Source organism: Danio rerio, chromosome 18 (assembly GCF_052040795.2).
Source record: "Danio rerio strain M-AB ecotype USA chromosome 18, GRCz13ab, whole genome shotgun sequence".
NCBI lineage: Eukaryota > Metazoa > Chordata > Actinopteri > Cypriniformes > Danionidae > Danio > Danio rerio.
The window spans coordinates 21,973,507-22,388,888 of record NC_141038.1 but is presented as its reverse complement, the minus strand read 5'-3'; the positions used below and the strand labels follow the sequence as shown (position 1 = coordinate 22,388,888).

Genomic DNA, 415,382 nt, shown 5'->3' with positions numbered 1-415,382 from the left:
GATGCTAAAATGATGTCTGTTCTGTGCCTATTAACATGGTGATGGTGTTTGTAGAATGAGGAAGCATGTTGAATTATTATGAAAAGTCATTATATCATTTAACGTTTCATGTTCATATTATTATCTATTTTAGAAACCAAAAAAAGAGAACTATTGACCTTATTCTGCAATGCGGAAGTAAGCTCATCTCTGAGATTGTTTTAGAACCTCCGATTCATTTTCCTATGAGGAAATCACTAGGAATTTTAAACGGCAATAAATAGTCAAACTACCTGCTCTATAAACAATTGTGTTTATGAATATACAATATACAATACATAAAAATAAAATAAGAAGAAAACACAATTTTGCAACATCAGCTTGCAGCCTGACAAGCTGTTTTTACGACTGAAAGTGAATGAGACCGGAAGTCTTGAACTAATGAAGTTCAAATGGCTTCTTCCGCACTTACATAAAAAGAAAAAGGTCAATTAGAAATGTTAAAAAGAGAGAGATCTTCAATGTTAACACAGTAATCCCAGGGTTTCTTAAACAAGTTGGGATACATTTGATTGTACTTTATTAAAGTTTAAAACCAAATAATAATCAGTGGTGCCTAATTTCATTTACTGTGTTTTTTTACATTGGTTTTCATTGAAACTCACTTACATTTTTCACATTTGAAATGGTCATGATCTGCATTTAAAAGTTTTACAGTGTGTTGTTTTCTGGGGTCTGCTTATAATGTTTGCTAGATTTTTATATATATTTAAAAAACAAAACAATGTAGAGGTAATAAGCTATTTTCTATCCTGTATTTAAAACTCTTTCTGAAATTAATTTTTGACAAGTGTGTTTCATTCAAGACTTTCAAACAAACAGCCACTGCTGAGAAAACCAACCCAGGCTCATTCTGATTACTTACAGTACCCCCATATACATTTCTGGGGAGAGCAAAATACATCCCAGGAGGTACGTTTTTTGCAGTTTTGGTTTAAGCGAATCCACCAGAGGGCGCTTTTTCAGATCTCAAATTTCTCCCGAGAGTGCCTTTCCCGCCTGCTGTTCTCACGTAAATCCACCAGAGGCTGCTGTCGACTGCCTGTCTACTGACTGAATGACTGACTGACTGAAAGATCAACTGACCCACCCTCCCTCTTTTCTAAACCCAACTCATAGTGTTTCAAAAAGACCCGACTGACCCGCCCACCCACTTCCCCAAACCCAACCGACAGTTTTAAAAAGCAATCCAGAAAAAGAAAACCACGTTTTCAGATTTTACTTCATTTCACCCTGTTATTTATTTTATATTTATTTTTATTTATGTATTACCTGCTTCTGAAACTGTTCTTCATCGGACTCGAACCCCGTTGTCATGGTCAACTAGCTCTGCGTCTCAAGTCCGCTGACATACATTTCGAGCTATCAGACAAACTGGTAAAAGCAAAAAAGCCATCCATATGGAGGTACAGTAAGCGGTCAGCTGGTAAGCGAGAAAAGGAACAGCATCATACCCCCTCGTAGCATTCGTTTTAAAGACTGGTTACATAGTTCGCCATCTCCAGAAATGTGCATAGGGCTATGCTTTCAGAATGAGCCTATGTTGGAGAGAACTGTTTTTATATTAAAATAAGGTATGGGCAGGGCCAGATGGAATCTGCAGACGTTTTTTGCTATTTCTGCGGAGAGTTTTGGTAAAAATCTGCAGATTTCTGCGGAATTATTTTGGGAGTGTCCAGCAGAGTATCATAACTAAAACCTTAATATATTAAATAAAAAGTAATAAATTACTGAATAAAAACTGAATAAATTCAGATTTACACATTTACTCAAGTAAATAAACAGAATTAATAATGGGCTAAAAATCTGCAGAAATCTGCAGAAAATCTGCGGAATTCTGCGTGCGCAGATTCCGTGTGGGCCTAGGTATAGGTCACTTTGTCAATAAGCAATAAATATGTTCTGCATAACAAACAATCTAAAACAGGCAAGCAAATACTGACACATGGTAAAAAACATTGTTTCTTACATAGTGATGAGTTTGCTCTTTTATTTTCAGTCACTCTGAAAAACCGACTTCATGGGCCTTGTTTAAAAAAAAATATTGGAAATAAAATAGACAAACACAAATGCATTTTGACAATGCATAGCATCTTATATTCATCTCTCTTATTAATACTCACCTATGCTACCTGTGGGAACTGTTGGGCAAGCCTTAAGAGGAAGTGATGTTGAAGTAGACTTTTGCTACTCCTTTGAGAAAATCTGAAACAAGTCTTTTTGGAAGCTTGGATCCACTGACAGCTGTTTTTGGATGAACAAGTAAGTTTTGAGTTTTGAAACAGGATGTTTTTATAGTATTATGACCTCTTGTACGTCAAAAGATATTTTTAATTTTCAATTCATGATCCCTTTAAGTGACTTTAGTGGTATCATTAAAGCACTTACATTAGTATATTACCAGATAAAAGAAACATTTTTGGTTTGTGTTGATGAAGGGATATTTGACATAACACAAAACGGTTGGGAAATACTGTGTTAACAGATAAGTTATATTATTAATTGATTCAATATTGATATCATTAACCATTTCCAGACATCAAGTATACATATTTTTTTTTGTTTATTAAATCATCTAGTAGCCGAATAATAAGCTTTTCAGTGATGTATAGTTTGTTATGTTAGACTAATATTTGGCCTAGATAAAACTATTTCAAAATCTGTTATCTGAAGGTTCATATATTGAGAAAATCCCCTTTAAAGTTTCCATATTAAGTTCTTAGCAATATACAGTGCATCTGGAAAGTATTCATAGCGCTTTACTTTTTCCACATTTTTTAATGTTACAGCCTTATTCCAAAATAGATTACATTCATTTATTTCCTCCAAATTCTGCACACAATACCTCATAATGACAATGTGAAAAAGATTTTTTGAATTTGTTGCAAATTTATTGAAAATAAAAAAGCTGAAAAATCACACGTACAGAAGTATTCACAGCCTTTGCTCAATGCTTTGTTGGCAGCGATTACAGTCTCAAGTCTTTTTGAATATGATGCCACAAGCTTGGCACACCTGTCTTTAGGAATTTTTGTCCAGTCCTCTTTGCAGTACCTCTCAAGCTCTATCAGGTTGGATGGGAAGCAACGGTGTACAGCCATTTTCAGATCTCTCCAGAGATGTTCAAAAGGATTTAGATATGGGCTCTGGCTGGGCCACTGAAGTACATTCACAGAGTTGTTGTGAAGCCACTCCACTGATACTTTGCTGATGTGCTTTGGGTTATTGTCCTGCTGAAAGATGAACCGTCGCCCCAGTCTGAGGTCAAGAGCACTCTGAAGCAGGTTTTCATTCAGGATGTCTCTGTACATTGCTGCATTCATCTTTCCCTCTATCCTGACTAGTCTTCCAGTATCTGCTGCTGAAAAACATCCCCACCGCATGCTGCTGCCACTATTATGCCTCACTGCAGGGATCGCTTTAGGAAATAAATGAACTTAATCTATTTTGGAATAAGGTTGTAAGGGCTATGAATACTTCTTGGATGCACGATATATTTCCAATCAAAAATGTGAAGTTAGATATATTTACAGTGAGACATTTACAAAACATTTTCATGGAACATGATCTTTAATTATATCCTTATGTTTTGTACAGTATGTTTTGGGCTATTTCCAAAAAATTAATCCAGGGTCACGTTTACCTGCATCCCTTAACTCTCGAGGTGGAGTTTTAGCACTTATAAACTATGTATAGGCTTTTATGACTCAACCAACACTGTGTGAAACCTCTTTTACAGATATACGGTTTGGGCTGTCAGGTAACAGATGTAGTTGTTTTTAAATAAAAATTCACAAAGAAAAAGGGTGCTTTGTGTGCTGTTTTACTTTTTAAAAAAGACTAGTCTGTTCACTGTTTGAACACTGGTTTATATGCAAACAATAAATAAACCCTGAAAGCTCACATTTCACACACATTTCAGCAATTCTCAGAAATAAGAAAACTCTCTAGTCAAGGAGTGTTTGCAGAAAACCACTGTGACGGTGTATTAGATCACTGTTGGACGTTCTCATTTTCTGAACTGGAGATATAGTCACCTTGCCAACCACTTTGAGACTCAGCAACTCACATTAAAGACACAGCAGAGCTTGTGTGCTGTTCGAGCAATATTGCCTTATTCTTTTCCAGCCCACAGATTTCCCTGGGTGAAACAGGATGAGGTCAAACATCCTTGACAGCCTATGCCGCATTCATTAGATCAGCCTGCTGGTCACTGTTGTTACGAGTTAGACAGACTAGATGTCACCTCAGATGCAGATGCAACCACTGCACAGAACGGAGGCCTTGTTTCAACACGGCTTGCTTTACGTCTCTCACTCACCTCTGGCGACCTAGAAAAAGACCATAAAGCATTGAATGCCTCATTTATAAATAATATTCGTTTCCACTAGCACACTATGTTCAGGTGAAATGTCAGTGTGTATTGCACTGGAAGCACATTTTTAGACTTCCCGCTAGTGTAGATGTCTAGCAAAGGAAACTCACTGAGACAGCATGTCCACGCTTCTTTGAGTGGCTTTGGTTTTCTTGTGCTGAGGACCATACAGCAGACTCTGAATTTCAAAACACTGAAAAACAAAAAGGATACGAGTGGTTGACAAAACATCTGGGAAGCCATGATGTCACATAGTGTGCACCATCTGAAAGTATGTTAAATATACACTGCCGGATTTATAAAGACACTTTGGATTTAAGCAAATACTTAAATACCCCAAAATGACTGTTTACTCAGCCTCCAACTTTTAGAAGTTTCTGTGTCCTTTTTAACACCAAAGAAGATGTATTTTGCAGAATGTTGGAAACTAGAAGCATTGACTTTAATACAGTAGGGAAAATAATCCTATAGAAGTCGATGGCTTCTGGTTTCCAAAATTTAAAAGATACATAAACAGGTTTGCAAATAGTGGAGGATTAGTAAATGATGACACTGGGGGGGGGGGGCATGTTTATTTTTCTGGCTTAAGTTCAACAATGGGCTGCACAGTGGCGCAGTGGGTAGCAGTTTCACCTCACAGCAAGAAGGTTGCTGATTCAAGCCTCGGCTGAGTCAATTAATGTTTTTTTGTGGAGTTTGCATGTTCTCCCCATGTTCATGTGGGTTTCCTCCGGGTGCTCCAGTTTCCCCACAGGTCAAAAAATTAATAAATAAAAAACTCATAGGGCATGTGTTATATGGGTAAGTTAAATTGTCCGTAGTGTATGTGTGTGAATGAGTGTGTATGGATGTTTCCGCTGCATAAAACGTATGCTGGATAAGTTGGCGGTTCATTCCGCTGTGGTGACCCCAGATTAATAGAGACTAAGCCGAAAAGAAAATGAATAAATGAAAGTTTTACAGTTCTTTTAATGCTTTTTTCAATTGTTTTAATGTTTAACTGACGCAGAGTGTAGCATTTTATTTCTTGAACAACCATCCTGGAAGTAGTATCCCATGACTATATTCTATGACTATAAAACTTAAAGTAAACACAATTAAACACAGACTCCCTGACTAGTTTTAATAAAGATTTTTTTAAAAAGGATAATCACCATTTTAATGATGACATGAAAGGATTTTACACAACAAAGGGCTTCATGCAGTCAAAACTGCCTGCATTTGCGAAACTATAAAACATTTGGTTTAAATGCACGGTATGTATGGTAAACAGTATGTAAATGTCATTTTTGCCACTAAAGGGTTAATATTTATCAAAGAGTTTTTGGTGGAGAATGTGGAAAATGATTAGTCAATCTACAGAAATAAGGGTAGGAAGATTTAATAAATTATAGAATAGGGATTGTCTGTGCAGTAGTGGTTAGTAACACAAAACGGGATACTCATTCAGATATATATGAAAGACACCAGTGATTAGTGTGATATCCAGTAAAGTTATAGTAGCTGGTGAGTTTTAACAGTACACCAAAAACGATAACAAATGCGGATAAATGTAAATGAAAGATACCTATTCCACCCAGAGTTAAGCTACTCAGTTGAAGGGTGTGTAAGAGGCTTGAAAAACATGTTCATGATTAAAACTCGGACTGGTTTTTGTATTTAGTATTGACAAAATGAACTCTGAGAGTTTTATTGTTTCATTACTGCTTACTACTTCAACAGACGAGCAGGCAGACCCTCCTTTAGAATAGAGTAGATCTGTTTAATAGGGAAGGAATTAAATAAAAACAACATTTGAATAGATATCCATTAAATAGTAGTGGCTACTAAAGTCATATAAATATATCAGGGTGATGTTGATTGATCAATGATGCACCAGGAACAACCCAAAGAAAAACCTGACCCTAACTGGATTGGTCTTGAGGATGGTTTGCAGATTCATTAAATCAAGCAGAAGCCAAGCCCTGTTGGTAAGATAGCTGCTTAAATCTTTTTTACCTGACACACATTTTTTGGGCTGAATCCCCAACAGTATTTACAACAAATAAAGGCGTAGTTTAATGACGCCATGAGTGTGGAATCGTGGGAGTTGTAGTCTTCATTACATCCTATGGGGACTCCTGCAGAAATCATATTCATGAATGAGCTAAAGTATTTAACACATGGTACTATGAAGCAGAGTAAGGCTGAAAGCCGTGGAAATGAAACGAGAACGCTGAAGCAATAAGTACACAAGTCACAATATTTTTTATTTAATTTTTTGCTGTCTACAATTTTTTGTTGAATCAAATGAACTTTTCTAGGACTCTAGGTCTTAACTTACAATCAAAATGGCTAAAAATATTAAATTAAACTGTGTAAAACTAAACAAATGAAACCTGATTAGCTTATAAAAATAAGTTGAAGAATTTTAAAAACGTTTGTTGTCATGACTTTTTGTTGTATAGTTTCCTATAGTGCAGCAAAATAACACTGTTCTAGTAGTTTTTGGATATTTTAATGCAACAAATTACATGTATTGTGCCTTTAATTTTGTGAATGTTAAAATAGAAAAGTTTAGTGTTCTGAGTGTGGGGCTGAGGAGGAAGTGCAGGCTTGACTCTGATTTCACAGATGTAGTAAAGAAGAGGAGTGTCTCTGGCACACAGATATTCCAGCATACCTGGCCAAGCCACTTCATTTCCTCAAATAAACCCCCGCTCATTCACTCGATGACTCTTCAAAACAACAACAGCAACGCTTTGAAAGAAAAACACTCAAAATGACGACATGACAGCAGTCCTTCCAAAAGTAAAAGACAAAGGAACAAAGGAAAGTAGTGTTCAGTGTTTCCTTCATGACTGAAAAAACTCCATGTTTTCATCACTTTCCACAGGCAGAAATGATGTAATGGGGCCCGCTTCAACAGGAAAAAGTCACAGTCACTCAAAAGTGTGTGCGTTTTTATAAAAAGCAGCTAATGCATCTTAAGACTGCATGATACTAATTTAAAACAAGTATAAGATATGTCACAGTTTTTAATCCCTGTTGCAGTTTTAACCACAAAACCCCTGGCTTTGGGCCCAGGTCTAAACTTGGAGTGTGTTGCTCTGGAGCAGCTGCTTTCATGATTGCAGGAGGAGGAAAAACATGATATGATATGAGCTGCTGGTATCTGTCAGAGGTGACGGGGAAAGGTTAGCAGAGCGGGAGACCACTGACTCACAAGCCCAGAAACCGAGCCCTTCGATACCACAACAAACAAAACATAGCAACAGCGCTCATTTACCGACAAGCGGAGACAGGTTTCCAGAAATCAACATCATGGTGTTATCTCATGCTAGGGGGGTGGGTTCTGTGTGACCATATTAAAATAAACTGAAAGTCACTTGCATATTTAGAACACACTGGAGACGTTTGGAGGGGAAGTGAAATGGATAATGTTTTACATCTTACTGCATCGGATGACATGGATGAGAATAAATAAGCGGGGTGTGCGGAGACTCCTGCAGCAGAACATCGAGGGACTGAGAATAACACCATCCAGTGCAAAAATAGTGACGCCCTTTATATTCAAGTTACCAAAACAAACAATGCGAAAATAACAGAGCGATGCCATTAACGTATGATGTTATGCAAGTTAAAGGGATAGTTTACACAAAAATTACAAATCTGTCTTTGTACAAATCGTTTCTTTTTTCCTGCTGACATAAGATATTTTAATCTACCTATGTGTAAAGGATCGAAGTGCTATGCAGGTAAACCTCACTCTTCTGACCTCAATAGGTGCTCTAGCAACAGACACTTGTTAGTGCAACTGACTGCCAGTTCAATCCTAGCTCAGACCGGGTTGGATGCAGTAGAGCCGGTAAGTTACACAAGGGGGCTCGTCCGAGATGGGAGTAGGATTTAGGAGGGTGATTGTAATGGAGACCTGCTATCAAAGTGCTATGCAGGTACACTTCACTCTTTTGACCTCAAAAGGTGCTCTAGCGACAGACGCTAATGTCCTAGTCTTTAGCCTCCTTGTTAGAGCAATCGACTCCCATGCAAAGAATCACCAGTTCGACCCCAGCTCAGACCGGGTTGGATGCAATAGGACCAGTAAGTTACACATGGGAGCTCGTCCGGGATGGGAGTGAGGTTTAGGTGGGTGAGTGTAACAGAGACCAGCTAGCGAAGTGCTATGCAGGTAAACCTCTTTCCTCTGACCTCAAAAGGTGCTCTAGCAACAGACGCTAGAGGCCACAATCTTTAGCCTCCTTGATAGAGGAACCGACTCTCATACAAAGAATCATTGGTTTGATCCCAGCTCAGTACGGGTTGGGTGCAGCAGGACTGGTGGGTTACATATGTATGCATGTATGTATGTGCATATTATGTACTTCTTTCATTCATTCATTCATTTTCATTGGTTTAGTCCCTTATTTCAGAGGTCGCCACAGCGGAATGAACCGCCAACTACTCCAGTATGTTTTATGCAGAAGTTGCCCTTTCAGCCACAAATCAGTACTGGAAAATACCAATGCAGAAATGCCAACTGAACCAGCCGGGACTCGAACCCTCAATCTTCTTGCTGTGAGGTGACAGTACTAACCACTGAGGCACCATGCTGCATGTACTTATGTTTATGTGACCATAGAGTGTTCAAATGAACTCTGGACACACTGTTACCCTGATGAAGGCAAGTTTTGCTGAAATTTGAGGTGCTGTTTTTAAAAAATGGCTATAATAATAAAGGCCTTAAAAAAATGTACTTACTTTTTCGAGTGCCTTGGACTTATGATTTCATTATATATCTTTATGAATCCCTTATCCTAAGAGGACCAACACATTGACTACCCCGGAAACACTTTTTGTTTGATTTTGAATTTATACTTTTCAAAGAATGTTACAAACTTGTAGCCATTGACTTCCATGATTTTTTTTCTCTATGGAAGTCAATGGCTATTATATACTGCTCAAAAAATAAAGGGAACACTTGGAGTTATATTGTGTTTTTTAAGTGTTCCCTTTATTTTTTAAGCAGTGTATATCTACAGCATTTTCTTCTTAAACTTCAAAATGTCTTCTTTTGTGTTTAACAGAAAAACAAAACTCTGAAGTTTGGAACCGCTTGAGTGCGAGTAAATGTTTTCATTTTTAGATGAACTGTCCCTTTAAGAGACTTCTCAAAGGTCTAGTAGAAGGTCGTGCAGTGCCCTTTTAATAGCATTCTGCAATACTCCAAAGGCCATGAAAATAGCCGCCTTTATTCAGAAGGACTCAGAACACAATGTTATTCTTTGGATGGGTTTATATTAGGAAGAGCCATGGAAATATCACTCATGCTACACCCCAGGATTAGAGCACAGCACTGTGGACATGAAGTCCTCTGAGACTTTGGTCAAAACTTGTGTTGAAGGATCTTGCTGAAACAAACTAAATTAACCATAGTAGATCAATTTAATTTTATAAGGCCAGAATACCTTGTAGATCAAATTCAGCAAATCTGTTATACATGTTTATTGTCACAATGAAAGGGAAGTAGCGACAGATGTTTTGGTCTATTTAGTGGCAAACTGAAAAAGAAATGAAAAGGGAAACAATATATCCTTAACCACACATGATGCAGTAAGATTTCAGAGATAAGCAATTTGTCTGTCCACACTAGATGTGAGGAAGAAACAAATTACTAAATAAACAAATCACAGCCAATCAGAACAGCATGTGGGAGGGATCTGTCACAATATAAGCACTGCAATGGCAATTTAATATTTAGTTTCTTTTTTAATTCAGGGTCTTTCAAGCTGGGCTCTCGGAGAAAAAACATAAATAAATGTCCTGTAAGAAGACATAAGGTATATAATTAAACGAACAGGCAACGCGATGGCGCAGTAGGTAGTGCTGTCGCCTCACAGCAAGAAGGTCGCTGGTTCAAGCCTCGGCTGGGTCAGTTGGCATTTCTGTGTGGAGTTTGCATGTTCCTCCCGTGTTCACGTGGGTTTCTTCCAGGTGCTCCAGTTTCCCCCACAAGTCCAAAGACATGCGGTACAGGTGAATTGGGTAGGCTAAATTGTTCGTAGTGTATGTGTGTAAATGAGTGTTTATGGATGTTTCCCAGAGATGGTTTGCAGCAGGAAGGGCATCTGCTGCGTAAAACATATGCTGGATAAATTGGCGGTTAATTCCCAGATTAATAAAGGGACTAAGCCGAAAAGAAAATGAATGAATAAATTAAACAAAAGAGATAAACAAATATATAAAAACTGGATTAACATAATCAAACAATACAAAAATATAACAATAAATAAGAATTAAATAAAAAATCCAATATTTGATTAAAATAAATGAATAATCTGACTAAAATAAACATTCATACTAATTCAATTTGACTAAAATAATTAAACTAAATATTCTGCAAATAATTTTCAGACCAATTCATTAAATGACACTTTCATAGCAATAATAAGTATAAACCACAATGTGCATTAAACCATACAGAAGCCTTTTGCACAAAGATGATCATATTTGGGGGACTGTAAACATTGCAGATTATCTCATTAAAGTGTATTAAACCATTTTAACATGATTAAAAGTAAATACTGAGTGACTGATACCAAAATTCAACATATAATTGTTTGTTCATATTAGATTGACAGTATTTACATTCATGTTTTCTTTCCCTTATATATTTCTAGCATCTGTTGTTTGTATCATGCATTATTGGTATTAGTACGACAATAAAGTTCACAAAAAGTATATTCAAACTTATGCCATATCTCCCTGCAGCCCAAGACCGGTTACTCACTAAAGCCAAGGAGGGCTGAGCCTGGTCAGTACCTGCATGGGAGAACACATGGGAAAACTAGGTTGCTGTTAGAAGTGGTGTTAGTGAGGCCAGCAGGGGGTGTCTGTGTGAGTCCTAATGCCCCAGTATAGTGAAGGGGGCACTATACCATCAGTGAACACCATATTTTGGATGAGATATTTAACCGAGGTCCTGACTCTCTGTGGTCATTAAAAATCCCATGGCACTTGTAAAGAGTAGGGGTGTAACCCCGGTGTCCTGGCTAAATTCCCTCCATTGGCCCTTACCCATCATGGCCTCCCAATCATCCCCATCCACCGAATTGGCTCTATCACTGTCTCTCCATTCCACCAATAGCTGGTGTGTAGTGAGCGCACTGGCGCTGTTGTCCTGTGGCTGCCATAGCATTATCCAAGTGGATGCTGCGCACTGGCTGATGGTGTTGAGAAACCCCCTCATGATTGTGAAGCACATTGGGTGTATGGCCATACACAATAAATGCGTTATATAAATACATTACATGTCTCACTAACATTAAGTAATTAGGCACTCTCAAAAAAAAGTATCGTTAAAAAAACTTGTAAGGACAAAAATGGCCATTTTCTGCATCTGTTTGGGACAGTGTAAGAAGGAAGTATGAAATAAATACATCACCAGTGAGAGGTCTGCTTTAACGAAAGATCAAGTTACGACTTTTCAAACTAAGAAAAATAATTTAAACGTAAATGCATGAATGATTCATTGAGATTCATTCACAACAGTATCAATAGAGCAATTTATATTTCATCCCAAATTTATTAGACTGCAAAAAGAAATGTTTTACTATGAATGCAACAGAATGATGATTTGAGTCACCTTCTTGAGTGTCCGGTGGGCGTGTCTCATGTGACCCTGTGTCATCTCCACTCCACCAATCAGCTGCAGCGTTTCTGCTACCTCAGTGCTGAGCTCACCAAACGTGCTCTTCTTCAGGGACAGAGACTCTCTCTGGATCTCAGCACATCTCTGAAAACACACAGTAAATACACCAACAGTGCTTGTAGACTACATTTATCCATCCTAAATTATATTCAAAAATAGCATGTCCATATTATAGGATGTTTAGAAATCTGAAGTGCAGATCCAGTTAATTTTACCCACCCCCAATCCCATTTGGATTCAATTAGAACTGCAAACACATACCAAAATGTGTACAAATGATACATCCTACAAGATTCTAAATAGAAGTCAATATTGTTTTTACTATTATCAATGTACAGAACAGTTATGTTTCAGTTTCAGCATTTGATGAAAAGAAAATATATTAGGAATAGTCATGCTTTTACCCATATTTGAAAACTGGTCTGCTGTATTTGTACCATCCATGTGCACACACACACACATTATGAGTGAGAGTACGCACGCCATTCATTTACTTCCCTCATTGATTCCTGATGTTATTGGGAATCGAACCTTCAATCTTTGGATTACAAGCCTGACTCCTAATCATTACGCCACAATTGCCCTCATTATTATTATTTTCATATTTACTGTTACATTTGATTAACTGAATTAAAAATATAAAAAATGATAAATAAATAATTAAAACTATTGTTTACCTTTTGTTTGTTTTTTTAGGTTTTTATATATTATACTGATTGCTAGTCCACTGTCATTTATACTTGCAAATCTCAACTGTGTAGCATTATCACAACATGTAACAATATTGTCACTTAAATCTTTATACTGATATATTTTTGTATGTCCAATTTAATCTGCAAACATTTAGTATACTTACAATGTTGGGTAACGCATTACAGTTAAAGCAAGAAATATTACAACAATAATATTACTTTTTAAATTAATGAGTAAGTAACGCATTACTTCAAAAAAAGGTATAATAAAATTAACGTAAAATGAGTTTCAGTTCAGTTCAGTTTTTTTTTTAAATAGCAATGTTCTCCCTTAAATTATAATTGTTTTGTTTTTACTTTTTAAACTAGTAATGGCTCAGTATCTTTAGAATTTTTCATTTCAATTTCAGTCACCTTGCATATGATTGTGAAATTAATTGCATCCAATTAACAGCATTAACAGCGTCAAAACAGTCTGTCTATAGATTCGGCTGCATATACACAGTAAAAAAAAGTTGACTCAACTCAAAATTGTAAAGCAACTACTGTAGCTCCAGAGCGTTTTTGAGTTGACTCAACTTTCAACTCAAGCATTGCACTTGATTCGATTTTAATTGAGTAAACTCAAAAATGTCCTAAAGCTGGCTGCCTTAATACTTTAATTAGAATCAACGTTTTTTGTTTTTTTTTACAGTGTAGAAATGCGCTTTATAATGTAAAAAAAAACTTAAAGTAGTACATACTTTATATATTTCAAATACAAAACACATCTGTTCCATATTACACAGATTACAAAGATGAGTTGAAGCTGACCTCGTGTTGTCCTGTGAGTAGGAGAAAATGGCTGAAGTCGTCTTGAGCAGACAGTGTGAGTTTGTCCTGTGGGCCGAGTGCACTTCTATATGCACTTATACTCTCTTCAAAATACCGTGCTGCTAAATCTACTGAAAGAGAAAAGGAGATGCACATAATGACAGTAATGTAGTATTCATACAAGGCGTCCACTTTCCATTGAAGAGCCACTCCAATACTGTCAAGTTTTCTATTTGATTAGCCGAAGGTCACCTTTAGCTCTACTGGTGTACTTGTTATGCAGGACAGGTAACACAAAGGGTGTGCTTGTGTATTGCCTGCTAAACACTTGTATACTGTACAACCCCGCCATTAGCTAAGGACATTGCATAAAAAAAACACAGAGATTCACATAAATTGTAAAAATGTGCATAATAAACATCTGCAGACAACTGAGCAGTATTGGGGAAAAAAGTAACTTAAGTGACTGTAAATAAAACTAAAATTCTTACTTTATTCTTCAAGTAAATGTAAAAGTATGTTATTTTATGCTATTTTTGTTTTGTTTTTTTAGTGTTGAGTAAGGCTTCAAATAGCAAATTATTACTTTTTTTTTACCCAACACAGAAATTGAGTTGGATACATTTTAATCTGATAAATAGATGAATGGATAAACATGTTTACAGAATAAATATTTTGATGAGGATCAAGAAAGTAAAGTTAGATTCTGCCTCAACAGCAATCAACAGTGATTGGATAACTAGAATTAACAGGAAACCATCTCATTTCACACTATCTCAAACATTGTTTTAATAATTCTGCAAAACATGAGTGAAATTCTAACATCATCAAATGATTTTCTGTAGTATAATGACCTTATTCTGCATGTACGAGCGGGCATAGTCATTGGAATGTTTTTGGCTTAAGATTTCCGGTCTCATTCACTTCAATTGATTTTTAGATGTTTAAAACAGCTCATTATGCTGCAAACTGATGTTTTCTTATTATATTATTCATCTTTTTAGGCTTAGTCATGAACACGCTTGTTTGTAGAGCAAGTAGTCAAACCATTTCCGTTTATTATTCCTAGCCATTTCTCCCATAGGCGACTGAATCGGAAATTCTGAAACGATCACAAACATGAGCGAACTTCCACATTGCAGAATAAGGCCAATAGCCTACACCTCAAAGAACCAGCCTCAATGTTGTCTGGTGCAATCTTATATACAACTATTTTTTTATACATTTTTTTATTTAATCATTTATTTTTAATATTCATATACAGTGGGGAAATAAGTATTGAAGACGAATAATTTTTCTGGGAATAATATTTCTAAAGGAGCTGTTGACATGGACTTGAACAAGATTTTGGTAAAAACCCAAACAATACAAAAATAAAAATAATTAAAAACAAAAAAAAATCAGAAAAATGAGTTCTGTGTAATAATGAAATGACACAAGTAAAACAAGTACTGAAGTACTGAAAGGAATTGAATACTTTATATAAAAGGCTCATTTGTTGATGGCAGCTTAAAGACAACTTTCATATGGAAAATGAAATCACGTTAATTGCTCAGGTGTCAGTCACAGATTTAACAAAGTGTAAAAATCTTGATGGGTTTATAAGTCTCTTATATCAAGTCTGATTTTTAATTTATATTTTCTATTGGATTGAAGTCAGGTGATTGGCTGGGCCATTCTACAGCTTGATTTTCTTTCTCTGAAAGCATTTGAGAGTTTCCTTGGCTGAGTTTTACATCGTTGTCTTGCTGAAATGTCCACCCTAATTGCATATCCATCATCCTAATGAAGATGTTGGACTGAATCAGCTAATATTAATTTACAATCACAAAGGGCAAAGAATTGCTACATTACTACCAGGAGATATCAGCTGCTGTCTGGGTTTTCACTGCTGTTCTACTCCTCCCTTTCTTTATGTGTTCAATACTTTTTCCCTGCATCATTTCGTTTTATTATGCATAACTCAATTAGTAACTAATTAGATTTGTCTTCTTTGCATACATGGATATCTTTGATTGTTACAAACACCAGGGGAAAATTTCAAGTCAACAACACAGCAACCCAACAATCAGTTTTCAGAGAAAAACGGTGACATGTTCAATACTTATTTTCCCTGCTGTATCACACTAGTTTTCCAAAAAGTAATGATTTTTTTGTTCTTTTAAACACATAAAATGAAAACTGTGTTTTGTTTGCAAAAGGTTTTTGCAAAATATGAATTTTGCACATAAGGTAAATTCACAACTTTGAATGAAAACATCTAAACATCTAAGTTATCTAAAGGACAGCTCACATTTTATATTTCCTAATATAATAATATTGCTCAGAGTGTCATAAACTCCCAGTATTGTGAGATTATTGTGAAAGCATTAGGTCACCGTTGTGTTGAGGCTCTGAAGTGGAGGAATAGGCCAAAGCCAAACTGTGAGTGATCTGAGCCCCTTCCAGACCTCCAGCACTCTGACTAACAGCAATGGAATGAGCCTGAGAGAGAGACGTGAATGCAGATAAATCACACACAGCCTGAACACAGCAAACATTATCAATAGTTACAATCTTAAATCATTCTGCGGGGTAGATTTAAAGACTATCTATTTTACTATCTGACACTGGATGTCTAAAATACAATTCAATATGGATGCATACATTCTGACCCATGTGTTTTTTTAGGTACATTTGGAAAATATAAATGATAGCAAACAATAACATTCTATTTCTTTTTCATTCATTCATTCATTTTCTTGTCGGCTTAGTCCCTTTATTAATCCGGGGTCGCCACAGCGGAATAAACCGCCAACTTATCCAGCAAGTTTTTACGCAGTGGATGCCCCCTCCAGCCGCAACCCATCTCTGGGTAACATCCACACAAACATTCATACACTGCGGACAATTTAGGCTACCCAATTCACCTGTACCGCATGTCTTTGGACTGTGGGGTAAACCGGAGCACCCGGAGGAAACCCACACGAAGGAAGGGAGAACATACAAACTCCACACAGAAACACCAACTGAGCCGAGGTTCGAACCAGCGACTCACCGACCTTCTTGCTGTGAGGCGACAGCACTACACTACCTACTGCGCCACTGCCTCGCCCACTCTATTTCTTTTTTATATGATATATTTATCATTTCCCAGAAATGGGTTGCAGCTGGAGGGGGCATTCGCTGCGTAAAAAACTTTCTGGATAAGTTGGCGGTTCATTCCGCTGTGGCGACCCCGGATTAATAAAGGGACTAAGCAGACAAAAAAATTAATGAATGAATATTATCATTTTATAGGTTTTAACTAAATTAAAACAGATTTTTTGCATCTGCAAACTGGTCACAGCCTTTTGTTTAACTTCACTGAATTTCTTCTTTTAATTACTGTTACTTTGAGATGGTTTATTAGAGCTATGATAATCAATATTAGAGAGTTCTTCTCTCTTTATAATTTGCCAGTATTGTAACTAGATTAATATTTGCTCATTTCATTTCAGTTTGAGGTCAGCAAGACTTTTAGAGTTTATAAAAGTCTCTAGCAAAATGCACTTATTTGAAATACTACATTAAAGTAATAGTAAAGCAACATTTGATTTCAGATGGCTTATTAAAGTCAATATTAGTGAGTCCCTCTCTTTTTATTTGCTACTAGTATTGTCATTTAATTAATATTTTATAATCTAATGTTCAAAAAAAGGATTGAGGTTGACAAGACTTTTTAAAGTTGAAAGAAGTTTTTTTTGCTCACTAAGGCTCGCTTATTTGATTAAATGCATTATTTTAAGATATTAACCCTTTGAGATGCACTCTTTGAAAATATTTTTTGGCCCACATCTTGTATTGAATAATAGGCAGACACAACTCTGATAAATAGTAATAAGCTATTAAAATAATAATAATAACCTGTAGATAAAAGGTCAACCAGGTGGTTATGATGCCTGCTAAAGAGTTTAAATATAAAATAACTGTTCTCTATTACAGCACAATTTAAATATGTATATTTTTATGTGATTGCAATGCATTTATTACTGGATGTTGTGCTTTGAATAATTTTTTAAACTTTCTTTTTAACTAATGTTTAAAATAATTATGACAGAGTTTTCAGGACTTTATTAATGACTTACTTATAAGTACAGAAGCACTTATTAAAATCCATAACAAAATAAGTGAGTATACTAAATAATATTACAAATAATTGAATAAATAGGTAAGCCTATCAGTTTGAAGGATTCTGGCATGGTATGAAGATTTATATGACAATTAGTTATTATATTGGAGCTACATTGTGAGCCATAAACAGTATATGGTACCAAACAATTCTTGATCTAAATACGTCTGACAAGTATGTCTGACAAGATCTTTTGGTATCAACCTAAGATGCCCAAAGTAGGGCCCGTGGGCCAAAGTTGGCCCATGGTAACCTTTGATTTGGCCCGCCATCCTATCTGAGAAGCAAGGAAGAATTATGAGGATGGTTTTGAGATTGTCAATTTAAATGAACATAACCATTTTATTTACCCTTCAGTCCACGGCTCTAAGTGATATTTGGTTTTTGGCTCTTCATTCAGACTATATTGAAAAAGTTTGGTCTCCACTGGTATAAACTATTGTTACATTAAATCATATTTTTGTGGGCATCTTCAGTAAATCAATGTAGGATAGTGATTTCCTATTATTTTTAAATACTTGTCTTTATACTTTATGTGTAATCTAAAGGCACTGGTTGGAGGAAATTAATAAATGACATGTATTCAGGATTAATGTTTACCTTCAGGAGATGTTCAATGGCACTATCCAGATGCCCCTGAGTCTGTTCAATGGCTGCCATGTTTCTATAAACAAAGCAGATTCGACTGAGCTGATCTTCCTGATGAAGCAGCTCCAGGGTTCTTTCAAACTGGCTGAGGGCCTTCTCTGGCCTTCCCTGCCGCTGGTACACCCTACACAACATCCCATCAAAACAAAGACGTCATTTATCATGAAATCAATCCACAATGTCACATACAGAGCACTGCTGACCTCGCTTATGCATGAATTCATCATAAGAATGTAATGCCAGAACAATGAAAGGAAAAAAAGAAGAAGAAAAGGAGGCCTGTTCATGCAAACTGGTTAAAAACAGGAAGATCTGGAGTGTATTGCATAGGATGGCGGTAACCGCTCTGAAGCTTCAAGGAGGTCCGTTTTTTTTTTTTTATTGAGATGTGATGTGGAGTGCAGCAAATCCAAACATGCCCTGCGGCTCTGAACTCAATAAACTAGAGCTCATGTCTTTATTAGGTCTGATTCTCCACTCTCTATATCAACCAGCAGGCATCCAGACTCAGTTCTCAACCAAGCACACAAGACTGACTCACTGTCTGTAGAAGTGTCTATGGCATTGTAAAAAGTCAGTGCACTTCTTCAAAAAAGTACAATTCTGTTTGAGTTGTTAAACAGATACTGACTTTTTAAACTTAAAAAATATAATAAACATACTAATATGTTAAATATAATACAATATTTAAAACTTTCAGCAACATTTTGCATGCAGAAAGGCTCACTGTTCATTGTTTAAAAAGTTGAGATGTCTGTTATTGAATATATAGTATACTATCAAATCCGATTTCAAGGCAAGCAGGTTGAAATCATCATGATAACTTTTTTGTCCATATGTGAAACACTTAAAGGTCCTGTGAAGTGCTTTGAAATGTGCACTTTTTATTCAATGTTTGACGTAATTTCAACTGAAAAATTAAGAGAGGGTGGGACAGAGTAGCCCCTCCCCTTTTAAAAAATTAGCCAATAGCGTTTTGTTTTTATTACTGCTTTGCAGGTTAGAGTGGTTGAGATCAAGCACATCAAATGAAAAGCAAAAAAGAAGCGTCTTGACGTGGGCGGGGGATGTCAGATACTAGAGAGCATCTGAATGGTAAGATTGAAAGAAACCGAAGGATGAGATGATGTGGAAAAAAACGTGTTTATATAGTTTTTTTATCTACTAAATCTGAATTTTGTCAATGTTTTGGAGCACACAAACACAGAAGTCCTTAAATCAGACTAAAACGAACATCTTATTTTAAAAAATATTTTCATTAGACCTTTAATTGTGCAAATTCTGACTGGCATTATTGAGTTTTGCTTGCAAAATTTTGCAGAGCAATAATGAATGTGGCCAGACCTCTGTGCTTAAAAAGCTGCATCAAAATTGATCAAAATTGCATAAAAAATTTAATATTGTAAGGTACTATTTTATTGCATAAAAACTTTTGGTAACATTTTAATTTTATGTACAATTCACCCTATTACCAATTGATTAATGAAAACTACTCTAGCTGACAAAAGTCTTGTCAACAATCCTAATTGTAAGAGCAACAAATAACAACTTGACTTCAAGTTGATCATTTGGAACAGTGTCAGGAGGTACATTTTTCTGATGAGTCATCTGTTGAACTGCATCCCAGTCATTACAAATACTGCAGAAGATCTACTGGAACCTGCATGGACCAAAGATTCTCAGAGAAATCAGTCAAGTTTGGTGAAGGAGAAATTATGGTTTGGGGTTACGTTCAGTATGTGGGTGTGAGAGAGATCTGCAGAGTGTTGCCCATTACATTACAAACCTTAGCCCTCCTTCTCATACTTCAGCCTCCACATCAAAGTTCCAGAAAGCAAAGAAGGTCAAGGTGCTCCAGGATTGGCCAGCACAGTCACCAGACATAAACATTATCATATCTGGGGTAAGATGGAGAAGGAGTCACTGAGGATGAATCCAAAAAATCTTGATGAACTCTAGGAGTCCTGCAAGTATGCTTTCTTCGTCATTCCAGATGACTTTATTAATAAGTTATTTGAGTCATTGCGGAGATGTGTAGATGCATTCCTCCAAGCTCATGGGAGTCATACACAATATTCATTCTTTTTCCACTGCACCATGACTTTATATTCTATACTGAACATTATTTATTTTAAGAGACAAGACTTTTGCCAAAGCAAAGTCAGACCTTAATCTTCTAATTAAATAATTAAAAATCTAGGCATGATCATCCTTTATTTAGTTAAAATAAGTGTAATCTAGAGGCCTTTGCCTTTCATGTAAGCCACTTCTGATACCAAATGATCAACTAGAAGTCAAGCTATTATTTGTTGTTCCTAAAACTTGGAAAGGCAACAAGATTTTTGTACAGTCTTGTATGTTTTAGCATTTACACTCATGTACAGCCCTGTGTGTTTTGAAATAGTCTCCATGTAAACTTCAAACAGGAAAGTGGTGATGCCATATGTGTTATGTCAGTCTACAGGCATGTACAAGTAATGACAGTACTAATGTATAGTCCTGCATTAGTACAGTCATGTACTTTTGCATACCTATAGACTGACATAACACACATGCATATTATATGACATCACTGTTTTCCTTTTTAAAGTTTACACAGAGACTCCATCAAAACATACACTTTGAGAAGGCTTTGAAATGAGCATTTACAAAGCCACAAACCATTGATGTCATTTAAATAAATGTACTAAACACAAAAAAGCGTTTTTTTTTTTCTTCTGTTTTTCAGTGCAAAATGTGATTAGGGTTGTATAATATATATCAAAATTATCGTCATTGCGATAACATTATCTAAATAACATGTGTGATAAATTACATTTATTTTATGCATTGGTTGTTCAATCGGATGAGGCATTACTATCTTTATCCCCACCTCTTCAGTAGTTGCTGCTCTCCTATTCTCTGGAACGGCCCAAAGGTGAAATCAGAGTGGAAAATAAATTCTTAATGGTGGGAGTCAAGACAGGAGCCAATCAGAGGCAGAATATATGCTGAGGTCTTCACTCATTCATAGTGTTTTAAAGACTAAATGGTGTCGTATAAATTCCTACAAAGATGATGCTGCTCTTTGAGGGCTGCATGGAGACATGCATCACCACAAGGCGATTCCATGCTCCAACAATCCATCTTGTTAAAAGCCTTGAGTCTTTCCAGATTCATCCACACTAATGGATCCCTAACTCAATTTGCCCATCTAAGAGAAATGCAGCATCCCTGTCCATCAATACAAGACTAGCAATAAAAGTTCCATCACAAATAAAGGTTACAGTTTTAACTACTGGATATCCCGTGATGGACTTTTAGATGACTCTTCATTTATAAGCATTCACGCATATCTTTGTAATTTGTTGATGAATAAATCAAGAGCTGTCTTATCTTCTATCTTTGCTGTATATATTTTAGGATTTCAACTGTGTTTTTCTAAATAAATCATAAACTCTTAATCTGAATGTTCAATTGGATTTACTGTAATCAGTGAAAAACGCTCAAGGGCGACATTTGCAAAATGGCTCCACCAAGGTTTCCTCACAGCAGTCTGTGTGTACGCTGGAAAAGCCTGGCACCTTTTCAAGGCTACATCAGAAATTCCAGACTCTGGGTCTCCTTTTAGGGGCATCGAGCATGTGCCAATTCTGCTGCCTGGGTACACAAACCTAAACATGTCCTGTATTATGCCACGCCATGCCAGCGTAATACCAGCCATCCTCTCAGGCGTCCTCTGTGGGAGGAGAGATATAATCTGCATGGAGAAATCTGATTTACCATCCGTTGTGCAGGGGCGTAATGCAATTAGGGATTTTTAAATGAACTGCCAAGTAGTCCCCAAAGCCTTCTGCTTAGTAATTGTTAACAGACCAATTCTGACGTAGAGTGCGTATGAAAGATTTTAGCTTTGATAGAAAGCAGTGCCAGCCAAAAAAAAGGGGTGGGGTGGGGGGTATAAAGTCACAGAGCAACAGAAAAGACTTCTTCAAAACTGAGGATAAACACTGATTACGTTATACTAGTGCAACAGCACTACAAGTTTTCAGCCAAGTTCAGTACAGCTTCATTTACAACATCAGCAAACAGAGCTGGGGTTCAGTCTGTGGTCATATTTTTAGCTTGGTTCTCTTGGTTTTTATTTGGTCCAGAAAATGACACATTTAGTTCATTTACACCAGTGGTCTTAAGCTCAACTCCTGGAGGGCAGCAGCTCTGCAGTTTAGCTCCAACCATCTCCAGCTTACACCTGCTTTTTAGGGTGCTTTCACGCCTAGACTTTTGTTTTGGAAGCTGTCTCGTTTGCCCAGTTAGTGCGGTTTGTTTGGCATATGTGAATCCAGCAATCGGATACAGCTATATGAAGAGAAAATTATGAGTAGGGCGGGAGGTCATTCCAGACATCCCAAGTCTCCCGGAAGTTTATTTTGCGGGCAACCGGGAGTCTCTGTGCATTTGCGGGAGACTCCCGGATGCCAGCAAACGAGTGATAATCTCCCGTAAATCGCACATCTCACTCCCGGTTCTTAAATACATCGCACACCCTTCTCACCGCATCCCTCCTCGCTCTTCAAACCACCCCACCCCAGCTGAGCGGGACTCTGCAAAATAAACCGTGAAACTCTGACCAATGTGAGGAGAGTTTACTCACACATGACTTGTTTCAGCTGTTCTGATCCGTTTAGAAACTTTGCCGTGTGAAAGCGAACCACACCAAGAACAAATATAAACAATGTAACAATTTTAATCCCTATTTCGGAGAAATTTATCGATTCACAGTTGTGAAAGCACCCATAGTCTCTAGTAGTCTTAGTACCTTGATTAGTTGGATCAGCTGTGTTTGATTAGGGCTCGAGCAAAACTGTGCAGAGCTGCGGCACTTCAGGAATTTAGTTTGAGACCTATGATTTACACATTCACACAGTTTATTTAAACTACTTATTTAAAATTTAAATTAACACAATTCTTGAGTTTTTGGGGGGATAACTTAATTGATATATGTTCAATCTACCTAAAACAATTAGCCAAAATTAAGTTAACCTTATCGATTTGTGTTGGGAAAACATAAAGGAATTATGTGGAACTCACACACAGTGAGCTTTTTACAGTGTTGAGCGCTCATTGTCATTTTAAGACCAAACCTAAATATGTGAAAAAAATGCTTCAGTGACATATTTTGCAAAATGACCTACTGAATGTCTAAAACAGTGCTGTGTGCTATACTGAATGTTTGTTGTATCATGTTGTGCATGAAAATTACGTTATATTAATCAGCTGAAAACTCAGAGCTTACAAAAAAATCCACCACAAAGCCACATGAAAAAAAAGATTATACATTGTTTTTGAACTATACTACATTAAATTGTATATAGAGTACATGTTAGAGAATTTACAACCCTCTTCAATGAATGCTACAGCATACCGTAACCATATTATTACTGATCAACTGAAATAATTACTAATAATTATTAGTTTTTTTATTACAGTAATCTGGGGTGTATTGTAGAGTTGTAGAGACCTACAGTAGTTATAGAGAACTATACAGTATTGGTATAGTTTAATATTACTATATTGTAGTTGTTTTACCATAGCAACAATAATTACCACACTAAATACTTAAAATAATCTACTATTGTATGATTTAAAAGCACTATTTACAATAAATATTTTTTTTCATGTGGTAACAGATCTGCTACAAGATTTTCAGCTGTAATACACAACAAAGCTTAACAATTCAATGTGTTCTTTTTATAGTTGCATCCTGTGACATCTTTAGTCTTCTTTAGATGTCTTTAGTTAATTGAAATATCTCTAGGTTGTATTGCATTCAAATTTCAGTCAAACTGCAACAGAGTTCGTTTGGAAGTGGACTATTGAAAACATGGGTCTAAGTCCAGTTAAGTGCACAACAATAGTTCAGACAGTAGCACTCTTACATCCTCAAATGAACCAAACTAACAGAGAAATCACATCAACATCAACATCACATCGTCAGTCTAACCTAACCAAACATACAAACAAAAAAGTGTTAATGAAAGAATAATTCTATTAAATTTTTCTTTTCTACTATAGTGTTTTTATGCTCATACAGTACATGATCACCAGCCTGTAGACCATTTTGTTGTGGTCGTGTCATTGGCCCATGTACATTTTCTGCTTGTTATCAAACTATTTCACAACTGTAACAAGAGGCAATTCATTCATAACTTAATGTTAAAACAGCTTTAATAACATTATTTATCAATATGTAGTTGTTTTTGGATTCTCAGAAGCTACAGAAATTAAAAATGCAAAACAAGAAATACGCTGGCTTGGACCATTGTTTTTGTTTACATCACCTAAAATGGTCTATGTGAAAAACAATGATTTTTTTTGTTGATACAATGAATGAACATTTCTCATCTTATATTCTCTTTTGTTAAATGAGCAAAAACAGTTGAAACTATTAATCAATGTGGGAAAAGAATATTTGATTTGAGAGTCTTAGTAGAACTTGATTTATTGTTATATTTGAATTAGAGAAGAATACTAAAAATATGTTTCTACAAAAGTTGTGACCACACTGTAAAAAAAGTAATGACAAAAAATATATAGATATTTAGGTTTCAATTACATTTTTTTTAGTTACATAACGTAGTTAGTTTAACTTAATATTTTAGTCAGTTTGATTGATTTAAAAGGCGAGGCAGTGGCGCAGTAGGTAGTGGAGTGTGGTATGTGTGGAGTTTGCATGTTCTCCCTGTGATCGCGTGGGTTACCTCCGGGTTCTCCGGTTTCCCCCACAGTCCAAAGACATGCGGTACAGGTGAATTGGGTAGGCTAAATTGTCCGTAGTGTATGAGTGTGTGTAAATATGTGTGTATGTTTCCCAGAGTTGCGGCTGGAAGGGCATCCGCTGCGTAAAAACTTGCTGGATAAGTTGGCGGTTCATTCCACTGTGGCGACCTCGGATTAATAAAGGGACTAAGCTGACAAGAAAATGAATTAATGAATGAATGAATGAAAGATGTACGTTAAGATGACCAACTAAAAAAATTAAGGCAGCAACAATTTTTTTTACATTGCACACTTACTGTAGATACTCCAGTATTTGTTCAACATATGCCCAGATGCTGTTGTCTATCTAAAAACTATTTGTTTTCTGTTTTAGCATATCTAGCATGTCCTCAGCAAAATTAGTAGGTAACTATTATTTAGAATTGACCATCGGTTTGCGTTTACCTGACTTATGTATACTGTTGCTGCAGTTTTCACTCTTATTTGCAATGTCATTGTTCAGAATATGTGTGCTCAATTACAGTAATATTTGTTTTGCATATAGGTAAAATTATGTCCTTATAATAATGCCATAATTTAAAAAGTTGAATAGAACAAATACAGTACACTCACTAGCCACTTTACTAGGTACACCTTGCTAGTACGGAGTTGGACCCCCGCTTGCCTTCAGAACATCCTTAACTTTCGTGGCATGGATTCAACAAGGTACTGGAAATATTCCTCAGTGATATTGGTCCATATTGACATGATAGCATCACACATTGCTGCAGATTTGTCTGCTGCACATCCGTGATGCTAATCTCCATCACATACCAAAGGTGCTATTTTCGATATCTGGTGATTGTGGAGGCCATTTGAGTGCAGTGAACTCATTGTCATGTACAAAAAACCAGCACGAGATGATTCACGCTTTATGACATGTTGCATTATCCTGCTGGAAGTAGCCATCAGGAGATGGGTACACTGTGGTCATAAAGGAATAGACATGGTCAGCAACAATATTGGGAAGGCTTTGGCATTGACATGATGCTTAGTTGGTACTATTGGGCTCAACTTGTCGCAAGAAAATTACACATGTTGCTGACGTCAAATTCTGACCCTGAATGTCGCAGCAGAAATCGAAACTCATCAGACCAGGCAATGTTTTTCCAATCTTCTATTGTACAATTTTGGTGAGTCTGTGCAAATTGTAGCCCCATTTTCCTGTTCTTAGCTGAAAGAAGTGGCACCTGAGTGGTCTTCTGCTGCTGTAGCCCAGCCACCTCAAGGTTGGATGTGTTGTGCGTTCAGAGATGCTCTTCTGCATACCTCAGTTGCACACCTGTTGTTATTTGAGTTACTGTTGCTTTTCTATCAGCTGGAACCAGTCTGGCTATTCTCCTCTAACCTCTGGCATCACCACAGAACTGCTGCTCACTGGATATTTTCTCTTTTTCGGAAAACTCTCTGTAAACCCTAGAGATCCCCACCAACCATGCCACGTTCAAAGTCACTTAAATCACCATTCTTTCCCATTCTGATGATCGGTTTGAACTGCAGCAGATCGTCTCGACCATGTCTACATGCCTAAATGCATTGAGTTGCTGCCATGTGATTGGCTGTTTAGAAATTTCCATTAGCAAGAAGTTGGACAGGTGTACCGAATAAAGTGGCCGGTGAGTGTACATTTAAGTTAAAACTTAATACTAAGTTAATAAACTGACAGTAATAAGCAGTTTTATTTTTGTAAGCTCAGTCAGTTTTTGGTAGAGTATAACTTCTCTGTTCTGCAGAATACAAGTAATAACATCTCTTCAAAACAGCTTTTTATTTTCCTTCAGGAATCAGATTTTCTATCTGCCATCAAGTGGATGTTAAGTGGATGGATGATTCAACATAGCAAAAATGACACACTTGACCTTTGAAGTTTTGTTTTGCTTTGTTTTAACCTTGTCTGAGTGCGAACAGACATAAGAAAACGAACACGCATCAATTTTCAGTTCTGTCAAGGCCAAAAAATCTTAACCAGCCGGTCTCTAATAAGAGCTGATGTAAATATGTGCTTAGATTCATGTCAGTATGATAGTGATACGCTGACACTGAGGTTCACTCTTTCATGGCCTTCATCCGGATGAAAAAGCTGTAAGCTTGGGTCATTGTTTCAGGGTTTTGTGTTGGTATGTGTTGATAGCGCAGGCTCGCTCATTTCAAATATGTCAACACTGGCTTTACAGTCAAAGGCAGAAGAATTAGAAAGCTTTCATCGCAATCACACATGCACATTCTCTGGGAACACAAAGCCGGCTGACAAACCGATGAAAACACAACCTGCTAAATGGAAAAAACCATAATGTAAACGCGTAATAAATGAGCTTTACTGTGTAGCAATGTATCTTCACCAACACAGATGCCATTACTTACATAACAAAGAGCAGCAATAATAAAACCTGAGATGGCCCAAAGAGATCTACTGTCACTCCACACTCACAAAATAAACACAGCTGGCAGACAAACCACAGTCGTTCATTGTCACAGTCAAGACCGGTGAGAGCAGCCATAATAAACACTAGGATCAATACAAGCTATTGAACAAGCTAATCAAGTCCTCCTGTGGGAACTATTACCCCTGAGAAACAAAAGACCTGTTCAATAATGTGAGCCTTCACATCTAAAGTAAAAATTTCCTAAATAATAAAACAATGCCTAAATCAAAAGACCTACTCCACATCTGTATGCTATGTAGTACACTTGCTTCATATGTGCACTGTAAAAAATGCTGGGTTCCACGCAATTCCTCCATGTTGTCCCAACACAAATCGCTTTAAGATAACTTCATCGTTTTTACAAATTTAAGTGGGTTAAACATAAAACAATTAAGTTGTCTAAAAAAAAAACCTTAAGAATTGTGTTGCTTTAACTCATTTTAAATAATGTGTTTAATAAAATAATAAACACAACATTGTTTTTTTTCTGAGTTGTATGGAATTTACATTACACATATTTGATATGATGAATTAATTGGTTTCTCTGTCATTCAAAAAAAGCACTGGTCAAGATTCAGGCATGTGTGTGTGAAATTTGGCATTCTATTGTAATGCTGTTAAGATGTTTTGTGGACGAGGAGCACCACCTTGTGGTGAAAACTTGGATTTGTTTATACTGTTTTAGGCCGTACTCACACTAGGTACAGTTGCCTCGAACCGGGCCAAAGCACGCTTGTCCCCCCTCCCGTCTCCCCCGACGGCCCGCGCTCACACCATACCGGGCCACGGCACGCTTTCGTCATCGCTGCTGCGCTGTTCAGAAGCGCTCTCTATGGCAAGCCTTTTTAGCATTTAAATCTTTGTTCTGACTCCATAAATATATTTAGAGATATCTCTAATTATATTTTGACTAGTCATAATTATAATTCGACTAGTCAGAATAACAATTATTCATAAATATTTGCAGATATCTCTAAATGAGTTTTGACTCGTCACAATTGTAATTAGAGATATCTCTAACTGAGTTTTTACTAGTCATACAGATGTCTTTAATTCGTAATATTTAGAGATATTTACAAATATATTTGAAGATATCTCTAATTAATTTACTAATAGTCGAATTACAGTTGTAGATATCTTGAATTGGATTTTTGACGAGTCAAAACTCAGAGATATCTGCAAATATTTTTCAATGGAAGTCAATGGAGGAATATGACTAGTCATAATATATTTGCAGATATCTCCAATCTGATTTCGTACTAGTACAATTGTAATTGCAGATATCTCTAATTGTCATTCTGACAAGTCGAATTATAATAATGACTTGTCAAAATATATAATTATATCTCTAAATATATTTATGGATAGCCAGAACAAGGTTTAAATGTTAAAACGGCTTGCCATACGCTCTCATTTAGCAGCACAGTGGAGATTTCTCTAGTTATATCCTTTCAGTCGTTTGTTATGCAGTGACATGCAGTCAAATATTTCGCCAAACAGTCCTTAGGGATGCGGGGACACACAGTCAGATATTTTACCGAACAGATCCGCCACTTTTGGCGCTCATAAACAATCAAAGCTCTCGTGCTGCAGGAATGAGGAGATCTGCTGAAGGTGCGCAGCTGGCGTGCTGTGAGGAGTTTGCGTCTTTAATAAACTACGGCAGTTTGCGATCACTGAACAGTAAGAATGATTAATAAATCCATATCAAACAGTCCCTTAAAAGTCACGTCTCGCTTTCGGTTTCGGGCTTTGGCGCGTTTCGCGCTCACACACAAGCGTACCGCGCCAAAGCCCAAGTGTACCGCGCTCAGGCACACCTCTTCCAACCGGGCCAGGGCCGGCCAAGTGAACCGTGCTTGAGCCCGATTCAGCGCACTCACACTTCTCAAACGATCCGGGAAACGGGCCTGGGCACGGTACGGATGGCATAGTGTGAGTAGGCCCTTAGTTTTAGCTTGCAGTCCTATTGAAATGCAGGAGGTTTGTGTAATCATTACTTTGTTTTCCAAAAGCTCTTAAATACAACAACATCTATCATAGCAACAAACTCAGATGCATATATAAAAGTATTTTCCTGGTTAAACATGTGCCAGAGTTAACTTGGGAGTGATGCCAGGAAAAACATGGATTTAAATCTGAACCTGATATTTGAAACTTGAAAGTCAAAAGAAATAAATAGACCACAGCATGTGATTCACTGTAGAGCTTTGTGAAAATATCAACGTGGACTCGACTACAATGCCATATTTTAAGCCTTTAGACAACTAACTTCATGTGTTTATTATTTTATAAAGAAACAGTGCGAAGTGATTATGATGTCTCTAAGGACAAATACAAAATTAGTCTCTTTTGTTTTAGTTTTAGATTTAAACATTTATGCAGGGTATCAAAAGAAAAGAAAGAAAAGAAAAGAATTAATAGAAAGGCAAACACTTCAGTACTTCTCAAAAAATGCTATAATTTTTTGTTATATTGTGCCTTTTGGTATTTCAGCTATGATATTACAGCCGGAAGTCAATTACCTTGCTAAATTTGTAAATATTTCATACTCCGTGGCCAGTCTGTCCTCCTTTCCAATGGCTTCTTGTGCTACTATGTCTCCTAAGACGATCTCTGCCTTCTGAAAGCTTGACTCCGCTTCTGCTAAAGTTCACATAGTTAAGAACTCATAAGAGGTCTATTAACCTATAACTGAACTATTATCTGGAACAACAGTCTATTTGACAAATTATCCACTCTTTTCTACTCCAAAGGCAAAGTTTAATAATGTCAAATACACATATTATATCCCTAAAAGATGCTCTTAAGAATATAATATATGAATATGAATGCTTTTGTAAACAAGGATATTTTCCAAGATGCAGAGCAGCACTTCCATGAGTTTGATGTATGGAAAGAAAGCAGTTAAGGCAGCTCAATCTCTCCTCCTGCTGACACAAACTGAGTACTTCATGTGCTTGCGATGCATGTTCCTGTGCTTGATGTGCCCATCCTGGAAAACGAGAAGGACAAACAGAGTAGTTTTGTTTCAATGATAATATGTTTGATGTTCATTATTCTTATTTATATGTATTTAAATACATTACATAAATAAAGCTTAAGACTTTTTTTGGCTATTAATTTACTCACACTCATGTGAAAAATGCTATTTTTCTTCAGTAGAACATAAAAAAAGATTTCAGCTGAAAGCGTAATCTTTAGTAATTCATAAAATCCAAGTCAACAGCTATCGGTAAATTGAGTGAAAAAACACTAATGAAGCTAAATGATGCAAGGAACTGTACATTTTTACATTATTATCTTCAATCCGCAGCCTTGGCTAATAGTCAGTTGTGTATTTTCTCAATAGTCTAAACAGCAGTCATGACAGATACTAATGTTGTAGCGGTATTTATTTGGCTAATTAAATGGGTTGGACGCCAGGGTTAGAAAACCCCACTACAGTTATTAAAATAATTTCATTTGTGAAAAAAATTACTATTCAACAAATGTATGATTAAATCAAGTAAACCAAAATCAAATGTTCTACAACTGTATCAATGCATTAAAAAGGGGGAAAAAACAGAAACAAAGCAAACAAGCTTTAACTTCAACACATTTTAGCTCAACGCATAAACCAAACACACTTATATTTCCAGGCCCAGGCACAATACATATTAAAACACTTTACAATGCAATCAACAGGTGATAAAATATAAATAATTTTCCATATAATATATAAATATAAAGACTATAAGTAAGATATACATAACGTAAGATATAATAAGATATAAATCAGGTAAATGACTTCAGAATATATAAAACCAATATTAATCAAATTTACGCACAAACAAATAATATTAACTCAAAGCCAAAATCATCACACATCAACAAATTTAGATAACTCGTTCTTGCAATTTTAAAATAGTAGATTTTCCATTTGTCCGTGCTGAAACAACTGTGTAATCAAGGGACCTGAGATAAAATAAACAGCAATTTTTTTGGGTGAACTGTCCCTTTAATAATTTTACCTTTGTATTGCAAGTAAGCTTTAGCTAGTCTTGACTGGGCTTGGGCCACTGCAAAATGCTCATTTCCATAAACCAGTCTGCTCAGTGCCAGGCAGCGGATAAGCTCTTGGATACATGGGTCATACTGCAAGGTCAAACAAATATCAAACAATCAACTACTAGACAAATGAAAATACCATGATTCTATAGAAGTATTTAATAGAGATAGAGAGAATACATTATTATGAACAAGCCTGGTGTGATTTTTTTATTATGATAATGGATTATTGATATGCTGGGGGACTAATAAGGTTACCTAACGCAAAATTTATATATTGCAGAGCACAATATTATTCTATGCATACCTCTTCACTATCAGCAAAAGAATGAGCCCGTCTCTCACAAAGAGATAGTTTCTCTGCAGGAGTCATCATGCTGTAATTCTTTCCAACTTCTTTCTGTGAGATTATTGTTGAATCTGCTTCCTGAAGGTATTCTCCAGAACTGCCACTGCTGCTCATGTTGAAGCTGGTGAATCTGCAAAAGTTCTGAGCTAAGCAGTTTTTCAAAACATGATGAATTATACCTACAATATTAGGTGTTGAGAAACATCCCCCTTTCACTACATGGAGTTCAGATGTAAAAAAATAAGTGCCATTTGATTTTCTCTTCTAAAATGCATATTTCCACAGCCTCCTTCTGTAAAGTTAATTTACTTTTTAAAGATGATGAAAAATCTATTCTCTGCAATTAAAGTCAAATCACAAAACTTACATACAGAAAACTAAAAGAAAAAGTGTGTTTTAGAAGACAATTTCAGATGGCACTTCTGCATCTGAATGAGAAATTGGTCACAAAGTAGCTGAGGAGTCCCTAACAATCTCATTCTGACCACTCATTTTGTTTTCCCCCAGACCAAATAATGTCAAACTGGTTTTAAACGACTAGAAAAAGAAAATAATAAGAGAATGTTCCGTTTTTGACTGAACTATTAGAAAAATGAATACATACGATTCATCCAGCGCAGTGACTGAGCAGTCCTGCTGTGATGCGCCAAACGGTCCGCTGTGCGGAGCCAGGCTCATTTTAATGGCGAAGGCAAATGACACTGAGCAGTCAAATTACAGTACAAGCCGGCTTTTGATTGATGGTAAGAATGATTTCTCTTTTATATTGCTCTTCAAAGACTGCAACGATCTTTTCAGGCACACTGGAAGTCAGAGCTGTGCCTGTGCAACCGGGAAAACGACTATCACGAAACCCAAACAAACGCTGTGATTGGCTGATTCCTACACATGGGCGGGTCATGTGACTCTCAAGTCACTACATTGATAAATAATAATTGAGCATTTTAACGCCATAATGCTTCTGTTCTTACATACATCTGAACCTTTATATTTTTAGCAGTCAATTTCTTCAGAAGTATTTTAAACCTTTCCAATAATGTACATGTTGGATATTGCTCATTTATAATTGAATATTTAAAATGTAGTATCTCGTAAAAATAGCAATAATTTATGATTATCTAATTCAATATCTTATGCGTTTATCAAACTTTTAACATTTACAATAATACTGCATTTATAGAAAAAAAGGTCCCATTTAAGTAGCCTACTAAATATTGAGTGTCCTATAGTCTTTGTTAATTCATTCATTCATTTTCTTTTCGGCTTAGTCCCTTTATTAATCAGGGGTCGCCACAGCGAAATGAACTGCCAACTTATCCAGCATATGTTTAACACAGAGGATGCCTTTCGAGCTGCAACACAGTACTGGGAAACATCCATACACTCTCATTCACACACATACACTATGGACAATTTAGCTTACCTAATTCAAAGCCACCACACCGCTCAATGTCTTTGTTAATAGTTTTTAGTAAAATTGCTAAATTGTTAACCGAGGGAGTGCTAACCTGAAGGACTTTATTAGGTTACCTATAGTTAAGTTACCCATTTATATTTATGGCAGAAAGAAAAACCGTTTATGCATGTTGACAGCAGAGTTTATTATAAATACTTTAAATTATACATAAATAAATTACATACAATATTGTATATAGTGATATACCTGTTCATACATTTTAAAATTTTGTAAAATATTTTTATTCTCTATTTACTACTTTCTTTCTTAATGCCTTTATTATCTGTGATGTTTTGTCCAGTACTGTCATTCTGTTGAACTATGGAAACAGAATACATGAATACAAGTTGCTTGTATGTGTAAACATCCCAATACAGCTCTTTCTGATTCTGATAATAAATTGGATTTTAATGGGATTGTGTAGCCTATAAATAAACTAAAACCCCATTGCTGAGTATATGTATTGCAAATGGCCATCTATTTTGAAAAAAACATGAACCACATTATCATAAGCCCACATTGTGGGTAGCTGACATGCAGTGCATTGTCTTATATAGCCTGCAAAACAACAAAGCTATCCAATTACAACCTTGAGCATTCAGTCGTCTTGAGGGTTTAATACCACTTAAAAAATATTTAAGACTGAAACATTTAAGGACAGTGAGCAATTCATTTAAGATATTACAGTTTTTCCCAGTGGCTTTGGTGCATTTCTCACAACACTATTTACATTTGCACAACAGTTTATGCATTTCTCAAAACAATTAGTCATTTGTGCACATCATAGTAGCATAGTAGTTTCATAGTAGTTTCTCATTATTTTCAACAAATTGCAGATGCATTTGAACATGCATTAATTGCTTATACAACTCTCTGCTATTTTATAAAATCATCATTTGCTTATGTCATGTCAGTCAAAATGAACTAAACCTGTGAATGCTGAATAGTCATTCCATATTAAACTAATAGACCTCATTTCATTACTCGAGTCATTACATACAAAAATGTTGAACTAGTTGTCAAAATCTGTTAAAATAATTTATAAAAAATTGCAATTTTTTTTCCTGAAAATGTCTTCTAAATTGAACAATTTCATGAATGATTTACAGACCTGTGTATGTTGAAAGTTCAGTTCCAATATGTACTGCTATATTGTTTACAGTTGTGCACAGCTCTACCCAAAGGAAGTTTATGTTGTTGTAAATAAGGCTGTGTTTATTCTTTTTCATATTGCTGTGAATAAATTAGAATTGCAAAGAGCAAATGCAGTAAAAGGTGAAACCTACATTTTCAGTGTCTTGTACTCAGATACCTCACTAAATGCAGTGATGTCTAACTTTACTGCAGTTTTCAAATGGCTGTACAAATAGTATATAGTGCTGTCTTGAGCATTTTCAGGAAGTGTCACCAAAATCTGACTTTTTTTGCACTAGAAAAAAATGTGCAGAGTACACTGTCATAATGCAAACATGATAAAGCCATTTGACTGGAATACTTGCTTTTGAGGAATAATGCAGGTTATCAGCTAGGTTTAGCAATTTGTACTAATTGTTTTGAGAAATGCATTGACTGCTGTGCAAATGTAAATAGTGTTGTGAGAAATGCACCAAAGCGACCCTAACCCTAACGGAATGAACCGCCAACCTATCCAGCATATGTTTTTACACAGCGGATGCCTTTTCAGCTGCAATCCATCACTGGGAAAACATACAACAAATAACAGAAATTATATTTCTCCATTTGGTGGATAATTTAATTTATAAATGATTCGATAGATTGACGGACGGACGGACGGACGGACGGACGGACGGACGGACGGACGGACGGACAGACAGACAGACAGACAGACAGACAGACAGACAGACAGACAGACAGACAGACAGACAGACAGACAGATAGATAGATAGATAGATAGATAGATAGATAGATAGATAGATGGATAGATAGATAGCCAGATGGTGATCATTTGCAATAGTCTATATCTACGCAATGTTGAGTTTGTGTTATATTCATCATTTGCATGTGTTTTTGATGCCTGTGATTGTATGATTTTAAAAGCATTCAGGCATAAGAAATTGTACCATTTGTGTCCTTAACTATAATTAAGTTTATTGAATTATTTTTATCATTCAGTTACTATACTGTTAGACTCGAGCAACAATAAAACACTTTATTTCAATTGTATCTTTTTCTTGATTGTATTTAGAGATTGTTGTGCATGAAAATACTCACAACACATGCAAATACAGAAATGCACCGCAAATAACACAGACCACAACGAAAATGGGCTGGGGGACCCCAAAAAATAGATTTATAGATTGTTTATTTATTGTTATAAATTCTTTCCAAATAGAGATATTAGGTCAACTGATGAAATTGTATTCATATCGCAATATATTTAGCAAAATAAAAACTATTGCAATGTTAGATAGATAGATAGATAGATAGATAGATAGATAGATAGATAGATAGATAGATAGATAGATAGATAGATAGATAGATAGATAGATAGATAGATAGATAGATAGATAGATAGATAGATAGATAGATAGATAGATAGATGATAGATTTTGGACGACACTAGGCTAATTTAGGCCTAAAATCTTGCTGTTGACCATTACTACCCACAGATGCATGCAGTGACCCACTATTAGAGATATCTGTCTGGCTATACTCATACACATTATGTTGGTTATATCACCATTCCCTTTGTCATTTTGAGTTGTTTGCTGTTCACTCCTCACCTGTGTAGGCAGCCTTCATAAAGTTATGCAATGAAGTGCAGTCTGTTTTACATTTGTGTTTCAGACACACAAACACCATAGTGTATTAGAGTTTGCACTATTAAAGTGGGCATAGCTATTAATTTCCCGTCCATCTCTTTTTGACAATTTAAACAAAAGGTCAAGCCTACTCCTTGGAATTTGTTTCAGTTTTAGGGGGATCCAAACATGCCACTTTTTGAATCTATGCTACATGTTTTGTACGACATCTTGTGCCTACATGTTCAAAAATTCAGGGCACTGAAAAACAAGCTCCATTCATCTCCATCTTATAGGGCACCTTTAAATACAAACTCGACTGGCGACAGAGAGGTTAACCCAAGCACTACAAAAATAGGAGCGCGTTCGTGTCACTCCCTCAAGGCTGTTGTTGGTTCACACCTCCTCTTTTCAGGTTTACATCTGGACTGAGCTTCACAACCTGCTCCCGTCAAAATCTAGTCCAACGTGCGTCCACAGCCCTGCTCAACGCATTTACCGGCGAAAGATGAGTACTCGGCTTTTTGCAATAGTCCTGCAGCAGTGTAATAGTTAAAATGAGTGGCGAATGCGTTATTTGATGTGTGTGTGGAGCCTGAGCCTGAGCAGTCCTCTACAGTGAGAAGATGGCGTCGGACGGAGCGAAAGGGGAGCAGCCGCCTCCGCTACAAACACTAGTAACCACTGGCCATGGAAGCGTCGAGGCGGTGAGACACATTTACGCATAAAATGCCATTTGTCTGCTGCGATAGGTCATTAAGACGAATGTTAAATTTGACAGTGGATGAATGATGTTTATAGAATAGGAATCGTCCTGTGCTGTGAATCATAACGATCAGTGGATGTGCTACGGTCTGTGTGTTGAGAAGACTGAAAGATTTTTTGTGGGTTTGTGGTTTTGTAATTGCGGGATACTTTTTCATGATTTGATATCAAGATCGCATTTTTATTTATATTTTTATTTGGGGCAGAGGTTTATCGTTGAAGTACGGGATTTTTTTCTTATCGTGGGCTATGTTTAATGTGCAGCTGCAAGCGAGTTGATATTACCATGGTAAGAAAATGGTTATAAGGTTGCCTTACACTTACTTAATATTTAACAGTTGTAATATGTGATATCTGATTGTCATTTAACACGATAGTTGAAATCGTTCTATTATATAGCCTATATATCATTATGCATTATATTTCTAAAATGTTTAATTTCATTCTCTTTTGTATCTGACTCATTAGATAGATGGGTAATAAAATGCGTAATAAATTGTTTGTTTTTAAAATAGCATAATAAATAGTTTGTGTCTATATATAAGGTATATAAGCCTATATTGTTATTACTATCAATATATTTTATATAGGCCTAAAGGTCTGTATATATATATATATATATATATATATATATATATATATATATATATATATATATATATATATATGACAACACGGTGATGCAGTAGGTAGTGCTGTCGCCTCACAGCAAGAAGGTCGCTGGTTTGAATTTGCATGTTCTCCTTGTGTTCGTGTGGGTGTCCTCCAGTTGCTCTGGTTTCCCCCACAAGTCCAAAGACATGGGGTATAAGTGAACTGTGTAAGCTAAATTGTCCAAAGTGTATGTGAGTGAATGAGAATGTATGGGTGTTCCCCAGTGATAGGTTGCAGCTAGAAGGGCATCCGCTGCGTAAAACATATGTTGAATAAGTTGGTGGATCATTCCACTGTTGCGACCCCTGATTAATAAAAGGACTAAGCTGAAAAGAAAATGAATGAATATGTGCGTGTGCTTGAGTGTGTGTGTGTGTGTGTGTGTGTGTGTGTGTGTGTGTGTGTGTGTGTGTATGTATACTGTACATACACACACACAAATTAATATACAATGTATATAGACATACATATATATATACACACACACAAACAAATATGAATATATTTGCATGTGTGCATGTCTGTGTACAACTGTATGTTTGTGTGCGTAAAATAGATTAATAGATAAAAACCTTTACATTTATGCACATTTATTATATATTTTTCAAATTTTCTTGCACTATATTTGTATATTTACATATATGTACAGTTGAAATTAGAATTATAACCCCTCTATTTATTTTTTCCCAATTTCTGTTTAATGAAGAGAAGATTTTTTTCAACACATTTCTAATCATAATAGTTTTAATAACTAATTTCTAATAACTGATTTATTTTATCTTTGCCATGATGATAGTAAATAATATTTGACTAGATATTTTTCAAGACACTTTTATACAGCTTAAAGTGACATTTAAAGGCTTAACTAGGTTAATTAGGTTAATTAGGCAGGTTAAGGTAATTAGGCAAGTTACTGTACTGAAGGTTTGTTCTGTAGACTATCAAAAAATATAGCTTAAAGGGGCTGATAATATTTAAAACTGCTTTTATTCTAGCCTAAATAAAACAAATAAAACTTTCTCTAGTAGAAAAAAATATTATCAGACATAATGTGAAAATTTCCTTGCTCTGTTAAACATCATTTGGGAAATATTTAAAAAATCAAAAAATCAAAAGGGGTTTAATAATTCTGATTTCAGTTGTATATATGAATTAGAATTTCTTAGATAACGAACACCTTATTGTTAAAATGCTATAATAACAAAATTTCACACATTCTAATGACAACATATCATCGTATATAAATCCCACTTACCACCCTTAAAAAAATCAATATTACCCTCCTGAGAGATGCTATACAGCCCTCCAGCTCAGCTGCCTCAGAGGTTCCCCTTGCTCTCAAATGTATTGATCTGCATGCAGTGACTTACAGTAAAGGGTGGTCTTTGGTTTCATTTGTAAGACTTGCATTCTTATCCGTCTTTTTAAATGAATTCATACGACAGACAGAGCACCACTTTTGAGTACTCTACACCAGTCACATAGTAAATACTTCCAGATTACTGTTTCGGGGATGCACGAAGTAGCACAAAAATGTAGTGAAAAGAGAGATGTAATGAAGCGGAGGCGGGATGGGGGGGTGAGGTGGGGGGTGTTCACTGGAGATGTTTCTAAATCGGTCTGAATTTTAGTGACTCAGCTGGCATAGTTCAGAGTACTGTGTCACCCAACCGATCTGTGCTGCTTTAACTGCTCGAGGCCCCTTTACATTTAGAGTTGGGTTGAACAGGTGCGCAGACTTCAGTGCTGAAGCCCATTTCCCATAAATCTCTGTCTTGTGCATCTACTCAGACACCTTTCTCAAGGGCGATGCAAACCCTTACAGAGGTGTGTAAGCCAGGCCGATGTATAGTTTAAAGGATTGAGGGTGATAAGGAGGGGGGGGGGGTGTTTATTAAGTAGTCGGACTCCTTCTATATCCAATATGACTTGGAAAAAAATCCCTTAATGACTCTATATTGAATTTAAGCTGGAAAGGTCTGGTCAACAGCATCCTCCATTGACCAGTATTGACTTTTTTATTCAACCTCAGCACACTAAGTATTGCTTTATCTGTGGATTCCCACAGTCTGCAATTTTTATTCTGTGAATAAATTCTTTAGGAACAAAGAATAGAGAACAAAAAGATCATAGTGATCTTGCCATGTTTTCACCGGGTATTATGCATTTTCAGCAATATGATCACAAGCAGTCAGCCAAGATATGTCTGCCTAGTGTTTAAATGCGTCTCTTGTGACCCCTTGTGTACAGGTTTCATTGAGACCTTTCCCTTTTATGTAATCATTTTGTCTACATTGTATTGAATGCTCTTTGCCACACACTACAATCACAGAAATAAAGGTACAAAATCTGTCACTGGGGCACTATACCTTTTCAAAAGATACATTTTTCTTCCTAACAGAACCTTAAAGGTACACATTAATGCCGAAAAAGTACCAAAACAAAGGAAACCTTAAGGGTACAACAGTCTACTCTAAATAATGTCCACTTGTATGGTAAAAAAATGTACATTTTGAAAAGATACCACCCCATTGACAGATTGTGTATGTTTATTTCTGAGAGTGTATTTTTATTGAAAAAAGAAAACTCATGTTGAGTATGAGCAGGTGGAATAGCAATTTAATTAAAAGGATGTTTTGTAGATGGCGAATATCTTTTTTAGTATATTAATTTTGCTTTACCATATCATGTCTCATGGTTTTTTGTGAATGTTAACTAAAAAAGCAATTTAATCAAATGTGTCGTTGACGACCACTGGAAGTGGACAAGCTCCAGATTTTGGAGACCTTGTTTACATATGTACTGGATATAGCATAGTGATCATCTTGGTGAATTAGTGGATAAACTGTCCCATTTTTAGATGATCAAAATAAGAGAGAAGACAAATCTAATTTGCTTTTAAATTTTTGCCAATTCATTACCAAAACACTTGGTTTTAACCAAACAGTAGTACCTATGGAACATATATTTGTAACAAAATTAAATTTAGTGAAAAATCTGCAGAATAGATTGCATCAAAATTAGTATATAAAATTATATAAGTGTAATATACAGTAAGTATAAAGTCATATTCATTCATTCATTCATTCAGTTTCTTTCGGCTTAGTCCTTATTTATCAGGGGTCACCAGACAAAAGGAACTGTCAAATATTCCAACATATGTTTTACGCTGCGGATGCCCTTCCAGTTGCAACCCTGTACTGGGAAACTAAGCCATATTCACTTGTTAATAATTAATACCACATTAATAATCCTTACTATGATATTAAAAATAGTGGGGAAAACACAAAATATGAAAGTACCATTTGTATTTAAATCATTGATCCCTCCTTTTTTGATTTCATCTGATTGAAATAAATAAATGTATTGTTATAAGTCAGCTTATGTTTACCCTAGACACAACTGTCTGTGTTTATGTGAGTACATGTAACATCTTTAGTTTAAAGTGCAGAAGTTGTTCGCCTTCAGTTTTAGATCTAGATCAAAAATCTGTGCTAAGATCAGCGTTACAGTTTATATGTGACAAGAAAGGCTGGACACAGTTTGATTAACCATTCACTACTCACTCATTTTCCATTACACTGAGATCAGTCACATGCGCAGGTTAGTCCTTCTCACCGGCTCATTAAAGTCCTTACATACAGTGTATAGAACATTTGAAATCAGTCTTTGACATGGCAGGACATCTAATAAAGCACATAATTTGTGGAAGGGTCACTAAAGCTACTGGTCCGAGTTACAGGCCATAACAATGTGAAAAATCAAATCAAAAGACTTTTCTATTCGTCTAATGTAACTCCCATAGCAGGTGAATATGTCTCGCATCTCATTTGGTCTTGTTTGTCTAGTTGTCTGTTGCTTTTTATTGAATTATACAGTCCTCTAGGTTTCAGTTGTTGAAAGCTCATAAATCAAAGCCTCACAGAACCTGTTTTGTGTCTTGCGATGTTATCCCATATTCTGTGTGCTTTGTTGAATATCTTTAATTTAATTGGAATATAGTCAAAGTATTGTATTAAATGACTGAATCATCGCTGTTTAGTTGGTTTGGATGGTATAGTTAAAAACATAATGATGTTATTAATTGTCATTAACGTGTTACTATAAAGTTCTAAACTTTAAAACAAGATAGTATAGGATATAATCTGAGGGTCATTAAAATTTAAAGGTGGTCATATAATGCTGATTAATTGAACGGTTTTATTAATAGGACATAGGATCTTTTTTATTAAGGCAATAAGCAAAAGTAGATGTTAAAGCTTGTTTTTAGGTATGAGGATCAGTTATGTTTCACTGTATATTTACTGGTAAAGAATGCACAAATGCAGCGTAAACTGTTACATTTATTGATGATTGATCTAGTTTAAATTTCAGACATAAGCTTGAATAAAAACAGCTATTGTTTGTGTGAAAATTCCACATTTTTAGTGGCAAAATAGTTAGAAATATTTTTATATTTATATAATATAAGTGATTTTGTTGGGAAAAAAATGTTCCAGATCATTATTATTACCCAAATGAGTTCAGACTAGACAGAAATTTAGGGTTTCAAAAGTAGTTGGTTAATGTTTCAGTGAAAACTTAATACTGTGGGCATTCAGTGAGATCAGTGCCCACTCAACACCTTCCCTGCCAATGATCTAATAGACCATCTGAGATATGCGGTGTCATTTTGCTGTAACAAGGCTTGTGTTCTTGCTCTGTGTGTTTCAGAAATGCGAGCTGAACATCGACAACCTGAGCAAACCAGAGCTTCTGACCCTTCTGAGCATCATGGAGGGAGAACTTGAGGCCAGAGACCTGGTCATTGAAGCTCTTAGGGTGAGTGTGAGAATCTATGCACTTCATCCCACATTTGTGCACATTAAATGCATAAAAAAAACTCTGGTCCCACTTTATATTAAGTGGCCTTAACTAATATGTAATTACATAGGAATTAATAGTTTGTTACAATGTACTTATTGTGTAAATACATGTATTTAATGTGTACTTATGCTTGATTAAATACATTGCAATACAATTACTTTTGTAATTACATTTGTAAATACACTGTTGACCATCCCTTACACCTTAACCTACCCTTAAACCTACCCATGCCACCAAACCTGTCCATAACTCAACCTCTATCCCAACTCAAAAGCACCACGTGTTCTCAAATACATTATAAACCCAGTAAGTACATTGTAATTATTTTTTTTTGATGTAAGTACATAATAGTTAAGGACACTTAATATAAAGTGGGACCAAAACTCTTGTTAGATTTTGCAGTAGGTGCTCTCGATAGAGGTCATAATGCCATAATGTTATCCAAACTATCGTCACTGTATATTTACCTTTAAGTTAAAAGACTAAAAGCCCATGAATAATAAAAAAGTTGCAGATGACCGGAATGAAAAATCGATAAACCAAATATTTTTCACTTAGGCATGCATATATAGTCTATTTCCTCTGTCTTGATGGTTAAATTAGATTTTATGGATGCCTGTAATTAGATTTTACTTCATGCTGTATATAATTTAGGCCTTTAGCAGGGATTTCACAGATTGACTACCATTTAAATAACACAGGCTCATTGTAATAACATACCCCTGTATACATTTCTAGAGAGCGTAAATTATGTAGCCAAAGCTACTTATGGCTGCATTTTGTCTTTAAAACGAACATTATGGGGTGGTAACATGCTGCCGATGGCTTTCGTTTCTTTTTGTGCTGACCACTTACCTCCATGTGGACTGCTTTGCCACTGTTACCAGTTATCCTAGTGGCTCGCTGCATACAAACTTGTGAAGCATCGAAGAGTTACCCATGTTGAAAGGGTTTTAAAGGGCCATGACACCCCCCACTTTCGGTTAAAGTCTACTTCAGAATTTTTTTAAAAGATGCATGATTAATGGGCGTGGAGCTCCGTGAGCATTGGGCAGGAGTGGGCGTGGCCAGCAGGGGAGAACGTAAGCGAACGACTGTTGTCAGTTAGCTCACAAAATGAGACAAACCGTGAGGAGACGCATGAGTTTATAGTTTACAAAGTTAAAATGCAAAGAAATGAACAGTGACTTAATGTATTCGTTATTTCATATACACATAACCACAATTTATATCATTATAAAGATAAATGTGTTCATGTAAACCCCATAAATGAGGACTTCTCCCTCAATCCCCGTATCCAGCATACTCAGTGCAGCAGGTCTCCTGACCTGTCTATTTTAACCGTTAGCCCTGCTGGTAATCTGGAGGATTTAGGCGAACACAGCAGCACAGTGATGTGTCTGAATGTGAACGAACTCCTGATAAAAGACAGCGTCCGCCATTCTCTAATTCTCGTGCTGCTCTCCCAACAAAAATGCTTGCAGCACACACACAGCTTTGCTGTATGATCGGCCCTGACAAGATCGCGGGGGAAAACATGCAACAAACCCCCTGGATCATGGAAACAAACACATATGAGCCTTCATAAACGGCTAAATACTGTCGGTCTGTGTCTCAGCTCGGGCTTGACTCTGGCAGGTCTCATGAATAATTAAGCAGCCGGCTCTTCTCATAGGATAAGAAAACTCCGCTTTGAATAATAATGAGAAACCGACGCGTCATCATTGCACTTGCAGTTCTGCGCTACGTCGCCGATTTTGATCCCGCCCCAAAAATCATTAAACCCGGAAGCTGAAATTAGCTGACAAAAGCTCAAAATTATCCAGTTTTCCCCACAATTAAAGCTGACAGGTGCTAACATTGTCTTAACTGATGCTCAACACACACAAATCTGTTAATATAAAAAAAAAGTTCTCCAGGGTGTCCTGAACCTTTAAGAACACATCCAGAAAGCATGTAAAACAAAAATAAAAGGCAAAAAATAAAATAAAGTGTGAGAATGTGGTAAGATCTGAAAACGTAAAAATCAGGCAGCTGCGAAAGCTTTTCTTTTTCTGGATTGCTTTTGAAAGCACTGTTGGTTGGGTTTAGGAAAGGGGGTGAGCAGGTCAATCAAACCTTTTAAAAACACTGTCGGTTGGGTTTAGGGAAGAGGGTGGGTGGGGGTACCGGTTGCTCAGTCAGTCGACATCGGCCTCTGGTAGATTTACGTGAGAACAGCATGTGTGAATTTGAGATATCAAAAAGCATAGACAGTGACCTCTGGTGGATTTGTGAAAACAAAGACTGCAAAAAAATAGTACCTTTCGTGAAGTATTTTTTTCTGTACAGAAATGTATACAGGGCTATGTATCATTAATGAACCTATGTTGCATTTAAAAGTTTGAGATTTGTTTTTTTAAAGAAGTTAGTCATTGTATTTAGCAATAATGCATTCAATTGATTAAATATGGCAGTAACAACAGATTTTATCTATCAAAAATGTATAGTTTTCTTAAGAAAATATGAAGCAGCACAACTGTTTACATCTTTGATAATAATAAGACATGTTTTTTGAGCAACAAAGAAACATATTAGATCATGTAGCAACATTTTTTGCTTCAAATGAATACAGCAAATAGAATATTAAAGTAGAAATAGTCCAATTAAATGATAATAAGATTTTACAAATACATTTTAGTTTTTTTTTAACTTATTTTTTTCATGTAAATTCTATCAAAAACATAAAAAAATATACAATTGAAAAGTATAGTGCACACTTGACTTTCTAGACACACTCTGTGAAGACTGATATCAACATGAAGTACTGCCATTTCATACACGGAAGAAAATGATTACCTAAACACACGCAAAAATTATATATATTGTGGATTAAATTACACAGAATAATTGTTCATCTAAAATATAACTTTGTGCCCTAGCAAAATAAACATTGTAAATTTTGAATTCACGGATTTTAAAGCTTGGCAGATGAGCTGATTTGAGAAGCTTGTAAGGTCATGGTCCAGCATTTAGTTCTGTTTGCCTTTGCATTAAGGTTAGACGTTCACACTGGGGTAAGAGAACAAGTACATCTGATTAAGATAAAAAAAAAAGGATCGGCTTTCAGAATCGAGGTCAGGAGTGTCACTTTGTTTGCAGGTGTTCTAGTTTAGGTTGTCTGTGCTTGTTTCTAGGCCAGTGTATTGGCAGATTTCACTTTTTCTCTCTCTCCATCTCTCCCATCCTGTGTCACTTAGTTTATGTAGGTCTGTGATGTTCGCTTATGTCATTCACCCTCTTCCGTTTCACTATGGGGTGATTTCCATGCATTTTAGAGGCTGCCCTCTCTTTATTATTCTGTTCCCTTGGCTGCAAGTACTTCCCAGCTGGTTCCCCCCTCCTGCGGATATACTATCTCTTTCTCTCCCACCCTCATCTATCGTTTCTTTTCCACAGCAACCGGATTGAGCACAATGGTCTCGCTTGTTTCTTTAGGGAGATGGTGATAGGGCCAAACGCATCCATGCTGACTTTTAGACACACTAGTTTAAAAAAACAAAAGCTCAAATAATGACGTTTTGTTTATTTTCTAGGCCATACTGTAAATATCTCACATGAAAGATGAAAGCAGCAATCCTATGCATTATTAAGAAGCTGTTGGCTGTGCGTTTAATTAGTGTGCTGAAAAGGCTCTGTGCGATGTATCGTTTTTCATCAAAAACAATGGAGGGATGTAAGCGGATTAACTTTTGGGTCACTTGCCTACAAACCCAGTCACATCACTCGGTTTTGGGCCAGTGTCATCCAGCATCGTAAGGTTCATCGCAAGAGAAATGGATGGTCTTTTGGTGCAGCCAGACCACTTTGAAACCACGTTTGAATACAGAATATAGTTGCTCACAAGCCATTACTGTACATCTCAAGTGTATTTATTTCCACCCATAAAGCCAGAAGTGTTGAGTGAAGTAAATGGATGAATCAGGTTGGTGGCTGGACTACAGTGTAACTTTTCTAACACAGTGTAGTTTATTGGGGGGTGGGGGGTGTAGGGGTTTTACAGGGTTCATACGGTCATGAAAAACCTGGAAAAGTCTTTGAATTTTGACATGCCATTTTCCAGGCCTGGAAAAGTAAATTAGTTTAACAAATATCTGTATACTTAAATATGGGTTAGTTGTCTACTTCTTTTCTGTCCATGGCCAAACACATGCTCTCATGTTATTAGTGCTGTGTGAGCATTATCGAAATAAGTTTTACATAGATATAAAGATTAATTTAAACTAAAGAGATTGTTGCATGTTTTATGAGATGCTGTAAAAACATTGAACATGCATTGTTTTTCTTATTACTTGCCACGTATACGTAGATGTTACATGAAACCAGGGGCGTGGCGGACATTTTAAAAGTGGGGGGGGGCAGCTGTATGAGATCCAAAAGTTTACATCCATATAGTTATTAATCAACTATTTCTAAATGGTCTGTCTCTAAAAGTGAGGGGGGTCATCCAAGTGATTGAATTTAAGTAGTAAAAATTAGTATGAACCTGGTAAAACCTTTAAAACCTGGTAAGTTCAGAATACTCAAAACATTTGTGAAAATTGATAACCTTTATACATTTACTGAAAGTAAACTACAATTTGTCTTAAGTTACATTATGATTACGTTTGTAGAACATTATTTTTTGTTTTTCATCAAAGAAATAAAGGCACAGTTCAGACAAAAATGAAGTTTTGCTCACCCTCATGTGGTTCCAAACTTTGAGGTTTTCTCTTATTTTGAACCCAAAAGAAGGAATTTTCAAAGAATAAGTTTGCTCCTATAGCAATTTTCATGGTGAGAAAATCAAAGAATGTCAGAAACCAGTAGCCATTAGCTATGTTTCCTTCCAGAAATGTATGGGCAAAACCAGATTATCACAAAAGACGTGCAAATAAAGCAGCGTTTCCATCCAACGAGTCAAAGAGAACAAAATCATCACTTCCTGATTAACCGGTGACAAATATCAACAGTAAAAATGGAATTTACTACAGTAAGAGAAGCTACTTGAATCTTTTCTTTATTTAATCAATTACTTGTTCCTCAGATGACAATGCTGACACGCAATGAACTTGTCGTGGTGTTTGAAGGCGTAAGACGCGGGGCGCAGACACTCTTGATTATGGAGGTCATTAATAATATAATTATACTAATATCGAAATGGTTACTGCATTTTAGAATGACAAACAACATTTCAGATGTTTTAGATTGTGCTCAGCCTGCTGGTTTGTCCATTCACACACATTTTCATCATCACATGATCTCTTAAAACAAAATCACATGACTTTTTTTCAGAAATTTGTTCGGTAAAAGTGTTTCCATCATGGTTTATGCACATTTTTTTTCTTATCAGATAAAAAGTCATCCTAAGTTATCCTACTCAGTTATACGCATATGTTTTTAAAAAAATTTATGCGCATCTTGGTGTTTCCATAAAACATTTTTTATGCGCATATGCAAAATGCGCATAAAAATAGGTGGTGGAAACAGCCAATGACTTATATAGTTGAAAAATAAATACTTAAGGAAGTCATTGGTTACCAGGTTCCAACACCCTTTAAAATATCCTTTTTTGTGCTCTCATTTGAGGGTGAGTATATGATGATTTCACTATACATTTATAAGCATAAGCAATCATGCATTTTTTCAGCTCATCCTCAACATTATGGCTGGCTGTATTATACACTGCAGTGATATCCCTAATTTAATTTACCTTAATGGTAAACTAATTTCATTTAAGTCATTTAAACTGTTCAGCTTTACAATGCAGCTCTTCTGGTTATAGTTTATCGCTTGTTTAGTCTTAGCCATACTCTTCTTCAAGATAAAGCTGTTACTGCCTACAAATGATGCATTCATCTATCTGTAGCTAATTTGTCAAATGGTTTCATTTTGCTGGCATTTCTTCCCGGTAGCAAAAAGGAATGATAGAATACTATATGTGACATTTGTTCATTGTTCAGGTGTTTAGATGTTTTAAAACATATTGTCCTTTTTTAAAGGTGAGGACAGTGGGCAAAATCCAGTTATTTCATTACACTCGTTCAGGAATTTCACATGAGGTCGAAAGATTTTCTTTTCACAGATTCCATATGGCTTTGCGACTTGGTCACTTAAATTCATCATTTTGGCGAAAGGAAAGAGCCTAATATTAAAGTGAGGTTTAAAGCAGTTAAACGCAAAAGCTTAGTTTAAAAATATAACAATTTTAGACCCAATCTTTTAGTATCAATGTAAAATTTTTTTTATAAATAAATGTACTTTATTTTTTTATTTTAAAAGAGTCAATTTAAAATGCAACCATAAAATAAAATAAACCTTAAAAGCTAAAAAGGCTTTTGATATATCACAACACTATTGACAACTTGCCTGAAGTTCACTAATTTTAGACTCTACACAGGTAACAGCTCTGTGTTTCTCATGTTAAACTTACATGATTCAACTTATTCATAATCAGCAGTATTAATAGAGTTACCATAGATATTTACATTAGATGTCGCCTACCCTGTTGTTGTCTTTTGGTATAAATGCGTCATTAGAGCCGCCATTTTAGTACAGGGTAGCGCTCCTTTAAAATGAATGTGGGACCAAGGTGTAGTTGTGGATGGGCCATCTAGAGCCATATATACATAAATCTATGATCATGAGTTTTCCCGGTGGTCTGTATGCAAATATTTTTTTAATTACGAAAATTATAATTTTACTTCACTTTTCTACATCTATGAATAAGTGATCACATGGGCATTGCCAACAAAGAGCATGTTTGTGTGCATGGAAATTTACTATCCACTTACCCTATTAAATTTTGTCTAATTTCAGTGTCCTGAAACACACCCCCTCTCCTGCTTTCACTTTTCATTCTAACGTAGCGAGTGACTTGTTTGTAAATGAATCTCTGTTAAGAACGACTCTTCACTTAGCCGACGATAATACAAGTTTTTAGCACCGCAGCATCTTGTTGTCATATTTCATTATATTGTTTGCTGATTTTATTCAACAAAACTAGCATACGCCTAGTATTTAGTGCAAGTTGGTGCTACTTAGCCTAATGGACAGTGCAGTAAGTGACTGTATTATCATCAATAACGTTACTTGTTTAGCACAAAAGTTCGTAACATACAAAAAACTGAATCTTACCTGTGAAATGTTTTGCCTTTATGCTTTGTTTTCTTTGTTTGCTCGCTACTACACCCGTACACAACGCTAAAGTCCAGCATCTACACATTGGCTTTGGTCTTGACTATAGTGCGGTTGAATGACATTTGTCCTATGAGCCCTGTACTAATATGGCGGCAATATTGACGCATGCTCAGGGTCTGCATGCGATAGTGTATATATTTATGTAGAGTTTCCTGTTAGCATGTTGCTAAGCTAACAGAACACTGGAAGGCAATACATACTTGCACACAAATGCTGGATAAACAGTCTGATTAAAATACAGTCTGATTAAAATAAGTTTTTACCTTTTTATTTTGTTAAAACTTTTAGGTAAAGGGATAGTTTATTAAAATATTTTTAGAAGATTGTTCTTCTATGATTTGATCATTGTCAAAAACCATTGACTGGTATTTAATGAATCTCCAAAGACCTCGGTTTTAGCTAGGATTCTTATTTTGAATGAATGTCTTGAATGAATGTCTTATTTTGAATGAAAGTCAGCAACATGTTAAATGGCCAGTGGAGGAGTGCATTAATTAATTAATTAGTGTTTTCTTTTTAACATTTATCATGTGCCATCCTTTATGACTTTTTACCTTTAGCTTTGTAGCAGTGCATAATGGAATTGTCTTCTCTGCAAATGATAAATGTGATGCTGCATCAATATTTGGCCAAAAAAAGTCTTCTGGGCCTTACAAATACTGCCGACGTAGGCAGCTCTCTGGGTTTTGAAACGGAGTCTGTGTTTACCTCTGAGGGCCAAGAAGTTCCCAGCTACTCTTCTTTTTTTTTTTAGCCAACTCTCTGTCTGTGACCAGGTTTTCTTTCACTACAACTTTTAAGAGAAATAACCTGACCTGGATTTTAAAACAACGTGGACTGGAGTTCTTTTGGCTGTCTGGCTGTTTCAGTGCTATTAATTTGATTGTCCGCTTTTAGCCAGAGCATCTATGATTAGATGGAGCCGTTTAGCATCTGAACACACACTCTGGCACTGCCACGTGAGCCGGGTCACTGCTGCTAAATGAAACTGGATACCGGTTCAGAGATAGCGCTCAGTGCAGCTCTCTGAGTGATTGTTTGTGACAGTGAACAAGTTTAGCCTCGGATGTGAATGCATATTTTACTGGAGCCGCTGCCCCAGTTCACGTTCAAGTGGCTATTACAGGGAGCTCCGTACATTTCGATATGTTCTTTATGTGCAGATGCATGACACTTGTAAAGATAGTACACACACAAAAACTGTTGTCTGTGTACAGGTGCCAAGATTAACACTCACCCATCCACAAATCACTGCTGATTAGTTTCTTTTCAAAGCTGTGCAACATACATGAAATTTGTCATGTCTTATTTGTTGACATTGGATTATCCAGTTTAATAATTAAATAAATTTTGACAAGGTTAACGTAATCATATAATTTGTTATATTATTTTTTACATATACATGTCTATATTGTAGGTCTCTATATCACGGATGCAACGGTTACAGATTTTGGTTGTACGATTATGGTTTGAGGAATAATCATGGTTTTACGGTTATCATGATTATTATGAATTTATTAATTTTAAAACATCACTAGTTTTGAAAAATCACTCCTTACTACTTACAACTTAAATTTTAAAGTGTTTTTATTGTTGCTCAATAATACAGCCCAAAGTAATAATAAAATATAATAACATTTCCTTTTGAACGTGAAGTGTGCCTGAAAAATGTGAGCATGTTGTGCTGCGTGTGCACCCAGTGCACCTCACTCCCAATATAACGAACTTGCGAGTGCAAAAGATGTGACATGTGAATGGTCCTCAGTTATAAGCCTCAGACATACCTAATGCAGTGTGTGTGCGTATTAGCCTCTGTGTATAAGCTTGGAACTTTAAACTAGCGCACAGTTGGCATAATTTTGTTGAGTTGCAGCAGTTTTTAATGCAGAAACGCGGTGTTGAAAAGCCTTTACGATTACAGTAATTAACCGCGATGAATTAAACAATGGTTAATAAATCAGTTAATTGCTGGATCCCTCCTCCATATTTTCACACAAGATCTTAACAAACTGAATTGTTGACTGTCATTGGATTGTAATTCTAATTAGACATAGGCCTGTATAAGTTTCTGATGGTATGATAACCTTGGATAAAAATATCATGGTTTCAGGGTATTGTGATCACTGCTCTAATATATGTTCTTTTCAAATGTCTGGGTAAAAAAACAAATTTCTCTCCCCTTTGAACACAATATATTTTGTTTTGAGAAACATCTAAAGTAATTTGGAGCTGTAAACATGTCAGGCTGAATGATGAAAATGAATCGTTGACTTCTGCTGTCTTCATTAGTTTCAAAAACATTTTTTTTTTACAAAATTTTAAATTTTAAAACAGCATCTTTGGACATGTTTTCTGCTGGAGATACTGTTAAAAAAACATAAATAAAAAAATCTTACACATACCTTAGAAACAGTATAACAGAAAATTTTGGCTGTTTTAAAATCTTTTCCAAAACACGGTATACCTTGAAAACGGTTATCGTCTGATTCCTAATTCACATGCACAGTCACACACACATGTAAACAGATCTAAATGGCCATTGTCATACATAAAGAACATAAACAGATGTACACATGTACACGTGTATGCCTAGATGTTTGTAGGTATACATGCATAATTGTATATTCCTAAACTTTTTATATTACCTTCAGTTAGTAATTTTGTAATCACTACTTGTCGCTCTATATATAGGTATCTGCATGTAGCATACAAATCAAAGAGAACAGCTTGGAGCTGTTTGCATTGAGTCAGTGTGTTTGACTCACTCTCTCTCTCTGTCTCTCTCTCTCTCTCTCTCCCCTAGCATTCCCTCCATCCCCCCTTTCACCACATTTTACATTCTATCTGTCAAATGCAAGAAGCAGAACCATAATTCCACATGCACGTGTCTGTAAGGACAGCTTAGCTGATCCTCGCACTGCCATTGGTTGATTCAGAGGACAGTCAGATGTGTGTGTATATGTATGTGTGTTTGTGTGTGTGTGTGTGTGTGTGTGTGTGTTTGTGTGTGTGTGGGTAGGTGGGTGGGTGGGTGGATGGATGGACAGAAGCGCATGTTATGAGAACACTATCCAAACAGTTGAAAATCAATTGAATTTATAGACCCCATCTGAAGTATTTTCCAGCACCCTCCCATGTGTTTAGAAGTGCACTCTCAATCATCTGTATACATGAAAGATAAAGAACCATTGCAGAAATGCTGGAAATCCCAAATAAGCAGAATAAATCTACAGCTGCAAGCATCGGAGCCATTTTGTTTGCTCTTACCCTAATGGATTGCTTATTGTCTGTACATTCATGCATTTTTACCTCCATAGAGCACTTCTTCAAGATATTTAGTGCAGCTGTGTGCAGAAGTAAAAGGACCACCATTTTATAGTCAACTGAGTCATCAAATATAGTGGGAATCCAAAAAGAGAGAGAGTTCAGAAAAATGAATCCTGTGAGGATTTGGAAAATGTCAAAAATTTAATTTGGCCAACGGAGACCAGCAAATAGTTGGCTGTGTGTGAATGCGGTGTTGTTAAATGTGATGGCACGGTGGCAGAGAGCATCCCGTTTGGGTGATTAGCTGTTTGAGTGAGCGCTCAGGTCATAGGGACCATGTTAACTTGCTGTTATTTCTGGCTGCAGGCCAGCTGAAGACCAGGCCTGATGATGTGACAGCCACCGCTCCGCCAGGCTTGGTTTGAGAGAGATTAGGGTTATGATGTGGAAATTTTGTCTTAACCCTCACAGCCTAAAATATTTTATAAAGTTGAAATGGGCTGAAAATATATTGTATCAGCTTTCCTGAATTAGAATATATTTAAAGATGGCCACAAAGGTTTATATGCATTTGTTTATCAGATGTTACCCCATATCAAAATTTGATATATGCTAATAAATCTGGGTTATGCAGCTTTAATGGAGTGCTAGGAAGGCAAGGTATAATACAGAAACAGACAGTAATACAAAGATAATTCAAAGAGTAAATGATGAAGGGGTCAAGACAAGCGGTAAACACTTTTAAATGGTAAAAACAAACAAAGGGTCAAAACACGGCAAGAGAAGGGAAACTGCTTTGTAAAGTTCACAGTGGACACAAGACTTTGCACTGGATGTGTGTCTGTATGATGTATATATATAGTCCATGTAATTGGAGATGATGTCCTTCAGCTGTCTGTGTGTAATCAGAAGATGAACCGAAACCGGTGTGTGTCTGCGAGGCATGGTGGGATTTGTAGTTCAGGGTAAATGAAAGGCAGTGTTCTCTTGCAGCCCACAAGTGCAACACCACTGCTGATCATAACAAATTACATATATGACAAACAAGTTCATGCTGCAGAAACCAGTGCACTGCTTAGGTGGTTGTTGATGCTGTAAGGCAGGGGGACCAACCCTGTTCCTGGAGATTAATTGGTCCAGGTGTGTTTGATCAGGTTTGGAGCTGAGCTTTGCGGAAGGGTCGATCTCCAGAAACAGGGTTGAGCACCACTGTTGTAAGACTTTGACATTTTCTGTTCTGAACGTTAACCAAAGATAGTCAAAGCAGATCTGTTGCTTCATTTCTCCAGGTTCAACTATAGTTGCAAGGGTTTGGATTGTGGGTTAGTGGTGGGCTGCTCTTGAGTCTTATACTTTCTTGTGTCCTATACTCAGGGCCATGCAGTCAATGTTGTTTATACTGTAAATGTGTCATTGAGAGTAAAAACAAATCATACAGTAGAAAGGTACTACAATTACATCAACCTACAATCACAACAAATACAAACAAACAAAATGCTATTTCCCAAGCTGAGTGGTTTTTACTTAATTTTTTTACTATTTGGATATTTCCTAAAATAAATTTTTTTAAACATATCTGATTACTTATAAGTCCAGCTTATTTTTTTTAAATACAGAATTTACTTACTTTTATTCTTTCCTGAACTACGTGATTTTTATTTTTTCTCTTGTGCTTAATTCTTTACAGAAACATTTTTGTCAGTGTTGGTGGAGTAAGAAACATTTTTATTTTGAGATAAATTTAAACTGAGGCATGAGAATAAAGTACCTGAATATATCATGGTGTTTTTTTCCAATGTCATGTCTAATTTTAACTACTCAAGATTATTTTGTGCATATTCAATATTTTGACAGCTGGCAGTACTAAACAGAAGACACTCTCTCAGAGAGTTCCATTTCTTACAGTCTAGTGTTTTTTTTTAAAGAAAAATAAGCAGTCTAATAGATTCTAATTCTTTTTTGATGTTCTAATAGGTTAAAATAGCTTAAGTTTTCTCACAATACACTTAAAATCATCTGATTTCTCATAGAATATAGTATGTTAGTTTGTTCTTATAAACAACTCCTTTCATAGAGGCTACATTGCTCTGATTGGGTTAGATGCTCTATTGTGATTGATCTACAACTTACAGAAAGCCAGTAAGTTCAAAGATAGAGTACTTCTCAGCCAAACAAATTTCAGTACCAGAACAAATTGTTGCATAAATTGGGATAATTCATTCATTCTTTCATTCATTTTCTTGTCGGCTTAGTCCCTTTTTTAATCCGGGGTCGCCACAGCGGAATGAACCGCCAACTTATCCAACACATTTTTACACAGCGGATGCCCTTCCAGCACCAACCCATCTCTGGGAAACATCCACACACACATTCACACACACACACTCATACACTACGGACAATTTAGCCTACCCAATTCACCTGTACTGCATGTCTTTGGACTGTGGGAGAAACCGGAGCACTTGGAGGAAACCCACGCGAACGCAGGGAGAACATGCAAACTCCACACAGACACACCAACTGAGCCGAGGATCGACCCAGCGACCCAGCGACCTTCTTGCTGTGAGGCGACAGCACTACCTACTGCGCCACTGCGTCGCCACTAAATTGGGATAATGTTTCACAATATTAAATAAAGCTTTGGTGATCATTTCAAATGTTTTTGTGCCAATGTTCAATTACGACTTACAGTAAAAACATTGGTTGTCATGGGGCTGTATATGACAAAATATCAAGGAAATTAAAATATCTCGGTTCATAACCCCAATCAGCTTGATTTAAATAATCATCTATTTGCTAGTTTATATATTGGAGTCATGATGGGTTCGAGGCATTGTGGTGTACTCCAGGGTGTCCAGCACAAGCAGCTCTTTGTCGATGTGTAGCCCTTGTAAAGCTGTTTTGTCCTTCCCACTGTCTGAGGAGATATGACGCCGTTCTGAAATTAGGCTGAGACAATATCCTGCTCGCATACAAATTGCTGTCTGTAGTCCTTGGAGAGCAGGAAGGTAAGCGTCCTTGCTTACCCTTACAAAAAATCCTCTTCGCTTTTTAAAGCTCTGCGTCTACAGCCATACATTACGTCTCTGGCTGTTGCATTATATCTGGCACTGTTGCCTCAGCGGCCCCTAATCATCCTGTCTGAGCTTTATACCTACAACCTCTTAGTTACCAGCACAGATCTTTAACTACTCAGCCACACCACCTTTCGTTTTTTTTTTGTTTGTTTGTTTTTTTGGTTTTTGTCTTGCACGATGCTTCATAACCAAACCGAATGCTGCACTTGTTTGATATTTTAGAGAGCTTGAGGCAGTCTTGAGAACTGATTGGAAGTTTAGTCAGTAGCATCATTACTGCTTATGTCGTTGTATTTCATCAAGATTTACAAAGCTGTGTCATTACATTTCATCATAACTAAGCTTTGTTGGTTATTTTTTAAAGAAGGCCTTTTCTTAGGAATTACAAACACGATTTCCTGTAATAAACTAAATATTTTGAAAATAGAATGTTTTACTTGGATATACTAAAAGATCATTGGATCATCTTGTTAAAAACATTATAATGAGCTGAACTTTAGTCACCCTTGAAGCATGATTTGCTACCTGCTAGTGCATTGATTGTGGTATTAGTATCAGTCTAGGGGACATCTGATTGGACAAAAAAGTGCAGTGCTGGATGAATGATCTTTGGAGAAAGGAATGTGTTTTCGCAGTCCACTGCACTGCTTTTCCTATATACTGTATATATATATATATATATATATATATATATATATATATATATATATATATATATATATATATATATATATATAATTACAAAATTCTTGTCACACATACTACTATAGAGATATTTGTTTATTTTATGCTTTAAGCCGAGTTCAGGCTGCATGATTTTAGTTCCAATTTTGACTTGCCTACAGGTTTTGAGAAATCGCTGACAAATGTCTGAAATCCCAAGCAAATCGGTGCTCGTGCACGTGAGTGACAATCACACAGTGTGAACTATCAAAGACCAATCTGAGAGAATCGCCAATGAGTCGTCGATGCCTGTGAGATATTTGGCCTGCTAAATATCTGGAGCTGTCGTCAGTTTAAATCATGCCATGTGAAATGAGTTTTGACTGAAAATAACATCGGCAATCACCTACAGCCAATAAGAGAGCAGCATTCACTTGTGTTTGTGTACCTGCAGGCCAGCGGGAGGTTGAGGGAGAAGTTAAAAGCGCTTATTTTCGGTTTATTTGGACCCAAGAAATGTAGGAAAACTAGTGGAGGTTTGACAGGAGCACCCGTGTCTGTTTGACGTTTCATACAGAAAGCTAAAAAAGAAAGTTGATGAGAAATTGCTAATTCCCTTTAAACCCAAATATGTACATTTTCTACCCCATTAAAGGCTTCTTTCTTGTTATGTAGTTAAAACAAAAATATATACTATGTGTTTTTGGCTGTGAGACATAGTTTGGACGAAGTAGTCGGCGATTCTACCTATAGTAAAGTCATGCAAAGTGAAACCCACTGTCGCCGATCCATCTTGCAGTGTAAACAAAGCAGCGACAAAACGCCAGCCCAGATAGTCATGCAGTGTGAAAACATCTATGACACGACTACTTTGAAAATCATGCAGTCTGAACTCGGCATTAAAGGTATAAGCGGCTTTAACATATGATTTTGTGTGACTAAAAGAGACTTTTTGCCTCCTTCTTGAATTAGTTGAGCTGTATGTGTTAGACAAGCTAAAAATGTGGCACAGGCTTGCACTTCCCATCAGACTATACTAAGTACATCCTTAAAATAAACACGTTTGTACTGCTAAGCATCCCTGAAGGCTATAGGACATTGCATATAATGTGGAATGTATCTCCTCAGGCTTATGCATATACCTTAAAAGCAATGAATATCTCTTTTCCTGAATATTCACCAAGACAGGTTTTAAATTCCTGGATTGGTTCAACATTCTGGTGGAGAAAAATAAAGTAACATTTGCAGTATACTGTATGGTGCAATCCTTTCTCCATGGGCTGCTTTAAAGAAGCTGACACATTTATGGGAAAAAAAACTAGTCATCCATTTTGTGCTTGTTTGAGATGCTTGAAGACAACAAATGGCGTCACTCAAAAGGGAGATGCCTCATTATACATGCCAGTAATGTTGTGCATTAAACAGAAGACTCGATGTGTCAATTAGCATACATGATATGCTTGTGAAAACTCTTACTTTATGATAACTGAAAAATAGCTTTGTGTTTACATGTGGTTGCATACTGAATGGCTGTATGAGAACATACATTGAACAAAAATAATGTATAATTGATTTTGTTTGAGGAAACTTGCTTTTAAGTTGCTTCTAAACGTCTGCGAGTACTTGCGCTTGCTTTGGGTTTGAAAAGTTTATTGGATTTTCATAGATTGGTCTGCGGAGCACCGCACAGAAATGTAGTTCATTCGAGAGGTTCATTAAAATAGGCCACAAACATCATTAGAGAGGCATGACCAATTTTAGCGTTCCAGCAGTGCCTGTCGATCTGGTGGCGGAAATGCAGTCATTGAAACCCTCTCAAGTTCTGTTTCAATGACTCGGTGGGAGAAAAGCCCACCATCCCCCAAGCAAACCCCCACTAAACACTCATGCGTTCAGCTGTGCTAAATAATTAAAGGACGTATGCCTTTCTTACATAATGATGTCGCTATAAATACTCTTCATATGTGTGTTCAATCTGTGGAGGATGGGTCTTGAAAAAGGGGGTCTTTTCTGTAGCCGATTATGAGTTTATGGTGCCAAGCTCAGATTAAGTCCTTTAAATATTACTAGATGTAGTATATTTCTGGGTATGTAAATATGTACGCTGGCAGATTTATTCCTAAATAGTGTACACATTTCTCATTATGTTCAAATGAACACTCCACACAATTCATTCATGTTGTTCCAACACATGGATTAGTTTAACCTAGTTATTTTGACAAATTCATGTGGATTGAAAATAAAACAATTATGTTGTCCCAAATAAATCTCTAAAACTGTGTTGTTTCAGCTCATTTAAATAAGTAGCTTGAACAAGTAGCAAAAATCTATTTTTTTAAGTGTAGACTAGAAATGCCCAAAGTAGGCGATCCCATCTGAAAAGGCAAGGCAAGGCAAGTTTATTTATGTAGCAATTCAGTGGCTATTCAAAATGCTTTACATAAACAGGAATAAAAGAGACAAGTATAAATAAAATAGAAACAAATAATATAAAAACAGATGAAAACAGCGTAAAGACAGTATTTCCATATTCCAAAAAACCAGCGTATCATATTTTCTTATTTTACTCTTCGACTTCCCAATTCTGTTAATCATTCTGGAGTTTTTCTGTACCTATTAATCTTTTGGACGTCTCCAACAGATTCGATTTTCACCTAGAGTTGAAAAGTTAAGCTTTACAGCTACGTGCCCCCCAATTTAAACTTTCTTCTGAAAGTAAATTGCATGGCAAAAAGAGAGGGAGAATGTTGGCGGTTGGGGCGAATGCCTTTTAAAGAATTCTTCAATTTGAGTTTTGAATTTAATATAATCTTTTGTTTCTTAGTTTAATTGCTGAGCTACAAAAAAGGCAACTGAAATTAAATGATTTAAATAAATGAATCAAACTTTTAAAATGTAAATATTGTCACTTGACATACAATACAGTACATCTGACATCTACGAGCATATCAATGCAGGTGCAGCTCGACTAGTGAATTCAACATTAAACTCCATTGTGTTATAAATGAAATTGTTTATGTTTTTACTGTAATGATTTAATTATAAAATGTTACAAATTATACTGCATTAGAGATTAAATATGATTTAAAGAAACTTTTTTTATATCATCGAATAAACGAGGAAATTCCCCTTGGCAAATCAAATGTAATATGGTTTGGTATATATTCAGCCCAGAATTCTCAATCAAGTTTGGTTTAGGCCCTTTATTTGAAAAAGTTTGGGCACCCCTGGTGTAGACTCATTTGATGTCACCTAGTTAAACAGTTTAGTTTCACAATTTACCATTTATTAATTCATCCGATATCACGGTTTAGCAGGAGCACTTTTAGTTTAGCTTAGCATAAGTAATTGAACCGGATTAGACCATTAGCATCTTGCTCAAATGTCAAAAAAAAAGTTAAATATTCCAACGTATTAAAGCAAGAACTTTGCTACACTGATTTTTTTTCCCAAAGATGATTCTATAAAATGAATGTAATAAAATTTTAAGCAGCACAACTGTTCTCAACAGTGATAATAATAAGAAATATTTCTCAAGCAGCCAATATTAAATTATGAACAATGGCTGCAGTAATTTAAAATGGCAAAAACAGTTCGCAATATTACTTCATTCATTTATTTTTTATTTTTTGGCCTAGTCCCTTTATTAATCTGGGGTTGCGACAGCGGAATGAACCGCCAACTTATCCAGCATGCTTTTACGCAGCGGATGCTCTTCCAGCCGCAACCCATCTCTGGGAAACATCCACACACACACTCCTACACTACGAACAATTTAGCCTACCCAATTCACCTGTTCCGCATGTCTTTGGACTGTGGGGGAAAACAGAGCACCCGGAGGAAACCCACGCGAATGCAGGGAGAACATGCAAACTCCAAATAGAAACGCCAACTAACCCAGCCGAGGCTCGATCCAGCGACCTTTTTGCTGTGAGGCGACAGCACTACCTAATGCACCACTGCGTCGCATTACTATTTCACTGTACTTTATTTTGTATTTACATATAGTAAGTCTTCTTTGTATAATATAAACTCACAGCTGTTTTTTCTAAATATGAAGGAAAAATCTACATTGCTGTTCTATCACCCATGAACGCACTGTAATTTCCACTGTAAATAATGCATCAGCAGGTGTTTTGCTTTATATGTGCTGTGCAGCTGTGGCATGTGCTTTAATCTTCTTAAGTGCGTCCTGTAAAGAAGCTAATGTATGCTTTCTGTTTGTGTGAAAACCTCAATGTATACTTAACAGCCACTTGCCATTATAGCACACTGGGGTTACTTACAGAAGCTTTTCTCGTGTGACTTGATGATTCACTCATTTGTGGCAACTGCGTCTGAGCTCTTTCTCTTAAAAAAAAAATCTTTTTTCTTCTCAATATGGTGCTTTTCTCTGCTGTAAATGCCAGTGGGCCACTGCTGTGCCCTGTTTATGTAAGAGCTCCTCGCGGGGCTGAACTTGAAGGTTTGAGTCGTGTTGTTTCGACTTTGACAGGAAGAGAAAATCAGGGTTTGGTTGTGATTCATTGCTTTACACTGGACAAGTAAAATGCCCTGAGTGGTCATATTTATATAACACGCGGGAACATTGTGTTTGCTTGAGCGTGTGCATGTGTTTAATCCAGGTCACATATATTTCTCATTATGTTCAAAGGAACACCCCTGATATTTTTGAAAAATAAACTCATTTACCTATATTTAACAATTTAGTTTTGCCACCTTTTAATTAATTCACCTGATATCCAGGTCTAGCAGGAGCACTTTTAGCTTAGCTTAGCATAAATCAATGAATCAGATTAGACCATTAGCATCTCGCTCAAATGTCAAAAAAGATTTTAGATATTCTTTAACATGGTGGTGGCGGTGGGCGCAATGATATTGCACAGCACTTGAAAATAGTCCCAAGCTAGGTAATTAGGTAACAGCTTCATTATATCATTGCGCCTGCAACAGCCATCCCAGCAGACACAATACGTCAACATAACGTCAGATTGACATTGCACCACAATGTCGTGGGACGTTGCATTTTGGTTGGAAATGAAATTGTGTTGATTTTATTCACCTTTTTCTAACTCAACCTTAAAACAATGATGTTACAGCTTGATGTTGTGTAGAAATTACCACTGATGTCTATCAGAGATTGGATTTTGGATGCCATACCTGATAAATAAATGTCAGTATTAGTCGTCAATTGGCTTAAGATGTTGACTCGATGTTGGATTTGGTCACTTTCCAACACAACTCAAAAACAACCAAATATCAACATCTAATGATCTTTCAGCTTGTGTTGTGTAGACGTTACCACTATGATGTCTGTCTGTGGTTGGATTTTGATTGCCATACCTTATAAATAAATGTCAGTATTAGACGTCAATTGGCTTAAGATGTTTCCTCAACATTGGATTTTGGTCACTTTCCAACACAACCCAATAACAACCAAATATCAACATCTAATGATCTTACAGCTTGTGTTGTGTAGACATTACCACTATGATGTCTGTCAGTGGTTGTATTTTGGTTGCCATACCTGATAAATAAATGTCAGTATTAGACGTCAATTGGCTTAAGATGTTGACTCGATGTTGGATTTGGTCACTTTCCAACACAACATAAAAACAACCAAATATCAACATCTAATGATCTTACAGCTTGTGTTGTGTAGACGTTACCACTATGATGTCTATCAGTGGTTGGATTTTGGTTGCCATACCTGATGAATAAATGTCAGTACTAGACGTCAATTGGCTTAAGATGTTTGCTCAACGTTGGATTTTGGTCACTTTCCAACACAACCCAAAAACAACCAGATATCAATGTCATTTGATGTTGTTATTTGACGTCAAAACAATGCACATTGAATTTTGGTCACCTGACATCACAATCTAAATCTAACCTAATTTTAACATCTTATGATGTTGTGTCTGCTGAGATGGTACGGCAGCAAAGTTCCTTGATTATTACACTAGAATTACACTTGTCTTATCAGCCTAAAAATCAGCAAACTTTAATTTCCCCTCAGCCTCAATAGTACATGATGTAACTAAAGAAGAGTCAAGCTTTAAACAAAAAAACGAAATATTTTTTTTACATTTTTGATCGAGATGCTAATGGTCTAATCTGTTTTAATTCTATATGCAAAGCTAGGCTAAAATTGCTTCTTCTAGACTCTGGCTGTATCTTTCTAAGGCTTCTGTGGATGTTGTATATATTAAAAAACATTTAAAAAACAATAAATGCTCTAATGTTTAAATAAATTTCTATTAAAATGCAAGAAGGTCATGTGACCATCAGAAAGAATGCAGAGTTCATTCTTCCCTGGTAACCTAGCAAGACCATTCTCCATGAGATCCCATTCTCTGCATTCTTGGAATTGAGAAACAGCATGGATTGAAAACTGTTTAACTATAGGGGGAGTTGTAAAATGAGCCTATTTCTAAAAAAAAAGTGTCCCTTTAAATATGGTCGAATCAAACCCAATCTCACCCGTACAGATGTCAGGTCGCATTAGAAATATATAGAGCAAAAGCTTGAGTGGATTTCCATAAGTGAATCCCAAAGGGAAGCCAGTCTTTCTCTCTCTCACTCTCTCTCTCAGTATGTGTGTGTTTGATTTGAGTAAAGCAGTGCCGTGAGCTTAATATGAATCTGACCCAGAAGGGAATATGCATGTGGGAGTTTGACAGCTCTTCTTCATTTATGAGCGATGCTGTACTGCATGTAGTACCGTCTCTACATAACATCAGTGTCCTGTTATGTTGATGGCAGCTTTCATTGCTGTCAATGGGGAGCGAGTTTGTGTCACTGTTTTTCCGTCGGATTGACAGTAGTTTTTATAGATGGCTTGTAATTAAACGTGGAGGATTTCCTCATTCCCTGAATTGTTTGGTATTGATTTTGTCTCTTACTCTGTCAGTTCTGCTTCACTCAGCAGCGTCTCATTAATTAGATTGCTACTTTTAATAGAAATTTGACAAACAGGACAGTGTCGTTTAGCCAGCATTTTCTTTTTGCTTGAACAGATGTCATGAGAATAATGTTTCTGTCATGTCCTCTTTTCCGCAGAGGTAGGATCATTATATTTTCAGTGTACCTACTACTGAAGTAGCCAGCCAAATGTGCTGCGACAAGCTACAAACGGGGTCAAGAAAGAAACACTTGCCAATAAGCAAAGTGCTGCTATAAATCTGTAAATAGACTGTTACTGTTCATGCAGTTGTCGAACTAAGAATTTTAATTACTTAAATTAAATGTATTAAAACGTAATTTACTACTCGAGATGTTAACCAATTTTAAAGGGGTGGTTCGGATTGTAAGTTTAAAGCTTGATTGTGTTTATGGGGTGCAAAGCAATGTGTACTTATGTCTCTTTTTGTAAAAAAAAATACATGTTATTTTTTCAAATATTTTACTTTGATTATATACAGCTACTACTACTAACATTTGATTATATACAGCTCCTACTACCAACATGAAAATGACTGTCATATTTCCTCTGAAAGGCCCGCCTGTAGCTAAATTGTTAACAGTGCCAAACAGAATTTCCCTTTGTTTACATCCTTACTACAACATACTTTTAACATTAGATACTATGCATGTAATAGATTAATTTTAACAAATAAAAACACTTACAGGTTGTGGCTCACAATCTACAGCTTTGTCTATTATTGTTGGAGCTGCTCCTTCTTTGAGGTCCCTTTGTGTCGTGTCCTTTGGAAGCCCAAATACAGAAACAGAAGAAGCTGTGTGGAAATAGTGATTGCATTTTAGCTTTCTCTGCTATAACATTACAGCGCCTCTGGCCACGCCCTTTCGCTACGCGAGGTGATTGCGTGTAAACTGAAGGCTTTGTGATTTCATTAACCCAGATGTATTTTTTTGTACTCTCCAAACTTCATTCACTGTAGGCTTTGCTAAGCTAGCTCTGTTAAAGGCCTACATGTCTCTCTTTGCATTGAACTTTGGGCGTATTACATTCAGAGATTTGTTTGTTCACAGAGCTACCTTACACATCAACTAAAGCTTAAAATATGATTATTTTGGACCGCCCCTTTATTATATTAAATGTATAAAATGTGACTTAGTCCTGTATAGTTTATAGTTTGTATAGTTGAAGTCAGAATGATTCGCCCCCCTGTTTATTTTTCCCCAATTTCTGTTTAATGGGGAGAACTTTTCCAACACATTTCTAAACATAATAATTTTAATAGCTCATTTCTAACTGATTTATTTTATCTTTGCCATAATGACAGTAAATAATATTTTACTAGATATTTTTCAAGACAAGTTGGCGGTTCATTTCGCTGTGGCAACCCCGGATTAATAAAGAGAGTAAGCCGAAAATAAAATGTATGAATGAATAAATGAATTTTTCAAGACACTTCTATTCAGCCTAAAGTGACATTTAAAAGCTTAACTAGGTTAATTAGGTTAACTAGGTAGGTTAGGGTAATTAGGCAAGTTATTGTATAACAATGGTTTGTTCTGACTATCGTAAAAATATACAGTTTAAGTCAGAATTATTAGCCCCCCTGTTTATTTTTCCCCCAATTTCTGTTTAACAGAATAATGGTTTGTTCTGTAGACTAAAAAAAATTTAAAGGAGCTAATAATTTTCTCCTTAAAATTGTTTTGAAAAAATTAAAAGCTGCTTTTATTCTCGCTGAAATAAAACAAAAAGACTTTCTCCAGAAGAAAAAATATTACCAGACATACTGTGACAATGTCCTTGCTCTGCTAAACATAATTTGTGAAACATTTCAAAAAGAAAAAAAAAATCAAAGGGGCTAATAATTCTGACTTTAACTGTATATATAGCTTAAAGGGGCTAATTTTTTTTTACCAAAAATGTTTTTTTTAATTTGAAACTGCTTTTATTCTAGCCGAAATAAAACAAATAAGACTCTCTCTTTACAAGAAAAAATATCAGATTCAAAGGGGGACTTAAACACTTACATCTTACACATACCGGTGGATTAACCATAAAACAGGGAAATTATTTTAGGAATCAGCAGTACTGTCAGGGTTGCTTTAACAGTCTAATAAATTTGTTGGTGGTCTAACAAATTTGTAAACCTCTGTAATTTATTTCTGTGATGTCAAAGCTGAATTTTCAGCATCCTTATGCCACTTTTTATTGACGCATGATAATGATATTGTCACAGAAAAATCATTTTGATATGATTTTTTTTGTGGAAAATACAGCATATTCCAGTATTATTTGATGATCAGAAAGTAAAATTTTTGAGGCAGTTGATCAATTTATTGCAACCATACTAAATTAAGTTTTTTGTATTATTATTTTTTTTAATTTTATAAAAATTTTAATGACATAATTGATGTTGCTTATTAATTTTTGACCTTAGGTCATCTGGACCAGATCCTGGCCTAAAACTGTGGCCTGTATGAGAGAGTAAATTAATACCAGATGGTATTGGGCTTTCAGATAAAGGGGTGTAGGTCTGTAGGGAGCACTCTCCCCCCTGTAAACACTGTCCTCTTTCTCTTTACCCCCCTTCAGTGCCCTATTTTTCTAGCAACACTAAACAATATACAGGCCATATACCATATGCTATTCCCCCTGATTGCCAGCAAGGATCTATTTAGCCTGTCCGCCCCCAAAAAAGCTATGAAAATTACTCTGAGACTCTTCTACCTTTAATATTTTGCCTAAATCTGACGTGACTGTCACAAGACTAAATTACTCCTCCGTTCCTCTCTTCCTCTCCATCAGCTTGATGCCTTTGATCTCACATTTGGGTTAGGAGAGCTGCGGAAGTCCTTGGCCCACAAAGCCAGCTCTGTGCTGATCTAATTGAAAGGCCCCTTGTGAGAGTCTCTGGACACATAGTCACATTCAAACTGAAGCCACACAGAAAAAGCACATTCTCCTACAGAAAAGCCTTACTCATGGGTTAACCTCTTCTAGTCAGCGCAATCAGTCTGAAGGATCCTGCTGATAATCGACACGGCAGACTTTTGGGGTTTGTGGCTCCCATAAAGACCTCAGCTTTGACCAGTTTGATGACACTGAGGCAAATTTGTTTTGTTTTGTTAATGTGCCTTTTTTAATGCATGAATGCTGCCATCTGAACCTTGGTGCTCACAAAACAATGAACCAAGGCCTCTAAAAAGATCGGTCTGTTTCCAATGAAACTCTAGTGTGGTTTGACTGAAATTTGACTGGATGACAGACCAAAGAAAACCCAAAACCAGGAGATGATGTCACAAGATGGAAAGTATAAAAATCACGCCTGTTTTTTCTTGTCATTGTCATGCCTTCTTTTTGTTTGTTTATGTGACCAGAGGAATTACAAGCACTGTTTGGCTTCTTAGTGCATTTTATAAGCTCTTCACAAGTTCTCAACTACTAAAAATGTCATCCCATGTATGATTTGGTTTGGTATCTATAGGTTTGGTCATAGAAATTGTAGTATATGTTGGCACCAATAACCTAGTGCAGTGGTTCTCAAACTTTTTGCTGTGTGCACCCCTTTCTAAAATTTGACACCTGTCAAGCACCTCTTTCTCCGATTAAACTTCACATTTTTTACCTACAATAACTAAAAACACATTTTTGTATACCTGATTTAAATAAAAATAATAAAATAAGTGAACTCAATAGACGAGCGTTTATGAAGTTGACAATTTTCACAGCGTCAATAAGTAAAGACAAAAGTTCATATGGCATGTTTTTCATTTCTAGAGCTTCTTGGTGGATGCTGCAGTGTACTCAGGAAACTGATGGTGCAACTTTTCGGATGAAAGCTACTGCTCCTTTGTGCCTTCTTTTTTCTTCTTTCTCCAATTTTCCTTGTAAAAAATCTTACAGGCATGTCTTGTAAGTGGCTATGTCTTATTTATAAATGCAGGACCATATATGAGGGCTTAAGACTGCTAATAGCTAAAACCTCACCATAGACTATACATCGCGCATTTGGATTTACTGCATCTCCAAACCATGTAAACCCAAAACCAATGTAACCGTCGCTATATTTGCGTTTCTTACTTGACATTTTCTCACTCTCTAGCGTAGGCTAATTCTCTTCATCACTACATGTCTGCTGGATTTATCTGTTCCCGCCTGCGCCTCTTCACTTTGTTTGTCATCCTCCAAGTCCATATATTCAACACCACTGCACATCTCCATAGAAGAGGCCGATGTAGATGGTTCATCCCTACTGTCATTTGTAGTGGCAGTTTTTAACCAGTTGTACATTTTGATGACTATAGTAAGCGAAAAAAAAATTTCCCAAGATAAATGCATAAAAATAATCAAAGAAAAAAATTTCCACCATTACAAACATTCTCTTGTGCACCACTGGTGGTCAGACTGTTCACCCCATCTTGGGAACCGCTGGCCTAGTGGTTATTGTGTTGATACATGGCACTCCAGTGCTCACGGCAGCCTGAGTTTAATTCCCACCTTGAGATCCAATGCAGATCATTTCCCTCTGTCCGCTCCCCACACTTTCTTGTCTATACTTTCTACTATACTATCAATTGAAGGTGAAAATCCCCCAAGAATATTGTAAAAAAGAAAATGCAGTTTGAATGCTAAGCAAACTAAGACTAAATGTATAATTTTTCAAAACAACCAGGGTCAGGGTGTCTGCTGGGTCTTAAATGTCTTTCAAAAATAACATTTTAGGCCTTAAAAAGTCATAAATTCTCTGAAATGTTGTATATAATAATATAAATAATCGCTCCCATTTGCTTTTATAGTATCTTTTCTTGCTATGGAAGTCGATGGGCAGCATTCTTCAAAATATCTTATTCTCAACACTATACCTCTTTGGTACAGAATTGAACACTACACCTCATCCTACTTCTACAAAGAGACTTGGCATCATTTCCTGTCTAGCTAAAAAATACATTTTGCTCAACTGGAACCAACAAAGACACAACATTTAAACTTATCATACAACTCTTGAATGAAACAATGCTCTTGGAACAATATACATACTACTTAACAAACAAAGGGGATTTTAAAAATATATGGATGGATGCCTCTAATAAACCTCTGAATCTCTGACCACCTCAGATGTATTTTCATTATAAGTGTGACTTTACTCAATCACAGCAGTACTTTATTCGTTTATTATGATCTTTGCATTCTGTTTCTAATGTTTTTATTAATTAATTTATTTATTTATTCTTATGACTCTTGCTGAAATTTTTGTGTCTACTGGTATGACATTGATACTTTTACTCTTTATTATAGGAAATAACTTAAGAAGCAAATTAAAAACGTTTTACATAGCTGTGATGGTTTTATGTATGTACACCATAAGGACAAAGCATACTGAGTCTTTCTCCGGCCATCATTTCCCCTGTCACTCAACTCAAACCGTCTTTGTCCAGTGCACTCTTTGCTCAGTTTCATCATTTCTTCCCGTTTGGCGCTGTGCCCTGGACCCCTCACTCCGCCAGTGTGTGCCTGTAAAGGTTAATGCTAATAATACCAGAGACCTGCCTGATCTCCACCAGGAGTTATGTGTACACAATTTAAGCTCAAGATCTGGCAGAGAGTGTCTGTGAAGTTTCAACAGGGGTTCGTTCTTGTCTTATTCAGCCTCAGATCAGGGCATACAGCTATGCAAATCAACTTGACGTGACATATAATGGGCAATAGAATTTTTCCTGCTTCCCGTCCTCTTAACTATTTATTTCACAATTTTAATGCCAGAGAAAAAATTGTCATTCGCAGATTGCTTTCATATTGATACGCATTAGCATATGCCTGCCCAGATTTCTGGATTGAAGGTATAGTTGATGGAAAATGTATAATTTTGAAATTAAATAAAAATCCTGTTATTAGTTACTCTCATGGTTGTTCTTTTTTTAAGGAACACAAATAAGATATTTTGAGATGTATTGAAAACAAATGTTGTATTGTATTAAAGTCTAAAACTGAGAGAGTGAAAAGTGGTCATGCAAAGCTACAGTGCATCTATAAAGTATTCATAGTGCTTCACATTTTTCCACATTTTTAATTTTTACAGCCTTATTCCAAAATGGATTAAATTAATTTATTTGCTCAAAATTCTACACACAATACCCTATAATGACAATGTGAAAATAATATTTTTTGAAATTGTTGGTAATTTATCAGAAAAAAAAAAAATCACATTACATAAGTATTCACAGCCTTTGCCATGAAGCTCTAAATTGAGCTCAGGTACATTCTTTTTCCACTGATCATTCTTGAGATGTTTCAGCAGCTTGGAGTTCACCTGTGGTAAATTCACCTGTCTATAAGGTCCCAGGGTTGACAGTGCATGTCAAAAAACAAACCAAGCATAAAGACAAAGAAAGTTTCTGTAGACCTCTGAGACAGCATTGTCTTGAGTGGCTGCACAACAACTCGGTGAATGCCCTTAAGTGACCCAGCCAAAGCCCAGACCTAAATCATATTGAACATCTCTGGACATATCTGATAATGGCTGTACTCCGTTGCTTACCATCCAACCTGATGGAGCTTCAGAGATACTGCAAAGAGGAATGGGCAAAAATTCCCAAAGACAGGTGTGCCAAGCTTTATATCATCATATTTAAAAAGACTTAATGCTGTAGTTAGTGCCAAAAGTGCATCAAAAAAGTATTGAGCATATTGAATATTTATGTACATGTGATTTTTCAGATTAAATTTTTTTTTTTTTATAAATTTGCAGCAATAATTTTTTTTTCACATTGTCATTATGGGGTATTGTGTGTAGAATTTTCAGGAAACCAATGATTTTAATCCATTTTGGAATAAGGCTGTAACATAAAAAATGGAAAAAGTGAAGCGCTATGAATACATTTCAGATGCACTGTAAACAGCCTCTCAGTGGGTTTCAAAGAAAAAAAAGTATATGACAGAACTTATTTTAAAGGGTCCTGTAATGCTTTTTAACTTTTTAAATTGTTGTCCATGTGTAGTTTTTATGTTTGTGTATGAAATCATATACCAAGTTAAAAATTCTGGCCACACTTTACAATAAGGTTCATTAGTTAATGTTAATTATGGCATTTACTAAAATAAACAAACAATGAACAATACATCTACTACTGTAATTGTTCATGTTAGTTAACGTTAGTTAATGAAAATACAGTAGTTCATTGTTAGTTCATGTTAACTCATGGTGCATTAACTAACAAGCACGGACCTGAATGTTAATAATGCATTAGTAAATGTTCAATTATGATTAATAAATGCTGTACATGTGTTGTTCATGATTAGTTCATGTTAGTAAATGCATTAACTAATAAACCTTATTGTAAAATGTTACCAAAATTCTCAAAGTCCTCTCCAAAGGGAGATATTTCTTTTTTATTATTATTATTCTTTTCAAGAACTACAACAGAGAGCTCGTTTGGGCTACAAGCTTGTTTTCTGGGATTTAATGTCAGTAATGATGTCAGCAAACATTCTAGTTTTCTAAATCATGTTTAAATGTTTGTTATGATTGTAAATAACTTGCATTGTCAGATTATGTGTAAAAAAGATGATCATTGCTGCTTGGGCAAGGGGCATGGAAGCAGGGGCATAGCACCAAATTCTTGGCCCTGTACCCTCTCAATGTCAGTGGGCCCCCTACACATTTTTTTAAATTATTTGAATATAAACATGCACAAATAGTGTTTTAATCTATAATCAAATCAGATTATAATAATGACTGGTTCTTTCATTCAACACCAAATTGATGCATTTGGCCTACTTGTGCTCAAATACCTTTAAACCGTAGGCTACATCGGGTTTGTTTACTGAAATTTTGATCCATGATACTGATGCAAGTTTTGATTTAAAAACATTTATTTTTGAACAGGAGAACACGAGACAACTGTACCCTCAGAAAAGTTAGCTGGCCTGGCCCATAATTTACTTACAGCAACAAGCAGCCTGGTTGACAAACTAAGCTAAAGATTTAACATTAGCATACATACATTACAGGGCTCGAAATTAACTTTTTTACTTGGTAGCACTGGTGCTCCCAACTTTAAAAAGTTAGGAGCATCCCAAAAAATTTAGGAGCACCCATTTTCTTTTTAGTTATGCGCTGATCTTGATTCTTAATGGCTGATTTTGATTTGCACACGTACATCTCGGAGATGTCTATTTGACGTCTGCATTCACATCTGCAAGACATCTACAAGACGTTTCCTATCAGATGTGAAATAGACTTCTATTAGACATCTTTAAGATGTTTGCGATTCAGAATGTGTGTAAAACTGACATCATACAGACGTCTGCCAGACGTTTGTATACAGCAGGTGCTTTCCAGATCAAGAGAACTTTAACAGACATCTTGCAGACGTATACAGACCCAAAATATCTAATACAATGGCATTTCAACCTTTATACCATTAAAAGGGATAAATCAAGTATATAATTTCTTATATTAGTATTACTTAATTGTTTAGATTTTTAAAAGGCACATTAACTTCTTTCACATTTACACATGGATCGATAATTGCAATAATTTGACCATAAACAGCTGAAAAAATTTATTGGAAATAAAAATTAATTCTCTGTCACAAGGGGGCGCTTTAGGAGCGCTGAAATATTACGGTTTCCCTAGTAATGACTGTACACAAATCAGCATTATATGCGACCAAAATGGTCGCAATTTCGAGCCCTGCATTAGCAGCAGCTGTCTGGAGTTGACTATGTTAACTTTAATTAGATGTAGTTTCATAACAAGCAAACTCAGTTCACCTTTTGAAAAGAAAGCAGTCATCAGTTGCTTCCCCTCATTCTGCCTCCTTTGTCTTTCTTTTTTTGAAAGCCCGATTTGGGCTTTTTGCGCAGCATGATCAGGCTCTTGACTTACTGCGTTACTTGTTTGCCGCCGACTGCCGTCTATGGGCGGACTAAACCATTCCGGGGGGGGGGGGGGGGGGGGGGGTGTTATCAATATATTTTGAAATAAATAATGACATTGATAGGCTACAAAAAAAAAAATAAATAAATAAAAAATTGGTGGGATTTCAAAGGGCCCTCTCCCTAGACGGGGCCCTGGGTTGTCAGGTCCACTTTTCCCCCCACTACCACGCCCATGCATGGAAGTACTGTCCAAGCTGTTCATTAATCACAATGCATTGGGACTACTAACCAATCACAGCACATTTTTCGTCAAACCCAGAACTAATTGAGCCTTTGCGCCAAGCTGAAGAGAAAGGTATTGTAACAATGTAAATTGGTTGAACCATTAAGCATGTTCTAATACACCCCCAAACAGAATCAATACTTTCTTATAGAGCGTAATAATAATCTTTAATTATCTCCTGTAAGAAATGTTGACTTAAAGTGAAGAGTTTTGCAGTATAAAACTGCTTTATGGCTAAATTGAAATTTATGCCTGATGTCGAAAGAAATGTGAATCTCTTTCCACAGAATAATGGAGAGTGACAACTAAACCATGCCCTCATTATAAAGAACTAAAGCATCAGTAATCGTACAGTTCTGACAGATGCGTTTTGTGCAAAGCAGCTTTGTTCTAGTATTCCACAAACACAAATTACAGCAGACACTCCTGTCAGACGCCACCATTCTTTGTTGATTTGTATCCAGTTTCCATCCCACCTTTTACTTTGAACCAGAATGTTGATCTCCGCTCATCTTTACGGCTCCTGACCCCTAGTGATGGACAGATAAAGTAGTACAGAAGCAGGAGGAGGAGGGACGGCACAGCCTCTGTGATTATAGAAGAGATTTGTGAAAGCCTAGAGGAAAGTGCCAGATGGCGGAGAATCTCAAAGCCCTCCATTCTCTATCTGCCATGACACACAGACATTTCTCCCGCCTCCAGACTCCTCCATCTCTTCAGATCTCTCGCTCTCTCCATCAAACCCCTCCTCACTCACCCCGCTCTCTGGTCCTTTAGACTTTGCAGTGTTTACTAGCTCCTCCATAGTTGATGGTCAGAATAACAGGTGTTGAATGTTTTCATTTGCAGTCTGTTCCTCTTTCCGAAGTGCTCACGACGTGCTTCACTCTAAGAAATAAATCTGTAAAATAACAGCTACTGGGAGCTCACTGTCTGCTTTTTGTGCCATTATTTACAGGAAAATACGCCGTTTTAGACTAAAAATGGCAACAGAGTCAACTAATGCTGTCAGATAGGGAATCAAGGTCCCATGATGCTATTCGAAAAGATACAATATGGATAGCTTTCTGTTAAAATATAGAGGTACGTGAATGTAATTAACAAATTATTTATTTATAGTGTTTCTGGGTCATGGCTGATACAACCCCAGTACATTTTCAGATCTTTATGGACTATATATAAGGTATAAATTATTAAACGTATATGTTTTAAAGATCATGTTAATCATTTTTAATTAGTTAAAGGTGCCATGGGCTTCACGGTGGCGCTGTGGGTAGCACAATCGCCTCAAACCAAGAAGGCTGCTGGTTCGAACCTCAGCTGGGTCAGTTGGCATCTCTGTGTGGAGTTTGCATGTTTTCCCCGTGTTCTTGTGGGTTTCCTCCGGGTGCTTCGGTTTCCCCCACAGTCCAAAGACATATGGTATTGGTGAATTGGGTAGGCTAAATTGTCTGTAGTGTATGTTTGTAAATAATTGTATATGGATGTTTCCCAGTGATGTGTTGCAGCTGAAAGGGCATCCGCTGCTTAAATCATATGCTGGATAAGTTGGTGGTTCATTCCGCTCTGGCCACCCCAGATTAATAAAGGGACTAAGCCGAAAAGAAAATGAATATAGGTGCCATATACTGCAACTTTTTTGATGATCTCATAGCTTGATGACATGGCTGCTCGTCAGGTCCGGATAAACAACCCAAATAGGCATACATGCAAATGTGGAGGGGATGGCCCATGAGTCCCGTCAGAGCTGGTGTTGTTTTCTGATTGGTCCATTGTCCACCCGGGTTTTACACTCCTGGAATTTACATGAGAACGAGGAAACAGTGGTGTCTGAGGCTCACAGTATGCTAATTTCTATATACTGATCTTTTATTATTCTACTATGCCTTGGTATATCCAGACTTTCAATATGCAATGTTTACACTGGCAGGTCTTGATGCCCTAATTCCGATTTGTTGCCTATATCTTATATTTTTGGCTGTGCGTTTACACTTTCTTTTAATTGTGACCCATATTCGATTCATGTGTTTTCAGTTGCCATACAATTTATGAAGTCTTACTTGCGTAAAGGCGGGTTCTAGCATCTGTGCCACACTAGCCAAGATGGAAGAAATTGTCTTGCTTTTAGCTCTGCGAAAAGTTCACTCAACTTTAAAATGATTTTGAGGTGGAGGAGGAGGGAAAGGGCCATCATTGCATGTTTGCGCCTGTGGTTTATATATAGTGTCCTCCACCATTCAAAAGTATTTGTGGGTACGAGAGAGAGCTCAGGTCTGGTGGGAGCAAATTGTGGCGACTGACCACTTTCCTCCTCCATGTTTCCTCTGTTGTTGTTGTTTATCGCGTTGGTGTCTCCACACACACTCTTCCTTCTACCTCATTAAACTGTGGAGAAGTACCACATTGTCTCAAGTTTAATGACGTACAAAATGGAATGCCTTAATAAGTCTGATCTACCTGTTTACATGATAGTCGCATTGTCACATATCTGTGTTATATCTGATTTTATTTCCACATATAAAGGAGGCCTGAAATAGATCTCTGAATTTCCGAATGCACGCTTTTTTCATGTTTACACTGTCATAGTACAGATCAATCTGGGTCACATATGAGCAAAAAATTGGAATTGGGTCACATTTAACTGGCCGTGTAAATGGCCCAAAGTAAACTTTGCTGCCTTGGTTTGAATGGATGTTTTCATTTTTGCAAGACTCACAATAACAAAGGAATATCACAATTTTTCATAATGTCAATTTTCATAAATCATGTGGCCTAACATAAAGAAGGAATAATGTAAGGTAAAAAGGAGTTTTTGCATACTGAACAACTATTTTGAAGGAGACAATGAGTTTCCACTTGATCAATATTCTGTAGTAGACGTTGGTATAACCCTCAATCTCTGTGAAACATCATCCGTCCATGTGCATTCCTTTGAATTACCCCTGTCTCCAATTTTTCTCACCCACTTCCTTTTGTTTTCCACTTATATGGCAGACTGCCCTCATAATGAAATAAGCTTGGTCCAGCACTACTCTGTCTGTTCGTGTTAAGTGGACTGAAAGCAACTCACTTAGGGAACTGCCATACTTTTGAAAGCCATAATACACAGCAGAAGTAAACCGATCCTCACACTTGCAGTGAAAGTCATCCATCTGACGGTCTGCATGTGTCTCTGTTTTTGTACATTAGTAGTAGGGCTGCACAATATATCATTTCAGCATCGATATCACAATGTGATAGTCGGCAATAGTCAAATCGCAGCATTTCAAGCAATTTTTAAGTGAATTTAAACCATTTGGGAAAAAAGAAATGAAAAAGTTTGGCACTTTAATAAATATTAACTGAGTTAAATTATTTATACAATGAAGATTATACAGTGTTATTTTACATTTGATTATTCCATTTCTGTACATAAATACTGTACCAAAAGCCACAAAGTGTTCATTTGAGTTTTTTTTTTATCTGTGCTGTTATTTAGCTTATTTTTTCTATATTTATATTAAAAAAAAATTGTGCATTTAATGCAGATGCTCACTTGCCTACAAAATCATCTGAATCAATGTAAAATTTTGAATTAATTCCTGAATTAATTCTAAAATTAATTAATAAAGTCATCTTTGATATGAAATTTTAGTCATACCATAATACTGTATTTATCGCAGAAAAATGTCAGTTTTTTCCAATATCGTACAGCCCTAATTTGTAGGTTAATTATATCCACCTTTGGTGAGACTGGGCATTTGCCACCAAGAAGCTTTGTACTCTTGGCTTGTCTCCGTCTGCTTTCAATACCAGACTATATGCTAAACAGGGACACCCTGTAGAGAGTAAACTTGTAGATTATCTCAGCACATTTGATCTCTGTGTTCATTTTATAGCATTACTTATCTTGGGCAGATGGGTGTCAGAGATCAGCCCAGTGGGTCGTCTGACACAGAGCATGCTTTGTGTGGATAGAGTCAATTATAATGTTTTTGGAGTCAATTAAATGCATCTGTGTTTTACACTTTAAAAAAGTCAAAGTAGCGAAATATAGCAATCAGTATCATTAGCCTTCCTGTTCACATTTCTTATCTTGGCCTTTCTGTACATTCAGAGCTGCACATCACTAATGTCAAAGTCCCTTTAAGGCAAGTCGATTCACTCGGCGACCATCTTTTAAACGGCAGTATGCTCAGGCATTCTGTCTGAATGGGCTAACATCAAATTCTCAAAAACTGTTTGTCAAGCTTACGATTGCATTACATATTTACAATCACCAATAAAATTACAATTACTAATCTCAGGTTTTGTTTCTAAACATTCAAATCAAACAAAATCGGCATATTGTCATTTTTCCCAAGCTAATGCACATGCGCGCTCGAAAGAAACAAGATCACAACTCCAACCTCATTTATGGCCGTTTTACACATTATCATCCTCTGGATAATGCTTTATCAGATCGCGCTGGTCTTCTGAAGTAATTCACAACTAGGTCTTGATGGTGAATTTCCTCCAGAAATGACAGCGACTCTTTGTTTACAATTTTTCACCGTTCGAGGAGTTGTTGTCATGTGATGTGAGTTTTGACAGGACGAACTGAACCTCATGTTCGTTTCATACAGATTACAAAACCAGAAAACTTTTGTCTCATTTAAAAGTGCAGATGTCAAGCTTTATGTGGACATTTCTTATGCCTGTGAGGCAAGTATTCGCTGAGATTCCAGTAATAATAATAATTTCTTAAATTTATATAGCTCTTTTCTGGACACCCAAAGCACTTCACACTATTTTGGAGGAAATCTCCTCAGACATCAGCCCAGTGTGTTTATTGACCACATAAACTGTCGTAAAAGCACACATTTTTTTTTGAGCTTCTTCCCAGAGAATCGTCAGTCTATAGCGATCGATGATTGGCTCCTGTACTAGTAGGCGGGGCTTCATTTGCCATATTGACCGTTACACGTCTTGAAATGTCTTGTGCATTCAAGAGTTATTACTAATGTCCATCTATATATTACGGCAGCATACTTATAACCGGTTCCTCCAGGATTTTGTGAGTCCAATGGTTTTTTAAATAAAATTGTGTGAATTTTCTCAGCAAGTTTCTCAAAGTTGAAGGATATAATCTTATAAGTTCTGAGAAAAGCCATCAAAAAAACATTTTAGCTTGCAAAAAAAAAGTCCTTACACAATTCTGGATGGGCTGTTTAACCAACTAATATGTTTTACCATAGCAAAAGCGGTTCTGGTCATAAACTATCAGAAGAATTATGATTTGCTGACTTTTCTTCGATTTCATGAAGATCCATATTTAAGCCGTATGCAGATGCAGCTGGTTAACCTCTTGACCCAAGTCACAGTTATCGCCTCACTTCTCAATCTGTGCCACATCTTTTTGCATTGAAACACAGTCACTCATCTGTGTTGATGAAACTGTATGTGACAAAGAAAAGATCACATTTGCACTTGGTTATTTGCTTTGGGGCATTATGACAGAGCTGGCCTTTTGCTGACCCTGCTGAGATGACCAGCTGGTCTTGAGATGGCATAAGTAAACCTCAGGCTTAATGATCACCCCTGAAGAAGTGCTAACCTGCTCGCTGTGTGACTTTAAGTGCATGCATTAAATAGTTGGTGTGCGTCTTTGCCTCACAGTGTAGAAGAGCATAAATCCTCGCTTTTGTTATTAACGTTCATCTTAATTATCAGCACGCAAATTGTTAGTGCACTAATAGGTTGGAACAATTCCCAAAGCAGACACAGGCAAGATGAGGAGCGAGGTTGGAGACTTGCATGTCTCTTGGCCAAAGCACATTAAGTCAGCAAGATATCTCTTCTCACCCACCACTTACTGTACATGCATCACAGAGGGAACATAATGCACAATAATTGCTCTGTGCTATTTCATGATCATTTGCCAGCATCCAACAGGTACCGCATTGGCATCATAGTGATTGTAGGGTTTGTATTTAACTCTTGACCTCTAGACTGTGTTTACATGTGCTGGAATAAAGATGTTTAGCTGGATTTGTCATCATATTTATTTCATGTAGGATGCACAATATATTGACTGCTTTATTGGTATCAGCCGATAAATGCGTAATGTTAACATTTTCCACATAACAAAATGATCAGCCTGATTTATTAAAGGTGGTTAAATTAGGGATGATTTTTGCCGGTTCATCCAATTCAGATGCATACTGTAATTCATACTTTGTTTGCCTTTTGTTCATTTAATGAGATGCAGAAAAAAAATCATATGAAAATGATAAGCATGGGTTAATAACCGTGTTCAAGGTATGCTCTGGTTTGGAAAAGTAAAGGTTTTAAAACCGTCAAAATCTTCTGCTATAACATTCCTAATGTATGAGAAAGGTTTTTTTTATTTACATCTTTTTTTGTTTGTTTTTTAGAACAACAGTATCTCAAGCAGAAAAGATATCCAAAAATGCCGTTTTAAATTGTAAAAAAATCTCTTTTTGAAACTAATGAAGACAGAAGTATTCAATATTTCATTAGAATTATTTAACCTGACATATTTACTGTTCCAAAACATTTAAGTGTTTCCCAAATTAAAATTAATTGTGCACAAAGAGGAAAAAGCTATATATATATTACTGTATTATGTATTATACTGTATTATTATATTACTGTAGTAATGACAATATGGTAATACTGTGAAACCGTGATATTTTTATCCAAGGTTATCATACTGTCAGAATCTAATAGCGGCCCATGCCTGGTAAAGATTTGTATTTATCAATCTGTAAATTGGGTTCCAGATAAAAAAATATCTGGAATATATCAGTATATAGACCATTTCAATGTGGTCATGTCATTAGCCCATGAACATTTCCTGCTCATCAAACTATTTCATAACTGTAACAAGAGGCAATTCAATCATAGCTTAATGTTAAAACAGCTATCATAGCCTTATTTATCAATATGTGGCTTCTCAGAAGATGTAGAAATTAAAAATGTAAATCGAAATATGTTGGGACCATTGTTTTTGTTTACACCCTTTAAAATTTTCTGTAAGTAATATATGAAGAGTTCAAACCTCTAAATGCCATTTGATTTTTTTCTTCTAAAATTAGCATTTTTATCGGGCTTCTGTGTGTAGGTTCAGTGATATCAATTTCATGGCATAGAGTAAAGCCTTTTTGTGATTTTAAAGTGAAATAACTCAGCATAAACAAAGGAGGCTGAGAAAAATATTCATTTTCGATGGGAATTTCAGACGGTACTTGGAGGTTTTTGCATCTGAACTCTTCAAATATAAATATATTGGTTGTCTGAACTGGCCAAACTTTCCATATTGTACAGGTAAATGTAAAAAAAAAACTCAGAAAGTTTCTGAAAATCTTAATAAATCAACTAGCTTAACTTTTTTACATCGCATACACATTTGCTTTAGAATTTTCACCATAGTTGATTGCTTATATGAGTGCTTATAAGAGTTGTTTGAAATTTATATTAGGTACAGACCAGTACATCTTAAAGTCTTAAAGGGTCATGATTAAGATATCAATTAAGACAATGTAAGCATCTGTTTTAATTTGCTTTAATTGTAGAGAGCAACTGGCTATTTTTTGGTTTACAATCTACATCGGGTTGGCATCATGGGTGATGATGTAGAATAACCCTTTAGCTGCCCCACCAAGAAAAAAAAGGTTGGATTGCATTTTTTTTTACTTCTGATGTTGCTAGTTAACACACTTAATGCATTTTATTTTCAACACATCCCATAGTTTCTAAAATATCAGCCTCTACCAAATGGTAGATTTGCCAGTTTTTGGTAAAAGCAATTATTGCAGATACTATGAAAATCAGTGTCAAGTGTAAAAATCAAGTGTAAGACCAATTTAATTAAAAACATAATCAAGATAAAACATTTAAATACAAAGTCATCATCATCTTTTTGAATAATGCCATAAAATATTTCAGATTGTCATTTAACATGTTTCTTGTTTTGTTTTTTTCTCAGTAAAACTAAACTCAAGTGTAGTAGTCAAGAGGAATATATTTTTTAGATTTGTTTGTAAACCAACAGTGCTGTGTGTGTAAACCATTATTTAAATTAGTCAAAATATGGTCAACCATTTGGTAGAGCAGGCAGTTAAAGCGATGGGACTGTGAGAACTTCGATGATGCGCTGGTGTCTAATTATTATTCACGAGACTGTGTTTTTTATCCTATGAGAAAACACTGCTTCCAAATAATTTTTTCAAGCTCTGGGACCACGCAGTAGTTAGGTGTTTGTGATGGCTTGCGGTGATGTTAGTGTAGTCAGAAGTACCTGCTAGTATTTATAAAACTGCTGATTGGCCATTGTTTTCACGTGCTTAACAGATATGACTGTGATTGGCTAATGATCTAATGATCAGCTGTTTACAAGCAAACTTACACAGAAGAGCGTTAGAAAGCCACATCTTTCAGCTGATCCATAAACGGATTGACATGGCATGCAAACGCTGACAGACACGACTTTCAAACACTCTTCAAAGCTTTCTGTCCCTTCAAAGTAGGTATGTGTGTCTAAATTTTAAAATAAGTGCACTCGATCAGTATGGGTCACTGACAGATGACAGTTGTTCGCACTCCACTTTCTCTCCTGCTTTGCCTTGTCAAGTCCACTCCTCGTTTTCTAAATAATTCTGAGGTAGAATTGTACTGAAAGATGGGGGTTTCAGGCCCCTTTAACAACAATATGGACTTAACTCTGAGAAAATGCTAATCTGTTGTTTTGCTTCTATATTATTTTCTTCATAGGCTCGAAGAAAAGAAGTGTTCCTGCAGGAGCGATATGGACAGTTCAGTCTGACAGACCCATTCCTCGCCATGCAGAGGGACTTTGAGTCAGGGATGGGCCCAAAGGATCATAGGCCAGTCAGCGCAAGCCCCATCACTGTGCTGGAAGCTGTTATGGCCCACTGCCGTAAGATGCAGGAGAAGATGTCTGCCCAACTCTCGGCTGCTGAGACCAGACAGAAGAGGGTAAGATCTCAATTTGTGAGCATTTAACTCCGTTTATATGTAAAAAACAAGACTACAGAAAGGATTAAGTGATGGGTTTACATATTCCATCTAAAAAAAAGTCAGTATTTTCGTAGGAATTGCCTTGACATTGTTACATTTGCTGTCAGAGAGGTTCCTAGTTACTCTCAGGATCATACCTGCCAACCCCTGTCTTCAAAATTGGGGGGTGTGGGGCTGGTCGGAGTTTGGTATTAGCATTGCTTGGGGGGTGGCGGTGTTTGTTTGTCTGAATAATACAGCTGAGAACTGGATTAGTAACTGTACTTTGGTGTTGTAACTCCACTATGGACCGGGATTCGGGCAGCTGCTGAGATCTGATACTATACCAAAGTTAGTGACCCGGGTGTGTTAACGTTACAGACTGTACAGAAAAGCTTTTTATAGGAGTTTTCTGGGAGAAATAACAAAACAGGAGGGTAGTGGGGGATAGGTTTGAACTACGGGAGACTCCCGGCAAAAACGATAGTGTTGGCAGGTATGCTGAGAATATACTGTTTTAGGGATTGTGTTGGAAATAAGTTTTTTTTTATAGCCTTCACGAAAGCAAGGCGCATGCTAGACATGCAGAGTAAAAAAGTGAAAGATAGACAAGGCAAGCAATGGCAGCCCCTGAGAAGAAAAGCAAGTGGTGTCAGAGAAGGAGAGAAATTGACGCTAAGCTCTGAAATACTCTGCCAAACACATCTGTAAATCTATATCTCACCATCTGAGCTAGTGCTACAGAAAATACGAGCTACATGATATCAAAGCTGGGCTTGAGCTTTTAAAACAGATGCAGGCATTCCTCTTTAAAGTGACCTCTGAACTGTCACTGCACACCACTTTTGCAGATCTGAAAGTATCTGTGTTAACTATGGTTTAATGCTTATATTTTTATACAGACTTTATTATTAGTTTAAAAAAAATACAGTTTATATACAGGTATGTACAGTAGCATGCATATTTATGTGTTACACTGATCTGAGCTCTCCGTTCCAATAATAAACACTTGTTCTTGGTTGTTATGGCGACAGTACTCTTATTGCATTGGTACTGTAGTTAATGTAACAGCTTTTATATATAGTACCAGTCACACTGAGGAAATGTTAAATGATGTTTAAGAATAGAACAAAATAGTAGTATATAATCACCAGATGGATGTTGTGCTTAAATGTTTTCTGTTACCTCATTATTTCTTGAGAAGTAATATTTCATTTATTGGCTAAAAAGCTTAAGTCTGTAAGAGGCGTGCACTTGCATACTGTTAGAGTGGAAATTGCTTAATTACTTTTACACAAGCTGAAAATTACATAAAGTTAAATGAAAATAAGCTGAGATTTGAGGACTTATCCCCAAGTTTAGTTGTACTTGATTTAAAAGTTACTGTCAAGGCATGGTTACATTGTACATTGTAGAAGGAACTGTTGTGCCTTATAAACCTTATATAATTGTGTAGTAATCAGTGTCTTGCTCTATGTGTGTGTGTGTGTGTGTGTGTGTGTGTGCGCGTGTGTGTGTGTGTGTGTGTTATTTACCCTCTGCGAGTCTCATTTTTGCCCTGCTGCTACTGTCTAGCTTGAAATGGAGAAACTGCAGCTGCAGAGCCTGGAGCAGGAACACAGGAAGCTGTCAGCTCAGCTGAAGGATGAGCGAGAGAAAAACAAACACGTGGTGATGTCACTGGTGCATGAATGCAAGCAGCTAGCTGCTCGTGTGGTCGAAGAGAACCAGCGCTTTGAGGAACTTTCGTCCCATACTGAGCAGGATGGTCGATCAGTGGGACGTCTGGAAGAGGAACTGGCATCTGAACGACGTCGTAGCCAACAGATGGAAGCGGAGATGGAGAAACAGTTGGCTGAATTTGACACAGAGCGAGAGCAGCTACGTGCCAGGCTTAGCCGCGAGGAGACTCGTGCTGTGGAACTCCGGGCTGAAAGTGAGAATCTCCGCTTGCAGGTGGAGCAGCTAAGAACTGAAAGATGCAAAGATTCCCCACCACTGCCTTCTGTTACCCCAGCATCTGTCTCTGTTAAACCCAAGGCTATGGTGTCTGTGGCTGTGGGCACTGAAGCAACTGTTTGCAAGACTGTCTCTTCTCAGACAGATGCACCGCTGGAAAATGAAGGAGCTAAGAAAGTGCCACTTTCCATCCCTGTCAAGCCTAGTGGCTCCACCTATGCTAGCATGAACCTACCTAAGACCTCCAGTGCAGGACGGGGGCTACACCATGGGAGCTCACAGGCAGAAAATGGAGGAGACGGTCAAACACATCTACATAGCTCACATTCACCTGGTGTATCTTCTACCTTGCCGACTGGGGTTAGTCCCCGCGTCCAGGCAGCCCGTTACAAATTCCAACCCTCTGCCTCAGAGCAGGACCAAAATGGAACCGCAAACCAGAGCCCCCCCTCACGTGACCTGTCCCCCACAAATCGAGACAACTTTGCAGCTAAACAACAGGCTCGACACACTGTCACACAGGTTCTGTCCCGCTTCACAAGCCCTCCAGCAGGGGGACCCCCTGCAGCCCTTCGGCCCGGTCTGCCACATTCTACATCTGAGGGAGGACCCTTCACAGGACGTTTAGGCCACCCCCAGATAGGCCTTAAATCACCAACTGTGGCCCGAATCGACAGGGGTAACCCACCCCCGATCCCACCAAAAAAACCTGGACTGTCCCAGACACCATCCCCTCCACACCCACCAATTAAAGTAGTAGGTGAAGCTAGCAGGTCCCCAGGAACAGGACTTGGGGTGGGTCTTGCCAAATCAGCTACCACCCCTCAGCTTCCACCAAAACCCTCCTTAGATATGGGTGGTACAGTCCCAGCCATGACTGCGTCACAGGTGGGTGCATCCTGTTCTGGCTGGCCATGGGGGCAGCAGCCAACAGCAGCATGTGTGGAGTGTCCCCCTGTCATCACCTCCTCCACAGCTACCATTGTCAGTAGCCCCTCCATAAACCCATCTAGTCTTCCATCCCATAGCCCCCAGCACCTGGGCAGTCCCCTGGCAGCAGCATCAGGTAAAAGGGTGCTACGTTTTTCACCCTTGCTTTCACTACTTCTCTCTACTCCTCTCCCTTTTCCTACTTGATGCATTTATAAGTAAGTGCCAGCAGAGGAGGACATAGATGTGGAGTATCAAAGAGAGGAGTATTCATACTCTGATTACCCATCAGTTCCCAGCAGTACTTATGTACAATGTGACCAAGATATGAACATTTGTTTTCTTGAGGGCAGAATTCTCGAATTCAGTAAAGCATTTTTAGATATAAATAGGTAATGTGGGCCCTCTCCCGAGGATGCAGGTCTCTAGGGGTCTTTCCTGTAACCCTTTCTGAAGCTGATGCCAGAGGCTGCTCTTTCCCTTTTCCTGTCATTGCCCTACAGCATGGTTCTGCCTTCCTGTGTTCCACCACTAACTTGATTCCCAAGTCTTAAACTAACAACTCCATTGTGTCCATGCCACTATCTGTTTCTTTCTATTATTGATAAAATTGATACTTGTGAATGTTGTGTTGTTCTCTGCATTTTTAAACATTCACTTCCATGGTTTTAAAAATTTTTGCTATTGACATAATGCACTGTTTTTGTCGTAAACTTGCACATAATAATGTTTAAGTCTCTATTTATTGGTTCTGCAATATATCATTTAATCATTTATATGAAATATAATGCACCATGTTTTTAAGAAGTTTGTAAATCCTTATCTTAAAGCAGAGGTGTCCAGTTCTTTTCCTGGAATGCCAATGTCCTTCAAAATCCATCTCCAACACACCTGTCTGGAATTTGTAGAGACCATGTAGACCTTGGCTGTTTCTCAATCCTCATGTTCTCCTGGAGATTGGTCTTGCCAAGGTACCTCAGAAGAATGAACTCGGGAGACCACGAGAGCATAGAATGCAGCCTGTGAGAAATGAGATGCTGTGTTCTTCATACAGCATACAGCAAGTTTAATAATAATTTATATAAAAAATGTGGCAGTTTCCACCTCTTTTATTTAGCCGCAATGACTTTTGGGTATTCTACAGCGAGTACTGTGCTCAAATCTGATCTCAGTATCAAGAACTTATACGGGTTCTTTCACATGTCCTCCATTTTTGCAGTCTTAAGTTTTAGAACTGAACTTTGCCGATTAATGAGGATGTTACACAAAACACAAGGAAGCAATAACGCATAAGAATGCATATTGAGAAATAGCCCTCGATAAATTCTGGAAGGCAGTAGGCCTACAGGAACATAATTGGACACCACTTTGAATAATGCTATCCCCCTAAAATACCAGCTTAGGATAAACATTAATGTCCTAGCTTTTCCAGCTGGCTAGTTCTGATTTGGTGTTCTGATTTAGCGTGGCTGGTAGATAGTAAACCACATGGTCTTCCTTGTAAAGTTTTTCTGCTTAAGCTAATTTTTTAGTCTGGTGGAGACATCAGTACAGCAACTTAATTTGCTCTGGACGGACATCAGAAACATAAGGTAGTACTAAAAGTGCTTTATAAGAGATGCTGGTTAGAACCATGCATTGGTCTGTAAGCCAAATGTCTGTGACCGATCCAACTGCAGTTAGATAAAAACGCTGTCAAAAACTTTAGATTTCTCTCACATTTTGAAATACCACACTGTCTCTGCAGGCCTCTTCGTAGCTCTCTGGGAGCTCCAGAGAAAGGCAATTGTAACATCAATGAAAGCAGAGCAAGTATTCCAACAGAGTCTTCCTCTTTATTGTCGCTAGAGACTAATCCACAGGGTAGCTCTGAGAGATGTTGGTAGCTAGCTGTCATCGCTAATTGCTAAATATTAGCACTTTTCTCCCTCTCTCTGCAGCCACTCGGCCATGGCAGTTCTCTGAGGCTTCTCTGCTCTCTCTGCCGCCCATTTTAACCCAGAAAAGAGCCAATTATCTAATGCTTCCACTGGACCCCAATGAAATGGCCTATATCTATCTCTCTCACTCCAACTCCCTCCACTAACAAAGATAAACATAGAGAATCCCTAGAGACAAAGCTATTCACAAACATGCCTTAGCATTAGCACTTAAGATACTAGATTAGTTACATCCCCATTGCAAGATTTGTTATTTGAATTCTGTTTCCACATAGGTGCCAGTTTACCAGTAGCCCTCCCTGCACTTTATTAAACTTCGTCCGTTTCTCTGCTGTAGTTTCCATCTTTCTAACACTCTTTAATTGACGTGACTCTTGTACTCAGCTCCATGTTTAGAACATTTCAGTTTGACTGACAGTTTATATTGCGTGACTTTGATTAATGTAGTTTAAACCGCCTGCTGCATGATTTGATTTACGCAGTTTCGTTTTGTATTTTATTTGATTGACAAAAAACATGAAGTTGACTTTAGCATATTAAAATGATTTGATTAATAGTATAGAGTGTGTGGATTGCTGATACACTCTAGAATAATACATTTCAGAAGTTGTGTCAAAATGTGTATATCACAAACATTTACCCTTTGTTTTGACTGAATTTGACTTCTCAAAATCAAATTCAGTATGTTCATCTCTCTTGAGGGCAATTTGACTACTGAATTACAAAATACTTGTCTTAATCAGCATTGCTCCAATGGCACAGGCCTAAAATAATTTCTTAATGGAAAAGGGATTCCTTGGTCTGGGTAATGTTGTGTTTTAGGGAACATATTTTGACACAACATAAGCACCCTGCCTCACTAGTTACTGCTGTTGCTTAAACCCTCCCAGGCTGGTGTCCCTCCATAGTCCCCTCGCTAACCTGTGGTGACCCCGTCCCCCTGGATGACGGGCAAACCCTTCTCCTCCAAGCTGCTTCCCAGGGAAATGTCACTTTATTGTCTATGCTGCTTAACCAAGATCCACTATTGGATATTCATCACCATCAACATGAATTAACCTCTGCCTTGATCTCTGCTGCTCATAATGGACACACAGGTAAGTGCTTGGGAAATTTACCTTACATTTGCATGTATAAAGTTATGGGCTTTCATACTTGAGGAAGTATTTCATAGTTTCCAGAACTATTGGCTGAAGTACTTGTTTATTAGCATGTTAGCACTATAGGAACTTCAAATGATTTTAGTTATACAAACACATTTGAGGGAACTGAATTAGCTCCAACTTGTTCTACAATAATAGCTACCAGTGTTACTATTATTAGACGAATACATTTCAAATTAAACACCAGTACAATAAACACTCACCAGCCACTTTATTAGGTGCACCTTACTAGTACCGGGTTGTACCCCATTTTTGCCTTCAGAACTGCCTTAATTCTTTGTGGCATAGATTCAAAAAGGTACTGGAAATATTCCTCAGAGATTTTGATCCATACATGATAGCATCACCCAGTTGCTGCAGATTTGTCGGCTGCACATCCATGATGCAAATCTCCCGTTCCACCACATCCCAAATTACTCTACTAAAGTACTCTACTGGATTGAGATCTGGTGACTGTGGAGGCCATTTGAGTGCAGTGAACTCATTGTCATGTTCAAGAAACCAGTCTGAGATGATTTTCGCTTTATGACATGGCGCATTATCCTATTGGAAGTAGCCATCAGAAGATGGGTACACTGTGGTCATAAAGGGATGGACATGGTCAGCATCAATATTGAGGGAGGCTGTGGTGTTGACACAATGCTCAATTGGTACTAATGGTGAGCCAAGAAAGTGGGCCACGTTCAAAGTCACTTAAATCGCCTTTCTTCCCCATTCTGATGCTCGGTTTGAACTGCAGCAGATCATTTTGACCATGTCTACATGCCTTAATGCATTGAATTGCGGCCATGTCATTGGCTGATAAATTTGCGTTAATAAGCAGTTGGACAGGTGTACCTAATAAAGTGTGCGGTGAGTGTATTTCATAGTGTTACTAGCCATAAATAAATATAAAACCAATGCTAACAAATTGTTAACCTTCTTTTCTCAGCCTGATATTTAGCACTACAAATTTTGCAAATTTTACAAGTGATTTTACTAACAAAAACATACCTTTGATCACAGTGTCCTCCATTCTTGCATTGTTAGTTTTGTTGAATCCCACATTTGATTTCACTCTTAGCTGGATTATTTCACTTTAGCATTCATACTGCATATACAACAGGAAAAAGCCAATTCTGCCAACTCTGATCTCCGAGTAGCTTTAGTGTTCTGTGCCTGGGTGTAAGCAATTAACTAGTTTAGCATACTAGTGTACCAATAGTCTATATTTGTCATTTAAAAAGAGGAACCAAAACGAGGATTAGGAGACTATGCTGCTCATTTTCAGAATTCCAAGTGGTTCATGTTGCTATGAAATGTTTGTCAGTACATCTAACCTTGTGATTAAACGCAGACATATAGTATAGCTCAACAGCGTTCACAGTAACATGAGTTTGATTCCTGTCTTGTGGTCCTTTGCAGATCTCCTCTCTCAACCCCAGCTTTCTTGTTTTATTTCTACTGTCCTATTCACAAAGCATAAAAAGGGGCAAAAAAATGTAAAAGCAAAAAATAAATTGTGGGTGGTACAGTGGCTCAGTGGTTAGTACTTTTGCCTCACTGCAAGAAGGTCACTGGTTTGAGTCCCAACTGGGCCAGTTGGCATTTCTGTGAGGAGTTTGCATGTTCTTCTCATGTTCATGTGAGTTTCCTCCGGTGCTCCGATTTCCCCCACAGTCCGAAGGCGTGCTATATTGGGTAAAGAAAATTGGTCGAGAGTGTATGGGTGTTTCCAATTACTGGGTTGCAGCTGGAAGGGCATCTGCTGCATAAAACATATGTCGGATTAGTTGACGATTCATTCTGCTGTTGCGACCTCTGATAAATAAGAGACTGGGTAAAAGGAAAATGAATGAATAAATGAATGAAAAATGTTTGTATTATTGGACCTCTCATGTAAGATGACTAAACATTACACAAGCTTTTTGTCTGTGCAGCCTTGACTTCTTTGACCACTTTCATCACTATTCTTATGTACTGACATCTTTTTAAACTGAACATTAAAACATATCATTGATGGATCTGTTGCTGATTCCTCATGCTGACTTACAAAGCTCAAACTATTCCCAATGTGAGCCATACTAGATTCGACATGTACTCTAGAACCCCTTGACAGACACTCAAGTTCTTAAGAAACACATGGCCATAAGAGATTTTTCAAGTGATATTCATCATCAACTTGATTTGTATATAAAATCATGTGTGTATATGCAGTGTAAATGAATATATATTAATATACTAATGTGTTTATGTTTCCTCTATAGACTGCTTAAATCTGCTGCTGACTTCAGGAGCATCTGCTGATGCAGCTGATGAAACAGGATTTTCGCCGTTACACGCCGCCATGCAAAATGGCCACCATGGGTGATTATTTTGTTCTCCTTCCTCTTACTATTACACGGATTCATAAAAAAATTCCTTGCCTTAGGAACACGTTACATTACACTAATTAAAGTCACATTTTACACTTATTTTTTATTATATTTTTTTAATATGCAAATAAATTAATTTTAAACAGACCAGGTAGATTTTATTGAGCATTTTCACTCAATGGTACAGCACGGTTCGGTTTGATACGGCTTACTTTTGTTTTGTTTTTTTAACAAAGTTCTGTAAGAATGAAACAAGCCTACCATTACCATAACGTAACATAAACATATACACTGCACATCATTGATGGTTCGGAGAGAATCATCACTTCCAGACTTGTTAGATAAATGTTTATGGTTATGTCATGTTTACGATGCTGTCACAGCAATAGAGGCCGCACAACTATCACGTTAATCCCACTTTAAGCAGTACTAAACTGCACTGAAAATGCAAATTATATAGAGCCAAGAAAAACCAAACTCAAGCAATCCAGGCTGTGCTGAACCGTAAGGTACTGTGCAGTGAAAAAAGTGGCTATAGTCATTTAAAGTTTACTTTGCAATGCTTTGTTTTTGGTACCTTTTAGTCACTATTAATAAACTGAAGCTTTTAAAATGTGTACCTTATAATTTTTTGTTGTTTACAAATGTAAATAAGCAACACACTTTCCTTTAATCCATCTAACAAACACTACCTGACAAAAGTATTGTCACTTAAGTTTTAGGAACAGCAAATAATAACTTGAATTCTAGTTGATTATTTGGTATCAGAAAGGGCTTATATCAAAGGCAAAGGCCTCTAGATTACCTTGATTTTTAATTGTTAAATTAGGACAGCAAGGTTTGACTTTGCTTAGGCAAAGGTCTTGTCACTTAACAGAAATAATGTACTGTTTAGAATATAAAGTCATAGTGCAGTGGAAAAAGGATCAATATTGTGCATTGCTCCCTTTAGTTTGGTTGACTTCATCTACGCATCTCTGCAGTGACTCAAATAACTTATTATTAAAGTCATCAGGAATGGCAAAGAAAACGTTCTTGCAGGACTCCCAGAGTTTATCAAGATTTTTTGGATACATCTTCAATGCCTCCTCCTTCATCTTACCCCAGACATGCTCAATATTGTTCATGTCTGGAGACTGGGCTGGCCAATCCTGCAGCACCTTGACCTTCTTTGCTTTCAGGAACTTTGATGTGGAGGCTGAAGTATAAGGAGCCCTATCCTGCTGAAGAATTTGCCCTCTCCTGTGGTTTGTAATGTAATGGGTAGCCCAAATGTCTTGATACCTCAGGCTGTTGATGTTGCCATCCACTCTGCAGATCTCTCACACACCACAATACTGAATTTAACCCCAAACTATGATTTTTCCTTCACCAATTTTGACTGATTTCTGTGAGAATCTTGGGTTAATGCTGGTTCTGACAGGTCTTCTGCAGTGTTTGTGATGATTGGGATGCAGTTCAACAGATGATTCATCTGAAAATTCTACCGTCTGCCACTTTTCCAAATGATCAACTAGAAGTCAAGTTATTATTAGTTGCTCTTACAACTGAAATCGACAACATGAATTTTGTCAGTTAGTGTAGAAATCACATTTGATTTTGCTGTAGTATTTACTTTATTGCAGAATCACTGTTATCAGTGTAGTACCAGGTATAACCAGTATTCACCAGGTATACAGTATTTAGTCAGTTAAGTGTATCTATTGTGTTTCTCAATGGAATGATAAAAGTTTCTCTTATTGATAGGTGTGCGAGAGCTCTGGTGAACTGTGGTGCTGATTTGGAGAAGGAGTATTCACAGGGAAGAACCCCGCTGTACCTGGCCTGTGAACAGGGACATGTGCAGTGTGTGAAAGTGTTGTTAGACGCAGGAGCAGACCGAACACACGTTACCACTGTGAGTTTGCAGCAGTGTTGCTCAAATGTCAATTACACACTGCGTTAGTGAGCATGTTAAGAAAAACCACCCCTCTTTTCATCACCATGATTACCTTAACAGCGTGGGCATTTCACTGTCTGTGTATGTTGCTCAGGGTGTAATTACGACCTCTATTTTAGAAACACTTAATTGTGCCTTGAATGTTTTCTCAGTTTGCTCTAATTGACTGGCCTGAAAAAAAGACCATGAATATCCTGGGAAATTCTTAAGGGCTAAATTAAATCTTTTTTTGTTTGGTTGGATTTTTCTTTTCGTGAGTTAGTTTTTTGTGATATGCCTATATATTTTATTTATTATAATAATTTTTTACACATTTTTTGCAATAAAAATTACTGATTTTGCGGTGGTAATGGTATATATATAGTACATATCTTTTTTACCATAATAGGTTGCCTACTATGTTAGGTGTGCAATCTGACAATAACAATAACACAAAACATAAAAATAAAGCTTCTTTATTCTGGTGTCTTGTCAAGACATGATCTAAAATGGATTAAGCCAACGGAAGTTTGTCTAACTCTTACTTTCATCCACAATCTTACTTTCTCTCAGATTTCACTCCCTGGAGCATCTGACATCATGTAGCTCACACGTAGGACATGCTTCCCCTATCGTAATACACCTAAAACATGGATTGCCATAAAACTCAAAAGGCAGGGAAGCGTTTTTTCTCGTTAACTGCAGAGAAAGAGTTAAACGAAATAATTTATCGATTTGATGCACATCATAATACCAGCTATACGTGTAAAATACAAATAATGTCCTTCAATTTGGTCACATCCATTAGCCGTTATTTATAAAACAATCTGTTTGTTCCATTGCTCCGTTTGTTAGATGTTTGCTCTAACTCTTTTTTGCAGTCTGAAGTGTGCCAAACACAGAAAACGCACAATTCGCGTCACAGAATGTCTATATCCCATCGTTGCTTTGACTTCAGATGTAAATCACTCACGCTTCATCTGCGTCTGCTAACTGCACAAGCTGAAATCGTCCCCCCTGCCCCCCTTCCATGTAATGTTATGTAATGTAATGTAATATAATGTAATGTAATGATTGTGAGGGCACAGGTGAAACGTCGTTTTCAGACACTCAAATACATTACTTTGCGCTGTGTATGCAACGTCTATAAGTCAGGTAAAGCAATTAATTGCAAACTGAAATAAAAAAAATTTGATTATTTAGTTTTGAATTGGAGGTTTTAGGAGATTATTAATCTCATCTCATATTAATCTTGATCGTGAAATCGCATAAAACTAGGGAGTCTTATTATTTAATATATTACAATCATACTAGTAAACAACAAATACTAGTAATATGTATAATTCTAATATGTGTATTTTTTTATTTAACTCAGGGTGCTTTCACACTTATAGATTGGTTGTTTTGTTCCGAAACAGGGATTAAAATTTTTACAATGTTGCCTTTTGTTCTTCGTGCGGTTCGTTTTCACACGGCAAGATATATAAATAGACCAAAATAATTCAAACAAGTCACATGCGAGAAAATTCTTCTCACACTTAGCTGTCATACGTCATTATATCAATTTATGATTCAATAATGATTTAAAATAAGACAAGTAAAAAGATGCACTTTCATTTTGAATAGTGACACCCACAGAGATCATCACCAAATATAAATCAGAGGTAAGAATTTCTCATACATATCCTCATTTTTATTGTCAAGGGTTGTAAAATATATTTTGATTCTACATCAGGTCAAGTTAACCAAAAAGTTACTGATATTAGACATATATATTTTAATAGTTTAGTTAGACAGCATGGTTTCAATTCATCATTTATATAAAACACACATCTACTGGGAGAAATTACATCTCTACTCATCATTCTCTCTTCATATAGCCATAATTATGCCTATTACATATTCATAATACTCACAGGCTGTGATACAGCCTGGTTTGTTAGTTCGTTGGGTCATATAGCTTTCTCACTACAACCGACCCAACCTAGAGTTAATTTAAACTCAGCCGAGATCACCTCATTCCGGCTGTCTCAGACCAATTGTTTTGGCACGGATCAGAGCACGATTGCGGGTTTTACATATGCCCAAATGAACCGACCTAAGGGGCCAAACGTGTCAGGTTCTGAAACAAATGTGTTGCTGTGAAAGCACCCAGTATGTATTTTCAGTAAACTTGTGTCATTGCTTTGTTAAATAGAATCTTCTTTCTTTTTGATTGTGTTAACAGGACAGCTGCACAGCTCTGCACGCTGCAGTCAGTTCAGGTCATGTGGACACTCTGAAGCTCCTGCTGCACCACCCGTCATCTGAACCAGACCATCTGAACAGCCCAACGTTTCCTTCAGACGCCAAACAGGAGCTCCAAAAGCCTGGCATAAGCAAGGCATGTCACATCCTTAACCACAGTAACCAGGATGGCTGGACTGCCGCCCACATTGCTGCATCCAGGGGCTACAAGGTGACATTTATAAGTTTGATGCTGAGGGCAGTGTTTCACACCAGAACATAAAAAGGCTGATAGTCAAAGATGGCACCTTGCATGCGTTTGTATCTGCTGGTTTACAGAAATGCCTGGAGGTTTTGTGTAACCACAGTCAACACGACATGGAGAGGAGGGACAAATGCAATCGCACCATACATGATGTTGCCACAGATGACTGCAAAGACCTGCTAGAGAACCTGGGCGAGTATAAATTGAGTGATGGAGCTTTGTACAAATATGTTAGTTTGCCTAATTTAGTCATTAGGTTACACTAGGTTAAACACTCTTTTGTTTAAAAGTACTCATTATGATAGTGACTGTTTTTCCCCATTGATTCCATTATAACAACGTTTTTGATTGCAAAGCCATGACACCCTATAATTATCCATTTTTGATTGTTGATGGTTTTGTCTTTTGGGAAAAGGTAATTTTTTTTCCTTTTACTGTTGATCATCAGTTGGGACCATTACTCCCTTAGATAAGCCTGTGCAAAAAATGTCTGGCTTTTAAATTGAGTTCTAGGGAGTAAAATAACCGTAAGAGTTCACACTTAGCTGATGATTGATTATAAAGTGTGTTTGGCATGCTGTCCCGGGAGAGAGCCCTGAGCTCAAAAGATCCTCGAACCCAGGGCTCCCTACCGTTAGAGGGCAAGAGGGTAATTTGAGCTCAGGTAGATCTCGAAGCTCTCCTGCTGTAGTAACTAATGAACAGATAGTGATTGCTTTTTAAGGTATAACTACTTACTAGGAGCATGTCTATGATGCCGATTTAGAATAGTCAATTAACTTAAGATGCATTTTTAAGAAGCACACAGAGAACGTGTTAACTCCGCACAGAAACATAGGATGGCTTGGGAAGGACTAGAACTAGTGACGTTCTTGCTGTGATGCAACAGTGCTAACCGCTGGGCCACCGTGCCACCCTTCTAGAAAAGGACTAGAAGTAGGGGTGAAAGGAGGAATTCTTAAAACGAAGATGGCTGTGATATGGAACTTAGGGTATTTATAGTGACCTTAGGAATTGTCTGATTGGTGAATTATGAATTGGCTAGTGCATGACCAGCTGCGTTCAATCATAAGCACGTGATCCTCTCGAAATTAGTTCATATGGAAGTCAATGGGGCAAAAACAGCCACCAACATAATGAAAGGGTGGTAAATGTGCCCAGAGTGTAGTGTTGAGTTTTTAAAAACTTTTAAAGCATTTTCCCAAAAACAATTTGTCAAAATATTTTTTTTCGCCAAAAATCATTCTATTTGCTGAAACACAGAGAAAGTTGTGGACGAATTAGGACAAAAAAATCACCCTAAAGTGGATGAAAACATCCACAACAGCGCACTGGGGTTAAAGCATAGCCCATTTGATGATGTGTATGCATGAACACAGGCACTTAAAGTCCATGTGAACTGGAATTTGCTGAAACTTTTATTTCAGTATGTTAATATACTTCCAAATTGGCTGTTCATTCTGGTTTATAATGCCCAGTCTCATTGCTTCACTGTAAGCATTAAGCAACATATTGATTTTTTTGTTGTTGTTGTTTTTATTTGCCGTTTTCAATAGTTAAACTTTTTTTTCAAAATGAGAAGCAAGGGCTCGGTTCTGTGTCGACTTTGTGTACAAACTAAGTGATACAAAAACAATCTAAAGCACACACACACACACATACTGTACAAATGATGATATTTCCTATGGTAGGTGTAAAAACCGAAGTATACTTTGGGCATTAAGTGAACACAACTTATAGCTTTTGCTTTCTCCTATATATTTTAGACTGGTACACAGTGGTTGTACAGGTGCTCATGGGCTCGCCGGAGCGTCTTTGTCCTGTGGATCTCCTGGAAGACAGCTGCACTGTTGGCAAAGTTACAGTTCGGCGCCACACAAGCTGGGAGGAGTTAACAGAAAGCCTGAGTCACCTGCTGACCAATCATCTCCAGCTGATTTGTGGGAGCTGGGAACTGCAAGACGTTCTGGCCAGAGCTGACACTTTGGGACTTTCTGCCAACAGCATAGCCTCCGTGATTATAGGTAAACATGGTGAATGTTATAATTATGAGCATATATATTGTTTACTTTTGATCGATTTAATGCATATTCTCTTTATAGCAGACTTTTACATTTACAAATTTACACTTCATTACTGTTTTTCCAGTACAAAAAGGACCTTTGTCATATATCTCAGAATTTAATGAAGAAATCAAAGTAATAATACCATGAATAATTCTCCCTTAGATGGATAGTTAGATATTTGTGATAAATGAGTGAATGCTTTAGTCATGTAGTAATTGTTCAACAAAAATTTTTGCTTAAAATCATCTGAATTGCAGCGTAAGCCCATTTAGAAATAACAAAAGACCTCTAAACACCAGTTGCCTTTGACAGCAAAAGTCGCTGTATCCTGAGAACCAATCAGAAGGTGCGAATCGAATCATATGTTTTTAATGTAATCACATTTTGATACGACAGCTTTTTTGAGGAGACTTTTTTATTCTACTTCCGATTTAGATTTTAAAAGACAGAGTTTGATGAACTGGATGAGCCTATCAGACTGTCAGTGAATGGTAAAGTCGGAAGTGTAACATGCATTTATAAGATTTTTTTGCGCAGTGACGCTTTGAATGATTTCGATTTACTATATCTACATTAAAGAGCAACTCCCATTTCATGAAAGATAAAGATGCTGTTTTTTTATCCTACATGCATGCTGCGAGGATAAACAAAAGACAAAAAAGAGACCAATGAGTATGGAGAAAATGAATGAATGACAGCTTCTAAAAGTGTCTGAGAGACATCCCCCTTTTGCCCAGTAGGGCAACCTTGTTGGCTAATGTAAGCTATTTTTTAAGATAAATATAATGTATAGAACTTTACATTATTTATATTACTTCATATTACCTATACATCTGTAAAGCTGTTTTTATTAATGGACAATGCACAGATATTGATGTCTCACAATGTTTGTACACTACATTATTTGAATTTGACAAGCTTAGTTTACAATGTTTGCAATGTTTACATTGCTCTACTTACATTAAATATAAATCCCAAAATTCAGAAATGACAACAGATTAAGATTTAAATAATATCAATTTTGATGTTATTGACTTTGCATTTTTGACAGATTTCATTCATTCATTTTCTTTTAGCTTAGTCCCTGGTTTATCAGGTGTCGCCACAGTATTGTGAACCGCCACTTCACAGATTCATGTATTTTTAATTGTAGGTGGTTTGTGTAATGTGTTTTATGTTTTGTTAAAATAATTTGTAATTGCATCTTTAGTGATTTTTTAACTAATTACACTGATGATGCTTATAATCGCGTGAAGACTGGGGGCAGGGGAGTGTGGGGTGTTTAGGTGATGCTTATGATTGCGCTAAGTGAAACCCAAGGGGGGTTCAGAGATGATGCTTAGGGTGTTGCCGTTGCAGGCCGGAGGAGGAAGAAGAGGAAGGGCAGTTAATGGCCCATGGGCCGGCAGTTTGTGACCCTGATTTAGAGGTTTTTGCATAAAAAAAAACACTGGTGGATTAAGCTGGTTTTCACGCAAAAGAAAATCTAATTTGTTAAAATCCAAAGGATTGTTTAAAGTGACATTTAAAAAAAATATATATTTTATTTGCTAGTTAATAGCCTTTTCATTATCTAGAAAATGAAACTTATGTGTCTAATTATATAGGAGCCTGATAGAAAATGCTCATTTACAAAAAGGAGGTCTGATGGATGTAGAAGGTGTTGCATCTGAACACTTCATTTGTTCGGTTCAGCATTACAAGAAGTGCCACCTCATGCATATCGCTGTTTTGTTATGCCCCTATTATTAAATAACTAAATGCAATGTAAAATGTAAACACTGTACATTTATATTGCTGATCAACAATAATAATCCCAACTCCACATTTCAGATGGCTATATATATGGATATCGATGCTAAAACAATATATTGTGCAGCCCTAACAATTTTTAAATTATTATTATTATTATTATTATTAATATTACTATTATTATTATTATTGGAAAAAATAGTTACAGTTTAAAAGTCTATAATGGCCATAAAACACCCTCTTTCTTTATCTAATCTATAAAACATTTTGATACACACAGCTCAGCAACAGCGCTGGATGTTTTGTGCTCCCATTGAACTGTAACCTGCAGCGTAGAGACACACTTGCGATGGCTATTCTTGGCAGGTTCCAGTCTCCTGAACAGCTGCGGCACTTCCTGAACTGCTCTCGGTCACTGTTCAAGTTTTAATTTCCCCACCTCAGCGATTTTTAAATGCCTGTTGTCATAGACGCACAAACTGATATGTTTTAAATATCAAATATATCTGTCTCTAGAATGACTGGTGATATCAAACATCTAAATATAGGACGCAAAACATTGACAAACACGCTATTATTGACTTGACTTGTGAGTGTGAATTTAAAATGGCTCTTGTCTTGGGTGTCGCCAACACCACGCTGGGCCAAGTAGGGAAGGACGTGGAACAGAGGACTAACTGAGTTTGGCTCGGCCCAAAGGTTGTCATGCAGCACTGCTGAAAATAAACTAGCCTTCTCCAAGTTCTCACCCATCTCTTTCACAGCCCTCCGGCCTTCTCCTGCTCGTGTTTGTAACTCTTTCTTTTTCTCACCGCTCCTTTTTTTGTTTTGTTTACACTTAACTCCTCCCTTTAGACAAGATGTTTCCAAACACCACAAGCAGATGTCAGAATAATGTGTTTTGGCCTGCAGAGAGCAACGTGATGACTATCTGCTATTCCTGACAGAAAACACCAGGAGACTGACAGACGACAAAGAGAGGGAGGAGGATTTATGGGATAAAAGCTCATTTTTCATGACTCACGTTTGACATACTGTACTACTGTAGATGAAAACAGCGCACATGTCAGTGAAGAGATCACACATCTTGTCTTTTGCAATAATTCTAGCAGGCTCTGAATGAATTCTCTTGTTCAGGTGATGCTGTCTGGATGGCGGGGCAGGATCTGGCTCAGTCTCCGTGGGATTTCGTTCGCAAGCGGCTGAGTCAACGGATCACTATATGCCTTAAAGGTGAGCTCTGCCAGCACTGAGGATAGGTTTACCTGACACCTTTTTCTGCTAAATATTTTAAATCGTTAAACCATTTTGGCTGTTCATTTACACAACAATTACACTTGTCTGATCTGCCTTTTGAGGGCCTAAAGACAAAAAATTTTAATAACTGGTTTCAAAGTTTTGGGACCTTGCAATTAGCAATATAACACTGAGTAGCAGTGTGATGTGGCTGTATATCGGCACTGGTGTTGGACACATCTTTGGAGACGTACGTTGGCACAAAGCCGCAGGACGAGTACCTTAGTGTCCTACCAGTGACGATATACAGCCACATCGCACCGCTACGAGTGTGATATTGCGTTTATACAACAGTTTGACGGCATAATCATGTTTATAAAAAAGAAAATCAAACACGAAGAGTCTCAAAATCCTTTTGTATGAGGAACTACTTTCTTTGCTATTCATTCACATATGCAGCTGACATCAGAAAAGCAGAAACTGTTGCTACTTCACAAACGTCACTTTAGAGCTAGTATTTTGAATGATTCGCTAGCAGAATGTCTAAAGTGATGACAAAACGGGTGATTTGACTCACATTTTAAGATTATAAGGCTGAACGGCATGAAATGCCATCATTCTACAGAGATTTCCTAGTGTTTTTCTGTTGTAATCACAATAATTAACCACGAAAAAGCCAAAGCAACACAGTCACTTCCAGATTACTGTTGTGTTTGTGATATTGTGATAAGGAAAAACGGAAAAACGATAAGGAAAAACACATGTGGGCATTTCTTCTTTCTTACTGTTTACTGAACTAGTCTGCAGTAGCGAATACAAGAGACTAATTAGAAACAGATGGCTATCTCCTGTTTTAGGACTTTAAGATGAGTCCCATCTCACACTCAACACACTACAATTACTGTGGTATAAATACAACACTACAACATACTAAAGAGAGAGCTTGACATAAAAGGCCCCTTACCAGTTTTATAATAATTTGATCAGCTGTAGTTTAAAATGACACTGTATTTTCCCTCATCCAATGCTTATTATGCTGTCTCTGACTCCATCTTGTGGATGAACAATGTCAACCATCTTTGCTCAAATACGCTGACACGCTCTCTCAGAAATTATAAATATTTAAAAATAGCAACTATCCTTATAAATAAACTGCATTGTTGTAATCTAAACAACTACATTCTCTAAAAAGTATGTTAAGTTGTCCAACGGCAGCAATATTTGTCAAACTGTAGAGTGTCATCTGCTTGTTGCTGTATGTGGGCAGAGTAATACACAAGGGTGAAGAGGCTGGACATGTGCTGTTACTGGCAGAATATTGCACAGCTATCAGCCATCCAGATTCAAGAACCAGACAGAACTGCTGTAAAAATATGGAAATATATACAGTATGTATATATGTGTGTGTTTTTGATATTTTTAATATCACACATGACAAACATTTATTTAATTAGTATTGTCATAATTTAATATGCAGTAAAAAAATCTCTGTTTTCCATGGATCTCTTGTAATAAAAAGTGATGTGTTATAAAGTTTTTTTTTTAACAAAAATCTTTTGACAATTTTTAAAATGATCCTATAGTGTGACTGTCTCAAGCATAGTTCAATAAATTACAGCTTTAATATATTTCAAAGAAAATCTTAAAAACATTAATAAATACTTAAATGTTAAATGTTAAAAGTTACTAATTTAGTAAACGGCAATTTTTTTCAAATTGCTTATATTTTTGAATCTATATATCTCTAAAAGCATAGGAACTTGATACATTTTGTCTCTTAAAACCATGTCCTCTGGTGTGTCCTCTGGTGTATTTAAATCGGAAATTCCACAGATAATTGTAATTAGTTTAAGGACCCAATGAAAGATCATGTGAAGCACATGATGTGCACATGTTAAGTTTTTGTCTCAGAAATGTTTACATATTTAACTACTACTGTAAAATTGTTATGTTTTGTTGTCAAACAAAATGTTTTGTTAGTCAAAATGTCTGACAAGGTTGTAGAAAAGAAATATTCATAATTTCACATAAAATAGATAGCAATATATAAAGATAAGTATCCAAAAATGAAGATAAATGTCTGTCACGCTATTTGTTTATTATTAAGAGTTGTTTTCTTAATGACTTCTAAGTCATTAGACATTCTTACGGTACAGTTCAGTTAAAAGTAAAAAATAAACAGTAAAAGAATTGAGAAAATTAATGACCCCTTAAAGTTATTGACCCCTTTTCTTAGTGACCCCTTAAATTTAAATATAAATTCTTTTTTCTACCAAAAGGATGTTTTACAAAAAGCGCTTTTATTCCCTCTTCTGCTACCCCTGTGTGTGTTTGTGTGAGACCTCCTTTGTGAAACCATGGCAAAAGTCACATAATCTAATTCAAAGCATCAAAGTTGTATTCTTATACCAATGATAGTAAAGGTTTGAGTTACAGCGCTTAATTTACATTTAAATCATGATAAATACTGTAATTACTGACTTTAGAGAAAAAAAACATTGGAGGTTTGCTACATATACATGTATATCACTTTCCTGTGTATTAGGTTTTTATGATTATTATTTATGTATCAAGTTGTGCTGCTTAAAATTTTTCAGAAAACCATGATACTATTTTAGGAATATTTCATAAAGATTTGACAGCATTTGTTTTTCTTTTTAACATTCGGTCACACTTTATTTTGATGGTCCATTGTTTGATTAGATTATAAGTAGACTGTTAGTTGGGGTTACGGTTGGAGTTAGGGTTAGTGTAAGTTGACATTTTGCAAAGTTTCTTATAGTCCATTAAATGTCTGTTGAAGGAGCAGTATCAACAGATATTAAGCGGACAGTCTACTAATACTCAAATGGACCATCAAAATAAAGCCTTACTTTTTTAGCCTTGCCTAATAAAAGTACTTAATAATTTTTTCAAACCTTAGAATAGTATAACCTTCATACTGCTTAACCTTTAGTTTTTAAAATGTATTTCTACGGCATTGGCAGGAAGTAGTAATAAATACTGTAATATTATTGTTAAGAGTTCATTGAATGCAATGCAGTTCAATTATTGTGAACTTTACCAAATATTTGGTCAAATCCCTAGAAAGATGTTCAGTCCTATGATGCGGAGAATCAGCAGATCTCCCATGTTTCCACGCTTTAATGAATAGCCACGCTGTGCTCCCTGTCGTCACATGACCCTGATGTTAAGCTGGGCTCCAGAATATTCCATCTCATGTCAAAACAACTGCATGAAGCCTTCGCTCAAATGCATTTCACGCTGGCCTCTGAGTGTTGTGCTCCTTGATGAACCCTGCAGCTTTGATTCATAGCTCCTGATTTTGCTTTCTGTCAGGCCTGTCAGAGTGTGCTCTGGATGAGATGACGTACGACTCCCTGATCTCCGTTCAGCTGCTGCAGAACTACGTCCGCCTGGTATGCTGATTCACTCTTGTGTCAAACTGACTTTTATTTAGCATGTCTGAGTTACGCTGGATCATCTTTAAAGTTTGGATTAACAGTGCTGGGAGAGAACAAAAAAGGCCCTATAATACTGTGGGACCAAAACAACATTATTTGAGCCTCCTCTGTCAGTTTGGCACCTTGGGGCTACTATTTGATACTATTTATGTTTTAAATGATGTAACAGAATACACACTGCACTGCAACAAGCTGTTATTTAAGACTACAAAACAAAGAGTTTGTTTATAAAGTACATTATGGGGTTTAAACTGAGTAATTGCATATTTATAATGCAATCTGTGTGTATGCATGTATTGTTTAAGTAGTGCCAGAGCATATTATTGATTCAGCCATATTAACTCAGTTTTAACATTGCTTTTTACTGTTTTTTTATTTTGTTAATTTTTACAAATATCGAAACAGTCTTGGTGAGCATTAGCTTTTTTTCAAAAATATAAAAAAAAACGTATTAAGCTTTAAAGGGGGCCTATTGTGCCCCTTTTTACAATAAAATAAGTTTCTGATGTCCCTAGAGAGTGTGTGTGAAGTTTCCCCTTTTAGGTTTTTATGCTAATTGTGCCATTTTGGTGACTGACGCTTTACATTCAAATGAGATTATGGTCCCAACCCTCTTTTCAAGAGTGGGTGGAGTTAATAAATGCCATGTGTCAGCATAGTGGCAGATTAAAAAAAACAAGACTAACATCTTGTGCTAAGGAACCAGAGAATATCACTAGGCCCACACGGAATCTGCACGTGCAGAATTCCGCAGATTTTCCGCAGAATTCTGCAGATTTTTAGCCCATCATTGATTCTGTTTATTTACTTGAGTAAATGTGTGTAAATCTAAATTTATTCAGTTTTTAAATTAATTACAGTAATATAGACTAATATGAAAATGTTCATCTGATGTATGTACAATGCAGTTTGTACAGTAATATTTTCTGTCTTTTAGTAGATATATTATATGAGAGACTAGCTTTGTTTACCAAATAAAGTCAATCTAATTTGATTTGCATTTTAAACATTAAATAAAAGTTAAAAAAAGGTGTTATTTTTTAGTTCACATATTAGGGTTTTAGTTATAATACTCCCAAAATCATTCCACAGAAGTGCACAGATTTTAACCAAAATTTTCTGTTTGGCCCTGAATATACTGTAACTTATGGTTTGATACCCCCCCCGGTGACACATACAAATAATAGAGTATCTCCATCAATGTGTTTCTGCACTGTTTTTATGAAGAGTGATTATAAAAATATATAATTTATAAATTTTTACAATTAGAAGCTGGTCATATTTACAGACTGTTGCCACAAAACAGCATTTAAGCCCTTTGTAAAAGTAATTTTTGCATAATAGGAGCCCTTTAATACTGAATTAGTGTACAAATAACATTATTATTAATATACATGTATGTATGTAGTACATTTATTTTTCTTCCTATTCTTATTGTTATTATATATTTACTATATATAATATATTATGCATTTCAGGAGGTCTATATTAAATGCTTTAATAGTACAGTTCACACCAAAAATGAAAATTATGCCATCACCTACATGCTCTGTTAAATACAATAGAAGATACTTTGAGGAATGTTGGACATGCCGCTGACTTCCATACCATTTGTTTTTCGTACTGGATGTCAATGCCTACTGGTTTGCAACATTTTCATATCTTCTTTTGTGTGAGGGTGAGTAAAGGATGGCAAAAGTTTCATTTTTTCACATTTTCACTCTTAGCATGTCTGATCTACTCTGAGTGATCTTAATAGTTTGTATAAAGAGTGCTGAGAGAAAGCTAAGCTCTTACAAAACATCTGGACTTTAAACATCATTCACCGAGCCTACAAAACCAGTTTGGCACCTTGGAGCAACTGATACTATTTGTGTTTTGAATGTTGTAACAGAAGACACATTGCAGTGCAACAAGCAGTAACTTAAGACTAGAAAACACCCTCCAAAACACACTTGAGTAATCAGCCAGCATGAACAAAATATTTGGCACGAGTGATAAAATGAAGAAGGTCAAAATGAATAATACATGTGCTGTTGTTTGTGATGTTTACCAGCTGATGAACTTGATTGGGTTATTTGTTTTTTTTTCTGGTGATCAGGTGGAACAGTACCATAATGTTATTTTCCATGGGCTGGAGGGAAGCTTTCAGGAGTACATCGCCAACCAGATATCTCATTATATCAAGGTAATTATCATAAATATTAGAGTCTATGTGCAACACTATTGCTTTGTCAACTGTCAAGTTCGTATGTTATTTAAAGTTTCATCACAAAAAAAAGTTTAAAAGGAAATGTAACATATGAAGAAAAATTGTAATTAGGGGGCAAGCTCCAAAGATTTGAGCCATAAGGGCTAGCAACAAAATAGTGGATTTAATTATGATTGTTATGATGTCATTACCTTTAAATGTATATGTTATCTGCAAAATGTTATTTTATTTTATAAAGATATTTCATTTACGCCACTACAGTTGCAGTTCTAAGTCGAGCTAGTATTAAAAAAAAAAAGTTTAAAAAGGTAGTAAAATGTATTAAATTCAACTTAATACGTTCTGTGTATAGCCTAGTAGAAGATTTAAAAGTGATACAAACATTAAAAGCTTGCATTTAATCACTTCCGCCTAAATTTTATTACAATTTTATATATGTCACCTCATACTTCTTTTCCTCTTAAAATCATAGCCTATTAAATGCTGTCTAGTATCTGACATGCCCCGCCCCCGTCAAGACACTTCTCATTTGCTTTTCAATTGAGCTCAACCACTGTAGCAGAGCTGTGATGAAGAAAATGCAACTGGCTGTTTTTTAACAGGGACGAGCTACAATATTTCCTGCCCTCTTTATATTTCAGTTGAGATTACGTTAAACAGAGAATAAAATTGTACATTTCAAAGCACTTCCCTGGACCTTTAATTCTACAATATAACAGGTATTACAGAAATAAAGTAGATGTTAAATGTGAGCTCTAAATAAAGGTGCTGCTCTCAGAATGATTTAATGATTCTCAGTTTGTCTCACATGCACTAGTGGTGAGGTTTCTGATGCACCTGCTGTGTGTTTGTGTGTCTTCAGCACAGACAAGAGGCTCAGGGGATCATCTGCGATGTCATCAGGGTGGAGATGGAGGAGAACCTATCAAAAGAGCAGCTGCTGGAGATCTTCATCAATTGTGGTAAGAGCGAAAAACAAATTAACTCTTGAGTTTGAGTCAGTTGTATTTGAAAATTTGTTTAACATCGAGTCTGTTGTTGACAAAAGAGATTAAGAGAGACTTTTTGTACAGCTCTCTGACAAAATAAAAGCTCCATGATTTAATGTTTGAAAGCAAAGCAAAATAGATGGCTGGACGATATGATCATCTCACAACTTAAGTGATCTCATGTCCTGATAACACTATAAATAACAATATAGTACCATTTCTGTAAATTGAACTTATCCAGGATATGTTTTACACAACGGATGCCCTTCCAGCCACAACCCAACACTGTGAAACACCCATACACTCTTGCATTCACACAAGATTAACTGGTAACACTTTAGAACAACTATCTGTTATAACTAGTTAATAGTCCATTGATAAACTGTTAGTTAATGAGTTATAAATGACTTGTTAAATAAAAGTTAGAAGTTTGTTAATTATATATAACTGTGCCTTTTAGATAGCCAATAAATAACTTACAAGCTGTTAGTTAACAAGTTATAAATGACTTGTTAACTGTATTTTTATGATTTATAACTATACCTAATAAATTAGTAAAAGATCATGAACAAGCTGTTAGTAAATTACTTACTAAAGACTTGTTAAGTATCAGTTAATACTATATACGTTATTGGGCCGTTATTCTAAAGTTGCAGCTATTCTTCATTTATTAACTGTTAATAAATGAGAAATAGTTGCAACTTTAGAATAACAGCCCAATAACATACATAAGCTAATAACTAACACTTATAACACAATATTTTAACTCAAACTCAGATCAGTTGTTCATAGTTTCTTTACCATCTAGTAACACCAGTGAAACTTTGTAGAACTTTAAAAAAATATATAAATAAAAAAAAAAAGTGCCCAAACCTCATAGGTTTGCATTCTGTTGTATACTGCTGTTCTGCCATGTTATGACTCACAATGTTTAACATTTCATCTGTGGAGTTTCTTTGGTAAAATACAGCACACAAAAGCTTATGAGTGGAACAAGGTTAAGTCACAAAAATGTTATGCTTTAAATATCACATCAAATTTCTGTAGCTTGAACTTGTTCTATCCATTTGCTGTTCCACAAAGTTTCACCGGTATTAGTAGTTTAACAAACTATGAACAACTGATCTGTAAAGTGTGAGTTAATATATTAGCTAAGTGTTAGTTATTAGCTCATGTATGTAATTGGGACGTTATTCTAAAGTTGCAACTATTCCTCATTTACTAAGTTAATAAATGAAGAATAGCTGCAACTTTAGAATAACGGCCCAATAACGTATATAAAGTATTAACTGATACTTAACAAGTCTTTAGTAAGAAATTTACTAACAACTTGTTCATGATCTATTACTAATTTATTAGTTATATTTATAAATCATTAAAATACAGTTAACAAGTCATTTATAACTTGTTAACTAACATATTATAAGTTATCTGTTGGCTATCTATAAGGCACAGTTATAAATAATTAACAAACTATTAGCTTTCATTTAACAAGTCATTTATAACCCATTAACTAACAGTTTATCAATGACCTATTAACTAGTTGTAACAGATAGTTATTCTAAAGTGTTACCGATTAACTTGTTCAATTCACCTATAGAGATTGTCTTTGGACTCTGGGGAAAACTGGAACACCTGAATGTCAACATGGGGAACTCCACATTAAAATGCCAACTGACCCAGCTGGGGTTTGCACCAGCGACATTCTTGCTGTGAGGGGATCGTCCTACCCACTGCACTACCGTAACGCCTGGTATAGGTCAACTGAATAAACTAAATTGGCCATAGTGTATGAGTGTGTGTGAATGCAAGAGTGTATTGGTGTTTCTCAGTACTGGGTTGCGGTTCGAAGGGCATCAGCTGTTTAAAAATTATGCTAGATAAGTTGGTGGTTTATTTCGCTATGCCGACCCCTGATTAACAAACTGACCAAGCTGAGGAAAAATGAATGAATGAATATATTAACCACATGTAAAGAGGATTTTTTTTCTTCCATTTTTAAAGTATATACTCAGAAATGTACTCATTCATTTGGGAACATATTTCTCATTGTGTTTAGAACATTAGGGCAAACGTTTGATAAAAATGTAGAAATATAAAATAAATGTTATAAAATATAAAACACTGTTCAAAAACGAATGATTTGATGTCCAACATAAAAAACTTTCAAGATTATTATTTTTTTGTCATTCTTGTTTCCGTCTGCATCCTCATAATGGCGTGCAATATAGAGCTTATATAAATAATGAAAAATATTACCATAAACAATGACAGCACAAAATAAGCTATAGAGCATGACATAAAATGATTTATTTTATCCATACATTATATATTGTCATATTACACAGCCCTATTAAAGTGATAGCTAAGTCATAAATGAAAATCCAGTAATGGACCCTTATTCCAGATATATTAAATACATAAGAAGATATTTTGAAAAGGCCGCACGGTGGCGCAGGGGGTTGCACAATCGCTTCACAGCAAGAAGGTTGCTGGTCATTTCTGTGTGGAGTTTGCATGTTCTCGCTGTGTTTACTGGTTTTCCAAGTGATGGGTTGCAGCTGGAAGGGCATCCGCTGCATAAAACATATGCTGGATAAGTTGGCGGTTCATTCCACTGTGGTTACCCCAGATTAATAAAGGGACTAAGTCGAAAATGAATGAATGAATGAATGATATTTTGAAAAATGTTTTTTACCCTGTTATGCAAGTCAGTGACTATTGTCAACTGTCTGGCGACAAGTATCTTCATCAGATGAAATAAAATCATTCAGGCTTGGATTAACTTAAGATTGAGGAACTGGTATTTTAAAAATAGCTCTGTAATTATTATTTTTCTGTATTAATTATTTTTTTCTCATTTTCTGTTTCTCCTTTTTATATGTCATTCTATTTTATTTCTTATTCCATTAGTCTGGCTGAGATTCTTTTGATGGTGCTGCATAATTGCTGTATTGTTTGCTAGTGTTTTGGTGCATGTTCTAGTTGGTATCAGGTAATAACACGAGATAACAAGATAATAACAAGATAATTTCTTTAACATATATACATGATGTACTCTATTGGGTGTTGTTTTCATAAAAAGCAAAAAAAAAAAAGATTGAGTAACTAGTATGTACATTTTTATTTTGGGTGCGCTATCCAATTTTTTTTTAGCTATATTATGATAATCACATTATACTACTGTACTAAAAGTTGCTAATTGAGTTTAACTTGAGTAAGGGATTAGATCTCTGAATGCTGGTGGTTTGTCTAATATTGATGGGTTTGTGTTGTGTTTCAGGGTTCCTGGTGTCTCTGCATGAAAGCAGCGCTGGTCATTGTGTTGTGGTGGTTCTGGAGGGTCTGGAAAGAGCCCACTCGCTTAGCCACATCCTGGGAGATCTGTGTGAAGCCCTGGAGAACCGAGGATCTGTCTATTCTCTCTCCCTGAACCATGGTAAGATGCATTCATACAGACACACAACCAGTCAGACGATTGGAATCAGTAAGATTATTCTTATGTTTTTGAAAAAAGCCTATCCTGCTCACGGAGACTGAATTTATTTGATCAAAAATTGAGTAAAGACAGTCAAACTGGGAAATAATATCTATCAAAATTGCTCTTTTTACTGGATATAATGGTGATTGTCTATTTAATATGTAGGGTCTAAAATTTTCTTCATTGCTGTGATTTAAAGCTATCAATTTTCTGCATCATTTACCCAGTCTTTAGTTCACAATCCTTCCGAAAAACATTTTAATTAGCAGATTTTCTGTAATATTATGATTAATTACTATTGTTACTCAATTATTAATGATTCTTATCATTATAAATGTTCAATCCTGCTTCATAGTTGAATAAAAGTAAATAATATATTTATCTCAGACAAAAACTTTTTTTTTCAGGATAACGTTTAATGATTTGCTGGTTGAATACGCTGTCTATTGCTTTTATACTGTAAGGTGTCCTTGAGTGCTTAGAAAGAGCCTAATAAATAAAAGGTATTATTATTATTATTGATTTTTGGTACTCTATCGCAATAGATCCCGATAGCTTTCAACACTGATAATAATATTAATTAGGGCTGTCAAATGATTAAAAAAAATTAACGTAATTAATCACAATTTTTTGTCATTAATCATAATTAATTTTATTACAGAGATTAAAACACAGGCATTTAAATGCCATTTGAATTTCAAACAATCAATGCCAATAACAAGCAAAAATGATTTCCATGTTGGATTCTAAGTGGACTACAAACATACGCACACACACACTCACACACAAACACACACAGACAATGTGTGCAGTACAACAGACCCGCTGAGCGAGGGATCCTTTCAGATTCATCAACACGCATAGAATAGGGCTGTCTTTGACAGCTTGCGACTTCATCTGCCACTTTCCCTACAGTACATTTACATGGACACCAATACACGCTTTTATGATCAAGATAATACTGATTAACAGTCGACCATGTAAGCAGCGAATTTTGACTACCTTATCACGCGATCACGCAAGTCCCGAAATTTTTCTGAGGTTTTTCTGTTTGTTCGCCATGAGGTACTGTAACAAAACTCCATTAAAACATCCTGAATGAAAATATGATGAATGAGAGTGAACTGCTGAACTGCAGTTAAAGTCTAAAGATTAAAAATGAAACACCCGAAATTGCATAAACTCTGGAGGAAACGCAGGATAGCCTGGTGATTCAACATTAATTGTTTTTTACTGAAACTTTCCTTCCAAGTTTCTTTGCAAACACACGCAGGGCCAAAGCAAGCTGAACTGGCGCTCTAGGCAAATGGCAATCACCCAGCCCTGAACCCAAAAGTGCCGCGGTTCACGGATGAAAGTAAGGATCGTGAGGGAGGGGGTGGGTGTAACGAATGAATTTGAAGACCGGGCGGTTCGCTCACTATTCTGCTGCCCTAGGCGGCTGCCTAGGTCGCCTCTATGCACGTCGGCCGTCTCTAAACACACGTCGGCCACAACAGAAAATAAAAAAACTGCATCTTCGTAATTTTTTTTTTAACGCGTTAAATATTTAAAATTAATCACATGCGTTAACACGCTAATTTTGACAGCCCTAATATTAATTCTAAGTATTTCTTGAGCAGGAGATCACCATATTATAATCAAAATCAGAATGAGATTTATTCACCAAGTATGTGCAAATACATTTGGAATTTTTTGTTGTTTACAGGAGCTCAGGGTACATACATACATACATACATACATACATACACACATACATACATACATACATACATACATACATACATACATACATACATACATACATACATACATAGATACATACATACATACATATAAACACTAGGGGACAGAAATACATTTAAATAAGTGTATATATACATCTAGATGGTTTATGTGCAATATGTGCATTGTTAAGTATTTACAAATAAGAGGCTTTTAGAAGAATGGCTTTTATAGAAACCATATGCACAATAATAATACTGTATTTTTACAGTCATAAGAAACAGAAACCGGTAGCAACTGATGTGCTAACTATTTAAGTTGGATATGGCCTGATAAAAATAAATAAATAATAACAATATTAATGATAATAATTATGATTTCTGGGTCATGTGATTGAAGACTAAGGTAATAATGCTAAAATTCAGCTTTATGTTGCAGTAATTACAATTAATAATAGTAATAATAATAATAATAAATATGAAAACTGTTACATTAGGTTAATAATATTTTACAATTTTTACTGAATTTTTTTTATTAAATAGAGATCGTCTTGGTGAGCAGAATAGGCTTCTTTTAAAAAAGAAAAAAGATCAAACAGATCCCAGATGATTGAAAGATCATTTATAGCAGAGCTGGAATAGCCAATGCTCCTGTAATAATATCTGGAATCAACTATTTCTTTTGCTGGGCAGGTCATGATGGGCTGTACTATTTCCGGGAAGGGAGTTTTTTAATGGGAACTCTGGCCAAGCCTCGTCTGCAGGGTGCTGAGCTGCGATTACAGCAGCACTTCCGCTGGGTTCAGCTGCGATGGGACAGCGAGCCCCTCAATGGCATGCTGGGACGGCATATGCGCAGAAAGTTGCTACACAAGGTCAGCACTGCTTATTATGTAATAAGCTACAGGGATGACCACCAGAATAGCCTTTCAGCACTAAATTTAGTTCAGATCGTTTAGTATATTTAGTCAATGGTTGCTGCATCATTCCAGCAAACACTGAGTGATCTACATATAAATAATGATTTCAGCATTTAAAAAAAAAAATTCTATTTGTGTTTATATATACAGTTAAAGTCAGAAATATTAGAAATATATATATTTTTTATTTCCCGAATTATGTTTACAGAGCATTGAAATGTTCACAGTATGTCTTACAATATTTTTTCTTCTGGAGAAATTCTTTGTTTTATTTTGGCTAGAATAAAAGCATTTTTTAATTTTTTTAAAACAATTTTAAGTTCAAAATTATTAGCCCCTTTAAGCTATATTTTTTCCGATATATATATATATATATATATATATATATATATATATATATATATATATATATATATATATATATATATATATATTCAGAACAAACCATCTTTATACAATAGCTTGCCTCTGCCTAGTTAACCTAATTAACCTAGTTAAGCCTTTAAATGTCACTTTAAGCTGTATAGAAGTGTCTTAAAAATATCTAGTAAAATATAATTTACTGTTATAATGGCAAAGATAAAAGAAGTCAGCTATTAAAAATGAGTTAATAAAACTATTATGATTAGAAATGTGAATTACAAAAGCCATGCAGTAACTTCAAGTGAGAAAAGAAAGTTTTAAAAACATCCTGAACATCACCTTCAGTGACCTGTTAACAAAAGCAAATCAAAACATTGAAAAGCCTGTAGAATTTATTCATTCAGAAAGTACAGTAAAGTACACATTTGCTTAACTTGGCTTTTCTGCGACTTTGCAGACTCAGGGCCAGTGCTGGACGTCTGATGATCCTCTACAGAAAGCTCTTTCTTGGGTTTGCTCAGTGTGGCACCAGCTCAATGCCTGTCTTTCACGTCTGGGGACCTCAGAGGCCTTGCTGGGACCCTACATCTTCCTCTCCTGCCCTGTGAATCTGGAACAGACCCAGGCCATACCCAAGTACATCACTCTAATGTTGTCATTATACTGTAAAGTATTTATTGTCGTTATATTTATAGTCATATTTAACGTTATCGTTAAACTAGAGTGGTCCGAAACAAAGACAAAATTTGCATGAGATAATATACATGTATAAGCATTAAAAACGTAAAAGTTTTTGAAAATGTAAGAGTTTCTATGTTTTTTATGACATCACCACGCACTTCAGCTTCTCGTCAGATCTTCTGGGCCCAGTTTTTCAAAAGTAATCCAGTGGGATCTTTAATTACAGATTGGATCAAATCGTGTAAATAGTTTTTTCAAAAGTAACAAAGGGATTTTGAATTAAGATCAGACGATGTAATCCAATCTTACATTTGATTTGGATCAAACCTGTCCTTTGGGTTATTCAAAACTTTGAACTCAGATTGGGATCTATTTGATCCAATAAAAAAACAGGATTATCCTGACCCTATCAGAAGGGTGGAATCAGTTGTGATTTTTGTTAACCAAATAAACCAATTTAAATAAAAAAGTTGTATTTTTTAAGTTAATGATCACAAACTCAATGGTTACTGATGATATATAAATTCTTTCTAGTTTGAACCTGTATGAAGAATGTATGTCACATCTAATGAGATATGGTAAACAACAACAACAACAACATTAAAGCAGTATTGTATTAGAACAAACAAAAAATGTGAAAAGTTTGTTGATTGCAGTGCTTCTGTTCTTACCCTTCAAACAGGCGTCACCAACCTCGGTCCTGGTGGGCCGGTGTCCCTGCAGGGTTTAGCTCCAACTTTCCTCAACACACCTGCCTGGGTGTTTTAAGTATACCTAGTAAGACTTTGATTAGCTTGTTCAGGTGTGTTTGATTAGGGTTGGAGCTAAAATCTGCAGGACACCGGCCCTCCAGGAACAAGTTTGGTATCTCCTGCCTTAAAACAAACAATTGCTGTTTGTGGCAGCTGGTATTTTGCCTACCTGTTGTTCTTTCCTAAGCCAGTAGGCTACACTGTTGGTTCCATTTGGTTCCATTTAAGGCTCACCGTAATCCAGCCAGTTGTGGAAAGAGTACTGAAAAATCATACTCAAGTAAAAGTACCATTACTTGCCTAAAATTGTAGTGCAAGTAGAGTAAAAGTATCTGGTGTAAGTATTACTCAAACTATGAGTAAAAAGTAGACCTTTTAAAAGTACTCAAGTGTAGTGAGTAGTGAGTATTATGCTGTGAAAAGCTAATGCATTTACATGTAATTTGTGGATGTGTGTAAACGTAACTTTCTGTAGTGCACTTAGTTGTTATAGACATCATATTGGTAACGTCCACACAACATCAAGCTGTAACATCATTAGATGTTGATATTTGGTTGATTTTGAAGTTGGTTGGTGGACATTGTCGTTGGGTTCTCTCGTCAACCCGATTTTAATTTCTAAACAAAATGACATGACATTGGGGTACAACAACACTGACATCATGTTGACGTCCTGTGCCTGCTAGATGTTTAAGGCCATTTCGGTCATCATACAGTAAACATCTGTTATTTTCTCTTCAGTGACATGCATCTAAACAATCTCTGGGTCAATGCATGTAAAGATTTTGGGCATCTTCTTGGACACTTTTAATGCTTCCAAACAGTTTGCTGCAATTTAAATCGGCCAGGTCTTGTTCATTATGATGCGATTTACCCTCTATGTGCGATTTGATTGGACAGGAATTACAGGACTGATATTTCTCATTTCCATAGACACGAAAAAATAAAGTAGTGGCTGCAGGTTGAGGGAGAGTAGTACTGCAAAAGTACTGATACAGATACTACACTAAAATTGTACGTGAGGGAAAGTAAAAGTACACATTTTTAAAACAACTTAGTAAATTACAGTTTGAGTATTTTAATTTGTTATTTACACCACTGGATCCAACCCAATGTTTCTTTAAAAAACTGTTATAAAAGTAAGATAGATCAGTTAATTCTGGATAGCAAAACATGGGATTTCCAAATCTGGACCAATTTTTTGGAAAATCTGGGCCCAGATCAATCAAATGCTCTCTGAACTGACAGTTGTATGCTGCCCTCTTTCTCCCCTGCTACCTACCTTTTGCTCACAGCTCTCTCCAGCTATTTAAGATTTAGATCAAATTTAGCTAGACTTGAAGTGATGTTTTTTAAACAAACTTGGTGTGCATAGATGTTTTGACAAGGCTGAAGCTACGGACACACTGCATTTTCACCCCATAGACTTGCAAAGTTCAAGCTTGGTGACCTGTAAAAATTGCATCACGTGATTGCATGGGACCAATCAAAGATCAAAACATGACCTCTCTGTACAGAAATTAAAAATTTGGACCAATCGCTCTCTTTTATAAATGTCTAATCATCTTGTTTTATCCCGCCCTTTTTCTTTTCGCCATACAACAGAATTTTGCATGCTCAAACTCTAGTGTGACCACATCATAATTCATCATTGACTATCATTCTATTATCCGATCAGCATAAGACAAAACCCTATAAATAAGAGCCGTCATTTAATTAAAATTCTATTGGCTGTTTTTTAAAAGCGGGAGGAGCAACTTAATATGTCATGCTGTGTTATGTTTTAGTTGTAATTATGCCACATTTAAACCCAACTATGCATTTCAGGGCACTTCAGGGGACACTATCCTAGACAGATAATTTTTCATTGTTTTCTTTTTTATCTGCACAGGCAGTGTTTTGTACTAACACTGGTCAATGTGTCTGTTCAGGTGGTTGGTGAGGCTTTGGAATACGGTGATTGTTCCACGAGTTGAGGACGCTGTTATATCGAGAGTAACAGCCAAACGCTCTCCCTCACAGCGACGGTCCCCCAACAGCAAAGCTCTGACCCCGGGCCAGAGAGCAGTGGTCAAAGCTGCTCTCAATATCCTGCTCAATAAAGCTGTTCTGCAAGGCTGCCCACTGCCCAGACCAGGTACAGCATCATCAGAACTGATGGGGAAAGCATGGAAATAATAGTAACTACTGATGCGATTACATTCATGAGTAGCGTGACAGAAGCTCAGCTGATTTCACTATGAAGGCCCTGTTTGAAGCGCAAGTACAAACAAAAAGATTTAAACAAAATGTAATTAGTCCTGAGTTTGTGTCAGCGGTTTGTCAAATCTAATTTACCTCAGCTAGTAAACATACAATCACATAATAGATGAGTATGGCTGTGATGGGGCTCCAGTTTCTTTGATTTGAACATCCTTTCTAGTTCATTTCCTCTGTTCAGTTTTTCAAGTAAAAACCTTAAGAGATGCTTAAAGGGACAGTTCACCCTCAAATTAACATTTACTCACTCTTAAATGGTTGCAATTTTTTAAGGCTATGACAATGACAATGATGTAGCCAAAAAAATGTGGGAAAAAATTATCTGCGAATTGAAAATTTCATGTCTACATGATAGTGTTTTCTAGGGATGACTGACGTTTTGACACAGTGCAGGTGCAAGCACAAGTGTTTCGAAACACTCCACCGATGATCCACATGGTGATTTGAAACAAACATGTCACATAACTAAGGTGATTCGAAACACTCCAGTCATGTGACTAAAGCAATTCAAAGCATCAGTCATTTTAGGAGGGTTTCAAGGCCTGGCGAATCGGCGTTTGACTGACAGGGTCATGTGACTAAGGTGATTTGAAACACCCAGCTCACATGACTAAATCAATTTAAAGCATCAGTCATTTCAGGAGCGTTTCGAGACCTAGCGAATCGATGGTTGACTGACAGGGTCAAATGATTAAGGTGATTCGAATCACCCAAATCACAAGACTAAAGCAATTAAAATCATTATCATTTCAAAAGCGTTTTGAGACCAGGAAAATCTGCATTTGACTGACAAGGTCACGTGACTAAGGTGATTCGAAACACCCAAGTCACGTGACTGAAGCAACTCAAAGCATCGGTCATTTCAGGAGCGATTCGAAACCTAACGAATGAACGGTTTACTGACAGGGTCACATGACTAAGGTGATTCGAAACACCCAAGTCACAAGACTAAATTAATTCAAAGCATATTCAATTCAATTCAGCTTTATTTGTATAGCGCTTTTACAATGTAGATTGTGTCAAAGCAGCTTCACATAAATGGTCATAGTAACTGGAACAGTGTAGTTCAGTTTTTAGTGTTTAAGTACAGTTCGGTTTAGCTCAGTTCAGTGTGATTTAATCATATGTCATATGTCATTTGAGGAGCATTTCGAGACCCGGCGAATCAGCGTTTGACTAACAGGGTAAATAACTCGCAAAATAATCTCGTGTAGGCTAGTGGATCGTGCGTGGGCACAGAGTAACTGTACCCCAAATGGCCCGAGTTCGACCAATTATACAAATACTCTTGTTGTGATTTGATGTATTTTAATAATGTTACTTTTTATGACCAAAACAAGACATATTTATTCACTAAGTGTTTATTTGGATGTCAGACCAATGTTAAAACACAACATGTTATGAGAGTCAATAAAAACTCACATTTATAGCTGCATCACCCTGGATTCAAACCCATTATTTCTGCATGCTAGTCAGGAACTCTCACCACTTCACTAAATCACTTGAAACCTCAACTCTACAATATGGGGTTTAATACCTCAATTTGCTTCACTGTTTCAGAGCAATACATAAAAAATGACCACTAAGTGTCACTGTAGAGACGGGTTTCTAAACGTTTTGATGCTTTGACACATTTGCTTCGACTGTTTCAGTGCTTCATAAAGCCTCGCTTTGCCCACCACTAGTGTAATAAACTGTTTACATTTCTGCGAAAACACTGTATTGCATATGCCAGGCCAGTATTTGGCACTGTCAGCTTGTTAGTAAACAGTACCTGTAGGGAAGTGACGACGTGCCATTGGTTCTTGATGGTGTACTATTTGCTGTGTGCAAGATGTGCCTCCAGTTCCCCTTCGGGGGGAACTTCAGCACTATAAGTGGATTTGATGTTCTAAATCCACGTTTGGGAGATTCGGTTTAGAAGCTACTCATCTGAAAGAGTATTGAACGGGCCAATGAAAGCAATGAATTGGCAGCGTAAGCCTGCGCAGGTGTGCTGCATCGCCAATTAACTGAGCATATAAGCACACCTGGCGCCAGCAGACGCTATCCTTTTCGCTTCAGAGACTTTTCTGATCGAGCTTCATGAGGGTTCCTCTTGCTGTCTACAGCCACATCGAGCGAACGAGTGTCTCCCAGTCCAGAGCGAGTCCACGCAGCGGCAGATGGTCGAGCTGGGTTTTCTCCCTTGGCTTTCATTGTCCGACGATGATCCGGACCCGCTCGCCCCCTTCGGGCAGGTGAGCGCTGTCAAAACGGATACTGAAACAGACATGTGTGCCGTGCTTTCCCGGGCTGCTTCGGCCGTGGGTTGGAGATGGTTTATCCCCCAGCTCCGCGGCCGGACCGACTAGAGGGGCGACTTAAAGAGCACTTTTTTTCTGCTCGTGCTGCGTGTCCCTCCACCCTCACCACTCTTGGTGGTGGAGCTGCCAGGGGGTATGTGGCGATTCCTCAGGTTGAGTGCGCGATGGCGGTTAATCCGCGCGGCGCCTCTTCTTGGTGGGGTCCGCCTCGTCTCCCATCCAAAGCCTGTAAGTTTCTGCTCCTCGGAGTCAGAGCTTGCAAAGCTACGGACCAGGCTGCTTCTGCCTTGCAAGCGATAGCCACCTACCAGCGCTACCAGGCGCTGGCCGAGCTGCACAGGGTGGGTCCAACCCAGGCTTATGAGCTTCGCACCGCAGCCGACTAAGCTCTTCGGACTACTGAGTCCGCTGCGCGTGCTTTGGGGAGGACGATGTCCACACTTGTGATCCAGGGGCGCCACCCCTGACTAAAACTTGGCTGGTATGTGCGAAGTCGACAAAGTCCGCTTTCTTGACTCGCCCATATCCCAAGCTGGTCGGCGACACTGTCTGCGAATTCACCCAGGAATTCGAGGCAGTGAGAGAGCAGTCTGATGGGTGATGTCTTATCGGCGGATCCGTAAGCCCGCTCCGCCCGCCGTGCCATCCATACCTGCTCCTCGCCGAAGGCGCCCGCCTACGAGAGCTGCACCGCCCCCGCACACGCCTCTGGCGAAGCCAGCGCGTCGAGCACCTCGGAAGCAGGCAGCTCCCCCAGTGGCAGCTCCCCCAGTCGCTCCGCCAGTGGCTCACGAGCACTGCAAGCCCTGCCAGTCTGGGACAGGCCGCCTCTCAGCTCGCAGGGTCTACATGTTCCGCCAGTGGCTCACGGGTGCTGGGCGGACGGTCTCCCTTCTCCCAGCCCCCAAGCCCCTTTTCCGGAGTCAGGGTGCGAAGCCAGAGCGAATCGCTCTCCTCCAGCTCTTCTGTGGGACCCTCGCGCTCCCCGGATCAGCACACCCGCTCCGCGCTGCCCCTCTGCGGGTACGTCAGCGATTGCTGCGATGACGTCATTAGCGAGGGCTCTGCCTGCCTGGTTAGCACGGGCCAGCCCCTCGCGGTGGCTCATACGCACGATCAGACTCGGCTTCGAACTTCAGTTCTCGAAACGGCCTCCCAAGTTCACGGGCGGGTATTTCACCAGGGTCAATCCCCTGTCCACCCTCGTGGCGAAGGGTGCAATCGAGCCGGTACCTCCAGCCGAGATGGAGAGCGGGTTTTACAGCCCGTACTTCATCGTACCCAAAAAGAGCGGTGGGTCACGGCCAATCCTAGATCTGAGCGTTTTGAACCGCAGCCTTCACAAGCTGTCGTTCAGAATGCTTAAGCAGAAGCGCATCCTCAGATGCGTCCGCCCTCAGGATTGGTTTGCAGCCATAGACCTGAAGGACGCGTATTTTCATGTCTCCATTCTTCCACGCCACCGTCAGTTTCTTCAGTGGCGGTACAAGGTCCTCCCCTTCGGGCTCTCTCTGTCTCCGCGGGTCTTCACCAAACTCGCGGAGGGTGCCCTAGCGCCCCTTCGGCTCGCGGGCATCCGCGTACTCAATTATCTCGACGATTGGCTGATTTTAGCCCACTCTCGGGAGCAATTGACTGCGCACAGAGACGAGGTGCTCCGGCATCTTCGCCGATTGGGGTTGCAGGTCAACTGGGAAAAGAGCAAACTCGCCCCGGTGCAGAGGATCTCTTTTCTCGGAATGGAGCTGGACTCGGTCACCATGGTAGCGCGCTTCTCCGGAGAGTACGCTCGCCTGCTGCTGAACTGTCTGAGGGAGCTCGACAGCAAAATAGTGGTCCCCCTGAAATATTTTCAGAGGCTCTTGGGGCATATGGCTTCCGCTGCGGCTGTCACGCCGCTCGGACTGCTCCATATGAGACCACTTCAGCACTGGCTTCAAGATCGAGTTCCAAGACGCGCATGGCATGCGGGCACACACCGAGTCTCTGTTACTGCGCTGTGTCGCCGCACCCTCAGCCCCTGGAACGACCCCTCGTTTCTGCAGGCCAGTGTGCCTCTGGGACAGGCGTCCAGTCATGTTGTTGTCTCAACAGATGCTTCCAGCACAGGCTGGGGAGCCGTGTGTTGCGGGCATGCAGCTGCGGGCCTGTGGGTAGGTGCCCAGCTGCGTTGGCATATCAATCGCCTAGAGCTGTTGGCAGAGTTCCTTGCTCTCCGCCGTTTTTCTCCGGTGCTGGAGCAGCAACGCGTGCTGGTCAGGACGGACAGTACGGCAGCGGCAGCGTTTATCAACCGCTTGGGGGGTATGCGCTCTCGCCGCATGTCTCAGCTCGCCCGCCGTCTGCTCCTCTGGAGTCACCCGCAGCTGAAGTCGCTGCGTGCCATTCACATCCCAGGTATGCTCAACCGTCCAGCCGATGTGCTCTCACGGCAGCAGATTCATTCTGGAGAATGGAGACTCCACCCCAAGTCTGTCCTGCTGATATGGGCGCGATTCGGGGAGGCCCAGATCGATCTGTTTGCTTCCCCCGAGAACGCTCATTGCCAGTTGTTTTATTCCCTGACCGAGGGCTCTCTCGGCACGGATACACTGGCCCACAGCTGGCCTCGGGGCATACGCAAGTATGCGTTTCCCCCAGTGAGCCTGATCGCGCAGTTACTGTGCAAGGTCAGGGAGGACGAGGAGCAGGTTCTGTTAGTTGCGCCCCTCTGGCCCAACCGGACCTGGATTTCAGAGCTCTCCCTCCTCGCGACGGCCCTCCCATGGCAGACCCCTTTGAGAGAGGACCTACTTCCTCAGAGACAAGGCACCATCTGGCACCCTCGCCCCAGTCTCTGGAACCTCCACGTGTGGTCCATAGACGCGAGGAAGACTTAGGTAACCTGCCGCCCGCGGTGGTTGATACCATTACTCAGGCTAGATCCCCCTCCACGAGGCGTGCCTACGCCCTGAAGTGGAGTCTATTCACTGAATGGTGTGTCTCTTGCAGAGAAGACCCCCGATCTTGCCAGATCAGTGTTGTGCTCTCTTTCCTTCAAGAGAAGCTGGATAGCAGGCTGTCGCCCTCCACTCTCAAGGTTTACGTTGCCGCCATCTACGCTCACCATGACGCGGTGGCTGGCGGCACCATGGGAAAGCATAACCTCATCATCCGGTTCCTCAGAGGCGCTAGGCGAATTAATCCAACTCGACCCCCTCTCACGCCCTCTTGGGATCTCTCCCTCGTTCTCACGAGCCTGCGATTGATCCCTTCGAGCCACTCAATTCAATATCCTAAGATTTCTGTCCCTGAAGACAGCTGTGCTGGTCGCGTTGGCCTCCATTAAGAGGGTCGGGGACCAGGAGGCATTTCGGTCAGTGGCTCGTGCCTGGAATTCGGGCCGGATTTTCTCACGTTATCCTGAGACCCCACCCGGGTTATGTGCCCAAAGTTCCTACCACTCCCCTTAGAGATCAGGTAGTAACCCTGCAAGCGCTGCCCCCGGAGGAGGCAAACCCAGCTCTTTCTTTACTTTGCCCAGTTCGCGCCCTGCGCGTTTATGTGGACCGTACTCAGTACTTAGATCTTCTGAGCAGCTCTTTTTCTGTTTTGGTGGACGGCAGCAGGGAAGTGCCGTGTCTAAACAACGATTCCCACTGGATTGTGGAGGCCATTTCATGTGCTTATTTGAGCAGAGGTCAGCCGCGTCCCCCGGGAGTGCGTGCGCACTCCACTCGGAGTGTTGCATCCTCTTGGGCGTGTGTGCGCGGCGCTTCTTTAACAGACATTTGCAGAGCTGCGGGCTGGGCGACACCCAACACATTTGCAAGGTTTTCCAATCTGCGAGTGGAGCCTGTTTCCTCAAGGGTGTTAGGGACCTTTGGTGATTGAGGAAACAACTCGGTGGTTGTCCTTTTTTCCCTAACACGGAGAGATGTGCACCCTCCTGTCTGTCAGTAAAGTTCCCCATTCGGTGAGCCCTGCAGATTCCTCCGAGGCCCCCAGCACTGACTCAGCAGAGGAGTCACTCGCTGGCCCACTACGTTAGGTCTGCCCGCTGGTCAGCCCGCGTTTTTGGGTACAGGTGCCTGCTATGGCCGATCCCCGCTGGTGATCCCCATATGCTTTTTCCGCCACAGTTAAGTTCCCCCCCCTGGGTGGACCCGTGCCTTCACTATCCGCTAACCACCTTCTTATGCGCACTCCCCCTTCTCAGGGTTAGTCCATATGTAATTCCATTTTGTCTCCCTATTGGGTGCGGATGGTCTCCGCAGCGTCCTCCCTACTGGGATGGCACGCTTCCCAACGTACTGTCGTATATTTCTAGAATTATCTAGGCGCTAGCGACTCCCAAAAAAAAAAACCTATTCCGTAAAGCTTCTTTTAAAGTGGGGATAAGTTATGGCCAAGGGCACGTTGGAGGACCGCGCCTCCCATGATTTGGGTGCGTCACGCTTGCCTGACTGCCCTCTCATGGAGGGTGTTGGTAAGGTACAGTCATTATGAGCTCCCATACGTGGATTTAGAACATCAAATCCACTTATAGTGCTGGAGTTCCCCCCGAAAGGGGAACGTACGAGGTTACTAAAGTAACCCTTCGTTCCCCGAGGAGGGAAATGGAAGCACTATACTCCGTCGCCATAATGACTGTCCCTTAGCTGTTAAAAGTCTCTTCAGCTTAAAAAGGATAGCGTCTGCTGGCGCCAGGTGTGCTTATATGCTTAATTGGCGATGCAGCACACCTGCTTAGGCTTACGCTGCCAATTCATTGCTTTCATTGGCCCGTTCAATACTCTTTCAGACGAGTAGCTTCTGAACCGAATCTCCCATACGTGGATTTAGAACATCAAATCCACTTATAGTGCTTCCGTTCCCCTCCTTGGGGAACGAAGGGTTACTTTAGTAACCTCGAACGTTTTGGTTGTAATGTAAAGTAAATCACCACGCTGAAGCATCAGTAAACACTTGTGCAACAACACTACCACATACTCAGCCTATGTTTCGGCTTTGTTCGCACTCCCCCTAATCTACACTCCTCTAAATACCTACAGTAATATACACAAGCATGAAGTCATTGTTTTTGGATGTTTACATGGTGCCGTTTTTAAAAACTTCCACTTTGAAACCAAATTCCAAATCATCCCATAAACGACTTTGTCATATACACAAACAGGCAAAACATAAAAATTGAAACATCCTTGTGTAAACGAGCCCTTAGTTTTGTTCTTCTGCAAAGAACAATAGAGGATATTTTGAAGAATGTTGGAAATTGGTAGCCGATCAAAATTAATTTATTAATTTTCTTTTTGGCTTAGTCCCTTCATTAATCCGGGGTCACCACAGCGGAATAAACCGCCAACTTATCCAGCACGTTTCATGCAGTGGATGCCCTTCCAGCTGCAACCCATCACTTGAAAACACCTATACACTTCCAGTCACACATACACTACGGACAATTTGACTTTCTGGACCAATTCACCTCCTGTGTAGCATGTCATTGCGCTGTGGTGGAAACCCATGCCAACACGGATCAAAATTAATAGGAAGAACAAAAATACTGTGAAACTGCATGGATACCAGTTTCCATCATTCTTCAAAATATTGTCTTTTGTTCATGTCAGAAGAGAGACATTCAAACAGGTGCAAATTTTCATTTTTGCGTGAACTGTCCCTTTGATAGCTAAAGGTTGGTGTTAGAGAAAAGTAGCTTAGTATTGAAATAGCTACATTCTGCCCCAGTGTACTCACAGCAAGGCTCTTTATTTAGGAGTAAAAATGGTTTGAGATAGCCGAGCTGTGGTTTACTGTTATTGAACATCCTGGGGCAGCTCAACACTGTAGAGGAAGCCTTTAAGATCAGTAATGGGATATATGCACAGCTAGTGTTTTTCAACCAATGGTAAACTTCTGGTGAAAGGTTTCTGCAACTATTTTAAATTTTATATGGTTTCTATTACAGCATCGACATCGTAAAGTAATTCAAATGCATTCAATTCAATCAACTTAAGCATTCATTTAGTTGTTCGAGTGTAAAACAAGATGATAGACCGTGTAGGCGTAAGTGCCATCAGTACCAGCAGGCTAGCGCAGAAACTCCATTCAAATGACTGAGGTAAAATAAATTATCTTATTTTAAAAGCATGGCGGGGAGAAATGGATTTCAATGCAGTAATTCTTGTATATTTTGAGACCCACTTTATATCGTATATCTATCAGGCGGTGGAGATCACTTATTTTTTAAAGAAAACAGATCTTAAACTTTGCGATTTTGTAAAGGAAAGACCGGTGTTACAGTTTAACTGGTGATCGTTTTAAATGGTGTCCCTTTCCAGATGTAAGCATATCACGTTTGCAGATTTGTCACTTTTTACAGCAACAAAACATGCCAATGCCAAATAAATATTCTTAATACTTGTTGCCAGTGTCATTGTAAAAATTACTGATTTTAATAACTGTGTGGCAGAACAGTATAAAACCAAAATTAATCTTAAAAAACAATTATAATTTGACTGTCATCAATGGGATTTTGACTTGTATAGTAAAAAGTTTCAGCACACATATTCGAGTTATGTGGAGTGGAATAAATTAGGACAATTCTAAAGACAACAACATTGCGTTCGCATTTTCTCATGTAACGTTGTCATCAACTGCCAAAGTTCAGTTCTAGTACTCAAGACCGCAAGTACAGAGGATGCGTGAAACTTCCCGGATGTGTTCTTGATATCGAGGATGCATGGATGCAGAAGTCATTGCGACTGGAGGTGGAAAGCGCAGCATTTTATGTAGCCCTATTATTAAAGTTCAGAGATATAGCTCATTTATTTCAGGAGTTTCCCCTAAATCAGGGTTTTTCAAAGTCTAAGACAGTGGGCCTCCCTTTTGACACAACTTATCCATTGGCGCCCCCCTCCTCCCAAACACGCACACACACACACACACACACAAAAATTCTGGAGGTTTTTCTGCTACCTCATCATGCTTGGTTTCAAGGTGTCGCCGAAGTTTAGCGAGTCTTATGCTGTCATTAGCCAAAATATCTTGACAAACCACACATAACGGTCGTGGTTCATCAGCTGGTCCTGTCCACGTAAATCCTAAACTCAAATACTGACTATCATATCATCCTCTTTTGGGTTTAAGCCCTGAACTTGAAGGCTTTGAATCGGGGGGTCTCAGAAACCGATCCATTGTATTAGCAGCATGATTAGCAGGCATTTACCTGTATTGGCGGGCTTGCCAAACAGAAGCGAATTCACAGCTATGGCCTTCTGGGTAAAAAAGGTTTTCTTATTTTTGATGTATTATTTTTTTAGCTTTGTCTAATTAAAACGTTTAAAAATTATAAAAAATACATATAATAATTAAACTTAATAATTATATTTTTATTATATAATATTTTTTCCCGCGCCTCCCCTGACATGCTCTGGCGCCCCCCTGGGGAGGCGCGCCTCACACTTTGAAAACCCCTGCCCTAAATGAAACGGTGAATATAAATATTACTTTGAAAATATTAATAAAAGCATAAACACATCAAGAGTGTTTATTTGCTGAAATTCGTATTAAAATCTGTTTTATTAGTATTGTGCAAAGTACATATATTTGTCAAGTCTTTATGCATAATATATATATATATAAAAGGGAAAAACAATAAATCGTTGTGTGAATGCTGTAATGTTTAAGTAATTTTCCATTAAAAACGACTATCGGGAAGAACATCTCATTTCTCACAGGACGCGTTCTCTGTCCTCGCGGTTTCCCGAGTCCGTTCTTCCGAGGTGACCTGGCATGACCAGCCTCTACAAGAACGCAAGTTCGTTCTTTGCGTTCTTGGAATTGAGAAACAGTTAAACTGTAACACAGGAAGCTGTCGCGCTGGCTAATAGAAAATTAAAAGTCCATGTGCATATAGCTCATTTTGAGTCTAAGAGTGAGCCCCCTCAGTGATTTACTTTAGTCTATAAATAGTACATTTTCATATTTGGGTGAACAATCTCTTAAAATATGCGTTGATTATTGGATTTTTCTTTCTGTTTGTGTGGTTAGAGATAGACAGGCTCTTGCCAGAGCTCCAGGGAGGATGCTTTCCTCTTTCCGCTATTGGCTCCGCCTATAGGAAAGGTGGAAGAAAAGGTGCTTGGAGACGAGCCAATACCAGTCCACGAAAAAAAGGAAGCCCCGCCTCTGGGAGGAGCTCCAGCTGCTCTTTTAGAGAAGGTGACGCTGTTTTTTAGCTACAGTAAAAAGCTGCTTTTGACATGTTTTTTTTATATTAAATTGTCTGAATAATCTGTTTTCATTTATTTATTCTCATAATAGGATCTCTAGCCAATTCTAGCACTCAGTCGATGACAAACGGCAATCATGCGAGGTTAGTTTCCTCTGTGCGTGTGTGTGCTCGCGTGCATGAGTGTGCTGTGCCAGCAGGTGGCAGTGTTAGTCAGTGGATGTGTGAATATGTATCTGCAGATGGAGATGTCAGATGTAATTGTATGTATGTTTATGTGTTTCTACAGTGGTTTGTCTCTCTGCTCTGATGATGAGACGGATCTCATTCGAGAACTCCAGAGCATGTGCTCTAGCAAATCAGAGCCAGACATAAGCAAGGTAATACACACTTGTTTGATTGTGGCAACTTTTTGAGAAGGATGATAATTGAGAGGTTTTATTTAGTCACATTCTGCCATTCAATATAGGAAAATGTAAGCATGTAAACAAAATGGCGGTTCAAGGTGTGTAAAGAAGGTAAAATATCTAGTTTATCTATTTGTTCCTTTATTTGACATTTTGATATTTTCTGATAGACATTTATAGACATTTTGATATTTTCTATTGTTGTTATTGCATTAAGATAAGTTGGCGGTTCATTCCGCTGTGGCGACCCCAGATTAATAAAGGGACTGAGCCGAAAAGAAAATGAATGAATATATAATATTGTATTATGTTATGACAAAGATAAAAGCTGAACAAAACCTTCACTTTAAAGCAATTGCATAGCAACAGATTGAGAAGCTACATTGCTACCTTGCTACTAATGTAACAGTAAGAGCATTGTGGCTTTTGCATGTACCAGCACCACTCACATTTCCTCACAATATGCAGAATAACACAGTAACACAATAACACAGTTTGTTACTATTCCTATCCTCTTGTCTCTGTAAATTACAAAACAGTATGTGCTTCTCTCACAGACTGTCCGTTCAAGCTGGCACAAACAGTCTGGCGCAGTTAAACACGTGGCCTTGGGGTTTCTGGGAATTGACAAGTTGTGTTCATTTGTGTTCATTTCCTCTGTTTTTACCTGTTACAGATTGCTCTGTTCAAAGAGGACTTCATCATGCTTCCACACTCGAGTTCGGCTTCTCCTCAGGGGACTGATGGCGAGGTCAACCAGCCCCAAACACACTCGCATACAGCAGACAGAGCTGTGGATAACACACGTCCTCCAGCACAGCAGGCAAGACTTCCCTCAAACACAATATAAATCTGTTCCCAAGCCTACTGAGAGACCCTTCTATGGACAGAAGCCTAAGTTTAATATTTAGAACGCTTTACATATTGTGCACAGTTAAATCTGTCCTTTTTCTTAATTGAAAGATTTATTTTTAACAAAAAATATTAACTTTAAGGTTAAAAGTAGAATTCCTGATGGAAAACATATATTACCCATGATTTCCACAAAGAAGTTCCTCTAATCAGACAATTGAAACAAGCAAATCATGTCATATACGTACAGCATATGAAGCACTGATGCCTCATTCACACTAGACTTCATAGCTGCCTATCGCTCTGGGTGGCGATTGAAAGCATTGTGGGTGTTCCCACCTTGAGGTTGCTTAGGTAAAGTTTATGGTTATATTTACAGAGAGCGAACAAGTTTACGTGCTGCTGAAGGTAAACATTGTTCTGAGAAAACACTAAATATAAATGGAATTAGTACATAAAATGCCTAAAGATTATTGAGAATAAAGTGTGTTCTCTGTCATTGTGGCTGTTTATCTGCTGCAAACAGGTCTGTGTAGGTCTACAGAACCAAGTACAAGCAGCTTCTGCACGAGCTGAGAGAGGATCATGTGAGCTCTACTGATGCTCATATTGGCTGTCGCTCAAGAAAGTCGCTCTTTATTTGCATAAAGTTGAAGGATCCTTAACTTTGTCGCGTCGCTTTATACGCCCACATAAACCACTTTTACACAGTGATACCAGTAAATGTACGGAAAATTTCCGGGCTGACTTTACCGGTAAATTAAAAAATGCACTGTTCACACAGGCACGGACGTTATGGCATTTTTCTGGAAAAGACCGTTCACACATCTATTCCAAAATACCAGTGAATTCTGACATCATTAATCAGAAATGGCCTCTAAACGACTGCGCTTGTATTTTTAAACATTTGACTACATTACAGATTTTGTGGATGGATAAGTATTGTGAACAACTTCGATGAAAACATATGGAGGAATACTTTCGCATGTCAAGATGTACATAATATGTGCGACTCACCGGCTGCTTCACGTGCACACGCATCAAGCAACTGAAGCAGGCTTATCATAAGTATTTTATTGATAATGTTTTAACACCGTTGGCATTAAGGAACACTGAAACATTATCTGACTAAAATCTAGCAGCTAAATGGATCTGGAAAAATATTCAAAGGCTTTTATTTTCATAAACAGCGCAGATGTGAATGTGCCTGAATGTTCTGATTGGCTAGAGTAGACGTCTCATGTCAGCGCTTTCTAAACATGAACACGCTCTTTCCGGCAATTTTCCTTCTGCGTTCAATCAGTGCAGCATTCCAGCAAATTACCAGTAATGTTACAACTTCTCTCTCTGGAAAATTGCTAGAATTAATTTACCAGTATTTTCAAAAAGGGCCTGTTCACACATACAAAGGTTTTTATGTGTGAAAGGAGCTTTTGTCGCCAACGGTTGTTGTCACTAACGTGGACAGAGGTCGCCTGAAGTCACTCCCTCTTGTTGAAATTAGCGGTCACTTGTCGCTTTGCTGATGCGAGCCGCTCGTAGTGTGAACGCAAGCTTAAGTCTCAGATGTTGTACTCAAAAGTACAAATTGTCATTTTATTGTAAATCAGTGGTTCTCAAACATTTTTCATCAAGTACCACCTTAGAAATAAGTTGTCTTTGCAAGTGCCACCATAATGAGCAGTATTGAAATACAGTAGCGTATTAGGTCCAGTAAAGCAGCTAAAGTGTATGCATATTAGTTCCTATTATTAAGACATTTAAATTTAAATGTGGTTTTAAAAACTAAAAATGGTAACTTACTGTTCTTAAAAAGTAAAATAAAGAAAAAAAATCCTGGTTTATCAGCACCTGGAAATGTTGCCTAGACCTCATAAATATAGGCTTTATGTCATCATATTCATATATTAATCTTTTTTGATAATTTACTTAAATATATGTTGCATGTACATATGACATATTTGATTCATCCGCTTACCACTAGAAGGAAGCCCGCGTACCACTAGTGGTACACGTACCACAGTTTGAGAACCACTGTTGTAAATAGTCAGCATATTTAAATCACAATGTTAGCAACCATTTAAAATGAAAAATCCAGCCAAAATGTTAATTCCTTTTTTACCCATTTATTTTTTAGTTTCTAAGCATTATTACTCTAAACTGTTTTTGTATCTGTATCATTTCCTGTAAAGAAAATTAAGTTTTAATGTTGTAAATTAAGTTTGTGAAAGAGAAATAACTTTTTAGAATTACGTTATAACATTTCTATAAATGTAAATTATTATTTAATCTATACATTTTTTAAAAATATAATTTTCCCATTTAAAATGTGACTCTTCTCCAGTTACATCATGTATGTAAATCCAACATAAAATAAAAGTTGCTATTTTCTAGATTGGTATGGCTCAGAACTATACTCTCTGTCTGGCTTAATAATCAAGAAACTTTGTTGCTGTATTATGGCTCCAGCAGGCACAATGATATTATGTGGCTCCTGAAAATAGTCTCTAGCTAGGTAACAAAGTAACAGTGTTGCGTAATATCATTGCTCCTGCTGCAGCCATGCTACGGCAGCAAAGTTTCTTGATTTTTACGCCAAAATGAGAGTATAGTGCCAATCCATATCAACCTATGGCTCCATCCCATCACTTTTAGCACACCAAGTAACTCAAATGTTTAACTCTGGGAAATTCCACAAATGGAGTGTTCCTCTTACTTAAGCTTTAAAGGAGGCCTAGCTCACTTATTCATTTTAGAACAGAGCGCATATACAATATAAACTACTATACACTCGACTTTTCTTTCTTTTAAAATGTTTTTTGTTCATTGCTTTGAAAAGACTGACAGTGTTCACACTTCTCCTCGGCGAGTGATGAGGCCCAGGTCCCATCTACCTGTCCCGAGCAGCAGAGGATCTCAGCAGATGATCAGCAGCAGCTCTTCCCTTCAGACTCACAGCAGAGCCTCCACCAGCAGCAGCAGAACAAGGCAGCCCCCGTCCAACAACAACACAAACAACCTCTCACAAGACCACATCTGGTTCCTGGACCCCAACTCTAATGAAAACTACAGTACCCACGGATAGACTCCGCCCACTGCCCTCCCTGTGCCCTCAGCCTGTCCTCCCCCTCAGTTTTGTGAAGTTAGGTTACTGGCAGCATTTTAGTATTTGTACATGTTGTCCATAATTGTTACACTATATTACATTGTGTACTTTGGGACCATAGTTTTAATATATTCAGCTGTTTAAGAAAAAAGAAAATAAGAGAAAGACTGCTTGAACACTTTACAATTTGCCTTTTAGGTCAAATGTTTTGGATCAAAGTAAGAGCTAGTGGTCTTTTTGCTCTTTAGTATTTTCAATCAACTGTGTATTACGTTTAAATAAGTGAAAGGTGAGTTTTAAAAACTGTCGAAATCAGGGTTTTACCAAATATGTGTAAATAAGAACCGGGAACTTAAATGTTGTATAGATTATAGTGTGTGAGTGTGTGTGTGTGCGCGTGAGCGTGTGATTTTTGTGCTTGTACATTGGAGGAATTTTGAAGGGAAAATGAGAACTGTATATATCGTTTGTAATATTAAATTTGGGTTCATATTTTTTCACTTGTTTCCAAATGAACTTAATGTGGCAATAAGTACCGCCATCGCGAACACAGGATATTTCATTTTTGTCCGTTAAGCCATAATTATTAGTATTTTCAATTTCTCCCACGCGTGCTCGGTTACTTACGTCGTGAAGCCCGACTAATTGGAAGCGGCGCGCATTTAAACCTTTTCGTTTGTCTCCTGTATTGAACACTTAGGATAATCAAGTATTCTTTTCAAGTCAGTATTGTTCATATGTACAGAAGAGATTATAGTTGACCTCTGATGTTTAACTGTATTATAGTTGTCGGACGAGGTTCAGAGAAATTGTCCTGTTTCCTCCAAGCACAACGATTAAAAATGCACTACTCTAGAAATCACCTCAGCTCTTGGGTTTTCTTTATACACGCAGCTAATGCTAACATTGTCCAAGACATCACTTCAGCTTTATACACACAGCTCCAGCTAACATAGTTTGTAGTTGATGCTAACCTTATCATAAATCCCCTTACCCCTTGGGATTTCTTTTAACAACAGCTAATGCTAACATATATTGTCCAATAAATCGCTTCAGCTTCTTGGTTTTCATTTTTCACATAGCTAATGCTAAATTCATCCTATAAATCCCCTCAGCTTTTTGGTTTTCCTTCACCACACAGCTGATGTTAGCATTGTGTTTGCAGCTAATGTTAGTTATAAACATTGCCATATATTGGGGTTTCTTTTTTCACACTGCTAACATTGTGTTTATACAGTGCCTGAGATTTCTATGCTAACATATCCCTGCTGAAAAATCCAGCTTTAACCTGCCTAGGCTGGTTGGCTGGTTTTAGCTGTTCGACCAGGCTGGTTTTAGAGAGGTTTTGGCCATTTCCAGGCTGGTTTAAGCTGGACATAGCAGGTTTTGGCTGAGCTCCCAGCCTGGCTAGGCTGGTCAAGCTGGTTTTAGCTGGTCATCTCCCAGCCTGACCAGCTAAGACCAGGCTGGAAATGGCCAAAACCCCTCTAAAACCAGCCTGGTCGACCAGCTTAAACCCCCCAACCAGCCTAGGCTGGTTTAAGTTGTTTTTTTTCAGCAGGGATTGTGTTTGCAGCTAATGCTAGAACTTTGTATCACCTCTTGGGTTAGCTAACATTTCAAATGCTATTGTTAGCATTGTCAAAAAACTCACCTTAGCTCTTGGATTTTCTTTTTACACACAGCTAATGCTAACATCCAAGACATCACTTCAGCTTTTTTTTTTCTTTTTCCACACAGCTCATGCTAATATAGTATTTGTCATTATTGCTAACATTGTCATAAAGCACTTTAGCTCTTGGGATTTGTTTAACAACATCTAATGATAATATTGTCCAAAAAATCCCTGCTGAAAAAAAACAAGGGGTTTGGCTATTTCCAGCCTGGTCTTAGCTGGTCAGGCTGGAAAATAAGCTTGACCAGGTGGGATCACTTCAGCTGCTGGGTCTTCATTCTCCACATGGCTAATGCTAAAATCCACTATATCAACCAATAAATCCGCTTTTTGGTTTTCCTTCACCACACAGTCGATTTTAACATGCAGCCAAGTTATAAACATTCCCATATCTTGGGGTTTCTTTCAGCTAAAGTTGTGCTTATGTAAGATATCACCTCCTGGGATTTCTTTCTACAAACAACTAACGAATGCTAACATTGTGTTTGCAGCTAATGCTAGTTCTACTTTGCATCAGCTCTTGGATTAGTTAACATGTGATCCTAATTTTAGCATTGTTATAAATCACCTTAGTTCTTGGGGTTTCTTTTAACAACCGCTAATGCTAACATATTGTCCACAAAATCACTTTAGCTTCTGGGTTTTCATTCTGCACAGCTAATGCTAAAATCTTCCTTAAATCCTCTCAGCTTTTTGGTTTTCCTTCGACCACACAGCTGATGTTAACATTGCGTTTGCAGCTAATGCTAGTTATAAACATTCCCATATCTTGGGGTTGCTTCCACACAGCTAATGTTAACCTTGTGTTTATGTAAGGTACCTCAGCCTCTGATTTCTTTCTACAAACAACTAATACTAAACAGTGTTTGCAGTGGATGCTAGTTTATACTGTTTATAATTAGCAACTCTTGGGTTGACTGTGTAAATATTGGTTTACATGTAGTTGGGTTAATATGCGTAAATGCTAACATTAGCATTGTCTTACTATCTTAACCCTTGGAATTTCTTTTTCAACACAGCTAATGCTATATCAAACCAGCTCCTGGGCTTTCTTTCTTCACATGCTGTAGCTAATGCTAACATTGTGTTTGATTGACCTCAAACTAATTCAGCTGGAATCGTTTACCTGCTGTGTGTACGTGTATTTTATGTAATTTATGAGGACGCAATTTTGTATAATGATGACACAGGTAAGACGAATTATGAGGTATTACAGAGTTGAGGTGGTTTATAAGGACATTCCTTGTTCCTTGTAATTTAAAAGATAAAAACATACTAAACATGGTCATAGGGCAAGTCATTTTACAGTAAAAAATACATTATGCCAATCGGTAGTCCTCATAAATCACAAAACCTACCTGTGAATGTGTGTTCTCTTCCCTCAAGCTTCCCATTATAACACAAGGTCACTTAAGATCATATTGTGGCAAAACAACAAAAACAAGTGGATCACAGTCTTTAAAAATATATTTGTTTCACAGACGAAGACTTATATTTACCTATATATATACTGTATATATTTACACATAAAAATATCACTGTTGTGTTCGCACATTTCCTAATTCACTTACAGAAATGAAACAGTAGAGTAACTGTTTTGCCATTTACATGATTCATATGAGTGCACTTTGGTGCCATCTCACGATAACTTAATAAATTAAACGTACATCCGAAGAAGAATAGATCTTATTTGATCTAAGAAAGGACAGACAAACTCGATTGTTTTTTTGTTTTTTTTACAATGTTCAGTTTTTCCTGGCCTCACTGTGTCCCATTGTGAGAGAATAAAGGAGTACCTCCATAACAAATGTCAAGAGTTTTGACGATAGATCATCCAATTTAATGTACCATTGGGTGACGGCCTGGGTCACTGAGTCTTTTGGAACGCTCAGAGGCGAGTGTCCTGGATGTTGTCCTCGGCCTCCTCCTGCAGGGTCTGCGTGACTGAGCTCAGTTTGGATTGAGGCGTCCTCATGCTGGAGTTTCGGCGAGGGAAGAGTTTGAGCCGCTCGGCTGGACTGATGGCCTGCTTTAGGTGACTGGTCTCATTCAGAAGCTTTTGGATGGAGTCGTAGGTCTTCACCTGACCCTTGTCCATCATCTGAAAGAGAAGAGGACAAACTATTAAAATAAGTTTTTAGTCTAATTCTCACCTAATTTACCTTAAATAATAAAAACATTTAAATTGTAATTTTTGTATTGTAATATAATAATAATTACATGTAAAATTCAAGTAAATGCAGTAATATAAACATACCACACGTTGAAATAGAAAAAAATAGTCAATGATGGGGTATATTTAAGATTAAAAAACAATAAAACTATTAATATTATTAACAATTTAATACAACTTAAAGATATTTATTTTAAAATATGGAATCAATTTGATACTTTACATTCAAAGCAATATAAACTATTCTTGCAATTAAAAATCTACTTTTTATATTTTAATTTTAAATTTGAGTATAAATACAATAAAAGCATTATTGTTAAATTAATTAAAAGTTAAAATAGCTTTCTATTTTACAAATGCTTTTATAGGATAAAACAATAAAGTAATTAATTCTACAGGAAATGGCTAAATTGAAGAGGATAAGACTAATTTGGATTTAAAACTGAAGGTCAGTATTTTGTTTTGATTTATTTAATAATTTTTTTTAAAATAGTTTTATTTATTTTTGTATTCTTATTTACTTATTGTATTTATCTATTATTATTTTACTTTCGAACATATTGTTTGTATTTTGTATCTTTTATTGTTAATTGTTGTGTAAATGTTTTTGGACCAAAAATAAAAACCTTTAATATTGTGAAATATTAATACGATTTAAAAGAATCCATTTTATTATGTTTAAAAAACTAAATCTAATCTAATCTAAAATCTAAATTCAAAAATATATTAAATGCAGCAATAATATTGTGAGTAGGGTTGAGCCGATAGACACCACGATGCTGAGCCGGCATCGCTATCCTCTGCCCCGCCCCCAACCCGCTCGTGAAAAATACACACGATCAGGTAATGTCACAGCGTCAGTACACTGCTTCAGTCTTTCGCTTTAACGCTTGTACTTATTATTTTTTTTGTGAAAACGTCAGATACTGTTAGTTGGTTGCTGTTGATTGTGAACCTTTTAACCAACCAAGTTTGTTGACGTCATTATAACAACACAGATCACTCTGCCTATTCATCTTGTGGAAAAAGTGATTGACAGTTGGTAATTTGTGTTTAACTTCTCTTTATTAATTTATGATTTGGTTATAAGTGAAACATAGGCCATGTAGGTCAGGTAGTTGAAACGGTTACACATAAATAATAAATCGCTCATCATGATGTTTCACATTATACATCGTACGATGCCAAATTGGTCGACATCACCCAACTCTAATTGTAAGCTATTCAATTTAAATTCCTTTCTATTTTAAATAACTTTTTAAAAATAAGCTTAAAAATGATTGCAGAGGAATAAATCATGTTATAATTAATACTGAAATCAGTCACAATTTTGTATGAAATAAATCAGCGCTCACCAGGAAAGACTGGCACTCGAGCAGCGGCTCCACTTTGTGTTCAGACAGTAATATAGTGCATGTGGAGAAAGACTGTCTCAGTGTCTTCTTCAGCACCTTTATTGTTCTGAAACGGGAACAAAGCACAGCTACTGTTATTTACCCTTCCACAAATTCTGCATACTTTGAACTTTACATGCAGTGGTGTTACAGAAGTTGAGCATACACAGGGTCGAGGTGAGCGCTGGGCTCATCCAGGAGGAGGATCCGGGCTCCGCTGAGGATAGAGCGAGCCAGGCATATGAGCTGTTTGTGGCCGTTACTCAGCACATAACCGCCGTACTCCAGCTGGAAGTCCAGTTTGTCTGGAAACTGCTCAATCACTGTCTTCAGACCCACCTTCACACACAAACACAGAAACAAACTGCTCACTCTCTTCATTGTAATTTAAAATGTTCTCGTCTGATGTGGGTGACTGGATAAAACAATACATTTCGATGTTTCCGTCTATTTGTTGGGATGTTTGGAGAACATTTGAACAACAAAAATTATGACCTCATTGCAAATTGTTTACTTATTTTAGGGTGAAAAATTGTTTGATTTGTTTAACAAATACTGGTTTATTTAACCCCTTACAATGTTCCTGTTTGATATGTTTGCACTATGTTGATCATTTTTGTTAAGTTATTTTATACATTATGATTTGTTTTGTTTAATTGATTGTATGGCTTCTTATTTGATTCGTTGTACATTAAGCATTTCTGGACATTATCGGTCTGTGAAAGATTACAATGGGATTGAGTTTGGCCTAAATTGTTATGTTTTTGAAAGGCAAATATAAATTAAAACAAAATCCTCACTCAAGATTTCCTGTCAATCGACTCAAAAAATCAAATGAAATGTTCTGGTCTTAAGTAATGAAAATGTAGTTATGAATTATAGCAGAATAATAATGACGAAAAAGCCTAATTTTTACCTAATGCATCAGATCAGGGGTGCCCAACCTCAGTCCTGGAGGGCTGATGTCCGGCAAAGTTTAGTTCCAACCCCAAGCAAATATACCTGGGCTAGCTAATCAAGCTCCCACTAGGCTTTCTAGAAACATCCTCGCAGGTGTGTTGAGGCAAGCTGGAGCTAAAACCTGTAGGACACCGGTCCTCCAGGACTGAGTTTGGACACCCCGGCATTAGATTGTGTCCATTTGTTTATGTTTTTGAGCTAAAAAATAGTGAATATTCAGCCTGATCTCATGTGGAAATGTAACTACTTTATGTTTTGTCAGTTTATTGGCTAATTTGTACCAGTTCAGTCATACGAAAATGTAAGATTTTGAAAAGGAGGTGTGGCATCCAACCCCGCCCCTAAACCCAACCACCATCGGGTGATGTGCAAATCATGCTAAGTTGTACGAATGAGATCCTACGAATTCATACAAATTAGCCATTAAATCAAAAAGTTAAGAATTGGTGTGAGATTGCGTTGGACTATTTGGAACTTTTTCAGAACTTTAAGAGATTTTAAATTGAATGGGTAATTCTCATTAAATGGTATGATCTCATTCATACATTTTAGTAAGATTTGCTCATCCACCAGAGCTATGGTTTGGGGGCACACCTGCTGTTAACAATCAGACTTTTTTGTAGGAATGAAACTGTGTGTATTCGTACAAATCTTTTATGTACTGTCCACTTTTCCTTATGAGTTCGGGATAAATATGCCACTATCCTTCAATAGATTCCACCCATTTGTCAGCTATTTTTTTTCTTTTATCATTAAATATTATTACATTTAGTATGAATTACATACAGTAGTATTCAGAGTTATTAGCCCCTCATTGTTTTTTTTTCTCTTTTAAATATTTCTTAAGGTATGTTTAACAGAGCAAGAAAATTTGACAGTATGTCTGATAATATTTTTTCTTCAGGAAAAAAGTCTTATTTGTTTTAATTTGGCTAGAATAAATTTAGTTTTTAATTAAAAAAAAAAACATTTTAAGGTAAAAATTATAAGCCTCTTTAAGCTATATATTTTTGGTTATCTACAGAACAAACCACTGTTATACAATAAGTTGCCTAATTACCCTTAGTTTAATAGTTAAGCCTTTAAATGTCACTTTAAGCTGTATAGGTGTCTTGACAAATATCTAGTCAAATATTATTTACTGTCATGATGGCAAAGATCAAATAAATCAATCATTAGAGATGAGTTATTAAGACTATTATGTTTAGAAATGTGTTGAAAAAAATCTTCTTTACGTTAAACAGAAATTGGGGGGAAAAATAAACAGGGCGGCTAATAATTCTGACCTCAGCTGTATATATAAGTGCATAAATGAATTCACCCCAAATTGAAAAGGAATATTTTTATCCTTTTCCCGTGAATATAGGAATATATTATATATCAGCGAATGTATTTTGGTGCATTTGAACAAAGCAAATTTATTATACAGATATAATTATTAAAATAATCATTTAGTCACAGAAAATCTTTAGAAATAGAAATAATACATTTAAATTCAAACAAAATATTGCAAACATTTTTTAAAAAATAACTTTTGTATATATTTTGTATATAACTTTAGTCTCTTGATTTTTCAGTGTTTATTTACTCTTTTTCCATAACATAAATTTGGGTGTACACATTTTTGGACCATTATTCTAAGTTGTTTTGTTAGATAAACTCCAGATTTGGCTTCAGTAGTGAATAAACTTCTGTATACTTTATGCACAAATAAAATATTGTATAGCATCCTAATACCAATATGGTTTTAAAAGATAGATTTGTGAGGTTTACTCATATCTGCTGAGCACTATATATAGACAGAATAAGTAAAAGTCATATGCTCATTATATTAAGCATACTTTCTCATTTTATTTTCATAAATGCCATTGGAAACATTAAATTAGACATTTCTATTTAATATGCTTGCTATGTATATAAACTCCCTTTTGTTAAATGTTATTTAATGTAAACACCAGGCATTTTCAATTTTACTACTAGCATTCATTCTGTTTCAGACCCAATGTTCTGGCTTTATTAAAGAGCGCATTGTGTTTTCTTTTAATTACAAAGATGTTTTAATGACATAAAATTCAAACACGGCTGTCATTAAGAAATCCCTACATTACGACTACAACAGAAAGAACAAGATGAACTTTGATTTCTGGTCCCGACATGACAGCATTTGCAGGCTAAGCACATAATTGCTGGTTCCTGAATAAGTCCAGGCTTTTCTCAATGGATAAAGCAGATGACCTCATGTTTTGCTTTTACGAACAATAAATAGGAAACCTCACACACCTCAAAATTGGCAGGTGCTTAAAATTACAACTTATTTAAAAAAAAAAAATGATCCCACACTTTACCACAGCTTGCGAAAACAGTCAAACATTTGTGAGAAAAACGTTTTTAAAATGACGATACATTGTACAAAATATAATGTACAATATATTATTTTAACAAGATAAAACAACTAGACACATGTTGGTGATCTGTTCAGACACCCACCTCCTCAACGACCCGCCACAGCTCTTCATCACTGTGACAGCCATAAGGGTCCAGGTTCATGCGTAACGGTCCCGTAAAGATGAACACTTTCTGTGGTGGCGCAGAAAGAGACATTTACAAAAATATAACGTAAGAAGTTATGAAGAAAGAGAGAGGGTGAAAGCACTGTTACCTGAGGCACTACACCAAAGGCTTTCCTCCATTTCTGAAGCGGCATTTTGTTCCAGTTGACCCCGTCGATGGAGATTTCGCCATCAGTATAAACCAGCTTCAGGAGAGCATTGAACAGAGAACTCTTCCCTGAACCTGTTCGGCCCAAGATGCCCACCTGGAAAAAAAACAGGACATCAATCAATTATTGTAAACACATTTGCATGCTGTGGATATTATATTAAATGTGCAAGAGCATCTGTATAACGGATGACTGAACTTTCCACATAGAAAATTTCACAAGAAAGGCCTTTTAAATATCCTTGAAAACTAGTGTGAAATTATTCTAAAAAATAATTGGAGTTTGAAACATTCTGGAAATTTCACCTCTGCTGGTGAAAAACTTTCACACTACCATTGATACAATGCAATGACATAATAAACTGTAAAAAACGCTGGGTTTCACACAATTGATTTTAGAATTAGAAATCAATTCATTTAACTTAATAGTTTTTAGAAATTAAAGTGGACTGAACATGAAACAATTAAGTTGTCCCCCCAAAAAAATCAAGAATTACGTTGATTCAGCTCATTTTAAATAAGTAGTTTGAAAAATCAGCAGAAATACTGTAAATCATTAAGTGTAGTGATGCACAGATATGCAACATTTGCAATATGCAATAGCCAAAAGTCAAAATGATGGCTTTTTCTTCTGTTATACCCCCAAAAACCACCAATTGACAGAATGTTTTTTTGGTCCATTGTCACATGTTATCCTTCTGAGTGCATTTCTAATTGAAAACACAGCTGACATGTTTTTCATGTTTAATACTGTACAGCTGCTTGTGTTAAACCAATCTACTGTATAAATTGTTACATACATGATGTGACTTGAATTCAGTTTCAAATCCACATAGTTAAAAAAAATAGAGGAATACATGTTAAAATGAACATGAAATCTTCAAACGCACAAAACAAACATATAGTGCTCAGCATAATTGAGTACACCCCATTTTGAAAATTAATATTTTTATCCATTTCTCAGTGAAAATTGGTAATATAAATTGGTGCATTGAAACAAAACAGATTTATTAAACAGATATTTTTTATTAAAATAATATTTTAGTCACCAAACATTTAGAAATTGAAAGATAATACAATAAATTTAAGCTAAATGTAAAAAAAAATACAACCTAAAAAAATTCTAATAATGTTTTTTATTTATTTTTTATTTCTCTTGATTTTTTTCTCTTTTTAAAATTTGTATTAAATGTGATCTAAAACATAAAAATTTGGGTGTACTAGTTTTTGGATCGCTATCGTAAGACAAGCTTTGTTAGACAAGCTCCAGATTTGGTTTCAGTACTAACTAATGTAACGTATATGCACAAATATAATATTGTATAGCTTCCTGTTAAAAATATGAATTTAAAAGATAGATTTGTGAGGGGGTTACTTAAATATGCTGAGCACTGTATTTACTATTATCAGCATTCCCATTCTTTCATAAACAGCAGATTCAAAGACTTTCAATGACTTAAAAAAAAAAAAATTAGATCAAGCACCTTTGTAATTTATACCTCCAGCACGTGTATTATTGTACCTAACATTTCACTTTCACTTAACATTTACATTAAAATGCGTGAGGAATGATGATGATGTTAAACTTTTTAAATTAAAATAAAAATGTTTTTAAATAGTCATGTTCAAAGAACTTTAATAAAATCTGTTGAATTCAGTACTAGTAATATTCAAATGTGGTTTCTGAAATGTTGATCAAATTTAGTTATTCGTCATAGTTTTTGAAGATCAGAGGTATCAAACTGGATTCCTGGAGGGCCGCAGCTTTGCACAGTTTTGCTCCAACCCTAATCAAACACAGCTGATTCAACTAATCGAGGTGTTCAAAAAAGGCTCGAAAACTTTGATTAATTGCAACAGCTGTGTTTGATTAGGGCTGAAGCAAAACTATACAAAGCTGCGGCCCTCCAGGAATCCAGCTTGAGACCTGTGATTTATTGTGATTTATTGTGATTGTGATTTAGGGGGGTTTAAATGTAATATTTGTAAATTCAGAATTTCTCTTTTTTTCATTCTGTTTTTGACAGCAACACAGTACAATTGTTAAAATAACACCATAAACAAATTAAGACTTCACATGCAAATACCTCTAAATGACATCTGAAATTTTCTCCTAAAATGAGCATTATCTTTACAGCTTCTTATGTTTATATATATATGAAGTCGTTATATCCATTAACGATGTTAAATTACGTTGATATTTGGTTGATTTTAGGTTGGGTTGGAAAGTGATTAAAATCTAACATCTAATAGATGTCATTGTGGTAATGTCCACACAACGCCAAGGTGCAACGTGATTAGATGTTGATATTTGGTTCATTTTAGGTTGGACGTTTGAACCCAATTTTTATTTCCAAACAAAATCCAATGTCCCCACGGCGTTGGGGTGCAACGTCAATATAACATCATGCTGATATCCAGTGCCTGCAGGGTACACACAAGATTCTGAGAAAAATGCTATTTTTAGAAGAAAATAACAAGCAGCATTGAGAGGTTTTTGCATCTAAACTCTCCAAATTTATTTTCACATTTAATTCAAGCATTTGTAAGGACCTCCAGTGTGTTTGTTTTTAAGTACTTTCCAGCATTTCAATCTAAATGTCTGAAATTCAAGTATTTTTAAGAAGTGTGTTATTCTTTCATTACTATTATTGATTTTTGATTCTTTGATACCACTTTTAAATAAGTGAAACTCCAGCATTAGCCCATAACAATCTAAGGTACAGGTCTCAAACTGGATTCCTGGAGGGCCGCAGCTCTGCACAGTTTTGCTCCAACTCTAATGATTATTAAGCAGGTGTGAGTTGGAGGTGGTTGGGGATAAACTATGCAGAGCTGTGGCCTTCCAGGAATTGAGTTTAAGAACATTGATCTAAGGCATAAATATGAACCCTTTCACAAATTGCACAGTTTGAAGAACAATTTACATGTGTGTTTTTATTTTCATTCTGTGAATTGCTTTATACATACCCTCTGTCTCCCCTCCGCACTGAAGGACAGGTTTTTGAGGACAGCGTGACCCGCTTCTGTGTATTTGACTGTTAAATTCCTCACTTCGATCTGACCGCGGTGTGGCCAGCTCGAGTCGGCCTGTGCATCGACGTTCTCAATAATCAGATCTGAGTCTTTGCCTTTGTCCGATTTGGGCGTCTCAGATGGAAGGTCAATGAACTTAAACACCCGGTCAACCGAACGCATCTGGAGGAAGAAGGATTAGAGGAGCCATGATGTAATTCAGGTCCACTGAGGTCTAATCTGCATGTGGTTTGTTTAGCCTTTAAATGATGCTTAGCCTCAGTGTTTGCGTGTGCCTGCGTATGTGCACACAGTTACACAATGTGGCAAAAAGAAGGCAATGCCACATACTGGCCATTTTACTAAACTGGTGCAAACTGCTGTCCCATATCCAAAAATGACTTTTAAAAAGCATTCGAGTATTCAAATCTCACAAGTTTGTTAAGATCCTCTACTACAGAAATCCACAAAAATATTTCAAATATCAGTAATCTTAAATTATTAAGAAAAAATTATTCACTCCAGTTAAATTGTTATTATTTTTCAAATATTTCACAAGTGATCTTTATAAGAGCACTTTATGAGGACTTTTTACGCAGTACTTTCTTTTTCTTTCTTCTGGAAAAAAAGTGTTATATCTTTTAGTTTGGCTAGAATATATATGAGTAATATCACACAAGTAGCAGTGCGATATTGCGTTTATACAACAGTTTGACGACATAATTGAGTATATAAATACAAAATCAAACATGGAGAGTCTCAAAAACCCTTTTGTATGAGGAACTATTTTCTTCCGCGTTGGATTAAAATCATAAGCTGACAGCTGAACGGCTGAGCAAGCATCTTTTAAACTTTAGATCTGTAGTGTCTGCTTGTTGCTGGCTGTATGTGGGTGGAGTGATACAGAAAGGGTAAAGAGGCTGTACGGGTGCTGATATTACTTAAATATATCACGGCTATTATCCAATCAGATTTGAGAACCAGACAGAACTGTTGTATGTATATATATATATATATACTGGAAATTATATTGAAATTGATATTTTGACTGATAAGCTAAAACATATAATATTGTATTATTTCCATAGCTTTAAAAAAAAATCTATCAGATTTGAGAACCAGACAGAACTTTTGTGTATATATATATATATATATATATATATATATATATATATATATATATATATATATATATATATATATATTTGAAGTTCTAAACATTTATATTTTATTGAGATAATTTTTTTAAATCATGAAAAAAGTATCTTGGACCACCATTTTTCGATTAGTAATTATTTCCGTGTCCCTCTCTTTCAGAGCTTAACTGGTTAGTAGATTGCTCCCAAAAGAATATCAATGTTTAACTTCACTACCAAACATCTTTTTTTTTTTTTTTGGCAACTACGCAAACTGTTTAGGTGTCATTAAAAAACATTTCAATAAAAATACTACAAATTATAAATCACATTTAAGATGAATAACAATTGTAAAATTTGTACAAATACATCTTTACAAGGTACAGTAAATGTAAAGAAATTCTGAATCTATTATTATAATTCCATATCTTAAATTAGAAAAAACATTCCTAAAAATATTCTGAAAACACATTATGAGTATTATCTGCACAATTAGAAATGTGCATGTTCAATAATATATTATATTGCATATTATAAGTATTATTTATATGACATATTATATTATACTCAGGACATTAACTTTTTTGATCACCAGCCATCTGGCTAGTAGTTTTCCAACGTTACTAGCCACTTGCCATTTCCACTAGCCACAATTTTGTTGTTGGAAATTAAATAGATTTTGACTTGCTAAAATGTCTTGATTTAAATGTTGTGTTATGTCCACATGCCTCCTCCTTTTTGTGTGTGTTTTGAATAACCTTGCTCAATGAGCATTAGCAAATGGCTTGTGGTTTCATGTCGCATTGCAATTAGTTTTATTTCTCAAGACTTTTCAGGGCTCAACACTAAGTATTTACCAAATTTTCAAGAAAAAATGTTCTTAAAAAATGGACATGTTAAGAAATGATTGTCATGTATTTAAAACCAGTTAACTATACATGAAATGAAATCTACCCACATTTGGCAGGTTGTCAGGTGTTAATGTCAAGCCCTGAGTATATTACATAAATTATATTATATATTGTAAGTATTACAGCTTCCAAAACTTATCAGATGTGCTCCAACACTCAACGCATTCAAATCAAGACTTAAAACACATCTGTTTAGCTGTGCCTTTAAGGAATGAGCACTATGTCTGACAGATCACACTATTATGTCTTTCTTTTCTTTTTCATTCCATGAAAACCTATTGTAAAACATTTAAATCTGTTTTTATCTGTTTTTAATCATTTTTATTCATTGTTGATCTTATTTCTTATACTTGTTTCTTTCATTCCTGTTTATATAAAGCACGTTGAATTACGATGAAATGTGCTAAATAAATCAACTAGCCTTGCCTTATTTCTCTACAAGTTTTTTCAAAATCTTTCCAAATCTGGCATTGGACCTATTCCGCAGAATGGCCAGAACATGTGCATGATTGTAACTTACTCCATTGATTATAAGGGAAAACAAAACGTTCTGCACCTCGATAAGCCTGTGCTGTACTGACTTTAAAAGCTTCGCTCTGACAATATTTTCAAAAAGCATTACAGAACAGAACGATTCCTGCAGTCCAGAACAGCTGAAAAGCAAAAATTAAGCAAGCACGTACCATTCCATCCACTGCAATGCTGGTGGCAACACACCACTGAAAGGTGCCGAGAATGAGCATTGCCAGGCATATGATGATACCAATCTCGCCCGGTTTATCCTCTGAAAGAAAAAAACACACACATTCACATGCACCAACAAGCAAGTATAAACAACAAGCCCAAGGTTGCTCACTATGACCTCACTTCTACACTTCAAAGGCATTTTCCAAGCACTGCTCGCAATTACGCCTTAATTGAACCAATTGTGTGTGAAACGGTCTAAATCAAGCGTTTAGTGGAGCGTCAAATAAACAGTGGCATCCGCTCGTTTGCTTCACTTTCTCATATCTAGATGGAGGAGCGCTCTTACGGTTGGTTCCTACCGCTATCCAGGCGGCCAGCGTGAAAAAGAAGACGAAGAGGATGTCGGCGCGGAAGAGGAACCATCGGAGAGTGGACAAGTAGAGGAACCAGGTGGCCGTGTGGGTGTTGAGTGTCTTGTGGAAAAGGGCCTCGAAGTAGGCCTGTCGCTCGAAAGCCCTAATGGTCCACAAACCCTTCAGAGACATGATGAGGTGTGAGAAAATGGGGCTCCGGGCTGAGAACAAAGATGAAAGTAGATGTTATGAACTTCTGGATTGGCAGGTTTGTCTGACAGAAAACAAATCTTGTCTCACGTTAAAACTTTTTTAGGTTTTTGGATTCCATCGTTTTGATAGCTTTATATTGTATGTGTATGTACATTCATTCATTCATTATAAATGTATTTATTTACTGTATTTGTAATTATACATTTATTTATTTTACTTATTTAAATTTGCATGTTTGGTTTTGGGCGACACGGAGGCTCAGTGGTCAGCACTATCGCCTCACAGCAAGAAGGTTGTTGGTTGAGTGCTCAATGGGTCAGTTGGCATTTCTGTGTGCTGTTTGCATGTTCTCCCCGTGTTTTCGTAGGTTTCCTTCGGGTGCTCCGGTTTCCCCCACAGTCCAAATACATGCGCTAATAGTGATTTTTTATATAAGTGAACGTTTTTACGCAGAGGATGCCCTTCCAGCTGCAACCCATCTCTGGGAAACATCCATACACTCTCATTCAAACATATACAATATGGACAATTTAGCCTACCAAATTCACCTGTACCGCATGTCTTTGGACTGTGAGGGAAACTGGATCACCCGGAGGAAACCCACGCGAAAGCAGGGAGAACAAGCGAACTCCACACAGAAACGCCAACTGACCCAGCCGAGGCTCGAACAAGCGACCTTCTCGCTGTGAGGCGACAGCACTAACTACTGCGCCACTGCGTCGCCAGGAACAATATATATATAATATCACACGAGTAGCAGTGCGATATGGCTGTATATCGGCACTGGTGGGAGGCGTGCATTGCCTTAGTGCCCCCACCAGTGCCGATATACAGCCATATAGCACTGCTACTTGTGTGATATTGTGTTTATACAACAGTTTGACGGCATAATTGTGTATATAAAAACAAAATCAAACATAGAGTCTCAAAAACCCTTTTGTATGAGGAACTACTTTCTTCCTCCTTGGATTCAAATCCAATAAACAGTTGAGCAAGCATCTTTTAAACTTAAGATCTGTAGAGTCTGCATTTAGTTGGTTGTATGTGGGTGGAGTATTACACAAAGGGTAAAGAGGCTGTACGGGTGCTGATATTACTTAAATATATCACAGCTATCAGCCAATCAGTTTCAAGAACCAGACAGAACTGTCTGTTGTATAAATAAATATATGTATATATATATATATATATATATATATATATATATATATATATATATATATATATATATATATATATATATATATATGTAATGATATACAAGTGTGTGCCAAATGTAGTGAAGTAAGAGAACTGATTTTTCTCTAATAATTTACTCGAGTAAAAGTACACATCTTTAAATGTACTCAAAAAGTACACATTACCCGATGATTTTACTCAAGTAAATGTAACGAAGTAAACGTAATTCTACTACTATACTACCCACCTCTGCCAAAATTAATAAAAACAGTGTTTTAAAAAATTTGATTTTGGTAGACTGAAAAATGTTATTACTTTTTTGTCATTTTATAGTTTGACACCAAAAAAAATGTAAAAAAATTAATACTTTAGGATTATAAGTATTTTATTCATCAAGGGGATGAAATAATCATAAAATTGCATTTTTTATCCATTAAACTGTGGCTTGCTAAACAAATTGTTGCTTAAAAAAATCTTAGCAGATGTAGCAAACTATAAAGAGCACGATATTACTTGCACATTACTATAACATTAAAACAAATTTTTGATATGAGAATCTATACGCATACAATTTATTTATTGGTTTTAGAATAAATCAAATTATAAAATCATAGTTCTACTCCAGTTTGTTTTTAAAGATCTAATAATTTACAAAGAAATAACTCTTTCACAGCTTGTTTTCAATAAAGATTTTCCCAAACAGGCCAAGTAATAAGGAAAATTTGAAAGTGATCATAATGCAAAAATACGTAGTTTGTTTCTCTGCTGAACTAATAAGCTGTGGATGTTAAATCATATGGGTCTCACATACTGATTACATGAGATGCTCTTTTAACTTTATTATGTGCTATAACTAGTAGTAAAGATGTGGGAATGATCTTGTTCACTTTACTTAAACCAGAGAAGAGAAAAACAGCATGTATTGTTGTATTTTATGATGAAATTGACAGGATCCTAAATTATTTCTTATTAAAGGAAACAAAACAAAAGCGTCTGGGGATTCTTAGACAGGAGTACGCCAATAACCTCTAGTGAAACTGTATTCACTCATCAACAGAAAAAGCATAGATAAAAGATTGAGATCTTGAGATGTAAGAACAACATCAGTCCATTAAAAGTAAACTGTATAGAGAACTGTATTGCACATTACTACAATATTAATAACTACAACTACAGAGATTTTTTAATATGATAATCTATGCACATACAAATGAATTGTTGTTTTTACATTAAATCGAGTTCTAAAATCAGGGTTTGTTTTTAAAGATTTACTAATTTACACAGAAATAATTCTTTCACATCTTATTTTATGAAGGAGTTTTATGGAGAGGCTAAGTAAAATATAATGGAAATATGAAAGCGACTGTAGTGCAAATATAGTTTGCTTCTCTGCTGAACTAATAAGTTTAACTAATAACACTTGCCTGAGGTAAATCTAATTCTAAGATACAGTCTCATTACATGAGACATGAGATGTTATTTTAAGTTTATTATGTGCTATAACTAGTAGTAAAGATCTGATTCACTTCACTTAAACCAGTAAAGAGCAAAACAGCACGTATTGCTGTATTTTCTGGTAAAATTGACAGGATCTGAATTTACCCCCCCCCCCCCCTAGTTTTTAGGTCAACTACTACTTTAACTGTCAATCTGGAGCACTTATTGTATTTCGCCATCATCTGTGCCACACATTTTCAATAGCAGAAGGGCTCAGGAAAAGGAAGGAAGAAATAAAAGTCCTGCCCTCTGTCCTTTGGCCTTCAGGTGACCCCCTAAACAAAATGAACTAATCCACCTAAGTTCGGCTGCCCACAATATAACTAAATCATCACATTTCTCTCATTCATCACGTATTTCCTTGCAGCATTCCTTTCTCTTTCTGTAAGCAAGACAATGCCTTGAGCTCTTTTAGCATGAAAATCAATGGCATTGCAGTTTTCTGGGATCCCCGCCATGAGGCTTGTTGCTCATCAGTTGCGGACGGTGAGTGAATGATATCAGGATGGCAGAAAAGGAAATCCCTGTGCAGCGTTTTGCCAACACAGTATTACAAAGTACGGAAAGCCCTAGTTGCTTTTTCGGTGGCCCTGGACAGACTGACAGAGGGAAGAACGTCGACTGTTACGGCTGTACAGTATATTGTTTCAGCATCAACAATGTGATATACTGTATACATCCGTGATAGTCAGGATGTGCGATATCAAGTGTGGACCAAAGTTTATCAGGTACCATAGTCTGGAATAAATGGGATTTGTAGAATAATTGCCAATTTGAACAATTAGAATGAAATTTAATCATCTGCACATGTTTATAAAGATGCTGTAGAGAATGAAACTATAATATCAAGGTTCTACTCCAATTTATTTTCGAAGTTCTAATAATTTACACAGAATTATTTCTTTCGTGGCTTGTTTTCACTAAAGATTATCACAAACAGGCCAAGTAAAATATAATGGAAATATGAAAGTGATTATAGGGCAAATTGTTTCTCTTATGAACTAATGAGCTTGACAAATAATACATTTTTTATGCGCTGTAACTAGTAGTTAAGATGTAGGAATGACCTTACTCATTTAAACAAGTGAAGAGAAAAACAGCATGTACATATTGCTGTGTTTTCAGATGAAACTGACAGTATCTTAAATCATTATTTATATAAGGAACTTATTGTGGATTAGTTCAGTTTGTTTATAAGGTCTCCTGAAGGCCAATGGACAGAGGGCAGGACATTTATTTCTCTGTTCCTTTTCCTGAGCCTTTTTGCTATCAAAAATGTGTGCCACAGATGACGGTGAAATACATAGATGCTGTAGAATGAAATTCTGCATATACTGTCCCTAGGTATAACTGAATTGTAAAAGTTCAGTCTATGGAAATGACAAGCCATGAGCCTCAAACACCATTGTTTCCTCATTTTCATGTTAATCTCCTGAGTGTAAAATCCTGAAGTAAAACAGGCCAGTCGGACAAAAAAATACTGACTGTGTCAATCTGCACAAGCTCATTTTTATGAACACCATAGGCTGAGTTTGACTGGCCACAATGTTTCCTACTGAGATTACAACAACATTTTCCCTATACTTTTAAGTTTATCTAAGCTTGTATTATACTTACTTATTATAGACTCTTATTTTGAAAATGGGACAGGTTTTTCTGTAAAGGGCAAGCAACATTATATCTCTTTGAAACCACCCATTTTAGGCTTTGATCCTAATTGTGCCATTTTGGTGACTCTCGCTTTAATTTCAAATGAGACTGGGCTCTTTTTCAAAAGAGGGCGGAGTTTCAAATGCCTATGTGTTAGCATAGTGGCAGATTCAAAAACAAGACTAAAATCCTATGCTAATAAGGGAGAGATTGTCACTAATGGGCATGGCTTTCCCCCTTTGATGACACGTTCAAAGGGAGAATGTCAATCAAACGGCACTTTATGAAGTGTGATTATAATAAAATAGACTTAATACATTTCTACTAATAGAAGCTGGTTATATTCGCAGATTGTTCCCCCGCAACTGTGTTTGAACTCTTTATAAATAGATTTTTTGCATTATAGGTCCCCTTTAATGTGCATATTGTTGAATTTGATGCATATGTTTCCAATGAGGCAACAAATGCACATGTATGTTTTTAATGAGGCAAAAAATATGTTTCACATGTAAGACCTAATAATGTTTGCATTAAAAATTAAATACATTTTTACGGTTTTACACTAATTATTACATTCTAAAATTATGAATTTTAATAGAGCCCAATAGACCACGGATGATTGGTCGAGAGACTCTGTTTTGACCTCCAGCCCATGCCATTTCCTCAGAGATATCCTTTCTCTTTCTGGTTAACTCATCCTTCCTCTGCTCCTCCTCTGTTTTTAGACCTAGCACTGACCTCCCATTAGGGCCCTGTGTGTAACTGCCCCTTCTCAAGGCTGGCAGAAAGCCACACGCCAGTGCGTCAGGGATCCTGCTGCCAATGGCAAAGACGCATCTAACAACTGCATGCGAAGAATGCTCACATTATCTAGCCTTACCTTCTGTCTCCAGCTGTTTAAGCTGTTGACCCGTGCGGAGAAAGTACTTCCTCATCACAATGAAAATAATGGCCAGGGGAGTAGCAGCGAGGAATATATACGGCCGCACAATGGACACCACAAGAATACATCCAACCACCACTACTGTCAGCTGTTGGAAGAAAAAAGATGTTGAAATATTCAATGTTCTGTTTGTCACAGGAAGTTGATGCCTTTATTCAGCAAAGATGATTTAAATAAATAAAAAAGTGCCAGTAAAAATAATTATATTGTTAATAAAAGCTTTTTTGCTTCAAATAAAAGCTGCTTTATTTAACTGATTATAAATCAGAGTATTTAAAATGTAATAATAATCAATAATACAACACTTTTATTTATTTGTTTGTTTTATATTTATATATTCTTTCATTTATTAAATTTATCAAATTTATTATTTATTCATTCATTCATTTTCTTATAGGCTTAGTCCCTTTAATAATCTGGGGTCGCCACAGCGGAATGAACCACCAACTTATCCAGCATATATGTTTCATGCAGCAGATGCCCTTCCAGCTGCAACCCATCACAGGGAATTTAGCCTATCCAAATCACCTATACCGCATGTCTTTAGACTGTGGGGGAAACTGGATCATCCAGAGGAAACCCACGCAAAAGCAGGGAGAACATGCAAACTCAACACACAGGGGACAGCACTACCTACTGCGCCACTGCGTCACCACAAGCTTATTAAAATTCTTAATTATAGCCCTTTAAATTACATTTAATTTATAAGGAAAGAGGTCTTAGAGGTTATTGCCATAGTTGTAGGTACTAATGTGCCTAGAGAGCCTAGACCAGGGTTGTCAAACTCAAGCCCTGCACAGTTTAGTTCCAACCCTGCTCCAACACACTTACCTGTAGGTTTCAAACAAGCCTGAAGGACTCAAATAGTTTGATCAGGTGTGTTTAATTAGGGTTGGAACTAAACTGTGCAGAGCTGCGGCCCTTTTGGAACTGAGTTTGACACCTGTGGCCTAGACCCTCTTAGGAGATTCTTCCCTACTTGATTATCAAAACATTAATAGCCTTACTAGCCTTACTAGCAGACATAAAATGTAAAACCTTGAGATGGAAGGATTTTAAACCACTTTTAGCTTCCATGTAAATTCAAATGAGATTGTGTTCTTTTTCAATCAAAGTGTTTCTGCAGACAGTTTTATCAAGTGTGATTATAATAAAATAGATTAAATAAATTTCTACAACCTTCAGCTTCCATGTGAATTAAAGAAGTATCATCTTACATGCGAAAATGCATTTTTAGTGCATATTTAATGTAATGCGTTTCGCTTGAAAAAGATTTGTTTGTCAAATACTGGGGCAGCTTCATTTCTCACTTGGGTATAACAGAACAGAATGCTTAGACAGAACCTGACTTTTTATGTTTTCATGTTTTAATTTTATTCATAGTTTATTTGTGGCACTATGGTTGGGAGATTTAGAGCATGTATAGGGCAGTCTGTGTGGGGATGAAAGATCTATTTAGATTATTCTGTACTTGTATACTTTGTGCTTAACTTGTAAAAACCCAATAAACATAATGTTTAAAAACATTTAATTTATAAAATAAGAATAAGAGATTATTCACACGTTATTTACTTTTTATATTGTAGTAATTAAACAATTTCTGATAGTTGTAGTGTTTTACATTTTAAATGTTTTTAAAATTGTTCTTATGTCTTATCGTCAGATGTTGAATGTTCTGTTGATTGATAGTTTCAGTAGTTTGAATCAACAAAATGTGTGGTGTGGTCATATAAATCATGCTACAACAACCAGGTAATGATCTGTCAGTACTCTTTCTGTTATTTTACAGATTTATTTCTATTCATATAGTATTTTTTGGTCCCACTTTATATTAAGTGGCCTTAACTAACATGTACTTACATAGGAACTAATAGTTTGTTACAATGTACTTATTGTGTATTTACTGTGTACTTATGCTTGATTAAATACATATATGTAACTACATCTGTAATTAACTTTTGTAATTGCATTTGTATATACATTGTTGACCATCCCTTACACCTTAACCTACCCTTCATCCTACCCATGCCACCAAACCTGTCCATAACCCAACCTCTATCCCAACTCAAAAGCACCACAGGTGTTCTCAAATACGTTATAAACACAGTAAGTACATTGTATTTATTTTTTTGATGTAAGTACATAGTAGTTAGGGACACTTAATATAAAGTGGGACCTATTTTTTTTATATAATATATTTTAAACAATTAAAACTGTCAATAATAGTCACTTAAACATTAACAAACTAACATTTTTATCATTGAAAGTTGTCTGAGCTGAACTCAAGTTCCCATAGTGCAATATCAAAAGTGTAATTAAACAGAAAATACCTGTGAATAACAAAAATCTATTCATTCATTCATTTTCTTTTTGGCTTAGTCTCTTAATTAGTCTTATACAGCACATGTTTTACACAGCGGATGCCCTTCCAGCTGCAACCAATCACTGGGAAACACCCATACACTCTTGCATTCACACACATGTACTACGGACAATTCACCTATACCACATGTCTATGGACTTTGAGGGAAACCGGAGCACCTGAACACGGAGAACATGCAAACTCCACACAGAAATGCCAACTGACCCAGACACGGCTCGAGCCAGTGACTTTTTTATTTTTATTTTTTGCAGTGCAAACTGGTAGATTGCATGACTGAGAAAGCTAAAACCCATGTACTCACTTTTAAACACTACATTATCATTCCTAAAGTTTATTAAAGGATTCACAAACCTGGACAAAGTCAAACATGAGGAGAGGAAGCATGTCGTCTATTGTGGCCATATCTTTGGTGAATCTATTCATGATTCGGCCTGCAAAAACAATATAAACAGTAAAGTATTACGTCAAAAACCACACCTGTGAAGCAAGTTTTACCTTGACCATTTCAGTCCTAAATACTGACTAACCTGTCTTCATAGTGTTGAGTACAGACATGGGAGCACTGAGAACAGCATGTAGCATCTTCTGGTGCAGTTTTTTGGAGATGGTGATGGTTGTGTGTACAAACGGAAGACCTCTGAAAAATCCCATCGCGAGGAGGCTCTCTGACGTGGCCACATATATGTAGAGAATGTAATAGCTGCTTGTGGGAGTCACAGTGATGGCATATGTTTGTCCAGATGAAGACGCGTTGGAGTGCTTTGTCATGTTTGGCTCAGATCGTTGATGTTCCTCTCTCCAAAGTTCACTGGAAGCATGAAAGTATTTAGTGATTAAAACAACATTTCACTCTGTTAATGAAGAATGCTTGACAAGTAAAGGGCAATCAAGGTACTATAAGAAGAAAAACTTACTCGGTTATCAGAAAAATCCCTGCTACAGATCCTGCAATCTAAAAAACAAAATAAATTAAGATTGGTTAAATTATTAAATGTATTACACTACTGTTCAAAAGTAGGTTAGATGTAACATTTCTGGTTTGTCTTGTGTTCACTGATACTGCATTTATCTGACAAAATATACTGTAATAAAAAGGCATATTTTTGTTAAATATTATTATAATTGACCAGTTTTCTATTGTTTTGTATTTTAAAATGCAACACATTTTCTGTAACTATTTCTTCAGAATTTAGTGTCATATAATCCTTAAGAACTCATAAACTTCAGAAATATTTACTGAAAGTATTCCAGTAATAAGATGTATGAATTGGAATTGTATTTCAAATGTATAAGGATTAAATAGTTTTGACATAAACTAAAAAACTTAAATACGATGCATATTTGTCAATCATTCAACAATGAAACAGTTGACATTGAAACAATTGCATTGCTATCATATAGTAGTAATAAACAGAGAAACAAAAAAATGGCATACCTCAATTGCAGCAATAAAGAGGATGAAGATCAGAACATAAAGAAGGCTTTTATTATTTGACACATATCTGACGTATGTGTTCCACTTTGTCGTCTCGAATGTTTCTTCTATTTCATCAATTTCATCAGTTAAGCATGCCTGCAAAGGCAAATGCATCAGATTAAATATAGTAATTTATTGTATGTTATCATCCTTTTGGAATTTTATTTGTTTAAAACATTCCCAGCAGACACACAACATCATAAGACGGTAACATTAGGTGTTACGGTCCATGGGAGTTTGTATTTTTGTGCCTTCTCCCTCTCTGTTTTGCTTGTCTCCCTTTGCTCCCTTCGCATCTCCTTATCTGTCATTCGCTCTTTGTCTCGTCTTATCACCTTTTGTTCCGCTACTTTTTCTCTGCTAGGTACCTGCTGATTGGATCCCGAGCCTGTCACTCCTCATTAGGGCGTTTCCTCTTGGACCAATTGGACTTCGTTCCGCGAACTTTAAATTTGACCGGCATGCCTTGCTTTTCAGAGTGCTATGTGTGGTGTGTTGGTTTGTGTTCGCTCGCTGCTGTTCATAATGTATGCTTTGTTCTGTGTTTCTGAATAATTACATCGATGTAAATTAGGTCATGGTTAAAGAGTTTATCATTCCTTTTTGGGGAAATGTTCAGAAACACTAGGTAAGTGGGTGAGCGCCACATTTTGTATTTTTGCTTATTATTTCAGGGAGTTTAGGTGTGGCGTCGCAAACACTGAAGATTTCGGTTTCTTTTTCACATTTTGATTTTTATTAGTAAGTTTAGAGGGGGATCTTGTGTTCTAGTTTAGGTGGCTTTTGGTTTTGTTTAGTTCTTTGCTTTGGCGCCACTCTAGTTCCTTTTTCCCCTAAAACTTTTGATTTATTATTATTATATATACATTGTACAAAGCGCACACATGTAATCCTCTCTTTTGTTGGCTTCATTTTTCTTCTCCTCGTAAGAGGAATAAACAAATTGACCGTAAATGTTGTGTCCTGGTGTATTTTCCATCCATCTAATCAGTAATAATTTAACATAAGTGTTACGTTTATTTTCCCTAGACAACTTAATTAAACTGTAACATTAGGTTATATTTAGATCTCCAGCATCTAAGGACAGCGTTATTTTAACGTTCAATATTGATGTGAAATGACGTTGATGTTTTGTTGATTTTAGGTTGTGTTGGAAAGTGAGCAAAATCCAACATCGAGCTAACATCATAAACCAACGTCATACTGACGTTAAATACTGACATTTATTCCTCGGTTATAGCAACCAAAATCCAACGTCTGATAGACGTCATAGTGGTAACATACACACAACATCAAGCTGTAACCTCATTAGACATTGATATTTGGTTGTTGTTAGGTTGCATTGAAAAGTAAAATGCAACATCTGTCTGACGTCGGACATTGACTATAGCCTAACGTTCTGATGTCGGCCTGACGTTGGGTTCTGACGTCAACCCGATTTTCATTTTTAAACAAAATGCAACATCCCACGACGTTGGGGTGCAACGTCAATCTGACGTCATGTTAACGTCCTGTGCGTGCCAGGTTTATTTCAAGAGTTCTCACTTAACGAGAGAGACCCTTAGCTTATGAGATTCTCGAGCCCTGGGCCTTCTCCCGTTTGAAGGGCAAGAGGGGTGTTTAAGCTCAGGTAGATAATAATGAACGCCCCCCCGATTATTTGTGGCTAATGACAGATATAGAATGGCAGAAAAGAGGTGTACTCGCTAAGAGCTTGGCTGTTGTATCAATTTGGTCTGTTCAATTTATTTAGGTTGATTAATTTTTTGGACTGTGTGAGGAAACCGGATAACCCGGGGAAAACCCATGCAAGCACAGGGAGAATGAGCAAACTCCGCACAGAAATGTCAACTGGTTTTATACGGACTTTAACCAGAGACATTCCTGCTGTGAGGCAACAGTGCTAATGACTGGGCCGCCATAACACTCATCTGAAAATGATTAAATATGAGTTAGGAATCATCTGAATGGAGAATCAATCATGAGCTGATGCAGGACTAGCTGAGAACAATCATTATCATTAGCAATACACAAAGAGTTTTTGGTTATTATACCTGTTAAAGTATTTTTTAAAGCTTAGGTCAATACTGTGATAACACCATCTATCATGATTAAGACTTCAACAATTGATGGCAACAGGAAAAAAATTCTCACCTCAATGTTTTCTTCCTCCAGGATGCCAGTCATGTCATACGTGCTGTCCGATAACCGGCGAGTGTAGATGTCCAGCTCAGATGCCAGTTCACTCTGAGGCACGACAGAAAGACGTCTGCGGAAAGATGACTGGAGGTGCTCGCGACGACCCTGGCCCTGTGCATTGGTCATAAAGGCTAACACCGACTGCCTCCTCTGACCAGCCATATGCACTCCATGGTTATGATACACATCGCTCCCCATGAAGGACTCATCCACTAACTCGTTCTCAGGCACCAGGGAGAACTTTCTGTCAGGTAATGATCTCCGCACCTCTTCCTCTGGGACCTGAATGAAAGATGCCTTACGAGCCACCCCAAGAGGGTTGACGATCACTGAAGCTTTTCTTTCGTCGATGTACATGGGCTTGGTTGGAGGCACCTGACGAAAAGCCGAGCGTTCAGGTTGCATGCCGGCGCTTTCATCTACTGAGACGCGATGGAGGGTCTCGGTAAGGATGGAGCAGCGACGTTCGGCACTGATATTGTCGTAGGCCTCCAAACCAAGAAGCAAAGAGCTGAAATCCGGCCGCTCTGACTGAAGCTCTGGAAAGGTGCCGTAGAAAAAGCTTTCGCCGTTGTGAAGCAGTAGGATCTTATCAGCCCGCTTCAAATGTTCAATCTTATTTGTGACCAAGATGCGTGTCTTTGAGGCCATCAGTTTACAGAGGCATCTAGGTCAAGGAGTAAAAGTGAGGTTATAGATTTTAAAAAATGAGGTAACAACAGTATTTGAAAAGTAAATTTAACATAGCATCTGTTGTCATTTGTTTCTGATTTGGTTTCTTCCACTGGTAAGAAATCACAACCATAGACTGTGAAAATATATGGACGTAGTATCCGTGACGTCACCCATAGGTTTCTAAAGAGCGCAAAAAAAGCCACAAGTAGGCGCGGCCAACCGTCGCCATTTTGTTCGCTCGTCATCACACCCACGGCGGGATACCAAACAAGGGAAAAGAGGCAGAGAGTGAGCGGAGCTACAGACACCTGCTGCCATTTTGCTTGGACCAGGTTCAGACACACTTTACTTTGGGAGAAATGCTTAATACTTTATCACCTGCGACTCGTTTGTGTTCTGACCACATGTGCTTGGTTGTACACTATATCAATAAAGTGTTTAGACTTTTAAATACACTGCTGTAATACATTGAGCCATTAAACATTGTTCTTATGACGTTTTTCAACAGGAGGAAAACGCGAATTACTTCCAAACACTTCAGATATAATCTGTGTTAGTTAATGTAAGACTATTGATGAAATCCAGCATGACACTGTATGACAACGCTTCAGATGACTGATCTAGAGCCTACAGCTAATCAATTTGTCAGATTCTGGAGTGCATTACAGCTCTAAATAAAAATATGAATGATAAATGATCTTAAAACAAATACATGTATAGAGATGGTATATAAGTATATAACTTTACTCACATGGTAAATGGAGGCCACGTGAATGGTTTGTGAGCACAATTAAGTTCACTCAGCATGCCATGCCATCTAATAATTGTAGGAAACAAGTCCAAAAGGCAGTTGACTGTGTAAAGCCACATAAAACAACACAGAAATTTGATAAATATGCCGAGTTCAGTGGCTAATCTGCAGGATTCAGCTGAGGTGACGTGACGGTGGCCACTCAAGTGGCCACGCCCTTAATTATGCAAACTTAATATAACTTAATATAAAGCAAATGGATGAGTTATAAAAAAATTCACTCTCCTCGCAGTTGTCATGAAGGGTAATATTAGCTGTATTAACCAAAACCTTTTTTTGTACCAGGCTGTAAACACCTTTTTTTCTGCTGTAAAGTTGGCCATTCTAACAGTGGGCTCAATTGAAATTTGCTCTATTTTGGAGCCAGGAGCGGCCAGGCCTAGCGGAATTTCGGATGAATTGCAGTTTTAGTTACTTCCGTATTGGCTTCCTAAGGGGGAAAGGGAGGTTGCCGCTTGGTCACAACACATTTTCTGTTTGTTTGCAGAATGCAACAGTGGCCTTCAGTATTGTTTGCATGCTGCCTTAAATGTTTTTATTTAATCAACTTTAAAACAAAATCCAACCGACTTAAAATTAAACTTTGCATAACTAAAAAAATTCCACATGGAGAAAAATAATGTGATTTTTACCTTTGAACCCAGAGTTTTGCATGCTAATAACTTATAGAAATTATAGAAAATTATAGAAATGGTAAAAATTGGAAAAAAAAATATTGTTTAACCTGTGATGTTAAAATAAACAAAACATAAAAAGACATTTTTATTGTATAAATGTACCCCATTTATACAATATAAATGTCTTTTTATGTTTTGTTCACTAAAAAAGATGAATGCTTATTTTTAGTTTGGTATCCTGAAGACCCTAATTCATATTCCCACAACACCTGCCAAATAAAATGTGATTTACATACTTGTCAAATATTTCCTTTTCTGTTGCAATATCCAGATGAGTGAATGGTGCGTCAAGTAGGTAAAGATCAGCATCTCTGTAAACAGCCCTGTGCAGACGGAAATACATTACTGTATCTTTTTACATTTTTAATAGTGATATCTAACTAATACAAATGTGATCCTTTAAATACATCATTATTAAATAAGGTTCATTTAAAGGGTTTATTATACAAACAACACAATCAAGCAGTAAAGAACATTTTATTTATGCATACAAGTTTGTATCGAATTGCATTGTATGTGATTTAATGTTGAGTTTATGATTATGTACTGTAAATCTAAGTGAGAGTAAAGTTTCTGATGTGATTGAACAGCAGTCATTAAAATGCTATACATCTATGATTTACAATCTTCCCTAAAGTGCTGTGGGAAAGAGCAGCCATTGGGAAGTGAAGACTTAGGTGCTGGTGTACTGTACATAGGAGAAGCTGTGAAACGTTCAAGTGCAGGTGAAGAAGTGTGTGACTATACCTGGCCAGAGCCACGCGTGCCTTCTGACCCCCGCTCAAGTTTAAACCGCCCTCAGCCATAGGTATCTTATCCTTCTCTGGAAGAGCAGCCAGATCCTAACATTAAAACACACAACATAAAAGACCATATAACAACAGAGTAACACAGTGACAATCTAGAGAAAGCCAAACATGCTATTTTACATGAGTCTGAAGTACACAGACACACACAGGAAAACACATATTCACAGCAGTCACACTTAAAATACTGGGTTAAAGTAATTACAACATTCAGGTTTAAAACTTAAATATCTGACATTGAGCCAAGACAAGTGTGCCTAATGGCCCAAAAAAGTCTTACAAAGCACTGAAATTGGCATAATCGTTTTTATTAAAACCATTAATTGGCACTAAATTGTTATTTGGGAGCAACAGGATTATGTTTTGAAGAAGAAGTAAAAACTACATTCATGTTCTACAATAGAAAAATTATTTTGAAAACAACTGATAAACCTGTGAAGACAGACCTGCTGTGAGCTCTAACCTCCTGGGACTCGAGTGTCCACATACGTGGACAGCACATTTTAGCTCTTAAGTGGCTATTTAAAATACTTTTTAATGTTTAAAATACTTTGAATGTTTTATATTTTGTTACAGTGTCATCCTGCAACTGTTTTGCAGCATATGAAAGGTCCCAAACACTATTTTTAGCTGTCCAAAATGGGGAAATTTTTTTGTTTTTTATCTCTGACAGTCAAAACATGGTAAAAAAAAAAATTCTGTTAAATATGCATTAAAATCAGTCAGGCAAAAGTGTTTTTTGTAAATTCTGACCACCAGTCCACATATATGGACATCTTTTTCTCTAAAAGTACATCATATCAAAAGATGATACGTAGGTTTTATTCTAATTAGGTTCCAATAAGCCAAAATAGCAAAGAGAAATAAAAAATGCATGTAAAAAACACCTTGGGCCTTAAGAGGCTAAGATCATTAATTAAATGTATGTGCTTTTGTTGAACTCATCAGTTCAATTAGTTCAACATATTATGAAAACAGTCAGGTTTAAAAGAAGCATGTGTGCTTCTTACCCATAATGCGATTCAGAAAACTCCACCAATCAGAAAGCCACAGTGAGCAAAGCTCCTCCCACTCCCATAAAACACAGCAGATTATGTAATTGGTCTCACTACATTGCCATAATACTGTACAGATCCATATGTTGCAATATATTTAAAAAATACAACCTACAGTTACTATTACTACAGTTTTTAATTTAGCTGAGTCATAGGATTTCAGTTATTGTTTTTAATAAAGCCATTAAGCATACATTTCTGTACAATTCAAAATGACTTTTGCTGCTTGTTCAAACTACTCATTAACAACATAACAACACAATTTTTACATTTTTGGCACAACTTAATTGTTTTATGTTTAATCCACTTAAATTGGTAAAAATGATTAAGTTAACTTAATTCAGATTTAAGCAGTAAAAAAAAAAAAACAGGCACGACAGACAACTTGAGATGAAAGATTATTCCCATGAGATCTTACCTCGTCATCAACTCTGTTTGTCCATTGTGGAAGCATTAAAAACAATAATTAAATAAGGTGATGCCATAAGAAAGACTGTAAATGCCTACACAAACAAATCATTGGTGTTGTGGTTTACAGGCCAGACACAACATGAATGAGGACTGAAAGACTAGTATATCAGCGACACAAAGAAAACACACAGATAACACAAGTCCACTAAACTTGGGCGTTTCCACTTTACATTTTAAAGACTCTACAAATCCATTTATTGGATCTTGCTAGTCTTGCATTTGCATTGAGAGCTTGCTTCTAATGCAAGACACAGAGGATAAAGTAAGCTGTGAAATTATTCGTATCTGTAAGCAGACACTGAATAAAGACTCACTGTGTACTGAAAATTAACAATACTTTGTAGCTTCTTGCTAGTTAGTTCACAAACAGTGAAGTTCTCTCACTATGTTGTTATGGCCTAGCCTAGCATTGTGATGACAACAGGCACCTCACACTGCTCTTTAAGATCTGCTGTTGCTGGAGTCTGGATGTTTCGTAACAAACAGTCATAAATTGCGCTTGTATTCACCATTTACTGTAAAAACTTGCTTTGTTTGAGAGGAAACAGGTTAACTGCCAGCCCTATGGGAAATATGGGGACTGACACTGTAAACATCCCACATTCACCACTGGGAAGCACCTTAAATGATTTAACAGTGACTTTAGATTTAGATTTATATATTTGTTTTAAATAATTATATATTTATATAATATATGTTTAATATACTCTTTTATGCTATAATATTTTTATATATAATATATATATGCTAAATTATTTAATTATTAAATATTTATTACATTTTTTTAAATGTTTCTAATGGTGAGATACACAGTACTACCATAAAACTTAATGACTATCCAGTTATTATCCAGTAACCAAATAACATATTATCCATTAAAGAAAGTGTATTTATTTTATGTTTGTTGTTGTTTTCAGTATAAACTGGTTAAAAAGTATTTTATCAACCTAATGAGAAAAATAATTTTAAGAAAAAGTTCACCCAAATATGTAAATTTGCTCATTATTTACTCACCCACAAATGGTGTCAAGCCTTTATGCGTTTTTCTCTTCTGCTGAACACAAAAGAAGATAATTTGTAGAAAGCTGAAAACCTGTAACCATTGCCTTCTATAGTAGGAAAAACAAATACTATGAATGTCAATGGTTACAGGTTTCCAACATTTTTCAAAATATCTTCTTTTCTGTTAAGCAGAAGAGAAAAAATCATAAAGGTTTGAAACAAGTAAAGTATGAGTAAAATCAGGATTTTCATTTTTGGGTGAATTATGCCTTTCTCAAAAGAATAAATGTACATTTTGCTTAATAAAACTGACAAAACTATAGTTCTTATTTCATTAAAATAAATCATGTTGGGATTTACACCTGACAAATCCACTAAAGTGGACACATATGAGATGGCAGCCGAATGTATCCTCAGTGGATCTCTCATCTGAATGTTCGTTCGTGTAAGACGCAATTAAACAGGGGCCCTGTCGCTCAACACTTCAGCTCTTGATAGTCGCACACGATTGGCTGATTTGGTATTAAGAGATTGAGAGTGAACAGAGTAATATGACTCAGTCCTCCATCTAACAAAGCCTCTCAGTTCAACTGCCAGGTGAACATTCCATGTACAGACAGAGAGAAAGAAAGATAAAGAAAGAGAAAGACAAAAACAGAAGCAGAGCTAAAGCCAAACAGCATAACAGCAAGAGCTTAAGGTTGAGAAAGGAGATGAGTGAGGTCAGAAAATAAAGGAAATTAAACTAGCAAGTGTTATCAAAAATATCAATCTCTCTCATTCAGGCCAGTTGAAACAGTTTGTTGTGGTTTTCGACACACCACATCTAATCTGTCCCGTCACAGTTTCACCTTGTTCCTTTATGAGTTTACAGCAGCTCATTTGCATGTTTCAGGTTTTATTAGTTTAAATATTGAAGCGTAATACATGCTGGAGAACTTAATATTTAAAACTGATTGAACATCTTTTTTTTCTCTATTGAGTTCTCCGTTGCACTCCTGAGCTTCTTTTTATGTCAGATAACTTTAAAAATAATTCTTCATTCATTTTCCTATGGCTTTGTCCCTTATTTATCAGGGGTTGGCACATTAGAAAGAACAATCAACTTATCCAGCATAAGTTTAATGCAGCGGATGCCCTTTCAGCCGCAACCCAGTACTGGGAAACACTCATACACTCTCATTTACACACACTCATACACTATGACCAATCTAGTTCATCCAATTCACCTTTAGCGCATGTCTTTGAAATGTGAGGGAAACCGGAGCACCTGGAGAAAACCTGAACACGGGGAGAACATGCAAACTCCACACATAAATGCCAACTTGTCCAGCTGGAACTCGAACCAGTGACCTTCTTGCTGAAAGACGACAGTGCTAACCACAGAGCCACCATGTCGCCTTAACTTAAAACTTCTAACTTTTTATTGTTAATATTTTCCCTTTTCTGAAAATACTGACAAACAACCTTATTATATAAACAAAATATCTGCTATTATAATTTATAAATACGTATTAGAATACTTGGTTTGGTGTTTAAACAGCTTAATAAAATAATTGATCTATGTTGGGTGATAGGCACCGCCATGTTAGTTTGCACATCAGCGGAGAGATTAGAGCTGCTGGATTTACAACATGTTCATTCATCAACTTCTTCTGAAATTCATGAAAGTAAAGTAAGTGGCTGTTCAACTGAGAAAAGAATATATGTAATGTAATGTAAAGTGTATTTATATAGCATATTTATTGTGTATGGCCATACACCCAAAGCGCTTCACAATTATATGGGGGTTTCTCCACACCACCACCAGTGTGCAGCATTCACTTGGATGATGCGACGGCTGCCACAGGACAACGGTGCCAGTGCATTCACCACACACCAGCTATTGGTGGAGTGGAGAGACAGTGATAGAGCCAATTCGGTGGAAAGGGGATGATGGGGAGGCCATTATCGTAAGGGCCGATAGAGGGACTTTGGTCAGGACACCGGAGTTACACCCCTGCTCTTTCACGAGAAGTGCCATGGGATTTTTAATGACAACAGAGAGTCAGGACCTCGGTTTAACATCTGATCCGAAAGACGGCGCCCACTGACAGTGTAGTGTCCCCTTCCCTTTTACTGGGGCATTAGGACTCACAAAGACCACAGGTTGAGCGCCCCCTGCTGGCCTCACTAACACCACTTCCAACAGCAACCTAGTGTTCCCTAGTGGTCTCCCATCCAGGTACTGACCAGGCTCAGCCCTGCTTAGCTTCAGTGAGTAACCGATCTAGGGCTGCAGAGTGATATGGCTGTGGCTTATATATATAGCGAGTGAACGCTATTCTTACCAAAACCGCATGTATCTGATGTGAATAAAGGAAAATATTATATTTTATTATTGCAGTTAAATTAAATTAAATGAAATCAGTTCATGTTTATTTATATAGTGCTTTTACAATGTAGATTGTGTCAAAGCAGCTTAACATAGACTTTCTAGTAAATCTCAGTCCAGTTTTCAGAGTTGAATTTCAGTTTAGTTTAGTTTCAGTTTAGTTTACTTTAATTCTTGACAAAATGTAATTCTTTTCTCTTGTTATTTTATGAAATTGTTAGCAATTTTTAATATCTTGTTGTATGTAATTTTACTGATGTTGTATGTGTAATAATCTGTTTTTGATTTATTGTTGCCTTTTTAAAATCTTGCAGGGGTAACAGATGAAAATTAGCCCTTGTGACTAACTTTGGCTAGTTTACAGTTTTTACTTTTGAATAAAGTACCTTGTCCCTTTTAAACAAATAAAGATGTCTGAAACAACAATAGGAAAGGCAAAAGCACTAGACCTATACAGTACATGTACAAGAAGAATGTTAAGCTCTTATTTCATCTGTATATTTGTTCTGTTGTATTTATTTGTGTTATTGTTTGTAATTTGTTTTATTTATTTATTACTGTCTGTTTACTTGTCTTTAAAAATGTTTTAATGTATATAAATTAAGTTTGTGGTTAATACTCTACTATATCAACAATCAGACAGAGTCTCAATATTTTTAATAGTATCATATCACAAAACATTATTTTACAAGGTATCGAGTTAGATAAATCGGGTTGGAAATTCCAGTATTTTGACAACACTATTGTCAGAGAGGAGAGGAACTGGAGATGGGAGTAATGCTCAGGAAATGAGGGACAGATGAATTTGTAAGTACCTCCTCAAGCTGGCACGCTTTCACCACACTCTTGTAGCGATACTTGTCGTAGGTCAGGCCAAAGAGGATGTTGTCTCGGATGGTTCCAGGCATGATCCAGGCTGTTTGGGAGGAGTAGGAGATTCGACCGCTGTGTCGGATCTTCCCTGAGGAGGGAACCAGCTCCCCGAGGATGGTCATCAACAATGAGCTCTATAAATATAGACAGCACGTCTGAACAATGACAACTCTTCCCCTTACATATTAAGTTATATTTAAATTAATAAATTGCAAAATAAAATTAGGTACAAACTATATAATTAATAACTAATAACTAAGAATTGTAAGTTATTATGTTAATATTATCAATTTCATTAAATTTAAAATTAAATTTTGCTCAAATATGTATATTCATTATTAAAATTTTAGCAAAATTTAAATTATTGAATCGCTGTTATTAGAGCTTTGTGGATACAATACTCTTTTCTTTAAAAAAAAGTACAAACACCTTTTTAAAAGCAAAATAATTAATTCATATTATTAAAAAATATAAATTTCTAAATTTTAAAAAATAATTCTGTAAATAAAAAAATAATTAAAAAAATAATTTAAATAAATAAATAAATATATATATATATATACCATTAATTTAATAATTTAAATTTAAAAACAATGTACAGAATTACATATTTTGCCGCACTTTAGATTTTTTTAATTATGTAAAAAATCACAAATCTAATTATTAAATAAATGATTTTGTAAGTGAGAGCTATTTGTCAGAAATGTTTAGTCTCTTTCTTTAAATATTTATTTGACTATTTACAAAACTGAACATTTTTTAAATATATAAGAATTTTGCTTTTAATTTTAATTTTAAAAATGTAATTAATTTATCTCATAAATTGTATATACAGTTGTGTAAAATTGTGTAATAAACATTAAATAGACATTAATTTTAATTAAAAGTTAAAACATTATTATTAACTGTGAATAGACATCTGTAGTCTCACTATAACATCTTAAATGATTATAATATATTTACATTGATACTACTTGCACCTATGCATGGTATTTGCAATAAATTACAGCTAAAAAAAAAATTAAATAAGCGCTCCTACTTTCCCAGATCCCATAGATCCAGTAACAGCCAACATCTCTCCTTTCTTCAGCTTCAGACTGATGTCCTTCAGTACAGGAGCCACATACAGGTTAGTAAAGAAGAGGCCTGCGTCTCCATTGTGATGCCCATTAGCTTTGTTCTCCTGTTTTATCCTTTCCAAAAGTTCACCGGGCCCCTAAAGAAACACAGCGTTACACCTCCTTATTCACACCACACACATACACACCACAAATGCATTCACACAGCTCTGTTCTCCAAGAGTGCTGAAAATGAATAGCCAAGTCACAATTACAATTGAAAATATCACCAAATGTAGTTCCAGTAATTTAGAGTTAATCATTGACCTCAGACTTCATTGGTTGATAGCTTAATAAAACATGCAATTCTATTGGAATACACAAAAAACAGTCAACAAAGGCCAAAGCAATTAGTTGCCTCTAAAAGTGAAAAGCAATGTGTTTGAGCCTCAGTATAATTCAATGGAAATGTTTTTTTCGTGTGTGAATGCTGAAGCGCACCTCATCCCATGAAGCAGTCACATCTTGAAGCTCCAGCTCTGTGATGCTCAGATCGTACTCCATTAACTTGTATTCTTCTTTACTAAGAAATTCCTTGAAGTAAAAGTTGAACAAGTTACAAATAGTCAATTTCAAGTCTCAATTGACATGTTTGTATTAAGTAAAAACTTGTATGAATGGTGAGTTTTGTCAATACGTGTTTATATATTATGTTATTTCAGCCGCGTCATGTAGGGGGTGGGTCACTTAAGATACTATAGATCACTTGATTAGTCAGAAAATATGATAAGAAGCTGAAATAATAAACTGAAAGTTTTGAATGCTTATATCCTCTAAATGAAATATTTATCTTTGTTTTGCAGTACACTGAACTATAGGTAAACTTAAATCTAACATTCTGATAGTAACACCCCAAAAAAACTAATTTTGATTTCAGGGACACTTTAAAAACGGAACGGATTCTGTTTATCCTGGGTTTATACTGATTAAGGAATCATTAGTTTAAAGTCCTGTGAAGTACATTTATACAGTACATTTTTTGAACATTTATACAGTGCATCTATGTATAATGTTATCTACCCAAAGCACTTTACAAATGAATGAGGTGAGAATGAGTGGTTCTCAGGGACATTTGTGATATTTAATAAACAGTTTGCATGCCTGCACATATTTTTTAGTTTCACTGAATAACTTCCATGTGTGAGCAAGTGTATAATAAAACACAAACTATGCATCTAGTTTTATGGACACCTACAGTAAAAAAGCTGATTTTACAAGAAACAAGTTTTGTGAACACTCACGCTGTCTGTTGGTGCTCTTGATTTGCTGGCTAAATACCATTTTTTGGAGCGAACAGGCATTCGCAATGGTATGAACCATTACAGGTGTGGTCAAATGTACATTTAAGTTATCTATTATTTTTAATTATTCATTCCTTTTCATTTTGGCTTAGTCCCTTTATTAATCTGGGGTCGTCACAGTGGAATGAACCGCCAACTTAGTCGTAATATGTTTTACACAGCGGATGCCATTCCAGCTGCAATCCATCACTGGGAAACATCTAAACATACTCATTCACACACATTGAGAGGCTTGAAGCAGCAACCTTCTTGCTGTAAGGCGACAGCGCTACCCACTGCGCCACCGTGTTGCCTCATTTGCCTCATTTTTAATTATTATTATTTTTTATGATACAGATCAGAGGAAACTATTTATTACTATTTATACCCCCCCCCCCCCCCCACACACACACACACACCCCTATTGTAAATCTTGTTTTGATGTCCTTCAGGGGTGAATCAAGTGTTAATTACGGGGGTCAGATCCCCCAAACCCACCTGTAATTTGCACCCTGTTTACGCCCCTATACTTTATGAGAAGTGCCAATGGGATGTTTAATAACCACAGAGAGTCAGAACCTCAGTTTAATATCTCAGCCGAAACACAGTGTGTGATGCAGTCATGGGTCGTTCTTTAACGATTTGTTCATTTTAAACTAATCTTAACTGTGACTCGAGAGCAATGAGTCCTCTCAGGGAGTGATTCGTTCATTTGCAAGATTAGTTCCTTCAAATCTTCTATCAAGTTTGAGTCATTCGTTTATCATGAGAAAGACTGACATACAGCAAACCAATCATATGGAGAGGGATCTGGATGCAGACTGGGTGCAGTTGTAAGCTGAGCTGCATACAATGGTTTTAATGTGCACACCTAACCCTACACCTCACAGTGATGCCACTAGCTCCACTGAGTGTATTGTGTCTGACATTGCATGTCTGAGATATGCAGTCTCAGCTTGCAAATCCAAGTCTGCATCTAGATACTTTCAGAAAAAGAATCGATCCGTTCATCTCTCAAGTCCTCGGTTTGAGTCATTCGTCTCTTTACATGCTGTCATATGATGAACGAATGACTCAAAAATCTGAAGACTCAAAAGTGAACTAATCATTTCTATCGGCTATCGGCTAAGACTGTGTGTATCATTTAAGCTAACATGTGATTGTTTGTGCCACGAGAACAAACAACTCAAACTTGAAGACTTGTCAGAAGAGGCGAGCTGAGCTAATCATAGACAAAAGACCCAGGTAAACAATGAATGACTATTTTCTCAATCATGTCTGACTGTAATTTGTAGTGTGATTAGGGCTAGTTGTAGATGTGTTTGTAAGCTGTGCAACCTGTGACATTTTAATTTCGATCAGATTTTGGCAAAGTGAACTAAATATGTAAAATCACTCAAAAAAAAAACATTTGTTCATCTCGTTCATCTAAGTTGGTAAAATGAACTTCCCTTCACTAGTGTGATGTTATTTGAACCAAAATATGAAAAAAAAAGGTTTTATTTATTTATATCACAGCTCTGCCAACAAATGTGCAACATAGCAAAAAGATCGTGAATGGGGCAAAAATGTCCAATACTAGAGAGTGTTTGATTGGTCAGAAGATTTGATGAGAAACTAAAGTATAAGGGGACGTCAAAAAATTGCTGATCCATTTAAGCAGAAGTGACAAACTGCAAACTTTGAATTGTTACATCTTCTAAATCTGAATTGTGTTGCTGTTTTGTAACACACTAGCTTATAGACATCCTTAAGACTAACATGCTGTTACTAACATTAAAACTCATTATTTTTTTTTCACAGGGACTTTAAAAGCTCTCAAAGCAAAAGAGCGTTTAGACTCACTTCAATCTTCCAGATGAGCCGCATGGTGTCGTACCACATCTGGATGGAGCCGGGCAGCTGTCGGGTGACTGTCATCCGCAGCACCATACAGTAGGAGAGAGTGGTGAAAATGCGGCGCAGGTTGATTCCCCGACTCAGAGCATGAGGCACCACTGCAGCCACAATCACAAAGATGGCCGAGAAAAAGTACGCCGAGCTGTAAAAGTAGCGCAGCGAGCCGATCTTCCTGGTCAGCTTCACCTCATCCCTACAAACAGTTTACGGGAAAAAAGAATGACAAGCTGAAGGGGATTGCCAGATGGGAAGGATATTTGGAGACTGTGTCATGAGATATCAAATAGCTAAAAACAACAGCACATTGATTCTCTGAGACTGAGCTGATAACAAAAACACAAAGGCACACCGTGTGCTGCCGTGAATGTAATACTACAGAGAAACAGTGGGAGACTGTGGCTTCAAGTTTCTCTGATTCAGGCCCACTCTTCTGATCTATAATCTCCTATGAAAGAACCTCACTTAATATTAAAGGATTTAGAATGAAAGTGTGTTAAGGTGAGAAATGTAATAAACTAAGGTGTCATACAGTAGTGGAATAAATCTGGGTGCCCAAAGAACTTTTTAGTGAACAGTTATTGATGTAAAGAGTCACATAAAGTTCCACATGTTCTCAATCTGTCAAGCAAATTTGCTTTCAGAAATGTACCGAGTTGATACTACAATTGCCTTTGAACAAGAAATAATGATTTAATATTATTATGAATTTTTTTTTAGGTCAGAGACTTCAAGAAACTTCAGGTAAAATCTTTGAAATGGTTTCACATTCATTCATTCATTTTCTTTTTGGCTTAGTCCCTTTAATCAGGGGTTGCCACAGCGGAATGAACCGCCAACTTATCCAGCATATCTTTTATGCTGATGCCCTTCCAGCTGCACCCCTGTACTGGAAAACACCTATACACACTCATTCACAAACATACACTACAGCCAATTTAGTTTAGTTCAATTCACTTGTACTGCATGATTTGGACTGTGAGGGAAACCAGAGCACCTGGAGGAAACCCATGGGAACGCGGGAACAACATGCAAATTCCACACAGAAATGTCAACTGGCCCAGCCGAGACTCGAACCAGTGACTTTCTTGCTGTGAGGCGGCAGCGCTGAAGTGATATTTAATTTCAATCACATTTAATTTTGTATATTCTTATTTATTCAGATGTTTAAAAAAGTTAATAAATGGCACATTAAAACAATCCTGTCATTTTGATCAATGTTTCTCAACCACGTTCCTGGAGGACCACCAACACTGCATGTTTTGGATGTTTCCTTTGTCTGTCACAGTTATTACAGGTTTTTCAGTCTCTGCTAACGAGCTGATGATTTTAGTTAGGTGTGTTTGGTTAAGGAGACATGGAAAATGTGCAGAGCTGGTGGTCCTCCAGGAATGTGGTTGAGAAACCCTGATTTAGATGATCTGTTTTTGTTAGATGATCTGTTTTTTCACAGATTGTACTTATGGGATACTGAGTTTGCCTTAGAACATAAACTGAACAGTTTGGCCCTTACTGTCTGATGTTCTTGATGAGTGTCTCCATTATCTCCTCCCAGCCATACGCCTTTACCGAATGCAGGTTCTCCATGATCTCTGAGGTCAGAGCCAGCCGTTTGTTGGTCAACAGCACCTTCTGTGCTCTGATGGAAAACAGAGAAGGCAGCAAAGTGTAATGATGTGTCTGTGCTTACAGAACTTCACGTCCTGTATGACATAAACACTCCAACGTGGGTGTTTAATACATCTGACTAAGCATGATGCCTATACTGACACTGAATACAGACACTAAATGCACACTCGGAATTACACTTGTGATAATCTGTCTCGGTGGCGGTTCTGACCAACATTGTTTACATTTCTCAAAGGCACAAGGCTATCCAGCCTCCTGATTACAGGAGCAGCACTGAACTACCTGTCCAAACTCTTCAAAGCTTTTGGGATGAATCACAATTGGAATGCGCGTGTTTCTGTGGGAGCATAAAAATACTTCTGCAAAATCTCTGCCAAAGTTTATTAGAGTAAGACAAGATTAACTTTTTGGTATTTGGATGCACAGTAGGCTAATATGAGACTTACTTGTAAGGACCCATTTTATGTGAAAGGAAGGCCTGCAAAACACCCAGTAAAGAGATGGCGGCAAGTGCACAGAAGCTATTGACATCAATGAGTTCCCAGATAAGCCCTGTACACAGGATGCATTGCAGTGGTGATATCCATATAAAATGGGCCATACCCAGGCTCTGTAGGAAAAAAACAAAAGAAACGTATGAGACATTAAGCACTTTTAAAAAGCAAATCATTTGAAATTTAGGCCCAAATTTACTAATAGGGCATAAAAGCTCCAAAAGGAGCAGAAAGTTCTGCAAGTGATCTACTATGAATGAACAAATTTAAGAATACAGATGCAGAAGCTTATTTTTATAATGTCAAATCAAGTCAGAAACAAGCAAATCTGATTATAATAAGGTTAGTGTATTTTATTATCTGCACAGACAGCCTGCTGGCTAACACAAGCCTATTGCAAATAAATCACATTGCATGATTCATTTAAATACACTCCATCCATAAACCTGGTGTTAGCTCTTTGTGTAATAGATGCCAGGCAGCTGGGGGTACTTTAATGCACACATTCTGGATTTGCCCTAAATTAGAAAACTTTTGGAGATCAAGATTCAATACCCTTTCTGTTGCGCTTCAATATTATTAGAGCCGGAACCACTTGTGGCATAATTTGGAATCGCACCAGAAGACCCACGTCTCTCTGCGTCAAAGTGTAAGATTTTTGCTTTCTGTTTTTTATTATTGTAAAGAGAAATTTAGCTTAAATGGAAATATCCCCTTCCACCCACCTTTAATCAATGGACCAGAGAGTCTTATCTTTACCTTGAAAAAATTTTATACTCTTTAAGGGGATCAAGTAAACAAATTTATAAGGCTACCTTTATTGATTATGTTGACCATATTAAGTAATACCCTACAAAAAAAAAAAAAAAAAAAAAAAATATATATATATATATATATATATATATATATATATATATATATATATATATATATATATATATATATATATATATAATTTGTTTTTAAATGTATTTATTTATTTTTAATGCATTTTTATTTTGGTTTTGGTTTTATTTTATTTTATTTATTTATTTATTTATTTATCATTATTAACATTGCTATGCTTCTCCAAGTATACTTGATATTTTAGACTGAAGTGATGGACAGACATGTTTTGTTCTATTCTCTGTAGGGGTTACAGGGTTTGTGAATGGATATATTTGAAAATTAATAATAAAAAATTCAAACAGAAATACACTCCATCCATAAATCGTACATCTTTTTTTCCTTAAGCTCATCCATAAATTGTTGAGAAATTTAAGAAGAAGTGCATGCATACAATAAGGCCAGCCACAAAAATCACTGTTTCAAAGCTTTTTTTTTTTTTTTTGCAATAATGTCTATTTAGAAAATCCTGACAGTAGTAAAGAGGGTTTGCATGGGTGCAAGCTGTAGGCAAATCTAGCTCTTGACCTTTCGTGGTCATTGTTCTGTTATTTATGTACAGTATTTACTTGACATATAGATGTCAAGTTGTGCCATCTAAGCCCCATTTTCTATATAAAGATGCTTTTAAACTATGGTAAAACCACAAAAGCTGTGGTTACAAAACATTACAAACTATCTCACACATTCCTAGGAAGGGACATGTGAAGAAGCCACATTAAACACATGTGCTAATTGCTTCTGACCACTTACAGAGTGTATCAACATTCAGCACATTGGCTCTACCTTCCTGGGACGTTCCAGAGTTCAGTTATGATCCTTTTGAAGCTTTATGCCAAATTTAAGGCTCAGTCAATATATTAGCACAAAATAATTTTATTTGAAATCTTGTCCTCCGGTCCTCCTGTGTGTGTGTGTGTGTGTGTGTGTGTGTGTGTGTGTGTGTGTGTGTGTGTGTGTGTGTGTATACCATTTGGAGTCAGAATTTTGAAAGAAATAAATGAATCTACTCAGCAGTGATGCTTTAAGTTGATCAAAAGTGTTGGTAAAGACGTTTATAATGTTGTTATTATTTCTGTTCCTTTGAACTTTTTATTCATCACAGAACAGAAAATGTAGCATGATTTCTGCAAAAATCTTAAGCAGGACAATTGTTATATATAATATGACAGTTGTATAATTTCTATACATGAGGAGCCAATACCAAGCACATCAAGAGAATTTCTTTGCCCATTTTGCTCAGTTATATCTGTGATTAGCTACACAGCTTGGCTCTGCAAAAGCATGTTGTAAATATAAACCTTTGACCTTCTCCAGTAGCGGCTTGTATATCACTTATTAGTAAACCCTCTTCAAAGATAATTCAACCATCATAGGGATTCACTCTTCTCATACTTGCCTGATCAAACTTGCCCAGGTTGGCCGACATCAGACTGACCAGCTGACCTGTGCTGATCTTGTCCAAGACACGGCTGGAAAGTTTCAAGGTCTAATGAAAAGAATTAGATGAAATTCATGAACTTTTGAAGGTTATACAAGTACATTTAATTAAATAAACATTTCTGCTGCTTGTTCAAACTACTTAGCTAAAATGAGCTGAATCAACACAATTGTTGAGGGTTTTTTGGGATAGCTTAATTGTTTCATGTTCAATTCACTTAAATTTGTAAAAACAATTTAGTTAACAAAATTGATTTGTGTCAGGACAACATGAAGGAAATATGTGAAACCCAGCATACAGTGTTGGCACATTATAGTAGACAAATGCAAACCTTTTTATATATTATGCTAAAGAGTGCAATCCTGATTTGCATGCCCAGGTGGTGCAGCCCAAACATGGCAGGCTGGAGCAGGAGGAAGCGGGCAGTAAACAACAAACCAAGACCAAAGGCAAGAAAGTATCCATTGGCTCGCTCCGGCTCATGGGCCGGGTCAAATGATGCAATGATCCGTCCTAAAAGCTGCGGTTGCACTGTTTTTGTAGCTTCCTGAAAAACGGCAATCACAAAAAGCAGACAAAAACAAACTTCATTTACAGGAAATGTAAAAATGTACATGAATCAAAGATGAAATGTTCTATTCTGGTGTCAGCATAAAATTAAGTTCACAAATTTTATTTTAAACACATAGAAAACATATTAAATACCAGTAACTTATCCAATGTTTCAGATAACTTTTGTTCAAATAAAACCAAGGGTGTGGAATTGGCATGGACAGAGGGGACATGTGCCCACTAATATCCACCAATTAACGAAATGTCCCTACCAATAATTGAATCGACTTCAAAATAAAATATTGCTCCGTCAACCCTTAGTAACCTACTTGTGCACAAAGGGTTAAAGTCAAGTTTGCTACGAGTTTACTACAATACTATGAACCAAAGGTGTGCAATTAATCAAAATTAAGTTTGAATTTTGGCCTCCATGATTACGAAAAACAATAATCAGAATAAAACAGTTAAATTGCGTCACACGCCTCTCTAAATTTCTCTACATTCATACCTCCTCAAAGCCAGTTTGCAGTAAAATCATGTAAATTGACTTTTGCAGCATGGCACGTGACTCAATAATTGTTACTTGTATTTTTAAGTGTTTATTTTATATTATTAAATACTTTATTCATGTTTTTTTAAAGTGCGAACATGCATTTTTGCGCAATGCATGCGCTCTTCCACCAATGTCAAGAGCAAATCTACGCCCAAAATAAAACTTTTGTTCAAACGTAACCTCTAACTTATTCAAAACATTATTCCAAAATGATTGAAACAATTTACTCATTAATTTTCATAATATTTAAAATGATTAAAAACTACTTGCTGAAAAGTGCACACAAATTAGTGGTTTGAAAGATCATGTTAATATATTCTATCAATGAATTTTATATAAATAAATATTTTGGTGCTGCGCTGTGATGCTTTAAAAGTACTTTAATATGCCTTCAAATGTTTCTTGTACTAAAAAATATTGACAAATATATTTTATATAAACTATAATCACATTTTGGTTTATTCCACTGTGGCAACCCCTGATGAATAAAGTAACTAAGCTGAAGAAAAATGAATGAATAATCACATTTTATTGTGTCTTCTATAAACCATTGTTTAAAAAAATGTCACTGTCATTATTTTAACTTCAGAAAAATATTTTATAGGCCAAAATTTATATATTTCATATATACAAAAAAAAAAAAGAATTAAAGCTATACTTCACCTCTATTGTTTACCCAGTAGTACCCACCCATGCACAAACAATTAGCAAATACACACATGCATTTGGACTATTGTAGATTTTTTACCTCAAATCATGAAGCTAGTTTTTAGAGAAGACCAAAACCCAGAACAAAAAAAGGACACATTTTGGACACTCACACCAATATACAGCAGGAAGCCAAACAACAGAAAAGGTTTTATGTAGCATCGTGCCATCGCTCTCAGGAGACTGGGTTTTTTCTTTCCAGATGCAACTTCTCTGTCCCATTCCCTGTTTAGCCAGAGAGAGAGAGAAAATGAATGGACAGTTAAACAGCATCCAACCCACCCACAATAAAACCTGTACACTCCACATTGTTTGCTGCACTCCTGTATAACCAAGGTGATTTAGGGAACTTATTAAACAGAGAAATCCAAGCTGGAGGAAACTGAACTGTTGACTGAATAAAAAGTTCAGATTCCCAGCAGCGCCGCGAGTTAGAGGGATAACAAAAAATGATCATCTATCACTCAACAGGGGCCTGGCACTTTAAAAAGGTCGTGTTTGATGCCCATTGGCAGGGCACTGGCATGAATGTACTGCAGTTTGTGTGAGACAAATACATGGGAGGAACTTTACTGGAACAGGCAAGCTGACATTTAGGGGGTTGCCTACATTTTATTTGTCTTTCCTCACTTCTTTTGTCAAAATAAGGCATCACGGAAACGTCTAAAGGTGTGACATTTGGCTCCAGTGAGTAACAGACATCTGAGGACACTGAAAGTTGCAGGAGAAACTAAGATTGTGTAATCTGTTTGGGTCTGTTCAAGATGTAAATTTGCTCACTTGACAAAAGCGTCAGTCTGTGTTCTTTCATTGCAGTTTCGGTTACTGAATGGAGGTGATGATAAGGACTTATTTGACTTATTTTCTAAAAAAGAAGCTGCCGTTAATCTAAAAAAAAAAAACATGATTAAAAATAATTCTTAATTAAAAGCTCATGCTAATCAAAAATTGTGCAATTAGAAATCACACATGACCAAAAAACATTTACATTACAATACATTTACTTGGATGGTAAGGTTTATACTAAGCAGTTTCTAATAACAGTGATATGATTGATTAAAACAACAATACTAACTTTTCCAAGCGCTCTGCGAGGATGTCTGCTGCATCTTGACTGGGTGCTTGATAAACATCGGATGGCCTCAGTTTCTCCTTAAAACCCTTTCTCATAATAGGGTTTGTCCACCTGTAAATATTCAGAGCAGATGTACAATATTTATTTACTATGAGGACAGTTAAGTGTAGTTATTTTCATGATTATTGTTGGTTTCAGCACAGAAACATTCTAGAGTCACGACTGGTCCTTAGACAATTCAAATAACCTTGTTGTTCTCACACAAACATTGTACTTTAATGCAACTCAAACAACTTTTTGTGATTTTTGTGGTCATGGTGTTATGCAGCTTTCTTTTATTATTGTGGTTATTGTGTTATGCAACTTTTAGTGATTTTTGTGGTCTTTGTGTTATGCAAATCTAAGTAACGATGCCTTTAAACATAATTGAATACTGATCTCAAAGAGAAGTGGCAGTGTATTGTTGCCGTGATTATCTCCTCGAGGCAACCCAATTTCTGTTTTTCAATCTGTGATATTCTTGTTGCAATAACTGTAATGTAACTTTTGAGGTTGAAAAAAGATTGATAAAAACTGTTGAAATATGTTAATATAAAAATTATGAAAACCTATTTCAACCATGAAAATGTAAAACTTTTAATTGCGGCATTTTACTTACAATTTTGACTTCATTTATTCATTTTCTTTTCGGCTTAGTCCCTTCATTAATCTGGGGTCACCACAGCAGAATAAACCGCCTACTTATCCAGCATATGTTTTATGCAGCAGATGGCCTTCCAGCTGCAACCCATCACTGGGAAACACATGCACACTTATTCACACACACATACACTACGGACAATTTAGCCTACCCAATTCACCCGTACCGCGTGTCTTTGGACTGTTGGGGAAGTCGGAACACCCGGAGGAAACCCAGGCGAAAACAGGGAGAACATGCAAACTCCACACACAAACGTCAACTGACCCAGCCGAGGCTCGAACCAGCGATCTTCTTACTGTGAACAGCACTACCTACTTCTTCTAAAAAAGTGTGAGTTTACATCTTATATCTCGAATTCTGACTTTTCTGATTTATGAATTTTTATCTTGCAATTTAAAATGATAAATGGTCAAACTGTACACCATTCTGACTTATTGAATCTTGAGAAAAATTATCAGAATTGTGGGAGATAAAGTCAGAATTTTCAGATATAATCTCAGAATTCTAACTTTTTTCTTTATTGTACATCTACATTTCTGAATATGAGCAATATTTGAGTTAATAACTAATGTTTCAATTCAATTACTTCATGTTTATTTTTATAGTGCTTTTACAATATAGATTGTGTCAAAGCAGCTTCACATAGTTCTAGTAAAGTCCAAGTCTAAAGTTGAGTTTAGATCAGTGTGGTGAACAAAATCAAGAAGGTATGTTTGAAAATTGTCAGACATACCATTCTGAAACCTTTTTATGAATGTAATCATGTACAATCAAAATAGCCACAATTGCAAGAAAAAAGTCTCAATTTTGAGATGTAAACACAGAATCTTGAGGAAGAAATATTACAATCAAGGAAGATGAACAATTTGGAATTTTGAGGTATAATCTCAGAAATTAAAACTCTTCTCTTTATTTCAGAGTTTATTGTTTATTTGAATTTCCAAATCTAAGCAGTATATTGCAGTTCTGACATTTTTCTCACAACTTAATTAATATTTCACAATTTAGTTAACAAAAAAGAAAAACAGAATTATAATACTTATTCATTCATTCATTTTTTTTTTTTTGGCTTAGTCCCTTTATTAATTAGGGAATCGCCACAGCGGAATGAACCATCAACTGAACCAGCATGTTTTACGCAGCGGATGCCTTTCCAGCCGCAACCAAAAACTGGGAAACACCCATACACTCTCAATCACACACATACACAACGAACAATTTAGCTTATTCAATTCACATTTAGTACATGTCTTTGGTCTTGTGGGGGAAACCAGAGCACCTGAAGGAAACCCAAGCCAACACGGGGAGAACATGCAAACTCTACACGAAAATGCCAACTGACCCAGCCAGGGCTTGAACCAGTGACCTTCTTGCTGAGAGGCTATCATGCTACTCACTCCGCCACCATGACGCCCATATATACACTTATACTTTTCTAATTAAAAATCTGAGATATAATATTAGAGCTTTTTCCAGCACTTTCAAGTTTAGGCTACATTGTGCAATTCTGAAACAAGTTACGAATGTCATATGCAATAAGTAGATATCACAATAAAGTTTAAAAAACAGTAAGAATTTCATTGCAAAAATTCTGAATTATAATGTCAGAACTGCAAGAAAAACCAGAGAATTTTGAGACATAATGTCAGAATTCTTACTTTTTTCTTTAATTCTGAGTTTCTCAATAGGCAATATCGTGCAGTTTTGACATTTTATGTCGGAACTCTTGAGTTTGTATCTAAGAATTTAATTATCAAAAAATAAAAAATAAATAATAAGAAAAAAACTGAAATGTCAGATAATTCTGATTAAACTTCAATAAAGAACAGCAAAACATATCAGAACTCCGACTTTTGCCCTGCAGTTTGATTAAACTCTTTCGCAAATCTGGAGAAAAATATGTACAGTAGCCTTTATCATGAGCAGTCTAGGTAGCTAGATATCACATTTAATAAAGTATCAAATATCTACTATAAACACCCTTGTCATTAAGCATTTTGTTTCAAGTCTTGTTAGGCTGTATACAATACATAAATCATCTACACTAAAAAAATGCAGGATTCCACACAATAAGCTCTCCCAACAAATTTAAGAAGATTGAACATATAACAATTATGTTGTCCCAAAAGAGGTCTCAAGAATTGAGTCTTACCAAAAGAAGTATCTGGAGAGGCAGTTGGCATCCTCCACAGGTGATCTCTGCATCCTAAAAAGTACCCCGGGGGTGAAAGCGCTCACATCGGGTTACGGGTATCAGCTCAACGCCTCTCCGCTGAGTGAAGATCGCTTTCCTCTACCGAGCGCGACCGAGCGCTGATAACGTCGATATTCGCAGCCAGTATTTAGACAATAAAAGGAAAAATTCTCGTGTCTCAAATCGCTAATGAGAAGTAAGGCGCTTATAAAGAGCCCATAGTGACAGGAGCGCTGCTGTGATTTAGTGAGAGAAGTGCGCTCTCTCAAGCCCAAACGCCACAGATCCTCTGGGCATGTCATCCTCAAACTGTCAGTCTTTTACAGAGATGCTCACGTGTTGCTTTACAAGAGCAAGTGGTGTGTCATCATGAGAGAATTCTCGTGGTGTTTGAGGGAGGACGTCAATGCTTTTGACACATGAACGTCAAGTGCAGCTATTGTTTAATTTGAAGCTATTGTTTCCTGATTCCATCATGCTTGGTGAAAAATACGGAAATTCAAAAATGTTTAATAATAATAATAATAATAATAATAATAATAATAATAATAATAATAATAATTTATTTAATTAAAATAAACTAAATTTATATATTTCAATTTAAAAATAAAATAAATCATAAAGTGTTTATTTATCCTTGTGTTGGATTTTCAGCATCAGTGTTGCATCATCTTTCAGAAATTATCCTAATATGCTGAATCTTTTCTGATTATTATCAATGATGAAAACAGTTATGTTGCATCTTTGTGGAAACAATGATATACTACTCAAAAGTAAACAAAAAAATTAAAAATATATATTCATTCATACAAAAAGGCATGTATCATCGTGCATTTTGTTTATTTATGCTTTTTGACTAATTTTACACTGTAAAAAATTATACAATCAATTATTCCTGACAGCATATGTTTTAGGTCATTGTAACTTATATCATGTTCTTACTTTATTTTATACGTTTCACAAGCCGTTTTAAGTCAGTTTAACATAATATCAGTTCAATGTACCCATAAGGTTAATTTGATTCAGCTAAAAATTTTAAGGCAACAAAGATTTTTTTACAGTGTACTCAACCAAAAATTCTGAAAAAAAGTCAAATGTAAAATTTCCGTAATGTAAAAAAACTTTTAAAACACTCATAATAAGTCCCATTATTGAATGACTGATATCACATTATAACTGCTTATAACACAGAGGACTAAAGACTAAAATGAGGAACTGTTATTTTAAATTGAACATTTTTAATTGAATCCCAATATTAAACAAAATTAAAGAATAGTTATTAATTCAAATTAGAAAGAAGTTAGAAAAAATAAAGGGAGAGTAGAAATGAAAATCATGTCATTATTTACTCACCCTTGGTCTTAAACCCTTATGAAATTTTATTTTTCTGTTGAGCACAAAAGAAGATATTTTGCAAAATGTTGATACTGCCATTGACTTCCATAGTATTTAGTAGGGATGCACCGATTCAGATTTTTGCAGCCGATACTGAGTACTGATACCTTGTCACCATAGTGATCAGTCGATTTCGAGTACCGATTATAATGCTTCAAGCTTTATAATGCATAAAGCACATTTCCCTCTACGTATGATACTTATAAGTGGAGAATACACAAAGGATGCTGCATATAGTCCCTTAAGCACGTCTCTTTTAACCTTTTAGCTGTAAACATGTCCCGGTTAGAAGCAGCTTTTTCAGAACAATATAGATAGCACAGATAAAAAAAATGTAAGAATATTTACTAACAATGCAATTTGGAAACTTTGCAAATGACAAAAGAAGAATTCAACATGTCTCAATGAAGAAAAGTTAACAGTGCATGTTTGATGCATAAAAAGTTCAAATGCACACCTATAAATCCATTAGTTACTAAAAGGAAACAGTTCTGTAATCTACTGTTTACTGCAATAAGTAAATTACAAAAAAGTTACATTATTAAATAAAAATGGTATTTAAATATTTATCAATTTATGTTTAGTGAACTTACAATATTGTCAATAACACTAATCTTTCAGTTCTTATATTTAAAAAGGCCTAAATACATGCAGTAGCTGCTGTACTGTTTAACCCATGTGAGCATGTGCATCTTCCTCGGCTTGTAAACGCATAAACAAACATTTGTGATCATTTCATGAGATGAGCCATCAGTGAGTACTGATTGAGTCATTAAATGTGATTAATAGCCAATACCGATCTCCGGCCCATCGATCAGAGCATCCCTACTATTAGCTGTCCTCTGGATGTAATTGGTTTCCAGCATTCCTCAAATATGTTCTTTTGAGAAAAAAGCAACTCATTTGGAACCATAGCAGGGTGAAGCAGCCTAATTGATGACAGACATTTCTTTTTTGGTTGATATCCCTTTAAGAGGCTGCATATTTCTAGATCCCTAATTAAATTAGCTGAACTGTAATGCTAATTTCAATTCCATTGTGCATAAGGTCAGATGTTCTTGGTTCCAAGATGCTCTTTGGATAAATCTCAAATTATTATGGTAGCCTAATATGATAATCAGGTTTCAGACAAACTTGTGGAGTCCATGCAGTTACTGGTTTTAAAGCAAATAAGGAGCATGCAGAACCATATAGGATTGTACAACATTTTTCATTCTAGTTTTTCACATAAATTGTCCTAACATTCCTATTCATGCTATGAATCTCAGCACAGCGACTTCTTTAACACAAGCTACTTCCTTGGACTGGCTTTGTGGAGTCATGTAGCCTAAATTATGCAAGTTATTTTGATAAACCCAATATCTGTAATGTAATTTAATGCTATAATGAAAAAGTCAATCACATGAAGTCTATTCAGAGTTCCAACTCAGCTGGCAGTTTGGTCCAATTTAAGATAATTGGGTCACAACAACAAAAAACTGTATACTCACAGTCTTGTCCATTGTAACTATTTATTCGAGCGGGGAAACTCGTCATCTGCAAATGTTGGAGTGAAATTTGTTATGTCTTTGGATATTAATTGTAACATCCATTCTCAAAACTCGTTCCCATTGGTCGTTTGATTAAAATGCAGACATTGACGTAGCAGCCGCGCGCCCATACGTCATTACGCCGGACGTTAATGAAAAGTTGGCACAGAAATCAGATGAAGAGGACCTCCTGATATTTAACAATAATTATGATTAATGATATGTGCTATGCTTTTCCTGCTGGCGATGAAAGCGACGGGAGTAGTGACGAATGGGACATTGGAAACGCTGATAATAGCAGAAAAGCGTGCGCTGAGGTAAAGTTAATTTGTACCCCACCATTTGTAATATTTGAGTGAACTCTCGACCAGTTAATATGCTAACTTGCACTACCTAAAAACAAGCATTTCAATTTCTTGGCAGTTCTGTGAAGTCCAGGTAAATGGAGATGATAAAGTGTCCACGTTGAAGAGGGCCATAACCGCAGGAAATGTCGACATGGTGCGGGAGTTGTTGGATGGTGGTAGGTGCTCGTATTTTGAGTTTATGTCTCGGAAACACAAGTAACACAATTTACAAAGTATTCCGCTCATTATTTTTTCTCAGGTCTGGACGTGGAGACCCGACTTGGCTTTGGCTGGACACCTCTCATGTGTGCTGTCCATGTGGCCAACTATGAGCTGGCTGAGCTACTTCTGGATCATGGAGCAAGTGCAAACTTCAGCAGAGGTATATACAGTGTTGTGCTAGTTACTGAAAAATAGTTACTTCATTTAAAAAGTTACTCAGTTACTGTTAAAAGTAATTTTTGAGTTACTTTTTCAAGGAACATTTCAATGCTCTCACTATATCGTCACTTCAGTGCTGCATGGAGATTACACTGATTGGCTTCACAGTTTTAATTAGTTTGCATTCTCGCAACTAAAATACAAGACATACTTAAACAAAAAGTAATGTGTAAACACTAATTTAAGTCAGACCAGCAGTACAAAAATGAAAATATCATAAGTTGATAAACCAGCTGAATAATATATTCAGAAAAAAAAAGCCAAAACTAAAGTTACTTAAGCGTCATAAGTGCAGCTAGAGTGCAGCTAAATCTTATTGTAATGGTAATGAAGTTAATACACCTAAAAGAGTAAAGCATTACTGTCAAAAGTAACACATGCCCAACACTGGTTATGAATATATATATATATATATATATATATATATATATATATATACACACACACACACACACACACACACACAAAGTTGTAGTCAGAATTATTAGCCACCTATAGAATTTTTTTTCTTTTTAAAATATTTCCCAAATTATGTTTAACAGAGCAGGGAAATTGTCACAGTATTTTTTTCTGGAGAAAGTCAATCCTTTTATTTGGGATGGAATAAAAGCAGTTTTAATAAAAAAAATAATAAATAAAAAAACATTTTAAGGTCAAAATTATTAGCCCCTTTAAGCTATAAATTTTTTGATAGTCTACAGAACAAATCATTGTTATACAATAACTTCCCTAATTACTCTATCCTGCCTAGTTACCTAATTAACCTAGTTAAGCCTTTAAATGTCACTTTAAGCTGTATAGACGTGTTTTAAAAATATCTAATAAAATATTATTTACTGTCATCATGGCAAAGATGTAATAAATTATTAGAAATTAGTTATTGAAACTATTTTGTTTAAAAATGTGCTGAAAAAAATATTTTCTGTTAAAAAAAAATTGGGGAAAAAATAAACAGAGGGGTTAATAATTCAGGGGGGCTAATAATTCTGACTTCAACTGTATATACAGTCATATAGGATTTTTTTTACCACAAAATTAACCTGATTGTTAATAAAGCATTTCCAAAAAGGCATTTTTATTTTTTATGCTTTGCGCAGTGCAAACAAACCAAAAAAATGGTTCACCTCAAATGGATTAAGGTCAAAGGTTGAGTTTGACAAGGTGAAAACAGGTGCTGTCAATCTGGCTTTGCACCACATGGCCTTCCTGTGACTTGTGTGGGTTTTTATTGGAGAGGATGGGGTTTTGCATCAGCCACAGGGAGAGAACCTATCGATATATAAAATCAAAAGAGCATGGCTAGACTTAATCCTTCAGGGGGGAATAGTTTGGTTTTCATTAATATGCTTGACATCGAAGCAGGTTTCTTTCTTTTGATTTCAACCCATGTGCTAAGGAGGACGGAAACTAATTAGAGTTCGTCTTGCTGTCCTTCATCTGCCATTACTTAATGTTTGTGACGCACATGCCGAACTATTGTAACTTGTAATTAATCTGCTGGTGTGTTTTTCGTCTACACATTGCCTTTCTTTCTTTTTTTTGAAAATTGAACTCATTTGTTGGTCATGGGGAAATGTTCGCAAATGATCGGCTTAAATGATGTGGATGCGTCCACTGAGCAGAGATGGTGGGGGTCTCAAGCAACTGAAGCTGCGGGCTTAGACAGGAAATAATTAAATGTGAATGCAGCTGCCACTTCCTAGTCTGTGCTCCACACAGAACGGGAAGAATGCAGAAGTGATTGATAATAGCGGTATACAGAGCGTGGTGCTGGCGTCATTGCGTTGGCTCAACACTGCAACTTTATTTATTTTCCTGCTCCACCGCAGACGCAACTATACTGCATCTGCATCCTACTCTCCAGCAGACCTGCTCCTGCAGTCTAAACGCAGCTATCATCACAACACACAAACTTTTAACAAGGATGTGATCCCCTCTGCATCAACTGGGGCTGCTCCCGGTGCCATATATGAGCCAGACGCTAGCAATGTTTTTGTCAACAACTTTAGGCTGCATGTGACTTACGTGCTATATGTACTAGTATGTTTATACTGTGGCATGGACTGAACGTTATAAAGTGTCATGTCTGCTTTTCTCTTCACATAGACCACTATACAGTTCTGATGGCTGCTTGCACTGCAGCGTCTGCTTCAGAAGAGATGATCTCCAAGTGTGTGGCTCTGCTGCTCAGTCGCAACGCTGACCCCAATGTCTGCAACAAGTAAGGTCATTTTGCAGATGTGACTGCTCATGCAGCTGGTATTCAGATTATTTTGTGTTAGTATAGTTACAATTTGTGGAAAATATTCATATTTATGTTGCCAGATCAGTCTCAAAAATAATACATTTGCAAAATAAAATTCATACACGCACAACACAATTCACATTTACAAAATCCAATTCGTAAGTTCAAAACACAATTCATAAATACACAAATCCAATTCGTAAGTTGAAAACACACTTTATAAATACACAAATCCAAATCGTAAATTCAAACCACGATTCAAAAATTCACAAATCCAGTTAGTCATTTCAAAACACAGTTAATAAATACACAAATACAAATTGGAAAATTCAAAACACCATTCAAAAATACACAAATCCAATTAAAAAATTTATGATTTTTACTTGTGAATTCACAAAATTGTGTGTTATAATTATGAGTCGAATTTACAAATTAATTGTGGATTTTGCTGTGGATGTATGAATTTTATTTTGTAAATGTATTATTTTTGAGACTGATCTGGCTCCATACATATTGACCACAGCAATTTCTCAGGTCACATTGTTTGGCTTAGTATTGTCAGTTTTGTTAATTTCTCTTTTGCTTGATGTGTATTAATACTGATGGGTTCAGTATATATGCATAACTTCAACAACTTTATTTCCCCCACATGGGGCAATTAAATTCGCACAGTAGCATCATATAACACACATCATACAAACTAATATGTGCTAAATGGTGCTATCCTCTGTAACAAGAGTAAATGTGTCTCTATTAGAAGAGTGTTCAATTCACGAGTACTTGACAACCAAAACAAAACTGAACAACAAAATATATGTGAAGTACATGCACATAGTGTTCCGTACAAAGTGACAACAACAACTACTGGCGTAATTTTCACAGATTTGTGTGAACACGGGCAGTACTTATTTTGATAACTGTTTAGCAAATCTATTACGTGGAAAAGTACAGTCAGTGTATTAATATCAGCCAATGACTGATATGGGGTGGTTTGCATATTATATCTAAAAATGTGTTATATTAGTCAGTTGCACAAATGTACTGTTTGCCCAAGTACTGTAAATACAGTACCCAAATACATTTAGCTAATACACAATCATGTGCTCAATGAACTCCAAGTAATTAGGCCCCTTATGCCTCCTTATCCAGTATAATAAGTCCTTGCCAAATCTAGCTTTGGTTATCCCTGAACAGCTACGATCAGCTGTTACTTCATCTTGGCTCAGTTTTTGAGGTGGTTTAGTAAAGCTGAACAATTGGTTCTTGTCACATGACCTGCAGTAGATTTAGCATCATATCACTGGTCTATGTTTTATAAAATTATACTGACCTTAAACAGAAAGGAACTTATCACTTTCTGATGGCATTAATGGAACATACAGTACACTCACTGGCCACTTTATTTTGTACACCTTACTAGTACTGGCGGGGACTCACTTTTGCCTTTAGTACTGCCTACTTTGTGGCATAGATTCAACTAGGTACTGCAAATATTTCTCAGAGATGGTCCATATTGACATGATAGCATCACGCAGTTGATGCATTTTTGTCAGCTGCACATCTATGATGTGAATCTCCGGTTCCACCACATCCAAAAGCTGCTCCATTGGATTGAGATCAGGGGCCTTATGTATCAACGCTGCGTACGCACAAAAATTTTGCGTACGCCAGGTTTCACGCTCAGAATCGCTCACGTTTGGATTTACTAACAATGAACTGAACGTGGGAATGTGTGCAGCTCCACGCCAGCTTTATGGCTGGCGTACGCACATTTTTTGTGCATGTCTGTTTTATTTCCATTGGCGACTCCTAGAGGCAGTTGTGTTAAATTCCTCTCTACAAAATGTCTGAGCCTTGCAATGGCAGCTGTATGAGACGGGTTCATCTAGCAGGTATATAAGGTTTCCATACCATACATTTGACCAGCTAAACATTAAAGCACAATTTGCAGCGATCGCCTGTTTTCCCCATGTAATGGGAGCTATCTACTGCACGCACATTGCTATAAAGACACTATCTGAAGATGAATTTGCATGCGTGAATCAGAAACATTTCCATTCAATAAATGTGCAAATAAAACATGATGCACAAGCTTATTAATGATTCCTACTTGTCTTTCTCGTGGTAAATAGTGGGCAAAATCTGATATGTAGCGGGGGAAAAAAGGAGAAAGAGTTCATCAGACGCTGGATTCGAACCGAGTTCATGCTTGAACGTGTCAAAACATGTTGACATGCGTCTTACGAGCTGCGCCACTGAGACTGTTAAGGGTACAGCAACATTTTACAGATATAAATCACACTATTTCTTTTTTAATGCCCTAAGTGCGATGTTCAGACCCAACTGTGTTAACCGCATCAGCTAAACTCTCCCACTCTATTTTTTTCTTTTGTTGTTAATTCCGGAGAACAAACTTGCAAATAACACCGCTTTTCTCCGGTCTACCTCCGAAAGCAGCACCTCCAATTCACATTCTGTTCAAAGTTTCTCTTTTTGCTAGCTTTTGCCATTGCTTTTTCGTTAGGTTTTGCCAAAGTATAGTCATTAGCATATTCATAAGGGGGAGGAGGCAGGGAGGGGTTTTGTGCTCGTGCATGTTGCGCTCAGTTTCATGTTCATTCGGATGTACAAAAGAATATGCGTGGGATTCGGCGTACGCAGTGTTTCATACATCTGAATTTTTTTCTGCGTACGCACATTTACAGCTTTGTGCGTACGCAATATTTTAGTAAGATTTCCACGCAAGTCTTCGTACATGAGGCCCCAGGTGACTGTGGAGGCCATTTGAGTACAGTGAACTCATTTTCATGTTCAAGAAACCAGTCTGAGATGATTCACGCTTCATGACATGGTACGTTATCCTGCTGGAATTAGCCATTGCAATGTTTTTTCCAATCTTTTGTTGTCCAACTTTTGTGAGCCTGTGCCAATTGTAACCTCAGTTTGCTGTTCTTAGCTGACAGGAGTGGCTCCCAGTGTGGTCTTCTTTTGTTGTAGCCCATCCGCCTCAAGGTTCGATGTGTTGCGTGTTCAGAAATGCCCTTCTGCATACCTCATTTGTAGCGAATGGTTATTTGAGTTACTTTTGCCTTCCTAGTAGCTGGAACTAATCTGGTCATTCTCCTCTGATCTCTGGCATCAACAAGGCATCTGCACCCACAGAATTGCCGCTCACTGGATTTTCCCTCTTTTGGACCATTTTCTCTAAACCCTAGAGATGGTTGTGCCTGAAAATCCCAGTAGATCAGCAGTTTCTGAAATACTCAGACCAGCCCTTCTGGCACCAACAACCATGTCACTTTCAAAGTCCCTTAAATCACCTTTCTTTCCCTTTCTGATGTGCGGTTTGAACTGCGGAGTTGCTGCCATGTGATTGGCTGATTCAAAATTTTCGTTAACAAGCAGTTGGACAGGTGTACGTGTACGTGTCTGCTACCAAGTGTAACCAAATAAAAAAAAAACCTTTCAGCTAGTTTCCAAATAGGGATCTGCTCCATGTAAAATAGTTTTTTCTTAGCCATCCAGTTTGAACGATCATGTATATAGTGTTAGGATTTTAAACCTTACCAAAGAAAAAATATACGTACAAAAAATTAGTAATGGGCTGGGGCCATTAGAGGGCCTCAACAAACTTCAAAGGGATCCTCAAAATAAAATTCAATATATTCTTCATTTCATTTCACCACCTAAACAACCTTTTTTTTTTTTTTTTGAAGAACCTACTTGTTTAGCCTAATGTACTATTTTATTTTTATGTTTTGTATTGTATCTAGTAAGATTAGATGTTTTCAGTAGGATGGGCTTTTAAGTCAAAAAGTTTGAAAGCCATTTATTCAGTCATTCGTTTTAAAAAGAGCTTACTGTGGGCAGTGATCCCTCATCTCATCCATATGCATCGGGTCTAACAACAAGTCAGTCACGAGCACTGTTGATTGAGAGTCTGTGAAAAAATGCTTCCACCATCTTCAAAACATTAACACTGGCCAGACAGAGTTTTAAACAAGCCTTCCTAACAGCTCTGTTTGGAAGGTGATGTGTTCTCAATAGTGTATTGACTCAGGCATTTTTCAGGGCAGCCCCCAGCTGCTTATCATCTGCCACCCAAATTGCTCACATGATCTAGATTGTCAACAAGCATGTTGCTCACTTTACTGGTGAGAAAGTGATTGTGTTCCATCCAGACAAAATATTTAAAGTTGGGAAACAAAGAACAGGGAGACGCGGGCAAGTGACAGGCCTGTCAAACATTCATCCTCTTACTCTGCTCTCTCTTTGCTCCGTGTATGACATCCAGTGTGCATCAGCCGCATTTCTCTACAGTTTGTTTTGCTAGCAAATATGCAATGCTTAGTCTAAGCCAGACATCATTTGGGCACAAAGTCTGTTTCTGATTCGTTGAGATTCATTATTTGAAAATTGCTGAGGTTACTAGTTTGCAGTTGATATTTATTTTCCTTTCCATATGTCACTCTTTTTTTTTTCTTTTTTTTTTAATACCAGTGTTTTTGGTTTTAATTTGCACAAAATTTCTCACATCAATTATTAAACATATCACATAATATTTAAATTCAGTGGAGAAAGTATTGCCAGCTAGTCAATAACAGGGTCATTCAGCTGCATCAACTATCAGTTACAGCTCTCAAGATCACACATTACATACAGTGCATTCGAAAAGTATTCATAGCGCTTCACTTTTTCCAGTTTTTTATGTTACAGCCTTATTTCAAAATGGATTAAATTAATTTATTTCCCAGAAATTCTACACACAATACCCCATAATGACAATGAGAAAAAAGATTTTTTGAAATTGTTGCAAATTTATTAAAAATAAAGAGAGGTTGGTTGGTGGTCGTCTTGGAGGTGGTCAATAACCCTATGGTCACTCTGTCTGAGCTTCAGCGTTCTTCTGTGGAGAGAGGAAAAACCTCACAGAAGGACAACCATCTGTGCAGCAATCCACCAATCAGGCCTGTTTGGTAGAGTGACCAGACGTAAGCCACTCCTCACCTGGAATTTGCCAAAAGGCATCTGAAGGACTCTCAGACCATAAGAAACAAAATTCTCTGGTCTGATGAGACTAAAATTGAACTCTTTGGAGTGAATGCCAGGTGCTACGTTTGGAGAAAAAAAAGGCACTGCTCATCACCAGCCTAACACCATCCCTATAGTAAAGCATGGTGGTGGCAGCATCATGATGATACTGGAAAACTAGTCAGGATAGAGGGAAAGATGAATGCAGCAATGTACAGAGACATCCTGAATGAAAACCTGCTTCACAGTGCCCTTGACATCAGACTGGGGCGACAGTTCATCTTTCAGCAGGACAATGACCCAAAGCACACTGCCACAATATCAATGGGGTGGCTACATAACAACTTGGTGAATGTTCTTGTGTGGCTCAACCAGAGCCCAGACCTAAATCCTATTGAACATCTCTGGAGAGATCTAAAAATGGATGTACACCGTCGCTTTCAATCCATCCGTTTTATCCATCCATTCCATTAATTTCCTCCCATCATTCCACTCATCATTCCCTCTATCATTCCCCCCATCATTCTGTCCATCCCATCTATTCAATTCCATTTAATCATTCCATCTATCCCATACTTCCATTCCTTCCATCCCATTCCTTCTATCCCATCCTATCATCCCATCACATTCTGCTGTTCACGCGGAAATGTTAACATCTGAAAGTTACTTTTTTTTTTTTTTCAAAATTTTAAGTTATTTTATTTAGTTCTGTTAGGGCTGGGCGATTTAATCGAAAATTAAAGGTGCAGTAAGTGATTGTCTTCAGAAACATTTTTTGTTATGCTGGTTGAAAGTCTCTTCACAGTCCAATAGTAATGATTACAGTAAATGATCTAAATGTGTTTCTATGTATTTTTATATTCTGGGTAAAGCATAAAACTAAAAAATGTTCATCCAATTAAATAGCGTCGAACCTACATCTCCCATTATTCCGATAAGCAGGTCAGACTGTCAGTCAGCATATGTAGATTCGGACTTCTGCGCATCTGTTCACGCAGATCTGCCATTAGCGCGTGCCAGTCTGCATCACAAACGCATGCGCGTGAGCAAGCTGCGGGCCGCTCGCCGATGGCGAGCAATGGATGCCGAGTCGGAGCCGGAGGCGCCGAAGGACAGCCGAACTCGGGTTACTGTAAAGCCAGGCGCGAGTATAATTCGCCCTTAAAGCGGCCACGCGGTCACGAGACGGACCGGGAGAAATCAAAAGCTGAATTGCAACTTTTAAAAATCTGAATCAATATTGGAGTTACTTTTGCACGCTGGAGGAAGGACGACACCATGGCTGAAGTATCACTGTTAGACAGGTAATGTTGTTTTAAAACTTTGTCAGGCTAAGCTTATTTTAGATTGTGTTGTTATGAATTACTTGTATGCACAGACGTGTTGTTCAGCCACTGAAATCTCCCAGTGAAAGGTTGATGTGATTATTCTCATTTTCATAAGGTCCTTATACAGCATCTATACTGTAGATTTATATTTAGTTTAACAACAAAACACCAGTAAATAGCGCTATTCCGCCAAACCTGCTTTATTGAGCTGAAGTGTCTTTTGTATTCACATTGGGTCATTTTTGAACAATGACAGCCTTCCTATACTGTTTACCATGCTACTCTGAATATTCGCTCTGAAATAGCATGTAAGTGTGGCAAAGTAATTAATGTAATTCCTGCACGGCGCTGGCACTAACTAACTGGCGAATGACTTGAACTAGTGGGTTGTCTGTCTGCTGTCATGACGCGGTGCGCACGCGCTCGCGATTTTAGGGGGTGTGGCTTTAAATCACAGTCCCTCCCCGCCGTCCAAAGATAATATGCTAAGCGGATAGCATTTTGGCAGATCACCTACTGCACCTTTAATTGAAATATACGTGTCACGTGACCCCACTCTGTTAAAGGCTGTAGCTGATTTCTACTTCTGCTGCCACTTTACAGCCACATTTGATCTCTGGGTTCATCCTACTTGACCATTCTTGAGCCTTAATTTGCACTACATTGACAGTGATTGGAAGCTTTGTCAGAGATGCCTTTAGACGTCATATAAAACTTGTTAGTGAACTAAAAGGGCAAAAAATTAATTGAAAAAATAAATAAAATAATCTTTTATTAATCGTATTCGAGTTAAATTGTTCAAAAAAATTGAGATTTTGATGTTATGCCAAATCGCCCAGCTCTGTTATGTAATATTTTGAGACCTAAAGTTGCAATTCTGTGAAAAAAATTGTGGTAATTTGCAGTTGCCAGCAAAAAGTCACAATTGTGAGGATTAAAAGTGTCAATTAACTTATTTGTCGAGAATAGACTTCAATAATGAATAATTTCTGCTGCAGAACATCCATAATATATTTTTAGGAGAATGTTTTCAGCTCTTTTTGTCTAGTAATGATTGGTGAGGTCATAAAATCCAAATAAATATATAAATAAATGAAAACAAAATATCTTCATTTCAAGTAATGCATACCGCTGTATTACCACTTTATTAAACTTCATTTCACATTTAGAATACATTTAGAAGTAGTAAAATAAGAAATGCAAAACCTAACTAGATGTACATTTGCATTTAAGGACTTAATATGAGTACAATTCATTTAATTGTACAGAAATCCCATCCAAGAGTCACTGGGCCTAGTGTCCTTCCTTACAGAATTGTTTTGCTGACTATATTAGACAACTTTCCTGCAAGTCCCTCTGCTTTTTATTAATGTAGTTTATTTGATGATGCGCCCAGTTAGGACACATGATAACCATATGCTGCTTTAATATCAAACAGCAGCTTAGTTGACGTCTCATTTACACTAGAAAGCTTCTTACTTCACAGATGTACAGTAAATATGTGAAAATTAGAATCTTACCCACAGGACAAACCCTGTTTACTGAAATTGAGATCTTGTTTTGTATTCGTTTGGTAAGCTTCCTTATTGTTCCTTTGGTTTTGGTAGAAGAACAGCCTGGGAAAATGCATTTAAGACCAAGCACATTTGTCAAAAATACAGTCAGTGAAGGGGAAATGCGCAGATAGAGAGAAGATAACGTCAAGATGAAGAATGATGGTGCCCTTGTTCAGCCGTGGAGCTCTGTTTGCCACCCTTGCCTTCTCTGGGAAATGCCACCCAGGCTGATTAATAGCCATTGGCTTAAGGTGTGATCTTTAACACAAAGTTAAACTTGTATATGATAAAAGCTGTGTATTTACAGCAGTGACGCAAGCACTGAGCACAGAGAGAGCAAGTCAGTTCCTCTTTTCTAATGGATTGTCCCAAGCAAGGTGAAAAATGTTATTGTCTCTGTTTACGTTGGCACAGTAGCACTTTATGGTGATTTGATTGTTGTGAATGGAGGTTTTGTTTAAGGAGTGATTTACAAACAGCAGCTGTTTTATGAGAGGACATCAGCGGATGTACAGGAGCCAGTTAGATTACTTAGAATAGTCTTAACATTATAACTTTAAGTTTTTTGTTTTTTTCAAAACTGGCCATAGCTCTTAACTTTTTTTTGTCTTTTTTTTTAAGTGAGCATAAAGGTAAATCGCTCTAATATGAATCCCAAAAATTAAGAGTTTTTTAGGCACGTCTGAGCTCAAGCAGTCAGCCGGTGCTTTGAGAACAAATCCCCAAAGAGCAGTGCACATCCGACAGTTCATCAAGGATGTACCGCGGGATTGTAAAGATGATATTTAATTATTGTATCTGATCAATGACTCTTCGGTCTTTTGAATTTATCAGGTAATGCGACACAGCGTCAGTACACTGCTTCAATCTTTCGCTTTCACCATTGTACTAACACAGATTACGCTGCCTAATCATGCCAGAGTCTTGCAGAAAAAAAGTGATTGACAGGTGGTAATTTGTGTTTAACTTAAGTTTATTTATGATTTTGAAATGGGTAAAAAAAAGACAATACAGGACAGGTAATTGAATCTGTAGGCTACAAATAATTAACTCATTATGAATTAATTAATTATAAATAATTAATTCACCACTGCCACCTACGATGACAATGCCATCGTCTATTGCGATGTTTCAAATTAGAGATCGTGCAATGCCAAATTGGTCGACATCGCCCAACCCTATTATTTACTGTGTATTGAAATGGTGGCACTTTTGTTTATTCCACTGGCCTCAAGACTGATTCTTTTTTTTTTTTTCGGAATAATTTTTGGTGTTTTTTTTTTTTTACCTTTTATTAAGATAGGAAAGTGGAGGACAGACAGGAAAGCACTGGGTGCAGAGAGAGGGGAAGGGTTGACATAGAACCTAGAGTGCGGAATTGAACTTGGGTAATATGTATTGACGCTGACAAGACTGTGGCTCTGTGGCTAGCACTGTCGTCTCACACCAAGAAGGCCGCTGGTTTGAGTTCTGGCTGGACCAATTGGTACTTCTGTGTGGAGTTTGCATGTTCTCCCCATGTTGGCATGGGTTTCCTTCGGGTGTTCCAATTTCCCCCACAAGTCCAAAGAAATGCACTATAGGTAAATTTGGTAGGCTAAATTGTCCGTAGTGTATTGTATGAATGAGAGTGTATAGGTGTTTCATTGTGAGGGGTTGCAGCTAAATTGGCATCTGCTGCGCAAAACATGTGCTGGATAAGTTGGCGGTTTGTTCCGCTGTGGTGATCCCTGATAAATAAATGGACTAACCTGAAAAGAAAATAAATGAATAACTTGCTCTCTAAGAAAAACTTTTTTTGAACAACTTCTTTGCTTAAGCTGTGTTCCTTACACCACTCCAAGCTAAATTTGAGTGTTTTTTTTAAATGATAACCTACAGTATATGGACAAATATCAACCAGGCCGTTATGATGCCAGTAAACCATTTAATACTATACTGTAGTATAGCAATTTTTGTCAAGAACTAAAGCAGTGATCACATTGTGCTAATGTTGCATTGTATGGCATTTGATATACTCTTTTAGTGCTTTTGTAAAGTTTTCTTTTTTCAAATTAAGTAATAAAATTGGAAACACTTTAGAGCAGTGATTCTCAAACTTTTTTTCATTAAGTAACACTTTAGAAAAAAAAAATTGTCTCTCCAAGTACCACCATAATGAGCAGTACTGAAATACAGTAGTAGGCCCAGTAAAGCAGCTACAGCTCTGTACAGTTCAAAAATGAGGCAGATTCATTCCTGTTATTAAGAATATTATTGTCAGCCACTTTAAACATTAGAAATGGTTTGAACATTAACAATATACAGTACTGTGCCTGTTTGTAAAGAAAATAATTAAATAAAAATAACCTCAACATTTAATTAAAATGTGTTTTTAAAAGTTAAAAACAAAAAGTTACTGTTTTTAAAAAGTAAAAAAAATAATAATAACAAAAAAAACTTAAATGTAAAGTATTAACATATAGTGGCCTATTTATCAACACCTGTAATGTAGGCTATATGTCATTATATTTATATATAAATAATTTTTAAATGTACATATGACATTTGGAAGGGCATCCTCTGCGTAAAAACTTGCTGGATAAGTTGGTGGTTCATTCCGCTGTGGCGACCCCGGATTAATAAAGGGACTAAGCCGACACAAAAATGAATGACATATTTAATACCTCCGTGTACCACTAAGGAAGCCCCTCTGTGTACCACTAAGGAAAACACAGTTTGAGAACCACTGCTTTAGAGCATACACCTGTAGGTCTCAAACTTAATTCCAACCCTAATCAAACACAGCTGATCCAAATAATCAAGGTGTTCGAGACTACTATAGACTATTAAGCAAGTGTGATTTGGCGGTAGTTGAAGCTAAACAATGCAGAGTTGCAGCCGTCCAGGAGTTGAGTCAGTCCTGAACCTGTAGGGCAAGTGTCCTGCTGATCTTAGGTCCAAATTGCTTCAGCACACCTGCCTGGAAGTTTCTAGTATACCTAGTAAGAGCTTGATTAGCTGGTTCAGGTGTGTTTGATTAGGGTTGGAGCTAAACTCTAAAAGGGCCCTCCAGGACCGAGTGTGGACACCCCTGCTTTAGAGTAATGGTCCATTAGTTAATGTATTTATTAACATAAACTAAGTTTGAATAATCTTAAGCATTTATTAATCATATTTCAACATTAACTAATGCATTATTAACATCCAAAGTTGTGCTTGTTAATATTAATGCACTGTGAGTTAACATCAACTAACAATATTTAACTTGAATAAGATTAACGTTAACAAAGATGAATAAATACAGTAATGTATTACCAATTGTTTGTCCATGTTAGTAAATACGTTAACTAATGGACCATTATTCTAAGATGTTATTCTAGATGACTAAAACAATGAATTATTACCTCAAATGTTATAAAATGGCAAGTTAAATTTGAAATAAAAATGCACAAAATTCTAATTCTGATTAGTACTAAATCTCTAATTTACTACAAAATCTATAATTTCCTCATATAATCAAATGGGGTTCGAAACAACCCTGGACTCCATTGTCTTTCTTCAGAGAAAACAAACAAAAAACATATCTTTTCAGTTTTTTTTTTTTAGGTTGATCATTTATACTGCATTTATAAAACAAATACAATTTTAATTCTGTTATAACATTATTACAGTATTATTAAAATAACACTTAAAATTATAAGTAAAACAAATAATGTGCTTATTAATAAAACTTTTCTAGTATTAGGCTAAGAATTTAAGTGTGTAGGAATTAAGAAATTATTTTCTTTTATTGAAAGTTGCTGTCTAAATCCATTCTATATCCAGAAAATAAGATAACAAGCTTGTATCTTGTGTCATTTGTCATTTCAAATATTGTTTTTCTTGTTCCTTAGGATAGTAACTACAGAAAAAAAAGATTACTATTGCACTTATCTAAATGTGGCCATGAATGTACAGTAACTCTCTCTCCTTATGTGTTTGTACCCAGGAGCATAATCACAGTAACCTCTGTCTCTTCTGTTGTGTCTTGCGCAGGAGCAGTATGACGTGTTTGATGCTCGCTTCCAGATACGGCTATAGTCAGGTCATAAACCTGCTGGTGTCACACGGAGCAGCACTGAACTATCAGAACGATAATGGACAAACGGTAAGATCATCAACAAAGATGCTACAGTATAAAAGTTTCAACTAAAAATGAATATTTACTCAACCTCAAATCTGAGTTTCTTTTTTCTGCTCAAAATAAAAGACGTTTGTTGGTAACCAAACCAAGTTGATGGTTTCCATTTACTTTCACAGTAGAAAAAAATACTGTGGATGTCAATGGGGACTGTTAAATATTTGGTTAACCAAACATCTTCTTTTGTGTTTGAGAGGAAATAAACTCTCGTAAGTTAATGGTGATTGGTTACAAAGTTTTTTGGACATACTATCCCTTTTAGAAGATGTATATGATGTAAATTTAATATAAAATATAGCCTAATACACTTTTGAATATAAATGAACATCTAATATTATGTTTTTCTCTCCATTGGACTTCAATTTTGCTTTATGGACAAGGCCCTCATAATCGCAGTGCAGTATGGACATGAAACTGCTGTGCTGAAACTGCTTCAACTAGGAGCAGATAAGTTTATGAAAACCAAAACAGGGAAGATGGCAGCCGACATGGCCAAAGTGTTCAATTATCCAGAGGTAAATGTTTCCTGTTTAATCCTACTGTGATCTCTTACCATCAGAAATCATCGACTTGTTCTTTTTTTTTTTTTTACTTGAGAGTGTGAAATATTAATATTTTGCTCCTTCAGATCGCCAGGATTCTTCAAACTCCAGAGCTCCCGACTTTAAATGGCCTTGGACTGTCTAAAACTGATGCCCTGTGTCAGTTTCTCAATCAAAACCCTGATCGTCCCTCTGCCTGTAAAGAGAGGTGAGGCTCTCCGTCTTTGGTTGTAACTCCCTCTAGTGGTGACTGACAAATGGTGTTCTTGAGGTGCTCAAATGTTTTCCTTTGAAATACATAGAATATTATTCAGGCAAATGTTGCATTATGTTTAAAGTAAAGTTGCTGTGCGTGTCCTATATATATATATATATATATATATATATATATATATATATATATATATATATATATATATATATATATATTTTTTTTTTTTTTTTATATATGTATTTCATAATATTTAAGTGAACAAAAGAATGATTCCATTAAGCCAATTCACCTATATCATCTACATTTTATTTGTATTTTTTGTAGCTCAAAAAGAAAACTTTTGCAAGTGTGAAAATTCTTTGTTTCTCAGGGTGTGATTTTGTTGTCATGCATTTGAGTAAAAGTTTTTAAAGTGTCATTCTATAAACTGCATTTCTTTAAATAACATGCATAAAACAACAAAAAGAAGTCATGTTTTCAGACTAATTGATATTCATTGTTAGACAACTTGATGCAAATATTTTGTCTTCTAAAGAGATAAAAAAACTTTTGTTACACATTTTACTTCAATCAAAATTAACCTTTTTGAGAAGACTCTAAATGGCAGTATTGTTATTTACAATAAATATTACAAGATCTTTATAGAATTAAACAAAAATGAACATTTTGCTCAAACACAGCACAGTAAATACAGAGAAACTGAGAGTTTTCAAGTGGCTTATACTCGGGGCTTGATATTACCACCCGCCAACCCAAATGTGGGTAGATTTCAGCAGTGGTGGGTTAGACAGACACTGTCACTAGCTACTTTGGCATTTTGAAAAAACGGTGAAAGTCCACACTCCCGTTTACTTGCACAAAGCAACTGTGCCTATAGAGGAAATGTAACTGCTGTGGTCGGTTCTCTTTGAAATATACTGGGGAAAAAAGCGATCTTCATGCTCCCATAGCGCTTGCCACATTTGTTTTAACTATTCTTTGAACAGATTAATAATTGGCCTAACGTTAATCGTTGTTGTTTTTTACACCTGCTTACTTTTGCTTAGTTATTTTTGTTAATATGGTTTAATAATTTTTTCCTTTTACAATAACATAGCTTTTAAATTGAGATTAACTCCCCGTTTATGTGTAGTTAACTGGTGATCTGAGACATTTTCCCAGTGATGGGTTGCAGCTTGAAGGGCATCAGCTGCATAAAACGTGCTGGATAAGTGGCCAGATCATTCCGCTGTGGTGACCCCAGATTGATAAAGGGACTAGGCCGAAAAGAAAAGAAATGAATGAATGAGACTACTGTGCATATTTTAGATACATGACAATATATTATCTTTAAATGTCAGTTGTTTTATTTTAAAGAAGTTTTGTTGACTAAAAAGAGCATGTATACAGCTATATTTAGCTTGTTTTGACACATCATTTAAAATTTGTGGCTAAGAAATAATAATTTGTTTATTTTTGGTGTGGCCAGAGATAAATTGGGTAAATCCTTCATTTTGAGCCATGATAAGTCAAGTGAAACAAAAACGAATTGCAATGTGACGCTATGAAAGCACAACTCATTTGCTCATCATGCTCATTGAGCAAGCTCATACACAAAACACAAAAAAAGTAATGTCAAGCCCTGCTTATACTTGTGGAAATCTTTTTTTCAAAGTGACTTTTTTTAAATAAATAATTAAACAATGTTACAAAAAAGTTTAATTGGAAATTTCAAATATTTTATTGTTCTAATAAAATAATTTTAATTAAACCAATTAACTTTTTAACTTAATTTGACTTTTTTTATGTTTAAAAGTTTAAATAAATAAATCTTACTGACTTCAGACTTTTACATTATCTGAAAATTTACATAAGTTATGTAAATTTCTAGATGGCTAAAAAAGTAAATAAGACAATTTCTAGTCTTTAATCTGTACTAATATGAAGTCAAATGAACACAGATGTTGACAATCTTATTGTATTTTTTGGTTTAATCCTCAGTTCCTCTAAGCTGAGTGATATTGAACTTCTGCTGCACGGTCTGAATCTGGATCATCTCTCAGGCATTATGGTGGTGAGTTACAGTATGTTACTGTTGTGCTAACACAGATGTGCTTACAGTAATGTGCTAGATTGTCTTTTTTTGGCTGATTGTAAGTGTTAAGCTTGTAATTCTGTTACCATTTTTCCGTGAATTATTTGTTTTTATTGTTATTGTTTGATCAATGAAGTTGTTTAAGTTGTCCTTTTGAGAGTTCTAGATGAGTGAACTTCTGTTATGTTACTGACACAATTCCTGTGGGTGGAGTATCGTTTGTTTTTAATAGCTGTTTCCACAGACACACACACACACACACACACACACACACACACACACACACACAGAGAGAGAGAGAGACACAGTCTTGGTTTGTGTTCATATAGAAATTGAAAATGGCAAGCTATTTTATTATACTGAAAAATTAGAAAGTCCTTACACAGATATTAGTGGGAATGTTTTTTTCTTGCCTACTAGTGATCTGACTAAACAGTCCCCCACCCCCACACCCCCCAACAACGAAGCAGGATACAAATCCTTTTAAAAAATACAAAGAAATAAGAGTTTATCCAGCTGATTTCATGCTTATTACAGAGTCAGATAAACAGTGAATTGGTCTGTGCTGATTGTATTAAATATTAATAAGTCACAGTTAGGTGATGCCTAATAATAATATTCTGAATTAGATTTTGTTCTTATATTTTGATTCTAGTTTAATCATTTTGTGGGGTTCGTGGTATATTTATATCAATTTTGTCTAATTGAACAATTTTTTTTGTTTGTTTATTGTAGTTTAGTTACTACTTCTATTTTGTTTGTTTACATTTTTAATAATATAATGTATGCTTTTAAAAAATAATTAACAAATAAAGTGTGATTCCTACATTTAATAGAGCAGTAAAAACATGCCTTTTCCACATTTTTTGTTGTTGTTGTTGTTGTTGTTGTTTTACAGGAACAAAATGTAACTTGGAGCGAACTGTTGGTCATGGATAAGAAGGATCTAGAAAAGGTTTATATAATATATTTTTTTATTTTTATATTTTTTTACAATCAGAAAAAAAGAAACACATTTTTGCAATCATTTGGTTTTTACAGCTATAGAAAGGAGCTTAAATTTTAGACTTTACACCACATGTTGACCGATTTGGCTCAAGTAAGGCAAGATAAAATGAATTCTAATCATATGAAAGGGTCATAAGTGTTCATTTAATTAGGTTTGTGGTATAGTTGTGTATATATTCATGAAATATTGGTTTGCATTGTTAAAGCTCTTTGTGTCTTTGTAGATCGGTGTAACTCATCCTGTGGATCAGAAGCAGATTCTCAGTGCCATGGAGCAGATGCAGCTTGATAAAGTAGATCTGGACACCCTGACGCCTCTTAATAACATAGACAGCGGGTAAAGCTCATTCAGTCTCAATCCAAACTAAACTAAACTTGATTGTTGATCTTTATTACGTTATCAAATCCAAACCATAAATTGCAAAAAATGCTTTCCTTTCATTTATAGTCCAAATATCAAAAAATTCTTAAATCAAGAACAACCTTTTCTTGACAGGAAAAAATTTATAGCGTTTCTTTTAGTTATATGTTAATATTGAGTCAGATTTTAATTTAATGCAAGAAAATTATCTCTCAAAATAGTATTTTATTTTAGCTTTGAAATGAGATCAACTTGCTTACCCCATTGGAAGATTATTTTGCTTGTTTTAAAAGGGTGGTCCATAGTGTATTTTTAAGGCTTCGTTGTGTTTATAAGGTGCAAAGGAATGTGTGCCTATGCTTCACTTGTAGAAAATTACATTATTTTTTTCATATATCTTACTGTTATTATATACAGCTACTCGGCTAACATGAAAACGACTATCATATTTTCTAGTTCCTCCGAAAGGCTCATCCGCAAGAGGCTCTGATTGGTCAGCTAACATAATGTTCTGTGATTCGTGGATTGGCACCACATCACGCCCCTACAAGCACGCACATTTGCGCTTTGTAAAAAGAGTCAGTCAGAGCAGCTGTTAGCTCCGCTAGCTGCCTGAATCAGACAGTAAAATGAAGAGCACACAGCTCACGTCTGCTCTCTAAAATAAAATCTGACAAGTGTCTCACATATATTTGGAATATCATGTAATGTGAAACGTTCACTCTTTTGCGAGTTTGTTATTTGAGATGTAGAATACAGTTTGAATGATAAATATTAATTTGTAGCTAAATTGTTAATGCTGCCAAACAGCATTTCACGTTGTTTACTTTCCCATTTACATCTTCACTACTACATACCATTAATATATATATATATATATATATATATATATATATATATATATATATATATATATATATATATATAATTCTCTGGAACATAATTAAAATTAAACTGTAAGCACTTCTCTCTTTGTGTCGAGTCCTTTGGAAGCCCAAATACAGCAACGGAAAAAGCTCTGTGGAAATAGCAGCGTTTGGATGGCATTTTAGCTTTCTCTGCTACATTACAGCATCTCTGTCCACGCACCATCGCTGCGCAGGGTGTATGTGCGTGGGAAGACCTTGTGATCTAACTAGTCCGGATGTATTTTTTGTAGTCTTCAAACTTCGTTCGCTCTAGGCTTTGCTAGGCGAACTCTGTAAAAGCCAAGGTCTCCCTTTGCATTGAACTTTGAGTGCATTACATTCAGAAATGTTGTTTGTGTTCACACAGCTACATTACACATGAGCTAAAGTTTAAAATATGATATCGTAGCTGACCACCCCTTGAATACAAAACTCACAAAATTTTGCCTTAATTTTTTTAAAAACGAAACGATCTTTTTACTGGTCAAGAAAATGCTTCTTGATTTAAGAAATTTTAGATATTTAAACTAGAAACAAGACAAACTCTGAACTAGAAAAGATTTTTCTTGTATTACACTGTCTTTTTTGTCCTATGAAAAGCTTTCCAGGCTTGTAACGGTGTAAATATGCACCCCAAAACTCAATGCAGAACAACAAAGGCTGTCTTAAGGGTTTAAGCTCTAATAATGATTTGTTAGGTGAGAAATGAACCGCTGCCATTGCTGCACACTGTGGACTCTGACGGATGATGACGAGGAGGCGGCGTTTGACTTTAAAGTCTATTCTTAATGAATCTAATCAATCTGTAATTTCTTTATTCAATGTCGGTGGGGTACAGCCGAGGGCAGACGGACACACAGTAAATTGTGCCTTTAAATCCTGGTCTGATAGGCGCTCCATAAACACACATTAAAAGGATATAGAGTTACAGTGAAATTCATCGCCACAGTTAATTTCCTGCCTAATGGGATGTATGTAAACATGCGTCACCGCTTTGACAAGAGTTCATAAGTCGTTTCCGGCAGATAACTTCATGTGGCTTTGATACTGATGTTATTTTTAGGAGCGAATTTTTTATTTCTTTTTTTGATATTATAATTGTTTTCAGTTGTCGGATTATTTAAAATACATCAACGTAAATGCCCTGTGATACAAATTGATGGATCTGCTCATGGTGCCTGTTGGGACGGTGGCATTAACCCAGCACTTAGCAATACCACAAGAGCCTATCACTCATTCGGTCATAGAAAAACTAACAAAGTGGCGCTCGGAGCCCATCTCTCTGTCCTGGAGGAGATAGTAACTCCAGAGTGTCTGACAGTGTTTACCACAGCCTCTGACAGAGTGTTAGGAGAAGAAAACGGCTGCTTGGGGAAATGCTCTGTTAAGATAACACTATCAACATTGCGCGGTATGTGTGAGCCATTACAGGACAGTTGTAAGTGATGACAGAAGTGCGCCAAGAATGCTGTCATCAAATTAAGTGCTTCAGCTTTCGGTGTTTGTGATTTTTAGCATAAACAGGTTGGCCTTTGTTTGTCTTTTTATTAATAATTATTTACCGAAATAATGTAATGGAACAAATGAATAGATATTTTCAGTTTCTCTGGATATACAATTCAGTTATGCGTTTAATTAAAAAATGATTTTGTACAACACTGATGACATTTCTTACAAATTTAACAACATTTTTAGCATTATTTTCCCAGAAAATTACAATTAATCAGAATAGGGCTGCACAATATGTAGTTTCAGCAGCGATATCACAATGTGTGTATCCGCAATAGTCACATCGCAAGATATGCAATGCTGAGTTCGGATTATAGATGATGTGGAACCACAAGTTAAAACCCATGACATTTGTGGAGCTACTGCAAAATTTAAGCATAATAGCATGCTTAATTTTATATAGAATTCATATAGATTCAATGCAAAGTTAATTATCTACATTTGTTTTAGGGCTTGTGATTATATGAGCATTTTAAGAGTGTTTAAAGCATTTTAATAGTGCATAAAGTGGTTAAATAATAATAATAATTATTATTATTATTATTAAGTTATTGGTCATACTTTATTTTGATTGTCCGTTTGTTGAATTTAAGTTACATTGCATCTACATGCCAACTAATTCTCAATAGATTATAAGTAGACAGGTAGGTTAGGGTTAGTGTAAGTTGACATGTACTTGCCAAGTTTCTAATAGTCAGTTAAATGTCTGTTGAAGGAGCGGTATCAACAGATATTAAGCAGACAGTCACCTAATACTCAAATGGACCATGAAAATAAAGTGTTACCGAGTTATTTCTATGATTTTGCAGTGATATTTTACATTTTATTTTTTTATTTCTGAACCCGAACATTGTTAGACTCTCCCCAGAAAGCCATAAAGCTTTTTTTATTTCACTTTTAACATTTGCTCCATTGTGGTTATGGCTGTATTTTGTTTATTACACTCCCCTAAAAACCATCCCACTCAATCTAAATTAACGACTTTCCAAAAAGAACTGTTTAAATCATCTGGTAAATTTGTATTGATATTGCATTATATATCGCTAAGGGAAAAAAAATTGTCATGTCAAATTTTTCCAATATCGTGCAGCACTAAATCAGAATAACAAATGTAATTGAAAATCTAATATAACCATTGTATGTAAATCCATCTTTTTGTCATTTAATGCAACAAACATGCTTTAAATCAGTGGTTCCCAATTCCAGTCCTAGGGTCCCCCTGTCCTGTACTCTTGATTCAGATCATCAGCTTATTAACATAGAGATCTATGATCTGATTCTTGTCCATCAAATCAGAGAGACATACAAAATGTGAAGGGTGGGGGGTCCCAAGGACTGTATTTGGGAACCACAGCTTTAAATAACTGTATTTTTATTTTAAACTTATTTATTTTAAAGCAAGAATGTCATCAGTATTTTACAATATATATATATTTTAATGAATTTCATAACTGTAATATATTTTTTAAGTGGTCTCAAATGTTTTCCTATAGCTGTGTGTATTTAATATAGGCCTTTCTTTTGTTGACATGCAATTTTTTTGTTTAAAAATGTGCAGTATAAGCAAAGAAAAATAACTTTGTTGCCCTGTAAGTTATGCAAGTTGCACATCAAGTAATTTGCAGACTCATTACAGGCATATCTTTTACACTGCAGTTCAAGTACTTTGTAAGTTGAATAAAGAGCTTCATTCTTGAAATGTCTGTTCCCCAGGAGCGAAGATTTCCTCAACTTTCTGATCAGCCTGAAACAGCAGTGCTCTTATTTGACAGAAGCCTTGCAGGACGTCATCAGCAGGTTCCCACGTAGCCCTTCTGAGGTTTGTTGTATACTCTAGATTACCCCGTCATGTAGGGCTAGGTGATATGGCTAAAATGTAATCTCAACAATTATTTTCCATATTGAACGATAATGATATATATTTTGATATAAGATGTTAATGCTTCTAGATTTAAGAGTACCCCAACAATGACTGAAGCCACAAAAATTAGAGGGTGAATTAAATGGCATCAAATTTTCGGCTGATACATTTTCAGTGGTCAAATTCGGTACATCTCTAATATCAACACACTTTTAGATTCCCGTTGTTGCACATTTCTGCTGTGTGATTGGCTCTTCGGTCAATATAGAGTAAAAACGTCTAAAGCGGGGGTTTCAAACTGACGTCAAAAATATAACAAGATTCAACCTGCTAAAACATATTATGAACATCTATAATTGATGCGCTGTCACATAATCACTTGTGGTTTTCACCTTGTGGACATTTAAAATAATCAGCATTCTGAGTATTTTTACTTTGTTTCTCCCATTGTACGTTATTGAGAGTAACACATGCATATTATGTCTGTGGCTGATTTAAACGTTGAAATATATATCCGTAAGTGCTTTATTTTTACTACAGCTCTATTGTTGTAAATATTCAAGGGTCATTTGACTATTATCAGTTTTATACTACTTGTATTTTGTTGTACAAACACTTCTTCATGGCTTTCACGTTATGCTAGTGGTGTAACAAATATGATATTTTTGCTAACATTCGATTCAAATTGTCTCATTTTAATAGATTTTTTTTCATATGCATATTAAGATTTGTATAAAAACTATCTACATTAGTAAAACTGTACTGCTGGTTGAACTTTATAAAGTAAATGTGGATGTGTACATATTTTCCCCCTCTTTGTAGTTTTATATATATAAAAAAAAGATATTGAGAGGAACAATTGCCAGTAAAGTCACTTACTGTAAGTTACCCAAACTGCTTTCTGCAGTTTTTTGCTATTGGTACAATACAATTGGTTGGGTCAGAATAATTTATTATTATGCCTAATATTTGTAGTATTTTCATAGCAATTTATACACCCTCTTCAATATTTAAAACAAGAAACAAAAAGCTAGACTGTTGACTGCAAATAGTCTTTGGAAGAATGACTTGGTTTGTGTCTAACACTCGCCCATACAGTATATACAACAACCAAAGATACAGTATATTTCAGCAGCAGGTGTGTGTGACACGATAAACATGCTGATTCACATTATCACTGGTGATGGGTAATGCTTGAAATATATTCATCAATTATGTCAGGTTTCTACTTTTTTCTTGTGCCATATGTAAAAATGGCCCTTCTATGAATTGTCAGTCACTAAAATGGCCCCCCTGCCAATTTTTGTTTTTGAGACTCCTGGTCTAAAGCTTATGATTTATATCGACTAGTTATCGTGATTCAATATAATAGCATATAATGGCCCAGCCCTAACATCCTGTAGTAAAACCGGAGCAATTTCAAGTATTCCAGTTTGTTTCTTTAGTCTTGTATTGTCAGGCTGATTTGTGGAAGTCTTGCCCTGCACTGTATTCAGACCCACAGTAGAACCAGACTTTTAGAACAGTCAAGAATGACTGACTGACTAACATGTAAAACAGTTCTTTTATTATAAAAAGTTTTTTTTTTTTTTTTTTGCATTTACATGGTCTTTAAAAGGGTTTTAAATTAACATAGCAAATGTGTACACATAGCAAATCCCCCCCCCCACCCCCAAAATTGGGGAGAAATTCAACTTTTAACAGCTATTTACCCTGGTTTTTGTTGCTACTGTTAATTTCAGTGTATATTGTATGTTTCTCTCTTTTTTGCCAAACAAAATTCATAAAATTTTATGGTAATAAAATAAAAGGTTGCCACAATTAAATTTAAGGAAAACATTTTTATTTATACCTGTAAATAATCATGCATATTTTTAATACTTTCTTTTTGTTGTTGTTTACATTTTAACTTGCCCCAAAACATTGTTGTCTGATTTTTTTTAATTAATTAATTTATTTATTTATTTATTCGAGTTTCAAGGGTTTAAAGCGATAGTTCATTTAAAACGGAAATAACCTGACAATTTATTCTCCCTCATGTGGTTTTTAAACCTTTTTTTTTTTTTTTTTTTTTTTAAATGCTGGTTACTGGGACCCATTGACTTCCATAGTAGGGATAAAACAAACTCTGGAAGTCAATGGTTGCCAGCTACCAGCAGTTTTCAAAATGTTGTCTTTTGTTTTTATAAATGTTAAAAATGTATTTTTTGAGTGAACTATCCCTTTAAATGTGTATGGCACCTCTGAAAGTGACTAACCTAGTTTTCTGAAGATATCCATGATTACAGCTATAAATTCAGATTCAGAATTTTCGACTCAAGTAGCTGTAGGCAGAATTATTATTATCTCCCACTTGCTTGTGATGTCTTTGTTCAACAGGTTGTTCTTACATGTGATCCCAAGAGAGAGGCTCAAGCCCTTTGCACTGAGATAGTAACTCAGACAGGAGACCTCCAGAAAGAGATACTCTGTCTTAAGACCCTGCTCAGTAAGGTCAGTCACGTCTACATTCCTTCATGTCCTCATCTTTCATCTTCTCTGACGCTTCTGTTAGTCTCTCTTGCATGACGATGAAGGGGAGTCAGTTGTGAAATTCGAACAAATAAATTGAGGATGTTATCGGCTAACACTTTCCAGGGAATTTTCAACAAGATTTTTGGAAAGTTTGTAGCCTGTTGTTTTTCTCAAACAATTTAAAATAGGGCTGCTCAATATATTGTTTCAGCATTAATGTCACAATTTGCACATCCACAGTAGTGTGCAATGTTGATTTTTGTAAAATATTTTGGGATTATAGTGAAGCTGGAGTGAAAATTATAGACTAAAAGTTCATTGTCTGTCTGTGTTTTTAAAGCCTTTGCATTCAGGGACAAGAAATTGTACAGTTTGTATTTTTAATAAAGATTAATTTCACTGAATTATTTATACAATGAATGCTGTACAGGATTATTTAACATTTAATTATTACATTTTTTATCTAAATGCAGTTAGACTTCTCTAAAAAGCATAAAGCACTGTTTATTTCACTTTTATTTTGGCTTTAGTGTATTTATTTATGCTTTTAATCCTAACCCTAACCATGACTTAAGTTTTTTTCTTGCTTGCTACTACTTTTAATTTGTTTATCATATTTTATGCTTGATCAATCTAAATGAACGAATTCATTCCAAATAGAGCTATTAAAATCACCTGGTAAAATTAACATATATCGCAGATAAACAGAATATCGCAATGCTAGATTTTTCCAATATCATGCAGCCTTAATTTAAAACTGGACATTAACCAAATTGGATTGCATTTTAACATATTTTTTCATGGCATAAAATGAACAATGCAATAACGATGCTCCCTTAGAGATTTTGGTCTATATTGACATGATAACATACTCAGCTACAGATTTGACATCTGCACATGCATGTTGTGGATTTTCCGTTTCCACCATGTCCCAAAGGTGCACTTTCGGATTGAGATCTGCTGACAGTGGAAGTTCTTTGAGTTTAGTAAACTTGTTGTCAGTTTGAGTTTTGAGTTATGTTGTGTTATTTTCCTGAAAGCGGCCATCACAACATGAGTACACTGTGGTTATAAAGAGATGGAGATGGTCAGCATTGCTCACATAGTCTCTGGCATTTTAACAATGGTGTCAATGTGTCCCAAAACAAAATATGAGAATGTGTGTTAGGACTGTGAGATTAATCGAAAATGAATCGCTATCGTAATTTGAAACGTTGCGATTAATTGCAAGAGGCTGCAATATGAAATGTAAATGTATTATTTATTTTTCCCTTCTCAGAGCAAATGCGTGACTGCCATCTGTATGTGATAGTTTTACTAGCCAATTGAGTGAGCACACTTTCATTCTGTCCAATCAGAATTGCGCAACCGAACTATGCCCACAAGAAAAAAAAGTAAACAAACAGGAAAGCGCTGACAAGTGGGATTACGGGGTCTGCTGCATCAGAAGCATTAATAGACAAATTAATTTAAAAGAAAAACTTCATTGGTAAAATGGGAATATCTTGGTTTTAAAGTTACAGACACTGAAAAAAACAGGTAGTTTTTAAGAGCTGTCGCAGAATTGTTGCCACGGTTCACAAATTATTGAGCTGAAGCTTGCCTACAAAATTAAATCATAAATTAAATCGCTATTGCAATATCTGTCAAAAAAAATCACAATTAGATAATTTCCCCAAATCTCACAGCCCTAGTGTGTGTATCCATACATTTGATATACTGCCAGTGTTATGTGGCTGCAGTATCGCAAGCAATATCAAAATACCACTGAGCTCCTAAAATAAACTTTGAATAATCCTATATCCTGCTTGAATTTACTGAAGTGTTTTGCAAATATATTTATTTGTTTTGCCCTGGAATGGATTACAATGGATTGTCACAGATTTTTGGGATATATTAAAATAAACACAAATGAATATTTCAGAATTCAGCATAGACAGAATTTTACTGTAATTGTTCCTAAGTCAAAGGATGCCAATAAACATCATTAATACATCCATTTATGCAAAGCTTGGTATTAATTCCTGCCTGTGTTTTCATGTACTTTAAATTTTCTAAGTTCTACTCTAAATACATCTGTGTCTGGCCCTTTTTGGGTATAATTACAATTTAGCCACTATTTCATCCACAACACATAACTCAGGAGCAGTAATGGAGAAGCAGACTTGGCCTACAGTTAAGGTGTTGTCACACCTGCCTTATTTAATTTGGTTCAATCGCACCAGAGTTTGTTTTCCCTCTTGGTGCGGTTCGTCTGGGCAGGTGTTAATGTAGCAATTGCACTCAAGTGTGGACCAAAAGCGAACTAAAAAAAGTGTACCAAGATCTCCTTGAAGAGGTGGTCTCGGTACGCTTTTAAACGAACCCTGGAGCGGTTTGTTTGTGGCAAGAACATGATCTGAACTAAAACAGACCCAACCGCTTTTGGGACTAATCCAGCTGCTGTAGTCCAATGCACTGTCCCATCTTATGGGGTGTGGAGGAAAAATATTTGTTGACAGCGCGTTTAACCAACATTTTAAACAGAGAGAGGAAATAACATTACCTGGTGGATCATTGGGAATATTTTCAGAAGATGACCATGTCACAGTTTATAGCAAAGCTAATTCACGCCTCCTCCTTAAGTGACTTGCTGTTTGCAATGCATTAAAATTGCTTTTTTCCAGCCGCACCTCATTATCAAAATGTCTAAAGCGATGTATACAAACTAATATAGAATACTATGACCAGGGATACAGTCAGCCAGTGCAGCGACATATTGTGTCTGCTGGTTTGTTTACTTGCGGGAGTTCCATTGGCATTTTCCAGCATGTTTATTCAATCGAAAAGCAGTTTAGGAAATGTGTTCAATAACATCTGGCCAATGAGTGATGTGGGTTCTGTCACATGACTGCATTTTGTTTCATTTTAACTGGTTCGGACCAAAGCAATCAGTGTGGTCTGAAAAGGACCCAAAAACAGCAGAAAAATGCTACAATGTCACAATGCTACAATCATTTGTTGCCTTTGATCCGGACCACATGAACTGAACCACATATGTAAAAGCACCCTTACAGCCCATTCACATGGGGCATCTGCGTCATTCACTTTGAATGGCAGACGTCAAGCATTGCCAAACTGAATTATGGGTTTGTCTGCATCGCTTCAGTGGCTTTCAGCTCGGAAGTTGGGACTTTCTCAACTTTTCAAGCACCAATGGAGCCATCAGCCAATCAGATTGTTGTATGCAAATACACCAGCTCAGACAGTAGGTGATTGCTGACTAATTTCATTGGCTGACGCTGCTATGACGATTGTGTCAGCCCCAACATTTGACACGCCGTCTGTCAAGCGTTGATGCTGAAGCCCCATGTGAATTGGACATGACACTCACTCCTAACATGAAACTCTTCTCCCCTTCAGTTATTACGATTGCCGTTTGACAAGGCATCTACTAAGTTCATTCAAATATTTTTAGACAAATGAAATATGATTGTTTTGCCTGTTTGTATTTCAGAGGTGTGTTTGTCCTTGTATGTGTATGGAAGAGCAAGCACTGACATAAAGCTGCATTAGCACTCCTTGTGTGTATTGCCTATTCTTGTTGAATCGCTGAAAGCCTCTTCAATTGTAAGTCGCTTTGGTCAAAAGCGTCTGCTAAATGACTAAATGTTAAATGTAAATGTAGTAGGCATGTGGCTTAGGAAAGTTCAAAAAGTCTCCACAAATGTTTTAATATTCTCATTTATGACCATATGACCAACCTATGACCAACCATATGACTAATTAATATTCAAAAACCGTTGCAAATACGGTCAAAACTGAGCTTTTCATTCTTAGGGTAATTCATATGGTCATAAATGAGAATATTAAAACATTTGTGGAGACTTTGAACTTTTCCTTTGAACATTTTACATTTAGTCATTTAGCAGACGCTTTTGTCCAAAGCGACTTACAATTGAAGAGGCTTTCAGCGATTCAACAAGAATAGGCAATACACACAAGAAGTGCTAATTATACAAAGTAACTTGTTTGTGCTCAGAGACTTTAGTGCTAGAGTAAGAGTGCTTCTTTTTTTTTTATTAATTTTTTTTTTTTTTTTTTAGAGAGTGGAAGGTAAAGAAGGTTTTATTCATTAGGGTTAAGGTGCTCTCGGAAGAGATGGGTTTTTAGTTGTCGTTTGAAGGATACCAGTGATTCTGCAGGCCGTGTGGGAACGGGAAGATCATTCCACAAATGGGGAACATTGAATTGAATGGTTTTGGAAAGTAACTTACGTTCTCACCGCATACATTTAAATTTATTATGTAAATATCAATGTTCAGGTGGCACAGTGGGTTGTGCTGTTGCCTCACCGCAAGAAAGTCGCCGGGTCAGTTGGCATTTCTGTGTGGAGTTTGCATGTTCTCCTCGTGTTCCCATGGGTTTCCCCCACAAGTCCAAAGACATGCACTATACTGCTGTGCAAAGGCAAAATACTGTAACTTTGTTTTTTGACGATAATTAGTTATATACATTTTTGGGACAATGTAGACCTCCTTTATCATGCGGATGAGTATCTTGAGTCAATACCATTGTTTTTTTTTTTCAAGAAAATAATGTCTTGTCTAAACAGTAACTTCCAAAAGCCCAAGCAAAACCAAGGCAGAACACTGTAACACGAGTTACCGCTCTTTGACTTGGTTTTGATATGCTTTAATTAAGTTTCGGTTCTCTGCCTTTGTTCAGCTGCACGTAAATGTAAAGTTACTGTGAGCAGCCTGGAATTACAATATCCTGCCCTTGTTTTACAGTCACACTATTATGAATAGGTTAACAGTCCGCTAAATAGAAAGCACTGCAAACAAGCAAAGACTATGAATTGCGAGCAAAAATAAATAGCATGATTACTAGACACTACAGGTGTTGCTGTTTTTTGTAAATGTTCAGCAGCAACACTGATCTTGTGGAAATTACGGCTTTTTGCCTTTGCTTTTTGCATGGCTGCTTAATTTTTGCATTAAATTATAAAGGCCGAGGACATTAACTTCAAAATAGGCATCAAAGGTCAAGCTGGAGCTCAACATTTTTTATGTAAATAAATGTCATTACTAAAACATGTAATTGCCAATGTCCTATCTATAACTAGTTCGAGCAACAAAAAAATCTTTGAAGTCATTTTTCTCCATCTAACACTAGCGAGTTAAGGTCTTTTACCTTTATAGAGCAGTACAGGTGAATTGGAGAAGCTAAATTGTCCAAAGTGTATGTGTGTGTAAATGAGATGTGTATGGGTGTTTTCCAGTGATGGGTTACAGCTGGAAGGGCATCCGCTACATAAAATGTGCTGGATAAGTTGGCAGTTCATTCTGCTGTGGCAACTGATTAATAAAGGGACTAAGCCGAAAAGAAAATGAATGAATGAATATCAGTGTTCAATTTAACATATTGAATCAAAGCACTCTATGGCACCTCTTAACCCCCTAATTGTGCTTCATTTTAGATGGATCACACAGAATACACCTTTCTGCCTTTTCAACCCAACTCCAGCACTGGTCCGAAAGCAAAAGCCAACAAGAGGTTTGCTCTGCTGCTTGGATTCGGAGGACTGTTTGGAGCAGGGCTGATACTGGTGTTGTCACAAACCAAAAAAATCTGCTATTTTTGAGATTATGCATTTCATAGATGTGTGTATTTTACGTTACCTCAGCATTTTATTAATAATTATATGTTATACATTTAAGTTGAGAGTAAGTTATGATTACCTGTTTTGTGTTGCTGTTCTAGACTGTTACTCAGGGAAATCCGCCTTATGTTCTTTTGGTTTTGCAGACTGTGCACATCAACATAAACACTTTTTTTTTCCCCAAGCCAGAATGTCGTCATTTTAACTGTTGTTGCTTTATGTAATCGCCGATCAGAGATGGACAGCTGGTGCTTTTTTGTATTACAAGGCCTGTTTGGTTTTGCTGGGTGGCCCAAAAAAGAGAAGCTATTGGCAGTCGCTGTCTGTGGTGCTGAAATGTCATTTCCGGGTGCTCACTGAGTCCAAACTGGGTGAGGAACCCTCTTATACTTGATTTCATAAAGAAAGCTGATCAGTCATATGCAGTGATATTGAAGAATATTTATTGCATATTTGTTTTCTGCCTTGAGGTGACAATGAAATTTAATATAGCATGTTCTGGCAGTTTCTCAAAATCCCTATTATGTGTGTGATACATAAGATCTGTTTATGAGCAGCAAGTAATGGCAGCACTATTGTTGGGCAATTTCTTGAATGCATTTAGGTTGCATGCAGTCTAGTTTAATTACATGTGCAAGTAATAGTTAGCTAGGTCAAGTTAAATGCATTTAATAGAACCACTTAAATTGATATGTTCTGCTATTCAGCTCTTACTGGAGAAAGGTGAGGTAGATGAACATAGTCTATAGTGTTGTAACAATGTCAAGGATCAAATTTGAGGATTGCTAATTTTTTAAAGTCTAGTGGCAAACTTAAGATCTGTGTGTGTGTTTGAGAGAGAGAGAGCACTTATAGTAACACTTTGCTGCCAATTTTGTAAACATTGAAGAGCAAGTTGAGTGCATCAGTGCACAGTAGTTTTACAGTTTTCATGTATGCATTCGGACACTACCTGACAAAAGTCTTGATGTCTATACTAGTTTTAGGAACAACAAATAATAAATCGACTTTTAGTTGATCATTTGGTATCAGAAGTAGCTTATATGATGGCCTCTAGATTAAGCTTAATTTACCAAAATAAAATATGATCATGATTTTTTATTGTTAGAACAGTAAGGTCTGACTTTGCTTAGACAAAAGTCTTGTCACTTAACAGAAATAATAAGGTCATGGTGAAGAAGCGTTCTTGCAGGACTCCCAGAATTCATCAAGATTCTTTGGCTTCATCTTCAATGTCTCGTCCTTCATTTTAGTTTGACAAGGAGCACTATCCTGCTGAAGAATTTGCCCTCCTATGGTTTGTAATGTAATGGGCAGCACAAATGTCTTGATACCTCAGGCTGTTGATGTTGCCAACCACTCTGCTGATCTCTTACACACCCCCATATTGAATGTACCCCCAAACTATGATTTTTCCCCTCACCAAACTTGACTGATTTCTGTTCGATTCTTGGGTCCATGCGGGTTCCAATAGGTCTTCTGCAGTATTTGTGATGATTGGGATGCAGTTCAACAGATGGTTCATCTGAAAAAATCTTCCCTCTGCCACTTTTCCAAATGATCAACTAAAAGTTGTTATTTGTTGCCCTTATTACTACTTTTCAGATAGTGTATATCTTCTTTTGTGGAAAAATTGTTTAAAAATGTAGAAATCAACAGCGTATCAGCTATTCTTTGATATCAGTTTTCGGTTGATTTTTATTACATCAGAAAACTTCAGCATAGCTAAACTTAGTTTCAATGGTGTTTGCAAACATTGACTGATTGTCGCTCAACTCTTGCAGAAAGTTAGTGGATGTAACATCAAGGCTGTAATTTGGTTGGTTGTGAAAAGCACATTATGCATGTTGGATGTTACACTTCCTCTAATGATAGAGCTACAGACCCTTTCATCACACAAATCTGTTTATGCATATTATTTTAGCTTGACAAATTTGATCATTTTGAATGATAAAAACTGTTTTCGTGTGTGTGCCTCTAAATGTAAATGAGCCTATGATCTGCCTCCTTCCAGAAGGGGGTGGGGCATTTACTGCTCTTGCTTCAGAACAGAACTGGAGAATGTCATGCTTAAACTGTCGAAACTGCTGAAAAGCCAAACTGCTGAAATTGTTAGAGATCTTAAGCTTTACATGTTACAACCGTTCTGCCCTATACACAAGGTGCGTAGGGCATCGTAACCCATGCAGGGCTCTGCTATATTCTCCCAAGAGTCAAAGATCACCATTGGTTGAAATATATATTCTTATTGATTACACCTGTATTATTCATACACTGTAAAACCCAACAGTCAACTTTATCAAATGAAATGAGTGTAGTGAACTCAAAATTGACTTAAAGTTAATTCTATTTATTTAAATTGAGTTTGGAACTCAGTGTTGAAGGTAATGAGTTTATTAAATACCTCGTCAGTTTAAATTAAGTTCACAGTACTCCTATAGATCAGTTTTTTAACTCCTGGTTTGTAGCAATCCCTCAAACGGTTTGAGTTGCCTTAATTTATTGGGTTTTACAGTACTCAGTTGGTTTGAGTTCTCTTCATTTATTGGGTTTTACTGTGTTTACTCAAATTGCTTCATTCACTCACCTGGAGTAAGTTCACAATACTCATTATTATTCATTTTTGAACTTGATTGGCTTGTTGCAATCGGTTTCCTCATGGTTTGAGTTACCTTAACTTCTTGAGTTTTCAGTGTATAAATATGCTCTTGAACAATGATTTGTGCAATATACAAAACAACAGCAATAATTACATCAGCAAAGTCCTGTTTAGACGGTTGTTAGATATTGCTTTTTTTCTTTAACCTGTGTCATCAGAAAATCATGGCAGGTCATGCTGTAGGCTACACCGGCCATTGTGATTCGTCATCATGGCTGATAAAAATGCAGAGTGCAGAGCTAAACGCACCTCTTACATATTTTTACTATGTGGATTATTTGTAACAACCGTGTTATTAAAAATGATTTGCTTCAGTTATTTTGAACCGAAGTTCTCCAAACCGGAGGTGCCACTCAAATTTGCGGGGAAAAAACGATGTAGCTCTTAATAAAGCTACAAAAAGTAAGCAACAGTAATAAGCACTAGTTTGCTAAAATGTAAACATTGTAACTGTTCACCAAGTAACACGGCATGATGAATGAATAAATAATTATAGCTTCATTTTTAAACAATTCTTTTGTAGCACTAGGTGGACATTAGTAACATTTAACTTAAGTTTGTTGTCCTGAAAGTGATCATAAGCTACACAAGAGTTAGAAGCATATCAGGTTATCTAATTTTAAAAGCGATTAAAATAAAATAAATCGGATCAACTAATTTTATAGGCCAACACATCTCAACTTGTTTTTTTTTTAGGGAGAACGATATTTCAAAGGTGATGAGAGGATTCATGATATTCTTTCTTTATTGACCCGAAGGATGAAATTAGGCCAATTTAAATTCCATCACCTTATGTCAAGGCTCCTCCACGCTCTCGCAAACGCGCCTTTTCCACGGAGATCACGAGATGAGTCCGGTTTTTCCCTAACAATCTTTGTTCCCATCAGTAGAAAGGAGCTCAGAATTCAAGGAAAGCGGACATATTAATTCTTTCACATAAACTGATGATCAAAGATGGAGGAGATTCTGTGCGACAAATGAACAGTTCGTGAAAAGTTCAAAAGAATGTGATAATCCAATTTCACTGCACATCGTCAAGAGCGGGACATGTTTGTGGAGAAGATGAGATGAGAGGCTTTTCAGCGCTCAGTCAATTAGGCCTTGTTCTCTAAGAGTTTTTCAGGATTTGAATTTTTCCAAGATCTCATGTAGCCTTTTTTCAGTCTCTCTATTAAGTTGTGGCACATAGCCATTATAAAAAATAAAAGTGCGTATTTGACATTTTGCGATATTAAATGTTTTAGGGAGTAAACAATTTAATTTTGAACTAAATAACAAATATTTATTGCGAATAACAGGGGGCTTTGGGGGGGGGGGTATTGACCCCCCTTAATTAGGCTTGATCCCCCCCTTAAAGCACAAGGTGTATGGGGGGGGGGGGTGTCTCTTTAAATCTGAGAAAAAGTTCACTCTGGTCTGGATTTTAAATACTAATATTAATAATTATAATGATAGATAATGGTTCATACCATTGTGAATGTATAATCGCACCATTCAGTCAGCGAGAAAAAAAAGTTATTCAACAGTCTGAAACCTAATTATTTTATGAATATGTATGTATTACGCGAACATATAATGCATTTTTTAAATTAGGCTATCATGAATTGGTCTGTTATTAGCAGTATTAAGCAGGTCGCACACCAGAAGCGCCGCTCGGCGGCGCGCCGCGCAGCGCCACGCAGCGCCACGTATTTTAGAATTCTAAACATAGGTTTCTATCAGGATACACACACCGGCGCCGCAAGTCGGCGGCTGTCGGCGGCGCCCGGCGACGGCTCAGGACGCAGTTCGTTTTTCAGCCGCGCCACAGAGCGCCATCTGATTAGTTTCATGTTAAATATCATTCGAATGTGCGCGTCTGGTGTGCGATACTTTAATCTGTCATGTACGCGCCGTGTCGCGGCGCCGAGCGGCGCTTCTGGTGTGCGACCTGCTTTAGCCTAGTTATAAGCAGTAGGCTAGTGGCAGGGTTATTGTGTCCCAACAATATTAAAGTTTAGTAAAGCAAATAATAATAAACATGAAATTATGCATATAACTGTGTGCTGAATTGGATGAATGATCAGTTTATTAGATTTTTTTAATTCTGAATAATGTGTCTCGGGTGGTTTGCTGTTTTACAGTTCAATTAAATAAAGCAAATGATAATTAATACTATTGATAATATAAATTTATAATTTTAGATACTAATAAATAAATTTGAATGAAATAAAGCAAGAAAAATAAACATGAAATAATGCATAGACTAATTGTGTGCTGAATATTTGGATGAGTGATAAGTTTATTGCATTTTTATCCCAAACATGTCTCAAGTGGCATGTTGTTTCTCAGTTCAATAAAATAAAGCAAATGCTAATTAATTAACAGTATTGATAACATAAATGCATAATTTTAGATACTAATAAATAAATCTAAATAAAATGATTATGATATTAAATTATTACATTATCATTGCTTTTAAATACACCTAGTTTTACTATATGATTATTAAGTCAAACATGTTTTATAGATTATTTAAACACAACATGATACACATTTCAACAAATAAGCTTGTACAAATACTACGTTTAAACACAAAACGGTTGGCCTATAAGCTAGATTTTTTTAAAGGGAGTGATGAATTTCATTTCATTTAAAAGGTACGCCAATAATGGCAAGAAAATAAATATAAAATCATTTATTTATTTTCTTTTTGGCTTAGTCCCTTTATTAATCTGGGGTCGCCACAGTGGAATGAACCGCCAACTTATTCAGCATGTATTTTATGCAGCGGATGCCCTTCCAGCTGCAACCCATCGGACAATTTAGCCTACTCAATTTACCTTTACCGCATGTCTTTGGACTTGTGGGGACACCAGTGCAGCTAAACCCACGCCAACACAGAGAGAACATGCAAACTCCACAAAGAAATGCCAAATAACCCAGCCGAGGCTCGAACCAGCGGCTTCTTGCCGACAGCACTACTGCGCCACCGCGTCGCCAACAATATAGCCGCTGCCCCATCATTGAATTGCATGTTTGATTAATATAATGTGCAAATGTATATCTATTTTTCTGATGCCCAAAGTGTTGTCTCTCGGGAGGTTATGGATTTATGGACATTTCACGTTCGACCACATTCTGCACTTTCGCTACTTTGGAAATGCGCCAAACCTGCGGCTGTTGTCAAGCTAGCCTGAACAGATACTTTCAGACATCTAATTTCTTCACTTCATTCCTGAGGCAGGTTTCGCCCACCCCTTGTGTAAGCAATTTAAAGCAGATAGGAGGATGATCTGTTCAGAAGAGCATCAGGCGGGTCTGCAGCGCTGCTCTCCGCGATGCTCTGACGCTCAGCTCGCCCGCGTCGCGTCACTCCGGCGTTCATCCGCTCTCACCGCCTCAGCTCTTCATGCCCTCCGTGTTTTATTTATGTGCTGTTAAAACCCGTAGACAAGTGCCTGAACGAATGAGTATCAATACAATTTTTAGAATATGAACTTTTTGCCAAATGGAATATGTTTCTATCTGTCCGTGGCAATTTGCTGGTTCTCATCCAGAGTCGACGCGTCGTGGTGGTGAGTTCAGTTTGCTTAATTTTTGTTTTTAAAGGCTATGCTTCTTCAGTTTAAGATATTAAACAGATTTTATTGAAGTAATATGTGGCAGAATATTGATTTAGAGTTTGATAGGCTCGTCTTGTGTGTCTTTAACTGTGTTCAAACAATTAATAGCTAATTGTTCATATGCTTTTTGTTTACATCCTACCCAAAAAAACTGAATGTATTGCATTTGCAGTTAACAACTCTGACCACCTCTAAATTTAAAGATAGCTTACTACTAAAGCTGTGACTAAAATTTATTCTCAGTAAATAATAAGTGTTTTACAATGCAACACGGTTAATGAAGATATTTTCTGATATCTGTAATCTCCTGACTCTAAATTTGGAATCATTAAAATGTGTTCATGCCTATGATAGAAGTCTCTCTTTGCTCACCAAAGATTTTTCAATGTTTTCGGTGTCACGTGATCTTTTAGAAAAGCTGCTCAAGAAACAGTAATATCTACGTTGAAAAAAAGCTGTGCTGCTTTATATTTTTCTGAAAACCTTGATATTTTACTGTTAAAATATTACTGTTTTTTAAAATACTTTTATCTATAAGTAATTTAAAATTTTTTAAAAGCTTTCTACCGAAATATAAAGAAGAAAAGGATTGTAGATCATAAGAAACATCATTATTGATTGAGCACCAATAATAACTCTAAAAAGGTGTCCACATAATTCATTAATGTTATCCCAACACAAATCCATTAAGTCAACACTTTAACCAAATTTGTGGATTGAAAAAAATTGTCCCAATGAAATCTCAAGAATTGTTGTTTCAGCTCATTTTAAAAAAGTAAAACAAGTAAAAAGCAAAATAAAAATATATGCAATAAAATACATCCTCCAAAGAAACCAGAAATGAACAGTATACAGAACCTTTTATAATATTTCACAATATTGTTGTTTTATTCAATTAATATACACTCAAAAAAATCTGTTTGCTGTTTGTTATGACTTTTTTTTTAAATAAGCTGAAACACAAATGTTGAGTTTTTTCAGGAAAACCTAGTTATTTTATGTTCAGTCCACTTAAATTTGTAAAAGCTACAGAGTTCCTTCATGTTGTCTGAACAAAAATCACTTGTGTGGAGCCCAACATTTTTTACAGTGCAATACAGTCTTGATAAGCAAAAGACCAATTCCTATTTTCTAAACTTTTGACTTTTACTGTATGCTCACAATAGTAATAGAAAAGACCAAAATTTTCAACTACAATTTCATACTTCAAAACCCCTCCTGTCTGAATTTGTGTGTTGAAACATGAGAACTGTAAGAGATTTCCATCGGCTCTTTCATCTCTTTATGCAGGTACATGGGCACTCTTGGATCGCAAGTGATGTGCGACAACATCCCGGGTTTAATTAACAAACAGCGCCAGTTGTGCCGCCAGCATCCCAAAGTGATGCAGGCTATAGGAGCTGGCATCAAAAACTGGATTGGCGAATGTCAGCACCAGTTCAGGACCCACCGCTGGAACTGTAACACCATGGCACGCGAGCACAATCTGTTCGGGAGGCTCCTGCACCGCAGTGAGTGTGAAGCTTCAGTGTACTGTTTCTGTACGCTGCTTACAGTGTGTGTTCTGCACTCCGATTCCTTATCTGATATCAGATCAGATTACAGAAAGTAAAACTTGATGAACTGGGTGTGCTTTTGACCCTTCTTTGCACATCTGTGTGTGTTGATGAGATTTGAGCAGATTTAAACTTGAATGTGTGGGCCAGGGACATACAAGAATGTCTGAGATGATTGAAAATTTAAAAAAATAAAAAAAACATTTTTTTACACAGTTTTTAAACAGTTTTTATAAATTAGATTTTTATATTGGTGGTAGCATACATTTTTGGAAGAAATAGATGTATATTTTTATTTATTTATTTATTTATTAAATTAGAATTATAAATTTATTATCAAACATTTTCCACTGTTACCATTTTACCTTTTCTGAAAACACACACTATATAATGTCAATAAGCATATTAATAGTTTATGTACACAAACATATTGTCAGGCATATTTAGAATAAATTAATTTGATTGCATACAGTATTGAAAGACTGTTTGACAACCCAAAATACTAATTAATTGTATTTTTACCATTAAGACTATCCTTTAAATCACTATGTTTTACCTATTAATTTATCAGTCAAAATATAATAAAGTTAGAATAAGATAAGAAGAGAATAAGAAGCTTAATATTTGATGTAGTATACACTGTTACGATTTTTGTAAATTACACAGTATTTAACAGTAATATGAACTGTATTTTACTGTAGGAAAGTTATGCAGTATGTTACTGTAATTTAAAATTGCATTGTGAGGTACGGTATATTTTACAGTAAAGCTATCTATATAAAATTCTGTAAATACATATACAGCAAGTTAACTTGTGCTGTAAATGTAAACACTGAAGCTAAGCAGGGCTGTGCCCGGTCAGTACCTAGATGGGAGACCACATGGGAAAGCTATGTTTCTGCCGGAAGTGACGTTAGTGAAGCCAGCAGGGGGAGCTCAAGCTGCGGTCTGTGTGGGTCCTAACGCCCCAGTATATTGACGGGAACTCAGCGCTGTCTTTTGGATGAGATGTTAAACCGAGGTCCTGACTCTCTGTGGTCGTTAAAAATCCCAGGATGTCCTTTAAAAAAACGAGTAGGTGTTTAACCCTGGCATCCTGACCAAATTTGCCCACTGGCCTCTGTCCATCATGGCCTCTTAACCATCCCCAAATCATAAATGGCTTCATCACTCTGTCTCCTCTCCACCAATTAGCTGATGTGTGGTGTTTCGTCTGGCGCAATATAGCTGTCATTCAGGTGAATGCTGCACACTGACAGCATACTCGCTCTAAATGTAAGGAATTATTATTATTATTATTATTATTGCTGTATTTCTTGCTGTATTTCTTGTATGTTACCTGCGAACTGTTGCCAGTAAGTTACTGTAGATTTTACAGTATATGTACAATTCAGAATAAGTAATTTTTTTATTTTACAAAAAATAGTTTTTATGCTAAAAAACAAATTTCACTGATATTTTTATTTTATTGGTGGAAAAGTTCTTTAAAACAAAGCATTTAATACTTTAATGATATATAAACGATTATGGTTTGTAAATATTTTTAGCCAACAAAATACCAATGTTTTACATTTTGAAGTTTTAGGCAATCAGTTTTTTTTTTTTGGACAAACCAATTTTAATCTCATGGAAATTCAAAACTTTTTTATTTAGAGGTTAATTTGTATGAATTTGTACGATCTTATTCGGCAAATTTAGTACAATTTGCTCATCCCCAATCACGGTTAAGGGGTGGGGTTTGGTGCCACACCTCCGTTTAAAAATTATGCATTTTTATATGACTGAACTTTCCTTGTGGGACTGAAAGTTTTTATTAAATTAAAACTGAAAGGATTTAGTAAATGCAAGCAATTTACATGGGCTTAATTGAAACAAACAAATTTTATTGAACATTACTAAATTTGAATTGTTTGTTTAAATTCAGCCTAAATAAATTGGTTGCAACCAGTTACCTTAAAATTTCTTTAGTAAATCCAATGAATCATTTTTCAGGCAATAACCCTAATTTTTAACTACACAAATGTTTGTAATTTTTAAAAAGTGAAACAATTGTCAATTCAATTCTGCAAATGATAATATTGCATTTAATGTTGGAAGAAATGTTCTCATACCTGTCCGGAATAAAACTAATAGCATTTTCCTCAAACCCAAATCCAGTAAATCCAGAGAAACTGAGGATCTTCAAGCAATCTCTTAATTTTTCCCCTCATAGCTGTATATATTACACGGCACACATAGACCCATAAACAATACATTATTGTTCAGTGATCGTCTCAAGGTGTCTGGAGGTAATCTGAATCGATAGCACACAAAAGTCTTACTTGACATGCAAGCGTATCCGTCATTGTGTTGAAGACCGATGCGAGTTTACAGAAGAATGCCTGGATTATTGTGTCTGCCGAGTTCATTCAGAGCTTGATGCTTTAACTAGGTGTAATTGGCAGTTTTGCAGTTGTAGGTTTTGCGACTGTAAAAAGTTCTCTGTGGCTGCGTTTTCTCATCCCTGTGTAAAATCATATTAATGGGAAGATCGGCAAAGGCGCAGTGAGTCCCAGGCCTCTAAGCTGCCCTGCACATTGAAGTTAAACCTGTGACTTTAATCTTCTTGCTTTAGGCATTCAGACCTCCCAGAAAGACTTCTCTATCTGTCACACTGTGAGAATCGACTTATTGTCAATGTCAGCTCGCTAATTTAAAACAATTGCTGGGATTTGGTGGCAGGCATTTCTCTGTCCTGTCGAACGGAAACATCTTTGGTGCACATGTGGAAGAGCTGCACATTATGAATGTTTGTTTAGGCTGTGGATTGTTAGTTGTTCGTTCTTCTCTGAGACATTGATGTCTGTTATAATCAACTTCACACGTTTGCTTAACTCACACATGCATAGATTCTTACTTCTTTCCATTGTAATCCGCTTGTTTATATAATGGATTATAAGATTAGTTTAAGTTGACAAATATATAGTCTGCATTTACTTTTATGAATTAACCTGTAACAGTGACGAATAAACAGAAACTTTGTCTGTAATCATGTATTTTGACACACTTTAAAAGTAAAAGTGCATAAAAGTATTTATTTAATTAATTATTATTTTATTTTTATAATTTACTGTATGTAGAAAATAATATCTCTCTCTCTATATATATATATATACAGTTGAAGTCAGAATTATTAGCCCCCCTTTGAATTTTTTTTCTTTTTTTAATATTTCCCAAATGATGTTTGACAGAGCAAGGAAATTTTCACAGTATGTCTAAGAATATTTTTTTCTTCTGGAAAAAGTCTTATTTGTTTTATTTCAGCTAGATTAAAAGCAGTTTTTAGTTTTTTAAAGGACAAAATTATTAGCCCTTTTAAGCTAACTTTTTTTCGATAGTCTACAGAACAAACCATCGTTATACAATAACTTGTTTATTTACCCTAACCTGTCTACTTAACATAATTAACCTAATTAAGCCTTTAAATATCACTTTAAGCTGTATAGAAGTGTCTTAAAAATTTAGTAAAATATTATTTACTGTCATCATGGCAAAGATAAAATAGATCAGTATTAGAAATGAGTTATTAAAACTATCATGATTAGAAATGTGTTGCAAACAAATCTCTCGGTAAAACAGAAATTGGGGGAAAAAATAAAGAGGGACGCTAATAATTCAGGGGGGCTAATAATTCTGACTAATTGTGGTTCTGTGACTGATGGTGTTGGTTGCTGTATAGTTAAAAAACATGAAAGTGAAAGTAACTAGCTTAATTTCTTATTTAAATAAATTTAAATTAAATAAAATTTTAACCTGATCTAATATGGGCGTCACGGTGGTGCAGTGGGTAGCACGATCACCTCACACCAAGAATGTAGCTGGTTCTGTGTGGAGTTTGCATGTTCTCCCTGTGTTCACATGGGTTTCCTCCAGGTGCTCCGGTTTCCCCCACAAGTCCAGTGACATGCTCTATAGGTGAATTGAATGAACTAAATTGGCCATAGTGTATGGGTGTGAATGAGAGTGTTTGGGTGTTTCCCAGTGTTGTGTTGCGGCTGGAAGAGCATCTGCTGCATGAAATATATGAAATATATACCTGGCAACACTGTTACCAACTCTGCTAGATTTATATACATTTTTTGGTAACACTTTAGTACTAGTACCAATTCCCACTATAAACTACTGGCTCATTCCCAGCTTATTATTAGGATATTGGCTGTTTATTTGTATTCATAGTATGATCTTATTCTACATCCTTAATCCTAACCAATACCTAATCCCACCTAACTAATAATAAGCAGCAAATTAATATTTCATTGAGCTAAGAGTCTTAGTCTTTCTTTGGTTCTTTTTTCAGGCAGTCGTGAGGCAGCTTTTGTCTATGCCATCTCCTCAGCTGGTATGGTCTACACATTGACCAGGGCGTGCAGTCAGGGTGAGCTGGAAAACTGCTCATGTGACCCTGGAAAAAAAGGCTCATCCCGCGATGCCAAGGGAGCTTTTGACTGGGGGGGCTGCAGTGATCACGTTGACCATGCCATCAAGTTCACCCAGGTCTTCATTGATGCCAAAGAGAGGAAAGAGAGAGATGCCCGGGCACTCATGAACCTGCACAACAACCGAGCAGGGAGGAAGGTAACAATACTGCAATGACCAACCCAGGCTCAATGGAAACACAGTTGAAGACAAAATGATAAGCCCTTCTGTGATTTTCTTTTTCAAATATTTCCCAAAGGATGTTTAACAGAGCCAGGAATTTCTCACAGTATTCCCTAATTCCTACCATATGTTTTATGAAATTATTTGTTTTATTTTGGCTAGAATAAAAGCATTTATTATTTTTTTCTTCTTTCCGTTAAACAGTAATTGGGGAAAATATACAGGGGAGCTAATAATTCAGGAGGGTTAATAATTCTGAATTCAACTGTATGTGCCCAGGTCTAAGTTTTTGAGAACTGAAAAATCTGGACAACGTTTTCTTGTATATTTTGTTTTCACAAATCCACTAGAGGCCACCATGTACATTTTTGACCATCTCAAATGTTTTACTGGAGGCACGTTTTCTAATAAAGCCACAGTCACAATACACATTTCACCCCATAGATGTCCATTCATACGTATGCGAATATGACAGACCGGAAACACAAGCTCATGCGGCTAGGGCTAAGTTTCTAAGTGCGGCTAGGGCTAAGCGCCTAAGTTTCGCTGTTCGCTGCATTGCAAAGTTCAAGCTTGGTAAACTCTGCGGCCTAAGTTCCATTTCTCATAAATCCACTAGAGGCTAGGGTTGTCACAATACTGGAATTTGATACCAATCGATCTTGAAGTTTAATAAACATCCATTTCCCACAAACATTTCAGTGCTCTGGAGCACATTCTTAAAAAAACGCTGAGTTGCCATTGTGTTCACGTGCTCAACAGAAATTATTATGATTAGTCGTGAAGGTCATCAGTTCACCAAACTAACCGCTGTTTACTGAGTGCAACCACAGATACAGGGATACTGAATAGTTTTAAAGCCACGATTCATCAGCGCATCGCTCTTATGCCAGCTTATTGTCAAACCAGCGGATCGACATGTCTTTAAAGTGCTCCAGTGACCTTGTATCTGTGTTTAGAAGAAGTAAAATTCGGTGAGTTTCGATGAACCGATGACCTTCACAGGTAATCACAGTCATTTCTGTTGAGCACGTGAACACAATGGCAAATTAGTGCTGTTTAAGAATGTGCTCCACATTGCTTAATTGTCCGCGGGAAATTGACTTTTTAAAAACTTAAGTACCGGTTGGTATCGAATTCCAGCATTGAGACAACCCTACTAGAGACTGCTGTGTACGTTTTGGGTCATCTCTCAATGTCTTTCTGGCTTGTGAGAAAATATATTAGCTTGATACTCACCCATCCGCCCCTTCCCTAAACCCTACCCGTAGTGTTTTCAAAAGCAAACTAGATGCTTTTACTACGGCGTCACATTGCACTTTGTTTAGGCTTACGTTTTATCTGGTTTCTGGAACCATCCTTGGCCAGACTCAAACGCTGGTGATCTACCAAAGTACACCAGTCACGCTGGAAAAGCCGTCCATATGTTCGTCCGTAGCATTCGTTTTGCTCACAAAATGCAGCTATTATGTACCACAAAGCACATATTTCTCGGCTTTCAGAAATGTATCCCTGGGCACATTTTCTCAATGAGCCTGTGTTGGCAATGCTAAATAATAATAATGCTGGTTATATACTGTTTTTACTCCAATCTCCTTTTCTTTTTTCTCAGGCGGTGAAGCGCTTTATGAATCTGGAGTGTAAGTGTCATGGTGTCAGTGGCTCATGCAACGTCCGCACCTGCTGGTTAGCCATGGCTGACTTCAGGCAGACGGGGGACTATCTTCGCAAAAAATACAACAACGCCATTCAGGTGGTGATGAACCAATATGGGACGGGCTTCACCAGCGCATACAGGATGTTAAAGAGGCCTAACAAAAATGACCTGGTCTACTTTGAAGACTCGCCTGACTACTGTATATGGGACCATGAGTCTGGTAAGTGTGCCAAAAAAATAAATAAATAAATAAATGTTTTATGTTTTTGTATGTTTTACGCACTTTTGTGCTAAACAAGTAACGTTATTGATGATAATACTGTCACTTAATGCACTGACCATAAGGCAAAGTAGCACCAACTCGCACTTAATACTAGGCATATGCTAGTTTTGTTGAATAAAATCAGCAAACAATATAATGAAATATGACAACAAGATGCTGCGGTGCTAGAAACTTGTATTATTGTCGGCAAAGGGAACGAGTCGTTCATATTGGAGATTCATTTACAAACAAATCACTCGCTGTGTTAGAATAAGAAGTGAAAGCAGTTGGGGGGGGGAGTTTCAGGACATGGTTTAGATCAAATTTAACAGGGAGAGTGGATAGTTCATTTTCATGCACACAAACACGCTCTTTGTTGGCAATGCCTGTGCGGTCACTTATCCATCGATGTAGAAGAGTAAAGCAAAATGATAATTTGAATTTAAATTTGAATTTAAAAGATCGTTGCATACAGACCACCAGAAAAACTCACTATCATAGATATATGTATATGTGTATATATCTCTTGACTCTGGATGGACAGTCCTCCACTGCACCTTGGTCCTACAATAATTTCAAAGGAGTGCTACCCTGTACTAAAATGGCGGCTCTGTTGATGCATTCCATCCAATATTTATGCCTAAAAACCTGTGATATTAATGAAGAACTCCATAAGAGCACATTTACATTACACTATTTTCAACTAAAATTTGGCCATTAATTTACAACAGCATTGGGTTGGTCTTAAAATGCTTAAACTTGTAAAATAGGCATCAGTGTGCAGTTTAAAAAAAAATTTCGATCTCTTGTTAAAACGGTGATGTTTTATTTTATTTTAATGAAGATGCGTGTAGTTCATAATTCAGGAGTGTTTTCCATCCTTGAGAAAGCCAACATACTGTTGTACTACATAAACTTCTCCCTGAGACTAATTTCTATATGCATCTCCTCCTAGAACGTTCATACAACAACTACCAAACTAACTCCAAACTGTTCTGATTCGGGTTGCTATATCTTTTCCAACTGATCCGACCTACGGTTTTCCGAAAACTGACCCTAGCAACTGTCCCATTAACTTGCATTGTAAAAAACTGCCATTGACTTTACATAGGATATACTAACAACATACCAATTCATGCTAACGACATACAAATCCATACTAATTCATACTAAATTCATCCTAATATGCTAGTTTATACTAGAAACATACTAGCAACATGCTAATTCTTACTAGAACCATGCTAACAACATGCTAATTTATGCTAGAAACATGGTAATTTATGTTGCTAATTTATGCTAGAAACATGGTAATTTATGTTAGCAACTGCCTAGCAACCACTCAGAACACTATATCAGCTGCCTAGCAACACCTTAGCAACCACATAGCAACCACTCAGAACACCTTAGCAACTGTCTAGCAACACCTTAGTAATCATCTAGAACACCATAGCAACAGCCTAGCAATGCCATAGCAACCACCTAGAACACCCTAGCAACCACCTAGCAACGCCATAGTAACCACCTAGAACACCCAAGCAACCGCATAGCAACACCTTAACAACTACCTGGAACCCCCTTGCAACGCCTTAGCAGCTGCCTAGCAACAACTCAGAACACCTTAGCAACCACCTAGCAACACCTTAGCAACTGCCTAGCAACCACTCAAAAACTACTTCAATTATTTAAATTTTAAAACCTCTGCTCCAACAATTTAACTGTTAAAAAGCTTTTGCTAAAGTGACTTTTAATAACATTTTTCGTTGTTTGAAATGATATATTGTATGGGTTGTTCATGTAAATTACGGTACAAAAACATTTCTGAACCACCATACTTTTGTTCAATGTGTTGTTTAGACTACTTAAAACCTCAATAACTGTTAAACTGCAATTGAGTTATGCCATGATGCATAAAGTGCAAATGAGTGCAAAACACCCATTATTCACAAGCTATTAGCAATTGTTAATCAAAGAAAGAGTTCACCCTCAAATGAAAATGTCTAAACTTCTCTGAATTTCTTTTCTGAACACAAAACAAGATCTTCTGAAGAATGTTGGGAGAAAAGGCCATTAACATTGAAAGTGGGATTAAGAAAATACTATGGGAATCAATGGCTGTTTTTGCTCTAATTCTTCAGTATATCTTTCTTTGTTTATCAGAAGAAAGACTATAGAAGAAAAAAATATTTTATCTTTGTCATGATGACAGTACAAAATATTTGAGTAGATATTTTTCAAGACACTTCTATACAGCTTAAAATGACAGTCAAAGGCTTAACTAGGTTAATTAGGTCAACTAGGCAGGGTAGGGTAATTAGGCAAGTTATTGTATAATGATGGTTTGTTCTGTCTATCGGAAAAAAATATAGCTTGAAGGGGCTAATAATTTTGACCTTAAAATGGTTTTAAAAAATTAAAAACTGCTTTTATTCTAGTCAGAATAAAACACCTAAAACTTTCTCCAGAAGAAAAAATAATATCAGACATACTGTAAAAATTTCCTTGCTCTGTTAAACATAATTTGGGAAATATTTATAAGAAAAAAATATTCAAAGGGGGCTAATAATTCTGAACTCAACTGTATATATGGCCTTAGATTGACACCATAGTTTACCCACTCTCTACTTGTCACAAACCTGTTTGAGTATATTTTTTTCTGCTGAACATAAAAGAAGATATTTTGAAAAAAGTTGGAAACCTGTAACCATTGACTTCCCCTATAGTATTTGTTAAGTACAATAAAAGAAAGACCTGTTAAAGGTTTGAAACCACTTGAGGGTGAGTAAATTGAGAGCCAAATTTCAGTTTTGGATAAACTTTCCATTTTAATAAGTATTTTTCAGATAATTAAGAAAATGAGCACTGGGTGCCAAATATGCACTAATAGCTGTGAAGTATCTGAAAGTGTTCTCTAATTTTGAGCAGTGCTTTCTTTTTAATTCTGTGCCGAAGAATATATGTAACTTTCTCTGCTCTTTAACTCCTAAAGCTATGACCTTGAAATTTAGGAAACTGTAGGCTGTTTTCTAATTCTGATCTCCTCTGTCAGGACAGAATTATGTTTTATTTTTGGCTGAATTATCCCTTCAAGTTGATAAATCAAACCTGTAGTATTGAGCATGTTTCATATCCCAGTGTTTGCGTCTCCACCCTGTGAGACTCCCACACTCTGCTCAGAAACGGGCCGACATTAGTCTTTGCCCCAAACAGCGTTGTAATCAGAGGACGGGAGCTATTTAGCTGGTTATTACATACACAATAGTCATAACCCAATCCTGTAACCTGAATGCGGGTAAAGATTCCCTCCCTAAGGCAGAGGTTTATCTCTTTTTACCTTTCTCCCTCTATGTGTGTGTGTGTGTATGTACTGAATAACACCAGGTGTACCTATGTGGGAAGCAGTAAAGGAGGGGGTGCCTGTCAGACTGCAGATGATCCCTGCTATCAGGTGACGCTGTGTTTAGACACATTACCACAGTTTTGTGGGCAGAACGGGAGCTGAAATTTAATCCCTGCGCGCAAATGCTATAAATCACTGCCTTCCACGGCGGCACCTCTATGTTTTCTGCTTAAATCTGGCAGGAATATTTAGAGAGCTAGGTCATGTCTCTTTTTAAGTGCCCTGAGATGTATGTTGAACCCACTTGAGGTATTCATTATTTATTGCGTGTCAGTATAACTGCTCATTTATAAGTATATCAATTTGGCACGATCATAAAAACGGGTTGTATGTATAGTTCAGAAATCCTTGCTATTAGCGACACCAGTGGCCGTTGGTTGAACTGCAGGCAGCAAATTGTTGATTTTGTTTGCACTCGTGTGCACACATAACATACAATTGGCTAATCGAGATTCAAAGCAACGGCAAAGTTGTTATATGGTTAGAAATAAAAAATAGTAGTGGTGGCATGGTTGCGCAGTTTGTAGAGCTGTCGCCTTACATCCGGGTGGGTCAGATGGCATTTCTGTTTAGAGTTTGTATATTCTCCCTATTTTCGCATGGGTTTCCTCCAGGTGTTCCATTTTCCCCCACAAGTCCAAAGACATGCGCTATAGATGAATTGGGTAAGTTAAATTGTTCGTAATGTATGTGTGTATGTTCAGGTTGGGCTAACAACCTACCTCGTAAACGAAAACACCCAGCAACTTGAATATAAACGGCCCTGGGTGTAAGTAAGTAGTAGCTTCCCCACTACTTGCTGACAAAGTAGCTAGCTACTGAAAAAACTACATTGTATCTTATGTAACTCAGCAGCTTTCAAGCTACTGTAAAATATTGCTAAGCTGAGCTGTAGATACCGAGTACTTAACCGTTATCGTGTGTGTAGAAACAGTTGTGTATACTACTAGCCCTGTATAAATTGACAGAATAAATTGATGGTTTGCTTCAGACCAGGCCCGGATTGGCTAATCGGGAGGACCGGGAGAATTCCCGGTGGGCCGGTCCGTTTTTTGGCCGCAAGGGCCGGTGTCCCTAGCTCCAGAATCTGTTGCTCTCAGCAGTCACACTTTTTAAATTAATTTTTTTTTTTTACTTGACCACAGTCTTCTTATTGATTATTTTACAGCAGCGCTGCTCTCTTTATCTATTTTCTGGCAGCCTGGTTAATGATTATATAACTTAGACGAGCCACTTCTTATTGCACAGCTGTTCTGGTTCAGTGGTTAGCATGTTAGATTACGACATTGCAGACCCGGGTTTGATCCTCGTCTGAGAACATTTGAAGTTCTAAAGCAGCTGTTTTTTTAAAAAAAAAAAAAAGATGTGATAGTGTACTATGATTAGAAACTGAATTGGAAATGTCCTTATTTTAATATAGTCAGTCGTGAACTGAAGTGGGCTGGTCTGAGGCTTGAAACTCCAGGGCTGAAAAGGAGTGCCACTCCGGCCCTGCTTCAGACTATACATACAGTGTTTTTATTACTAGACGTTCAACGTTACTGTACTTTAAAGAATTAAGTTCAGCCACAAATCAAACACAAAAAAAATCTATGTAAGTTGTACAGTTACTGTATAAAAATCAGACTGACTCTGGGTTTGCTCTGTTAAGCTAAGCTAGCTGGCATATTTGTCATTTAAAAAGATGGTATCGGATCGGTTTACTGTTTTCTGCAACATAGGCTCATTCTGAAAACGTGGCCCTATATACATTTCTGAAGATTGCGAATTATGTAGCCAGAAGTACGTACGGCTGCATTCCATATTTAAAATGATCACTTTGGGGTGGTATGACGCCGTCTTTTTGTGCTTACCAGCTGGCCACTTACCTCCGTGTGGACGGTTTTCTCACTGTTACCAGTTTATCTGGCAGCTTGACATGTACGTTGGCAGACTTGAGATGCAAAGAGGAGTTGACCATGACAACAAGGTTAGAGTCTGGCAAAGAACGATTCCAGAAAGCGGGTACGACAAAAACAAAAGCCAAAAAAATAAAATAAACAAATAAATAACAGGGAGAGAATTTGGTAAAATCTGAAAATGTGGTAAAAACAGGCGAGGGCTTTTCTTTATCTGGATTGCTTTTTAAAACTGTTGGTTGGGTTTAGGGAAGTGGGTGGGCGGGTCAATCGATCCTTTTGAAAACACTATTGGTTGGGTTTAGGGAAGGTGTAGGGTGGGTCAGTCAATCGGTCAGTCAGTCAGTCGACAGTGGCCTCTGGTGGATTTAAGAAGAGCAGGTGCAAATGGCACTCTCAAGAACAATTTGAGATTTCAAAAAGCATACAAATCGGCCTCTGGTGGATTCGCGAAAACAAAAACTGCAAAAAAAATTAAAAAACGTAGCTCTTGGGATGTATTTGGGGTTCTGCAGAAATGTATATAGAGCTACGTTTTCCGAATGAGCCAGTGTTGGTTTTTTTGTTTTCCACACTTTTTGCTGTACCGACGAGTATATTAGATAGATACTAGTATCGTTATTTGAACAACCCAATCTTATACAGTATACGTTGTACTGTTTTATATCCTGTAGACATTTGTGTGGCCAAGGCCTAGTGTTACCGCAGCTTAATCTGTAAATTCATCATTTGAAACCATGAGCCCACTAGAAGATAGCTGAATTAAAAACATAAATTTAAAAATGTTGCAATGTAGGAAAGTAAAAAATAAATTGTATGCTTTCAATTGATTTATTATTATTAACTGGTTTATTGAATGGATGTTTTTAAAAAGATGCTCCAATGCATATCATGATCATTGTAATGCCCAAAAAAGAAAGCCTTAAAGTCTGTTGTGACATAAGTTTAACACTTTCAGTAAGTTTATTTTTTATTAATACTAACCGACTATGTTATTTAACATGAAAACTGGAAAAAATATTTATTTAGCATTCATTAGTCTTAATGGTAATTTAAAAATTAGAAAAGGTGTTAGCAATGCGCCTGAGCTAATATGAAGTAACAGTATTAACCAATGTTAACAACAGTATAAAAAGTAATTGTTAGTTGTTTTTAACTGCATTAACTTACCTTAGAAAATGGAAGCTTTGTTCATGGTGGCTCAGTGGTTAGCACTGTCAAGTAGCAGCAAGCAAGAAGGTCGCTGGTTCGAGCCCCGGCTGGACCAGTTCGTTTTTCCCCCAGAGTCCAAAGACATGCGCTATAGGTGAATTGGATAAACTATATTTTTCTGTAGTGTGTAAATGAGTGTATGGGTGTTTCCCAGTCTGGGTTTCAGCTGGAAGAGCATACGCTGTATAAAACATATGCTGGATAAGCGGTCCATTTCGCTGTGGTGACCTCTGATTAATAAAGAGATTAAGCTGAAGGAAAATGAATGAATGTTTATTGCATTAAAGCCAGCAATCTATTTATATATAATTAGTACTTACACATTATAAATTATCAAAATAATTCATCTTCACATTTTTTTTCGTCACCTATGAGGGTACGTTTTTAAAAACACGAGGACCTTATTTGAGTGTCAAACTTTCTAGCATGGTGGTTTGTGAGAAACTCTCGGCCAGCAGTCTGTTTGATGTCAGTTTTAGGAGACACCAACTATACCTCCAGCGCATAAGTGTGAAATCAATTACTAGCTCTCACCATGGTCACACATGCTAAACTCATCTCTTGGCACCCCCTCATCTTAATTCAATAAGCAGATGCACGCTCAGGTACAGGCTGCCCATGATGTAACCGATATGAGCCCAGCATACCAGCCTGATGAACTGCTGGGAGGGGTGGGGGGTATCCGCATCATGCCCAGACACATGCCTGCCTGCTGACAATTGAGCTCAATCGACCGCCAGTGACATAGCAATGCTGGCGCTACTGGTAGACTGAAGTGTTTTGCTTTCCTGGCCTTCTCACCTGTAAATATTACAATCAGGCATATTTAAGTGCTGTAATTGGGTCCCTGATGCATATCAGCCTGGAAAATGTGAAAAGGATAACCTGGTATTTTGAGCATTTTCTGCAGCTATGTGAGCAAATAAGTTACTCAAGATATTGGAGGTAATAATGCCGAACTATTTTGATGAAGGACTTTGGCTAAGGTATTATAGAATGACCAAAACAACCTTTCAGATGTTATACAATGTGGGTCAGTTTGCTGGTTTGTCCACTAATGTCATCTCATCATGCTTATTTCTACTTTTACATGATCTGTTTTGTTTAGCCTACTTGGTTGTGCTCTTAAATTTTTTTCATCCAATTTTTTTTTTGTTTTTATTTTTTGAACACAGAAAAATCGTAAACAATTAGCATATAGCAAACTGCATATTTATACATGTACTGTAATACCAGTATACAGGTTGTAAAATAATAGTATTAATAATAGTGCCAACATTAACAACAATAGTGTCAATAAAAAGGAAAAACTGAAGAGTAATGACAAGGACATACTAAAACAAATAAAAATAATGAAATAAATTGATATATACATATACACACATAAATACATATAAATAAAACAAATTCCCAAACTAAAAAACAAATCTGTATTTAAGGTTAAAGGTAAGGGTAAAATTAAGGCAGTTGAAAATAAATAAATAAATAAATAAAAGTATGATAATAGACAAATAGAAACAGGTATTCAAAACCGTGCTGAGAGAGGTCTACGACAATGAGGAAAGGTATTAGAAGCCCAAACAGGGAACCTTAAATTACTATAAAAAGGAAAAAAATATACATAGATAAAATTAATAAAGAAGGGGAAAAAAATTATGGGGCCTGGAACCAGAAGTTTCTGCTTTTTGATGTCTCCTTGATTCAAATTTGTAAACATTTAAGTTTGTCCAAGGTATGTGCCCAAAGTCAGATGGTGTCCTCTCTTGCACCATGGATGTGAGCCGTGGACATTTCCAAATATCAATAATAAGAATCCAGTGATGATGATTAAGAGAATGTGGAAGCTTCCATCTTGTCGCAACTATTTTCTTGGCTACTGTCAAGCCAGCTAAAAACACTCGTTTATTAAGCTTGATATCAGAAAAATCATTTAAGATAAAAATAGAGAGAGACTGAAACGTTTATATTGACGACAATTTTCTTTAACCATATTCCAAAAATAACCAGGTCCCAAGATTTGGGACAGTCCCAAGTCATGTGAAAGAACGTACCATCTTTTATGCAATGATATAAACTGAGCATTAAAATTGGTGGATGGAAACATAGCTATTGTTTTCACAGAGACCAGAGCTGTATTTATAGATTACTCCCCAAAACACTTTGGAACATCTTTGGACCACAAATTAAATGAAGATTTTTTAGAATAAATCCGAGAGCTCTGACACTCCATAGACAACAACAATCACGAGACATTCGAAGTCCAAGAAAAGGAACCAAAAACATTGTAAAAACATTTTATGTGACTTCAGTGGTTCAACTGTACTCATCCAAAGCTTCAAGAACAATTCAATTCAATTCAATTTAATTCAATTCAGCTTTATTTGTACAGGGCTTTTACAATGTAGATTGTGTCAAAGCAGCTTCACATTAATGGTCAAAGTAACTGGATCAGGGTAGTTCAGTTTTTAGTGTTTAAGTTCAGTTCAGTTTAGCTCAGTTCAGTGTGGTTTGAAGTCATTACTGTGAGTCCAAACACTGAAGAGAAAATTCATCGATGAGTAGCTTTTCAGACCCTGAACCATGCAAGCCAGTGGTGACAGCGGAGAGGGAAAAAAACTTTACTAATAGGAGAGTGAAGAAAAAAAACCTTGAGAGAACCAGCCTCAGTTCGGCACGACCATTTTAATTTCTCAACTGGCCAAAAGTCTTGTGCAGAGCTGCAGTCTCAGCAGTGGAGGCTGGAAGCTTACCTCAGCGAAGACTCGTCTGTCCCTGGAGCGTAACTGGAATCAGTCTCATGCTCTCCACTCCCCCATGACCAACAGCGCAGCAGCAGCTCAGGATACGGCCTGGTCCCGGATATGGACACCTTGGGATCATCTCGTTGCTGGTCTTGGGTCCAATCAGGGACTCCGCATAATCTGAGGACCTCAGGATGAGTATCCCCAGGTGGAAATGGAGAATAAAGAGAATAATTAGCGTAGCTGCTGTTCATAGTGTATATAAACAAGATGCAGAAACTTGTGTGGAAACCCGCTAAGTGATGCATTGAGTGTATGTTTACTAAACAGATAGGTCTTTAATCTAGTTTTGAACTGAGAGAGTGTGTCAGAGCCTCAGACATTATCAGGAAGGCTATTCCAGAGTTTAGGAGCCATAAAGGAGAAGGCTCGACCTCCCTTACTCGACTTTGCTATTCTAGGTACTACCAGAAGCCCTGAGTTTTGAGATCTTAAAGAGCGAGCTGGAGTTTTTCTATTTGCATGCGTTTTCTTAACTTGCAGCACTTTTGAGCTCTCCTGGCTACATACTATAAAGGCTCCGCCCTCTTCTGTAAAGTAGCAGCTTATTTGCATTTAAAGGGAAACACCCAAATAAGGGCAATTTTTGCGTACACCCAAAAAGGGTCAAATTTGACAAGGTCTAATACATTTTCTACGGGATGTTTTTAGCTGAATATTCACAGATAATTTTTTTATTAAAAAGGCCCTCTTCAAATAGGTCACGTCACAAGACAACACATCTGTTTGCTTAGTACTGAGAGTTGACTGGGACCGAAAGGTTTTCATAAACAAAGGCTGCAGATTGTCACTCAGAGTCAGCATGAAAGCCAGGGTTTGTACAAGGTCTTTAACGATTTCTGTATCAGCAACAATCGGCGTCACGTCAGCCTCATAGAGGACGGCGGCTGAGATTAGAGCCGATGAAATGAGTACGTGATGAAGAGCCGGAGCAATGGATGATAGCTTCTATCATCAGTCCCTCATCTGAGCTGGAGCAGGCGGTCATCCTTTTACAGGTTCTTCGAGACACTGTCAGACATCAGCCAGACGCTGCACAACACTGTTCACAGGAGCCCGGCCTGCTTTAGAAATGTCTACGCATATTCACTGCATTAATACACTTTTACTGAGACAAGATTTCAGTATCATTAGATTAAAGTATGTGGATTTGAATTTTAGGTTTGGTTATTTCAGGTCTGTACTGACCATTTTAAAGAGATTTCACTGGCTTCTTCAATGATCAGTTTTTTATTTGTAGCAAGACATTTTTATGTTTAAAATGTTTTTATTTTAATTCATTCATTCATTTCCCTTCGGCTTAGTCCCTTATTTATCAGGGGTCACCACAGCGGAATGAACCATCAACTATTTAGGCATATCCAACTGCCCATACACACCTGTACACTCTCTCATTCACACAATATGGTCAATTCAGATCATCCGATTCACTTATAGCACATGTCTTTGTTTATTATAAATACACTCACTGGCCACTTAATTAGGTACAATTTACTAGTACCAGGTTGGACCCCCTTTTGCCCTAATCCTTCATGGCATAGATTCAACAAGGTACTGGAAATATTCCTTTGAGATTTTGGTCCATATTGAGGCGTGATGCAAATCTCCCATTCAACCACATCCCAAAGGTGCTCAATTGGATTGAGATCTGGTGACTGTGGAGGCCATTTGAGTACAGTGAACTCATTGTCATGTTCAAGAAATCATTCTGAGACAATTTGCGCTTTATCCTGCTGAAATAAGCCATCAGAAGATGGGTACACTGTGGTCAAAAAAAGATGGACATGGTCAGCAATAATACATAGATAGGTTGTTGTGTTGACACGATCCTCAATTGGTACTAATGGGCCCAAAGTATGCCAAGAAAAAAATCACCACATCATTACACCAGCCTGAACCATTTATACAAGGCAGGATGGATCCATACTTTCATGTTGTTGACGCCAGATTCTGACCCTACCGTCTGAATGTTGCAGTAGAAATCAAGACTCATCAGACCAGGCAACGTTTTTCCAATCTTCCAATATTGTCTAATTGTGGTGAGTCTGTGTGAATTGCAGCCTCAAATTGCTGTTCTTAGCTGACAGGAGTGGCACCCGGTGTGGTCTTCTGCAGCTGTAGTCCATCCTCCTGAAGGTTTGACGTGTTGTGCTTTCAAAGATGCTCTTCTTCATACCTCATTTGTAGCGACTGGTTATTTGAGTTACTGTTGCCTTTCTATCGGCTCAAACCAGTCTGGCCATTCTACTCTGACCTCAGGCATCAACAAGGATTTTTTGCCCACAGAACTGCCGCTCACTGGATATTTTCTCTTTTTCAGACCATTCTCTGTAAACCCTAGAGAAGGTTGTGCGCAAAAGTCCCTGTAGATCAGCAGTTTCTAAAATACTCAGACCAGCCCGTCTGGCACCAACAACAATGCCATGATCAAAGTCCCTTAAATCACCTTTCTTCCCCATTCTGATGCTCGGTTTGAACTACATCAGATCGTCTTTACCACGTCTACATGCCTAAATGCATTGAGTTGCTGCCATATAATTGGCTGATTAGATATTTGCATTAACAAGTAGTGGGACAGGTGTACCTAATAAAGTGGCCGGTTAGTGTATTTTTACATATGTTGGTATACATATGTACGCATGTATATACTGTTTATATGTGTGTGTGTAAGTGTGTGTGAGACATTTTTTCTTTAAAAATTTTCTTCAACAGCACTTAGGACATTAAAAACATTGTTAATCATGTGAGAATCTAAACCTTGAACATTTTTAATTTGTTCTTCTTTCCGCAGGTTCGGTGGGCACCGGTGGGCGAGTGTGCAACCGCACGTCACGCGGTACTGACAGCTGTGAGGTCATGTGTTGTGGGCGGGGCTACGACACATCAAGAGTGAGTCGCACAACCAAGTGTGAGTGTAAGTTCCAGTGGTGCTGTGCTGTTCACTGCAGGGACTGTCAAGAAGAGGTGGACGTGCACACCTGCAAAACCCAGTCCTAATCAAACCACTTCTACATCGCTTTTTTTATTGTGGCTCGTTGGAGAAATATATGTACACAACATGACCAGCAACTTCAAAACAATGCTGATTTGAAGCCTTAACTAGCTTTACCGTCTTTATTCGCTGTTTTGTTTATTACTCTGTCATAACACAGATATTTATTACTGCTTTGGAGCGTAAGAATGTTTATCTTTAATGTATTTTCGTATGTTGAAATGTAAATACAAACTTAATGTAATTTAAAATAAAATGTACACGTATGTAACAAAGTGAAAGTCTTGTTATGCAGTTTGCGCTAAAGATTGAGATTTTGGATGTTGTGCTAATTTTATGTCTTGTAATGTTAATCTTTTATTTGTTAAAAGTGATATTCATTCATTCATTCATTCATTTTTTTCGGCTTAGTGCCTTAATTAATCAGAGGTCACCACAGCAGAATGAACCGCCAACTTATCCAGTATACAGTTCATCCGGAAAGTATTCAGAACGCTTTACTTTTTCAATTTTACACTCTTTTTCCAAAATGGATTAAATTAATTTATTTCCTCAAAATTCTACACAAAATATCCCATTATGACAAAAAGAAAAAAGATTTTTTGAAATTGTTGCAAATTTATTAAAAATAAAAAACCTGAAAAATCACTTGTACATAAGCATTCACAGCCTTTGCCGTGTAGCTACTTTCTGTTTCCACTGATTATTCTTGAGATGTTTCAGCAGCTTAACTGGAGTTCACCTGTGGTAAATTCAGATTGGACATGATTTGAAAAGGCATACACCTGTCTATATAAGGTCCCTCGGTGCATGTCAAAGCACAAACCAATCATGAAGACAAAGGAATTGTCTGTAGACTTCAGACCATAAGAAACAAAATTCTCTGGTCTGATGAGACTAAAATTGAACCCTCTGGAGTGAATGCCAGGTGTTACATTTGAAAATAAAACAGGCACCGCTCAACACCAGGCTAATACCATCCTTACAGTGAAGCATGTTGGTGGATATTTTTCAGCAGCAGGAACTAGAAGACTAGTAAGGATTGAGGGAAAGATGAATGCCGCAATGTACAGAGACATCCTTAATAAAAACCTGTTTTAGGGTGCTCTTGACCTCTAGGGCGACGGTTCATCTTCCAGCAGGGCAATGACCCATGCCAAAATATCAATGGAGTAGCTTTACAACAACTCGGTAAATGTCCTTAAGTGGCCCAGCCAGAGCCCAGACCTAAATCCTAATGAACATGTCGGGAGACATCTGAAAATGGCTGATATCATCTATCATCTATCAACCTGATAGAGCTCGAGAGGTACTGCAAAGAGGGCTGGGCAAAAATTCAAAAAGACAGGTGTGCCAAGCTTGTGGCATCATATTCAAAAAGACTCAAGGCTGTAATTGCTGCCAAAGGTACATCAACAAAGTATTGAGCAAAGGCTGTGAATACTTCTGTACATGTGATTTTTCCAATTTTGAAGAAATAAATTAATTTAATCCATTTTGGAATTAGGCTGTAACATAAAAAATGTGGAAAAGGTAAAGCGCTATGAAAACTTTCCGGATGCACTGTGTATGTAACTTTAATGCTATCAAGACCTGCCTGGAACTACTTTAGCCATGCATTTATCTAAAAAAAACAGCACACCTTGCACCAGCCAATCTAGTATTCAGCATTCATGTAGTCTGAGTAATGTATTACTGTTTTGGATAACATATTAGGACAATCAGTCAAAGTCTAAACAGTGATTTACTTATGATCAGTGGTGTGGGAAATCGACTTCTATTGGCTATCGTTTTTCAAGCTGACCCTACGTTTTATTTATCAGTTGACAATTTTTTAAACAAATTGTCAATTAATCAGGGTATGTGTTGAAAAGGAAGTTCTGCATCCTGATACAGGACCCTCCTGGAACAGCACACAACAGCTGCGTTTGTTATCTGCAGGCTGCAGCATGAAATGACATACAAGCTCCTCCATGAAGACGCCATCGTAATGCTGCCAAAAATCAACGCAGGGTGAGGGCAGATCTAAGACCACATTGTGATGGTCCTGCCAGTCCAGCAGCAGTATAATGTAGGTACAGCTCAGGACTTATAAGCAACCTTAAAGTGGGACAGTCCAACTACAAGAGAGACAATATTTAAAATGTTTAAAAGGGAGAGGTTTCTCATATAGGGATTTAGTTCAGGCTGGTTATCTAATGAAATATTTATCTTCTGTCATTTACATTAATCTAAGTTTAAATGCAAAAAGTGACTTAAAGGTTATGACATGATTTACAAGGCTGAGGTTTGGTGCGTTCTCTGTCTTTGCTGTGAATTTGACAGCCTCTAGAAGGCCCTCCTCACAGTGGGTCCCCTCAAATATGGAGCAGAATCTTTTTCCCCAATCTTATTGATGATGGTGTATTTCAAGCAAATGTGGTCTACTTAAAATTTTCGTTATTAGATTAGATCAGATTCAACTTTATTGTCATTACACATGTACAAGTACAATACAAGGAAATGCAGTTAAATTAGTTACGCAGTAAATAGTATTAAATTAGTAGTATTTAATGAAGGATTGAAGTGTCCTTCAGTATGGCATGCAAGACTTAATAATAAAATCTTTAGATCTTGAGGCTGAACATCCACAACTTGGGGGAACAAGTATGGAGAACATCAGGACTACTGGAAGGAGAAGAAGGTTATCATTGTTGTTCTCTACACTGTAAAAAATGCTGGGTTCTATGCAATTCATTTTGTCCCAACACAAATCAATTAAGTTAACCTAATTGTTTTTACAAATGTAAGTGGATTGAACTTAAAACAATTAAGTTCTAAACTCGTTTTAAACAAGTAGTTTGAACAAGCAGCAAATGTCATTTTTGAGTGTACCCTATAAAAAATGCAGGGTTCCACACAATTCATCAATGTCCCAACACAAATTGACTAAGTTAACTTAACACTTTTGACAAATTTATGTGGATTGAACATAAAAAATTAAGTTGTTTCAAAGATATCTCAAGAATTGTTGTTTTAGCTCATTTTAAATGAGTAGTTTGAACAAGCAAAAATAGACTTTTTGAGTGTACATTGCACACAATATCGGATCTAAAGATAGGAATGCCAAGCAAACTTTTGATTTAATGAGATTATATTTCATGTAATATTGCATACAGACCTCCTCATATTAGCCCAATGCAATGTAAGAATAAGTTTGGTTCTTAAAACATTAAACTTCTTCGAACTATGTTTACCCTAAATGTATCATATTGTAATAATCTGCATTTTTATACGTAATAGTGATGTTTACAAGGGATTAAGAGACTTTTTGTACTGTTTATAGCTTGATGTTTACCGTCACCTCCTCGATATGCCTCGTCCTGGTTCACCAGTTCACCATGAGTGGATTTGCCCAGATTAACAACATAAATTAGTAGTAAAGCGTCCAACCGTCCACCCCTTTTCTGTCTCTTTTTCTTTGTTTTATCCCCTCTGCTCTCTCCACCCTCTCGGACACCCACAGGCGTCTCGTAGGAACTAGGATGGAGCTCCGCCGTGTGGTCGATGGGAGTCGGTGCTGTTTGAGGGTCGAGCCTGCCGTGAACACAGATTACTTTGCTTTCTCGCTGAGAGACCCTGACCCTATCAACACCTGTACTTTACACCAACAAAAGCACTGCTGATCACACATCTAACTGGCCACGAATTATAAAGGAGATGTCGACGATGAATTACGTTCTAAAGTTCTTGAAATTCCTCTGCAGAGATGCTCACATTATATTTAAGCTATTTAAAAATGTTAACAAAACACAATTTTAAAAAGTTGGCAGTAGCCTGTGTTAGGCCTGCAACACATTTCTTATATTCAAACGGTTTATTTTGACAATATATTTTATTATTGTAGATATGATATTATTATGAAAACAAATTGGGGCTTTATTTGTTACTACTCTGGTAATGACCTAACAATAAAAAATAACTGTAATTAATTAAACTTTCAACACTTAGCCTGCATTATGCTAATAACTTTAAAATGTTATTTTAACACTAGTTAATGCTTTAAATTAGTTATAACAGTTGCATAGTTAATAAATATTTCATATTATTTATTTTAAATGTATGTACTTGTTAGTTAATGCATCATTTAATGTTGATCAAAAAAGTTTAAGTGATGATAATTTAGTGATTACAGGTAAGTTAATGTAATTAAATGTATAATAATAATACATCACATGACATATAATAATTATCAAATGACAAATGTAAAACCAAAAGTTCCTGTATTTGTATTTGTGAACTTGATACACAGATTCATTTGAATGGATACAAAAGTGATTCACTTTAATTAAAAAAAATTACTTACATGTGCAGGTTTTTGCCATTTGAGGGCAGCAAAGATATATTCAGTGAAATGGCATGAAAACGCATATGTTGCATCTGGACCACAAGTTGGATTTCATATCTTCATTAAATTCTATATTAGATTATTGGTAAAATACTGTGTAATAATATAAAATGATATGATTAGTATATAAAGTAGCAAATTCATTTTATAACACACACACATACACACACAAAAACACAAACACACACACACACACATACACATTTATGCTCATAAAAAACACTGATAATCCTGTGTATTTTGTTTATGTTATTGGCCTGCACGTTCATATTTAGTAACAGAATTAAATTTCTAAAAGCAAGTGGGAAAAAATTTGTGCGAAAAAAAAGCTATATATAATTTTGAAAAGTTGTGACACTGTAAAAAATGCAGGGTTCTGCTTTTACACAATTCATTCATGTTGTCCCAACACAAATTCATTAGGTTAACTTAACACTTTAAACAAATGTATGTGGATTGAACATAAAAATATTAAGACACTCAATAGTGTTATTTCAGCTCATTTTAAATAAGAAGTTTGAATGAGCAAAAAATAAGTTTGAATGTAATAAAACGTCATAGAAGTTTAAAATGAACAATTCTGAGCTATTGTATACATAAATGGTTAAAATAAAATTATACCACCAAAATTAAAATTAGCTTAAAATATATGTATATCTTGAAATTTATTTAAGAATTTATTTAAGCTTTATTTATTTAAATTTATTTAAGGAAAGAAAGAAAGAAAGAAAGAAAGAAAGAAAGAAAGAAAGAAAGAAAGAAAGAAAGAAAGAAAGAAAGAAAGAAAGAAAGAAAGAAAGAAAGAAAGAAAGAAAGAAAGAAAGAAAGAAAGAAAGAAAGAAAGAAAGAAAGAAAGAAAGAAAGAAAGAAAGAAAGAAAGAAAGAACTCCAGTCCAGTGTTTGTTGATTGGTGTTGATTCAAAAAGAATCGATTCATGAGAGTCATTCGTTCGTTTACCCAACTACTGTGGTTGGCGCTGCACAGTTCACTAAAAAAAGAACCATGAACCAAGAATGTTCCAGAACTGTTAACGTAAATACAAATAAAATGTGCTAAAAATGGAGCAGGTAATGAATCTTTTCTCTGCTCCTAACTCTATTCTTGACCTTCTCGTTTCCACGTCAGAGCAGCAGGCGGAGCCACGAGCACGGCTTCGCCCTCCCGCACACGCGCAGCATGGACCGCACGCACGCGCATGTCGAACGTTAAACACTTCGCCATCCTACAGTTGTATAGTTACTTAACTGTGAAAGAAACCGGGTGAGCACGTTTGTCACCCCGCTTTGAGAGAACAAATTGTCACTGGCGCAGAGGTACGATATATCCAAGCTAAGTCACAGCATGTTCACGTTAAACCGATAGCATGTTATGTTATGAGTGACACTAACAGGTTATGATGTTTAAACTTTAGCGGCTAGCTGAATGCTCGGGCATGAGTAGGTGTGGCGAGCACGCAGAGAGAGCTTCTGTGCGTGTCCGCGTGCGTTACATTGGACACGATGTTCTGGTAAATGTTGTGGACTTCATGTGTACAAATATCTCAAGCCAGTTGGCACTCTTGGGACATTTGCCTGGCGGAATGTGTGTTGCAGTGCTGTAGGAACTGTCCAGTTTTGAAAGGGTCATTGTGAGAAGAACTTGAGAAACTTAAGGTTTGACTGTGTTGGTAGGGATGTTGCATGTGAAAGAATTCACGTCAAACAGTCAAGGGTTTTGTGACATTATTTTACATAAGTTAACCGTTTCTGTAAACTGTTACACATTTATAAAACTTAGTTGATGTTATGTTCTTAGGTTATGTTTAATAACCCATCAAAATGTATGTAGCGTGTTGCTATTTCTTATTGATGGTAATGCATTAACTAACACCACTTCCTAATGAGATTTTATTATAAAGTGTGTCTTTCTTTTGCAATGTTATTTGTTTAAAAATGTATGTGCAGTTAAGCAGTAAACAAAATAATTGTAGAGTTCTAATTTCTGTTATGTCTGTTAAAATAATCAGTATCATTTACAACCACCATTATTGTTTATAGTTTTTATTATCATGATTAAACTCTAGGCCGAATGACAGTCGCAAACACTTTTGCTCAAAGTTGCGATAAAAATGAATGGTGAGGCTGGCAGATTCTTCATAACATCTCATTGTCATTCTCAAAGTCATTCTAGTGAAGTCATAAGAGTTAATATACACATACTTGCTAAAAATGACTAAAACATAGTGCATATTCCCCTGAATCGAAAGTGAGAAGATTCTGGTGTTAACTTTGTTTGTTTGCTTCTAGGACTTGTGAACACTGTCATTTGGTCGTGCATGTCTCTGAGAGCCTGACGTTTCTCTTCAATGGCTGCCTCTGGCTCCTCCACCACAGTGCCTGAAGGATTTCACTATGAGACCAAGTATGTCATCCTCAGCTACCTCAGCCTGCCCTCGCCATCAAGATCAAGACCCTCACATGCGGCTGAGGGTAAGAATTCACAACCACAAGTCAGCATGTGGTCAAAGATAAGGTGTCCTATTTTGTCTCTGCATTAGGTTAAATTGACAGAAGTTTTTAAATAACTTGTGTTAAAAAGATATATAAATTAGGGGAAATAATGTTAAATCGTCAGGATGTCCGCAGGGCCTTAAAAACTATCAAAGTTGATAAATCAATATAGAGACATTTAAGGCCCTTAAAGTATAAAGTCTTAAATGCTATTTTGCAAGATATTAAATGTTAATGCAATATGTGGTTGTATAGTAAAGTTTGCCTGAATTAATTCTGCGAATATCAGGCTGTTGTGTAGTTTATAAAGTCAATAATATCCGGCTAGATTTTACATAATGCTGTTTTGTTTACTGTAGTAACCAAGGCAACAGTATTATTTCTGCAATTCTATAGGCGCCAACCTGCTGGATTAGCTAGATTTAATAGATTTTTATTCAGTATTTGAATAATGCTTTAGTTTCTTACATTAAATTTAGTAAATATACTGTATGTTAAAATCTATCCAGTGTTTCCGGTTAAAAAGGAGATTTATAAAATCTTAAAATGAATGGAAAGAGTCTTATTGAAAGGTATTGAATTTCACTCTCTGATTCCTGTATATACTCTGTAAGTGTAACTGATTTATTTGTGTAATAATATAAAACATAATTATTTTGTACTGTACTTATCAATAGCCCCTTTCACACATACAGACCTTTCTCGGAAAATTGCCGGCAATTTCCTGGAAAGGTTGTATGTGTGAACAAGCCCTTTTTGAAAATACCGGTAAATTCGTTCTGGCTATTTTCCGGAAAGAGAAGTTGTAACATTACCGGCAATTTGGCGGAATGCTGCGCTGTGTGAATGCAGAAGGAAGATTCCCGTAATAAGCGCGTGCACGTCTAGAACGTGCTGACGTGAGACGTCTGCTTTAGCCAATCACAACAGTCAGACGCATTTACGTCCGCGCGGTTTGTGAGAATAAAAACCTTTGAATATTTTTCCAGACACATTTAGCTGCTAGAAGTTAGTCAGATCATGTTTATATGTTCTTCTTTATGTCAACTGTGTAACAAATCATCGATGAGATGCTTATGTTTGTTTACCTTCAAGCTTCAGCCTGTGAGCGCCTGCACACGCACATATTATGAACATCTCGACATGCCAAAGTGATCCTGCGAAAGTTGTTCACTATATTGATCATCCACAGAGTTTGTAATTTAGTCAAATGTTAACAAATACAAGCACAGCCGTTTAAAGCTCATTTGTGGTGAATGATGTCAGAATTTATCTGTATTTTGGAATGGATGTGTGAATGCTCTTTTCCGGAAAATTTCCGTAACGTCCTCTCCTGTGTGAACAGCGCTTTTTTGAATATACCGGTAAAGTCGTTCCGGAAATTTTCCAGAAATTTACCGGTATCACTGTGTGAAAGGGGGTAATGTTTACAAGAATAACTATTAATGCTGCATTTTGTTGTATTTTAAGTGTTTAAAGTCTTTTTTGCAATTGATTAGTGTTTTGGGGCTACACTGTTATATTAAATAGATAGTTGTAATATTTTATCACACGATTCTTGTTTGTTTGATGTTTTTACATTAACATTGTAGTGGGTGTCTTCCCACTTTTGTAAAACAAAAAGTGTAGGTTAGTCAATATTTGCTGGGAAGAAATCAAGTGAAACACATTCTAATGAAGATACATAATTTAGAATAATAATTGTTTTGATGGTCTTTTTGCCTTTGACCCACATATAAAATGCCTGTCTGGCAAGAAACAAGTTTCATTTGATCTCAGGGCAATGTCAGAAGAATGCACTTCGTCTTTATACCAGAAAACAGGAAGCAGTTGTGTATTGTAATGTGGCCAGAAATCACATTTTCTGTTCGTGTACATGGGAAAAAGTTTGCAGCACAGTTTTATGTTGAAGCAATGGAACTAAAGCAAAATGGTGGCCATAGACAACTATGTTCAGTGGTTTGAACACAATTTTTAAAATTAAGCTATAAATGACCCAATGTTGCATGGAAATTGCCTATTGTATGTGCTTAAGAGAAGAAATGCTGCATTCACATGCTGTCGGAATGGGCTATATGCACACAGACGTTTTACTTTAACCAACCAGCCTCATCGCTTCCGGTCAACTGTCATTTTATTATAAAATTGCCACATTTAAGGACTGGTCTCTTTGAATATCAGCAATCTTCACTGCCTGATAGATATACAATATAAAGTGGGTGTCAGACCAGACAAGAAGCACTGAATTAAATTAAAATTTTCCCTGCCATGTCTTTAAAATCTGACAGTTTATTTTACCCCAGTATTTTCAATGGAGTTTCTGCGCTGGCCTGCTGATCCTGACAGCACTCATGGTTGCGCAGTCTTTCATCTTGTTTTACGCTTAAACAAATAAATGAATGCTCACGTTTATTTAACTGAATGTAATATTAACTGAATAGTCACATTAAGCTTTCACTGGAAGTTGATCATAGGCTGAAAAACACTAGCTGTGCATATAGCCCATTAGCTGATTTCCAATTTTAAAGTCTGAATCCTGAAATTGTTGCATTGAAGTGCTTTCAAGAATAGAAAACACAAAGTACACAGAGTTCGTTCATGCATTTTTCTTGTTGGCAGATATATAAACATGTTCATTCATTGCAGTGGATTTGCAACTTGCTAACTGTTCTGAAAAATGCTGAGTAAAATATATACAGACCATCGAATGGTTATTTTTGAAAATAAACAAGGCTGATGGCAAGAGAAAGCAATGCATGTAATATTGGAAAATGTATGTTGATGATGATGTCTGTTTTAATAATGAGAGATTTGATTTTGAATAGATGAGTGGGAGTTTCAGGGGTGTTGGGCTATTTTGGAGTGTATTTGTTAAACAGGAAAATTGTAGTGTATGTTATATATGGTTGATATTTTTTATTTTTTATTTTTATTTTTTTAATACAAAAACAACGCAAGACAAAAACTTTAGCTGACTCCCAATTCATATAATTTTTCATTTCTGAGTTTGATGTGTAATAAAAATTAAACATTTGAATTAGAGAACTCTAAACCTGAAAACTAAAAAGTCTCACCTTAAAATGTTTTTTAACTTCTTAACACAGTTTTCACAGTTTATATTGGTGTCAAAATAGACAAATTAACTACCTGCTGAATATTAGGGTTCAATATTTTAAATTGCCAGGCGTAAAAACGTCATTTATAAGGAAACGCCTCATGCTTGTTTTTTGTTTTGATGTGCTGCGTCAAAACCTTTTCCACCAATCAGATTGGCACTTTTGTTCATATGCATGGAGCTGCTGAAGTTACAGTAAACAGCACTTGGAGGCGCTCAAGCGCAAAACTGTCAATGTGAGCGCACATTGAAGAAGATGCCCAGAGGCGATAAAAACATGGAGCTGCCTATTGCACTGGTGAACAATAATTATTTATTCATCGCTTGAGCTGGAGCTGCTACTAGAACAATCCATGCTTGTTTGAATCGCCAATAATTTTAACAAGAAGTGTGTCAACTTTCTGTCTTCTTTTGTGTTAGAAGCGGGTAGAAGCTTAAAGTTGTCTAGCAGCATCTAATGTCAAGGAGTGATTTTTCATACTCTTCTGCTCGACGCCAGTGAAAATCGCTTAGGGTTTGAACCTGGAAAAACGTCCCTAAAAACGCTGACTATAAACGCAAACGAAAAGTGTCCTGGGGCCTCATGTATTAACGCTGCGTATGCACAAAAACTTTGCGTATGCCAGGTTTCACGCTCAGAATCGCTCACGTTTGGATTTACTAACGATGAACTGAATGTGGGAATGTGCGCACCTCCATGGCAGCTTTATGGCTGGCGTACGCACATTTTTTTGTGCGTGCCTGTTTTATTTCCATTGGCGACTCCTAGAGGCAGTTGTTTTAAATTCCTCTCTACAAAGTGTCTGAGCCTTGCAATGGCAGCTGTATGAGACGGGTTCATCTAGCAGGTATATAAGGTTTCCATAGCATGCAGTTGACCAGCTAAACATTAAAGCGCAATTTGCAGCGGTCGCCTGTTTTCCCAATGTAATCTGAGCTATCTACCGCACGCACATTGCTATAAAGACACTATCTGAAGATGAATTTGCATACGTGAATCAGAAACATTTCCATTCAATAAATGTGCAAATAAAATATGATGCACAAACTTATTAATGATTCCTACTTGTCTTTCTCGTGATAAATAGTTGGCAAAATCTGATATGTAGCGGGGGGAAAAAAGAAGAAAGAGTTCATAAGACGCTGGATTCGAACCGAGTTCATGCTTGAACGTGTCAAAACATGTTGACATGCATCTTACGAGCTGCGCCACTGAGACTGTTAAGGATATTGCAACATTTTACACCTATAAATCACACTATTTCTTTTCTAATTCACTCAGTGCGATGTTCAGACCCAACTGTGTTAACCGCATCAGCTAAACTCTCCCACTCTATTTTTTTCTTTTGTTGTTAATTCCGGAGAACAAACTTGCAAATAACACCGCTTTTCTCCGGTCTACCTCCGAAAGGAGCCCCTACAATTCACATTCTGTTGAAGGTTTCTCTTCTTGCTAGCTTTTGCCTTTGCTTTTTCGTTGGGTTTTGCCAAAGTAGAGTCATTTGCATATTCATACGGGGGAGGAGGCAGGGAGGGGTTTTGTGCTCGTGCATGTTGCGCTCAGTTTCACGTTCATTCGGATGCACAAAAGAATATGTGGGATTCGGCGTACGCAGTGTTTCATACATCTGAATTTTTTTCTGCGTACGCACATTTACAGCTTTGTGTGTACGCAATGTTTTAGTAAGATTTCCACGCAAGTCTTCGTACATGAGGCCCCTGGTGTGTACTTCACTACATTGACGATGATTGGAAGCTGTGCCAGAGATGTGTTGAGACGGCATATTTTCCATTACATTAAAACTATTATTTACATTTAAATATTTGTAATAAATAAAATAATCATTCATTAATCAGAATCGAGTCAAAATATTCAATTAATCAAGATTTCAATTTTAGGCCAAATCGCTCAGCCCTACATGTAAATCGAATTTATATAATGTTTTAGAATTCAACATCCAATTAAAGATGCAAGCAGCGATCAAAGGGACCTCGCACCAGGGCTCACTTCCACCTGGTTGACAGAGAGCAGTGGATGAGTTTAAAGAACTTCTTCGATGGCTACACAATGAACTTTGTAAAGCCCTCATGAACATGCCCTTTGAGGAAAACTTTAGATCTTCACAATTTAGTATCGCCAAGTCCTTTAGATAATACCAAATTTTGATGTTGATCTAATCAAATCCTTTTGAGGAGTTTGTTAAAGTACAACGCCTGGAAATGACAAAAACTGCACTTTTTTTTTTCAGTGGAAGTTAAAAAATGTCAGACTTTCAATTTTTTGTAGGTATGGTATGTTTGAAGTGTGTGCTAATTTTGATATGTGCGTAAAACGTAGCTTGGGGCCACTTCGTCAAAGTGCATTGTAGGCGCTGCTGAGCCATTTTGCCACACCCACTTCTGAAACCCTAGTCATTTTCGTCACTTCTGGCTAGTGTGCAAGGGTTTGTGAGTTTTCAGGCATGTTAAGACCCTCAAAAATGCGATCCATTTTATAGAAGACGAAGAATAAACAGAAATTCCAATAGGACCTCATACCACCGGTGCTCAGTCCCAAATAAGTAACTTATAAATTGAAAATAAAATTGGTCCTAATTTTAAGCCCTGCAGCACACCATAGTTGATTGTAAATATGCAATTTGTAATAGTGTTTTTCTTTTGCAGTATTTAAATAATGGCTATATCACTTCTACTGCTAAAATCCATACAGCTTCTTTGCTTTGGCTGAGGTTAAAAACTTTCATTACAGTTTCAGTTGCTTGTAGAGTTTGTCCGTACATACTGAGGTCAAATTCCTTGTCAAGGAGTCTCCATTTTGAGCATGGACTGTAACTCAAGGTGCTGCATACTCTAGTGCAATTAGATTGAAATATGCCTGCAGGTATTGCAAGTAATGTATTAACAAATCCTTTAATGTCTATTCTCACATGGCTGTCCATATAAGGTTGGCAGATTTGGTCCAGTTATGCTTCATTCTGTTGACCAATTCTCACCGTATGCTTTTTAGTAGGCTCTATATGATGCTGACTCTCACATAGAGTATATTGACTTCTTGGTACATGCATGTATTTATTTGTTTCATCTATGTGTAGACTCTTAAGTCTTTGTGGACTTTAAAAAGTGCACATACATAATGTCATTGAGCGTTAACATGGTTGACTTTAACACAGAGGATGGTATGGGCTTAAGCTGTCTGTTGGAGATTTTGGAGCCTTGGGCACATCAGCGGTTCAATGAGGAATGTCCTGCTCTGGTTTTCATTCAGTCAGCTTTGAAAGTAGCTTCTGATCCCTCTTTCCAGTCGACCCGCTCTGCACTCTGACAGACTGTCATGTGCGATCAGCGTTGCCTTGTTCACATGCCACTGGTTCTGAGTCAAGCCCAAACCTGACCAAAGACAAACCCAGCCTGGGAAAGTCGGCGTGAGATCCGGACTATTATTGTAATATTGGTAGCTTTTTTTATTGACTGTTTTTTTTTATACACACTCATGCTCTTGCTCTCTCTGTACATGTGTCCCACTCTTAATATTTTATCTTTTGTAGTCATTTTGTGGTTTGGAGAGCAGAATGTTGAAGCTGCTGCTCTCTGAAAGCCTGTCCTTCATGAAGACTAAATAATTTACTATTGTGTGAATGAACAGCCTTGCAATGGTTTATGGTTTTACAGAAAAGCCGGTTGTGTTACAAATACTGTATTGCGAATTAATTTTTATATGGTATTAAAATATAATGAAGTAAATTTGTAATAACGTATTATCATTGAGAATAAGAGGATAAAATGCAAAAGGAGCTTTAACTGAAATGCCTAAACATGAGAATTTTATATATATACACTCTTTTTCCATGATTTATCTTCATGAAATCTCCATTTTATTGATGTTTTTTTCAAAATAAATTCACAACTAAAAGAAAATGGTTCCTGGTTTCCTAAGTGGCTGTTTACTTTGCTTATTAATTAAATCTCCCCCTGAGTTACACTCCAATATTTTTGGCTCACATCAGCTTTTTTAAGCTTTATTGGTCATGCAGGAAATTATTCAGCTGATGTTTATGATATTGAAAGTTTGCAGGTGGGTTTTTTGCTTAAATTTTTATGTTAAATAATCATTATTCATGCTTACAATTAGCAATACTGATGAAATTAGTAATAATGGGTAAACCTATGTTTTTTTAAAGTTTTTTATAAAATAGAAAACAATGTAAATTCACATTTAAGTCAGACAAAAAATGTGTTTTTAAGCTTGAAAAAAGTGTAATGTTTTTACATTCAGATCTTCTTTTTAAGAAAAACATTAACCATCATATATTTTAACCAAGATTTACAGAAGATACCAACTAAAATGTCAGTTGTTTATATACCAAAATGAATCTTATTATGACATGATTTTAATCTAAAGTAATTAATTTAACCTCTAATTAACTGCACATTTGGGACAGAAATCCCTTTGTTTAAGTTTTAAATAAAACTTAACAGACTTTAAATATAGCCAACCATAACAACCAACACTGATTTGATGGCATTTGTTTGCCAATAAAGCAAATTTACTTTTAGCTAAAGGTAAGCTTTAGGTAAAACTAAAGTTATGGTCATTACACTGAATGACACTTTTGTGGTTTGGAACATTCATTTTCTTTTCGGCTTACTCTCTTTATTCATCAGGGGTTGCCACAGCGGAATGAACCACCAACTTATCCAGCATATGTTTTACACAGCTGATGCCCTTCCAGCTGCCACCCAGTACTTGAAAACATCTTCACACGCCTCATTCACACTCATACACTTCGGCCAATTTAGTTTATTCTATTCAGTTATAGCACATGTCTCTGGACTGTGGGGGAAACCAGAGCACCCGGAGGAAATCCCCGCCAACACGGGGAGAACTTAAACACTCCACACAGAAATGCCAACTGGCCCAGCAGGGACTTGAACCAGTGACCTTTTTGGTGTGAGGCAACAGTGCTAACCACTGAGCCACTGTGTCGCCGGTTTGGAACATTATTTAACCCATATTCTAATATTTTGTGGTTGAATTAAGGAAAAATTAAGTAGTATGTCAGTAAATAAAATCACTTTTGTAAGTTTTATTTTATGCAAACATCAAAATGGAATGACATTGTATACAGTATATACTCTTGCTCTACGAATAATATAGTTATACAAATGAATATTAAGCAAACTCATCTTTCTTAAAAAATCTAATAATAAATTTAATGGAAAAGTGTGTGTATCATCTCTTATAAAAAATCTCTTAATAAAATATGAAGTTGTTCTTATGTAATTTTGTTTATGTATATTGATCTTGCCATGAAATAGCCATAAGTTGCTGATGTGGCAATAAATAAATAAATTTTGAAAAAATGGGAAAAGTGCACCACAATGACACAATGTATGACTGGATAAACGAGAAGTCAATACCGAAATGATAGTAATTCATAACCTGCATTTACAGTAACTGAGTTGGATTTTGGTGGGGACAAAACAGTTTTGTAATAACTAAAATTTATTATTCTTTGCAGGAGAGAGCCATTCTACACAGGAAGTGGAAAGAGAGCGAAACAGCAGCCTGAAGAAACAGATTGAAAATGAAATGAAGCAGCTGGAAGAGGAAATTGCAGCCTGTAAGATTTTTTTTGTTTGTTCTTTTTATTATAGTGCATTTTATTAATAAAATAAATCTGGAATCTCTAAAGTCATCTGCCTCTCTCTCTTATTTCTCAGCTTTTTCCAGGACTGGTTTTGATCAGCACATTTCCCCAGTGTTCAGTCCAGCCAATCCAGAGAGCTCCATAGAGGACAGTCTGGCAGTATTGGGGGACCGCGTCTCTCGGGACCTGGACACACACCTGTTTTCCGCCACTAATACGCTTCTGAGCAGGTCATTAAAAAGTCTAGTGAAAATTTCCTGGCTGTTTTAGTCTTTGGAAAACAAAATCTAGCAAATGATGCTCTATTGGCAGAGGTCTATACCAGAAAAATGCATTGTGTAAACAGCCTGCTCACAGTTGTTATAAGTTATACGACACGTTAAGTGAGTTCAAATGACTATTCTTGACATTTAACTTAAATATTGACTGAAAACTTTCAACATATGTCATCTTGATGTTTTTAGAAGACCCAAATACAGAGAAATGTCCTAAGTGGTGATTTTTGTATGTGTCTCATGCAGTGACTTGAACTTCGAATGCTTCAGAGCAGCAGTGGACGAGGTTTCCTCTCACGCTCAAGGAGGATGGAGCAAGGTAGATCAAAACACATCAGTGTAATCACACACGCACAATACCCCCAGAAGAGATTATGTTTTCATAAGTGCTTAATTTTTGTATTCCGTGACTTTGTTGTTCTGTTTAGGTGTTGGTACCTTTAGTATTGTTACAAGCCCTGCAGGCCAAGGGTCAATCGCTAGAAGCTCTGCTCCAGTGTGGTTTGCGTTACCTTGAAGAATCACAGGCAGACTTCATCATTCAGCAGGGAGGATGGGTAAGTGACTAATACAGTTTAGAGACTAAATAATTAGCCCTGTGATATTTGAAGTCAAATATTTCCTTAGTGATGTTTAACAGCCATATTTCCTACTATATTTTTCTTCTGAAGAAAGTTTTATATTTTTTAGTTTGCCTGAAAAAAAAATATTATATATATATATATATATATATATATATATATATATATATATATATATATATATATATATATATATATATATATATATATGTGTATATGTATGTGTATATATGTATGTGTATATATATATATATATATATATATATATATATATATGTATGTGTATATATATATATATATATATATGTATATATATATATATATATATATATATATATATATATATATATATATATATATGTATGTATGTGTATATATATATATATATATATATATATATATATATATATATATATATATATATATATATATGTATGTATGTATGTATGTATGTATGTATGTATGTATATATGTATGTATGTATATATATATATTTATATATATATATGTATGTATGTATGTATGTATGTATGTATGTATGTATGTATATATGTATGTATGTATATATATATATTTATATATATGTATGTATGTATGTATGTATGTATGTATGTATGTATGTATGTAACGGAGGCCAGCTAGCGAAGTGTTATGAAGGTAAACTTCACTCCTCTGACCTCAAAAGATACTCTAGTGACAGACACTGGTCATGGTCTTTAGCCTCCTTATTAGAGCAACCGACTCCCATACAAAGAATCGCCCGTTCAATTCCTGCTCAGACGGGGTTGGGTGCAGTAGGACCAGTGGGGACTCGTCCGGGATGGGAGTGAGGTTTAGTGGGGGAGAGTGTAACTGAGGCCAGCTAGCGAAGTGCTATGCAGGTAAACCTCACTCCTCTGACCTCTAAAGGTGCTCTAGCAACATACCCTTGTGCCATGGTCTTTAGTTAGCCTCCTTGTTAGAGCAACTGACCCCTATGCAAAGAATCATCAGTTCAATTCCAGCTCAGACTGGGTTGGGTGCAGTAGGACCGGTGGGTTACATATATAATTGGCTACAAAACAAACCACTGCTATCCAATGACTTTTGAATGATTAATTTAACTTACCTAGTTAACCTTATAACCTAGTCAGACATTTTAAAGTGCACTATAAGCAGAGTATTTTGCAGAGTATCTTGCAAAATAACTAGAAAAATATTGTGTACTGCTGTAATGGTTAAGACAAAGAAATTAGTTATTAAAACTGTTATATCTCCACTAAACAGCACTTGAGAAAAATTGTAAAATATTTTAACTATTTCATAAAAGGGCTAAAAGTTTCCCCTCTCTCTCTCTCTCTCTCTCTCTATATATATATATATATATATATATATATATATATATATATATATATATATATATATATATATATATATATATATATATATATGTGGCACAATATGGATAGTATTGTATGATCAAGTATTATATCACCCACAGTAGTTCTGTATAATTATGACAAAGTTTATCGTTTTTAGCCTTTATAATTATACACAGAAACTAGAGGATGACACTTGTAAGTTTCACTTCTTTCATGAATGCGTTTGTAAACTTCCCCTAGCACATTGCCACCATTTTGAAATGTTAAGAGGTATTTAAGGCATTTTTTAGGAGGGTACTGGTGCTGTGTAAGCAGTAACATGCAGATCAAAGAGAAATGAAGTAAGAGAGGGAAGAGTGTAATAAAGAAAAGTGAAGCACGTCTGGGACATGTAAACAGGAGTTATTGAGGGGAAAGCTATTTCTGGATTTAACGTAATCTGCACTCGCAGATGTAAATAAAATGTATGGATGCACGATACCATTTTTTGTAACCGATCCAATCCCGATACCAAAATTCTGAGTATCGACCGATATAGATCCGATCCCGAAACTGTGCCGTTTTTTATTTTTTTAATTTTTTTATTTTTTTATTAACATAATACAGTTTCTATAGTTCTGGTGATAAACTCAAATACTCTATCTTCGTTAGTAAAAATAACAGACCCATAGGCCTACTGTATATGACAGATGGCACAATCTAACTAAAAACATGATGCTTGCCATAAACAATGGGCTACATTATTTGAGCATTCGTTATGACATTGATCTGTGATCTTTCTTTTTTAATATTAATATTTTTCTTTGAAATCTGTAATAGGCTACTACTATTGTCCCTAATCGTCAGTAAAATAACCAATCGTTTAGCAAAGCCTGATATTTTCCTGCAGGTTTGAAGCAGACTAAACTAATCCTTCTCAGGCCAGTTTTACTTGATAAACATTCCCTCGCCTAAACTCGCCGTGAGTGAGATGAAGAAACTGAAAGCATGTCTGAAATTATTTTTTGTCTGAAAAATTCATTCATTCATACACAGAAATGCCAACTGAGTTGTGTCTGCGCAGCCGGTACATGAATGAAGTGCTTGATACATCAGTGAGACACAGCCCTCCCATATCTGCAGACACTTCCAAAATAGCAGCACAAAGGGAAGAAATCAGTGTGTAAAAGATCTGTCCAATGTATAATTGAGCCTTTTCTAATTTAAAGTTTCAGGTTGGCCTACTTTGTGTATGAAGAGCAGGTAATAACCATATCTACTCCAGTGTTGCAAATGCAATATGCTGATATAGCAGACACAGCGCAACATGATTTAGAAACAGCAATGTACTCCTTGTTGCATGTCAAAATTAACCCATTTAGTGCAAAACTAAATCCATTTCTTCACTGATTATTAAAACTAACAGGAACCAATAGTCTTGGATAAAGTTTCTCGTGTTGTCATGAACCCGACACGCAGTTTGAATTGTGAATGAATGGAGAACGATTGACAGGCGCAGCGGCGGGAAGCGCTAAACTGAACATGAATTTACCTACTTGAATATTCATCTGTGCTTCATATTAAACTATAGAATGGCTTCTGAACATTTGGGATGTAGTAGGCCCACATGACAATTTTTTTTAGTGCCTTATAATAGGCAACCTTTGTTTGGCTTATAAATTACACCGAATATAAGCGCACTCGTAATATTTGGTATTGCCCAGCTGTCTGTTCAGTTGGGCAATACCAAATCCAGCAATTGCACTTACTGTTTACTCACCTTCAAGTGGTTCCAAACCTTTCTCTTTTTTTCTGTTGAATGCAAAAGATGATATTTTAAAATAATATTGAGAACTGAAAGCCATTGACTTGCATAGTAGAAATAATAACATGGAAGTCAGTGGGCTAAAAGGTAGCAGCATTCGTCAAAATATCGTCCTGTCTGTTCAACAGAAGAAAACAAATTTACAGTAATTTGAGGCTGAGTAAGTAATGACAGAATTTTCAACTATCCTTTTAGGTATATTTTAGGTAATTAGTTATAACAGAGGGTTGTAAGGAAATTTGGAAGTTTGGCATGGCCCCCTGACTGAGAACGACCGCTCTAAATGTACCCAAGGCAAAAATGGAGTGACCTTTCACTGTGTTTTTCAAGACTCTTGTCAGAAGAGGGAGCCAGAGCCGTGCACATATTTTATAATATGATATTACATATTTCAGCTGTTGGTGGATAACAACATTGAAAGCAGCACGGTGTGTGTTGACAAACAATACTTTATTTGAAATGTTTCCTCAAAGTACCCTTTGAAAACCAAATTCCATGCAATTAATGCAACCCAGTTAGTTTTTAAACACATTCTGCTTCTACATAATAAGACAGCCAAGTCTTACGTTTTCTGTACAGTTCTACCTTTCTCTATTCATGCACAGTGCTTTGTTTTTATGGTTCTTCTGTCAGATGATAGTGAGCACACATACGTCATATTATTAAAAGGTCAGGTCATAATAAAGAATTACTCTTTAACTTAATGTTTTGCATAATGTGCACACTCAGCTTATCGTTCCCGCTCAGCTTATCGCAATAACTATTACATAATTTGATAGTTCAAACTGAAGATTGCTCCTTTCGGAAGGCTATCTTTCCCTCATGCAAATGTTTTATGGAAGTTTTATTCTTCACATGCATGTCAGATGATGTCATAAAGCTTGAAGAAGGTCTTGTTTGTTTATGACGTCCTATATAGGTCACACTGTATTTGAGATGAAAGCCTCAGTTCATGCGTTGCGTATGGCAGCTGAAGAAATCAGTCAGAAGGATTAATTTAATTAGAGCACCGCTGGGAGGAGGGGAGATCATTGTTTTATTCTGACGCTCAGGACCACATTCCAGTGATGGAGCGACAGCTTTGGCATAGATGATACAGGACAGTTTGAATACAGGAGGGAGGAGTCTGACAAAGAGGAGGAGATCGTGCGCAAACAGACCAGACCTCCTGCTCCTGCAGACTTCCAGCCCCATTACTCCTGACAGCAACCTTTATCCTAACTAGATTCTCTCTCTCCACCACTCATTTGCTTTCTTTGCTGGAGTTCTGCACGCTCAGGAGAACAACACAGGCAGGTAGGACAGCATGTTTTAATGCTCAAGACCAGGTCAGAGCATATTTTTATGTCCATTTGCAAAACAGTGTTTTGGATTTGGGTCGTGCTCCCCATCACCTAATTTATCTGTGGCAAATGGGAAATTGCTAAAATAACTTACACTTTAATTTAGAAAGGACACTCTCAAGAGGCCGTAGTATGTAAATAGGTCAGTCAGAAAAGATTTCATTTACTGTTTAACCTATTTTAGTATATAAATGACCACATTTGGAGTGTGTTTGTTCTGCTTTTGAACAAATATTATTCAAACATTTGATTTTTGCACACTTGCAGAAGAACTGGAATCACTTTATTCTAGGCCTCGATTGCGAAACACGCTTGCAGAAGTAGTCTTGCATACAATATAGCATTAATTCAGTTTGAGTTGTTTGAATAGGTAGTTTAAGCTGAAAATATTTTTTTTTTAATGAATGAAATTCAGGGTTATAATTCCAAAATTACTAATCTTCTTGGGACATTTTTGTTCCCATGATGAATTAAGCTTATAAATAAATAAAGTAAATGAGGTTTATCTTTCTAAAGGTTGTAGTTAGAGGATTGATTATACATTTTGTAGAGTATAAAAGTTATGATGTCAATGGGATCCCCCTTAAAACATGGAGGCTTAGCATGTGTGTGTCAGTTCTGCACAACCCACAGCCATTTTGACAGCTAAAATACGTCATCAAGGACATGTTTTCAGCCAAATCATTCTGTCTCCTCTGATCATGATCAACTCTTGCAGGTCAAGGAGAACTGTTCATTACACCCCACTAGAGGAGCACCAGATATCTGATACTGTATGTGGGACATTGCGAGTTTGATTCTCTGCGTGTGCCCCCTGTCAGATCTGTGCACAACACAAAGTTGACCTTCAGGGTCTCTGCGTCACATGGCACAGCGTTTTCAAGATGGCTTGATGTGATGTAATTTGACTCCTGTTATGTTGGTAGAGACAAACCACAGCAGAGCGGCCTGTCTGTATATCAGTAGGTGTTGAGAGCAGAGCTCCAGCCACGTCAGGACGCATCACATCGCTCAGTCCAGTCGCTTACGTAACTGCGTTTCACAGGCGATGTGCTGCTCTCATCACACAAGCAGAGCCCATACGCCACCCCCGCATGCTCCAGCATAGAGGAAGAACAGAAATAAATCTGATAAATCCTCGTATGAAGTCAAAGCTGTTCTAGTTCCAGCCTCAAAACTAGTCAAAGCGCTAGTTGAGATGCTTGACTTCCTATCAGAGGATGAGAGGAATCTTTCACCCTAGGTTTCCAAATGGACAATATTAACTTTGCATGCACTTTACTTTGACAATATTAAATATTTAGAATTGTACATTTAGGATGTGTTGATGTTTTGGGTCAGACCGATGGGGAATGACTGTTGTGTTTACTAATAAATGAGCAGGCTTGTGCATGAGTTTCCTAAAGCATGTAGCAGGATGTAGTGAGTAATCTGGTGCTTTTCATGAGCACACAATGTTCAGCGTTCACAGGAATAGTTCAACCAAAAGTGAAAATGTACTCTGTTTAATCACCATCAAGTAGTTCCAACGCTTTAGGAGTTTCTTCTGTTCATTGTAAAAAGAGAGATTTTGAAGAATGTTGGAAACTGTTAGCCACTGATATCCATAGAAGGGGGAAAGAATATTTTATCGGTTTACAACCTTCATCTAAATATTTTCTTTTGCATTCAACAGGAAAAAACTCGATCAGTTTTGGGGCAAGTGAAGGGTGAATAAAGTTTTTATTGTTTATTTGTTTGTAAACTTTTCCTTCATGTGCAAGTGGTATGTTTTGCGTCCCCTCAATAGACGTGTTTGTCTTTGGTGTGGATCTTTTAATGGTGACTAACTTCAAGTGAGGTATTGTCTAATGTCGACAGTGGCTCTTATTCAGAGTATGTCAGCATTCACATGAATGTATGTGACAGTAATGACATTTTTAATGTTGCAAGAGTTATATATTGCAAATCAATGCTTTTTCGTGTTTACAATTTAATTCATATTAAAAACCTAAAAAAATACTACATTTTGAAAATGAAATGTATAATGTAATATAAAATGTTTTGAAAAGTAGTATAGTTTTTGAACAGATTTTATGCACCCCTTTATTATTGTCTTTAATATTGTACTTTTATATGATTGTGAAAGTGTTTGCGTGAGTTTTGTCTTCAGGTGAGGGTAGGTACTTTGTGTTCGGGTGGAGTGTTGTGCAGGTTCTGATCGTTCAACACAGAGGAAACGCCCTACTGCATAAGTTTATTTTAAGACAGACTCTGCACGGGACAGCAAGCCTAATCTTGCAGACAAAATCCATTTTACTTCAGTATTGCAGAAAAGAATTCTCAGTTCAGACTATGTGCATGTGGTTAATGAATCTACTTAATAATGGGTAAGGTTATAGAGGTAAACAAGAGAATGTAACATTTGATATGACCATATATATATATATATATTGCCTTGATTTATATAGCCTAAAATTCTGAGCAGAAATGCTACTTTTTTATGGCCAAGCACCGTATAACATCATTTTCCGCCATGAAAATTTCATATTTTTTATAAAACCTATTTGAACAAACTCGTCCTTGGCCTATTATCTGATTTCCACCAAAATTGAATCACATGATCTACAGACTATGCTGACCAAAAGTTATTGAATTTAAGTTGATTAGACAAACAGTTTTTTGATTAACTTGCAAACAAGTTTAACGTAGAGCTTGCGCAAATTGACTTAAGTTATCTCCGTAACACATTGACGTATTTACACCAAACTTGGTCTGTGTTATCACAACCATGATTTAAAGTTAACTGTAGCGTTTGGGGCAGTACCCCCCTTTTTTTGCTTATAACCAAAGAGCATAGATTCACCAAAAGGCAAAACTCTAGTGCGATTTGGGAAACAGCCACTAGATGGCACGGCTGCCATTTTGGAATGAAAATTCCAATAGAACAACAGCATATTATAAATCTGTAAAATAAACTATTAAATGTGCTGATGATTGTGATAGTAAGTGTTGTATTGTCGTCTTTCAGGTTGTATCTCAGCTTTAATGCTCTTTTTTTGATAAATAACTAAAAACAAAGCAGCTGCGTGGCATCACGAAAGCAATAAGATCCAATGGACGGCTGACCACTTTCTCTCCAAAATGGCGGAATGCGGGGTTGTTGCTGGCTGCTGCTGTTGCAGTGGAACGTTCTATTGAGTGTCGCCTCTTGGTCATTCTAAGCTCTTTGTCATAACTTCTCAACCGTTGGTCCAAAATTCATAAAATTCAAAACATCTCTTTACATCTAGCGGAGCATGATGAGTCGAATGATGTCTGATATTCCCAGGTCAGTCATTTTGGCTGTCTGCTATTTTGAATTGTCAAAAATTGCTATATTTAACGGACCCATTGGGAAATAATGAAAGTCGTACCTGAAGTGCTCAAAATGGTTTTATCCGCACGTTATAACGATATTTCTAAAAATGCTAATAACTTTTGACTAATTTTGCCTATTATTATGAAACTTGTCTTGATACATTCCTTGGGTTGTCCTGAAAATACAGATACCAGTTAACATTATACCTCAGTTAACTGAACTTCCTGTCCGCCAAAAATTTTTAAATGGCTTTTCAATAGTTTTGTCTGTTGTCATGAGACTCTTGCAGATTCGTTGTATCATTGAGATGTGATCATTGATATAATTTATTCCCTAATTGGCACAACTTCCTTTCCACCATCTTGAATTGGTTTGAAAATCTGTTGTTTTGAACTCTTCATAGCCATCATTAGCCCAATTTCCACCAAATTTGGCACAGAACATGCTGCCAAAAAGTGAAAGAATTTTCCAGTTGCTCTGTAGCTTGTTGGGGTGCTTGTTTATGATGTGGCTGCTGGGCTGCTTGGCTCCAATAATTGCTGCGTGCAGCTATATTTGTCTGTGATGCCGTCACTTGTTGTCTTTGTTAGCAGAGATTATTTTGTGTAAGTATTAAAAGTAACTGCAAAGACATAATTTCAAATAAATGTGCTTTTTGACTTTGTTAATCAAAATATCTATTATGGTTTTCACAAAACTCCAGTACAGCTGTTTTTACCATTGATGGCAAATGTTTCTAACCATATAATGCATTACATTTCATTAAAAATCATACTCAAGGGATTATTTAGAAGATTTGTTGAATGAAAATGGAATTAAGTGATATTCAGCCCCTGTTCTGTCAATTTGTCCTACCTTGTCAGATTGTCCTACCTCTCATTCAAAAAGCAGGTAACACATTTTGATGACGCAATATGCTACCCATCAGATTTTGCTACCAGTGTCAATTTTAATGTGAAGTAGTGTGATATGAAGCTGTAATATCGCCCTAGCCTACCTAATCCCTAACCCCAATCTCAGAACCATTCAAATGCAGTGTTGGTACCATAATCTGATGGGATAAAAAATGTCAGGACACCGGTCAGAATCGACTCCTTTAGAAGATTCCTTTTTTCCATGCTGATTATATATAAATGTAACTTCCGTCTGCATATTTTGCATATTGATTTATTGTTAGCAGGGTTATTTTCCAAACTATTTACATGTGACTCAAACAGTTGCATATGACTATTATCCAAATGAGAGACTGTATGCAATATAAAATCGTGTCAGATTTTGCTGGTCTTCTCTCTGTTAGCCATCAGATGTTATGCCAGATGCTAGGCTTTTTGTGTGAGGCAGGATTACATGTGAGACTAGATGCACATGCACACTGGAGAGTGGATTACTGGAATATCTATAAGAGCAGAAAGGTCACAGGGAGCACAGAAAGCGTCCTTTATGATGAGTAAGCAAAGGCCTGTAGCTTCAGTTTGCTTAATGCAAATGAGCAGACACATTCAAACGGTCTCGTTTTGAACGCTTGACCTAGTTTTGGTAAACATTCATAAAACCGATGCATACGCAGATATAGCAGCCAGTAGCTTATGTTGTTGGTGTGAATTAGACAACCACAACAGTTCCTGTGAATATTACCCTCATGTCTGGCTGTGTGTGTGTGTGTGTGTGTGTGTGTGTGTGTGTGTGTGTGTGTGTGTGTGTGTGTGTGTGTGTGTGTGTGTGTGTGTGTGTGTGTGTGTGTGTGTGTGTGTGTGTGTGTGTGTGTGTGTGTGTGTGTGTGTGTGTGTGTGTGTGTGTGTGTGTGTGTGTGTGTGTGTTTATAGTTTCATTTCACAAGAACTTGGCAATGTTCTTTCTCATTTTCTTGGCATGCCTTGGCTAACAGGAAAACTGCCATTTAGTAGTATAAGATGGCATATTATTGATTCTAACTGTATATCATTGGCGCTTTGCATTTTAAAGCTGAATTTGTTTAGTCAAGGCATGAGAAATTAAGCTGTATTACTTTTACACTCCACAAGCATGGCATGATAAATTAGCTTAAAGTCCTGGTAAATTTTACTTGCTGTGCTCTACTTTTAAAATATATACTATTGATAAAAGTTTAAGGTTAACAATTTCTTCTCCTGTTAAGAAAAGAACTGGCTGTGCTCTTTATTAGATTAAGTCTTAAGTCTTTATTCTAATTTATGCTTCTTTTAACCACATTCTCATGCTTATCAACATGCTTATCAGTCAATCTCTTTGCAGACAAGAGCAGGCATACCATACTACGTACAGTTTAAGGAAATATCAAGCAGGTGTTTTCGTGACTAAGAAACCACATGAGATTTATTGAAGGATATGCGTACATTGTTTTAAACCACTGTTTGCCAACATAAAGGATGTATTCCTATGAGTTAAATGGATTATTTTAATATAAATTCTAAATATGCTTTTAGGTTAACCTTTAGGTTAGGTTAACTTTTATTTCTGTTATGTTACGCAGCAGTTATGTTTTGTATATTTATCTGTTTGTCAGATTTTCAACCTGTATGTCTAACCACCTGATTACCATTCTACCTACCTGTTTATTAGAGATGTGGCAATATAATTTAAGCTTAGCTTTTAAGAGTACATGCTACTCTAGTCAAATGTTTAAATGCACACTAAAATGCCCATGATTTAGTCATTGAAGTTGGCTTTTTTGTCACAAAATAAATGTATACACAGCTCACTATGAACACTCTTGTAATTTGCTTTAAATCATAGGTCTCAAACTTGAATTCTGGAGGGCTGCATCTCTGTTTTGCTCCAACCCTAATCAAATACCGCTGATCAAACTAATCAAGGTGTTCAAGACTACTAGAGACTTAAAGAAGGTGTGAGTTGGAGGTAGTTGGCCCTCCAGGATTTGAGTTTGAGACCATTGCTTTGAACTTTGTGAAGTTTCACAAACTAATTTCGAGAGGAGCACATGATATTATTGATCGTGGCTGGTTGCCCATCTGTAATCATTAGTAAACCAATCGGATTAATCTAAACTCACTATAAATAGCCTGTCTAGTATTACTCCCTTATCTTCGTATTTTGAAGAATCCCCCATCCACCCCATCTTTGCCTTTTCCTTCTTTACAAGGGGGAGCTCTCAAGAACTACCTGATCTCGTACCTAGTGGCGGTTCTAGCCCAGAATAATTGGGGGGCCTGGGCAGAGACATTTGCTAACGTAAAACTATGTACACTCAATGTCTGATTAATAATAGCCTATGCATAGCTGAGGACTTCATATATTAACAGTTTTAAACTCTCTCTTGGAAATAAAAGTCTAATATAATCAACAGTGGACATTTTGATAGTTTTTCACAACATGAACATGACTTAAGTTGAATTTTTTTATTACTTGTGTCAATTTGGGACTTAACTTCTGATAAATGTGTGATGTGTGCAGCACCGTCACTGACAAAAGTCAAGGGAAAGCAAAGAGAGCGAGTGTGCACGACACCAAGAGTGCGCGAGAGAGAGGCCTCAGTCATATCTCCACACTCCACCGATGGCTGATCTCGCTTCTTCTTGGCGTTTTTGTTGTGACACAAAAATATGTGTTTAAATTTGGGGGGGCCAGAGGGGGGCCAAGCTTGTTGACACTGGAGTATCACCGAGCTCAGGGCTCTGTCCCGGGACAGCATGCAAAACCTTCTATTATTATCAAGCATTATCAGCTTCATAAAGCATCCTCAAAACCGTTCATAGGACTTCAGTGATTCAATCAAAATATTATCAAGCTACAAGAATGCTATTGTGCATGCACAGCAAAAAATAACTCATTTATTTAAAAGTATTGTCTCTGCACTTATGTGTGCCATGCTTGGTCGCACTGCGGACATATACCTTAGATGGCCTATGCTTTGTTTTAAACAAAGGAAGTCATACAGTGCTCAGCATATATGAGTAGACCCCCCCCACAAATCTCTCATTTAAAGTAATATTTTTAATAAAAAGCTTTACAATATTACATTTGTGCATATACATTAGATTAATCAGTACTAAGGCCAAATCTGGAGCTTAACTAACAAAATAACTTACCATAACGGTCCAAAAATTAGTAGCTCAAATGTATATGTCAGGAAAAAATATTAAATACAAATTTTCAAAAATAGCTTAATTCAAAAGAAACATAAGATATATACTATTTTGTTGAAATTTGGAAAAAATAAAATTGAAATATTTAGCTACAATTTAATTTTATTATCTTTCAGTTTCTAAAGCTGTTCTGTGACCAAAATATTATTATAGTAAATATTTTTAAGTAAAATATTTTTTGTTTGAATGCACCAAAATATATTACCCATATTCACTGAGAAATGAATAAAAATACCCATTTTCAAAATGAAGTGTACTCGTATATGCTGAGCACTGTACATCAGAGGACAGTACTTCTACATGCGTGCCCTATACTGACATTGAAGAGAAGAAACTGTTGAAGTCATTATTTTTGTTTTATGTGTAGTCTTGCAGCTTCAAAATATTCCGATTGAGCCACTGAGGCCACGTAGACCATTTTGACTGTTTTTTGGTACCTTTCCAGACATTTAACAAGTTGGGACCATTGCTGTCTATGAAGGATGAGAGAGCTCTCTGATTTTAACCAAAATATTTTAACTTGTATTAAGAGGATGAACAAATGTCTCTGGGTTTGGAACAACATGAATGAGAGTAATTATTGACAGAATTTCTTTTTGGTGAACTATCCTTTTAAGGATTATTTTAGGTTTGAGTGGTGTGTGGGGACTATAGCTGTTTGTAAATTATACAGTACCATATGTTGGTAAAAACTAAAGTAATTTTTTTTCTCTTTTATATCTATCTGTCTGTCTGTCTGTTTGAAGCAGCTGATTGATATTTCTCTGCATGTTATAGGGCACAGTGTTCAGCCTGGATGAAGCGGAGGATCCTGGCGTGATCATAGCCGAGGACAGTAACGACATCTACATCCTGTCAGGTGAACAGGCCTCAGATCAGCTCAGCCCTCCTGCTTCACTGCTGACTCTCGGAGACAGTAGTGAACCAGCTTCCTGGCAGACGGAGAGTCTTCCTGTGTCTCTGACGGGACACGAGTCTTGGGCGCAGGTCAGCATGATGGACCCAGAAGACGTCAAGAGTCTGGACAGCGCTGAAGGAGTGGCGTTGGCTGAGGAGCAGAGCGAGAACAACTCCTCGAACTCTGACATAGTGCATGTGGAGCGTGAAGATGCTGAGCTGCTGGAAGAAGCTGGAGAGACGGTGGAGGAAGGAGAGCTGCAGAGTAGCGTACTCAGTGTTCTGGGCAGTGAGAGCGAACTCGCTGCTGTCCGAGAACAAGAGTCTGCTGCACCTGAGCTGCTTGCAGAACCGGTGGTGATGGAGATCCCTCCCCCTCCTTCTCCTCCTCCTCCTCCTCCTTTTTCAGCATTGGCAGAGCAAGAGCTCCCGCCTGTCCATGCTGCTGTTACAGCCTCAATCCCCGTGCCTGAGCCTGAACTTCAGTCTCAGCCTGTTCCAGCTCCTGTGGAGCCACCTCCAACATCCCCACCTGAACCCGAAGCAACCCTGGAGCAAGAGATTCTTTCAGAGGTTGAGCTGAAGACCTCCTCCCGATCTCCAGACCTCCCAATCCCAAGTCCTGCGGAGGTGCAGACCACGTCAGTGCCACAAGCCGAGTCCGCCGAGCTCCCCGTGCTGCTATATGGCGGTGCTGCCCTGGTGGCTGTCGCTGCAGTGTTGGCCTTCGGAGCTCTAGCCTACAGGAAGAAGTAGAAAGTCCTTGACTGTCCATGACCTCGCTGTATCTCTTGCCCTGTGGTTAACGTGCTGCCACAAGCTGCACTTTATGGGAAAATAAGTACTCCTCTTATTTGTGTCATACTAGTTTGTTTTCCGTTCTCATTGCTTTTATTCTTAGGCGTAGTTCTGGAAACCAGCTTTATGGCTGGACGGGAACTTGCAGGTGCAGATTCAGGTTTCTTTCATGCTGTATTTGTGAACATTGGAGTGACCCGTTTCATGGGCTGCGACTGAGGTTTTGCCTGGATCCTTAATATTAACTAAAGAAACATCAAGGCTTCTGAATTATAAAAAAACAAAGGGATAGATCACCCAAAACACAAAATGAGCCGTTAGTTTATTCACCTGCAGGACATTCAGGTTATAGCTGATTTTTTTTTGTTCTTTAGTTGATCATTAGAGAAAGTTTTTAGCAGAAACTAGTTCTTGGTTCTTCATAATACACAAGTCAATGCTACTAGCACTTTAGCAGTCTAAAAAACATGACATTCACTGGCAAAATAAAATTAATACTTGCAGCTCCTGATGATACATTGAGGTATTATGAAGCAAAACAATCTATCTTTGCAAAATACCTTTAATCCACAGGCTCAGCAGACAGGTCCATTCACAATATATGATATTGTACAAGCTCATGTGACTCATGAACACTCAGATCTGTCTGCTGACGATTAAAGTAATCTTAGTGAAATAATATTCCATTTCTCACACAGAACAATCATGACGTTTGTTATTTGTTCATACTATTTATTTAAAAAATAAAAACATTTTTTGGGGACAACTTAATTTTTTAAGTTCAATCGACTTACATTTGTAAAAACTAATAAGCTAACTTAATTCCTTAGTTTTCTCAACACAAATAGGATGTGTGGAACCCAAGATTTTGTTTACAGTCTTTATCTTCAGAAGCCACTGGTATTCATTTGTTTTGCCTGAATATGCTTGGTTTTTTTTTGTCTTAAAGTGTTGTAGCTGCTGCATATTATCAATCACCACGAACAGTTTCAGCTCAAAATCGATTTCAGTATTCTGTATTGTAACCTGAGGGTGAATAAATTCTATTTGTTTTATGTTTGGGGAACTATCTCTTATGTTTTTTATGAGTGAACTGTATTTAATTTGATTTAATGAAATATTGTTTGGTTTTACACTAGTTTGGGTTTGTGCATAATTGATTATTTTAAAAAAAATAATTAATTAACATAGTTTTTATTTTACATTCTTATGTGATACAAGAGATGTTTCAGCACAATGCTTTCTTGGTGTGTGACACAATCCTCTTACTCCACCCTTTTATCCAACAGTCAATCACATTACATCATTAGTTAGACGGCCAATCAATAATTAAATCTCATTTTCATTTCAATATACTGTAATTAACCACACAAGAAATATTTTCCTTCACCTTTAAAAACTCTCTCTATTGCACTGGAAAAATAACATATTCACCATCATCAGTCACTTGAAGAGTTTAGTTGCGAAACCCTCTAAATCTGAAAATTTTCCCTGAAATTAGCATTTTTATCAGGCTCATTTGTGTATGTTCAGTAATGTCACTTTTATGGTAAAGATTTCTCAACATAAACAAAGGAGGCTGCGAAAAAAGTTTTATTTTCGATGGAAATTTCAGACGGCACTTCAAGGTTTTTGCATCTGAGCTCTTCGCTCATTCGTATCTACGTCAGTGCAATGCATAGATGTATATATCTATGAGTGCAATAAAATTTCGACACTCCAAAACATTAAAAACACATTTTCATCTCATTAGTTGTATCATTAGATACTCAAAATCCATGATTTACAATATTATAGCTAAAAACCATTTAGCCAAAAACACAGAAAGGTCCAATTCCTCATTCATTCTTCCTGGTGTGAGTGATTTTAATTTCTGAATCCAGAACGCTTTTCTAGTTGTTTAAAGTCAGGTCTGTTTTGTATCACCTAAGAATGTAAAATAAAAACTATACAAAGTAATTATTTAATGAGTGCGATAACCTTCTGAATAATATTATTGAAAAGATTACACACCGAAAAAATGAAAAAGAAAAAAAAAACTGCGAGTGAGCAGTGAAATTTAATTTCTGAATATTTTACCTCAGAAATTAAATATTGAGGTGCAGAACTTTACAGGCTAGAATCAGATGGATTGCATGAGTGATATTCATCTTACTAAATCAGTATTTCTACAGTCAAAATTAAAGTCTCAACGCAATATTGATTGCTTAATAAACCGTCTGTTATTCATATTAACAATATTTACTGTAAAAATAGAACAAGTTGCTCATATGAATGCTTTTGTTTGAATTCCCCTTTTTAAAAAGACTAAAAAGGAAGCCTGGGTCACAGCCTGTCGGAAAACCCCATCTCTATTAATATGTTCAAGGGATTGTCGATGCTAATTGTACAGAAATCTGCTATAATGTGAACATTTATCCTGTTGAGGTTGAAAAACTTTTTATTTTTTAGCATTCTTGTAAAGAAATCAATATTACACCAGCACAATCAACAGAGCACATGACCGAATTTATCTCGGCATCAGGAATCAGAACATCACACTAGACAGGAGAAAGTCATATTTAGTTTTCTAATATGATATTTCTAAGCGAGCGTTTTCTAATTCTGGGTCAATAGTCGTTTCAATAAAATGACAATATTATAAAACATGAAATGGTTGGGTTTTAAACCTGCACGTTTTCCGGAACAACCGAATGGGTTTTGTAATTTTTAGAATAGAAAATGATTTGCTGTGTTAGAAAATATGAATCTGTCTTTTCCAATCAAGTGCTGACTTCAGGTTTGGGGGACCAGAATGTCTCTTCAATGTCTTCTGAGCTACAGATGAGTCATTTAGTTCTCTTTGTCCCCTAACATAAAGTATTGTCGATCTTCAGCCTCTTACCATGTGCTGTTGTTTGTCTCTGTACAGCACAGCCTTGCCACTCTGCTTTCCCCTGTTGTGTGCCTATCCAAAAAGACCTTTGTCAAAAAAAAAAAAAAAAAAAAACAGGCAGAAGCAGAAGTCACGTCTACAGGCAGGAGACACCTGTGTTGTCAGTGGTTTGCAATCTCACGGCAAAGTGATTTTGTATCAATAGATGGACAAAAGCTGTGAATTAAAACTTTATTCCATCAAGAGTGAAACTGTTGATTTGTGTTTTGATTTAGGTCTGAGTTTTTATGATTAGTTTCTGCTTTTATTAAACTTACAGTGCCGCTTCCTCTTTTAGTATTGATATGACTAATTTGTTTTTGTAAGAGATGAGATGGTTAACCATATGACGCCTTTTATAGCCTCAGTTTTGGTTTGACTTTTGGTTCAATAAACACACAAATAAGAAACACGTGAACAAGAAGATTTAGGAAGATTAAATGAACCTAATAAAACAATTTTGCAGTTTTTATTGGCCATTTTATGTCCCAGGAAGTTTCTGTGCCTGACGATCGGGTTGTCGTCGTCACAATGCACAATGCACTGGCCCCTTACAGCTCCATTGCAGGTGGTGGGGAAAAGGTGGTTTTTCCATATCCAGATTTTAGGAAAGTTCTTACCCCAGGTGAAGATCAAATATCTTGTTTTTTTTTTTTACGAGTGAAGGAAGGATGAAGCATGAGATTTACAGGCGGAACGGTGCAGCAGCAGTAATGCGGTCGGTGTATCAGTTCGTTGTGGTAAAGAAGTAGCTGAGCCGAAAGGCAACGCTCTCGATTTAGTGGTCAGACTATGTTCCTACTCTCACCTATGGTCATGAGCTTTGGGTCATGAACGAGAGGACAAGATCTTGGATACAATCGGCCGAAACAAGTTCCCTTCGCAGGGCGGCAGAGCGCACCCTTATAGATAGGGTGAGGAGCTCTGTCACCTGGGAGGAGCTCGGAGTAAAGCTGCTGCTTCTCCACATCGGGAGAAGTCAGCTGAGGTGTCTCAGGCATCTGTTTCGGATGCCTCCTGGAAGACTACCTAGGGAGCTGTTCCAGGCATGTCCCACCGGGAGGAGGCCTTGGGGAAGATCCAGGACACGCTGGAGAGACTATGTCTCTTGGCTGGCCTGGGAATGAATCAGGATCCCCCAGAGGAGCTGGAGGAAGTGTCTGTGGAAAGGGAAGTCTGAGGTTCTCTCCTAAGTGAGAACTGCAACCCGGCCCCGGAAAAGTTGATGAAAATGAGTTATGGAAACAATCGTTTCATCTACTCAAAATGTTTGCCGTTGGTTCAAAATACTTCTTTAAAATGAGCTGGAGCAAAACAATTATTGAGTTTTATTTTGGGACTACTTGTTTTATGTACGTTTATTTTCCTTTGGCTTAATCCATTCATTTATCATTGGTATCCACAGTGGAATGAACTGCCAACTTATCCAGCATATGTTTTACACAGCGTATGCCCTTCCAGCTGCAACCCAGTACTGGAAAACATCCATAAACACTCAATCACACATATACACTACGGCCATTTTAGTTCATCCAATTCACCTATATCTCTAAAGAGTGGGGGAAACCAGAGCACCCGGAGGAAACCCACGCAAACACAGGGACAACATTCCAACTCCACACAGAAATGCCAACTGACCCAACCAGGATTCAAACCAGCGACCTGCTAGCCACTATGCCCCCTTGCTTTATGTTCAATCCAATTAAATTTGTAAAAACAAATTAACTTAATTCCTTCATGTTTTCTCAACACAAATATAGTGGAAGTACCCAACATTTATAGTGTGGATGAGAAACTTGTTACTAAATAATAAATGAATTCAATCTTACTGAAAGCAAATTTGTTGTGATGACCTTAAAAAAAAAATCAGTTCTTTTTGTGCATTTTGATCAACTTTTTTTCTAGAATTGTCTTCTTTAACTCTTTAACTGCCTGCTCTATCAAACGGTTGACCATATTTTAACTATCTTAAATAAAGTTTTAAATGATGGTGTACACTACACCGCATTGTTGGTTTACAAAAAATATCACTACTACACTTGATTTTGGTTTTATTGTAAAAAAAAAAAAGAAGAAAAGAATGTTAAATGAGAATCTAAAATATTTTGTCATATTTCAAAGTATAAAGATGATTTAGTATTCAAAAAATGTTTTATTTTAATTATTTTTAAAATAAACTGCATGGTCTTACACTTCATATTTTCTGATTTTTGTAACATTAATTCATTGAATATACCGGGGTAAAATATATTGCTCATATTATAAGGATATGGCGGGGGAAATGTAATTTAATGCAGTGCTTCTTGTACAATCTGAGACCCACTTTAAATCGGATATCACTCAGCTTGTGGAGATCGTTGATTTTGTAAGAAAACAGATCTTAAACGCACCGGATTTTGCATTGGCATTGAATTCGCCGGAAACGCTTAATTATAAAGGAACCTTATAAGGATAAAGGAACCTTATAAAGTATCTCAGAATATTACACAGCACCAAAAATGTAAAAATATATATTGAATATATTTAATATATTTTTGTCAACAGCAGACGGCAACTCGCCCTGACGCAGATTCCAGAGTCTCTGTGGTCCAATCAGGACCACTCCTCAGCGCTCGCCATGACAACGAGACAACAGTGACGTGCCTTGTAAAAATTTGCATATGCATTCCTATAAAGCTCGTGTGCTCTCTGTCAGCGTTGTCAGTTCGCCCGGTGTAGCTGCTTGTACTTGACCAAGGTGAGTTCAATACCGACGGTACGAGTGGAGCTACGCCAAACTCACGAAGTCCGCTTCGTGATGCTTCACCCGGGCCCGTCTGTGCTGTAGTTCCTTGCGGTTTGCGTACATAAACGCAATATCGCGAAGAACATTACGTGTTTGTTGCTCGAAATGTGCCGCCGAGCAACATCCAGTGAATACTGGCACGGCCTGGCGCCCGGTCTTTCCGTGCACTCCCTGGGGCGAGGCGGCCTTTGAGTCCTAGGCAGGGAGCAAACAACCCCCGAGGACCCTCAGGGAAACACGGGCGGCCGGTAGTGGGACCTCGCTGCGAGGGTTATGGTGGGTGGGAGTAACTTAGCGAGGCCCACTCATCTTCTATTTTAAACTATAGTTTCAAACTTTAGTTTACTATAGTTTGAAATAGAAACCATGGTAACTGTTATGATTAAACCTTTAGCAAAGAGCTTAGAATGACCAAGAGCAACAGACCCGGATTCCGCCATTTTGAAGTGATAGCGATCGCTCGTCATTGCTGTCGCGATGGAAAGCAGCTGCTTTGTTTTTATTTAATTTATTCAAAAAGCGCGTTATTGTTTCCCAAATTGTAGAGTGTCGCCTCTTGGTAATTCTATGCTCTTTGCTCCATGTCTGACTGTTGTAATGTTTTGCTTTGTTTTTCAGCTCAGTTGAGCAAAGAAGGACTATTGAAGACAACAGTTGAAGACAACTGCGGGTTATATTCACGAGCGCGCGCATTATAATGTTTCCGGGCTGTTTTCTGAAAGTGTGTCTTGTTTTGATAAGTTTGCATGTCAAACTAAATAAACTATACTCTTTCTAAACACCTGTCTCGTGTTTTATTTGTCCTCTACAGCGATGCACTGTCATATAAGTCTGTTGAATGCATTTGTATGCAACATGGTTTGACAATACAGAAGTCTAACAAATAGTTGTTATAAATGTACTTTCATTAGTCAGCATTTGGTGTTATGGTTGTTTCATAACTATATTTATTATTATTCTGTATGTTTAAAACCAGCAAATTATACTATATATTTAACATGTCACATATACTTACTGTTATTTTAAAATTTGCCAAATAAAATGTCCTAAGACAAGAATGGGTGTTGTTTTGGTTTTATGTCAACCTACTGTAGGTTTTAGGTTGACTGCAGCAGGTATAGGCATTATACACACACACACACACAAAGTGCTGCGGTGAAATGTGTTACTCTCTCCTCAATGCTGACCATGCAAAAAAAAAAAAAAAACACACAAACTAATTATTTTAAATGTTAAAGTTTAAAATAATTAAAAACTGTCAATTCTCAATAAAAAGTTACAAATAATTATAAAAGCAAAAATAAAGCCGGCAACACCCAAAACCAAAGAATCCAATATTTTATTGTTGTAATTATTATTTACTTAAAAAATCTCATGACAACAAACTTTTCTATTGTTTGTAATATAAATTCATAGGTGGAAACACAGCTCTGAAAAATACTTAGCAACAAACTCACAACCTGGGAGCTGACAGTGGAGCTTTTGTGTGTGGATGGCTATGTGTATCATGTTTTTGTGATTCCCTGTGATGATTTCTGTGCACATGTTACCTTACTGAGGCGATGGAATTTAATTTAGGCTTAGTTGCCAGAAAGATACATAAAACTGTTAACATCTGTACATTATGGCAGTATGCAATATACAATAAATGTAAGAAGTTATATGAGGAGAGGCTAACTAGCTAACAATGTAGCTTTCAAGTACACAGTTCAAGATAACAACAATATAACTTAAAACACAGCCTTATTTTAGAAACCCTCAAAAACATTTGAACACATTTTACTTACTCAATGTAGATTCTTATTTGAAGCCTAAAACATATCAGACTCTACATCTGAATTGATGGACAGAGAATAGAGCACACTCAGCAGTAAACAAATCAAACACCTGACTCCCTTAAAGGGCCAGCATTTTCTGAAAACTTTTTCTAACACCTTTGTGTTTAGAATAAGACAGACAGCCTGTGGGAGTGTATGGTGATGCCTAAATCATTATTTTCTGCCTTCAAAATGCACGTCTCTATAAATAGCAACATAAAGCATCAGAGTGGATGGGACAGTAATGGTTGAACAGTAATTTGCTATTTATTGTCAAAGTTACTATCTGTAATGAGTACATAAAATAAATTACTGTAATTTATTCTTTGCACTACACAATTTCATACAAAGTCTACTCCTTTTACAGTAAAATACTGTTTCCTTTTATTACAGCAAAACACTGACTATTTTACAGTTATTTACTGCACAATCTACAGGGTAACACTGCAGTTATACTAATTAAACACACCTGATCAAACTAAATCTAAAGGTAGTGTGCTGAAGCAGGGCTGGAACTAAATTCTGCTGGGCTGCGGCCCTCCAGGAGTTTGACATCCCTGGTACATAGCATATTCTCAAAGGAACTGCCTACATTTATCACAATCACAATCATATCATTGAATAAAAACAATAAAAATATAAAAACTTCATCCAAAGCAAAAAAAAATAAATTAATAATAATAATAAATAATAATCTGATCCTCATGTTGTTCCAAACCTGTAGTAATAAAAAAGAAATAAAATAAAATGACGAAAAGACTCACTAGTTAACCCTTCACTATCTGTTTTACTATAATACGAGGATTTCTTTTGAAAATGTGAATTTTTATGATAATTAATACTAGAGGATGACATTTAAAATATTGTCTAGCTAGCACATGCCCTTATGTCTTTACAAACTGTTGGGCTTTTCTGTAGCACAAAAGTTGGACTTAAGTTCGCTTCTGGTGTGCGACCGGCTTTACAAAAATGTCCTGTGGTAATCCTGTGGTATTTCAGCAGTACAACATAAATTTACCACACAAAAAAATGAGCAAAGCTAAATATGACAGGCTTACTACAGCACTTTCTGCAGTAAAATTTCACAGGAATTTACCATTGGATGAAGTATGTGGTTTCTCTATTGTTTTTGTGTGGTAATACCAACACAGCTAAATATCACAGGATTGCTACAGCAATTTCTGCAGTACAATATCACAAGAATTAGCTTTTTTATTCTGTCTTTTTCTAAAACTTTTTTTTTTCTCAGAGCAAGGTAAAATCAGTATGTTCTGCATTTAAGTCACATGTATTCATATTTATTGTAAAAACTTTTCAGTGTGCAAATGTTTGTGTACTGGAATAAATTTGCAATTGAAACAACAAGATGACCGACACCCTCCATTACAAACATTACCTGCGGTATTCTATGTGGTAAACCATCAAATGTTATGTGGTAACTGTGTAGTACTTTGTTGTTTTTTGGGACGTTTTACCACAGGATTCTGTGCTGTACAGTATGCAATACTCCTGTAGTATTCTTGTGGTAGTGTATCACTTTCATATTTTGGTAGTATTTAACACAGGATTCTGTTATACAATATGTAATATTCCTGGGATATTCCTGTGGTAGAGTGTGTGGTATTACTGTTATATTCCTGTAATATTTTTGTGGTAGCATGTGGTATTTCATGTGGTTAACCATCAAATGTGCAAAACAAAAATCATGTGATAATTGTGTAGTACTTTGTTGTTTTTTTGGGATGTTTTACCACAGGATTCTGTGTTGTACAGTATGTAATACTCCTGCAGTATTCTTGTGGTAGTGTGTGGTATCACTTAAATATTTCTGTGGCACCACAGGATTCTGTTGCTTAGTATGTAATAATCCTGTAGTATTCTAGATATATTAGATGTATATAAGTTCCTATTTACAGTTTTTTTTTAATTGCTTAAGCACGATTTTCAAAACAGGGCCCGTGTTTTCAAAACAGTACACACAATTAGCACAACCACACACCCAATTAGCAAAACACTACAGATCCTTTGCATAATTAAACACTCTTATAAAAACTATAGACTTCTGTTTAAAAACCACACTTTTTTTACCATAAGAAACACACATTTTCACATTTACTATACACTGTTTGCACGAGTTACACACTGCTGTGATAAACCTAAAACACTTTTAGCACTTCTGCTTCACTATGATTAGAGTAGGCTACCATCAACAAAGTACAAATATAAAGTAAATTCACCAAACACTACTCAAGAACAATGTTGCACCTTGAAGAAACTCATTTATTCCTCAACATGTCCAACATGTTGGCATGAAGATTCAAAGTACTGTAACATGTCACTTTACGTATTGAACTGTAAGATAGATCTGGCATGAGAATTATCAATTGCAATGTTGTCCTTAGCAAGACACCTTGGAAAGAAGTGTCTTGAATGTAGAATCTTGTATTGCTGCTACCTCCATCTGGTCACAGGCCTCCTACATGGCTTGGATGAGGGGTACCTCAGCTTGGAGACGGAGATCATATACTTTCCACCACTATGCAGAGAAAAACTCTTCAATAAGGATGAGGAATGGAGAGTATGGTGGAAGATAAAGGACGGTAAAATGTGGATGTTGCTAAAACCAGTTCTGAACCAGAGCAGAATGGTGGAAAGACACATTGTCCCAGACAACAATGTATTGCGTATGATCGATTTCATTTGCTGCTGTTATGTTGTGCAATTGGTCCAAGAATGTAAGTATATGTGCTGTGTTGTAATGGCCCATATGGGCATGGCAGTGGAGGACACCATTCTTTGTAATGGCTGCACAGAGTGTTACTGTATATTTCCCCCACGTTGCCCTGGGACATTGACTGTAAGCCCTGTGGCCAATGATGTTTCTTCTACTCCGTGTTCACGTCAGGTTGAACACACCATCATCTACGTAAGCAAACTCATGCTAGATCTCCTCTCCATCCATTCATAAAACTACGTGTAGAACAGTGTCAGGCAAAATTGTGTAGTTCAGTGTAGATCTAGTATTACAGTACAGTAAAAGATTATGAGACAGTATGCAAGATCACACTGCTAAAGTGAATACATACCTCTGCATAATCATGCCACAATCTTTTCATCCTTTCGAAATTGTGCTCGAAAGGCACTCCATAAATTTGCTTCATTTTAATATATATATATATATATATATATATATATATATATATATATATATATATATATATATATATATATATATATATTTATTTATTTATTTTTTTATGGTGTGTGACAGTGTTGATATTGAGACCTGATGGTTATCATTGAAACTGGCATTTTATAGTGCTTAAACACCTGATTGGTGTGTCTACAAATAATCAAACAAGTGTTTGCACACCTGACGACCTGTGTTGAACCAATTGGTTGGACAGTGCAGTAATTTGACAGTCAGTGCTTTGGTATTGCAAGGAAGTGACTTTATGATAGATTTTAGTGTGTAATGTATGTTAAGTGTGTTTAGCGTTTTGCAAATCACTGTGTGTAGAGTTTTGCAACAAGTGTGAAGCTGACAATGTGCTTATAGTTGTGCAAATATGGGCTGATGTTTTGATACTTGTGTGTAAGTTTTTGCTAATAGTGTACTACTTTTAATTTTAGTGTGTAAGCAATCCAAAAAAACTGTAAATAGGGTAAATGCCGAGCTAGTGCTGTTTCCATGCTGATACTTCCGGTGACCTGTTATTTTGAACTTTTTTTCCATTTTATACGGTTCCTTATACAGCATCGATGTTGTAATGTCATTAAAATACATTCAGTTAAATAAACTTTTGCATTCATTTAGTTGCTCAAGCGTAAAACGAGACAAAAAGCTGTTTACTCGCACGCGCCCGTCAGAATTGGCAGGCTAACGCAGAAGCTCCATTCCAGTATTTTACTATAAACCGACATATAAACTATTTGGTAGAGGCTGATATTTTAGAAAATATGGGATTTGTTGAAAGAAATGTATTGTGTTAACTAGACATTAGGAGTTGAGAAATGCAATCTAGTTTTTTTTTTTTTATTATTATTAAAGGGTTAAAGAAATCAAAGTTATGTCTGTGATCCAACTAATTCAAGATTTGATTGTATTTGCTCAAAAAAAAAAAAACAGCAGGTCAAAAACAAATGACAACTGCTGCACAAATTTAAGAATCATATAATAATCAAATATTAAATAACATCAACAATAAAAAAACAATCCATTCATTTTACTGATGCAAGTCTTGGAGCTTACGCTGCTATTCTGAACCAATAATCGGAAACAGAAAGCCGTTGAAGGATGGTGTGTTTAAATCCATTATTTATCTGACTCCATTGTAACTGTGCATTCACTGTCAAAAATAAATAACCAATAAATATAAATGCAAGTATATATAAAACAAAGATGTCACTCTGTAAAAAGGTGTTTATTTTAATTAAACAGCCGAAATGCAGAACATACTTGATTTTTACACTGGGAAAAATGTATTAGAAAAAGCCACAATAAAAAAAAGCAAACAGCAGTCAACACCAGAAAAAAACAACGTTTTCATTATTAAAGCATAACAATAAAACTTTTTATATTTTAATGAATTGAAATCATGTATTGTAGGCATTTTGGTCAGTTTTACTGCATTAATGCAGGCTATTTAAAGCTGGACCGACCGACGCAGTTCACATGATGCATGTCCCGTTTGTCTAATTTATTATGCACGCAAAAACTTACTTGTAAACCAAATATGTTGCCGGATTCTTTCATGGGCATGAGAGATCAAGTGCTTATGAAGTGCTTCGTCGGCCTCTGGTCGTTAACCGACGCAGAGCCGACGTTTGTTGAGCTGGAACAATAGAACACACGACCGAACGATCATGCGTATGTTTGGCCGACCATATACCGATGTTAGAATTAAAGGGGCCGACGTGTTGACCTTCGGCCGACGTCGGCCCAACGTATGTGTGCTGTCTGGGTTTGTGCATTCACTGTCAAAAATAAATAACCAATAAATATAAATGCAAGTATATATAAAACAAAGATGTCACTCTGTAAAAAGGTGTTTATTTTAATTAAACAGCCGAAATGCAGAACATACTTGATTTTTACACTGGGAAAAATGTATTAGAAAAAGCCACAATAAAAAAAAGCAAACAGCAGTCAACACCAGAAAAAAACAACGTTTTCATTATTAAAGCATAACAATAAAACTTTTTATATTTTAATGAATTGAAATCATGTATTGTAGGCATTTTGGTCAGTTTTACTGCATTAATGCAGGCTATTTAAAGCTGGACCGACCGACGCAGTTCACATGATGCATGTCCCGTTTGTCTAATTTATTATGCACGCAAAAACTTACTTGTAAACCAAATATGTTGCCGGATTCTTTCATGGGCATGAGAGATCAAGTGCTTATGAAGTGCTTCGTCGGCCTCTGGTCGTTAACCGACGCAGAGCCGACGTTTGTTGAGCTGGAACAATAGAACACACGACCGAACGATCATGCGTATGTTTGGCCGACCATATACCGATGTTAGAATTAAAGGGGCCGACGTGTTGACCTTCGGCCGACGTCGGCCCAACGTATGTGTGCTGTCTGGGGACTCCATTATAGTTGTTTTTCATCACTGATAAAGAGAAAAAATCTCTACGTCTTAAAGCAGGCAAAGTTGTTTATTAAGTTACATGTTTAAATATACAGACATTATAATGGCACAAACTAACATACTGTATTAAGAAATTAGCTGTAACATATGCACTGCTGAGCAACACAGTGAAACTGCCTTTGTTAGCATATGAGGCTACGCACTGGTATGCGGGAGATGCAGAGTAAAAGCCATTCTCCCAGATCAACAGTTACCTTTCCTTATACCCTGAGCAAAGCATTGTCAGACATGAGTGAAAACTAACCCCCAAGACCAGCTGAACGTGAGAGAAAAGTTGAAGAGATAAAGTGGGGGAGAAGAACATTAACATACTCTCCTAAGGTCATGACTCAGCAATAGTAAATATAATGTAGATTGAAATATAATTAATCAATGTCTCTGTTGATTTCATCACTACAACACTGAAAACTGTCATATGACACCAAACATGACAAAATTATCCGAAGGAAGATCACGAGCAGATTGTGTATGGTGAAGAGCACATGGTTACAGTAAGGAAATGGCAGAGATGTGTATAGGAGCTGTGAGGAACTCACCAGGAGGACCCATCCCATGCTTGGAATGTCTCAGGAGTCCTTCATTAGCATAGAAGGAATAGTATACAATATTTTTTCAGCTTGACCTCCATACAAAAAAGTTGCCAGAGGTTTCAATACAAGTAAAGCCGACAATAAAACACTGAAAATACAGCACAAAAATACTAAGTAACCAAAGCTGAGATGAATAAAGCAGACATGTTTTCTTACATTTATTTATTTATATACACAATGAACAAAAAACCCAATGTCATGGAGAACAACAACAACAAACACAATGAATAACAGCTACAAAATCAAACGTATTCAGTTTTAAAAAGCTGAATTAATTGACATTTGTATTATCAAACCATGTTTGAACGTATCTTTTTTTCTTCAAATCCTTCACTTCTCTAACTGCTCATCAGATTTCATCGGGGATCAGTTGGATCCGAAAAACTGCACCACTGTCCCATAAAGGCCAAACAGAAAATCAGGTGTGCGTTCACAAACAGTCTTCATGAGCATGAACGTGAAGGCCATCTCCACAAGCTCCTTCTTAAACTCTTTGGCTGCTGCCACATGCTGAAGTAACGTCTGCACTCCTTTAGATAGATGACTGGCCCAAACCTGAAAATATGCAAGTGATACTATTTAAATGGAGGAACCATTCGCGTAAAGCCATCAGAAATGCGTACAGTTTAGCAATCTGACAGACCTGTTCTTGGGAAGATCTCAGTTTTTTAGTCAGACTCTCAGCAGCTTGAGACAGAACGCTCTGCTCCAGAAGATCTGCTATTCTGATCAACTCTGCCGCCATTTCTCTCGCAGCTCGAGCCTCTTCTGCATTGACTGAAACAAAAATACACAGCATTCAAAATTTTGTTACTGCTATCATAATACTTCAGTGAATAATCTACTACTGTACTTGGCCTTAGTAAAGAGTCCATCAAATGAACATACAGAAGTAGGTACACACTACTCTTATGGCATACTTTTATTTGGATAATAACTAGTAGGAAACAAATTGAATGCATGTAACCATGAAAGAATATATATATATATGTTAACCACAAATGCACCAGCTCCGCGATGCACATCCAAAACCTGACGCATTGGGTTAAATTAGGCTCCATGGTCAGTCCATTACTTCCACTTTGTCTCTACTTCAGGGAACAGAACCAATCCTGTGACGTCAGACAGAGTGATATTGCAAGATGGTGGCTCCCCAGCATTAAAGGCTAAAGCAGGCCCCTTTAAAAAAATTGGTTACATTAATCGTGTTTGTTCTATATACATTTTCATAAAAGTGGAAATCAATTAAGAAAATATTGTAAACTTGACTGACTGCTTAACTTCCACTAGTCTGTCTGTGCTGCAAAACATTTAAGATTTCGAAACTGCTACTCTTCTGGAACACAGTTTTCATTATTTTTTGGGGGGCAGGGGTGAGGGGGTGGGGACATTAACTAGTATTGAAGAATTCCACTTCGCAGCAAGAATGGTAATTATAACAACTACCTAAAAGTCCCACGAAGTGCTTTGAAACATGCACTTTTATTCAATGTTTGATGTAATCTTTACTGAAACACGGAGAGATCGGATTATAGTGTAACTCCTCCTTTAAAAAAAAAAAAAATTCAACCAAAATGCCACCAGAGTTTTGTTTCATCATCACCGTTCTGCCAGTGAGAGTGGTTAAGTTGAAGCACATCAAAAAAAAAAAGCACATGAGAAGAGACCTATAAAAGAAACGTTGATCCATTTGAGCGAAAGAGACAAACTACAAGCTTTACATGTTTATATTGGTTTTAAATCTTCTAAACAAGAATTTTGTTGCTGTTTTAGGGCTTATGGATAACTTAAAAGCTAACAATACTGATACTAACATGTAAAACACTTTATTTTAATTCCATTGACCCTTTAAAGCTGGGATGTCAAACTCAATCCCTGGAGGGCCGAAGCCCTGCACAGTTTAGTTCCAACCCTGCTCCAACACACTTACCTGTAGGTTTCAAACAAGCCTGAAGGACTCAATTAGTTTGATCAAGTGTGTTTAATTAGGGTTGGAACTAAACTGTGCAGAGCTGCGGCCCTTTTGGAACTGAGTTTGACACCTGTGCTTTAAAGGGTTTGTTCACAAAACATTAAATTTCTGTTATGAATTTAGGCTGATATATACCTCTGCATCAAGCGCACGTGTATGCTCTGGCGCAGCCTGCGCGTGGACGCATAGCCCTCGCCGTTGCGCACCTTTCCAAAAATGTAACTACATGTTGTAACAACACATAACGCAAGAGCTGGTGAACGCGTTGGAGTGAGTGTTTACAATAGAGTCCCAAGAAGGAGGTGGAAAGTTTTGTTTTTATCTTATGATTGAAGTTGTTGCATGTATCCCGGTTCCTGCCTCAAAATTAGCGAGTTTGAGCTACTTCTATATTAAGGTAGCGTTCAGAAAAATTAAAACCCATCAAAGAAACTCGACAAAGGAACTTAAAAACCTACTGCCAGCTAGCGTTTCGGAAGTGTTATTGCAGAGCAACACAAACAGTGCACTGAAGTATAAATGCACAACAACGCATGCGCCACAACGATCACTCGACGCAGAAGCATAAACTTCTTAAGCTTAACTCAACATCATGCTGTTCCAGCCCCATTTCCATCAATCTTTGGACACAAATACAGATATTTTAGACAGAATCTGAGCTCTCTGACTCTTCACAATTGTCAAAACATTCCATGAGAGCTCAAAAACAACTTTATTCGCCAATGCCTTCTCTTCCTCATCAGGTCTGCGTCTACTACGTTGCACAATATATAGCTTTAGCATCGATATCGCAATGTGTGCATCCGCAATAGTAATATCACTGGTTCTCCTATGTCAAGTGTGGCTTACTGTTGACCAGGAGCTTGTAGATTAATGGCGAAGTTAAACTATTGTGGATTCAAAGTTAATTAATTGCATTTGTTTTGTTTTTCTGTTAAACATATCAAGTGAGTTTAAAGCATTCAGGCACAAGAAACCACTTTGCTTTAACAAAAACTAATTACATTTTTGTAGTGAAGTCGTTTTACATTAGATTTTTTGTCCAACTCCCATTAAGACTTTTCAATCAAGTTTCCCCCCCTAAAAATCTAGTTTAAAGTTGATTTTAATGATTTATGCAGATGCACTCCACTATAAAATCACCCAAAAAATCCTGAAATAATAAATTCTTCACAAAAAGAAATTTTCAATCCATTGGTGAAAATATATATCTTATCACAATGTAGCTGTAAAACAAAATATTCCAATGTCTATTTCTTCCAATATTGTGCAGCCCTATTAGAGGCAGGCAATATGAAATATTTGCCATTAGAGTCAGAAGCGCAACACACAAGTATCGTATTGCCTTTAGTAAATGTGCATTCTGAAGTGTTTTTTTAAGAGCTCAAAAGTGTTCTTGGAGCTTCATTTGATTACAGTTTAACCACTGAAAACAGCATATTTTTGGTCCCTTTCTGGACCACTGCTGTATATGGAGGGTCAAAGAGCTCTCTGATTTTATCTAAAAATTCCTAATTTGTATAACGAAGATGAACAAAGGTGTCAGATGAGGGACTACTGGATTTTCTGAATCCATACCATTCTTAACATTTGCAAAGTGAGCACTCATTAAGATTTTCATTGATGAGATAAGCCCACAAGCATGACCCTCTGAAAACCCCTCAGTGATGGGTTGAGTTTTGTAAACACATTCCTATGGCTAACTTAAAAACAAAGGAGAGACAACAAGAAATGTCCTTCCTCATAGAACATTCCACTATAAAAGTATACTATCAAAAATATATACTATAGTAAAAAACAAGGTGACTTGTCAGATGTGAGATAAAACCGCTAGTATTAGGTTGAAGTTTCAGTTGACATGCTTGAGGTTGCTTGACATACATAAATGTGGTTATGGTGAATGCCATTACAATTTCAGATTGCTTCTCTTGTTTTCTGTATAAAATTATTAATATATGTAAGATTTTATTAGGGGCAACGTGGTGGCACAGTAGGTAGAGCTGTTTCCTCACAGCAAGAAGATCGCTGGTTCGCCATTTCTGTGTGGAGTTTGCATGTTCTCCCCGTGTGAGTTGTGAGTTTCCTCTGGGTGCTCTGGTTCATCCCCCCCCAAAAAGTTGACATTACTTTAAAAAGTGAGTAAATCCATTGTAACTTAAAACAATTAAACTTACTGAAGTTCATTTTTATAATTATGCACATAATTCATTTACTTAAAAAAGTGAGTAAACTTGTTACCTTAAGTAAATTCAACTAATCACTTTGAAACCCATGGATTTACTCTCTTTAAGTGAAGCAAACTAAGAGCTTTTTACAGTGTATTTATTTGCCTTTTGATTTATAATTTGGTTCAGATAAATTGATATCAAAACTTATGTTTATATACAGTTTATTAGTTTGCAAATATAAAGATATAGGTTTTTGTATAAAACTAAATTTCAATTTTGGTGCGTCCCTGGAAATAATATGCATTAATCCTTTTTTATTGCCAGTATGTGAAGAGCTTGTAACAAAATTTTAAATATTAAACTTCCTTAACCTCCTAGATTAGAATTCAGACATTGAGCGCGCAGGAAATACCTGCTGCTTTTGCACAGTTAAATGAACATTCTAGAAACAGACATGTTCCTGTTGTAATGAAAGAATTTATTAACTCTTTCATGTAAGAGAAAACAAATTACCTGAAAGACCAGGCTGAACTTCATGCTGTAGTTCATGTAAAAGGTCTCTGTAGGTCGCTGGTGGACTTTGTCCGTCGGTTTCTATATCCCCATCACTGTCAATATGATTTGTAGACAGGTTATCTTCACGATAATCAAAGACCCTTCCCGATTCACCATTTTGGCAGTCTTTCTGGTCAAGAAAGGAAAGGAGCACCAGAGATGTATGTGGAATATGGTCAAAGTTCCTGTTGAAGTCCATCGAGCAGGCCTGTACAATGTCTCATACAGGTGCTCTGCAATTAAAAAACAAAAAGCAGCTCGTTTCATTATTATGAAAGATCCAGATAGTGGCTATTTCATTAGGACGGATATTTATTTAATAATTCACAATGGACACAACTGCATACAGTATACAAATGTACATTTTGACTAAACGTTACTCTTATTTACAGTTACTTTCATTGTATTCCACGTATTTAACGTTATACAAGAGTCTATCACACATTCCCTTGGTGGACTAATAACTTTCGTTTTAAAAGCCACAGAAAAACAACACAAGTCCATGGATATCTAACGTTACAGCAAGCTACAGACGCAAATATTTATTAAACGTAACCCTAAATGTTCGGTTTTGCATAACGACTAACGTTAAAATCTCAACTTTCGGTGCGCTGACCGGAAGGTTAAACTGAAAAACTATGACTTATATTTAACGTTATTATGTACATAAGCGTAAAAATAAATTATATTGTCGCAACATTATCTACACAGACCATGCTAACTTAAACACCGGCTAAATAACGTTACCGGTGGTCTAAAGTACTAAGTAAATACTACACTGAATTGTATTTCTATTTTTGGAGACAAAGGTTCAAACTTTAATCAATATACCTATCAAATGTACTTTTGAGTAAAATTATAAATATTCGTTACTTACGTAAACTTTGAATACAAACAGGGAAGCATAATCAACACGCAACGCAATAAACAACAAGCCAAGTGCAGCGGGGAGTCTAGTAAAAACTCCCCGCCTTACTACGTGTCACGAATGACGCTGGAGTAGAGGGGCGTGTCCAGGAAGGCCGCTGAATTCCTGTAGTTGTGCAACGGAGAAATGCTGTTAAATGTGTTATTTGGTTCGTTATTTTTATTTTGTTGAATAACAAATAAATAATCGCAGTTGATGAGAATGATTCAAGTCAAACACAAACAGAAAGTCACTGTGTATACGTGATTTTATCCTCGTCTTTTTCAACTTCAGTGCAGAGGGTTGGAGTTCCCCTTCTGTTAGACTGCTCTTGACAGATAAGATTCCTGAGGAAAAGTTGACCAAAAATCGTCTATTGCACTTTGTGCTTGTGTATTTTAGTGGGGAAAACACCAAAGACAGAAAGCACTACACTGCGATCAAATTCACACAGCAAAGGTGGTACATAAGTTTCCACTAAGATAAATAAACAGTCATTACCCTAAACTTGTTTCAAACCCATATTAAATTTCCCTTCCTGTCCTCAAACAAAAAAAATATTTTGAAGATGGTTGAAGCCAAGCTAACCCACTTCCATATTTTTTTTTCTTATTTGGATGCAAAAGGCGGTTTCCATGTGTCAAGATTATTTTTTGTTGCTCAAAAGAAAGAAAAATTATAATTAAAGGTTTGGAACAATTTGTAGTGTTTAAATTTGGGGTTTTGAGTGTAATGCTCCACTTTTGCTCCACAGATGTTTTGTAAATGTATTTACAGATGTATCATTTATACACAGCAGACTAACAATTATGCTGTATTTCCTTTTTCATGTGAAGTGTGATGTTGCTGAACTACCACAACAGACAAATTTAAAAGGTTTCACTGAATGATGCTTAATACATTTAAAAACTTTATTTACAGTTAAAACGCACCAATCGTGTTGCAAAAAAAATGTGACAATCCACAGTAAACAGTACAAATTATTGCACCCAGTGCCCATGTTAATTTTTAGTCCAGTTTCAGACAAAAAGAAGAATTTTCATCAGTGACCGCTTCACTGTAATGCAGAACAATACAAGATTTAGGCCTGTTGGCACATGCAGAACAAAACAAACTCAGTGCTCGAGCCAGTGTTAGTATCCAGGAAATCCAAAGCTCACAGAACGAGCTACATTTCGGCCCACAAGCTTCCTCTTAGCCTTGGGAAGGGACCCTGGTTGGCAGGACTGCTGCGGGGAGGTAGCAGCCAGTCTGGCCTCCTTCAGTTCTCTATTAAAGAAATAAATAAAATGTATTGCAATTACAATGTCTGCGAGCAGCAATGATTAGTACTGCTTCTTTTGTCAGTCCTCAAAGATAGTATAATGTCATTTAACTTGCCTTTCCAGCATAGCTGTTCTGAATTTCTCCACATTTAGCTCTTTGCGAAGCTGTGTAGCAAGTTTTCCAGCTCTCTCCTTACATAGAACATCATGCCGACACAAAGCTGTTGCAGATGGCCTTGCAGTAGGATCAGGATCTAATAGTGACTATCAAGTACACAATAGTCCATATGGTTGTCAATCGGGAGTCATATATTACTTTACTGTAAACAAACTCAAAAACGGCAGCACATTCATGAGAATTCTAAAGAAGAGGAACCAAAAACTAAAACTGAAACTACATTAACAGCATTGGACAGTTGATTTTATGCCCTCTGCTGGCAATGATTTTTTTGTTAGACGAGAAAACCATGTCATATACTTTGATACTTACATGAAATCAGATCTTCATGAATGTTATTGCTAAAACCTTTTAGAGGTTTCTATAGCAAGTAAACTAATGATTTGAAGAACTTCTTATAAGAAAAAAGTTCTCAAGAGACTAGTATAGACTAGGTAGGGTTGCAATAAACAATTATCTTATAAACTTGCTGAGTATTTTGAGTGGTTACACATGGCATCTCTTTCTTTTTTTTTTTTTTGTTTAGGGTCATGTAAATCTTACCCACACTTTTGCCTCATTTGCACACGAGATTTCTTTACACAATTTCTTTTATTAGACTACATCTGGAAACGGTTTTGTCCAACAGCACCTCACTGGTCAAACTGTATTATTGCAGGCCTGCACATTAAAGGGATAGTTAAACTAAAACTCGAAATTATCATTTACGCTCTCTCTTTATTTTCATATTATGAATGTCAATGGTTACAGGCTTCTACTATTCAAAATATCTTGTGTTTTACAGGGCAAAAGAAAACATTTGCTGAGTAAATGGCAGAATTTTCTTTTTGTGTGAACTATCCCTTTAAGTTGTAAGATGACTGGACAAAAACATTTGGAGTAACTATATTCAGTCAATATACAGCCATATAACAGGGACCTTAATAAATTACTCAAATATGCAGTTTAATAAAACAGTACCTTTAGAAGGTCTTTAAAGAGTGCTGGTAACTCATGTGGCAGGCTGGGTAGTTCTCCTTGCCTCAATCTGTGCCAATCATCCCCATTCTGGGGAAGTGGTGAAGCACCTGCAGCCAACAACACTGTCAGACCCAGCGCAAAAATATCTGCTTTAGGAAGATGCGTGTAGTCCTGTGAAAGAGAAAATTCACCTCATGAACCACTGGTCATGTCTAGAATTAGCATTAGCTTCTTTTAACATGCAGAAATACAAGCTTGACACTGACAGAGCTCAAACTGACCTCTCGCAGGACCTCATAAGCCAGAAAGCGACTGTCCCCTTCCTCTACCTGAGGGCTTGAGATGGACGTAACATGACCCAGGTCACCTAAATAATAAGATAAAGATAAGATTTAATTGAAAGTTGTTACTGTTTTTACCAATAATATAGTCATGGAGATCAAAAACAAAAATGTCAATGTAAATTTTGTAATGAATAAAAATAAATAATAATAAATATAAAAATAAGTTAAATAAAATAAAATACATAAAACACACAAATAAATCAATAAAAATAAAAAATATATTTAAAAGAAATAAATAAAAAAAAAAAATTCAAACAATACAAAATTGCTAGACTTGTAACGTTAAATTTGTTTGGCTGAAATATCAGCTAAAGAATAAAACTCTTTTTCACACAAAACTAGTAGCTAGTCATGTCACTGTCAATTGCCATTGTTATTTTGGATGTCAAGTTATCGCATAATTCTACAGAGTGAACGTGCAAATATGCAGGCATGAACCATTTCCAAATTCCAAATCAGCCTTCAAAATCTTCCACTCAAATTGTTCTAAAAAGTTTGTGTTTTTAGGCGTTTAAAATGTGGTTATGGTGTGAATGAATGACAAAAATGCTTCAAGTAGGTGTTGTGTTTTTAGTTAAAAATCATGTCAGGTAAATGCCCCCTATTTTGAGTTTCAGCTTTTTCTTATTGACTACAATTTATTTGGGTTTCGAAAAATACACTTAATTTTATCAATATGAATAAAAAGGCAAATAGAAAGTCACCAATTTTATATACAACTCCAGAAGAGTGGCTTTCATCCTCTTCTTCACTATCTCCCTCTCCACCAGCACTTAAGGTGGATCGACGACAGATGAAAATATTACCTGAAAGGAACGGAAATTCATAGAACTTTAAGTGCATGTGTAAAAAAGCAAAGGAAAAACAGTTAAAGTTGTACAAAGCTTACTCGGTTTGATGTCAAGATGCACCAGGCCTGAGTTGTGGATGTACTTGAGCCCCATGGAGACCTGTAGGAGCAGATCCCTGAGCTCGGGAACGCTGAAGAACTCCCCTTGCTCTCTCTTTTCAGTTATAGCATCATGAAGGCTGCCACCTATAGTACAAAAATCACCCAAAAAAAAATACCATAAGTCTAATAAACAAAAACATGACCATCCTCGTGGTTTCATGACAATCTCTTCCTACCATCACAGTACTCATTCTGTATAATCATATGGTCATCTTCAGCCCATGCCGAGTAGTATCGGACAACATGAGGGTGATGGCCCAACACAGCATGGGCGTACACTTCCTTCAAGGCTAGCTGCCTGAAAAAAAAAGTTACATTTGAGATCAATGACTTATCAAGGAAGCACAAAATTCCTAGCCATAAACAGCTGTTCTTTGAAATAATAGTGTTGTAAAAAAATGGACCTTTTTCACAAACTGGCAGCATAATGTCTGCAACATTGAAAAATAAATAAATAAATGAATAAATAAAAAGCTTAAGAAACAACAGACTTAACACACAAAACTTGTTTTGAGTACATTTTATATTTAAGAAATTTAAGTATATGTATTTAGTATTCTCAGAGTGCAAGTAAACAAGTATAGACCTTTTAAATGTACTGTGGTCATTAACATGTCCTGCTTGTTATCAAACTATTTCATTACTGTGAGAAGAGGCTTTTTAATCACAACTTAATGTTAAAAGGGCTATCATAACATCATTTATCAATACGTGGCTTTTTTGGATTCTCAAAAGCTACAGAAATTAAAGATGTAAAACAGGAAGTTTGTTTTTGTTTACATTCCTCAAAATGGTCTACTGATTACTTTATTTGCAGTATTTAGAGGAGAGGAAAGATTGTGGGTGCACCTGCAGGGACTCTGATTAGCGGAATTTTTGTACAGAATATAGTCATAGTTTCTATGGCAAAACAAAGCAAAAAGATGGGTTCAACAACACCATATACAATAAATCAACAACCTATCCTCAAGTAATCTGACTTTAGGAGATCACTATTATTCTAAACCATTGAGTTTTTTTTTTAACCATCTATAAAAGTTTATTCAACCATCATTTACAAATTTCACTTGTAAAAATCCTGTAAGTGTGAAAAAGGTCCATTTAGGGAAAATTAGAATTTTAAGTGGCTGGCAGTGCTGACTCACTCATTGGCGGAGCCTGCGATTGGCCTGCGAGAGCGCTTGATGGCGTACATGCAACCATCCAACCTCTTCACACATCGATACACGGAACCAAACTCGCCCACGCCAATGCAGGCCAGCTCTAGAAACTCACTCTCGTAACGCGACAGCATGCGGGCTGACACTGCTGGCCTCTGAAGGCCAACAGATGGGAGACGTTGCAAGAGAACACAGAGATTTGCCAAAGCTTTTGTGGGATTATGTAGCCTTACAAAAATACTACATAGAAATACAAGATAGAACAATGACGTACCTTCGAGGGGAGGAAGAAACTTTCATCCTCAGATGAATTCTGAATTTCTTTAGATCTGTTGAAATAAAAGCACCTCAATGTCAATTTAGTTACACAAAGGGCATCGCTGAGATGAAAGATAAGTGTTACCTTGGTCCATAGTCCTCATCATCATCACTCCTTTGACTCTTTCTCTTGTAGTGTTCACTGTTTCTGCGCACGGTGTCTGGTGTAAAAGGATTAATGTTCACTGAAGGAACTCGTTCAAAAGCAGTAGACAGGCGAAGGAATCGCTGACTGCGACACGGTTTGCTGCTAGAGCAAGGCATCGTTGATTTAGACAGCAAACTCTGTGGGTGGAGGAAGTAAACAACTCTTTGTAAGGTCAAATTTATTGATACTACAAAACCATACACCAGACGGTCACCACATCAAGGTTCACATGAAACCAAAGCACAACCAAGATTACTTTTGGTGTGCTGGGCGAGTCACAAAGTCGAAGCTTTTTCCAGGCAGCATATGGTATGGGAGAGGTAGGGACTGAAGGAGAAACTGTGATGCTTCTGTTACGGTGTCGTTGTATCCGGGGTGTCCGGCAGGGGCTTCTAAGGGGGACACTCCTGTGTGTCCATTCATCAAAACTATTGTCACTGCTGTCCTCCTCCCAGCTGCTGGAGAAGTTCAGATGTTGCTGTGTTGCATTCACAGAGGCCATTTCAGACCACTGCAGTCAGAGGAGAAAAAGATCATATTTTAGGATAGAGGTGACAGATGACCAATATCATTTGTATGGTATAAGTATTATAAAAACACCCATCCAGATGTTTTAAAAACAATATGAACTTAAAATTTACAACCTGACACAATGTCCATCACAAGCTTGATACCTCGGTATCTCAAAAATGTCTATTGTGCATGCTACACCAAAATAGATAAATATATATTGAAGTCACCTTCATAATCTACTGCTTTGAATGAAACTCAGTTCCAGCTTACCGTGAGATGAGCTCACATACCACCACGCTAAAAAAAAATGGCGCGTCAGCGTTAATGAGGTCCTTTAACAATGGGCGGAAATGCTCGTCCCATAATTAACCGCAAACTAGTAACGTTGGTATTTTGATTCCGGTCACTTTAAACATTTGTTCGGAGATTGTTTCGGAGCCATACACTGAATTATTCATTATCATTATACAAGGAATGCGTGATAGTCACAGTCATCACATACTGTATATTAATGTTACCTTTATTAAAATTTAGTTCCTCGGAAGTGAATGCGTTCATCAGTCAACCAATGAAATACGCTTCTCAACGCTCAATCAAATGCTATTGGTTCGTGCAGTAGTCAAGGCAAGTAAAGTGGTTTCCGATTGGGATGAACAACTTTGCAGACTATTTATTTAGCAATTTTATTTTTCATTTTTAATTAAACAAAAAATCAATAAAAACATAAATGACAAATGTACATATTTAAAAATATAAACTGGTAACGTTTAGCAACTTAAATATTTTTTAAAAGTTCAAAATAAAGAGATAGATAAATAGACAGACAGACAGACAGATAGATAGATAGATAGATAGATAGATAGATAGATAGATAGATAGATAGATAGATAGATAGATAGATAGACAGAAAGACAGAGACAGACAGATAGATAGATAGATAGATAGATAGATAGATAGATAGATAGATAGATAGATAGACAGACAGAAAGACAGAGACAGACAGATAGATAGATAGATAGATAGATAGATAGATAGATAGATAGATAGATAGATAGATAGATAGATAGATAGATAGATAGATAGATAGATAGATAGATAGATAGATAGATAGTCAGTACATAACCTCATCTATAAAGGTTACAGATAGCCTATATCTTGTAACTCTGAAATACAATACAACTTAGTACCTGTGAAAACCAGTACAGACAATTTCATCACATTAGCAACAGAACATTGCACATTGTGACCTATATTGTACCAAAATAGCAATACCTTTTTTTATTTATCATAAAAATTTGTTGTAAGATTGCAGGATTTATGCAATGCTGTTTTCGTTGTTTACATAATGAGGTTTTTGTGTATGGACATCGCATCTTTTTGCAATTTCTTAGCAACTTGACCTGCCTTCAGCAACTTCCCCTGAAAACTTGTTGGCTAGCTGGTCTTAAGCTACTGTAAATATTCATTCAAAACACTAGTTTGAAACACCACTATTGGAAAAATAATGCTTGGTACGCAGTAAATGCAGGCAAAATTGTAAATACATGAAACAGTGTAACAAAGCTAATAATTATTTTATTAATTCTAATAATGTTTCAGAGCAACATGGTTTAGTGTGATTATCAAGTTACAAAGACTGCATTTTAATTATGCAAATATGGGTAAGCAAACAAGGGTAAGAAACAACTTGTCTAAATGGTGAGTGCATTTTCATTTTTGGGTGAACTATATCTCTTTAAATAGCAAAACAACAATTAAAAAATACATTTGTGGTTTCTAAACAATTGCAATATGACTTCTGATGAACGTTTAGTCGTCAGAGTCATCAGCATATTTATTTTAGGGAACAGCGCACACAGACAACATCACACTATTTATTTTTCGGGCGGGAGGAGGTTGATCGCAATAAAAACCTTTAGCACCACGTGAGCGGAAGTGTGTGACATCATCAAAACAGTGTCGACAGCGTACGCCTGGGCAGCGTCTGTTCAGCTGTCTGGATTTACTACATTTCAGGACCGTTTGAATCGCAAGCGCTATGTTCCGTTTCACGCGTCGCGTTTGTGGCTCAGACTGACTGCTCATCACCGAGCGTTACTTTGTTTATTTCCACCTTTATCAGTATCGATAAACAAGAGTATGGTTGAGCAGTCGGATCGCGCTCCGCTGCTGGACTGGGAGGAGATCCCCCCGGCCGAACTTGCCCCATCGGTTCCATCACCGGACACTGGCGATTCATTACAGTCCGGGCTATCAAGTTACCCAACTGAGGCCACATTAGGGGCAGATATCACCTTGAACACGAGCCCGACGAGACCGAGCAGTGTAGCAGCTGTTCATTCTCCTCATAAACAGCACAGCGGCCCGGGAGGAGATGCTTTAGCTGAGGAGGATGAGCCGGGAGACTGCGCCTTCCACGGGCTCTCGGTCAGGGACCGCAGGATTACTGGATGGGAAGAGAAAGATCAAATCGTTGCTGTGTTTGTGGTCACTTTCGACACAAGATCGGGTAAGGGTAATTGTAAAGTGTGAAGTAAAATGTCAATTGAGTTATTGTGGTAATGTGGCAGCCGCAAATAAGGATGCTATAACATGCCAAAAGCCAGCCTGCTGAAAGGGGTGGTTATTTTTTCTTCAAAAGTCGTCCTTTTTGCAGTTATTCGCCTCATTTTCTAATTATGAGATTAAATACTTCATTTTTGTGACATTTTAAGCACTATTTTTAGCTGTATTATCTTGTCAGATGGTCATCAAAACATCAATACCAAAAATATTTCCTAAAGATTTGGAATAAAGAAACATAAAAATATTTATTTTTATCATCCAAATTTATTACATAAATTATCATTTGAAAAAAAAGCAATCTGTAAAAGTTTTACATTAAAAACTGGAGCCTATTGTCATTTATTAGGCAAATAACAAAGTAGCCAGCACATTTAACTTTCCCTCAGTCACAATTTGGCTACTTTAATAAAATATAATTAAAACATAATAATAATAATAATAATAATAATAATAATACATGTAGAGCTTCACAATTTTCTAGCCTCTCTTGTAAAAAAAGTACATTTGAAAATTCATGGACAACAACAATAGCCAAAATAGTATTCAAATCTATTTTATTATGGGCCGCTTTTAGTGCTTCATGCCTTTTTATTGGTCATTTTATGTTTCAAGAATAAGGTCCAAGATGAAGAATAAAAGCTACTTGCAAAATGTTTTCTCTATAAAAAAACAATACAGTAGCGAAAAATGTCTTCACTTACGTCAGAATGTATGTTTTCTTGCACAGCTGGATGTTGGACTCATAAAAAATATTTGTTGGCATTGGCCAAAAACTGATTAGCTGAAGTCACACTGAAGCAACAGCCAACGGAGGATTCCACATGGTCTTAAAGCCTTTTTTGATGGGTTATTTTACTATTTTTGATGGCATAGCAGTCAGACAAATAAGCTTACGGATGGAACAAATTCTGGACCTTTGTCAGTGGGGTGGGTCTTCCGAACCCCCCCCCCCCCCACCCTGGCTACGGGCCTGTATAATACGTATCTGTTTTTTTATTTCTTACAGATGTGACTTTTGTGTGAAAACCTGTTTAAAGCTAAATTTGTAATCTGTTGATTTGTATAACATCAGCAGAATGGCTTCATATACTAATACTAGTCCTGTATAATGTTTCCACAGCATGACAAAAAAAGAAAAATGGGTAACTGTGACTTTATACGTCTCATTATGTTTTTCTTCTCTCAAACCACAGAGGAAAAGTCTAAGTTTCATGATTTGAGTCCACAATTTTGAGTTATTTTACAGCTTGAAAAAAATTCTAGTTGTAAAATTTAATTCCCTCAGAATCACAAGAAATAAACAAAAATAATTTAATATAAAGAGTAAAAGAAAATATAATATACAAATATTAAATACTTTTTATATTAATTTTAGTATTTTTCATTTATTGATTTATCTTAAATTCAGCTCTTTATTTATTTTTTATTTTGAGTTTCCAAAAGAAAATGCATATATAACTTATTTAATCTCTCATACAGAAAGAGACTTACAGATCTTATGTTTTCTTCCCTTTACCTCTACCAACAACAACAACTATAAACAGTAAAACATAGAGAGTTACAAATCCTGTATAATATTTCCTTTAAAGAAGAAAATATATATATTTAGACACATATAATTACATTTAAAAGTTACAATTCAAGTAAAATCCAGGCTTATTGGTAAAATATACTCAATCTATTTACTCCAAATTAGAAAAAAATATTCAGTCTGTGTTCTTAATGAAAAAAATAATTTTCCCATGACATGTATAGTGTGCATTGTATCAATCCATTCTTCAACTGTTAATGACTTTAATTTTACCCATTTCTTTTGTAAATACTTTTTCACTAGCTGCCAGAGGAATAAATAACAGTTTCCTGTCTTTATTAATGCATCCATCTAAATTTATATTAATTCAGTTCTTTAAATTCAGAAACTGAAAACATGCTAATCATACAAGTGCTACAACTGCATTTACTTTTTATTTATGTGCGTGACATAAGAGTTTCGTCACATGTAATAACACATGCAAGTAAATGAATGGAGAATAAAGTGAGAGTATTATAAGTCATCCAGCTACTGTACTGCTTTTAACACACTTCCTCTATTACTCACACAGCTGAGAAAAGCTTTTAGAAAGTTTCTGTGTTCTTATGCAAACAGTATTATTCAACCAGGGCCAATGGCTTTATAGTTGTTTACTAAGTCCCACGCTGTGTTTTTTTTGTTATTTACAGGGAACATGATAGAATGGTGCCTACCTCATGATGTCAATCTGGAAGGAGTAGAGTTCAAGTCTATGGCCAGCGGCTCCCATCGGATCTCAAGTGACTTCATGTAAGAGTCACATTTATAAATAAATTCCATTTCATTTAAAAAAGCCTGAGCCAGGCCTGGCGCCAGGATATCAGAACTGAGGGGGCATTTTAAATCCACTAGACCTGGAGGCTGATTTTGGTCTCTCTTGTTCCTTTCATTTAGGCTATTTATTCACATTTATTATTACTTTACTTTGTTACTGACCTAAGGCAGTAATATATACGTTTTAATAGTAATAATAACAGTTTCGCTATTACTGATTTTATTAATTATGATAATGCAATGATACCGCTTATTAATGCAGACGGATCATGGCTTTAGTGCCAAACGAGTGCTTTAAATCATATGTTATTCTCCTTATTTATTTCCGTTTTATTTCAAATAACAGGCATATGAATGTTTAAAGTTTTAGGTATAGACGTCAAATTATGCCCACACATGCAAGCTGACCCAAGATCAGACTACTCGTATAACCGGTAAATAAATATAAAGAAATCAGCTTAACCGAGTCATCACACTTCACGTAGCCTATTACCCAACAAACATCAGTGTTAGGGAAAAGCTAAATGTTACAATCTAATGTCATTCAAAACAATTACTTAGTTACATTTTAAGGCATTAGTGTAGCCAGAAAAATACCTAAAAAGATACCAAAATTCACATGTTATTACTGTGAAAATTTGTTTGGCACGGATAACACGCAGCTTAGGCTATATCTTTTTTCATAATTTTAAATGTAAAAAATAAAGATTTATCTTAGGCTATCATAAGTGTGTTTTTTCGTGATATTGTCTGGTTGTCATCTGTAAATCATCCTAAACCATTAGGTTACTAGGCCTACCCGTCATTTTATTTATTTATTAAGCCTATTTTAATAACTTGTTTTCAGGTTATTTTCATTTTAGGGCCATGAGCTACAAGTCAAAACAAACTCGATATGCTGACTGTATTTTAGCTCTTAAAATAGATCTACAATATATTTTATGTTGTTTAATTTTGCATGAGCAAATAGCAGTATAGCTTAAATTACATATTTTTAAAAGATTATTATTCAGCCTACCTGCAGCATGTGAGAAGTTTCTCGGTTGATCCGCGGTAAATCCACTTAAGCACTATATTCCATTTATAACACTGCAAACTTGACTTCGCAGACCGGTCATCTTTAAACGCAAAAGGCATTTATTAAGTGTTATACCTTGACTGCTGCTGCATAATGGGATGTTTCTCTACACAACTGTAAAAGTGCGCTTTTTAGCAATGTCAAAATGAAAGCAAACATTCAAAAGGGTTCTGCGTTTTGTCAATTTTAGCTTAATTGTAATCATATTAATAACAATATTAATTAATAAATTAAAATATTATTTATAGTGTAGCCTACTGCAGGAAAACACTGCCTACTGTTTTTATTAAAACATTTTTATTAGGCTGCATCTTCCCGAATAACTAATGTGAAAATGGCACTTGCGTCTCTGCTAAAATTAATTTAACAGCAAATTTCTTCTGCATTTCTTCCTTTTAGAGCTCAAGAGAGTTGTGTTTAAAGAATTAGTTAACCAAAACATGTAATTAATTAAGCTGCTCGTATCATGTCACCCACTTTTCTCCCGTGTGAGTTGAGTGCGCCTCCATCACCGTGTGCGCGTTTATTTAGGCACCTGACCTGACACTTAGTTACTCTGGATCGGGCATTTACAAAAAAAAAACACTGTATGGTGTTTATCTGTCATTATGTTACATTTTAATTAGCAACCTATCAATGCACTACATCAGGGGTGTCCAAACTTTTTTAAACAAAGGGCCAAAATCCAAATATCATTAAAAGCTGTGGGCCGAAGGTAATAAATATACCAAACTATATTACATCAAATTTACCATGTGTCATTTCCTAATTCATTTAATAATATTTCAATATAAATAGAAAACATAACTTTAAATCGTATTAACTAGTAAAGTATAACTTTTTAAATTGTAACTTATTGAAATAAAAACGTAAACATTCACATTTCTAACGCACACTGTAAAAAAGTTGACTCAGCTTCAAATTATAAGGCAACAAACTTCAGGACATTTTTTTAGTTTACTCAACTTAAATCGAATCAAGTGCAGTAATTGGGTTGAAAGTTGAGTCAACTCAAAAATGTTGCTTTAAAATGTTATGTTGAGTCAACTTTTGTTACAGTGGAGTGGAGTTCAATGCTGAATACACTAGTCAAGCAGAATCTGCCTTTGACTTGATTTGCTCTCCAAAGTCTTCATTGTCAGGTGACAGTATGTACATTTAAACTAAATCTGAATAATTTACACCATTTCATTGAAACATTTAATTTCAGTTAGCTTTAAACAATAAAACAAACAAAGGGTTACATTAAATTTGAATTGAAAATCTCGAAAGGATTCCCATCATTCTCCCTCTCTTTTTTGATGGGATGGTGGGCCTCATCAAAGGTTACAATGGGCCAACTTTGGCCCCTGAGCCCTAGTTCGGGCATCTCTGCACTACATGTTCTGAATTCTGTGTTACATAAAATTTGTTTTTGATGGGTTTGTCACATTTATTATCTTATCATGCCATCATGAGGTAAAACTGCTTGATTAGTGATTGGTTACACATCTTTGTGCATATAGCTATATCAAGAGATCAGTTCATATTTATCATGCTCATCTCTTTTTGTAGATATTTCCGCAAAGGCTGTTACTTTGGACTAGCGTGCTTTGCTAACATGCCTGTGGAGAGTGAGCTGGAACGTGGAGCGAGGATGAAATCTGTCGGGATCTTGTCTCCTTCATACACATTGTTATACCGTTATATGCACTTCTTAGAAAACCAAGTCCGGTGAGAGTCTTTTGTCAAGTCTCCTCTTTGCACGCATGGTTTCTATTTTAAGATGTCGTTAAGTATTAAACATAAGACCTGAGCTGCATGTGATTTATTTATTGTTTTATGTTGACTTAAGTTCATCTCTTATTCAGTTAATGTAATAATGTGAAGCATGCCAAAATTGTAATTTGTAAAAATGCGTCATGATTAATTGTGCTCAAAATGTTTGTTGTGTAATGTCTGCCTCTAAATAAAGCAACTTCCTGTTTGGTGCAACACACTGTTTAAAAACATTACTTGTTTTCTGCCTGTGTATTTCGACAGGCACCAGTTGCAGTGTCCAGGCCAATACTCTCCACTGGAGGCTTTTTATGAGGATAAAAAGGCAGTGTTGCCTTCGGGAGGAAATGGTTTGGTCACAGCTTGCCCAACCAGTGCTCTTGCACCCATAGTCAACCGCTGCATGCATCCAGAGATGAAGGTTTGAAGTTAAACATATTAAATGGTGAAGCAGTCCGATTTCAGAAGTACTAAATCTATTCATTTTCTCCATAGGGAAATAGATTTTTTTAAACAATAACTGATAAAACTTTAAAAAGAGATCTGTTGTGTGGTTATTCATGCTTTTTTAAAATGGAGTTAACTTGTTAACAAAGGTTCAGTGGCGGAGCCATGCCTCACTTTGCCTCCTTAACCAATCACCTACTCCTTTAAACTAATTTAAGGAAGACCATCGCTCTAGCACTGTTCTTCTCATTCTTTAAACCTACCCTCCCTCCCTCCCTCCATTTCCACGTTTTCCATTCACAATCCTATAACCCTCTTCACTCCTACATGTAGGTTGAATCGGGGGGTCCAATCACTCTCACGATTACAGAGACAGTACCCCCACTCTGAGTTTCTGAACAAAGTAGGATGCCCAATCAACCTACCCACTTGTTTACCAGTCATCCTCTTACTTCCCTTCCACTTCATCCCACTGTTCTCCTACCATCCCTTTCATCCCTACAGTAAAGTTTTAAGTTAAAGTGTGGCATGGGCCATGCTGGTGAACAATATATTCACACAATTTTTTAAACAATTACACTTAGGAGCTAGATTGGCACAGAAAAATGACATAACTCATGATTCTTAGTGGAAAATTCCATCAATTAGAGAACAGCAGTGTGCAAAACATCATTAGCCCCACCCACTCCCATGAAGCAATAAAAAAATCATCCAGATCTCTCTAAGTTCTTAAATTACTTAAATATTTGTATACACATTCATTTCGGAAATAGCATTGAAATGTATTGTTTTTACAACAATGATCTTTAAATTAATTTCCGTATTAAATCTGTAAGCCTTGTACCTTTGACTCTTTCTCCAAAGTTTGTAATTTATGATTCTCTTTTTAGATTGCTGGTTTGATTCAATTTAATGATTCATCAATTCATCAAATTTAACTTTTCTAAAAAAAATTGCCAACATTTTTGTTGTTGCTGTATTTCCTATGGGAAATTAATGGGAATAGAACTTCCAAACCAGACATTAAGGTTGTATGTCCACCGAAGCGTTTTTGCACTTACAAAAACTCTTATACTCTACTAGTTCGCTTGAGTGTGCGCATCAAATGTGACGTCGTCACTGTGTTTGCAAAGGTTCATTTTGGGTGAGCGCGACATGATTTCGGCTGGCGGAGCACACACATTTTTTTGAGCAAATAGTTTGCGCAGCGCCACGTTTCATTTAGAGTTAAATATGAAACACTTTGAAGAGACATCTATATGATCAGTCCATGCGTGATCATAGGGATAACCACAATAATTATTGGCTAGAAATTGCAAGAGCTTGGAAAAGAATGAAAGTTTTTGTAAAGGTTTGGAAAAACTTGTGGGAAAAGTTTGTTAAAACCAAAAGGAGAGGCCATGCCAAAAGTGGAGCCCCAGGTGGTTTTATTATTACAGAATGTTTTGAAGTAACAGATTATTTCTTTGATAACTGGAAAAGAATATTTGAATCGGTTTACAGTATGCTGATGCCCTAGTTTTAGGCTTTTTTTAGGCTTGGTGATAATGGTCTGAATTTTTGAATCATTATTGCCTTTTTAGATTATAAGTAGAGGACAAACTAGCCAGGCAGTAATGTGTCATTTGAGGAGTTGGCTAAATAAAAAAAATGAAAAACGTCAGTGTTTTTTAATAAGTTTACTTTATTTGGCTTTTATTCTTACGATAATAAAAATATATTTGTAGATCAACCCATGTTCTGTTGTCATTGATATTTAACTTTAATAGGTAGAACTGTCCGAGATATGAACAAAAGCAAGTGAAAGTTTGATTTAAAAAAAAACTTGAATGATTATAAAAATCTTTCTAATCATTAAAATAAATTCTAAAAAGTAATAATACAAATTTGTTTAAAAACCTTGAACGATATTAACGATATGACGTAGTATCCGTCTGACTTTACGGTGTTTTTTTTTTTTTTTTTTTACTGTCCCCTGTCATTTTAAAGAATATCACAACGGTGAACTTGTCAAGTATAAAAGCCTCGTCCTCATCCATGAGGGCAGTGCAGTAAGGCATAGAGCCTGTGTTTTACGGTCAGCAATTTGCTTTTTTAAAAGCAGTTGGGGAAACAGGCATATTTAGAACAGTGCTCACGTTTCTACAGCACAAAAACACTTCCGTGGACATTTACTTTAATGCACTCTATTTTCTGTTGCACTATTTTCTGTTACTGATCAAAGCTCCTGTTTCTTGAAAAAGTTCTCCATTACTCATATTTTTACAGTAGTATTTGTAATAGATAATTCATATTTTACCCCTTTCAAACACATTTTTTTATTTTTTATAAATCTAAGCCAGGCCACTCTGAATTTGATGTTACTGATTATTCAGGATGATTTACTTCAGGTTCCTCCAGCAGCAGCATAAACATGAGAAAGTTCAGTTTCATGAAAACAGGAAAACCTATTATGAGAAAAATTTCTCTGTCTGCAAACCACAAGAACCTCCATTGTTAAAGAAGAATTTCACATATGCAGATACTGTTGTTGAAAAATATGCTGATGTGTACTTCAGCACAGAACTAGATTTGATTATGCTGTTTGTTAAATAAAGCCTTGTTCTGTCTTGAAGATAGACTTTTTAAATCTGTGTTTGATTTTCGTGATTATAGTTGGTTCAAAGATGTAAGAAGAACAAATTTATAACATATCAGTTATTTTTTTCTACATGGAAAGCATATTAAATACAATTTTGAAATAAAGTTGCAATCATTATTTAGTGTAACATATACAGCTTATAAGTACATATTATTAGTCCCTTGAATTATTAGCCCTTTTGTTTATTTTTTTCCCCAATTTCTGTTTAACGGAGAAATTTTTCCAACACATTTTATTAGTTTTAATAACTCATTTCTAACAATTGATTTCTTTTATCTGTCATGATGACAGTAAATAATATTTTACTACATATTTTTCAAGACACTTCTATACAGCTTAAAGTAGCATTTAAAGGCTTAACTTTGTTAACTAGGGTAACTAGGCAGGTTAGGGTAATTAGGCAAGCTATTGTATAACGATGGTTTGCTCTGTAGACTATCGAAAAAAATATTGCTTAAGGACGCTAATAATTTTGACCTTAAAATGAATTAAAAAATATTTAAAACTGCTTTTATTCTAGCTGAAATAAAACAATTAAGACTTAGAGAAAATATATTATCAGACATACTTTGAAAATGTCCTTGCTCTGTTAAAACATCATTTGTGAAATATTTAAAAAAGAAAAAAAAATTCAAAGGGAGGCAAATAGTTCTGACTTCAACTGTATATGAAACAGCATAGCTATTCTGACATGTCTTCTTTAAATTATATACAAGATTAGTAATGTAAAATAACTTTAGATTTAAATTTAAAAATAAATATTGCTGAGAAATGGGTAAAAATTGGTTTGAAGAATAGTGGTAAAGTAAATATATCACATGTTATATTTTGGAGCTGGACTGTTATCCTTTAGTAGGATCTTTCAATACATCATCAAATGATGAATCTTCTAAATCTGCCTGACAAGATTTATTCAATTTAGTAAGTGTCTTCTGTAAATCATTTTAAAAATGTATGATATTCTTTAATTTTTTGTTCAGAACCGTTTTTGTTCAGAAAACCCCTTTGCCCCATTAACATTTCTTAAAATTTCAGGTAAATAAAAACAAATGTATAGCAAGTGCACAAAGTTATACAAGAACTAAAACAATTTAAATGTGGAATATTTCTTTAATAATTTACAAATAAATTTTATAAAATTGAAAACTGAAATTGCTCTTTGAACTATTTTTTTTAAATGACTCTTGGTAAAAAGGTTTAATTGCATTTGAAAATATTGGTCAATATTACATTTTATTATTTTCTAATATTTAAAATATTTCCCAGAGATGGGTTGCGGCTGGAAGGGCATCCGCTGCGTAAAAACTTGCTGGATAAGTTGGTGGTTCATTCCGCTGTGGCGACCGCGGATTTATAAAGGGACTAAGCCGACAAGAAAATGAATGAATGAATGAATGAATATTTAAAATAGTAATATAATTAATTCAAACTTATTTTATTATGTGAACTAAAAGCTTTCAAGTTTTTTTATATTCTCATATTAAACATGCTCGCTTGATTAATATGCAGTTTGTCTAAATGTGAGTCTCTTAATCAGAAATCTGAAGCAACTGATGCATAATCGCTTTTCTCATCTTTGTCCATCAGATCACACACCCGGCTGGCTGCATGTCCCAGTTCATCCGCTTCTTTGGAGAGCAGATTATGGTTCTTTGGAAGTTTGCTTTGCTCAGGAAACGCATCCTCATTTTCTCTCCTCCTCCCGTCGGTGTGGTCTGCTATCGGGGTGAGTGTGAAATCCACTTTTTATGCACATTGAAACATACATCAGCTGCCAAAATCCAGTAATAATGTACAATTACATTTATATTTCTGGGTGTGCTCATTGATTTATTTATAACTGTATATCAAATTGGAATGTTTTCAGAAAATAACTTAATATTATTTTTCTTTTTTTATGTTTGTGGCTCGTCTCTCTTAGTTTATTGTTGCTGCTGCCTTGCTAATGTGTCCATTCCTGGGATGGGTGTGTCTGTTCCGGAGTTTCGCCCCTTCTTCTACATCAATGTTGCTGACATCCCTGCTCTTGAGACTGAACTGTCTTATGTGGCCTGTAAGTGTCTCTACTTAGTGAAGTTGATTGCAAAATTCATAATTCTGAAGTCTAATGCTGTGTCCCGATTCGCAAACTTGTACTACACCCTAAAAGTATGCAAGCTTTGGAGCATACTACTTCCATAACGGTCTTTTAACAGATCGTTATGTTGCTTGGGTACATTGCCTGTCATTTCGACACTTTATCCACATTTCTTTCATATTTAATTACCTACCTTATTGGAGAAGCAGCAGGCTTATCTGGCATTCGAGAGTCTTTTATGCAGAGAAATCTACTTAAGTGTTAGAAAGTTAATATCCAAACATATCTTTATATAAGTTTAGTATTGTTGTTGCAGATGAAAATATGATTGAAATATTTTCCTGTTCGTGTAACGGAGGCCAGCTAGTGTGTGCTGTGCTGGTAAACCCTTAGCGACAGATGCTAAGGGCCATGGTCTTTAGCCTTCTCGGTAGAGAACCTGACTCCCATGCGGAAGGTCGCCGGTTCGATACCAGCTCGGAGCGGGTTGGGTGGCGTAGGACCGGCTGGGTTACAATGGTGCCGTGACCCGGATGGGAGTAAGGTTTAGGGGGGTGAGTGTAACGGAGACCAGCTAGTGTGTGCGTGTGCTGTGCAGGTAAACCTCACTCCTCTGACCTCTAAAGGTGCTCTAGCGACAGATGCTAAAGGCCATTCTTAAGCCTCCTTGTTAGAGCAACCGACTCCCATGCGGAAGGTTGCCGGTTCGATACCAGCTCGGAGCGGGTTGTGTGGCGTAGGACCGGCAGGGTTACATTGGCTAGATATTAATTACTAGTAATTTAAACAACTTTAATGAAGCCTCTCTACTTGGCGGTTGGTCTTGTGTGTCTCTCATGTTTGCTGTTTATTTACACTTTTTTTACCCGCGTTTGTAGGTCTAATACAATTCTCATTCAACGCACAATGTATTGTGGGCTGTATTAGCAGTTTAATTATGGATGGTTCTACACTTATAATTTTTACAGGAAATAGTAGACCATTTGGGAACCTTTGACATACTGATTTCAACTTACTATGGTTTAGGACATACTAATTCTATTTTCAAATACTATTTAGGATGGATAGTATGCGAATTGGGATGCAGCATGAGGCTACATTATTAACTGAAAAAAAGCCAAAATTGCAATATGTCTGTGCGTTTATCAAATCACTAACACTGATTTTTGTTAAGTTAATATTAATACATTCTTGCACCTGAACAAGTCATTATCTACTGGTGTTTCCATTGACATTCACAGTAAACATTTCTCTATTGGTCACAAACGCTGTGTCTGGATCGCTGCAGTGTTTCAACTCTAGAACCCAATCAGGGCAAAAAGTCTTTAAACCTTTAAAGGCTTTACAGTACATTTGAAAAGTTTTCATAGCGCTTCACTTTTTCCACATTTTTTATGTTGCAGCCTAATTCCAAAATGGATTAAATTCATTTATTTCCTCAAAATTGAAAAAACCACATGTACAGAAGTATTCACAGCCTTTGCTCAATACTTTGTTGATGCACCTTTGGCACCAATTACAGCCTTAAGTCTTTTTGAATATGATGCCACAAGCTTGACACACTTGTCTTTGGCAGTTTTTGCCCATTCTTATTTGCAGTACCTTTCAGGCTCTATCAGGTTGGATGGGAAGCGACGGTGTACATCCGTTTTCAGATTTCTCCAGAGATGTTCAATAGGATTTAGGTCTGGGCTCTGGCTGGGCCATTTAAGGGACATTCACAGAGTTGCTTTGAAGCCACTCCATTGATATTTTGGCGGTGTGCTTTGGGTAATTGTCCTGCTGAAAGATGAACCGTCGCCCCAGTCTGAGGTCAAGAGCACTCTGAAGCAGGTTTTCATTCAGGATGTCTCTGTACATTGCTGCATTCATCTTTCCCTCTATCCTGACTAGTCTTCCAGTATCTGCTGCTGAAAAACATCCCCACAGCATGATGCTGCCACCACCATGCTTCACTGTAGGGATGGTATTAGTCTGGTGATGAGCGGTGCCTGGTTTTCTCTAAATGTAACCTGACATTCATTCCAAAGAGTTCAGTTTTAGTCTCATCAGACTAGGGAATTTTGTTTCTTATGGTCTGAAAGTCCTCCGGATGCCTTTTGGCAAATTCCATTCGGGGAGTTGCTTCTGTCTGGCCATTATACCATGCAGGCCTGATTGGTGGATTGCTGCACAGATGGTTGTCCTTCTGTAAGGTTCTCCTCTCGCCACAGAAGAAGGCTGGAGCTCAGACAGTGTGACCATTGGGTTATTGATCACCTCCCTGACTAGGGCCCTTTTCCCCTGATCACTTAGCTTAGATGGCCGGCCAGCTCTAGGATGATTCCTGGTGGTTCCAAACATCTTTCCCTTATGGATGATGGAGACCACTGTGCTTATTGGAACTTTCAAAGCAGCAGAAATGTTTCTGTAACCTTCCCCAGCCTTGTACCTTCAGACAATCCTGTCTCGGATGTCTACAGGCAATTCCTTTGTCTTTATGCTTGGTTTGTGCTTTGACATGCACTGTCAACCATGGAACCTAATAAAGACAGGTGTATGCCTTTTCAAATCATGTCCAATCAACTGAATTTACCACAGGTGAACTCCAATAAAGCTGCTGAAACATCTCAAGAATGATCAGTGGAAACAAAAAGTACCTGAGCTCAATTTAGAGCTTCACGGCAAAGGCTGTGAATACTCACGTACGTGAGATTTTTCAGGGTTTTTTTGTTTTTAATAAAGTTGCAACAATTTCAAAAAATCTTTTTTCTCATTGTCATTATGGGGTATTGTGTGTAGAATTTTGAAGAAATAAATTAATTTAATCCATTTTAATCCAAGGCCGTAACATAAAAAAATATGAAAAAGTGAAGCGCTATGAATACTTTCTGGATGCACTGTAAATGCTTCAGATTTTTATTGCTTCAGCTGCGATGAAATTACTATATTTAGGATTGTATTTAAACATGTGCTGTGGTTGTATGTTTGGATATACAGTTAAAGTCAGAATTATTAGCCCCACTGTATTATTAGAGCTGTATTTCCCCCCCAATTTCTGCTTAACAGAGAGAAGATTTCACATTTCTAATAATATTAGATTTAATAACTCATTTCTAATAACTGTTTAATTTTGTCTTTGGCATGATGACAGTAAATAATGTTTTACCAGATATTTTTCAAGACACTGCACAGCTTAAAGTAACATTTAAAGGCTTAACTAGGTTAATGAGGTTAACTAGGCAGGTTAGGGTAATTAGGCAAGTTATTGTATAATGATGGTTTGTTCTGTAGACAAAAAAAAAATTAGCTTAAAGGGACTAATAATTTTGTCCCAAAAATGGTGTTAAAAAATTAATAACTGCTTTTATTCTAGCAGAAATAAAACAAATAAGACTTTCTCCAGAAGAAAAAATATTATCAGACATAGCACAAGTACACTATGTTTGGTTTAAAGATTAACAAAGAAGAAGCATTAGGAGTCCCTGCAGTTTTCAGTCCAAATAAATGTAGACAATTCCTTTTTGAAATTTAACATATTAAAACAGAGATTTTATCATTTTACAGTCATAATATAAAATAAAAAATGATCTTTTTCTTAAATACTGTTTTATTTTACAGTGAAAATAAAATATAAATGTATGTTTATCAAAAATGTAACTGTAGGTTATTCAAAATGTAACTGTGTATGTAAGATGGCATTTTGAGGTTTTCTTTTGTGTTCTCAGGTACCACAGAGAAGATCTTTGAGGAAAAGAAGGAGCTGTATGATGTGTACATTGACAATCAGAACGTGAAGACGCACAGAGAGAGTCTGCAGCCTCTGCTTCGACTCAACAGTGCAGACAGAGAGAAGTATCGCAAGCTCTGTGAGCAAAGGTACCAACATCTGAACCTCTTATGAGAAAGAAAAAACAATAAAAGTATGTATTTCCACAGGCATATGATCATATCAATGGGTTTCAGGCAGTTGCTGCTGTACTCTCAGGAGGTGGATGGAGATTGCACATCCAATGAGGAAGACCTCTTCATTCTGTGAGTGATGAATTAGGATCCTAAATGTAAATGTAAATGTACACACCTGAGCACAGATTATTATAACAGCAGGGAAGTGAAGTGAGCACCTATTAGCACCCTGTGACATTTTCCATACTATTTTTTATATTCTTCCTTGTCATTTGTTTGATATTTGTGAAATCCAAACTAGATTATCTTCAGTTTAGACAAAACGTTAATCAATAACAAATAATATGAATAAAACAAAGAGCTTACCAAAATGGTTGTAGGGTGGGGCTTAGAAATGCTGCTTTAGAGTTTTCAGACCCAACTTGATGGACAAAACAATGACTGCATTTCAGCATAATGTCATCTTCTAGTGGTCATTTCATATTTTGTAGTACAGTAGTCCCTTGTTTATTTGGGGAGTTGCATTTTAAAAATAACTTGTGATAGGCAAAATCCCCGAAGTAGACCGCTTTATTTTTCACAAATATTATAGAGGTTTTAAGGCTGTAAAACCCCTCACTACACATTATCCAATTTCAGTTAGGCATTAACATTTTCACACTTCTCTTATTTAAACACTCAAAGTTCAAATTTGCGTAGAAAAATAAGTCCAGTATTCAGGGCTTGACTTTTATGATCACCAGCCACTGTGGCTAGTAGTTTTTCCAACATTACTAGCCACTCGCCATTTTCACTAGCCACAATTTTGTTGTTGGGAAAATATGTTTTATATGCATAAATTTGACTTTGGCAGGCTAAAATTACATGATTTAAGTTTTTTGTTTAGATATTTTTCATTGATTTTCAGTTTTTTAAATGGGAAAGAACAACAATACAAACCCCAAACCCATACCAATCCAACAGCGCTCAAATTAGCCAAAAATGAACAAATATACAATTGTACATGTAGGTTTAAATACAAACAAATAATAATAATAACAATAAGTAAAAATAAAAACAAATAAAATAAAAATAAACTAAAATAAATTTAATAAATAAATTTTACAAACATGTAACCATACATGCCATATGTACAGCAAATGATTTAGGGTTTTTGTTCTGTTTTTTTTTTTTTTTTTCAGTTGAATAAAATACTTCTTAAAAATAGGTTAAAAATCATTCTCGTGAACCCAATCTTGTGTCTCTTCACACCCTAAATAAGTATGTATTTTCACTCCAGGTTCTTCATGGAGCAGAACAACCGAATCTTCCAGACCCTGTCTGAGGTGGCGGTGAGTGCCGATCCAACCCTGACTGCTGAGCACGTGCGAGCCATGGGGCTGGATCCTCAAGGCGATCGCGGCTTCCTTGTGGACCTGCTGGAAATCTACGGCATCGACGTCATGCTGGTTATCGACAACCCCTGCTGCCCGTAAGACCCTCCGTCTCTGCCCCTCTCTCTGGAGTCCTGTTTTCTGTTCGGGCTTAAATTCACATCCTACTGATCACCTGCTTGTCTTTTCTTTCTTTTCTCTGGCTTGGCTTTCTCAGGAGCCACTCCTGACCCCTCTGGACCACACTGATACTGCCAACACCAACAACCCAAGTCCGTCTACAGGCTTTTTCGCGCAGCCAGTGGCGTCTTTCTGCTTCTCTGTCTATCTGTGTGCTTTGTATTCTACCAGCCATCTTGGATTTCTTCTCAACTCTGCCTAAGCTTGTTTCCAAACATGATCTCTGTGCCTCTTTATTCCTGCTTTTTCAATCTGTGGTCTTCAGTTGTGACTTTGTTTTTCTAGCCAGTGCTGTTTGGGGGAACTGATGTGATGTCCCCTATGGATATAAATCTGCTTGGACACCAGAGAATTGGAATAACGGTCCATCATTTCCTGGATCTACATGTTTTTTTTGTTTGTTTGCTGGGAACAACGGTTTAACGTCTGCTCTGAATGTCATATATTATGTATTTCTAAAAAGTTTGATGGTTGTTCATATTACACACTACTGTAACGGTGAGGATTTTCACAGTCTTCGCCACAACAATTCAATCATGTACATGTGAGAAGTCATTTCATTTGGGGAAGAACCTGGGCAAAGTCAAAAGTCAGTGTGTTATTTGTGATCTATTGTGCATGGACTAATAGACACAAGTTTGGCTGCTGTAGTTTGACACGACATTTATTAATGTTCATGAATGGGAATGAACCACAATGTAGGAGGGTTTCAGTCATCCTTGTTTAACTCTTCAAATGTTAACTAATGAATGTGACTGACCTTTCAATGCTGTCTACACCTGTTCGAGATGTTTCTGTTATATTACACACACACACACACACACACACACACTGAACAGGTATCACTGTACTAAAAACAAATGAAATGGAGCCTAGAATGTGCATTTGTTTATCCCGGATAGGCCTATAATCACTGTCATCATTGGTATTGAATGTAAATTGTACATTTAATGCTCCGGTTGATGCACACAGACGCTGCATTCATCTTTCTGAAGAAATGAATGTGATTTCTGACTTTCTAATCGGTCAATGCTCATGGTTATTATATGTTGTGTATATATTTGGGTTTGTCATTTAAATGTGTTTGAGTTGATCATTGCTGGATGACAGCAGAAAGACTGAGCTGATTGACCGTGGTTGTGTTTATATGTTCGTTCTATAAAGCCTAACTGGATGTTTAATAATTCATTGAGCTGCATTAATAGAATAGAATATCTAAATGGAAAAGGATTTACCCATTCATTTTACTGTCAGTTTCACTGTCCATCTAATTTTCAACATGCCAACAAATGTGACATTCGACTTTTGGAATTGAGTGCAGGCACTCAGGCTTGATGGAGAAAAGTTATTTAAATCACCTTAAATAAAATATTTAAATGAATAATAAATAATACTATTGCTTACAAACTAGATTTGATTAAATGTGAGTTTCGTTTTTACATTTCTAATAAATCAGAGAGAATTCTTCTGTATTATTATTATTCAGACCATCCTCTTGTAGGATGTGGTTTGGTTATGTTAAGAGTTTGATTGTGATTGAATGAAGAATGTATATGAAGCAGCCGTGTAACATAACTGTACAGGATGAATTGTCTGGTTTTGTGTATGTGTGATTTTCTTTTTTTGCTTTTTGTCAGTTATCGAAGTGTTACACAAGTCTTTGTCACAATAACAAGCTAAATGAATGTTGAGTTTTACTCTAATGGTATCACAAAGCACTAGTGTAATCCACACTACCTATACAGTAATACAAACTAACAGCATGTGTCTGTTGTTTTAAAGCCAGTGATTCCTCTTCACTGCCATTTTGAATAAATGGTTCCTTTTCTACCATATGCTTTGTGGTGTAGTTCTGAGATAACAACACTCGCTTAAAGAAAAATCTTTTAGTGTGTGTGTGAAATCAAAAATTACAGTTTAGTTTGCTAGCACACATCGTTATTCTTTAGGTGAAAAAAAAATCTGCGTGTAAATCCACTGAAAAAAAAAATAGTTGGCTACACTCTTATCGTTAGTTTGCCATGAGCGAATAATGGAAATAAAGCCCCGCCCCCTTCTCAATAATCTCTTTCATTTGGAAGTACATCAAGCTGCTTTGAAACAATCTACATTGTAAAAGCGCTATACAAATAAAGGTGAATTGAATACATCAGTATACTGGAATGATGCCGCAGTTACACTAGAGTTTGTGCGTGCGAAATCTGTCGGACGGCGCTGCAAAAATGAGCTGGATTAAACAAGAAAAAAAGCGAGCAATTGGTCCATGTTTAAAATTTCCGTACAGAGGTCATGTTTTGATCTTCGGTTGGTCTCACGCAAACATGTGATGCAATTTCGCAGGTCAGAGTTCACCAAGCTTGAACTTTCCAATGCAGCAAACTGCAAAACTTGCCGCATGACCTTGTGTTTTCGGTCTGACGCATTCGCGTGCGTATGAATGGAAGTCTATGGGCAGAAAAGTGCAGTGTGACCGCAGCTTTAGTCTCAGCAACTTCTGGTTCACACTGACTGTAAAGATTCTTTCAAGGGAAGCCTTTAAATGAAATAAGCAAAATAAAAGCATGATAATGACTTTTATTATTGGTCCTCATCTGGTCAAACTTTTACAGCATAACTAGTTTGAGTTTCTTAAAGGGGCAGTTCACCCAAAAACAAATATTCTGACATCATTTTCTCAGCCAAATCTGAGTTTCTCTCTTTTTTGTTAACACACAAGAAATGACTACCAGCTTCCAACATTCTTTGAAGTATCTTCTTTTGTGTCCAACAGAAAAAGTAACACTTTTAACCCACTTGAAAGTAAGTAAATTGTCAGTATATTTTCCTTTTTTTAGTGAGAAATCTCTTCTAAAGGCATTTTTGCACTCTTCAAGGTAATATTAAGCTCTTTGAGGAAAACATTCACTTAAAGTAAACCAGAGTTTGTAAGAAAAGTTCAAAACAGGAAAACAACCTGTTCCATACTAAGTTGACACCATTTATAACATGTTTATAAGCGCATTCAACTATCTTTCCAAATTAAAATTTATTTCATTATATGTCTCATATCTCCTCATGTCATTCCAAAGACTTTTGTTCAACTTTAAACATTTTACATTTTTTATTTCCCCCAAAATAAATACAGTTATTTTATTCACATGTAGGCATCAGTAAAAAAAGAAGCTAAACGTGTTGGTGTGAAAAATGAATCTCAGTGGTTCTCATATGTCAAGCAAGCATCACTGAGCTTCTGTGATCAAATTTAAATGTTTTAAAGATGTTTGTTTATAGCTCGATGCTTGTTTTAATGAAACCCTAAATTTAAGGGTAATCTAATAAAGTGATCATGTCTCTTTAGCGCACATTAGATTTTATTTTAAAACTTGGAATCTCTCTGGCCATAATCAAATATGTTCAAGTTTTGGGTGAACAGACTCGATGCAGAAACAAATATCCTCATTTTTGAAGATAACTACATTTCTTATATGTTTGGAACAACATGAGTGTGAGTAAATGATGACAGAACTCATTACGTGTAAACTCATTTTTTCAAGTTCATAGTACACAAGTTGTCAAGTTACGCAATGAAGACGACTTCTTTTTTTGGGGTAGCTGATATGTTTTTTCCCTCTTGTACTTTTGGAAAATGAATCCACATTTTTATGTCATCACTGAGCTTCTGCAAGTTGCTCTCTGCGCTCTGCACTGCAAAAGAATCTCAGTTTTCTTGGCAGCAGTCGCACTTCGACAGACATTGCCTCATATTCCTGATTGTCAATGTCGTAAAAGCCAGCACCCTCCTGTGGATGGGAGAGGAAATGCAATATATATAAAAATACAGATTAAACTGATGCATTATTACACAAAAATCAATAAAAATATATTAAATAAACACACTTACCTCTGGGAGTTCAAGACGTGCAGCACTGGCTTCTATCTGTACAGCATTTTCTATGGGCTCCATGGGATCCACTGATTTATTAGTCCTGTATGACATGAATCAATATTAATCATCCACAATATTAATTAAATATCCACAAATCTATTCTTTAGATAGAGAGCTCTCTACTAATTAAAAAAGTGCCAAATTATGAGGGATGCACAGTATATTCACCATCCACTTTATTAGGTACGCCTTACTAGTACCAGGTTGAACCCCTTTTTGCCTTCAGAACTGCCTCAATCCTTTGTGATATCGAAGATTTTGGTCCATATTGACTTGATACCATCACGCAGTTGCTGCAGATTTCCATGTCAACCACCAGTCCACATCCCAAAGGTGCTCTATTGGGTTGAGTTCTGGTGACTGTGGATGCCATTTGAGTACAGTGAGATAATTGTCATGTTCAATAAACCAGTCTGAGATGATATATGCTTTATGACATGGCACATTATCCTGCTGGAAGTAGCCATAAGAAGATGAGTACACTGTAATCATAAAGGGACGGACATGGTCAGCAACAATACTCAGGTAGGCTTTGGTGTTGACATGATGCTTAATTGGCACCAATGGGCCCAAAGTGGGCCACGGAAATATCCCCCACACCATTACACCAACACCAGCCTGAACTGTTGATATAAGGCAGGATGAATCCTGGCTTTCATGTTGTTGATGCCAAATTCTGACCCCACCATCTGAATGTCACAGCAGAAACCAGGCAACGTTTATCCAATCTTCTATTGTATAATTTTGGTGAGCCTGTGTAAATTGTATCCTCAGTTTCATGTTCTTAGCTGACAGGAGTGGCACACGGTGTCATCTTCTGCTGCTGTAGCCCACTCGCATCAAGGTTGGATGTGTTGTGTGTTCAGAGATGCTCTTCTGCATACTTCGATTGTAACGAGTGGTTATTTAAGTTATTGTTGCCTCTCTATCAGCTTGAACCAGTCTGGCCATTCTCCTCTGACCTCTGGCATCAACAAGGCATTTGCACCCACAGAACTGCCGCTCACTAAATAAATTATCTTTTTCAGACCATTTTCTCTAAACCCTAGAGATGGTTGTGAGTGAAAATCCCAGTAGATCAGCCGTTTCTGAAATACTCAGACCAGCCCGTCTGGCACCAACAACCATGCCACGTTCAAAGTCACTTAAATCACCTTTCTTCCCCATTCTGATGCTCACTTTAAACTTTAGCAGATCCTCTTGACCATGTCTACATGCCTAAATGCATTGAGTTGCTGCCATATAATTGGCTGATTAGAAATTTGCGCTAACGAGCAGTTGAACAGGTGTACCTAATAAAGTGGCCGGTGGGTGTATATCAGCTGCCGTATTAGTATTATGAGATAAATGCTTATTTTTATTGTAAACTTATTTCCACAGGTTAATCTGCTTTAAATGCATACACCTGATGTGAGATGTTGAACTGCAGACCTTGCAAGGTTTTTCAGCATCTAAACAAATCTGATGTCCACTGTTTGCCCTTTGTTTTCTTAATCAGGTTCAGAAAATTTAAGGTCAAGCTTTTGATTTATTGGCCTATATATATATATATATCGGTTATTTGGTCTTCCAAATATAAAAGTATCGGCCATAATTTCAATAAATAAGTTAAACGGCCATGTTTTTTTTAAAGAAAATGTAACAATAACTATAACATTCTAACTTAAAAGAAAAAATGTATAATCATTATATTCTACTGAAGAATTGTTTTCTTTTATAGTACTTCATCAATTTGTAAATTTCAAACACAATAAATACTATGCCTATTTTTAATGTTTGACAGTAGCACTTACAAGACCAAACTTTAGTTTTGTTCACATTTTAAGGTTAACATAGAGTAGGGGTGTCTAAACTCTGTCCTGGAGGGCCGGTGCCCTGCATAGTCTAGCTCAAACTTCATTTAACACACCTTCCTGGAAGTTTTTGTATATCTATAAAGAGATGATTAGCTGGTTCAGGTGTGTTTAATTGGGGTTGGAACTAAAATATGCAGGACACAGGCGTTCCAGGACCGAGTTTGGGCAGCCCTGATATATAGACGGACACGTTTATACATATTGTTCTAAAATCTTCAAAGCTATATCATGCATATTAATGAAGTTGCATCTCATACACAATAAAGTGCGCTGATTGGTTTAAACCAAGTCTTTCTCATGAATAATGCTGAAAACTCGATGTCACGTTGTACCCACCGGCACAGACATTCAGTCTACATGCTGAAATTTACACAGTGATCTCATCGCCTCATTTTTAGTGAAATATACATGTCCTAAGTGTTTTTAGCAACATGGGACAAATATTTGACTGTCAACATCTTAAAAAAAACTACAACTTTAAAATCCCTTATCCAAAAAACTTTAACAAGCACATAAAATTGAAAAACAGCTGTCACAGATAGAACTTGTAAAAAAAATAATTGAATTGAATTTATTTTCGCAAAATTATTATTATTTTTTAATAAAAGAGAGATATCAGAAGACAAAAACAGAAATTGGATCAACATGAGGTACAGTTTGCTCATCTTTTAAGCATTATTTTCCATGTCTCCTTTGACTCTTTTAAACAACACTCACCCCTCAGTGATGAACTGACCAGCTGTGAGGGATTCTGGGTCCAGACTGATCAGCATTGAATCATCTACACGCTGAAGACAGTAGTGATCACCAATAAGAAACTTTAAACTACATTAAGTTCACATTTTTAAAAATAATAATAAAAGAGCAACTCCTGTGTTAGAACTCACCCTCTTGACTGGGTTCTTGTTGTGTGTGAGAACGGTAAGCTCCAATGTAGAAACGTCTTTGCTCTCCCATTGCTCTGGCTCAGGCTCTTTTGGTGGCTCTGTCAACAAACAGAAACCATTATGCTTTAAAAGTTTCATGTTGTGTAATGTAGCTGTTTGAAAACCAACCTTTAAACTGTCTGAAACTAGCTTTATTTTAGCCTTAGCTTTACTTTCTGTCAAAAATAATCATTTGAACAATGGTCATCTACTGTATGGTCTACTTTGATCGTCAAACATTTTAGTTGAGTTGTTGTTTATGCTAATGCTGTTTGCACTTCCAAAGTATAAGATATCTGGCTTCAATTGAATTTAAGCTTATTTGTATAGCATTGTTCACAATAATTATTGTTCCAAAGCAGCTTTATAAAAGGTGCATGTTATTACATCGCAGTCAAATTTAGATGTTTTAGGAAATCAGACAATATCATTATTATTCACATTACTGTATGCAACTACTGAGGAAACCTCTGGAGCTGAAATTAAAATGTTAATTGGCATTTAATCTGCTTTGTAATCACAACACCAGAATGATCCATCTGAACAATCAAAGCAGAGTAAGCTCCCAAAAAGGAGGTTTAGAGAGACCGGAACCTTCAGTTAACTGTGTTAACCCTTGTGTGCTGTTGAGGATGTTCTTATCCACTCTGGGGTGATTTTAGGTCTTAATTTGGTTACAACTTTCTCTGTTTTTCAGCAAATCAAAGTTTTAGTGACAAATCTTACTTAATACACTCTGGGCAAATTTACTACCCTTTTGTTATGGTAGTGCCTGATTTTGCCCTATTGACTTCCATTATATGTCTGTTATGTTGCACTTACTTTGAGATGTCTGAGAAAATCAAAATAAGCACCTCAGCTCTCAGAACATAGTAAACATGGTAAGTGTATTTATTCAGGCATATTGTAATTTGTTGTTTTATTCCATAGAACTCCATTTAAAAGCCAGAAAGTTTTTTTTCCACAGGCCTACCTAAAGTGTCAATTGTGCCAACTGATGATCAACAATATAAATGACACATTTTACCTCTTTTCAACAGTGAAAACCACTAACAATCAAAAATTCATGATTATTTGGTGCCAAGGCTTGCCAATCAAAAAAATGTTGTTATAATGGAAGTCAATGGGGGAAAAACTGCCACTAACATAACAAAAGGATAGTAAATTTGAACAATACACAAGGGTTCAGATACTGTAGGAAAAGAGGTCATGCTGCAATTTATATGAAAAATATAATGTGTTTATATATTATGTTTTTTACCTTGATAAATGCAAAACTATTGGAGACCCCAAGAACAAAATTAGCACCTTTTTGGCTACACAATACATCTGAACCTGCTTCGAAACAATATTAGCAAACAACATTTAAACACTAGATTCTGCATTAAGGAATATCTGTCAGGTTACATAATACCTTCTAAAGGAGGGTTCCAGTAGTTCTGGAGTCTGCGGTAGATGCGGTAGAGGAGGTTGGGTCGCTGTGGTATTTCATCTGGAAGGTCAGGTGGACGAGGTACGGGAGCCAGATAGGATAGGGAAGCCACATGAACCTGTGGCCACTGCTGTAGGAGTGAATAAAATAAAAACTGTTATGATGGTCAATAAAAGATTTCTTTAAATTAGAGATTTGAAGAGACGCATTTACCTTCAGGCTACTAAACCAATGTGCTGCTCTCGTCTTCAAGGGGCCAAGGTACCAATATCTTGACAACAAGAGAGAAATGACATTAAATCAATTAGTATTATACATCTGCATTTAAAATTCTTTCATATAAAAACATTAATAAGCGAGGCAAGTATATATATATATATATATATATATATATATATATATATATATATATATATATATATATATATATATATATATATATATAGCACATTTCATACACAATGGTAATTCAAAGTGCTTTAAATTAACAGGAATAAAAGACAAGTATAAGAAGATAAAAACAAATAATAGTGATTTAAAAGCTAATAAAAACTGATTAAAATGTGTTAAAACAGGTTATAAAAGAATGAAAAAAAGAAAGACATAATAGTGCGATCTGTCAGACGTAGCACAGTACTCGTACAGTAAAGGCACAGCTGAACAGATGTGTTTTATGATAGCATACTTGCTAATAGAAGTTGCTACATCTCTGAATGCACCCCAACGTAATCCCAACAGCGCAAACACTGGCTGCTCCTTCTCACCCTGAGAACAGCATTACACAGGTTTGTGTAAAAGAATTAATATAATGAATGTTGTCAAATCATCTCTTTTAAATCTCTTTTTTCTTGAATTTACCTTTATCTGCAGTACGTCCAGTGGAACCGTTTCTCCTTTTAAGATTGAAAGAGTTGCTGAGGTAATGTGCCTGAATACACAAAAACATCTAAATACATCTAATCACAACAAACATTACAATCAATTATCTTGAAGACTTAACTGACGAGACTTACTGTACTTTATTGTCAGAGACTAGATGCAGACTCTGACTCAGAGAGTTACTGGAACCCAGAGGGATAAAACCAATTGGTGTTTTACTGAAGATCTCCTGTGGGCAGAACAGTGCACATTTAGAAAACCTTTGTAAGATTTGTAAAATAACTAAAAGCTTTAAATCAGATACACTAGCAAATACCTCATCAGCTCTACGAAGTAGGCCGGTTATCACCTGTGTGAAAAGAATCCTATGAAATATATAACAAATTATATTTTTTAAAAATCCCACTTTGCAAAGATACTTTCATACCTCCTGTAACGTCCCATCACCGCCAGCGATGATCAGCATATCCGTTTGCTCCATCAGTTCCATGAGCTTTTTTGCCTGGCCTTCATAATCAGTCTGTTTCAGAAAATAAATCAATTACAAATGTAATCGTACCCGAATAAACAGACTTAGCACCTCATTCTATAGAAAGTATACCTTCACAATTTTAACCTCCACACCAGCCAGATGTAAAATGGGAGCTGCATTCTTCTCAAACAACTGATTCGCCTTCCTGCAGAAGACACATAACTATAACAACACAAACAAACTGACACAGCTATACAATCCAAGGAAAACCTCATTTGTGACACGTTGAGGGACACAATTGTACCCTTTACAGGCAGCAGGATTCAGAATGACTGTGGCTTTCTTCAGAATCTCCTGAGGTCCAATTAACTGTTGACCAAATGCCTGTGAAACCAGACCAAATATATATATTTATGTAGTGAAACTTGGGGAAATGTGGGTATGAAAGTTGTGACTACAACTAAAGCTACAAACATTTTGCTACAATGACAACAAATGAGCAATACGGAAAATAAATAATAGGGCTGCACGATACATCGTTTCAGCATCGAAATCGCGATGTGCGCATCCGCGATAGTCACATCGCAGGAGGGTGTGATGCAAAAAAAAAAAAAATAAATAAAATTATATATATATTATGGGTGGAGCCGAACCGGAATACGGTATTCGGAAAAGCAGGAATAGCGTGTTTTTACGAATACTTATTTCAAACAATACTTGATAAATTCTTTGTATTTGGGAACAAGAAAAACATTATATCAAAAAGCTGCGTTTCCTCATGAGACCGCACTGCATGCCCGCGTGAGTGAGTGAGTGAGTGAGTGAGTGAGTGAGACGTTCAGGAGTCGGTGGGCGGGGTGGGGCCGGGGTAAGGAGACTGAGCAGGCTGCTTCTCTATACAGCAACAGAGAAGGCTTGGCAGAGCGAAAAATACTTTTCTGCATTACTATTTTTGTTTATTTTATCATACTAAAATAACACGTGACAGAAGTTCACTCAAAAGTGAAAGTTCTTTCTGTTATTTACTAACACTCCCGTCATTCCTACTACTTTCAGAACATAAATTTTGATATTTTACCATATGAAAATGCAATGCAGTTATGAAAATTGAGAAATTAAAGCAATACAGAGATCTGGTCCCCGTGTCAGGTCAGGGTGCACCTGTAACCTTAAAAACGCAGACGCGGCGGAGGCGCAATAAACTCACACGGGAAAGAACTGGGCATTCAACTCATGTTTTAGTGAAATAATTATTTAAATACTGCTCTTTTGATCTATAAAGGGGAAAAAAGCAAAAGAAATTTGTCGTTAAATTAATTTTAGCAAAGACGCAACTGCCTGTCATTTTCACATTCGTTTTTCAGTTAGGGATTAGGTCTATTAGAGTAACCTAATAAAATTGTTTTGTTGAACATTGTAGTCTACACAATAATCGATATTATAATTTATTATATACATTAGCTATTATTAAAACTAAACTATACAATTGATAAAACAAAACCATTTTTAATGTTTGCTTTAATTTTGACACCGCTAACAGTTGTAATAAGAAACATCACATTATGCAGAAGCATGCAGTCTCAAGTTAAAAACACCTTTTGAGTTTAAAGATGATCAGCCTGCCAAGTCAAGTTTACAGTGTCATAACTGAAATGGGTAGCATGAGTAAAGGGGATTTGCCAAGCACACAACCTCATGCGCTGCAGGTAGGCTGAATGATAATCTTTAAAAATATATAGGCTATGCAATACAAAACTTTAAACATTTATTTATTTTTTAATGAAAAGAAAAGAAATCAGGAGATTAAAATATAATTTAAACCACTGGTCTGGCGCTGATACTTTATTGTTTGTATCCAGAAGAAGGGGAAAAAAGCAGATGAAAACCTGGCTGGGGAGACGGCGATAACATATCAGTTCTTCAGCAAAGATCACGACATCATTGTGATGCGTTTATCATACAACGCAGTTCGTGTTTATAATCATTAATATTAACTAGTATTAATTCTCTCTCTAGACTTAGTTTAAGGGCTTGTTCTTGTCGGCGCAATATAGCCTCGGCTTATTGCACGTACGAATCCGATTGTGAAGAATGATTGAGCGTTTGCATTTTTTATTGCATCCTTTTCGCAAGTTATTCATTTGTTTTGTTTTTTAAGTGGTGCGAACATTATTTACTGGCAAACATGTTCCTCGATCTCGTACATCAACAGATAATGTAGCCTACTTAAGTTAATTTACCTTTTATGTAAAAATTAAGGAATAATCGAATTTAATATTAATAAATAAAACATCCGTATAAACGTACGTTTATTTTTGAACTTTCGTTAATAAAACAACACAAAACTGTTTATAAATATTGTAGTTAAATATTACATTACTTTAACTGCTTGAAACTGTATAATAATAACAATTAAACGTTACATTTTTAAGAACTTAACAAAAATTCTAAATGGCACTTTCCTAATCAGTGTAATAATAATATAAATATTAATAATTATACGTAAAAAGAAAATATTAACCTAGTAACAATATAAGTCAGATGTTTAAAAAAACAGCGTAGTTTCTCTCCACCTTTTGTATTCATATTTTAAATTATTTGCCAGAAAAACTAACATGTTGACTTTGTCCGGTTTAAGTGAAGAATAGGGTTATAATGTTTCCAGCAATACACTGTCAGACGGTGTGCTTGTAGCGAAAAATGCACAGACAGGCTACTTTTTCACAACCATGCGATAGAGGGCTTCTCCTTCTGTTCCGCCGCCCGCATTTCTCGCAACGCAGGTTTCTCTACTCTGCGGAGCGGCGCGTTCTTAAGTAGTTACCAAATAGCCTATATGCTCAATTTCTCGTCAATGTCTTCCGTTTATCACTTTCTCTTTTGTATCTGGCCATTTTTGCAAATGCCTCTGCCATGCCTGGCTGAGCTGGGCAATCGCCACTAGCTTGCATGGTTCGGGACCCGTGGATCTGCGTATCGATGGATTTGCTCCTCAGTGTTTGGACTCTCAGCACTCAGCAGTGAATATTAAAACACACTTTACTTAAAACCCCCATACAAAAAGCTTAATCCAAATTGATTCGTTCACCTTTCTAGTTCGGCACGAATCCAAAATGTTCCCAGATGTAAGAGTTCGTTTTCTAACAAGATTCATGGTTGAACTTGAACTTGCTGAATCGCGCCTAATGTTATATTCTAACAGATATGTAATACTTGGCAACATAACAGTAATTTGTGTTTTAAAGTGCGTGACGTCACGTACTACGGCCGGTGGCAATGGACAACCGAGGTGGCAATGACCACCGCGGTGACGCGGTTGTCATGGTGACCGTCACAGCCCTAGTTTTAAGTAAAAAAAAAAAAAAATATATATATATATATATATATATATATATATATATATATATATATATATATATAAATCGCAATATATATCGCAGAGGAAAAAAATATCGCAATGTCAATTTTTTCCAATATCGTGCAGCCCTAATAAATAAATTAATTAATCACATTTATTTGATATTAATTACATGCCAAGGCAACAGTTCATCTTCATTTGGTTTAACTTGATGTACAATTTTCTTAGAAAAAATGAAATATGTCTTACCCTAGCCTCTATACATGCTTCACGTCGCAGCACACTGTCACTGTGAAAAACAATTGAACAGTTAGACATATATCTGTCAAGAAGATAGATATATGATGGATAGATGGATGGATGGATGATAGATAGATAGATGATAGATAGATAGATAGATAGATAGATAGATAGATAGATAGATACTCAGACAAACAGATAATAAATTGGTGGCAGACAGAGAAAAATGCTAACTGAAAGACAGATAAAAAGATAAACAGACAGAAATATGTACTGTGATACACACCAGTGCTTTCCATAGAGCCAGTGTCCTCCATATGAGAGCACACACACCGCAAATGTGGACTTTTTCCAATGATTTCTTAAAGTTCGGAACACTTTCACCACCCGAGCCATTATTTTTATATATACGGGCTTTCTATACAGCCGATATTTGCATGTCTAAATGAGCAAGAAGACTGAATAGAGCTCTTCACCGTTGACATTCCATTGATCTCCCAAAGCATGACCGGTGCAACAACAATATTCGTCCTCATGGGAAATTTCCGTTCCGTATTCATTTAGCGGTAAATGTGAATATATAATAATTTTGAGTGTGTAATAAAAGTTAATTTGTAGTAATTTAAAATTTTCTGTAGTCGCTTCATGTTTTAATGTTTAATTGCTATCTCTATCATAGCCGGAATTATACTGCATGGCTCTTGTGTATAAAGTGGGACTGAATTTAGAGACGGACCGATTCCAAAGTATGGACTGTTATTATATATAAACAGACTAGACGGCGACACTCACTCACTTCTGTCAGTTATCAAATATTATTATTTTTCAGATCATGATGGTTAAGTTGTAAAGAATCTGGCGAAAAATCTTGGTTACCCGTACCCTGTTTACCCAACTTAACAGCTATGGAGGTTGAAAATTTCGTTTCAAAAACTCTTGAGCTCCTACAAGAAGAGAGAGAAGCTGAACTGGAAGAAACACGGTAAATTACATGTCTATACACTTGTACACATGTTAATGTAGCCATTTATTTATGTTACTCGGATGTATTGTAAATATTACGTTTTAAATGATCCTTCTGCGCCAAATAAAAGTTACAGATAGGCTCATAGACTGTAGCATTAAAATGGCTTTTTTACATGTGCACTGCCACTGACATATTTCTTTAACTACCTGAGCAGTGCAGGGTCACTTTAAAATGGTTAAACTTCCCTTTTCAGACGTGCACATTTTTTTATACAGTATAAATACAAAGCAAACACTGTTATTCATACCAGTGCATGCGTATAATTATAAATGGATCATAGGGCTGTGTAATTTGGCCTAAAATTAAAATCTCGATTTCAATAAATGAACAATTATTTTACTCATTTAATGTTTTTTTCCCTCAGAGTTCACTGACAAGTTATGCACAGTAAATATGCTCACAAATTACAAGTAAGAGGTTTCTGAATGAGGGGTACATTACTTGATTTGAAAGTAATTTAAGGAAACACATTTACTATCTATGATTATTTATTGAACATCATCACTGAAATTAAAACACACATTGCCTAAACAATTGGCTATAAAAAAAATGAAAAGTTGCACTTGCACTTTTGGAAACAAAATCAATCATTTTCATGCTTTTTATATTAAAAGTAGAAAGTAAGCAGTGTCTCATCTAAATAAAATAACTCTTGTATATCCTGTAAGTAATATTTTTAAAAGTGCTTTTCTTCTGTATGAAAAAAAAAACAAATATTCATTCATTCATTTTCTTTTCGGCTTAGTCCCTTTATTAATCCGGGGTCACCACAGCAGAATAAACTTATCCAGCACGTTTTTACGCAGCGGATGCACTTCCAGCCCAACCCATCTCTGGGAATTATCCACACACACACACACACACACACACACACACACATACACTACGGACAATTTAGCCTACCTAATTCACCTGTACTGCATATCTTTGGACCTTCTGCGTCACTCCGTCGCCAAAAAAAAAAAAATTTTAATTAATAATAATAAAAGAAGTTATATATATATATATATATATATATATATATATATATATATATATATATATATATATATATATATATATATATATATAAATCATTTTAGTGTGATATAATATAATATGCCGTCTCAATGCATTTCGGGTACAGTTTCCAATCATCGTCAATGTAGTGCAAAGTAAGGCTCAAAAATAGGTCTATTGTCCTACGTGACCAGGTATCATATATGGCAACATAGTGGCAGCAGAAGTATAAAACAGAATGGGGTCACGTGACTCCACACACGGTAGGGAAAGTAATCGAAAAAAATCGACCTGGAAAAATTTGATCGATTATAGATTCTGAATGTCGATTTCAATTACTGTTTGATTAATCACCCATTTTTTGCATATAATAATAGTAATGCATCATTTTTAATTCATTTGGCCTAAAGTCCCCATAATCTGAAAACAGAAAAAAGCTGTTTTGCTCCACAGGCTAAACTTGTTCCAAAGTGTGCCACACTACTACAAATTAAACCAAAAAAAAATAAAATTTTAAAACATTTTGTATCCTTGGTAACAAAATAGAAGCTGGTTAACAAAGCATGTATGACTTTTGTCTGAAATATCACTGAGATGAAATTCTTCAGTTTTAATAGGTTTCAATGAGGATAGCATGTAGAAGGATTAAATATTATTAAGTATTTTTGTATTGTCAGCGCATGGCAGGAGAATGTGTCTCTCAAGAATCTACAGCACAAAGGAGTGTGTCTGATGAAACTTCAGATCGGAAGCCAGCACACTGGAATGTATGGCAGACTTCTAGTCATTTTTGAACCCAGGAAATGCATAGGGCTCTCAGTTCTACCCAGCAACACTTTTGGACCTGGTGAGACATTGATTTCCTTTGGAGTTTATGATCAATTTATAATTTAGACTTTTTACCCTAGTTCTATCACTACCTAATTGTCTTTTGTATTGTGCTTAAAGGTGATATTATAGGCTTGTATCAGGCAGAGGGTCAGGCTCTGCCTACTCAGTTGGGGTCAGGTGTGGTGACTCGTGCTACTCAAGCATCTCTGACGGTGGCTTTTGATGACACACAGGATGGTACTAATTTAGACAGAGATGGACTCTACAACCTAATGAAACTGGCAAATGATGTGACCTACAGGCGGCTGTCAAGGTATGTACATTTATCACTTCATGGCTCAAAGACTCAACGTTCCATTTTGGTTTATGCAAAATAGTTTTTATTTAGATAGAAATCATTTTAAATGCAAGTAAAGTGTTTGCTTTAATAAAAAAAAAATTGGTGGTAAAATATGGGAGAAATTATGCTTCAGTGTCATAACAAATTTTGATGTAAAAACTCAACAAAGCAGCTGATGTGTTTTGTACTTATTAAAACGTGCACAAATTAGGTGATCATACCCAAGTAAATTACTTATTTATACAAATATCCTAGTTTTTATTATATTAAAATGATATTGGCAAAATCTAATAATTTAAAATGACAGAAAATACTATATTTAAGTTGCACCCTGATCATTTTGGCATATGAATTATTGTTAAATTAAATGTTATTTTAGTGGTTGTCTTCTGTGAAAAATGAATGATAGTCAGTGTTTTTTGTCAAAAAGTGTTTTTTGTTTCTTTTGTCAACTCTTTTTAATTTTACGCGACATTCTTATGTGCAATATTACATTTTCATAGTTTTGATTCTTCTATTTAATGAATTATGTTTAATTTATAATTTGGTCTCTTATTAAATGTCAGTGTTTTTTCCTCGCTTAATATGATATCAATGTTCAGATGAAGACTGAGAGAGAACTTTGGTCATTATGTAATATCTTAAAAAATAAATCCAATAGTGGTCTAAGACTTTGCAATCTCTTTTCTACTTGCAGTGCACTAAAGTCTTTAAATGGATACAGCAACGGTCCTGCATCTCACCTGATCAGTGTTCTTTTTGGTTACTCTGAACCAGGGATCTTATCACATCAGTGTAAGCGTAAACTGCACATCAAGTACTGTTTGAAACAGATGTAAAATATTGCAGCTAAATAACACCTAGTACATTGAAGTTCTAAATATTTTCCTGCAGATGCATTGGAATTTAACAACACCAAGTTAGATGATTCTCAGAAAGAGGCTGTGTCGTTTGCAATATCTCAAAAAGATGTTGCAATCATACATGGACCACCAGGCACTGGCAAAACTACTACAGTGGTTGAAGTGATCCTGCAGGCAGTGAAACAACAACAAAAGGTGAGCTTGATAACATACTCTAAATTTGATTAGACAAGATTGATATTAATTGAGGTTGTATTTCCATCTAATAAAAAATTATGTTTTCCAATGAAGTAATATTATTAAAACATTTTGCCCATTAAGTTGTGAAACAGGACTTTAGAATCAATGGTGGATTTTCAAAAACAAGTTATAATATTTAAAAAAGGGACAGAAAACACTTCAGAAACACTTTTGCATAAATACCAGTTGTGACCGTGGTCCACAAAACCAGTCATAATTTGTTCATAATTGATTTTTTAATAAATACTTTTTCTAATGATGTATGTCTTGTTAAGATAAAACAATATTTGGTTGAGATAAAACTATTTGAACATCTAGTATTTGAAAACAGTCTAAATATTGAGAAAGAAGTTGAGTTAAGAATTAAGTTCTTAACAATGCTTTTTTTTTTATTAAAAAATTACATATTTATATATTTATGTTACTAAATTCAAAAATGTCTTTATGGAGCTTGAGTTTTAGTTATTGTTCTAATAAATTTGGCTTAAACTAAAAAATTACCATTTTGACTCATGTAATGTCTACATTTTTATTACTTTCATTTTTATTTAAAATTCTTACAGACAAGATAATTACAAACATTTTGTTAATGTTAATGGAAGAATATTAGTATATAACATTAAAAGAAGTTTTCCAGAAAGTTCTTGGCACAAATTTCTTTCACTTTTAGCATTTTAAAGTATTTTTAGGGTTTTGGTGTACTTTTTTTGTATATCAACAGGTCTTGTGCTGCGCTCCTTCAAATGTGGCTGTTGATAACTTGGTGGAGCGTCTGGCGAAGAATAAGGTCAAGGTTTTAAGACTGGGTCACCCAGCACGTCTGCTCGAGTCCATTCAGAAACACTCGCTGGATGCGGTCCTTGCACACAGTGACAACACCAACATCATTTCTGATATTCGCAAAGACATGGACAAAGCGTTTGTAAGTTTTTGGTTTCTCAAAATTGTTTTGATTTTATATTTTTAATGGTGAGTGACACGGTGGCTCAGTGGTTAGCACTGTCGCTTCACAGCAAGTCGGTTGGGGGTTCGAGTCCCGGCTGGGACAGTTGGCATTTCTGTGTGGAGTTTGTATGTTCTCATCGTTTTGGCGTGGGTTTCCTCTAAGTGCTCTGGTTTCTCCCACAGACCAAAGATCTGTGCTATAGGTGAATTGAACAAACTAAATTGGCCGTAGTGTAAGTGTGTGAATGAGTGTGTATGAATGTTTTCCAGTACTGGGTTACAGCTGGAAGGGTATACACTGTGTAAAACATATACTAGATAAGTTGGTGGTTCATTCTGCTGTGGTGACCCCTGATAAATAAGGGGACTAAGCCAAAGGAAAATGAATGAATGAATAAATGAATGAAGGAATATTTACTTAGAGATTACTTACCACAGCGCACATTCTCCCATCAAGTTTATTTTTATAGATAACAACCTTTGCTCAGGAAGTTCATTCATAAAGGAAACCTCTCGAGTGGACAGTTTTTTTTTTTTAATGTTCATTTATTTCATTCTAGACTTTTACTTGTTAAAGTATAAGCTATCAATCAGAGGGATATAGAGGCATATAGACAATTGTGTCCATCAAGCTTTTCAGTAGTTCTTTTTATCCAAATTGGTAATTCAGAGGCTCTATAAATTCGAACATCAGGCTTTGTTAGGATCTGATATCTTTTGTAGGCATCTATCATGGTCATAATTAAAAAATCTAATGCATTGACAGAATGAAATTAAGAAGGCACGCGACAAAGGCCAGCGGAGCAATCTGAGACGGGAAATCGGGGAACTGCGGCGAGAGCTGAGGACCAGAGAGGAAACTTCTATCAGTCAGATCCTGAAAAGAGCCGATGTTATTCTAGCAACGAACACTGGTGAGTAAATAAAAGCTTCTATACCGATCGTCGGTTGTATTTCTGGAAATGTTTGTTTGTTCAGGCTTAATTTATACTGAAACGTGATTGATTTGTGTAATACAGGAGCCTCTGATGACGGTCCTCTTAAACATCTTCCTAATGATCATTTTGACCTGGTGGTGATAGATGAGTGCGCTCAGGCTCTGGAGAGCAGCTGTTGGATCGCTCTGCTTAAAGCACGCAAATGTATACTGGCTGGGGATTACAAACAGCTGCCGCCCACTATCAAATCACAGAGGTATGAAGGAAAAGGAAATGTATCTCACAGTTGTGAATTATTCAGTTTATGGGGTCTATTCTTGACCCACCTTGAACATTTTAATTTCAGGGTGTAACTTTAACCACCGTAGAGCCTTACTCGTCAGGCTAAAATGACTGGGCAGTTATTTTATTGGACTGGTCTGTGTAAAGATTTTTGTTCAATGAGTTTGTCATTGCATGAATTTTTTGGTTTTAGACAGCTTTTTTTTTGTATGTTTTTTTTTTTTTTTTCCATAATTGTTTTCAATTGTTTTTGTTTAAACCTTAAAACATGGTAAAAGGTAATATGAACAAATAAATAATCATGGGGTACCTTTAAGATTTTTATTCAGTGTGTTTTTCATTGCATGGATATTTAGGTTTGTGATGAGAAATGCTTTGCATATTTAAGTGTTATTTATGTCTTTCACAGTGCTGCATCTAAAGGCCTGTCTGTCAGTTTAATGGAGAGGCTGATCAAGAAATATGGAGATTCGGTGGTTCGAATGCTGACCACACAGTACCGTATGAACAGTGCCATCATGCAGTGGGCTTCAGAGCAGATGTATCAGGGAAAACTCATTGCACATCCTTCAGTGGAGAAGCACTTGCTTAGGTATGTAAAAAAGTGTTTTTGTTAATGTTTAATGATTTAGGTAATTCAGGCAATTCTGTAATTAGTGGACATTTTCAGAAGATTTTCAGTTTTTATTTGAAATGTAAAAATTGCAACATTATGAAAACGTTTGTCACTTTTATGACTTTTATCAATTTAAAGCATCCTTGGAGAATAAAAAATGTATACATATATACACATGAATACATTAGTGGTGTAACGGATCACAGATCTCATCATTTAGATCACACTATGTTTTTTTTAATCATGGATCAGACTATTTTTCAGATCAGCAAAAAAAGGGAGGAGACAGATATTATTTGCTTTTTACTTATACAAAATTATTACTGCAAAAAGCATTGGGTTTAACAAACATAACTTGGAACATGTAATTTAAATTAAAATCAAAAAGAGAAACAGCTGAAAAAAAGGAAAATATTCAATATGAAAAGGGATCTTTCCTACTGTTGCTGATAATGCTAAATATAGAAATCTAACGTCTTGTACAAATTTTCAAATATTCAGTTATTTTCAATTAATGATTCAACAATTCACACATAAAACATCATGTTTTATTAAAGGTGGTTAATTTTTGAAAACCTGTTCAGTGACATAATTTTGATGGTTGTTTGTCGCCACCTATTGTTTATATGTAATTGCTACAAAATTCACCAGCGTCAAGTTTATATGTGATCTGTTAACTGTTATCACAGTACTTCTGTGTTAATAAATTGTTTGTAACGAAATGAAAAAATTTAAAAACGGAATTTCTCTCGATCAAACGCAGATTTGAATGCAGCGCTTCCAAGGATTAATAAACATTTGCAAATCATTATCATTAATCATTCAAGTTGGGCGGGTTTGAATTGAGATCACATCATCTTTTACTGTTTAATTGTGCAGCCTTACACTGAATGCATTCATGGAGGCTAAACAAAGAGTGACAGAAAACACCTTTAATATATAACCTAAGGAAGAATGTAGGTCCCACCACACCTTTTTCTATCATCATTATAGTTTACAGAGAAGCCAAAATGCTTTCATACATGTGATTTGAATGACGCAGGAGGCAATCTCTCTGGAACTGTTATAAATTTTGGATTAACCTACAAGTTCAAAATAAGTTATTAATCCGCGGGTCATGTGCTTTCCGAACTGTGGGTTGTGATGCGTATGAATCGCAGATCAACCATGATCCGTTACACTCCTATAATACACATACTCACACACACATTTGTGTGGATATATGCAAGTGCTGGGAAAAAATGAATCGCATCCAAAATAAAAGTTTTGACATAATATATCTGTGTGTGTGTAAATATATATATTTATTATATATAGTTGAAGTCAGAATTATTAGCCCCCCTGAATTATTAGCCGCCCTGTTTATTTTTTCCCCAATTTCTGTTTAATGAAGAGATTTTTTTCAACACATTTCTAACCATAATAGTTTTAATAACTCATTCCAATACTGATTGATTTTATTTTTGTTATGATGAATGTAAATAATATTTGGCTAGATATTTTTTAAGACACTTCTATACAGCTTAAAGTGACATTTAATGGCTTAACTAGGTTAATTATGTTAACTAGGCAGGTTTGGGTAATTAGGCAAGTTATTGTATAATGATGGTTTGTTCTGTAGACTAACGGAAAAAATTATTGCTTAAAGGGGCTAACAATTTTGTCCCCTTAAATGGTTTTAAAATAATTAAAAACTGCTTTTATTTTAGCTGAATTAGAACAAATAAGACTTTCTCCAGAAGAAAAAATATTATTAGACATACTGTGAAAATTTCCTTGCTCTGTTAAAAAAAAAAAAAAAAAAAAAAAAATCAAAGGGGGGCTAATAATTCTGACTTCAACTGCATACGTGATACACACACATACCTTGAAACAAATCTACACAGAACTATTTTGTTGCAGTTGCATAGAAGTTTATATAATTTGTATCATACACATGTTTTATATCTAAATATAAATAATCGTTTTCTCATATATGAATCCATGTGTGTATTTATATATGCATAATCATTTATTCATTTAATTTATACACACAAAAAAAGAAAACTAAATGTAATCATGGTAAGCAAGTTAGATAAAAAAACAAAACAGATCTTATCGTCCCTCAACCCTTTGAATAGCATATATGTTTAGGTTTGCTAGATAACTTTGTGTTTCAACAGAGACCTGGCAGGTGTTGCGGATGTTGAGGAAACCAGAATTCCTCTTCTGCTCGTTGACACTGCAGGCTGTGGACTGAATGAGATGGAGAACACAGATGAGCAGTCCAAAGGGAATCAAGGTTAATTTCAGCTCCAAACAACAATTTAATTCTTTATTGGCTATGAAATACTTTCTTAATTTTGTCTTTCTCCTCTAACGCTCCACAGGAGAAGTGGATATTGTGGCTCTTCATATCAAAGCTCTTACCGAGGCTGGAGTTCAAGTCAAAGACATTGCGATTATTGCTCCCTATAATCTTCAGGTAAGATTATTTTCCTTCACCTAGTTTTAGGATGAATGGCAGTCATGCATTTAAAAAAAGGTGTGTTTGTGTGTTTTAGGTGGATCTTTTAAGACAGAAACTGTCCCATAAATATGCAGAGCTGGAAATTAAGTCTGTTGATGGCTTCCAGGGCAGAGAGAAGGAGGCAGTGGTGTTGTCATTGGTCAGATCCAACAGAAAGGGTACAACAGGATTCTAATTGGCTTAATATTCTTGTTGCATATTTCCATCTGCATGTCAATTTAAATTTGCATGTCTTACTGAATCAACAACTGTTTCAGCAGGGCTCTCCAGTGCGACTAAATTTGACACTATAAAAATTACCTTTGATATTAATGAGGGACACTGGTGGTGTGACTGACCTATTATGGGCTCATGTACCATTACATATATATAATCAGAAAAACAAATAAACTGCCAAAATGTGGATACACTTACATTATGTTGCAGCATAAAATAAGATACAGCGAGGGAAAATAAGTATTGAACACGTCACGTTTTTGCCATGAACAATACAAACATAAAAATAAAACAAAACAAAAAAAATTGAAAAATTAATTATGGTTAATAACAATAAAATGACACAAGGAGAAAGTGCTAAACTACTGAAACGTATTTATTACTTTTATATAAAAAGCTTTTTTAATGAGGGCAACTTTAAAAAGCCTCTCATATGGAGAATAAAGCCACTTGCCCTGTTTAGTTGTGATTATTTATTTATTTTTTTAACAGACTTCAACTCTTGATGGTTCTGTGGGTCTCGTCTGTCAAATCTGATCTGTATTTTGTATTCTATATTGGATTCAGATCAGGTGATTGGCTGGGCCATTCTACAGCTTGATTTTCTTTCTCTGAAAGCATTCGAGAGTTTTCTTGGCTGTGTTTTGGATCATTGTCTTTCTAAAATGTCCACCCTAGTTTCATCTTCATCATCTGATAATGTAGACATTGGACTGAAACCGCTAATACTAATTTACAATGATGAAGGGCAGAGATTTTTTTCAGCTGCTTTTAGGGCTTTCACCACCTTTCTACACCTCCCTTTCTTCATGTGTTCAATACCTTTTCCCTGCATCTTTTTATTTTTATTACACATAACTAAATTTATAAACTAATTAGTTTAGTTTTCTTTGCTTATATGAATTTATTTGGTTTTTGCCAACATAAGGTGAAAGTCAACAGCACCTTTATAAATATGTTTTCAGAGAAAAATGGTAACATGTTTAATACCCTGCTGTATATAACATTGATGTTTATTCCAGTAAGCCAAGAGGCTCCAATAGTGGCATTTCTTTGGAATTTGTGTTTTGTTGAAATCTATCAAACCTAAATATTCAGTTTGATAAGATCGTTTTAGGTTTAATATTCACTGGATATTCACCTGCTTTAGGGACTTTCTGGCAATTACATCTACAGTGCAAGAAACCTAAACAAACCTGTCAAATTTTTGGTAATGAAATTAATTTCAGCTGGCCTACAGATTACATTTCATCAATACAATGTTTATTATGCATGCATTACTCAATTACTTTAGAAAAAACAGTCATTTTATTTTAGATTCTTTAATTGACCTAATAACCATGTTCATTCATTCATTCATTCATTCATTTTCTTATCAGCTTAGTCATTTTATTAATCAGGGATTGCCACAGCGGAATGAACCGCCTAAATGCCATTTTTCCTTTTCTAAAGTTTGTAGATAGTTCCCAATGGCCAGAATGACTTACTACTGATAGCATTTTGCCACTATCTTTTGTAATATGTTTACAATACACTTTTTGTATATAAATTCAGTTTCTGTAATTTTTTTTTAATATAGGAGCACAAGCTTGACCTGCTTTAATTTTGTGGGCATAAAGATAGCCTGTGATATTACGTTTTATTTATTTATCTGACAGGTGAGGTTGGCTTTCTTGCTGAAGACCGAAGGATCAATGTGGCTGTGACTCGTGCCAGACGGCAGCTCGTTGTGGTTTGTGATTCTCAAACGGTTCGAAACCACGACTTCCTCAAATCACTAGTGGACTATATGTCTAAGCATGGAGAACTTCGCACCGCCTTTGAGTACCTGGAAGACTGTGTAGCGCAGAATTACACTCGTGATGAAAAGGACAAACAGACCAAAGGTAAAGACACCACATCCGCAAAGCAGAAGACCAAGAACCAGGACAAGAAGCAAGAAGAACACAGGAAAAGTGCAAACAACAAAAACAGTGGAGCCAATCAGTCCGGTGTTCATCATAAAAACACCAATTCACACCATCCTAAACCCAAAGATGCAGATCAGACGCAAAGTAAAAGAAAGGAGATCAAGGAGCAACTTTTGAACTTTCTTAAAGATCCAGACAAGACAGAACTAGAGTTTCCTTCCACTTTAAATTCCCAGGATCGTCTACTGGTCCATGAGCTCTCTGAAGAAATTGGTTTGAGGCACGAAAGCCAGGGAGAAGGGAAAAGCCGCCACATCACTGTGTCCCGGTCTCCATCAGGACTCGGTAATGAGCCTAAACCTGATAAACCAGATGAAGCCCCATGTACAGTTGCAAAAGAGTCACCAAATAAACCCTCGCAGCCAACCGTTGATCTGAAAAGCCTACATTTGGAGCGCATGCGACGAGAGCAGGAGAAACGAGAGGAGAAAAAACAGCAAAAACAACAGAGTGCCAGACCGGAACCAAATTTTAATGCTAGTAAAAGCCAGTCCGTTAAGAAACCTAAAGGAACTTCCAAAGGTTTGTGAACTCTTCTCTTTATGTCTGAATTTCTCGATACTTTCATCATCTGTGGCCTTTTCCATCTGGTATTAAAATGCGTTGTCACTGATCTGGCCACAAGTGGTTCGCTGAGGCCTCTCTTTTAGGGGTTTCATTGTGACCCTCATTTTATTTAGTCTCAACATCAAATGGGCGCTCGTCCAGGATATTAAAGATTCCTAAATTATTTGGAAGTGAAACTATATGCATTGTGATATATATCTTGAGTGTTGGATGGTGTGTGTGAGATAGCTGACGTTGTTCTCAGGCATTTCAGGCATTATGGTAGCATTTGACTTACAGACTTTTATTTTAAAACTGAGTTGGGAACAAATTGAAAAGTGCAGAAAGGATGGCTTACTGGTGATTGCAAGCCATCACACAAACTACAGAATGAACAAACCCATGTTATACAAGCAGGACAGCAAATTAACGAAAAGGATCTGTGGCAAAATATTTTTGAGAAATCGATTCTGCATCTTTTCTGAGATTTTCAAAAATGCATCACTGTTGTTAATTCCACATAACAACAGGCTCTAGGCTAGTTTTTAACCATACACAAATGTTTTTATGTCATAAGATAAATGTAAACACAGCTTACTATAAACAGTCTTGTAATTCGCTTAAACTTCCTAACTTAATTAATTATTAATTTAGGTTTAAGTGGTATTTTATGAATTGGATGCAAGCAGAGAACAGCTGTTTCTAAAATATATAGCACCATCTGCTGTTATAAACTAAGCTTGGATCAATTTCTCGAATGATTTTCCCACCACAGCTCTAATTGCAACTTCGATTTTAACTACAATTAGTGCATTTAACTACAACACAGCTAAATAGGAGCTCGTTGTTTGGGTGCGCTTTCTAACAACACTTCCTGTAAAGATCTCTTTTGAGGCAGTGTTAATGCATTTGACTACTCGTGGACACTTAATACACTTCATTGAATATGTACACATAGACATCACCTTATTTATTATTATTTTTGCTTTGAAAGACACTATGTACTATATAACTGCAGGTGTTTAATTATATATATATATATATATATATATATATATATATATATATATATATATATATATATATATATATATATATATATATATATATATATATATATATATAATGTCCGCCCTATACACCACTTCTTAAAAATTTTGATTGTAAGCAGAGAAAAGCTGTTTTTAATATACATTGCACCATCTGCTGATAACTAAGCTCAAATTGATTTCTCAAATGATTTTCCCACCACAGCTCTAACTGCAACTTCGATTTTGAATTCAATTAGTGCATTTAACTACAACACAGCTAAATATGAGTCCGTTGTTTAGGTTCGCTTTCTCACAACACTTCCCAAAAAGATCACTTTTGGGGCAGTTTGAATGCATTTTGACTAATTGAGTAGTCAGATGCATATTTGATACACAAATACACTTTATTAAACATGTACACAGACATCACCTGTTTTTTTTTTTGTTTTTTTTGGAAGGACTCTATATACTATATTACTGCAGGTTAACTGTGTTTTTATATCATGTCAGCCCTATACACAACTCCTTAACTTTTCGAATTTTGATTGTAATGCAATAATGTGCACCTTTTTTAAGCTTATTTAAACAAAAAATATTGTGAAAAGCTCTATAGAAATAAACTTGTATTGAATTGAATTGAATAGAGTTGAATGAGTATATAATATTAAAGCAATCCAATCAAATGTGCTTTTGACAACCTCTGGAAGTGCTCAGAAGTTTATGGCGGTTAAGACTATTTAAACATGGATTTATTGACATCATCCACTAGTGAAAAAATACATATTAATATCGGGTTTACAAGGCCACTGTCTTATACATCATGATCAATATGTATTTCTTTCATAGGAACTTCAAAGATAAAAGCAGGAGCCACAGATATTGCTGCGGCTGCCAATGGAGATGATGATTTTGATGCTCTCATCAATGCTGTGGTTAAAGCAGAAAGTGTGTGTGGTTTTGTGAAATGCAAAGCCAGTGTGCTGACGCTAGGACAACTCTGCATTTACTGTAACAGACAGTACTGCTTGAGTCACCATATACCCGAGGTACAACTTTTTATTAAAAGGGTGATCATATTATGGGGGGAAAAAAAATATTTTCAGGTATTTTAGAGTGTGTTCAGTGTAACATTATAATAGGCTGTAAATTAAAAAACTCAACTTTGTTCCCTATTGAAATAAAAAAAAAATTGACAGAAGTTTTAGTTTTGTTTAATAATCAGTAATGTTGTTCTATTAGGTTACTTAATATAGGACATTATAATGTGCACTCTTCTTTTTACATTTTATTTTACATTCATGGGAAATGTACAGTAATGAATGTAGAATAAAAAAAAAGGTGGCTGTTCTTGTGAATTTGACTTATAATGTTCTATATAGATTTTCTTAATCAGAAATCAGGAATATCTTAAGATGATGTTGCATGGATGAAGCTGGATACATGCTTTTATACAAGTCAACAAACATCTGAACAATTGATTTAGCAAATAATTTTGAACAGTTCCGGCATTCCTATTTCCCTCAGTAGTATTTGAAGTTAGAATTAGTTTCTCATATTCTGTATGTTGAAATTAGTTTCCTACAGTGTAATGTGCTGGTGTAGTTTTAACATGCAGTAGCCCAAAAATAAAAATAGCAGACGTTATTTAATGAACCAGAAAAATATGTAGCACAGGGAACTGCATGCTAAAAAAAGGAGACTGAATTAACTAAAATTTTAAAATGCAAGAGCTGGGACAAACCAAATTTGGTGGCCGAAAATGATTTCAAGTGCATTTTCTCATCTTTTTTTTTTTTTTAAGGCAAAATGGTTTTATGTGTCTTAAGTTCTGACAAAAATCATTTGAGTGTACACTATCTAACAAAAGTCTTGTCTATCCAAGTTTTAGGAACAACAAATAATAACTTGAATTCACGTTGAGCATTTGCTATGAAGTGGCTTATATGAAAGGCAAAGGCCTCTAGATTACACTTATTCTATCAAAATAAAATATGATCATGCCTTGATTTTTAATTATTTAATTAGGACAGTAAGGTCTGACTTTGCAAAAGGCTTGTAACTTAAACAGAAATAATGTGCAGTATAGAATATAAAATCATGGTGCAGTGGGAAAAGAATGAATATTGTGTATGACTCCCATGAGCTTGGATGACTGCATCCACACATCTCTGCAATGACTCAAATAACCCATTAATAAAGTCATCAGGAATGGCAAAGAAAGCGTTCATGCAGGACTCACAGAGTTCATCAAGATTCTTTGGATGCATCTTCAGTGCCTCTTACTTCATCTTACCCCAGACATGCTCAATAATGTTCATTCTGGTGTCTGGGCTGGCCAATTCTAGAGCACCTTGACCTTCTTTGCTTTCAGCAACTTTGAGGTGGGGGCTGAAGTATAAGGAGGAGCACTATCCTGCTGAAGAATTTGCCCTCTCCTGTGGTTTGTAATGTAATGGGCAGCCCAAATGTCTTGATACCTCAGGCTGTTGATGTTGCCATCCACTCTGCAGACCTCTAGCATGTCCCCATACTCAGTGTAACCCCAAACTATGATTTCTCCTTCACCAAACTTGACTGATTTCTGTGAGAATCTTGGGTCCATGCATGTTTTAAACTTTTCCAAATGAACAACTAGATGTCAGGTTATTATTTGTTGCTCTTACAACTTGGATTGATGACAAGACTTTTGTCAGGTAGTGTAGCTATAAAATAGTCCTTGAAACTCATTACAAAACCTTTAATAATAAAACATTTAATATATGCCCCCTTAAAACAATATTACAGAAGGCATTTTGTGTAACACAATTTAAGTAATGTATTTTCTTTATTTAGGTTCACGGATGTGGAGACAAGGCAAAATCTCAGGCTAGAATGAGGATAAGCAAAGAAGGAGTGCTCTACGCAGGAAGTGGACAGAAGGACAAATCAGTGGATCCAAACAAAAAAGCATATCTACAGAGAAAACTAGACTCTAAACTCAAAGATATGGCGTCGCAGAGAAAAACAAAAGCCAAAGACAAAGAAAACTGAAATTCAATGAGACTCTTTTGATGCTTTTTTAATTGAAATGTGCTGGTAATTTACTTGAAAGAAAATGTATACAGGAATGTATAATGTATATAGGAAGATTTCCTCGCTGTAAGTTTAGGTGATTATTTATTACAGATACACACTGGCATGTTGAAATATGGGTTTCAGAATGACTTAAAATACACACTCTAATGCTAGTCTGAATCCCTGCACAAGATTTATGTCTTGCAGAATTGTTGTTGAGAGCTTTGGGGGTTGCTTTTCTTTCTCTCTCAGTTATTGATGCGTTATTATTTATGTCATTTATAATCTTTCTAAAGAAAGCCGGTTAAGCAGAGCCTTTGTGTGGGTTTGTTTAATGCTATATATAATACATTTTTCTGCAGCATACGCTCTGGCTGTTTGGTGTATCTTTCCACAAGAGGACACAAGAGACCCAGGCTGCGTTGTGAGCCTATTGGAAGCATTTAGTAGAGGTTTTGCATGATGAACACATTAAATGGGAGTATTACAGGTACAGTATGGCCTGTAATTCTTATGATAAAAATATCTGGGTTGTTTTAAACTTTCATGTCAGAGTTTGATTTTCTTGCAGGATATGTCATTAAACACTGTAAGTGTTATTTTTGTGTGGTAGGTTGTGGTGTTTGTTTTGGTCAGGACACTTTTATTCACATTGTAAAGTAAAATGACAAAATATTTGACCATCATGTAATGTTCTTATAATCTAAGAATTAAGTGTAAATTCATAAGCATGGTCTGATTTAAACATTTAATCGAGTTAGCTGAACTGCAGTATTTGTATTACTGTAATTACAGTAGTAGTAGTCTTCTTTGACAGCCCTGTGACTTCCAGATGACACAGGTAGATGATACTCTGTGCTTGAAATGCTTGCCTTAAAATAGCTCAGAAATGTTCTGCCTCAGAAATAGCTCAAGTAAATGGTTACAAAATAGAAACATCCTAATACGAAACATGTCATGAGTCTGCTTTTTAAAATCTGGTAATAAAAAATTAAATGAGAAATACAACACACTCTGCCAAAGGTCTGTTTAGTGACTGATGTGCAAAATACATAAGCAGCATCAGGAATCCAACCAATCACTTTCTGGTCTTAGTGAGTGTAATGAATATATTATGTTTAACAAAGTGAATGAATATGCCAAATACTTTGAAAAACAAAAACATGCAAGTTTCCTGAAACTCACATATAATTATATGGTTTACAATAATGCATATGTCTGAGTTCTTCTGATTTAGGCTGATTGCATCACATAAATCTGAGATTTTACACAAAAAAATAAATAAATTAAATGGAGAAAACATTTTTAGACAAGCAAACCTTATTGTCTTGTTTTAAGAAATAAAACAAATAATGGATGAAGCAAAATCTTTTTTCAAGGGGAAAAACAAAATTATTTAGCTTACCCTATTAGCAGATTATTTAGCTTGTTTAAAAAAAAATAACTTAATTTTGGCATATTATTTCTGTGAACAGGAAAATAAGTTTTGCTTGCCTATAAAAATCTTCTTGATATAAGGATTTTAGATATTTGGACTAGAAAGAAAATTAAAAAATTAGGTAAGAAAAGCATATATATATATTTTTTGTAATGTAACTTAAACACATTTTTAGAAACTAATATTTAAATAAGTAGAAATCAAATGCAAAGACACTTTCTCAAAATCAGAGAACAGCAATGATTGTAGAACAAAGAAATAATGCAACAAAACCCCTGTCGGTTACAGTCAAAAATGCACAGACCCTTTTTTTAAATAAGCACAAATGTGGCTGCAGGACATCACTAGTCTCTCAGCTGTGACCTTGATCACTTTTCCAGAGATTTTCAGTCCAGTGCAGGTCAGGACTGATGTGATGATCACTGATGAGCGATCCATGTTTGGATTAATAAAGAAAAGAAATACAAATTTTCTTGTGATTTTGGATTTGGAAAGAATTAGATTTTTTTTAAAAATAAAACTAATTAAGATTATTAACTAATTGAGATTGTGTTGCACGTTTCAAAACACATTGAGAGGCGAAGTTTGAATACACAAATCTGAAAATTAGACTGGAAAGGTGACAAAAAAGTTGTTGATTTGGAATATAGTGCAGAATGTGTATATGATCATTTTTGTTTATTTGTTTTGGATCCCAGGTGCTGATCGTACTATGTCTATAACTGAGTTGCTGCAGAATTTATGTATAAACGTTTAAAAAAAATTTTATATAAGAATTTATTATTATTATTATTATTATTATTTTAATCCTGTCGTGGGAACTAGCACATGATAGTCCATATAATGGGCATGTGTTGTGGAGGATTTTTGTAGTGAATTTGAAGGGGATTTCTTAAAATGTAAATTTCTCATCATTACCAATAGTTTGTTAGTCGTTTACAGTATTTTTTAAATCAAAATATATAGATGTCTAAATATGGATGTTTTTTTTTTTTATTTTTTTTATTTTAATTTTTTTGCTGTAAAAATGGGCTATGCAAGAGGCAGGTCCACATTCATGTGACAAAGGTGGGGAAAAAAAAGAGACGCTGCTCGATGCAGCTGTAATGTTAAGGTCGAAAACATAAAAAAAAAAATATATATATATATATATATATATGAGCAATATCACACTCGTAGCAGTGCGATATGGCTGTATATCGGCACTGGTGGGAGGCGTGTGATGCGGCCGAGTGCCCTAGTGCCCCCACCAGTGCGATATACAGCTATATCGCACTGCTACGAGTGTGATATAGCGTTTTTACAACAGTTTGATGGCATAATTGTGTATATAAAAACAAAATTAAACACGGAAAGTTTCAAAAACCCTTTTGTATGTGGAACTACTTTCTTCCACATTGGATTCAAATCATAAGCTGACAGTTAAAACAGTTGAGCAAGAATCTTTTAAATTTTAGATCTGTGTCTGCTTTTTGTTGGTTGTATGTGGGCGGAGTAATACACAAAGGGTAAAGAGGCTGTAGGAGTTCTGATATTGCAGAATATCGCACGGCTATCAGCCAATCAGATTTGAGAACCAGACAGAACTGTTGTATATATATATATATATATATATATATATATATATATATATATATATATATATATATAGAGAGAGAGAGAGAGAGAGAGAGAGAGAGAGAGAGAGAGAGAGAGAGAGAGAGAGAGAGAACGCATTTGGGTGAACCAGCTTGTACGTGGTCAAATGTCATTAATCTGAAAAAAAATACGGAGACAGGACAATTTTTTTCCTGGAGGGAGCTAAAGTCAGGTAAAGACCATTGTAGTTAGGGGGGTTGTGTACACTACAGGAAGTTTGTTAATAGCTTTAACGTCACTCTCAAACATTTACAGTGAAATGGGCTTAATGTGTAAAAATTATACCTTTAAAATGTCAGATTATCTGTAGTGTGAAGTTTTAGTTTAAAAAGATCTTATTGACCTACAGTTTGTCTTTTACCAGTCTTTCATTTTCTCTAATTTTAAAATAATAATAAGCCCCATCAGTCAGGCTGCTCTTCCCTCAGGATTATATGCAATTTTTTTATACTCTTGTTGTACCTCTACAGCAACGTAAGCTGTTTGTTTCTGTGAATTGGAATAAAAATACATTTGTTCGGATAAGTCATGAAGAAGTTTAAATCGAGGGATTTCAGGATTGTATTTCCCATTATTTTCAATGGATCTGCTTCTGCTGGCAGTACATGATTTTTGTGACTTGATGACATTCAAAAAGCACAGTTCTGCATCTTTCCCACATAAAAAACTTCATTTCTTTATTGTGTTTTAAGCAATGCACCATCGATTTTACTATGAACTGCTCCGGGTTCTTTCTGAAGACATCTGAGATTATTTTTAGAGCTAGATTAATTGAAGGCCTGTGTGAGCACTTAATACGATGGCACAGAGGACATTGTGTCCATGTACATTCCCAATGTTTCTGAATGTAGAGTTTAGAAAGCAGTGTTTGCAACTCAGTGTGATAAGGACATCGAAAACATCTCAGCATGCATCGTAAGGACATCTCCCAACCAAATAGTTTTTCTTCAGCCTTCAGTGACTTAAATACATAAGTTTATAACCAGTGTTTTCTCTTTTAAAATCTTCCAATCTGCAAGTATAGTACCTTGTGACTGGGACAAAATAGCTTGACCCAAAGTTTAAAGTGTTTCCTTTTAGTGATGTCAGAAATGCCTCTGTTTTATCTCTAAAAACTTGATTTTCATGGCAAAATATATCTCACATTAGAAGATGATTCATGAGTCATACAAAAGACATACTTCATCAAAAAGGAAACAGCAAGAAATTTGTTTTATTGGAGATTTACCAGAAAAATTTAATAAAATTTATACAAGACTTGTTTAATTAAACAAAGTGTCCAGTCTCATTTTAAAAAGAAACTGCTGCATAAACATGCAAGTATTTTGAGCTACAAACGTGGAGGTAGTTATGACCTGTTAGCTATCAGGATGTAAATCAGTTTTATACAGCATGCAGTTAGTAAACAAGACGATTAGCTGAGGATGAGAAGGACAGTGTTAACAAAAAATGAAAGTATAAGTTAAAAGAAAAATAAATATCCAGCATTTTTACATATTGCTCCCATATATAACAATCACAAATCGCCGTGTTTAATGTATGGTGTTTTGGTGAGAATATGTCTGTGGGTTTATTTTATTTTGTTTAAAATATATAACATGGGTCCTGTTATATTTTATTTTGTATATGGAATAGTGGCAGAAAATACTGAACCACATTTAACAGTGTGATTTAAAAGATAAATGCACAAGACATCAGATTCTATCTGAAATCTACAAAGTAGAGACGAGAAAGCAAACCAGGAGTTATGAATAGTTAATTGTTAATCTTTAATTAAAGAAATGTTAACATTTGTCAAACAATCGAAGAGATCATTTGTGTGAAAATGCATCAGTATATATATTGCAATGTGCGAGTGTAGTCTGAATCATTTAACTTGATTATACCACCTTGGATATTTATTGAAAGTGCCCACAAAGAAATAAAGATAAAAACTAATTTAGGCCATTCCGATTAAATATACCAAAATATTTTTGTGCTATACATGTTGTAAAAAGATATAAATTATTTGAAGATTCAAAAGAACCTACACTCTTTTGTGAATCTCTGAAGGTTATGGAGAATATTGTAGATTATTTTTTAAAGTGATATTAGCAAGTTTTACTTCTAACTGCACGTCCTATAATGAACTGAATAACGAAATGAACTACTTTTCACATTTCGATTCAACTTCAAAGAAATGAATTATGAGGAAACAGAGTAATGTTATGCATTATGTATAAGTTCCTTATTAAAAGACATAAATAACTGTTGTATAAATAATTAACAAAATGTATCATTGGTCAAGTTAATAAGTTGAACACATGCCCCTGAATATTACAGTTCACTAACAAGAGGCCGTTAGAGACATATGAGTTTACTACAAGCTCAAAACAAACCTCAAACAAACTCAGCCAGAACAACATTATCTTTTAAAGTTACATTAATCATAGAACTTATGGATTATTTACACAATCTGAAGAAATTAAATAGAAAGTTATAAATAGACATTTTGCTCTGTTCAGCTGTGATAAATATTGCAATAATGTTCACAGAGGGAAACCGCACAATATGTAAATCTCTCACCTCTTTGATGAATATCCCACAATGCTGCATGGTCCAATAAAAGGCTGTTTTTAATGTTTCATACACCAACACAGCATTAAAATGTCAGTTCACAGTAATATCTGTCTCTTTGTTGAACTAATCCATCTGCTGCATTTCCACATTTTTCCTAGCTGCCATAAAGACAGAATGGGAAAAACCTCCTTTTTTCCTCTCAGAGAGCTTCCTGAATCAAGACCCTGGAACTTGTGCTCGCAGATGGGTCACGCTGATGGGATTCAGCCATTTTGTCCAAAAGCAGGAGTGCAGTCTCATACAAAACCCAGCTTCACTGATGAACGATGGCATTTTGGGCAGCCCTTTGTGCCGTTTGTCTGCAGACACCTGCATGGATGAACAGAGCCCAGTGAGCATGCAATAATAGCTGGTGGCTACAGAAAGTTATAAACACTAAACAACATCATATGATACCTGTCAACATCGGGATGGGAAAATAAGGGATACTAAGGGAACCCCTAGTTTGTAAAGGAAATTAAGGGAATCCCGCCCTTTTTATATTTCTTTTAAAGTGTTTTCATGCCCAAATACAATGAAAGCACAAAAAAGATTCACATTTAAGAGCAAGAGGCGTTCCCTGGTGGTTCGGCGATATGTGTTGCGTATAAGGAGGATATGGTGTTTATTGCCACCCATCATATAAAGATTAAAAATATGGAAGAAATACGGGAAAATACCTTTATGGGATAATAGCGGGATAGAATTGTAAAATATGGGAGAATCCTGAGAAAAATGGCAGGGCTGACACGTATGAACTACATACTTGAGGTGGAAGATGTGAGAGCAGGGCAAGGCCTGCAGCTGCTGGTTCTTCTCTCCGATAGACTCCCCACACATGCCGCAGTAGAGCTCCAGCTCCTCCACACACTGCAGGAACTTCACCACATGCTCCCTTAACTCCTCCTGCTGCTCCTTACAGCGGTAAATGCCTTCACACAGGCTGTGCACCTTCAGGATACACAGCTGGAACAGAAGAGCACAATTCTAATGCTAATACAAAGCAGGTGTTTATCTTCTGCAATGTTATGCCATCAAAATCGAAATGAAAATGAGATGTTTGTCTCCTATTCTCACGTAACAGATGCTTCACCTTGTTTCCGATTGCCTCGGCGAGATCATTTGCTCTTTGCAATGAGTCCAGAGCCTGTGGTAATACAAGAAGCACTCAAACTAATGCCAGTTGAAATATTACATACAGTCGAAGACAAAATCATTAGCCCCCGTATAACATGTTATTCTTTTCTAAATGTTTCCCAAGTGCTGTTTAATGGAGAGAATTTTCTTCACTCACTTTCATTCTGCTCATTATCTGCTTTATCAGGGGTGAACAGACAAATTTCTCTGACAATTGTTTTACACAGCGGATGCCCTTCCATCCATGCATTCTCCAATTCACACACTACAGCCAATTAAGTTTATCCAATTCATCTATACCAAAAGTCTTTGAATTGTGGGGGAAACTGGAGCACCCATGAGAACACCCACACAGATATGGCTAATGGGGAGACCATGCAAAATCCACAAAGAAAGGCTTCCTGGTCCAGCCAGGACTCAAACCAGTGACCTTCTTGCTGTGAAGTGATCACCTAGCCTCCATGCCACCCCAGAATTTTCTTCAGCACATTTTAAACAATAGTTTTATTAACTAACACATTTTTCTTTATAATTTTGCCATTGTGACTACTAGTATAATGGCAAGATACTTGTGTTCTGCCTGAAGTGCTTAACTGTAGGTTAATTAGGCAAAACATGTTACTTAGGCAGGTCATTGGACAAAAGTTTGTTCTGTAGCCAAATAATGGGGGCTAATTTACAATAACTTTTAAAATAGAATTAAGACTATCCTCAGAAGAAAAATATGATGGAAATACTGTGGAAAAAATGTATTTGCTCTGTTAAACAAACACAAAAATTAATTTCACAGGGGCTAATAAGTTTGTTTTTAACTGTATTTGTTGATCACAAATATTCACACGTTATCTAAAAGACACAATTAAATCTTGACCTTATCATATTCCTTCTGCAGAATCCAGCACTTCCCCACTCCTACATAGATGGATGCTTGTCCAAGGCGGTTGCCAATCTCTGACATTATGCACATGGAGGACTCATAGCGAGGGAATGCTTTCTGTGTTGAAGGTGAGGGCATAAAGAGAAGCATTGACATAGGCAATGGAATACTGCTGCAGGACTACTTGAAAAATAATCGTGATTATGGCTGCCACAGTTAAGCATATAGACATATGTAACTCAGTTGCCACTAAATTAGGTGGACCCCAAACTTTAGCTATCATATAGATTGGTCTGTTTATAAATGAGCATCTGAATTGAGAAGAAAGGTAGTGACTTTGAATCTGGCATGGTTGTTGGAGCCCAACAGGGCAGACACTGCTGATCTACTAAGGTTTTAGGCACAATCATTTTTAGGGTTTACAGACAATTGCGCAAAAAAGAGAAAATATCTGAGGAGAGCTCAGAGAAGAATAGCCAGACAGATTCGATTTGATAAAAGGAAAACTGAAACTTACACTAGTTATCTAAAGGTTTAAGATATACAGTTAGGTCCATAAATATTTTGACATTGACACAATTCTAACATTTTTGGATCTATACACCAACACAATGGATTTGAAATGAAATGAGCTTTAGCTAGAGACTGTCGGCTTTAACTTGAGGGTATTTACATCCAAATCAGGTGAAGGCTATAGGAAATACAACAGTTTGCATATGTGCCTCCCACTTGTTAAGGGACCAAAAGTAATTGGACAGAATAATGATCATAAATCAAACTTTCACTTATTAATACTTGGTTGCAAATCCTTTGCAATCAATTACAGCCTGAAGTCTGGAAACGCATAGACATCACTAGACGCTGGGTTTCATTCCTGGTGGTGCTCTACCAAGCCTCTACAGCAATCTCTACAGCAGTCTTCAGTTCCTGCTTATTCTTGGGGCATTTGTTCTTCAGTTTTCTTCATTGCTCAAGTTTCCTTAGTGCATGCTCAATCGCATTCAGATCAGGTGATTGACTTGGCCATTGCATAACATTCCACTTCTTTCCCTTCAAAAACTCTTTGGTTGCTTTTGCAGTATGCTTCAGGTCATTGTCCATCTGCACTGTGAAGCATCGTCCAACGAGTTCTGAAGCATTTGGCTTAATATGAGCAGAAAATATTGCCTAAAACACTTCAGAATTCATCCTGCTGCTTTTGTCAGCAGTCACATCATCAATAAATACAAAAGAACCAGTTCTGTTGGGAGCCATAAATGCCCACACCATGTCACTACTACCACCATGCTTCACTGCTTAGGATCATGAGCATTTCCTTTCCTTTTCCATAGTCTACTCTTCCCTTCACTCTGGTACAAGTTGATCTTGATCTCATCTGTCCGTAAGATGTTGTTTCAGCACTGTGAAGGCTTTTTTTAGAACTCTAATCTGACCTTCCTGTTTTTGACGCTCACCAATAGTTTACATCTTGTGGTGAACCCTCTGTATTTACTCTGGTGTAGTGTTCTCTTGATTATTGACTCTGACACAAATACACCCAACCTCCTGGAGAATGTTCTTGATCTGGCCAACTGTTGTGAAGGGTGTTTTATTCACTAGGGAAAATTTTTTTGATCATCTACTAGAGTTGTTTCCATGGTCTTCCGGGTCTTTTGGTGTTGCTGAGCTTACTGGTGCGTTTTTTTAAAGAATGTTCCAAACAGATGTTTTGGTCAGACCTAATGTTTCTGCTACCTCTCTAATGGGTGTGATTTGTTTTAATGGCTTGCTTGACTGATAGTGAAAGCTCTTTGGATCTCATCTTAATAGTAGTCAGTAACATCTTCCTAATGCAAATAGCACACTTGTAATTGGAATAATGAGGGAATAACACACGCCTGGCCATGGAACAGCTTAGAAGCCAATTGCCCGATTACTTTTGGACCCTTAACAAGTGGGAGGCACATATGCAAACTGTTGTAATTCCTACACTGTTCACCTGATTTGCATATAAATACCCTCAAATTAAAGCTGACAGTCTGCAGTTAAAACACATCTTTTTCATTTTATTTCAAATCCATTGTGTTGGTGTATAGAGGCAAGAATGTTAGAATTGTGTAGATGTCCCAATATTTATGGACCTAACTGTGTGTGGAACTAGCATCTGCAACAAATGAATGCTGCTATCATACTGTGTCTATATTGAGCAAAATCTCAGAAGAATGTTTCTAACACTCTGTTGAATCAATGCCACAAATAATCGGGGTGGTTCTGAAGGAAACAGGGATCTAAGTCCAACTTGATAATAGCAGTTAAACCTATAAAGTACCAATCAATTATAAGTAACATATTTGTAAGGATGTTGGGCATTCCAGCATAACTTACATCAACATCTTTCTGACAGCGATGAATATCAGCAAAGTTAAGCAGACACAATGCCTGAAGGGGTCGATCTCCATGCTGCAGTGCAATCTTCATTGATTCCTGATGGGGGAAAGGAGTATATCCAGTAGTAATTAATGTTTGTGTTGTCATCCACAGTTTACTGAAATTTAGCAGAGGTTTATATTATTACTTTCAATGCTCCCCACATTATAATTTAAATATATCACATTTAATTTTAAACATCTTGTCTATGTTTATAAATTAAAGCATACAAAGTTAACCTTGCTTTGATTTCTTTTGTCAACATATGAGTAATATAGTAATACATATACTAGTATGCAGTTTTAAATTTAAAAACTGTATTTTTTGATTTGTATTTGAATCATGAACTCATTTAATTAATTCAAATTACATATAGGATGGAGACACCACAGTGTTGATTGCAGGGGCAGTAGGTCAGACAATATTGTGTCTAACTTGAAAGTAACATGTATTTAACATATTTATTTCTTTGTTATATATAATTTCATAAATTCCTAAACACATATAGTAAAAGGAGGACAAAAAAAACAGAGCTGTCTGCTACACATTTTTATAAGTATAAGATGTTGTATCCAGTGGTGTAAAGTAACAAATTACAAATACTCAAACTACTGTACTTGAGTAGTTTTTCACAGAAATTGTAATTTGCTAAGTAGTTTTAGAAATGTTTACTTTTACTTTCCATTGAGTACATTTTTAGTGCAGTGTTGGTTATATCACTCCACTACTTTCCTTAAACCTGCAGTCACTACTTTATTTTTTCTTGTCTATGGGATTAGAAAAATCAGTCCTGCGAGTCCAATCAAATCGCTTATATTAGGTAAATCGAATGAACTACCTCAAGACATTGGTGATTTATAATTGCAGCAAACTGTTTGAAAGCACTAAAAGTGTCCTAAAAGATGTTTAAAATCTTTACATGCAAGGATCCAGAGACTGTTTAGATGTTGAGAAAATGACAGATGTTTACTTTATGATGACCGAAATGGCCTTAAACATCCAGCAAGCACAAGACGTCAACATGATGTCAGATTTACATTGTACCCCAACATCGTGGCGACGTTGCATTTTGTTTGGAAGTTAAAATCAGGTTAACGTCAGAACTTGACAACGTTAATGTCCAACAACCAACCTAAAATCAACCAAATATTAATGTCTAATGATATTACAGCTTGACGTTGTGTTAACGTTACTATAATGGCGTCTATCAGATGTTGGATTTTGGTTGTCATACCTGACGAGTAAATGTCAGTATTAGATGTCAATATGATGTTGGTTTAAGATGTTTGCTCGACATTGGATTTTGGTCACTTTCAACACAACCTAAAATTAACCAAACATCAATGTCATTTGACTTTGTTATTGGAAATTAAAATAACTTTGTCCTTGAACCCAGGCTAGACATTGAATTTTGGTCACCTGACGTTACGACCTAACCTAATATTAGCGTCTTATGACGTTGTGTGTCTGCTGGGCAATAACTTAATGCACTACAGAATGTTACGTTTACACAAATCAACAAATGACATGTAAATTCATCATTTTACAGTGAAAAACTCACTACTCACTACTCTTGAGTACTTTTAAAAGTGCTACTTTTTACTTTACTCCACTTGCAATACAATTTTAAGCAAGTAATGGTACTTTTACTTGAGTATAATTTTTCAAAACATTTATAAATAAAAAAAAATGTATTAAATATATTTTAAATTGGAGAATAGATAACTGTCCAGCTCAAGTCTGTAACAGTATGTAGACTTGGTATTTTAAACCCAAATATCTGATCTAAAACCAGATACTTGCCCACCCAACTTAAACAACATACAAAAATGAAACGTAGCGTGACAGCTGGAACATGGCCCGTGTTAATCCCCACTGTTAGATAGTTATAAATCACGGCTGCAGACAGCACATTGTGACAACGGTCACAGTCCAAAGCAATGACCGGCTGTGATATTTCTCTCCTCGTCATTAGCGTGGGGCAAAGGGTGAGCTCTGCTCTTCATTAACACTGCTCTCAGACGGCACCTCAGCATGATGGACTCTCGACTGGCGTATTTTTATCAGCCATAGTAAAGGGGGCTGGTCAAGAGGGCTGGCACAACCAGTCCTACAAATAGCTGCACCTGTCAGTTGTGCCATAGGCCGAGCGGCAGACAGTCAGAGGCCAGGGTTACGCCAAGGGGACTGATAAATATGATCAACATCCTGAGGGATTAAGGTGATGCTGCCTTAAATTCGTTCAGGTGATCTGTTTCCACTTTAAGATGTCCATATCTGTGCAAAGTACTATAAATATATTTGCTAATTGGCAAAATATTAAGCAACTTTAAAAAGAGCAAAATATCACTGCTGATAAATGATTTTTGCTGCTTGTTCGAACTACTTATTTAAAATGAGTTGAAACAAGACAATTCTTGAGATTTCTTTGGGACAACTTAATTGTTCTATGTTCAATCCGCTTACATTTGTTAAGTTGACTTAATCGGTTTGTGTTGGGACAACATGTGTGAACTGTGTGGAATACTGAAATTTTTTACAGTATATGGAATAAACAACTATCAGAAATAAAACCAGCATAAGGTAAAATTAACTCATGCACATTACCACTATCTTGAACACCCTTTTTTGAGCATTGTAACACTTTTACTGCATTATTCACAAAGTAATTTCTACAGTCTTGAAATGAATATTTTTAATCCTCAACTATGGAGCTAAGATAACCCAGAATGCATCGCTCATAGCATTTATTGCCACTAATATCTGTTTAATCCCTCCATGGCCTGGCCCCTGAGTGTATTTCTGAGATAATTAATATACATCACCCTGTGAGATCTCTTCGCTCTAAGGATCGACTCTAATCTTCCAATCTCCTTAAGAACATCTCCTACTTTGGAGTCTTTTCAGTGGTCACTGAAAACATACTAATTTTGTACGGCACTTTGGGACCCATTGTGGTTGGTTAAAAGTGCTCTAGAAATAATTGAGTTGAGCAATAAAACGTTTCCTTCTTTTATTCTTTTGTGACTAAAACTAATAGAAGGGCAATGCAGTCAGCAGACTCAACCTCATAAGACGTTAATATTAGGTTAGACTTAGGTTGCAGGCATCTAAGAACAGCATTATTTTGTCCAATAATTTCATGAAATGATGTTGATATTTTGTTGATTTTAGGTTGTGTTGGAAAGTGACCTAAATCTAATGTCAAGCTAACATCTTAAACCAATGTCATACTCACGTCAAATACTGACATTTATTCATCAGGCATGGCAACCAAAATCCAATGTCTGATAGACGTCATATTGGTAACGTCCACACAGACAAGACAATGATATTTTGTGGTTTTAGGTTGTGCTGGAAAGTGACCAAAATGCAACGGTTGTGTGAGATTAGAGATTAAGTCGACCAGGGGTGCGTTTCCCAAACAATGATGTAACTCGTGGCTGAACTATCATGGTATGATGCATCATTTGGGAAAAGAACTATGTAGTGACGAGTGTTTCCCAAAAGCCGCAGTTTCTCTGTCGTTTGAACCAAGTTAGTTATGATGTAAAATGCCCATAATGATGGTAACTACTTCTTCAGAGAAGAACCCCATATTTTTGTGCAAATTATATTGGTTTAGAATTTGACACATGCAAACCACTGCAGAAATGTTCTAACCAACAGGCCCATATCATATACTGTAGGCTACATTTCTTAATAAATAACCTACTATAAAATAAAAGCATTAACGTATGCTATGTTTTTTGTCTTCACAAGCTTTAAAGCAATGACTGTAAAAAGTATACTACCTTTAGAGACATAACATGAATTCTGCTCAGCTGTGTTCAAAATGACATCAATGTTTTCAAAGTGCATTGCAAAGGGAGCACAATTGTAAACCTGAAGATTCCTAAAATTGAACTGTAAAAATACTTTGAAAGCGAATTACACCTTAGAGAGATGAGTTTAACGCTTTTTTTAACATTTCAAGGTTAAATGTTAGAATGTTCTAAATGAATAATGCATGGGGGGGGGGGGGGGTAACTGGGAATAGAACACAGACAGGAACTATGTCTCTAACTACAGCTCCAGAGGTGGTTTCTGACGTCAACACAATTTTCATTTCCAAACAAAATGCAACGTCCCACAAGGTTGGAGTACATCAATCTGACGTTATGCTGAAGATTGTTAAAACATAAGTGTGACAATAAATCCATCAGAAAAGTCAATTGGTAACACTTTACAATATTAGTACATGAATAATATTGTTATTATTCCTGAATAAAGTGTTATTATGCTAACTAAACTTTATTATGGACTAATGAGGAATAAATTAACTAACATTACCTACAACATGACTCACATTAGTTCATGTGTGAATAACGGCTACCTTAATTTTTAGTACATGCTTGTTGGTAATTGATGTGTAAATTACCACATTAGTTTATGCTTAATTTAACCATCATAATCTCATGACATGTTAATGTATGAATATATCATGAATTTACTTGGAGGAGCACATCATTCTTAACCCATTATTAACTACTCATGAACTCCTTACGTGCATACGACTACACTAAATAACAATAGAAAGTGTTCTGTCAACATCAACATCAACAGTTTAACCACAGGAGTTCATGAGTAGTTAAGGATGAGTTCACTGTGATGTGCCTCTTCAAGTAAAGTATAATAAACAATAACAGCCTATGAGTTCTTGTTGGTTACATTTAGCTTAAACCTCAATGTTATTTAATACACTAAATAACAACATGAACTAACAAGTAATTAAGGTAGCCGTTATTCCCACATGAACTCTTGGGACTCATGTTGTAGTTAATGTTAGTTCATGATTAGCGCACGCCTACTCATCATCAATTCATAATAGTAATGTGTAGTTTACATACATCATTATTCATGTACGGTTATTGTAAGGCGTTAATTTGTCCTGCTGCTGCTTATTGTTATTTTTATTCTTCATTATCTACACAATTTCTAATAACGTGCGCTAATAAGTAACCCAATCTTAGTAAAGTCTAGGACTGGAGGTTTAGATATTTGATTGAAAATCTGTTATGTACATTTGACAGCCGTGAGTAAATGTTACCATGGCAGAGTTCTAGAGATAAAAATGGATGAGGGGTCATAATTAGATGTCCGTACCTCACAGCATTCCATTGCATCTGGTAGGCGCATCAGCTTCTTGTAGGCTACCGACATATGGTACTGACTCATGGCACGATACTTCAGACTCCAGCCCTTACCGTAGTCATTCACCAGTTCAGCTGCTTTGCACGGAAAGAAGAGCGCTTTTTCAAAATCCTGCAAAAAGCACAAAATATGCAGATATGGACTCCTATTATTAGAAGCACATAATATAATGTGCATAAATGATTCATGTTCCTCAAGTAATAACTGAATTTCCACCTTTCCCTGAAACCCTATGATGCTTTAGTGAATTATTAACTTCCATTAAACAGTAAACCACAATCAGTCAAGAGTTTTGAAAAGCTGTGTACTATGAGGTGGCATTTTTCTCTTCAAAGTTCATCCATCAAATGCCAAGATGCAACTTATTAGCATTACCAAATTACATGTACATATACTGTACTCTAGGGTTATCGCGATACCATTAATTCATGTTACCATGCTACACCAGCTGAAGTATTACAGTACCAAATATTACTGCAATATTTATCTCAAATTATAAAGAAAATTGACAGAAATACTATATTATAACATGCCTACTTGTATTAAATTCAATCAAATTAAAAAAAGTATTATTTTTGAACGCCACTTCAACTAAAATGTATTCATTCTTTTGTTAATTTGTAGATACCTGGCCAACAAAAAATACATTGAAATAAAGATACAAATTATACCAAACAAAGTTTGTTACAAAAAGAGCCTTATTCCAACTAAATTAGGCTATATGAAGTGGTTAAAAATAGTTTTTTTTTTTAAACAGAAAACATCAGAAAACGTAGAACCTTAAAGGGCTCCACAGACTATTAAGATAAAATGGTCTATTGTTGCACAAATGTGTGCGCTTAATGACTTTTCCACATGCAACAGTTTTTATTGATAGACTATTAATGACGATACTACCGTTTACAAACTATAGTGGCACCGCCAGAATTTTGGAGCCACAGTATCACGATACTACCACAGTACCGGTAAACCGTGCAACCTGTACTTTATGTAATACAAAGAGAAAGTAATCTGGAGGAACAAAACACAGTGAATTTAGAAGAGCTTTGGCCACAGATAGGCTTGTGATATTAATGCCAAGTTAAAACACCGGGCATAACTTTATTTCATGATAGATGAAAGTAAAGCAGTTTAGTTTACTTTAGTTTTGCTTGCAAGAGATGCTGGTTATTTTCCACTTTTGACAATAAAATATTCATTTATTTTGTTTGCAAAAAAAAAAAAAAGCTAGTTTCTTTTTAAAGAAACTTTAAAAGTAACTTTGTTTTTACTCTTAGTTCATAAATCAAGTGCAATGATGTTTTATGTAAATTTTGGCATATGGTGTATTTTTCTAATTTCTTAAATGATTGATTATTTAAAATAATTTATTATAAAATTAATAATTGTTAAAGTTACTCATCTAGATTAGTCATATAATCAATAAATTAGTTGATTTAAAGTCAGTGTAGTGTCAGCCCTATAAAGCACAAATCCAAACATATCTTTTCACTATATTCGGTATATGGATTTTTTGTCGCACAACCTTATTATTTAAAGTGATTTGTTTAAGTTCTTTTGAATGGAAGTTTCCAAAATCCTAAGTGCGACCCAAAATTTTAAACACAAAATTTTTCACATGTAGAAAAATGCATATCTGATGAATATTAGAGAGTATGTGAAAGAGAACACTAAAAGCAACCAAGCACTCAGTGTTGATCATTTCCCATGTGGCAGAGAGATTTAACTCAGGCACGGCTAAAAGGGGTCATCTTATTATTGCTCCTAGTAGCACTGACATTCTCTGCATGCCTCTCCATCACATACTTATTACAGCAGGCCTTCCTGGGAATCCAGGGGATTTGCTCTCTTCAGATCTCTAGTGTCAAGGTGAGTACAAATGCCTATATCTAGCCAAACCTGCTTTGTCTGACGTGCAATTGGATACATTGTGCACAGCATGTAGGCAGGTTTGTTAGTCATGTAAAAACTGTTTACTGCTCTTTCAGTGAAATAGAGCTTAAATAACCGTCAGCAAAAGGAATATGAAAAACATTCACTACAGTGACAATTACAAATGGAGCATTGGTTGTCAACACTAAACGCACATGCTGTTTTCTCCTTTTTTTTAGAGAAATCAATATTTTTATTTACCAAACATACATTAGTGCATTTAAGATTATTTAAACTATTATTTTTTTTATTAAATGCTTTGATTGAAATCAAATGTATCATAGTTTCTACAAAAAAAAAAAAATTAATTACATTATAATTAAGGTTTCTTGAAAACGAAAATAGAATTGTTTCGATAATGGATAACTGAGGACTAAAATACGTTCTGTTGCAACTTCAGCTTTGAATCACAGTAATAAATTATGGATATTTATATTAACATATTAAATGCATTAACACATTTTTATTTGTATCAGTATTTGACAAATTTTTTTTTTTTTTATGAAACAAGAGGCTTTTGAAAATAATCAAACAATTGTTTGACTGGTAGAGTTCACTGCAGTTAAATGTGTGGACACTCTTGGGTTAATTTATATTTATTTATTTTTATTGATGAGTTGATTGTGAAAGAAATATGGAAAACCACAACAAGTAATAAGCAAAGCTGTAGAGCATGAACTCCTTCAGTGAGTTTGTCAAGTTTAATGTCACAAGTCACCATTCAGAGTCCAAACGCTCTATCAGATATGTCAAAAGCAAACAACAAACAGACCTGCAGTTTGATGTGTATTACAGAAATATCAGATCTTACTCTTTAATTACCATACTGAAATCTCAAGTGTCAAACAATTATCTTTTATGTTTTAAATGAATAGACATAAAGGTCAGTTGACATCAAAATAATAAATTAAACAGAGGCAGTATTCCTTATATCACAACTTAACACGCAGGTGCAAAAAAAAAAAAAAAAAAAAAAAAAAAACATCCCAAAATGAAGCTCATCAAGTTTATTAACACTTTAAAACAATATAATCTAAGTATGAATCGATTAATAATAGTTCAATATTTACTAATGCATTATTAAAATCTAAAGTTGAGCTTGTTAAGTCAGTGATAAAATATATAAAAAAGATTGTTATAGCTAGCAGAATAAAGACTTTTCAGGCTTATACGCAGCTTTATTCTGTGAAAAGACCATCCTGGGTGTACTTATTTCTTTTATTACACAGCTACTTGCCACAAACATAAAACTTAGAAACAAAAATATATTGTTCTGAGCCATAATAGTTTATTAATTCAGTGGACATAACCAAAAACAGTCACAAGTCACAAGAACAGTGAAAAACTCAAAGCTGACTGAAATGAAACTGACTAAATTAAGCATATTGATCTTATTCTGCAATGCCGAAGTGCACTTGTTTTAGATTTTCTGATTCCGTTGCCTAAAAACGCCCAGGAATAATGAATGGCCGAAAACTGTTTGCATGACTATACATAAAAAGTAGACTAATATGATAAGAAAATGTCAGTTTGCAACAACAAGCAAGCAGCACAACAAGCTGTTTTTAACGTCTAAAAATCAACGGAAGTCAATGAAACCGGAAGTCTCGAGCCAAAAAGATTCCAATGGCTGCACCTGCTCAGACGTCAAGGATAACGTCAATACTAACCTGTGTATTAATCATTTATAAGACAGCACCAAACAGTCAAAAAGACAGACAAGCAGATATAGGTAAATGGATTTGAACATGTTCACTGACAGTCAAGGTGATTCGAAGTTCCTGGATAAGCCTGTGTTACATAGCAGTTGTTATCTCAGAATAGCATACCTTGGAATGTTGCAACCAATCAGAATTAAGTATTCCAATCGACCAATTACATTAGTTAATCACAGTGAGTTGACTGTATTTTTTAATTAATGTTAACAAATATAAATAAATACTGTAATAAATGTTTTGTTTATTTGTTCATGTTAGTAAAAAGCTTAACTCATTAACCAAATCGACCATTATTTTAAAGTGCATTTCTTTAGTAGACAAAGATTTGACACTTTAAAGAAGCCTAAATGTAATTTTTACTCTGCAAAATTTCCATTTCCATAATCCTCCATTCATTATCTATTAAGTTTGATAACCTTATACTCTCCTAAATGCTCCTAAACTCTAAAGTGCTGACTTGTTGTAGCCCAATATTGGGTCAAATATGGACAAATCCAACGTTGGGTTGGTATTATCAATTAAATTGAAATGACACTTTTAAGAATGTACTACTATTCTAAATCATGCAAACATAAATACACACATACACAAAAAGATAAATGAGATAGTAGTTGTTATACCTTAAGCTGGATGTAGAAGTTGCCCAAACTGCAGCAGACCCTGCACTCCAGCATCTTGTCGTCATTATTGTGAGCATATCGTAGGGCCTTCTCATAGCTCACTAAGGCCTTCTGGAAAACACTTAGGCCCAAGTAGGCATTTCCCATGCTTAAGCACACTTGCCCATTGAGTTGCAGGCTAACAGTGGTGCCTTGCATGTTTAAGCAGGTCTCACAATATGAGACCGTCTTCTGGAAATCGCAAAGCTTCTCATTGCTGCGTGCCAGGTTCAAATAGCCCTCCGTCAGGTAGTCCGGATCCTCCATCTCTCTAGCTGTGTTTATTTGAGCGAGGGAGAACTGATGGATGATTTACATGTACATGAGGGAAGAAAACAATAGAGATTAGTTCATTCATTAAACGATTTTATCAAAAAGTACAGATAATAATTAGATAATATACAAAAAAAAAAGAAAAAAAAATCATTCAAGGGTTGCCCATCCTATTGCAACCTGATATAACAGTAGACAACACAAAGTACTAGTGCTAAAATTGTTTTCATGCCACAACAGACATCAAGCATACTTTATTATTATTATGTGAGAGCTACAGTTGTTTAAACACATCATAGTGCAAATGAAGTCTTTGCTGAACTTGGGAGAGCAGTTCCCTCTGCTAGGAGGTTTATGTCAACAAGATGCTCAGTGCTGAGGATCATATTGCAAGTAGCTCTCCTTACCCTTCATGTAACTATGGAAGGTATATATTATATGCATGTTATGCATTGGTACATATTTCAGTAGGTCAGAAATCTGCATCCCTGGGGTTACCAGCAAATTAGTGCAAGCCATGTCTTTGGTGCATTTAGTCATTTTACAAATCCTGGGTTATTTCAACCAACACCTGGCTAAAATATGGACAACTGCTGGGTTACAAATTTAAGGTACATTTATTGTCCAACTTTAACCCAATGGCTGAGTTTGTCCATATGTTTATGAAATTTGGGTTGAAATGCATAAGAATTGTTTGTGTATGACTTTTGAAAAAATGATTTTTATTGGCACAATGCAACTTGCAAGTCAGGGTAGGTCCACTGTTGATTGTCTTTGATAATAGTGGAAAACAAATCTGAAATGCTCATTAGTGTTGACACAAAAAAATACAGTAAGAAAGCAGAAGAAAAGTGGCTCATACCTGTAGCATCTCCTTGTATTTTCCCATTTCCGAATGTGCTGTTATCAGACACCCCAAAACCCGAAACTTCCCCCCAGGATCAGATGTCTTCCTTAACACTTTCATCCAAACATATAAAGCCTTTTCTGTGTCATTAGACTGGTAGAGCTTCAGTCCCTTCTCAATCTGCTGTTTGGTTTGGTCCTGACCCATTTCTGCTACAAAGTCCCTCATAAAAATAACCATCCGTCTGGCTCTTCGGCCCTCTGGGGAAGTGCAAGCGTACCTTTCTTTTGTGTCTTTCACCACCAGTGCACCAAAACAAAGACACGTTAGCCAAAATCCACCCCAGAGATCCTCTCCCTCTTGCGTCACTGCTCCACAACTCTCAACTTTGGGTGTAAAGAGTGGTTGAGGAAACTGGATCCACAGCTTGCAAGGTCTTCAGAGTCCAGATCTCCATTGCTGATCACTTTAAAAGAACTTCATAAGAATCACAATAACATGATTTCGTGATGTTAAAGACCCAATCTTAGTCCCCTCTCAGAAAAACGAACGAAAAAAATTGACACTAAAGGAATAAGTCCCAATCCAAGGTGCTGGCAATGAACTCCCAGAATATCTACTCCCTCCACACCCGAGGGGGAGGAATTCTCTATACTCTCAGCCCTCCACAAACCACCCCTTCATCTTTCTCCTCCCTCCCACTGCAGTGCTGGCGCTACAGCAGATGGCCTTGTCACTCTGGACCATGTGTCTCTGCTGGAATCCAGCTTCAGCCTCTGAAAAGATCCAAGGTCACTAAAGACGCTTATCCACTGATCTTCATACCAAGACTAGTGCTGTTCACCTCCACATCCGCACTCCGTCAAGAGGCTGAAGCAACTATGGGCAACCCTGAAGTAAAAATAATACTCATATTTCAGCAAATATTCTGAGGATCGGACATGATGTAAACAAGTCTAAAAACAGCCAGATATTTCACAACAGTGAGGCAGAGTGAGCTGAGTGCTCCTCATAGAGGGTGGCAGTTCCTGTGGGTGGGCCTTAATAAGCCTCCCAGCCCCCCAGCATTGGTGTCAGCAACTGATGCTTAGAATAGTTCACAAAGTCGGACATGGTATTTGTCTTAAGTTACAGTACCGCTGCTTCTTGAAACACATCAATGGGATCGAATTGTCGGTTTCCCGACTAAACCTGGCTTTCTTTGGCCCTTCCAGCCCCCTTTACACCCAGCTTCATGGATACAAATAGGGAGCATTTACTGCCTTGCCATTCACAAGATGGCTTATCTTACCAAAGTAAACATCTAGTGGATGTAAGTCACGTCTTTGTTATAACACAATTCCTGAAATGCTAACACAGCCTTTGGGACTGTAATATATATAAATCAAAATATAAGCTAGAAAGCACAGTAACACAAGTGTTTATGCTATGTTTACCTTATGTAAAAATACCATCATTTCACTGCTATAATTATGTCAACCAGCCATAGCTCTCCAAAAATTCCCAGTTTTAATTGCAAATGATTTTTACCAATTAGAATCTCCTAATTATAACATGACATGAAAGCAACTTTATTATTTCGAGTTAAAACCGAGTTTTAGGAAAAACATACTTCTTACATATTCTACCTGCCATCCTATCACCAATCCAAATTTTAGTAATAACAAATATTAACTTGACTTCTAGTCGATCATTTGCTATCAGAAGTGGCTTATATGAAAGACAAAGGTGTCTAGATTATGCTAATTTTACCAAAATAAATTTATGTACATTATAGAATATAAAGTCATGATGTAGTGGAAAAAGGAATTAATATCGTGCATGACTCCTATGAGCCTGGAGGACTGCATCCATACATCTCTGAAATGACTCAAATAGCTTATTAATAGTCATCTGGAATGGCAAAGAAGGCGTTCATGCTGGACTCCCAGAGTTCATCAAAATTCTTTGGATTCATCTTCAGTGCCTCCTCTTTCATCTTACCCCTCAATAATGTTCATATCTGGTGACCGGGCTGGCCAATTCTGGTGCACCTTGACCACTTTGCTTTCAGGAACTTTGATGTGGAGGCTGAAGTATAAATTTGCCCTCACCTGTGGTTTGTAATGTAATGGGCAGCCCAAATGTCTTGATACCTCAGGCTGTAGATGTTGCCATCCACTCTGCAGATCTCTCACACGCCTTCATACTGAATGTAACCAAAAACTATTTTTCCTTCAATAAACTTGACTGATTCTTTGAGAATCGGATCCATGCGGATTCCAGGAAAAATCTACCTTCTGCTACTTTCCCAATTGATCAACTAGAAGCCAAGTTATTATTTGTTGATCTTACAACTGAAACAGGTTGACAAGACTTTTGTCAGGTAGTGTACATACATATTATTTATATTCTGTTTTTGGAATTGCTGTCGCTTGAAAATCAATGTTCCCCCACATATTAATCCACAAAAATTCCCCATTTACGTCATAATTTTGTTGTCCTAGACCGGTAAGACCTGTAAATTGCTTCCCCTGATTGAATTTATTTTAATTTCTATAGCATTTTTACAATGTAAATTGTGTTAAAGAAGTTTAACAGATGAAGTTCTAGTAAATTGAAATAGCTTCAGTTTTTAGAGTAACTGGTCAAGCTTAGGTCATTCTGAATGTGTATGTAAACAGGATCCTATGTTATCTTGCTTCATGCTTCTCACTGCTCATAGTTTACACAGAGTTAACAGTTAATACTGGATATTTAAATGCTTGCATTTCACACTGTACATCCCTAAACTCCAGTTCAACATCTTTATTTAGAGGTTTCTGGCATCAGTGTCATAAACAAATAAAAGTACAACTCTTTAAACTGTTTAGAACAGCAGTAACAAGCAAAGATGTTTTGTTGTTTCTACCGTTGTCAATTTTATAAAAAAAACATGCAGACCAAAACATAACTGGACCCCACTGATTTTAATTGGAAGGATATGAAAACTTTTCTTCTTTCAGAATATCTTCTTTTGTTCAGCAGAAGAAAATCAGAACTCAATTCAGTTTAATATTAATATTATTGTGTGGCTCACAGTGGCTAGAACTGTTGCCTCACAGCAAGAAGGTTGCTGGAGTCTGCATGTTCTCCCCGTGTTTGTGTGGGTTTCCTCCGGGTGCTCCAGTTTTTCCCCCAAAGTCAAAAAACTTGAACAAAGTGATTAAATAAACCCAATTGATCGTAGCTTATGTATGTGAAGGTGAGAATGTATGGTTGTTTTCCAGTGCATGTATCCAGCTGGAAGGGCATTCACTGTGTAAAACATGCTGGAATAGTTGGCGGTTCATTCCACTGTGGCGACCCCTGATGAATTATTGAAAATTATTGAACGAATGAAATTTTTTATTGTAACTGTTTACTCAAACCATGAAATGCATACGTTACTTTATGATTTAACTCAAAAGAAATGTTTATTAAATGTACAGAGTTGAACACCACAGACATTTATTTAAAAAAAATTCAGTCACTTCAAAGTTTTTAGTAACAATATTATGAACCAGCCTCAAAAGTTCAACAAGAACATGCTTACTTGCATCTCTGGCAGATGTCAAAATTGACTACATCTTTATATACTGTACGATGATACGAAGTAAAATGTAAACAGTTGTAGAATACAATTTGCAGACCAGCATAAGGAGGAATCCAACTCAATTTATACTTAGCAGACATAAACCTCTGACAAATGGGATCTGAGATGACAATTGAGAAAAGTAGGAAGATGAGATTTCTGACAAGTGTAGATTTTTCAAAAGATATCATAACAATTGTTATATAAATGGCCCCTGACCATTAACTTCTTGAAGATGTTTTGCATTGTTAATCTGTAGAACATTTCCTTATGTTCAGTGCATCTTTGCAGACATTTAAAGCACACCATATATTGCATATCATCCCTCATTAGGGGGTGGCTACTACAGTCGAAACCAGTAGTTTACAAACACTGTATAAAAAGGCACATAACCATTTTTAAAAAGGTAATGTGACTAAACTTTTTCTGTTTTAGGTAAATTAGGATTATTAAATTAGTTTCTGTTATGCTTAATAGCAGAATAATGGAAGAAGTCAAGTTTACATGCAATTAGATAAGATTAATAAGATTATTATGCCTTTGAAAAAGCTCAGATGATGGTGTCAGGGTTTTAGAAGTTTCTGATTGGCTAATTGACAACATTTAAGTTAATTAGAGGCACAACTGTGAAATAGTATTTAAGGAAAACCTCAAACACACTGCTTCCTTTTGTGACAACATGGGAAAATCAACAAGCCAGAATCAAAAAAAAAAAAAAATTACAATATGCTAAATTACACTGAAAAAGAATAATTTTTGAAGACATGTTCTGTGGTCTGATGGAACCAAGATTGAACTGTTTGGCCATAATGACCAGTGTTACATTTGGAGGACAAAAGGGAAAGCTTACAAGCCTAGGAACACAATCCCAACTGTGAAGTATAGGAACGGCAGCATTAAAACCTGGCCACATATAGGTCTTCCAAACAGACCATGACCCTAAGAATACTGCCAAATTAGTTAAAATATGCTTTAAGGACGACAGAGTGAATGTTTTGGAGTGGCCATCATAAAGCCCTGATCTCAATCCTATGGAAAATTTGTGAGCAGAGTTAAAAAAGCTTGTGCGAGCAAGACAGCCTACAAATCTGACTCAGTTACACCAATTCTGTCAGGAGGAACGGGCCAAAATTCCTTCAAACTATTGTAAGAAGCTTGTGGAAGGATACCCAAAACATTTGACCAAATTTATACAGTGGAAAAGCAAAGCTAAAAAAAATACCAAGGAAATGTGTGTAAACTTTTGACTGTCTAGAAATTAATAAACAATTCTAAAGAAAATCTCTCATTATTCTGGCATTTAGCAAATGTAAATCATTTAGGTAATCCTAACGGACCTAAAATAGTAAACGTTTGGTATAATTTACCATCAGACTTTTAAAAAAAATGGTTATGTTCCTTTTTTTAAAATGTATGTAAACTTCTAGTTTCAACCGTATATGCAATCAACAGCTGTATACACACACCAACAATGTGTTCAGCTTATTCAACAAATGCTGTGTACAAATTCAGTTTCACTTTCGATTAAAGAAACACATTGTGGAATGTTAATTGAAATATGAATTCCTTTTGAAATCCAAACAAATTCAAACTGATAAGCTTATCATACTCGGATGGTCATCTGCAAAACATCATACATTATAATCTGGCCTTCATTAACACTTCAAGTTTGTCCTACTGTGTAACACGTCACATGACATTGTAAAGCTTGTACCACTGTATCACAGTAACAACTTCAACATGACTGCTGTCTATTAAATCAATGCACAAACCATTACTGGTACCACCGCAGTACATTTATTATGGTCCCATGCATTACATCAAACATCTCAGGCCAGTACAAACTGCCAGTTCGTGAGCAGGATTTTGATTCCCTTGATTACAGAGACCACAGATGTGGCAGGGTTCAACTTCAAAGTGTTCGCATCGCCTTTCTTGCATTTGTCCCTAAAAACATAAATGCACCCATTGCAGCTGGCCACTTTCCATAAAGATGGCACACAGCTCCAAACTTCAGGGAAGCGCAACCTCGTGAAACTGTCCAGCAGTGGGTTATAACACACCAAAGAGTCGCCCTCTGCCACCACAAAAATAAGGTCCTTATGAGCGGTGGCATGCATGCATCCAGCAAAAGGCAGCATGTAGGGCTTGGTCTGGCACCTCTGGGTGGCAGTCTCAAAGCACTGTATAAGGCGAGAAGGCTTGGTAAAGAAGTCCATGTCATTTTCTTCTCCACCCAAAAGGTAAATGGTACCTCCCAAATTGACTCCGGCTGCACCTGATACTGCCGTGTCTAGCTGAGTGGTCTCTTTCCATATGTTGTCCTTTACGGTGTAGCAAATGACGGCGTTTGAGAGAGTGTCCTGAAGGGTTTTGCCTCCCAATGAGTATATGGCGTCCTCTGTGGACACGGACACTAGCGTGTGGTGGAGACGGTCCCGGGGCAGAGGGGCGCAGCGTTCCCAGTCCATCGTGTGCATGTTGCATTTCCACATGCGTCGCGGTATGGAGCCTCCTACAACATATAGATCCGCCCCATGTTTGCAGGCAGCTGTGATCTGGTGGCACAGACTGTTCTGGCCGCTCACACTGATGGCGTCGTCCTCGTCACAATGAAGAGACACTGCTAGTGAGTGTGTGCGTGTGTCTTCCTTTCCAATTAGGTATATGTGCACTTTTTCCCCAATCTCCTAAAACACAACAAAGTCAATAATGAGCATGCAAGGTATGTAATGCTAATAAAAAACCAGGGGTTAGCCAACCATTGTTAGCCAACTAAGGTCGCAAGTTCCGTTGGTAAAAACATGGTTCGTTAATTTGATGTTTTTTCACAAAGAACATTCGCAAACTGCGTTGAAAACTTGTACACTTGCAACTACACTTCTAGAGCTGTAGTTAGAAGCATAGTTCTTGGTTGTGTTCTATTCAGTTATCCGCTCCTATGCCCTATTTGTTTTAAACGCTCCAACATTTAAACTTGGAATGATAAAAAAAACATCACTCTTAGGTGTAATTTACTTTCAAAGTATTTTTACCGTTCAGTTTTAGCGATCTTTATATTGACAATTGTGCTCCCTTCGTAGTGCACTTTGAGAACGATTATGTCATTTTGAACACAGCTGTGGCTCATGACGAAAGCTATAGGTAGACTCACAGGGAATCTGTGCGCGCAGAAATCCGCAGTGTTTCACAGATTTGTAGCCCATCATTGATTCTATTTTTACTTGTGTTAATGTGTGTAAATTTATATTTATTCAGTTTTTTTATTAATTTCACTAGTATTATGATATAATAATAGTATATTAAAATGTTTATAAGAATGGTTTACAATACAGTTTGTAAAGTAACAATTTCTGTCTTTTTGTAGATATATTAAATGACACTTGCTTTGTTTAGCAAATAAGTGGATCTCATTGGATTTGCATTGTAAACACAATAAATAATAGTTAAAATGTATTATTTATTATTTATAAATGAAGTTTTTAGTTATGAAACTCCTAAAATCATTCAACACAAATCCGCAATTTTTTTTTTTTACAAAATTCTTTGCAGAAATAGCAAAAAAATGTCTGATATAATTAGAATCTGTCAGGCCCTAGCTATAGGTAACCTATTATTTAAAAGCAGATTTTACATTACCTCTCCAAAGCTTGTGAAAACAAAATATATATTTATTATCGGTTAATGGTTTTAATTTATAGTAGGTTATTTAATAAGAAATGTATCTGTAGCCTACTGTATTTAACATGGGTCTATTGGTTACAAAATTTCTGCAGTGGTTTCAATGTGTCAAAGATGTAAAAGTGGGTTGCAGCTGCTCCGTAAAACATCGACTGGATAAGTTGGTTCATTCCGCTGTAGCGACCCCAGATTAATAAATGAATGAAAAGAAAATGAATGAATGATAAGTTGTAAAAGTAGACTTTTTAAAAAAATTCAAATAAATAAATATACAAACATTATCCTACTTAATAATAATAATAATAATAAATTAATAATATGAAAATAATAATAACTATAATTATTGTTGTTATTATTAAGTAGGTTTTTTTCATTTCTTAAATAGCCTAGTGTAAATTACAACCATTAACATTTTATAAAATGTATACTAAATGAGATTATATGTTAGCTAAGTGTTTTTATGTTTTAGAATAGAATATGGAATATTCATAATATTTGTAAAGGAAACATAGGCCCTATATGTGACGTTTACATATATTTCAATTAATATGGAAAACGAGTGCATGTTTTTACCAAAACTAGCCTAATGTTGCATTTAAAAAAAAATACATATTTGTGTGCGTGTAAAACAATATAATTTGCACAAAAAAAAAATCTCTTAAGAAGTTGTAACTCCGCCCTATTTAGAGCATCATTATGGATATTTTATGTTATAACCAACGTGGATCAAACAATAGATCTGCAACAAAGCAACTATGGTTTTGGGAAACACTCGTCACTACATTGCTGCTCGTCCCTACAATGTAAACAGTGCAATTGCAGAACAATTAGAACACTAGAACAATTTGTTAGAATTAAAATATGTTAAATTATTTTATTTTTTAAATCTTATTTAGTCAACATAGCCCTAAACTGAGTTAAATTGAGTGAAGGGGAATACATCAAATTTGGTTGCATTTGTTCGCTCTGATTATGAAATTAAATAATTAAACTATAACCTTAACCGGCCACACATTATTTTGATGGTCTGTTTGTTGAAGTTAAGTTACATTGCATCTACATGGCAACTAATTCTCATTAGATTATAAGTAGACTGTTAGGTTGGGGTTAAGGATTAGGGTTAGTGTAAGTTGACATGTACTTGCAAAGTTTCTTACAGTAAGTTAAAAGTCTGCTGAAGGAGCGGTATCAAAAGATATTTAGCAGATAGTCTACTTATACTCAAATGGACCCTCAAAATAAAGTGTTACCAATTAAACACACTGTAACCATGATATTCAATTGTGCAATCACATTGGCTTTCAGAAATAATATATTGCACCATCGTCGTTTGTTTGTAGGAGAGAAATCTTTACATTTCTTTAAAATCACAAAGAAATTCAAAGGAACAATGTGTTTAAAAAAAGGACTAAACAAACCATCTCATCCATAGCGTTAACATACTAAAGGAGTGGATGATGATGTTCCTCATTATTTGAGGTTATGAACACACTTTATTCATGTGATTTCAGCTGCTGTAAACTGCTATCAGAGCGTTATGATTATTAGGTTTCTGAGTAAAACGTATTTTAGGTTATTTTTTATGTTAAATCTTTATGATTCAGGCTAAAGCACTCAAGGATGTGATGACATTTTTTTGATATTGCATAACAAGAACAATAGGATGCAAAAAATAGGAGAATACAGCACTTATATAGGAATATAGTACATTTTTTATCAGTAGAGATTAAAAAACAAAAAAATTATTTTAAAAAAGGATGATAGGACATTACGAAAGATCATCCCTGACGTCACTGTAAAGGGTGCCTCGCAGAATAAATGTATGGGGAAAACAATAAAATAGCCATCCAAAAAATTAACTGTTTAATAATAAAAATTATAATAATAATAATAATAATAAATTGAATATCATTTTAGGCATTATAACCTTCAGGAACAGTTACAAATTGTCTTTGCAAATAAAAATATACTGATAAAAATAAATACAAATTCAAATAAATTACAAATTTAATATGTTTACTGAAATACATTTAAAAATAGATGTAAACAAAATAATCTAATAATTTATTTTAATGCATTTAAAATAATGTATTGGAATGGCAAATACGAATTTGCACTTACTGATCTAAATACACCAGCAAAAAATAAACATTAATAAAGCTTTGATTTATCTGAAAAATATATGCCATTAGTAAAGCATTGTGAGGGACAAAAGCATTTGTATGTATAAATACTGTAAAATGTCCATGCTGTCCAACTCTTAATCATTACTAACCTTTAGGCTGTCAAGAAGCATATCAGAATACTCCTCTCGCTCCACTTTGTTGTGATTGATCCAAGATTCAATAGCTGCGGTTGGATTTTGTGAGCTTGGCACACCATCTAAAGAAGCAGATATATATTTAAAAAAAAAAAATTCTGACTTCATCTAATGCAAAAGCAATCTGCTATTCATTCACCTTTAATGATGTCCATGAGAAGGCACAATGGCAAATTCAGGAACTCATCTGTCTGGTGCAGCTGAACCAGGTGTATCTTTGCACAGTGCTTGGCAGCGGTATACAACTCCTGGTCACTGTGTCTGTCCGCCAACCACATCACCTGAAAAAAAGAGTGTCAGTAGTTTTACTAATGTTTCAGCTCATGAAAACATTTATGTCCACGTTACAAACCATAGAATACCTGAAGGCAGTTCCTAACATCCACAGTCCGTGACAGAAAGCGGGAGCACTCCTCAAACAGAGCGGTGAGCTGATACATATCGGCCATTTCATATGTGTCCTGCAGATCTTCAACCCTCAGCTTGATCATCCCATGGTAGATGTAGTCCACCAGTGACTGGAAGACGGTTGCACTGACGTCCTTCAGCTCAATATTACGGTCATAAGCCTCTCTGAGGTTTGAGGTGAACATGGACCTGAAGAAGCTGCTTTGAGCCGACAGCACCAAACGGTGAAGCTGGAACTCTTTACTGTCCACAGTCACAATGACGTCTGCAAACAGCCCGTCCTCCAGGCACAAGTCCATGATGCTCTTCACAACACGGCTGGAATGGGAGCGATCAGTGAAGGTGTAGCCCTGGAAGTAGTTTTCATCCCCTGATGGACCTCCAACACAACCTCCATCCTCACCAGAATCCATGACACCTTCAATCTAAAGCTGCTTCACCACAATAGCAGATGAACGGCTCACTGGATCAGCTGTGTTTTAGATGGGTACATTCGTGTAGTTTAGTTAATAGGGTAAGACACTAATTGGGCTTCAAAGTAGATGATACACTGATGTAAAGCCATATTTTGCAACATTTATGAAGGAACTGCTGCTTGCTATCTAACGTTACATGAACACTATTTAAGTCAGATTTAGATGATGAATTGGGTTAATAAGGTTGTAATAACAACGTGTAACTGAATGTATTGTAGATTTTGACTTAGCAATTCGCTAATCAAATTGTGTCCATCTAATTTGGCCAGCTACTCTAAGCAGCTAATGCTAACATAAACCAGGGTCTACTTAACTTTCACGATCCTAACGAGTGCTCAATCAAACGCAGGATATAATAATCCCAGGTGTAAGAATTATTCGCGTTCAGAAAAAAATATGTATGAATGTTAGCATGTGTTAAATCTTAGCCATACCAGAAGACTGCTTGTGAAAGTGAAGTGAAGCCCAGGAAGTAAACAGCACATTTCTTCGCAGTGACGTCATCGCACGTTTACGTGGCTCTGCTGCTCCTGTGTGTTGGAGGCCTGTCATTACATTACATGTAGTTTAGGTTTTATTAAAGTGTTAACATTTATTTATTTAAAGGTCTGTAATTAATGTAAATATAAATAAATATAATATAAATACTGTAATTTAGATGTAAATCTTGAAAATTACGAATGTTTCCATATGTTTTTATGTATGTAATATGTCCCAAACACTAAAAAGCAATATTATACAGGTTTTCATAATTAAATATGATGGTCTGTGATGTTTTTTAATGGAATATGTAATGTAAATGTACTCCATGGCCCAGTTTGGCTCCAATTAAAGTAATCTGAATAAAAATACTGTCATTTAGATGAAAATCTTGGAAATGACAGGTGATCAGAATGTTTGCAGAACTGGTTTCATTTATTGATGTCTTCTCAAACACTAAAAAGCAGCATTATACATATTTTAATGGTAAATGTGATGTGATGTTTTTTATGGAATGTGTATTGTAAATGATGGTACTTTTTGCATGGCCCAGTTTGGCTCTAATTATCTTTTATTTGTGTAAAGTAATTAATTTAATCTAAATAAAAAAAAACTGTAATTTAGATAAAAATCTGGGAAATTACAAATGATCAGAATGTTTACAGAACCGTTTTCATGTATGTAATATATCCTAAACACTAAAAAGCACTATTAAACAGGTTTTCATTAATAAATATGATTGCCGGGGATGATTTTAATTGAATATGTAATCAGAATGTTTACAGAAATGTTTTCATTTATTGATGTCGCCCCAAACACTAAAAAGCAATGATACAGGTTTTAATGGTTTATAATGTGATGGTTTGTGATGTTTTAATGGCTTATGTATTGTAATACATTGATAGTACTTTTTGCATGGCCCAGTTTGGCTCTAACTGTCTTTTATTTTTGTAAAGGTCTGTAAATGTAATTTGAAAATAAAAATACTGTAATTTAGATGAAAATCCTGAAAGTGACAGGTAATCAAAATGTTTACAGAACTGTTTTCTTTTACTGAATGAGTCCCAAGCACTAAAAAGCTATAATATACAGGTTTTAATTTTTAAATGTGATGGTCTGTGAGGATTTTATTGAAATATGTATTGTAAATGATAGTTCTTCAGTTGCTCTTTCTGCATGACCCAGTTTGGCTCCAATTGTCTTTTTCCGCAGGTGAAAAAATGCAGCGCACTAAAGACGGTCTCTCTCTCAGGGATTCAGCCTTTTTGTGGAGCTGAAACAAACGACGACTGAAGCTATACGTGAATCAAAGTGAATTTTATTTTTGCTGATATGCTGCTGACACAAATAAAAGTATTTGTTGTTTTGGGGATCTTCGGCATTAGAGAGCCCTGGAACACAACAGGTAAGGACTTTTGACACGATATGTGCTTCTGTTTAAGGTATTTGTTGTTTAATACACGTTGATTTAGATTGTAATTACAGTTATAGTGGTATAATAGTGCTACTAGATTTCATTAGCAGTTTGTTAGACTGTGGAACTGGCATGTGTGTCATGTTGGACTTGAGTTTTTCCAACTATGACGGCAGAATTAAAATATTTTGACATTAAATTACTTGAGCACATGGGGGGAAATAGTTACTCGAGCATTGTGCCGTGACTGTGGACAGTTTAATGCTTAAATTGTTTGTTTTGCATTATTCAAGCTTTATACTTAATTGATGCACTTTCTGTTTGTCTCTCAAATATTTGTGTAATTTACGAGTCTCTGTGTGCTGTGCTGCAGATGTTTTAGCAGTTCTTCACGGAGGACTCGAGCCTCAAAAATCTATCAGATCTGTAGGTGATGCTAACCTGATGTTTGAGGTAAGAAAATAAAGCCTACATTCCACAAAGTCATTGATCTCTTGAAAAGTTGCAGTTAAGCACTGTAATGATAAAATTCCTCTCTGGCATAATTATTTCTAAAACAATACATTGAGTTATTTTGCATTGTCTTGCTCCATTTCCTTGCATTTCCATGCTCCCCCCCACCCCCCAAAAATATTACATCTTCAAATAAGTGTCAATATGAAATATGGACAACCTGTCAGTAGCAGTTTGCAGATGCAAATATGTTTACTTGAATATAGTAGTATTAACATTTTAAATTAAATATTAAAAATAAATACTTATAATTTTAAATGTGCAGGATCACTAAACATTTCCCCCCAATACCTTTGGTTTTATTGTAGTTCTTATTGAGAGGACTGGAGATTGACGTGGACGATAACATTGGCATGCGGGATCAAGAAATAGCATCTATGCGACAAGGCCGAGCTTTTTTATCTCTTATAAATGACAATATCCCAAAGACTGCGTCTGCAATGGAGAAGTTACTGGCTGTGATGGAGGAGCAGGACAACTCTTTTAATCAGGCCCATTTTGAGACCCTCATCCTCGGGAGCATCTATTCAGCTTATAAGGCCCGGTTCCACAGGCTGGAGTCAGAGCAGCAGGCCTGGAGCAATATACTTGGACGTCTAGCGAACGTTACTTTAGTTCAGCTACGCAAGTCTTAACTATCAATAAACATACAGCCATTGAAGTAACTTTCTTTACCTGGTTTATGACATCACAGTTTAATTTTGATTTGATTTTCTTCAATCTGTAACTCAACCACATTCCTGGAGGACCACCAGCTTTGCACATTTTCCATGTCTCCTTAACCACACAGACCTGATTCAGATCATCAGCAGACAAAAGAAGACATCCAAAACATGCAGTGCTGTTGGTCCTCCAGGAACGTGGTTGAGAAACACTGCTCTAACTAATGCTTATTTTTGATTTGCAAATGCAATCCATATTTTACAAGTCAAAAAGACACATTTTTAACTGTAAAAAAAGGTACAAAACGTTTATTATGAATGGAACATACATATTTAAGGTTTTATGAAAAGGCAACATGTGATTTTTTAATGATTTATATATTGACATGAGAACAAATGAGACCCAATTTAAATTTAGCATATTCTCTCACTTTTTCTTTGATTTGGATGTTTTGGATTCGGTCTTGCTCTTGGTCTTTGACTTGGTTTCTGTGGCTGAGAGTTTCTTCTTGAGCTTGGCCTCATCAGCAGCTGCTCTTCTGTCTCTGCTTGGACGCTGCTGTGAGCTGCGCTGGGATCTGGTTATTGTCTGTTTCCTATTAACACTGCTCAGTGTGTCCTCTCGGTTCCAGATCAAAATGTTAAAGCCTGCAATTAAAGTGTACAAATAGTTTAGATTTTTTAAATGTCTAACATGCTTAACTTTTATAATTGCAAACAATAAAATAAATAAAACTGCACCCATTCCAGACGCAAGCACATCCCCAGTTGGACTGAATTTGTTGAGCTGAAATAAAAAACATTTAAAAATAGTAAGAATTAAAAAGAAATCATGCTTCCTAAGGCTGCAAATATATATATATATATTAGGGGTTGCACCGACTAATCCACTAGTCGACTTTAATGTTCTGCCGTGACACTTTTTGATTGACGTCGACTAGTCGCACTGCACAGACCACAGGTCTTAAAGCCCTAAATTTTGATGACACCGATAATACATTAAAATCAATTGGCTAAAGAGATGTTTGCTTGGTTCAGAGTTGGTTCAGATAAAGTGCAATTACTCCATTGGTAAATTACCTATTAAATTAGCTAAATTCCATCAACAACCTCTATTAAGCTGTGGTCACACTAGAGTTTGAGCTAGCAAAATTCTGTCGGACGGCACTGTGAAAAGGGGCGGGATTAAACAAAATGTTTAGACATTTATTAAAGCGAGCGATTGGTCCAAATTTTAAACTTCTGTCTAGAGAGGTCATGTTTTGATCTTGATCTATTGGTCTTACGCAGTCAAGTGATGCGATTTCGCAGGTCAGAGTTTACAAAGCTTGAACTTTGCAACGCAGCGAACTGCGAAACGTGTTGCACAAGCTTGCATTTCCGGTGTGATGCATTCGTGTGCGTATGAATGTAAGTCTGTGGAGAAAAGTCCAGTGTGACTGCAGATTTAGCCTGGAAACTGATTTACAATCCCAATTTCTCATCCCACAAAACCATTTTATGGAATAATGCAGACATTAAGATATTCATTCATTGTCTTGTCGGCTTAGTCCCTTTTTTAATTCAGGGTCGCCAGAGCTGAATGAACCGCCAACTTATCCAGCACGTTTTTAGGCAGTGGATGCCCTTCTTTGGGAAACATCCACACACACACTCATACACTACGGACAATTTAGCCTACGCAATTCACCTGTACCGCATGTCTTTGGACTGTGGGGGAAACCAGAGCACCCGGAGGAAACCCACACGAATGTAGGGTGAAAACTCCACAAAGAAACGCCAACTGAGTCGAGGCTCGAACCAGCGACTAAGCGACCTTCTCGCTGTGAGGCACAGCACTACCTACCTGCGCCACTACGTCGCCATATATTAAGATAAATATATATATATTTTTTTTGGGATAAATGATTTAACAAAAACATTTTTATTGTTTCTGATCTTTTGAATGGTAACGGGTATCTCTAAACTAAGACTGAGAGTTTTTTAGATATTAATCAATGCCCTGTCCGGTATATGGAATTTAAGTCAATTACAAAGGCTTTACCTAGTGGATTACTATGTCTGATGAAAGCAGCTCGTAGTTATGAGACAGGTTCCAAACTATTGTCACAGTTCTGCCTAAGAGGAAAATCTATTCTTAGTAAAGAATGCAATAATAAGTTCGTACATCAATTGTCCCAGTCACAAAACTCAATTACACCTAGAGGAAAGTTTTTGGGGTTCTATGATTGTTAACATTCAATGGACAAACATGGTTATTATAGCCATATAAATTCTGTATTCCTAATAAAATAAAAGAGGTGCAGAATAAAACTTTTGCACAATATTTACCCATGTAATGCACTTTTATTCTAATATTGTGTTGTTACTGAGATTTGCACTTTTTGTGTGAAGACATTTGTCACTTGTTTCTTTCATGCAATGTATCATCATTGTTTTGGAATGATTTAGGTGCATATTGCTTTTCCAATGTTAATATGAGTGGTAATTTTCACCTTAACGGTTATTTGTTATTTTGAAAACCAAAACAAGTTGTTAGAAGCCACGGTAAACTTTCTTATACTTGCTGGAAAATTTTATTTCCACAAACAGAGTTTTTTTTTCTATCACATTTTTATAGACTTCTTATGTGAAATAGAACATTTAATGAAATCACTTAGATTAATTGATAATAAGAAATGTGATTCTGTCTCGAGTAAATATGATGAGATCTTTCATGCTACTTGAATTTTTTATGTTTTTATATTGCATTATAATAACTGCATGTTTTTTTATGTAATTTTTTTGGCTTTGCTCTTAATCCTGTTTATCCAATGTGAATATTGTGTAAAAGAACTGTTATCTTTTACTGTATTCTAAGTTGTATTATACGGTTTCTTGAAAGAAAATAAATAAAATAAAACTGTGCAGATCACATGTTTTTTGACCTGAACGTAGCTTTACACTGAACATATCTGAATGTAGCTTTACACATAAAGATGGTTCACAGAATTAAACTGCCTTCAGATAATTAAAAGTCATTTTTAAAATGTTCTTATGCCAACATCAAAGATTCACTTGAACGTTAAATCATCAAACAGATGCCAGTTAGATCGCTCCATGCAAATACCCTAGAGCAGATGCTAGCCAATCGGGTTTACGCAACCCTGGAAAAGCAATGTGATTGGCTGTTGTTCTCTGCGAATCATAGACGTGGACATATTTTGTAAATGAACCGTGAAGCGCGCAGACACCTTGAAGAACACACTCAGTATACATATAGTTGAAGCTAGAATGATTAGTCCCCGTTTATTATTTTCCCCAATTTCTGTTTAACGGAGAATAAACAGACGTTTTTTCAGCATTTCTAAACAATAGTTTTAATTACTCATTTCTAATCACTGATTTATTTTATCTTTGCCATGATGACAGTAAATAATATTTGACCAGATATTTTTCAAGACACTTTTAAACAGCTTAAAGTGACATTTAAAGGCTTAACTAGGGTAATTAGGTTTACTAGGCAGGTTAGGGTAATTAGGCAAGTTATTGTAAATTGATGGTTTGTTCTGTAGACTACCAAAAAATGTATAGCTTAAAGGGGCTAATAATTTTGACCTTAAAATTGCTTTGAAAAAATTAAAATGCATTTATTCTAGTCAAAATAAAACAAATAAAACTTTCTCCAGAAGAAAAAATATTATCAGACATACTTTGAACATTTCCTGGCTCTGTTAAACATCATTTGGCAAATTTATTATTACATTAATTTCAACCATTAAACAATTACATTAAAGATTCCAACATTCGAGAGGTAGCATGGTATAGTATAAATGTTTAAAAAAAACAACAGCATGCTTACAGATATGATACCAGCTGCATTGGGGTCTCTCAGCTGGTGCACAAGTCCACCACTGTTGGCATCATAAATGTCAATGGTTCTTTTATCATTGAGTAATAGTTGATCATCTGGGTAACGGCCAGCCACAATGAGGTCATACATGGGATGCCAGGTTGCCTGAAAAAATAGAAAAATGGAGCAAAGTGTAACCATGATGTCAGCAGTCCTGTAAAGAAAGAAATGCATTAAATTTCTAACCTTGATGGGAGTCAAGTGCTGAAACTGCCGATGAGGATGAATAATTATTTGATCCGGTTTAGACCAGTCGTATGAACTGTACACCCTGATCTCATTCCTCTGATCAGTAGTAAGCAACTTGGTGCTGTCTGTCGGGTTGAAGTATGCTGACAAAAATAGTTCATTTGAATGTATTAGTATTTAAAGCTACTGTACAGGTGACTTTCTCCTTTCCTCACTTTTCTGATAATATGGTCCCTTACCAGCATTGACTGGTTTTTCATGAGGCATCTCAGCGATGTAACTGTTTTTGTCTTTAATATTCCGGAGGTCCCACAGCTTGACTGTAGCATCAACAGAGGATGTTGCCATCAGCCAATCACAGCGAGGGTTGAATTCGGCATGGGTCACTTTGGCTTTGTGCAGCTTCTCTTTGAAAATCTAAATATATTTTTGGGCAAAAAAATAAAAATAATTGAAAAATATAAATCAACTCTCAACAGCTGTGTTTCCCAACCCTGTTCCTTAAGGCACACCAAAAGTACCCATTTTAACCTCTTTCTAATCAAACACACCTGAATCAACTCATCAGAACATTAGAAGAGACTCCAAAACCTGAGGTTAATGGGTCAGATAAGGGAGACATCCAAAATATGTACTGTTGGTGGGCCTCCAGGAACAGGGTAGGGAAACACTGCTCTACACAATAGTAAAAAAAACCTTAAAATGTCCCTGTCCCCCCCAAAACATGAAACAATATAAATAATCAAATAAATAAGAGCACAAAGAATTATCTTAATAAATAACGTGCATGTTGCCATTAAAAGTAACAATAGTTTATCTTTACAACCAAAAATCTTATCAGGGATATTTAGAAAAATAGAATAATTTGATGACATATTAAGACTTTTATGGATCCAAAATACTAAGTACAGCATCAAAATACTAATTTCATTTGCATATTAAATATTTTATTTTTCCACCATCCTATAAATTATTAGGCCTTGTACAAAATGTATTTTAGTATAACAACTTCAGGCCGGGTCAGATCACACAATTTTTATCGTCAGATATTATAGTTACTATGTCAGATTATGTGATTATTTTTTTTGATAAAATCTTGACTTGTGGTGGGTGACCAGACTACATGTTCCTTCATGATCAGTCATTCCTTGTTGTCTACATCGAGCGTTTTATCTAAAAGCAGTCACAAGTGTGTCTATAACTATTTTTCTTTTCATCTCAATTTCAATGTTTTTATTTCAATCTCAATAAACATTGAAGATTGCTGACAACTAATAACTACATTATTTGAGGGCATTCGTTATGACATGGATAGGATCAATCTTATAATTAATTTTTACTATGAAGATATTTTCTTTAAAATCTAAAATGTATATTTTCCTGCCAGGGTTGCTTATACAACACACCCTCGCCTGAGCTTTCTGCGAGTGAGACAGAAAAAAGGAAAGCACATCAGCTGCAAGGAAAAATCAGATGCTCAAGAAATAATCTTTAAAATAATGACCAATTTAAAAATTAGCAAATATATGAGGTTTGTCATACAACATTATTACAAGCATTCATTAAATCCTTTTTTTCCACAGAGCAAACCAAATCCTCCACCCATATAGTTGAGTAATGGAGGGGCACAAACAAACATATAATGTATATATTTTTTATGGAAAAATTATCTTTTTGAAACAAATTTAATTTGCTAGAATTTTTATCTTAATTTCAATGTAATGTATGTTTTGTTGGTTAGTTATCTAGAAACAAGAATAACGAATAACATTTGAGGTGAAGTGCTTTGAAACAAGTCTATATGTGCCAAAACACGTATTGACTGCAGCACTCGCTGTTATAATTTATATATATGTTATATAATTATGCACTCCTATTGCACAGTGTCACTCACGTGACGGAACACACCGTGAAGAATGCAGAAAAAAAATGAAACATGCTAGACTTTCTGCAATGGTGTCGTGAGGTGTTGCAGGCATGGTATTGGTTGTAATGAACTGTGCCACGTTACATGAGAAAAAACAATTGAATCTTGTATCACGACGCAACACCCTACGTCAAGGAAATCGTGACAAATTCTTTGAATGTGACTGCGGTTTTATTCTCACTTACTCACTTTCCTTTGGCATATTCCCTTTTTTTGTCAGAAGTTGCCACAGTAGAATGATACACCAATTACTCTTGCACGTTTATTTTTAAATATATATGTTACCCTAAATCCCAATGTAATTATTTCACCGGTATTTTGACATTTTGTTTTTATCATATACTACACTTGCTTTTAGTATGCTTTCTGTGTATACAAAATATAAATCAATTTTGTAAATTTTATTTGACGTGGAATCCAAAATGGGACGTCTCGTTTTTGTTTACCTCTTGACCATCCAGGCCAAGAAGGAGAAGTCTTCCAGTACTGTCCCCAGTAGCAAGCATCTGACGGCTAACAGACACGTCCACACAGCAGTACCAGTAACTAGGAGAGTGAAATGCGTGGCATTAAAACAATATACACATAATTACATAGAATCCTATTTATACCTAATAATATATGGCAGTTGAGGTGAAAAGGTAGAAAAATATTTTCAAAGTAGCAAAAAAAAGAGACTTTTTCTGATGTAAACATCGCAAACAATCTCAGTCCAGAAAACCAACCTATCCTACATGCAGTTATTCCCTCAGAACAGCTACAAGAAATACGTAGACACCACCACAAATGTCACACAGCTGAAATATTTACAACAAATTCACACAAGCATCATCCTCACCAAAGATCATGGTGGTCATGGCCACAGTCTGGGGTACGAGACAATATCTGACTTTGGAGGCCCTCAAAACTCTGCACGCTGACTGTGCCATCACCGGAAGCCACAAAGACTTTAGATGAATCTCTGGGGCAGAACTTCATACCCCCAATAAAGTCACCTGCTCCCTTCTGGATGGACACAACAGACAAAAACACGCTCATTAAATGTGCCAAACTCAAAATGGTTGTGACGAGGCTGGACTCAATAGGCAATGATGACAGTGGGTTGAACGATGATGACAATGCAACTAAACCAACACAACAACATAAAGAAGAAGGTTCATGTTAACCTTCAAATATACATTTTACTAGTGGTCAACAATGATATTGAGCATATTATCTCAACAAACAAACATTACCTTAACATAAAAGCAACAAAATTATGACAAATCAAGACACTGACACTGAACACTGTCATGTACAGTATAGCTAAAAGCTAAACTAAAAACAAACAAAAAAACAAAAAAAAACAAAGCAATGATTTCGTCCTCTGATCTATCACAGCGTTTATCCAACTTCATACCAATCAGAAGAACAACACACAAATACATGTAGTACTCACTTGATATTTGAAATGAAACTACCAACGAAAACAGCCTAAGCTGGGTTTTGCCAGTCTGAGTGGCCATTGCGATATACGAGTGTACACGGGGGATGAAACATTTTAAGGTTAATCCACTTTCAATCACATCCAGTGGTAGATAAAAAACACATCCTGGATTGCTCTTGTAGTGTAAACTGTGTATCAATTCTTGTGGTGTAATGTGGTCCAACGTGTTCAATCAGCCACAAAATAGTAATTCTTAAACTAGATGCTGTGTTACTAAAGCACAACCCATGCTGTAAATCAGCTAAAGAAACAGAAATGCCCGATAAAATAACAGATTATTGAATTTGATTAAAGAAAACTGCCAGTTTTTGGTACTGCAAATCTTTTTTAAACTAACTAGGGCATAAGTCTAAAACTCGATTTCTGGAGGGCCGCCACTATGCACAGTTTTCTCTGACCCTAATCAAACACAGCTGACGCAACTAATCAAGATGTTCAAGACTACTAGAGACTATTAAGCAGGTGTGAGTTGGTGATGGTTGGAGCTAAACTGTGCAGAGCTGCGGCGCTCCAGGAATTGAGTTTGAGACCATTGGACTAGGGGGAGAACGGCCTTAACTGCTATAACAGGAATTCGCTTACTCCCATGAATCTGTTTTGGCAAAGACTTGTATAACGGATCCACTGAAATCCCGAAGGGTAGTAGCACCCCAAATAGAGGAGACGAACAGCTGATTGGTATTGAACTGGTTAAACTTCATGCCTGTTATTGCATCTCCAGGACCCATCTAGATGAAGAGCAGAGGAGAAAATCTCAAGTCACTAAAACTGCATTTTTAAAAAGTTTTTCTGTATTTGTGTGCTAATCTGAAAATGTTGAACTTTACTTTTACTTCTGAAGATGTTTAAATGGCTAGGTGGCCTTAATGCCGTTTTAATACCCTGAGACCTTTGTTCATTTTCTGAACATTACTACTATCTACTGAACACAAATTATGATATATTAGATAACATACAAGATCCCCTTTGTTCTGCATGGATATCAATGGTCATGTGATGTTCAAGTATAAGTAAATGACCAAAAACCTTGTCAAGACACTCCATGTAACTTCAGTGGTGATGTAAACATATGAAGCTTCGAGAACTCTTTTGTGCACCAAAAAAAGGTCAAAACTATTATGTTTTGCCAATGTCTTCCACATCAAGTCAGAAAATCTCGAGACTGTTGCTGTCTATGGAAGGTTAGAGAGCTCTCGGATTTCAACTAAAATATAAATTAGTGTTCTGAAGATAAACAAAAGTCTCAGAGGATCGGAGCACTATAAGTGTAAGTAATTATTACCAGAATTAAAAACAGAACTCTTAAAGAGTATATAACTAACCATAAGACTATTAAGTACTGGAAATCTGGAAAGGAAACAAACATAAACTTCAAATGAATTAGCTTCGAATAGACCCCAGTGTCTATAGTAGGGGTGCCCAAACTCGATCCTGGAGGGCCGGTGTCCTGCAAAGTTTAGTTTTAATTCCAATCAGACATACCAGGTCTAGCTAATCAAGCTCTTACAAAAAATTGTGTCCGAAATCATATACTTCCACACTATATAGTACACTAAAACAGTATGCAAGCCAAGTAGTATGTCTGATATCATAGAATTTAATAAACAGTATGCGAGAAGTACCCAGATGACCTACTACTTCTGACAAGATTCTGAAGTGCACATCGGATGGTAAAGGATATGCCGCCGGCTGGAAGTGCGATATGCACATTAATATAGCAGCCTTTTTTATGACACTGTGTGACAATAATTAATATCTGTACAGTACTGTGACGGTTGGGTTTAGGATTGGGGTAGACCTTAATAAAATACAATAAATGGGAAATTTAATAAATAATATAAACAATTCTTGTTAACTTCTGGCGGCAACTATATCCGATCTAGCAACAACCGCTTTAGATAGACGCTAAGATATTCCATGATACACCACAAGAGAATTCATGAATGGAAGCGACGCAACTGACACAGGTAGGTCACATGATGATGACAAAGGCCACATTGACACTGTCAGGTCTTGATGCCCAATTTCGATTTGTTGCCGATATCTGATTTTTTTGCCTGTCCGTAGCCAATTCATATGTTTACACTTGCCATACAATTTACGCTGTTGGCACGCGTAAAGGCGGGTTCTAGCATCTGTGCCACACTAGCCATGATGGAAGAAGTTGTCTTGCTTTCAGCTCAGCGAAATATGCAAAGTTCGCCCAACTTTAATATGATTTTAAGGCGGAGGAAGAGAAGGAGGGAAAGAGCTGTCATTACATGCTTGCGCCTATGGTTTATATATGGTGTCCTCCACCATTCAGAGGGATCTGTGGCTACGACAGAGATCTCATGTCTGGTGGGAGCAAATTGTGGCGGGCTTTAATGAGGAGTGGTGGGTCTGAAATTTTAGGATGAGCACACACGCTCTTCCTTCTATGTCATTAAACCGCAGAGAAGTACAACATTGTCAGAATTTTAATGACGTACATAACGAAATGCCGCAATAAATCCAATCTGCTTCTTTACATGATAGTCGCATTGCCACATATCTGATTTACAGTATGTTAGTTTTATTTTCACATATGATGGAGGCCTGAAACTGATATCCGAATATCTGAATGCATTCATTTACACCAGGGGTCACCAATCTCGGTCCTGGAGGGCCGGTGTCCCTGCAGGGTTTAGCTTCAACTTGCCTCAACACACCTGCCTGGATGTTTTAAGTATACCTAGTAAGACCTTGATTAGCTTGTTCAGGTGTGTTTGATTACGGTTGGAGCTAAAATCTGTAGGACACCAGCCCTCCAGAAACAAGTTTGGTGACCACTGGTTTACACGGTCATAGAACAGCCTGTGTCACATATGAGCAAAAAAACGTATTTGGGTCACATTTAACTCGCAGTGTAAACGTGGTCAAAATGTCGAATGTAGTACATCCGAGTTTCATTCATATTAGTGACATTAATAGTGTATAGAACATACTTTTCTAACGGCCGAATAGTTCATTTAAAGTCAAATGCAGTACCTACTAAGTAGCAGGCAATTATAGACACAGACAAGCTTTCTAGAAACGTCCATGCAGATCTGCTGAGACAAGTTGGAGCTAAAATCTGCAGGACACCTGCCCTCCTGGACCAAGCCTGGGCACCCCAGGTCTATTGAATTTGAAATTTGAAAACTGATGTGACACTTAAAAATGAAGGTTATGTATACTTTACACAAATTATATATACCGTCTAGTGTCTAAATGTCTTGGTTAGATTTGAACAATACATTCGTCACTTTTCAATTCATCTCACCCCTTGTATGAAAGAGGTTTTATTCAGCACATCATAATCCCACAGGATGATGTCTCCACCCTTTGATCCCACTGCAACGGTGGTGGGATGTGTGGGATGCCATTCCAGACTAGTGACCCTCCTGTCAAAGGGACTGGCAGTTCGGTGCAGTTTGTAAGATTTAAGTGAGCGTATGAAAGGCTCTTGCAGACACTGTAACACAAGAAACAATGTTTTATACGACCAGGTTCAGATATAAATAGGAGTTTGTGGCAAATATGTCACCAAAATGAACAAATGCCAAAGTTAAGACAAGAAGGGGGAAATTATGTTTTTTACTGTATAGTTGAAATACATATGCTGCATAATTCTGCAGTCATGTACTAAGCTTCTTTAAAAATGTATGATTTTCATACTACATTAAATCATTATTTAATATGGGTGGCGATATCTAACATTCTAGCGAGTAACTGGTGTACTTTAATCTTCTTACCCCAAACTTCAATTGTCATTACCTGGCGCAGTTGAGCATGGATACTCTGTCCCAATGAACTTTTGTAAATGTAATGAAGAATGCTTGTTTGGCCCACTTTCTTTTGACCTCCTGTCCATTTCACACTTGCTTGTATATAGGTTTCTGGTACACAAACACAGTTTACCTCATAAGATTACATTAATGAGTGGTTCAACTTTTTCTTTGCACATTTAAACCCAATCAATTATATAACTTAACTCGCAGTTTCGCTTACCTTCTTTTTGTTTGGTCTTATGTTGTTGTTTAGCTTTCAGCTTTTTGGTGGAAGGTTGAGGAGTTTCTTCATTCGGTCTTTTCTTTGAATTGACAGTCTTCGTCTGCTTCGATGCAGCAGAGTCTGTCTGAGCTCTTCCTCGCGCCATTGCAAAGCTACTTTCTGATTGGAAAGGGTCAACAAAGACATGTCATATAGCAATTGCATTACTCGTGAAAACAAAATGTAGACAATGACCCGTTCGACTACAATCATGCACAACGTTACCTTGTCTTTCTTTCAAGTGTTTAAGGATACATCCGCCATGAGACCCAAAATTGGCCAGATCAACACCGCACACGTGCACAGACACGAATTTTCACTACATTCAGTGACGTAGAAGATTGAATGTTTTGTAATCGTTGAGTGCGATAAACAATTTATCCACTAGGTGCCACTAGAGCCTATGTTGGCAGAGGAAGACTAAGCTAATCATGATTTTTTAAAATTAACATTAGTAACGGGATGCATAAAACATTCATGTGTATTAATATTGCGTGACTTGAAAACAAATTATACAAATTCATTGTACAGCTACATAAGTGTGTATACATGCCAATACATGAAAGAAAAACAAATATTTAAAGAAAATCCAATAAAAAATTTATCAAAAGAAATAAAACATAAAGAGATTTGATCATTTAAAAGTAATGCTTATAATGATATTATTATTTCAGCAGTACAGTTGTTTTGGCAGCTTTCTTATTTAACTATGGGCAGATAGATTAGATAATCATGCATGGCAATTATAGTTCAGAAAAATAACAGAAATGTAACAGAAATAATCAAATTATTACATTTAAAAAAAATATTTAAACTTTGGTTATATTTGCATACATTTTGTTTTACAGTTTTTAAAAATCAAGAACCACAATATCAGCTCAAAACAATTCTAAATGTCTATAAAATCTTCTTAAATGTTCTACTAAAGAATTCACTCAACAATGATTTTGGCTACTTTCTTTAAACTACTTATTTCAAATGAGCTGAATCAACACAATTCTTGAGGTTTTTGGGGACAACTTAATTGAATAAACTTAATTGATTTGTGTTTTTTATTTATTTTGTTTTAAATTTTTATTATTTTTATTTTATTACTTTTTATTTATTTTTTATTTAAGCATATAACTGACAAGCATACAGGATTATACGATGACATATGTAACAGTATATATACAGAATTATTAGTCAGAATTATTTGCCCCCCTTAGGATTTATTTTTTTCTTTTTTAATTGTTTTCCAAGTTATGTTTAACAGAGCAAAGAAATTTTCACAGTATGTCTGATAATATTTTTTCTTCAGGATAAAGTTTTAATTGTTTTATTTCGACTAGAATAAAATTTGTTTTTAATTTTTAAAAATCCATTTTAAGGTCAATATTATTAGCCCCTTTAAGCTATATATTTTTTTGATAGTCTGCAGAACAAACCATCGTTATACAATAACTTGCCTAATTACCCTAACCTGCCTAGTAAACCTAATTAACCTATTTAAGCCTTTAAATGTCACTTTGTGCTGTATAGAGGTGTCCTGAAAAATATCTAGTCAAATATTATTTACTGTCATCATGGCAAAGATAAAATAAATCAGTTATTAGAAATTAATTATTAAAACTATTATGTTTAGAAATGTTGAAAAAAAATCTTCTCTCCGTCAAACAGAAATTGAGAAAAAAATAAATAAACAGGGCTCTAATAATTCAGGGGGGCTAATAATTTTGACTTCAACTGTATGTATGTATATATATATATATATATATATATATATATATATATATATATATATATATATATATATATATATATATATATATATATATATATATATATATATATATATTTTTTTTTTTTTCATTATTAGAGATGTTTTATAGTCTTCTTGTTTCTTGTAATAGAGGTCAAAGAATTATAAAATATTTTTAAATCTTTACAGAAAAACTTAAAGGGGGAGTAATAGTCATTGCTTTTGCATGTGAAACTTCTCAAGTGTTAGGACAACATGAAGGAATGGTGTGTATTTTTTTCGATTGTAAATGTAAATAACTATTTTCGCTTTTGGATACTTAAAAACTGTAGTCAAACTAAAAAAAATCTGTAGTTGGTGCAGTAAAAAGACGTGCTTTACTAACCTTCACTGCACGTTGATTAAAGTCTCAGTTCAAGCTAAATTATTATAAGAGCTTGATAACAGTATATCCTATAAAACAACCATATATTTCCATTTATTTTTATGCTTTATTTTTTGAACATGAAAATTAATACAATAATTAAATAAAATAATTGACAGCAGTTTACAAGTAAATATTTTTGAAAAATATGAGATACAAACAATTACAGGGGCAGACCACTCTCTGCAGTGGGAGATTTGAGCGTCTTGGATACGGCGCGTTCAGGATGTGTGTACTGACCAATCACAGAAGAGCAGGGACTTACAGCTGACAACGAAAACAAAGAAAGGCATGTTTTCCTCCCACTCGCCACTCTGTGTGTCAGGAGGGAAAACTCAAACATTCACTGTATGTTGTTTATTCAGTTCACACACTGAACGCCGAAACCACATCTCCATATGACGGTAAGTGTGCCAACAAACACACTTGAGCTGTAAATATCTATGCTGTTGTTTTTGAGAAATTAACGTTAGTGGTGTTTTATTAGAATTATCAGAATTATTATTTGATAGAATATTGATCTGGTATAATATTGTTTTAATCTCGGTGTTGGTCACATGATTACCTGAATAAGTAGGCTACTTTACCTGGCATTTTCAGTGTGAAATTAGGCCACGTGCTGTTCATTGTGAGAAATGAGCTTTACTTCAAATATACGATCGCGTGTTTGCACAGAAATAATGCTTTTTTACATAATTAGACTAGGTATTTTTCAGGCCTCAATTGTCCTGACATGTTTTATCATACGTTAATCAAGCCAATTTTTGAAATCAATATGCTATAAACAATGGTTTTACCATGCAATTAGGTGTATGATTTGTTGTTGTTTTTTTTTCTGCCTGAAACAAACAAGTAAACGTGTACCTGTTCTTTTGTTGGTTTAGTTTTTTGGCATTTTTGTTACTTAAATATATTCATAGTTTTGTGATTGCCAAATACAACAAAACTGCATCTCATTAAAATGACATTTCACAGTGCAGGTGATGAGTAACATTTATTGGGCATTGTAGATTTATTGTACTTTTTTTTTAAATGATGTGTGTTAATATGACACATTTTATGCTATGTGTATTGTGATTGTTAAAAAACAATCACAGCTTCCACATTTTGATAAGTGTATGATCCATTCATTAGCCTATATTTTAGTTTTATTTTGTGTCAGATTTGGTGTAATTATATTGTACTGTTGTTGCCAAATGCAACAAAACTGTACCTCATTGTTCAGCAATAAATGATTGATATTGTAGAATGCAGGTGATATACTTGGATTACTTAATTAATTAGGCTAAATGCAGATATTTTACCTTGTATGTATATTCCCACAGAATCATTTCAGGTTCACAAGTCATATGTTATTTTTTATACACATCTCTCCACTGTCTGTTAAACAATGATTAACCAACTGAAAGCTTGACTACCTACAGTAACAACAAACGTGTCAAGTTACTGTATATTTAAGCGGTAAAGACGTACCCCTTCTTTCGCCTCAGCTCAGCTCTCCATCTTTAGGTTAATGATCATCTAACATTTTTGAACTTGAGGCAGAGATGGCAATTTTCGTGTAGTTATTCTTTGGTGAGAATAAATATGAGCATAATGGGAGTTTAATGATTAAATATGTGTTTATTTAAGCAGGTGAAATTGCGGTCAAAAGGTTTATGACAACGATTAAAACCCTATCTAGAGCTCTGCTGCTCACAGCACCTATTGGAGAGATTTAGTTCCTCCTTGTATCCTAAACAACATAATTAAACAGCAGAATGGGCTTGCATTTTAAGTAGTTTTAATGTGTTTTACAGTATTCATAGTTTCAAAATGTCATCTTGAAATCATTATCTCTTGTGTGCACTCTTAGGGTGAGGTTTACAGAACCATCCTGATTTGGTGACTGGACTGGGAAATACCATAATTAAGGAGAACACTACTAAAAAGAAGACTTCAAAAGAAGCAATCAGGGAGCTCTTTACATGGCAGATTGTCTCTCCTTCTTGTGATTTCTGCGTCTTCTAATATGCTCAATCTCATTAAGCTACCTCAAGTGTTCACCATCAACCAGGTTCCAAAAGTAAGTTTCATTAATGCAGACTGGTTTGCAAACAAAAGTGACTGTGTTACAGGTATTTACCTGACAAATTCAAATTGAATTGATCTCTTTTAATCAATTCAATTCAAGTTGTACAGCACTTTTCACAAAAGTTGTCTTTCAAAGGCAGCTTCACAAATGCTGCACATCATTACATTACAGTCAAAATTAGGAAAGTTGTGGAGTTGTTTAAAGGGTTGGCAGTATATAAACGTAGTTACCTGCAGTTATACAGTATGATAAATTTACATCTAATAATAATACATGTTCAGTGTTTAATGTCCTCGAATATCTCGAATGGTTGGCCTCATCTCTTCTATATTATTATATCTCATCTCTATCTCATCATAGGTCTTCCATGAAGATGGTATCATTTCAGGGTATCGCCACCCATGCAGCTCTGCCAAAGACTGCGTGCTAAGTCTTTTCCAGCTAACAAATGAAACCCTCAATATTTGGACTCATTTTCTACCTACATGGTAAGTTCTTTTTCGAGATATTTTTTTAAATATGGCCACATTTAGTTAGTTTTAAAATCAAGACAAAATTCTGCATAATAATAACAACAATTGCACGTGTTCAAGTATCTGCTTAATTGTTACCTCATTCCATTTTATTTTGAAATATACATGTTTTGTGTATGATATAGGCATTTTTTTCATTATTTAAAGAAAAACAAACCTCTAAAATGTTATTTAACAATAGATTATGTACACCCAAATAAGATGACAAGCCTATTTAGATATGAATCACTTCACAACATATTAAATTAGCCCCAAAATGTGAATCATTTGTGATTTTATTTTGCTAAAATCCTTTAAACCACTGGGTGTTTACTCATTTGTCAGGATTTTAATCATTTCAAAATAGAAAAATGAAGTATAATCACATGCTACACTTACACAAGGTTACACTTACTAGTAGAAATTATTTCACCCATATATAGATATTTTATTTGTATTTTTAATATAGACGTTCTACCGTTTAATATCCTTTTTATGTCTGTAAAATCCCTTGTAATATGATATAGACATAAAAAAATTCACATCTCTTCATTTTGTTTATATTTAATTCCGAGATGTAAAACATTTTGTCTACTTCAGAGATATAAAACCTTTAATAGTGCATATTTTCACCATTATCTTTTTTGTATGTTTGTTTATTGCAAGTGCAAGAAGAGCTTCTGCTACTGCTTGCATATTTCGATTGTAAAGTGTGAAGTAATGTTTTTTTTTTTCTTTGCAAGGTTTTTCTTGTGGAAACTGCTGACGGTGGTGCTGGTGCTGGAGGACTGGCGGGATCCTTTCATATGGCCTTTCCTGGTGTTCCTGCTGTCATGCTGTGTGTATCCACTGGCTTCCAGCTGCGCCCACACCTTCAGCACCATGTCTGAACGGGCCAGGCACATCTGCTTCTTTTTTGATTATGGAGCACTCAGCTTCTACAGCCTTGGTTTGTATATGATGCAAACAAAACTACAGGGTAAAAAGTTTCCAATTATGTACGACTTTTGTATCTTAATGGGATGGTTCACTCAAAATAGGGCATTTTGCCATCATTTTTACCTGCTTGGGGTTCTGTCTTTGAACACAAATGAAGATATTGTGAAGATTTTTTAATGACTTCCATGTTATTGTTTTTCTACTATGGATGTCAGCATTTTTCTTTTCCTACAGTTTTCAAAATTGAGTCTTTTGCTTTTACAGAAAAAACTCTGTGTGACCACTTGAGAATGAGTAAATGGTCAACAAATGTACATGTTGGTGTTTGAACTGTCCATCTAACCTTTACATTGTGTGTTTGTTTACCAACAGGTTCTGCCATCATCTACTCCTCTTACTCGTTTCCAGATAAATGGGTTAATGGCACATTTCACTTAAACTATGTTTCTATAGCTGTTGTCAACTCTATTATCTCCACTGCTCTTGCCTGCTACTCAAGGTAGGATAGGTGATCAATAAAACCTATAATTCCAGTATGACTATTTTAGATACAGATTTTGCTTTAACTGTACATATTATGCAAAAATGTCTTGATGAAGCTTTTGATTTGTTTGTTTTTAGACTTGGTTTACCATTTCTTGAGTATAATTGCCACAGCATTAAAAGGTATTTATTATTTTGCATTTTAATCTTGATTGTAAAAATAATGTTCAAGTGAATAAACTATTGTTATTCTCTTTTAGGCCTTCTGGGAAATTGGATCAGAAGCTTTGTAAATGTCTCCGGATAATTGCATTTGTTTATCCATATCTCTTCGACAACATCCCCCTCTTTTACAGAGTAAGTGGCTCATATCTGATTTTGTTTTGCTGCGCATTGCTTTAGCTGTATTTAAACTGAATTTGCATATGAATAACAGTCATTATTTTAAAGTGCCTGTTATGACTTTTTTAAAGTCTCTAACTTCGCTCCGGAGGTCTCCTGTTGCAGGTTTGGACCCATTCAAGACTGTAAAATAATTATTGTAAAATTCTAATTCAATTGATTAATTTAGTCCTGTTTCCTCTTTAATTGAACTTTTCCACAAAAGCCACATTTGTGAGGCAAAGGCTCACTCCGTTCCCACGGCTCTCGGCCACGCCCCCTTTGCCACAAAAGCCTTCAAGTTCAGGGCTTAAACCCAAAAGACGACGATATGATGATCAGTATTTGAGTTTAGGATTTACGTGGACAGGACCAGCTGATGAACCACGACTTTTTATGTGTGGTTTGTCAAAATATTTTGGCTAATGCCAGCATGAGACCCGCAAAACTTCGACTGTTTTGACTGGGATGGGCAGTTCTTGGATCTGTTCTATTCATATTGAACCATCATCCTAGTTTTAAAAATGTTATATTAAAATACTTGTTATTACTCTGTAAATATATGCACTTTCATGCAAATGATGATAAAAGTGAGTTAACAGTCTGACATCTGTCTGTGTCTTTATATATACTATATATATATATATATATATATATATATATATATATATATATATATATATATATATATATATATATATATATATATATATATATATATATATATATATATATATATATATATATATGTGCGTGTGTGTGTGTGCGTGCGTGCGTGTTTGGGAGGAGGGGGGCGCCAATGGATAAGTTGTGTCAAAAGGGAGGCCTACTGTCTTAGACTTTGAAAAAACCCTGCTTTAGAGTGAATCATTTTGCAGAGCAATCGGTTCAATTGTTTCTACTCTTTTATCTCCCATCACTAGACTGCTGTACATGTTATTCAAATGTTTTTTTTCTAATATATTTGCTTTTATTTGATGCTATATTACAGGGTGTATTTTATGGTTTTGTGCTATTGGTTTGGTAGCAACTGCGCAGAGTTGACCTTCAAATTCAATGGATTACAGTAGTCATGTTGGGAAATTTTGGTCTCACATTTATAATTTTTAGTACAACTTATAGTAAATGGAGTGGAAGTAAATGCTTGTTTAATTTCAGGCCCTTTTTTTAAATTTTAAGCAGACCTCTTATGTAAACAGTTGTATTACACACATGAAAGATAACATCCAAAAATAGTAGCGCTTTCAATTGGACTTCTTGTCTTCTCTTGTAGATCTTTGTGTGCGCTGGTGAGGGCTGCACTGTTAATGAGGCTAATACAGTTCACTATCAGCACACATCATTGGCTTTCTTTACTGGCTTTCTTTTTGCCACACACCTGCCTGAACGACTGGCTCCTGGCAGTTTTGACTACATAGGTACAACTACAGATTCCTGGATCCACTTTTAACTAAACATCATAAATTCAGATAATGTAACATTTAAGCTTTAAAACTACAGTAAACTCTATTAAATATAATCTGTGGTTCATTTATGCATCCTTCACAGGTCACAGTCATCAGCTCTTCCACGTGTTCGCTATTATTGGCACATATTTCCAGATGACGGCCATTGAACTTGACATGGCTGCAAGGAAACAGTGGCTTCATGCTCATTTGCCGCCAGTCACCTTTCTAAACACAGTAGGAGCTGCGTTCTTTAGTGTGGTCAGTGGGCTTTGTATAGTATATGTCTTCAGTCTATCGCTTTTCTCCACCAGAGGTGTGAAGAACAAATCACTCTGAAATTTGACATTTGGTTATGTCACTGCACAGGCCAACCAAGTAAGCTCCCTCTGAAAAAAAAAATTATATTGTATGTATTATAGCTATGTTAAGTGGCCTGAAAAGATTCTAATCCGGAGGAATATAAGTCTGTAAAATTTGTAATTTGTGTGTTTATTATTCTTTTTTTTTTTGTAAATGTTTTGTGTTTTTGTCTGCTTCAAATCACATTCCTAAAATTTGCACTATTTCAAAGCACATTTCCATGTTCCAAGCACATGAATCACATTTATAATCATTTTTATCCAAGTGCCTATTTTAAATAAGGCTTTTTGAACACTGTATTTGTGAAGTCTTTGTCTTGTAAAGAAACTGTATTGAGAAGATATGCTATTTTTCTAAATAAAACTTTAAAGATAACTCTCCGTGTCCCGTGTCTCTCTCTCTCTATAGATGGATATCAAAGATGTAATTTTCCATTTTGGCATCTGAAATAAAGAAGTTTAACTGCAGAATTTATGATAAATATGTGTTGGCGCATGTAAAAATATGAATGCAACTAAGTTGAATATTATATAGTTACATATAACTTTGATGAAAAAAGTGATAAAATGTATGTTTCATCATTCTGTGTAACCCAAAATTTATGCAAGAAATACTTTAGTCATAAAACCATACATTTTATTATAAACTGAATTTATTAAAGAAAATGAAAGAATAAGTGATTAAACTAAGTGTGTTAAAATGTTCTTGCAGACATTTGAAGAAATGTGGCAAACCATAAAATCTTTTGTTTTTTAAAAATAATTTTTACGTTTATTTTAAAAAGATGATAAACAGTTATAAAGACAGTTATAATGTAAACTAAATCAAGACATCCCAATGTAACTAAATGCATCAAAACGCATTTTATAAATAAATATATATATATATATATATATATATATATATATATATATATATATATGTATGTATATATATATATATATATATATATATATATATATATATATATATATATATATATATATATATATATATATATATATATATATATATATATATATATACACACACACAAATTATTTTTAAAAATATAATTCGGCCAACACAATTAGCCCCTTTTTTTCGCTATTTTTTTTCGATAGTCTACAGAACAAACCATCACTATACAACTTGCCTATACCCTAACCTGCCTAGTTAACCTTATTAACCTAGTTAAGCCTTAAAATGTCCCTTTAAGCTGTATAGAAGTGTCTTAAAAAAGGTCTAGTAAAATATTATTCACTGTCATCATGGCAAAGATAAAATAAATCAGTTATTAGAAATACGTTATTAAAAGTATCATGTTTAGAAATGTGTTGAAAAAAAATCTCTGTTAAACAGAAATTGGGGAAAAAATAAAAATAAACGGGGGCTATTAATTCTGACTTCAAGTGTGTGTGTGTAAATATATAATTTATTCCTCTGCTTATAATAATATTTAATATTAGGCTATTATAATATTCAAATATACATAAAAGTTTTAACACAAGCAGACAGACACGTATTTTTCGATTTTTGCGTTTTGTTTGTTTTTCTTTATTTTTTATTAATGCTTAAAGAACAAAGTACACAACAATACAAATACAAAAAGAAAGAAAAAAGAGAGCATCAGGGGTGTACAAAATACAAACTAACGTTATAAGACAAACAAATATATTTGTAAGTATGCATACGGGTAAAGGGAAATGTGAGATCACAGGATCTTGAAGGTTTCATGTAAAAATTTGCTGTTTAAATTGATATTACTTTTTCATTCAGTAATTAAAAATCTTATACTCCTTAAGAATATTTTAAATCTTCTTTGTTTTTTTTATTAACAGAGTTCATTGTTTTCCTTTATGTAAGCTCCTGGCTTAAACCGGAATTTGTCAAGCGCCCATTAGGCGGGGCTTAAGGCGGGACATCCGGTCTTCTGAGGAGTGTTTGAGCTCGCTGATTGGTCACATTTGAAAAATCTGTGTCTGATGCGGACGAGGGAACGTTTGAAACTTTGGATTTGTATACGGTCAACAAGAAGGTAACAGCGTCGTGGAATTAAACTAAAACATCTCAGCATGATTAGGCAAGCGTAAGTATTTTATGCCGACTTGTGTTTTAGTTGTGCTAAGTAGATAACCAGTAATTCAAAGTTCGTTTAGTCAGTCTGTTGTTTCATACGGACGTTGAGTGGTGTTCAGCAGGCATTTGTTAACGTTAGCCATCTAGTGTAACTCACCGCCCGTTGCGTTTACTTTAGCGTTAATCGTTTAGAATTAATCCACCGTCTCTGCCTAAGAAGTTTTACTTTATTTATCTACTTTACTATTTGTTTTAGAAGTTTAATAATTTGTTATCTACATTATTATCGATAAACGTCAAACATTATATTTAGTTTCAAATTCCAGATTTAGTTTAACGTTAGATTAAAATTGTATAAGTTATCTACTGATTGTCTCTTTTATAGTGTAACTCTAAAACGTCATTTAACGTTATATTAAGTTAGGACTCTTCATATTTAGTTCGTCTATTTTTATTTTAAGTCGTGTTTACTAACTTGTATGTTGTCTGAATTTATTGTTAAAGGAAGGGCAAGACCCCCCGCCGCCCTCCTCCAAAAAAACCTTCAAACAACCAAAAGGACCCTGTTGGAGTATGTTGTAACTTGTCCTCACATTTAGTTAATCGAAATTGTGATAAATATATTAATTTGAGATCTCTTTGACAGGTGTATTGTCGAGTTCGGCCACTGGGTGCTGAAGATGAGGAATGTTGTATTGAGGTTATAAGTAACACCACCATTCAGTTACATGCTCCTGATGGACTCAAAGCCAACAGGAATGGGGAATTCAAAGAGGTGAGTGGAAGTGTGCCAACCGTTTACTCATAAGAAGTCATTGAGGTAAAGTTGGTTTTATATTCGCACATTTGTTCAGTGACAACTTGTGACATGCTCCCTATAGTGTTTACCTTGGAACTTTAAATATTCGGTCTGAAACCACATTTACCTATGACTTCAAAACAACAATAGCAATATTTACTTGACTGTGAACAGTGCTGTACTTTGATAGTCATTGGCTGCTAACATGATTTCTCTATTTAGAATTTGTAAACACTTTTGTGAAAGTATATTATAAAGGAGGAAGTCAGAATGTGCCAATATAAAACCAACTTTACCTCTATTTAAGAAGCCTATTTTTTTGCATTTCAGGAGGAATTAAAGAGTTCATTTATCTTGCACTCATTTACTCACCCTCGTGTCATTCCAAACCCAGAACACTTTTGTTCATCCTGAAAACATAAATGTAGATATTTTATAATAAAAAAGTGAAGTATTTCTACTCCACTGTTAATGTATTCATGCAAAACTGCTGCTGAAATGTGTCCATATGAACTGAGCAATCTGAAGAGATTAAATTGTACTAGAGCGCGGTATAAAATTTCAGCATTGATATCACAATGCGCAGATTTGAAATAATCGCGTTGCATGATCAACAATGTTGAGTCTAGATTATAATTAACCAGGAGCTACAGTTCAGAATGTGAGATTTGTGGATTTATCACTGTAATGTTTAAATATAATAAAGTGAATGTTAATCAGTTTTTTTTCTGCGACTGTCTGATAATTTCAGGAGAGTTAAAAGCAATCAGGCACAATAAATTATAATGTTTGGAGGTTAAATAAAGATTAATTGTATTGAATTATGTATACAATCGGTTTTAGACTATATAGTGTTTTCTTTTATATTTAATTATTTAATTTGTGTCCCTGACTTCAGTTAGACTCCCTTAGAAATATCATAAATCACTGTTTATTTTACTTATCTATGCTTTTTTTTTTAAACATATTATGCAGATGTAGTCCCTGCAAAATTATTACAATCTTAAAAAATATGAATTATTATTATTATTTCTTCAACCAAGCTGTTCAAGGCATCTTGTGAATTTTTATTCATATCACAATGTATTTTTCAAAATCGTGCAGCCCTAAATTGTATTTTATTATATTGTATTGAATTTTTGGTCATGAACTGCAGCTTGTACAATATCTGTTTGACGAGATTTGTGGTCTGAAGATAATTCATTTTCAGTAAAAATCTTTGCAACACAAGGGATAGTTTTTGCAGTAGTTAAAGGTGCAGTAGGTGATTGTCTTCAGAAACATTTTTTGTTGTGCTGGTTAAAAGTCTCTTTGCATTCCAAAAGTAATGATTAAAGTAAATGATCTAAGGGTATTTTTATACTCTGAGTGAGGCATAAGACGAAAAAAATTTCATCCATTTAAAATTCATTGGCCCCACAATTCCCATAATTCTAATAAGTAGCCCAAACAGTCTGTCAGCAAATGTACATTTGAACATCTGCACACCAATTCATGCAGATCTGCCGTTTACGCGTTAGTGCGCGCCACATTCATTACATGCACAGAAGAGAGAACGATTTATTTATTTATTTTTTAAACAAATGCTAAATCAAAACTTTTTAAAATCCTGAATCAATATTGGAATTACTTTTGCACGTTGGAGGAAGGATGATGCCTTTGCTGAAGTATTTATATTAGACAGGTGATGTTATGTTTTAAAAGTATTTTAGTCACTCAAAGCTGATGTTGACTGTGTTGTTTTTTGAATCGGTTATATGCACAGGAGTGTTGTTTAGTCACATCAATCTTTTGGCGAGACATTTCAGTGGCTGTTCAATTTCATAAGAGACCTTTTACAGCATTGACAATGTTTATTTAGTTTAACAACAACTAAATGGAACTATTCTGCCTAGCCTGTTTACTATGGGGAAATTGGTTTTATATTCACATTGGTTCATTTTTGGTCCCTATATTGTTTACCATGCTACTTTGAATATTCGGTCTGAAATGGCATGCAAATATGGCTTTGTAATGTGTAAGTCCTGCACCCTGCCGGCCAACCACTAATCATACTGTAGTCGCTTTAGGGCAAAGCGTGTGAGAGAGACCAGAGATCTTTCCTTGCATGATGCATGAAATATTGCACATGACAGGTTTTGCTTGCTACACAACTGAAAATGTGCTAGATATAATACAGTTTTTCATTCAGAATTGTAGTATTATAAAGTACTATAATGTTTTCTAACTAGTAAATGACAAGATCTAGTGGATTGTCTACTGTTATCTTTAATGTACGCGTTTGTGATTTCAGGAGGCAGGATAGGGACTGTATTTCAAAGATATTATGCTAACCGGTTAGCAGATTGGCAGATCACCTACTGCACCTTTAACCATTTATTCTCATTATCGTGAATCATTTTTATAAATACCAGTAAAAGCACTGTAAATATTCATACAACATGCAGATTATGTGTCTTGTTTATTCAATCAGATTTGTCTTATCTATTTTTAATCCTCAACTAACTCATTTTCAGACACAATATTCCTTCAAAAAAGTGTTTGGAATTAAAACGACACAGAGGGAATTATTTGAAGATGTTGCTAAACCTCTTGCCCAAGACCTCATTCATGGAAAAAATGGTAAATCCACTGTTCTTGAATAATTATTGTCGTTTAAAAAGTGCTCTGTCTGACAGCAGTTTTCTTTTAAAACTAGGCCTGTTGTTTACCTATGGCGTCACCGGCAGTGGTAAAACTCACACAATGACAGGCTCACCGGGTCAAGGTGGGTTGCTTCCACGCTCTCTCGACATGATCTTCAACAGCATCGGTCCTTACCAGGCCAAGAGATATGTGAGCAGATTCCTCAAGTACTTTTTATTATGTTGTTAAAAAATTGTACTCTTTAGCTAATGCTGTCCTTCATTAGGTTTTCAAGCCTGATGATAAAAATGGCATGGAGGTGCAGAATCAGGTTGATGCACTGTTGGACCGTCAGAAGCGAGACAGTCAGACATCTGTACCAAAGACCCCAAACACAAGGTTTTTTTTCATTTAAAATTTACACATTAGTGCCTAATCTGACTTGAATATAGTGCATTTATCTGATGTTGTTTTGTAGACGAGTTGACCCAGAGTTTGCTGACATGATCAGCCCAGAGGAGGCTTGTAAGGCTGAAGGGGTGGATGAGGACAGCAGCTACAGTGTCTTTGTTTCTTACATTGAGATTTACAACAACTACATCTATGACCTCCTAGAGGAGACCCCCTTTGACCCCATAAAGCCCAAGTAAGCTTAAGTTTGTCCTTTTTGTGTTGATTCATCATAAGAATTTTTTCCCTGTCACTGGGTATCCATTCTCCTTTATCAAGCTTTGTTTAATACTGTGACATTCAATATTCAGTAAGAAAGTGCAGTGCCATATGAATATTATGTTAAAATGTGTTTATGTATATGTAGTAATGTATTGTATGTAATGCTGTGTAATATGTGTTATGCTAACTTGTTGTGGTATTATACATGCATTTTAAATGATAATTTTTGCATGCACATCATTGATTTAAATAGTATAATGAATGTTAATGGATATAAACATTTTAATGTACATTATCATTATCGTGGTTTTACTGTATTTTTGATTAAATGCAACAGTGCATAGCTGCCATAGCAGAATGCATTGAGCAACAATGTTCATGTCCTGTGTATATGCAGAGTAATTTTTTCCCTCAACAGAAAAAAGCAATGTAGATTTCTTTGGCTCTGTTAGCTTTTGTAATTCCCTCCAAGTTTTACAGGCTGTCTGTGGGATCATAAATGACTTAATTTCAAAAACTACATTTTAGGGCCTTAAATTTGATGAAATATTATGTTGTAGATCTTAATTTTAAACAGGTCTTAATTTTACTGTCTCATTGGGAAGTTACCCAATCAGGCCAATCATCAACAATCCATCTAAAAATCATTCAACAAAGTAAAATTTATTAACCAAATTAAGTTTATGTATTTAACTAGAGTTTGACATGCTATGTAAAATATCTGGCTAAGAAACCAGGTTGTCCGCAGGGTCTTAAATTTCAAAAACAAAATCTTAGGCCTTAAAGTCTTAAATTTACTGAAATATTGTGTTGTAGGTCTTAAATCTTTTGTTTTTAATTTTCCTTTGTTCATGTATAGCAATCCAGTCTGGCCAACACCCAGGCAATTACCAACAGTCAATATTAATAAAACTTTTAACTTTTTATTTACTTAGTTCTTTATGTATTTACTGCTGAGTAAGCTGACCAGGGGCCTGTTTCAGTAAGGAGGTTCAAACAACTCTGAGTTTAAACTTGAACTCTGAGTTGATTTACCAAGAGATTAAAAACCTCAGAGTTTTCGGTTTCAGAACAGCTGATCTGAGCTGGGTCAATCAACTTTGAGTAGACCAACTCCGAGTTAAGCGCGCACACCGTGACTATAAAAAGGCATTATCAATGGAGTGCAGATATTACGAGTGACTATGGCAACATCTTAAAAAAAAAGAGATCACCATTTCTTTCTCCGACTGAACTTGATCTGCTCATGCAAAGTTATAGCAAATATAAGTGTATATATTTTAAAAGAAGCAACCATCAGTGAAACAGAGACAGTTAGCGTGGGAAAACAGCTGCTCAAGTCAATGCGTAATTTTTAATTTTAAGTATTTAAACATTCAAGTATAATAAAATAAGTAATGTAATGTGTGTCGTTTATACTTTTTTCTAAACTTTTATACACTTATCAGTTTTAATAGATTTAACAGCGCACTTGTTGTGTGTCTGCCTTTTTATTGATCAAGTGATAGAAGTTTAGAACATTAAGAAGGTAAGCAGTAATAAAATAATTTTTAGACAGAATAATAATCCCATTAATCTAGTAACAGTGCATGTCGAACGTTAAGCTAATTATTTATGAAAAAAAGGACAAGCCTCGTACGTGACTTTGTTCTGTGTGTGACAAAAATGTAGGCAATAGCTGTTTCCATCAAAATATAGGCTATTACATAAATTTGTGCAAAACTGGAATAACCCCTAAAAATAAAGCCGCGTTTTTATCCAAACAGTCGAAGAGAACACAATCGTCACTTCCTGATTAACTTGCACCAAATATCAACAGTAAAAACAGAATTTACTGCGGTAGAAGAAGCTGCGTCAATGATTTTTTTATTTAATTAATGTACTTGCGCCTCAGAATACAATTGACAAACAATGAACACGTGGGGGCGTTTGAAGCCAGACGCGGAGATCTTGACACACTCCAGACGCTCGGAGGTAATTAATAATATACACTAATACTGAAACAGTAAAGGCATTTTAGAATGACTAAAACAACATTTAAAATGTTCTGCAGTGTGCTCAGCCTGATGGTTTGTCCTTTCACACACATTTTCATCATCATCTCTAACAAACCTTTTTTTAATGTACATACTGTAATTTGTTAAGTGCACTTCGTAGTTTATGTACATCTTATCAAATAAAAGTTTAACCTACTCAGTTATGCACATGTTTAATTATGCGTATTTTCAAAAGTTATGTTAATCACGATGTATCGATAAATCGTTTTTATGGGAATCTCCAAAATGAGCTCTAAAATAGGTGTGTGGAAACGTAAGGCTAATGCGAGAAATACACTTCATCTTTAAAAAAGGGGAGGAGACCGACAGAAACTCAGAGTTTAGGGAATAAAACCGGACCTGGTTAGATTCACAGAGTAAGTTACCACAGTAACTGACTCTGAGTTAAAGTTACCTTTCTTTCAGAAACAGGCTTGACTTACCCTGATTTCTTGAGTTTGACAAACCTGCCATTTTGAAACGGAAAACCCAGAGTTTCTCTCATTTCAGGGTTAAAATACTCTGAGTTTTCACTTAACCTCTTTTCTGAAACAGGCCCCTGGTCTGACTTGTGCATACATTTATTTGTATTTATTCTTTTTAAACCTTTACATTATTATTTTTTTTTTTAAGAAAAGTTTAAATAGTATGTTTTAACACAATGTAATACAATGTATATATTTATAGTATTATAAAAAGTTAGCCCTGAATGAGTCTAAAATTTTATAATGGTCTTAAAAATGTCTTGGTCTTAAATTTAACCTGCTGAAACCTGCAAAATCCCTGGAAATTACTAAATTTTTATTTTTAAATTTTTTTATTTTTTGGATGGGATAATTAAAAAAACTAGTTTCCTCTCCCATTAGACGTATTGCTGACTTTTTTGCCCTGTCTGAAATTTCATTCATAATGGTCTTAAATTTGACTTAGATTTGACTAAATTTGTCCCCTTTCTATTTTAACATTTTAAAAATAAATCATATTTATTAATGTGTAGTTTGTAGATAAATCTATTTTGTTTTTCTGTTAGGTGGAATGGTGCAGGCACACCTGTGCGAAACATCACTGAGTTCATGTACGTGGCCAGTAGAATCCATTCATAGATGGACTTGCTGCCTTTTGCTAATGATATTTTTTCCTTTGTGTAGTTACTGTATGCGTCCTGTCTTTTGCTTTCAAGTGCATCTAGGGCGTCTGTTTGCTTTTGTCTTGGCTGTTTGTCTTGTGCTTTTGTTTTACTTGCTGCTCAGTGTCCATGCAGAGCCTGCGCTTTATGGCAGAGCAGCACGTTTTCCCACTGTGATTGTTAAAGAAAAAACGTTATGCTGCATTTCACATTTCAGACCACCCCAATCCAAAATACTGCGTGAAGATCAAAATCACAACATGTATGTGGCCGGGTGCACGGAGGTTGAGGTCAAGTCAACAGAGGAAGCTTTTGAAGTCTTTTGGCGAGGTAAGCTTGTGTATATGTAGAAATTTCTCTCAGGGAGTTTGTTTGTGGCAAGCATGCTAAGCCATTGTTTGAAATCTTTTGTTTTCTGAAAAAGGTCAGAAGAAGCGTAGGATTGCAAACACGCAATTGAACCGTGAGTCCAGCCGCTCTCACAGTGTGTTCATTGTTAAATTGGCACAAGCACCACTGGATGCAGATGGAGACAATGTGCTTCAGGTCAGTACGAACTCTTAAGGATTGTGTTTAAGAATGAAGTATTGGTTAAAACGTATTTACTGTGGTTAATTAAAATTTTTTTTTTTAAATATCCTAAGACTCAAACCGCTTTTCATATACCTGTCAAGGGAGCATTATTATTATTGTTGTTGTTGTTGTTGTTGTTGTTATTATTATTATTATTATTATTATTATTATTTGTATTATTATTATTAATATTAGTAGTAGTAGTAGTAATTATAACAACAACAAAATGAACCTATGTCTGGTTTTACAATTGTAATGTTGCAAATATGGTCTTAATGTGGATTGAATGAGAAATTTGTTGGTATTTTGGCACCCCCTAGTGAGCAACAATGATTTAGCAGTTGCACAGTCAGATCCTCTTATTACAGTGACTGACCATGTTTAATAATCACTTGGAAACTGACATCTGTAATTTGTTTGTCAATGCTGAAAAATTAGAATGAATATAATAATTTGTTTATTTTAATTACTACTTAGGTTGGTTTTAGGGCTGCACAATGTTGTTTTAGCATCTATATCGGAATGTGTGATTCTGCAATCGTCACATTGCAGGATGTCAAGCAATTTCAATGGAGTTTAAACCATTTGCACACAGGAAACATCAAAGTTTGCCACTAACAAAGATTAATTGTTTAATAGCAAAAACTATAGTTCTGTACCTCAATACCATTAGACTCCACCTGAAAGCACAAAGCATTGTTTATTTAATGCTTTGTTCTTTTAATTTTTTAAAATGTTTTTTTTATATTTATTATTATTATTTTTTATTTACTTTTTTCACTTTGTACATTTTATGCTAGTTCACTCCCCTAAAAATCATTCCAATTATTGTATAATTCTTTCTAACAATATTTTTTACAATGAATATTGCAAGAAAAAAAGAGACTAAATATTTTTCCAATATCTTGCAGTTAGGGCTGATTTTTTTTGATTAATTCGAATTTACATTTTAAGACGATTTAATTTTGAATCAAATCGAGAAATTGCGATTTTAAAAAAAAAAAAAATAAAAAATAAAAAAATATATATATATATATATATAATACATTATAATGGCAGCAATGCGCTTTGGTTCATTCTATGTATGAAGCAGGAAGCACACCAGAAGCGCCTCTCGGCGACGCGCCGCACAGCACCACGCAGCGCCATGGATTTTAGGATTCTAAACAGGTTTCTATACACACACCGGCGCCGCCCAACCACGATTCACGAAGCAGTTCATATTTCAGCCGGCCCACAGAGCGCCATCTGATTAGTTTCATGTTAAATATCATGTGAATGTGCGCGTTTGGTGTGTGATAGTTTAAACTGTCATGTCCGCGCTGTGTCGCGGCGCTTCTGGTGTGCGACCTGCTTGACTGCCTGTTAAAGCGTGAAGTCATGTAGGATTTTACTTGTTGCACGTCTGTGTGGATTGTCAAGACATTCCCTCATCAAGCCGATAAACTCGATCTCAACATGTATTGAAGGACGTAAAAGCCTGCCATCTGAAAAACCACGCCGATCTTTTGGTTTGAACACGAGTAGAGGTGAGGGACTGTAACAGTGAAAATGAAAGTACCCTCCCCATGACGTCATTTAGCGGACCTAGTTGAAAACCAGACAGATCAGGCAGCATAATAGAGTGGAGCATAGCGCATAAAATGGTCGGTATTTAAAAGGGGAAAAAGGAAAAATAGATTAAATATATTATTTTATATTGGACACACATCTGGTGCTTGTATTGGCTCCTGCTATACGTCCACCACTTCACAGATTGGGTTAAATTAGGCTTTACAGTTTCCATGTTCAGTCCTTTTCTTCCACTGTATCTTTTTAAGAAAAAGGCAGCAGCTTTACAACCTGTCATTCAATCAGAAGACTGTCAAAGCCGAGCTGACAGCCAATCTCTCCTAGGCTAAGCAAAACTTTCAAAAAACACCACTGTATTCCTGCAAGTGCAATATTTACACAAATATTTCTGATTCAAATATTCAGCAACGCTATTTAACTCGTGAATTTGTTTTACATTTATTTACACCTTGACCGATATTTTTTTTTTTTTTTTTTTTGACATGCCCATTAAAAATACAATGTTCCTTAACCAGATGGTTTTTCAAGTTACTTTCAGTCATGTTGTTGTAATGTTTTGAGAAGACTAGTTACACAATAAAAAAAGTTACACAATAAAAAAAAAATCGAAATCGTGAATCGGTCAAACTTTATAAAAAACCTAGATTTTTTTTTTTAGCTAAATCGCCCAGTCCGACTGTGTGGTATTGGAAAGATCTGACCAATTTATTTTGTTTTTCAGCATATGTTAGACACATTTATGTATTAATTTTGAGGGATTAGGATGATTCTGTAGGGGAGTGAATCAAACAAAGTGTAATGAATTAGAAGCATAGATGCGCACAATTGAGCAAAGTTAAAAGTGAAATAGACTTCATAGTTTTTAAGTAAACTTTAAAGTAAAACGGTAACATCTTGACGGTACAAGTAATCCAACAAAATTAAACTTAATTAATGTTACAAATTGTAACATTTATTGTGCCTGTAACTCTCAGGCCTTAAATATGTGCAAATAAAAAACTAACTTTTACTTTTATTATAGTTTAACACAGCAGTGACTCCACAAATCACATGACTTCTGAACTGTGGCTCCCTGACAAATAACATTGCACATCATGCGATGACACTTGTGGATGCTGAAACCATATATTATGCAGCCCTGCTTTAATATCCCACGTTCAATTCCTAAGCTGTTTGTTAAATCCAATAACCCACATTTCAGAAGACCCTTATCTTGAGTTTGCAATGACATTAGGGTGTGTAATAGATTATTTTCTTGTGTAAACTATCACTTGAAATGTAGAAAATAGTGGTACTGCATGGTAAACTTAGGTACTGTGATATAACCGTTGTACCACTGACAACGCTAAACTTTTAATTTTCCCATGTTCAGGATAAGAATCAGGTGAACGTGAGCCAGTTGTGTCTAGTGGATCTAGCTGGTAGTGAACGCACTAGCAGAACCCGAGCAGAGGGCAACAGACTACGTGAAGCAGGTCAGCAAATAGCACTGCAAACCGCATTACTGACCTCAGGATTTCAGGCATGAGTTTTATGAAAGAACATATGAACACCATATGGGTTTATTTTTACCTCACAGGCAACATTAATCAATCTTTAATGACTCTGCGCACGTGTATTGAGGTACTGCGGGAGAACCAGATGTGTGGCACCAACAAGGTATGTGAATTTCCACAACCTTTAATCATTTAAAAATGTTAGTTCAGCGACGTCAATTCACTGTTTACCTGTGTCTTCAGATGGTTCCCTACAGAGACTCCAAAGTGACCCATCTATTCAAAAACTACTTTGATGGAGAGGGCAAAGTGAGAATGGTGGTGTGTGTAAATCCAAAAGCTGATGATTATGAGGAGACGCTGGTAAGCAATGTCAACCAGTCAGAATTTAGTTCCTATTAAGATGTGAACTAGTTTCATGGTAGTTTTTTTTCTTTTCTTTTGTTTTGTAAAGCTGGTGATGCGCTTTGCTGAGATGACTCAGGAGGTGGAAGTGGCCCGGCCTGTTGACAGACCTATCTGTGGCTTTGCTGCTGGTCGCCGACAGAGAAACCAGGCCTTCAAAGAGGAGCTGACCCGCAGGCTAGAAGAGCGTGGTGGTCCTGTAGATGGAGGTATTGTCTGAGTGTCTTTGAATTTACACATTGTCATATGAGAGAACCATCAGAAGTGTGCAGTTCTGGTAACACTCAGAGATGATTGCAGGGTAAAGGGTTAAGGAAGTAAATGAACTAATAGTTATTACCATGATTCCCCAGTTGATTCGTTGCTTCAATAATAGCAAACTCTTTCTAAAATGTTTTGTTTAAAAATGTAAATGATGCATTGTTTTACTGAAAATGTGCTAAGTTGCACATGTTTCTTACACAATCTGATCAAGTCTGGTGCGTGCGTGCGTGCGTGCGTGCGTGCGTGCGTGTGTGTACACGTTTGTTTTTACAGATTGTCCAACAGTATTAAATCAGTTACTTCAGGCATTTCCTCCACTTCCTCCCTGTGAGATCTCTGGCCCTAATGATGACGTCACTCTACCCAGACTCATTGAGGCCTTGGAGAAGAGACACAAGATTCGACAGATGATGATTGAGGAGTACAATAAAACTGGTAAAGTCTTCATTTTACTTGGAACAGTTTTAAGTGGTCTCTTATATGCAACATTTATTCCAAATTTCTGACCATAATGTTTCAGCCACCATGCTGAAGTCTGTTCTTCAAGAGCAGGACGGCAACATTCTCTCCAAGGAGAACGTCATCCAAGAGCAGCGTGGCAAACTTGGAGAAAAAGACAAAATGCTCCAAAACCAGAAGAACGAGATTGATCGCCTGGAAAAGAAATCCAAGATGCTGGAATACAAGGTATTTGCACAATTTAGTCGTGCTTTAAAAAATATCTTTAATTTGACAAGCACTCATTAAATGAGTAAAAAGATCTGTGTAATGTCTGTAAACATTACTAAAATTGTTCTAGGAAAGTCAGTTTCTACAAATGCAGACAAACTCATAAGAAATGTTTGACCATTAAATCAGCATTATAGGGTGTCTGCGGGACCTTTAAGTATTAAAGTCTTAAATTTCAAAACAAAAGTTTGTCCTTTACAATTACAGAAACAATGTTTTATAAGTCTTACATTATTTTAAATGGCTCCTAATTTTTAAAGTTGTTGAGGTAATGTTATCCAATCAGGCCGACACCTATCCAATCACCAATAATCTATCTAAATTTGTATATAACGTCATTATTATTTTTTTTATTGCAAAGAGATGATTATTTCACAACAGCTGTTAATTTTACAGCAAATTTTTGTAATTAAATTCTCTTATCAGAAAAAGAAAACTTAAACTTTTACAAAATTCTTCTTTATAATAATAGAAATATATCCCTTTACATATTATTCCATTTACACACAACTATTTACAGAAGAAAATATGAGTGGTCATAATATTTATAATGAAACTTAAGGTTTTAAAACAGCAATGCATTTAAGTGTATAGTAGTTATACTCAATTCATTTGGACCAAAAGCAAATCTTATGTAATTTTCTTCATAATAAATATACATTTAACACATTAACATATGTGGTTAAGAAATGACTACATTTGTTTTTTCCAATTTTATTGATCCAACCGGGCCAAAAGTCCTTAATGTTTAGCCCCGAATTTGTATTTGATCAAATAAATTTGTTGCAACAAAGCTCGACTAAAATAGTTGTAGATGGGTCCCTTCAATGTATCTGCAATGTTTGTTTATTTTTCGTTACTGTTTGCAGATTGACATCCTGCAGAAAACCACCAACATCTATGAGGAGGACAAGAGGTCTCTGCAAAATGAACTGGAGAGCAGAGAACAGAGGCTACAAAGGGAAATGTCTGAGAAAAGACGCATAGAGGCTCGCATGCAGGGCATGGTCTCTGACACCAAGCTCAAGTGGGAGAAGGAGTGTGTGAGTGTTAAAACAAAACAGCCTTTCCCAAAGGGTTCCTATAGCTCATTGAAT

At 36.2% G+C, this 415,382-nt stretch overlaps 17 protein-coding genes across 48 annotated transcripts in view; 9 read left to right on the top strand and 8 right to left on the bottom strand.

The window, feature by feature from the left end:
- Positions 1-3,590: 3,590 nt before the first annotated feature.
- Positions 3,591-32,883, bottom strand: ttc23 (tetratricopeptide repeat domain 23). 3 transcript variants are annotated; one of them, XM_087293145.1, is made up of 11 exons: positions 32,632-32,883; positions 31,986-32,157; positions 31,642-31,765; positions 30,482-30,623; positions 30,154-30,279; positions 18,360-18,531; positions 15,988-16,093; positions 13,610-13,740; positions 12,039-12,188; positions 4,525-4,607; positions 3,591-4,370 (listed from the first exon to the last, which is right to left on the bottom strand). In XM_087293145.1, the coding sequence occupies exons 1-11, from the start codon at positions 32,703-32,705 to the stop codon at positions 4,259-4,261; spliced, it is 1,392 nt and encodes a 463-aa protein (XP_087149271.1). In that variant the 5' UTR covers positions 32,706-32,883; the 3' UTR covers positions 3,591-4,258. The 3 variants fall into 3 exon arrangements, 2 of the variants coding, with proteins under 2 accessions (XP_087149271.1, XP_087149272.1); XM_087293146.1 differs by having other exon boundaries at positions 13,610-13,737; XR_015514944.1 differs by having other exon boundaries at positions 3,847-4,370; positions 4,525-5,287; positions 10,542-12,188; positions 13,610-13,737.
- Positions 32,884-36,643: 3,760 nt separating this feature from the next.
- Positions 36,644-132,233, top strand: cttnbp2 (cortactin binding protein 2). Of its 13 annotated transcripts, none has more exons than XR_015514941.1 (23): positions 36,644-36,952; positions 42,378-42,485; positions 81,598-81,822; positions 83,419-84,690; positions 87,563-87,769; positions 90,082-90,181; positions 91,936-92,086; positions 94,335-94,565; positions 94,673-94,790; positions 96,365-96,622; positions 99,554-99,649; positions 102,992-103,071; positions 105,218-105,304; positions 106,191-106,290; positions 109,601-109,756; positions 112,216-112,397; positions 113,263-113,441; positions 116,170-116,375; positions 126,829-126,999; positions 127,102-127,153; positions 127,299-127,389; positions 128,093-129,112; positions 130,613-132,233. XR_015514941.1 is itself a non-coding variant. In XM_087293143.1 (23 exons), exons 5-23 carry the CDS (start codon positions 87,676-87,678, stop codon positions 131,351-131,353), a joined length of 2,745 nt encoding a protein of 914 aa, XP_087149269.1. In that variant the 5' UTR covers positions 36,644-36,952; positions 42,378-42,485; positions 81,598-81,822; positions 83,419-84,690; positions 87,563-87,675; the 3' UTR covers positions 131,354-132,233. The 13 variants fall into 13 exon arrangements, 5 of the variants coding, with proteins under 5 accessions (XP_087149269.1, XP_087149266.1, XP_087149270.1 ...); XR_015514936.1 differs by having other exon boundaries at positions 83,419-84,868; XR_015514942.1 differs by lacking the exon at positions 130,613-132,233 and having other exon boundaries at positions 128,093-128,503; positions 128,614-128,752.
- A 2,265-nt stretch (positions 132,234-134,498) lies between these two features.
- cftr (CF transmembrane conductance regulator) lies at positions 134,499-181,501 on the bottom strand. 2 transcript variants are annotated; one of them, XR_015514346.1, is made up of 27 exons: positions 181,165-181,501; positions 178,313-178,423; positions 177,351-177,462; positions 175,756-175,971; positions 175,383-175,472; positions 173,051-173,214; positions 172,489-172,614; positions 170,925-171,171; positions 168,241-168,333; positions 167,721-167,897; positions 166,624-166,815; positions 160,848-160,942; positions 160,337-160,423; positions 157,893-158,604; positions 155,697-155,834; positions 155,176-155,213; positions 154,789-155,069; positions 154,613-154,692; positions 151,816-151,966; positions 146,403-146,617; positions 146,040-146,140; positions 143,265-143,492; positions 140,236-140,391; positions 140,064-140,153; positions 136,783-136,955; positions 136,578-136,683; positions 134,499-135,150 (listed from the first exon to the last, which is right to left on the bottom strand). XR_015514346.1 is itself a non-coding variant. In NM_001044883.1 (27 exon segments), coding segments are annotated over 27 exon segments (4,458 nt in total).
- A 2,752-nt stretch (positions 181,502-184,253) lies between these two features.
- On the top strand, positions 184,254-216,059 carry asz1 (ankyrin repeat, SAM and basic leucine zipper domain containing 1). Of its 2 annotated transcripts, NM_200230.1 has the most exon segments (13): positions 184,259-184,447; positions 184,554-184,653; positions 184,737-184,859; positions 187,025-187,139; positions 199,096-199,207; positions 199,621-199,755; positions 199,869-199,990; positions 201,977-202,049; positions 202,969-203,025; positions 203,303-203,415; positions 207,570-207,675; positions 210,097-210,210; positions 215,693-216,059. In NM_200230.1, coding segments are annotated over 13 exon segments (1,443 nt in total). In that variant the 5' UTR covers positions 184,259-184,339; the 3' UTR covers positions 215,858-216,059.
- A 5,791-nt stretch (positions 216,060-221,850) lies between these two features.
- On the top strand, positions 221,851-242,827 carry wnt2 (wingless-type MMTV integration site family member 2). Its single transcript, NM_130950.1, is given in 5 exon segments — positions 221,851-222,091; positions 223,430-223,650; positions 228,032-228,309; positions 229,946-230,210; positions 242,352-242,827. Coding segments are annotated over 5 exon segments (1,053 nt in total). The 5' UTR covers positions 221,851-222,008; the 3' UTR covers positions 242,558-242,827.
- A 5,347-nt stretch (positions 242,828-248,174) lies between these two features.
- bcl2l13 (BCL2 like 13) lies at positions 248,175-275,838 on the top strand. Of its 5 annotated transcripts, none has more exons than XM_087292165.1 (7): positions 248,175-248,253; positions 249,226-249,408; positions 258,064-258,165; positions 258,266-258,422; positions 258,714-258,786; positions 258,896-259,024; positions 271,795-275,838. In XM_087292165.1, the coding sequence occupies exons 2-7, from the start codon at positions 249,285-249,287 to the stop codon at positions 272,668-272,670; spliced, it is 1,461 nt and encodes a 486-aa protein (XP_087148291.1). In that variant the 5' UTR covers positions 248,175-248,253; positions 249,226-249,284; the 3' UTR covers positions 272,671-275,838.
- A 10,783-nt stretch (positions 275,839-286,621) lies between these two features.
- bida (BH3 interacting domain death agonist) lies at positions 286,622-292,103 on the bottom strand. 3 transcript variants are annotated; one of them, XM_087292170.1, is made up of 4 exons: positions 292,003-292,103; positions 291,130-291,404; positions 287,120-287,253; positions 286,622-287,031 (listed from the first exon to the last, which is right to left on the bottom strand). In XM_087292170.1, the coding sequence occupies exons 2-4, from the start codon at positions 291,368-291,370 to the stop codon at positions 286,843-286,845; spliced, it is 564 nt and encodes a 187-aa protein (XP_087148296.1). In that variant the 5' UTR covers positions 291,371-291,404; positions 292,003-292,103; the 3' UTR covers positions 286,622-286,842. The 3 variants fall into 3 exon arrangements, with proteins under 3 accessions (XP_087148296.1, XP_087148295.1, NP_001073295.1); XM_087292169.1 differs by having other exon boundaries at positions 292,049-292,103; NM_001079826.1 differs by lacking the exon at positions 292,003-292,103 and having other exon boundaries at positions 291,130-291,388.
- Positions 292,104-292,965: 862 nt separating this feature from the next.
- wee2 (WEE2 oocyte meiosis inhibiting kinase) lies at positions 292,966-298,561 on the bottom strand. Of its 3 annotated transcripts, none has more exons than XM_087291636.1 (12): positions 298,435-298,561; positions 297,660-297,914; positions 297,341-297,540; positions 297,212-297,266; positions 296,923-297,092; positions 295,954-296,075; positions 295,715-295,861; positions 295,530-295,631; positions 294,763-294,848; positions 294,482-294,652; positions 293,459-293,607; positions 292,966-293,347 (listed from the first exon to the last, which is right to left on the bottom strand). In XM_087291636.1, the coding sequence occupies exons 2-12, from the start codon at positions 297,903-297,905 to the stop codon at positions 293,212-293,214; spliced, it is 1,584 nt and encodes a 527-aa protein (XP_087147762.1). In that variant the 5' UTR covers positions 297,906-297,914; positions 298,435-298,561; the 3' UTR covers positions 292,966-293,211.
- A 1,289-nt stretch (positions 298,562-299,850) lies between these two features.
- On the top strand, positions 299,851-318,097 carry dennd11 (DENN domain containing 11). 4 transcript variants are annotated; one of them, XM_087292078.1, is made up of 10 exons: positions 299,851-300,425; positions 302,702-302,801; positions 305,458-305,616; positions 305,926-306,082; positions 310,337-310,475; positions 310,671-310,802; positions 314,534-314,684; positions 314,772-314,840; positions 315,991-316,182; positions 316,554-318,097. In XM_087292078.1, the coding sequence occupies exons 1-10, from the start codon at positions 300,056-300,058 to the stop codon at positions 316,570-316,572; spliced, it is 1,488 nt and encodes a 495-aa protein (XP_087148204.1). In that variant the 5' UTR covers positions 299,851-300,055; the 3' UTR covers positions 316,573-318,097.
- A 723-nt stretch (positions 318,098-318,820) lies between these two features.
- agk (acylglycerol kinase) lies at positions 318,821-329,868 on the bottom strand. Its single transcript, NM_199880.1, has 15 exons — positions 329,639-329,868; positions 329,362-329,401; positions 326,059-326,138; positions 325,884-325,959; positions 325,710-325,802; positions 325,599-325,631; positions 325,417-325,511; positions 325,262-325,331; positions 325,089-325,168; positions 324,617-324,674; positions 324,386-324,533; positions 322,933-323,030; positions 322,763-322,833; positions 320,145-320,229; positions 318,821-320,043 (listed from the first exon to the last, which is right to left on the bottom strand). Exons 1-15 carry the CDS (start codon positions 329,746-329,748, stop codon positions 319,912-319,914), a joined length of 1,269 nt encoding a protein of 422 aa, NP_956174.1. The 5' UTR covers positions 329,749-329,868; the 3' UTR covers positions 318,821-319,911.
- Positions 329,869-330,146: 278 nt separating this feature from the next.
- On the top strand, positions 330,147-346,079 carry ighmbp2 (immunoglobulin mu DNA binding protein 2). Its single transcript, NM_001044900.1, is given in 15 exon segments — positions 330,147-330,334; positions 332,056-332,225; positions 332,327-332,522; positions 333,247-333,344; positions 333,444-333,607; positions 334,374-334,574; positions 335,364-335,511; positions 335,617-335,791; positions 336,227-336,409; positions 338,596-338,714; positions 338,803-338,897; positions 338,977-339,100; positions 340,817-341,650; positions 343,552-343,751; positions 345,538-346,079. Coding segments are annotated over 15 exon segments (2,982 nt in total). The 5' UTR covers positions 330,147-330,257; the 3' UTR covers positions 345,736-346,079.
- A 5,611-nt stretch (positions 346,080-351,690) lies between these two features.
- Positions 351,691-367,131, bottom strand: rapsn (receptor-associated protein of the synapse, 43kD). 2 transcript variants are annotated; one of them, NM_178305.1, is given in 8 exon segments: positions 351,691-351,763; positions 352,200-352,399; positions 352,527-352,580; positions 353,442-353,564; positions 355,812-355,910; positions 360,999-361,157; positions 365,317-365,655; positions 366,491-366,682. In NM_178305.1, coding segments are annotated over 8 exon segments (1,239 nt in total).
- A 4,710-nt stretch (positions 367,132-371,841) lies between these two features.
- kbtbd4 (kelch repeat and BTB (POZ) domain containing 4) lies at positions 371,842-377,437 on the bottom strand. Its single transcript, NM_200209.1, is given in 5 exon segments — positions 371,842-372,757; positions 376,024-376,130; positions 376,208-376,349; positions 376,431-376,948; positions 377,387-377,437. Coding segments are annotated over 4 exon segments (1,569 nt in total). The 5' UTR covers positions 376,890-376,948; positions 377,387-377,437; the 3' UTR covers positions 371,842-371,896.
- Positions 377,438-378,654: 1,217 nt separating this feature from the next.
- On the top strand, positions 378,655-380,024 carry LOC101883522 (protein FAM180A). The gene is made up of 3 exons (XM_087293138.1): positions 378,655-378,837; positions 379,220-379,299; positions 379,668-380,024. Exons 1-3 carry the CDS (start codon positions 378,765-378,767, stop codon positions 379,992-379,994), a joined length of 480 nt encoding a protein of 159 aa, XP_087149264.1. The 5' UTR covers positions 378,655-378,764; the 3' UTR covers positions 379,995-380,024.
- A 276-nt stretch (positions 380,025-380,300) lies between these two features.
- ddb2 (damage-specific DNA binding protein 2) lies at positions 380,301-391,942 on the bottom strand. The gene is given in 11 exon segments (NM_001083061.1): positions 380,301-380,669; positions 380,763-380,808; positions 383,863-384,018; positions 384,100-384,227; positions 384,342-384,519; positions 386,476-386,575; positions 386,868-387,034; positions 390,799-390,990; positions 391,293-391,414; positions 391,527-391,688; positions 391,794-391,942. Coding segments are annotated over 10 exon segments (1,458 nt in total). The 5' UTR covers positions 391,675-391,688; positions 391,794-391,942; the 3' UTR covers positions 380,301-380,448.
- Positions 391,943-394,049: 2,107 nt separating this feature from the next.
- On the top strand, positions 394,050-400,305 carry paqr5a (progestin and adipoQ receptor family member Va). The gene is given in 9 exon segments (NM_200187.1): positions 394,050-394,137; positions 395,589-395,798; positions 396,168-396,295; positions 397,063-397,268; positions 397,631-397,757; positions 397,880-397,924; positions 398,002-398,098; positions 399,396-399,540; positions 399,671-400,305. Coding segments are annotated over 8 exon segments (1,038 nt in total). The 5' UTR covers positions 394,050-394,137; positions 395,589-395,744; the 3' UTR covers positions 399,907-400,305.
- A 1,617-nt stretch (positions 400,306-401,922) lies between these two features.
- kif23 (kinesin family member 23) overlaps positions 401,923-415,382 on the top strand; it is a 20,273-nt gene continuing 6,813 nt past the window's right edge. For 2 of the 4 annotated variants that reach the window (XM_087291577.1, XM_087291575.1), the window contains exons 1-17: positions 401,923-401,998; positions 402,493-402,559; positions 402,635-402,763; positions 405,304-405,409; positions 405,486-405,622; positions 405,699-405,811; positions 405,891-406,058; positions 409,151-409,195; positions 409,464-409,576; positions 409,671-409,792; positions 412,764-412,866; positions 412,971-413,050; positions 413,131-413,250; positions 413,342-413,501; positions 413,830-413,991; positions 414,077-414,243; positions 415,155-415,328. In XM_087291577.1, the coding sequence (XP_087147703.1) occupies positions 401,985-401,998; positions 402,493-402,559; positions 402,635-402,763; positions 405,304-405,409; positions 405,486-405,622; positions 405,699-405,811; positions 405,891-406,058; positions 409,151-409,195; positions 409,464-409,576; positions 409,671-409,792; positions 412,764-412,866; positions 412,971-413,050; positions 413,131-413,250; positions 413,342-413,501; positions 413,830-413,991; positions 414,077-414,243; positions 415,155-415,328 (1,980 nt within the window). In that variant the 5' untranslated portion in view covers positions 401,923-401,984. 4 annotated transcript variants of the gene reach the window in all.

What these genes read in the sequence shown, in the direction of transcription:
- bcl2l13 (XM_087292165.1), top strand. Translation starts at nt 249,285, where the DNA reads ATGGCTGCCTCTGGCTCCTCCACCACAGTGCCTGAAGGATTTCACTAT. An exon ending in GGAAGAGGAAATTGCAGCCT is followed by an intron (nt 258,166 to 258,265) that starts GTAAGATTTTTT and finishes CTTATTTCTCAG; the next exon opens with CTTTTTCCAGGACTGGTTTT. An exon ending in TCATTCAGCAGGGAGGATGG is followed by an intron (nt 259,025 to 271,794) that starts GTAAGTGACTAA and finishes TGCATGTTATAG; the next exon opens with GGCACAGTGTTCAGCCTGGA.
- wee2 (XM_087291636.1), bottom strand. Translation starts at nt 297,905, where the DNA reads ATGGCCTCTGTGAATGCAACACAGCAACATCTGAACTTCTCCAGCAGC. An exon ending in GATGAGGACTATGGACCAAG is followed by an intron (nt 297,267 to 297,340) that starts GTAACACTTATC and finishes TTATTTCAACAG; the next exon opens with ATCTAAAGAAATTCAGAATT. An exon ending in ACAGAATGAGTACTGTGATG is followed by an intron (nt 295,862 to 295,953) that starts GTAGGAAGAGAT and finishes TTTGTACTATAG; the next exon opens with GTGGCAGCCTTCATGATGCT.
- bida (XM_087292170.1), bottom strand. Translation starts at nt 291,370, where the DNA reads ATGGACTTCAACAGGAACTTTGACCATATTCCACATACATCTCTGGTG. An exon ending in AGTTCAGCCTGGTCTTTCAG is followed by an intron (nt 287,254 to 291,129) that starts GTAATTTGTTTT and finishes TTTTTGTTTCAG; the next exon opens with TCAATGCAGAAGAGGCTCGA. An exon ending in TGAGATCTTCCCAAGAACAG is followed by an intron (nt 287,032 to 287,119) that starts GTCTGTCAGATT and finishes GCATATTTTCAG; the next exon opens with GTTTGGGCCAGTCATCTATC.
- LOC101883522 (XM_087293138.1), top strand. Translation starts at nt 378,765, where the DNA reads ATGCTGCTGACACAAATAAAAGTATTTGTTGTTTTGGGGATCTTCGGC. An exon ending in AGAGCCCTGGAACACAACAG is followed by an intron (nt 378,838 to 379,219) that starts GTAAGGACTTTT and finishes GCTGTGCTGCAG; the next exon opens with ATGTTTTAGCAGTTCTTCAC. An exon ending in ATGCTAACCTGATGTTTGAG is followed by an intron (nt 379,300 to 379,667) that starts GTAAGAAAATAA and finishes GTTTTATTGTAG; the next exon opens with TTCTTATTGAGAGGACTGGA.
- cttnbp2 (XM_087293140.1), top strand. Translation starts at nt 36,872, where the DNA reads ATGGCGTCGGACGGAGCGAAAGGGGAGCAGCCGCCTCCGCTACAAACA. An exon ending in TGGTCATTGAAGCTCTTAGG is followed by an intron (nt 42,486 to 81,597) that starts GTGAGTGTGAGA and finishes TTTTCTTCATAG; the next exon opens with GCTCGAAGAAAAGAAGTGTT. An exon ending in CTGCCCACTGCCCAGACCAG is followed by an intron (nt 116,376 to 126,828) that starts GTACAGCATCAT and finishes TTGTGTGGTTAG; the next exon opens with AGATAGACAGGCTCTTGCCA.
- agk (NM_199880.1), bottom strand. Translation starts at nt 329,748, where the DNA reads ATGGCTCGGGTGGTGAAAGTGTTCCGAACTTTAAGAAATCATTGGAAA. An exon ending in GTAGCAACTTCTATTAGCAA is followed by an intron (nt 324,675 to 325,088) that starts GTATGCTATCAT and finishes CTTGTTGTCAAG; the next exon opens with ATATTGGTACCTTGGCCCCT. An exon ending in CACGTCTTGAACTCCCAGAG is followed by an intron (nt 320,044 to 320,144) that starts GTAAGTGTGTTT and finishes TCCCATCCACAG; the next exon opens with GAGGGTGCTGGCTTTTACGA.
- ttc23 (XM_087293145.1), bottom strand. Translation starts at nt 32,705, where the DNA reads ATGAGCCTGGCTCCGCACAGCGGACCGTTTGGCGCATCACAGCAGGAC. An exon ending in CTTTTGCTGATAGTGAAGAG is followed by an intron (nt 31,766 to 31,985) that starts GTATGCATAGAA and finishes TTGACCTTGCAG; the next exon opens with TATGACCCATGTATCCAAGA. An exon ending in AGCGTGGACATGCTGTCTCA is followed by an intron (nt 4,371 to 4,524) that starts GTGAGTTTCCTT and finishes GTCTTTTTCTAG; the next exon opens with GTCGCCAGAGGTGAGTGAGA.
- dennd11 (XM_087292077.1), top strand. Translation starts at nt 300,056, where the DNA reads ATGGTTGAGCAGTCGGATCGCGCTCCGCTGCTGGACTGGGAGGAGATC. An exon ending in CGGATCTCAAGTGACTTCAT is followed by an intron (nt 302,802 to 305,457) that starts GTAAGAGTCACA and finishes CTCTTTTTGTAG; the next exon opens with ATATTTCCGCAAAGGCTGTT. An exon ending in CGCAAGCTCTGTGAGCAAAG is followed by an intron (nt 314,685 to 314,771) that starts GTACCAACATCT and finishes AATGGGTTTCAG; the next exon opens with GCAGTTGCTGCTGTACTCTC.